Source organism: Pinus tabuliformis, chromosome 7 (assembly GCF_031772625.1).
Source record: "Pinus tabuliformis cultivar Carrire ecotype Pingquan chromosome 7, CPIR1, whole genome shotgun sequence".
Classification (NCBI taxonomy): domain Eukaryota; kingdom Viridiplantae; phylum Streptophyta; class Pinopsida; order Pinales; family Pinaceae; genus Pinus; species Pinus tabuliformis.
Window position 1 is genome coordinate 1,878,616,098 of NC_142293.1, and position 576,716 is coordinate 1,879,192,813.

Consider the following 576,716-nt stretch of genomic DNA (forward strand, 5'->3'; position numbering starts at 1 on the left):
TGAGCGCGTAGGGCGAAGTCAGGTCTATACTTGGGATTGAAAGATAATAAAGAGAATTTTATTCTGTGCATATGTTTTGGAATCTTTATGTTGATGTTATTCATTACTTTTACTCTGTTTATTTACTGTGCGCACTTGATGAATACTCGTATGAACGTTTATATGTGAATTTAGTCTAAGTAGTCAGCTAACAGAGACTAATTAAGGAAGACTTAGGTAAATAACACGGGTTGCGCTGCGGCTAGAACTGCACGAAGATAGTATCACAAGGCGCAGGGTACTTGCAGGTGTGCGTAGCACAGTAAGTGTGAAGGTTGGACCGCCTATCAATCACCACATATCAGACATCCCCAGGGTGTAGAACCCTGGTTCTAGCACCCTCCCATATTTCTTCGAGTGAGATCTCAGTCCGCGCTCAACGGACTGTTGCCGAAAGGGCCAGTAGTACCGGGATTTGCTTGGCTAAATCACTTTTGAACCTGGGTCAGGCCCCACTAAGCCAACAAATGGTTTCGTTGCCGGGACCGGGATCTATTGCCGGGACCGGGATCTGCATAAGGGATGCCTGATGTCTTGCCACTGGAACTCAACAAAGAAGGAAATTGAAGAGTGGTTGGACAAGAAGATTCACGAGTTCGCGACACAGGAAAACAGAACTCCGCAAGTATCTTAGGAAAAGTGGTTGGATCGCTACGTGTATACGAAAATCCATGAGATTTTCTTTTCATCCTTTCCGTCTGAGCTATATGAGTGGATCACGAGGTTAGCCGACAACCAGGGAAGGTGTAGGCTCGACCAATCGATAACGTGGACTCGGAGCTAGTGCGCAGACTAGAAGCCTTGGAGGATAAGATAACGCAAGTTATGGACCACTGTCTCGACTAAATAATAAGAGGATTTATCACTGAGTTCGCGATGGACACAACCGTCAGTTACAGTGAAGCAAAGCGACGTTTTCTCAAGGGACAGCGAGGTAAGTATATTAAATCTTTGAACACCTGGATTAAGATGTTGTTATGTGAAAAGCGGGTTATGCGAATAAATTAATGTTTGGGACTACACGGAGCGGAAAGATCTATAGAAGCAGAAGTAACAAAGAATTAGAAAACAATCCCTTAATTTCACCCTCGCGGGAGAGCGAGGACGAGCTCGCAAAGGTTTCTCCGAGAAGCACGGTCAGTTTGATAAGGCAGCAGATTCCGCGGTTACCACCTCCACCCACACTGCCACTCGCTTCACCTCCCTCACCTCCATCTCCACCCACTCCACCTCCACAGTTTAGTATGGCGAGCGCAATCAAACTACTATTGTTCAGAGGAGTAGGGAATGAGGATTCAGACCAATTCTGGTTCGTGGTAAGAGCAGTATGGGAAGCACAGGGCGTCACAGATGACAATATTAAGAAGACTACATTGGTGAGCGTGTTGCAGGATTGCGCATTGACATGGTATATCAAGCACTCTAACGACCACCCAAACACAGGTATAACAGAGATCCAAGACGCGCTCAACAGGGAATTTAGTAGACCAAAGTCAGAAATGCAACCAATCATCGAGTTTAAAGAGATCGTGATGCTCCCAAGTGAGACTCCCTAGGATCTGGATCAACGGCTGAAGAGTACGATCCGCGAAGCCAATATGACGTTGACAGATGCACAACATCACGCATGGTTTGTAGCATCTCTGGCACCGCACTTGAGGACAACACTGTCACAACAAAAAATTTCCACCCAAGCCCAAGCATTGGAAATGGCAATGAGATTGCATGAGACCCCGATATAAGACCTTGGGTTGGGAGTTCAACAAATCCACGTGCAACTACAAAATTTGTGTTTGGAAATGCAAAGCTTGAAGCAAGATAGGGCACCGCAGCTAGAGGCACACGAGGAAGTATGGTGCATAAAATGCAAAGGCCAGGGCCACGACAAGGATCACTGTCTAGTGTTCATGAACTACTTGGCAGGAGAAGGGGCAATACCACTGAGATCGGAGGCGCAGGCAGGGCCGAGTGCGACACCCGCTTTATGGTGCACGATCTGTCAGATAGGAGGGAAACACACGACGAACAATTGTCATTTGCTGCAGAAATATACACGGACACCCCAGCAATTGTTTTGTAATTTCTGCAGGTTAGTAGGCCACGACGAGCGCACTTGCCGCAGTTACGAGCTAATGATGGATCAGACCCTAGCCTATAGGATGTAGATCGAAATGCGAGCCCTCGACTTAGATGCGAGGATGGCACACGCTGGATTTCAAGGGCGATGTCGGGGACGAGGTGGAATGGGACCAGGAAGGGGCCGCAGACAGTTAATTTGTTACAATTACGGAGGACCAGAGCACTATGCCCGCCACTGTACCAACCTGACGAGGATATCCTGTACGTATTGTGCTTAGTTTGATCATGAAACAATAGATTGTCTTACGTTGATCACAAAGATGCGCGAAAAAGGGGTATTCCATCCTCCCCTGACTCAGAATATACAAATGATGAGGTATGAGCCGCACGAAGAGGACCCAAATGTAAACATGATGCTCAGAAGCAGTGTGACCACAGGAGAGGATAAGGGGAAACAACTAGAGGAAAGTACGTGGGTTCGCAAGGCTCCTGCGAAGGAACCCGAGTTTGACTTAGAACGTGCAAAGGAGACATTCATGGAAGCTAAGAAGAGCTTCGTGGAGGCCTCCACTTAAGGTAGTAAGGATCAAAGAGAGCCAGGAATGGATCCTTCAATGCTCACTACCTTTTTGGAGACATGCATGAAATTGTTGCGTGACAACAAGACAGTTAAAGGACTACAAGAACTGATCACCAGGTGCGCGGGGTCAGGAGAACCGCGTGTAGTTGGGAAATTGGGGAAGCATGAATTACGCACTGGAAGGGAAATGAGGTTGACTGCACAGGTTGTGAGTATGAAATGGATCAGGTAATCCTACATCTGGGTTCGAATTCAAATGTATTACCAAAGCAAACATGGGAATGCATAGGCAGGCCCACGTTACAATGGTCCCCTATTCAATTATGAATGGCGAACCAACAGAAGATTTTGCCCATGGGGAGGTTGCAAGGGGTAATAATTGATATTGAAGGCGCGATTGCGCAGGTAGATTTTGAGGTAATAGAGATTGTCGATGACAACAATCCCTATCCCACGTTGTTAGGAATAGATTGGGCCATTGATATGAACGGAGTCATCAACCTGAAGAAGCACAAAAGGATCTTCGAGAAAAAGTCACTACGCATAGTAGTCCCACTGGACCTAACTGAAGGAGCGCGCTAAACTGAACCATTGCGCAGCGACGATAGCGATGATGATCTCGATTGTATTTATAAGATAACTACGCGAGACCAAGATTGGGTGAATTCGCCTGCATATGGGAGGATATCGTGGGAGCGCGAAAGCTCCTGCACTTCGAATTCAAATGAAGAAGTAGAGCGATGGCAGAATCAGTTACACGAAGTGACAACACTGAATTGCAATATGATGATTAGATCATTGTGTTGCGTGAAAACAGAGGCAAGAGAGCTGTCGACATATGATGGATTGACCGCAGTAGATGAGTTCTTGAGCAAATTTGAAAGCGCGGTACCGGAACAGTAGCGGTTCGATGTGTTGAAGTGGGCACTGCGCGCAACACCCGCACGATGGTGGGGTACACATCAAGGAAATTTTGAGGACTGGCGTGGATGTAGAAGAATGATGCACCTACGATTTGGAAGCCCCCAGCTTCGAACAAAAGTCGGTCAGCGAGGACAGAACAACTTGCACGCCCACCTGTCTCGATGGGTACAGACATGTGTTGTGTAGTCCACACAAGCACACCCCAAATTCAGGATCGAAAATCGGAACATGACACAGCAGCAGGAGAGGCGACGCACACCACAAACGTTCCACGTAGAAGTATTCAAGAAGGTATGCAGAATCCTAAACCGAGTTCACCAGGCGAGACGAATTGATGGGGACCTGTGCGTACCAACGGTCTAATGGGCCTATAGGGCCATGTGCAAAAACCTGAGCGCGGAGATGATTCCGACGCTGAGGAGCAAGGTCGAAAGCATAATTTTGGAGGAAAGGAATCCTCACACAATAGCTTCCACAGTTAAGACAGTACGCGAGGACTAGGATGAAGGAATTATGCAGCTACGCAAGGGCGAACATATGCTAATTCAAGAAGTTGTTCGGAGAGGGAACCTTAAACTTCGCGAACTTGAAGAAGATCGGGTACAACTGAGGAAGAAAAGCATGTTAATGGACGCAAATATCAAAAGACTAGAATACGAAATCGCGCAAAAAAGTCATGTCGATAAACTAAGAAGGATAGGACAAGATACAGACAGCCATACTACTGCATTAGAAGATTACCACCGAGAATTTGTGGCTCTGCTACCATGGCTGCGACTGCAACTTACCAAACAAAGTAACCAGGGGAGTGCACCACATAAGGTAGAATGCGCGAAGCTGACTGTCACGAGGGTAATTGAGGAGTGCCCGTGGACTAGGCTGGAAGGTGAATTGGAGCCTTGCACAAGTGGTGCGACCACCTGAATATCCGTAGGGAGCACAGTCTCAGCACTCCAAGTAGTTGAAATAGAGCACGGGACTATAAAAGAGTCTGTGAAAGAGCTGTGCGATAAGGAGGCTGCGCGTAGGATTGACATGTCACAAGGCTTGCGCCTGCGTAGAGGGGGTTGCGCTGCCGCGCGGGTAGGCTGGGAAGTCACTGTTCATTACAATATGTCCAATTTAAGACAATGAGGAATGATCAACGGGCAATTAAGACACGAAGTCAGAACTAGATTTGGGACAATCTGCCGCCAATATAGAAAGTACAACAAATAGCGCAACAGTGTGCCATGGACACCCACCTGTGCGAGCCCTGCTGGATGGCCTCCGCGCAAAGATCGTCGCACCAACGGAGTGACTTGGGACGAGTCACGATGATTGTGTTACGGGCCTGTTGGGCGTGGGATCCCCCGCAACAAGTTTTGGTCAAATATGGTGTAGAACTCCGCGAAGTACGGGCGCGAAGCGCGAATTGTATAATCGAGTCATAGGGTTGTTCGCCCTAAGAATTGTAATTTAATGTAAAGTTGTGTCGGCCTACCGATGGTCTGCGGACCATGGGATTGTATAAATAGAGCGAAGCTCTAAGTGTAAAGATAACTTAGTCAAGAAGAGAAGAGATAGAATAACGAAGGCATGGTTAGAGCATAGAGTGGAATCTGAAGTGTATTGGGTCATAGTGATAGGAAGAGGCTCTGTAGCTGAGTACGCAGAGGCCTAGTAGAGTCCGCAACTGAGTGCGCAGGGTGGAGTCGAGTCTGTAATTGGGATTGAAAGATAATAAAGAGAAGTTTATTATGTGCATGTGTTTTGGAATCTTTATGTTGATGTTATTCATTACTTTTACTCTGTTTATTTATTGCGCACACTTTATGAATACTCGTATGAATGTTTATATGTGAATTTAGTATAAGTAGTTATCTAACAGAGACTAATTAAGGAAGACTTAGGTAAATAACACGGGTCGCGCTGCGGCTAGAACTGTGCGAAGACAGTATCACAGAGCGCGAGGTACCTGCAGGTGCGCGTAGCGCAGTAAGTGCGAAGGTTCGACCACCTATCAATCACCACATATCAGACATCCCCAAGGTGCGGAAACCTGGTTCTAGCACCCTCCCATACTGCTTCGGGTGAGACCTTAGTTCGCGCTTCGCAGACTGTTGCCGAAAGGGCTAGTAGTACTTGGATTTGCTTGGCTAAATCACTTCTGAACCTGGGTCAGGCCCCACTAAGCCAACAGAATGTGAGACTGACATGTGTGAGTAGTTGCAGGGCAACATGCGTGGTATTAGCTTGACAAGGTAATAATTGACGTGTTTATATGAATAACAGTTCGGTGATGTGACAATACATAATAAGACTCGATTGTAACAAGGTAAAAAGGTAAAAGAAATGAATTGGATAAGAATTCCTTTGGTTATGTTTGGAAACCCTAATTCTAAATCAACGAGTTCTTTGCATACAAGAAGTCTTATTAACCTTAATCTTGTCTGACATTATGTGGATATGTGCTAGATTCATGAACATGTACTTGACACATATATTTGCTAGTCTCTAGTTAAGAGTGGATTTGTCAAGAGAATTGGAGTCCCTTGAGAGATGGTGTGGATGTGTTCAGTTGCAAGAAACGTGCTTGGAACAACAAGGTAAGGTAGCCAAAATATTGTTATATTTATTTATGTACTGAAAATTATGTGTTTATGGCAGTATGATGCAAGGGATTACATGGGAAGAGAGGTTTCCATGAAATATCAAAGAAGGCTTGGGTTGAGCTTTCCCCTCGGAGGCTTTGGGAACAATGGGGATTGAGTCATGGTGTTTATTTCTATTCTTGTGCTTTTGGTCTTTTGTGATTTGTTGAGCTTGATTTGTGGTTTTGTTCATGTCTAGTGCAAGGCCTTGCCGCTTTGGTCGTGGTGTTGTATTGTTATTGGTTTTCATGGTTTTCTCTTGCTTATTTCTTGGTATTTCCTTTTATGTTTTGAGAGTCCTGGTAATTGGTTGGGAAAAGAGGAAAGTTAATGGAGCTCAGGGAGAGTTATGTGGTACTCGACGGGTAAGGTAAGACTTGGATGAAGCTCGGTGCATGTATAAGGGCAGTTGAAAGCAAGAGTATGACAACCAGTTGGACTGGTTGGGTCCATTGGTGTAAATGGACGATGACAGGACAATCATGGGATAGGTAATCACAAAAGGTAAGGTGAATGGATTTGAGGCGTCATATGTCTTGGCTATGTTGGGAACTATTGTTCTCAATGTTGCGCATGTGTTGCACACATAAAGGGAGTTCTTTTAACCTTGACCTTATGATATTTGGTAATTATGTTGTGAACATGTTTATGCTAATATTTGTGTATATGCATGTATGCATATCGTTGTCTGATGGGATCATGATTGTTTGATGTTGATGTTTATATATATGCATGTATGCATATCATTGTTCGACAGGGTCATCATGGATCATGATTGCTTTGTGCTAATGTTTATGTATACGTATCTATGTATCTTTGTAACTATCTGATAGGGTTGTCAAGGGTCGTTCTTGTGGAGGAATGATTACTTATGCGGGTGAATGACATGACAAGGTTCCTGGTGTTATGGGAATCAAGTGGGAAGAGTAGTCATGACGAATATACGAGGTCAGTATCACGTGGATACAAATTGATATTATATGCTTGTATTATGCCTGTGTTTATGTTATGACAGGTAACGCTGAAGGCTACATCAGCGGAATGAAAAAATGTGGTTTGTGACATGTTATGATAAGCATGGATGGCATACAGACACTGGAAGCAAGGTTGGTTGGTAGAGATACCGTGTTTTTGGATGTGTGGTACTACTATTTTGCATATGTTGTACATGTTGCATCTGTGATGTTGTGCGCATGCGGTGTTGTGCATATATAGTGTGTGTACATGTTGTTTATGCAATGCTATGTACAGGGTGGTACAAATAGTGTTGTGCGAATGTTGCATATGCAACATTGGGTGTAGATGGTACTATGTACATGTTGGATATGCAATGTTGTCTACATTACGCATGACGGATAATGCATATGGTGATGTGCGCATGTTGGATATGCAGTGCTATGGACATAGGGTGCTATGAACATATGGTGTTGTGTGCATGATTGTACAGTGGTGCTGTAAGCATGTGGTGCCGTGTACATGTTGTACATGTGATGCTGTGTACATATTGTACGGGTGGTGTTGTGTATAGGTGGTATTGTGTACATGTTGTACATGTGGTATTATGTGCATGTCGTACGTGTTGTGTTGTGTACATGTGGTACTATGTATGTGCATGGTGTAGTTGTGGTATCGTGACATGTGTACTCGTTGTGTTGTACTTTTTGTAGTACATGTATTGTGTGGTGGTGTACACAGGGTGTAGGTGCATGTATTGTGTTTTGTTGTACACTGGGTGTAGGTGTATGTGTTGTACACTAGGTGTAGGTGTATGTGTTGTGTGTCAGGTGTAGATGCATGTATTGCATGGTGTTGTATGTCGTGTGTGGTTGTATGTGTGATGTACACTATGTGTATGTGCACATGGTTAAGGAGAAGGCATTGAGTGTTTGTTGGGTGTGGCAACCGATCCAAAGTGCATATAGAATAAAGACAAAGATATAAGCTAAGGATTGATTAAATGATAAGTATCAATATTTTATTTCAGTTTTATTATGCATGTGATTTATGATTATGATCTATGATTATTACATCTTATCTACAATTATGGTTTATAATGGTTACCTGTGATTTATGATTTTGATCTATGATGGTTGTGTTTTGAACTAACATGACGTGATATGTTTATACATGATGATTTGGTCAAAGGTGCTAGTTTGAATTGTTGTGATAGGAAGCGAACAAAATTGCAAGTATACCTTATTGATGGGCCATCGGTGAGGTATGATGTGAATTTATTTCAATTTATTTGAAATCTAATGGAAATTATGTGCTTGGTACCATAATGCATGAACATGCCCAGTTGGGTGGTCAAAATTGACTGCAAGAAATTGTAACAACAAAAGGAATTGAAAAATGTAGGAGTATGCTGGCAAAGCACTTCAGGAGCAGGGTCATTATGGGACACTGGTACCCAATAGTCTCCATTGATTTCCATGAGCATGCTATGACCAATATAATGGTTTTAAGGCAGGGATATGCCTTGTTTTTTGTATCTTTCGATGCAAGGAAGCCTTTCCAAGGGATGGAATGACCGGGATGGGGGTGCCAATGGAACTTTGAAGGTGTGTAACTACACGAAAGGTGGTGACCGAATTTCCCGAGAGACTGTGTAGCATAGAAGGGAAGGTCGTGGATGGATTTGTTTTGGTCATTAGCATTGCCAGATGGAATCAGATGCACATTGGGAGTGCACCCTGGAATAATGAGCCAGTAACTGTTCACTGAAAGGACAAGTGCGCAGGATTATAGCGTTGGACATTGGATGCAGTTTGACATTAGCAGTGGATTCTGAACTTCCTGGGAAGGAGGTGAATCCTGGTATTACTTTGAGGATGGAGGTGTGAGCCTCTGGATTCCCTTGTTATGAATGCAGACATCATATTCTTTTATTTGTTGGTTGAAAAAATGTGCATATGTGTATATGTGTGTGTTATTGTAAATACTGTATCGAGTCGGATTTATAAATCTCCGTAGACAATATGATTATTTGCTGGTTGAAACAAATGTGTATGTGTGTATATGTGGTTATTATTGTAAATACCGTAATGAGTTGTGTTATAAAGCTCTAGTAAACGATATGTTTGTCATGTTTTAGCAGATGGTCATTGTAAATACTGAAACCAACTATGTTACATGATAAAGCTCCATGGACAATATGCTTTGTTTTCAACAGTGTTATTGGATATAGGTATCATTGAACACCGAGGACAATGTTCCCCCAAGGGGGAGGGTTTTGTAACAACCCTGTTTAAAACTTCATGTAAAATATACCAGAACACGGTCATGGGATACGTATTCAAAGCTTAATGGCAGGGAAAACATCCTCGTGGGTGTTCATTCGGTTTATTATGTCTAAGGAAACTAGCAAAGGCAATGGCAAGGGTCGTAGAAAGGCAAAATGGCATTTTGGCACATTTATTTAAGAAAATAAATGGAATTAGGAGAAAAGGAAGGTGAAAGGTCACAAGTTGCATGTGAGGAGGAGTATGAAGGAAAATAATGGAAAATGAAGAAAATAGAGGCCTCATTGATAAAAAGGCTTATGAGGATCAGTGGGCAGACTTGGTTAGGGTAATCTTGGTCAGTTCAGTTTTGGAGCTCTCTCTCTCTCTTCTCTCTCTCATACTCTTAGATACATAGAGTTTTCTTGGAGCACTCTTGGAGAGTGTGACATACTTGGAGTTTTGGAGCAAGAAGGCAAGGGAAGAGCAGGAAAGCACAAGAGGACATCAAGATCAACAACTACAACGGGTTTTGCTTGTAGGTACCGAGTTGCATGTATGTTTTCCTCACTAGTTTTGGCATGCATGGCACATTCATGTGGTTTATTGGTTATGATATATCATTTGGAAATGAGGATTGCCTGGATTAACAGTGGATTTGCCTAGCCTTTCCATTTCCTGGATACCCATGGAGATTGTGGGTTTATTTCCTTGTTTTTTTGTTGTTGGTTCTAATGTTTCCTTAGCTTGGGTTGAGTTATTAGCTCCGGGAAGCATTGGTTGGACAAATGCTCTAGAAGCCCTTAGTGGGTTGAGTTACCAGTCCTGGAAGCCTTGGTTGGAACAAACGCTCTAGAAGCCCTAGAAGGCTTGGATAGAGACCAATCTGATGATGGTTTCGTGATGTCCGACTGTGAGGTGGAATCACTGTTGATGGGTTGAGGTGGATGGCTTCTAGAAGCCCTGGATGGTCTTAGATTGATGTGTTTTGTGAGATCCCGCATTCATGCGTGGAATATGGCACAGGGGTGAATGACTGAAGAGAGATTTGACTCAACCATTCTACGGTCAGGTGGAACATGGTAGTCCCATATCGGGTTGGATTTTGCATCATTAATATGAGGTTATTTCTCCTTGTTATCTCACGAGTATTATATTGGTTTATATGTGGATTATATGGTTGTTGTTCCTTGACATTTCTGTTGTTATTATGCTAGTTATGAATATGTATTATGACAGCGGCTATGTATGGATCCCATCATGTTTTTACTTGTATATGAATGAAAAATGTATCTATGGCCTAATGGATGAAACTACAACTAAAGTAACAAGGAAGCAATGCCTCATAGCGAATCTCAGATAAGTATGAGACCCCTATGCTCAGATATGTCATTTACACCTATAGATTTCATATTCATGATATGTTTGATGAAATGCCTGTCAAGACTAGTAGGAGTCCAATCAAGGTCTTATTCAAGTAATTGCATTAGTATTGTTATTTCCATGTTATCTCACTGTTCTGAAGGTGTCATTCAATTCTGGGCAGCGACCTAGGCTTTGGGCATGAAAATGTGGCTTAAATCCCGGTGATGCTAGCACATAACTGAGCAAAATAGTTCCTGCACGCTAGCATGTAGGCTTGTGAGAGTCCCCCAAGATATAGCGGTAAGAAATATCAGGCAAGTCCCCAAAAGCCAGTGATATAGCGGTCATCGTTCGAAGGGAAGCACTAAATAGGCGGTCGCTCAAAGTCCTGTGGGGAAGGGGCCCCGCGAAACACTGTATCAAGTAAGCAAGCTGTGGGTATCGTCCTAACATAACACGAAAGTAGGCGGTGTTGTTCAGGAAAGGCGGTAAGAAGGCAGTATGCAGAGTTCGTAAGGTAAGCTCTGCCAATCCTGGATACCTGCCTCACCCCACAAGAAAATATCTCTCTGCTCCTGGTAAAGGGCGGTAGGCGTCGAGAGGTCCCTGGACACTGGCATGCCCATAGCATGAGAGCGCCAGAGGTCAAGTCGTCCAAAGTCTTAGTGGGACCCAGGGGTTGGTTGGAAGAAAGGTTGGGTTGGTTCCCGAGGGTCCTAATGTTGATGTTGGATGTCTGTATGGTGTGTTTTTGTCGGTTCCACTTCCTTAACGTGACTTAGGAGGTCGAATCATATCATAGTGGCCTCTCGTCACATGTTTAACCAGGCTAGCCAGTTGCTTGGGTAGATGTGGGAGGAGGGTGTTACAGACCCGAGACACAGAGGCATCTAGCTGGAGCGAAAACTTGCCCGCTTACAGACCACCAACGAGTTATTCCAAGTGGCGTGGTTTTCCTTGAATAATGGTGATGAGTCAACTTGCATTCACAGATAGCAACCAATGATGGTTGTCTTTAATGTTGGTTTGACAACTAAGTTATGATAGGTTTTCCCACTGTGTAAAAAAAAAAAATTGAATTGAATTTACTTATTTTTTTATTACTTTTTTAATTGAGTTGACACTATGTTTTTTTTTTATTATTATTTTTTGATTTTAACACTTTTGTACAACATCTCATGTAACACGTCACTAAAATATCTCCCACATATTGGATTGTAGAGCGCATATTCACACAATTATAGGATAATGAGATAGTCTTACTGACACTGAGGCTATTGCAAACTCCTATTTTGGATTGAAGGGATCAACAAGTTGAGAACATCACCCTAGAGCCCATGAAATAGGGTTTAGAGAAAAATAAATAAATTCTTCGTCTAACTACCATGAAAAATAATTATAAAAAACGTTGATCACAACTAAAAATAAAATTCTTGACCTTGGGTCTTGGAAGTCCAATGCTATGTTACCCATGTTTCTATAGCTTTTGGGCCTGGCCATAACCTTACTAGAAAAAGTGGCTTTTTGCCTAGGCTCTATAGAAGATGAAGCTAAATGGAGGATGTCATTTAACCACTTGATGAATTTGCTTGGCATAGGACATGATCTTTTAATTGGATTTAGAGAGCTTATAAGGTTCCTAAAGTAACTAGCATCATATTCAAAAAATGCCAGCCTTAGGTGGCTCCTTCATTGAACTAATGGTAGAGAGATATAGTTTGATTGAATTGACACTCACACACTTAAAAAAACTTGCAACACACACCTAAGAGCTTTGAAAATGGTGGGGAGGGTTATATTGCCTCTTTCAAGAATCAATACTCGTACACAAAATTGTGAGCTTAACAACTTTATTGAGGGCATTTACTCATGCACATAGAAAACACTTTAGAGAGGGCTCATAATAAAAGTTATGTTCAATTTTTTTTTTGTCAAATAGAATTTTGTTAAGGAGGGGATTGCTTACATCAACGCATACACATATTCAAATGTAGAGGGGCATTGCTTACATCAACACATACACATATTCAAATGTAGAAGGGCATTGCTTACATCAACACATACACATATTCAAATGTAGAAGGGCATTGCTTACATCAACACATACACATATTTAAATGCAAGTATTAGAAAGATATATACATTTTTTGAACCTAGAGCCATAAACACACCCGAGGCGTCACCAATGGCATAACGACTTTTGGAGTTTCAATGTTCCAAAGGGAGACTAGGTAATCTAATCTCAATCAAAATTTCTATTAAAAATATCATATGTGCATTGGAGCCAATGCACCATGACTTCATAAAGAAACACAATCCTTCTATGAACTAATGTCCCATAACAATAAACAACGAAGCATTCTCTATTGATCTTATAAACCAACTAAGATAAACAAGCTTGATGATAACTTCTCACATACCCTTATATGAAAGGAAAACAAAAAATAAAAATAAAAATTGAAAAGTATGAGAAATGATAAATATTGTCCAACACAAAAACATGGTGTGTGAATTTTATGTGATCAACATACAAATTATATTGTCTAAATAACAAAGTGCTTCAAAATTCAATATTTCAATTAATTTTCTAATTATGTGATTCGTTCTCCACATTTCACTAGTTTCAATCCCACTTCTTCACCCCTGTGAGCATCACCCGATGCAATGAATGCTAAGTGAACTATTCAAAAATCATGAGAAATTAGTCACTTTACGACTACCTCTCATGGAAATGGTCATACTTTGAATGACTTACTTAACGCAGTTGAATCCCAAAAAATGATATCTAATATAATGCACTGCGAAAATCCCCCATACTTAAATTCAAAAAGAGTCAAGGGATCTCTACCTGAATGGTTCATGAGGCACAATACTTGCTAAGGTTTTGCAAATGGGGTAGCAAGCTAAGTGGGCTTGATTGTGGGAAAAACTCCACAGTTAAGCGCGCTTGAGCCAGAGGAGTTCTGGGATGGGTGACCTCCTGGGAAGTCCTGGTTACCGGGTGCAAGCCCCGGATGTGATGATTGATGCTATGTGATTCGTTCTCCACATTTCACTAGTTTCAATCCCACTTCTTCACCCCTGTGAGCATCACCCGATGCAATGAGTGCTAAGTGAACTATTCAAAAATCATGAGAAATTAGTCACTTTACGACTACCTCTCATGGAAATGGTCATACTTTGAATGACTTACTTAACGCAGTTGAATCCCAAAAAATGATATCTAATATAATGCACTGCGAAAATCCCCCATACTTAAATTCAAAAAGAGTCAAGGGATCTCTACCTGAATGGTTCATGAGGCACAATACTTGCTAAGGTTTTGCAAATGGGGTAGCAAGCTAAGTGGGCTTGATTGTGGGAAAAACTCCACAGTTAAGCGCGCTTGAGCCAGAGGAGTTCTGGGATGGGTGACCTCCTGGGAAGTCCTGGTTACCGGGTGCAAGCCCCGGATGTGATGATTGATGCTATGTGATTCGTTCTCCACATTTCACTAGTTTCAATCCCACTTCTTCACCCCTGTGAGCATCACCCGATGCAATGAGTGCTAAGTGAACTATTCAAAAATAATGAGAAATTAGTCACTTTACGACTACCTCTCATGGAAATGGTCATACTTTGAATGACTTACTTAACGCAGTTGAATCCCAAAAAATGATATCTAATATAATGCACTGCGAAAATCCCCCATACTTAAATTCAAAAAGAGTCAAGGGATCTCTACCTGAATGGTTCATGAGGCACAATACTTGCTAAGGTTTTGCAAATGGGGTAGCAAGCTAAGTGGGCTTGATTGTGGGAAAAACTCCACAGTTAAGCGCGCTTGAGCCAGAGGAGTTCTGGGATGGGTGACCTCCTGGGAAGTCCTGGTTACCGGGTGCAAGCCCCGGATGTGATGATTGATGCTATGTGATTCGTTCTCCACATTTCACTAGTTTCAATCCCACTTCTTCACCCCTGTGAGCATCACCCGATGCAATGAGTGCTAAGTGAACTATTCAAAAATCATGAGAAATTAGTCACTTTACGACTACCTCTCATGGAAATGGTCATACTTTGAATGACTTACTTAACGCAGTTGAATCCCAAAAAATGATATCTAATATAATGCACTGCGAAAATCCCCCATACTTAAATTCAAAAAGAGTCAAGGGATCTCTACCTGAATGGTTCATGAGGCACAATACTTGCTAAGGTTTTGCAAATGGGGTAGCAAGCTAAGTGGGCTTGATTGTGGGAAAAACTCCACAGTTAAGCGCGCTTGAGCCAGAGGAGTTCTGGGATGGGTGACCTCCTGGGAAGTCCTGGTTACCGGGTGCAAGCCCTGGATGTGATGATTGATGCTATGTGATTCGTTCTCCACATTTCACTAGTTTCAATCCCACTTCTTCACCCCTGTGAGCATCACCCGATGCAATGAGTGCTAAGTGAACTATTCAAAAATCATGAGAAATTAGTCACTTTACGACTACCTCTCATGGAAATGGTCATACTTTGAATGACTTACTTAACGCAGTTGAATCCCAAAAAATGATATCTAATATAATGCACTACGAAAATCCCCCATACTTAAATTCAAAAAGAGTCAAGGGATCTCTACCTGAATGGTTCATGAGGCACAATACTTGCTAAGGTTTTGCAAATGGGGTAGCAAGCTAAGTGGGCTTGATTGTGGGAAAAACTCCACAGTTAAGCGCGCTTGAGCCAGAGGAGTTCTGGGATGGGTGACCTCCTGGGAAGTCCTGGTTACCGGGTGCAAGCCCCGGATGTGATGATTGATGCTATGTGATTCGTTCTCCACATTTCACTAGTTTCAATCCCACTTCTTCACCCCTGTGAGCATCACCCAATGCAATGAGTGCTAAGTGAACTATTCAAAAATCATGAGAAATTAGTCACTTTACGACTACCTCTCATGGAAATGGTCATACTTTGAATGACTTACTTAACGCAGTTGAATCCCAAAAAATGATATCTAATATAATGCACTGCGAAAATCCCCCATACTTAAATTCAAAAAGAGTCAAGGGATCTCTACCTGAATGGTTCATGAGGCACAATACTTGCTAAGGTTTTGCAAATGGGGTAGCAAGCTAAGTGGGCTTGATTGTGGGAAAAACTCCACAGTTAAGCGCGCTTGAGCCAGAGGAGTTCTGGGATGGGTGACCTCCTGGGAAGTCCTGGTTACCGGGTGCAAGCCCCGGATGTGATGATTGATGCTATGTGATTCGTTCTCCACATTTCACTAGTTTCAATCCCACTTCTTCACCCCTGTGAGCATCACCCGATGCAATGAGTGCTAAGTGAACTATTCAAAAATCATGAGAAATTAGTCACTTTACGACTACCTCTCATGGAAATGGTCATACTTTGAATGACTTACTTAACGCAGTTGAATCCCAAAAAATGATATCAAATTTAAATTATTTCAAAACTAGACAAAACTCCAGAGCATTATTCGTCGTAAATGAAATGATATTTTAATGTACATGAGACTAAAAATAGTCTATAAAACCTACTTTTCACCTTTTGCAATTCAATCATTTTCCAATTCAAATTAACCATAAACATAATAAAACTTTAACCATAAAATTCTACAAACTTATCAAATGCATAATGGAAAAGAAGATAGTTTATCATATGATTAAATTATCAGCACTTTATAGAGATTTGCTTCTAAAATAATATGACATGGAAACTTTAATTTATGATGTAACTTTGACCCATATAAATGAGATCCACATTTTCTAACAAAATTTTGACCATGTTTATTTTAAAGAAAAATGACAAAAGTAGATATTGCAACTTATGAAACTTTCACCATTATTATTGCAACTTATGAAACTTTCACCACCAACAATCCCATGCAAAGAGTGTGGCCCATGGTCGTTGGGGGAGTTAAGCACTCAAATACACGTGACATTAGGGAATTAAGATAATGATATCGATCTATCAAGGAAATTATATTATATAAAAAAAAGTCAATAATTTTATGTTTTTTAATCACCATGAGTACAAAGTGGGACACAGACACACAATGATTACTAAATTGAAGGTTCGAATATTCTAAAAGCTGAAAGAGACAAAAGAGGGCAATGAAAACTCAATTCAAAACACAGGTGAGAAGGGCTCCCCACGGCAGTGATTTTATCTCAACATCTGTCCACCGCCTGAAATTTAAACTCCCTACGCCAGATAAAATTGGCAACTTTCTTCCGACACCTTGCCACAATAGAAACTACCACTACCACTGGTGCTTGTCCTGTTCTTCCAAATCTGGCGCCGAAAAGTTCGGACAAAATGGTGGGCTTCATGTTCCCAACTACACGGTGTTATTACATTATTATTATTATAATAATTTTGTTTCGTGAAGTCATTTCCTCACGCATAATCCCATGAGCGGGAATTCATGGGAGAAGGAGGAGAGCGTAGAATAACCCTCGCGGCCATGATCATTCTTCATGTAAATTTATGTCCGCCTTCGGAGCTTTTACACAATGCAACTCTTCCTCCCTGCGGTCATTATTCGTTGCAGAGTTTGAAGCTTTTGGCCTTTTAAATGACAGTCAAGCGAGGGTTTGAAGTGCTCCGTTTTAGATAATTCTTGCTTGGTTTCGTGTCGGTTGCAGTGTGTCGGGTTCGAAACGCAAAATTTACTATTTCAATTGCCTTCTTTGTCTGTTTCGGGCTCCTGGAGCTTAGAGCTTCTGCCCGGCGCTTTAAGTTTATTTTCAAACTGCTCGGTACGGGGTTCTTTCTTCGACTATGCAGGTTTTGGAGACGGCTGGTTCAAAGAGCTGAATTTGAAGTTACAGAAAAATAAATTGAAAGCTGTGTGGCGAGTTTTGATGCAGAAACCGGACACTGCACTCTGTTACGAGGTTGAATTGCGGAGCTTTGTTAGTTTTTCGAAATCCGCCTGTAATTTATGAAAAAAATGAGTCTGTAGAAAGTTAAAGCTGAGGAGGACATTGGTGGCTTAAGAATACAACAGAGAAGCCTCGGGATATGGCGTCCAGTAGCGCACGCGGGAGCTTCACCAAACCGGCAGTCAGTACAATGGTACGTCACCGACTTTTTCTTGTTAGTTTTTCTCTGAAATTAAATGTATTTGACGAAATTCCAATGAATTTACATTGCAAATTACATCCGTTAGAAAAAAGAAAGTAGTAGAGAAATGCAATAACGAACCCTATTGTGCATATGAACACCGCACATGCTGAGTGTGCAATCGTGTTATGTGACACGATGATCATTTGCTTGAAATCGCGCACGAGGCAACAACGGGCGCGTGAGATAAAAGTGCCACTTTATCAAATAGCTTTTAGTAAGTCCTGTTATTTTACCAAGATTAGTAATAGAAAGTCCAGAGCTCATGCTTAAGATTTTGAAATCAAAGCAGTTCGCTATTTATGGTTGAAAGTCCTTTTATACTCCAGAAGCATTACTATTAGCCCATCAAAATCAATTAAAAAAGTCCAGACGACATGTCTGAGATTTTGAAATCAAACGAATTCACGTTTTTTTGGGAGTATTTTCTTTAAACCCCAGAAGAAGTACCGTTGTCTCGTCAAAATCAAAACCATAAAGCCCAGCGTTCATATCCAAGATTGAAATCAAAAGAATTCGCTAGTTTTGTTTCCAAGCTTGTTTCGTGTGAACTCCAAAAGTGTTACAATTGTCCAATCACCCAGGACTTGCACCTGCCCCAATTGCTTATATGCGCTTCCGGGGAATTGAATGTTGTCAGGCCACCGTCTTCATTGCTCAACCACGACTCAATTAGCAATAGTTCAATCAGTTTTAATGTTAAAATAATCAAAAGGTTTGGAAGAATGGTAAAGAAAGAAAGATGAAGATAACCTGATAAAGTGAAAAGTTTGGATGGAGGCTAAAAAAGGATAAGCTAAACAGATAATTTTTATTCACACCCACAAAAACAAGAAATGATGACAACCATTGATCCCAATTACGTGAGTAGCCTGCAAGGTTAGTGTTATAGTTTAAAATTGACGGCCCTATTTAAGTCTTTACTCTTTTTTTCCATCAAAGGGCATGTAATAATTTTTGAAGACCACAACTCTGACTTGCAGCTCAAGACATTGACCGTAAAAGATATAAATATTAAGTGTAAATATTTTATATCAAGAAAATGTCTTAATAGCTGTGCCCATATGTTGAAGTTCAAGTTTAAGCCACTATATGGGGTTTTGTTAATGTGTGGAGTAGGCTATCAAATTCCAACACTGGAAATTGTGTCCGCCCCAAAAGATGCTAACGATGGCCAACCTAGTAAATGCAACTGATATGTAGGACACGGTGTCAAGGACTCTTCCATGGTAATTCCATGGTTGTGCATTGAATGCTGCTGTTGTTGTTTCAGTTTCCAGTGACAATATACAACCTTGTCAATGCTCCCATGTTGATAACTTCTAGAAGGTCATGATATAATGCTCTTCCTGCTCCCATGTCAATAACTTCTTTGTGATGCTTTCCAACTGAGTATGTTGTACATATCCTTTTGTGTTCTCAATGTCAAGTAGGCCACCAACCATCTCAAACCTATTTAGAATAGAAATACACAAAACACAACTGCCTATGTTTTTGATGCCAAAATATGTTGGCATCAATGTCTTCTCTATCAACCATTTTGATTCGTAAATTACAGCTCTAATTTTGTGATTACACCTAAGTTGCATGAAACTTGGAAAATAGGTATGGGTTTTGGAAATGGGAACATCGTAGAAATGTGACTCCCCTCAAATTGGTACACTGGGAGAAACATGGTATATAAAAAATATAAAAATACAAGATTTCAAATTTTAAAATCAGTACATTGACTACCTCTTTTCGTAAGAGCCCTCTATCAATGAACCTTGTCTTGTATTTTTCAATACTCCCTTTAGCTGCAAGTTTGAACTTGTATGACCACGTGGAATCAGTCACAAATTTCCCTTTTGGTCTCAGTACAATCTCCCAAACATCATTCTTGAGAATTCTCAGAGCTCCATGGTGTAAGTGTCCCATCCTCCTTTCCATAGTTCATTCAAATCTTTGTCTCCATTACTCCCTATCAGTGCCATTGATGATTCTAGCTGCAACCTGTACAACTTGTTACTTCTGATTTCAATCTGGTCCTTTTTCCAACTTGGGTGTTTGACATAGACTTTCTCCTTAATGAAGAAAACGTCAAAGCCCTTGTTTTGAAGTTGAGATACAGAGAGTAAGTTCATCCCCAATCCTGGCACATGCAACACATTGGTTGCACGAAGTCGCTCTCTTGCTTCTGTTTGAAGTCGCTCTCTTGCTTCGGTTTGAAAAACCACAATACCTCTTCCTACTAGAGTACACTTTGCCTTATTTCCCACGGTGATATGAAAATTCATTTTTTCTTCTTGATAATCTGAAAAACATTTTCGGATTCTTGTCATATGCCAGGAAGCTCGACTGTCTATATACCAAACCTCAGAGGAGGCAAAGCTTGCTAAGCAAGCAACTTCTTCCAATCTGGAAGCTAACATAGAATAATTGTAATTCATGTCCTTTGTGCATTCTTCTGGAAATCTGCGCGAGTCCCCTTGAGCAGATGGCTCTGCATCATGCCCTTGACCCATAGTTGATTTTCCTCTCATGTTGTCGGATCTCTGCATCGATACCATGTGAAAATTTCTAAACTGAAATTTTACTGCAACAATTGATTTATTTCACCTACTTATTATTCACAATAAGTTATTTACAAAATCCCTTCAACAAATATTAAAATAAATTCTACTACAGTTATCACACAATTACCTAGAGAAAAAATACATGCACAAGAACCAATCACATCAACACAGTTGTGTTTGGACAATTGTCCCTGGAAAAACCCAATGCGGGAAAACTAGTGCAGCGGATGAGGGCTTTATTAATCTTCAACAACAATTGCTTTTACAAGGAATGATTTGACAAAGAAATTGAAAGAAAACACCTGAGACTTTCCCTTTGAGACTTTCTGACACTTTGGAGACCTTGCTTCCACTCCTGCGTCACTCTACGTGGCTCAATGTGGCTCTGAGTGGCTCTGCGTCCCCTTGCGTCAGCTTGCGTAAGGGTTACGCCTCTCCTTTGGACTGCGTCTCTCCTATGGACTGCATCTCTCTCTGTGATGTCTCCCACTGTCCCTGCGTCACCTCCTCCTTAGTCACTGCCTGCTGCTGATGCCCTCCTCTTCCTCCACCCAGCAACTCTCCCTCTAAAATTGATCTTCTTTACTTGAGAATCGATTTTCTTAGAGATACTGAGTATTTGCCGATGTGTCCCCAAATGATCCTCAAGTCTTCTCTTATACTTTTCCTGTTGATGAATCAATGACTGAGATTAAGTCTCTAATCAATAGCTAAGATTAAAATAGACTTGATCCTCGTCTCGTGGAAGCTTCTCACCCTTATCTTTATTAATACCCATTAATATTTTTGAGCAGATTAACAGATTTTGAGCCGGGAGAGGGTGACGCAGCTCTTGGAAGAGTGACGTAGTTCTAGAGCAATGCTTGGAGCAGCTTTCGTTGTCCAACATAAGGAACAGTAGGAGTTGTTGTGGGGTTTGATCATCTGGTTGTTGATTTGTCGGAATATCTGTCTTCGGATAGAGGTACTACTGCCAAGGATATTCTCTATTGGGTGAGTGATTTTTGGCACCCTAGTTGTATTCAAGAATTTGCTTAATAATACAAACCCTCTATATGTTGCACTGGTTTTCCCGAATTGGGTTTTTCTGGGGACGATTGTCCAAAAATAACTATGTTCCCTGTGTTATTATCTCAGTTTATTTCAGTGCATGATCTGTATATTAGTGAAGGCTGCAATAGTGTTTACTTCGATGTTTATGCAATTAAATAACTTGTTAATGTAAAGAACAAGTAGGAGATTGTAAACCAGTAATTGCAGTAGGGGTTTTTGATGTGTTAGATTCAAGAATTTTCACACCAGATAGCTCCAAGAGGGAGGTGGGGTGATCTAGCGCTGTAGTTTGAAAGGACTGCAGACAGGCAGGATCCTTGAGGAGTCCACCTCTCGGATCAATTCCTTGCTACGGGAGCCCAAATCAAAGGTAGTAGGATGGACCAGTGTTAGTTGATGTAGAGGAGTGCTAGGAGAGACGATTACAGTGGCTAGGAGCGCCAAGGACTGAGCAGCGCAGAGCAGAGTTGGCAGCAGTGAAGTTGGCACAAAGCAGAGTTAGCAGCAACGCAGAGGCTTCAGAGGGTCAGCGTAGAGACTAGCAGCAGTCAAAACTCCATCAACAAGATGCATCACACTGAACACTAGTTTAGTAATTTGGGATGCTTTTCCGTTGCTGATGCAATGGTAGCAATAGTTGGAGAAGGTTGCAGTGCAGATGTGGTGTTGACAGTGGCAGTGCCAGCAGTAACACAAATGCAAAATTTAAGAGGGAGTGCAGTATAGATGCAATGTTGGAAGTGGCAGGGCCAACAAGAGTACAAATGCAACATCTGCGCAGTAGTTGGTGGCCAATGATGTCAGATATTAGTAACCGTAGAAGGAGATGTTACAGAATAGAGTGATGCTTCAACAGGTTGCATTACTAGAGCACATTCCTCGCTAAGAGGGAGTGTTGATTTCTGGTAGCATTCGATGTGCTCTAAGTCTCAAAATTTGCAGGGAGGCTTAGACACATGCATTCTCCAATATCCAGAAATCGTTTTGGTAAATTCTGTCCGAAGATTGTTTTATTAAAATAATTAAATATTTTTAATGAGTGCCTAAATCTAAATTTAGGAAATTAAAATAATTAAAGGGTATTAATCTAACTGTGGGTGAAACTTCTAGAAGAAGACGAGGATCAAGTCAAAATGATCTAAGCCATTGATTAGAAGTTAATCTAGGCTATTGGTTGTCCAACAAAAAGATATAAGAAGAGGCTTGAGGGGCACTTGGAGAACACATTGAGTAGAGTTCAGAAGATTGAATTTTTGAAGCAGAGCAATTGTCGGTAAGAAATTCGAAGTGAGATTTTGCAGTGAGGGGCAGGGATAGTTCCGGTTAGAGATTTCTCTTGATTCAGGAATACTCAGCAGAGGAGGTTGAGAGAGAACTGGGTGAGGTAGTGCAGAGTCAGAAGAGGTTGACGTAGGGCCATGCAGAAGTAGCACAGAGCCTTGAGGAGATCCAAAAATTTGTTGGAGGAATCGATTTCAGAGGCCAAAAGCCGGGGTGTGGGACCGGGAGGTGAAAATTAAAGTTCTTAGGCAACAAATCGATGAACAGAAAGGGTGACACAGTCCCTAGAGGCTGTGACGCTGGGCTGATGCAGTGACTGCGCAGAGGCAACCAGGGGCCATTCATTCAGTGGTTGATCAGTCAGATCTCTAGTGATAGTGTGAGGTAATCTCACTTATCTCTTTGTCAGTGATATTCTCTGTACTCGATAGCTAGGAGGGCATCCAGAGATTGTATTGAGAAATTACTACTGCATAATAATAAACCTCTCCATCGCTGCACTGGTTTTCCCGCATTGGTTTTTCCGGGGGCATTTGTCGAAAAATAACTATTTAGATGTGTGGTGTATTTCTTTCTTGTTTCCGCGTTTTATTTAAATGGTGAAGGCTGCAGTGTATTAGTTTTGGTGTCTATTGTAGGAAACAGTAAATTATTTTCACAGAGTTGAACAAAATTATTGCCTCACATCCCCTGCACTGCTGCTTCCTGAACTGCTGCCCATGGCACTGCCACTGCCACTGCTACATCTGTACTGCAACTCACTCTCAATATGCTGCCCATAGCACTGTCACTGCTAACTGCACTGCCACTCAGTTACCGAGAAGTAAGTAACTGGCTTCTCCCAACCACTAACATCCCGGTCAGTCTGGAAGCCTCGTAATGCTGAAGTTGCCTTTGCTGCTAACCCGTGCTCCCTCTGCTGCCACTGTGTTGCTGCAACCTCTTCTGTGCCTCTCGCACTGCTGCAACCTCTACTACGTTGCTATAGAACTCTGCATTCTAGCCCTGCCTCGCTGCTTCACCACACTTTGCTCCACCCGACACTTGATATCATGCTACTGTCGTTAAGGGCTCCCGTAGCCGGATGTGATCCAAGAGTTTGGGCACCTCAAGGATCTTGCCCCTAGTGTGTAGTCCTCTTCACTACAACTCGATGTCTCCACACCTCTTCTCTAGAGTTGCATGAGCACTCATGGCACAATCGTCATCAATATCGACATCCTTGTCCGCCTTAGCTAGAGCTGCCATTGAGTCAAAAGATTCTCCCTTGCCTTTCTTCTTGGGGCACTGAGATGCATAATGTCCCAGCTCCCCACAGTTGAACCACTTGACCTTGGAGATGTCCTTCTTCTTCCTTTTTCCTTGTTGTCTCGCAGATGCTGGAGCCGAATCCTTCTCCTCTTTCTTGATTCGAACTCCCTTACTGCTACTCCTTGCCTTGGCCAACCTCCTGATCTCTTCTTGTTGAAGAGCTACCCGCATCTCTTCCCAACTAGGGAGAGTCGCTTTGCCCAAAATGCTTTGGACAAACGTCTTCCAGTCCTCGGAGACTGCATTCTGAGCAGTCTTGACCATAAACTTTAGATCTAGTGTAGACCCCATAGAAGTAAGTTGGTTGTGAATTCCTTGCAGCTTGAGGAGGAAGTGATCTATTTGCTTTCCTTTCTGCATTTGATATGACCTCAGATAATTCTCCAATAACATCTTTCGCTGCACAGAAGAGCCCTGGTATAAGGTGGTTAGGGTCTCCCACATCTCTCTTGCTGTTGACTTCTCAACAATATGTGGTATTACATGATCCTTGACCCTGTCTAGAATCATGCATTTCTCCTTTGCCATGGCCTCCTCATACTTCTCATTATCATTCAAGTCAACTGGGAGTCGAGTCTGGGATAGCTACGGTTTTCAAGGCATAGTCATTGATGCGATGTTTATCTAGGATTGCCAGGATCTTGGCCGTCCAGATGACAAAATTGGAAGCCCTGTCCAATCTGTCCTGATCCCTCAATTCGTTTACTGCCATCTCTGCTCCTCTTCTAGACTCCCTCTGAGGCTCGACTTCTCTCTTGGAAATCGGCCATCTATTGAATCACTCCTCTCTAATCCTCCTTGCGACTGCAATTTAGATCTGGATTCCTTGGCTAGAAATCCGTTGAGGTAGTGATTCCCTCTACCTTGGTTTCATCTCCTTAGACACTGTTCTGTATAGACAAAAACAACATCCCATTAGCTCCTCAAATCACAATCTGCACAACTCCCTTAACCCTGGCAACTGAAGAATTTGAGCCCTTCAGGCTTTGCACAATCATGGCTTGGGCTGAATCTGCTCCTCCTGGCCACAACGTCGATCCTTCTTGGCTGAGAAAGATGATCGGGCACTGCATAGGCCTGATCTGCCCCTCTTTGACACTGCATTGGCCCCTCTCCTGGCTCGAAATGTTGACGCAGGCTTTGTGTGAACCTCTGCATCACCCTCTCCTCTTGCTACTTCAACTCTGGAACAAAGCTGTCTCTCAGGACCACTGCTTCTGCTGCAAATTTTTCAGATTTCTCCTGCTGGCGTCTTCAGTCCTCCTTTGATTTGCAATCCCTTTAATACCATGTGAAAATTTTTGAATCTAACACATCAAAAACCCCTACTGCATTTTTTGGTGTACTATCTCCTACATGTTCTTTGCATTAACAAGTTATTTACTTATATAAACATCGAAGTAAACACAAATACAACCTTCACAAATATACAGATCAACAACTGAAAATAAACTGAGACAACATAAGGGACACCGTTATTTTTGGACAATCGTCCCAGAAAAACCTGATGTGGGAAAACCGGTGCAACAGATATGAGGGTTTTATTATTATGTAGTTTTCTGAATATAACTACGGTGCTAGAAATGGCTCACCCTTCAGAGATTATCCTCGACAGAAGTACCTTTCCCAGGAGACAGATATTCTGGCTAATCAGCAACCGTATGATTGGCCCCACAACAACTTCTACTATTCCTTAGCTGGACAATGAAAGCTGCTCCAAGCTATCTTCTGGAACTACGTCACCCTCCAGGGACTGCGTCACCCTCCTATGGCTCTGCGTCAACTGATCCGCTCCCAGTCTGGCTCACAAAATCACCTCAGCGCAACCTCTTCAACCCAACGTGAGCTCTGTAGCTCTCTGTGTTGCCTGTGTCAGCCCCTTGGTCCTTTGTGTCCTCTGCATTGTCCTCTTCAGCCTCTGCGTCAACCCTTGTTGCCTCTGCGTCAGCCTTCCTAGGCTCTGCGCTGTCACTCTGACACTTTCTCTGCCTCTCTGATATGCATTCTCGGCCTCTTGTTGAATTGCCCCTCGCTGCAACAAATCACTAACTCGATTTCTCAGCAAACCCTGCCCCAAAAAATCGAATTGACTGATCAACTTGGTGTATCTCCAACTGACCCTCAAGCCTCTGCTTATACTTTTCCTGTTGACGAATAAACAACCAAGATTAAGTCCCTAATCAACGACTAAGATATTTGGCTTGATCTTTGTTATTTAGGACTTTCTCACCCATTTTATATTAATATGCATTAATATTTTAATTTTCTTAAGTTTAGACTTAGGAACCCCATTAAAAATATTAATTATTTTAATATCTCCCCATCTGGGTGGAATTTCTCCAAACAATTTCTGGGTCTTGGACTCCACCAAATTTCATGGTTAGAGCACATCCGATGCTACCAAAAATCAACAGATGTAACAATGGCAATTGCATCATAAAAGGGTTAATTCATTTAAAATATCGTGTTAGCAAAGTTGGTTTGACACTTGGCATGCATATGCATCTTGTCTTTGCATACTACAGATGCTTTATTCTAATCTAATTCACTACTGTCCTAAAGGTTGGTTTGTTACTCATTGATGTGATTGTAACAAAAGTAACAAAGAATTTCATTTTGTCATACTGTAGTGATAATAATTGCTCATTGTGGAAAGTTGTGTTTGTTACCCACCATTTTGTGGGTGATATCACTAGGAGAATTTTTTTCTCCAAGATGGTCCTAAGTTGACAACTAACAACCCCTTGCAGCCACCAACTAGCTCGTTGTGCCATTTCTCCGCCACTCGAGCCAACCATATTACCATATTCCGTCACCAGAGCCAACCATGTGGTCCCTCACCCATTTGTCATGATCGTATGTTTGAAGGTGGGCCTTCTAATCTTAAAGATATGCCTTGACGTTTGGTAATTAAGTGTTGTAGTTTGCTTATCATGGACACCTCTAGGCGTGGATTAATGGGGGGATTTGGTGGAAAGAATGGGCTAGTTTGGTGCTCTTGTCCTTTAGACCCTTTTTGGATATTAACTTTGGATTCTAGTCCCGTGGGATCTCTTTTACTGACCATTTGGCTTAGGGATGGTATTTCGTGGGAAACCTTGATTTTGGTTGCGTGGTTCTGCTCCCTCATCCACATATATTGCCCCCTTTCCACTCATTATAATCCCATTTATCATTTCTCCCATCTGGGTCCACATAGGGCTAGCTCTCCCCTTCCCCTTGCCCACACCTTGGGTCGGGCTTGGAATGATGCCCGAAAGGTTGATGTAGCTAAAAAGAAAAGTAAAAGCACAGTTGGCCACATTCAACAGGAAAATGTACCACAAAATGCAAAAGATGGCCAGGACAAACAAATTTAGCATGTGGGAAAAAGCCAATACATTAGCTCTACCCCATCATCATGGCCATCACCCTGGTCCCTACAGGCTCAATGAGCCTTCTTCATCATATATGAACCCATGATTGTCCCAACCCCTGGTGGGCAATGAACCGCCCTACCTTAAAAGGGGGTATCCACTGCTATATCTCACACATGATGCTCTTACCCCTTGAGCCCCGAGCAGTTAATTAAAAAAAAATTATAAAAAGGCAAAAGGCATATAAAGAAGGGTGAAAAAATCCAGGTTGAGGCACCTCATGTACGAATATTGCTCCCTCTTACACATTATAGAGCCAAGTGTAGGCTTTCTTTTTATTAGCTACACTTGTAAACCAACATGTGGCCCAGGGCTGCCCCTTTTCATTCCCTACTCCATCCATCTCTTGATCACATGCGACCACCTTTTAAAGGATGTACCTTGGACATTTTATCTTCTTTAGAAGTAGAAACCACCTAATGGGATACTTAGTTAACCCCATTTGGGACACCTCCAAACAAAAACTCATGTTTTGATCCTTTCTCCTTCCTTGTCTGGTTTAAGATCATCATTGGTTGCTAAACTCCCTCCCTTTAACCTAGGCTGGGTCCACATGGTCTTGTGTGGTCCCATGCCTCTGAAAAGTTAATTCTTCAAGAACCATTTGGGAAACCAAGTGCAATAAGGATTTTAGGGATTGGAAAACTCCTTTACAAGGCATATTCCTTAAACCCACCCCTTAAATATTTACCTCCTTCTCCTAGAAAGCTTTGTACCTTGCTTGAAGAGCAAGCAAGCTCCATTCTTAACCTCCTTCTAGGAAAAGGGTCATTAGGGTCACTTCACATCCATTTGTTGATTCATCCTTCACAAGTGACTTTCTATATATCGGGTCTCCTCCCATTGGTGAAAGTCCGTAAAGAGTAGGGAGTCTTAGCTGAGGTGATAGTGGGCTAAGTCTCCATCGTTGCCCTTGGCCTAACAATTGTCCCTTTAAGAGCCCCTTTTAGGTCCCCTGCTAGTTTGAGCGGTAACAATGTTTACATTAAGTTGCTTTGGGTGAAGTATCTAACGTTTGTTGTCTTCTGAAGTTCTGTAATTCCTAATTCTGCACATAAGCTCACTCTCTAAAAGCACTTGACATTAATATCTTGTTACATGATTGAGTATCTTGGTTACATCACTTGTCTTTTGGGAGATCTAATTGTTTTCTATTAAAGCATTGGCATTAAGTATCTAAGTGTTCCTAATTTGAAGACTTACTAATCTAATTGAATATCTCTTGAATAATTGGTATTGAAGAATCTAATTGCAATTATTTGGAAAGCTTCTAATTGTATAAGAACATTGATAATCTTATTGTCTTTTTTGAGTAAATATCATTGGCATCTTGTATTGTCTCATTGACTAATTCTTGTAAGTGGATAAGTGCTCTAATTGTCATTAGATTTATGGTCCATGTTCAAAGTGGATATCTATATTGGTGAATCGGTGTGTATCTTGTTGTTTACATCTCAGTTATCTCTTGTTTCTTGTTAACACTTATAAAATTAGCACATAACTCTTATGGTTGAGATTGTCTCCTATTTTTTGAGAAGTCCTTGTTGATATAATTTAAGATCAATCGTAACTAAAGTACTTAGCATAAACAATCTTATCTCCAGAAGCGCTCAATAATCTTGCATTAAGCATCCTAATACTAGTCTTGCATTAATAATTTACCTCCAAGCATAAGCTTGGATGATAGAAAATAGGACCACCTTTCTCATCTAGCTTGAGGAGCCTAACACCTTTTGAGTGGTTAACATGGTGACATTTGAAGTCGTCAGAGCCACAGTCTCTGCAGCGCCGGAGGCATTGGGTGGCCTTTCTCATCTAGCTTGAGGAGCCTAACACCTCTTGAGTGGTTAACATGGTGACATTTGAAGTCGTCAGAGCCACAGTCTCTGCAGCGCCGGAGGCATTGGGTGGATATTGTTAATCAAGCCTCTGCTTGCTTCCCTTGGCCTCTAGCTTCAAAATAGTTAAGAGGAAGGATACACCTAGATTAAAAGCAATCAAGATTCTTGTATCACACTTAAGTCATAGGATTTGCATTTCATCTAGGACAGTTAAGCATTCAAGCAATGATTGTTCATCTAGTCACTTGGTCCTTAATCGATCTAAAACAAGTAAGTTGACTCCATAAGGCACTGGTCTCATAAGTAATTTAATCAAATCTCTAAAAACTTGCTAAAATCAACCAAGTGGCTAGGCCATTCAATCGTGTCTCCCGGACTTGTTGGTTGTTAATAAGTCTTGCATTTCTATCTTCCATAGGGACTACTCCCCATAGCATGCTATTGGGAGACAGCTAGAACAGAGAGGTCTCGGGGATCAGAGTTACATCCCGACCTGAGTCATTGTCGCAGTCCATGTACAATCTGAGCGACAACAAGACCCACAAGACAATCACTTAGCAGGATATTAATTTATTTAACTATTTCCTAAAGTTGCAGGACCTTGTGGAACACCCCTTCTAGTAACAAACCAATTATAGAACATCATCATGCAAGAGTCATTGAGAAACTTCAACAATATCATGGAACATCTATCTTTTGATTCTCATCTAACCCTTTTGGGGAAGGGGGGATAGAATTTCCATCCAAGATGTAGCATATCCAAGATAAGAAGGTACACCCAAAACTATATCATAATGAGATAAATGTTCCAAGATACCCACAAATATGCAACCAAGGGGTGTCAACATGGCAAGAACTTGTGAGTAACGACAAAGCCAACAAGCACAATCATCCAACCAAGCAGAAGTGTGACTCCCCCAAACAAAAGACCTTAAGCAAATGATCAAATGCTAAGAAGGGTCTCCTGTTCATTCAACTTCTTTATGAAGATAGCTGACGTGAGCCTTGTGGGCATACAGGACATGATCTGTGTGGGTGTGGGTCTGCATGGCATGAAGGCTACACAAATGGACTTCAATGATATACACACATAAATTCTTTAGATCTCATGAATTATTTGACAAGGTCCATATAGTGATTGAGCATATGTATGTATATACATCTTAAACATTTATATAGTCCCTAAGACGATGAAAGTGGTCGGCCAATTGCTAGGAAGAATATAGATTCATTGTTGCTAACAAAAGTGTTGTTGAAAACAGTTTCTGGATGTTGTTGACTAGTTCTGGTTTTTAAAATGTTTCTTACGCTATAGCTATTTCCCCAAGTCCTATGATACAGAAAAAGCACATCTTGGTAATTAAATGTCACTGATGGTAGATTTGAATTGCCATTTTCTTGTGTGGAGTTGTTAGCAAATTATATGGCAATATAAATATGTGACTGTATAAGCAGCTATAGGCTTGTACCAAGCTAAATGATCAGTCCAGAGTACTCGGTTGCAACAATGGAGAATACCCGATAGCCACCAAAAATGAATACAAAGGGTGGTAAAATGATAAAATGAGGTCCATGTATCTTTTGAGGCCTCAGGTGGACAGAATATTGCATGATGTCTTGTCATATCTTGCAATAGGATGGTGTACAGAGATCTTGAGATTGATAGTCCTCTTTATGTGAGGTGGAAGGGGAGTAGATTCCCTATAGAAAGCTCCTTCTGATGTGGGGATCAAACTTCCATTTCTGCCCTTTGGATATTTGAGAAGAAATGTGTAAATCTATGAGAACTGTGATAAAGAGTGACGTCTTTGGCATATAATTCATGTTGGTATCTTGATTCTCAACTCTTATTTATATAATTTCAGCGTTAAATTTGCACTTCGCAAAATCACCTGTGTTTTAATTCTTGCCTCCAAGTTGTGGGGCATTGATGACTGCTTGTTGGCTTTAATTGGCTCCTTAGTTAAATCCATGATGGTGGAATGTGACTGTTGTGGATTTGCTTTTTTCACTGCTATTTGCAATATTTTTTTTGGGTAGGACATTTCCAAGCCTCATTGACGTATAGGTTCACATTTTTGATGGTTGTTAGTTGATTGCATTGCTACATTTGGATTCATCTAAAATTTTTATGAATCGGAAGCCATGTATTCCTGGTCAAGTTGATTCAGTGAACTGATTCTACAAAAGTCACATATTCAAACACAATTTTTGGATATTACTTGTTAAGTTCAAATAGTTTCTGAAGAAGACACGAGTTTGCAGGTTCAGCATTTTGATGAATTTTTTTTACTTGGTAGATTGCAAAGCCTTGGTAGATTGCAAAGCCAAATTTTGGGGTAGCATGGAGAATTTTATTGACTGGAGGCCAGAGATTCTCAGTTATTCTTTCTCAGAGAGCTGATTCTAGAATCCTTGAAACCATTAATCATTGATTATTGAAGGCACTAGAATATAATTCTTATTTGTATAGCTCTTTCTTTTAGTCTGGCTGCATCCTGCAATTGAACACTTTCATTTTGCAAGCAAGAATTTTCATTGTGGTAGTTCTTTTAAACAGGCCACTGAAAAGAACATCACTAAGGGGTCAAAGGTATGGATTGAGGACAGCGAAATGGCATGGGTTGAGGCGGAAGTGATTGAAATTGTTAATGGGCAGATTAAAGTTGTCACAGGAAAAGGAACTATGGTAAGCTGGGTTAAAACTTAAAAGAGTACTTTTATTGTTATGTTTTCTTGGATAATATTAATTTGCATATTATCAGAAGCTATATTTAGTTGGTTACATTCAAATTTTTGTTTTTGTAATGTTGCATATGTCTTGCCTTTTGCTTTTGTCTATTCACGCAGTACTTAGAATTTTACATGGTTGGATAGTTGAAATTCGAAAAATGGTATAAGCTTCACTTTCAGCTAAGACTGGCCTTTTATTATGTTTAGGTTTGGTTAAGGTTGATTGATGCAAAATGGATTACTCTATAATTTGTCATCTGTTTGGATCTTTTTGAGTGGAAAATTAGGGCCTGTTATCTTCTGGAAATTCCGTGATGCAAAATTTGAAGGTTGTCTGGAAACATTAAGAAATAAACAGAGTGACCTTGGTTACTTCCCATCACTTCAAAGTTACAGGTTATCCCTGAATGATCGAGATACTAAATGCAAATTAGAAAATTATCAATAACACCTAAAATCAAAGTAAATGCTCACTGTTCTAGAATAATCACAAAAGTTCTTATAAAAAACAGCATGCTAAATCTATCTTAAACTTCGGAATTTTACATGGAAAACGGTGCAGAAAACTAGTTTAAATTATGGGCATTAGTCACAATGCAATTGTATGCAAAAAACATAGAAATTACATCCAGCTAATATGATCGTTTTCAGGCTCTGTATGATAAATTAAATGCTGTTTTTGAGATTTTTTTTTTATGTTTTTAGAATTTTCGAAAGCACATTACAGAGAAAGGAACCTCAAACCTCACGTCCCACCTGATAACTGTCTTCTTGGGTGATGGAATATACACCTTGTACACTTGAGATGTCTCACTGTAACCCATGAAAATACCCTTTTCAGCTGTGGGCTCCAGCTTCTTCCTGCTATCTTTGGACACATGGCAATAAACTTTTGTGCCAAAGATATGGAAGTGTGAAACATCAGGCTTCTTGCCTGTGAAAGCCTCCTCTGGTGTAACTCATCCAAGCACCCTGTGTGGACTCTTGTTCTGCAGAAATACTGCAGTGTTGCATGCCTCTGCCCACAAGAACATAGGCAGTCCCTGATCATGCAACATGGCCTTGGCCGCTCCAACTATGCTGTGGTTCTTCCTCTCAGACACCTCATTTTGCTGAGGGTTATGGGGTGCTATCAGCTCTCTCCTAATGCTCTCCTTGGCACACAAGTCCTTAAAGGCATTGGAGATATATTTTCTGCCATTGTCACTCCTCACTGCTTTGATCTTTTCCTTGGTCTGGTTTTCTACCAAGGCCTTAAACTCCATGAACTTGGCTAAGATCTCATCCTTCTTCTTCATAAAAAGTATCAAAGTCTTCCGAGAATAATCATCAATGAAAGTAACATAATACTCGTGTCTCATAAGTGATGGAGAAAAGAAGGGCCCACATGCATTTGAATGCACCACCTCGAAAATCCCTTTGGCTCTATCATCTCGGCCCTGGAAAGATGACTTGGCATATTTGCCGAGCGTGCACCCCTTGCACACTCTATTCTTGCGAAGATTGACTGTGGTAGCTTTGTGGCCATTTGTTGTAGGATCTTCAATGCCTCATGATGCAATTGTCCCATGCGCCTGTGCCAAAATTCTCCTACATCTCTGCTCTGCCCAATTGCTGCCTTGTTGCTCAAGGCTACACATGTCTCAACCTGCTACCTGTGGAGATTTTCCATCCTCACACCTATTTGCTTCATTGATCTAGAAGCTAGATGCTTGAGGTAAGGCTTACCTCTACTGAAGATGACATCATAACCCTTGTCCTCTAGGGTTGCCACTGAAACAAGGTTCTTCTTCAGGCCTGGAATAGAGATGACATTGCTGAGATGGAGAGAGCTCCGAAACTCCCTCTCAAAGTTCACAGTACCAACTCCCCTAGTCACATACGTACCATTATCTCCTAGCTCAATATGAACCTACATGTTCTTCTCCTCTAGTTGGGCTGAAATACTCCCTGTTCCCGGTCATATGGAAGGGTGCTTCAGAGTCAATTTTCCCTGTGCTGCTGCCTACGAAGCCAATGAGAAATCTTTCTCGAATTGAGAAGCAAACCCGTCTACATCAACTGATGCAACCGCATGATCCTTACTAGACCCCCTCTTCCTATTACGACACTTTGCAACATAGTGCCCAAACTCATGGCAATGGAAGCGCTTGATCCTGCTTAGATACTTCTTTTTCTTCTCGCTCTTCCGAATTGTCTCGACCTTGCTGTTGCCCTTGGATTTGTTGCCTTTGCTCACCAGGGCAAAGTTCTCCTCATCCTCTATTCTCACTGATCTACCATATCTCATCCCTCTCTAAATTTTTCCTTGAATGTAGTCACTCTAACACCTTTCCCAAATGTGAAAATTTTCTCTCCCACTCACTGCATCCTGGAAGCCATGCCAAGACTCATGGAGTCTCAAAAGTGCAAGACTCACAAAGTCTTTTTCTAATAATGTCTCGCCCACACCACCTAACTCATCCCGAACCTGAGTGAACTTTGAAAGATATGTGATGATGGGCTCTCCTTTGCTCCTTCAGATACTCCTTAGCTTCTGTTTGAGAGCTAGCTTTTGACATCACTGGAACCATGATATAGATCTAAGATGGCTTTAAACATCTCATATGCTGTCTTCTTCCCATGGAGATGATGGATAATATGGTCTTTGAGCAAAATTTAGAGTCTTCCTCTAAAGAATGATCTACTCTCGGTCCTTGGAACACCATACTTCTTATCTAATGAGTTACTCTTCAAAACTCTAGCGCTAGCCTTCCTGACTGATTGGTGCTCTTCACTAACTGATCAACTTGGTGTTGGTCTTTATGTTGATCTCAACTCTGGAACCATGTTAGTTTTCCATAAAATTCTGTAAATAATTGAAAACTAGGAAACCAATATTGAAACCAAATTTCCTTTCCCCAAGATACAAAATTTCTTAACTGATAAGTGACGAAATATAAATGCAGAGATAAAAACACAGTCACACAAATTTACACAATTATTTTTGTCAGGAACCCAACAGGGAGAACTTGCTTTGTTGTAGTATTTTATTGATAGAGCTTCAACAATCGAATCTCTTACAAGGTAATCTGTCAAACTGAGAACACAATTGTTCTCTCGCTGAACTAGCTGGACTCACCCTGCAAAACATGTGATCCTTGCTCCTAAACCTTTGCGCGCTAGCAACCCTATTTCCTAGCACATTAGGGCCTATTTCTTGCGCACAAAATCTCCTATTATGTAGTGCACCAACCTCCTATTTCTGTGCGCACCAACTGCTCCTATTTTCTAGCGCAAGGCTCCTCCAAACACGTGTACACTTGCTCTTCAAGACTGTGCACAACACAAACAAAGATATCTCACAAAACTTGTGAAATCAACAATTAATAAACTTTGTGCCTTCATCCTTCTTTTATAGATTCAATCCATACTTTAATAGGCAAGTTACAAATTTAGAACTTGAGTTGTGATTGACTAGTTAACTGAGTCAAACTGGCTCCCTCTCCATCAGTAGAGTTATAACTCGCCCTTTCTTCAATCAAATATCGAAGTTCCCAACTTGTCCTTTTCAAAACTCGAATTACCACTCGATTGCGTAGTCAAATCGAAGAAGGGACCACGTAATTGATCCAACAACACTGCACATTAACTCACCATCTCCATGAACTTGCTCCATGGTCAAAGAAAGACAACTTGTGGTCTTTTTGGCTAAGGCACAAGCTAGAGAAGACCATCCACTTGCTACAATTTTCAACAACATCCCTAGATCTAGGGTTTTAAATGTACTAGATCTTCTCCAAGGTGAGATGTTCCATTAACAAGAAATTTAAAATGTGCTAAGTAACCTCCTTAGTGGACCTCATTCTTAAATCAGGCTAGGGGATCCATGATGCAAGGCCTTAACATGTGGAATGTGGATAATGTTGATATTTCCTCGACACTTAAGCTATAGGTATATGTCTAGGAACACGATCATAAACACTCTGAAATGTCACGACACTAGTACTTTGCACAACAGAAAACGTACAACTGTGAACCAATGTAGTACAAAAGACAATTATTAACCCAAAACTTGTTATATTACAACTTTAATACAACATAGGGCTCCTGTACTAGGGATCATGGCCCTTACAATTAGCCCTGATATAGGAGCAACAAGGGCTTGGAGTGAACAACTTATGACTATCAATTTGTCTTTGAACAAATTACGCTTGAGTTACTTGCTGAAGTAGTGCTTCCACAACCCTTTCAATCCACGTACGTTGAACACTTTTGGCAGGTCCTTTACTGCCTCTTTTGCTACTCACAAGACTTATGCAACTTCAGAATGCTTGCATCTCCAATTGACCAATCTGCCGCTATCAATGATCACTGCTCCTATGTCACTGATCATAAGGTCTTCAAATTTGCCCTCTTATCACTGATCCACCAACTCCAAATCACTGAACTAGGGCACACAATAAGCAACCCTCTTAGCTAAATTTTTCCACTCCAAAAATATCAGTCCTTAGGGCTTCAAGTTTGCCTTCAAACACGTTGCCTTTTAGCAATGCTTTTCCATACCAATGTCACTGCTCATATGGCCTTCAAATTTGCCTTGTTATCAATGATTCGCCAACTCGAAATCAATGAACTAGGGCATATGATAACCAACCCTCTTCACTGACTTTTGCCGCTCCAAAAATATTATTCCTTAGGGCTTCAAGTCTGCCCTCACATAGTCAACTAGGATGATTGTTAATTTTAGATAACAATGGTATGTTCTATGCTTAGCACAATTTACTTCAATGTTCTTTAGCAACCCAATAATAATATCCAATTATTTCCAGTAGCAATCACATCAACCATTTAATCACATTGATAGTAAATTCAGATAAAACATAAAAACAAATGCAGAGGACAAGAGGACAACAGATATGGCGGATTCTAGGTGAAAACCCCAATGTGGGGAAACCCTTTGATAAAATCTTCTTATTATATTCACAAAAGTCAAATAGACTAGCCCAATACAGAGTCAAATCAGTGATGTCAAATTCTACAGTCAATTGTAGTCAAACTTCAACCTTAACCAGGAAGTCAATGTTGATTTGGGGTAGCATCGGATGTGTTCTAGCCTTGAAAATTGGTGGAGAGGCTAAAGCACATGAGATTTCCAAGACCCAGAAATGGTTTGGGCAGAATCTAACCACTTTGGGAGATATTAAAATAATTAATATTTTTAATGGAGTCCCTAAGTCTAAACTTAGGGAAAATAAAATATTAATGTGAATTAATATAAAACTGAGTTAAAATGGTCCAAAAGTCATGGATCAAGCCAGATTTAATCTTAGCCGTTGATTAGGGACTTAATCTCGGTCGTTGAATTGTCAACGGGAAAAGTATAAGAAGAGGCTTGACGATCAGTTGGAGAACACATTGAGTTGATCAAGAATTCGATTTTTTAGGGCAGGGCTTGCTGAGGAAATCGAAGGAGTGATCAGAGTTGCAGCTGAGGGGCAGTGAATACAGTAGCAGAGAGATAGAGATAGTACCGGGAGTATCAACGCAGAAGCCGAGAGAGGGTTGACGCAAAGGCAGCCAGAGGCCACGTAGAGGTAGACAGAGGCCACGCAGAGGCATCCAGGAGTTGCACAGAGCCTGAGGAAGGCCAACATGGGAGACTGTTGGCCGGATAAATCGATCTTGCGGACAAGGCCGATCTCCCTAGTATCAAAAGATATTTAGCAACAAGCAGGACAAGCAAATCTACTTTTCTCTAAACATATTGCGATTCATTAATAAAAACTATAGAGGTGTTTAGACCCTACCTTAAGTCCAACGCTAGTTTGTAGCAGCCATCCTTCAACCGTCCGAAAGAGTTTCCTTTTGAGAACCTGCAATCACAAACAAGCACACATCAAATAACACCTGCATAGCTAATATCATAAATCATGTTCATTATGGTGATCAAGGAATCCATAAAATAAACCATCAAACACAACTTATTGAGAAAAATAAACTTATTTGTATTAACTTTGAAATAGAAGAACTTTACAACCTTTGGTGCCTTGATGTTGTACAAGCTCTTCCCAGGGTCCGAAACAGGAATCTCTTTTACTTTGACAAGCCTCACACTCTTCCAAATGAGATCAAAGAGGTATGTAATCTTTCCTCCCAAAAGTTCAATTAGGAAGACTAAGTTCTAGCAGCATTTCACCTCAAAAATATTCAGCGTTCAACCTCCCAAGTAACCAGCCCAATGCTGCATTTTATAGTGCAAAGGAAGGAGGTTACAGGTCCACCTATGAAGGGATAGAGTCCTCCTTCAAAGGGATAAGCTCCTCACATCAAGGGGTTAGCTCCTTAAGGTATGGGATATGCATGAACTTTAAAGGAGCGAACTTGCCACTTCAAGATTCCTTCCAGAAGCTTCTAGAAATGACTCAAAGTGAGTTTTTAAGAATATACTTGCGCCTTTTTGAATTTTACAGGGGTCCGCACCCATAACACATAGAGAGAGAGCGGTTAGGTACGCAGGGGACATGAGCTTTAGGTGCGGGACCGCAGGTAATGCTAAGAGAAAGTGCGGAACCAGAGTTTTAGAGACTTTTGAGGACTTTCTCTTATTTTCAAGGCTTGATATGAAGAACTGAGGTTTAAGACTTGCAAAAGAGGAAAGTATGGGTGGTAATGGACTCACATAGATTGCAGAATGTCAAGGTGACAATTTTTAGTGCAACAGAGACGCAGAGGCTCCAGAGGTTGACGCAGAGCCCCGAGAGGCTGATGCTGGTCCAAATAGGCTGACAATGTGTTGAAGTTTCTAAGTCTAACAATTAGAAACCCTCCATGCACTTTACTGATTTATTCCTACCTACCTGTTCTGTTAGTTAACAAGTTATTTACCATGTAAATGCTGAAAATAAATACAAGTGCATGCTCAGCACATTATAGATCATCAACTGAAGGAAATAGAAACAAGCACACCAATGACATTATTATTTTTGGACTAATGTCCCGGTAAAAACCCAATGCGGGAAAACTGGTGCAACTATCTAAGGGTTTTATTATCCAGCAGTTCTTTTCTGAGTACACTGGGTGCCAAACCGGCTAACCCGACAGAGATAAAAAATCTGGCAGGAATATCTCTCTTCGGAAACAGGTATTCGGAAAGCCTGCTCCACGAAATCCCTCTCCAACACAATTTGAAGCTCAGCGTCAGCCCTGTTAGCCTCTGTGTCAGCCTACTGAGGCTTTGCATACCTTCTCTGGCTCTCTGCGTCAGTCCTGCAGCCTCTACGTGGATGACGCAGACCCTTCTAGGTCTACGCAATCTCTGCTGCCTCTTCGTGGCTCCCGATGGCTCTGCGTTTTTCTCTCTCTGCTTCTGCTTTGGTCTTTCGGCTTGTCCCTGCCTCTGTGCCTCGTACTCACTGACCCTCGCTTCAACTGATCACTAATTCTATCTCTCTTAGCAAACCCTGCTCTAGAGAATAGAATGACTGATCACGCTGGTGTGTTCTCCAAGTGACCCTCAAGCCTCCTCTTATACTTTTCTCATTGACATATCAACGGCCGGGATTAAGTCCTTAATCGATGACTAAGATTAGATCTGGCTTGATCCATATCTTTTGGACCATTCTAACACAGTTTTATATTAATTCACGTTAATATTTTAATTTCCCTAAATTTAGACTTAGGGACTCCATTAAAAATATTAATTATTTTAATATCTCCCAAATTGTTTCGAATTTGCCCAAACCCTTTCTGGGTATTGGAGATCTCATGTGCCCTAACCTCTCCACCAAATTTCGTGGCTAGAGCACATCCACTACTACCCCAAATCAACATGCTGGGCCAGAGAGGCTGACACAGACCCTAGAGGCTGACGCTGGGAGATTTCGTGGGGCAAATTGGAGCTGATATCTGTCTCTGACTGAGAGGTACTACTTTTGAGGGCATTCTATGTTGGGTGAGCCATTTCTGTCGCCCAGATTGTATTCTGAAACTGCTTAATAATAAAACCCTTTGATAACTGCATCGATTTTCCTGCATTGGGTTTTTTCGGGGACATTAGTCCAAAAATAATTGTCACTTTTGTGCTTGTTTACTTTCGGTTGATGATTTGAATGTGTTGATACTGTTCTTGTATTTATTTTTAGTATTTACATGGTAAATAACTTGTTAAGTAATTGAACAAGTAGGAAGAAATAAATCAGATAGTACAGGAAGAATTTCTAATGGGTTAAACTTAGAAATTCGAACAGTCAACGTTGGTTAAAACAACCAAAAGTTTTCCTTGGAGCAACTCAGTCGTCCTGGGTCAAACTCAGCCTGATCATGAGGATAAATTCAGCCCAAAACAACTTGGTCATACTCGGTCAAAGGAGAGAAGAATGTTGTAAATTTTTGCGGTCAAACAACAACCAATCTTGAAGTCAACATAGGGCAACCAACCCAAAATTCCTTGATTTTTGTGCCCAACAATGCATATTGAGAAAATCGAATCTTTGGCCCAAAAACTGAAGTCAAACTCAGTCAAATGCCCCTTGGCCAGCGTTGGTCAAACCTGCTCCTGAAGTCTAAATTCAGCCTATAATTTTTTGCCCAGAAAATCATCCTCCTTAACACACATGAGAGAGAGAGAGAGAGAGAGAGGCTGCCCAAGCTGTACGAGCCATTTTGATGAAGAGAGAGAGAAGAATGTGAGTGAATGATGTCCAGATTAGTTGTGAGGTCTCTTCTATTTATACTCTTCGTTGTGGGTGAAGAGACAGATCCATTGGGCTTCTTGAGCCTACATTACATTGAGGCCGACCTAAACAATTTGCACATATGTGGTCATAAATTCAAAATCACACTTTTGCTTGTCCGAATGAGATGATCTTTATATCAATCTTGGACTTCTTGAAATGAGAAATCCAATGCAACCATCATTTCTATCAAATGAGCTGTCCCAAGGTGGAATTTGGCCCTAGTTGTCAATTTTAACACTCCTCAACTAGGGAGAATTCCTCCTGCCAATCCATGTACTCGAACGTACATGGCTCAGATTGAACAATGGTACTCATAGCAGTTAAGTACCCTTGGTACCTGTTTTGCTTCTTGCTTTCACGAAATGCCCCGCTTGGTGCAACATGTCTTTCAGCGTCTTCAAGAGTATATTTGAGCCACAAAAGTCTTTTCCTTGAGGTAGAGGGCTCAACAGGAGGTGGATCAATGCGGGATCCATCGGGCCTTCAAAGTCGGGCATCAGATCATCTGTCAGAGATTCATACTTCTTTCCTGCATCATCATCATTGTCCTTTCTAGGGATAGGAAGATTTTTGACTTTCCCAAGGGCATCTTCATCGAAGGTGACATCATGACTTATTTCCACTTCTCTTTGACCAAGCACATAGATTCTATATGCCTTCGAAGTTTCACTGTAGTCCACACAAGTTGCTTTCTTCCTAAATGCATCTAGCTTGTTTCCTTTCTCTTTCAGCACATGAAAATATATGGGACAACCAAAAATTCTAAAATGAGAAACATGAGGCTTCTTACCGATGGAAAGTTCTTCAGGTGTCTTGAAGTCCAATGCTTGATGCAGGCACCTATTTTGAACATATACAGTGGTGTTGTCAGCTTCTCCCCATAAGAATTTTGGTTTAAGTTGCACTGAAATGGATATGGAAATGGGGTTTCAAACAAATACGGCAAATTTTCAAAAAATATGGATATGATACGACAAGGAAACAATATATATATAAAACTTTCATATTACCATTCATCTTTTAGAATCTAGAATCTATATTTAAAAATACATAATCATCATCATGATATCCACTTAAACAAATCATCATCATCAATTCAACGTAAACACTGTCATCATCATTAGTGATTATCATAACATTCAACATATCATCGAATTTCTGTTTCCAATTTCAATCATCAACATCATAACTTGTAGTATACCTAGGGGGGATAATATGGGGTACAAAGGGAGGTACCCAAGAGAATAATGTAATAATGGGATGGGCCATAGTAATAAATAAGGTGGTTAACCCGTATCATGTAAGGGACCACAAGTAGTTAGTAATAATATAATGGGCCTATGGTATTAGATAGATGGTATTGAGGGAACCATGGTAATGACCCAGGGCATTGTATGTATGAGGCCTATATAGACGCTAGAGACTCCCCACTGAGAGATGTAAAGGAATATTGCATGAACAGGCATATGGCTTGTGGAGTGTTCTCCTTCTTTAAAGAGTGAATGTATGGTGTTGCCCTACTTTAAGGGTTTTGATATCAATAAAGAAACATTTCTATATATTTCTATCTTATTATTTCTGGGTATGTTTGTATCATTTCATATATTTGCAGGGCAGATCTATAACAAGTGGTATCAGAGCACTTTCTTGGGCAAAAGTGGAGATTTTTTTTTTGCAGGAACTTTCTGGTGCGACGAGTTTGCGGATCAAATCTGTACGTTTTGGGGCAAAATATGCAAAATCTAATTGCAAATCTGGATTCTTTGTGAAAAATACCCAAGTTCAAAAAAAAATCGGCCGAATCGGAGTCCGGATGAAGGAGATATCGCTGATCTAAAAATCAGTGGTGTTGTAGAGATTTTTCGGGGCGGCGAATATGCAGATCAGATCTGTATGTTTTGGGGCAAAATCTGAAGAATCTAATTGTCGATCTGGGTTGTTGGTGAAAAAATACTCAGTTTGAAAAAAAAATCGGCCGAATCGAAGTTCGGATTAAGGAGATCTTGCTGATTTAAAATCAGTGCTGTTGCAGACATTTGGGCAGCGAGTTTGCGGCGCAGATTTGTACGTTCTGGTGCAAAATCTACAAAATCTAATTGCAGATCTGGATTATTTGTGAAAAAATACCCAAATTCAAAAAAAAATCAGTCGAATTGGAGTCCGGATGAGGGAGATATCGTTGATTTAAAATCAGCTATTTTTCAGCAAATTTTTGTGACGGTGGGCCAGTGGCAGTGCGAATAGGAAATTCCAGTGCTTAGATCGGGATTTCTACCACATTAGAAGATGCAGAATGGTTGTTTCATTTCCAAAAACAGGTCATAATAGGGATTCTGAGCAATATTGACTAAATTGTGGCCACTTTAAATTTTTGCTAAGTGAGTGATTTTTTTTTTTCGTGCCGTCTAGTAAGATGTTTTTTATAGGAAAAGATGATAGCCCTACTATTGAAAAATTCATAGAGAATCAAAAGATCACATATGGGAAACAATGGGAAATTTTATTATCGCTTAGTTTCCAAGATGAGGCTTACAGATGGTGGAAATCAATTTACAACACGCAGTTGTCTGAACTTTCGGATAAAGAATTTGAAAAACTCCTTTTGGAAAAATGGTCTCAGGCTAGAAAACAAGATAAGGGGAAACATGTGGGGTTATTTCCTACTGGTTTATCCTTCTTATTGCAGGTTCATGGATTGATTCAGAAGGAGAAAATCATTGTGTCTATAAATCCGAGTTGCAAACAAAATCTCATAAATGTCAGCTTGGCAAAAAAATTACAAGTGCCAACAAAACACATTGAAAACACACAGGTTAATGATGAGGATGTGCAAGTTTATAAAGATTTGAAGCTTTCAATGGATAAGTATGTGTTGCATTGTGATTTTTACACGTCAGATATGGATAACATGGATGTTGTTTTAGGATATTCTTGGATGGAATCTGTGGGTACTGTCAATATTAATGTATAGAAGAAATTCCTGAAGCTTTGGTATAAAAAAAAGAAAATTACATTGCAGGATATTCCCATTAAGACCTAAGCAGAGACTATGGAGGCAGAAACGCAAAGCTCTAATGACACTTACACATCAGATGATGAGCCTTTGATGGTTGATAATCAAACACAAACAAAGGTTGAAGCAGAAAAGGTTACAGGTACTGATACATCAGAGGAGGACTCAGTGGTTGAAGTAATAGTGGAAGATAAGAAACAACAACAGGCACCACAACATGTACCAGATACCAATCAGGCTCCATTAGGTGGTGAATGAAAGAAAGATACATCGTTGGTTAACACTTCAGCATATCACCACTCACATCACCCACGCAAGAAAACAACCAACAAGATGGCAACGAATTAGCCACAAGGACAACAACCCCCGCATGACAGATAGAGAGGAGCAAAGACCCACCTATTACACATCAACACAGAGGAGCTGCCAAGGTCAACTTCCATCTCAAGCGAGCGAGGCACCAACGAGATCGAGGGTTCACCTTTCTCTTGGATGGCTAAATGCATGTGCATGGTACCAGTGGACTACTCTTTTGAGTAGATCTTATTATTTGTGTTCTTCTCATGTTTCGGGGACGAAACATGTTAAGGAGGGTGGAATGTAGTATACCTAGGGGGGATAATATGGGATACAAAGGGAGGTACCCAAGGGAATAATGTAATAATGGGATGGGCCATAGTACTAAATAAGGTGGTTAACTCGTATCATGTAAAGGACCACAAGTAGTTAGTAATAATATAATGGACCCATGGTATTAGATAGATGGTATTGAGGGAACCATGGTAATGACCCATGGTATTTTATGTATGAGGCCTATATAGAGGCTAGAGACTCCCCATTGAGAGATGTCAAGGAATATTGTATGAACAAGCATATGGCTTGTGGAGTGTTCTCCTTCCTTAAGGAGTGAATGTATGGTGTTGCCCTACCTTAAGGGTTTTGATATCAGTAAAGAAGCATTTCTATATATTTCTATCTTATTATTTCTGGGTATGTTTGTATCATTTCATATATTTGCAGGTCAGATTTATAACAAGTGGTATCAGAGCTATAACATAACCAAAATTAATAATGTTATATGTACACTACATAATGCAAATTACAAAATGAACTATGACTAACAGTCTACTATCATATGACATAACATGGTATTCAATGTTCATTGTTCAAAAGTTTAAAACATCATCATAAATTATATTTACATATCATAAAATGTCTTCATCCATCTAATTAAGATCCACATCATCATTTGGATCCTCTCCATGAGTGGGAGCATTGTTGCCATGCCCACTTGAAGATTCAATGCTGCAATGTCCACTTGAAGATTCAATTATTGGTGCTTCCTCATCAAACAAAATCATATGAGACATGACATTCAACGTCATATCTAAGTTAGGAAACTCTCGAAATGGATCCAAAACCCTTAAAAATGCTCGAAACGTTTTAGAAATAGGATTTTGCGTTTCCAAAAAAATAGAAACATTTCAGAAATAGGATCCTGTTTTTCCAAAATACTGAAACGTTTTTGTGCCGTTTCCATGTCGTTTTCGTGCCGTATTGTACCCGTTTCCATTTTTGAAACGCCGAACAACGTTTCTGGGGTTTTGGAGGGACGTTTTTGGTAACTTAGATTTCAATAGGCCTTGGTCATGAAGCATAACACAGGTAGCTTTTATGATTGTACGATTCTTCCTTTCAGCAACTCTATTCTGCTCAGGGGTATATGCAGTAGTGGTCTTCCTCTTAATGCCAGCTTTTCTATAATAGTCATTTAATTCATTTGACTCATATTTGGTTCCATTATCGGTCATCAATATTTTGATCTTCTTCCTTGTTTGATTTTTGACCAAGGCTTTGAAAGAGCGAACCATTTGAATACTTCATCCTTCTTTTTTAAGAAATAGATCCATGTATTGTGAGAGAATTCATCCACAAAAATTTCATAGTGCAAATATCCTCCCAAAGATGTTATGGGCAACATCAGCAATATCACTTTAGAAACTTTAGCATTCATTAATGTTATGACAATAGTAAGGAAATGCTAAATCAATAATGCTTATGTTTGCCCAATGCTACAAAAATTTACCCGAGTGCTAAGTAATCTTAGTTATCTGAAAAATGTGATATGTTAGATTTCTTAAGATGTATTCTTTAGTAAATTTTGAGATCTGAAAATATTTGTTATAATAGTAGATTAACCAATAGATCAATAAGCAAATGATATCAACACTAATACCCAAAATGCCCAAAAATAGTAAAAACTTCCCAAACTTGAAAAAATCAATTTTTAAGGCCTTTAGAGGGTATGACTCAGAAAATTTCAGATATGATATGTTTATTACAACATTAAATAAATGACAGATCAACCAACTAGCAATGCTTAAGACAATGACCAAAATGTCCAAAAATGGAAAAAATTCACTGAAAACTGAAAACTTCAAAATTTTGATTTTAATTAAGAATGTGCTTCAGAAATTTCAGATTTGGAATTTTCAGTTATGCTGAAAATTCCAGCCAACAAAAAATAAGATCTAAGCCAAATTCGAGATGCCCAAGAGGCCAAAATTCATGAAAATCAAGATTTGACAATTTTGACCATTTAGTATGTGATTTTAGGGGTTAATTTTTACTAATTCAATTGCTGTAATAAGACAGAGATAAAACTAGGGTTTAGAAGTCAAATCCTAGGCCCAAGGCTTTAAAGATCCCTTGGTCAAAATTTGTTGAAACTTTGGGATCAAGTTTCCAATTGAAAAGTAGACTTTTTGAGGCTCAAAATGTGCAAAACCACCAAGTATTCAGTGCTGAAAAGTCAGTGGAGGGTTTTATGGCAGATTAGGGCAAAAGAGGGCAGGAAAATGCAAAGGCTAGGCTAAGGAAGGCCGAATTTTGGGGATAAGGAGGCTAGAAACATAGATCGAGGGTCAACAAAGCTATAGGAGGCCACAAGAAGGGAACACTGAAGGCGGAGAAGCCTCAAAGGCTTGACGCTGGGGTTTATGAGGTAAATTAGGGCCGAAAAGAGGATGGATTGCCCAAATGGCAGCCGTTTGGGCTAGAGGAGGGCAACTGTGTAGCCTAGGGCCCACTGCTAGGCCTTTTAAGACCCTAAAGCCCCAACGTTGCGCTAGGAAAGGGAGGCTGAGGCCTCTTGAGGCTATGTCTTGCCCCAAAGGGCCTAAAAAGATGACGCAGAGGTTTTGGAGGCTGACATAGGCCAAGGAGGGGAGACGCTGGCCCTGGGAGGCCTGAAAAAGTGAAACCCCTGTCTCAATTTTTTTTTCCTCCTTTGGATTTGAATTTTGCCTAAAAATCTCAGTTAATGGCCCTGAAAAAAATTGTTTATAGACTAGATCTTACCCTTAACGGCCTCGATCTAGCTCTTCTTCCTCCCGATCCATTGATCTAACCTGCAAAAAAAATAAAAATACAACACCCAAACCCCAAATATATACAAAATAAATCTAAAAAACCCCCAACCCAAGTTAGAAAAATAATTTACAATTAAAATTACAAAATTATTTTACAAATTATACAAGGGTTTTTAAATGAATTTTGAGAAAATAATTTTTATAATATTTTTCCTTTGATGAATGGCTAAAAATGCTTCAGAAAATTTATGCTCACTATAGCCTTAGCGAAGATTTAATCCACCATATAAAAACTAAGGATCCAAGCAAAATGATCTTTGCCCATAGTCTGTGAACTTGGAGACCAAAGATTGAGTACCTGCAAACACTATGTATTATGTGAAAATAATCACATAAAGCACAACATAGGAAGCCCGTAGTCAATACATACCACAGATCAATGAACAAGAATACCTTGAGTTGCAACCCAAAATCTTTTATTATAGCAGAAAAAATAGTTCCAACGGGACAATAGTTTACAAAAATGCTTCAGCAGAAATATTCCAGTCATAGATCAAGATGCCAGAGACTCAAATGACTCTAATTTATAGACAAATCCTCCAAATGGAAAATAACGACTAGTTTCTTTGATCCTTATTAAAATAATCTTGGTTGTTGATAAACACTTAAAGATTTTTTAATCTTAGCCTTTGATTCTTTTATTTTTGAGGAATTTTCGAATTTATCATTTATTTCTATTTTAATTAACTCAAATTAATTATTTTGAACTAATTTCCTAAAAAAATTGACGTTGCCTTAACCACCAAGATCCAAGGGTTCAATTTTTTTTGAAATATATAATATTCCCTTGGTGGAGAACCTTTAAAAATTGATTATTTTAAGACCCACGAATTTTTCCATTTGGAGAATTTATTCTCCTAAGACAATTTAAATTTGACTCTAATTAATTAATTTTCAGGGTTAGGATTTAATTTTATTTTGCTAGAAAAATTAATTAATTTACACATAAGGGGATTTAATATTTTTCCGACCCTCTAATACATAAGATTTTACATTTACAAGACTAGAAGAGGGAATACACATTTGGCTTAGACCCTCAAGACACACAACCCATTTGCGACACAAGATGATCTAGTAAACCAAGTGATTTGTAATAAAATAATTAAGTCAACTAGCTTAAATTATTCCCAAATCACTTTTACATTAGACTCGATAATAAATATCACCCTAGCTTTGGGGTTTAAGTTGGAGGGAAAAAACTCTTCTGATTAACTGTGTTTAGAAACACAGGTAATCAGAGATGTTAAAAAACCTCTCAGGATGAAATTTGTCATAGAAATTATAGGCTTACCTAGGTTGTTACATAGACTTGAGGTTTCACTAAGATCATTTAAATTACATAACTTGTTGAATGGGATAACCATGACACATGGATTGCTGATATGTGATCCGATTGTGTTGAAAAAATTGGTACTTTCGCTTCCCTGGATCTTTGACAATTCGAGTCTAACATGTGCATAAGGTGATTTGTGACTGAGAGTCGATAGTTTGTTGAGTCTAATTGAGGGTAGAGTGCAAAACCAATGGAGCAGTGAAGTGTGCAGTGTAGAGAGGGGCTACAAAGTAGAGAGGAAGGAGCTACTTGTAACAAAGATTGGGTTTCTTATATTTTTATATAATTGGTATAAGTCTTTGTTTCTCAGTTTGAAAATTGTATGAAAAGTAGGACAGTTGGCTGAAGCAAGTGGGGGCCTGCATTTTTAAGAGGTTGGTGTGAAAATTCCTTAAACGTGGGAATTCCTGTTGCAACACTAATGATATATCTTCTACTTGTTAGATTCACATGAATAAATTATTTGCAGTTTCCTACGACAAACATTGAAATACATACATTGCAGCCTACACCAATTAAATTATATTCCGAAACAAGAGCAAAACAATAGACAAAGATACAACACAAGCGATAGTTATTTTTGGACAAATGTCCCCGGAAAAACCCAATGCGGGAAAACCAATGCAACAACTCTGAGGGTTTTATATTATTAACCAGTAGTTTTCTAAATACAACTCTGGATGCCCTCTCGACAATCCAGTTACAGAGAAATACAATTGGCAGAAGAAATTTATGAGATTGCCTCACTCTACTCGCAAGTCTTGGCTAATCCGACAGCGAAATAAATGTGTCCCCTGGCTATTTTTGCGCTACCTCTACGTGGGCCTTGCATCAGCGTCTAAGGCTCTGTGTCTGCTCAACTGGCAGTCGATTTGGCTTTTGGAGTAGTTTCTAGCCCTCCTGACTCAGAAATGTCAGCTCACTTAGCAAATTCAGACTTCTGCTTGGAGGAATGCGTTGCTTCTACGTGTGCGCTGCTTCTGTGTGACTCCTTCTGGCTCAGCGTCAACCTCTGTGTGAGCCCTTCTGGCTCAGTGTCAACCCCTCCTGGGTCCCGAGCTGCCTCCTTTTGGTGTCTCTCTGCCTCTCTGCTGCGTATCCTAGACTTTGGAGAAGATACTCCAACCCAACTATCTCTGCCCCTCACTGCACAAGGTCACTATCGATATTCTGTTGCCAGTTGCTCTGCTTCAAAAAATCGAACTTCTAAACTCACTCTGTGAGTCTTTCCAAATGACCCTTAAGCCTCCTTAAATAATCTTCTTGTTGACATTCAACAACCCATATTAGAAGCTAATCAATGACTAAGATCATTTCTGCTTGATCCTCGTCTTCTTTTAGAAGTTACACCTATAGTTTATATTAATACCCTTTAATTATTTTATTTTCCTAAATTTAGACTTCGAGTCCCATTCAAAATAATTAATTATTTTAATAAAATTGTTTCTTGGTGGAATTTCCCAAAACGATTTTTGGGTTCTTTGTAATACATGCGCCTAAGCCTCTCTGCAAAATTTGAGACATAGAGCACATCTGATGCTACCAGAAATCAACAGTTGATGCCTCTTGGCAAGTTGTGGCTTGCTAGTTTTAAGGGGGTTGGGGACTCTTGTGAGTTGGTGCCTCTTGGCAAGTTGTGGCTTGCTAGTTTTAAGGGGGTTGAGGACTCTTGTGAGTTGGTGCTCACAAACGATAATAACAAATAGCTTGGTTGTTTTTCCCATTTGGTTTTCCACATTAAATCTTTGTGTCTGTGTGTATGCTGCTTATGCTGATGATGTATGTTCATGAGAATGATTTACCTTGCTGCTTATGCATTTGATTATAACTGCTCATATTGGTGATTGCCAAGTTAAGATTATATCCATTACTGATTCACCCCCCTAGTAATTCCTTATTCCAACAATAGTAAGAGCTAATAACACATGAATATTAAGAAATGTATTGTGGGTATCTTCGATACCTTAATAATCATTATAAACAATATAATATCATACTGTAAGCTCATAATTGCTGGAATCTCTTTATGCTTTATATAAACAAGGCAAAGCCTCTCATATATATAGGTATGGGTATTTATCCCAATATCCCAATGTGTGGGATCAAATCTCATAGTCGTTCACATAGATTGGCCTACTGCACCCACATAGTGGGGTTAGATGTGCTTGCAGTGGACTTAGCCAACTCTAGAGTTCCAATTCAACTTATGGTCTCTAATAAGTTTAGTTTACAAGAAAACAACAAGGATCCAACACAAGGAAGAGCCTTTTTTTAGGAGGGTTATCCTTTCAGGTTTTGTTGATCTCGAGGTTTTAGATAATTTCTTTTACTTAATTTTAGCAGTTGATTTGAGCTTATATCGCTAGGTTCATCATTGTTTTTTTGTGACTACAGAACTATGTTTGCAAATCATCTGTTTACTCAATTTTAATAACTCATCCAGGGCTTTTAAGATAGTGGCATCACCTTTTTTTGGTGACTGTGGAACTAGGGTTTCAAATAATCTTTTTCCCCAAATTTAGCGACCCATCCAAAGACTTTTGGCTTGTGGCCTTTCCTAAGGGTTATAGAATTAGGGCTTTTGCATCATCTACTTTTTAAGGTTTACTAGTTTTTTCCTAAATGCTTTATCCCAAGGTTGCAGGGGAGCGCCTCCTCCCTCACGATCCCACTCCCAACAAAAAAATTTCGCTCCCTAGTTTTTTCGAGGAGTGAAGTCGGGAGCGTCGCTCCCATTGCTCCTGGAGCGACTTTTCCAATGGGGGAGTGGTCGGGGAGTGATTGCTCTGCCATTGGGAAAATCGCTTCCTGCCGGTGGAAAGGAAAGGCCGCACGGTCGAGAGGGAGGGCGACAACGACTTAGAGAGAGGGGGAAAGAGAGGGAAAAGGGGAGATGAGAGAGGGAAGGGGAGGGGGGAAATAAATAGATCCTCTCCCCTCCCAGTATTCACTTCATCCCATTGAGAGAGTTTGGAGAGAGTTTGAAGCAAGGAGAGGAGCTTGGCGAGAGAGGAGCTTGGAGGAGTTTGAGGAGCTTGCAGGGGGAGATTGGAGCTTGGGATTGGAGGCCAAAGAGGTAGGATCTAGCATTTTTTTTTATGTCCTTTGCTAAATAAATAAACAAAATTCTCTATTTCCCATTCCCATTCCTCCATTTTTTTTGCACATTCAAAACTTCAAATTTCAAACATCATGGTTATATGGCTTGGCATTTTCTTCTTCTTGGTTGCTTTTTTGGTCATTATGGTGTTGGAGAGTAGAAAAAGGAGGGTTGAACATGAAGAAGTGTGTTATAGTGGATTTGATGAAAACTCGGGAGAGGAGTACCTTGGTGAGGAGGAGAGTGAACATGATTCAACCCAAAAAACTAAACAAGATCAAACCTCGTTGTGGAAATATGTTACTAGCCTTGAAGCAGGGAAAGGGGGTGGAACCACTAAATTTAACTGCCCCCATTGCAACAATAATTACACAGGTTCATACACCTGTGCCAGAAGGCACCTCTATGGGAAAAGGCCATGGGATGACGATAAACAAATAGGAATCAAAACTTGTGCAAGTGTGTCAGTAGCAGATAGAGCCAAATACATAAGGGAAGAGGAGGGAGCCCAATACAAATCTAAAAAATCAAAGGGTTTCTTTGAACCAAGCTCACAATCACATGTACAAAGAAGTCCTTCAACATCCTCCCATGGTAGTGGATATGGAGGCACCAGGTCACCAAACATCTCTTTAAGATGTAGAACCATATCAAATTTCCTTGATGAAGGGTGTAGGAATGATGTGGATTCAAAAGTTTACCGGTTTCTCTATGCATGTGGGATACCATTCAATGTTCTTCGCTCACCTTATTGGCATGAAATGGTTTTTGCCATAAATGATGCCCCTAAAGGATACAAGAGCCCTGGGTATGAAAAGGCTAGAACCGTTGGACTTGATCATGAAAAAGCAAAAATATCACATTCTTTGAGTAGAATGACAAATTCTTGGATTGAGCATGGGGTGTCCATTGTATCTGATGGATGGACAAATGTAAAAGGAAAGCCATTGATAAGTGTTCTTGTTGTGTCTATTAGTGGTGCCACCTTTCTTTCAACATGTGATTACTCAGACAAGTTCAAGACCGACATCAACATCGCAAAACCATTACTTGAAACAATTGAACATATTGGGCCATACAATGTCATCCAAGTCACCATTGATAATGCTGCTAATTGTAAGGCAGCGAGAGCAATTATTGAGGATAAATACCCCAACATATTTTGGTCTGGTGTTTGCTTCGCACAATGAACCTTTTGATGCATGATATTATTAAGAACAAAAACCAACAATACAAATGGATTGGTGATTTCTACAAGAGAGGCAAACAAATGATAAAATTTATTACAAATCATAGCAATATCCGTGGGATTTTCCGCAGTCACTCAAGATTGGAGCTGTTGAAGATTGAGACGACTAGATTTGCTAGCTATTACCTCACCTTCAGGTACCTTTTGAAGGTAAGAGAGTCATTAGCTAGCATGGTATCAAGTCCACACTGGCAGGTATTAAAGGAAAGGGCTACAAATGTAGCTGACAAGTAAGGTTTTGAACAAGTGGAGGAGGCCGTTCTTGATGGTTAGTTTTGGGCACATGTGAGGTAAGTATTGGAATTTACCAAGCCCATTTATCACATGATTCGTTTGCAGATACAGATAAACCAGTGATTGGGGGGGTGTATGAGCAAATGGATACCATGTTGGGGCAAATAAAAGATATTGTTCAGAAAGACGATCCCGACTTGTATACACTGATTCACAATTGTGTGTGTACATGGTGGAATAAACTTAATGTTCCACTACATGAATTGGCGTATATCCTTATGCCAAAATACTACTCTCCATCTTGGTTGGGTCAACTTGCACCTGGGGGTGGCGCTAGGGTCAAATCCTGTACAGATCCAGAGTTATCTATAGGATATATGGAAGCATTAGACAAGTTGGTACTTGACAGGGAGGAGTGTGCTAATCCACGTCTTGAATTAGGTAGATACTTCAGTTGCACTGGTTTGTTTGGTTCTTTGCATGCAATGGATGATAGAGATAGATTTGATGCTCTCAAATGGTGTGAAGCATATGGCGGCATTGGGAATTTTGCCAAAATTGGAAAAAGAAGTTCTCTCACAGGTTGTAAATACTTCTTCTGCAGAGAGGTGTTGGAGCACTCCATACATAATGTGAGAAGAAACAGACTCAATGAAAATCGAGCAGAAAGCTTGGTTTATGTGCACTACAACTTGAGGTTGTTGAGTCATTGCTGTGATTGGGCTTATGAGGATTCAACGTACAAAATTTGGGATAACCACCCAGAGGACGATAATTTGGAGGATGGCACTATACATCTTGAAGAACTGGAAGCAAAACTTATGAGAGATGATGATGAAGCAACAACCATGCCACCTCCACCATCCATCGAGTTCCAAGTCTTGTTCCTTTGTTGTCGCCGCCACCATGTACATCCACACATGGAGGGAATTTGCCTTCTGGTTCTAGTCGTGGGACTGTGTAGGAGGAGACTCTTAGAAGACCACCACGACCTGCTTAGAAATTAGACATTATTCATGGTGACAAGAGGAAGTTGTAGATGATAGATTTACTTGTCTTTTCTAGTAGTTTTTATAACTGTTGACTCTTTCATATTTATTATGATATTTTTTGTAAACAATATATGACAATTTAAGTTTGAAGTTTGAAGTTGGCAATTATAACTCATTGGTAATGAATTATGAATATGATGCTTTATGAAAGTTGAAAGTTGTTTCATTTCATTCCATTTCATGTTAGATATTATTTGTTGTAATGGTTACACTTAGCTTACAAGTACAACTTTGGTGATCAATGATGATAAATGTTATATATTGAATTTTGAAAGCTTGAAACTTTAAGATTGATGAATCATGAGACTCAATATGTTGAAGGTTACTATGTTACTAACTTGTGGATGTGGTTGATGAGGATTATAACTTCTAGATGATTGAGGTTATATGGTTCAATCTATGTTTTTTATATCTAATTCATCATTCTACATGCTTTTGTTGACATATATGCATCAAAATATAAAAAATAAAAAAATATATATATTATATAAAAAATGCTCCTAGAATCGCTCCCAAACCAGGAGCTTCTGAAAATGTCGCTCTCGCTCCCGCTCCCCATTAACCTTGCTTTATCCCTCTTGCAAGGCTACACTTCTTTATCCCTCTCTCAAGGCTACACTTCAAAAACAAATTCAATGATTTTTGGGTAATGACATCACTTAAGGTTTCTCTGCGGCTACAAAACCAGGGTCTTTGGATCATCTTTTTTCCTTTTCTTAGGGTTTCATAGAGTTTTTCGTAGGAATCAAACACTTCAATTCCAATGCATTGCTAATTTCTATTCAGGTGAAACCTTTGAAGAATATATGGAGGCTTCATCGTTGTTGTTGAACCTATAGACTCTTAGTTCTTGTTTGCTCAATTAAATGTGGCTTCTGTAGTGCAATGGTTATGGATGCACATGGAGAAACCCCTTCATGTTGATACTAAAGATATGATTCCTTGAGTTTTGCATTGTAGAGTTCTTGGGTCAAGTGCATGGGTTCGTATTTTAGTATATTTTCTAGAGGATCCTTTTACCTACAAGGTAATTGAGAGCAGATATACTATCATCGGAGTTACTATTCGTGGTTTGCTATGAACTTCTTAATTATTCTTTTTAATTTTTAATTTTTCACATAATCTCTTTTCTATATGGCTCCTACTCAACATTAATAGTGGATGTGAATCTTATCATGCAATCTCTTTTCCTTGTGGTTCCCTATTTAAATATAGTGTTAAGGGGGTTTAATTTGTAATCTCTTCTCTATAGTATTTGTTGAACTTTAAGGCAGGATGTGAATCTTGTTATGAATCTCTTCCTTGCGGTCTCATGCTATTGGAGGAGGGGGGGGGGATCTTGAAAAAGGGGGTATCACGATTGGCTTATAATGAGTTGCATATTTATAAATCTACTCTAACTTGTATTTTAGCCATGACCAAAGTATATTGTGTTTTTTAAAATTGGGTATTTATAAACCCACTCACATTTGTATTTTGGCCATGGTTGACCCTATATTGAGTTGGGTATTGATACAGCCACTCTCATTTGTGGTCATGGCCAATTTGATATTGAGTTGGGTATTTATGCGCCTACTTTCTTTTATATGCATGTCAATCAAGTTAGGTGGGGAGGGTTGTTGAAAATGGTGTAAGATTTAGTTTCAGTTAAGGTTGACCTTCTTATCATATGTAGATTTGTTTAAGATTGTCCTACTGAAAGTGGGCCCAAAACCTCATTGGGGAAAGCATGCTATTCTTGAGTTATGTATACATAGACAACTCTCATTTTAAATTTCACATATGTTGTGATCACTCTTTTATTCTTTATCAAGGTGATTTAGCATATGGGTGCCCTACAGTATAGTGCTCTCTTTTTTCTTGGATAGTGCGCTATTGTGGATGGTTATGCTTCGCTCTTAAGTCCACTAGTGCTGTTTTATCCTTTATCTTATTGCAGATTTTGAGTTTGCTGGCTAGTTCGATTGAAACCTCAAACCTCTCTTTTGTGAATCCAAACTTATAGTCTTGCTATTTTGGTTATACCTAATCATGTTCACTTGTTGCATCTTTGCAACCCTTGCATATTCTCTAGAGGAAATATATCTTGGTAATTTCGGTTATGATGAAGCATGTTCACTTGATGCATCTTTGCAACAGTTGCATATTCTCTAGAGAAAATGTATATGGTGCCTAACTTTTAAGGTTTTATTTGTTTTATTTGTAGTTATGTACTTCCATTTTCAAGGTTCACCCTAGAGATCCAGATGCAAAGCATGGAGGAGTGGACGACATGACTAAGCTGGCTTATTTAAATGAACCGGGAGTTTTATACAACCTTGCAAGAAGATATGAGCTTAATGATATATATGTGAGTAATATACATTCAGGTGTATCATTACATTGATTACTGCTGACAGATTTAATGATCCTTCCGAATGTTTTCTTGTTTTTCAAATAGTGATGGCTCAAGTTAAAGAGTATGCTCCCTAAGCAATGAGTTTAAATCTATATTGTTAGATACAGCGGGCAGTCAGTAATTTTATTTCATATTATGTTTTTGAATGATGGTGCAGTGCTTTTCCTAGTTGGTACTTATCTTTGACCCAATTTTGACAGACATATACAGGTAATATTTTGATTGCTGTAAATCCTTTTACAAACCTTCCCCATCTATATAACACTCACATGATGGAGCAGTATAGAGGAGCTCCATTTGGGCAGTTAAGTCCTCATGTTTTTGCAGTTGCTGATGCTTCTTATAGGTAAGTATTAGCTACTATCTCTGTATGATGAGCTTTAACAAATATGAGTTCTCATATTCACTGGTGGAGTGCTGATATTCCAACATCTGCATGTTTGTTCTTCGTTGCCATCTATTTCGGTTTGATAATCATCATCCAGGGCAATGATAAATGAAGGGCACAGTCAGTCAATACTGGTGAGTGGAGAGAGTGGAGCAGGAAAAACAGAGACGACGAAACTAATAATGCAGTATTTAGCTTATATGGGTGGCCGAGCTGCTGTAGATAATAGAACAGTGGAGCAACAAGTTCTTGAAGTAAGATTCTGTCAGCTCTCAGTGTGTTTTCTAATTTTTTTTGAAGAATCTTCTATGCATTTATAATAAGCGGAATATAATTTGTTTGGAAATAACCTTCATTCATTGTTGAACAACGTTGCTTGCACAATAAATATTCTTGATACTAATTTTACCTTGTCTTGCTTTTTCTTGTTTGCAGTCAAATCCGCTCCTAGAGGCATTTGGCAATGCAAAAACAGTTCGAAATAATAATTCAAGGTAAGACTTAAAAGGTTAATTACTACAAATAAATTTTGCAGGAAGCAGAACTCTCTGTTTATTTTGTGGGAGGTAAAGTGTTCTTGAGGACATCTGATACAGCTATTCTGTAATTTAATACAGTTATATTAATGTCTAATAATTTGTTGGTTGATCTTCTAAGCTGTAAATCTTGTCTCAGCTACCCTTTCCAACAAGAAAAAGCAAGACAAGGTGTCTCACATACCCTTTCCAAATTCTTCTTCTATTAGATTGTTATCAAATTTTTAGCAGAGAGATACATCATCCAAGTATATCAACAATTTTGTCAAGGGTCAAATCCTTGACCAATCAAATCAACTATATCCAATCAAACAAGAGCAATATAGTCAAATCTGGTCAAAAGTCAAATCTGCAATTTCTGGTCAAAGTCAACAGTGGTCAACTCTGCAATTTATGGTCAAAGTCAACAGAAGTCAACTCTTCCCTAACCAGTCAACAGTCAATGGTAAAAGTGCTCCAAAAGGTTTGGTCAAACAGTGAAAGAATGTGACCTATTCTGCTTGGTCAAACCTGGTAAAAAAGCACTTGAATTTTGCCCACAAATTCGGTCAAAGTCAAAGTTTGACCTACAAAAACTCTAGCCCAGAAACTGCAGTCAATGCTGGTCAAAGTGCACAGAAAATCTCGGTCAAAGAGCCAATGGACTTGGCCTTCGAAAACAGATCCAAGAACAGGTCAAATGACTTCAAAACTCCTCAAGTCAATGCAAGTCAAACCATCCCAAATCATAAGTCAATACTGGTCAACAAAAAATACTCACTCTCTTTTGCACATGTGAGTTCGGATCCTGCAATTTCAGACTTGTACGAACCAATCAAGAGAAGAAATGATTGTGTGATGATGCCTCCAAGTGATGTGACCTTTAGTGTATTTATATGTGGTTGATGAGGTTGAATTTCCTTGCCCAGGCCGACTTGTATTTTTTGTGTCGTTGGGGTTCCACATTAAAAATAATATTTTTCCTTGTGCAAATTAAATTCGTCCAAGGGCTAGTAGAGTCTCCAAAGGGTGAGAAGGGATTCCCAAAGGAGGGAATTGCTCCCCGAGCTGCCAAATCTAAACAAATGGTGCTTACATGGAAATGTTTAGATGTCAATAGGTCTTCTTTTCTTGCAGAAGAAAATCTGTTATGGATATTCACAAATTTGGGCAATTATTGACACTTCATTTTTGCTTGTACAGTCGGTTCGGGAAATTTGTTGAAATTCAGTTCGACAAAAATGGTAGAATATCTGGAGCTGCAATCAGGACTTATCTTTTAGAGAGGTCTCGAGTGGTGCAGATAACAGAACCCGAGAGAAATTACCACTGTTTTTATCAACTATGTTCTTCAACAGAGGTACATTTACCGTCTAGCCCGGTTTCTGGATTTAATCATATAAAACATGACATGTGGAAGGCATCGTTGTTCTTATTTTGATGTTGTTCTGGACATTTCTTTCCGAAATTAACACCAGGATGTGGAGAAGTACAAGCTTGGTGATCCTAGGAGACTGCACTATCTGAATCAGAGCAATACGTATGAGTTATCTGGTGTGAGTAATGCTCAGGAATATGTTAATACTCGACGGGCCATGGATATAGTAGGCATAAATCTTGAGGAACAGGTATGCGATGTTTCTAGACAATGTTCAAATATAATGATTTACTTGTGATCCTCATTTAAGAGGATTTTATTTAGGAGAAAACTCCACTGTTCTTATGACATTTTAATTTACAATACTGGAATAGGAATCTATTTTTCGGATACTGGCTGGCATACTGCATTTAGGGAATATTGAATTCACTTCCGGCAGAGAGCATGATTCCTCAATCCTGAAGGACCAGGAATCTAATTTTCACCTTCAAACTGCAGCAGAATTATTCATGTAAGCTTGGCTGTTGATCAATAATGAGAATCAGGCATTGGTCTTTGTAAGATAAGATAAGCCAAGATAATTTTATAATTTTATTAACTGACGGATGGTTTTCTTGTTCTGTTCTCTGTGAAAGCACAAATGGAGGGAATAGGGTTTTCTTGTCCTCTTATCTGTGAAAGCACAACAGAGGGAACACTTTTGTCCATTATGTTGCACTTGTTTTCTTGAATGATTTGAGCTAGCTTTTCTTGTACTGAATTTCATCGGTTATTGCACCTATCCTATGAAATGAATATTTTACTTATTTACTAGATTCATCCTATTTTTTGGGAGTTGACTCTAAATGATTAAAGAATAGAATGCTTTTGAAGCCTCTTGATTCTATATCTTGAAACTGTCAAAGGCAGCAAATGTTGAAGAGCATCCAGCTGGCAGTGTAGATCCCGAGGGGTAGAGGCCAAAGAACAACATCGTCAACAAAGATGAGATGATAGAAGATAAATCATTTATCTTCTATAAACAAAGATAGGATAAGATAAATAACATGCCTATTTTATCTTTCTTTGAACCCTTTCCAGAATAAATCCCATTTGTTGAAATATGTACGGTTAATTGCTTTGAATAGGTGTTGTTCTTTTGGTATGCAACTGTATACGTGGAAACACGTATATTCCTTGTAGTAAACATTAATTCATTTGTGGAAAAATATTGAACGTAGGAAGAACAAGGAGTTGAAATCCATATTCGTTAAGTAATTATATGATTGATAATGAATGAATGGTATGATGACACAACATTTCACTCATGAAGGTGAAATGTTCTGTCCTTTAGATTGATAATTTTTTTTTTTTTTGGTAAGTTCGGCTGGTGAGACATGTCCCGGGGGATTGAACTTCCGATCACTTGGATACACATAGGCTTGCCAACATGCTTTTTGCCAGTTCTGCTACCACCCGCAGACTGATCGATTAATTATTATTATTAATTAATGCTGATATATATTATATTCATTAAGTTGCCTCTTCCTTCAAAGATGTATTGGCTTAATAGCATAACCAAGAAAATAATACATCTTTGTTCTACTTCTTGCTTGTAATGTTTTTTGTAAATTTTTCTTCTTAGGTGACTGCTGTCTTAATGTGCTCCCCTTGAATAACTCAAAACAGAATTCATTTAACAGCAGAAGATTAAATTTTTGAACATGTAAAAATGTCTTAATGTTCTCTCCTTGAATAACTCAAAAAATAATTCATTTAACAGCGGAAATTGAAAATTTTGAACATGTATCAATGACAACATAGCTGAAGGATGAACAATGGAAGAAATAAAACACAAAGACAGGGATTTCTTCTTCTAATAATCTTTTCATTCATTTGATCAAAGCTTACAAGGTGACCTCTGCAGCCTGCATGACCAGCAGCTGTCTGGTCATTAAATCTCCTAGATCTGAAGTGTACAGCCTGTGTAAAAAAGAAAAAACTGCATTGGTATAGCCTGATATTTTCCTACCTGTTCTGAATTGTAGATTGCTATTCTCTCTTTCTCAACACTGAAGCACACTCGAGCAATCATAGAAGATAAAGTACACACTACAAATATCAAGGTGTATGACCTGTGTATGGAAAATCCTGCTACAATAATATCTGGACTGTTGTACTTGCTATTCATTTCAGCAATCTTCCCTTCTCCTGCTTGCTTTTGCTCTCTTGTCATGTATGAGATTGGCCTCACCTATCTTATTCGATTTATGCTTTAGAGAAGATTAGTAGTCTCATTCCTAGCAACTAATCTCATCAATCCTAACTGCTACCTATCTCAATTATGAGATGTATCGTGAAGATTAAATCCTAAACTAAATCATTGGTTTTTTAGAACTTACATAACATTTCGTTTAGATTCCTAAGACTAGTTGATTTCAAAATGTTAGAATTTCACTTTTCTTTGATTGCTTGCTAGTGTGTTCATGACTTGCGGGACTAGCCTGTGGTCTAAGAGAGCCCGAACTAGGGGCATCTAAGATGTCAAAATCATTCGGGTAATTGCACATAGCTTGGGCCATACCAACCTTCAACATGGCTGGATTCTAGGAGTCTCCTCCTAGCTACTGCATAGTTTTGAACCTGGGTTGTGTTATAATCATAAAAATGCAAAAAATAATAAAAATAATAATATAATTAGTTTAATGAAAAGTCAAAGGGCATGTTACCCACCCAAGTGGGTAACTTCTATGAGACAATTTTTCTCCTATTTGTTCAGCTTGCCAGCCAGTTGCCCTATGATGATGCACAGATAGCTAGCCTCAAGGGCCTATTACTTTTCCAGTGTTCTATGCTTAGCACAATCACTTAAAACAATTCTTCTTCAATTAGCCATCACTTTATCCGATAAATTCAATTTTCCAATGACAATAAGCAATTATAGATAGAACAATAATCCAAATGCAGTAGAAGACAACCAATAACAAGAGCAAGAGAGACACAAGATTTGGTCAAAGACCAGGGAATAACCCATAACGAGGAAAACCTTTTCAAAATTCTTCTTCTATTAGATTGTCATCAAATGTTCAATAGAGAGCTACAATGTTCTAATTCATCAACAATAAGTCAATGTCAAACTTTTGACTATCCAATATCCAATTCAATGATGAGCTCAAAAATCAAATTTGGTCAACAAGTCAAATATGCAATTTTGGTCGAAGTCAACAACAACAACCCTAACCAGTCAATGGTCAATAGTCAAGCCTCCTCCAAAATAGCTTGGTCAGTGGTCAAAAGATTCGACCTTCTTTGTTGGTCAAAGTCCATTGAAACTAGAGCCAAAACAAGCCCCCCAAATTTGGTCAAAGTCAAACTTTGACTTGCAGAAACCTTATGTCAGCAATTTTGGTCAATGTTGGTCAAACTTTCACAGAAAAACTTAGTCAACCCTTTAGTCAACTCGACGTCCCAAATAGATAAAAATTCTAGTCAAACAAGGTTAAAATATCCACAGTAAATGTTGGTCAAAAACAGTCCCAAACAAAAGTCAAACTCAATCAGCAGATTCTCCCTTTCTTTCCTTCACACGTGTGGTCTCATACCTGCAACTTCAGAGTTGTACGAACCATAGAAGAGAAGATATTAATGTGTGAGGATGCTCCAAAGTGATGTGACATGAGGTCTATTTATATGTGGTGGAGTAGACCCAATTTGCTCTTTAGGTCAACTTGTACTTTTGTGCACATGTGGGTTTCACCTTTCAAAAGTAATATTTTTCCTTGACCAAATTAAATTCTTCCAAGGGCTAGGAGGGGCTTCTTTGGATGAGGAGGGATTCCCAATAGAGGGAATTTGTCCCTGAGCTGCCAAATTAATAGGGCCTTCTATCAATGCTTTGAGTAATGCTTTATTTCATCTATCTTACTCATTAGACGAAGGTGGCTATATTTTTTATATCTAGAGGAATCAACAACTGGACTAGTCTCATAGTCACGTGACACAGAGTCAATTCCAACCGCTACCACAATAGACTCTAGGTGCGTACTTATGCCCCTTCTGCACACACGGGTGAATCAAGATGATTTTGTTGATTTTTGTGTAGCATTGGGAGGCATTCCCTCATGACTAAAGGGTCTTCAAGTCGACCTTAGATGAATTATGTAAATTTTTTTTTTACTAAGACAAGTTGGCCTAGGAAAAAGTCAAGTTGCCAGCTAGTGAAGGGACGTGTCCTTTGGGTTGTCACACTCCTTCAACATGTATAAATAAGATGATGGAATGTCTCATTTTAACACCAACCAAGAGCAAGTCTTTCTCTCTCTTCATTATCTACTATACTTTTTGGAGGCCACATGTGTGAAGAACGCTAAGTTTAACTAGCATTGACTAGGCTGAGTTTGACCAACAATCTTACTGGTAGCACGTGTGAACAGTTGACTAAAAGTTTGACAATAGGATGGTTACACCGACACGTGGGGGTTTCATTGTAGGTCTATCAACTATAGGGTCGAAGTTGCCCTGATTGAGTTGATCGCAGAATTTGATAGTTTGACCAGAGTTGACCAAGTTGGTTTGACTGGTTTTGACCAGTGTTATCTTGCTGCTATTTGACTAGGTTTGAATGATATTTGATATGGATTGTTGACACAAATTTCTTGACAAATTACTGATTTGTAAACCTTGCTGAAAAATAATTTCTCCGAAGAAAAGTTGTTGGGTTTTCTCCCAAGTTTGGATTTCCTAGGGTAAAATTATTGTCTTTGTGCATGGCTGTCTTTCTATGATCTCTATTGTTTCCGCTACGTTTATTGTTGAGATTTTCTAAGTAGAATTATTCAATGATAGTAGTAGCATAAAACACTATTTGAAAATCATCAGGAAGTAATTATCTGGTGTTCTACTATGCTTTTCAAAGAATTCAAACATTGTTTCAGAGCTTTATTGAAGATCAACCTATGAGACAATGTTCAACAGCTTGATTGGATTTGAGATTTCTTGTCAAAATGCTGCCAAGTCTCAGAGTAGAAGACAGGTTGGATGGTGCCACCAATTTCAGATCTTGGAAGACTAGGATACTCCTTGTCTTGGAAGAAAATGATCTTCAAGATCATGTGAAGGAAGTCATTCCAGAGCTAGAGGGAGCTGAGGAGAAAGCCAAGTATAAGAAGAATGAAGCCAAGGCTAAGAGAATCTTGATAGATTCCATAAAGGACCACTTGATTCCACATGTTGTTGAGTTGAAGACTGCCAAAGAAGTATATGATGCTTTGGTGGGATTGTACAAGAGTAGCAACACTAGACCTTGAGGTATCACCTCTGTAGTGTCATGATGACTGGATCAGTTTATGTTGTATCTTATCTTATGACAGTCTCTTAGTTGAGAGATGAACTTAGAGCCATTGGAGATAACATTGATGATACAAAGCTTGTTATAGTGACTCTCAATGGATTTCCTTTCTCATGGGATCCATTTGTTCAGGGAATTTGTGCACGAGATGAGCTACCCAAGTTTGATAAGCTATGGGCCGGTTGTATCGAAGAGGAGGCAAGATTATTGTCCAACTCCAGTTCAAGATCAAAAGAAGAAGGATATGTCAAAGATCAGATGCTTCAATTGACATAAATTGGGTCTCTATGCTTCCCAGTGTCCTAAGAAGAAAAGAAAGGGAAAACATAATGCATCGACGACCAATATTGATGATGATGATGAACATTCACCACATAAGAGGTCGAAGGAATATTTCTCTGTTTCCACTCATATAGGCACTATTAAATATGGCAGTGATGTTTGGTTGTTGGACATTGGTGCTTCTAGGCACATGATTGGCTTTCAAGATTCTCTCATAGATTTGATATAGAGGGATTCAACATTGTAGATGGAACTTGGGGATAAAACCAAGTATGTAGTGAAAAGAGTTGGGACAACAGTGTTTCGGCTGGAGTCCAAAGATTCTCTACACATGAGAGATGTTTTGTTTGTACCAAGGTTGAAGAAGAACTTGCTATATATCTCAGCGTTGGAGGATAGAGGTTACATAGTTGCATTTGTAGATGGTCAGGTTATTGTATGGCCTAATGGCTTGAGTATAGACTCAATAGAAATGGTTGGTGTTTGAGAGGGAGAACTATACAAACTAATGGGATGACCAACCTAGGCATTGGTATATGACAGTATCACTTTATGAGAGTTATGGCATCGAAGATTTGCTCACCTATGTTATAGAGCCTTGCTAGCATTAACGAAGATGGTTACAGGGCTTCCAGAGCTACGAGTAGAGCATGATTGTGTTTATAGGGGTTGTGCACTTGGCAAGAATGCGAGGGGATCTTTTTCGAGCAGTGATAATAGATCCAACGAGATCTTGGATCTAGTACACTCAGACGTATGCAGATTGATGACAATGCCATCTTTGGGCGGCTATTTGTACTATGTGACGTTCATTGTCGATTTCCCCCGGAAGAATTGGATCTACTTCATGAAGATCAAGGATGAGGCCTTCAACAGGTTCCAAGAATTTAGTGCTCAGGTATAGAACTTGACAGGAAAGAAGATCGATGTTTTGTAGTTAGATAATGGAGGAGAGTATACTTCTAGGGACTTGAGTGAATTTTGCTAAGTTACCAAGATACAGAAACAAATCTGGATATAGATACGGATTCATAAACGGATCCGCCAAATTTTTGAAAAGTCAGGATCCAAATAAGACAAGGATACGACAAGTACAAAAATATATAATAATATATATATATATTTTTAATTTTAAAAAACATATTCAAAGTTCAAAATCAAAACCATTCATGAATAACAATATTAGCATTGAATATAAAAAGGCATTCTTAAAACACTATATAAAAGCTTTTATAATTTATAGTTTATATTATTTTAAATTATAATTATTTAGCATAATGTATGATAGTCTAAATTATAACTATTAAATGTTTAAATATAGGTTAACTATCAAATAATTTTAAATATTTAATATTTTGACTGTATTTATTAAATGTAATATTTAATATTATAACGAAGTTTAAATATTAAAAATGTTAACATAACTATATTTGATAGTTATAATATTTTAAATATTTGAGTAATAATTGTAATTTAAACTTATTTATATTTATTTTTTCTAATTGACTATATTTTAAACCATAATTTAAATTTATTTATATTATTTTAAACTATAAATTATATTATCAATAGTTATTTAAACTATTTAATGTTTATAATTTATATTCTTGATATATCTATACTTAAATATTAAATGAACATATCACATTAAATATATTTAATATTTTGATAAAGTCTTTCGGATTAATCACATCATGAGTTGTTGGTCAATGTTTCGAACCATCTAATGTGGTTCATCCTCAGGACAAAGGTGAAAAAAATCAGTTCGTCAGAATGTTTAAATAGCAAGGATGCATCTGGTTCTAGAGAGAGGGTGCCTCCTCGTCACAATTGCCGAGAAATTAGCTTTCTTTCAACCTTTCTTTACTACGCAGTAAGCGAGAAGTCATATGTTTCCTATCGTGAAAGCCTGGTTCTTTCAACCTTTCCTGGGAGGATGTTAAATTCTATTTATTTCAATAATATAATAACATTTAAATCTAATTGTTGAGTATTATTTATTTTTTTAATAACCATTTGATAAATATATTAAACTTATTTTTAATTAGATATTTACAAATATTCAATTCTTGTTATAATATTATTAAATTAATCTATGTAATTTGAATTCAATATTATTTTAATTAAAAATATTAATAAAATAAAATAAAACACAACAAAATAACAATAAATTTATTCAACTAATTTTTAATGGCTAATTCCTAACAACTATTTCCTAACGACTAAATCTGGAGCTAGATGCATCCTTGCTATTTAAACATTATGAGTGACTGAGTTTTTCATTTTTTCCCTAAGGATGAACCACATTAGATGGTTCGAAATGTCGACCAACAACTCATGATGCGATTACACCGAATGACTATCAAAATCAGTATGGATCACAAAAGTCTTAAGTGAAGCATATTTAATATTATAATTATATTGATTTAAATTGTAGTTATATTATATACAAATAATTATAAAGTACATTCTAAAGTAATTATAAATAAACTCTAAAATTTAAAACATACGTTTTATTTTTCAATGGTATTGACATGATGTAGAGCCTTTTACACAAGGCAACGCTCCAAGCTCGACGCTTATGCACAACGCTCCAGTGCTGTTGCCCTCGCTCTTGTGGCCCTCGTTGTCATCCTCAAGTGCTATTGACCCGTTTCCCACATAGCGGTCCAATCCCATTGCCCTCACTTTCACTCTCGTCCCCACACTCAGTGTTCATTGACCACGCTCAGTTTCTGTGCTATTTTTTGTGTTTATTCCATCTCTTATTCAATGGACAAAAGAACAATTGTATTTAGAAGATGCCCAATTTTCCATGAGATTTTTCACAAAACGAATTGCCAAAGTGCAGAAAATCAAACAATAAATTGTGCGATTCCTATTTCATGCGTTTGTTGTCGTCGAATCCGCCTCCAAAACCACTAGATCCTAGCTTGGGCTAGCTAAAACGTTTCGAAATGGTTTGAAAATTCCAGATACGTTCTAGAACCGTATGCATGATTGATGCTCCACAGATCCAAACGGTTTCGTATCCGTACCCGTTTCTGATCTGTGGATTCACGTTTTTTTCATTTGACCCCCACGGATTCGGTAACATAGGATTTTTGCAAGGAGGCAAGGATCGAGAGGGAGTGTATAGTTCCTTACAACCCCTAGTAGAATGGGGTTGCAGAAAGGAAGAACAGATGGTTGTGGAAGCGGTGAAGGCGATGATTCAGGATTAGGACTTAATCTCGGCTGTTGAGATGTCAACCTTCACCGCTTAAACTTAGGGACTCCATTAAAACTATTAATTATTTTAATATTCCCTGATCTGTTTAGAATTTGCCCAAACCCTTTCTGGGTATTGGAGATCACATATGCCTCAACCTCTCCACCAAATTTCGTGGCTAGAGCACATCCGATGCTACCCCAAATCAGCACTCCCTCTTTGCGAGGACTATGCTCTAGCAATACTCCTCACTGGGTATTACTCTAATCATTCGGCATCGGTATTTATGCTGATGCTAGGCCATCCTACCCAACATCCTCTGCACTGCTGCATCCTGTATTGTTGCCCATGGTTTTGCCACTGCAATTGCTGCATCTGCACGACAGCTCCCTTTGCATTTGTGCTGCTGCTGGTCCTTTCTCCCAGCACTGCATCCGCACTGCACCTCCTCTCATCATGTTGCATCGCTGCCCATTGCTGCACTGCAACTTAGTTACTGAGAAGTAAGTAACAAATCTCCCAGCTGACCTCCCTATTGGGCAAAAAACACTGATGCTGAAGCTCCCTTTGCCGCTGACAAGTGCTCCCTCTTTGACCTCTGCGTTGCTACAACAACTCCCTGCATCTCACACCGTTAAACACCTCTCTGTGCCGTCCTACACTGGTGCAATACTCCTGTGCCTCTCGCATTGTTGCAACCTGCTAGCCTTGCGCTATCTCGGGACTCCTGCACTGTAGCTCTCTTTGCCGCTCCATCCGCATTTGTCCCTACCCACATCAGCTAGTCCTGCTACTCCTCGTCGGGGCTCGCGTAGCAAGGTCTAATCCAAGAGGCTGGGTACCTCGAGGATCCTGCCCCTCATCGCCTGTAGTCCACCTGACTACAGCTCGATGTCTCCCCACTTCTGCTCAAGTGGCGTGTGCGCACTCATGGCACAGTCATCGTCTGTAAAAACTTCCTTCTCTGCCCGTGTTGGCGCTGCCTTAGTCTCAGAAGACTCTCCCTTAGTCTTCTTCCTTGGACACTGGGTCGCATAATGACCCAACTCTCCACAGTGGAAGCAGTTGATGTTGGAGAGATCTTTCTTCTTCCGCTTTTCTTGCTTTCCCTCAGATGCTAGGGCCACATCTTCCTCTTCCTGCTTGACTTTGATCCCCTTGCTACTGCTACTTGTCTTCGACTACCGTCTGATCTCTTCCTGGCGAAGAGCTACCCACATCTCGTCCCAAGGTGGAAGTGTTCGTCTGCCCATAATACTCTGGACAAACACTTCCCAGTCTTCTGAGACAACATTTAGGGTTGTCCTCACCATTAGCTCCTTATCCGGTGTCGTCCCTATAGTAGTCAAGTGATCTCGGATCTCATTCAGTCCTTCGAGAAGGGTGTCAATCGATTGTCCCTTCTTCATCTGATACGACCTCATCTGATTCTCGAGCAACATTCTTCTTTGCACAAAAGTATGCTGATATAGCTTCTTGAGAGCCTCCCACATCTCAAACGTCATTTCCTTCTTGGCTATATGTGGTACCACATGATCCTTGACCCTGTCAAGGATAATGCACTTGGCCCTCGCCATTGCCTCTTCGTACTTGTCATTATCATTTGGGTCGATTGGGATAGCTATTGTCTTCAAGGCGAAGTTCTTGACACGATTCTTGTCAAGCACTAATAAGATTCTGGCCTTCCAGACTGCGAAGTTCGATGCTTCGTCCAGTCTATCTTGGTCTCTTACCCTGTGGTGCCATGATGCTCCTCTACTTCCCTCTTGGAAGTTTTTCGTTCGACTCCTCTGAGTTTCTACTTCCTGTTTGGAAGTTCTCTTTTGGACTCCCTCTGAGTCCTGATTTCCCTCCTGGAAATCCTCTTATCGCTTGATGAGATGCCCCCTACTCTGATCGTCTTGTGCAACTGCATTGCTGATCCAGGTTCTTCGGCTAGAAACCCTCAGTAACAACTCCTCTGGCCCTGCTCTGTCAGGTACTGTTCTGATTACAATATCTCACCAGCTCCACTCTGCAATATTTCTGCAGCCTTCTAGACTCCAGCAACTGCCTCTCTATGAACTGCGCCAGCCCCTCTCTGCCTCACATTGGTTTTGCCTCACCCTTGATGGGTCTGTGTCAGCCCTGGGAAGCCCTGCGTTAGCCCTCTGGCCCTCTGCGTCAGCAACGCTAGCCTCTCTGAGGCTCTGCACAGTTTTTGACTTCTTCTACGTGGCTTTGGCTGGCTCTGTGTCACACTTCTTGGCTTCTACGCCGTTGGAAACAACTTCTGTCACTTCGAGACAACTGTTTTCTGCTGCTATTGCTTTGCTCGGCTGATGTCTTTTAGTCCTCCTGTGATCTGCAATCACGCTCTGATACCATGTTGAAGTTTCTAAATTTACTTAGTTTAGAAACCCTTCATGCACTTTTTCTGATTTATTCCTACCTACTTGTTATTTTTCTTTAACAAATTATTTACAAAGTAAATATTGAAAGTAAACACCAGTGCATGCTCAACATATTACAGATCAGCGACTGAAAGAAACATGAACAAACACACCACATGACACCATTATTTTTGGACCAATGTCCCCGGAAATACCCAATGCGAGAAAATCGCCGCAACTATCTGAGGGTTTTCTTATTAAGCAATATTAGAGTACAATATGGGTGCCAAAACTGGCCTACCCAACAAAGAATTTCCTTAGCAACTATACCTCACAGTTTGAGACAAATCTCCTGGCTGAAACCCTGGAAAATCCTTCTAGGAGCTCCTCAGCACAAAACTGCTCCTGCAACCCCAGTGTCTGCCCAATCTGGACTGCGTTAGCCCCTCTCTGTCTCACGCTGGCCCTGTGTCAGCTCTGGGAGCCTCTGCGTCAGCTGCATTGGCCCCTCTGGTGCTCTGCGCAACACTTGGCGTGGCCCTGCGTGAGCCCTTGCTGCGCCTGCTTCACTCTTCTTGGCTGCTGCGCCACTCTCCCGACACACTCTCTGCTTTCTCTGTTTTTCTGTATTCAATGCCCCTCAGCTGCTCTCCTGATCACTGATTCTACCTCTCTTAGCAAACCTCGCTCTAGAGAATAAAACGATTGATCACTCTGGTGTATTTTCCAAGTGACCCTCAAGCCTCCTCTTATACTTTCCCGGTTGACATCTGGATGGCCGAGATTAAGTCCCTAATCAACGGCTAAGATTAGATCTGGCTTGATCCATGTCTTTTGGACCATTCTAACACAGATTCATATTAATACATGTTGACACCTAATCATCAGGATTGGGTGAATAAAGATAATTGATGTAAATAAATAATAAGAAATATGAACAGTCATCGAGAGATGAAGTGAATAGTCTCCCTCATGTATATAATAAAGACCAACCTGAAGGAATAATATGAATTAATTTGGTGGAGTTACTACCTGGAGTTACTAACTGGGAGAATCAATTTTTTAGCAACATAAGTTTTCTCCACAAAAGCACATTTTTGCTAGTAGAAGTATTTTTACAGCACTCAGATTTTACAATGCATTCAATCATATCCATTGTGGGAATAGTTCTCATTGGCAAGGAGAACTATCCTGAGTGGTCCTGCATGTTAAAACACACCCTCATTTTCAATGAGTTGTGGAAAGGAGTGTGTATTGGAGAAGGAGACAAAGAGCCAAAATAGCCTAACTCAGACAAAGAACTCACCATTTGGGAAAATAAGAACAACGAATCTTATGCATTAATTGCAACATCTGTAAATGAAAAGGTTAGTCGCCATATTTTGCCATTTTCAACTGCTTTCGAAGCCTTAGAAACGCTGAGAACTATCTTGAGTGGTCCTGCATGGTAAAACACACCCTCATTTTCAATGAGTTGTGGAAAGGAGTGTGTATTGGAGAAGGAGACGAAGAGCCAGAACAACCTAACTCAGACAAAGAACTCACCATTTGGGAAAATAAGAACAACGAATCTTATGCATTAATCACAGCATCTGTAAATGAAGAGGTGAGTCGCCATATTTTGCCATTTTCAACTGCTTTCGAAGCCTTACAAACGCTGAAAGAACTCTATGACTCACATTCTGCACTTGAAGTTGTTCAACTCATGATTAAACTCTTCACTCTTGAATTACAAAATAATGATCCTCTTGCTCTTGCATCGGAAGTAAAATCTATAATGCATGATATCAAATCCACTAAGGTTGAATTGGATATTCCCTTATCGCTGCTCTCAATGCACTTTATCCTACTTATGCCAATTATCTTGAGTCATTGCAAGCAAATAGAAATCTTAAAGATATTACCTTTGACTCTCTTGTGAAAAAATTTGTTGAAAGAGAGAAAGCTTTTGGAAAGAAGACAGCCCCTGAATCTTCTGAAGAGGCTGTGTGCCTTGCTCATAACGAAAAGAATCTTGCTCAAGATTCTTCTAGAGGAAGAGGTGGTCGAAGAAGAAGAGGAAGATATTTCAGAGGCAGGGGACAGACACTCTCAAGGAGAAAAGGCAGATTTGCACTGCATACGCTGTAAAAGAAATGGATCACTTGATGCCTCTACATGCAAGTTAGCATGGGACAAAATTGAGCAGCAAAGAAACCAACAGAAAGGTAAAACTAATGACATAGACAAAGGTAAAGCACCTGAATTTGCTCATTATGTGGTGGCACAATGTAATATTGGAGTAAATGAAGATTTATTTAATGCTTCACTTGCTTCTTGGAAAAATGATTTGGTTGCTTGATTCAGGAGCAACTTGCCACACGACTCATAGAAAAGATTTTTTTGAAGAATTTACTGACAATGTTGATGGAGTAGTATACTTTGTAGACCAATCAAAAATCAAGTCATCAGGGCTTGGCACAATCAGGCTTAAATTGCCTGGTCTTCCAGACTTTCTTCTGCATCATGTTCTATATCTTCCACAGTTGAAGAGAAACTTGTTGTCCTTGGTCCACATCCGCCAGCAAGGTCACTCCATTCATATGTTTGATGGCAAGCTTGAGGTGAGAAAAGCATCTGACCACTCACTTGTCATGAGGGGAATAGAAGAAGAAAGGCTTCTCAAGCTGCAAGGTACCTCTGCACAACATTTCTCATAAAATTCTCATTATGAAGAAGGTACACTTGCATCAAATTTATCATGGCATGCTAGATTTGGGCATTTGAACTATGATAGCCTCCGCTTGTTGAAGAAAAATGGTGTTGCTGGTTTGCCTACAATTCCTAGGAAAGTTAAGCAATGTGATGCTTGCATTCTAGGAAAGCGTAGCAAACAGTGTTTTCATGATTCACATTCAAGAGCACATAGAAAACTTGAACTCATTCATTCAGATTTATGTGGTCGAATACCTGTTCCTTCTGCAAATGGAAATAAATATACGATGACATTTATTGATGACTACACCAGAACGTGTTGGGTTTATTTATTGAAGAACAAATCTGATGCTTTTCAAACATTCAAGAATTTTCATAAATGGATTGAAAATGATGCACAATCTCATATTGGGTCTATTTGCACTGATAATGGAAAAGAATAGACATCAAATGAATTTGAAAACTATCTTCGCCAACATGGGATCAAACATCAAACAACTGTGCTTTATAATCCCCCACAAAATTGTGTAGTTGAAAGAATGAATAGGACAATCTTAAATATGGTATGCTCCATGCTCTTCTTCAAAAATGTAAAAATAATGTTTTGGGCTGATGTTGTTCTATGTGCTGCATATATAAAGAATATAATAGATGTCCATCTAATGCTATTAGAAAAAAGACTCCATATGAAATGTGGTATGGGCACATTCCTTCGGTAAAGCATCTCAGGGTCTTTTGGTTCCACCTGTTATGCCTTGATACCAAAGGTACATAGAAAGTAACTTGGTGCAAGAAGTCGTAAGTGTATCTTCCTGGGGTATTCAAACACCTCCAAAGCATACCGTCCCTATGATGAAGTCAATAAAAAGTTTGTTGTATCTAGAGATGTAATTTTTCTTGAATCATCCAAAACTAACAATGTTGTTGAGCGGCAACTTGATCGTTAGGATAGATTCACAAATGCAAAATCATTTCAAGAATTTGATAATCAGATTCCACATCTTGAAGGGGGGGTTCCTATACTAGATCAACATGTGGAATCTTCTTCTGAAGAACTCTCTCCCCTGCATGAAACTTCAACAACAGATGATGCCTTAAGTGATGTGATTGATAGAATTGGGAGACTCAATCTTGATTCAGTCCCAACTCAATCAACGGAGCAACCTGGACCATTTGAGAAAGGTCCCCCAAAGTGGCTGACAAAGACACTTGAAAGTGTTCATCCTGATGAGGTTGGAAAGACAGGAACTAGAAATTCAAACCGGCAAAATGGAGGTGATGTAGATGATTCTAATTCACCTATTGATATGGATGTTTATTATGATTGTGAATTGAACTTGTCTACAGATTTTGAACCAACTTCCTTCAAAGAAGCTGAATCTTATGATGAATGGAAAGAAGCGATGCAAAAGGAGTATGATGCCCTCATAAAGAATGGCACTTGGAAGCTAGTTGATCCTCCATTAGGAACCAAACCAATTGGCTGCAAGTGGGTCTAGAAGAACAAGTGTAACGTTGATGGCTCACTTGACAAGCACACAGCCAGGCTTGTGGCAAAAGGTTTTGCACAGAAGGAAGGGGTCGATTATGAGTAGACTTTTGCTCCCACAGCAAAATGGGCTACCATCCGGACACTCTTTTCCCTAGCAGCTCAGAAAGGTTGGAAAGTCCATCAAATGGATGTAAAAACTGCTTTCTTGAATGGAGATCTAAAAGAGAATGCTTTTATGTCCCAGCCTGAAGGATTTGCTGTGGAAGGACATGGACAAAAAGTATGCAAACTTGTGAAATCCTTGTATGGCCTCAAACAAGCACCGCGAGCTTGGTATGAAAAACTAACTGAACATTTTCTAAAACTCAATTTCAAACATTATGATCTTGATGATGCAACTTTATTTGTCAAGAAAGTTGGCAAAACAATTGTATATCTTGTGGTAAATGTAGATGATCTTTTGATGACAGGGAACAATGAACACTACATTGCATCCATAAAGAAGGAAATGGAGAAAAGTTTTGAAATGACTGATTTGGCTATGTTCATTACTATCTTGGTATTGAAGTAACTCAACATCCGAAGTCCATATTTCTTTCTCAAAAGAAGTACATTGGAGATCTATTGAATAGGTTTGGCATGTCAGAATGCAATCCTCTTACTACTCCAAGGGAACAAAACTTAAAGGAAAAGAATTTGAGGATGCAACAAAGTATAGACAGCTTGTAGGAAGTCTCAACTACCTAACTACTATCAGACCAGACATTTCGTTTGCTGTTGGAATCCTCTCCAGGTTTATGCAAAAGCCTTGTGAAGGACATTGGTCTGCTGGAAAAAGAGTTCTAAGGTACTTGAGGGGAACTCAAGACTTTGGAATCAAGTATACACAGGTGGACGACTTCAGTTTGATTGGATACTCTGATTCAGACTTCGATGGAGACAAAGAAACTGGGTTATCTATTTCAAGATATGCTATGAGTCTTGGATCAGGAGCTATCTCCTGGAGATCACACAAACAATCAGTTCCAGCAGATTCCACAACAGAAGCCTAATATGTGGCAGCAGCTGAGGCAAAAAAAGAAATTGTGTGGCTCAGGAAAATTCTTGAAGTTTTGCAAGTAAAACAAATACAATCAACTCCACTCATGATTGACAATACCTCTGCAATAAAGTTGGCCAAGAACCCAAAGTTCCATGATCGAACGAAGCACATCAATACTAAATATCATCTGATTCAACATCATGTTGAGGCCAAAACAATCCATCTTTGTCATTGTTCCACTAATGAGCAAATTGCAGACATCTTCACCAAAGCGCTTGGAAGAGAAAAGCTTGAACGATTCAGAATGATGCTTGGACTCACCAACATCCCTTCAGATTAAGGGGGGGAATGTTGACACCTAGCCATCGGGATTGGGTGAATAAAGATAATTTATGTAAATAAATAATAAGAAATATGAACAATCATCGGGAGATGAAGTGAATAGTCTCCCTCATGTATATAATAAAGACCAACCTGAAGGAATAATATGAATTAATTTGGTGGAGTTACTACCTGGCCTGACAATACACATTAATATTTTATTTTCCCTAAGTTTAAACTTAGGGACTCCATTAAAAATATCAATTATTTTAATATCCCCTGATCTGTTTAGAATCTGCCCAAACCCTTTCTGGGTATTGGATATCTCATGTGCCCTAACCTCTCCACCGAATTTCGTGGCTAGAGCATATCTGATGCTATCCCAAATCAACACGTGGCGAGAGGGTTCTCCTAGAAAGAGGGAGTGGAGTGTGATGAGACATTTGCTCCAGTCGCCAAATACACTTCTATTTGGACTATTGTTTCTCTTTCTTCTGTTATGGGTTGGAGATTACATCAAATGGATGTAAAGGCTGTGTTCCTCAATAGTGTGATTGAGGAGGAGATGCACATTGTTAATTTTAGGTATGTTCTATGCTAGAGCAATTTATTTCAATTTTCATAGTTAGCTCAAAATCTTTTCCAGGTTAGCAATCACATTGGCATTAAAGTAAACTGTAGATAGAACATAAATATAAATCGCAGAAGACAAGCCAAGACAAAGAGGACACAGGATGTGGTGCTAGCCAGGGGCAAACCTCAATGTGGGGAAACCCTTGATCAATTCTTCTTTATGTTCTTCAAATTTCAGCAGAGAAAGTGAGAGATAGTACATTTACAATAGAAGTCAACACTTTGACTTTTAATATCTGCAGAGATCAGTTGAAGACAAATTGCTTCCACTGATTCTCTAAGATGACTCCTTCTCCTATCAAGGTGCTACATCTCGTCCATTTGCTGCACCTTACCCTGTAGCACCATGCTGCCCCATCACAGTGCTAAACCTAGATGACTGAGCTGCTCTCATCTGCTCACATCATCATGCTGCTCCTTACTGTGCTGCATCTTCCATGGTCTCATTCATTATCATGCTGCCCATGTTCGTGATCTCATTCATCATCATGCTGCGCTTTATGACTGTAACTTCCAGCCTTGCTAACAACCCTTCAAGCCTTAAGGCTGCCTTATGTGCCATGCTGTCACCTACAATACTCAAAGGTCACACGCTGTCCATCTAGTCTACCTCATGCTGTCAACAGGCTTCAATTAGTATAATGAATATACTTCCATTAAAGTTGTGACAATGTTTGAGAAGCTCATTGAGATTATTATGATCAGGATTGAGTTTTGATATTATAACCAAGAATAACGTTCATTACTGCTGAGGGTATACGAGCTAGCAGGAGCTCAGATCAACACACATATATATACTGATCTATACGTATGCCAAAATATGCTTTTGCCTAGAACGTAAGATGCATTCTCGCTGCATATTTCTTAACAACGTATATGGTGCTCTCTATGCGTATATCATGACAACGTTGTTCTCAATGCGTATATCATGATTGCGTGTATGGTTTCATAACTGTGTATATATGTCTCTATTGACAACGAATTAGCGTCTTCATGTAGCTGTGCGTTTGCTCCATTTCTACTTATATAGTCTGCATCAATGTTGCACGAAGCGGGAGCGAAGCGGAAGCGCGAAGCGGAAGCGCGGAGCGCGGAAGCGTCATTTTCCAAAAATCTAGGGAGCGAAGCGTCCGCGGAAGCGTCTGCTATATATATATATTTTTTTATATTTTTTTGCATTTATACTCAAAACAAACATCCCAAATACCAAATTAATTGTAGAAGACATGAAAACATGCATATTTTTGCATAAATCAAGATAGATATGGCATCCATGATTCCATTGTAGTTACTAGTATGTACAACAATCATCTATATTCTAGCTATTACAAACATACATCAAATTTTGAAGCATATTATAAAACATAAAACATTTAAGCATATTATAAAACATAAAACATAGAGCATATTATGATTTATCTAGCAAGTGAGCAACTGTCAACATTTGTCATGTCCAAAATTCAAATAATAATGTTTACAAAATATGTCACTTGGTCACCGCCAAGCCAAAAAGGTTCAAAATTCAAATTCACAAGTCTACAAGTCTAATGAGTAATCTATGACAAAAAGAAGTAGATTGTGAATATATCTACTAATCTCTCCTCCTTCCACCACGAATAGAACGTGATGGCGGGCCTCCACGTGGTGGCAATGAAGAAGATGGTCCCTGTGTAAGTCGTGGCACTGGAACTGATGAAGAAGAACCTCCTCTAGTAGAAACCAAGGGACCAGATGGGGGTGGGGGTGGTGGCATATCAACACCCGTGTCATCATCCTAGAATCGCTCAAAAAATTCATGCAAACAAAAAACACTAGTTAACAAAAAAATTAAAAACATGAATTCTTTATAAGGGAAAATTGGAAAATTCATACCACAATGGACATACCTGGATAAGAGAATCCTCTAATTGCTCTAGTCGCAACACTCCATCCTCCAAATTGGGCTCCTCTGGATTCTTGTCCCAAGTCAACAAGTCTTTATTAGACTTTGCATCTTCACAGTAATGGGACAACAATCGCAAGTTGTAATGAACATAAACCAAGCTCTCTGCCCGGTCTAAATTCAACCTGTTCCTTTTAACACTGTGGATGAAAGAATAAGAGCTCCAACACCTCTCTGCAGAAGAAGTGTTTACCACCTGTGATAGCACCCGCAATGCCAAACTCTGTAGAAGTGGAGTAGGCCCTCCATGCATGTTCCACCACTCAAGAGCAGAAAAATTCTCTCGATCTTGAATTGCATGCATGCTCGAAAATGGACCAGTGCTGCTCGTATAGTTGCTCACGTGTCTCCGTACCAATGCAGCCTCCTCCTCATCAGGGATTAATCTACTCAATGCAGCCATATATTTTTCGTGAACCTCTTTATCTTGGTGTGGTCTTCTCCTGACTCCCCCCCCAGGTGCTGGTTTTGAAAGCCATGATGGATGATAGTATTTAGGTGTCAAAACATATGCTAATGCATGCAATGGAACATTTAGGCTATCCCATCGTTTTACCACCTCTTCACGAATATATTTGTACAAGGTGGTATCTCTAGGCTCAACAATGTCTTTAATCTGCCCCAACATGCTATCCATTTGCTCATACACCTCCCCAATTACTGGTCGATCTGAATCTGCAAACTTGATCATGTAATAAATTGGTTTGGTGAATTGCAAAACATATTTAACCTGTGACCAAAAGTAACTGTCAAGAACAATGTCCTTGACTTCATTAGCACCATCTGTGTCATTGTTAATTTCATCCCATGTTTCAGCACACACCAGATTAGTTAAAGCTTGTCTCACCCTCACTAGCCGCCTAAAGGTGAGGTAATAACTAGCAAATCTTGTCTTTGCAATTTTAAGCAATTGCAACTTGGAGTAAGTGCCATAGAAGTAGTTTACCCTTGTATGCCCTGTGATGAATTTAATGAGCTGCTTCCCTTTCCTGTAAACCTCAGCAATCCACCCACAATCTTTGTGTTTCACAATATCATGCATCAAAAGGTTCAATGTGTGAACCAGGCACCCAGACCAAAAGATGTGTGGATGAGTACGCTCAATAATTTTTCCTGCTAACTTACAATTTGCTGCATTATCTGTGATCACTTGAATCACATTATTCGGACCAACATCTTTGATTGATTTCAATAGGAGATCTGCAATGTTTTGTGCAGTTGCACTGATGGAGGAGGAGTCATGAGATGCAATAAATACTGCACCACTAGAAGAAACACCAAGAACATTTATCAAATGTTGGTTTCTAATATTTGTCCACCCATCTGATACAATGGATACCCCATAATCCACCCACTCATGTGTAAAACGTGTCAAAGCTCTTTGAACCTTAGCTTTTTCTCTTTCTAATAACACTGTTCTAGCTTTCTCATAGTTGGGGGCCTTGTATCCTTTTGGGGCTTCATTGATGGCCTTTACCATGTCTTGCCAATAGGGAGAGCGAAGCACATTGAATGGTACACCGCAAGCACAAAGAAAACGGACTATCTTTCCATCCACATCATCCCTCCCAGTAACATTAAGGAAATCCCCTATTGTTTTTCTACCTCCAGAGGTTGCAAAAGTACCATGAGGAGATGGGCAACTACCAAATTTAGAGGTTGCACTTGATTCAGAATGAGTTTTTTGTTTCTTGTTTTTTCCTTGTGCAGCCATCTCTAATTTGATGTATTTTTGTCTTTGTTCACTTGAAATGTTTGGGCAAATGTTTACCCCCACGGAACCCTTTCTTTCATCACTGTCTAGCACCCCACAAAGATGCCTCCTCAGACGGGTATATGAACCCGTATATGGTTTTCCTCCATGACAACCATGAGGGCACATCCATTTGTAAGATCCACCACCCTTTCCCCCTTCAAGTTTGGTCACAAAGGTCCACAAGGGATTTGATGTTCCTTTCCCATCTTGTGCTTCAGTGTCCTCTTCAAGTTCATCCCCTTCCTCTTCAAACCCTTCCTCCTCATCATACATTGGGTCACTACTATTAGGACCAAGTTCATCCCCTTCCTCTTCCCCTCTATTCCTCACCCTTGCCATCATTAAAACCAAGAGTGGAATGATACATAGAAGCCAAAAGAACACCATCTTGGAATATGGATATAGGTGGTGGACAACCTGTAAATAAAGGAGCAAGTAGAAACAATGGGAAAGAGTAGGAGAGGGAGGAGAAAAATACAATTTTTTTTTCAAAAAAACAAGGGAGTTTGGGGTTTGAACTTACCTCTTTAGCTCTTGTAGATGAAGTCCTCCAAGCTCTTGCTCCAAGCTCCTCCTCCTTCTCCTAGCTCCTCCTTCTTCACTCCTCCAAGCTCTCCTCTCTTCTCCTCTCCTTTCCTCTCTTCTCTTCTCCTCTCCTCTCTTCTCTTCTCCAACTCTCATAAACTCAAAGTGAGAAAATGAGAAGAGAATGGGGGCTTTATTCTTTTCTAAAGTCACCCTAGACTCACCCTAAACCAACCTAACCCACCCCCTCATGCTAGTTAAGACTCAAGTTAAAACAAATTAAAAAAAAATCAAGTTAAAAAAATGATGCCGCGGGTTGCTTCCGGAATCGCCTGGGAACCGTGCGGGTGGCGTGCGGTTCCGGGCCGGAAGCTTGGCGCCACCCCGTGCCCGAACCGCCCTCGGATCCGCGGTTCCGGGGTGGCCGCAACCTATATGGCAGGAACCGCGTCTAAAAGACGGAACCGCGCCCCCTCCTCCTCAGAATCGCGATTCCTAAAGGGATTCCGGGACGGTTCGCTCCGAACCGCGGTTCCGGGTTTGGATCCTCCGGGGGGGGGCGATTCCTGCAACACTGGTCTGCATTATATGCATGAGTTTCCATGACTGCGTGTGGAGATCCTCTGCTCTGCGTATAAATGATGAGGGCATTACATTGACTGTGTATCAATGTCTAACTGCGCAGAGAGTTTTTTATGTTGTGTGTAGATAGTCTCCATAGCTGCGTATATAGTCTCCATTACAACGTATGAAATCAGCTGTCTTTATCACTGCGGCTACAGCGGCTAGGTGTCTTCCTCACTGAGGCCACTGTAGCTAGGGCTTCACTGCGGCCTTTATTACTTACTGTGTCTCCATTACCATTATTGTAATTTCGTACAACGGTTATGTACATACTTCTCTGCGGCTGTGGATAGACCCTTCCCCTTGCTGCATATAGACTTCTTCATGACCATTGCTCCTGCGTTTTAGATCTAGGGCATCATTTGTACATATGCCAGCGTATCCTCTATGCGTTTTTCCTTCTCCAAAAACCCAAGATGTGGAGAGGAGATCACACATGAAGAGGATTGTGTATTTCAAATGATTTCAAGTCCCCTATATTTATACTAAAATGTAGATGATGGATAGACATGACTATTGGGCTTTTGAGCTTACATAGGATGCTAGCCGACTTGACAATATGTTTTATAATACAAATAAGTTCATAACTGCATGAATACTTATCGGAATCGGATGATCTTTAGATCAATCCTACACCTCTTGATGAGAGGGATCCAATAAAAATATCAGCGGCCATAAATAAGATGACCCACATGGAGTTTGGTCCTAGTTGCCAATTTTAACATACATAGTGTAACCTTAGGGCTTTGAAGTACATGAGAAGGAGTGGCATGTCTGCAGATTGAAAAAAACTTTGTATGGATTCAAGTAGGCGCGCAAAGCTTGCTATTCCAAGATTTTTGATAAGTTTGGGCTTCACCAAGAGTGTTGCAGATACTGACCTTTTCTTCATGGTTGTTGATGGTGATTCTGATCTCGGTGTTGTATTTTGATGATCTATTCCTTACTGGGATAGAGAGGCTCATATTTGGGTGCAGGAGGGAGTTGGTCTCAGAGTTAAAGATGAAGGATCTTGGCTTTATGCATTATTTCTTGGGATTGGAGGTGTGGCAAAGATCTGATGATATCTTCCTCAGATAAGGGAGGTACATTGTTTAGATTTTGAGGGGATTTAGCATGTTGGATTGTAATTCCATGGCTACACCTATGATGACAAATGTGAAGAAGATGAGTGATTCCGCTTGAGCTTCAGATTTGGTGGATCCACTATGTACAGGCAGTTGATTGGATCTTTGATGTACCTGGTTAACACCAGGTTAGATATTTGCTTTGCAGTGAGCACCCTGAGCTAGTATATGGTTGAGTCGAGGTATGTGCATTGGGTTGCAACGAAGCATGTGCTGAGGTACCTGTGTGATACAGTTGGATATGGTTTGAGATATGTCTCAGGTGGTGAAGTGAGGTTGTAGGGATATATTGATTTGGATTGGGCTGCGAGTGCAGAGGATAGAAAGAGCACCGTAGTGTGCTGCTTCAGCTTGGGATCAACTAGGAAGTAGACTTTTGTCACACTCATGTGCTGAGGTACCTGTGTGATACAGTTGGATATGGTTTGAGATATGTCTCAGGTGGTGAAGTGAGGTTGTAGGGATATATTGATTTGGATTGGGCTGTGAGTGCAGAGGATAGAAAGAGCACCGTAGTGTGCTGCTTCAGCTTAGGATCAACTAGGAAGTAGACTTTTGTCACACTCAGTACAATAGAGGCAAAGTATATAGTAGCAAGTGCCGCATGTTAGGAAGAAATGTGACTTTAGAAGCTGCGTGCAGGGCTATTTAATCAAGAGCTAGAGACAACATTGATACATTGCGATGGTTAAAGTTGTATTAAGATTTTGGAGAATCCAGTATTTCATGACAGGTCGAAGCACAATGAGCTCAAATATCACTTCATTCGAGACATGGTGTAGAAGGGAGCAGTGAAGCTCCAATACATATCCACAGAGGGGCATATTGCAGACATTCTCACCAAGCATCTATTTAAAGTGAAGTTTGCATACTTCAGAGGCAAGCTTGGTGTGATGCAGAATGTCTCCCTCTCAGAGAGGGAGTGTTGATGTTTGTGCAGGATTGGGCAAACATTTTCCCGCGAGGTCATGTTGATTTGACTAGTGGGGGAGTGATACATTCACCCATGGAGCCATGTTGATTTGGCTAGTGGTGAATGGCCCAACGTAACTGCAACATATGGCAAACATTCTTCGAGTGGAGCCATGTTGATTTGGCAGCCATAGGGTCTCACTATTTGACTAGGGAAGAATGATATATTCACCCAAAGAACCATGCTAATTTGGCTAGTGGTGAATGGCCCAAGGGTAGATATCTCCCATGGATCATGCTGATTTGACTAGGGGAGATTGATATATTTACGCATGGGGCCATGTTTGATTTGGCTAGGGGTAAATTGCCCACGATACTCTCATTGTCTACTCTGGGATGGAGTGATCTATATGGATTGATGTGTGTGTGAGGAAACAATAGATCAACATAGCAAGCTCATGAACCTTTCTAGTGGAGGAGAAATTTCAGCTAAGGTGAAATTTGTTTTCAGCTAAGGAGAATATCTCCCTTGCTAAGATGGAGTGTTGATTTTTATGTAGCATTGAGAGGTATTCCCGCATGGCTAAAGGGTCTTCAATTTGGCCCTAGATGCATTATGTAAATTTTTATTTTACTAAGACAAGTCAGCCGAGGGAAAGTTCAAGTCGACTAGCTAGTGAAGGGATGCGTCCCTTGGGTTGTCATACCCCTTCGACATGTATAAATAAGATGATGTGATGTCTCATTTTAACACCAACCAAGAGCGAGTCTTTCTCTCTCTTCATCATCTATTGTTCTTTTTGGAGGTTGCACGTGTGAAGGAAAGTCTGGATCGACCAACGTTGACCAAGCTGAGTTTGATTAGTGAACTAACCAGTCGCATGTGTGAATACTTGATTGAAAGTTTGATTGCAAGAAGGCAGCATGTGCGGGTTGATGGTAGAGATTTGATTGCAAGTCTATTGACCATTAACAACATGGCTAAAGTTGACTTGGTTGAGTTGACCATAAAGTTTGACTGTTTGACCAGAGTTGATGAGTTGGCTTTACCAATTTTGACCAATGTTATCTTGTTGTTGTTTGAATAGTATTTGACTTGAATTATTAGCACAACTTTCTGTTCAAATTCCTTATTTTTAGAGCTTGCTGAAGAATAATTTCTCCTATGAAAAGTTGTTGGGTTTTCTCCCAAGGTAGGGTTTCCCATGGTAAAATTATTGTCTCTATTGTGCATGGTTGTCTTTCTTTGATCTTTACTGTTTCTGCTGCATTTACTGTTGAGGTTTTCTGAGTGTAATTATTCAATGATAGCAATGGCATAAAATACTATTTGAAAATCATTAGGAAGTAACTATGTGGCAAAAAAATTGTATTCTTCTGTACTTGTCATAGAATATTAACAGAGTTGAACACCAAACCTCCTCCCACATAATACTTCATTTACATGGAAATTGCCAGTTGTGTTGCCCCTCGAGGTAAGTTGATGAAGGTGGTTTTTTTTTTGTATCCCAGAGGAAACCAACAGCCCACCTGACACGTAACTACTAGTAAACCTTTGGGGGTCTACGACCTGTCCTCCTCCCTGTAAAACGGGTCACAACCGGAGGGATTTGAACCTTGGATCTCTGAGTTTTCACAGATTTCACATTACTTCGATCACCAATTGAGTTGCCCCTTGGGACTATGAAGGTGGGTATTGATTATCAAGTAAATTATCCATTTTTGGAATAAAGTGCTTTCATTTGAATATGGATCAAAGGTTGAATTATATGATAGGCTACTTTTGTTTTTATTCTTTTTCCCATGTTTCACCTTGGTGGTTATCTCTTGGCCCTAGTCTAGTTTGATTTTCCTTGCAACCTTTCTTTCCATTGTCCAGAAGGGGCACAAATAGAAGGCATTGATTAATGTTGCATGACCATGGTAATCCATACCATAGTTTTAACAACCAAAACTGGGTTCCGAACCAATCGCCTATCTAACCAGGGCCCGGGATTTGAATCGAAACTAGATCAAACTGGATCGAATTGTATTCAAGAAACTAGAATTGAAAAGAATACATAAAATAATTATTTTTTCATTATATTTTTAAGATTTCAAACCATAATTCCAAATCATTAGAGACAAAATATGCAAACTTTGCTCATCTATATACCATGTAAGGGTGCATATATCAAAATGGCATTGAGTGCACTACATATCATCAACAAAATACATAAGCAATGAGGCTCTAAATGACTAGTAGAGTGCAAAAACACTGTTACAACTCAAGGTACTAGGCCACTAGCCTACTACAAATCACTGATCAACGTGATCACTCATCAAACTTAGGCTTACAAATTAACTTGATTGCTTGATAATAACTCATTGAGTTTCCCTATAATTCGTGTGCTACACATCTAGTGAGCGTTTGTGAGGATGGTCAATTCAACGAACACTAGGTTAAGCCCAATTGACATGCAAAGTTTTGGCAAGTGTTGGTGACTCTTCTAATTATGAGACATATTTGTTAGAACATACATAGACACATCAAACATAAATAGTATAACCAATAGATTGTAATAGTTTAGGCTAAAAGAATAAGAACCAAATGGCAGAATAATTCCTAGAGTTTGGTATAACTTATTTATCTTGTGGAGTGCAAATGATGTTGTAAGGTCAAACTATTGCCATAATTAATGTTTCCCCTTCTATAGACACAACTTATTAATTTGTAAATAATTCAGTAGTTGCATCAATATGACATGCATAACCCTCATCATTTCTAATAATCAAGAGTATGTGTAACATTTTGATGAGGGTTGCACATATTGTTGTTTCATTGAGTGGTCTTGGCTTGCCTATTTATCAATATATACTAAATACATGCCCCTCTTTATCAATAAGTAAGCTCATAAGTTGGAACACCATAACAATGTCTTTCTCACTAGGCTATTTGTTATCAATCAAATTCGTCCCTTGGGAATTGATCCCAAGGAGTCTGAGTGGACAATTTAGACTTGCTATCCCTCTCACCAACAATAAGTCTTTTTCTTCATAATTTCAAAACCAACTCATACTTATTCCAAGGGGGTCGATCTTTTTATAGACTTGATTGGTTAGGACAAGTTGGGTACCAAACTGATCGGTTTGGTACCTAATCGGTCCTGTCCAACCATGAATTTGGTTTATTGCTTTGGTTGGCAAGCTTAGGTGCTTTGCTGACCCGTTTGGCCAATTTCCAGTTCAACCTAGTCTGTTTTTAAAATTGTGATCCGTACTTGACACTTTCCATTTGCCCCTGGTATCCACATCCTATCTTTGGGTTGATTGCTATTTATCACTTGTACTGGTTCCCTGTTTTCCTCATTCTTGAGTAGGGGCTCGAAGGCTTTTCTCTAAGAGGTTGTTGTTGAAAAATAAATGAAAGAACATGATCCATAGTGGTAAAATGTAAAAGATTGGTTGGGATATGGCAAAGGTGTAATTCAGGGCATATGATTGCTCCGCCATCACATTATAATGTTCAAAGGATGATGGAATTCCATAGCTAGTACAAACACTGTGGCATGCTTAATGAAGTAAACCCCTACCATATCACAAACTATTTGCACTTGCTATTTGATGGGTTGGCCTAGGAGCTATTCCTGCCCTTGGGTTTGGAAGCACCTAATAGGGCCTTTTGATAACCCTCCCATATCTAAGTTTGGTAACTTGTTGACAAATGATATGCTAGGAAGACATTTGAGGATGATGCTTATCTGAAGCACTTCTGTGTCTTTTGCATTAGATATGGCCCACTACGATACTATTATGGTTATTTTAGTTATGATGATGATTTGATTTGATTTTGAGGGTATGATGATACTCTTATTAGATTTTTTATGTTCTTCTTTTATCTTTGTTTCATCAAGCAATCATCAAAACAAAACAAAAGATAAGAGGACTTGGATACGAAGGCGAGATTGATCATCCTAGATGGTGTGAAGGACCCCCTAATACCTCTTTTGTCTAGGAACAACACTGCACATGAGACGAGGATCTTCATCTGAAGAAGAAGGCTTCAGATGATGTGTGGCACTTGCAGTACGAATGAAAGGCAAGCAGAGGAAGGACTTGAGTCACATAAGTGTTTAAATTGTGGTGAGATGGGTCATTTTTTTGTCGAGATGTCCGATGAAGAAGAAGAGTAGAGATGACGAGCAGAAGAAAGGGAAGTAGGTCACTGTTGTTGCCATTTCTGCTGAGATAGATGCTCTCACCAGGAAATTGGAGGAAGAGGACTTTGCTGCGATGTCTCATTTCTCGCAGTGTACCATCGATGAGGCTGCATGTACATGGATAGTGGTGTGTCAAAACATATGACAGGGACACAGGAGGGGTATTCGAGACTCTAGCTAAGTGGGACTCGAAGTTGCACATGGGGTTGGGTGACATGAGTCAGAAAGAGATCCAAGGATTGGGAGTTGTGCCATTCAGGATGGAGTCAAGACAGGTGTTGCAAGTCCAGGATGTATTGTTTGTACTAGGGCTCAGATATAGCGTGATATTTGCCTGTGTGATCAAGCATAAGGGGTTTGAGGTCTTGTTCTAGAGTGGGAAAGCAAGACTTAGGCCTAGTGGCTCTAGCTCCGCAGGTGTGGTGATTGGAGTTAGAGAGGATGGTATATAGAGGTTGTCGGGAAAGCCTATGGATCATGGGAAGAAGAAGCAGGTGGTCCAAATGTAGGTTCCAGAGAAGAAGATCCAGGTTCCAAAGGCTCAAAGGGAGTCGACTTCTAAGGGTACTTGTAGGTTTAGAGGGAGAATTTGCAGCCCCTAAAGAGCGTGTGGTCATTAGGGAGCAAGGGTGCTCCTATAGCTGCCAAGAAGGAATCATGGAGAGAGTGGAAGACATTTCAGGAGAAGAAGAAGAAGCAGGATGCTTTTAATGACAACGACACTTTCGAGAGAGGCGTGGTCCATTCTACAAGGATTGCTGCAGTGGTGAGCGCCAGGAGTTGGGCGAGTGTTGTGAGTAGTGATGATGATGATGAGTTACTTCCTAGTCTTGGAAGTACCTCCCTCACCAAGAGGGAGTGATTATTTTTGATACTTGGGAGGTACTCCAAGCCCTAGGGTTCAGGGTTTGGAGGTTGGAGCACCACAATAGGGCATTGCGGACTTGGAACCCATGGTGTAAGCTTTGCACCTAAGCATGTGGGTGTGAATCCATGAGGCCTACTGGACATGTGATGGATGGAGATGATATAGGGCGTTGAGAATGTTGAAGTTTCTAAGTTTACTTAGTTTAGAAACCCTTCATGCACTTTTTCTAAATTATTTCTACCTACTTGTTATTTTTCTTTAACAAGTTATTTACAAAGTAAATATTAAAAATAAACACCAGTGCATGGTCAACATATTACAGATTAGCAACTAAAAGAAACAAGAACAAACACAACACATGACACCATTATTTTTGGACCAATGTCCCCGAAAAAACCCAATGCGGGAAAACCGGTGCAGCTATTTGAGGGTTTTCTTATTAAGCAATATTAGAGTAAAATCTGGGTGTCGAAACTGGCCTACCCAACAAAGAATTTCCTTAGCAACTATACCTCTTAGTTTGAGAGAAATCTCCTAGCTGAAACCTCGGAAAATCCTTCCGACAACTCTTTAGCACAAAATTGCTCTGCAACCCCAGCGTCTACCCAATCTGGACTGCGTCAGCCCCTCTTTGTCTCACGCTGGCCCTACGTCAGCCCTAAGAGGCCCTGCGTCAACTTTCTGGGCCTCTACGTCAGACACGTTGGCCTCTATAGTGCTCTGCGCAACACTTGGTTACCTCTGTGTGAGCCCTTGCTGGCTCTGCGTCACTCTCCTTGGCTACTGCGCTGCTCTCTCGACACAATCTATGCCTTCTCTGTTTCTCTGTACTCAATGCCCCTCAGCTGCTCTCCTGATCACTGATTCTATCTCTCTTAGCAAACCCCGCTCTAGAGAATAGAATGACTGATCACTCTGGTGTGTTCTCCAAGTGACCCTCAAGCCTCCTCTTATACTTTTCCTATTGACATCTCAACGGCTGATATTAAGTCCCTTATCAACGGCTAAGCTTAGATATGGCTGATCCATGTCTTTTAGACCATTCTAACATAGATTCATATTAATTAATATTTTATTTTCCCTAAGTTTAGACTTAGGGACTCTGTTAAAAATATTAATTATTTTAATATCTCTTGATCTGTTTAGAATCTGCCCAAACCCTTTCTGGGTATTGGATATCTCATCTTCCCCAACCTCTCCACAAAATTTCATGGCTGGAGCACATCCGATGCTACCCCAAATCAACACTCTTTCTTAGCGAGGACTGTGCTCTAGCAATACTCCTCACTGAGTATTACTCTGATCATCCGGCATTGGTACTTGTGCTGATGCTAGGCCTTCCTGCCCAACATCTTCTGCACTGATGCCTCCTGTACTGCTGCCCATGGTAGAACCACTGCCACTGCTGCATCTGTACGACAACTCCCTCTGCATCCATGCTGCTGCTGGTCCTTTCTCCCAGCACTGCATCCGCACTGCAGCTCCTCTCATCATGTTGCATCGTGCTGCTCACTGCTGCACTGCAACTCAGTTACTGAGAAGTAAGTAACTGTTCCCCAATTGATCTCCCTGTTGGGCTAGAAACATACACTGATGCTGAAGCTCCCTCTGCCGCTGCCAAGTGCTCTCTCTCTCTGACCTCTGCGCTGCTGTAACAACTCCCTTCATCTCGCACTGTTTCACACCTTGCTGTGCCTTCCTACACTGGTGCAACACTCCCGTGCCTCTCACATTGTTGCAACCTGCTAGCTCTGCATTGTAGTGCTCTCTGCCGCTCCATCCGCATCCGTCTCTACCCACCCAGCCAGTCCTGCTACTCCTCATTAGGGCTCCTGTAGCAAGGTCTAATCCAAGAAGCTGGGTACCTCGAGGATTCTGCCCCTCATCGCCTGTAGTCCATTTGACTATAGCTCGATGTCTCCCCACTTCCGCTCAAGTGGCGTGTGTGTACTCATGGCACAGTCATCGTCTGTCAAAACTTCCTTCTCTGCTCGTGCTGGCACTGCCTTAGCCTTGGAAGACTCTCCCTTACTCTTCTTCCTTGGGCACTGGGTCGCATAATGACCCATCTCACTACAATGGAAGCACTTGATCTTGGCGAGATCTTTCTTCTTCTGCTTCTCCTGCTTTCCCTCAGATGCTAGGGCCACATCCTCCTTCTCCTGCTTGACCTTGATCCGTTTGCTGCTACTCCCTGTCTTCAATTGTCGTTTGATCTCTTCTTGGTGAAGAGCTGCCCACATCTCGTCCCAAGGTGGGAGAGTCCCTCTGCCCAGGATACTCTAGACAAACACTTCCCAATCTTTTGAGACAACATTCAAGGCTGTCCTCACCATAAGCTCCTGATTCGGTGTCACTCCTATAGTAGTCAACTGGTCTTAGATCTCATTCGGTCCTCCGAGGAAGGTGTCAATCGATTGACCCTTCTTCATCTGAAACGACCTCAGTTGGTTCTCGAGCAACATTCTTCTCTGCACAAAAGTATGCTGGTATAGGTTCTTGAGAGCCTCCCACATCTCAACTGCCGTTTCCTTCTCGGCTATACACATGATCCTTGACCTCGTAAAGGATAATGCACTTGGCCCTCGCCATCGCCTCTTCGTACTTGTCGTTATCATTGGGGTCGACTGGGATAGCTATAACCTTCAAGGCGAAGTTCTTAACACGATTTCTGTCAAGCACTGATAAGATTCTGGCCTTCCAGATTGCGAAGTTTGACGCTACGTCCAGTCTATCCTGGTCTCTTACCCCGTGTAGTGCCATGACGCTCCTCTACTTCCCTCCTGGAAGTTCTCTGTTCGACTTCTCTATGTCTCTACTTCCCGTCTGGAAGTTCTCTTCTGGACTCCCTTTGAGTCCTGATTTCCCTCCTGGAAATCCTTCTGCCGCTTGTCGAGATGCCCCCTACTCTAATCGTCTTGTGCAACTGCACTGCTGATCCAGGTTCCTCGGCTAGAAACCCTCGGTAACAACTCCTCTGGCCCTGCTCTGTCAAGTACTGTTCTAACTATAGTACCTCACTAGCTCCACTCTACAATATTTCTGTAGCCTTTTAGACTCCAGCAACTGCCACTCTGTGAACTGCGTCAACCCCTCTTTGCCTGACGCTGGCTCTGCGTCACCCCATATGGGTTTGCGTCAGCCTTGGGACACGATTCCTGTCAAGCACTGATAAGATTGTGGTCTTCTAGACTGCCAAGTTTGATGCTCCGTCCAGTCGATCCTGGTCTCTTACCCTGTGTAATGCCATGACGCTCCTCTACTTCCCTCCTGGAAGTTCTTTGATCGACTCCTCTATGTCTCTACTTCCCGTCTGGAAGTTCTCTTCTGGACTCCCTTTGAGTCCTGATTTCCCTCCTGGAAATCCTTCTGCCGCTTGTTGAGATGCCCCCTACTCTGATCGTCTTGTGCAACTGCACTGCTGATGCAGGTTCCTCGGCTAGAAACCCTTGGTAACAACTCCTTTGGCCATGCTCTGTTAAGTACTGTTATGATTATAGTACCTCACTAGCTCCACTCTGCAATATTTCTGCAACCTTCTAAACTCCAACAACTACCTCTCTGTGAATTGCGTTAGCCCCTCTCTGCCTCATGCTCACTCTGTGTCACCCTATATGGGTCTGTGTCAGCCTTGGGACACGATTTATGTCAAGTATTGATAAGATTCTGACCTTTCAGACTGCCAAGTTTGATGCTCTGTCCAATCTATCCTCGTCTCTTACCCCGTGTAGTGCCATGACGCTCCTCTACTTCCCTCCTGGAAGTTCTTTGTTCGACTCCTCTAAGTCTCTACTTCCCATCTGGAAGCTCTCTTCTGGACTCCCTCTGTGTCCTGATTTCCTTCCTGGAAATCCTTCTGCCGCTTGTCGAGATGCCCCCTACTCTGATCGTCTTGTGCAACTGCACTGCTGATCTAGGTTCCTCAGCGAGAAACCCTCGGTAACAACTCCTCTGGCCCTGCTCTGTCAAGTACTGTTCTGACTATGGTACCTCACCAACTCCACTCTGCAATATTTCTGCAGCCTTTTAGACTCCAACAACTGCCTCTCTGTGAATTGCGTCAGCCCCTCTTTGCCTCACGCTGGCTCTGCGTCACCCCATATGGGTCTGCGTCAGCCTTGGGATGCCTTGCGTCAACCCTCTGGGCCTTTGCGTTAGCAACGCTGGCTTCGCTGAGGCTCTGCGCAGCTCTTGAATTCTTCTCCGTGGCTCTGGCTGGCTCTGCGTCACACTTCTTGGCTTCTGCGCTGCTAGAAACAACTTCTGTCACCTCGGGACAACTGTTTTTTGCTACTATTTCTCTGCTCGGCTGATGTCTTTTAGTCCTCTGATCTGCAATCACCCTCTGATACCATGTTGAAGTTTCTAAGTTTACTTAGTTTAGAAACCCTTCATGCACTTTTTTTGATTTATTCCTACCTACTTGTTATTTTTCTTTAACAAGTTATTTACAAAGTAAATACTGAAAATAAACACCAGTGCATGCTCAACATATTACAGATCAACAACTAAAAGAAACAAGAACAAACACACCACATGACACCATTATTTTTGGACCAATGTCCCTGGAAAAACCCAATGTGGGAAAACTGGTGTAACTATCTGAGGGTTTTCTTATTAAGCAATATTAGAGTACAATCTGGGTGCCAAAACTGGCCTACTCAACAAAGAATTTCCTTAGCAACTATACCTCACAGTTTGAGAGAAATCTCTTGGTTGAAACCTCAGGAAATCCTTCCGGCAGCTGCTTAGCACAAAACTGCTCTGCAACCCCAACATTTACCCAATCTGGACTGCGTTAGCCCTTCTCTGTTTCACGCTGGCCCTACGTCAACCTTTCTTGGCATGCGTCAGCCCCAAGAGGCCCTGCGTCAGCTTTCTGGGCCTCTACATCAGAAACACTGGCCTCTTTGGTGCTCTGCGCAACACTTGGTTGTCTCTGCGTGGCCCTGCGTGAGCCCTTGCTGCTCCTGTGTCACTCTCCTTGGCTGCTGCGTTGCTCTCCCGACACATTCTATGCCTTCTCTTTTTCTCTGTACTCAATGCCCCTCAACTGCTCTCCCGATCACTGATTCTATCTCTCTTAGCAAACCCTGCTCTAGGGAATAGAATGACTGATCACTCTGGGGTGTTCTCCAAGTGACCGTCAAGCCTCCTCTTATACTTTTCCTGTTGACATCTCAATGGCTGAGATTAAGTCCATAATCAACGACTAAGATTAGATATGGCTTGATCCATGTCTTTTGGACCATTATAACATAGATTCATATTAATACACATTAATATTTTATTTCCCTAAGTTTAGACTTAGGGACTCCATAAAAAATATTAATTATTTTAATATCTCCTGATCTATTTAGAATCTGCCCAAACCCTTTCTGGGTATTGGATTACTCCTGTGCCCCAACCTCTCTACCAAATTTCGTGGCTGGAGCACATCCTATGTTACCCCAAATCAACAGAGAAGAATCCAACGCAACAAAAATCATCAAATTCCAAGTTGTCTTTTTGGAGAAATCATTTTGTGAAGTTAATGAGTGGGTTTGGACAAGGTAGGCTAGGTGTTTAGAGACCTTATGACAAGTTTTCAAGCCCACACAATAGATTTGATGGAGCCCTCATGTTTAGATATAAATATGAGGTGAATGTGAGGCTAATCTATCATCCCAAGTGCAACAAATCATAGGAGATCATCTTCTGAGGTAGCCGCATCTCAGAAAGGAGGCCAAAGTTGGAGAAGAAGAGTGATTTGGGTCTGATATTGTGTTTTTCCAGGGCCCGAGTAGGAGCGGAGGCATGCCGACTCGTCAAGGAGTAAATCTGGGCTGGTTTGAGGTTGTTTGTGGTATATTTCTTTGATGTTTAGGATTGCGTATGGTACAAGTACATGAACAGGGAGGCCGAGCCCTAAACAAAGGGTTGTTGGCTGAGAACAGGGGCAGGAATTTAGCCCTATAGTTCAACGATCTACAACAACAAGCAAAGGAGCCCATGCCACAATTGTAGGAAACTATTTTGGAGGTAGAAAAGAGGGCTAACCTGTGCTAGTTAGAAGCCCTAACCAGGCAGCCGCAATAACAACAGTATACTCCAGTCCAGAGGTATGTTTGGTTGCTGATTTCAAGTTGATTTTTTTGCTAGGAGGATAGAGTCCAGTTGGACAGATTGTATTGGGTGCCTTTGCACTGTTGGAGGGCAGCGTGTAGGTAACCCAAGAGTAGCCTTTGACCAACATAAGGAGTTGGACAGCTAAAGGTGGGTGAAGTGATTAGGCCTATGCGTAGCTCCTTGATGGGCAAAGGAGGCAGTTTGGAGCTCAAGGTTTGGCCAGCTAGAGGAGCAGATTTGAAAGTCCGTGTTCATTGTTGGACAAGAGACATTTGACAATGATAGGTGGCAACCCTTCTGCCCTATTTTAGCCTTCATATAGTAGCAATGGAAGGCTATAGTGGGAGGAAGACCCTGAGTAGCCGAGGAACAACGGTGGGCAAAGGGAGTTGTTCACAAACGGAGTTGTGAACAACTCAAATGGAGTCTCGATGTGTTGATGGACTTACAATCAACGTGAGAGTAGGTGAAGCCATGGCTAGATGGACTTGGTTCATTGATAGAGGGAGAGTTGTGATTGCTGCAGATCTGGAGCAACAGGACTGGCAGAATGAGATATGGCATAGAGCCTGTGTTGTGCACTAGATCAACGAGATTGTCATTGTATCTTGTATCTTGTACTAGTGATGTATGAGGGCCATTATCCCTAGTACGGGAGCCATAGACAATTGTATTATATGTTGATTATATAACGACGTTGGGTTACATATATTGTTGTTATTGTGCTGTCCTATTTGTCAGTTTTTGAGCTGATTTCTACTTGTTTGAGGGTACAATTTGCACACATGACAGCCTTCAGGCATTACTCCAACATTTGATGACTTTGGTAGGTGAATAGGACGAGGTGGCACTTTGTTGAGATGCCTTGGATGTTGTGGACTTGCCTTGACTTGACTTGAAGAGTAATTGAGCTCCAATGAAGATTATATTCATTAGAATTTTCCGTTACTTCACTTAATTTTGGTCACTTGTACGCATCACGGAGATTCCTATAGCCAAGGTATGACCTTTGGCCCTAATTTGGCACACTTGTTGAAGGCCTTCGACCATGACATTGGTTCATTTATGGTGCTGTTATGGAGGAGCTACCCACCTCTAGAGACACATATCCACACTTCATGAGGTTGTTGCACAAAGGAGGGAAGACTTGTTTACTTGGAAGGCACATCACCAGTCTTTGAAGCTTGGACCAAGGAGGATGTTGATCATCTACATCATTTTTGGATCATTTTGGAGGCTGGACGTGGCAGCTTGGACCATTTTATCTCTTCTTGGATGGATTGACCCCTCTTGTCAGTGTTTCTGCCCAATATGATATTTAATTTAAAAAAACTAAGAGCCTAATATTGGGAAAATGTGCAACAGACGTTTGTATAAAGAAAAAATCTGTAGTGTGAAAAGGAAAATTCAAGAAAATAACAGCAAGCATTAAGTGTAATGTAAAAAAGAAAATATGGACATCCCAGGCATTTTCTAATATAGATACACAGACCAGTGCAGATACATTTTAACTTGGGATATTTTAAGGATAGCGAGATTGAGAGAGATTGACATATCAGTTTGTTTTTGATCGCAGTGCTTAATACATCCATAGTTGAGATAGGTTTATGCTAGCCTTTGCATAATTTTATCTTAAAATTGTTTTCACTACTACATAATGTTAAATAATGGAATCCATTTTATGGCAGTTAATTGTTTTTCTTGTGCTATTGGATATGTATGAGGCCCCTCTAATCTTTTTGGCTTGCATATTTGATATTTGTGTATACTTCTAACGTTCCTTTATCTTAGTATGCCAGTTATATTTCTTAGAGCTTAAAGTACAAGTTGAATAAATACATTACTTTTTCTATTATGCGAAGATGAAGAGTGGAACTATTTTTTGTGTGTGCATTAGCTAAATGCTTTTATTATTATTGCCATGCTCATATCACGGTGAGAAGGTGACAATGTTGATCTCAATTGGTTTTAGGTGTGATTATAAAGCATTGCAAGATGCATTATGTACACGTGTTATTGTAACTCGTGAAGGAAATATAATAAAAGCTCTCGATCCTCTGGAAGCTGCTGCCAGTCGTGATGCTTTGGCAAAAACAATGTACTCTCGATTATTTGATTGGTCAGCAACTTATAACTTTGAAGCTTCTATTTTTGTGTTTTTTTAAATATTAAGGTGAGCCTTCGAATATGTTGCAATCTCAACTTTATTTGTAGTTATCACATTGCAGGTTGGTGGATAAAATGAATAAATCTATAGGACAAGATCAAGATTCTAAAGCTCAAATAGGAGTCTTGGACATCTATGGTTTTGAAAGTTTTCAGAATAACAGGTATGCGTATTACAAATAACGGCTCTGTTTTTATTGTTTTTCAAAGTATGTCTACAATTGCTATCTTCGTGTGTTGTATGGTAATGCCACTACACTTGGTGTTATAGCATTGTCATAGATATTTCAAAGCTTCCTTAAGAATGTCTTAACTCTGAGCTTTTGAAGCCTTTACTATAGATAATAATGAAGGAAATCAAGGTACATAGAAAGCATATAAAGATTAAGGACACAATCAATAACAATATTGAATCAACGAGAAGCTCTAGATGCTCAATTGACAGAAATCCTTACCTTTTAATATGAAATAAAATAAATTCCAATAGCTTGCATTGTAGGTAGGTGCTCGGAGAAAATCCACAAGTTATGGGTTGAGTTGTTGGAATAAATTGCATAAGAGGTTCGCCTTTCTAGCAGGCAGTGTTCTGCTTCAAGATCTTAGTGGCATGCCGTTTCCTTCAGATGATGAGACATGTCGCAGATCAGTTCAAGCTTGATGTGATGTCATGTTTGATGGGACTTCCTAAAATGCCTTAATTGGGCAAGTAATTATCATGTGACTTGACGATGTATTTGGAGCTACAATTGGGTGATGCAAGCGATGGAGCAGCCAGCTATGGTTAGGAGGGATTCTTAGCTTGGAGTTGGAGGTTAGGGTTTGATACTGGTGTGATGCTAGAGAGCATTGTAGCTTGTGTTATGTTAGTGGACAGTATGTACCACATTATCACAAACTGTTGGGATTCATTTGTACTGCATTCCTATGTTAATATGAAGCATCAAGTACTGTCCTAAATTTCTGCACTTGCAGATTTGATTTATAGGTTATATCTCATGATGATTTCAGTAGTTAACAGCATTGCTTATCATGCTGATTTGACATTTAGGTAGATCCACTTGGGCTAGTTGACAAATAAATATAAGCCAAGATTTGTACCTGGCACAAATCTGGCGTGATAAGATTAAATTCAGATCTGTTTGTAATGATGGATGTGCCATTAACAACTGCAAATTATCTCCCAAGCTTGTATATGATTTGGTGTTTGTTTTCTTGAGCTGCCTAGATGATTGGTTATTGGAGAAATAATTTATATGCTGCTGTAATTGATAAATCAGATTCAGCCAAAGGTTGGAAGTTCATTAGGAAAGAGATCCAAGGAACCTTAAGTAGAGTTGAAATCTGAGTTATGAAAAAATGATTAAAATCCCTAGGAAGCACTCAGCAAATGGATTTTTAACAGGTTGATACGAGGTTGTTGACACTTGAGCCCATGTCAAGCATAGCCATGATTTTTAAAGAGACTGGATTACTTGTTGTAAAGAGTGTTGGCTTGTAACCCACTAAGACTTTGTCCCTATGCTTACTTGCAGAGGCTGACATAGTTGACCATGACCCGAAGCCTAACTTGTAGAAAGGGAGATTCATATTTGTTTGATATCCATTTGTTGCGAGTGTTGACCTAAGCTGTACAACTAAATGTGGGAAAAGTTTCCAACCCCACAACGTATATTCTTTAAGGCGCAACACTCAGAGCAGGGGCTGTCACTTATTCCCTACTCACTCCATTTAAGCTCTCTCCTAGGTAAGTTAAGGGGGGTAGTCCCTAAGGATGAATGATAAAGGAAAACTTGTTCAGAACAACAAGTTCTAGGAGATCAAGGGCAAGGCAATTACCTTTCTGTAATGAACAAAGTTCGTATACGCAACAGAATAATTCAAAAGAACTGAAATATGTAAGTATCCATTGTAGATAAGAACTGTTGAATGTACAAAATATGTGTGAAAAATGATTACAATGAGGGTGATGGCTTGCTTATATACCCTAGATAGGTGTCCTTTTATGAACAATCATGCCCTTAGGGACATACCTCTTCATTAACTAATTAATCATTATTTATGATGTGTTATTATTATTTATATTTACATTATTTATATCTATATTTTATTCATAACATTGTCTTCCTCCTCAAAAAGCTTTGTCCTCAAAGCTTGCTGATGAAAAGGCTTGATCTCTTTTTCTGTTTCAAATGTCTTCTTGTCTCGAAATTGTCGTCTTCGTTGATACAAGTTGATATGATCCTTGGAGTGATAAGTAAAATTGTCGAACTGAGAATGGATGTGACCAACCTAAGTCAATCTTCTGTGGTATCTTGTGGTAATTGGATACTTCATGTGAACTTTTATCACAAGACTGAATTGCACTGACATTAGTAGTCTTCGAAACAAAAGTTTGCTGTTTCTGATCTGAAGTGATACAGATATGTAGATTGATTGAGTTGTCTGCTCTTGTGATTCAAATGTCGATAGGGAGTTCTTGTGGTTTGATTTTCCTTTATCTTGTGTGTGACAATTTTTTGATTTACTTGAAATACTAATGTTGTTGAGTTGGTTACAAAATCTTTGATTGGATTTTTCATCATTTGAATTGCAACATCTAAATATGTTTTTCCTCCAACTGGTTTGTCCTCTTTTTGAGTTATGATATTGACTGGATTGGTATTCATTCCCTTATCTTCAATTTGGATGGTCACATTTGACGACTTTGATTTATCTTTCATGACGAGTTCTAATTTATTTTTCAATGATTGCTTATCATTTTTAAGTTTCTTAATTTGAGTGAGTAATTTCTCGCTATGGTGCGTAAGACAAGTAATTCCTTCGTTTTTGTTAGCGGTGATTTTGTCAACTTCCCTTTGCATATTTTGTATTGCTTTTTTACTTTCTTGAAGAATTATTTTTGAGATTTCTTGTATGTCTTCTTCTGTCAGTGAATTTGGAGTCCACGTAACGTTCTATAGTGTTATTTTTTTTCTTTTTGTGGGAAAATGCCAAAAACACCTGTTTCGTATTTAGGATGAAGGATCATAGAGTTTCCATCCAGGGTGAGCTCAAAACAGTGTCACTATCGTAAAAAAGTAAGGTTTTCTTGGTGAATTGCGAGATAAAAGTATAATCCCCAATATTTAGTTGTAGATTGTTTATGTCGTATTGTTTGTCACCTTTGTCAACAAAATATGTTTCAACTATATTCAATTCAAGAATCACTAATTGGTTAGCACATTTAGGACTAACATAATTACTCTCTTCTGATGGACTGATAAAGATTACAATTTCTCTTCTTGCAAGTGATCCTTTGATTTTAAATAGTGTACTAATACATTTACTAAAGGTTTTAGGAAATCTTCCCTTAATAGTCTCAATTTTTTTTCCTTTTCAATGATTGACTCCGTTTGTGTTCGTCAACAATTTATACCCCTTTTTCTTCACATGACTCCTTAATATTTTTCTTTCTTCTAATATAACTTTTTAATAATTATTATTCTTATAATTTTAAATAAGAATATTTTTTTTTTCCTTTACAAAAAGATATAAAGCTTTAGAAGTCACCCTTTATTATTTTTGGTTATTTTAATTCTAATGTTAACTTAATATTATATAAAGTTAATATCAAGATTATTCTCGTGCAACAAAGTTAATGTAATTGTTATGAGATGAGGTGACTATTCGAACTAGTTGTACAAAAATTTTCAGGTAAGAACATATTGAATGAATTTTCGATTATTTAATTGTATAATTGAGGTTATTATTGTTGATTTTTGTAGCATTGGGTGTTGTGTTCTAGCCACAAAAATTTGTGGAGAGGCTAGAATGCATGTATTCTCCATAATCCAAAAATCGTTTGGGAAAATTCCACCTAGAGATGATTTAATTAAAATAATTAACTTTTTTAAATGGTTCTCTAAGTGTAAACTTAGGAAATTTGGTTAATTAAAGGGTATAAGTTAAATCATGTGTGAATCTTCTAGAAGAAGACATGGATTGATTTCTAGTTAATTTTAGCCATTGATTATGTTTTAATTTGGCCGTTGGTGCTCCAACAAAAGATTATAAGAAGAAGTCGATGGATAGATGGAGAACACACCAGAGTAGATACTCAGTTGCTCAAGTAGATTGATTTTTTCAGTGGTTGAAGTTCGGCAAGAGAAAATCGAATCAGAGAGTGAGTTGCAGGTGGGAGAGAGAGGGCATCAACATAGTTTGAGAGGGTAGGAAAAATATGGAGGGGGTAGCGTAGAGGAGAGATGTAGATCAACAATGCAGAAAGGTTGATGCAGGGCCTACTCGGTCACTGTGCAGAGGGTGACGCAGAAATTCCAACGAAAGGGGTAGGAGGTCCTCTTTGGGGTCAGAGAAACGCTGTGGAATGTGAGAAATTCATCAGTAAATTTCTCTCAACGACACTTCCTCTATTTTGTCTTGTACATAAATTATTGCTGAAGATTAATAAAAGAAGCCCTCATCTGCTGCACCGGTTTTCCCACATTGGGTTTTTTCGGGGACAATTGTCCAAAAATAACTGTCACTGTGGTTATATATGTATTTATTTCTTGCAGAATTTTATTTGTGAAGGCTGTAGTGTATGTATTTTGATATTTGCCGTAGAAAACTGCAAATAATTTGTTTAAGTAATTTAACAAATAGAAGAAATATTATCACCTACTACAGTGGGATTTGGGATTATCGAATTTTCACATGGTATCGAAGCACTGGTAAAGCAGAAAGAGCTCGGTTGCAAATGGAAGAAGGATTTCGAAAGGTACTTCCTATGCAACAATTCAAAACCCCAGAGGCTGTGCAGTCCATTCGCTAGGTGAACAAATTTTTTGTGGAAAAATAATTCTTTGAGTGGGTCGACAAAGAATAAAAGTTTTTGGATCGAGATTCAGAGGCAGAGGGAGCAGCGTAGCAGTTTCCACGTAGAGCAACGAATTCAGTGTTGGGAAGGAAATAGCACTGAAAATTATGGATAATCAAGAAGCCTCAGAATTATCTTCCATATTGGAAGATGAGTTTGCGTGTCTGTCAAGATCGGCTTTAGCTGGTGTCTGGTATATTGATAGTGGAGCTTCAGCCAACATGACCGGAGTAAGGTAATATTTCTCGAGTTATCAGGAGGAGCAAATGGACTTCGAGATCACTATGGGAAACAAAACTAAGTGTACTCTAGTAGGGAGAGGCACCATAGATTTTCAGACGGCAGCAAGAACCAGTACTAGCGCCACAAATGTATTGCATGTTCTAGGATTGGGTATGAACCTAATTTCAGTGTCCCAGTTGCAGGACAAGGGATACGATGTATAATATGTGATCTGTTTTTGGTTTCTGACCTCTTGGAGAAAGTCTGGGTATGTGTGCAGGGCCAAGGTAAGGAGAGTTGTGAAGGACATCACAACTATGTACCTTGTGATCTAGAGCAATCACCGTTGAAGGAAAAGTGAAGATAGATGGCCCTATGAAGGAAGCCCCAGATGTAAAGCCAAGAAGGATACTTTCCGGGAAAGAAGGCATGACATGATGGACGAATGTGATGGATGGCTAAATCCTACATATGAAGAAATTGATGACATCGAGGTCTTGGATCATGAGTCAACTAGAAGACCCTATAAAGTATTGATGATAGAGTCCCTGGGTAAGAGGGAGCTCTAGGAGCTTCCTATGAGTAAAGGAACTTGAGTAAGTTTCTGAGTGAAGAGAAACTTGGAACTCACCCTTGGTTAAGAGGGAGAGTTAGACACGACATTCTTGTCTTCAGATTGGAAGAAAGAATGGAGGATTGTGTAATCAGCTGGCATTTGACACTCTTTGAGGATGTGGTAGAGCATCCAAAACAAGAGTGGACAAGAGGATCGATATTCTTGAGGGCTGGGAACCCAAGATGAGAATAGTCCGAATAGGTCATACTCAGAGAAGACCCGGGTGGCTATGACCCTAAGAGAGACAATGATGATGCGTGTCTATCAGTCATTGGTCTCGCCAACATTGTGTGCTTTGATCTAAGTGAGAGATATAGCTGTTAGTCAAGGCCTTGCTATATGAAAAACAATGTTGGTTGAAATGATGCTATAACAGATGGATTTCCAATCCGATTCTTCTTATGAGAAATTCTTCAGATTGAGAATGACTAAGTACCATTATGAATACCTCCCTAGTTAAGAGGGAGTGTTCAAGAAAGTGTAACTAGGTTCGGTCTTCATTATGACATGATCTTTGTAAATGATGTAATAAAGGAAATAAATTATTTTTGTATGCCTTGCTACATGGGTTTCATGAGCAAGAAGTGTCATAGGTCAAAAGACTTCTTCTTGATGTCTTTAGGGCTTTATTATTTTGTCAAAGAAGTCATGTCATGTATAAAGAAGCTCTTCATGAGCCCATGTAACTGTATACAAGTCCAACAGTGTGTAGCAGCCCTCCAAGACCAAGAACAATCCTCTGAAAGCAAGCACAAGAAGTCTGCAAGTAAAACAATAAGGAGATCTTCATGTCAGCTCCAAAATGAATTAAAATACATAATTAAAAGTCATGTCGGCTTGGATAAAAGACATGACGGTTCATGAATTCACGTCGGCTCAAATATGTGGCACAAACCACTATAAATACCCATCTAGGACCGGCGCAAAAATCACAAGAAGACTTCGCATTTCCTCTGAATTTTCGCATGGAGGAGGAGCAGATCTGCACCACAGAGAGGCATCTATTTAGGGTTTGACTGCATAATAAGAAGAAGCAGTGACAAGGGATATTAGTCTCAGTCTCAGTATGATCTCATGATCCTATCTCAATTATGATCTCAGTCTCGAAGATCATGATCTCAATGAAGACAAGAGATCTTAGTGACATGATGAAGAGGCAGTAATGAAGATCTCAGTGAAGCAACAATAATGGCTTCAATGGTGCAGTAATCATGATGATCTCAACAGTGTTCGAGAAAGAGGATTGATGTCTTGGTCTTGGAGAGGGAGAATGTGTCAAGGGTCATGGTCTTGGTATTCATCAAATTGGAATCTCTATAAGAAGAATTTTGTGTGGGTTTTCCTCTCCAAAAGGGAGAGGTTTTGGTGCTGGCAGAAAGCCAAATATTATGTGTTCTTGTCTCTTTTGTTTTTGGTAGCAGTTTGATGAAGTAAACTCACACACTAATAATGTAAAGAAACATCAAGCTAAGATATACTGTATAAATACTTCACAAATTGTTATCATGACAAGAAGAATCACTCTAATTTCAGATTGCCCTAGGTTCTTCAACAAATTCATTATTTGGCAATGGGCATTAATATTATGAAAGGTACATCTAAATTAAATTAATCATTTGATAGTTGAAATTACAGAATGCACATCAAAAGTAAATTCATCATATGACAATGACATTATGCTGAAGTCTAAAATAACCATAAAATACTAAACTAAAAGTAAACATAGAAGGGAAATACTAGTATATTTCTCAAAAAGTACTAAATAATAAATTGTAGCTCCAATTCGGTGGCTCCAAGTCACAAAATATAAATCACAACTCCAATTTGGTAACTCCAAGTCAGAAAATGAAAATTGCAGCTCCAAATGTCTCATGCCCCCAATTGATGGTAAATTCGATTCACAACAAATTGCAGAAGGAAAATGTCAAGCGACAACAACAAGAAAATCTCGGGCGGCAAGGTAAAATGTCAAACGATAGTATGAGGAAAATGTCGGCTGAAAAGGTAAAATCGTAGGGTTAATGAGAAATGAATGAGAAATGTGAATGATTATGTTTTAAAGTTTTAATTTATTCTTTAGTTTTTATTTCATTTTGTTTTAATTATATTAAAATTTGTATTTTTTTATGTTTTTAATGGTTATTAGCAAAAAAATTTGGCGCGACGCCAGGGGGACACTTTTCATCACCAGAAAAAAGTCCCCTTAGAGTCTCCCCGAGTTTCCCCAAAAAAGGGGACATGGGGAAACATTTCCCCAGGAGTTTCCTCGTCCAGGGACCGTGGGGGAGCGAGGAAGCGTGGGGGACGCGTCCCTGTGGAACACTGTCAAATATATATTAAAATACTTGCACGATAACATAAGATATTTTCAAGTTATAGAATACGCAATGTTGCAAGAGAAGGTTACTACAAAAGATCAAGAGATTATAAGCAATTAAAACTATGAGCAATAAGATTTCCAATACAACTTGCAAGGAAGGAAAGCTTGTACTTCAAGTAAAGATGATATTATATTCAAAGTCAATAAGCACAAATTTGACAAGTACGAGAATATAAGGAAAAGATTGCAAGGAAATAATTAGCCCACAATTCCAATTACAAATAACCGATTGAAAGAGAATGCTACATGGATGAATGCAAGACTAATTTATGTGAGTTGCACAACCTCAGTTGGTTTTAAATCTATATGCCTAGACTATGGTGAATGCCTTCTCCTCAATTGTCAAAACTTGTCTTAGAACAAGGTTGTTCGAAGAAGTGTTGGGGAAGGAGGCAGTGGCCTGATTAACGATACTTACCCAGGGCTTCTAGCAACCCAAGTGCCTTCGTTCTTACAAGGGACTAGGCCACTAGAGAACTGCAAGGTCTCCTATTTTAACCGTTGTTTAAGGGTCAAGCTCCTTAAATTAAATGGTGGAGAAGGTTGTCCTAAAATTTCTATTAGCCAAGCTTATGCTTGGAGGTAAATGTTAAGGATGCAAAGCTAGATCTAATAATGCAAATGAAATGCTTCAATGAGAGACAAATAAATAAAGATACTTCAGAGAGAGATGTAAGAAATACCAATCCACATATGATAAGCTTATGATAAATACTTAAAATCACAATGGGATCAACTTGCAATAATGATTGAATGAAGCAAGTAAAGAGTTGCTCAATGAAACAAAGATAGGAAAATGACACAAGTGTTTAGAAAAAAATTGCTCTTAAAGTGAAATGAGTGTTTGATTGGATTATGATGTCACTTCCCTTAGGATGTGTTTTCAAGAATGTTTAAGAGCAAATATGAATTACAAGGCACAAATAGTTATTCAAATGATGAGATCTATAAGAAACTTCAATAAAAATATACTTAGATCTATTAGCCAAAGTAAATGTTTATTCAATGTAAACAAAGCTACTTAGATCAAGAGATGACAATCAAATGAAGTGCTTAGGCAAATGCAAGTTAGAAATAATGAAACTAGACCTAAATGGTTAGTGAGCTACTCTAACTAATGCAAGACAATAAAAGAGTTAGTGCAAGACAAGAGAGACTCCTCCTAGAAGAGGAGATAGGGATACCGAGGGGTAAGAACCCCAAGCTCCCAGAAGAAAAGAAGATGCTTTTTTTATTATTAATGTTACAAATCTCAATACCCCTTTGAGACAAGGAAAAGGGTTTGAGAGATCCTAAGGAGGGTTTACAAACAAAATAATTAAATACCCTTCCTAAAAATTATTAGTGAGAGAAAATACAAAGGTTTTGCAATATTTAAAATGAGATAATTTCTCCCAAAAGAAAACAAACCTCCTTCAAAACAATTTTGCTTTCCATCAAAAATTAATTTCGTTCTAGAAAAAGCTATACATCCAAGGAGAGAGAAGATATCTGTATCGAAGGAAATGGGTGTCTCTTCCAAGCTCACAGCAAAGAGAAGAAATGGAGATAGTTTTCAAATATATCAGAAATTTCACCAAGCCGTTAATAGTAGATCTCGAAAATTAAAGCCTTTGAAATGTATTTCTGCTCAAGGGGGAGAGACACTTTACTGCTTGTGTCCAATGAAATGGCTTTAAAATGCAGATGACCCTGCCAAAGTTGAACAAAAAGATCTAGATGCCCACGGCCAGGAGGAAAAGGGATCCACCAAAAGGCTTACGACCAGGCCCTCACCCTCATTGTAATCATTCTCATTATTACATTTTAATATATATTTGTATCTTCAATAGAGATCTTCATATTCCAAGGCTTTTAGAGTATTTAACTTATGAGTATACGAACTTGGTTCGTTACATTGGTATCAAAGAATTCTTTTGAGCATACAAACTTTGTTCATATACAAATTACAGATCTACTAGATCTGAGTATGAGTACAACTCCGCCCCTAGATTAGTAGGAATAAACTCTAATTTAGCCAGATCTATCCAGTAAAGCACTTTAAAATAAAAAAGATTTGAAGATAAATAATTTTTGGTGGAGAAAATGGCAAGAAAACTCCCTCAGAATTTTGAATGATAAGTCTTTGAGAAATCCCACTATGGGTTCTTAGCTGTTATGTCTTGAGTAGTTGGTTGATTCAAACAAGAATGTCCCCAAGTGCCCAAGATCTGATCAAACAAGAGAATTTCTACACACTTTCGGAAAAAAAAAATGTTAGATCCATAGGAATTGGATGGTATAGTGAGAAGGAAGTATAGTGGTTCAAACAAGAATCCACTAGATCTGGCTAATCTGAAGTGTTACTGCTGATTTTTGGTAGCATCGGATGTGCTCTAGCTCGAAAATTTTGTGGAGGAGCTAGAACACATGAGATCTCCACGACCTAGAAATTGTTTGGAGAAATTCCACCCGAATGAGGAGTTATTAAAATAATTGATATTTTTAATGGTTTCCTAAGTCTAAACTTAGGAAAATAAAAATATTAATGTGTATTAATAGGAATATGGGTGAGAAACTTCTAAGTAACGAGGATCGAGTTTGTTTTAATCTTAGCCATTGATTAGAGATTAGATCACAGTAGTTGATCCATCAACAGGAAAAATTATAAGAGGAGGCTTGAGGGTCAGTTGGAGATACAACAAGAGATCATAGAGTTTTATTTTTCTGGGGCGTGGTTTGCTGAGAAAATTGAGCTAAGTGATATGAGTTGCAGAGAGAGAGGGGCAGTTTGGCAGAGGGACTTTAGTGCATGGCTAAGAATACATAGTAGAGAGGCAGAGCAACAACAGGAGAGACAACGCAGCTCTAGAGAGGGTGACACAGAAGCTAGAGGGGCTGACGCAGTCCCTTAGAGGCAACGTTGGGGTTTTCTGTGGGGCAGAGAGAGCAACAATTCAACATATCGACTTCTGAGCAAGGGAGGCTCACTGGGAGGGTGACACAGCTCCTAAAGGAGGTGACGTAGTTCTAGCGTAGAGCTTGGAGCAGCCATCGCTGCGCAACGCTGGGAACAACATTTCCATTTGTGGGGTTTGATCATCTAGTCTCCGGATAGGGTGCTTTTGCCAGGTTTATTCTCTGTTGGGTGAGCTGGATTTGGAACCCTAGTTGTATTCATAAATATGTTTAATAATAAAAACCCTCTATATGGTGCACTGATTTTCCCGCGTTGGGCTTTTCTGGAGATGATTGTCCAAAAATAACGGTGTCCCTTGTGTGATTGTCTCATTTTATTTCAGTTCATGATTTGTATGTATGTGTTGTCTGCAATAGTGTTTCTTAGTTGTTTAAATATTTAATAACTTGTTGAATGTAAAGAACAAGTAGGAGATGATAAACCAGTGATTGCAGTAGGATTTCTGATGTGTAGATTCATAAATTCTCACATGGTATAAGAGCATAACAGATCATAGGAGGCTGAAGACACCAGCTGAGAGATCCAGAGAATTTGCTGCAGAGAAGCAACTGTTTTGAGTGATAATGCTGTTTCAGAAGCAGAGGAGCAGCTACAGGAGTGACGTAGAGCCAAAGGAGTGACGCAGAGGCTCATGTAGTGCCTGCGTCAGCGTTTCGAGCCTGCAGAGGGTGACGCAAAGGTAGAGAGGAGTCCACGTAGTGACTACGTCAACTCTCTGGGCCATCACAAAACTTGAAAGGTTCGAATCAACTAGTTGTCAGGACTGGAGAAGTAGTGCAGATTCGATTTGAGGAGCTGGTGGGATGCTGTTGCTGTTGGTGTAGAACAGTGTCTGTGGAGACAAAGCCGAGGTAGAGGGAGTCACTGCCTTGACAGATTTCTAGCGAAAGAAATCTAGATCTGGGTTGCAACAACGAATATGGATTGGAGAGGAGTGATTTGACATTTGGCAGGAGTATTTCCGTGAAGGAAATCAGGACACAAAGGGAGTTTAGAGGAGCTTGTTCCTTAGAGGGTTTCTTGCGCCAAAGAAATCCAGATCCAAGTTTTTCTAGATTGACAGCAGGAGAGGGAGAAGAGAACTAATTTTATTTTTGAGCAAAGGTGGATGCAACTCTTGCATCATTGGGACAACAAGGGCATCAAAAGAGAAAGAAGAAGGACATCACCATGGTCAGATGCTTCAACTATGGGGAGTTGGGACTTTATGCCACTCAGTGCCCCCAGAAGAAGGGCAAGGGGGAAGCTTCTGAATCAAAGGCTGCTACAGCAAAAGAAGATAAGGAAAGTGAGGATGACTATTGTGCCATGAGTGCTCATGTGCCTCTGGAGAGGAGGTGGGATGACATGGAGTTGTAGTCGAGAGGACTACATGACGGGCAAGATCCTTGAGGTGCCCAAACTCTTGGATCACATATGGCTACGGGAGCCCTTAACAACAGTAGCAAAATGGCAGGTGTCGGTTGTAGCAAGGTGTGATGGAGCGACAGTAGTAGAGCTAGAGTGCCAAAGTCTGAGGTAGTGCAGTGGATGTTGTAGCAGTGCGAGAGGCACATAGCAATTTGCAGCAACGTAGTAGCAACAGAGGTAGCTTCAGCGACACGAGGCATCCAAACTGACCAACATGTCAATTTTTGGGTGGAGTTTCAGTTGCTTACTCCTCAGCAATTGAGTTGCAGTGTAGTAGTTAGCAGTGGCAGTGTTATGGGTAGCATGAGGTAACATTTTGAGAGGGAGCTGTAGTACAGATGTAGCAGTGGCAGTGGCAGAGTCATGGGTAGTAGTACAGGAAGCAGCAGTGCAGTAAATGGAGGGCAGCAGGCCAAGCATCAGCAGCACAGGGGATCGATGTAGTGGATCAATGTAATACTTCTATTGAGAAGTATTGCTAGAGCACATTCCTCGCTAAGAGGGGGTGTTGATTTTGGGTAGCATCGGATGTGCTCTAGCTCCGAAATTTTGCGGAGGAGCTAGAACACATGAGATCTCGAAGACCCAGAAATCGTTTGAACTTTCGAGAAATTCCACTCGGATGAGTAGTTATGAAAATAATTAATATTTTTAATGGGTTCCTAAGTCTAAACTTAGGAAAATAAAAATATTAGTGTGTATTAATAAGAATATGGGTGAGAAACTTCTGAGTGACGAGGATCAAGTCTGTTTTAATCTTTTAGTCGTTGATTAGAGATTAGATCACGACCATTGATTCATCAACAGGAAATGTATAAAAGGAGTCTTGAGGGTCAGATGGAGATATGCCAAGAGATCAAAGAATTCGATTTTTTTGGGGCGTGGTTTGCTGAGAAAGTCGAGCTAAGCGATCTGAGTTATAGAGAGAGGGGCAGTTCGACAGAGGGACTTCAGTGCAAGGCCGAGAATAAATAGTAAAGAGGCAGAGCAACAACAGGAGAGACAACACATCTCTAGAGAAGGTGACGCAGAAGCTAGAGGGGCTGACACAGTCCTTTAGAGGCAGTGCTGGGGTTTTCTGTGGGGCAGAGAGAGCAGCAGTTCAACATATTGACTTCTGAGCAAGGGAGGCTCACTGGGAGGGTGACACAGCTCCTAGAGGAGGTGACACAGTTCCAGTGCAGAACTTGGAGCAGCCATCGCTGCACAACACTGGGAACACCATTGTCATTTGTGGGGTTTGATCATAATTTGCTGGAATTGTCAAAATATCTATCTCCGAATAGAGGTACTTCTGCTAGGTTTATTCTCTGTTGGGTGAACCGGATTTGGCACCCTAGTTGTATTTAGAAATCTGCTTAATAATACAAACCTTGTATATGCTGCACTGGTTTTCCCAAATTGGGTTTTTCTGGGTACGATTGTCCAAAAATAACGGTGTCCCTTGTGTGGTTGTCTCAGTTTATTTCAGTTCATGATCTGTATGTATGTGTAGTCTGCAATAGTGTTTTCATCGCTGTTTAAATATTTAAATAACTTGTTGAATATAAAGAACAAGTAAGAGATGATAGACTAGTGCTTGCAGTAGGATTTCTGATGTGTAGATTTAGAAATTCTCACATTTACTCAATTTAAATAATCATGCAAGGTAACTATACACCAAAAAAATCCAAAAAGCAACGGAAAATAACAAGGTAAGACACCAGTAGAAATATTTAAGCACAATAGATTAGAATAATATTACCATAACAGAGTGAAGAATAACACCATGGCTTTGCCCCCAAATACTTTCTTTTATTACTGATGAAAATATTACAAAATCCAGCAGAGCTGCTTAGCCAAAATCTTGATCACAATGTGTTACAATGAGGAACTTTGAGCTCAATTTATAGAAAAAATGAGATATCTAGATCCCTCTCCAAGTGAAAACGGCTAGGTCCAAGATGTTGCACAAATTTGACTTGATCCCAAAAGAAAACGACTAGTTGAAAGTTTGATCCATGTCAAAATAATGTCATCCCTTGATATGGAGGAAAAAATAAGATTTCCTTGATGATAAGCTGATCACGGACCCAAAAATATTTTTCCTCTAAATTTTCTCATTCAATTTAACCAATTTGGACCAAAAAAATTGATTTTCCTTGAATAAATTCTTTTTTCTGGCCCAATGAATTGGGATTTTTCCTTGCTTGATTTGTGGAGATTCCTTTCTTGGAAAGTGCACAACTCTTTTTAAATATTTTTCACTTGGAGAGAATTTCATTTTTCTCTCATTATAATTTTCTGACCATTTTCTGGCTAATTAATTTTCCATTTTTTGCCGAGAAGTAAAAATAATGACTCTATAGGGGTTTAAACATATTTTTCCACCATCGAGGTGCCTCTAGATAGAAAATTTAGGGGTTAAAGTGTAATTTTAAGTATTCATACCCCCTAGAACTTCTATAGACATCACCTTTTTACATCTTTACGTCAAATATTACATAAAATTCCCATTTAGAAGGGGAAAATTGACAATTAAAAAAATTTGACCTCTAGGCACAACCAAATTTGGGAGGCTTTAGACATGATCTAGTGTGACATTATATATCGACTCTATATGATACGACTCACTTAAGACTTCACCATCAAGCCCCACTCTAGCTTTGGGGTATGTTTGGGAGAAAAACTTAACCAATTATTTGCAGTTGAAAAACACAAATAATTAGCTAAGGAAAAAAATCTCCCTAGAGTGAAACTCTCTAGCAAAAATAATAAGTTTACCTAGATGTGTTACGTGGCTTTATAACATACTAGAATCATTTTTACATAATTGCCCACAGGGCTCCAGAATTTGGCTTACATAACTCTGACAGTTTGCTGAAAGATTATGATGATTTTCTGGACTTCTGACTGCTCTGACCATGAAAATATGACCTCTGTTGTGGGGTACTTGACACGAGTGGTCAACAGAGACTGTATCTGGAGTTAAGAGAACGTTTGATATTGGAATGTTTATGACTCAATGACTCGGCTGTGAAGAAGCATCAACATATTACATTTAGAGTAATGTTGTTTGCAATTATGAGTAAATACTATGCCAAGGAGTTTTTGAGTTACCTTCACAAGAAAGGTGAATGCTTGAAGTGAGTGAGGATTAAACTCTTTATGTTTCTCTATGATGTCCAACCAGTGTGTTACAGAAGGTGGCATCTTCAATTAAGAATGAGTATTTATTAGTGAGTGTGTGCCTTTATTGCCAGTTTTACTGTTATATATATATATACATAGAGATAGTCAAATTGCAGAATGGATCTCAGAATTTGGACACTAGATGGAGATTCAACCAGTATATGTACACCATTGACATATACTGGCTGCTCAAAATGTTATTGGGACAAGTCTTGGTAGATCGAAACAGAGCACAAGAAGAAATATTGCTAACACTTTACAAAATTCAGCTTATAGTGTGAGGAATGGACATATGACTACAACGTATCAAGTTTCATTTGGGCTGTGTCCACCAGATCCAAGCTGCCCACCAGGTAGCAGCAATGAATTGATCATTGTTGAAGAATCAGACTCCCCCAAGACTACATGACAGCCTTAGTACACTCTCTATTTGCTCATTTTCATTTCTAAAGCTATAGTTTTCATCTACTAGTTGTTTTAAAAGGGCATAGGCCCCAAGACAATAGGTTTTTAGTCTCAAACTTTCAAAAAATTTTCAACTTTTGGATGCTTAAACAACTTAGGTTTTTCCACTAGCCTGGTTTCCCTAGTGGCGTATGAGGGTAATCCAAAGTATGTATTTTTCTTTGGATATATCCTTGATTGCTAGTCGCACTGTTACACAGAGGAAAGAGCGATTTTATTGGCTTAAAGAAAGATTAATTTTGCTGTTTGTAATTTTTGTTGCTGCGAAGTTTTGATGTATGCCCTTTCCTTGCTTGTTTTATTTTTTTCTGATGAGGATGCCTTTTATCAAATATAATGTGTTTGTGTTTTCCACATGCATGAAAAAGAAAACTGACAAAGAAGACAAACTTTTATGCTGGGGTTAGCATGCATCGTTGCTTGACTTTTCTAATTTGTTAATATATATATATTTGTGTTCAGTTTTGAGCAGTTTTGCATTAACTTTGCCAATGAGAAGCTTCAACAACATTTTAATCAGGTTTGTGAAATGTTTCATCAGCTTTTTAGGTAGTAGTTATAGGGCCATATTGCAGACGGATTTGTTATGGCTAATGTTTAGATTTTCTAATGTTTGGTTCTTGGTTCAGCATGTGTTTAAAATGGAGCAAGATGATTACAGCAAAGAGGAAATCAATTGGAGCTACATAGAATTCATTGACAATCAAGATGTTCTAGATTTAATTGAAAAGGTAAATCTTTTACTGTCTCGTTGGATTTTTCCAACACATTTTTCTTTGGTGCTTGGAGAAGTGAAGGGGCATTAATGACTTGAAATGAGGAGAAGGGATGACCAAACATGATTGATTTTGTAAACATTTCAATTGATGATCAACATTTTGTAGCACATTAGAAGTATAAAGAAGTTGGAAGCACACATGCAGTACCTCTGTTTGATTATCTCCTTTTAGATGGTTTTGTTTTCAGCTATATGCCACTGTATCAATTGCTTTAAAGACCAAAGATGATAGATGCCATAAACAGCTCAGTGGATAACCAACAGTTTGTAATACAATAATAAATACACAGGAGGAAAACCAGTAGCATACATGAGTTAGATCTGTTTGAGTATCTTATTTCATATGGTTTTGTTTTCAGCTATGCCCTTAAACACATGATTTTGTTCTGAGATATGTGCTTCCTTAAAAATTATCATAGATTGTTATCCTTATAATGTATGAAACACATGCTAACCGTACTTCTTGTACCAAAGTTTCAAACAGCTTCACTGTAGATACTATAGTTTCCATTTGTGATTGTAGAGCGCAAGCAGTGTAGTGATTTGGCTTCAACGCTCTCATCTCCCTTGCCAAAATGCAATTGGTATATATTGAATGGCTTCTGTTTGTTTTATTATTTTATTGTATTTTTAACCTTTGGCCAAACTAGATGCATATCATATTTGGCTGTTGTCCATTGTTGGATATATTCCCACACGTGCACATTTGATGTTTGGAATAACTAGAAAAGACCATTCTCTGCATTTTAAATTTACTGATGTTCTGAAATATTAACTTGAGAGATCTGAAAATTCATAAATGATGCATACTCAATGTCTTTGCTTGGATGCAGATACATGTTTCAACCATACTTGTAAAGAACTTGGTTATGAAAGAGAAGCTCTTGAGAATAGATCTTTTATATACCTTCCATAAATCTTTGCTTTATAAAATTGTTTATTTTATAGGGTGAATTAAAATTTTCTGGTATATATAAGTATGGTAGGTGGTCGTAGGTGTAATTATGTGAGGGGTCTAGGGAGTTATGAGGATTTTGCTATTTTGCAAGGATATCTTATTATCTTGTATGGATATTATGTAGTTGAAGTAATTTTTGTTGAAACTAGAGCATAAATGCCACAAGGAAGTTAGATTTTTCTTACACATTGCTCATGAACACATAGAGGTCAACACCAAAAATTACATTTGAGGTCAATCCCATTCTAAACAATTGCTTTTGTTTATAATTTTCACGGTGAATTGTTATGACCTGTGTTCTAGATGTAGTGGTATATGCCCCATATACATATATAGTTATTAGATCCAACATAGCTACCACAACATTGGGCCACCTAACCACCATGATCATGGAAAACCAGTTTGGCCACCTTTCAACCAACAAATTAATCATAGAGTGCAAGGACAATTTGTGTCCACTAAGCCAAGATTAGCCAAGATATTATGAAGATGCCCCACATAATTGACTTGTTATTTTGAAACAATGCCACCCTTACTATTCACTTAGTGATCTTTTTCAGCCGAATAAACATTACAAACAATCCCCCGGGCCTGACTATAATGCTTGATTGGGAGGAGAATGCATGTTGTGACAACAATAATTTAGTTGAAGTGAGTTAGAAACATGTTGTTAATGGAGAGTCCATTTGCAAAACTTGAAACATTCCAAGTGCCTTCACATGATCCTCTTTAGAAAACAATGAAGCAAACAAAAGTTTAAAGGAAGAGTCATGCCACCTAACTATAGCCACTAAAGCACGTGCACATGATTCTCTTGTTGATTTTTGTTTGCATCGGATGTGCTCTAAGTCTCAAATTTTGCAGGGAGGCTTGGACACATGTATTCCAAAGAACCTAGAAAGTGTTTTGGGATATTCCACTCGGAGAAAATTTTATTAAAATAATTAGTTATTTTTAATGGCACTGTAAGTCTAAACTTTGGAAAATAAAATAATTAATGGGTATCAATCTAACTGTTGGTGTAACTTTTAGAAGAAGACGAAGATTAAGCAGAAATGATCTTAGCCATTGATTAACTTCTAATCTGGGTCATTGAATGTAGACGAGGAGATTATTTAAGGAAGCTTGAGGGTCATTTGGAAGACAAACAGAGAGTTGATCAGTCAGATCGAATTGCTGAAGCTAGAGGTAGCGCAATGATTTGTAGTGATCACACAAAGAGGGGCAGAGGGAGTTTTGGCTGGAGGATCTTCTCCGGATCCATGGATACTCAGCAACGAGGCAGAGAGACACATCGAGGAGGCAACACAGAGGCCAAAGAGGGTTACGCAGAGCCAGGAAGGGCTCACGTAGGCCCCACACAGGGCAACGTAGAGCCTCCTATGCAGAAGTTTGAAATTTGCTGGGGAGCTGGATATTCTGAGCCAGGAGGGCTGGAATCAGCTTCAGAGGGAAAATCGATTCCCAACAGAGGTGACGCAGTGCCTTAGAGGCTGACGCAAGGCCCACACAGGGGTAGCGCAGAAGTAGCTGGGGACTCGTTGGTTCAGCTGCCAGATTAGCCGGGGCTTGCAGTGTAGAGTGAGATAATCTCACTAATTTCTTCTGCCGAGTGATATTCTCTATACTGGATTGCCAACAAGACATCCAAAGATTGTGTTAAAAATACTCCAGTTTAATAATAAAAACCCTCAGATCTGCAGCATCAGTTTTTCCGCATTGGATTTTTTCGGGGACATTTGTCAAAAAACAATTGTCATTTGTGTTGTATCTTTCTCTATTGTTCAGTTTCTTGTTTTGGCATATTATGTAATTGGTGTAGGTTGCGGTGTATGTATTTCGATGTTTGCCATAGGAAACTGCAAATAACTTGTTCATGTAAATCTAATAAGTAGGAGAAATATCATCAGTTGCAGCAGTAGGGATTCCGGTTTAAGGAATTTTCACACCTCCTTGGAAAATAATGAAGCAAACATAAATTTAGAAGCAATGTGTAAGTAGTTAGAATGGTAATGATTATAAAATCAATTTTGTTAGCCATCAATAAAGAATTCAAAGAGAATGAGGAGGACTGTCGTCCTGTACAATCAATGAAACAAGTCGATATGAATTCATCAAAGAAGTATTGAAATGATCCCATGAGCCAATTGTCAACATAAATGCAGAAGACCCTTGTAAATGATAATCTAGGATTTTGCCTTTTTTGCCTCTTGTTTAAAGATTTATGAGAAGGCCTACTACCATATGAATACTGATACTTGGAAGGAGAGTGAGACTGCCTCAGATCATGATGGTATGTGATGTGAGGAATCAAGTTGTCCTCAACTGATTCAAGGATGATTTGCTTCATTTTGTTTTCCTTTATTGTACTAAACCAATTGAACGAGATTAATAGGAGGGGTAACCTCGTTCTCAAGAAAGCCCCACATATTGATTTCCTCCAAGAAACATAAATATGTATAAAATAATATTAATGATAACAATACCAATAATAATTATGAAAGGACATGATTGTTCATGAAAGGGCAACTTGCCTAGGGATACATGTGGTGCTTGTTGTGACAAAGTCTAGCAGGCCTTGGAGAGGGAAACCCTACATGCATAAAATAGACTTAGAGATAACAACGGGGTAGTGGCCCACTATCACCACAAGAAATGTTATGAACATAAATAATGATAACTTATTATTAATAAAGGGACACATATGAAAAGACATGTCCCCACTAACATATGTGACTCTTTATGAACCCTCATTGTATTAAAACCATATCATATCACTTATACATTCAACATTTATATCTTTTACTATTTATCCTATTATTGATATTTTCATATTCCAAATATTTTGAATATTTGTGTGTACAAACTTTGTTTGATATATATATATATATATATATATATATATCCGTTTCCTCATATCATGCAACTTAGCTTGGAACAATTGGTTTTCTCTTGGTAAATTCGACATGCTTGTAACAACTTTTTAGCCATTGCATTTGGTTCGGGGGCTGCGATAGTGGTGGGTGTGTTGTGGTGCATTGGTTGTGCAAGTGGGTTATTTCTTTTCCTAATGTTTGGTGCCAATGTACTTAGTTATTAATTAGTTTATTTGTTCTTGAAATGAACATTCCCAGACATAGTTGTTAATGGGCTTGTTGACCACTAAAGATGCATTTGAAATTTTTTGAAGACTCCATGCCCAAAGTACATCTCAGGGCACTCCTACACGTTCAGATCATTTAGAGTTCTAGATTTCATCAGGGCTTCTAAGCCCCTTTTGTCCCTCTTTCTTCATTTTTGTACTCAAATTCTGCAGCCTTGCAGAGACATTGCAAACATGATGCTAGCATGATGAATTAAGCCATGTAAGAGGCTCAGGTAGCTTGGGACTTTACCAACAAGTGAGCTCACGCTAGGGAGTTTTTTTTCACTTAACTAATTATTCTTGTTTATTTCTTTTGTATCTCAGAGGAACCTCATAGTCTGCTAGACACGTTACTACTAGTAAACCTCTGGGGTCTACGACATATTTCACTATTTTACATTACTTTGATCACCAATTGCGCTGCCCCTTGGGACATGTCACCTGGATTGTATAGGCACCGCGACAACGCTCATGATGGGGGTTGTCACTCTGATCCTTGCCCACTTTGTTCTAAATGTCTCCCAACAACTGGCTATGGGGGGTACTCTCGATGGAATGAAGTGAAGGAAAACAAGTTGAGAATCGACTTACTTGGGATACACAGATGAGTGGCTTAGCCACTTGGTTGAAATCAAGCAAGATTATGATTTAATTAGATTTTCTATTATGAGACCAGTGCCTTAATGTAGTCACAAATTCTTGCTTCCTATGAATTGGAACCAAATGACCGGATTGACACCCGCTGCGTATGTGAGATGCTTATGCAAAAAATTATGAGTGACATTTATCTTGAGTTAAGATTCCCTTGAGTTATTTAAATACGTTAATTAGAGACGTCTTAATGGTACTTAACAATAGTGAAGTGCAAATCTTAAACAAGATACATTGCTTACGGATACAAGTGCAAATTTCACAAGATATCAAATAACCCAAGATGCCAAATGATAACAAGAGTTAATCAAAGTGCCGATGACAATTTATATCAGTACTACTACTTCAGAAAATTCAAATTTACCAATGTATAACAACAATTTATAAACCACTCCAAAATAATGAAAATTACTCAACACATTGAAGCATTAAATTTCCAAATTAACCAACAATGTAAATTAATTCTTTAGCACACTTTACAATGGAGTATTCAACAATATTTTAGATCTGATTTTAAGATTACAGTAGTAAGTAAAGACAGATCAGCAAGATAAAAACTTCCCAAATTTGATATCCTATATGCCCAAAAATAGCAAAATGCACCAAAACTTGACAATTTCAAATTTAGGGCTTTAGGTGAGTTTGTCTTGGCAATTTTCAGATCTGATATGAGTATTACAACAGTGAATTAACCACAGATCAACAAATTAACCCAGTCAAATATAACTGCCCAATACTTTCTAAAAATAGAAACTTTTACAATAGTTGATTTTTTTTTTTTGCTTTTTTAGTGAATATGATTCAGAAAATTCAAAACTGATAAGCTAATTACAACAGTAAGTTAGTTATACATCAACAAGCTATAAATATTGAATATGCTGCCCCCAATGTCTAAAAATAGTAAGTTTTTGCCGGGGAACTGAAAATTCAAAATTTTAGTCTTAATTAAGTATATTCTTTATAAATATTTCACACTTGAATTTCACAGTTATGCAGTAAATCCCAACAAACTAAAATGTTAGATCTAGGTCAAATTAAAGATGCCTAAGTGGCTAAAACTTATGAAAACTTAGATTTTGCAATTTAAATTGATTTTGACCAATTAGAGTATGATTTTAGAGCCTAGAAATTAATGATTTTATTGTTGTAATGAAACTGGAGCAAAATGAGGGTTTGGAGGTCAAACCCTAGGCTCAAGGCCTTGAAGATCCTATCGTTGAAAATTGTTGAAACTTTGGGATTACCTTGCCGCTTGCTATATATGAATTCTAGGACCATAACGCTGTAAAACCTCCAAATATTTATCCTAAAATCTTCATATTAGGGTTTCAAGTCAATCTTGGGGCAAAATAGGCCAATATTTGGAGAACTAGGACAAGGGAAGCGAATATGCGGGGAAAAGTGGGCTAGGATGATAGATCAGGCCACAAGGAGGCTGAAAAAAGCCAAGAAGGGCCAATGCTTTGCCCAGAAAGGCTAGCGTTTGGGAAAATAAGGGTCTAGGGGCTAACCCCAAGGCCTAAGATTTAAGGCCTTAAAGGGTCCACAAGGCAATCACAAGCCCTTAGAGGGTTGCGATCAAGGAGGAGGAGGAGGAGGAGAAAGGGCCAAGGGAGGAGGGCCGAAAAGGAGGAGAGGCTTGTGTAGGCCTAGGTAGGGCTAATGGCCAGCCTAAGAGGGCCGACGCAGGGCAAGAGAGGGAGACGATGGGCCTGGAGGAGGTAGATTGTGCCCCGGGAGAGTCAAAAACTAAAAAACCCTTGCTCTAAATTTTTTTATGCTTCAACTCTTTGATTTTATAAAAATTCAGTTGTGGGAAACTTGCAAAGAATTCCTAGAGACTAGATCTTACCCTCAAGAGCCTAGATCTAGCTCTTCTTCCACTTCACTCGTTGATCTAACCTGCAAAAATAAAAATAGAAACACTCGAAGAGCCCTTTATCTGGCTCGAAGCTTTATCTTGCTCGAACCATCTTTATCCGGCTTTAGCTGGCTCTTTATCTTGCTCGAAGAGCCCTTTATTTTGCTCGAAGAGCCTATGTTTTTTGAACGTTAAGTTCCCTCTCCTTTCCCTTTTCTCCCCTCTCCTTTCTCGCCTCTTCTACCCCCCCTAATACCCCCCCGACCTCGCCACTCTTTCCTCGCCCCTCTTATGGTCCGTCGCTTGCTTTCAGCTGTGCTCCGGCCCGGCCCTATCCTCGCCCTGATTAGGACTTACTGTATATTCCAGGCCCGCCCACCACCCCTTTGTCCTCTGGAGGTGCCCTCCGGCCCTAGCGGGCTCGTCGGGCGGACTCCATTGTCAGGTTGTTTTTCCCAAAATCAGAGAACTGCAAGGGCTCTTAGCGAGGAGAGAAAGGGTCTGACCCGCTCTGCTCTGACCCACTTTGCTCTGACCCACTTTGCTAGCGAGGAGAGAAAGCTGCTCTGTCTCTTCGAGTTCAAGAAAGTTTCTCTCCAATCCAGGAGAGAAATTACTTGAATTTCTTATATATGTTAGAGTGGTTTCAAATTTGCATGAAAATTAGCATGAAAAACATGAAAATTAGCATGACAATTTAGTTGGATTTAGTAGGAGAATTTCGTTGATTTCTTATATATGTTACCCTACCCGCCTTTCAGTAGGTCAGTAGAAGAATGCCTTCCTTATCGGCCGTTCTCACTAATGTCTGCCTTATCGGCCGTTCTCACTAGAGAGGTACGGCGCTCAGCTAAGCGTCGGTCCTTTATCGGCCGTTCTCACTTTAGAAAGAGAGGTACGGCGCTCAGCTAAGCGTCGGTCCCTTATCGGCTGTTCTCACTTTAGAAAGAGAGGTACGGCGCTCAGCTAAGCGTCGGTCCCTTATCGGCCGTTCGGTTGCGGTCACTAAAGAATGTCTGCCTTATTTCACCCTACAATAAATTCTACAATAAATTTCACCCTAGCTTTGGGGGTTTAAGTTGGAGGGAAAAAACTCTTCTGATTAGTCGTGTTGAAAAACACAGGTAATCAGTGAGGTTAAAAAACATCCTAAGATGAAATTCATCATCAAATTATAAACTTACCTAGGTTATTACATACTCAAGGTTTTATTAAGATCATTTACAATATATAACTTGCAGAGCAGGATGACTACGACACACAGACTGCTGATATGTGATTCGATCCTTGTTGGAAAAATTGGTTCTTCCGCTTCCTTGGAACTTTGACAATTTGAGTGCAACAGGACAATTATTCATGTTTATTAACACTGAATAACTAGTTAAGTTTTTTTATCCCAAATATACCCCAAAAGATGGAGTGTTGTTTGATGGTAGAGCATTGGGTGAGTCCTAGTGTCTAGAGTCAATGTATATTACCATGCTAGATCACTTGTAAAATTTTGTGGAATTTGATCAGGTCTAGGGGACATTTTTTTAATTATTAAAAATTTCTCACTGGACAAGATTTTTAATAATTTTTTAAATAAAGTTGTAATAAGTGATGTCTAGAGAAGTTGTGTGGGGTATGCGTAATCAAAATTGGACCTCTACACTTCAACTTTCTACTAAGGCACATATTGAGGGGTGAAAAATCACCTATAGACCCCCAAAACACACTTTTTCCTAAGTTTAGTGGGAAAATGAGAAGTAAATAACCCATAAATAATAAAGTGGAGAAAATAATAAATTATTCCACCTACCATGTGAAGTGGAAATGACAAATCACTCAAGTCAAAAAGACAAGTCAAATGACAAGTTGGAGAATTAGTTGGCATCACATATCATCAAGAATTGAAACACGCATTCCACATTTGTGGCACACATTCCACACATGGTAACTTGTTCCTTTTTGGAGATCAATGCATCTATGGAAATATCTGTCAAAGATTTGAGGGAGAAAATTATGGGATAATGTTCCCACTATAGTCTACGTTCTTTCAGACTTGTACGCATTAGTTGCCTCAAGCTCCACACATCTTCACTTCAGCTCCACGCAGTTCAGAAAATGGCTCTATGGACAGGTAGTTTTGAGCTCAATTTTTGGGAGGTGTCATTACACTAGGGATTGTGGCATTTTTGGTGAGGATTTTGTGGGGATTGGTTACCCTTTCTCACCCACAACACTCCACACTTGGCCTTTACAACAGACAACTCGAATTTTGCACATGGAAAAGGGGGAAAACACTGTCACAAAGCAAAAATTCGACCTCCACTTGGTTGAGCTCTCTATTCATTCAAATTGACTTGGCATTATGATCTCCTATCTCTCACTACTCGACATTTGGCTCCCACATTAGGATTTTCTTCAGTTTCTCTATAAATTGAGCCTTGGGCTCTTCATTGTATTGATTCTTAGACGAGCTATTGTGCTAAAGGAAACTCGGAAAAAAATTTGTACTCAATTCTTTTATATGAAAATAAAGTAAAGACTTTGGGGTTCGATTTGGTGTGGTGTTCTCCTTCCATGTTTGTGAGGTAACATTGTTTCAAATATTTGTGCTTAATGTTCTACATTGGTTTTAAATCTTGTTAGCTTCATTTGCCTTTCATTGGATTAATTTATGTAAGTTTTCTTGCATCAATTTTTGGATTTAAGGACCACTCTAGATTTAGGAGCACTAGTGGGTTTTTGGTTGAACCCTAGCCTCCTCCTTCATTGTGCAATTTAATCCCTTGTGAATGCTAATGCTCTCTTCAAGTGTGTAGAAATCTAACATTTTTGAACAAGTTTGAGCGTGGGGTAAGTCTTTGGTTGGATGAACCCACTCTCAAGAGGAAAAGGTGGAAGGACTTGTTACCCACCACCTGTGGGTGACATCCATAGGAGAAATTTTTCTCCTAGATGGTCTTTAGCTGACAACCCTTTCCAGCCACCAAATAACTCGATGTGCCATTATCTCTGCGACCTGGGCCAACCATTATCAACCCTCGCCCATTTGTTATGATCGTATGTATGAAGGTGCGTATTCCAACTCTGAAGGTATGGCTTTCATTATGTAGTTGGGTATTTTTGCTTATTTATCATAGACACTTTTGGGCATGGATTAGTGGGGGGATTCGGTGGAAAGAATGGGCTTGGTTTTTACTTTTGTCCCCTTGTCCAACTTGGTGGTTAACCTTGTATGCTAGTCTTGTGGGATCTCCTTTATTGACTACTAGCTTTAGGAATGGCATTACATGGGAAATCCCTATTTTGGTTGTGTGGTCCCATTTCCCGACACCACCAACATCACTCCTCTCTACTTATTATAACCCTTGTTCACATATCTCCCATTTGGGTCTACATTTGTTGATTGGGTCCACAAGGAGTTAGGCTACCCCCTCCCCTTGTCCACACTTTGGGTTGGGCCTGGAACGATGCCTCAGAGGTTGATGCAACTAAAAGTAAAGTTAAAAGCATAATTTGTCCACTTACAATAGGAAATGTACCATAAAATGCAAAAGATGGCCGGGACATAAAAATTTAGCACGTGGGCAAAAGCCAAACATGAGCTCTACCCCTATCATTATGGCCATCACCTTGGTTCCTAGGGCCCCTTATGTGAGCCCCTACATCATTAAGGAAACCATGATTGTCCCAACCCCTGGTGGGCGATGAATTGCCGAAGCTTAAGGGGGTATCCACTATTATAGCATTCACATCATGCTCCCATTCCTTGGAGCCTTGAGTAGTTAAAGAGAATCAATAAAAGGCAAATGGCATATGAAGACGGGTGGAAAAATAAAGGACGGGGCAACTCATGTACCATGAATTCTCCCTCCTACATATATACACCTAAGTGTGGGCTTCCCTCATTATTGCTACCCATGTACCATGGCATGTGGCTTGGAGCTTTCCCTATAACCCAACTCCATTCCATCACTATTTTGTATGACACTTGCCATCTAATGGACATAACATGGACATGTCACTCCCTTATAAGTTGAAACCACCTAATAAGGCCCTTGCTTAACCTCGTTATTGAACCTGGGGACACCTATACATTCTAAAGCCCATTACGGAAGGGCATGCCACTATGAAGTGCCCACTTGGTTCCATGATTTGTAAGCTCATTTGCTCAATTTCTCTGATGAAGTGTTGTACTGGAAGGTGAGGAGACACATTTGATCTTATATAAGATTACAGATGGGTCTTCATGTTGGGGTTTGGTCTCCCTATATGGGATCCAAGCCTTCTAGAGGGCCATGATGACATTTGTAGGGTGAGCGTGGAGAGCCATGGGCCTCCACTATAGTAGAGCGCAGATAACCAAGCCATGGGATTCTCAACACCACTTATTGCTTGTTCGTGTCCCACTTGTTCGATGATGATGATGCACCTAGGCCACCTTGCCCAACCGACCACACACTTGCACCGCACACATGGCAGTTGATCTAGAGCCCAGATGGGATTTTGTCTCACCTAGTAGGACAAGGGAGGGCTTGCATCATTGTTCCAACCCTTACAGATGGAGCACGAACTTTTTCGATTTAGTTGGAAACCCATGAGGATATTCTTTGTGCCCCCACAACCACTTGGGAGCACCACAAGTCATTTGCTTGGAGATTAACGGGCCACCCCCTTCATCACTGTTATTGGAGCTCTCCTATTCATTATGGCACATGAGGGGCTTCATTTAGGCTTTCAATAACCCTTCTAGTTAGTTTTCTATCATTTCGGTCCTCTTGATAGGCTAATTATTCATGTTATGGAGCTATTTGGCGGGCATGTCCCCAAAAGTATTGTGATTTTAGCACATTATTTTATTATAGGGGCATCATTAGGCAAAATTAGGCTATTCGAACCCCTTAGAGGTTGTATAAATATAAGAGAGGCATCCTTTCTTATTCATCATCACTTAGATTGGTATCTCTTTGGAGATATGAACTCATACTTGCTATTGATGGACGAATTGGAGATTTATTGATGCATTTTGATGTTTGGATAATTGCTATCTTGACTTGGAGCTTCATTATTGCAAATCTAATGGATGTATATAATTTTTTTGTCATGTAAGTGCTCTCTTATGTGAAAATTTTCATGTTTATTGTTTAATGTATGGAACACTATGCTATGATTATGTTTGTGCCCTAATTATTGATGCAAAATTCATGAACACTTGTAATCTTGGCTCATTTCATATGTTACTCATCTTGGCAAAAAGATTGAATTATTCCTAGGGGTGGGTTGATACCTTTCACCTTGAAACTCCAAAAATCTTGCAGAGTGAAGTATAAATTCCTTGTTGTGACCTTGTAGCTGCCTCTCTAGGGCTAGCAAAGTTGCAATAGGACTCCTTGGAAGTGCGAAAATCCTAAGATCAAATTCACTTCGACTCCATTCTCCACAATTGGCTAGGCACTGGTCTCAATATTTGAGTTTGGATGAAAGGTGCAAACGAATGACCTCACAATTCTCTTGTGTGGCTAAGCCCCTTGTAGGAACAAAGGCATGTGGGTTGTCTTGAAGAACTAGGGGGTATCATTAATGAAGCCTTTGTTTCCTCATCTTAGCCTTCTTGCAGCCACCTCAAGTCCCGACTACTTACCAAGTTGAAGGAATTAAGAGGAAGAAACACCATAGAATAGACATTAACTAAAATCAATGAAGAACACCATAGCACACCAACTCCTTACAATTTTGAATGGTTTCTTGCATGCATTTGAAGTTGGTATCTCATTGAACGTCACTATTAGAGCTCTTTCTCAAATACATGCAATCGATTTTGAAAGCACTTACGTCTCTTTTATTGGGAAGTATTTTAGATTCACTCTTGTACTTTGTCTATGTTCATTTGGGTCAAGTTTAAAGTTTTATTTCATTGTTATATGCTAGCATCTTTCCTCTTTTCAAGTAAAATAAATATTTATTTGCAAGCTTTCAATTTTAGCAAGCGCTTTTCTTTCAAAGTTTTATCATCATATTATAGTTTTGGTTTGATTCACTAACGCTTGTTTTGCAGGTTTTTATTCCATTTGATCTTGTTGTATCTTGAAGACATTTCCGTTATTGCAAGTACTTAATTTATTTGAGCATATATTTCATTTCTTGCAAGATTATATTTGGGCACTGATCTACTTACATTTGCTCCTCAGGATATGTTGGGGAGTCATATTGATCTATTTTCATTTTAATGTTTCTCATGATCATTTGTACTTGCTAAGTTTTTATTGCTTCAAGTTATATTTCAAGTTATTGAATGATTGATTCTCTAATTGATCTGCTAACTATCTCCTAGAACTTGTTAGTTTAACAAGCCTTATCTAGAAATCTTCCTTAGTGCCCACCCCACTTCGCTTTAGCTGGGAGAGAGGCTAGACGAACAAAGTTGGGATTAGGTGACAACCCCTTCTTTGAGCTTTGCCACCAAGGCCACACCTAGTGGGTTTGAAGATTTTTCCCACATTAACTTAGGTGTGTAAGCAAGGCGGCAACAGGGTTTGAAGATTTTTCCTCTTTAGTTGCTTACTGCGGGCATAGTGGTATCTAGACATCTTTCTTGCCCCCTTGACTGATTTGAAATAATATGGTGTTCACAAATCTTCAATTCGCTGAAAGTCGCATGTTCAACACCACTTCAAGTTCATTGTCATTCCCTTGTTGGTAGATGTACTCAACAATCTGAAACTGCACAAACTTTCCATATCTATTCTTATCTTATACACCCTATAATACGGAGGAAGGTAATGAAATACTTGGGAACTAATCCCCAACAAAGGAAGTGCCAGTATAGCATTGTATGGACATACTAATGCTAAAAACTAAGACTGATGCTGATGGATGCCCTGGATGCAAGTGGAGAAATAAAGTAATTTTACCAAAAAATGATGTCCTCATTGATGATATCATCAATTATAGAAGTCTAGATAATAATGTAGTATCTTTGACAAGGTACTCATCAAAGTTCATAGGAATATATGCTGAGATTCTGCATTTTTCAATACATGCCAGAATCGAGTTGTCTAGACCAATGCATAAATGGTCATTTTGTAGCATGAAATCACAGGTGATACAAAATAGTTTCTAGTTCAGATTTGAGCACTTTGGATGTATTAAAAGTTATGACTTGAAAGCCCTAGTAATGTCAAAAACTCCAAACTTTGGGGTTTTTGAATGTAGAGGAATGTGCACATTTAAAATAAATCACAATTGTGGTGTGTGTAAAATAATGGCAAGTCTGATATTTGGGAGTAAAATATTCAAAACTCATGTTATAGAGTGGCCTTGCTGCTCCTATTTAAGTAGAAGTGCAGGGCCCCATTAACCTTCCTAATGTAGGTTGACCTGACTTTAGGGTTTAAGTTGGCTCGTTGTTTAGTGATTTTGGGCTGTAACGTAGACAAATTGATCAAGTGTCTTATTGTACAGATTTGTTAATTTTTGTGTAGCATTGGGAGGTATTCCCACATGCCAAGAGGCCTCCTAAGATGACCTAGATATTTTTTTGGAAATTAAACAATTTTATTTTTGGGTTTCATGTGGGGCTCAAAAGGGACAAATCGGCCCCACCATGAAAGGATGTGCCCCTTGGGGTAAATGCACCCATTCGACTTGTATATATACACGTGATGTGACACATCATTTGTCTCACTCACTCATCATCATCTCTCTTATATAAAAGACAGTCGTGGGAGCAGAAAAATGATGAAATGGCTGAAGTTTGGAATTGGTTTTTTGGCACATATTTCTAGACATTTTGTTGTAAACCTTGTTGAAGAAGACTTTCTCCTAGAGGAAGAGTTGCTGGGGAAAAATTGTTGTCTTTATTGTGCATGGCTATCTCTTTTTGTTCTTATTGTTTCATTGCATTACTGTTGAGATTTTCTGTATAATTGCTTAATGATATATGTGGCACAAGATAAATTAATTGATAATCAATAGAAAGTGATTGTTAGATAAAAGGAGGGAGGCGCCAGAGGAAACCCTAGCCACCGTCTATTTCGGGCTGCCGATTTTGGTGCGGTGCCTTGGTTTGTGCTGCCGAAGCTGGTTTCCGTGTTGTCGCCTGGAACTTGTGTTTTGCAACCTTTGCAATCATCGCTCTGCTCGTGCGTTTCTCATCAGCTCGCCTGCTTGGGTTGCTGTGTGGGTCTTGGAGGGGAATGTTCAGCTAGGGATGCCGTTGCCTCATTTGGTGCCTTGGACTTTTCTGTTGGCATACCATTTGCTGTTGCTGTTATCATCGCCATTTCGAACACTCTTTTATTGCGTTCTGCCCTGTAGCTAGTTCTTTGTTTGCTTCTGGTTGATGTGGGTTCGTCGTTGCCTCGCTTCATATGTATGATTTGAGCTTTCTCGTTGCTCGTGGTTTGGCCTGTGGGCTTGTCTACAAGTATCCATTGTGTGGACTATAGGGTTAACTGTACGTGGGTTTTTTGGCTCTGTATGATGTTCTTGGAAAATTTTTGTCCTGTTGTCTGTTTTGGGGATTTCGGCCCTGTAAGGTGGTTTCCTTTGTACAGGGGTTGTTTTTCTCTTGTACAGGTCAACTGCCGCTATCATTGGGCGATTCAGTGTTGTAAAATACTTTATATGTATTTCGCTGAGGGATCTGTGCAGATCCCATTGAATACACTATTGATTGTGTATTTGAAATGTAGTTTTGTTTATCATCATAAATATAAGTACGATTTTTTTCCTAGGGAAAAAATTTATCAGATCAGAGGATCAGTTTCTAATGTGTATTATTATAGAAAAATCAACAAGATTATGTGCTTTTCCCTAAATGTTGAGGATTGTCACCCTGTATTTTGGAGTTTCTGGTTTAGTGCTATTTATTCCTATATTATAAATTTTCTTGTTTCCTCATGATTCTCTTTATCGTTCATTTGCTGGATGCTATTCTTTTTTGCTGTGTTGATCCTTCTATGGATACCCCTCTCAGTACCCCTAGTGTAGCAATTGTTATGTTTTATTTTATAAACATTTTACCTCTGATGTGTTGATCTCCAATTATAGTAAGTGCTTTGATTCAGTGGAGGTTTATATCCTTTTCTAGAATGGAAAATATTTTCTTTCTGCCTAATAAAGCAATTTCACTTCTATTACTTGTGCTGTTGTGATAGCCTTTTACAAATTGAATACTATGTTGCAGGAATGACTCCCAAAGTGGCATACTTGTACTCAAAACTTCCTGAAACGTCAAAACACTGCTGACACATGACCGAAACGCGGCTGAAACGCCTGGGTGTCGTTCCCTGATTTGGAAATGCCACCGAAATGTTTTGGTGGCATTTCGGTCCAAATCTGCCTCGTTTCCGCCCAATTTTGCCCAGTTTCCATGACTTTTTTGCTTCTGCGGGCTCACTCAAGACCCAAGAAGGTTGTGGGGCCCTTCTAGGTCAAAATAGATTTAATATAACACTAAATTTGGTCTCTAATCACTCCACAAACTAATTTATCTCTAATCAATCCATGCTCTAGTTCTGCTAAAAAAGCAACTTGTTCTATTTTTGTTAATGAAGATGAGGATTATAATTATAAGATATGTAATTGTATTTGTCATTAGGTCATGTTATATTTCATTTACAACATATATAGCCACGTATAAAGGGTCATTTTGGACGTAATACCTCGTGTATAAAGGCTGATTTTGAATCTTTGATGTACAATCACATTTATAAAGGATAATTTTGGGTTTTGAATAATGTAATCATCTGAGAGTTACCATAGACATTTCCATATTTTGGGTGTCACGTTTTCAGCTGTACAAATTTGGGAAACTTCCAGATGTTTCGGCATTCTGTGCAACTTAGGTTGAATATATTGAGGGCTCTTAATACATTTGCATCCTCTTATGTATCCTTGCTTAGTTTACTAATTTTACTTGATGCTTTGTTGTTTTTTAAACCTAGGTTTGCGTTAGTGATGTTGTATTAATCAATGAAGCACCGCCCGTATGAAACTCGTGGGTAGGGGCAGGTCTATGGCTGGGCTGGGTCACCCGCATAGAACCTGCGGTCTAGACCTGAACCCAACAGGTATTTCATCAGACCCGAATACTCTCATCAAACCTGCCGGTAGCCCATTAGACCCTTATTGGACCTGTATAAGGCCCGTCGGGCATGAAAACTCACAAACTGTCCCAAAATTCGATTTTTTTCTTTTCTTTCTTGGAAATGAGGTGGAGGGAGAGGGAAATTGGAGGGAACAAAATGCTTTATAAGCACCTCTCTCCCTTCCATTTCTCATTCACTTGTCATTTGAGTGTTTGGCTAATTTGTGTGAGTGTTGAGAGTGAAGCTAAAGGAGCCTGAAGGAGTTGTTGGAGGCTAAATGAGGTTAAAGGGGGCTTCATCAGATCAGACTAAGCTTCAGGTAGGCTTCATGAACCTAGTTAGAATGTTTTCCATGAATTCATTTTTGTTTTTTTGTTTTGTTTTTTGTTTTTGTTTTTTTAATTATATGTTTGGGGCTGCCTATGGCTGAGTTTCTCAGCCACACAGGGCCTCGCTATGTGGTTGAGAAACTCAGCCACACGGCCAAAAAAATTTACAAATTAAAAAATAATTTCAAAACCAAAAAAAATTTCAAGTATTTTTTCTTCTAGATTTTATCACCATGCCACCAAAGGGTTTTAGACAATCTCGTGATCCGGCATGGGCACATGGTCAAGGAATCATTGCTGGTAATGACCACGATACCAAGTGCAATTATTGCAATGCCACAATGCATGCACACATAAACAGGCTGAAACCCTGCCTAGCCAGAATTCTTGGGAATGGTATGGGAATCTGGGATGTTGTCCAAGTGAAGTCACTACTGAAATGGTAGCTGCTTTGGAATCCATTAAAGAAGCAAGTTCTGTTAATTTAAGTTGTCATTGATGTCAATATGGCAATATCCTAGATAGTAAACATTGATGTGAAGCCAAGTAACGCAGATCCATGAAGCAACAGGAGTATGTCAATATGGAAATATTCTAGGATACTAAATGATGATATGAAGCCAAGGAGAAGTAGAGCAGATCCATGAAGAAACAGGAACAAGAAGCCAAGAAGCAGAGCAGATCCATGAAGAAACCAAGGAGCAAAGACATCAGGGAAGCCATTAGAAGAGGAACACGCATCAGGAGGAGAAGCCAGCGGAAGAGCAGAGTTAACAGAGGAGCCATATTGTCCATTAGAAGGAACAAAGAGGAACACGCATCAGGAGGAGAAGCCAATGGAAGAGCAGTTAACAGAGGAGCCATATCATGCAATATCAGAGGAATATCGGAGAAGAACTGTTGGAGCAGTGCATCGGAAGCCATCGCGGAGTCATATCAGACCAGAAAAGAGCGGAGGAGTATATATCGGGTTAAAGTATATAACGACATATATCGGGTTAAAGTATATAATATCGAGTTAAAGTCAAAGTGAATGCATGCGGTTATATTCCAAAAAGGCGGATTTGTAACAGTGGCAATGGTTTTCGGGCGGATGCTAGGCGGTAAGTGGTATTTAGAGGAGAGCGCCCGATTCCATTAACCGAGCGACACGTAGCACGAGGGTGGAGAGAGAAAACCGCTTTATCGGGCGAGTATTCTTTGTGCTATTTGTCCACCCGAAATCTCTAATAGCCGTTGGATCTAGCGCGAGTTAATCTACGGTGGAGAATGAGCCTGATAAAGGTAAGCATCGATAAACGCGCCAAGGCTATGGAAAAGCGGAAAATGCAAGTTCCCGTGTGTTTGTGTATATTCCCATTATACGAGGGTTATAATAGAATTAAAGGGGATAAAGGGTTATGGGTTAAGTCCGCATTAACCAAAGTTTAGAGCAGAGGAGTATATATATATATATATTATATAAATGCAATACAATACACAGGCCCGAGGATTTCATTGTAATACACTCTAAAGCTACATCGCATCTGCCATATCGCAAGACTCTTGTAAAGCCTTGCCACATTGAAAGTGCCTATTGCGATAATAGACGGACCTGAACAGGTTATAGCAAAGAGCAAAAGAGTATATAATATATAGATGTGATATCTATGCGGACCTGCTGCACCATATAAACTGCCCTATTGTTATATCGCATCCGCCTATCGCAACTCTCATAGCGCAAGTTATAAAGGGTTGTCACCCCCAACCACCAATTGCAATATGTATGCGGACCCACTGCAACACTATAATACAAGCTATTGAAATATTGCATCCGTTGGATCGCAATGTTCAAAAGAATTGACACCGCCGGACTACCGATTGCGATATATATTACGGACCCGAATCCACCATTTAACGTGACTAAATGTAATATCGCATCCGCTGTGTCGCTAGGCTTTAAAGGGATGTCAAACCGCGGATTGCGACGTGGCATGTGGGACCTCCCTGTTGGTACAGTCTCTCCAAATGAAATCCTCCGTAAATAATGAAGTTTAATGTATGAATATTATTAAAGGAAAAAGGACCTCTCTGATATTTTTAATAAGCAACATTTCTTTGTATTTCGGCCTCTCTTCCTCCTAAACGTGTCCTGTGAGTATTGGAACACTCGAATAGACAGAGGAAGCCATGGATCGGGAAGCCGAAGTGTCAAGCAAGCATAGATGGTCGAGCGAGCGCAGAGGAAGCTAAAGCGACTGGTGGAGGGAAGCCAGAAGGTCGAGCGAGCATTGAGGAAGCTGAAGCTCAAGTGAGCGAAAGGGAAGCCAAAGGTCAGGCGTATCAAGATAAGAAAATAGAGAATTGTCTTTATGCAGTTGGTTGTTGGCGAACTAGTCCAGCAGGACAGAAGGAAGCCGGAGGTACAACAGATTGAAGCAAGACGAAGGTCTAGCCGGATAGGAGGCAGTGGAAGGACGAGCAACTCTGTTGATCGTGTTACCTTATGAAAGACTCAGACCTGAGATGAATTAATCAGGTACATTCTGAAGAACTATTCTGTGATATAATAAATAAAGTTTTATTTGACATCGTTTGAAGGGAGCAGTAGCTAGCACTGGCATTGAAGCATATGTGATTTTGTTTCTGGGAAGTAAGAGAACAGTGAGAAGCAGTCACGCCTGAAGCATTTTTTGTGACTGGTAGAATAGAGGCTTGAAACAGAGAGTTGGTTCTTGTGCAGAGCTTAGTGCAGCTAATAGTAGACTCACTAAAGCTGTGTGGAGACATTATCAGAGATCATGATGGCTATTCGATATCATCATGAGATAACTTTTGTAGACTCTGTGTGGACAGTATGAAGAGTTGTAAAGACTTCTTCATATGAAGACTGGTTGCCATTGATGCTGTAGTATGGAGACTACAGTGAAGTTGTAAACAGACAGAATTCAGTAAAGAAGAGTTCTGGGAGTAGAGAATCACTATCAAACATGCCTTGACAAGATTGTGTCGAAGCTCTTGGGGTGGAGCCTTAGAACTGGAAGGATTGGTGTTCTGGGAGTTGGTGCTCCTATGTCCAAGGTTGGTGCCTTGACAAAACAGAGTAGGTGCTCTGGAGGCTGGAGCCTCACAAAAGTCCAAGTTGGTGCTTGGCAACAGATTGGAACCATATACATATTGTATCTATTTTATTGCAAAGATTAAATTAATAAAAGCATTTATTCTTGTTGTTCATCTTGTGTTTTGAATATAAATGTTTTAACTGGTAAAATAACAATTGAAAAATAAACACTGATTCACCCCCCCTGAGTATTTCCAACAAGTTCTAAGAGGGTAAGAAGGAAGGATGAGATTGTTGGGATAGGTAGATCTTCATCTCAGAGTGAAAGACAGTTTCAAATTCCAGGTATTGGTAACTCCTCTTCAAGTGTTGTGGCAAACAGGAGTATAACCTCTTCTTTCTTTAGTCCTCGTACAACTCCAGGATCTCAACCAACCTTGGACAGTTTCAGAGAAGGAGGCAGATATGGCAGTGAGGAGGTTTTGGTACCATAACAGTGTTTCATTCAACTATGCAAAGTCTTATTTTTATTAGCCCATGATGGATGCCATTGCAAGCGCTGGCCCTGGATACAAAGCCCCATCTTATAATGCACTTAGGGGGAAAGAGCTAGTTGAGGAGCTTGAGTGTGTCAAAGAACAATTCGAGAGCATTAAAAGCTCATGGAAATTTACAGGATGTATAATTATGTCTAATGGGTGGACAGATCAGAGGGGTAGAACAATAATAAATTTTGTTGTAGCTTGCCCTAAAGGAACCATGTTCCTAAAATCCATTGATGCATCTGCAAATCTAAACGATGCACATTTGGTTTTTTCATTGTTGACTCATGTGGTGGAGGAAGTTGGGGTTGCAAATGTTGTCCAAGTAATCACAGATAATACAACAAATTATGTTGCAGCTGGAAGGTTGCTTTGTGCCAAATAGCCCACCATTTTTTGGACTCCATGCACTGCGCATTGCACATACTTGATGCTAGAGGATATTGGGAAGTTGTTGTGGGTGCAAGATGTTGTGCAAGAATGCAAGCATATTACCAAGTATATTTATAATCATGCTTGGTTGTTGAACCTTATGAGGGAATTCACACAGGGTGAGCTTAGTCGCCCAACTGTCACACGGTTTGCTACAAATTTTCTTCCTCCCCCAAAGCCTTTTGTGTTGATTTTGGGTAGCATCAGATGTGCTCTAGCTTTGAAATTTGGTGGACGAGCTAGAACATGTAAGATCTCCATAACCCAGAAATCATTTGGAGAAATTCCACCCAGATGAGGAATTATTAACATAATTAATATTTTTAATGAGTTCCTAAGTCTAAACTTAGGAAAATAAAAGTATTAATGTGTATTAATAAAAATATGGGTGAGAAGGTTTTAAGTGACGCGGATCAATCTTGTTTTAATCTTAGCCGTTGATTAGAGATTAGATCATGGCCGTTGATTCATCAACAGGAAAAAGTATTAGAGGAGGCTTGAGGATCAGTTGGAGACACACCGAATTGATCAAGGAGTTTGATTTTTTTGGGGCAAGGTTTGCTAAGAAAATCGAGCTAGTGATCTTGAGTTGCAGTGAGGGGTAGTTCGGTAAGGGAATTTCAGTCCGAGGCCAAAGAATACATAGCAGAGACGACGCAATCCCATAGAGGGTGACACAGAGGTCGTAGGGGCTGACGCAGGTGACACTGAAGCTGTAGGGGCTGACACAGGCCCTTACAGGCAACGATGGGAAGATTCTGTGGGGCAGATTGGGAGCAGTTCAACAAATCGAGTTTGGAGCAAGGGAGCCTCAATGTGGGGGTGATGCAGCTCCTAAAGGAGGTGACACAGTTCCAGTGCAGAGCTTGGAGCAACCATCGTTACCCAACATTGGGAACACTCGGGTCATCTATGGGGGTTAATCATCCAGCTGCTGAATTTGTAGGAATATCTATCTCCGGATAGAGGTACTTGTTAAAATTGGCAACCAGGGCAAAACTTCATGTGGGTCATGTTATTCATGGCTGATAATATTTTTATTAGATTCCTCTCATCGAGAGGTGTAGGATTGATATAAAGATCATCCGATTCCGATAAGTATTCATGGAGATATGAATTTATTTTGATTATGGAATTATTATCAAACGACTCATGTAGGTTCAGAAGCCCAATAGTCGCATCTATTCGAACACCAACATTGTGTATAAATACAGGAGGACTTTTCCTCATTTGGTCTCACTCATCTCATCACATCTCTCTCTCTCTACTGCACAGAAATGAGTCTCTTCTCTACTGCGCAAAAAAGGGTCTCTCTCTCACACATGTGAAGCTGGACGTTGCCGAAACTGAAGCTGCAACTGCAGAAGTAAAGCTTGACCTACGTGGACTAGAAGATCTCCTCATCTGAACTGCGTTGTAGGTTCATCTGAACCTCCTTTGAAAGCTGCAACTTTTGGTGGTGGAATTAAGTCAATCCGACGAACGGTTTACAAGATATCGACTGCCCTAGTTTGAAGCCGAAAGCTGCTGAAATTGAAGCTGCAACTGCAGAAGTAAAGATTGACCTGCGTGGACTAGAAGATCTCTTCATTTGAACTGCGCTGTAGGTTCATCTGAACCTCCTCTGGAAGCCACAACTTTTGGTGGTGGAATCATGCCGATCCGACGGTCGGTTTGTGAGATATCGTCTGCCCTAGTTTGGTGATGAAGCCGCTAATGTTGATGTTGCAGTGTGACTCACAGTGTCGATCATTCCGTGCCGTACCGTGCCGTCCCCGTGTTGGTTCGATGTGTCCCTTCCTGTATGGCAATAACTTGGGTAAATTGAAATCACATATGTGAACAACTTGGCCTAATCTCTCCCGTCTGGTGGTAACTTGGGTTTCTTCTCCTCTCGGCCAGTGACCGACTTCTACGATACGAAGTCCTCTCCTGTTAGTCGAGCCTGCTGTAGCATCCTTTGGGCGGCGGTTTCACTAAACAAGACACTGAATTCTCCTCTCCTTATCAGTCGAGCCCCCTGTCGGGTCCTTGCACTAGGAAGCGCAAGCCCCTCCGGGACCTTCCCTTCACAGGCAAGCGGCCTTACGGCACCTTCTCCAAAAGCAATAACAATCAAAGCCGTGGGTGGGTATTCAAATAGAGGGGAGCACCTCGCTATCATGGGAACGCCTGCTGTTACCATAATAGCTGCATGAATCAGAGCGGATACTGGAGTGGGACCCTCCGTTGCATCGGGTGACCGAGTATGCAATCCTATCTGTGCGAGCCTTGTTTCAAGATAAAGCCTTGTTTTGATGATGATTGAGCGCTACCGCTAGGAAGCATGATGGACGCTACCGCTAGGAAGGAGGGAAGGATCGCTGTCGCTTGCCGGAATGGTAGTTAATCGCTCACGCTCATGGTCGAAGGAAAGATCGATAACGCTTGGAGGAATCAACACTGCTTGATGAGGGTGGAAGGATAGCTACAACAGCTTGCTTGGTTACCGCTACTCAATTGTTCCCCTGGCGATTACTACGCTTCAACAGAATAGAAGCTTCGACCCTTGAGCTTGCTTGCTACTTGTCCCGCACCGGGCAAGGAACGACAGGGGCTCTCAATCTAAGGAGAGGGCTAATCAAAATCTTTCGTACCCAATATGAGCCAATATAACTACCCATCGAGGTATAATCTATCTCCTGATGCAAGGTATAATCTAAAGCCCCATGTTCTCTACCCCCGAAACTCTTCCCTTGGTCTCCCCTGGCACGGAACTGGGCGGGGTTCAATATTGGTTGGAGGCTTTCCCCCCCGCTTATTGGCTCGGTCATCAATAAACAGCATAAAGACGTTAGGTGCTGAGGGTCATTAGGCATAAATACATAGATAATAATAGAGAAACGCGCTCTAAAAGTATATAGTTAATATATAAGAAAATCCATTTAAGTGCTCTGATGTGGGTTCCCCAATCCCCATACCATTAGATTGTTATCCCGGCTTAGATCGGTACCCATACTGCTACCCCAATTAGATATTGATTAGCTCAGATAAGGACCCTTTATGGGGCTCGACTGATAAGGACCCTTTAGGGAGCTCCACTGATAAGGAGAGGAGAGGTACGTTAGTGACTCGACCATAAGCCTTAAACCCTGAGCCTTGAGACTTCAGCCTAATGAAGAAGCTCCTCAATCCTTCAGCCTTCAGCTAACCGACCCATCAAGAGGAAAGGAAGGTGGTGGGCATGGTGGTAGGGTGGGCAAGGTGGTAGGGTGGGCATTCGTAAACTCAGATACTTAGGTAGGGTGAGTAGATAGGTAGGTAGGAGGTAAAGAACCCACTCCTTTTCGTTTCGTTCATTCTTCTCGTTAGCAGGCTTGGAGTATTATCTCTATCATCATCCCTATTCCCCTCATCAATCCTCCTATCCCGCCTAGGGATATGAATTTTTCTACCAATCTGATTACCTTCTCCTTACCCGGGAGGTTCCTTAATTTTATCCTTGATTTACCTAGGAGTTGTTCCCTTAGTGGTAGGGCATCACCAATTTTGTTATTGGGCACCCTAAGGTTCTCCCTTGGGAAGAAAAAGGTAGGGTCAAGGATGGGGCCCACCATCAAGGCTGGCCGATGGCTCAAGGTTGGCCGAAGGCTCAAGGTTGGCCGGACATCTCCTCTCCCTAATGGTCGAGCACCTAAAGGTCCTCTCCTTAACAGTCGAGCCTGCACTAGTAAATAGCAAGCGCGACACCATTTCCGTATAGCCTGACGTGTGAGTTCTTCGAAACAGTCGAGCCCCTGCCGGTCCTTGCACTCGGAAGCGCAAGACCCTCTGGACCTTCATTCTGTGAGTATGTGGGTTAGAACCTTGTGCTCAGTTCTCCTGAATCGTCTGTGCGGCTTCGTTCAATCCATCCCTACATTTCAACGAATGTCCAAAACCTCCGCCAAGGTGATAAGAACCTACAGAAGCAATCGATCAGTACTAATAGTAGTAGAGGTATTCCCCAAAGTCAAGCAAACTAAGACTAGACCGCATGTAGAGAAAGAAAAGTAGAACACGTAGCTTAGTGGGATTAGATAATAACTAGCTAGTAGAGCACGTAGCCTTCCTTCTTAGAGCCTAAGAGAGGGACATATAAAGACTAACTTCTCCCCGACTGAAGGGAGGCACCATCTAAGCCTTATTAGTAGATAGAATAGATTCCGGTTCCGGAAAGACCTACCATACCGCCTTCACCCTAGGATATGGAGGGAGGACAGAGTGCTGCCTGCCCAACCCATTGAATTGATTCAGCCAGGAACACTTTGTAGGAGAGGCGATATTAACCCTTTACCCTAACTTCCCTTGTTACCCAACCTATTGACTAACCCACCTGAAGACCTAGACATGCCCTAATACCACTTGATTAATGAATCTTAGGAAGGACAGCTATGAACGAACCCTCTTCTCAGGAGGCTCGACTGTTAAGGAGAGGACCTTTAGGTGCTCGACCATTAGGGAGAGGAGAGGTCCGGCCAACCTTGAGCCTTCGGCCAACCTTGAGCCATCGGCCAGCCTTGATGGTGGGCCCCATCCTTGACCCTTGAGTCCTTGATCCTTGAGCCTTGAGCCTTGAGCCTTGAACCATCGACCTACCTTCGGCCAACCTCCATCACCTTATCAACTATTAGCGTATGATCCTCAAATGGGTGAATCCTCGTATGTACCGCTTCCTCATTATAGCTACTGTAGAGGTGGGTCAGATTCATGAATAGTATGTGGTTAAGTTTATTCAGATATAGTGGAGTTATTACGCTTAATAAGGGTGAATAATCGAAAATGATTTGTGGATTAGTGGGTGCCCAACTATAGTCGGGTTCAATAGGGCCATCACTCAGGTTGTCACTATCCTATTCCCTCCCAAGCTTAGCGGGGAAGGGGGTTGGTGATGAGTCCGCATGTCGCCTACCTATCAACAAAATCTGGTTCCATATTAACGTGAGTAATCTGCCTACCCGCAGGCAACTATAGTATAGAGCGTGGGTTCTACTCATTAGTTAGCTGGTGATGCTCCTTCAGAAACTATTGAAACTCTTAATATTCGCCTCGCCTTACCCGACTAGAAAGGAGTAAGGTAGTTCATCCGCCACCCCGCCCTGCATTGACCCGTTGGAGCGTAGCTGACTGACGGTTGGTTGAGGGTGACCGAGTGTATCTATCTCTTTGAGCGTAGCTATCAACCAGCTAGAAACCATATCACCTTATATATTCGGTGAGTAGTGTGAGGGTATTTTAAGAAATAAGGAAGAGAAGGCTTTACCAAGCGATTGAAACGCACGCATATATAAGAGCGTAGCTGATCATCAAATCTTAGGGCGAAAGCTTCGAGCAACCTCTACCTCACTAATCACAGAGATGATATCCGCCTCCTCCTCAGTAGGACTCTCAGGACCCTTATCTTGGCCACAGTTCCAGTGCAGAGCTTGGAGCAACCATCGTTACCCAACATTGGGAACACTCGGGTCATCTATGGGGGTTAATCATCCAGCTGCTGAATTTGTAGGAATATCTATCTCCGGATAGAGGTACTTGTTAAAATTGGCAACCAGGGCAAAACTTCATGTGGGTCATGTTATTCATGGCTGATAATATTTTTATTAGATTCCTCTCATCGAGAGGTGTAGGATTGATATAAAGATCATCCGATTCTGATAAGTATTCATGGAGATATGAATTTATTTTGATTATGGAATTATTATCAAGCCGACCTACAACTCATGTAAGCTCAGAAGCCCAATAGTCGCATCTATTCGAACACCAACATTGTGTATAAATACAGGAGGACTTTTCCTCATTTGGTCTTACTCATCTCATCACATCTCTCTCTCTCTACTGCGCAGAAAGGAGTCTCTTCTCTACTGCGCAAAAAAGGGTCTCTCTCTCACACATGTGAAGCTGGACGTTGCCGAAACTGAAGCTGCAACTGCAGAAGTAAAGCTTGACCTACGTGGACTAGAAGATCTCCTCATCTGAACTGCGTTGTAGGTTCATCTGAACCTCCTTTGAAAGCTGCAACTTTTGGTGGTGGAATTAAGTCAATCCGACGAACGGTTTACAAGATATCGACTGCCCTAGTTTGAAGCCGAAAGCTGCCGAAATTGAAGCTGCAACTGCAAAAGTAAAGATTGACCTGCGTGGACTAGAAGATCTCTTCATTTGAACTGCGCTGTAGGTTCATCTGAACCTCCTCTGGAAGCCACAACTTTTGGTGGTGGAATCATGCCGATCCGACGGTCGGTTTGTGAGATATCGTCTGCCCTAGTTTGGTGATGAAGCCGCTAATGTTGATGTTGCTGATCTAGGGTTTGCTACTGTTGATATAAATTAGATTTATTGTACTATTTGTCTCTGCTGAATTGTTGAAGATAAAAGAAGATTTGATCAAAGGGTTACCCCACACATTGTGGGGTTTGTCCCTGGCTAGCCGCCACATCTTGTGTCTCTTGTCTTGGCTTGTTTTCTGTCGATCGTTTAATGTTCTATCTGCACTTTACTTTATGTACATGTGATTACTAATCTGTGGAATATAATAAGAAAAAGAAGTAAACTGCTATAAGCATAGAACATACCATAACTTAACATGGTATCAGAGCTGAGGTGAAGACAAAGCCCGAGCAAGAGCAATCACTGAAGGGAAGATTGGCGAGGCTATCCTAAAAGAACTATGGGGTCCTCAACACTCTACCGAAGGGAAGCTTCGTAAGAAATATGACTATCACGGATGGAAGATGTTTATCGATCTAACCCTAGAAGATCCAGGAGTGCTGGATCATGTAAGAGGCAATATTGTTGAGCCTCCATCAAATGCATCCGCTACTGGATGGAACAAATGGAAAACCGAAGAAGTCAAAACAGAAGATCATCCGAGACTCTATCGACAAGCACCTGGTGGCCTACATCTTTGAACTGGACACCTCCAAGGAGATCTACGATAGACTCGTGAGTTTATTTAAAGTTAATGATGCAAATCAAGTTTTGTTTCTTAGAAATAAACTGAGGGATATCAAGAAGGGTAAAGATGAGAGTATGAAAGCATACTTCTTAAGAATAATTGAGATCAAGAACGATCTCCTATCTATTGGGGAGGCTATTACTGACAGGGAACTGGCACTCACGACTCTTGGAGGATTACCATCCGAATGGTACGTGTTCAGGACTACTCTTCTGAACTATAATGTAATTCCTGGTTTCGAGGAATTAATGGCTAGATGCATTCAAGAAGAAGCGAGGGAAGAAGAGCAAGATATGCCCATGCCTAAAGGTCCTCCTGCTGACTTTTCTTCTAATGCTAAGAAAAGAAATAATTCCAGGACTAAATCAAAAGGAAAGGTTGGACCTAAGGCTGGAAGAAAATGACGATGTTACATCTGCGATAAAACAGGTCACTATGCAAGGGAGTGCCCTGATAGAAAGGACTCACACCAGGACAATGATCAAAATCCCTCTGATGGCAATCAAAGGAATGACAAATTCAATAGCAAAGGTAAGAGGAGAGCTGGGAATCGAGGAAGAGGACAACCATTCAAGAAGGCTATAAATTCCAGGATGTATTAAATGCTCCTGACCTCAAAAAGAACCTAGTGTCCATCTCGGCAACGGAAGACAAAGGCTACAAGGTAACCTTCAGTGATGGCAAGGTACGTATATGGAAAAATAATGTTAAAGATGCCTTTACTCTTGGGTTTAGTGTTGATTCATTATATCAGGTCGATGGAAGTCTGCTAGGTGTCATGTCTTATGACACATCTCTTCAGTCCGAACTTTGGCATCGGAGGTTTGCCCCTCTTCATTATAAAGCTATACTTGGTGTAAGACGAATGGTGACAGGGATGCCCGAATTCCGAGTAGAGAAAGAAGGTGTATGTCCAAGATGTGCCGAAGGAAAGCTCAAAAGGGGACCATTCCCCTCAAGCCAAAGCAAGACCTCCAATATATTACACTTGGTTCACTCAGGCATACCTGAGGTTGGCATTAAGAGGGAGACTACTACACCACATACTCCTCAGCAGAATTGTGGCGGGAAGGAAGAACCGCACGATTATGGAAGTTGTCCGGGCCATGCTACATGATCAAAGACTTCCAAAGTTTCTATGGGCTAAAACTACAAACACTGCCGTATATGTACAAAATCGATGCCCTCATCAAGCATTGGGTTCCAAGACTCCTGAAGAAATGTTCACCGCCGGTCTAAGGGAAGTCGTGATTAGTCATGATGCCACCTTTGACGAAGATATGGCTCTCAGCAAGGTGGACAATCTTCCGACTTTGAGGAGCTCTCAAGAAATCGACACCAGGGAACCAAAAGAAAAGGATGATGAATCAATGCCTAATGTAGAAGAACCCATGGATTGGATTGATCCTCATCCACATGAGCCTTCCTCTTCTAGGAAGAGGCCTTCATGGCTTAGGGGGATACTTGATGATGCTGAAGGACATGCTGCACCCTGAGGAACCTTATGTCAAAGTAAGAAACCTAACAGGTATCAAGGATACCTGACCATCATGAGCATGATCATACAAAATGAGCCTTCATCATTCTAAGATGTCGCCAAGCATTAAGTATGGAAGGATGCTATGACCATAGAATATGAGTCTATTATGGAGAATGATGTCTGGGAAGTAGTTCCCAGACCCCAGACAAGACAATTGTTACTTCAAAATGGTTTTACAAGATAAAGCATACAACAGATGGAAGTACGGAAAAGTATAAGGCTCGTTTTGTTGCTCGTGGTTTATCCCAGAAGGAAGGATAAACTATGATGCACCTGTTCCCAGATATACGACCATCCGCTTGATCATAGCCCTTGTGGCTTCACAAGGATGGAACCTCTATCAGATGGATGTCAAGACCACGTTCTTGCACGGTTCGATCAAAGAAGAGGTCTATGTGGAGCAAACCGAAGGATTTTAGATTTATGATCGAAAATCTCATGTATGCAGGTTGAAGAAGGCTCTCTATGGGCTGAAGCAAGCATCCCGAGCATGGTATGAGAGGATCAATAGCTACTTGATAAAGCTAGGATTCACTAGGAGTGAAGTCGATCCTAACCTTTACTTTAAGGTTGAAGATGACAAGCCTCTCATACTGGTGTTGTATGTGGATGACCTCTTTCTAACAGGTGCAGACCCTCTCATTCACAAATGTAAGAGGGAGTTGGCTTCTGAATTTGAAATGAAGGACCAAGGACTTGAAGTATGGTAAAAGCCAAGGGAAATTTTCCTATCTCAAGGAAAATATGTGGTAAAGATATTGGAAAGATTCGGTATGATGGACTGCAAGCCTGTGACTACCTCGAGGATCTTAACTTTTAGAAGTTATATGGTAGTGATGTCGGACTAGATTTGGGAAATGCCTTTGAGTTTCATAAACTCATTCACATTGATGTTCTTAGTGAACCTCCGTCCGAACATATGTTTTGCAGTTAGCATTGTGAGCTCATATTTGGTTGAGCCTCACTGGATTGATGCCAAGAATCTTCTAAGATATCTTCGTGGCACAATTACTAATGGATTGAGATACACTGCCGGAAATATGAAACTGCATGATTATTCAAACGCTGATTAGGCAGGTTGTGTGGAGGATCATTGGAGCACTTTTTAGTGTTGTTTCTCTTTGGATTCTGCTTCGATATAATGGATGAGCAGGAAGTAGAAGTCGGTTGCCATAAGCACCACCGAGACTGGATAGATATCTAGGAGTATGATCTCGTATGAAGCTGCCTAGTTGGGGAAGTTCTTCAGTGAGCTGTTTGAACACATACCACTGTGATTCCCTGTAACAACCATAGGTGGGATTCAATTATTGAGGAATCCCATATTCGTCAATTGCTCTAGCAGATAAACATCATCTGGGATATGGTAAGTCAATGAGCAAGGAGGCTTCGTCGCATTAAGATGATGTACAAGTCGATACACCTTGTCAAAGCCCCGAGGAAAGATCTAATCTGTGATTTTCGCAAACGACTTGGAGTCATCAAGAAACCCTTGTACAAGGGTCCTGCATGTTGCATACATTGAGCTCTGGGAGCTCTGAGGGCTTGCGGTTCTTACTAGAGCAACATACGACCAGAGGGTGACTCACCCTCCCCTGGTGGTGCACACTGGAACAAGATGATTCGCTCTCTTGTGGGACAAGATGATTCGCTCTCGTGGAATAGGATGATTCGCTCTCCTGTGTAGCAGGATTGATGTGTTCTCCTGTGAGGCCTGGATTGATGTGTTCTCCATGGCGATTGTAGCAGGATTGATGTGTTCTCCTGTGAGGCTTGGATTGATGTGTTCTCCATGGCGATTGTAGCAGGATTGATGTGTTCTCCATGGCAGCCTGGATTGATGTGTTCTCCATGGCAGCCTGGATTGATGTGTTTTTCATGGCAATTGTAGCCGGATTCATGTGTTCTCCTGTGAGGACAGGATTGATTAGTTCTCCTGTCGAGGCATCCTACCCATGCAGTCTGGGACTCATGGGAAGTACCTCTCATCTGATCAATGAGCAGGGAAATGAAGTTAGGGACCATAGTAGTACCGATGGACGCATCGTTGTATCTACCGTACTCCCTATGCTAGGATGACCTCCATTGATCTGGGATCAATGATATTGGTCTGGGACCAGTGGTAGGAGTTGTACCATACTATGACGCTGACTTCGGGTCGGTTGAGACTGGTCTGGGACCAGTGGTACATACTCTGAGACTGACTTTGTGTCAGTGCAGTACTGGTCTGGGACCAGTGGTACATACTCTGAGACTGACTTCGTGTCATTGCAGTATTGGTCTGGGACTAGTGAGAGTGTTACATACTATGACGCTGACTTCGGGACTAGTGAGAGTGGTACATACTATGACGCTGACTTCGGGTCGGTTGAGACTGGTCTGGGACTAGTGGTACACTCTCTGAGACTGCGATACTGGTCTGGGACCAGTGGTAGGAGTGGTACCTACTATGAAGCTGACTTTGGGTCTGTTGAGACTGGTCTGGGACCAGTGGTACACACTCCGAGACTGACGTTGAGTCAGTGGAGGATGATATTGGTCTAAGACCAGTGGAGTTGTACTTGCTATGACGCTGGCTTCGGGTTGGTTGAGACTGGTCTGGGACCAGTGGTACATACTCTGAGATTGACTTTGAGTCAGTATGATACATCTTCGATCATTTCTTCTTCTTCATAATTCGGACAAAAGAAGAGCAGAACAGAACAATGCAAGAGCAGAGCAGAACAGAGCAAAACAGTATAGATTAGTACAGGGCAGAACAAGACAAAGCAGAATAGGGAGAGACAAAGCAGAACAGGGAGAATAGAGTAGAGCAGGGCAAGGGTCAGGCTGTACAGGGCAGTGCATTTGATGGATGAATAGTAACGACCGATAGATAGATTGCAGATGAAGTTCTCCCTAGTTGAGAGGGAGTGTTAAAGTTGGCAACCAGGGTAAATCTTCATGTGGGTCATCTTATTCATGGTTGATAATATTTTTATTAGATTCCTCTCGTCGAGAGGTGTAGGATTGATATAAAGATCATCCGATTTCGATAAGTATTCATGGAGATATGAATTTATTTTGATTATGGAATTATTATCAAGATGAGGTCCTACAACTCATGTAGGCTCAGAAGCCCAACAGTCGCATCTATTCAAACACCAACGTTGTGTATAAATACAGGACTTTTCCTCATTTGGTCTCACTCATTTCATCACATCTCTCTCTCTCTCTACTGTGCAGAAAAGAGTCTCTTTTCTACTACACAGAAAAGGGTCTCCGGAAGTTGCCAAAACTGAAACTGCAACTGCAGAAGTAAAGATTGACCTGCGTGGACTAGAAGATCTCCTCATCTGAACTGCATTGTAGGTTCATCTGAACCTCCTCTGAAAGCCGCAACTTTTGGTGGTGGAATCAAGTCAATCCGACGGACAGTTTGCAAGATATCGACTGCCCTAGTTTGAAGCCGGAAGCTGCCGAAACTGAAGCTGCAACTGCAGAAGTAAAGATTGACCTGCGTGGACTAGAAGATATCTTCATCTGAACTGCGCTGTAGGTTCATCTGAACCTCCTCTGGAAGCCACAACTTTTGGTGGTGGAATCATGCCGATTCGACGGTCGGTTTGTGAGATATCGTCTGCCCTAGTTTGATGATGAAGCCGCTAATGTTGATGCTGCTGATCTAGGGTTTGCTACTGTTGATATAAATCAGATTTATTGTACTATTTCTCTCTGCTGAATTATTGAAGATAAAAGAAGATTTGATCAAAGGGTTTCCCCACACATTGTGGGGTTCGTCCCTGGCTAGCCGCCACATCTTATGTCTCTTGTCTCGGCTTGTTTTCTGTCGATCGTTTAATGTTCTATCTGCTCTTTACTTTATGTACATGTGATTGCTAATCTGTGGAATATAATAAGAAAAAGAAGTAAACTGTTATAAGCATAGAACATACCATAACTTAATAGTACTTTTGCTAGGATTTTTCTCTGTTGGGTGAACCATATCTGACACCCTAGTTGTATTCAAAAATCTGCTTAATAATAGGAACCCTCTATATGCTGCACTGATTTTCTCGAATTGCGTTTTTCCGGAGATGATTGTCCAAAAATAATGGTGTCCCTTGTGTGATTGTCTCGGTGTATTTCAATTCATGATCTATATGTATGTGTAGGCTACAATAGTGTTTTACATTGATATATATGTAATTAAATAACTTGTTAATGCAAATAACAAGTAGGAGATATTAAACCAGGAATTGCAGTAGGGGTTTTTGATGTGTAGATTCCGAAATTTTCATATTTTGTATGAGTACCAAGATTTGAGAAGGATGTTTTGTAGCCAACAATGGGTGTTTTGGAAAGATAACACAAAACCAGAAGCAATGTCTGTGAAAACATCTGTCTTTGCTGATAGTTTGTGGGACAAAGGCACTGAGGTTGTCAGCTTCACCGAGCCCCTTGTGAAAATCTTGAGATTGATGGATGGAGAGAAACTTGCAATGAGATATATTTATGAGGGCATGGACAAGGCCAAACAGGCCATCAAGACTTTCTATAAGGGAAATGAATCTAAATATCTTCCTATATGGCAAATTATTGGTTCCAGGTGGGACACGCAACTACATTCACCATTGCATGTAGCAGGAGCATATCTCAATCCCAGCTTATTCTATAATGAGGGGTCTAGCATTCAAAGAGATCTCGAGGTGATGAGAGGTGTCATGATACGCATTGAGAAGATGTTCCTGGATCAAGATATTCACAAAATCAACATACAACGAGATATTTATAAGGAAGCATCTGGCATGTGTGGAGTCAGCGCAAGCCAACGTCATAACGACAAGAAAATGCGTTGTAAGGGCAAATTGTTAGAACTTAGCTTGTAATTTTGCTAGTTCTTTTTTATATGTTTGGCACTGCAAACTGATAATCTTTGTTGTTACTTTTTACAGCTCGTTGGTGTTGATTTGGGGTAGCATTGAATGTGCTCTAGCCATGAAAATTGGTAGAGAGGCTAAAGCACATGAGATCTCCGAGACTCAGAAATGGTTTGGGTAGATTCTAACTGGTTTGGGAGAAATTTAAATAATTAATATTTTAATGGAGTTCCTATGTCTAAACTTAGGAAAAATAAAATTTTAATGGTTATTAATATAACACTGGGTTAGAAGGTTCCAAAAGTCATGGATCAAACCAAATCTAATCTTAGCCATTAATTAGAGATTTAATCTCGGCCGTTGAAGGATCAACAAGAAAAGTATATGAGGAGGCTTGAGGGTCAGTTGGAAGACACACTGATGGAGACCAGTCAGTTCGATTTCTGGAGCGGGGTTGGTTGAGAAATTCGAATCACTGGTATGGAGAGCAGCAGGAGGCAGCAAGTACGGAACAGAGAGTCGGGATCAACAACAGAAGACCAGTGCAGAGGCAGACATAGAGCCTTTCAGGCAGAAGCAAAGGCAACGAGAGACTGCTCAGTCACTAGAGGGCCTGCGTGGGTGACACAAAGAGGTCAAGGGCTGACGAAGGCAAGCAGGGGTTGATGTAGAGTGTCTGGGAGCTACGCAGAGGTCAGGGAGCCGGAAGTTGGGACTGGGAGAAGTGTTGGAGATTTTTTTCTCTGTGTTTGGTAAGCCAGTTTGGCACCCGGTTGTACTAAAGAATTGCTGAATAAATAAAATCCTCCCTTGCTGCACTGGTTTTCCCACATTGGGTTTTTTTGGGGATTGTTGGCCAAAATATCTATGTCGATGTGTTGATTCTTGTGCATGTGTTTGTTTCTGTATTATGGTGTGATATCTGCAGTAGAATTTATTTTAATATTTATTGAAAGAATTTCATAAATAACTTATTTAAAATATGTAGGCAAAGTAAATTAGAGGTTGCAGTGATAGAATTTTCACATGGTATAAGAGCAAGTAATCAGAGACAAGAAAGGAAAATCACTTATGGGTCGAGACCATGATGCAAAGGCATCCACGTCAGGGGACTCACAGATTTTCAGAAAATTGCACAAGAGAAAGAGATTTCGATTTCTCTATGTTGGCTTCCAGGTTGGAAGAAGAAGTGGCTTGTATGACTAGTTCTGCATCATCAGAAGTATGGTATATAGACAGTGGAGCCTCTTGGCATATGACAGTAATCAGGAAATGTTTCTCAGAATATCGAGAAGAGAAGATGAACTTTCAGATCACCATGGGAAACAAGGCAAAGTGTACTCCAGTAGAGAAGGGTACCATAGTTTCAAACATAATCGGGACAACGGTTCCGTGCTACAATTGTGCTGCATGTACCAGGATTGGGGATGAACTTACTTTCCGTGTCATAACTTCAAGGCAAGGGCTATGATGTCTACTTCATCAAGGAGAAGGTATACGTCAAACTCCCGAGCTGGAAAAAGAAAGTGCAGATCGGGATCAAAAGTAACAGGTTGTATAGAGTACAACTAGAATCACCAATGGCACTAATAGGCAGTCATGGAGACAAGGACTTGAACAAACTATGTTACAGAAGAATAGGACATTTGCACCATGGAGCTCTGAGAATTCTAAGGAGCACTGTAACAGGAGTTCCAGATGTTAGTACGAAACGAGACGATGTATGCAGAGGATGTGCTCTAGGAAAGTATGCCAAGGCATCATGTTAGGATATTCCGACACATAGGAAATAGTTAAGTATAACTTGGTCTAGTGTAGAGTTAGGTAAAGTGTGTTTCTTTACTATGTACTTTTGTAACTTACAATCCGACGGTCACGATATGTAGTGATCTGACCATTCTCTCCTCGTTATTATCGACACTTGATCTGTGGCTTAACACTTGATTGGTCCATGATCTCTATTTAAAGCGCATGGAGGGTCATTTATAGGGTAATCGTTCATGAGAGAAGCTTATGTAAACTTTCCTTCTTTTATTAATAAATTGCTTAAAGTGGCCGCGTTGGCTCAAGCTGTGGATTGTTTCCCTCTTTGAGGGTTTTAACCACGTCAACAATACTGGTGCATTGATCTGTGATCTGTTTGTGAGTGGTGTTCTTTGTTGTTTTGTTTGAGGAACTTACCCTGTAAATTTGTACATGGTATCAAAGCCAAGTTGAAGGCCGCATCTGTTGGTGATCCAAATCTGAAGCCGGTAGAACTGCATCCGACTGCCATTTCCTAGATCTACCGTTTCTGACTGCTTTCGGGCCGAGAGGACTGCTATATTGTGTTAAGAGCATCTGTTCCAGTGAGGAACCCGTTTCGTTTCATGCGAAAAGGTTTTCAGTAGCCCTAGCTACGTCATTTTTAAGATGTGGAGGTATACAAAGTTTATTTGTCGTTTTTAGTTATTTTTTCTCTGTTTATTTCGGTTTATTTAGCTCTTTGTTTTTTTTATTACCGGATCTATACCTTTCATTTTTGCGTATGCTCTTTGCTTCGCTTCTCTGTGCGATCTAGGCAAATCAGGAACATAAAAGGAAGGATTTTTCTCATGCGTATGCTCTTTTCTGCCGCGCCTTAGTGTGATCTCGGAAAATCAGAAACATTAAGGAAAATAGTGTGATCTCGGAAAATCAGAAACATTGAGGAAAATATTCATTCTCCGGCTAAAGCTAACATCAAGCCATAAGGTTTGTTTTTTTTTTTTTTGTATGTCCATGTTGGGTTTTGTGTTTTTTGTTTTGTAGGAAAAAAAGAGCTTTCTCAAGTAAGCACACACCCCAAAGCTTCAGTGACTAAAAAAAAAAAACCCTTTCTTCTTTTCCAAAAATTACTAACCTTTTAATCTAGCTAGTAAGGAAGCCTTGTGGCTTCGTCAGATGTTGTCAGAGTTTGGCTTTCAGCAGCAGCATCTGACTACACTTTGGTGTGATAATCAAAGTGCCATTCAACTATGCAAAGATCCAGTCCAACATCAGCGTAACAAACACATTGAACTACACATGCACTTCATCAGAAAGCTCATTCATGACCATGTTCTTGAAGTGCAATATTGTTCAACAAATGATCAAGTTGTAGGCATCTTTACAAAGGCTCTCATAGAGGCGAAGTTTAGTAAACTTCGATTTATGGTTGGAGTTCAGGAAGTTGTCACTAAGGGGCGATGGGCTCTAATGCCTCCTTCCTTCTCCTATTGTGTCATATTTGTACATCCTTCAATCCTATCCCAAGTTGTTCTTAAGGGGGGATGTTAGGATATTCCAACACATAGGAAATAGTTAAGTATAACTTGGTCTAGTGTAGAGTTAGGTAAAGTGTGTTTTTTTACTATGTACTTTTGTAACTTATAATCCGACGGTCACGATATCTTGTGATCCGACAGTTCATTCTCTCCTTGGTATTACCAACTCTTGATCCGTGGCTTAACACCCGATTGGTCCATGATCTCTATTTAAAAAGCATGGAGGGTCATTTGTAGGGTAATCGTTCATGAGAGAAGCTTATGTAAATTTTCATTCTTTTATTAATAAATTGCCTGAAGTGGTTGGGTTGGCTCATGCCGTGGACTGTTTCCCTCTTTGAGGGTTTTAACCACGTCAACAATACTGGTGTATTGATCTGTGATCTGTTTGTGAGCGGTGTCCTTTGGTGTTTTGTTTGAGGAACTTACCTTGTCAATTTGTACACATCATTTCCTAGGAGTAAACATAGGGCCGAGAGTGTACTAGGATTGATACACTCAGATATCTGCGGACCTATGTCCAACAAAGCTCTTAATGGTGCCAAGTATTTCCTTACCTTCATTGGTGATCACTCAAGGAAAACTTGGAGTTATTTTCTGAAAACCAAGGACGAGGTTTTCTGTCGATTCAAAGAGTTCAAGGCTCTGGTGGAGAATCTGATTGGAAAGAAAAATAAAAGTTTTAAGCTCAGATAATGGTGGAGAGTATGTTGATAAGGACTTCACTGATTTTTGCGCTAAGGAGGGCATCGGAAGAGAGTGGACAACTCCTTACAATCCGGAGCAGGATGGAGTAGCAGAAAGGAAGAACATGACTATTGTAGAAGGAGCTAGGGCCATGATGTATGATCAGGATATGCCAAAATTCCTGTGGGCAGAAGCATGCAACACAACAGTATATGTTCAGGGCAGGACTCCTCATCGGGCGTTGGGAAAGATTACTCCAGAGAAAGTTTTCACAGGGAAGACGCCTAAAGTCAGTGATTTTAGGATATTAGGGAGTTTAGCATATTGCCACATACTCGAGGAAAAGAGGAAAAAGTTGGAACAAACTGCAGAAAAGGGATATCTAGTGGGAAATAGCGAGAACGCTAAGGCATACATAATCTATCTTCCAAGGAGCAGGAAGGTAGTGGTTCGACGAGATGTAAAGTTCATGGAGGACAGGGCTTTTAGAAAATCTCGTGAGATGCCTTCCAAGGAGCAGTCAAAAGAGGAGCTGTTGGTTAAACCTTTTCAACCAACGGAAGTAAAGAATTCTTCCTTGGGTCAGGAAGATTCACATGATGAGGAGGAGAACCTAACAGAAGCACCCGCTGGTAGAGGAGGAACTTCGTCAGATTCTTTGAGATGCAGAGGACTTCATCGGTGCGCCAAGAAACAATAAGAGGGAGCAAAAACAGCTAGAGAGATATCAAGCATTAGTAGCTCAGGATGGGGAGCCTGCTAGTTTCCAGGAGGCAGCTCAACATCAGGTCTGGCTAGATGCGATGGTAGATGAGTACAACTCCATTATGGTGAACGATGTCTAGGAGGTAGTGCCAAGGCCTCAAGACATATCAGTGGCAGATTTGAGGTGGATCTACAAGATCAAATACGTTGTAGACTGTAGTGTTGAGAAATATAAGGCCAGGTTTGTGGCTGGGGGGTGTGCTCAGAAGGAGGGAATTGACTACGAGGAGACCTGCGTCCTTGTAGCCAGGTATACATCTATTAGAATCATGATATCTCTTGCAGCTCAGATGGGGTGGGAGATTCATGAGATGGATGTCAAAATGGCTTTTCTAAACGGGTAATGGAAGAAGAGTTATACATTGAACAACTAGAGGGCTTTGAGACACATGAGAAGAAGTCTCATGTATGAAGGTTGAAGAAAGCCTTGTATGGGCTGAAACATGGACCTAGAGCATGGTATGGTAGAATCGATGGCTACTTGCAGAAGATGGGATTTGTCAATTCAGAAGGAAAATGGAGGCGACCAAAATCGTGTGCGATAATCGGCGTTGCATCAAGCTCTCTGAGAATCCAATGTTTCATGATCGGTCAAATCATATTGATATCCGATGTCATTTTGTCAGAGACTATGTCCAATGAGGAGTTGTACAGTTGAGCTACACTCCTACAGGAGAACATGTGGCAGACATCTTTACCAAGGCCCTTGGAAGAACCAAGTTTGATTATTTGAGGGAGAAGATGGGGATGATAAAGAATCCATTTCAGTAGAAAAAATGGGTATGATGTTGCAATGCAGATGTAGTGTTGGGAAGAAGGACCAGCAGCAGCACGGATGTAGAGGGAGTTGTAGTGCAGATGTAGTGTTGGGAAGATGGACCAACAGTAGCATGGATGTAGAGGGAGCTGCAGTACAGATGTGGCAGTGGTAGTGATAGAGCCATGGGTAGCAGTACAGGATGCAACAGTGCAAAGGATGTTGGGTAGGGAGGCTTAGCATCAGCACAGGTTCCAATGCCGTATGATCTGAGTAATGCTCAGTGTGGAGTATTACTAGAGCATAGTCCTCACTAAGAGGGAGTGTTGATTTGGGGTAGCATCAGATGTGCTGTAGACATGAAAATTCTTAGAGAGGCTAAAGCACATGAGATCTCCAAGACCCAGAAATGGTTTGGGCAAATTCTAACCGGTTTGGGAGATATTGAAATAATTAATTTGTAATGGGGTTCCTAAGTCTAAACTTAGGAAAAATAAAATATTAATGGGTATTAATATAAAACTGGGTTAGAAGGTTCCAAAAGTCATGGATCAAGCCAAATCTAATCTTAGCTGTTGATTAGAGATTTAATCTCGACCGTTGAAGGACTAACAGGAAAAGTATAAGAGGAGGCTTGAGGGTCAGTTGGAAGACACACTGAGGGAGACCAGTCAGTTCGATTTTTGGAGCGAGGTTAGCTGAGAAATTCGAACTAGTGGTCTGGAGAGCAAAAGGAGGCAGCAAGTATGCAACAGAGAGTCAGGGTCAACAACATAAGACGAGCGCAGTGGCAGGAGAGGCAAACACAGAGCCTTTCAGGCAGAAGCAGAGGCAGCAGGAGACTACGCAGTCACTAGAGGGTCTACGTGGGTGATGCAGAGAGGCCTAGGGCTGACGCAGAGTGTTTGGGAGCTACGCAGAGGTCAACTAGGCTAATGCTGGGACTGGGAGAAGTGTTGGAGAATTTTTTCTCTCTGTTGGGTAAGCCAGTTTGTCACCCGGTTGTACTGAAGAATTGCTGGATAAATAAAATCCTCTCTTGCTGCACTGGTTTTCCCACATTGGGTTTTTTTTGGGACTCTTGTCTAAAATATCTGTGTTGATGTGTTGATTCTTGTGCATGTGTTTGTTTCTGTATTATGGTGTGATATCTGTGGTAGAATTTATTTTAATGTTTATTGAAAGAATTTCATAAATAATTTATTGAAAATAAGTAGGCAAAGTAAATCAGATGTTGCAGTGATAGAATTTTCACACTTGGTGGATAGATTGTGGCACTGAGGCACCACAATTACAAGAATTCACCATTAGAGTTTAGATTAAACCTTGCAGTGCTTCTTCTTGTGAGCGCAACTGGTCAGTGTTTGAGCACATCCACAGAAAAAAGAGAAACATGTTGGAGCATGAGAGGTTGGAGAAGTTGGTTTTCATCTACTACAACCTTCGAATGCTCACAAAACAACTGCAACCAAAGGATACAAATCCAATTTTATTGGATACTTTGATTTAAAGTCTGATTGGGTTGTGGAGGAGGCCCTTGATTAGAGTTGCTTGATGAAGAGATTGAGGATCTCTCTAGTTTGCCATCTCAAATGGAGACTCCAGATACACCTGCCTCATGGTTGCTTTAGCCTTTTGATGTTACCACTAGCTCCACGAGGGCTTATTTTAGGCGTGGTCGTCCATGAGTGATGAGACTCAAGATTGTTTTGAGACAATCATTTATCATTTATGACATATGTATTTGAATTTTGAACTTGCTGACATTTTTGATTTTAGTTATGGAATCACGAGTCCTCTTCTTATTCAGTATCTAAATGTTTTGCTTACAAAAGTCGAATATGTTATGTTGTACTTTTATAGATATGAGATGATGTTATATATTATTGCATATATTGTGGTTTTTATAACTTATAAGGATTGGAATTGTCATTAGTTTCTTTTTTGTGCTTAAAATTTGCCATATTTTAAGTTTTTTTGTTTTATTCTCTTTAATTTGTATTTTGACGGGTCTTATAAGGGTTGTTCCTGAGTCTTATACGAGTCGACGAGTCAATGCCGTAATGAGTCTTATACGAGTACGAGTTGTGCAACATTGGTATTAATTGTAACCAGACACAATAGTTTGTCTGAGACAGATTAGTTGTGGAAGGAAATTATGATTTAGTGTGTGCTCGTATTGTCTTTTTGTTCAAGTCAAAATGAATTCTGTCATTTAATGATAATCATAACATCCCCTCTACGACTAGGATTCCTGTGGTCAACTTGGATTCATGAACAGCTTGCAAGTTTTTAAGAACTGAAGAGTTTTGTAGAAGAGTTTTACTTACAAAACATTGACAAATGTCTTCGGAAACACTCTGCAGCTTCTTTGGTAGAAATTGTGTAATCTTTAACTTATTTACCATATGTTTGGCAAGTTTTTGTTGAGTGTGAAACTCACTCTTACTCTCTGGCATTGCTGACTTGTATGCAGAGAAGAATTCAGCTACTTTGGTTCCAAGTGTGCATTAATCCATTTTCCTTTTTCGAGTAGTAGAACTCTCTATATGTAGGATTTTCCATATGCATGGATGGTTTTTTGTATTTACTGCTTGCATGCTGTAGCTTGTTTTGAGCTAGATTTCGAATTTTCTGTCAACTTTAGATGATCTGCGATAACTGATTTTGTTTAAAAACGTATTTTGCTTAGTTGTCTTTTTGAGCTAAATAGGTTAGTGATTTGTAAAATTACCGTGTTGTGCACTGGATATTCTATACGCCGAATTTGAAGCATTAAATTCGAAATTCGGCGTTTTTCAAGGGAAAACGAACATATTCGGCGTTTTTCAAGGGAAATTCGGCGTTTTTCAGACCTTGCAAGGGTTGGTCACCAAGTATCAAGCATTAAACATCACCTTTTTTGGTCAAATCTCCAAATTTTCATTCCCTAGCTTTGCTAGTTATTTCTCTATAAGGCTGATCTGTTATTGGCATGTGTATGTGGGCTAACAAACTGTGGTTGCAGCAGTCATAAAGGTCTGATATTTGGTTTTGAGCTAACAATTGGTGAGTGCAGCTATTGAAAAATTGATCTATTCTGATATAAAATTTGATATTAAGCATTTAATAGTCTGATTATAAGGATAATCATGATAAAATTCACTCCATACCATTTCTCATATGCATATGATATATCTATCTTTAATATACATTTTTTTTTTCGAATTTCTATATGTTGAATTTTATGTCGAATTTTATCGACAAAATTTGAGTTGCCGAACTTTATTCGAATTTCATGGTCCTCGAACTCGAACTCGAACCTGGTGACTAAGGTGGAAGCTTGTCTTTTTATCGAGTAAAATTTTTCTCATGTGCTTGAGACTTAATGCGTATTAGGATATTGTGAGCTTTAGTTTTGTATGTTAAGATTTGCTCTGTCATGGCACTGCCTCTCATTTCAATATGCATTTAATTACTTTATTTTTGAATTTCCGATGTACCATTTGCTCTGACTAGTTTCTTGTGTCCATTGTTCTTACACTTAAATTGGGCTCAAATGTTATCTGCAGAAGCCTGTCGGTGTAATTTCTCTCTTAGATGAAGCCTGGTATGTACAATGTCATATGCTATTTTTTCCTTTTCTTTTTCAGAAGATATATGTGGAATTGGTTTTTCAGTAGATCTTGAAAGTAATCACAGTACAGTTTCTTTATTTACTTTACTTTAATACCTTTCATTTTATTTTTTAAATATATGATACAATAGTACAGCTTGATAGACTTTTTTCATGGTTTGTTATCTTTTCCAATTTATACGCTTATTCAAAGTTAATTCATTTTCAAAGTTTCTGCTACTTATCACGTTCTCTTGTATTGTAGTTTTCTGTCTGTAATATTATCATGTAAGATTGTATGGGATATTAGTTTTAACAAGTGTACAAGGGGGATGTACAGTCAATATTTCCAATTAATTTATTAATATACTAATGTAGTTGTGGCATTAGTTCTTATTACTGGCATCAGCTGTCTAACTTATTTTAAGTAGTGAAATAATTATACTGCACATATGTTCATGATCACTGGGAGTTTTTGATATTATTATTGTAGAGTGTGATGGTATCTGGATTTGAGTTTTATGGTTGGCTACAGCTAGGAGCTTGTTGTACATTTGAACTTATTTTGCAATTATTTGTGATTTCGTACAGCATGTTCCCAAAATCAACACATGAGACGTTTGCCACCAAGCTTTTTCACCACTTTGGGAATAATCAAAGATTCAGTAAGCCTAGGCTAGCACAAACAGACTTCACAGTTTCCCATTATGCTGGTGAGGTATGCCTGGCTGTGAGGATTTCATGCTCGCAAGTTTGAGTGTGCTGTCATATCATGCATATTGTGTTTGGATATATTATGAGTTGGTAAAATATCACCATTATGTTGAATTGTTCAGGTGACCTATCAGACGGATCTTTTCCTAGAGAAAAACAGGGACTATATCATTGTGGAACACAACAATTTGTTGTCATCTTCAAAGTGTGCTTTCATTTCTAGCCTCTTTCCTGCACTTAACTCTGATTCTTCAAAGTCTTCTTTCAAGTTTTCATCTATTGCAACACGATTCAAGGTATTTATGCATATCAGGCCATTGTATTTTTCTGGCTACAAGATTTAGTGTTTTTTTATCATTGTAATCCTATTGAGAGCTTGATGGAAGATGACAAAACACGGTTAAAGTCTTGACTTTTTTATGTAGACATTTATTCATTAATTTTCCCAGGCCTAATTGTTAGATGATTACTGTACTCTTAACTATCAGTTGATGGTTTGGTCTCATTAGCAAAATGTTTGCCTATTGGTTTATGATGCATTCGTTTTTTCATGTTAGAAGGAATTTTCAGTTTTCAAATACTTGGTTCGATTAATCTCTGCACTTAGTACAATACTGGTGGTTGTTCTTCCTTTAAGCTGCATCTCTGGACTATGGTTCAATAATTACATGAGCTTTGGAGTAATCCTTGTGAGTTCTACACAAGAATGTCGACAGAGAATGCAAAACAGAATATATTAAAAGAGAGAATGCTATGTTTGATTATTATTCAATATTCATGTGGATGTCAGTGTTGATTTGGGGTAGCATTGGATGTGCTCTAGCCATGAAAATTGGTGGAGAGGCTAAAGCACATGAGATTTCCAAGACCCAGAAATGGTTTGGGCAGATTCTAACCGGTTTGGGAGATATAAAAATAATTAATATTTTTAATGGAGTTCCTAAGTCTAAACTTAGGAAAAATAAAATATTAATGGGTATTAATATAAAACTGGTTTAGCAGGTACCAAAAGTTATGGATCAAACCAAATCTAATCTTAGCCATTAATTAGAGATTTAATCTCGGCCGTTGAAGGACCAACAAGAAAAGTATAAGAGGAGGCTTGAGGGTCAGTTGGAAGGCACACTGAGGGAGACTAGTCAGTTCGATTTTTGGAGCGGGGTTAGCTGAGAAATTCGAACTACTGGTATGGAGAGCAGTAGGAGGCAACAAGTACGGAACAAAGAGTCGGGATCAACAACAGAAGACCAGCATAGAGGCAGACGCAGAGCCTTTTAGGCAAAAGCAGAGGCAACAGGGGACTGCGTAGTCACTAGAGGGCCTGCGTGGGGGACACAGAGAGGCCCAGTGTTGACACAGAGAGGCAGGAGCTGACGCAAAGGGTCTGGGAGCTGCGCAGAGGCCAGCAAGCCTGACGCTGAGACTGGGAGAAGTGCTGAAGAATTTTTCTTTGTTGGGTAAGCCAGTTTGGCACCCAATTGTACTGAAGAATTACTGAATAATAAAAATCATCCTCTGTTGCACCGGTTTTCCCGCATTGGGTTTTTCTGGGGACAATTGTCCAAAATATATCTGTTGATGTGTTTGATTCTTGTGCATGTATTTGTTTCTGTATTATGGTGTGATATCTGCAACATAATTTATTTTAATGTTCACTGAAGGGTTTTCATAAATAACTTATTGGGAAATAAGTAGTTAAAATAAATCAGTTGCTGCAGTGATAGAATTTTCACATGGTATTAGAGCAAGTAATTAGAGATAGGAATGGAAAATCAATTATGGGTTGAGCCATGATGCAGAGGCATCTAAGTCAGGAGACTCGCACAAATTTTCAGAAAATTGCACAAGAGAAGGTGTTAAAATTGACAACTAGGGCCAAACTCCATGTGGGTCGTCTTATTTATGGCAGCTGATATTTTTCTTGGATCCCTCTCATCGAGAGGTGTAGGATTGATCTAAAGATAATCCGATTCCGATAAGTATTCATGGAGTTATGAATTTATTTGCGTTATGAGACAATTTGTCAAGGTTGGTCAACAACCAAATAAAATCCACATGTGCTCAATGTTTTAGTATAAATAGAGGTGTCCTTCAAGTCATTTCAACACACTTGGGATCTCTTTCTCTCTTTACTTGTCTTTGGGTTTTAGTAGGAGGAGAGATCATAAGGAATAACGTTGCCCTAATCCAGAGGGCAAAATGCTGGGAAAGCTGGAAAAGCCAGAATTGCTGGAAAAGACGGAACTGCTGGAAAAGCCGGAACTGTCGGAAAAGTCGGAAAAGCTAGAATTGCCGGAAAAGCCGAAACTGTCGGGACTGCTGGGAACAACCGAGACTGCTGGAACTTACGGGAACAGCGGGAACTGCCGGGAACAGCCGGAACTGCCGAAATGCCCGGAGCATCTGTCTCCGAAGGAGAGCAGCATGCAAGGGACAACTAACTAACATTGGGATAGTTGTATGATACTTAGCAGCAAATACACCAAGCATGCAATGTTACAGCTAGCATGCAAGGGACAACTAGCATGCAACAACAAGCATGCTAAGGACAACAAGCATACTAGGGACAACAAGCAATCAAGGGACAACAAGCAAGCAAGGTGCAGCCAACACATAGGTCAGGATGGCAACATGGTGCAGCAATGGCACATAATGCAGTACAATGATGGGTACAATCATGATTAATGAAGCGTGATGAGATGCAGCATAGTGATGATGGGTGCAACATGGTGCAACGCGATGAGGTGCAACATGATGACGAAATGCAGCACAACGATAGGTGAAGGAGTCACCTTGGAGAATTAGTTGAAGTAGCATGTCTTCAACTGATCTCATGTATCATCTTCTTAGAGATGATCTATGCTCTTATCTGGATAAGTTAAAGTGTTGACTTCTGTTGTAAACGTACTTTCTCTCTCTCTGCTGAACTATTGAAGAACATATAAGAAGAATTGATCAAGGGTTTCTCCACATTGGGGTTTGTCCCTGGCTAGCGCCACATCTTGTGTCCTCTTGTCTTGGCTTGTCTTCTGCGATTTGTGTTTATGTTCTATCTGCAATTTACTTTAATGCTGATGTGATTGCTAATCTGGAAAAGATATGGAGCTAACTGTGAATATTGAAATAAGTTGCTCTAAGCATAAAACCTACCTAAAATTAACATGGTATCAAAGCTGAGGTGAAGACAATGCCCAAGCAAGAGTGAAAGAGCAATCACCGAAGACAGTTGGGAAAGGACAAAAGGATCAATGGATTCCTCATCCCTCTTCAAAAATCTGGAAAAGATATGGAGCTAACTGTGAAAATTGAAATAAATTGCTCTAAGCATAGAACATACCTAAAATTAACATGGTATCAAAGCTGAGGTGAAGACGATGCCCAAGCAAGAGTGAAAGAGCAATCACCGAAGACAGTTGGGAAAGGACAAAAGGATCAATGGATTCCTCATCCCTTTTCAAATTCACCAAGGGTGAAGTCGAAGCGGAGAATATTATCAGAATGGCGTAGTGGAATATAGCGTACCTAAAGATCACTTCATTGGAAGATCGGATCTCAGGGTGGAAGGAAAGGCAGATAACTAGTTCGGCCATTATGCGAAGGAGTGTATGAATGGCAAGGAAACATCACTTGATCATGATAACAATCATTCTAGGGACATCTTCAATGATCAAAGGAATGACAGGTAATGCAGGTCATCATGGAAATGGCTGACTCTTCATAGAAAGCAAGGAACCCCAAGTATGAAGAACCAAATGTTGTTTCTGATAAGATAAAGAAGCGTTATCTTGTATTGGCCCTCTCCTTCAGATTCTTTGGGAATTTGGCTTATTGATTGTAGTGCTTCAAGGAACTTCATTGGATAGATGGGTTTACTCTCTAATTTGGTAGAGATGGAAACAAGCGAGGGATTATACTTGGAGCTGATGCCACCTATCCCGGAAAGGGTGTAGGGAATGTTAACCCTCAATTGAATGAGGGTAACTTGATTCATTTACAGAATCTCTTATATGTACTTGATCGTAAGAAGAACGTCGTGCCCATCTCGGAAATGGAAGTCAAAGGTTTCAGGGTGGCATTCATCGTTGGAAAGGTACGTGCTAAAAAAAATAGAATTTTCAAAGATGCTTTTTCTCATGGGTTTTGGGTTGGCAATTTGTATCAAGTTGCAGGATGGTCCATTGGGGATCATGTCAATTGAAATATCGCGTCTATAACACTGGAGGTTTACCTATGGGGCCCTACCCGATGTGAGTCAGATAGTGATAGGGATGTTTGAATTCAAGTAGAGCATGAAGGTACACGTCTGAGATTTACCAAAGGAAAATATTATAAGGGGACCATTCCCATCATGCAGTAGGTCCACAGGTTTGGAACAACCCGAGGAGTTTGAGATTCATGATCGGGAATCTCATGTATACAGGTGGAAGAAAGCCCTTTATGGCTTGAAGGAAAACACCCCGGGCGTAGTATGAGAGGATTGATAGCTGTCTGATGAAGCTGAGATTCACTAGGAGTGAAACCGATCCAAACCATTACCCAAAGGTTGTGGATGATAGATCTCTCATATTGACACCTTATGAGGATGACCTATTTCTGACAGGTGCAAACCCTCTCATTTGTAGAAGTAAGAGGGAGTTGGATTCCGGATGTGGAATGATAAACTGCGAGCTTGTGACTACCTCGAGGATCTCAACTTTCAGAAGTTATATGGTAGTGATGTTGGACCAGATTTGGGAAATGCCTCTGAGTTTCATAAACTCATTCACGTTGATGTTCTTGGTGAACTTCCCTCCGGACATATGTTTTGTAGTTAGCATGGTGAGCTCATATTTGGTTGAGCCTCACTGGATTGGTGCCAAGAATCTTCTGAGATATCTTCGAGGCACAATCTGTCATGGATTAAGATACATTGTCGGAAATATGAAACTGCATGATTATTCGAATGCTGACTGGGTAGGCAGTGTGGAGGATCACTAGAGCACTTCTCAATGCTGGTTCTCTTTGGATTCTGCTTCGATATCATGGATGAGTAGGAAGCAGAAGTCGGTTGCTATAAGCACCACCGAGACTGAATATGTAACCACGAGTATGATCTCGTGTGAAGCTGCATGGTTGCAACTCTTAAGTTAGCTATTTGTACACATGATGTATACCACTGTGATTCTCTGTGACAACTAGAGGTGGGATTCGATTATTGAGGAATCCTGTATTTGATGATTGCTCCAGCAGATAGACATCAGATACTGCCTTATCTACGATATGGTAAGTCGATGAGCGAGGAGGCTCCATTGCATTGAGACTGATGTATAGGTCGCAGACATTGCGTCAAAACCTTGGCGAAAGGTCAAATCTGTGACTTTCCCGAACAACTTGGAGTCGTTGAGAGACCTTTTTATAAGGGTCCTGCATGTTGCACGCATTGAGCTCTGGGAGCTCTAGGGGGCTGGGGTACTTACTGGAGCAACATACGACCACAGGGCAACTCAACCTCCCTTGGTGGTGCGCTATGAACAGGATGATTAGTTCTTCTGTGGGTCGGGATGATTAGTTCTCCCGTGGCAATTGTGGAACAGGATGATTAGTTCTCCTGTGGGCCGGGATGATTAGTTCTCCCGTGGCAACTGTGGAACAGGATGATTAGTTCTCCTGTGGGCCAGGATGATTTGTTCTCTGTGGCAACTATGGAACAAGATGATTAGTTCTTTTGTGGGCTAGGATGATTTGTTCTCCATGGCGACTGTGGAACAGGATGATTAGTTCTCCGTGGCATCCACTGACAGGATGATTCGTTCTCCTGTGGATAGGATGATTAGTCTTCCTGTCGAGGCATCCTACCCATTGAGTCTGGGACATGGGAAGTACCTCTCATCTGATCAATGAGCAGGGAAATGAGGATAGGGACCATAGTAGTACTATCGATGGACGCATCACTGTATCTACCGTACTCCCTATGCTAGGTTGACCTCCATTGATCTGGGATCAATGAAACTGATCTAGGATCAATATGAGTGGTTTGAGACACTCTCTTGTGACATTGATCTGGGATCAGTATGAGTGGTTTGAGACACACTCTCTTGTGATATTGATCTGGGATCAATAAAAGTGACTTTGGGTCAGTAAGAGTGATGTCACACTCTCTCTTCAGATGAAACTGACTTCGAGTCAGTAGAGAATGGTATGAGACATTCTCGATCAATTCTTCTTCTTCATGGTTCAGCAGAGCAGAGCGGAGTTCAGCAGAGCAGAGCAGATCTCAACAGATCAAAGCAGAGCAGAGCTTAGCAGATCAGAGCTGTGCAGGGCACTGATGGCAGAGATAGTACAGTCGGACATATGGATCAACAGACGGAGTTCTCCTTAGTTGAGAGGGAGTGTTAAAATTGGCAACTAGGGCCAAACTCCATGTGGGTCATCTTATTTATGGCAGCTGATATTTTATTTGGATCCCTCTCATTGAGAGGTGTAGGATTGATCTAAAGATCATCAAATTCTGATAAGTATTCATGGAGTTATGAATTTATTTGCGTTATAAGACAATTTGTCAAGGTCGGCTAGCAACCAAATAAACCCCACATGTGCTCAACGTTTTAGTATAAATAGAGGTGGCCTTCAAGTCATTTCAACACACTTGGGATCTCTTCCTCTCTCTACTTGTCTTTGGGTTTTAGTAGGAGGAGAGATCATAAGGAATAACGTTGCCCTGATCTAGAGGGCAGAAAGCCAGAACTGTCGGAAAAGCCGGAACTGTTGGAAAAGACGGAACTGCTGGAAAAGTCGGAACTGGTGGAAAAGCCGGAACTGCCAGAAAAGACGGAAAATCCGGAAAGGCCGAAACTGCCGGAAAAGCCGGAAATGCCGGAAAAGTCAGAAATGCCGGAACTGCTGGGAAAGCCGGAACTGCCGGGAAAATTGGGACTACCGGGACTGCCGGAATTGCCGGGAACAACCGAGACTACCAGAACTGCTGGGAACAGCCGGAACTGCCAGAACTGCCGGGAACAACCAGAACCTCCAGAATTGCCGGGAACTGCCGAAACAGCCGAAGCATCTGTCTCTGAAGGAGAGCAACATGCAAGGGACAACTAACTAACATTGGGACAGTTGTATGGTACTTAGCAGCAAATACACCAAGCATGCAATGTTACAGCTAGCATGCAAGGGATAACTAGCATGCAACAACAAGTATGTTAAGGACAACAGGCATGCTAGGGACAACATGCAAGAAAGGGACAACAAGCAAGCAAGGTGCAGGCAACACCTAGGTCAGGATGGCAACATGGTGGAACAATGGCACATAATGCAGTACAATGATGGGTACTGTCATGATTAATGAAGCGTGATGAGATGCAACACAGTGATGATGGGTGCAGGATGGTGCAGTGCGGTAAGGTGCAGCATGATGACAAAATGCAACACAACGATAGGTGAAGGAGTCACCTTGGAGAATTAGTTGAAGCAGCATGTCTTCAACTGATCTCATGTATCATCTTCTTAGAGATGATCTATGCTCTTATCTAGATAAGTCAAAGTGTTGACTTCTGTTGTAAACGTGCTATCTTTCTCTCTCTCTCTACTGAACTATTGAAGAACATATAAGAAGAATTGATCAAGGGTTTCCCCACATTCGGGTTTGTCCTTGGCTAGCGCCACATCTTGTGTCCTCTTGTCTTGGCTTGTCTTTTGCGATTTATGTTTATGTTCTATCTCAGTTTACTTTATTGCTGATGTGATTGCTAATTTGGAAAAGGTATGGAGCTAACTGTGAAAATTGAAATAAATTGCTCTAAGCATAGAACATACCGAAAATTAACAGATAGTAATTTCGATTTCTCTATGTTGGCTTCGAGGCTGGAAGAAGAACTGGCTTGTGTGACCAACTCTGCATCATAAGAGGTATGGTGTATAGACAGTGGAGCCTCTTGGCATATGAGGGGAATTCGGGAATGTTTCTCAGATTATTAGAAGGAAATGATGAATTTTCAGATCACCATGGGGAATAAGGCAAAGTGTACTCCAGTAGGGAAGGGTACCATAGTTTTTCAAAGAGAAATGGTAGAGCGGTTCCGTGCTACCAATGTGCTACATGTACTAGGATTGGGGATGAACTTACTTTCCGTATCGCAACTTCAAGGAAAAGGCTATGACATTTTCTTCATCAAGGAGAAAGTATTTGTCAAACACCCGAACCGGAAAAGGAAAGTGCCATTCGTGATCATAAGTAATAGGTTGTATAGACTACAACTAGAATCACCAATGGCTCTAATAGGCAGTCACGGAGATAAGGGTTTGAATGATCTATGGCACAAAAGAATGAGACATTTGCACCATGGGGCTTTGAGAATACTCAAGAACACTGTAATAGGATTTTTGGATCTTAGTACAGAACGAGATGATGTATGTAGAGGATGTGCTTTAGGAAGGTATGCCAAATCAACTTTTCCTAGAAGTAAAAACAGGGCCAAGAGTGTACTAGGATTGATACAATCAGATATTTGAAGACCGATGTCCACTAAAGCTCTTAGTGGTGCCGAGTACTTCGTCACCTTCATTGATTAACACTCAAGAAAAAGCTGGATTTATATTTTGAAAACCAAGAACTAGGTTTTCTATCGATTCAAAGAATTCAAGCCTATGGTAAAGAATCTGACTAGGAAGAAAATAAAAGTTGTGCGCTCAGATAATGGTGGAGAGTATGTCGATAAAAACTTCATTGATTTTTGCACTAAGGAGGGCATCAGAAAAGAGTGGACAACTCCTTACAATCCATAGCAGAATGGAGTTGCAGAAAGGAAGAACATGACTATCATAGAAGCAACTAGGGCCATGATGTATGATCAGGATATGCCAAAATTCCTGTGGGCTGAAGCATGCAACATGACAGTCTATGTTCAGAATAGAACTCCTCATCAGGCATTGGGCAAGATTACTCTAGAGAAAGTCTTCTCAAGGAAGTCGCCTGAAATTAGTCATTTTAGGATATTTGGGAGCTTAGCATATTACCGCATACCTGAGGAAAAGAGGAAGTAGCTGGATCAAACCGCAGAGAAAGGATATCTAGTGGGATATAGTGAGAACGCTAAGGCATATAGAGTCTATCTTCCAGGGAACAGGAAGGTAGTAGTTTGACGAGATGTGAAGTTTATGGAGGACAGGGCTTTTAGAAAATCTGGAGAAATGCCTTCCAAGGAGCAGTGAAAAGAGGAGCCGTTGGTCAAACCTCTTCAACCAATGGAAGTAAAGAATTCTTCCTCGGATCAGGAAGAATCACAGGAGGAGGAGGAGCTAATAGAAGCACTTGCTGGCAGAGGAAGAATGAGTAGGGAACTTCGTCAGATTCTGCGAGATGCAGAGGATTTCATTGGTGCACCAAGGAACAATAAGAGGGAGCGAAAACAACCAGATAGATATCAGGCATTAGTAGCTTAGGATGGGGAGCCTGCCAATTTTTAGGAGGTTGCTCAACATCAGGTTTGGTTGGATGCGATGGTAGAGGAGGACAACTCCATAATGGTGAACGATGTCTGGGAGGTTGTGCCAAGGCCTCAAGACAAATCGGTGGTAGGTTTGAGATGGATCTACAAGATTAAATATGCTGCAAACCGCAGTGTGGAAACATACAAAGCTAGGTTTGTGGCTAAGGCGTATGCTTAGAAGGAAGGAATTGACTATGAAGAGTCCTTCACCCCAATAGCCAGGTATACTTCTATTAGAACCGTGATATCTCTTGCAGCACAAATGGGATGGGAGATTCATCAGATGGATGTCAAAACGACATTTCTGAACGGGGTGATAGAAGAAGAGGTATACATTGAACAACCAGAAGGCTTTGAGACACATGAGAAGAAGTCTCATGTATGTAGATTGAAGAAAGCCTTGTATGGGTTGAAACAGGCACTTAGAGCATGGTATGGTCGAATTGATGGCTACTTGCAGAAGATGGGATTTGTCAAGAGTGATGCAGATCCAAATCTCTACTATCTGGATGTAGAGAATGAGCCTCTAATCCTAGTATTATATTTGGATGATCTCTTCCTGACAGGATCATCCAGGCTCGTCGGGGATTGCAAAAAGAATCTAGCCACAGAATTTGACATGAAGGATTTGGGACAGATGCATTATTTCTTGAGGTTGGAAGTTTGGCACTATGTTACCGGAAATTCCTGAAGAATTTTTCGGAAACGTGGATCCCCGTTTCCGATACATAAACGGATACGATTCTTGTTCGAAACGCTGTAAAAACGTTTTTGTGCCGTGTCAAAAAATCGGAAACTTTAGATTTGGAATTGGATACGTTTCCAAAATTGTGATTAGAATCCACCCTTAGAATGTTAAAAAGCTTGAAAATTTGTATAGCCATAAATAAATAATAAAAATGAAGAAATCGGATTTGCAAATAAACTCACTATTAAATTTTAATAGATTCTCATAAAGTCTTTTTTAAATCTTTAGAAACAACGACACTCCATATATTTATCAAGGATTCTTACTAAGAAAAAGATAGATGTTCAAAAATGCAAATAAAAGGGTTTGATGAATGTCTTCATAAAGAGATTTATTTGAGCGATTAATTTTCATTTTGGTTAAGGTTTTGTTAATTGTCATTGATTTTGCTCTTGATTTCATAAATGCCTCCAATATAACAAATCTTCTCTAGTCAATCTTGTCCCTGCATATAGTCATGAGACCAAGCTGTCATTGAGAAGATTGAAATATTCAAATAGGTCGTGATGGAATATCCCAATGATCCCATGGGCCTTTTAATTGTCATGCAAGGTGATAGATATCATTTGCCATGCATGACACATTCTTTGAAGGAGTTGGACCTGAAAGCACAAAGGTTGTAGCATTTCTGATTACATTATTAATGATGATGATAATATGTTGAATGTTATAATAATCACTAATGATGATGACAATGTTTATGTTGAATTGATGATGATGATTTGTTTATGTTGAATTCATGACGATGACTATGCATTTTTAGATATAGAATCTAGATTCTAAAAGATGAATGATAATATATATATATATATGTGTGTGTGTGTGTGTGCATGCCGTTTCCCTGCTGTATCGTATCCTGATATTTTGAAAATTTGTCGTATCCGTTTCAAACCCCATATCCATATCTATTTCAGTGCAATTTAGGTTTGGCAACAAAAGGGGGGATCTTCCTTGGAAAAGGGACATATGCTACAAAAATTCTGAAGAGATTCAAGATGGAGGATTGTAGACCCATGGCTACTCCAATGATCACCAACTGGAAGAAAATTGATGCATTAGAAGACAAGGATGTTGATCCCACCTTATACATGCAGCTCAAGGTGTCCCTGATGTATCTGGTCAATACTAGGCCAAACATTTGTTACGTTGTCAACACCCTCATTCAGTTCATGGTTGAGCCGAAGAGGGCGCATTGGGTAGCAACCAAACATGTTCTCAGATATATATACAGGGAACAGTCGATTATGTACTCTTGTACACCAGGAGTAAGGATATCCTATTGAATGGATTTATTGATGTAGATTTTGTTGGAAGTTCAGTGGATCGGAAAAGTACCTCTGGGTACTGTTTCAACATTGGATCAGGAATGACCTCCTGGTGCAACGGGAAACAAAATTCTGTAGCTCTGAGCTTAGCTTATGCAGAATATATGGCTGCAAGCATAGCTTCGTGCGAGGCCATATGGCTTAGAAAACTGCTTGTGAACCTATTCAGAAGAAAGATGGAGGCGACCGGGATCATGTGTGATAACCAGAGTTGCATTAAGCTCTTTGAGAATCTAGTGTTTCATGATCGGTCAAAGTATATTGATATCCGGTGTCACTTTGTCAGAGACTGTGTCCAACGAGGCGCTGTACAATTGAGCTACACTCCTAAAGGAGAACAAGTGGCAGACATCCTCACCAAGGCCCCTGGAAGAACAAAGTTTGATTATTTCAGGGAAAAGATGGGGATGATAAAGAATCCATTTCAGTATCAGAAATGTTAATTTTAGGTATGTTCTATGCTAGAGCAATTTATTTAAATTTTCACAGTTAGCAATCACATGAGCATTAAAGTAAACTACAGATAGAACATAAGTATAAATCGCGGAAGACAAGAGGACACAAGATGTGGTGCTAGCCAGGGACAAACCCCACAATGTGTGGGGAATCCCTTGATCAGTTCTTCTTTTATGTTCTTCAAAGTTCAGCAGAGAAAGAGAGAGAGAGAGATAGTACATTTACAATAGAAGTCAACACTTTGACTTATCTAGATCTAGCATAGATCATTTCTTATAACGATAAGATCAGTTGAAGACATTCTGCTTCAACTGATTCTCCAAGGTGACTCCTTCACCTATCATCATGCTGCATCTCGTCCATTTGCTGCACCTGAGCGTGTAGCACCATCATGCATTATCATGCTGCCCATGAGCTACATCGTATTGCCCATACATCATGCTGCCCATGAGCTACATCGTATTGCCCATACATCATGCTGCCCATGAGCTACATCATACTGCCCATACATCATGCTGCCCATGAGCTACATCATACTGCCCATACATCATACTGCCCATGAGCTGCCCATGCCCCATGCATCATTGTGCTGCCTATGCACATGATCTCATTCATCATCATCCATCACTGCTTCATTGAGATCTTGACCTTGCTAATATATAATGAGGCTGCTAGAAGTCAGGTCTGGATATTTTCACTAGGATAACCATTATGCCGAGACTGAGTCTCTTCATTCCCAGATATGTCGAGACTGCGTCCTCCTGTCATGCGTATGTCTAACCTTTATAATTTGTAGTCAGACTAACCCACATTGTAATATATTTTGCTGCGTTAATTTCCAGCGTATATGATGATATGCCATGACCTATGCATAAGTATCATTAAGTACAACATGTTTGATCTACGTATACGTATTATTATGACCTGCGGCTAGGGTTGAGTGTCACCATAGACTGCGTATGACTGTCCCATGATTGAGTCTTCATGCCTGCGTGTTAATCTCTATGCCCAGTGTATTCATTTGCCAGCGTATATAATCTCTATGCCCAACGTATATTCATTTTGCCAGCGTATAATCTCTATGCCCAGCGTATATTCATTTGCCAACATATATAAGTCATTAGAGTGTTGTTGCCCTGACTGCGTTATATTAACAGCGTTGAGGTTCCATGACTGTGCTATATAGTGCCTTGTATGGATTGCGTGGTAAGGTCCTTCATTACAACGTTGAGTTTCCACTGCGGCTTCACCATATTACTATGGCTACCTTTCATGTTACTACGGCAACCCTTCACGTTACTGCGGCTACCCTTTGATGTTTTATCCTTTGGGTGAACAGGACTGCGTATAACCGGTTGCACAATTTGTTTGCGTATAGCAGGTCTCCTTGTTGTGTTAGGATGGCTCCATTTCAACTGCAGCTGTGCCTCCTTTTATCACTGCGGCTAGGGCTTATTACGGTCACCTTTATACAACGTATAAGGATCCTCTGTGACTGCGTCTAGATGTCCAACATTTCATCTTCATTAGGGCAACGTAGATATTAGGGCACTCTTTTTAGATCTCTTCTCCATCAAACCCAAAACAAGATGAAGAGAGATCATGAGAGAGTGAGTGTTTCGAATGACTTAAAGTTTTCTTCTATTTATACCAAAATGTATAGGTTGAGTAGACATGACGTTTGGACTTCTTGAGCCTACATAAGTTGCTGGTCGGCTAGATAATAAATCTATAATTAAAATAAATTCATATCTCCATAAATACTTATCGGAATTGGATGATCTTTAGATCAATCCTACACCTCTCGACGAGAGGGATCCAATAAAAATATCACCTGCCATAAATAAGCTAACCCACATGGATTTTGGCCCTAGTTTCCAATTTAACAAGAAATGGTGGTGATGTTGCAGTGCAGTAGTAGTCGGCAGTAGCATAATGTAGCATGATGAGAAGATGTTGTAGTGCATATGCAGTGTCAGGAAGAAGGACCAACAACATCATGGATGCAAAGGGAGTTGCAATGTTGGGAGAAAGGACCAGCAATAGCATGGATGTAGAGGGAGTTGTCGTATGATTGCAACAGTGGAAGAGGTAGAGCCATGGGCAACAATACATGATGCAATAGTGTAGAGGATGTTGGGTGGGGAGGCCTAGCATCAACACAGGCACCGGTGCCGTATAGTCAGAGTGATGCTCAGTATGGAGTATTACTAGAGCACAGTGCTCGCTAAGATGGAGTGTTGATTTGGGGCAGCATCGGATGTGCTCTAGCCATGAAAATTGCCGGAGAGGCTAAAACACATGAGATCCCCAAGACCCAGAAATGGTTTGGGCAGATTCTAACCAGTTTGGGAGATATTAAAATAATTAATATTTTTAATGGAGTTCCTAAGTCTAAACTTAGAAAAAAATAAAATATTAATGGGTAATATAAAACTAGGTTAGAAGGTTCCAAAAGTCATGGATCAAGCCAAATCTAATCTTAGCCATTGATTAGAGATTTTATCTCGGCCGTTGAAGGACCAACAGGAAAAGTATAAGAAGAGGCTTGAGGGTCAGTTGGAGAACACACTGAGGGAGACCAGCCAATTCGATATCTGGAGTGGGGTTAGCTCAGAAATTCGAACTAGTGGTCTCGAGAGCAGCAAGAGGCAACGAGTACAGAACAAAGTGTCAAGAACAACACTAGAGGACCAACACAAAGGTTAGAGAGGTATACACAGAGCCTCTCAGGCAGACGGAAAGGCAACATAACTGCGCAGTCATTAGAGGGCTTGCGTGGGTGACGAAGAGAGGCCCAGTGCTAACGTAGAGAGGCAGGAGCTGACGCAGAGGGTCTGGGAGCTGCGCAGAGGCCAACAAGCCTGACACTGAGACTGGGAGAAGTGCTAAAGAATTTTTCTTTGTTGGGTAGCCAGTTTGGCACCCAATACCACTGAAGAATTGTTGAATAATAAAAATCCTCCTTTGCTGTACCGGTTTTCCCGCATTGCGTTTTTCCAGGCACAATTGTCCAAAATATGTGTGTTGATGTGTCTGATTCTTGTGCATGTATTTGTTTCTGTATTATGGTGTGATATATGCAACATAATTTATTGTAATGTTTACTGAATGGTTTTCGTAAATAACTTATTGGGAAATAAGTAGGTAAAATAAATCAGTTGCTGCAGTGATAGAATTTTCATAGTTAGTACATTTAAGGGAGACAATGTCCAGACTCCATACCAAAATACTGGAAGGAGATTTCAAAGTCATCACCAAATTAACAAAGCTTTTGCCCATGATATATGGTCGGCATGGCTGATTTAGCACTAAACACCTCACCTGATCAATGACCGAATTTTCAGCCAGATGAGTGTCAATGTTGGCTAAAGTTTTCAGCTCATATACCATGGATCAATGTTATCAAAACTGGACTGGTCATTGAACCGGTAGACCCCATTGACTGGGAACTGGTCGAATAACCAGAACAAAAAATTGGTCAACCAAAAACACATAAAATATTCAAATTTTAAAGGAAAACATATATATTCATGTGCATGTAATGGTGCACATAACCAAAATGGCACCAAGTGCAATCCGTTGCTAAACTAAAAATACATCAACAAACAAGCTCCACATGGCCTCTAGCATCCAAAAAAAAATCATGCTACAACAAATACCTAGATATCATCAAAATCGTTGCATATATTGTGTTCAAGAGGTCCGATTCAGTATTGAACTGGCCAAAAGTGATTCAGGTTACCGATCTGAACTGTTTTTGGCCTCAAACTGGTCAGATAGGCTGGTTCAGAGTCCAGACCGGTTCAGTCCAGTCCTGATAACACTGCCATGGATGTAGAATCTGATTTCAACTTCAAGAAGTTGCCCTCATCTACTCGTCGGCACCAAAGTAAGTCTTAAACCAAGCCAAGGTTCTGAAGCTTGCCAGAATATGCAAAGTGTGTCATCACATCTGCAACCTGCACTTCCTGTAGTGGAACCACAACCACCTATGTCTGATCATGTGGATTCTTTACATCCATCCCCCGATCAAACTGTTTTTCCATGGTTGGGAGTAAATTTTGCCATTGGGCTAATTTTCCATTATTTTTTCAAAACAAAATTGCCAATTCCCATTTTTTAAATGATGTGTCCAAACTCTAAAATATATAGGATAAATTTAGCTTACTTCAAAAATAGCCAAAAATTTCTAGAAACTTTATAAAATACTGAGAAATTTTGAATACTTTTACAAGCGTATTACCAAACCATATAAAATCATCAATGTTTCTACACTTTAAGATAAGTATGGGTCCATAAAATTTCCCCTTGCGGGGACTAATTTGGTATCATCCAAAGCATCTAGGATTGGACCTTTCATCACGTCTTCAAGCCTTGCATGTTGCTTCCATTACTGGACCGTAGATGCTCTTCTTTTGTCATTTTTGCAAGCCTTCCACCTCCTCCACTGTTGTGGGAGCTCTTCTGCCTCTTGTGCTACATATACGACTTCTATGATGATTGCTCAACCTTCTGCGCTTGACTTCTCTGCAGGTCCTTGAATTTCTGAACCTCAAGGATATCATAATCAATTTGATTCTAATCTGAATTTCCATTGATTGTAACGTCCTTGCTCAGGAAAACCTCATTTATGCAAGGATCTGCCAACGTATATGCTCTCTTTCGTCAACATACCTAATAGATAATAGGGTTCTACATGCAGTGTTATCATAAGCAACTAAACCAATTAATATTAAATGGTTAACCTTTGGCTTTTTCCCTGTTCAATCCTCTTTTCATGTGAGTTGTATGACAGCTTTGTCAAGACTCCTATTCAGTAAATATATTGCCATGTTGATCACTTTAGCCCAACATTCACCTAGAACTGATTTATCTTACAACATTTCCCCATCATGTCTACAACCCTATTACCTTATCTTTAACCATCACTTCTTTGCCTTTGGACTATTTTCTTACAAAAATCAGTAAACATAATAAAATGATCTCCAATATGGAACTAGGGAACACTTATCTTCCTCCCACATTCTTCTACGCCCACCTTGAACTTTGTAAAAACATCTAAAGCATCTCACTCTCTCTCAATCATGAAGACCCACAACATTTGTGAAAAAACATCAAATACCAAAAATGTTTGTACTTGATAATGCTGATGTAGTTGTATATATTAAATGATTTGGGAACACACCCTGAAATGTGAACAGGATTATCACAGCTTACAAGCAGAGAGTATAAACCCCAAAATGATCTTGCATTCACTTCAAATAAGCAATGTACATCATGAAACAGCCATACATTAATTTAAATGCAAGAGAAAGCAACAGTGATACAATGGGATAGATGAATCTGGTTTTTGAATTAGCAAGATACCCTCCAGTACAGTGGCCGAGTCAGATTGTAGTTTCAGCAGCGTATACCAGGTAGTTGTCTCCACTGTAATATATCATTTGTTCAATGCTTCAGCTTTTAATTAAACCCAGAGACACTTGTACACCAGCATAGGAAATTCGTGAGGCTTTAGCCTAGCACGCAGAGGCCCTTCTTGGTTGTCCTTATGCCAACTCGCCTCGCCAAGCGGAATTTCATTCTGACTGTAACTACGATCAGCCACCCATGTCTACGTTCAGCCAACCATGTCACATGATATTGTTAAAGGTAGATTACGGCCCTCTGTGAGGAAGAGCATGTCCAGCAATTAAAGATGGTCCACAGCCTAAGTCAAAGTATGAAATTTGACCCCTTCAAGTCCAAGACTCATTCTCTGGTAACAAAGATACGACCCAGCAAGTGGTGACTCTCCCAACTAACAAAAAGAGGTAAGTCGGCTCCCTTTTTACCCAGCTGAGAAATCCATCCAGCAAGGAAAAATGAGACTCTAACCCTGTAAGTGCTTCAACAACTCGTCCAATAACACCAAAAAACTTGTTCTGCATGGCTTTAATTTTTAAATAGCATGTTCATCACCATTATTACTATTTAGTTGATCTCTAACAATGGTTATGTTTGTTGACTATTTAAGCTTTCCTTTGATAAGGTTGTTATTGCAAAATTTAGCACTCTGGTGCAAAGCCTCACTAAGCAATGTAGATTAAGAGAAATAATGGGAGAGTTACCACTGTCATCTCAGCAACTATTCCCCTCGTTTCTGTGGTTGGATACAATCCGCGCAAGGGAGGCTCCCTAATAGATCTTAGGGATCAAGTAACCCAAATAGACTTAGGCTAAATTCCCCCTAAGGATTATACTACAAGATTCACCCAAGGACAAGCATGCAAAGATTAGGGTTTTTGATGATAGAAGGTATAATTTAAAGAAAGCGAGTTCAAATGTCAAGATGCTTAAATGTAGAGGGCTTAGTTTGACCAATAGAGGGTCAAATAGGTTCCCAAAAATATGCAATTAAGAAATTACACTTTGTTGCTATAAACGAGGATTTGAATAAGCTATTTACAACATGCAAATATCTCTAACAATCAAATAGCCACTAAACATATAATAAACAAGTGGAAAGTTGGGGTGAACAAATCTTGATTTTTGTAGCCTCGGAAGGTCTTCTACATTGGCTTGGTGTCTTAGCTTGTAGAAGATATTTGATTACCTCTTTAGATGCTTGCTTGGAGTAAGTGATATTATGATTTCTTTCCTAAGGTAACTTAGGTAAAGTACAATAACTAATCTAATTAATTATTGTGGACTATAAGGCTAAAGTTCTAAGGTAAATAATAAAATTATTTAAGTGACTTGGATATGATCTCGATTCTCAACTGTTGTTCTCAAGTGAGGCTTAGGACTTAATCCTAGCCATTGATCACTTAAGAGATTAGGGTTAGAGATTTTGGCTTAATGAGGTTATTAAATAGGCCTAAGGGAGAGGTGAAGACACATGATTGTGGATGAAGCGGTTTTCTCTAGAGTGAGAGGTTTGACTAGATTGAAGAAAAGTGAGGAGAATTGCAATAAGGAAGAGATGGGAGGAGAAGTGCAATAGGGAATCTCTAGAGAAATTTAGGGGGGCTTAGTTCAGGAAAGAGGGATAGGTCTAATTCAATGGTGCCTATTTCCTTGAGGCCAATTTTCCTAGTGGGGTTGAGTTTCCAGGCTTCAAGAGGATTGATTTCCTTGAGGTCGATTTTCCTAGTGGGGTTGAATTTCCAGGTTCCCAATAATTGTATTTTTTTGTGTGTTCTCTGTGGGTCTTGTTGTCGCTCAAATTGTACTAGTGAATGCGACAACGACTCAAGGTGGGGCTGTCAGTCTGATCCTTGCCCTCTCCGTTTTAGCTATCTCCCTACAACAGGCTAGTCCCTATGAAATGTGAAGATGAAAGGCCTGTCGACAATTGACAAGTCTAGGAGACACAACTGAATGGCCTAGTGGCTTGGTTAATCTAGCAACTTTAATGATTTAAAGTTTAAGGCCATGGAGGAAAGAACAGGTCAAGAAGAACATGATCCTAGAGATCTCTTACAATTGATAATTCAAGGGCAACAACATATAGCCAATTTGCTAGCTCAAGGACATTAGCAATTTGCCCAAGGATAATAGCAGATGACAAAACTCATTGTCCAGGCCATGCATAGCATAGGTAACAATGCTGCTAATGGTTTGAATGTTGGTAACAGGAATGGTGCTGAAGGGAGCAACATCCATAATCCAAAGTTTTTCAATACTTTTGTTCAATCCAACAGTCGGGAAACTAGTAGAAGGAGCCATGGGCCCTTACTACCTCAGTTTTTGGACAATCAAGAGGAAACAAACCCACAAATAGCCAAACAAAATGTCTTTACAGGATACCTCTGAGAATATGCAACATTGGGAGAAAATGTTCGAGCACACATGACGTTCAATGAATACAACAATATTACGTATATACACAAGCCCAAGGCAACAAAATTTGGATCTAATGTGTAAGATGGGGAACTTATCCATTCCCTCCTTTGATTGATCAACAAATTGTTCAACAGGCGCTTGGGTGCAAAAACTGGACACCTAGTTCCGACTTAATCCCATGTTGGAAGTTGACGCTATTCAATTTTCCACTTGACATTCGGAAGGGGAGGCACATGAATGGTGGTACCATGGATTGGTCAACTTAGGACATGTCAATATTATTTCTTATGTAGATTTTATGCAAAGGCTGATAGATTGATTTTAGTTTTCAATTTATTGATTGTGGGCATTTGATAAATAAACTACGGTGACAAACTAGTCAGTCTCTTTGCTGAATCAGAAAAATTGGAGGGACCCAAGAACTACATGACTTGGCATTGTCATATGCAAAATACATTAGTCTTTAATGATTTGTGGAAAGATATTTGTAATGGAGACAAAGCTCCAATTAAGCCCATTGATGCTAGAGAACTAGCAAAATGGGAAGTAAGAGATGAAAAGGCACTTGCATTGTTGACATCTTCAGTGACTGATGAGCTCTATATTCATATTGGAAGTGTATATGATACTTGGATTGCATGGACAACTTTTAAAAAGATGTTTGATACTCAATCTGAAGAAAAAAGGGTTGAACTTCATACTAAATTGCTCAATCAAAAAATGGTTGAAGGGGGCGATATTTTGGAGTACATCTCTCATTTGAAAAATATCCAGCAAGAATTTCAAAAAGTTGGTTTTAGAGATGTGGAAAAAAGTTTAATGACCATGATCTTGATGGAGGGTCTGCCACCCTCCTATAAATGCTTTCTAGAAACATTACAAATTGCTGATAAAATGGCGAATCAAATTTTTTATTTCCTTAGTTACTTGTTCCAACATGATAATACATTCTGTAAAAAGGAGGACTTGGGGGATGATCTTCTCCTTACTGAATCAAGGAAAGGGGAAAGCTCAAGAGGGGCAGGCTCCTCAAATGAAAATACAAGAGATAGAGGAGAAAGAAGCTCATACAATACAATAGGAGGAAGTAATTATAATGAAAATACAAGAGGAAGAGGTTGGTCCAGTGATAGTTATAGAGGAAGAAGAAGAAGTCAAGACATTGGCCATGGTTGTGGAAGAAGCCAAGGAAGAGGAAGAAATGTCAACATCAATAATACTTCAGGAGATCTCAACAACATTTTCAAAAAGTTGAAGGAATGACTCAACCTAAATGCAAAAGATGTCTTGACATTTGACATGTGGTCGAAGATTGTAGGACAGGAAATGAGAATTTGCTGAAGAATAAACAAAATTTCAAACAACACTTCAAGTCTCATGCTCCAAAATCAACTTAGTATGCAGAAATTGAAGAAGATGATTATATATTCACAACAACAGAGGAAAATAAATGTGCATATTCAGTGGCCACCAACAAATTGTCAAGATAGGAATCCCAAGACAATTGGATACTTGATACAGGAGCTACTCAGAATATGTGTTATAGAAAATATTATTTTTGGAGATATCAAGATATGGAACTAAATGCAATTTATTTGGCAGATTGTAGATCTCATACACCTGGAAAGGATCCGTCGGTTTTTCTATTCCTGGAATTGGAATAGTGTAACTTTAAAATTTATGGTGTGTTCCAACATTAAAGAAAAAAATTGTTGTCCTTGGTACTCATTAGACAAGGAGGCCTTCAGATTATCATGGAAGATGGATGGATCATAATTAATTTAGTTAAAAAAAAATTCAAAACAAAAATGAAGATGGAGAACTTCTATGGTTACTGGGAACAATCATTTCTCACAAACAAGATTTGGAAACATTAGGGGATTTATTTCCTAGCTCTCTGGGATTATAGCACTACAGATTTGGACGCTTGAATTTTGAAAGCCTTAGTAAACTTAAAGCAGATGAGATGGTTAAAGGATTTACCCATTTCAAAAAGGAGATTGCTAACTGTGAAGCATGTATTATTGGAAAACAAAAGATGGATCCTTTCCCGACTTGTACATGGTGAGCAAACCGATGTTTGCAATTAAAGTGACATTCAAACCGATGTTTGCAAATAATCTAAGTGACATTCAAACAGATGTTTGCAATTAATCTAAGTGACATTTGTTGTCCTATGGATCTCTTGGTGCATGCAAATACTTTATTCTTTTCATTGATGGTTTTACAATGATGACTTGGTTGTATTTTCTGAAGGAGAAAGCAGAGGCCTTTGACAAATTCATACAATTTCAACTATTAGTTGAAATGCCACCAAGAAAAAGATTGCCACTTTGAGAACAGATAATGGGTGCAGATTTACTTCAAATGAATTCAACGGTCATTGTAGGAGAAATGGAATAATAAGACAGCTAACCAATTCTTGTACTCAGCAACAGAAAGGAGTCACAGAAAGAATGAATTACACATTGATAGGAACGACCAAATCTATGTTGCATTTAAAGGGGTTAAGCACAGGATATTGGGCAGAAGCAGTTCATACAATTGTTTATCTAAGGAATAGATCTTCCACATTAGTCTTAGATGGAATTACTCCATTTGAAGCTTGGTATGGTGCTAAGCCTTCAGAGAATCATCTTTGAGTTTTTGGCTCCACTTGCTATGTGTTAGTTCACAAGGAGAAGTATGAAATGCATTCTTCTTGGATACTCAAATGAAAAGAAAGGATACAAATTGTTATCTCATGGGATGTTTATTATTAATTGGAATGTTGTCTTTGATGAGACAGAAAGTCGAACAGTGCATGGGCTTGATAATCTCCTTAGTCACTTGGAAAAGAAAGTAGACAAAACAATTCCTCAAGGAAAGTCAAATTGGATTGAGAAGTACTTAGCCCCCAGTATGGATATTCATGAGTTAGATAACTCTTCTTCAGATAATGATTCTTCAACACAGTACAAATCTGTTGTAGTAGCTTCACAACAGGGACAACAGAGCAAGCCAAAACGGTTCACACAATTACTAAAAGATGTTCATGAAGATGAGCCACACAAGACAAGGGCTAAGAGTTCATCTCAATCAAAATTTTCCTTAGTCACTTATTACTCCACTGAATTGTCAACTTTTGCAGAAGCAATGAAGCATAAGGAATGGGATCTGGCAATGGTGGATGGATATCACTGTAATTGCAATTGGAACATGGAAACTTGTAGATTGTCCAACATATGTGAAACCAAACAGTTGCTAGTGGGTTTATCGAATCAAGTATAAAACAATATAAAGCAAGACTTTTGGCTAAATGCTTTTGTCAAAAAGAAGTGATTGACTATGAAGAAACGTTTGCCTTAACAATAAAATGGAATGCAATAAGAATGGTGATAAATTTGGCTGCACAGTTTGAATGGAAACTTCATCAAGTGGATGTGAAAAGTGTTTTTCTTAATGGTGATTTGAAGGAAGAAATCTATATGACTCAACCCCGAGGATTTGAAGTTGAAGGGATGGGGCATAAAGTTTGTAAACTCATGAAAAGTTTATACGGCTTGGAACAAGCACCCAGAGCATGGCATGCCAAATTTTATGAATACCTTAGGCACATTGGTTTTCATTGGAGTGAGTTTGATGATATTCTTTATTTCAGGATGAAATGATAAAACTTGTTTATCATGGTTCTTGATGTTGATGACTTAAATGTTACAGGCGATCATGAAGATCACATCAAGCAGGTGAAACATGAACTTCAAAAGGGATTCAAAATGACAGATTTGGGGCCACTTTGGTACTATCTTGGAGTAGAAGTTTCACAACATTGTCATCAAATCTTCCTTAGTCAAACCAAGTATTCTACAGATTTGTTGAAGAAGTTTGGCATGGTAGATTGTAAAACCTCACTTACTCCTATGGAACAAAACCTAAAACTTCCAGAATTTGAAGGGGGGCATTGGTAATCAGTACAAGCTGTCAACTATTGATTGGCAACCTCATTTACTTGACAACTACCTGTCCAGATTTGTCATATGCAGTCAACATTCATTCGAGATTCATACATGTGCCTAGAGCAAATCACTGGAATGCAACAAAACGTGTCCTAAGTACATACAGGGAACACAGGATTTTGTTCTTCTCTATAAGAAGAATAAGAACATTACACTTATTGCTTATTGAGATGCAGATTTTGCAAGTGATATTGATGGCAGAACATCAACATCAGGCTATTTAATGAATACAGGTTCAACAATAGTTTCTTGGAGTTGTTAAAAGCAGGCAACAATGGCATTTTCCTCAGCAGAGGCAAAATACATCTCAGCTTGGGAATCAACATGCGAAATTGTTTGGCCATGTAGAATTTTGCAGGATATTGGTGCTATTTAGAAGGGACTGACAACATTATTCATTGATAAAGAAGAATCTGATTTTCTCATAATAAAACCATGCGTGTCGACAACAAGTATCACTTCATCAGGTCTATAATCAAGAACACTAACATCAAGCCATTAGGAAAAATAAAATTTACGAAGTTCAGGGAAGAACTTTGCATTTGTAAAAATAAATTTAAGGATCAAAGTGGGGGAATGTTAACCTCACAATCCTAATGTTTATTTAGTTGTTTGGTTAAAGAGTTTTCCTAGATTAATAAAGTTATTATAAAATGTGTTATTTTTAGAATAATAAAGTTAATTGTAGAATTTTTGTATTCCCTAGAAGATAGATAGTTCTTGTCAAAACCTTGTCATAGTGATTATCTTTGAGTTGTTGATCAAGGACACATGACATGTTGAGATGAGGCTAGAGAGATTATGTATATGCTATGCCTCTCACCCCTTATGTAATGTTTTATCTCTGATTAATAAAAATATGTGTCTGAGGACACTTCTGCTAAATTTATTAAGGGGAGGATGCCAAGCGCTCTATACTATCATGAAGACCATCAGATGAAGATGCCAATACAATGTCAAACATTCCCAAAGGAGCTAGGGCATTCCTTTATTCTTTAAATTCTAACCTAATCTATCACAACTATATTAAGTACATTATGACTTATATCATGTGATCATTATTCTAAGGTATCTCTAGCAATGCTGACAAAATTCTACTGCCAAGATCTGATAGAGGAGTATTTGTTAGACATTAATTTTAAGCAGATAATTTTTTTTGGATTACATCTATGTTGTGATGTTGATCAAGTTTGTTTAGAAAATGATATTTCCTTCTTAACACACAGATGCTGAAGCATATGTGGGATGCAGTTACGTGTACTCTTTTGACATTCACACAGTAGATAATTAACTCTTTTCAAGATTAATGGCCAAAATAATTTGAGCTTTGTTTATTAATTTTCATCTTGGAACGTTGTTTGATTTCTGTGTGAATTTTCTATCTGTTCATATTTTGGTGAATGAAGCTACTTGAAAATTGTCTTCTGAACTGAGATTGTCGTTTGTTTCATTTTGTCAGCAACAACTGCAAGCTCTGTTGGAGACACTAAGCTCCACTGAACCGCACTTTATACGTTGTGTCAAACCCAATGCAGATAACAAACCATGGAACTTTGAGAACAAAAGTGTGCTGCATCAACTTCGTTGTGGGGTCAGATTTCTCATGAAGTTGAATCAATATGTAGATTGAGTTTTGTGTATCTATTATCAAGCTTTTGATAGGTCAATTATATTCAGTCAGGGACTGCATTTTTCTTGATTGTTGTTGGGCATGTTGGATAGATATGTGCCACAAACATCACGTACTTTCAGTTGATGCTCTTCTTTTGTCACTTACTTTCTAATGCTTTTAATGCTAGAGTCATTCATGAGTTGTGTTTCCTTAGACTTATTTTCAGAGATGTGATAATAACTTTGTTTTATCAGGGAGTTCTGGAAGCAGTACGGATTAGCTGCGCGGGTTATCCAACACGATGTACATATGATGAATTTTTAGATCGTTTTGGGTTGCTAGCACCTGAGATGATTGATGGAAAGTATGAATATTCATGCTACATGATTTAGTGATTATCTTTTTGCAACCAGGGAATGTTTTACTGTGGAATCTGAATATAACTTGGAATGTAAGGATATATTTGGGAAATATATTGTATGATTGTATAACATACAAGAAAAAAATAGGTGAAGTTAATGGGCATTGTTGGTTCTGTTATGTAGCCATAATCATATTTTGTCTATCTGGAAGTTGGAATGGCTTTTCTGATTTTTGAAATAGAAACTGTTATCAGTGACTAATGTGTTAATATTTTTATTTTGGTATGTGTTCATTGTTGTTTCTTCAGCTATGACGAGAAAGCTGCCACAGAAAAGTTGTTAGACAAACTGAACCTTAGCAATTACCAAGTAAGTTTCTCCATCTTAGTTTTTAGAAACACAGTTGTTTTCTTGCTGTATTTTAAGGATCTACCTTGACGATTGTTATAATAGTCTTTCTTATGTGAGTTTTACATGCAGTAGAAGTGCAACTAATTGTTGAGATTTAAGAATTGATGCTTAATTTCATGGAGCTTGAGGCTTTTATTTCTTATTGTTTCAATTGCTACATAATGAATCATTTGTTTGCCTTGAAAAATGCCTTGTATTATTCATAGTTGGGGAAAACAAAGGTTTTCCTCAGAGCTGGGCAGATAGTTGAGTTGGATACCCGAAGAGCAGAAGCTCTCAATAATGCTGCAAAACGTATTCAACGGCAAGTGCGGACCTTTATTGCACGCAAGGAGTTCATACGGACATGCAGGGCTGCGATTAATATTCAAACTTATTGCCGAGGTAGGTATTTTTGGTTTTTCTTCAGAAGTATTAACAGCATCATTACTTTAATCAGGGTTTATTATTTATATTAAAGATTGAACATAAATTGCATGCTAAAATAAAGATTGGTTGCAGTTTTCCTTTCGTGTTCTTTGAAATTCTCATGACGTTCATTTTCTTGTTTCTGTATTACCTGATATCTCGTAGGTTTGGCCATAAAGATTGTCTAAAGCAATACAAATTGCTATTTATTTTTCTGTTCCCTGTGTTGTGTATAGTAGGGAAAACTAAGGTGAACAGGTTTAGTCCATAGATGCAAAAAAATGCAATAATGTGACTATTTTGTTTTATTATTACTTTTGAAGTTGTAAACACAAGACAATCTGGTGTTGGTTCTTGTTCTTCTTATTTATTTGCTGCAGGTTTTGTACGCCATTGCAAAGTTTTGTTTCCACATGTTTCAAGGCTTCCCACGTTTGTCACATTAGAGTTACCTGTCTCTGCATGCTTGAAGTCTTCCCACTTTTGTATTAGTAGAGTTACCTGTCTCCGCATGCTTCAAGCCTTCCCACCTTCGTGTAATTAGATTTATCATTCCGTTATCTTTCAAAAGTGGATGATGTATTTCTATTTGTATATGGATTCAGTGCCCTATATTCTTGCAATGCAGATATCCAGTTTGAAATTTTTGTCATTTGTTGATTTTCAAGTATTGACATTGCAATTTAATCATTGGAAGATTAGATTAGTGATTTCTGAAGAATGAAATTTATATAGTCTCAGAGAAAACACATTTGTTGGACTTCTGTTATTTATGCATACAGTTGCTTTGGGGTATATGAGGTTTGGATATACCTTAAAGAAAGGTATTATGCATATTCATGGTCAACTGAATGAGATTGTTCATTGCACAGAAGAGAATTTTATTCTTGTTGAACTGGCATGAGTTTGGGCATGAATCCTCACTCCTTTTGAGTTGTTCCAGAACATTATTTTAATGGGTTATATTACATAGGATGCAACAAAAGTTAGTCCATTTCAATTTCAAGCTAATCACTCACAAAAACTAGTACTTTCCTGTTTGTGGTACTGGAACAGTTTTAAGACTATATCATGGTACGTATAATGGTACTATTTGCATTTATTATTGCTGGTTTATGTTTGTTTTTTTTTTTTTTTTTTTCACATGTGGTTCACGGATACCCATGGTCACTGGGTAGCCGCTACGTCCACGGTAAGAACTGGGTAGATCGAACCCCGAAGGGGATCACACCCCTCGGCCTATGCTGACCTGACCCCAAGAGCTTTCGGGAATTGACCCTGTGACCTCCCGATTGGCGAGGCACTGATTTGACCGGTTGAGCTAACTCTTGGGGGATGGTTTATGTTTGTTATATGAAAAGGAAATTTCTTTATGTAATGGTAGTGTTTACATCTCTTGTTGTTGGTTTATTTCTGTTATATGATCAAGAAATTGGCTTGACATTGTTACGTTGAGCTCTTGTCTGTCAAATGACACACCTGCTTTAGTTCAAATTGCATATGCAATTGTAATCTCTGTAACTCCCTTTTTGGTTCAGACAGTAGGTTTTTTTGAGGTTCTTTCAGATTAGTTACATTCATCTGTGATACCTATATGCTTGAAATTTTGAACCGCTAATGTCCTCGTGAAGTTGCCCAGAGACAAGTTGTCTAGAGACTTCTTGGACAACATGGAAACACACTTGCATAGTTTTTGTTGAGTCCTGATTATAAATCTCCTTGGCTTACGTTGTTTGCAATCCTCATGTAAAATCATGCTGATGCCTTTCTGTTTCTTGTTTCTGATTTGACATTGGTTTCAAACTGGTAATATACCCTCTTAGACAACGAGTTTAATATATGTAATGAAGGTAAAAATGCTGAACAGAGAAAATAAGAAAAACCGCCCAGAATCTAAATACATGAGAGAGAGTTTCTACAAATTTGATTTTTTCTTTTGACATTGATTATGTTCTCAAAATTTGAATCTAAAAAATCTCATACAATTATTTGGATGGATAGGATGCATTGCTCGGAAGTTTTTTGAAGCTAAACGAAGGGAAGCTGCAGCTATTTTTATTCAAAAGAATACTCGTAAGTGGCTTATGCGGAGAGCATACATGCGCCTCCATTCAGCAGCCATTGCTATACAGGCTGGAGTTCGTGCATCTTTTGCACGTCAAGCATATTTTATGAAAAAAAAAACAATTGCTGCAGTTAAAATTCAGGTGACATTGCTAAGCTGGAGGCATTTTGATTTCAGTAGTATTGCTCCTAACAATTTATTGGCATATGTAACTAATTTTTGGTTCAGTTATAATGTTTGAGTGCATCTATTTATATATTATGTATGTAGGTATATTTTTGATGTGCTAGAGTGGTCCTGGTGTGACATGCAGTTAAATTTGTAGATGAAACTTGAAGCTTGTTATAAGAAATTTAAGAGAATTGGTAATTTTGCCTTACATAGATGAAGTTATGAGTGATGTTGTTAAAGCTGATCTAGTTAATCAACATGCATGGTCTGAATGTGTGTATTTGAATAATTCTTTTTTTAAATTATGGCAATGTTTCTGCATTCAACCAGAATACAGTTGTGTAACTGTGTAATATGATGGAATAAACAGCTTCTCCCTTTTCAATTGCAAGGAAAACTTATTAGATCCATTAGTATACTACTATACTGTGCAGGAATCTGAAATCTGCTGCAGATCTATGTAGATCTGCTCACATGCAAGCATATTCTTTGATTCCAGCTATAGTGAGTGTTGTCGCTCAAATTGTATAGGCACTGTGACAATGACTCGGTTGGGGGATGTCAACCTGATCCCCAACCTCTTTGTTCTGGCTGTCTCCCAACAGCAGGCTATGGGGGGTAGACTCTATGGAAATGCAATAAAGAAGGGCAAATTGGGAACCAACTAGTCCGGGAGACACAATTGAGTGGCATAGCACCTGGTTAAATCTAGCAAAATTTTAAGGATTAGATTGAATTTATATTTTGAGACTAGTGCCTTATTGAGTCAACACTCTGTTATGAATAAATATATAGGAAATAATGTAAAATAACGTAAATGGTAATAATCATAAATAATGATTAGTTAATTAGTAATTAGGTTGAAGGGTCATGTCTAAATGAGACATGACTCTCCATGAAGAGACACTTGCTTGGTATATAAGCAAGCCTCTTGTTCTCATTGTGTAATCATTTTTATTCATAAATTTTTAATATATATATATATATTTATATCTTCATGGATATTTTTATATTCCAAGTCTTCTGGATTAATTAATCTGTAGAAGGAAATTTGTTTGCCTCATTTGGTATCGGAGCCACGTTTGGCTGATCACCAGGCTTTTGGCCATCAACCTATTATCAACCTTGTTGTCGTCGTGATCTAGGTGTTTCGCCAGTCATGGAGATTCTCCATTCCACTAGATTTTCCGTTAGGCCTTTGGCCATTTAAAAGATTTAAAAAAATATATAGAGGAATTATTCAAAAAATAAAAATAAAAAAAGGGTCGTGAAAAAAAATAAAAAAATCCAAGCTTGAAAAAAAATATTATAAAAGACTATATATATATATAAAACAAACAAACAATTATACAAAAAAAAATTCACATTAACTGGTAGCCGACAGCCTGGACAACAACCGGCTGAGCAGGCACCGCGGACACATAGTCAGCCGACAACCCTGCGAAATCCCCGTCAGCCTCCACCTCGACTGCGTCCAATAATCATCGTCCCACGACCTCCAACAGCCCTCGTAGTTCATTGCGGCCACCGCACAGCCACTGCCGATCAACCTGGAACTAAATCCGTAAGCTGCCAAAGAAAACGACGACCACTCCCCAGCTTCTTGAAACCACCACATCCTTCGTTGCCTGCACAATCTCTGCTGCCGTCCGTCGCACCTACACCGCACAGCCACTAAAGCCGCAACTTAGCCACAAACTGCCGTTATGTAAGTCCATCAACACCTATCCTTCCATTCGCTTGACATAAAATGCATGGAAAACCTCTCCACTACCACACGACTATACCTCTGCAACCTTAGCGACCACAGTCGCCTTGAAACCTTGCGACCATCTTTCACTGGTCCCTGTCCCACTCTCTCGTCAGCTGCCTTCCCCGTCATTGTTCACATGTTCACACTCCCTGTGTTTCTCGTCATTGTGTTGCCTAAACCTCATGTCTCTGCCCTGTTTGCCTTCCTATGACAACGGTTCTTCATTGTCCATTTCATGTGGCAATCCACACACTAAAAAAAAAAAATCCTAGTTGAGCATAAATCCGACAATCCGCCAGACAAATTTCTTCCATCGAAAAGTTGTCATAGTGGTCAACCGTTGTATCGGTCAAACATTCGAGCACCCATGAAAATTGCCCGTGCCCCTCCACCACTTCGTTTCATGTTCAAAAAGACATTTACTTTATATATATATATATTAAAAAAATATTTAAAGCCAAAAAACCTTAAAGGTTTTATAAAAAAATTATTTGAAAAAAAGGTGGTGATATATACTAAAAACTTTTTATTAAGTAGTCGATATATATCCAAGTGCCTAGTTATAAAATTATAAGGAGGTTTGGAAGCATCCAAAGATTATTCAAATTTACCTAGTATTAGTCAATAAACTTGTCGACGAAAGGAAAAATGGAGTTTAAATCAAAGATCAAAGAAGGAAGATTTTCAGAAACCTCAATTGGTTATGCTAAAATACTATTTAAAATTAAAGTTACTATTGCAGGAAAAGATGTCACTATTGCTATCTCTCCTGTCGAAGATAAAAAATATATAACGCCTAAAATCGCAAACCAATTAGTAGTTCCAGAGTCAAATAAAATCGAAAAATTAGACCGTTTAAAAAAACAATACGAAATAACTGATTTGCAGTTAAACATTGGCAATTATACATTTATATCACAATTCTTGGTTCAATCCGTATTGACTGACCCAAGTGACATTATTCTGGGATCCCCATGGATGGAAACCCTAGGTTCTTTCATCCTGAACATGAAAAAAAGTTTTTGACATTTTGATACAAAAAGAAAAAAATAACATTTCAATATGTTACATTGAAGCCAAATTTAGTAATGCCAGATGACATACAAGATATTTCAAAAGTAATTTTTCAAGAAGGTAAAAATGTTCTACAAAATATGCAAAGAGAAGTTGACAAGATCACTGCTGACAAAAATGAAGAAGTTCCTCAGCTTAAAAACCATAGTGAAAAATTACTGACACAAATTAAGAAACTTAAGAAGGATAAAAATTCATTGAAAAAAAGGTACAACAACTTATCGAGAAGGAAGCAGCAAATGTAGGAATTCAAGTTGACAAAAAAACAATAGATACCGGTGCAGTGAATGTCACAATTCAGGAAGAAGACAAGCAAGTTGAAGAAAATGCAAACTTAGATGTTGCAGTTCAGACAATGAACATCCCAAGTGAATGTTCCGTAACCAACTCAACGACATCTTTGCCAGAAGAAAATTAAAAAAATGCCACATGCCCAATAAGGGAAGTCAAACCAAAAACGTTCCATATTGACACCTGAATCATGAGAGTAGACAACTCAAACAAGCTACGTATCAGGACTATTCAAAACATAAACAACTAATTTATGTTCTAAAGAATATTGATGTAACCTCAATCCAGTCCTATGATGACAGTTCGTTAGAAAATTCTAGTGATCAGAATATTCCACAGAAGATTAATCTAGGATGGTCTGATCCCTTCTCAATGCCACAATTTTGTTTGTCACTTAGAAGATCATATCAACTTGTATTGATGAAGATCATTATTCAGAGACGAAAAGACATTCAAAACCGAAAAAGAGATCAAGCCTTTTTCATCGACAAGCTTTGAGGACAAAGCTTTTTGAGGAGGAAGGCAATGTTATGAATAAATATATAGGAAATAATGTAAATGATAATAATCATAAATAATGATTAGTTAATTAGTAATTAGGTTGAAGAGTCACGTTTAAATGAGACATGACTTTCCATGAAGAGACACCTGCTTGGTATATTAGCAAGCCTCTCGTTCTCATTGTATAATCATTCTTACTCATAAATTTTTAATATATATTTATATCCTCATGGATATTTTTATATTTCAAATTTCTGGAATAATTAATATGTAGAAGGAAATTTGTTCTCTTCACATTGTTGCTTTATAAAATTGAGACCAAGTACCGGATGGGCAACTGCTGCTTCAATGCCTTACTATCCTATATGAAATGCAATTCCTAAGACCTACGTGAAATGCAAAGATCTTGGTTAATTTTAATTAAATGCCTAATCTAAGTTTGACTTTCCCTTAACTATTTTGACGCTGGGCTCCAAGGTAGGTTGTGGGAAGGAGGTGAACAGGAAGCAAGCAATGGCTTGATTAACGATACACTTTGTTAGGCTCCTATCACCTAATGCCTCTGGCACTGTAGAGATTGTGGCTCTGACGACTGCACGGCCACCATGTTAACCACCGAAGAGTTCCGAAAACCCCTCAAGCCAAATGAGAAGGATTGTCCTAGAAATCTATCAACCAAGCCTATGCTTGGAGGTAAGTTTTTAAATGCAAGGCTAACTTGAGATGATATGCAAGGAGAGATCAGAGAATGGTTTTTAGGGTGAGATTGTTAATGCTTCAAGTACTTGACTTGTGGTTAGTTTTAGATTATATTGACAAGTACTTGTTAGTTATATTCAAGAGACAATCTCAACTATAAGAATAAAGAGTGAAGTGCCAAAAATAGATATAATGAAGATGGAACTTACTCAATCTCTTAGGAACAATCACCAATATGAGAGAAAGTACTTAGATCTAATGCTCTTTCAATGGCAAGAATCATAAAAACATGAACAATTAAAACATCTGATTACTTAGCCAATGAGATTATTATGAATATTCTCAATATTGTATTCACCAATTCCCAAGATAAATCTCTAGATGCCAAATGTTTGTTTCTAATTAGCTAAGATCCACGATATGTTTTATTCAAATGGCAAGAAAGGAAATTAGAGCACTTATTTACTTTCAACAATTGCCCAATCATTCAAATGATATGCCAATGCAATTTTCCAAAGAAACAATGAGGTTTGTAAATGCTCTTTCAACACAATATGCCAATGCAACGTTTAGCTTCTCAAAAAACTATATTATCAATGAAGACTATTAAATCTCAAAGTCAAATAAGGAAAACACCTGTGCACTCAGATTCTGAATGACACAAACGAGCAAGTTAGGCAACAAATGAGTTCATGACGTCAGTGAATAATTTATTTCTTAAGCAACCAAGTTTATTAGAGCATAAATATTCAGTGATTCAGATTATGATAATAACAGTAAGCACTGTGTTGAAACGTCAAATCATTCCAGATTTGCCTAATTCCTTTTCTTTGATTAGATCAGATAGAAAACAAAGAGAAATATACTTGTGTCACTAATGTATTCAAACCTCAGGATGCAGTGGGTACAGTTGCCTCAAAAAAAGGTTGCAGACTTATTCCAAATTACCCAATTAACTTATGAACTTATTTGAAAATGTATGAGTAATTTTGTGTCAATTGGATGAAATAGAAGTCACTGTTTCTATCAGATTTCAGCAAACTTTTAAAACAGAAATGAAGTTTTCAATTTTGCTCCAATAAAGAACACTTCACTAATGCAATTAATTCCTTTGGTTACTAGACAATTTGTGATTTATTTTTAGGGTGCTTTCATCACTGTCACGAGATAATTTCTTAGCTATAGATGAATAGTGAAGAAACAAAGGGTTTGAGGGTGCAAACCAGTGAGCCCTTTGGGCTTGGAGACACTTGCAGAAATTGTCAACAAAACCTTCCAATAGATGGTCCACCTGCAAACAAATTATTCCTGAAAATCCGAACTCAGAAAATTCTTAAGTTATGTCACAGTAGAGGCAACACTGTAAGTTTTTAAGGCAGAGATGAGGCTTTCTAAGGCAGCGTTGAGGCCCCTAAGAGCCACAGGAATGAGGACGACAGATCTGAGATAGGCCTCAAAGGCCTGCGTTAAGGTATGAAGGGCCTTGGTGGCCTCGGCAAGCAAGGCTGACAGTAGAGAGATCCCTAAAAAGGGCCTGCGTTAATCTTCCGAGAGAGGACGAGATGTGGCGTGGGAGGAAGGATAAAGGAGGTGGGTAAAATGAGGGTTTGGAAAGGAGGAATAGGCTCTGTGGAGGAAGGGAAAGGCAGGGGAAAGGAGGAAAAAGTTGACGCAGAGGAGATTGAAGGAGGGTCGAGAGTTAGAAGAGGGATTTAGGGTGGAGCGTAGGTCAAGACATGGGCAGCGAAGGAGATTTAGGCTGCCAAGAGGACAGGGAAGCTGACGACAGGGGTATAGAGGCCCAAGGCCAAGGCTAAAGGTCGAATTTTTTTACAAATTTTTAATGATTTTTTTTTTTTTTTTTTTCCAACTAAATCAATCTTACTGAGTAATCCTTCACATTAGCCCTGCAAACAAGGCTGAGATTAGATCTTTCCCTCCAGGGCCTAGATCTATCTCAAACCCCAACTCTTTTTTCTTGAATATGCTTAGATCTCCACCTGCACAAGTAAAAATAAAATACCCAAAACCTAGTATGTACAAAAATAAAAATAAACCACAAAACCCAAGAAACCCCAGCTGCAAGCAAGGGTTAGAGAACAAAATTATTTACAAAATCTATTTTATAATATTCACAATTAATCTCAAGCTCTAATTAGCAGGTCCATCTTTATGTGCACAATTAAATTGGAGATAAATGAGTAAATTTTTTTTTTTTTGGAAGCCATGATCAAGATCTCTACAAAACAAATAATGGTCAGATAGATCTCAAAAATTTAACAAAATGGGCTCTTAAGTCTCTAGACTTGGGAGTTAGCTGGTCCAACTGAACACTTCCCCTCAGAGAATCTTGATTAGATCTCTGCACACTTAAGATTAAATTTTTAGCTTCAAAAGGGGTCAAATACGTGTAAAAACTCTCAAGATCTAGAGATAGCTGCTAGGTCTATCAAATTAGATCGCTTTTCTAAAATCCAATACCTAATGCAAGATACCTGTGCAAATAGGTAATCCAACTGATGGCTAATGGAACGGAAAACTTATAAATTTAATTCAATAAAGCATTTAGGCACATGATTCAAAAAAATATTACCAGTAGACAGAAGAGGAGCACCATCATGAATAAACCCCAAAGTCTTTCATATTAGTTCCAGAAAAAATATTACAGTAACAGGGCTTGACTCAAAGCTTCATCAAAAATTTTCTGTAACTTGAGAAGCAAATGAGAAATTTTCTGTAGCTTGAGCTTTATCAAAATTTTCTGTAACCTTGAGAATGAGTCCTAAACAAACTAGGCATGACCAATTCACATGGGGGATCTAGGATACCTCATAGCCAATACTTGTACATATGATCCCATAGCCTGTACAAGTTTTTAAATTGCACATATTATGGGCTTATAATGTTGTTGTCTCTGGCAAAAATTTGTTGTGTATGCTATAGAGGATTTCAGGCATAACATGTTGTAATGATGATATGTTAAGAATTGCTCTCTTCCCACTTTATATGTACAATAGGTGAGGAAGGCATCAGACATGGACTTATGTCCATACAAGTAACCAACAATGCTACCTCACATGGAATGCTGGACAATACAAGGGTATAAAAGATGAAATGCCCCTCGTTTGTGACCTTGCACTCTCGTACAGGTTCTTAGTCTAATGATCTTTTTCCCTTGGTGGTTTGCTATCCATGTGTCATTCTAGTTGAATTGCACTTGTTCTCCTTTTCTAAATCCCAATTCTTAATGCAAGATACCTGTGCAAATAGGTAATCCAACTGATGGCTAATGGAATGAAAAACTTATAAAATTTAATTCAATAGAGCATTTAGGCACATGATTCAGAAAAATATTACCAGTAGACAGAAGAGGAGCACCATCATGAATAAACCCCAAAGTCTTTTCTATTAATTCCAGAAAAAATATAAAAGTAACAGGGCTTGACTCAAAGCTTTATCAAAAATTTTCTGTAACTTGAGAAGCAAATGAGAAATTTTCTGTAGCTTGAGCTTTATCAAAATTTTTTTGTAACCTTCAGAATGAGTCCTAAAAGGACTAGGCATGACCAATTCACATGGGGGATCTTGGATACCTCATAGCCAATACTTGTACAAATAATCCCATAGCCTGTACAAGTTATTAAATTGCACATATTATGGGCTTATAATGTTTTTGTCTCTGGCAAAAATTTGTTGTGTATGCTATAGAGGATTTCAGGCATAACATGTTGTAATGATGATATGTTAAGAATTGCTCTCGTCCCACTTTATATGTACAATAGGTGAGGAAGGCATCAGACATGGACTTATGTCCATACAAGTAACCAACAATGCTACCTCACATGGAATGCTGGACAATACAAGGGAATAAAAGTGTCGTGCTACGGTTTATGCTAACCCAAAAGATGAAATGCCCCTCGTTTGTGATCTTGCACTCTTGTACAGGTTCTTAGTCTAATGATATTTTTCCTTTGGTGGTCTGCTATCCAAGTGTCATTCTAGTTGAATTGCACTTGTCCTCCTATTCTAAACACCCCTCAAAATGTGTGTCAATGTTGTTACTATGCTTGAAAGTTCTAGTCAACATATGTGTTAATCCAAATGCTCTAGATTCAAGTTTCTAACCTCCAGGGTGTTTGTCACATAGTCTCATGCACCTAGAGCTGAGCGCCCTCCTTGAAGTGCTTGATGCTCATCCTTCGAAGTAGGTATCTCCATTATGTTCAACCAGTGGATAACATCATTAATCTCTTGATTAGGGTAATGACCTCTTAGGTATGGGTGCTATGGTAGCAATCTAAAAAAAGATGAGTATCTGCCTTCACAAAGGCATCCATTTATCCACGAAGCATTCCAGAGGGAGTAGGCAACCTAGCAATTTCTGAGCTAGGTGGAAATACTTTTGGAGTAACCTCAAAAGCTAATGTTTTTGAAAGGCCACTTCTCTGGTTAACATTAGATTTTCAAGGCAGACATTGGAAATCTATGGCAGCTTTCCTCATTGCTATGCAGGATTTATAAGTGTGGCATTTATGTTTCTATCTATGTTCTATTTGATATTTATAGGGATGGATGGTCAATTTGCACATAAGACAAGAGATCAGTTGTCTTTTTCTGATAGGACAAATCAACTGTTAAAATACGATGAACATGAATCTAGGATTTATTTAGCTTTGATTTGAGAAATGAGTTGCAATCGTGACCTATGCTGTGGCTGTTCTACTGTCTACATGCCACGAACGTTGAAATGCAAACTGCTAGTCTTATGGTGCTTTCACCCAGTAAGGAAAGAAACATAATTTTTACTGAATATACAATTAGATATAGTTTAACTTGTTTAAAATCTCAAATGTTACAAGAATTATAGTCCGGTATTTTCAACTGTTTTGTTGAGAGCTTTTGTTCAAATTGTAGCCTTAAAAAAGTTGTCAATTTCTTCTAGTTCTATGATTTAAGGTTTCAAAGTAATTTTTATAAGACTCTCAAATTCATTTGATAAATACTTTATTTATTTGGAAAATATGCCTTTTGGCTTTGTCAAATGTGATCATTTGTGACGTGTAATTGTTGAGCAAAGGGTTACAACAAATAGATCAGTGAAAATGATTTTTTTCTTAGCATGAACAGAATAGATAATTTATTGAGTCGCTTAAACTGTGATGACATTTTATTTCATTTAATGTAAATACAGTATGCACTCTCATATTTGTTACCATCTGTGTTTTTGTAGAGACAATGGTGGATGTTCAAATCTCATTCATATTTTCGCAAATTACGTGTAGCAACCATTGCTATTCAATGCGCATGGAGATGTAGGGTTGCTAGAATGGAATTCCGTAGATTGAAATTGGTAAGTATTTTTGATATAATTATAATTGCGGAGATTATAAAAACAATTTGATGTATTGCATTCAACAAAGTGATTTGTGCTATTTGTGGTGGTTAGCCATGTGAATCATTTTGCATTTCTTGAGAGTCTTAAAGACATTTTGTGGAAGCACTGTCTAGTTTGTTTGGAATACTAACCAGATTATATGATATAGGAGTTATAACATTATGGTTTTATTATTTTGATTATGTTTTTAATAAAGTAGCTTTAGGTCATCAGTTGGGACAACTATCATAAAGGTCAAACACATCATCAGGTGAAACACATCATCACCATTATTATGTTTTTTTTCCTTTTTTTTGTTAATTTGTTGGGAGAGAAAAAAATCTTTATATTTCCAGAAGAAATATGCATTTTTGTCCCCCTCAGGGGACTCAGAAAGATGGATCTATGATGATAAATGTTAACAATGATATAGTTTATAAGGGAGAAAATGCATAGTCAACTTAAACACCAGTATTAACCACTCGTGCAACAGGTTAGGAAAAATGAATTGCAAGGGTGTACCTGTCTGTCTCTCATTTCGTCTCTCATCTCCTTCATGAAGTTACCAAACTCCACTATGTATATTCGAATTTCGAACCCATGTTTAGGACATTAATTCTTGCCATTCTTTGAGCTTTTAATTCCATTGCACTTTGTTTTTTTATTCCAAAAAGTTTCCATTGCACTTCTTCTCATTACAAGTACCTTGGAGTATAATGAGGACAATTTCCTTTTACCCATTATTCTAAAAGAACTTGAAAGAGAGCAACATAGAGAGCCATTTGGCTGGTATATGAAGCATTTGATTACAAAAGAGAACAACATGCAATGCTGGCCATTATCTTCTGGTCTCTGCATAGCTATGAATTGGTATTTTTTGGGTATTTTCAAGTTAGTCCTCTATCCCCTATGACAAAGAGGCATTTTGAAGTCCATCTAGGATGGGCCTTAGAATGGCTTACTGTAGAAAAATATTTCCCTAATTATTTCTCTTGCTTATCTAGCTAGCGGTTATTTCAGTAAGGCTTTGAAATGCCCTCACACTATTATCTTATAGCATAAATTAAGCCTTTCCTGAAATACCTCGTTACAAAAAACATGGATGGTCCATTCATATTACAGTAAAATGATATCTAATTGTCTCATCCTTGTTGCTGCTGTTGATGATTGTAGATGGGCTAGGTGTCAAGCATGTAGCTCCAAAGTATCCTTAGCATACTTGCTCAATTTACTAAATATGTTGCTTTTGTAATTTAGCCCAAGTCTCACCTAGGAAAACCACATAATTAATTATGTTGGCTATTGAGCTAAAGAAACTAAGGAAAAGTAAATTGATTGGTTGAGTGAATTTGTTTAAACCTCAACTATTGATCTCATGTGGGTTAGGATTTGATTCTAGCCATCCATCACTTTGGGGCTAAGTTGCACGAAACGCCGAAACATCTAGAAGTTTCCGAAACGGGGACTGCCCGAAACGCGACCCTTGGAAAATGGAAATGCAACCGAAACGTCATCTCTCTCTCTCTCTCTCTCTCTCTCTCTCTATATATATATATATATATATATATATAGTCAAATATTAAATAACACATTATTTTCCAAGAAAATAAAGAATGAGACATATAAATGACATTTTAGAAGGAAATCCAAATTTATATTAACTCCAACAGATTGTTGGAAACACCGAGAGGGGGGTGAATCAATATTTTTTCTCAATTGTTACTTTTACCAGTTAGATCACTTATATTTAGAACACAAAAATGAACAATAGAAGTAAACACTTTTATTAATATAATCTTTATAATGAATCAAGTATAATATGGTAGGGCTCCAACATTGTTATCTCTGGAATGGCATTTTGAATTACTCATAGACTGATTCTTAAGTTACAAAATGTTCATTGGTTAACTATCAGCATCCCTGTGTTCTACAATTATGAGCTCTGTATGGCCATATACATTTTTCCGCCACTCAAATAATGAAGAATAATAAAGGAAAGGAACATCAAACCATATCCTTATCATGAACCACATGGCGTGAGTGGTCAAGAGGTAAGAATCAATGCTATTGTATGCCTCACCCAACATAATACATGACAAGGAGCACCAACAATTCTATTGCTCTGAAAAAGTGACACTGTGAGTAGAATCAAACTATATAACACAACAGATCCACATCCAGTAGCTCCATACTTTGTAAAACCTTGAAGATGGGTCCTGCGATAGTAATGAATCTTCAGTCTTGATTAACTGTGAAGTGATTCTTGCAGGGCTGCATTATGGAGCATGCCTGTTTTCTAGCCATTTCTTTTTCAATTTCACTGAGAGCCAGATATACCACAAAGGAACACATACTGCAGGAAAACTTATCCAGTTCTATCCAATGTTAACATTGATCTGATAAAAGGCTGCTTCCTAGTCAGATTCACATGGCAATGCACTAATGCAATTCCTTGCACAAGATTCCCTCCAATCTGCACTTGTTCATCAGCATTGTGCACCCCGGATGTTTCCCTTACACTCAACTTTGGGCTTGATAAAATTGTGCATGATAAGTTGCACAGGCCTAGGTTTATAGTGAGGGCAGTCGTTAAGCAGATGATCTTAGATATGGTAGGCAAAGCAAGTATTGGGGAGGTTCAAATAATACCTAGGTATACAGTGAATGCATTCACTAAGCAGATGATCTTAGGCTTGGTAGGAAAAGTGAAGAGTTAAGAGCCATTCTTCTATTGAGAGAACAAATCAATTATCTCTTAGGTTCATAGACATTTAATGGAACAAAATCTTGAATAGAGCTATGATCTCGTGGTTTGTTGCATCTAGAACGCACTTTTTTCTTACAGAGAGGATTCTCTACAGATTGGCCCCTTTCAAATCTGACTCCTTCTGAGCGAGGGGATATAAGGAAAGGATCTCTTGGACTACGCTGAGTTATGTACCCTGTAAAGGCTTTTGCAGTTTTTTTTTTTTATATTCATACCACTCTTATCCATATTGTCAACATTTGTATGATTTCTGTGTTGAAATTTCTAAGTCTAACCTGATAGAAATTTTCCTGCACTATCTGGTTTATTTCTCCTACTTGTTTTATTATTGAACAAGTTATTTAACCATATAAATACTGAAATAAACACAATGCAGTCTCAACCATCTACAGATCAACAACTGAAAGAAATAGACAAACACACAAGGGACACTATTATTTTTGGACAAGTATCCCTGGCAAAACCCAAATTGGGAAAACCGATGCAACAGTTTTGAGCGTTTTTATTATTAAGCAAATTTTCTTGAGTACAACTGGGTGCCAAATTGGCTCACCTGACAGAAATCTATCTGGTAGTGATACCTCTCTTCGGAAGCGGATATTCTGAAAGTCTACTCCACGAAACTCTCTCCAGCGCCTCTTTGAGGCACTGCGTCAGCCTGAAACCCTCTACATCAGCCCTCTGAGGCTCTGTGCAACCTCTCTGGCCCTCTGCGTCACTTCTGTAGCCTCTGCGTCACTCACGCAGGTCCTCTGGCCCTCTGCGTAGTCACTCTGGCCTCTGCGTGGCTCATGCCGGCTCTGCGTATGCCTCTTTGCCTCTGCGCTGGTCTTCCTGCACTATCTCTGCCTCGTTGCCTCTGTGCTGGTCTTCTGGCACTATCTCTGTCGCTCTGCGTTTGCGCTGGTCTTCTGACACTATCTCTGACTCTCTGATATGCACCCATTTCCCCTTGCTGCAAGTCTGATCACTAGTTTGATTTCTCTTAGCAAACCCTGCTCTAGAAAATCGAATTCACTGATTACTCTGGTGTGTTCTCCAACTGGCCCTCAAGCCTCTTCTTATACTTTTCTTGTTGGTCCATCAACGACCGAGATTAAATCTCTAATCAACGACTAAGATTAGATTTGGCTTGATCCATGACTTTTGGAACCTTCTAACCCAGTTCTATATTGATACCCATTAATATTCAATTTTTCCTAAGTTTAGACTTAGGAACCTCATTAAAAATATTAATTATTTTAATATTTCCCAAACCGGGTACAACCTGTCCAAACCATTTCTAGGTCTTGGAGATCTCATGTGCTTTAGCCTCTTCACCAATTTTCATGGCTAGAACACATCCGATGTTACCACAAATCAACACTCCCTCTTAGTGAGGACTGTGCTCTAAGAATACTCCACACTGAGCATCACTTTGATTATACGACATCAGTACTTGTGTTGATGCTAGGCGTCCCCGCCCAACATCATCTACACTGTTGCATCTTATACTGTTGCCCATGGCCCTGCCATTGCCACTACTGCATGCGTACGATAGGTCCCTCTGCATCCGTGTTGTTGCTGGCCATCCTCCCAACGTTGCATCTACACTGCATGCCCTCTCATCATGTTGCATCGTGCTACTGCATACTGCTACTGCTCTGCAACTCAGTTACTGAGAAGTAATTGATCCTCCCAACTTCTGACATCCCTGTCAGGCTAGAAGCACTCCTGATGTTGAAGCTCCCTCTGTTGCTATCAAGTGCTCCCTTTACTGACCTTTGTGTTGCTGCAACAACTCCCTGCATATCGCACCACTGCAAACCTCTCTGTGCCATCCTGCACTGTTGCAACACTCTCCACGCCTCTTGCACTGTTGCAGCCTGCTAGCCTTGCGCTACCCGTGGACTCTTGCACTGTAGCACTCTCTGCCGCTTCATCCACATCCGTCTCTATCGACATCCGCTAGTCTTGCTAGTCTCTCTTTGGGGCTCTCGTAGCCAGGTATAATCCAAGAGGCTAGGTACCTCAAGGATCCTGCCTCTCATCGTCTATAGTCATCCTGACTATAGCTCGATGTCTCCCCATCTCTTCTCTAGTGGTACATGAGCACTCATGGCACAATCGTCATCATCCTCTACCTCCTCCTCTGTCTTCGCTGGCGCTGCCTTGCAGTCAGACGCCTCTCTCTTATTCTTCTTCCTAGGACATTGGGTTGCATAATGGCCGAGCTCTCCACAGTTGAAGCACTTAATCTTGGAGAGGTCCTTTTTCTTTCTCTTCCCTTGCTGCCCCGCAGATGCCAGAGTTGCATCCTCTTCCTCCTCTTTCTTGACCCGGGCTCCTTTGCCACTACTTCCTGCCTTGGTCAGTCCTCCGGTCTCTTCTTGGCGAAGAACTGCTCCCAATTCTTCCTAATGTGGAAGATTCACTCTGCCCAAAATGCTTTGGACGAATGTCTCCCACTCCTTGGAGACTGTGTTTAGTGCATTCCTCACCATTAACTCTTGATCTGATGTGGCTCCTCTGGAAGTCAGCTAGTCCCAAATCTCCTGCAACCTGCTGAGGAAGTGATCCATCTGCTCCCCCTTCTGCATCTGATACGACCGCAGCTCATTCTCTAGTAGCATCTTCCTCTGCACATAAGTGCCTTGATATATTGTCGTTAAGGTATCTCACATCTCCTTTCCCGTATTCTTCTCGGAAATATGCTGAACGGTATGATCCTTGACCCCATCAAGATGCCTTGGCCATCGCATTCTCATACTTTTCGTTATCAGCTGGGTCAACTGGGATAGCCACGGTTCTCAAGGCAAAGGCCTTGATGCGATGTCTATCTAGAACAGACAGGATCCTGGCCTTCCAAATGACAAAGTTGGATGCCTTGTCCAGCCTATCCTGATCCCTCAGTCCGTTCATGGCCATCTCTGCTCTTTTCTTCAACTCCTCTGAGTCTCTACTTCCCTCCTGAAAGTTCTCTCTTCGACTCCCTCTGAGTCTCTACTTTCCTTGGAAGTTCTCTGCTAGACTCCCTCTGAGTCTCGATTTCCCTCCTGGAAATCCTCCTGCCAACAGTCGAATCACACCTCTCCGATCCCTTTTTCTCCTATAACACTGATCTAGATTTCATGGCTAGAAATGCACCTAGGTAGCGACTCCCTTCTAGCTTGGTTCTGTCCCGTTAGCTACTGTTCTTCCTCAACAACAACAACACCCCACCAGATTCACACTCCACAATCTGCGCACAACTTCCTATGCCCCAACAAGTGAAGAATTGGGCCAGTAGGCTCTGCGCAATCCCGACAGTTGCTGAATCGCTCCTCTAGCCAACTACATCACTCCTACTTGGCCGAGCATGATGACATGGCTCTTCATGAGCCTCTTTTGCTTCTCACTGCTTCTGTGTTGGCCCCTTCTCTATCTCGAACTGATGATGCAGGGCCTCTGTGTCACCCCTTCTCTGATGCTTTCTGCTTAGGAACAACTTCTGTCACTCGGGACAACGGTTTTTGCTGCAAATTCTCTGATTCAGCTGGTGCCTTCAACGCTCCTGTGATCTACAATGCTCTGATATCATGTTGAAATTTCTGAGTCTAACCCGTTAGAAATTTTCCTGCACTATCTGGTTTATTTCTCCTACTTGTTTAATTACTGAACAAGTTATTTAACCATATAAATACTGAAATAAACACAATGCAGTCTCAACCATCTACAGATCAACAGCTGAAAGAAATAGACAAACACACAAGGGACACCGTTATTTCTGGACAATTGTCCCCGGAAAAACCCAAATTGGGAAAACTGGTGTAGCAGTTTTTAGGGTCTTATTATTAAGCAGATTTTCTTGAGTATAACTAGGTGCCAAACTGGCTCACCCGACAAAGAAATCTATCTGGCAGTAATACCTCTCTTCGGAAGCAAATATTCTGAAAGTCTACTCCACGAAACTCTCTCTAGCGCCTCTTTGAGGCACTGCGTCAGTCCTCCTGGCCTCTAAGTCAGCCCTCTTAAGCTTTGCGCAGCCTCTCTGGCCCTTTGCTTCACTTCTGCAGCCTTTGCGTCACTCATGCAGGCCCTCTGGCCCTCTACGCAGTCACTTTGGCCTTTGCGTGGCTCATGCTGGCTCTGCGTCTGCCTCTCTGCCTCTGCGCTGATCTTCTGACACTATCTGTACCTCTCTGCTATGCACTCATTGCCCCTAGCTGTAACTTTGATCACTAGTTCGATTTCTCTTAGCAAACCCCGCTCTAGAAAATCGATCTGACTGATTACTCTGGTGTGTTCTCCAACTGATCCTCAAGCCTCTTCTTAAACTTTTCTCGTTGGTCCATCAATGGCCGAGATTAAATCTCTAATCAATGGCTAAGACTAGATTTGGCTTGATCCATGACTTTTGGAACCTTCTAACTCAGTTTTATATTAAAATTTAATACCCATTAATATTTTATTTTTCCTAAGTTTAGACTTAGGAACTCTATTAAAAATATTAATTATTTTAATGTTTCCCAAGCCTGGTACAATCTGTCCAAACCATTTCTGGGTCTTGGAAATCTCATGTGCTTTAGGCTCTTCACCAATTTTCATGGCTAGAGCACGTCCAATGCTACCACAAATCAACATTTTGTATGATTGAATTCTTTTCGACTTATTGTGAATTTCATTACGTGCAAGGACACTGGTGTCAAGCACATGAACTATTGTGAATCTTTCATTAACTGATTCCACTTTTGCTCCCTTGCATGGGCCCTCTTCCCCTCTCCGTCACTGGACTTCATTTCCTCCAGCTCTTTGGTATAATTCCTGTGTTCATGAGCAACGTACCCCTATTCCTTCTTTGCCATCTTCCATGACTCCGTCAGTAGTATTCAATACATTAACGCGGCCCTTCAAACCAGTCATGAATATCACTCCATCATTTCTGTCTCCTACTGAGCCATTTATATTTCCAGCAAAGTGTTTTTTATGATAACAACATTTCCATTTGTAATCTTGGTATTATACTTGAATATATTAATTGTGAAAAATGGCTTTTGATTAGAATACTAATGTTTTGTTTTCTTTTGCTGTGGTGTAGTTCTGTTAAAAAAATGAAATGCTATTCGTTCATTTATTTCTTTTTGTCAATGTAATGTTTTGTTTGCATTTCTCTGTGCTATTTACGTGTTGGGAATGCTCAATATTATGGTGTTTAGGTTTCATATTTTACAAAGCTTTTATTTGCTAAATGTTATCTTCATGGGTTTTGCTGGTTTCAAACACTACAGGCTTCAGGGGAAAGAGGTGCTCTACAAGAAGCAAAGAACAAGCTTGAGAAAAGATGTGAAGAGCTCAATTGGCGTTTGGAGCTTGAGAAAAGATTACGAGTACTTTATGTTTCCTTTATAATAGTTCATTTTCATTTTATTTATGTATCAGGATGCAACTCTAGGAATACTATATTTAAAATATATAAATATTGTAGCTTTAATTGAATCCAATTTGTTTCATAAGTTATCTATATGATTTCAACCTAAACTTTTACATCACTTTGTCTCGGTTTGTTCTGAAATCACATTTTACTTTATCAGATGAGATTTGTTTTGTCTAGTTTATAGGATATGCCACTTTTTAATTTTTGCTCTAGTATTTACTATGCATGTCTCCTCCAATTTTGTTAAGCATATCTTGAACACCAATTTGGTTTTGCTTTCAAGGCAAAGTTCCATATATAGTTTCTGAATAAAGCTGAGCACTATGATTTGTACATTGGACCTTTGTATGTACTATGTAGTGTTATGGGATCAACATTCCTTGCCAATTGCAAATATCTATTACAGGGCATTACTCTATCACAGTAAATTTTTGCATCTTGGAGGGTGATGGGGGATAAACTTTATGTATGTAATCCTATTGTCTAGTTGTTGCTAAGCATTTTTGTTAGATATTTTATTGTTTGTTTTATTATTAATTGCTACAATAATAATAATGCGAAAAAATAATATAATTAAATATAATTGTAGTATTAATATTTTTAGTATTATAAAGTTTATATCAATAATAAATGTACTTGAGTAATGGTATAATATATGTTAATGTAATTATGAAATTAGGTCAGTGTTCATAGTGGGAATTATGGAACTTCCTAGATATATATACAACACCACTTTATGTAATTTGATACACATTAATATAATACATATCTCTATTAATGTCTCTTGCTCATATCTTTCATAATCTCCATAGCATTGTTTAACATTTTCTTAGAGATATGATGATTGTGGCATAGGGTAATCTAAAACACCGTGTCAAGACAAATCTTGAGACAACACATAGTCAGTGAATGTGATGACAAATTGCAAACGTTAAGAAGCAAATTGATTCAACGACCCACTCTAGCCATGTGACCAACTTCCCTTTCTCTATTTGACTATGAGAAATAGGTGTATGGAAGTTTTAAAGAAAATAAAAGGTATTTACTAATTGAAAAAGGATAAAGTGTATGGTGGGTTCATCCCATTTTGAAGTTGTGTTGACAATTTATGACATTATAATTGGCATTTAGCCAATGGTGGCATTTCCAAGCTATTGTTGGAGGAACCGTGCCGCCTTGGCTCCTAGCCTTGGAATCATGCTCTAGAAAGGAACGCATAGACAGTACCAATGCCAGCATGCTATGGATCTTTTGGTTTCCCTCCCTATCAATTTTGGGAGTGTGGCACTCTAGAGTCCAAACAACGCTCCTAGGAAAAATCTCATAAACGGAATAGTAAAATTTATCTAGCTCGGCAACAAAAAATGGTGCAAATTTGTCTTGTCATGATATTTTTAAATTATTTATTGGGACAATGCCCAAATAGGATCCCATGATAATAGTTACAAGTAGAAAAATAAAAATGCATTACTTCTTTGCTTTGCTATGGAGGATGATATTCTTCACCACATTTGCAGTGTTACTAATGCTATTGAAGTTTGGAAGAATTTAAGCAATTTATATGAAACATAAATTGAAGTTCAAATTTCATTGTTGTGTAACAAAATAACTAGTTTGTAGATTGTCACAATAGATTTCGTTACAAGTCATCTTCAAAATTTGCTAAGCTTGAAAAATGAACTACCGATGGTTGACATAAATTTCAAAGAGAGGAAATTCATAACCATTCTGTTTAATAGCTTACTAAATGCATATTAAAATTTTGTAACACCAGTTTATGTATCTTCTTGTAATATCCCCAAATACAAATTTCACTGAGTATTGCTCAAAAAATTGGGTCGTCAATTCGATAAACAATTTGCATAATTTAAACCACAAAATTAACAAGAAGCACTGGAAATATAATTTACAACTGAAAAATAGAGAAGATAAATATGCAAGAGAATTCAGCATTATTTTATTAATATGCAACAGATATCACATTCTGATACAATTATATGGAAATGGTTGACATGATGGCGTCTCAAGAAATTTGCAACAATACTGCACTGGCCTCCATAATAAAGCTAAATTGATAACTGCTCCTGTGAATTCTAGATGAATCTACCAAAGGGAGAAATGGTTTTCGTCCACTCTCACTGAATGACTCGATGGTTTCCGTCTTGTGGCTACTGGAGTAGAGAACTAGGTTCACAAACCTCTCACACAAAGACAATGCACCAATCCAAGATGTCCCAAATGATTTCTTCTTCCTTTTAAAGACTCCATAGACAGATCTCCAAGCCTCTAGAAGCATCTTATCTTGATTATTTTAATATTATTCTAGAAGCTTCCTTTGATTCCATCTAAGTGACTTTTAATTTTATTTTTATTTTACAATGTCACTTTTGGCCTTTTTCCTTCAATTAATTATTTTCCCCTATTATTTAATTAAGTTACTAATTAAAGTCACTTTTAATCCGGGAAAATGGTAAATTGCTCACCATGCTTTATTTGGCCACTGGAAGTCTATTCTTATCATCCCATCTTGTAGATCTTCTCATTCTGGTTCCAACGAGCTATTACACTGAGGTGTTTCATCAAACAATCCTCACAGAATGCCACATCAAGCGTAATTAATTAAGTAGGCCCAATAATAAACCCGTTTTACAAAAGCTGTCAGAATGCAACAAAACAGAAGGCAAGTTGTGGAAATGATGGAAAATGCCAAGTGAATGCTATTGGATGCCATAAAAACTCCTCAAAACCCTTCCGAGACTCTTGTTGATGTAATCTTGTTCCTGTGGCCTGGCCTTTGCATACCCTGGAAACCCTCCTGGTTGTACCATAGAGGAAAATAAAAATGGGGACATGACAAATCCTCCTGCATTAAGATTGCTTTCCCTCAAGCAATCCTTCTTTTTCCACTGCAGACACATCTACAAACTGATACCAAGATCACATATGAACCACTATGCTACGTGATGCCTCCATGCTAAACAATCATGAATGGGTCCACCTAGATCCCAAACCCATCACCGACTCAACTTGCCATCAATGGATCCACCTAGATCCCAAAGCCACCATGGCCAATCATCATTGCCTATACCCCTTGGCTCTAGCTGTGCTCTGTCTCTCACTGTTCCACCAATAGAATGCCAACTCATCACTTCCTGCCAATCCAACTCGTGTGAAGGATCGAGTGCATGGACACATGTGTATGGAACAATTCTTCTTTGTTGATGTTGGTCCTTTATCAACTCATGTTGCTCTTCCTGACAATCAACAAGATCTATGTAAGAAATCTTGCCCCTCTTTCTATAATGGGCAAAAGTGGGTAAGTCGTGCTGTAAGCCATGTCTATGTACTCCTGGAGAGTGTTGCTACCTGGAAATGTTGCCACTTTGCTGGCTGCCACTGCATCTGTTTGCACCTCATCAATAGGTAGACCCAAGGATGGATGCACAACCATCTCCAAAATGTCCTCCCTCATTTGACAAAAAACTCCACTCTCCTCCATTCTACCACCCTCTTGCCAAACTATCTTGTTAGGCTCCAACAGCTCCTAACGACAAGTTTATGCAAGTACTACAACCTTGCGGGTTGTTTGTGCATTTGTTTGCTCTTTGCCAATGGTTCGCCCAAAGGATGACTGCTCATCCTCTTCCATCATGGGCTCAACATGAGCCACTAGCTGACCCTCCAAAAATGGCCAATCACGTACACTGTGCCTATCATCCTCCTGATCTGACCCACTTTCTATCATATGCCGCTCATGCTGAATCATCTCCCTGACTGTCTCCTCCCTGGAATTCTTCACTCATGGGAACAATCTGCTACTCATCATACTCCATTTCACATAGATGCATACCGGGGCTGCTTTCAGCAACTCCATATGATTGGTCATGCTCCTAAAGGTATCCTTGTAAAAACCCATGGACTCAAGTATAGAAAAAGAATCCTCATCCTGAAAGTCAAAAGGTGTCTCCTAGTGGTCTACCCTATCATCTTTTCCATGTCACTCAAGCATGAGTGGTCAATTCCCTAGGGTTCCTTGCAAATGAAGCAAAGACTCTTCCTCCGGTTGGAAAATGCACTGTGGCAACTATTAATCAGGATTTTCCTTAACTTTGATTTTCAGTCTCAAGATGAAGACATCTTGACTTCATAATGGCCAAGTATCATGTGTTGAGCTTTGTATAAACATCCTTCATATATTCCCGCAATATCCTTCCAGGTAGTGAAACAATATATTATCCGGATAACGAATAATAGAAATATTAGACTTACCTCATCATGATAACCTTCTCATCAAAGCATCAACATCCTCATGGTCCATCTCCACACTTCCTCCATGCATCATAGTATCCAAGGATCGAAATTGATTACCAAGTTAGAACTTTCTTTTGGAGATTATAATGGGATGTTAATCATTATTCTACATAATCTAGAGAAAATCTTAATTCTTTATTCGTCCTCGAGTAAGTCAAATTCTTCTCTTTAAACATCACATAATCATACTAAGCATATTCCAAAATTATGTACATATGAATCTTATTCAATAGTTACTTTTAATATGCATTCCTATGCTCTTATTTCATCATCTAGCTAAATATCCTACATTGACCAATTGGATTCCTCCATCCCTTAAGAGTATTGTTTTCATACTATATGGAATATATATTAACTTTGTAATAGTGCTTCCTCCAAGAACCTTCCAAGATGATGGTTCTAACAGGATCATGATGATCCATTTTAGCAAAATGACCACCTTTAACATAATGTTAGATAATATTTGGATGAATATTATGAAAAAATGGTCCCAAGGTTCAAGTAGATGATTCCTGTAAACCAACTCATAGCGACTATCATATGCTTCTATCTATGATGCCATATAAAACAAAAACTCTTCTAGAGTAATCAACACTGCATGCTAACCTAAAGGAGAAACCAACTTCATAAAAAACCTGACAAAGAGGATGCCTTCTTCAATAGCAAAGTTCTTTGACATCTTCTTTCTTTGACTTCTTCTTAGGTTCTCTTATTTCTTCAGCTATGTGAGCTTCGCTTCTTTCCTTTCTTTTGTTGGTCTGCTTGTTTGGGCAATCTCTTGAAGTGTCCATGTTGATTGCATCCAAAGCATTGAACCTTGGACATATCTGGCTTCTTCTTGGACTTTCCAATCATTCCCTTCTTCAGCTGCTTGATTCTAGCAATGAAGGGTTGAGATTGTTCAAGATTCAATGTCATCCTTTGCCTTGATCCTAGTTTCTTCCAAAATGCATTGAGCCCACAACTCATCAAAAGGCGTTGAGTCTTTCTTAGAGTAGATGCTCATCATTGTTGAAGAATGTAACTAGGTTCGGTCTTCATAATTGTATTTGAGTCATAATGAAATGTATTTTTCAAAAGAAAGAAAAAGAAAAATTTATTATTATTATTATGACTTATTAAAGGATGGTTTCATGCTTGGGTCATCATGTCTTAGGTCAAAGTCCCATTGAGGACTTCTAGGTTTTATATTGATCATTAGAGTCATCGTCCATTTAATGAGACCCTTCTTAGGCTTTGAATCATGTAAAAAGAATTATTATTGAGTAAAATATGTAATTTGTCAACTCCACACCAAGTTGGCCCTTACCGGATCAAGTTGGCCTACATGAGGGTAATTGGAACTCCAAAAAAGGGTATATATATGGTGCAGTTTGATTCATTTGGAGGACACTCTCACACAAGTTCGATATAGAAGAAGGAGAAGTAGAAAAAGTGCGAGATTCTAAGAGAAGAAGGAGAATTGCTGGAGAAGGATAAAAGTCGAAGTTTATGGGTTGTTTCTCTCTCACACGTGTGAATTTGCTGGAAGATCAAACTGTTGCTTCTAGGTCGAAGTTCTCTTTTCTGTCTTTAATTGCAATAATCTAAGCTCTTTCTGATGGCTGCTATCTCAGCAAACCACTGTGTTGTTATAGGATGAACAACAAATCTTTGCTCTCACAACAAACTACAGTGCTGTTACAGGTTCTCTCAGCAAACTGCAGTGCTGTTATAGGCTCTCACAGCAAACTACAGTGCTTTTACAGACTCTCACAACAAACAATGTTGTTACAAGCTCTCTCAGCAGACTACAACGCTGTTACAGAGTCTCACAACGAACTACAGAGCTGTTACAGGAGGAACAACATTGTTTTTTTTTCAGCTACGCAATCTGTAAAAACATAGTTTAAAGATCCCTTCATAACTCCCAAACAAAGGATCTTTTTGGGAAATCACTTATGGGTTACCAAATAGACCCTGCTCTGCACAAAACCCAGATGCCATAATTTTGAAATTCGTCTTCCTTTGATCAGAAATTGACTTGCAAAATTGGTGACGGTTTTCCTTTACGAATTTTCTTTCTTCTATTTGCTTGATACAGAGTGCTCTATATTCTCGAATCTGAAATGTAAAATGACTCTTTCCAATACACAATCTTGGATGCAAAAGTATTGGATTAAAATATTAATTGAAATATGATTCTCCAGGTTCTCATTTAAATGTAAATAACAGAGAAAATACAGTGCAAGAATTCCTCATTCAACACAACAATTTAAAGACAAAATCAATTTCAATCTCTAAATATTAATATTATGGTTCATATACCTCACAAACACATACGCGAATAACTGTCTCACACACAGTTACATATTCGATTTGTTGATACCAAAAACCATTGGTCTAAGAAATGCTGTTCAATTAACTTCAATCTCACACCAAAATTTCCAGCACCCAAAAATGTTCCTCCTCTCTCCTTCCAAACTAAAAAGCCCATGTCCAAGAAATGAGTTCATGGATGTGAACCAAATCCCTTAGACCTAACTACCTACTAACTACAAAATCATTTCTTTTAACTAGATATTCCTAACTAATCTTAACTGAATATCAATATTAAATCATTTCTTTTAACTAGATATTCCTAACTAATCTTAACTGAATATCAATATTTTTTTCAAAAATAAACTTTAAAATGTTCTAGCCTTGACATGTGATAAATCCATCACATTGCTAGGCTCTTGGTCTGACTTTAATAACTTATCGTGTTTATGTGCTCGGCCTAATGCACCTGCATCAGACTCCCCAAGAAAGGAAATTTGATGAGCTCCTGCTCATAAGATTTTCTGTAGAATGACGTACTTTTTGTAGTGTTGCTTTATCCATCCAAGTAGAATCCTCCATCGGACGGTCTTTCCACTTCATAAGATATTCCAAGTATTCTTTTCTTTTGGTCTTCTTGGCAACATGTGTATCCAAAATCTGTTCAGCCTCTAAACTCTTTGCCACAGGCATTTGCTTCAACCACTGTTGTTCCTTTCCTTCATCCTGGTCAAGATTCCTAAAAGCTTGATCTGCATCACCAACTGTGTAGTGATACAAATCTGCTACATTAAAAATGGGTGAAATGCCAATTTCTGGAGGTAACTTCAGCTCATAAGCATTTGCTAAAAACTTGCGGAGGATCTTACAAGGTTCTATCTTCTTCATTTTCAATTTGTTATATTCTCGCCTTGGAAGCCTCTCCTTTCTTAGGTGAGCTAGGACCATATCTCCCACTTCAAAGTTTACCTCTTTCCTGTGTACATTTGCTCGTTGCTTGTATCTTGTAATCTTTGTTTTACTTGCTCATGCAACTCACTCATGGCTGTTGCAAAAATCTCTTCATCAACACTTCTATGCTCAAGCTTTCCCAAGTCTCTTAACTCACAATTCCCCTCCGATGCATGGCGTACAAGATCTGAAATGGACTCTTTCCCGTGCTCCTATTTGGTGAGTCATTATATGCAAACTTAGCTTGGGCTAGCACAAGATCCCACTGCTTTGGTTAGTCACCTACTAAACTCCTCAACAAATTACCCAAACTCCTGTTTACAACCTTTGTTTGCCCATCAGACTGTGGATGATAGGCTGAGCTAAAATTTAGCTTAGTGCCAAGTTTCTTCCACAAGGTTCTCCAGAAATGTCCGATGAATCTTGTGTCCCTGTCAGAGATTATACTTTTTGGCAAACCATGCAACCGAATAGTCTCATCAAAAAACAAATTAGCCACATGGGTAGCATCACTAGTTTTTAAACACAGAATAAAATGAGCCATCTTAGTAAATCTATTCACAAGTACAAGTATTGAATCATTACCTCGTTGAGTTTTAGGCAAACCTAGAACAAAGTCCATACTCACCGAATCCAAAGGTTTTTTGGGAATGGGTAATGGCATGTATAGTCCAGTATTTTGACTTCTCCCTTTCGCATGTTGACATACCCTGGACTTACTCACGTACTTTTGTACATTTTCCTTCATCTTAGGCCAAAAATAGAAGTGACTCAGTTGCCCAAGTGTTTTCTCAACACCAAAGTGTCCATGCTTTTCTTGGACCAAGTTTTCCCACATTGAGCAATTGGGAATACATAGCTGATTGTTCTTGAACAATAGCCCATCTTGCAACATAATCTCTTTCCATGGACTGCTGTCCCTATTGACTGGTTTTACACACTACAATAGCTTCTTTAAATCAATATTAATGTCATATAAGTCCTTCAAATAATCAAAGCCTAAAATTTGTATTTGACCTTCCTGCATGATTAAGCATCTCCTATCGACAACCTTATTTTCCTTCCCACTAATGTGCTTTAAAACAAAAGTGAAACTATGAAGGAACTGTTGATTTAGGGTAGTATCGGATGTGCTCTAGCCATGAAAATTGGTGGAGAGGCTAAAGCACATGAGATCTCCAAGACCTGTAAATGGTTTGGGCAGATTCTAACTGGTTTGGGAGATACTAAAATAATTAATATTTTTAATGGAGTTCCTAAGTCTAAACCTAGGAAAAATAAAATATTAATGGGTATTAATATAAAACTGGGTTAGAATGTTCCAAAAGTCATGGATCAAGCCAAATCTAATCTTAGCCATTGATTAGAGATTTGATCTCGACCGTTGATGGACCAACGAGAAAGGTATAAGAGCAGGCTTGAGGGTCAATTGGAGAACACACCATAGTGATCATTCATTTTATTCTCTAGAGCGGGGTTTGCTAAGAGAGGTAGAATCAGTGATTAGTAGCGAGGGGCAGTGAATACATAACAGAGAGGAAGAGTTGGTACTAGAGACAGAGCTCAGAGAGGTTGACGCAGAGGCTGCTGGGTGCTACGCAGAGGCAGCCAGGAGCTGCGCAGAGCCAGGAGAGGCCAACGTGTGAGACGTAGAGGGTCTAGGGGTTGACGTAGAAGCTCTAGAAGCTGACACAGAGGCTAGCAGAGCTGACGTAGGGCCAAGAGGCAGCGCTGGAAGGATTTCGTGGGACAGACTGGGTGCTAGTGAGCTGTGTAGTGTGACGCAGTCCCTATCAGAGTGACACAGAGTAGTGGGAGCTGCAATTGTTGCTGTGGGATTGTTCATCCGGTGATTAATCAGCCGAAATATCTGTATCTGAGGAGAGGTAGTATTGCCGAGGGCATTCTCTGTTGGGTGAGCCGTTTTTGACACCCTAGTTGTATTATGAAAACTGCATAATAATAAAGCCCTCTGAATAGTTGCACCGATTTTCCCGCATTGGGTTTTTTCGGGGACATTGGTCCAAAAATAACGGTGTCACTTGTGTGCTTGTTTTCTTTCAGTTGATGATTTGTAGATGTTGATACTATACTTGTGTTTATTTTCAGTATTTACATGGTAAATAACTTGTTAAGTAATTAAACAAGTAGGAAGAAATAAACCAGATAGTACATGAAGAATTTCTAACGGGTTAAACGTAGAAATTCCAACAGGAACTCCGCCCACTTTGCATGTTTATGATTTAACTTATGTTGCTACATAATGTATTGTAAGGTAGAATTATCGTGTATAAAACAAACTCGTTAGGCATCAAGTAATGCCTCCAATGCTTCAAAGCTTGAATCACTGCATAAAATGCTTTGTCGTAGGAAGAGTATTTCTGTTTTGACTCATTTAACTTCTTGCTGCCTATTCTTCTTGATGGTGTCAATGATAGGTGCGCAAATGCCACTAAAATTCTTGATAAATTTTCTGTAGAAGCTGGCTAAACCATGAAAACTTCTCACCTCAAAAATATTCTTAGGTGAGGGCCAATTTACAATTGCCTCTATCTTTTCTGGATCCATTTTCAAGCCATCCTTAGAAATGACAAAACCCAAGTATACAAGTTCACTCTTCATAAAAGAACACTTCTTCATGTTAATCAATAGCTTTTCTTGTTGCAATCTCTCTAAAACATACTTCAAATGTCTTAAGTGCTCTTCTTTAGTTTGACTGAAAATTAAAATGCATTCAAGTAAACAATGACAAAATTACCAATGAACTCCTTCAAGACTTCATTCATCGGCCGCATAAAGGTACTGGGTGCATTTGACAATCCAAATGGCATGACCATCCACTCGTACAAGCCTTCATTGGTCTTGAAAGCTGTCTTCTACTCGTCTCCTTCTCTGATCTGAATTTGATGATAACCACTTTTTAAGTCAATCTTTAAGAAGTAAGTTGCTCCACCTAAGCAATCCATCATATCGTCCATACGTGGCAATGGAAACCTGTAACGTATGGTGATCTTGTTGATTGCTCTAGAGTTAGTGCACATTCTCCATTCTCCACCCTTCTTTGGACTTAATACTGTAGGTACGACACATGGAATTAAATTTTCTCTTATTAGTCCTTTGTCCAACAATTCTTGGACTTGCTTCCTCACTTCCTCATTCTCTTTGGGTGTCATTCCATATGCAGCCTTGTTCAAAAGACTTGCTCTCAGTATCAAGTCTATGTGATGATTAATGCTTCTTTTGGGTGGCAACTCACTTGGCAATTCATCAACTACAATATCATGAAACTCATGCAACAACTCCTGAACTTCAAGAGGTAAATCTACAATTTCGGTGTGCAGAAGTACTACCTTTGGCTTGCAAATCACTGCATAGCTTACCTCTTCTTCTTCCATCTGTTGTAGAAATTCCTTTCCACTAAGTAGCAGTGCTTTTGGGCTACTTGTTTTAGTTGTACCTTCCTCTTTCAATGGTACAAGAGTGTGCTTGATGCCATCCTTTTTGAACTTATAACAATTGCTCTCTCTATCATGTGTCACCTTCCTATCAAATTTCCATGGGCGACCCAAAAGAATGTGACAAGCATCCATTGGCATTACGTCACAGAGCACCTTGTCTTTATACCTGCCTATCTGAAACTCAACTTCACTTTGTTCATGCACCAACAATTGGTGTCATTTTTGCAACCACGATACCTTATAAGGTGTGGGGTGCTTAATCTTTTTCAATCCCAATTTTTCCACCATTTCTTGGGAAACTAGATTGTCTGTACTTCTGTTGTCAATCACCAATTTGCTGCATTTGCTTAATCTTTTTCAATCCCAATTTTTCCACCATTTCTTGGGAAACTAGATTGTCTATACTTCTGTTGTCAATCACCAATTTGCAGCATTTGCCTTTTTCCTTACACATTGTCTTGAATAAGGATTTCCTTTGCACTGGATCGGAAGTCTCCTTTGCTAGTTTTAAAAGGATTTTGTGCATCATCAACAACTCTCCAGTCTTTGGCCCATTCTCTACCTCAGGTACTTGTGCCTCTACTGCTTCGGTTTGAGCTATGTATGCACCTCACTGTCCCGTATTGTCATTCTCAGGACATTCAAAATATCGGTGACCCAATTTGTTACATTTGTAACACCGGTAGGCAGTCTCTCTGCCTCTTCCTCTACCTCTACCTCTCTGGTAAGATCTTCCTCCTCTGCTGCCACCCTCCTTTTCTGACTGCCCTTGCGATTTGAGTTGCCTTCATCATTCTTTTGTGCATGAAACTTTCCTCTTCCATTTGTCTGTCCTTTCCCTTTGGAAAAATCATGTCCTTTGCCAGAGCTTTTCTTCCTAGCTATCTTTTCTTCTGCCTTCAAAGCGCACTAGTATGCTTCCTCTATTGTCCTTGGAGAAAGTATGCTGATTTCATCTTGAATATCTAGCCTCAAACCATTGACATACATTTCTATCTTATCTTCTACATAGCCTGCTCTCAAATTCACCTTGTAACACTCTTCGGTGTATTCTCTCACTGTCATTATCTTTTGTTGAAGATTTTGCATCTTTTTGTAAAGAGTTAGCTGGTAATCCTTTGGAAATAACTTACTCTTTATCTTTGCCACCATTCTATCCTAGCTCTTGATCAATGGTTTGTTCTTCTTCGTTCTTTCAGCCTGTACATTGTCCCAATGTAGTGTAGCATGGCCTTTCAACCTTGTCACAACAAACTTGACTCTCTTATCCTCATCGATTTCCTTGTACTCAAAATACTTGTCCATCTCACTGATTCAATCTAGTAGATTCTCATCTTTCAAACTAGCATCATAAATAGAGATTTCAAGCTTTGGCCTTGAACTTGAGCCCAATACTGCTCTCAACAACTTAATCTCAGCAGCTTCTTTAACAGGTGCTGCTCCTTCTTCTTCAAGTTCCTCTTCGGCCTCACTAACATCTCCACCTTCAGGACCTCGTTGTGTCCCTACTTCCATGGCTTCTAACCGAATTTGCAGTCTCCTTATCTCTTTTCAGAGTTCTGCATTTCTCGCGGGTCAGCCTCCTCAACCTCCTGCCCTTCCTGCACGCCTATTCATCTCTCTATACTGTAGATACCAACAACGTTAAGCTCTGATACCACAAATTGATCGCTGCTATCTCAGCAAAAGACAATGCTGTTATATGATGAACAACAAATCTTTGCTCTCACAACAAACTACAGTGCTGTTACAGGTTCTCTCAACAAACTACAGCGCTGTTACAGGCTCTCTCAACAAACTACAGTGCTGTTAGAGACTCTCACAGCAAACTACAGTGCTGTTACAGGCTCTCTCAGCAGAGTACAGTGCTGTTACAGGCTCTCATAGCAAACTACAGTGCTGTTACAGGAGGAAAAACATTGTTTTTTTTTTCAGCCACACAGTCTATAAAAACACAGTTTAAAGATCCCTTCGTAACTCCCAAACTAAGGATCTTTTTGGGAAATCGCTCGTGGGTTACCAAATAGACCCTGCTCTGCACAAAACTCAAATGCCAAAGTTTCTAATTCGCCTTCCTTTGATCCAAAATTGACCCGCAAAATTGGTGACAGTTTTCCTTTATGAATTTTCTTTCTTCTGTTTGCTTGATACACTCTGTATTCTCGAATCTGAAATGTAAAATGACTCTTTCCAATACACAATCTTGGATACAAAAGTATTGTATTAAAATATTAACTGAAATATGATTCTCCTGGTTCTCATTTAAATGTAAATAACAGAGAAAATACAGTGCAAGAATTCCTCATTCAACACAACAATTTAAAGACCAAATCAATTTCAATCTCCAGATATTAATATTATGGTTCATAAACCTTACAAACACATACGCGAATAACTGTCTCACACGCACTTACAGATTCGATTTTCTGATACCAAGAACCACTGGTGCAAGAAATGCTGTTCAATTAACTTCATTTTCACACCAAAATTTCCAGCACCCAAAAATGTTTTTCCTCTCTCCTTCCAAACTAAAAAGCCCCTGTCCAAAAAATGAGTTCATGGATGTGAACCAAATTCCCATAGCCCTAACTGCCTACTAGCTATAAAATCATGTCTTTTAACTAGATATTCCTAATTAATCTTCACTGAGTATCATTTTTTTTTTTCAAAAATAAACTGTAAAATGTTCTAGCCTAGACATGTGATCAATCCATCACATTGCTAGGCTCTTGGTCTGACTTTAATAACTGAACATTTTTATGTGCTCGGCCTAATGCACCTGCATCATTTTCATTCTGCAATACACTGTTCTTGATATCCTCTGAATTTTTCCATATGAATGCAATATCATTGTTTGTATTTATATTGGGATACAGCAAACCAGATTTCGAGTGCTGTCTGTGTATGTCTGGGATTTGGTATTTGCGTTCATGGAAGATTTTGATTATTTTATGGTTTGGCTTATTATTGGTGGCAATATTGTTATAATCATGTCATTGCTGCAGGCTGCCAGTGAAGAGTCTAAGGCATTGGAAGTTATGAAGCTGCAGAATGCATTGGAAAAAATGCAGGAGCAATTACAAATGGCCACCTCTAATTTTTCCAATGAGCAAAGGAAAAACAAAGTATTGCAGCATCAACTCGAAATCACTACTAGAGAGATATCTGCACTAAGGGCAGGCCAGCTCAATATTCAGGAGCTAAGAAAAGAGAATGAGAATCTTAAGGTAGGATCTTATCTAATTGCAATTAAAACACTAATAAATGTTATGATATCAACCTATTTTGAAAAAATGTCAGATATGATGTGATGTGTTGGATCAATTTGAAAGTTATGTTTCATATAGTAGTTTCGTGTTTGATGTTGCTCTCTTGTCTCCTTGTACTTCCCTAGTAGTTATTTGTAGTTCAGGCTATTACAGTGTTTTATTTTGGTAGTGGTACAACCTGTGAGTAGGACTAAATTAAGCAGCAATTGTCCTTTAGGAGTATCTAGTCAGGTAAATGGTGATACGTTGTATGAACTCATATCATATTATAGAATCCAACAGGTTTTCTTTTGTCTCTTTATATTTGTGATAGGGGTTTAGGTTGTTATAAATCAGGTTTACCATTTTAGTTTTTTAGTTTTTAGTTTTAAATTGAAATTTTCTTGAATAGTCCACAGTAGTGGGGTCCAGATTTGACTTGGCTAAGTAGGTATTGACTCAAGTGAAGATGGGATGGTTTGGTACCAAAGTAGCCAAGTCATGTCTGGACCTGATCAATTTGGTACCATACTAACCCCCCAAACTAAGCTGTTGGCATAGTGAAATTGGTCAAGGATCAACTTGGATGAGCCAACTCAGTCCTAGTTTTAAAACACTGCTCTTCATTAGGATAGCTGAGGGCTTATATCAAAGTGGGCTATCTCCATTTTTGTCTATGTAACATAGTTTCTTGCTTGTCAATCTATGTGCTATCAGGAGGAACCTTGCTCACCTTAGGCCTTGTTACCGATCCAATTAGTAGGGTTATTAAGGTCGTAGGAACCTGCTGGATGGGGATACACAGGGCAGGGCCCACTGTCACCTCGGCCCAAGCCCCCACTGATTAGACTAACAGCTTCCTAAATGGTTAAGGGAGGAGTCCCGAATAAGAGCAGTGTCTTACATGGAGTCGTTGGGAGTGGAGGTGTTAATCTCCTGGAATTGTTTGGTTGGTTTTTAATGTCACTATACAACAGAAAACTAAGTGTAAACAGTCAATTTTGGTCTACGTTATGTACTCTAACCAAATATATAATTATATTTCAGTTTGGACCACTGGTTAGAGGGGTAAAAAATTAAAATAGCTTGCTGTGTTGTCAAATCAGAGTATAAAGTTTGCATAAAAACAGAGACAAGAACCTGTTAAGCCTAGATCAACGACACTACAAGTACCTAGCCACTTCTAGATTTTATGTTCAGGGGTGGAGAGTCTTGAGGATGAAAATAGAGGCTTATGAGGCCTCTGCTCAATCTATAACAGCCAAAAATGACAATATCCAGCGAGCTGCAAATTGTTTTAAACTTTGGCTGAAACCCTCTTGGACAAAATAGCCCAAGAATTTCCAGAACTGAATTATAGCGTTAAATGTTGCTGGAAATGATCTAAATTAAACTCTTTTGGGTGCACTTGTACATTTATGTTTTTGCACAGTTGTGGTTGGCTTTTGGACCTTCTCTATAGCACAATGTCTCACTATTGCATTTGTGAGGAGGCTGTTTTAGTCTTTGGGTGAGATTTGGTTCTGCCGATTCTCTTGTTGACCTTTATAAATATCAACAGTTGTAATAGTTACATTTTTAGATGAATGAGTGGAAAAGTCTGATTTTTAATTCCCCGTTTTAGTCTTCTTTTCCAAGTACTATAATTGGTATGTAATCTTAATGATTGTCTGAATGTTATAAACTTATATATTCATTGTCTTCTATTTTTATTTTCCCCAGATTCTCCTGTTTACAGTATCTCTTTCCTGATGTTTCTTATTGACTATTTTTGTGTCTTATAAACTCAATGTATTAACTCTCCTAGACTTCATGCTATTCTTAAAAGTTGTGAAGATGCAAGGAATGGTGGGACCAATAAGTGCAGAGAAAGGTGGGGCTTTCGTCATGACTTTGATTAATAGTTTTTATTTCAGCATTCCCCTTCAATTATTCTTTGAAAATGTGCGAGTTTTCCATCTAGGTTATTATACAAATTCTTCTACGTATCGATCTTATATGCATGAAAGCATACAATATTAATAAATCAGGATGGTTTTCAAAAAATTCTATAATGACTGATGGTTGTCAAGGCATTTAAATTTTAATTAATATATGGATGATGGGGATTTTTTTTTTAATTTTTGACCATCCAATTTCATGCATGGAGTTTAGCCTTTTGTTTTAGGTTTTGATTACAAAGTCAAGTATTAATACCCTTCGAAGGAATAAAATCTAGATTCTCATAAATCCAATTGAACACTTTTAACAAATTTTAGAGTTTGGTATTGGATACATATCTGTCTAGGATGTATAACAGCCACAGGTAAATAGGTATGCAAATGGTTTCTTAGTAGTCGAAGATTCAGACTTCTATCATCCAGCAAAACATTTCTTTCTTGCTTATAACTTTTTGTAAGATTCTTGAAATGTTAGCTATAGCATGCTCAGAATATTAGATTACTGTGTTGCAGGCCTCCACAGAATCACTTCAGACAAAGACATTAGAGCTGCAGAGAGAATTATTGAAGGCACACAAAGAGTGTGAAGAATGGCAAAGAAAGGGAGAGGAAGCTGAGTCAAAGGCCTTTCAAGCTAAGCAGAGTTTGCAGAGGTGCTTTTGATATGATCATTCACCATATGATACTGGATTCTGTTTTTTTATTTTTAATCTGAATAGTAAGAATTACAATGACCATCTTTCTAGGATTCAGCAGCCCATGTGTGGTCAACTATATACAAAATGTCAAACTTAGTTTTGGCTAAGATGCCACAACAGGAGGCAATTTTTCATCAAAAGTTGTCTGGTACTTGCATCTTGTCCCAACTAAGTTATTGGGAGTTGGAGATCGGCTAGGTTGGATTCCTTGTGGATTTAAAAGACCATCAGCCTTACCATTGAACCAACACCTGACTGGCATCGATACTGAATCGTAGTCGAGCCATCGTCTTTCAATTTTTGTATGCTGACTACTACTATCATTCTTGGAATAATTCTCTGCTAACCAAATAAGTTGGGTTATTTCCAATTGATGGCTATTGTTCGTTGGAGGGTTTTATGTCAGTGGCGATATCTAGATTCAAAATTCTTTAAAATTTGTGAGCACCGCTATGTTGCACCGGTGGTTCACTGGTATCTTAGTCTGAATTTAGTCATAATGGCAGTTTGCCCCTTTAGGAAGGAGGCCAGAGGTCCTGATCTTTTAATTGCTGGACTTGTTTGAATGATTCTTGCAGATTCGAGGAAAAAGTTTGTAATATGGATCATGAGAAGCAAGTACTTATGCGGCAAGATATATTCATCGCTACGAATAGTGGCCATCCCAATGTTGGAAGGCCTGTTAATATGCAGGTCTGCCATTTTGCTTCTGTCTGATATTTTAAAGTTGAATTATTGTGTGGCTCCTTCTATGTACAAGTTGGGATGTAACTAGCTTCGCATCTAAAATGGACATAGAAGGTTGTTTGAAATGTGAACCATTCAAGGTAAAACTGTGGAGGTTTGTCTCTAGATTTGAGACGGCTAAAAGTAAAAGATGCTTATTTTAATTTCGATTTTATAATGTATTTGGTTGTATGAATGAGGCAATGAGATCTCAACTAATTGATGTACTTGAGAGAGGAGAATCTTGAATACTGAATCAAAAAAAGCAACTGGTAAAACTGTTAGTGATGGTTTGCAGAGTCTTAGCACATGATCAATTTTCTAGTTATTTTTCGAATGGACGTTGTTTGAATAAGTGCAAGATTTTCGTGTCTTCTTTATCTTGATCATTACATAATATTACAAACTCATGGTTTAGTTGTGGTATTGCAACAGAGGACACCTGAAATCAATCATTTTTCGAATGGAGATCGGAAATACTGCTTTGTAAGCTTCTTCCTGTTGTAAAATTTTTATTATCTATAGGTTATTTTCTTGATTTTAGATATATTAATTTCATTTTGAAATTCAGGATTCGCCGGTGGCCTCTCAAATTTTTCGAGATTCGAATCACACACCAGGAGAATCAAGGCATTCCAGGGCTATGATTGAAAGGCAACAGGTATTGATATAAAAAAATAAAGGACAATGCTGTGTATATACGTTCAACACCCTACTTTGTTTGTTGAATTTCTGGAAGCCATTTATGGTTTGTGAAAATTTATCGGAGTGAGCTCTTTACAATAATAAGACAACCCTTAATTGAAAACATTCTACCTATTAACTTTTTAATGGGTTTCAGAATCATGCTCCGTATGTTTCATTATTATTGTATGTGGCTTATTGTTGAGGGGCTTACGTTAAACATATTAACTTCATTTTGAAATTCAGGATTCACCCTCTCAATTTTTTAAAGATTTCAGTCACACACCAGGGGAAACAAGGCGTTCTAAGGTGATCATGCAGGTATTGTGTGAGAAGAGTGATAGTTCAACTATCCTTTTTTTGGTTGTTGAACATCTGTAAGCTATTGATGGTATGTGAAAACCAATGATAGTGATCTCTTTACACTCAAAGAAAACAACCTTTATTGAAAAGTTTATGTATACTAACTTTCTTAGAGGGATTGGAATTTCTTCTTTGTAGGTTTCATTATATAATAGATGCCTTGCTATCTAAGAGGTTATTTTCTTGGTGATTTAGATATTTAAATTCATTTTGAAATTCAGGATTCACCCTCTCAAATCTTCAAAGAGTTCAATCACACTCCAGGAGATTTAAGGCGTTCTAAGGTTATGATTGATAGGCAGCAGGTATTGTTTTAAAAGAAGTGCTCGTGTTATCTATGGATGCCGTTCACTATTTTTGTGTTTGTTAAATTTGTGTAAGCTATTTATTGTCTGATAAAATTGATTGTAATGACTTCTTTACAATGAAGGATGTGAATCTTTAATTGAAAACTTGTTTTCGACAGGAAACTCTAGAAGTCCTCCTGAAGTGTGTAACAGAGAATTTAGGTTTTAGTCACGATAAACCTGTTGCGGCCTGTATCATTTATAAGTGTCTTCTTCATTGCCACGCATTCGAATCTGGACGGACTGTCATTTTTGACCGTTTAATGCATGCTATACAAACAGTAACCGAGGTAAGCTTTTTATTATGCTATCTTGTACATTACTTGCAGTAATGTAAGATCGATGAGGATCTTCTCTTGTTGGTACTTACATTTCAGATTGATATTTATGAGCTCTTTGATAATTGAGACACATTTGCTGGTATTTGAGTAAGCATTGTGCTTTAGTCCCTGCGCTTCGTAGCTTGCATAGAATGTTTGCAAATTCCATATGAAAGAATGCAAAATACCTAAGTTATATATATTAATCACTATGATGGACAGTCCTTTTGATCTTCTCTTCTTGATACTTACATTTCACATTGATATTTATGAGCTCTTTGATAATCGAGACACATTTGCTGGTATTTGAGTAAGCATTGTGCCTTTGTCCCTGCTCTTCGTAGATTGCAGAAAATGTTTGCAGAATGCCATATGAAAGAATGCAATATACCTAAGTTATATTATTTATATTAATCATTATGATGGACAGCCCTATTGATTGCTTATGAATTTTCTGTATCATGAAATTTAGTAATTATTTCGTTCCTTTTCTTTTGTATGGCAATGGTATCCTGTGACTACCTCAAAGTCTGCCACAGTATCAGATCAAGTTCAACCTTGTTGGTCTGTGGCAGTGAACTTCCCCTTGTTGGTGGCCATCTTTACTTCTGAGAATGAAATTCCCTTTCCTGTGGTCAGAGTTCTCTCTGGCTGGTTGACATTTTCAATAAAATCAGAGAGAGAAGAAAGGAAAAATATACAGATTTCTGTTGATTCTGCTACCTATGAAGTTTTAAGCAGGTTAAATATTGATTCTTGTGATCAAAAGAATCAGAGTTACCAGATATCTGGGAAATACCAACCGTTGTGAAAGGTTGACCACTGCAACATCATCTGTTAAATTAACATAGAGAGAATTTACCAGTGTTCCATGGGGATGTGCCCCCTAGGGTGGGGGATGTGCTTCCTCGCTCCCCCACACTCCTGGGATGGGAATGCTCCTGGGGAAACATTTCCCCACGTCCCCTTTTTTGGGGAAACTCGGGGAAACTCCTGGGGGGATTTTTTCTAGTGACAAAAGACATCCCGCGTCAGGACAATTTTTTTTTTGCTAATAACAAATTAAAATGTCCCCCAAACTTTTTTACTAATAACAATTAAAACCACAAAAAATTTACAAATTTTAATATAATTAAAAAAATGAATATAAAAACTAAAGGATAAATTAGAACTTTAAAACATAATCATTCACATTTCAAATTAACCTTACAATTTTACATTGCTGCCAGACATTTTCCTTCTGCTGTCACTCAACATTTTACCTTTCCGCCTGAGATTTTCCTGCTGCCGCTGCTCGATTCTTTCTATTTGCAGTTTGCTATGGTTCAGATTTACTATTGACCGGGGGTCTGAGACATTTGGAGCTACAATTTTCATTTTGTGACTTGCACTTGCCAGATTAGAGCTGTGATTTTCATTTTGTGACTTGGAGCCACCGGATTGGAGTTGTGATTTATTATTTAGTACTTTTTGAAAAACTTACTAGTATTTCACTGGTTTCTATGTTTACTTTTAGTTTAGTATTTTATGGCTATTTTAGACTTCAGCATAATGTCATTGTCATATGATGAATTTACTTTCAATGTGCAGTGTAATTTTAATTGTCAAATGATTAATTTAATTTAGATGTACCTTGCATAATATTAATGCCCATTGCCAAATGATGAATTTAGATGGAACATTGCATAATGTCAAAAGATAATTCTGATTCATAATAGTCTAATATGAAACAATGATCATATTTAGATTTACGTTTCATAATTATTAAAATTTACTATTTACTAATTTAGTTATTCACATATTTTTGAGATTTTATTTTTATTTTTATATATTAAATTTTTAATAATTTTATAATTTTTATGACTGATGTTCTCCTTTTAAATTTTCCTAAATTTTGGGGTTGCTTATATACGTCCCCTTGTACGTGTCCGCGCTCCCGCGTTCTCGGTAACTTGGTGGAACATTGGAATTTACACTTTCATTCTATAGAACCTATCGCTGTATAGCTGCCCCTGTCTGCAGTCAAAATTCAAACCATTCATGCAGTGTTGTTTTTTGCTTTTCACAGTGTAAAGAGGACCCAGGGCTAACCAAAATTGAAGCATGACATGAATCTGGTGAAGCAGAAACATTCTCCATAAGCATCATCCTCGTCAAGGAGAACAATTGGCCTGAAAATTTGTAAATAATCAAATGAAAGAACTAGCCGTCAATCTCTACTTTGGTATTAGCCAGTGCCCTATTCACAGCAGTGCATCTGCAAAACAAAATTCACGGATCTGCAGAAAAAAAGAAAATAATGCATGTGGAATTATTGAATAAATTATAAAAGCAACACAAAACATAAAAGCTAAGTTGCACTGAAACAGATACGGATACGGGGTTTGAAACGAAGATAATAAATTTTCAAAAAATCTGGATACGGTACGGCAGGAACCGGTACACACACACACATATAACAAAATAAGAATTTCATATCACCATTCATCTTTTAGAATCTAGATTCTATATCTAAAAATACATAATCAATTATCATCTATCATCATCATCAATTCAGCGTAAACATTGTCATCATCATTAATGATTATTATAACATTCATGATTCAATATATCATCAAGTTTCGGTTTCAAATTTCAATCATCAACATGACAAGTTACAACATCATCACCAAAATTAATAGTGCACACTACATACTACATAGTACAAAGTACAAAATGACTATCACTGACAAGTCTACTATCATTATTCATAATTCATATGGTTGTTCAAAGTGTAAAAGTTAAAACACCATCATAAATTACATTTACATATCAACAAAATTTTCTTCATTCATGTCACTAAGAAGTTCCACATCCTCTCCAGAAGTGGGAGCACTGCTGCCATGTCCACTTGAAGATCCACCTATGGTGACTTTGCATCAAACAAAGTCATATGATTCTTGGCATTCAATGTCATATCCAAGTCAGACAACTCTGGTTACACATCGCATAATTTGGCGCCCCCAAATTTGTATTCGTCTCTCTTGTGTGACCAAAGGTGAAGGTTTGAATGAACATACACTAGTTCATCAACCTTCCTAGAGCCCAATCTATTTCGCTTCACTAAATGGATGAAGCCATATGTACTCTAGTTCCTTTTTGCTGAAGAGGAACTAGTAACTTGTGACAAGACCTTAATGGCCAATTTTTGGATATGTGAAGGTTACCCACCATAGTAGTTCCACCAATCAATTGAATTCATTTCCTTCTTGTCCCGCATACAATCAATATCAAAACCCAAACCCCCTGATCCCACAAAATGAGCAAACTATGCATGAATCCAAAGCCCAATTTCTGGATCTACAAAAAGCTTTCTAAAAGCATTTTTAAATCCTTGTGAGACTTCTAGGTCATTTCTTGGTGTGGTTCTTTCTGGATCACTTAGCAACTCTACAACATAATATTTTGGATTCACTACATAGGCCAAAAGGTGCAATGGGGTGGTCATCTTGTTCCACCTTTTGGTCAATATATCTTTTATTTCTCTGTAAAAGAATTCATTTGGATCATTCTCCTTGGAATTTATAACCACCCTTATCTTCTCTATCATGGAATCAATGCCCTCATACACCACTCCCAAATTAGGTATATCTGTGTCAAACATATGGAGCAAATCCACAATTGGCTTAGTAAATGCTAAGAGGTATTCCACCCTATCCCACCATCCATCATCAACAACCAACTTTTTCACTGCTTGTGCACTCTATCAGATTGGGATTTCCTCCATTGATTCCAAAGAGAACTGCATACCATTGATTTTAATGCATCTTTCACCTGCATAAGCCGTGTTAAGGCTGATGTAGGTGCCAAATTGCCAATGTTTCAATAAATTAAAAATCATAATTTGATTGAATAACTATAATGATTCACGAATCATGACATTTGAGAATCCAATTTATATATTTGAATTTAGAGTCATAGACATTAGAATTTATTAAATAAACTTTAAAGTTTAGGTACCTTAAGAAGCTCCAACTTTGCAAATTCCCTGTAGATGCATTGGGACATGTGGTGGTTTGTGCTGAAGGCTTGAATTTCTTTTGCCTCTTCAAAAATAACTCAAATTCACTCAATTTGCTTCCCCATCTTGCTCAACATAAGGTTCAATGAATGTACAACATAAGGGGTCCAAAAGATGTGCTGATATTTGCCTTCAATAATTAGGTTTGTTGCTCTACACATTGTTGCATTTTTAGTTATTAATTGGACAACATTTTTTGGCCCCATGAATTCAATTGCTTCAAGCCTTCAACCAAGATGTCAACAACAAATTGAGAATCTTTCATCTGCCCCTCACAATCCATTGCCTTAAAAGACATTGCCCCCTTTGGGCTCTGAGCGATCACATTGATCAAAGGCTATTCTTTTGATCTTTCCATCCATCAGAAATGATGGACACCCCTGAAATGCGCCATGAATAAGAATGGGGCTTAATTTAGCGTCCAAATCTAACTTTTCAACACTCAACATTGTGGTGTGGACCTTCTAATATCCAAGGCTCTTAAACCCTTTTGGGGCTTCATAAGCTGCTTTTATCATCTTTGCCCAGTGAAGAGATCATGCAAGGTTAAGGGGAAGGACATTTGCATAAATGCATTGATCTATAGCTGCAATTGCAGTCTCTCGAGCATCATTATTAAAACTCCATTCAAGCGGTCCCAAATTAGACCGCTTTGAACCAACAATTCTATGAGAATGAAGTGGAGGCTTTGAGGAAGATGCTCCCAACCTTGTTAGGTGGTTTAATTGAGAGGTAGGGTTTTTCCTTATTTGCTTTAGCATCTGCCTTGTCTTGTTCTTTCTGATATTTTGCAAGTTTTGCCTTGCTTAAACCATTTCCATCTGTCCCATTCTCTTTAGGTGGGCCACTGCATATTCAAATCCCATTGCCTTTTAACCCAAGTAAATGTGCTTTAACTCGTGTGTATGATCCCTTATACTCCTTTTTACACTCATTGCAAATCCATGCCAATGACCCCCCTCCTTGGATCTTCCCAACAATAGTTACATATTTCCAAAGTGGTGACTTTGGATCAACTTTAGGGGCAGATTCAATTTCATGTTCCACTTCTTTTGCCTCAGGAATGGATGAACTTGAAGTTTCCATGAATGATGATGATGATGTAAATGAAATTGCAAAATAAAATTGACAAATATGTATTTCAAAACAAGTTACAAATTTACAAGCCTTGAAAAAGAACAATCATTATTAAAACCAGTGATTGGACTTGTGTATATATTATATAAATTCGATGTCTGTTGAAGAAGAGATGGTGATAATTCTATTAAAAAACCTAACACCTTAGTATGAATTTTTTGTTGATATGACATTTGAGGACATGGTTATATCTACAGTGCTTTCCTATTTGAATTGTTATTATACTCTATTCATGCTAACAATGGACACCATTCAAAAGCAACGTCCACGCTTGTATAGTAATCTATTTGAACTTCTAAAACTGTAATTACAGGAATCTGAGAAAATGACTACAAGTTTTGAAGCATTGAAATATTAGAGAATTGAAGCATAGGAACATGTAGATAATTTTGGTTGATTCTCAAAGCATCGAACACAATTCTGACCAATGTTGCAGTAATTGTTATCAGGATATTATCGGCGAGGGGAAAAAATCAGTAAAAATCGGGAAAAAATTGTAACATACAAAAATATTCATTTTTCTTCAATTTTTTTAATATTTAAAGCATCTACAACATAAAATAAATACATTGACACATAAATATGATAAAATAACTAATATATAAGATGTGTAATATTATTTCTAGTGCTACATCACACATAACAGTGAATCATGTCCTGAATAGTAAGTCTTGACTCCTGAGTTCCAACTCAGCCTCAAAATATCAACAAAAAATATAATAATGTATCTCATATCAGGAGTCATGATGTCATATACAATGAAATGAACCAAATAACTAAAGTCTAATACTACTGATTTCCTCTGCCCCTCTAGATGTGGATGCCAGTGGAGTTGGTAGTGGACTCTGCTGTGCTCTAGAAGTTGAAGAACTAGGAGCTACAGGAGGTAGACCATGTCCTCTACTGGTGATAGGGGTAGCCTGGGTAGATTGTGTTACCCCCTCCTCCTGTTGCTCCTTCTCATCAAAAAATCGGAGAAGAATTACTTTTTTTTTTCAAACATTTTTTCCCAAAAAATCGCGATTTTTTCAAGTTATCGAGATTTTTTCGTGATTTTTTGTGAAAAAAAATCAGCGTAAAAATCGGGCGATGATATCGCCAATATAAAAAAATCGCGATTTTCTGATATTATCGCGATTTTTGCAACACTAATTCTGACAAAGAATGGAACGATGAAATAAAATACGTTTGAAGTTCCAATTTTCTTGTAAGGTAATCCTTGCTTCCTAATCACACTTGTTTTTTTTCCTATGTTGCATGAGTTTTGGAACGTGGGAACGTTGGGAACTTGGGTACCAGTGTCAGGAACGTCTAGAGGTTTCCCCAAAATTCACAGGAAACGGCTAATCGGGAACAATAATATTATATAATAAAAAAAGTTAAAAATATAAAAATAAAAAATATATAATTATATAATAAATATAATTAATATTAAATCAACATATTCAAATATTAAAATCAATTTAAATATATAATCTCTCTTATATATAAATATATTCTCTGGGTGTCTCTCTTCCTGAGTCTCTCCCTTTTATATATATAAAATATTAAAATGTCAAGTTCATTATCAGTTCTCTGACACATGACCAGTGTTTGAAACAATCTGCCTTAAAAATGCAAAGGAACAAATTTACCTATGTTTCTCTAGTTATTCTTATGAAAGAAAGTAAAGCGACTCTAATGGTTAAGCATTGACTGCCACATACAATATGCACACAATCTTCTATGATACATATACATAAACAAAAAAATAAATACTCATCAGCATGACATCCCAGATATCGCCCTTATATTGAGGTGTCACATGCTTCCTTAACCCATCAAGAGATTGCTCCATTTTCTCAATTAAGGATATCGGTGTTAAGGATGTCTTTGGCCTTTCTTCTTGCAAAGGTTTCAACAAAGCCTTATGTTTTGTGGGCAGTTCATTATATTTGTTTACATGCTTTGTATTCCCCAACCCCAGGGAACGCTGGAACTCCAAAAAAAACAGCCTTCAAAGCTCTAGGAACTTTCCCAAGCTCCCATTGTAGCTCCCACAGAAAAGGGAATGTTCCCATATAATTCCAAAGCTTCCGGAAGCTCGAGAACCACTAGAACGGGTTTCCCACCTCTAGGGAGCGGTTCCCGTGTAACATAGTTTTTTTCTCTCTAAAAAAGATTATCCATAGTAGTTTTCACCAGATATACTATTTATATGAGTTGTGGTTCAACAATTTCACCCAACAGGCCAAAACTACCCTGCCCTATTCAACTTTTACCATTCCCAAATGGATTTTTTATTTTTTCTTAAATTATATTTATCAATTGAAAATAAGAAAGAATGGTCAAACTGGCATAAAATGGTACTCACAATCGACGATTCAGCTCTTGTAAATTATTCTTCTAACTATAAATTTAATTATGCAGTTTATTTGCTACGGCAAACAATGAATAAAATCACAATTGCAATTTTCACCATAAAAATACTGCGGAAAAATAAAATATTGAACACTGAGAAATTCTATCATACACAAAAGTTTTGACATAGTTATTTTTGCAGAATTGTCCCTGGAAAAACAAAATGTCGGAAAACTGGTGGAGCAGATGAGGGTTTTATTATTATTCTTCAACAACAATTATGAGTACAAAAATTTAGATGCCCAATTGGAAATCTAATTTGAGGAAAATATTGGCAAAATTATTGTGAGAATTTTCTCTTACCCCACAGCGAATTTATGCCTCCGAAATTACCTGCCTAGCCTCTGCGCTAAGCCTCTTGCGTCACCCTATGCGCAAAGCTTATGCTGACCTTGTGAGAATTTTGGTCTTCCTTCGTTTGCCTCTTCCGGGGACTGGAAACCTTCCTCCTGGAATACTGCTACCCTCCTCTTCCACCTACTACTCAACCTCTGGCTCTATCTTCTCTGCTGAATCCCCGCTACTGAGAAAATTGAACTGCTTGGGCAACTGAGTATCTGCACTGCTGTATACTCCATCACCACATCGACCTGCTCTTATAATCCATTACTGGAGCACCAATGGCCAAGATTAAAACATAATCGATGGCTAGGATCATCTTTGTATCAATCTGTGTGAGTTTATAGATGATTTTCACATTATCTCAGTTAATACTAATTAATTAACCATATTCCCTACGTTTAGACTTAGGAAATATTTAAAAATGGTTATTAATCTAATTGAGACACTTCTAGCTGTAATTTCTAGAAACGATCTGGGTTTTGGAGATCTCATGTATTCTAGCCTCCACTGAATTTCGTGGCTAGAACACATCTGATGCTACAAAAACTAACACTCTGTCATAGCCAGGAATGTGTTCTAGTGTTGCACTACCTGCCACAACACCTTGCCTCTGCATCATCTCTTGTCACACTGCTGTTGCCCACCAACCACTGCGCAACAATGATATACGCCACATTTATGCTGTTGCTGACCTTGCTGTACTGTGGCCAACACTGTATCTGCACTGCAACTCCCTTTAATTTGTTGCTACTACAACTGAGAATCATCCAAGGTAATTTTCCTCTGCTACTGAAACAGGTTCTCCACCATACCCACATGTTCTCTGGAATAGACGAAATTAGCTCTTCTTAGAGCTTTCGTGAGTATATCCTTAACTTGCACTTTTGTGGGAACATATTGTAGCTGGGATGCTCCATGTTGTACACAATCTTTGAAGAAAGGACATTGAATATCTATGTGTTTCGACTTGTCATGAAACACGAAATTATCAGAGAGATTTATGCAACTATGTTTATCACAGTAGACACTGGTCGCTTCCATCCTCTGCCTGAACAAGCTCACTAGCAGCTTCCGAAGCCATATAGGTTCGCACGTAGTTGTGCTTGCTGCCATATACTCTGCTTCTGTAGAGCTTAGTGCTACTGATTTCTGCTTCCTACTACACCAAGAAACCATCACTGATCCAACACTAAAGCAATACCGATATGTACTTTTCCTGTCCACTGAACTACCTGTCTAATCTGCATCTATGAATCCACACAATCTGATGTCATCTCTTTGGGTATATCTCAACCTATACTCGACTGTGCCACACACATACCTTAGAATGTGCCTCTCTGCTGCCCAATGTACCCTCTTCGGCTCTACCATGAATTGACTAAGGGTATTGACTGCGATGCAAATATATTGCCTCCTATTGACTAGATACATAAGAGATCCAATATGTTGTCTATACAAGGTGGGGTTGACATCCTTGTCATCTGATGCGTCTATCTTCTTCTAGTTGGTGATCATGGGCGTAGACGTGGGTTTGTAATCCTGCATTCTGAACCTCTTCAGAATATCTGTAGCGTATATTCCTTGCCCAAAGAAGATCTCCCCATCCTTCTGCCACATTTCCAATCCTAGGAAATAGTGCATCAATCCCAAATCCTTCATGTCGAACTCTGTTGCCAAGTTCCTCTTGCAATCCTCATTGAGCCCTGATGATCCTGTCAAAAAGAGATTATCCACATACAAAACTAGAATGAGTGGCTCACCCTCTGGGTCTCTACCATCAAATAGTAAGGGTTGGGATCTGCGTCACTCTTGACGAATACCATTTGCTGCAAGTAGTTGTCAATCCTACCATACCATGCCCTGGGAGCCTGCTTGAGTCTGTATAGAGATTTCTTTAGTCTGCACACATGAGTGCGCCTCTCATGAGTCTCGAAGCCCTTTGGCTGTTCTATGTATACTTCTTCCTCTATCACCCTGTTCAAGAAGCCTGTCTTGACGTCCATCTGGTGAATCTGCCATCCCATTTGAGCTGCTAGGGATATAATTGACCGGATAGAACTGTATTTGGCCACTGGGGAGAAAGTCTCCTCATAATCTATCCCTAGCCTTGTGTTTTTCCACATTACCGTCTGTAGCATATTTGATCTTGTAGATCCATCTAGAACCTACAATTGATTTGTCTTCTGGCCTTGGTACTACCTCCCAAACATCATTCGTCATGATAGAGCTATACTCTTCTGCCACGACATCTACCTATACTTGATGTTGAGCGACCTCCTGAAAGCTTGAAGTTTCTACAACTTGAGCCACCAATGCTTGGTATCTGTTACGTTGTCCACACTGTCTTTTGCTCATCCTAGGAATTCCAATAAACTCCTCTGCATCTCTTAATGTCTGATGAACCTCTCTGCTGGCTCGACTACTAGTCGTGGAAGGTTCAACCAACTCCTCCTCATCCTGCCTCTGCTGCTCTATCTGATGAGAACTCCCCGGATTTTCGGCACCTGAGGAAATGTTGGTACTGGTCACAGTACTCGATCCTTGTGACTGCCCTCCTGCTTGTCCCATTGGCTGCTAGAGCAAAGGAGATTTTGTTGACTGATTCTGATCACCTTTATGCATGTCACAAGATCTCGTGAAAGCTCTGTCCTCCATGATCTTCACGTCTCGCCTTACTACAATCTTCCTATTGCTAGGAATGTAGATCTCGTATGCCTTTGAGGTTTTGCTGTATCCAACGAAGAAACCCTTCTCCGCAATATGATCTAGTTTGGTACGTTTCTCATCTGGCACGTGCCAAAAAGAAACTCTTCTTCCCTATAAAGACTCCTTCTAGTGTTTTCTTCCACAATTCTCTATGAGGAGTCCTGTTCTGGATATATACTGTTGTGTTACATGCCTTTGCCCATAGAAATCGGGGTAAATCCTGGTCATAAAACGTAGCCTTTGTAGCTCCAACAATGGTTCTGTTTTTCCGCTCCGCTACACCATTTTGCTGTGGATTATATGGAGCTGTCTATTCTCTCTTGATGCCTTCCTTCGTACAAAAATCTGTGAAGTGTTTATCAATATATTTTCCACCATTATGTGAGCGAAGCACATTGATCTTCTTCCCTATCGCATTCTCCATGAGAGCTTTAAACTCTCGAAAACTATCAAAGGCCTCATATTTGGTCTTCAAGAAGTAGATCTAGGTTTTCTTGGAATGGTCATCAATGAAGGTGACGAAATATTCGGCACCGCTGAGAGCTCTAGTGGTCATTGGGCCGCAAATATCTGAATGTATGAGTCCTAACACGCCATTAGCTCTGCTGTCACTTCTTGGAAATGCTGCCTTAGTATACTTCCCAAGTACACATCCTTTGCGCACATCATCATGTTCCGTGCCAAGTTTTGGAACCCTTATTACTGTTTCTATAACATCTTGAGTGCTCCATGGTATAGATTTCCCATTCTCCTATGCCATAACTCATTCAACTCCTTCCCACTGCTACTGTCATTGCTTATTAGTGCCATTGGAGAGTCAATCCATAACCGATACAATTTGTTACTTCGAACTCCAATCTGTCTTACCCTTTTCCGGCTAGTGCGCTAACCCTTTTGCAAAAAAGGGGGGTGTACTGCTATGGGCCGTTGACACGTAGTGGTCAACATCTGGCTCTACTTGGGGACACGTTGCCGCATCGGAGGAATGTGAGAATCTAGAATCTGCATCCATGCAACACATAACATAACATAAGTGGCGTCCATCCAAAAATCATCATATAATGTTAATCACATGAAAGATATAAGCTCTTCATTTATTAACTATCCTAATAACATAAAAAGAAACAAATCTAACTACAAAATGAAATACTGAAATAACAAGGTATAAGGTTAGAAATACAATACAAAGATGCCCCATGGCATCAGATGCGTTCATTATAGTGCATATTGAGTATTTGCCTGCTCTCAGGCAAATCTATCGGCTGTTTCACAGATGTGCCATGTCCAATCTTGCACACGGTAGGAATTCTTCCTATCCGAAAATCAAGCTGCTCGTGGTCATCTAATGCATCAAATCGCTTTCTCATTCTCTTTCTCTTGCGTCTTTTCTTTGTGGCAATTTGTATTACTGACGATGTGGAATATCCTGCTTCAAAACCCTCAGATGAAGTATGTAAGATATGCATGACATGTCTTTCTTCATTCTGCATCTGCTCTGTCGAGAATGATGGTTCAGTCTCACAGGTGTCATGAGTTATAACTTGATCTTTTATGACCGGTGGATCAAACATATAAGCATCAACCTGATTCTTATTAATTTCCATTTTATCCAAGTCACCTTCAATTAGCCACTTTTGAAATGAACAAATGACCTCATAATAAGATGGAGCTTGCTGCAGCAGGTAGGGAGGCTTATGATCTGTTGACGTTTCCTTGTTTCTTTCATCTTTTGACTGACGCTGAAGTTTATGTACCTGTATGGTTATGGCATCCATCTGGGTAGAGTGTTCATCCTTCATAGCACTGACTTCCTTGGCATGGTTTTCCTCCACGGTCAATAACTTATTCTGAAAACATATCTGACCAGCTTCCATATTTTTTATTACTTTGTCGTTATTTGCTTTTATGGTCATCAAGCAATGTTGCATAGAGTTTATCTCTTTCTCATGATTTGCTTGTATGATAGCTAACTGATTATTATAATCAAATCTCATGATGGTCATTTCTTTATCCATAGTTGACAATCTATTCTGAATCGAACTTATTTCTTCTTGATAACTTGTTTCTGTAGTAGTCACATAATTTGAATGATTAAATTCCATGATCGTCATATTTTCCTCTAGGGCTAATACCTTGCTTTGCATAGAATTAATTTCCCTGTCATAATTGACTTTCATGGTTTCCAATTCCATAGCATGCTGACTCTGCATGTCGGTCCTCATATCCTCCATATTCTGAGCACACTTTTCTACTACGGTGGCTACGTGATCAGAGTGCTTAATTTTCATGATTTCCATCTCCTCATCACATTTTTCCAGTTTTGTGTACAAAGTTCTCATATCCTTCACGTAATCAATTATAAATTTTTCTTGATTAAGCTCTATTATTTTTACTAGCTATGTTAGTTCTTCTATAATTTGCTTATCATTTTCCCTTTCATTGTTGTCACTAATTTGATAACTTGTTCCTGCTTTTCCACTATCGTGGATTTGTTTAGCAATGGTACAAGTGGATGGCACATTCTGATATGAAGAATTATCTTGAAATCCTTCATTGACAGTTGGATCCTTTACAAGATCACTTTCATTCTGTTGCATAATTTTAGAGGCACAAGGCGAGTTACCTTGATCACCATATCTATCTGTAAAAGCATTGACAATGTCTTGTAAAGAAGCGAATGAGTCTTCAGGACAATTATTAAACCAATTCAAAGCATCACCCTCTAAAGAAAAGGCAAATAGACACATTTTGACATCTTCATGATTATACTGGGGAGAACTACAATATTTGATTATTGTATGAGAAACCCTGCGCAGATGCTTTATAACAGCGACTGAATCACCACCTGAGAATGAAGGCAACTAATGAATGGCCGCTTCCGGTATGTCATGGAGAAAATCAATAAAATGACATGGGGTAAACAAATCATCCATGATGACTTGCTTGAAGGGATAAGGAGGGACCAAATGGATGCTAGAGAGAGACCTCTGCTCAAGAAAATCAAGAGATCCACAAGAAGCAAGCTTCTAGTAGAAATTCTTGTAAGAAATGAAAGAAGTGGAGTCGCCACTTGAACATGAATCTAGCTCTAAGATCCAAAAGGCAAACAACTGGATATAAGGGAGGGCTTCTTGTTTGAGAAATAATGGATGAATAAGTGGAGTCGCCACCCAAACAAGAAACAAATCGATATATCCAGGTGCTAAAGGTGCAGATGAAATGATTAATGAGATGACGAAAGGGAAGGTGATGAAAAGATCAAATGACGTTAGGAAATGTTGTGCCGTTTGACAGGCTAATGAATGGCGGAAAAGATGAGATGATTAAGACGATGTCGAAGAAACCAAGGACATAAAAAACTCTGTCCCCGGTGGCAATTCCAAGAAGTGTTGACTTTGTCGGCTCGAATGAGAGATGAGAGATGAGAAAGATGAAAGATGAATGTCGTAAAGCCAAGGCCCAATAACTTGGTCCCGGACAACGACGCCAAAAAATGTTGGTGTTGCTGGTAAAAATGATAAAGATGATATGAGGAGAATGAAGATAAAATGTCGTTGAAGCGTCGAGAATAAAATATCCCCGACAATGGCACCAAAAATGTTGTCGTTGCAGGCCCAAATGAAAAGATGAGAAATGAAAAGTCGTTGAAACGCCGAGAATAAAATATCCCCGGCAACGACGCCAAAAATGTTGTTGCACAGAATGTCTATGCATCGCGACAACGACTCAGATCGGGGGCTGTCACCCTGATCCCCAATCTTTCCGTTTAAGCCGTCTCCCTACAACAGGCTAAGGGGGTGTTGTTGCACAGATTTTCTAGGCAGCGCAATAACGCTCAGATCGGGGGCTGTCACTCTGATCCCCGATCTCTTCATTTAAGCCGTCTCCCTGAAGTAGGCTAGGGGGGTAGACCCTATGGGAAAAAGGAAGACCAACTGGGAACCAGTTGGGTTGGGAGATACAACAGCGGGAAACAAGCACTTGATCGATTTTAGAATTTGATTAGATATTTAAATGCTTAAGACTAGTGCCTTATGGAGTTAATGAACACCAAGTAATTAATTAACTGCCGTTGTTTTATGAAGTAATTTAATGATTAATTGAAAATATTTATAAAATATCAAACATGTCACCAGCATTATATAATCCAAGCAACGATTAATTTCACCAGATGCAAAATATAGATGCGTAATGTCTTAGCAATTAAACTTCAAAAGATCAAAATTCATTACTCAACCATGAAATTTCAAATGCTAACCAACCCGCAAAATGATTCACCACTTTTCAATAGCTAATCTCTAAATAAACATTTAAGCACATTTAACTATAGAGAAGTGGAATATAAATACCACAAAAGACACCAAAATGAATTTTCAATTTTTAGTTAAGCTTTTCAAAATTTTTAATTTTTATATTATTTTTATTAACAAAACTAAACTAAGCAAAAAACTAAAGTAAATGAAACTTAAAATTATTAAAACTACACTAAACTAAATGAAATTAGTAAATTCTAATTCTAAAATCAAAGTCCTAAATTAAACTAAAACTTAAAAAAAAAATTAAAAGTTAAGCTTAAAGAAAATGAAAAAGAACAAATCAAAACCCTTTTTATTCTTTTGATTTTTTGATGTTTTTGATTTATAATTTTATATTTTTTGATTTTAAATGATTTTGATTTTTGATTTTTATTTTTATTAGAGTTGAAAAAAACAAAAAAATCTAAGTCTAAATGTGTCAGACCATGCATTTACTCCTCAAAACAAATCAATTCATATTATTCCTTCAGGGTGGTCTTTATTATATACATGAGGGAAATTGTTCACTTTATCTCCCGATGACTGTTCATATCTCTTATTATTTATTTACATAGAAATTATTAATACACCCAATCCTGATGATTAGGTGTTAACATTCCCCCCCTTGATCTGAAGGGATGTTGGTGAGTCCAAGCATCATTCTGAATCGTTCAAGCTTTTCTCTTCCAAGTGCTTTGGTGAAGATGTCGGCAATTTGCTCATTAGTGGAACAATGATGGAGATGGATTGTTTTGGCCTCAACATGATGTTGAATCAGATGATATTTGGTATTGATGTGCTTCGTTCGATCATGGAACTTTGGGTTCTTGGCCAACTTTATTGCAGAGGTATTGTCAATCATGAGTGGAGTTGATTGTACTTGTTTTACCTGCAAATCTTCAAGAATTTTGCTGAGCCACACAATTTCTTTTGTTGCTTCAGCTGCTGCCATGTATTCTACTTCTGTTGTGGAATCTGTTGGAACTAATTGTTTGTGTGATTTCCAGGAGACAGCTCCTGATCCAAGACTCATGGCATGTTTTGAAGTAGATACCCTAGTTTCTTTGTCTCCATCGAAGTCTGAATCAGATTATCCAATCAAACTGAAGTCATCCACTTGTGTATACTTGATTCCAAAGTCTTGAGTTCCCTTCAAGTACCTTAGAGCTCTTTTTGTAGCAGACCAATGTCCTTCAAAAGGCTTTTGCATAAACTTGGAGAGGATTCCAACAACAAATGAAATGTCTGGTCTGGTAGTAGTTAGGTAGTTGAGACTTCCTACAAGCTGTTTATACTTTGTTGCATCTTCAAATTCTTTTCTTTCAATAGATGTAAGCTTTAAGTTTTGTACCATTGGAGTACTAAGAGGATTGCATTCTGTCATGCCAAACCTGTTCAACAGATCTCCAATGTATTTCTTTTGAGAAAGAAATATGGACTTCGGATGTTGGGTTACTTCAATACCAAGATAGTAATGAACATAGCCCAAATCAATCATTTCAAAATTTTTCCCCAATTCCTTCTTTATGGATGCAATGTAGTTTTCATTGTTCCGTGTCATCAAAAGATCATCTACATATTACCACAAGATATACAATTGTTTTGCCAACTTTCTTGACAAATAAAGTTGCATCATCAAGATCATAATGTTTGAAATTGAGTTTCAGAAGATGCTCATTTCTTTTTTTATACTAGGCTCGCGGTGCTTGTTTGAGGCCATACAAAGACTTCACAAGTTTGCATACTTTATGTTCATGTCTTTTCACAGCAAATCCTTCAGGCTGGGACATAAAAACATTCTCTTTTAGATCGCCATTCAAGAAAGCAGTTTTTACATCCATTTGATGGACTTTCCAACTGTTATGAGCTGCTAGGGCAAAGAGTGTCCGGATGGTATCCCATTTTGCTGTGGGGGCAAAACTCTCCTCATAATCAACCTCTTCCTTCTGTGCAAAACCTTTTGCCACAAGCCTAGCTTTGTGCTTGTCAAGTGAGCCATAAGCTTTATACTTGTTCTTGTAGACCCACTTGCAGCCAATTGGTTTGGTTCCTAATGGAGGATCAACCAGCTTCCAAGCGCCGTTCTTTATGAGGGCATCATACACCTTTTGCATCGCTTCTTTCCATTCATCATGAGAAGCAACTTCTTTGAAGGAAGTTGGTTCAAAATCTATAGACAAGTTCAATTCACAATCATAAGAAACATCCATATCAACAGGTGAATTAGAGTCATCTACATCACCTCCATTTTGCCGGTTTGAATTTCTAGTTCCTGTGTTTCCAACCTCATCAGGATGAACATTTTCAAGTGTCTTTGTCAGCCACTTTGGGGGACCTTTCTTCGATGGTCCAGGCTGTTCCGTTGATTGAGTTGGGACTGAATCAAGATTTAGTCTCCCAATTCTATCAATCACATCACTTAAAGCATCATTCGTTGTTGGAGTTTCATGCGGAGGAGAGTGTTCTTCAGAAGAAGATTCCACATGTTGATCTAGTATAGGAATCCCCCCTTCAAGATGTGGAATCTGATTATCATATTCTTGAAATGATTTTGTTTTTGCAAATATTTCCAAGTGATCAAGCTGATGCTCAACAACATTGTCAGTGTTGGATGATTCAAGAAAAATTACTTCTCTAAATACAACAAAATTTTTATTGACTTCATCATAGAGACGGTGTGCTTTGGAGGTGTTTGAATACCCCAGGAAGATACACTTACGACTTCTAGCACCAAGTTTGTTTCTATGTACCTTTGGTATCAAGGCATAATAGGTGGAACCAAAGACCCTGAGATGCTTTACCGTAGGAACGTGCCCATACCACATTTCATATGGAGTCTTGTTTCTAATAGCATTAGATGGACATCTATTCTTTATATATGCAGCGCATAGAACAACATCAGCCCAAAACATTATTTTTACATTTTTGAAGAAGAGCATGGATCATACCATATTTAAGATTGTCCTATTCATTCTTTCAGCTACACCATTTTGTTGGGGGTTATAAGGCACAATTGTTTGATGTTTGATCCCAAGTTGGGGAAGATAGTTTTCAAATTCATTTTATGTGTATTCTTTTCCATTATCAGTGCGAATAGACCCAATATGAGATTGTGCTTCATTTTCAATCCATTTATGGAAGTTCTTGAATGTTTGAAAAGCATCAGATTTGTTCTTCAATAAGTAAACCCAACACATTCTGGTGTAGTCATCAATAAATGTCATCATATATTTATTTCCATTTGCAGAAGGAACAAGCATTGGACCACATAAATTTGAATGAATGAGTTCAAGTTTTCTATGTGCTCTTGAATGTGAATCATGAAAAGACTGTTTGCTATGCTTTCCTAGAATGCAAGCATCACATTTCTTAAATTTCCTAGGAATTGTAGGCAAACCAGTAACACCATTTTTCTTCAACAAGCGGAGGCTGTCATAGTTCAAATGTCCAAGTCTAGCATACCATAATAAACTTGATGGAAGTGTACCTTCTTCATGATGAGAATTATATGAGAAATGTTGTTCACGAGCAGAGGTACCTTGCAGCGTAACAAGCCTTTCTTCTTCTATTCCCCTCATGACAAGTGAGTGGTCAGATGCTTTTCTCACCTCAAGCTTGCCATCAAACCTATGAATGGAGTGACCTTGCTGGCGGATGTGGACCAAGGACATCAAGTTTCTCTTCAGCTGTGGGAGATAGAGAACATGATGCAGAAGAAAGTCTAGAAGACCAGGCAATTGAACCCTGATTGTGCCAAGCCCTGATGGCTTGATTTTTGATTGGTCTGCAAAGTTACTTCTCCATCAACATTGTCAATAAACTCTTCAAAAAAATCTTTTCTATGAGTCATGTGGCAGGTTTCTCCTGAATCAGGCAACCAATCATTTTTCCAAGAAGCAAGTGAAGCATTAAATAAATCTCCATTTACTATAATATTACATTGTGCCACAACATAGTGAGCAGATTCAAGTGTTGTACCTTTGTCTGTATCATCAATTTTACCTTTCTGTTGGTTTATTTGCTGCTCAATTTTGTCCCATGGTAGCTTGCGTGTAGAGGCATCATGTGATCCATTCCTTTTGTTGCATATGCAGTGTAAGTTTGCCTTTTCTCCTTGAGAGTGTCTGCCCCCCTTGCCTCTGAAATATCTTCCTCTTCCTCTTCGACCACCTCTTCCTCTGGAAGATTCTTGAGCAGGATTCTTTTCTTTATGAGCAAGGCAAACACAGAGGATTTAGGGGCTGTCTTCTTTCCAAAAGCTTTCTCTCTTTCAACAAACTTTTTCACAAGAAAGTTAAAGGTGATATCTTTGAGATTTCCATTTTCTTGCAATGACTGAAGATAATTGGAGTAAGTAGGATAAAGTGCCTTGAGAAAAGCGGTAAGAGGAATATCCAACTCAACCTTAGTGGATTTGATATCATGCATTATAGATTTTACTTCGGATGCAAGAGCAAGAGAATCATTATTTTGCAATTCAAGAGTGAAGAGTTTAATGATGAGTTGAACAACTTCAAGTGCATAATGTGAGTCATAGAGTTCTTTCAACTTTTGTAAGGCTTCATAAGCAGTTGAAAATGGCGAAATATGGTGACTCACCTCTTCATTTACAGATGCTGCGATTAATGCATAAGCTTTGCTGTTCTTGTTTTCCCAGATGGCAAGCTCTTTGTTTGAGGTAGGCTGTTCTGGCTCTTTGTCTCTGTCTCCAACACACACTCCTTTCCACAACTCATTGAAAATGAGGGTGTGTTTTATCATGCGGGACCACTCAAGATAGTTCTCCTTGCCAGTGAGAACTATTCCCACAATGGATATGATTGAATGCATTGTAAAATCTTGTACTGTAAAAAACTGTGTACTGTAAAAAAATATACTTCTGCTGCCAATATATAAAATATTTTCACTTCTGGTGTTAAAGAAAAACTGCACTATAATGGCAATATTCTGAAAAAAATGCAATTCTGTTAGCAATATGACAGAGGTGTTGCTGCAAAATTATTAGTTGCAGAGCAAGAAGTGATCCATCGCACTTAGAGTGGCGTGCAAGTAGAATCAACTGCATTAAATCATATAAAACAACAAGTAATTTTTGCGTGAGTCGAGTCAGTTTCACGTCCCCACGCTCATCACTTTCAAGATCGTCTCAACCATTATTTATTCTCTGTATTCTTCTTTAACTTGACCATCGTCAGCGCATTTGTATGGAAGGGCGTACTGGAGCAGCTGCAACGTGAAGAATGTGAAGGGCTATTGTGAAAATGAAATGCTGCTCTGCGACAAATGTGACAGAGGTTACCACATGTATGCCTTCACCCTATTGTGGCTAGAGTTCCTGCGGGAAGCTGGTTTTTCCCACAAATGCATTCACTGATAACGAGTTTACAACAACTGCTGGAGCAACGCACATTACATTTTCCAGCTGTGTGAGACTCTCGTATGACAGATCCGAGTCATACTCCTGTCCACTATGATTCATATTATGATCTGAATTTCCATCAACGGATTGGGCTAATGAGAGTGAAACAGCCAAAGCAATTTCAATCTCGTAATGGTCAAAATTTGTTAAAGAATTCCCCCTTGTGCAGAGCAAATTTGTCGACTTCTTGCACATTCAGAGGTCTTCCCAAGCAGCGCACACATCCCTCCTTGAGTCGAGGGAAAGGAAAAGGCGTTATAAAAGTCTGATTGTTTCGAAGAAAAAAAGACAATTATTTCCCTTCACACCGAGCAAGGGTCATGCTAGAAGGTTGCAACAAATGGGTTCTCTAGCTAGTGTGTATTGTATTGGGAGCAACATATCTGCAGCAGCGTGGAATGAGCAACGGAGAGGTAGGCCAAGAGATACCACAAGAGATTTGGAAACGGAACTTGCATAGGCCACCACAATGAAACGCTTCAGCACTCCATCCTGACACACGGCAGAGATGGCCTTCAGTCCGCTCAGCAGCATGATGCTCAGGAGGGGAATACGATGCTTAGGGGAATACGAGAACAATTATGCAACGATACAATTATGCAGTGGGTGCAGCAGGACATTATGCAGCAGTGATTATAAAAAATACCACATGGAAAATATAGCAGAGAGCCCATAGGGCACAGAGAATGGAGGGATAGAATATGGCAGAAAACTGATACAAGGAGTTAGAACACAAAAGCTAATTTTGGGAGCTAGCTCTGATACCATGTCAGACCAGGTGGTAACTCCTCAAAACAAATCAATTCATATTATTCCTTCAGGTTGGTCTTTATTATATACATGAGGGAGACTGTTCTTCATCTCTTGATGACTGTTCATATATCTTATTATTTATTTACATTGATTTTATTTATTCACCCAATCCTGATGATATATAAACATGTATCTCTAATCTATATCTCTACGCATATACATATGAAATAGAACTAAGTCCAAACTAAAGCATATTACATTTAAAGCATACAAAAAAAAATTTGCAATCGAAGTTTTGTTTTGAGTGTTTATTGGTTGCAGGCTTGGAGAGTTCGACGATAGACGGCGGAAGACGCAGGAGCGGAAGCGGCAGTTGCGATGGGAGTTGCGGGTTAGAGTAACGACTGCCACGGGATAACACGTGGAAGGGTTGCAAAGGAGAATGCGGCTAGAGGAAAAAGGCAGCGGGAGCAGAGATTTGGTGACAGTGAACAAAGGGATGGGGCAACAGGTGAAACGCAAAGAAAAACTGAGGATACGGTGAATGCTTTGCGTGGGCTGCGTGTGACTGCGGTAGGCTACAACGATGAACGTGGGCAAAGAGATGATGCCACGGATGGATGAAGGAGGATTGCGGGTATGGTAGCAAGGTCTTCATGCAGCGACGACACCATATAGGGATAAAGACGCAGGTAACCGGGGATGGAGTAGAATGCGGAGAAATGGACGCAAACATAGAGGAGTGTGGAGAAATTGGCAGCAGTGATGAAGGCTGCCAGACAGCATCAAAACTTTGAGATTTTCTATCAAAAGAAAAAATTTTGACCCTGGGCAGCAGAGAAACTGAAACTGGTGGCCCAAAAGCCTTTGAACAAATGATTTTCAGAAAATTTTAATAGAAATTTTGAATTGTGCTCCTTCAAATTTGTCAATTGAACCCTTATAAAAATTTGCCTGATTTGAAGTAAATATTCCTGCCAGAACTGAACCTGAGGCCAGATCTTACCCTCTAGGGCCTAGATCTGGTTTCAGACAAAAAGTTTTCCTCCAGCCTGTAACCTGCAAAAACCAAACACCCAGAAATAAAATGTGCAAAGAGGAAACCTACAAACCCTAACAAAAAAATAGCTAAATAATTACAGTAGTTACAAATTAAAGGCTCTAAATAGCCAGATTTTCCATTATGCCATAGAAATATTTCAGGATTTTAAATTTAATGTGAGGTGCTTCAGAAAACCCTTCATGCATCTGCAACAAAAATTCTAATGATAAGCCCGGGATTAAAACTGGCTGGGCTCTTTTAGAAAACACAATCCGGGGGTTGGATGGTTCAACTGAGAACTTCCCCTAACGCCCTGTAAACTCAAAATTAAAGATATCTTGCACAACTTAAATCAACCATTAACATAGAGGGAGAAAACAACAGTGAAATTCAGATCAAATGGAGATGCCTGCCATTATATTCAGAAATTAAACTATCATTCAAACCCCAAAGATCAGACAAGATACCTGTGCCTAACTCAATCTTCATCAAGCTATCATCAATGTTTGAAAATAAAATTATGCAGAAAAATAAAACATCTTACAACATTTCCAGAAGAGTAACACCAGCAAGATTTCAACCCCAAAGTCTTTCTTTATTGCACAAAAAATGACTACAAGAGGGCTTTCTTTAGCACATGAATCTAAGATCGAATGATATCAAATGACCCCCGACACCTTATTTAAAGGAAAATTTCCCAACGGCTAGTTCAAGTGATCCATGTCAAAATGATCTCGACTGTCAATGAGGATCAAAATCCGTTTTAATCTCATCCGTCGAAATTTTTAAATGCATTTTAATATGTTAAAAATTTAAATTTTGCATTTATTTCCTCAAAACTTTTGACTTATTATTATTTTATTCTATTTTTCAAAATTTTATTTATTTTTAATTTATTTTTTAAATTTTAATTTATTTTATTTTTTGTTTTTTTAGTTATTTTTTAATTTTATTATTTTTTATTATTTTTAATTTTTATTTTTGGATTCTCGAACTTAGCCTTTGAAAAATCACCTAGGACCTAGGATTTGAGACTTATGAGGGGATAAAACATTTTCTAACCCTCAAGACACTTTACATCATGACTTTTACAATTTAACATCTCAAGGGGGAAAACCCATTTGACATAGACCCTCATAGACCACCCAGTTCTGCGACACTAATATAATCTAGCAGATCAAGCAATTTGTAATAACCTATCCAAATAGTTAGAATTATTTCCGAATTACTTTTACATAAACTCGACCCAGCACACTAGGATTCCCCTAGGATTTTAATGACAAAATCCATTCCGGCTTTGGGGTTAGGCTGAAGGAAAACTCTGCCGATCATGGATCAGTGAGACAAAAAACCTTCCAGAACGTAGGTTACCACTAGAAAATTAGGTTTGCCTAGGCAATTTACATACATGACTCAGATCTGCTAAGATTATTTACAATTTACACATGCAGACTAGGTTTACAACATAACATGATCAGGCTGATGATGGAAGTCGAATGGCACGTATACGACGATCAAGCGCTACCCTTTTGCGAAAAAAGGGAGTGTACTGCTATGGGTAGTTGACACGTAGCTGCACTGTAGGAATGTGAGAATCCAGACTTTGCATCCACGCAACACACAACAAAACATAGGTAGAGTCCACCCAAAAGTCATAATATAACATTAAGCACAGGGAAGATATAAGCTCTTCATTTATTAACTATCTAGTAACATGAAAAGTAAATCTAACCCTAAAACAGAAATGAAAATGCTGAAAAAACAAGTAGGGTTAGAAATATAGAGGATGCCCCATGGCATCAGATGTGTTAAATATAGTGTATATTGAGCATTTGCTTGCTTTCAGGGAAATCTGTCGGCTACTTCTTTGATGTGCCATGTGGTAGGCTGTATCACTGATGACGTGTAACTTTCTGCTTCAAAGCTCTCAGATGAAGTATGTAAGATATGTTTGACATGTCTTTTTTCATTTTGCATCTGCCTTATCAAGGATGATGGATCAATCTCACAGGTGCCATGAGTTATGACTTAATCTTCTATGACTGGTGGATTAACTGTGTGAGCATCAACTTGATTATTAATTTCCCTTTTATCCAGGTCACCTTCAATTAGCCACTTTTCAATGAACCAAATGACCTCATAATAATATGGAGCTTGTTGCAGCAGATAAGGAGGCTTTTGATCTATTGACGTTCCTTGGTTTCTTTCATCCCCCGACTGCTGTTTAAATTTCTTAACCTGTATTTTAATGGCATCTATCTAACTAGAGTGTTCAACCTTCATAGAACCGATTTCCCTGGCATGGTCTTCTTCCATGGTCAGTAACTTATTCTGAAGACATATTTGATTAGCTTCCATATCTTTTATTACTTTGTCGTCCTTTGCCTTTATGGTCATCCAACAATGTTGCATAAAGTTTATCTCTTTCTTATGATTTGCTTGCAGGGTAGCCAACTGATTATTATAATCAAATCTCATGATGGTCATTTCATCATCCATAGTTGACAACTTGTTCCGAATAACACTTATTTCTTCTTGAAAAATTGCTTCCCTGGCAGTCACTTGATTTGAATGATTGAGTTCCATGATTATCATATTTTCCTCTAAGCCTGATAACTTGCTTTGCATAAAATTAATTTCCTTGTCATGATTAACTTTCGCGGTCTCAATTTCCTTAGCATGCTAACTTTGCATGTCGATTACATGATCAGAGTGTTTAATTCTCATGATTTCCATCTCCTTATCACGTTTTTCCAGGTGGGTGCATAAAGTTCTCATAGCAATGGCATAATTCGTTTGATCTCCATATTTTTTTACCAGCCGCATTAGTTCTTCTAATTTGCTTCTGATTTTCCCTTTCGTTGTCGACACTGATTTTACAATTTGTCCCTGCTTTTCCACTATCATGGATTTGATCTGCAATGGCACAGGTGGATGGCACATTCTGATATGAAGAACTATCTTGAAATCTTTCACTGACAGCTGGACCTTTCATAAGATTACTTTCGTTCTGTTGCACAATTTTAGGGGCACAAGGCGAGCTATTTTGATAACCATATTTATGTTTAAAAGCATTGACAATCTCTTGTAAAGAAGTGAAAGAATCTTTAGGACAATTATTAAACCAATTCAAAGCATCATCCTCTAAAGAAAGGACAAATAGACGCATTTTGACATCTTCATGATCATACTGAGGAGATCTACAATATATGATCATTATACGAGGAAACTTGCATAAATTCTTTCTAACAGCGACTGAATCACCACCCGAGAACAAAGGTAATTTAGAAATGGTCACTTCTGGAACATCAATAAAATGACATGGGGTAAATGAATAATCCATGATGAATAATGAGGGACCAAATGGATGATAGAAAGAGATCTCTGCCCAAGAAAATGAAGAGATGAAAGAAGTGGAGTCGCCACTTGAACAATGAATCTAATTCTAGGATCCAAAAAGCAACAAACAAGCAGATCTGAGGGAGGTTTCTTGTCTGGGAAAAAATAAATGAAAAGAAATGGAGTCGCCACCCAAACAAGAAACGAGCTGAAGAGTCCATGTGCTAAAGGTACAATGATATGATGAAAAGATCAAGTGATGCCAAAGAATGTTGGCCCTTTGATAGGCTAATGAAAGGCGGAGAAGATGAGATGATGCCAAAAATGTTGACTTTGCCGGCTCAAATGAGAGATTAGAAAGATGAAAGATGAATGTCGAATAAACCAAGGACAGGAAAAACTCTGTCCCCGACAACGGAGCCAAAAGAAGTTGTCATTGCCGGCTCAAATGATAAAGATGATATGAGGAGAATGAATGAGGAAATGTTGTTGAAACGTCGAGAATAATATGTCCCCGGCAGTGGCGCCAAAAAATGTTGTCGCACAGATTGTCTAGGCAGCGCAACAACGCTCAGATTGGAGGCTGTCACTCTGATCCCCGATCTCTCCGTTTAAGCCGTCTCCTTGAAGCAGGCTAAGGGGGGTAGACCCTATGGGAAAAGGAAGACCAACTAGGAACTAGTTGGGTTGGGAGACACAGCAGGGGGAAACAAGCACTTGATCGATTTTAGAATTTGATTAGATCTTTAAATACTTAAGACCAATGCCTTATGGAGTTAATGAACACCAAGTAATTAATTAACTGCTGCTGCTTTATGAAGTAATTTAATGAAAATATTTATAAAGTAACAAACATGTCACGAGCATTATATAATCCAAGCAATGATTAATTTCACTAGATGCAAAATATAGATGCATAATGCCTTAGCAATTAAACTTCAAAAGAACAAAATTCATTACTCAACCATGAAATTTCGAATGCTAACCGGCCCGCAAAATGATTCACCACTTTTCAATAGCTAATCTTTAAATAAACATTTAAACGCATTTAAGTATAGAGAAGTGGAATATAAATACCACAAAAGACACCAAAATGAATTTTCAATTTTTAGTTAAGCTTTTCAAAATTTTTAATTTTTATATATTTTAATATTATTTTTATTAAGAAAACTAAACTAAGCAAAAAACTAAAGTAAATGAAACTTAAAATTATTAAAACTACACTAAAAACTAAATGAAATTATTAAAATCTAATTCTAAAATCAAAGTCCTAAACTAAACTAAAACTTAAAAAAAATTAAAGGTCAAGCTGAAAGAAAATGAAAAAGAACAAATCAAAACCCTTTTTATTCTTTTGATTTATGGTTTTATATTTTATATTTTTATTTTTAAATGATTTTTATTTTTATTAAAGTTAAAGAAAACAAAAAAATCTAAGTCTAAATGAAATAGAAAATAGGCAAAAATAAACTTAAAAAAATAAAATCTAAATGTAAAGCTAATACCTAATAGTAAAAATGAAAATCGAATTTTTTTATGTTTTTATTTTTGTTTTTTATATATCAAAACATACTTTATATATATAAACAAAATCTAACTCTCTATATCTCTACACATATACATATGAAATAGAACTAAGTCCAAACTAAAGCATATTACATTTACAACATATAAAAAAAAATTGAAATCTAAATTTTGTTTGGAGTGTTTATTGCTTGCAGGCCTGGAGAGTTTGACGGCAAACGACGGAAGACGCATGAGCGGAAGTGGCAGTTGTGATGGGAGCTGCGGGTTAGAGTAACGACTACCACGGGATAGGACGTGGAAGGGCTATGAAGGAGAGTGCAACTAGAGGAAAAATGTAGCGGGAGCAGAGATTTGGTGACAGCGAACAGAGGGACGGGGTAGCAGGTGAAACGCAAAGAAAAACTGAGGATAGGGTGAACTCTTTGCATGGGCAACGTGTGACTACAGCAGGCTACAACGGTGAATGTTGGGCAGAGAGATGATGCCATGGATGGATGAAGGAGGATTGCGGGTATGGTAGCGAGGTCTTTATGCAGCGACGACACCATATAGGGATAAAGACACAGGTAACTGGGGATGGAGTAGAATGCAGAGAAATGGACACAAACAAAGAGGAGTGTGGAGAAATTGGCAGTGGGGATGAAGGCTGCCAGACAACATCAAAACTTTGAGATTTTCTACCAAAAGAAAAATTTTTGACCTTGGGTAGCAAAGAAATTGAAACTGGTGGCCTAGAAGCCTTTGAACAAATGATTTTCAGAAAATTTTAATAGAAATTTGGAATCGTGCTGCTTCAGATTTGTCAATTGAACCCTTATAAAAATTTGCTAGATTTGAAGTAAATATTCTTGCCAGAACAGAACCTGAGACCAGGACTTACCTTCCAGGGCCTAGATCTGGCTTCGGACAAAAAGTTTTCCTCCAACCTGTAGCCTGCAAAAACCGAACACCCAGAAATAAAATGTGCAAGGAGGAAACCTAAAATCCGTAACAAAAAAACAGCGAAATAACTACAGTAATTACAAATTAAAGGCTCTAAATAGCCAGATTTGCCATTATGCTACAAAAACATTTTCAGAATTTTAAATTTAATGCGAGGTGCTTTAGAAAACCCTTCATGCATCTGCAACAAAAGTTCTAATGATAAGCCCAAGATTAAAAATGGCTAGGCTCTTCCAGAAAACGCAATCCAGGAGTTGGCTGGTTCAGTTGAGAACTTCCCCTAACGCCCGGTAAACTCAAAATTAAAGATATCCTGCACAACGTAAATCAACTATTAACATAGAGGGAGAAAACAACAGTGAAATTCAGATCAAATGGAGATACTTGCCATTATATTCAGAAATTAAACTATATTCAAACCCTAGAGATCAGACAAGGTACCTGTGCCTAAATCAATCTTCATCAAGCTATCATCAATGGCTGAAAATAAAATTATGCAGAAAATTAAAACATCTTACAACATTTCCAGAAGAGTAACACCAGCAAGATTTCAACCCTAAAGTCTTTCTTTATTGCACAAAAAATGACTACAAGACAACTTTTTTCAGCAGTCAACTCTAAGATCGAATGATCTCAAATGAACCTCGACACCCTATTTAAAGGAAAATTTCCTAATAGCTAGTTCGAGTGATCCATGTCAAAATGATCTCAACCGTCGATGAGGATCAAAATCTCTTTTAATCTCATCAGTCGAAATTTTTAAATGCATTTTAATATATTAAAAATTTAAATTTTGCATTTATTTCCTCAAAACTTTTGACTTATTATTATTTTATATTATTTTTCAAAATTTATTTATTTTTTAAATTTTATTTTATTTTATTTTTTATTTTTTTATTTTTTTAGTTATTTTTTAATTTTATTATTTTTTATTTTTGGATCCTCGAACTTAGCCTTTGGAAAAATCACCTAAGACCTAGGACTTGGGACTTATGAGGGGATAAAACATTTTCTAACCCTCAAGACACTTTACATCATGACTTTTACAATTTAACATCTAAAGGGGGAAAACCCATTTGACATAGACTCTCATAGACCACCCAGTTCTGTGACACAAATATAATCTAGCAGATCAAGCAATTTGTAATAACCTAACCAAACAGTTAGAATTATTTCCAAATTACTTTTACATAAACTCGACCTAGCACACTAGGATTCCCCTAAGATTCTAATGATAAAATCCATTCCGGCTTTGGGGTTACTCTGAAGGAAAACTCTGCCAATCATGGATCGGTGAGACAAAAAATCTTCCGGGACGTAGATTATCACTAGAAAATTAGGTTTGCTTAGGCAATTTACATACATGACTCAAATCTGTTAAGATTATTTACAATTTACACATGTAGACTGGGTTTACAACATAACACAATTAGGCTGATGATGGAAGTTGAATGGCACGGATACGACGATCAAGCGCTACCCTTTTGCGAAAAAAGGGAGTGTACTGCTATGGGTAGTTGACACGTAGTGGTCAACATGGGGATAAACCCTATGGAAAAGTGGAATGAGGAAGAACTAGTTGGGAACCAACCAGTTTGGGAGATAGTGAAGCGATCAAGTACTTGATTAAGATTTAGCAAAACTTATAGGATTTGATTAGATTTTAAATGATTGATACCAGTGCCTTATGGAGTCAACGACTTTTCTAGGGAAATTACAACCAAGTAATCGATTAACAATCGCTGCTTAGATGAATGACTTTTTTATATGAAATGCAGATCTTAAAACTAATGTGAGATGCATGAATCTTGGTTAATTTTAGTTAAATGCCTATTTAAATGTGAACCCTTCAATCCTTTCTGTGTTGAGCTTGATTTCGTAGTAATTGGCAAAGAGAAGATCAGGAGAAGCACATGAAAGTGTGATTAATGATACCTCTCTTGAAATTTTAACATACCCGGTGCCTCCGGCACTATAGAGAATTGTGGTTCTGATGACTGCAAGGTCACTTTTTTAAGTACTATTAAAATAGGTTTCTCAAGAAAAGATGGATGGAATTTATCTGTCTATCACCAAGCTTATGTCTGGAAGTAAATTTTATCTATGCAAAGCTAACTTATATGCAAATGCACCGGAAGATGAGATGAAGTTAGACTCGAGAATGGGAAAACACTTATGCCGCAAAAGCCCTCAATTACCCAAATGAAATGGTCGCCTTTTTTTAGATGAAGACTTAGAAAATAAACTCTTGAAGATACTATAGTTAAAACACCAACTTATTTCAAATCTTTTTGATACAATTTAGCTCAAAGAGAACAAAAACAACTTTGCAATTCAATATCAATGTAAAGAGATGCTAAAAAGAATACTTAGTTTATGAAAGAAAAGATATGCATTTTATCACAATTCCAGGACAGAGTACTTAATTTTCAGAAATTTAGTTTTTAGGACAACAGTAAGAAAAACCTTATGACAACAACAATATGACAATGAAAACAATAAGCTATCAATGATATCTTTATGCCAAAGATTTACCGAAATTTTTCCCAAACTTGCCCACATGAATTATCAAAAATTTTCAGCTTGTTGTGATGTGATTTCCGGAATTATATCAGATCTGATATACTTACTACAGTCAGCAATTAAAACATGAAATAAGCCTAATGATGAATGCCCAACTCAAGAAATTAATTCCTAAATGTATTAGACAACTTAGGAATTGATTTTAGGCTAACCCACATGGAATTTTTCCACTGTTATATTTCAGACATCAGAAACAAAATTATTCAGAGATAACAATGACCCAAAATGTTGATCTAGGCCAAATTCTTGATACACATCAAACATAAATGACTTATTAATGTATTTAGCAATTTTTTAGTTAATTTCAAACCACTTAGATGTGTTTTTCACCACTATTAGAAATGTATATAACTGCTGTAGCAATCAATGAGGAAAAAGATGGTTTAGAGATCAGACCCTTAGGCCCTATGCCTTAAAGATCACTTGCACAAATTTCCAAAAAAATTTCAATATCTGAAACACAATTTTTACCAATTTTTCTGCAAAAACCCACTAGGTCCAATAGAACTAGCGTTGGGCTAGGAGAAGGCAGATTTGGGCTTAGGAGCCCCAAAACTTGAAACCCTTGTTCTGAAAAAAAATATTTTGCTTTAGATCTTCAGATTTATTGCAAAATCTTTAATGGCTAGCCTTGTAAAAAGATTTGGGATAAGATATTGCCCTCTAGGGCCTAGATCTGTCCCCGATTTGCTTGAAGAATCTCAAATCTGATGACTACTTGGTTGATTTCTCAGATTTATTCCTGCAAAAAATTTTTGAGCCCAGATCTTGCCCTCCAGGGTCTAGTTCTAGCTCAGATATGAAGATTTACTTGGCTCATTTTTCAGATATATTCCTACAAACAATCTTTAAGCCCAGATATTGCCCTTTAGGGTCTAGATCTAACTCAGATCTGAAGATTTACTTGGTTGATTTCCAAGATCTATTCCCGCAAACAATCTTTGAGCCCAGATCTTGCCTTCCAGAGTCTAAATCTAGCTCAGATCTGAAGATTTTTTGGTTGATTTCTCAGATCTATTCTTGTACAGGTGAAAAGAGAAAAATATAATACCCAATATGTACAAAAATAGAGAAAATCCAAAAACCCAAGTGTTAAAATTCAAAATTATGTTACAAAATTTGAGATCTACACAAGTAAATAACAGATCTATATAAATAATTTACAAATTTTACAAATAACTTACAGATCTATTAGAATTTAGATCTCAGGAGTATGAGTCCAACTTCGTTCCCAGATCTGATAATCTAAGGTTCTTAATAGCTAGATCTATTAAAATTTCCACAAAATATTTAAAAGATTTTGAAATTTTAGAGAGGTATTGGCCCAAAAACACTATGCATAATTTTTATTTTTTATTTTTATTTATTTATTTATTTATTTATTTTTATTTATTTATTTATTTTTCGTTAGATAAATCTTGAGGCTTATATGAAGTAGACTCTGCAGAAAATATGGGTTGAGAGTTGGCTGGTCCAATTGAGGACTATCTCCAAACACTCAATGAGAACCTGAGAGATCTTCTGCAAACACTAGATCAACCATCAAATCAAGTAGAGAAATAGAACAACAATAATATCCTGAAGAAATAAGATACTTGCTACTTCAATCAAAATAAAAAATATTACCCTAGATCCAACAAACTGAATAAGATACCTGCATTCAGATTATTCTAAGAGAGCTATTGACTGATAGTTTTCACATAATATTAAGTAGAAACTAAAACAATGTTACCATAAATTCATGAAGAAGAACACTACAACACGTTGAAACCCCAAAGACTTTTGCATTAATTCAAAAAAGTATACAAGAGATCGGATGAAGTTATTGACAAATGACTTCCTATTTAAAGATAAATCCTCCAACGTCTAGTTCGAGTGATCTTTGTCAAAACAATCTCGACTGTTGATGAGGATCAAAATTCTTTTAATCTCATCCATTGAAATTTTAAATTTTTTAAGAAATTCGAATTTTTCAATTAAATGCATTTTAATTAATTCAAAAATTAAAATTTTGAATTAATTTCCTCAAAGTTTTGACTTTGACTTAACCCTAGGGACCAAAGGCTTAAAATTTAGCAAAATAATTAATTTACCTTAGTCTCGGGACCTTTTAAAATTTGAATTTTAACAGCCGACGAATTTTGCTTTTGGAGAATTTAAATTTACGTAGGACCTAGAATTAATTAAATTTCTGGCTTAATATTTTAAAGAATGAACTGAGTATGTATTCTGTACCATCCATGGATGAACAATTGTTGAATCCTCTGGAAACACTGTTAATGGATATGATTAATGTATATTCTATTTCTTTATGTAAGGATTCTAGGAAGAAATGAAATTACTATGTGTAGGAAATTCTAAGATGTGAACGCTTTGGTTCTCCGAATCTTTGAAGAATTTTTATAGGCAAATATCCTCTGTAAAGGATCTAGGTTAGAACGATGGTACCAAGGGAACCTATAAGGATCAAGTCAACTTTGTTGCAGGTCAAAGATCCCTCAAGAAGTCTGCTGCAAGAATCATAGTATGATTCAAGACAAATGAGGTATGTACACTTTTGTTTAGTATTATAATATCATGTCATATGGTTGCAGGTAGCATGGATCAGACATTATCAAGAGAAAAAAGGATCTCCTACTCTGAAAGGTTCAAAGATGAAATCAACATAATATATCCTCATATGGATTATGAGGTAGTTGACTACAACTAAGGAACTCTGGTTGATAGCTTCTGGGAATAAAAATGTGAGGATGATAGAGATCGTGAAATATGCAACCAAGATGAAGGTAGTCAACATCCAGAGAACCAAGAAGATTTGACAAGGAAATCTCCCAGAAAGATATGGAGGCTCTGTTAAAAGTTTGGAAAGATGAAGACCCTTGAGTGCAGATATCTATGGGAGATGTGTCAACATGTATGCAGGGTGTTGATACCTACCAGAAGATGTCACTCGAAAAGGCCATCGCCAAAAAGGTAATATATGATTTGTTTTTGGTTTCTAACTTTTTGGATAAGTCTGGCCCTTGGGTATGTGTGCAGGGCCATGGTAAGAAGAGTTGTGAAATATGTCACAACTATGTACCTTGTGATCTAGAGTAATCACCGCTGAAAGAAAGGTGGAGATAGATTGCCCTATGAAGAAATCCCAGATGTAAATCCAAGGAGGATACCTTCTCGACAAATGTTAACATTCTCGACAAATTCATCAAAGCTGTGGGTGGCCACCTGACCTATGCATTAAGGGACAAGAAACCTTCAACTTTGGCTAAGGCTAAAGAGATAGTAATTGAAGTGAAGGAAAACTTACGAATTTCCAGAATGGATGCTAATGACCACCGCAAGGCTGAAACAGAGGCGAAGAAAGAAAAGTCCAAAGATCAACTTGAAGAAACCCTTCTGGTACTTCTCAAGAAAATGGAAAATCTTAGTGAAGAAATGAACTCACGAGATAGGCTCTACATGAACAAGCTCACTGCTTTGGAAAGGGCCCAAAAATCTAACTATATCCTGAAAGGGAAGCCGTTTCCTAAGAACCAATATGAAGAGGACAAGCCAAGCTCATCTCAAGTCCCCAACACTTTGGCTCCAACAAATGTTGTTGAACAAGATTCATCTTCTGAACACGAGCAAAGTGATGAGGATGACAGTGATGACGAAGAAGTAGATGAGCAAGCTAACCTTGTAGAATCTGAAGCCTTCAACATTTTGCTAGGGGGTCCATATATTCATCCTCCCATTAGTGAGGTCATTATCAAAGAAGAAAAAAAGAGCTAATCCTTAACGTTTATGATAGTGGAATATTCAAGGTTTTCCAATATCCATGAAGGACAACAATAAAGACCCCACAACCTCCAAGGAACCCAAGAAAGACGACTCAATTCCCAAGTAGGTCCCTCCTAAAGAACCTCTCCCTAAAGATCCCCCTAAAAAGGATCCTTCGAAGAAAACCAACCCCAAAAAAGATCCTCAAAAGAAAATGACTATCAAGAAAAGGGACAAGGGAAAAAAGGTCGAACTTGACATTGATCTAGAGACTGCTATAGGGAAAATGACTGTGTTGTTCCATTAAAGGAGATTGCAAAAATTCCCCAACAATAATGGAAAATCAAGGAATCCCTGGGCTTTGAAGAGGAAGAATTACCCGAAGGCTTGCAAAACATTCACCTTCCCAACTTAAATCCAGTACATGAGCCATCCTTGTTTACCTTAGCTATAAATGACCTTTTATTACATAACTGCATGTTAGATTTAGGGGCTTCCACGAATATCATGCCACTAAAAGTCATGAAGCAATTGGGTCTTAACATCACTTGACAGTATAAAAAGGTGTGTGGTTTTAACTCCAAACCTGTAGAAGTAGAGGGCCTCATAAAAGATCTTAAGGTTTCTTTGGCTATGAACCCCGATATATCATTGCTTATGGACGTTGTGGTCATAGATATCCCTGATGTATGGGGGATGCTACTATCAAGGAAATGGGGAGCCATTGTTGGAGGTCATCTCCAAATGGACTTGTCATATGCCACTATCCCGCAATCTGATGGAACCCCCTTCATTTTTTATAGAGAGCCTACATACCCTACTCATGTGATCAAGCCAGGACCGATCCCATACTACAAGAGACATGAGATTGAGAAGCCTTCTCCCATTCTCCCTTCACAAGAAGTTCGTATTCTCAAGCGACCAAATCACAAAGAAAACAAAAAATGGAAGCCTAAAAGGGAATACAAGGTTGGAGATGTGGTCTTGGTAGATAAAAGTCCAATGCCCGTCAAGATTCATGGGAAAGTTGGGGAGGATTATTACTACATTGCCAAACTCAACAACAAACTTTGGCCGCAACTGGTCAAGTTAAGCCATATCACCCTTTTCCTTGATACTTGACCTTGTATTATATGCGTGTTAGAGTAGGATGCATTACATGCTGATTTTCTCATTAGAACTAACATCATATGATATTTTCATGACAGATTAGTTGCATCTAGATTAAATGCCACTTTAATTTCTTGTTGACTTTTGGTCTAATACTAAGCATGGGTGATCATAAGACACCACAAAAACATGCTGCGCCGTAACCTATGCCACAAGGTTCGTCGAACTTTAACCTTGAGGTTTGAATTTTGGTGAACCTTAAAAAAAAAATTGAGGTTCGGTGAACCTCATGGAACCTCATAGCCATTGACCAAGTCCATAGATCAAAATGCATAACTTCATGTGACAATATAAGCTTGTAATTCATCCTTGCAGTTTCCATGATGTTTACTGATGTTGATCTCTTACTATTTTATCCTATAATTCATTTTATATATATATATATATATATATATATATATATATATATATATATATATATATATATAAACGAACCTAATGGCGAACCTCATTCGAACCTCATCAGAAAATTTGAACTCAAATCGAACCGAATCATTGCCAAACCCGAACTCGAACTTGAACCATGTGACATTGGCCGTAACATGTCTACAGTATCAAGAGATTGTTGGTGTTCTCGTGACCTCCCGTTCGAGCAACTTCGCACACTAAGTGCCCAAGAGATCATTTCCCAGTTGGAGCTAGTTGTTAGCCACCACCTGTGTGTAGTGTATATAGGAGAAACTATTTCTCCTAGATGGTCCTCAGTCAGCAGCCACCAGCCCCTTAAAGCCACCAGATAGCTCAATGTACCGTTGTTTCCACCAATGTTTTACGACTCCGACTCCGACTCGGCCGAGGATCGACTCCGACTCCGACTCCGACTCGGTAATGACTCGGCCGGCTCGATTTCAATGACTCGGTCGTTGTAAGAAATACATTAAATATTTATTTTTTTATTAAAAAACATAATTTTAAATATTTTAAACATAATTTTAAAGATTTTCATTCATGTTTCCAAACACACAGTGGGTGAAGACAGTTTTGGAATTTATTGAAGGTGCTTGGCCCTTTCTTATAGACCACATATGTATTATGAAGTATCTGTGGCTCCATTGAAGCTACCTGGAACTATAATCTTGAGCAGTCACATAAAATGCTTGAATCTCCATGTTCATTGCACATGCTAAGTATGAGTTCTGTTGAGGTTATGACAATGTTTGCATTAACAATTTTGTTGGTGACTCTTCATCCTACAACAACATGTAAAAGTTACACAATTAACCAGTCCTATTGTTTGCAGCATTAAGGTGATTGAAGAAGTCTCGGTAACAGTATGGTGGTGGAGCACATACATGTGCATTGATCTTTGGATCCTTGATCAGAATTTCTGAAAGGGTTTGTATTGTTGATATGAGTATTTTCATAAACATTATTGTCCATACTGTGATAGACAGAAGATGCAGCCTTCTCTTCTGTAACTTTTGATCCATCACATGTGAAGGTTTAGGTCTAGACTCTAAATATTGACTCTACCGTAGTCACTATCAATACCCTGGTTTCACAGTCACTACAACTCTACAGGAGTAAGTTCTGAGTACCGTGACAATGACACTATCAATAGTATGGTAGTATATAATAAAGTTGACATGATATAAATGCATTGCATGGATGTATGACTGGATGTTCATGTTGACATTACCTTTAGACAATACCATTGATCTACATGACATCACAATGCCCTTGGTATGTGACAACATTAGCACTAGCAGTCACCCTATTGAAATTTGACACCAGTGACTTCTATATTGTGAGACAGTGACCTATTAGTATTGACAACGAGACAACCTTTACTTTGATATGTGACTATGACTGTGAAACTTTGGCAACAGCAATAACACTATACACCTTCAGCAAATCTTCACCTTCAGTAATAACACTTATCTTGTGATTTGGGGAGTGACTCGGCCAGCTACCTGGCCGGGTTGACCGAGTCACATATGACTCGGCCGAGTCATTGGATGACTCGGCCGAGTCATATGTGACTCTGTCAACCGAACCGAGTCACTCCCCAGGCCTTTGACTCGGTTCAACTCGGCCGAGTCGGAGTCGATTCGGCCGTTTTGTAAAACAATGGTTTCCACGACCTGAGCCAACCATGTGATCCCTCAACCATTTGTCATGATCTAAGTCACCTGACACGGGGATTCGGGACACGTAGGATTCAGGATTCGTGGTGTCGGATTCGGAAACGCTGACCCCCCGGAACAGGACACGTTATATATTATTTTATTAAAAATATATATATATTAAAAATTAGATATTATCATATTTCTTACACAAATTTTAATTAATGATACAAATTTATTGATTTCAAACATAGATCTTCATCTATAGCTATTAGGCATTAGCATGCATAATACATACAAAATTCAAATAAATGTCAGTGGTACTGGTCACATAAATGATAAATCTATTAAAAATTTAAATCATGATTCATAATTCATAAGTTATAACTGAAAGACAACTTACAACTACAAGATAGTAAGATAAACACACTGACAACTGTAGTTTTCTCATTAAGTCATCAAATCAAAATGTGTTACATAGGTAGTGTTGGTGCAATGCCAATGGCAAATAGAAATAGAAAATATAAAACAACTACAGTCTACAGGTATACAAACCTCAAGGCATCAATCAGCAATAGTATCAGAATCAGTATCACTGTCCCCATCATCATGGTCCCGACTGCTCTCCTGTGCATCCTCCTCCTCCCCTGTATCCATAGTCGCCTCTGCATTTGCTGGTATGGAGGTTGACCCCTCTAAGTCATCAAAACTAACAGGGTCTAGCGTTGGATGACTGAGATCCATGTTGGCCAATGCCAACTCAATAGTGGTGTCCAGACCCATATCATCAGGAAAGACATCCCACATCTTTGTCTTTCCCCTCAACCACTCTTCCCTCTGCCTGTAAATAAGACGAAGGTTGGTGTGCACATACACCATTGTCTCTGCCCTGGAAATCTCAAGCCTGCTCTTCTTCACATTATGCAAATTCCCATATGTGCTCCAATTCCTCTCGCAACAAGAGGATGAAGTCACCTGAGAGGGGAGCCTCATGGCTAACTGCTGAAGAGGGGGGCTTGTTGCTCCATGATTTGCCCACCAAGAATAGGGCTTCTTAAGCCCCCTGTGTCTAATCACATCATAACCTCCAAATCGACCACTGCCAGTGGAAAACTCTGCAAAGGCATCCTCCACCTCAGCAAGCAATGCACTATCCTGATAAATCCGCCTGAATGCCTCTTTCCTCCCTTGTGAGATTTCACCATCCATGTGAGGAGGGAATCTGCGGGAAGGTCCACCACTCAACCACTCATGGTTGTAGTATTTGGGGTTCAATGAGTGAGCCAAACAATGTAAAGGTGTACAATTCTTGTCCCATCTGCTGACAAGAATATCCTGTATGGTATCACAGAAGGCAAAGGCTGATGTCTCATACTCGGGGCACTCACTCTGTAGAATAATGCTCCTCACAGACTCAATCATGGAATCCCATCCCTCATAAACCTCTCCTAGGATGGGTTTGTCTGTATCTGCAACTCGAAGCAAAGAAATGATAGGGTCCATGATCCGAATAATTAGATCTACCCTCTCCAACCAAGCATCGTCTAGCACTGTGTCCTTCACCCTTTTAAAGGCTGGCTGATCTGTCTTTCTCTAAAAAGACCAAAACTCAGAAATAACCATGGCCCCAAGAGCGGTCTTGACCCCCCTCAACCTCTTCAACATCATGAATGAAGATGCAAACCATGTATCAGCAATCTTCAACAATGATAGATTGTTGTACTCCTTGTAGATAGTGAGGGCATTTGTATGATTTTGCACAATGTTACGGATATGTCTTGCATCCCCAATAATGCTTCCAATCCAAAGCACATCAGAAGCAATGGATTTCAGTGCTAAGTTCAATGAATGGACAATGCAAGGTGTCCAGAACACTTGTGGATATTTAGCTTCCACAATCATGCCAGCGGCCTTGCAAACAGGTGCATTATCTGTAATGATTTTCACACAAGATTCAACACCTACATCTTCAACAACTTTAATAAATAACTCACCCATAAATTGTGCATCCTTGTATTCGCCAAGTTTATCCACTGCTTTCATGAAAACTGGACCATTCAAGGAAGACACCATGAAGTTGATGATTGGGTGTCTTGTTGGATCTGTCCATCCATCAGAAACAATGCTAACCCCAGATGTTGGCCATGTTGCCACAATAGGCTCAAGCATTTTTTGCACCTCTTTTTTGGCCTTTGTCAACAATGTGGTTCTCAACTTCTCTGACCCAGGAGGCAAATACCCTGCTGGAGCCCCTTGAGTTAGAGCTCGACACATCTCAACAAATAAAGGTGAACGTGCAACATTAAATGATATGAAGTTTTGATAGAAGAGGAAGGCAATGGTGAGATCAAGCTCTTCCCGTCTCTCTTTTTGGAAAATCTTGTCCATTGGACCAAGTGATCTTCTTTTTGATGCTTGTTCCCCAGTAGAAGTAGAACTCTCAAATGGAAATTTGGTGTTGGATTTCCTCAAAAATGGAAGGGGGTCTTCATTCTTGGCTATTTTTGATTTTGAAGCCAGTGCCACATGTTCCATACCAACATTGGCCTCCTTTTGCAATTGTTTTCTCTTTTGTGAATTAATAGCTTTACAAAATCCAATCCCACAACCAGGTAAAGCCAACAAATGTGCTTTCACACGGTAATATGTGCTTTTGAAAGAAATGTTACGAAAATTGCATTTCCATTGCACATTCCCTCCTCCCTTTCCCTTGCTGTCTGGCCCATCCTCTCTTGTGACATATTTCCACAATGGATATTTATCATTGTCTTTAAGTTCTCTTCCCTGAACATTACTTGCAGCAGACTCTGATGATATTGGGGGAGGAAGGGCATCTCTATCCATGACATTCTTGCCCTTCCTTTGCCCCCTAACTGCTGCTGCCTTTGATTCAGCCATGAACACTGTTACCTCAGACCTGTAAAAAGAATGAACAAACTTACATTTACAAAGTTGAAAGCATGCACAAATTTGTAAATAAAAAATGAAAATCATATACAATTTACAAACTGCTGTAAAACTGTGAGAAATATAAATTAAGGGACTGTTGGATTGATGTTTCCATTAATCCAACACTGAACAACACTGTAAATTATCATTATAAATTTATAATTTATATCAATATGAGATGGTACTGGTAGCTGTATTTTACAGGTGAGATGGTAGCTGTATTTTACAGGTGAGATCAAGGTATGGGCTGGTCACGGTTTCAGCTTCAGTTGAATATTCTTTCATAATCTTAAAACTTGTTTTGGATCCTAAATGAACAGGTCAGAGACCTTAATCAAACCTAAATGATAATCATGAACCTACGCTGCCCTAAAACAATCATCAAAATACCTAGATAGACCTGAAACTAAGCCCTAACTAGATTGGTCCTAGACCTAAAAGGATGCCTAAAGAAAAGCCTAAAGTCGTCTTGAGACTTTGCTCTCCTTGAGACTGATATTCTGTTCTGAAATAGGTCCTGAAGATTATCAAGAATGACAGTTAGAAACTTTGCTCGAAAGCCCTGTAATAAACTTTCCACAAAACAATCCTAAGCCACCAAACACACCTAAACCCTCTCTTCTGGATGCCTGTGTTGTGCCTTAGGGTATGCCGAAAAATTCAGATGTAAAGTCTTTTACAGTTTTACTTGTTCATACGTAAAAGCTCAATCATGGAGGTATAATGAGTCTCCTTTTATAGGCCTAGAAGGGGCTCCTTAAAAAAGTGACCGTTGGAGAGCTAAAGTTACTTGAATAATTTCCAAAATCCAAACAATGCATGCCTTGTGTTTTAAGTTCTTACTTATTAGTGGCTCAGGTTATCAACAATTCCTAAATACTTGAAAAGCAGTTGCAAGATTGATTAGACATTCTAACCGTCTTTTCGGATATATTTATTTAGTTGATGTCTTGTTTATTTAACATTCAGTTGATGTCTAGTTTTGAAATTTGTTTGATTTGTTTCTGAAGCAACTTCAAAATGGGAGCTCATGGAATTGGAAGTAGCAGCTTAGAGTCACTATTGTGCATGCATTCTGTTTTCTGTTAGGGTTTTAAATATAGGTGCAACCTTGGTCTAAAATTCTAGGAGCCAAGGTTTGGTTCTCAAGGAAATGTGTAAACCTAAATAGCTTCTACTTTTACCCTTAGATGGATCAGACTTTCCTTTCTATAACAAGAGTGGCGTTCCTTTCTATAAGAATGCCGATACAGGGCCCTATTTAAATTATTTCGGAATATCACTTGGGTCGGTACAGAGAGGCCTCATATCTAAGCAGGCTTGGAGAATTGTTATACATGTAAGCGAGAATTTTTAGCGTGATAGCTCTGTGGCAGAGGCATAACACCGGAAGATGTGAACTTTTAACTTAAGGACGAGCTGTCGAGCAACTGCCAGCAACGTCAAGTGTGATAGGGACCTAGGGTCCATCTGCGAAACCGTAAACGTAAACCAATGAAGTTATGAACCAATACCATAAACAAACAGTGAGATAGAATCATAGAACTTTCAACTTACCTGGTCGATTCTCCTTGCAGCTTGCTGAATCAGTGAATGCTTTAAGCCTTTACTCCTTTCTCCAATAGCGCAAATCACTTGCCAAGTCGCCAACAGCACAAATCATTTCCCAAATGACAATTTTTATGAACAAACAAACCTTTTTTTATACCCGCACTGAGCTTAGCGTGTCCTGAAAACCGGACACGTGTCCTAAAATCGTGACACGCCCCTGAAAATCGAGACACGCCCTCGGACACGACGTGTCCCATGATTTGGACACGAATCCGGACCGAATCGTGTCGGATTCACCGGATTCGGGATTCGCAGAGGGTTTTGGACGAATCCGGTGACTTAGGTCATGATTGTATCTTTGAAGGTGGGCCTCCCGACCCCAAAGGTATGACTCTTCATTCGTTTGGTTGAGTAATTTTGTATACATTTCAAGGGCACTTTTGGGCATGGATTGGTGGGGGAATTCGACAGAAAGAGTGACTTATGTATGTATTCTTGTCTCCACTGCTTGATTTCGTGGTTACCCTTATATCCTAGTCCTGTGGAATCTCCTTTATTGGCCATTGGCTTCAGGGTTGGCACTACATGGGAAATCTCGATTTTGGTTGTGTGATCTTGCTTCCTGATACCACCTACATCACTCCTCTTCCACTCATTTTAGCCCCATTCATCTATTTTTCCATCTGTGTCCACATGTCTCCATTATGTCCACATATATTCCCCTTGTTTGCACATTGGTTCAGGCCTGAAATGATGCCTCAAAGGTTGATGTAGCTAAAAAGAAAAGAAAAAGCATAATTTGCCCAATCTCAATAGGAAATGTACCACAAAATGAAAAAGATACATACAAATTTAGCATGTGGGAAAAAGCCAAAGCTGAGCGCTACCCCTTACGCATGACCATCACACTGGTTTCTATGGGCCATAAATGAGGCCCCTCCATCATTAAGGAACACATGGTTGTCCCAACCCCTGGTGGGCAATGAAATGCCCCACCTTAAGGAGGTATCCATCGTTACATATTACACATTATGTTATCCTCCCCTGAAGCCTCGAGCAGTTATGAAGAAAAATCAGTCAAAGGCAAAAGGCATATCAAGAAGGGTGGAAAAACAAAGGTCGGGGTAACTCATGTACCACAATTTGCTCTCTCGTACACTCATATACCTAGGTGTGGGTTTCCCCTATCACAACTACCCTTTTGTACCATGACATGTGGTCTAGATATTTCCCCCGATCCCCACTCCACTCCATTATTATATCATCTAGCACCTACCATTTGAGGGATGTACCATGGACATGTCACCCCCTTTAGAGGTTGAAACCACCTAATAGGGTCTTTGGTTAACCACCTATTGAGCTTGGAGACACTTGTACATGCCAAAGCCCACCATGAAGGGCATGTCACCATGAAGTGCCCCATTGATCCCATGACTTGTAAGCTCTTTTACTTGATTACTCTAATGATTTGTTGTATTGGAGAGTGTTGACCACTCTGTGTCAATGACCCCATAACAATACACCACTTTTTTCGCGAAACTGATCCATCATGTTCAAGTGTTCGTGCCATTCAAATTTCATCATCAACTGACAATTTTATGAATATGTTAGCCCATTCTGCATATGTAAAATGTAAATCTCAATATGGTCGCGTCTGTATGTAACAACCTAGGTAAACCTATGGTTTTGGTGGCGATCTCCATTGTAGGAGGTTTTTTGTCTCACTGATTGATCTATGTCTCTAGACAGAAATGATCGACAAAGTTTTTCCCTCCACCCTCACCTCAAAGCTAGGGTGGATTTTGTCGTCAAGATGTTAGGCGAGTCCTAGTGTTTTAGATAAGGTTTTTGTAAAAATGACTTGGGAATACTTTTAGCTAATTGGCTAAATTATTTTATTACAAGCCACTTGGTCTATTAGATTATATTTTTTGTGTCGCAGAAATGGGTAAATGTTGAGGGTCCATAACGAATTAGTGTTCCCCCTTCATGTATTAAATTGTGATATTTTGATGTAAAAAATATTTAGTGCATGGTCCCTCATAATTAGACACCATGGCTAAATATTAGAGGATTGGAAAAATTATTAATCCCTTCGTAAGTCAATTAATTAGATTTTTTGGCAAAATTAAATTAAAAATCCTAAGCCAGAAATTTAATAAATTGTGTCTTAGGCAAAATTAAATGCTCCAAAGGTAAAATTCATGGGTTTTACAGAAATTAATTTTTGGCGGTTGAAGGCCAAGGGAATATTGAATAAATCAAGAAATTTTGGACCTTGGGCCTTGGTAGTTAAGTCAAAGTCAATTTTTTGAGGAAATTAACTCAAATAATTAATTTTGAGTTAATTAAAAAAATTAAAAGAAAAATTCGATTTTTTCTCAAAAAATAAATAATTTTGACAGTGATGATTAAAGATGAATTAAATCTTTATGAATGGTTGAAATTAATTTGACAAGGAGGGATCAAGCCAACTAGTCGTTGGAGATTTGATCTATAAATTAGAGGTCAATGTCAATCTATTTTTTCATCCTATCTTTGAATCATTTACTAACCTCTCAAGCTCTCTTGTCTATCTTTTGGAACAAATGCAAAAGTCTTTAGGGATCAATTTGTGGTGGTGTTCCTCTTCATGAATCTACAGTAACATTGTTTTAGTTTCTGCTTAATATTATGTGAAAACTATCAATCAATAGCTCTTATTCAGTTTGTTGGATCTAGGGTAATATTTTTAATTTTGATTGAATTAACAGGTATCAAGCTAAAATGATCTTAGCCATTGATTAGGTTTTAATCTAGGCCGTTGAATGTCAAAAAGAAGATTATTTAAGGAAGCTTGAGGGTTATTTGGAAAACACACTGAAAGATCAAGGAAATCGATTTTTTGAAGTGAGAAGTTCTCAGGAGGAAAATCGATTGAGGAGATCTTTTGCAGCAGATGGGCAGGGATAACTTCTGGAGATAAAGTGAGATTCTCAGCCGGTGAATCATTAGCAGAGAGGCAGAGAGTAATCTAGTAGCCTTTACGCAGGGCCTGAAGTGCCACGCAGAGGGAGAGAGAGAGTCTAAAATTAAAGCAAAGAGTCAGTTTCAGCAGTTGAAAGTCGGGGTGTGAGATCGGGAGGCTGAGAGCAGAGACTTTCGGCTACTGATTGATTCCCTAGTTGGGTGATGTTGTGCCTAAGAGGGTTGACGCTAGGACAACGTAGAGGTAGCGCAGGGCTTGCCAGGGGCACCTCATTTAGCAGCCAAATCAACGGGAACTTTTTCTTAGTGATCGTGTGAGGCAATCTCACAAAGCTTTTGCTAGTATTTCTCTCTGTAACTGAATAACCCTATGAGGTATTCATAGATGTATTCAGAATTTGCTACTGCTTAATAATAATAAACCCTCAGAGTTGCTGCATCGGTTTTGCCGCATTGGGTTTTTCTGGGGACTATTGTCCAAAAATAACGGTGTCTTATGTGTTTCTATTTTTCTTGCTCAGTTTCTATGTTTCATAATCATATTTAATTTGGTGTAGGCTGCTTCAGTAATATACTTCAATGTTTCAAGAAGAAATTTGAAATAAGCCTATAATGTAATTTACAATCTAGGTGAAGTAGATTCAGTTGGTTATAGTAGGATTCCTGAGATTGTTAGATCTAGGAATTTTCACATGGTATCAAAGCTACAGGTGAAGCAAGAAGAGTAGAGCCAGTAGGTCCAACGTTGAGCAGAAAAGGGAAATCGAAAAGTTGCCGGATGCAGCAGTTTGAAACCCCAGAGGGATTGCACAGTTCTTAGTTGGAGGGTTGAAATTTCGAGGCAGTCTCTCTCCGAGTGAGTCGACAGAGAGAAGGACTTCCGGATCGATATTTTGTCAGGTAGAGGGAGCAATGCTGAGATCTCAGTGTGAGGAGGAGTTGGTGGGAAGCAAACTTTTCTGCGGGTAGTTGGTGGGCAGAAAATCATCAGAAGAAAGAGGAGGAGAAAGGGTGAGAGAATTTCTTCCTCAGGGAATTCCTAGGCAAGGAATTTGAATTCTCTAGAGCTTTGCAGCAGCAAGGGGCAACAGTTTTACTAGCTCCAGTAGAGAGTGTGTAGGCTAGCCCAATAGCAGCGCAAAGGAGGAGGTCATTCGACTTTCTATTTTTGGCATAAATGGCAATCAGTGGCTTGAGGGATTAAGACAGGTTGGACAGAGCATCCAACCATGTCATCTGGAAGGCTAGAATGTCATTTCTTCTAGATGAGCATGCCCTCAAGACATATGTTGACAACATGGTGGCTGTGCTTGCAAATGCAAATCCGTTGAAGAACTACCGATTAGAAATGGCGAAGGCCAAGAGGATTATCCTTGATGAAGTAAAGGATCACGTAGTGTGTCATGTCGCTAGTAGAGGGACTGCTAAGGAGATGTGGGATGCCTTGACAACGCTATATCAAGGATCTTTCAAGCAGTAGAAGATGCACTTGGAGCAAAAGTTGAGATCAGGTCAGATGTAGAAGGGGGAGCGTGTGTATCCATTCCTCTCAAAGCTGGAGGAAACCCGTGATGAATTGTTTGCTGTGGGGCATACACCTCAAGATTCAGAGTTGGTTAGACTGGCCCTCAATTCTGTCTCAGATGAGTGGCATGTCTTTGTCTAGAGTATCCTGGGTAGAGCAACATTGCTAAATTGGGATGAGATGTGGGTAGCTCTAAAACAAGAGGAACTGAGTAGAGACTTAGTCAAGGTCAAACTTGGCGGAAGTAGCAGTAGTATGTTGAAGCCCAAGGAGGAGGAGGATAATGCAACCCTTGCATTGAAGGGACAATAGGAGCAATGAAGACGTAAGAAGGACGTGTCGAAGATCAAGTGTTTCAAGTGTGGTGAGATGGGTCATTGCGCTACTCAGTGTTCTCTCAAGAAGAAGGACAAGGATGAGAAGCACAATCCGAAGGCTGCACCCGCGAAGATCGAAGAGAAGGAGTTTTCCATGACAGCTGAGATAGCTCCAAGAGGGAGGTGGGTTGATTTAGAATTGTAGTTTGAAAGAGCTACAGATGGGAAGGATCCTTAAGGAGTCCACCTCTTGGATTAATACCTTACTATGGGAGCCCAGTTTTGTGGTAGCAGGATGGACTAGTGTTGGATGGTGCCAAGGAGTGTTAGATAGATAGTTGTAGTGGTTGGGAGTGCCAGAGTTTGAGCAGCGCCAAGCAGAGTTGACAGCAGTGTAGATGGCACAAAACAAAGGTCAATAGCAGTGCAGTATATTTAGAGGGTTAGTGCAGAGACTAGCAACAATCAGGCTCCAACATTCATGTGCTATCATACTGAACACAATTAGTTCAGTAATTTTGGATGTTTTTTCATTGTTGATGGAGTAGCAACAATAGTTTGCAGTGCAATTGTAGTTGGCAGTGCTAGCAGCAACACAGATGCCAAACTTGAGAGGGAGCTGTAGTACGAATGCAGTGTTGATAGTGGCAGTGTCAGCAGCAGTATAGTTGCAACAACAACGCGTTGGTGGACAACATGTCAAACATCAGCAACGTAGAGGACGATGCTTCAGATTCAGAGCAGTATGCAACATCATATATTGGTAGAGCACATTCCTTGCTAAGATGGAATGTTGATTTGGGGTAGCATCGGATATGATCTAGGCCCCAAAATTTGTCGGGAGGCTTAGACACATGCATTCTCCAATACCCAGAAATCGTTTTGGGAAATTCCACCTGGAGACAGTTTTATTAAAATAATTAATATTTTATAATGGGCCCTTAAGTTTAAACTTAGGAATTTAAAATATTAATGGGTATTAATCTAATTGTGGGTGTAACTTCTAGAAGAAGATGAAGATCAAGCTGAAATGATCTTAGCCATTGATTAGCTTTTAATTTGGGTCGTTGAATGTCAACGAGAAGATTATTTAAGGAAGCTTGAGGGTCATTTGGAAAACACATTAAGAGATCAAGGAAATCAATTTTCTAAATTGAGAAATTTTCAGGAGGAAAATCAATTGAGGAGATCTTTTGCAGCAGAGGGGTAGGGATAGCTTCCAGAGAGAAAGTGAGATTCTCAGCCAGAGAATCATTAGCAGAAAGAGGCAGAGAATGATCCAATAACCTTGACACAGACGCTGACACAGGGCCAGAAGGGCCACTCAAAAGCAACGCACAGGGAGAGAGAAAGTAAAAAAATAGAGCATAGAGTCAGTTTCAGTAGCCGGAAGCTGGGGTGTGAGACCAGGGGGTGGAGAGCAAAGACTCTGGGCTACTGATCGATTCCCCGGTTGGGTGACATTGTGCATGAGAGGGTTGACACTGGGACAACGTAGAGGCAACAAAGAGATAGCGCGGGGCTTGCTAGGGGCACCTCATCCAGCAGTCGGATTAGCCAAGACTTTTTCTTAGTGATTGTGTGAGGTAATCTCACAAAGTTTTTGCCAGTATTTCTCTCTGTAACTGAATAACCCTGTGAGGTATTCAAAGATGTGCTTAGAATTTTCTACTGCTTAATAATGATAAACCCTCAGATTTGCTACACCGGTTTGCCCGCATTGGGTTTTTCCGCGGACTATTGTCCAAAAATAACGATGTCGTATGTGTTTCTATTTTCCTGCTCAGTTTCTATGTTTCAGAATCATATTTAATTTGGTGTAGGCTGCTTCACTAATTTACTTCAATGTTTCAAGAAGAAATTTGAAATAAGCTTGTAATGTAATTTACAATCTAGGTGAAGTAGATTTAGTTGGTTGCAGTAGGATTCCTAAGATTGTTAGATCTAGGAATTTTCATAGTGACTTGGGAATAATTTTAGCTAATTGACTAAATTATTTTATTACAAGTCACTTGGTCTACTAGATTATATGTTTTGTGTCGCAGAAATTGGTAAATGTTAAGGGTTTATAACGAACGGGTGTTCTCCCTTCATGTATTAAATCTTAATATCTTGATGTAAAAAATATTTAGTGCATGGTCCGTCATAATTAGGCACCATGGCGAAATATTAGTGGGTTGGAAAAATAACTAATCCCCTCATAAGTCAATTAATTAAATTTTCTGGCAAAATATAATTAAAAATCTTAATCCAAAATTTTAATTAATTTTGTGTCATAGGTAAAATTAAATTCTCAAAAGGTAAAATTCGTGGGTTTTACAGAAATTAATTTTTGGAGGTCCCCAGGCAAGGGAATATTGAAGAAATCAAGAAATTTTGGACCTTTGTGCTTTGTTAAGTCAAAGTCAAATTTTTGAAGAAATTAACTCAAAATAATTAATTTTGAGTTAATAAAAAATCAACTAAATGAAAAATTGGACTTTTCCTCAAAAAATAAATAATTTTGACGGTGATGATTAAAGATTAATTAAATATTTATGAACGACCGACATTAATTTGATGGGGATCAAGCCAACTAGCCGTTGGAGATTTTATCTATAAATTAGAGGTCTGTGTTAGTGTATTTTTTCATCTAATCTTTGAATCGTGTATTAAGCTCTCAAGCTCTCTTCTCTAGTTTTTGGAGTAAATGCAAGTGCCTTTGGGGTTTCAAATTGCGGTGGTGTTCCTCTTCATGAATCTATGGTAACATTGTTTTAATTTCTGCTTAATATTATGTCAAAACTATCAATCAATAGCTGTCTTAGAATAATTTGAATACATGTACCTTATTCAGTTTGTTGGATGTAGGTTAACATTTTTAATTTTGATTGAATTAATAGGTATCTCTATTTCTTCATAATTTTATTGTTATTCTATTTCTCTACTTGGTTTGATGGTTGATCTAGTGTCTGTGGAAGATCTTTTAGTTTCTCATTGAGCGTTTGGGATAGTCTTCGATTGGACCGACGAACTCTAGAGTCTAAACACATATTTTTTGAAGAGCCTACCGCATATAAGCTTCAGGATTTATCTAAAGATTAATTTTTTTTGCAAGGTGTTTTTGGGGTAGTACCTCTCTAAAAAATCAAAATCTTCCAAATATTTTGTGAAAATTTGATAGATCTAGATGGTAAGAGCTTTAGATCTTAAGATCTGGGAGTGGAGTTGGACTCATACTCCTGAGATCTAACAAATCCGCAACTCTTGTGCATAGATTTGTAGATATTTTGGATAGATCTAAATTTTTTTCTAATTTGGGCTCTTGCGGTTTTTATTTAGCAGTTTGTATATATGGGGATCTGAGTATTATATTTGTTTTCCATTTTGCAGGTGCTAATATAAAGGTTTTTTCAAATAATTTTTTCAAGGTCTGAGACAGATCTAGTCCCTGGAGGGCAAGATCTTTTCTTAGAAAGTTTTGTGTGCAAGAAAGATTTTTAAATTTTGGTTTGTTCATAAAATTTCTATGATATTGTTAAAATACATTTCTGGGCATATTTTTTGAAGTCATAGAATTTTGGGCTTCACTCTTTGCTGCTAACCTTCATTGCCTTTGCGTTTTTCTTCTTCCTGCAACTTTCTTTTTCTTTGTTGCTACCAAATCGTAGCCCTTTGCCTGCTGCATTTTTATTTTATTTTATCTTCCTCCCTAGCTGCCTGAGTTTCCCTTCTCCTTTCTGTTGCTTGCAGTTTCCCTCTGCCGCTGCCTGCACCTTCTCCCTCTACCGTGGCCCTAGCTCGATCCTCTTCCTCGAAACTGCGTTCTTTCATTCCCTTGTTTCTCTGCTCCTTAGCCATCACAACCCTTGCCTCTCTCCTTACTGCGTTAACTCGTTCTCTCGAACTTTTTTATTTCTTCCTTGCTATCCCCTGTCCCTTCTGCTGCTTTCCTCATCTCTGCATCTTCTCTGCTAGCCATTCTTCCCTCTGCTGCTGCTTGCATTTGCTACCTCTTCTACGTCTCAACTCCCTCATCCGTTGCCCTCCATTCCTTTGCTGCATGCATTTCCCTTCCTCCCTGCCAGCTGCCCGAGCTTGCTCGTCATTTTTTCGCATTCCTTCTCTCTTCCGCCTTTGAAAGCCCTTGCGCCCTTTCTCTTTTGTTTTCATTTTTTTGACTTTGGGTTAATTGCTGAGTGTGACTTTGATTTTTTAATAAAGAGAATCAATGTTTTTCCGTCTTCTTTCTATAATTTAAAGGGAATCAATTTGATTTGATTTTTAGTTTATTTTTGTCTTTATTTGTTTTCATTGCAATTTTTGACCTTTCATTTTAATTTTGATTGGCTTTCTAACTAAAGAAAAATTTTAAAATTTCAATTTACATTTTTGGCTTTAATTTAAAAAAAAAGAATTAAAATCTAAAAAAAAATAAAATTCTAAGGTTTCAAAATTTCTAATTTAAATTTTTATGTGGCCTTTGGCCCATTAAAAATTTAATTAAGTCTTTTTGACGTTTCCATTTGCCACATTAAAACTTTAAGCTTCATTCATAAACTTATCACTTTAAATTTGTCGAAGGAATAATATAATTTTTTTTAATCTAAAGTTCTTTCTTGGGGTTTTTGTGTTAAGAGTTTGGGACTTTAACTTTTTTCAAAGGGAAATTTTGTGGTGTTATTTTTATTTTTTTTGTTTTCCTAATTTTTCTATAGTTAAGGCACATTTAACTATTTTTAAATTATCTCTAAAATTTGACGAGGAAAATAAGAAACTTTTCTGGATTTGGGTCATTTAAGAAAATTATTTTAAATCCGAAATTGTTTGAAGTGTTTAGCATTTGATTTTTATGGTTCTTCATGGTAATTAATTTTCGAATTTTAGGTGCTTAGGTTTCATAATCACTGACTTTGGGTTTTTTGTGCTTAACATCTATTGAGATTGCTCATCATTTAATTAACTCTAAGCGTGGTTTAATTACTTTATTATTGGATATTTATTGCATTTTAAATTTTTTGAGAATTTTTCAATAATTGTTAAGAACTCTTTCATGGAATTGTGGTAAATTGCATAACTTTTGTTTCCTAGATTGAGTATCTTTGAGCATCTATATAATTGGCGTTGATATTAAATTGTGAAGAAGCTTTTGTCCTCTTTGAGCTATAATTACATTGGAAAGAATCTAGATGAATTGAAGTGATAAGCTTGTGATTTATTTGGGCAATTATTTTGTGATATTTTAAGCATATTGATAAGAAGGTTATCTTTCAATCTAGTGAAGTGAACATTCATTTTGGCAATTAAGGGCTTTGATATATAACTCAAAAATAGATCGTGGCATAAGCACTTTCAATCCTTGAATTTAACTTCATTCTCGTGCCATCTTCTAATCATCTCGTGCATTTTCATATTAGGTTAGCCTTGCATAATTAAAATTTACTTCCAGGCATAAGCTCGGTCGATAGAAAGATAGGTGCCCATCCATCTTTGGTTGAGAAGCCTGCTTTTAATAGTACATAAAATGGTGACCTTGCAGTCGTCAAAGCCACGATTCTCTGCAGTGCTGGAGGCATCGGGATCTTAGATTTTCAGGAGAGATATCGTTAATCACACCTTAGTGTGCTTCACCTTATCGTTTTTCTGCTACATACTACGAAATCAGGCTCGATATAGAAATGATTGAAGGGTTAAAACTTAGATAGGCATTTTAACTAAAATTAACCAAGATTCTTGCATCTCACATTAGCATTAGGATCTACATTTCATATAAGATAGTTATTCATCCAAGCAACAGTTGTCTATCAATTACTTGGTCCCAAATTTCCTAACTAGATTGTTGACTCCATAGGGCACTGATATCAATCATCTAAATTTAATCAAATACTACAAATCTTGCTAAATTTAAAACAAGTACTTGGTAGCTTAACTGTGTTTCCCGAACTGGATGGTTCCCAACTAGTTCTCCTTCATTCCATTTTCGTAGGGGTCTACCTCCCTTAGTCTGTTATTGAGAGATTGTGGATCAGGGTGACAGCCCCCGATCTAAGCCGTTGTCGTGGTGCCTAAACATTCTGTGCGAAAACAGAGAGCAAGGGGACGGATTGGATCTTATACAAGATTGTAGTTGGGTTTTCATTTGGAGTTTGGTCTCCCTATATGGGGTCCTAACCCTTTGGAGGGCCACATGGGCGCTTGTAGTGTGAGCGTTGAGAGGTATGTCCTCCACCATACTAGAGCGTACTTCATGGACCCCCAATAGCACTCATTGATTACTTGTGTTCCACCTTTTAGATGAGGATGATGCACTTGGTTCACCATGCCCAGCGAGCTCCGCACATGCACCATTCACTTGGTAGATGCTCCAAAGTCCAAAGAATGTCTCTTGTTGCAGAGGGAGGGCTTATATCATCATCCTAGCCCTTACGGATGGTATATAGACATTTTTGATCCACTTGGAGACCCATGAGGATGTCATTGTGCTCCCCTACACCCATTTGGGAGCACCGTACTTTCTTTCTTGGAAAACAAGAGGCGAACCCCTTGTCCACTATGTTTGGAGTCCAACTCTTCATCATGGCACCCCTTGGACATCATTAGGCCTGCTCAAAGAATGAACGACTCACTTTGTTCATCATTCGACCCTCTTGAGAGTCTCCTTATTATGATATTGAGCTATTTGTAGGGCTTGCCACCAAAAAGTATTGTTGTTATGCACATTATTTTATTTTAGGGGCTCAATTATGCCAATTTAGCTAATTCGAATTCATTAGGAATGTATAAATAGAAGTGAGATGATTCATTTTCATCATCATCACTTGAATTGAGGTCTTATATCTTATTAGATTTTCACTATCCTTTTGGAGGAGGATTTTGGATGTAATGGATGAATTTTGATGTTTGGATATCTCTCTCTTGCCTTGGAGTTTTGTAGTTGGCATACTTTTGGTGATTGGATACACTCTTTGCACATCTAAGTAATCTTTTGATGTCCATTCTTGCTATTTGCTTTAATACATTGATGTTGCTGCGATTTTCGCTATATTAGATTTGAAATTTACTGTTTTTCTTATGTGAGATTGTGGAAATTTAATCCTTTGTAGCGTTGCATCATCTCATGTATCATGTGTGAAAGGGTGAATGTTCCTAGAGATTGTTTCTATTGAACATATCTTGATCAATCATCAATTATTGCAAACTGAAGTATAAATTCTTTAGCAACCGCTCTGATGCGAAGCTTTCTAGGAGGCTCCTTGATTGGGTGTAGTTCGTCTAAATCAGAAATTTCATCTTGACTTCATCTTTCCCAAAGGATTAGGCACTGATCCTTCCATAGGTGATCATTTTCAAAGAGAATTCCTCTCACCTTCTCCTCTTTTTCTAGGTCTAGCGTCCATAGGTCACCTAGGGCATTACCTTCCCCATGATTTACCCATCAAAAGAATTCAATCTCTTTCCCACAACTGTGCTGATGTGTCGTCAAGAGGTCCTCCAAATTTCATGAGATTCTGATGGTGGGATCTTGAGATATTTCAATCTGTAGCTTGAAGATCAATTCTTGCCCTTGGTTTCCCATTGGCTAGTGACCTCATTGGGATCATAACACTAAATCATCAAAGCAATATTCTTTCTTTGATCCTCTTTGTTTCCCCAATTAGGTCAAGTACATCCATGATTGATCAACTTCATATCCTTGACCTAGTTTTGGGTCCACTTGGCCCTTTGTGGACCTGCATCTTGATGATTTCAATTCCACAAAGATCACTAAGAATCCAAGCGTTCATAAGGCCTTTTGAGACTAGGGGCTTCCTTAACGAAGCATACTCCTAAACCCCATCCCCAAAAGCCTTCTTACCCCTTCTTACAGAGCCCATGATCTTGCTTCTAAAGCAAGCAACCCATTTAATTGAGTCTCTCTTGCGGATAGGCCTAGGAATCATTTCCTTATATTATCATTGACTATATATATTTTAGTGATTCCTGAGATACCGTGACTCCTCCCATCGGTGAAAGTCCATAAAGAGCAGGGAACCTTAGTTGAGGTGACGATGTGCTATCACTCCGTTGTTGCCCTCGACCTAGTAGTTGCTCTATAGGATCCCCTCCTAGGTCCCCTGTTAGTTTGAGTGGTAACAAGCAACACACACTATGCTGATTTCATTTCTTGGTCCTAGGTTGCCAAATGACGCATGGATGCACTAGAAGGATGACGTGGGCCTTCTTGATGAAGCGGCCTTGGTGGAGATGAACCCACACATTTTGATGATGTCCCTTAAAGTGAAGAGCACTCTTGGACCGACTTTGCCCCTTGGTTGATGGAGATGCCTATTTTGGAGGATGACATCATGTTTGAGAGCCTCTCCCCCTGCGCATGTGGAGGAATTATGACATATTCCTTATGTTTTATCATTTTGTAAAGCTATCTTAAGTTTGGTTTGTGACCGCTAGGTCTAGTTGAATGCTTCAACCAAACTGTGAGGGTTTTTTTTTGTAAATTAGTGAAAAGTGACCTGGTTTCCCTCATATAAATAGAGGGAAGTCACTTTCACTTGGTCATCTTGACTCAATTTTTCTTGAGTGAGTGCGCACTAGCATTCTTGTCTTTTTCTCTTGGTTAGTATGGATGAATGATGAAGTGAATTGTCTTGGGAGGGATATTTTTGTATGGAGAGATGAAGTGATTCTTGATTTAACGGTGTAAGTTTATTGTCATTATTTTTCCATTTTGGATGTTATTTTCTGAAATTAAGGATTCTATTGCGCCATATTTAAAAGTACAAAATATTTCGTGAAATCATGTTTGTACATGTTATGCAAAATTTGTCATTCAAGAATCCTTCAAAAGAACTTGTTGTATGCATCTTTTGACCTTAAATCTCATACCACAAGAAGTTGCTAGTGTTTCTAAGGGAAGATATTTAGCCTTCAACTTTATGCATCCAAGTCTTTCTGTGATTGACCTTGCCCTCTTTGACTCCATAGCCCAATTGAATAGAGGCATCAGTTTAGTTGTTGGATCACCTTGTAAAATTTCCCTCTTTTCCTTATTTCTTTGTAACAAGGGTAGGGTTTGGTCTAAGTTTAAAAGGGCAAAAGCTACTGTTAAGTGCATGTTTTACCCCTAAAAATAGGGCTTATGTCTAGATATTTATTGCTGTTACATGCATTTTCAGCCATTAAAACCCTAAACTTGACCTATACCTTGGTTACCTTTCTGATAGCTTTTAGTCCTTTATTGCATCTTGTAAATGTGCATACCATAAAAACCCTAGTTTATAACAGCTTTCTTCTTGTTTATTGGGGTTGGTGGAATGTGTACTCGAACATTTGTAACTCTTATCTTGGCATCCTAGGCTCTGCTGGTACTGTCTCCCATAACCATTAGACTTCAATCATCCTTGAACCATCCTTTGTTGAAGACATTTCTAGGTGATTTATCTGCAAGACCCTTAGAGAGCCATTTGGCTTGGAAGCCTAATTGTCTATCCTCTAGATCTTGCCACGGAAGCATCCCTTGTGGGGATAACATTGAGCCACATAAAAGCAGAATAAAGGCCCTTGAGGTGACAGTGGTGGCTATTCTCTTTGTTTCCATAAGACCGAAGTTGCCTAATGAGGCTTTGCACTTAAGTTTGATAGATTTTGCGGTAGCAGTGACCATTGTTCTGAATTTGGTGCATGATCTTCTGATGGTGCAGCATGCTGATGAAGGATACGAAAATTTAATTTTCACATCATCATGGCAGTTGTTTTGTTGATTTTCTTCATCATTTAACATTTAAAGATTATGTTTCATCTATATCTGTGAAACAAGGATCCATGTTTTTAGTTGGTAGTGGAAGACATTGCTCAGACTCCAGAGCATGGCTCTGATACCATTTGGAGTATGCCAAACACAGATATATACTTCAAAGTATGAAATGTCTTTAATGTGAATCGTAAGTGATGAATTACAATGAGTGTTGTCTTTTATTTATACATCTTGATCAATAAAATGTGGCCTTACATACAGGGTAACCATTCCTTATTATTTATTCAGTATGTGTTAGTTATGTCTTATATTTATGACCTAAACTAGACTATATTTTGAGATGCATTACATTAGTATATTCAACAAGTGCATAATTTTGTAATGGGTTGTTGCATTTTGTTTTATAGGTTGCTAAGACGACAAGGGATTTCATGAAACTTTTGCTTTTAAATATGTTTCTCCACATCTTTAATTCGAGTTAAAATGTTTTCATGGATTCTTCTGCAGGAAGAAGATAACAGTGATGTATTATCATATTGGCTTTCAAATATTTCAACTTTGCTTTTCCTTCTTCAGCGCACTTTGAGATCAAACGGTCATCCTGCAACGCCACAACTTCGGTTAACTTCTTCAGTTAGTTCTTTGGGAATGATTGCACAAGTATGTTCTGTCTTTTATAGCTAACAATTTACATCTATTATATCCACTCTTTCCTTTTTGGCTATGATGTAAACGGTAAACCTATGATTTGAGAAAGATATCAGGCTTAGCTTCCAGCTGTATCTAGAAGTGAAATTGTATAATACCGGTCTTTGACATTCTTGCTTTTATGATGTTATATATTTTTGTGATTGTTTTGTTTTGTTATTTTCAGAGGTTGGACCGATTTTTCATTGTATAGCCCTGATAAATGTTACGATGTCTCTTGCTATACTATTAGTTCTGTGATTTGTTTTAGATGCTGTTAATATCACAAGTTTTTATTTTCTATAATTTCTATTCGATATTCAAAACTTTGTTCATATTTAATCGATTGTTATGGGAGTTATAAATTATAAATTATAATCTATATTATAATTTCATTTCACTTGAGATAACAGAGGATCCGTTTATATGTGAATTAATGGTAAACTCAGAAGTGTGGTAAGCTCACAAGTGCATTGACTTTTATTGATTCTATTGGTGGTCTGTGCAGTAAAGAAGGTACCTACTCTATATATGCCCAAGTTATCTTTTTAAGCCGTTTTAAACTGCCTTACCGTAGAAAAATAAAAGCAATGAAGCAAAATTAAAACAATTGAATTAACATGGCTTAAAACCAATCAACGCTGATAGAATGACAAATGTCAAAGCTAATTTGTTATAGTTGATGTTCCGACACTTAATTTGGAGAGTATTATGATTGATGGAAGGATAATTTTTTGTGAGCTTTTCTTTCAGAAATAATAACTTTATGGAATTATATACAGATTTTTAATTTTTACACAGCTTTATTGAAATAATTGCTGGTGTTGCTGTCTCTCCATTACTGACATTACTTTATGTGCTTTTGTAGGGCTTTAGATCACCTTCCAGTGTTGCCTCCCCTGGGACAATTGCATCTCTAAGTGATCTTGATGGCACCAGGCACGTGGAAGCAAAGTATCCTGCCTTACTTTTTAAACAACAGTTAACTGCTGCTCTGGAAAAGGTTTATGGATATATTCGAGATACTGTAAAAAAGGAAATAACGCCACTACTTGGTCAATTCATTCAGGTTTGTGATGCAAGGTTATGTGTTTGTTACAGTACAGTGCCTGACCATTTGTAACAACATATTATGAATAATTCTTGTCTGTATTGTTTTTATTAATCTAAAGCGATTTAGGACATGCACTAAGGCTTTTATAAGTTATACTGCTATATGTGGATTCTTCTTTGTAGTGGCCTATGGAAACTGGAAATAGATTTTTGTTTTGAATGAATTGTTGATCACTCTTTTGCTAGTTGGTAATTATGTTGGGCAATGTCACTGTGACCTGTAAGCGTGTTGTCATTGAATTGTGGGGTTTTCTGGAACTTCGATTGAGAGCTTGAGTTTTTTAAGGAATATATTTGGATGTTCAGATGGTTCCTCTCATGGAGTTTTTCTCTGCCGTTTTGCCTAGCCTCTGCCCCTCCCTGTCATTTATTGTTATTTGTATCTCTTCTTTTTTGATAACATTTTACTGCTCGTAACAATTGCATTTTGTGTAATATATGTAGTATAAAAGTTGGTTTTTAATTTTTTTTGCATCTAATATATTTTATTGAAGGCACCAAGAGTTTCTCGAGTGACAATGGGCAAAGGGTCACGCTCACCAAATGTTTGTGGATCTAGTCAACAAGCGTTGAGCAGTCATTGGCAAAGTATTGTCAACATTCTGAAATCTTTGTTGAACACCCTGTGTTCAAACCATGTAAGTATGATTTCCTATTCCTTAATTTTGGGTATAACCATTGTGTTTAAATTTCATTTTGGTCATTCGTGCTATTGATGTAATTAATATGTCCTGTTTTAGAACTTTGACATATAACTATTCTCATAGTTTTTATATCATGCTTAATTCCGTTTCTGCAATATTATGAGTTGGCATCAATCAGGAAAATGCGCACGATATCTAGAATTCATGTTTCAACATAGAAGCATATGAGTGCAAAGTAATGATTGTTGGTACCCAAGTATACTGTGATTATGAGTGGAAGGAGCTCTATGAAATGGAAAACGTAATCATATGATCACCACTACTGAAATTCAAATTGAATGTTATATCAATGTCCACTAGAATCAAGATAATTCAAAGGGACTAGGAGAAACATGCGGCGATAATAGTTGAGATGATGAGTGAGTTGCAAGTTCCTCATAAAGTGAAATTGAGGACAAAAAAGCACATAAATATATATATCAAGAGGTTTGTACTGAAGAGGTAAAAAAATGTTTGACAAAACAAGGTATTTCCACATAGGACAAATATCTTAGGCAACTGCTCACATAACCAGATCAAATCTTAATACACCAGTGTTTTTGTGTGGTTAAAAGTTAAGCCCCTCTAAGAGGGAAACAATTCATGAACCCATTGTAAGCAGCCACTTGAGGCAATATATTCATGCAAAAGAAAAATTTGTACATAAGAGTTGCTCACAATCGACTACAACAAATGACCTTCCATGCTCGTTAAATCGAGTTCATAGACAATCAAGTGTTAAGCCACAAAGAAATATTGTTTTTAATATCAAGGGGATGATTCGTTGGGTCATATTACTTTTAGAACATAACATGACCATTGGATTACATAACTACGAATGCATACTAATCCATACTAGAGAAATACACTTTTACCTACAAACATGTTGGACCAAGTTGATCTTAACTAACTCCAAAATGTTTAAATATCCTACCATACCCCTTTAAGAACAACTTGGGATAGGATTGAAGGATTTAAAATGGTGACGCAATTGGAGAAGGAAGGAGGCATTAGAACCTATCCTACCTTAATGACAACTTACTAAACTTGTAATATATGTCTATGCTTGGAAAACATTGCTTCTAGAAGAGGCATTGTGAATATGTTGACAACTTGATATTTTTTTGGGCAAAAGATCATTTCCAGTACACGATCTTAATGAGCATTCTTATGAAGCCCATTTGTAGTTGAATATGTTTCCTATGCTAATGTTCAATTGGATCTTTGGTGAGGTTGATGTGCTTTGATTGTGGTGCTAGAGAGTGGTCAAATACTACTATTGAAATCGAAAAACTGAAACCATTTGTTGAAGCTTGTGGCTTCTTGACTTGCATTATGCTGAGAAAAAGGGTACCAAGGAGGCATTTCCTAGTGATTTTTGCCGTTGGCCTAGGAAAACTCATGAGACACCTTTGAAGTGGGCGAATTTATGTGTTATTAAAGTCATATGACCTTTAGTCACTTTAGAAAGTTCAAAAAGTACATGGTACTTTAAAATATTAAAGTCACTATATGTTTTTAAAGTGACTTTGTATGAAAAAGGTTCAAGGTACAAAAACAACATTAAAGTGACTAGGGTGGCTCTTAATGAAGGGGGAGACATGAAAAGGGGGTCATTGGTTTTGGAGAATCAAGGATCTTGTATATTATAGTTGACTTTCATACTTGATAATTACTTGTGATGTTAGTTGGCCTTTTATTACTTTTTATTACTTGTTCATCAAGCAATTACCAAAATGATGAAGATCACAAAGAGACAAAGTAAACAAGATATAGGCTTCAAGTCAGGGAAAAATCCAGAAAGAATACTTCTCTTCTTATAGAATCAGTTCAAACTGAGACTTCCAAGATCCAAAGACCAAAGCCAAAGTTCCTCCCAAGCACCAACTCATCCCACCAACAAGATCTCTTCCAAGTGATCCACATTTTTCTAAGGTCAACAAAAGTCTAACTCAGTCTAATAAGCTTCAATTCAGAATCTTGGCCCTGCAACTTGGGTTTGCAATTTCGGCCATTGAAACTCGCACAAAAACTCTAGAAAGCTTCGCATGTGTGAACAAAAAAAGGTGTTTTTCCAAGAGATCTTCCTTCCTTTGACTTCTTCCTCTTCTCATCTTCATCACTCTTCTTCCTTCTTCGCTATTACAGATTGAACTTGAGTGAGCGTTCCAATTGAGTCAAGGTCCTTATTTATATCCTTCTCAAGCGGTCAAATAGGCCTTTTTAGGCCGACTTCATCATATCTGGCCGACTTGTTCTTGGAGGATAAATTGCCTTTCTTGACTCTAAAATAATTATTTTCTTTGAGTACAATGAGTCCAAATGGGACTATAATACATGACAAGAATTATTTAATGACCCAGAAAGTCCTAGAAGCATGAACATGCATTGACCTAGACTAGAGCATGAAACCCATGCTTTGACAAATAAAATTTATTTTTCTCCTTTTATATACAAAATATACAATGCCATATTTATAAAGGTCATTATTAAGACCGAATCTAGTTACATTCTCCAACACTCCCTCTTAACTAGAGAGGTATTCATAATCCCATCATGAAGTTCAAGGAATCACAAATTGAAGTATTGTCATAAGAAGAGTCAGATTGATAAACCATCTTTTAAGCATCAATATTGTAACCAACATTAACAAGCCCTTACTTGAGAAGCTCAACTTTTATGAGAGTATCATGCTGGGAGGCTTTGCATAAGACGCTACACTACCTGTAAAGCCACATAACCCATCCGGATGTTCACTAGGTATGTCCTCTTAGGACTATTCTTATCTTGGATACCCAATCCTCAAAGAATATCAATCCTCTTTGACTACTCTTATCTTGAATGCCCTACCTCATCCTCAAAGAGTATTAGTCTATAAGTTCACTTCTATCTTGGATTTTCTAATCCCCAAGAAGTTCCAATCTTAGATGCTTATCCAATCCTCCAAACCTCATTCTTTCTTCAGGACTAAGACTTATGGTTGTTAGTCCTGGTCTAGTGCATGACACATGAAGAAAAGAATATACTATCCATCATCACTCCCTCTCAATCAAGGAAGAGATACCTACCAAACCAAGCTTGCTTCTTAAGTACCCAAGCTTCTTGTTTGGTAATGCCTTTGTTAGAGTATCAGTGACTTGACCATCTGCAGGAATATAATGTAGCTTCACGACCCCATCTCGTACCAGGCTTCTAATGTAGTGGTACTTATTATTTAGATGCTTTGTTCTAGCATGAAACACAAGGTCCTCTGCCAATCTTATACAACTTTCATTGTCACAATGTATACATGTAGGGATTAGTGGTCTTTCGAATAAATCTAATAGCGACTTTTTAAGCCAAACAACTTCTCTGCAAACTTTACTTGCAATAACATAGTCGGCCTCAGCGCCACTCAAAGCAACATTATCTTGCTTCTTGCTCATTCATGAGATCATGGAAGATCCCAAACTAAAGCATCCACCTGTAGTGCTTCTTCCATCTATCTCACTGCTACCCCAATCATAATATGTATATCCAACGAGTTGGATTTCATTACCAATATATCGAAGGCAGTGATGTATGGTCCCACGTAGATATCTTATGATGTGTTTGCCTGTTATCCAATGTTGCATTTTCTAACTTTACTTAGTTAGAAACCCTCCACGCACTTCATCTGATTTATTCCTACCTACTTGTTGTTTTGCTTAACAAGTTATTTACAATGGAAATACTGAAAATAAACACTAGTGCATGCTCAACATATTACAAATCAGCAACTAAAGAAACAAAAACAAACACACCATATGACACCATTATTTTTAGACTAATGTCCCCAGAAAAACCCAATGTGGGAAAATCAGTGCAACTATATGAGGGTTTTCTTATTAAGCAATATCAGAGTACAATCTGGGTGCTGAAACTGGCCTACCTAACAGAGAATTTCCTTGGCAGTAATACCTCTCAGTTTCTGACAAATCTTCTGGCTGAAACCTCGAATAATCCTTCCGACAGTTCCTCAACACCAATCTGCCCCAGAAACCTTGGCGTCAGCCCCTCTCTAGATTGCATCAGCCCCTCTTTGCCTAACGCTAGCCCTGCGTCACCTCGAATGGGTCTATGTAAGCCTTAGGAGGCCCTGTGTCAGCCCTTTGGCTCTCTGCGTCAGCAATGTTGACCTCTTTGAGGGTTTGCGTAGCTCCCGTCTGCCTCTGTGTGGCCTCGTGTGAGCCCTGGATGGCTCTGCGTCACTCTCCTCGGCTACTGCGTTGCTCTCCCGGTACTATCTCTGCCTCTCTGTCTCTCTGTACTCAATGCCCCTTAGTTGCAACTCTCGATTACTAATTCTATCTCTCTTAGCAAGCCCCGCTCTAGAGAATAGAATGACTGATCACTCTGGTGTCTTCTCTAAGTGACCCTTAAGCCTCCTCTTATACTTTTCCTGATGACATATCAACGACTGAGATTAAGTCCCTATTCAACAGCTAAGATTAGATCTGGCTTGATCCATGTCTTTTGGACCATTCTAACACAGTTTCATATTAATACACATTAATATTTTATTTTCCCTAAGTTTAGACTTAGGGACTCCATTAAAATATTAATTATTTTAATATCTTTTGAACTATTTAGAATCTACCCAAACCCTTTTTGGGTGTTGGAGATCTCATGTGCCCCAACCTCTCCACCAAATTTTGTGGCTAGAGCACATCCGATGCAACCCCAAATCAACGCTCCCTCTTAGCGAGGACTGTGCTTTAGCAATACTCCTCACTGAGTATTACTCTGATCATTCGACATCGGTTCATGTGCTGTGCTAGGCCTTCCTGCCCAACATCCTCTGCATTGTTGCATCTTGTACTGCTACCTATGGTTCTGCCGCTGCCATTGCTGCATCTGTACGACAACTCCCTCTGAATCTGTGCTGCTGTTGGTCCTTTCTCCTAGCATTGCATTCGCACTGCACCTCCTCTCATCATGTGGCATTGTGCTGCCCACTGCTGCACTGCAACTTAGTTACTGAGAAGTAAGTAATTGATCTCCCAATCTAACCTCCTTGTTGGGCTAGAGACACCCATTGATGCTGAAGCTCCCTCAGCCGCTGACAAGTGCTCCCTCTCTATCCTCTGCGCTGCTGTAACAACTCCCTGCATCTCGCACTGTTGCACACCTCTCTGTGCCATCCTGCACTGGTGCAACACTCCTGTGCCTCTCACACTGCTGCAGTCTGCTAGCCTTGCGTTGTCTCGGGACTTCTGCACTGTAGTTCTCTTTGTCGCTCCATCCGCATCCGTCTCTACCCACATCATCTAGTCCTGCTGCTACTCGTCGGGGCTCCCGTAGCAAGGTCTAATCCAAGAGGCTGGGTACCTCGAGGATCCTGCCCCTGATCGCCTGTAGTTCGCTTGACTACAATTCGATGTCTCCCCACTTCTTCTCAAGTGGTGCCTGTGCACTCATGGCACAGTCATCGTTTGTCAAAACTTCCTTCTCTGCCCGTGCTGGCACTACCTTAGTCTCGGAAGACTCTCCCTTACTCTTCTTCCTTGGACACTGAGTCGCATAATGACCCAGCTCTCCACAGTGAAAGCACTTGATCTTGGAGAGATCTTTCTTCTTCTGCTTCTCCTGCTTTCCCTCAGATGCAAGGGCCACATCTTCCTCTTCCTAATTGACTTTGATCCCCTTGCTGCTGCTGCTCGTCTTCGACTGCCGTTTGATCTCTTCCTGGTGAAGAGCTGCCGACATCTCGTCCCAAGGTGGGAGAGTTGCTCTGCCTAGGATACTCTGGAAAAATACCTCCCAGTCTTCTGCGACAACATTCAGGGCTGTCCTCACCATCAGCTCCTGGTCCGGTGTTGCCTCTATAGCAGTCAATTGATCTCGGATCTCATTTAGTCCTCCGAGGAAGGTGTCAATCGATTCTCCCTTCTTCATTTGATATGACCTCAACTGATTCTCAAGCAGCATTCTTCTCTACACAGAAGTATGCTAGTACAACTTCTTGAGAGCCTTCCACATCTCAAATGTCGTTTCCTTCTCGGCTATGTGTGGTACTACATGATCCTTGACCCCGTTAAGGATGATGCTCTTGGCCCTCACCATTTTCTCCTCATACTTGTCATTATCGTTGGGGTTGACTGGGATAGCTATTACCTTCAAGGTCATGTTCTTGACACAATTCCTGTAAAGTACGGATAAGATTCTGGCCTTCTAGATTGCGAAGTTCGATGCTCTGTCTAGTCTATCCTGGTCTCTTACTCCGTGTAGTGCCATGATGCTCCTCTACTTCCCTCCTGGAAGTTCTCTATTCAACTCCTCTGAGTCTCTACTTCCTGTTTGGAAGTTCTCTTCTGGACTTCCTCTGAGTCCTAATTTCCCTCTTGGAAATCCTTCTGCCCCTGTCGAGATGCCCCCTACTCTGTTCGTCTTTTGCAACAACACCACTGATCCAGGTTCCTCAGCTAAAAACCCTTGGTAGCAACTCCTTTGGCTTTGCTCTATCATGTACTGTTTTGAGTATAGTACCTCACCAACTCCACTTTGCAATATTCCCGCAACCTTCTAAATCCCAACATCCTAAAGGTGAGAGCTCCTAGGCTCTGCGCAATCCCGACACCAGCAACTCGACCTCCTTAGCCAACTGTGTCAACCCTCCTAGCTACTGCATGGCTCTGCGTGAGGCTTCTTTTGCCTTCCTTAGCCTTTGCGCTGCCTCTTCCCGACTCACACTTGATGACGCAAGCACTGTGTCACCCTTCCTTGTTGCTGCTCTGCTTTGATAGTTGTTTTTGCTGCTATTGCTCCGCTCAATAGATGTCCTTTAGTCCTCTTGTGATCTGCAATCACGCTCTGATACCATGTTGAAGTTTCTAAGTTTACTTAGTTAGAAACCTTCCATGCACTTCATCTGATTTATTCCTACCTACTTGTTATTTTCCTTAACAAGCTATTTATAATCTTAATATTGAAAATAAACATTAGTGCATGCTCAACATATCACAGATCAACAACTAAAAGAAATAGAAACAAACACACCATATGACACCATTATTTTTGGACTAATGCCCCCGGAAAAACCCAATGTGGGAAAACCGGTGCAACTATCTGAGGGTTTTCTTATTAAGCAATATCAGAGTACAATCTGGGTGTTGACATTGGTCTATTCAATAGAGAATTTCCTTGGCAGTAATACCTCTTAGTTTCTGACAAATCTCCTAGCTGAAACACCAAATAATCCTTCCGGTAGTTTCGCAGCACCAATCTGCCCCAGAAACCCCGACGTTAGCCTCTCTCTAGATTGTGTCAACCCCTCTCTGCTTAGCCCTAGCCCTGGGTCACCCCAAATGGTTCTACGTTAGCCTTAGGAGGCCCTGCGTCAACAATGCTAACCTCTTTGAGGCTTTGCGCAGCTCTCGGTTGCCTCTGCGTGGCCCCGTGTGAGCGTTGGGTAGGTTTCTGTCACTCTCCCCGGCTACCGCGCTGCTCTCTCGGCACTATCTCTGCCTCTTTGTCTCTCTGTACTTAATGCCCCTTAGCTGCAACTCTCGCTCACTAATTCTATCTTTTTTAGCAAAACTCGCTCTAGAGAATAGAATGACTGATCACTCTAGTGTCTTCTCCAAGTGACCTTCAAGCCTCCTCTTATACTTTTTCTGTTGACATATTAATGGACAAGATTAAGTCCCTAATCAACTAGTAAGATTAGATCTGGCTTGATCCATGTGTTTTGGACCATTCTAACACAGTGTCATATTAATACACATTTATATATTATTTTCCCTAAGTTTAGAGTTAGGGACTCCATAAAAAATATTAATTATTTTAATATCTTCTGAACTGTTTAGAATCTACCCAAACCCTTTCTGGGTATTGAAGATCTCATTGCCCCAACCTCTCCACCAAATTTTGTGGCTAGAGCACATTTGATATAACCCCAAATCAACATCCAATAGTCATGCTTTGACTCCATTTGAAACTGACTAAGGACATTTACTACAAAACAAATGTCATGTCTAGTAATTACAAGATACATTAAGGAGCCAGTCAACTGTCTATAGCAACTTAGCAAGTAGGATCCACTGGACTAGAATCTGAACTCCTCAACTTATTTAGATTAGTGATTATACGAGTTGTCATTGGCTTGCTATCCATCATGCCAAATTGTTTTAGAATCTCGATCACATACTTTCATTGACCAAGATATATTTCACTTGGTTTCTGCCAAACTTCTAGTTACAAAGAGTAATGCATAATCCCAAGATCCTTCATGTCAAATTCGACTATTAATTGCTTGCATTCTTGAATTTGATGTTCCACACTTGTAACAAGTAGATCATCCACATATAAAAGTATGATGACTGGTTAATCATTGACCACTTTGATGTAGAGGTTGGGATCTGCAAAACTAACCCAAGTCTCACTAGTTATGCATCCATCCTAGCATACCATACTCTAGGTGCTTTCTTTAAGCCATATAGAGCTTTCTTCAATCTGTATGCCTCCAGTAGCCAGATAGAGACATTCACTCCCGTGGCTAGGTATGGCTCTATCAAGGTTGTGATCTCACTAGCAACATAAATGGGATGGCATATCCATCATATGGATGTTAAGAAAGTGTTCCTTGATGGCGAGTTGTAGGAGGAAGTGTACATCAAACAACCAAGGGGCTTTGTGGTACACAGTAGCGAGACTCACGTGTGCAAATTTAAGAGAGATTTGTACAGGCTTAAGTGGTCTCCTAGGGCATGGTATGAGTGCATTAACGGATACTTACAAGGGATGGGCTTCGTGAAGAGTGAGGCAGATGCAAACCTTTACTACTTGATGTGTGGGGGTGAGGTATTCATTCTTATCCTTTATGTGTGTGAGTTGTTCTTATTAGATTCATTGGGGCTCATGGAGGAATGCAAGAGGGACCTAGTAGTAGTGTTTGAAATGAAAGTTTTGGGGCTTATGCATTAATTTCTAGGCATGGAGGTGTAACAAACAGATGGGGAGGATTTCCTTGGGCAAGGGAAATACTACATTGAGATCTTGAGGAGATTCAGGATGGAGGATTGCAGAGCCATGTCTACACCCATGATCGCTAAGTGGAAGAAGGTAGATACATCTAGGGAGAAGGATGTGGAGCCCCATGCTCTATAGATAGTTGATCGACTCTCTTATATATTTGGTCAACACCAAGATAGATATATCATTTGCAATAAACTCTCGTAGTCAATTCATGATTGAACTGAAGAGAGTGCATTGGACCGTAGGGAAGCATGTGCTGCGTTATTTGTGAGGTACAATCACGTATGGGATCATATATACTCGAGGTGTTGGTATCAGTTTGGTGGGCTATACTGATGCACAATGTGAAGGAAGTACAGTGGACATGAATAATACTTCAGGGTATTGCGTCAACATGGGATTGAGAGATCTCTCTTGGTACAGCAGGAAGCAAAAGATTGTGGCACTGAGCTTTGCAGTAGCAAAGTACATAGGAACAAGCATGGTGAGGCCATTTGGCTTCAGAAGTTGTTGGTAGCCTTGTTTGGTCAAAGGGTAGAGATGAAAGTGATACATTGCAACAATCAACGTTGCATCAAGGCTATCTGAGAATCTGATGTTTCATGACCAGTTTAAGCATATAGACCAATGTTGCATGAAGCAGGGACGAAACAAGGACGTTTTTTGGAAGTGGGGACGCGAAAGCGTCATTTTCCAAAAATATTGGAAGCGAAGCGTCCGCTATATATATAATTTTTTTTTATAATTTTTTTGCATTTATATTCAAAGCAAACATCCCAAATACCAAATAGGTCACTTGGTCACTGCCAAGCCAAAAAAGTTCAAATTCACAATCCTACAAATCTAATGATTAATCTATGACAAAAGTAGTAAATTGTGAATATATCTACTAATCTCTCCTCCTTCCACCATGAAGAGAACGTGGCGGCGGGCCTCCACGTGGTTGCAATAAAGAAGATGGTGCTTGTGGAAGTTGTGGCACTGAAACTGATGAAGACGAACTCCCTGCTGTTGGTGTTGAACCATGGAACCTAGGAACCAAGGGACCAGATGGGGGTGGCATCTCAACACGATCATCATCATCTTGGAATCACTAAAAAGATCATTCAAAAAAAAAACCATGGAGGAAGCTCATGATCCGTACGCTTCGTACGCCTGAAGCGCGTTTTGGAAAAACCTAAATGTGTTTCAGTCACACGCTTTCGAAATTTCCAGGAAGCGTGTTTATCAGCTCGAAATGCATTTCAGTTTTTCCGAAACGCACTTCGGATGACGCTTCCCCCACGCATTTGTACGGATCGCAGATCGGGGTTTTGATCTTGCGGGGGTGATGTTTCCTGCAACACTGATATAGACACCATGTTTCTTTTCATCATGGATTGTGTATAGCGTGGGACAATTCAACTATTGTATATACCTACAGATCAACAGGTAGTAGACATTCTAATGAAGGCCTTAAGGAGGGTGAGATTCATCTTCTTTAGAGATAAGTTGGGTGTTGTGCAGAACACCTTCCACGCTAAGAGGGAGTGTTAGTTTATGTAGCTCGGACAAGTGTTCTGGTCTCAGGAGGTGTCAATGGGGCTAGGAACACAATAGGATTACTTATCTCCAAGCACAATTTTTTTGATAGAGGTAAAAGGTCTTAATTAGATTTAATTAATCAAATTTAATTATTTTTCTAACTTAGGAAAATGGGTTAGTTAATCTTTATTGTTGATTTGGGGTAGCATCAAATGTGGTCTAGCCATGAAAATTGGTGGAGAGGCTAAATCACATGAGATCTCCAAAACCCAGAAATCGTTTTGGAAAAATCCATCCGGGTGAAGAGTTATTAAAATAATTAATATTTTTAATGAGTTCCTAAGTCTAAACTTAGAGAAATAAAAATATTAATGGGTATTAATAAAGATAAGGATGAGAAGCTTCCAAAAGATAAGGATCAAGTCTATTTTAATCTTAGCCGTTGATTAGGGACTTAATTTCGGCTGTTGATTCATCAACAAGAAAAGTATAAAAGTGGACTTGAGGGTCATTTGGAGATATACTGAGGGAGATCAGTCAATTTGATTTCTAAAGCAAGGTTAGCTGAGAAATTCGAACTAGAGGTCTGGAGCATAGCAAGAGGTTGCGGGGACGGAACAGAGAGTCAAGAACAACACCAAAAGATTAGCACAAAGGTTAGAGAGGAAGACACAGAGCCTCTTAGGCAGACGCAGAGGCAACAGATCTACGCAGTCACTAGAGGGCCTGCGTGGGTGACGCAGAGAGGCTTGGTGGTGAAGTAGAGAACAGGAGCTGACGCAAAGGGTTTGGGAGCTGCGTAGAGGCTAACAAGCCTGACGCTGAGACTGGTAGAAGTGCTGGAGAATTTTTCTTTGTTGGGTAAGCCAGTTTGGCACCCAATTGTACTAAAGGATTGATGAATAATAAAATCCTCTTCTGCTGCACCGGTTTTCCTGCATTGGGTTTTTTCGGGGACAATTGTCCAAAATATTTGTTTTTATGTGTTTGATTCTTGTGCATGTGTTTGTTTCTGGATTATGGTGTGATATCTGCAGTAGGGTTTATTTTAATGTTTACTGAAGGGCTTTTTTAAATAACTTATTGGGAGATAAGTAGGTAAAATAAATTAGTTGTTGCAGTGATAGAATTTTCGCATAGCATCAGAGGAAGTAATCAGAGACAGCAAGGGAAAATCAATTATGGGTCGAGGCCATGATGCAGAGGCATCTACGTTAGAAGACTCGAACAAATTTTCAGAAAATTTCACAAGAAACAGTAATTTCGATTTCTCTATGTTGGTTTCCAGGTCGGAAGAAGAAGTGGCTTGTGTGACTAGCTCTGCATCATCAGACGTATGGTATATAGACAATGGAGCCTCTTGGCATATGATGGGAATCCGTGAATGTTTTCTCAGATTATCAAGAGGAAAGGATGAATTTTTTGATCACCATGGGGAATAAGGAAAAGTGTACTCTAGTAGGGAAGGGTACCATAGTTTTTCAAACAGAAACGGGAGAGCAGTTTTGTTCTACCAGTGTGCTGCATGTACCAGGATTGGGGATGAACTTACTTTCCACATCGCAACTTCAAGGCAAATGCTATGACGTTTTCTTCTTCAAGGAGAAAGTATACATCAAACACCTGAGCTGGAAAAAAAAGTGCAGATCAGGATCAAAAGTAACTGGTTGTAGAGACCACAACTAGAACCACCAATGGCACTGATATGCGGTCATGGAGACAAGGATTTGAACGAACTATGGCACAAAAGAATGAGACATTTGCACCATGGGGCTCTGAGAATTCTTAGGAAAACTGTAACAAGAGTCCTAGATCTTAGTACAGAACGAGATGATATATGTAGAGTGTTATGAATATAAATCATAACAAGTAATTAAATAAAATAAATATAAATATTAAATAATTAAATATTAATTAGGTTAAATAGTCATTAAGTTAAGTGAAAAGGCATGTCTAAAAGACATGCCCATTCACGAAAAGGAACCTGCTTGGGTATATAAATGCGGGTCCTCATTGTAAACATTCATCAACTTTTATAATTAAATATTAATTAGGTTAGATAGTCATTAAGTTAAGTGAAAAGGCATGTCTAAAAGACATGCCCATTCACGAAAAGGAACCTGCTTGGGTATATAAATGCGGGTCCTCATTGTAAACATTCATCAACTTACACATTTTATATATATATATATATATAATAATAATAATAATAATAATAATAATAATAATAATAAAAAATTATTATTACAAATACCGGTGTGTATTTTAACATATTAAGTTTTCAAGCTATCAATTTTCTAGCTTTAGCCATAATTTTTATGCTTCAGTGGTATCATAGCCATGGCACACGATATAATCATGCAGGTCTTTGAATGTTGTTCGCCGCACAATGTGCCATTACATTCACGTTTTGATTACGTTGAACTGTTTAGTAAAATTCAAGAAGCATTTCAGTGTTTAGAAAAATCATACGCAAAAATTAAAGCATATCGAAAGGGAATTGACAAACAAGAAGATGAACAATATCATAACAATAAGGAAGATGATGAAGAAGATCCACATGAAGATGAAAATGAACTCAACAACGATCGTGATGAGAAGGATAGTCAAAGTGGGTATATGAAAACTAGAGAAGAAGACCACTCAAAATCCGAATCCAATTGGGAGTATGAAAAAGAAGTAGTTCATCTTGTTTCTCATTCAAATTAGAATGAACTTACATAGTCCCCTGAGATCACAGATAGACCAATAAAGAGGAGGAAAAAACGAAGTGCGCAACACAAGGCCTGCGACGAAGTAGGAGGAGAAGGTGTAAGAACACAGTTTTGTAGGGCTGTTCAAAGCTTCTATTGGAGCTGTTGTTATCGACAATCATACAGGTTTCATGCAATGCAGGCAATGACTGGTGCCCAGAAAGGGTTCACATTTTCTCCTCCTCATGTTATTCGGCACAGAGCTGAACAACTAGAGATGGATGAAACTAAAAAATTACAGCTTGTTCCATCGTCTTTAAGTTTTCTTGGGGATCTATTTGATGAAGTCTATACCATGCTTCAACCAAGTATACAAGGTTATGAAGCACGACAAGCATTGATTACTTTTGTTGACAAAATTGTAAAGCTAAAGATTCATGGTAGCAGTGTTAGCAGTTCTGGACTTTCTGTAAGGGCATTTGGTTCGTTTACAATGGATTTATTTACAGCAGAAAGTGACTTGGACTTAGCTGTAAGTCTTGGTCATACTGGGAATGCTTTCCCGAGAGAAAATAAAATTCAAGTTCTCAAGAAGTTGGTAAAGGGACTTTATGGTCTTCAAGGTGGAGGCAAGATCCGTGCTGTTCAACCAGTACTGAGGGCTATTGTGCCTATTGTGAAATTTGTGGATTGCAGAAGTGGAATTGAGTGTGATATTTCTATTGAAAATAAAGAGGGAGTCTATAAATCAGAGCTAATCCACATTTTTTCTTCAATTGACAAGAGAATTCAAAAGCTTTGCTATCTGATGAAAGCTTGGGCAAAGGCACATAACATCAATAGCTCAAAGGATGGAACACTAAATTCTCTGTCAATAATTCTCTTAGTTTCTTTTCACTTGCAGACTCGGGCTACTCCAATTCTTCCACCATTTTCTGTATTTTTGGAAGTTGGATGTGGCCTTCCAGAGGTGGAGAAAAGAGTGTTGCGCTACAAGCAGTTTGGTAATAGTAATCGAGAAACTGTTCCTGAGCTGTTCATCTCTCTCATGTGCAAGCTATTATCTATCGAGTCTCTTTGGAAAGAAGGGCTATGTGCAAGTATTTATGAAGGATCTTGGACTTCCAAAATGTTCAATAATAACTGTAGTGCCGAGTATTTCCTTACCTTCATTGGTGACAACTCAAGGAAAACTTGGATTTATTTTCTGAAAACCAAGGACGAGGTTTTTTGTCGATTCAAAGAGTTCAAGGCTCTAGTGGAGAACCTAATTGGGAAGAAAATAAAAGTTTTGTGCTCAGATAATGGTGGAGAGTATGTCGATAAGGATTTCACTGATTTTTGCGCTAAGGAGGGCATCAGAAGAGAGTTGACAACTCCTTACAATTTGGAGCAGAATGGGTAGCAGAAAGGAATAACAGGAGTATCGCAGAAGCAGCTAGGGGCATGATGTATGATGAGGATATGCCAAAATTCCTGTGGCAAAAGCATGCAACACGACAGTCTATGTTCAGAATAGAACTCCTCATCGGGCATTGGGCAAGATTACTCCAGAGAATGTCTTTACAAGGAAGATGCCTGAAGGCAATCATTTCAGGATATTTGGGAGCTTAGTATATTGCCGCATACCCGAGGAAAAGCGGAAGAAGTTGGGTCAAACTAGAAAGAAAGGATTTCTAGTGGGATATAGTGAGAATGCTAGGGCATACAAAATCTATCTTCCAGGGAGCAGGAAGGTAGTAGTTTGATGATATGTGAAGTTCATGGAGGACAAGACTTTCAGAAGAATCTCTAGAAATGCATTCCGAGGAGTAGTGAAGATAGGAGTCGTTGGTCAAACCTCTTCAACAACGGACGTAAATAATTCTTCCTTGGATCAGAAAGAATCACAGGAGGAGTAGCTAACAGAAGCACCTACTGGCAGAGGAAGAATGAGTAGGGAACTTCATTAGCTTCTGCGAGACGTAGAGGATTTCATCGGTGCACTGAGGAACAATAAGAGGGAGCGAAAACAACTAGATAGATATCAGGCATTGGTAGCTCAGGATGGGGAGCCTGCTAGTTTTCAAGAGGTTGCTCAACATCAGGTTTGGTTGGATGCGATGATAGAGAAATACAACTCCATAATGGTGAATGATGTCTGGGAGGTAGTGCCAAGGCCTCAAGATAGATCGATGGTAGGTTCGAAATGGATCTACAAGATTAAATACACTGCAGACCATTGATTTGTGGCTAAGGGGTATGCTCAGAGGGAAGGAATTGACTACGAAGAGACCTTCGCCCTAGTAGGAAGGTATACATTAGAACTGTGATATCTCTTGCAGCATAGATGGGATGGGAGATTCATCAGATGGATGTCAAAACAACATTTCGGAATGGGGTGATCGAAGAAGAGCTATACATTGAACAACCAGAAGGCATTGAGACACATGAGAATAAGTCTCATGTATGCAGAATGAAGAAAGCCTCGTATGGGCTGAAACAGGCACCTAGAGCATGGTATGGTCGAATTGATGGCTACTTGCAGAAGATGGGATTTGTCAAGAGTGACGTAGATCCAAATCTCTACAATCTAGTTGTAGAGAATGAGCCTGTAATCTAGTATTATATGTGGATGATCTATTCCTGACAGGATCATCCAGGCTCATTGGGGATTGCAAGAAGAATCTAGCCACATAATTTGACATGAACGATTTGGGACAAATGCATTATTTCCTGGGGTTGGAAGTTTGGCATCAAAAGGGGGAGATCTTCCTTGGGCAAGGGAGATATGCTACGTAAATTCTGAAGAGATTTAGGATGGAGGATTGTAGACCCATGGCTACTCCAATGATCACCAACTGGAAGAAAATTGATGCATCAGAAGACAAGGATGTTGATCCCACCTTATACAGGTAGCTCATAGGGTCCTTGCTGTAGAATACCATGCCAGACATTTGTTATGCTGTCAAGACCCTCAGTCACTTCATGGTGGAACCGAAGAGGGCGCCCAGGGCTGCAGCCAAACATGTTCTCAGATATATACAAGGAACAACTGAATATGGACTCTTGTACTCCAAGAGTAAGGATATCAGATTGAGTGGATATACCGATGCAGATTGCGCTGGAAGTTCAGTGGATCAGAAAAGTACCTCTGGGTACTATTTCAATATTGGATCGGGAATGACCTCCTAGTGTAGTAGGAAACATAAATCTGTAGCCCAGCAGAAGCAGAATATATGGCCGCAAGCACAACTTCATGCGAAGCCATATGGCGTAGAAAACTGTTTGTGAACCTATTCAGAAGAAAGATGGACGTGACCAGGATCATGTGTGATAATCAGAGTTGCATCAAACTCTTTGAGAATCCAGTATTTTACGATCGGTCAAAGCATATTGATATTCGATGTCACTTTTTCAGAGACTGTGTCCAACGAGGAGCTATACAGTTAAGCTACACTCCTATAGGAGAACAGGTGGAAGACATCCTTACCAAGGCCCTTGGAAGAACCAAGTTTGATTATTTCAGGGAGAAGATGGGGATGATAAAGAATCCATTTCAATAGCAAAAATGGGTATGATGTTGCAGTGCATTAGCAGTTAGCGGTAGCACGATTCAGCATAATGAGAAAAGGTTGTAGTGTAGATGTAGTGTTGGGAAAAGTACCAGGAGCAGCACAGATGTAGAGGGAGTTGCAGTGTTGGGAAGAATGATCAACAACAACACAGATGCAGAGGGAGGTGCACTACAGATACAACAATGGCAGTGATAGAGCCATGGGCAGTAGTATAGGATGCAACAGCGCAGAGGATGTTGGGCGGGGGAGGCTCAACATCAACACAGGTACTGGTGCCGTATAATCAGAGTGGTGCTCATTGTGGAGTATTACTAGAGCACATTTCCCGCTAGGAGTGTGTTGATTTGTGGTAGCATCGGGTGTGCTCTGGCCATGGAAATTGGTGGAGAGGATAACGCACATGAGATCTCCAAAACCCAGAAATTGTTTTGGAAAAATCCATCCAAATGAAGAGTTATTAAAATAATTAATATTTTTAATGAGTTCCTAAGTGTAAACATAGAGAAATAAAAATATTAATGGTTATTAATAAAGATAAGGATTTGAAGCTTCCAAAAGATAAGGATCAAGTCTATTTTAATCTTAGATGTTGATTAGGGACTTAATCTTGGCTGTTGATTCATCAACAGGAAAAGTATAAAAGGGGACTTGAGGTTCAGTTGGAGATATACTGAGGGAGACCAGTCAGTTCGATTTCTTGAGCAGGGTTAGCTGAGAATTTCGAGCTAGAGGTTTGGAGCGTAGAAAAAGGTAGCGGGTACAGAACGAAGAGTCAGGAACAATACAAGAAGATCAACACATCAGTTAGAGAGGCGGACGTAGAGGCAGCAGAATTGCGCAGTCACTGGAGGGCCTGCGTGGGTGACGCAGAGAAGCAGGAGCTGACGCAGAGGGTCTGGGAGCTGCAAAGAGATGAGCAAGCCAGACGCTGAGACTGGGAGAAGTGCTGGAGAATTTTTCTCTGTTGTGTAAGCCAGTTTGGCACCCAATTGTACTGAAGAATTGTTGAATAATAAAATCCTCCTCTGCTGTACTGGTTTTCTCGCATTGGGTTTTTCTGGGGACAATTGTCCAAAATATCTGTGTTGATGTGTTTGATTCTTGTGCATGTGTTTGTTCTGTATTATGGTGTGATATCTGCAGTAGGATTTATTTTAATGTTTATTGAATGGTTTTCGTAAATAACTTATTGGGAAATAAGTAGGTAAAATAAATCAGTTGTTGCAGTGATAGAATTTTTACATTTATTAATTGAGACAAGTCAATTTCTCTTTAGTGACTTGAGGAGGTCAAGATTATCTCAACCATTGATTGTGATTAGATTATGGTTGCTGATTTGTCAATGGGAGATTATAAGAGAAGATTGATGGGGTTTTTGGTGACACAAAGTGAGCAAGGGCATAGTGATAGCGTGGAAGACACCAACAATACAGTTCAACAGTGAAAGTGAAGAAAATAATTTGCCAAAGCTTTGCCAGTGTCAGGAAAGTAGTTTATGTACATTCTTAATTTGTTGAAAAATTAATAATATAAACCCTCAACCTTTGAATTGATTTTCCCCACATTGGGGTTTTTCTAGGGCCAATTTATCGAAAAATTTGGTGTCCATTTTTTGTGTGACATTTTCTCAGTTGCTGTGATTTATTATTTGGTGAAATTTGTAGTTGTGTTTTTATTCATTATTTGTCATAAATTAATTTTCTATGACAAATAATCAATTAAAGATAGGAGAATAGTTACTAGATTAGCCGCGGTAGAATTTTCACATAGTGTCATCTATGCAATTTAAAATAGGCCCAATGTTTAATTGCTTCCTATCTCTGTTTATAGTTCCTTCTGCTGTGTCAAACTACTGCCCAAGGTACAATAGTGACATCAATTAGGTGAGTAAAAAAAATTAGTGGGGTGACCCTGTGCAAAGCAAGGTCTAAATTCTGCCAGCACTTGATGATACCCAGCAGGTTGGTGGGTAACAAGGTCATAATTCAAGTGTTGTTCAGGTATTAAGCAGAGATACATATCAAATTTTCTTTGAAGGGAATACGCTTGAGACATAGGATTGTGGCAGAGAATGCAATTGCATTATTGGGTCGCACTTGTACAGATCTAGCAAGTTTGAATTGACATAACATGAAACCACTTAGACTGAAAGCACCAAGAAGAGCTTGCATGACTAAGGAGAGACTTGCCTTTCAGATGGGGGGAATGCTCCTCTATGTTGATGGAATGAAACTGTCCCTAAAATGGAATGAATGATGATGTAGTTGAAGCAGAATGAGTATAAGTCAACAATGAATGTTTGGCTCAAAGATTGTAGACTAGTATGCAAAATGTTTGCATTCATTAACTGAATCAAATTATGGTATGTAACCATGATGGTGTAATGGTTGTTCTATTTTGATTCTTGATGGGCATTGTTACCCACCATTTTGTGGGTGATATACCTAGGAGATTTTTTTTTTCTCCAAGATGGTCCTCAGCTGGTAGCCAACAGTTCCTTGTAGCCACCAATTAGCTCGTTGTGCCATTTCTTCATCCCCTGAGCCAACCATGTGGTCCCTCACATGTCTGCGATGATCGTATATTTGAAGGTGGGCCTCCCGAACCTAAAGGTATGCCTTGTTATTTGGTAATTGAGTATTGTAGTTTGTGTGAAAATTCGAGAATCCCACTCGAATCACCTACTGCAGCAACTGATTAAACTTCTGCTATCTGTCAAATACTAAAAGAAATTATTCACTGTTTCCTACAACAAATATCGAAGCTAACACATTGCAGCCTTCACTTAATTTATTAATTTGCCCAAAACAAGAACAGAACAAATAGAGAAATATGCACAAGGGACAATGTTTTTTTGACAAATTTTCCTGGAAAAAGCCTATCTGGGAAAACTGGTGCAACAACTCTGATGGTTTTATATTATTAGGGAGTAGTTTCTGAATATAACTCGGGATGCCTTTCCGACAATCTAGTTACAGAGAAAATAAACTGGTAGAAAAACTTAGTCAGATTACCTCACTCTACTTGGCAATTTCGGTTGTTCTGGCAACTGGACCAGCTGTCCCTGACTATCTCTATGTTGGCCTTGCCTAGGCCCTTTGTCAGCCTCAACAGGCTTTGCATCAGCCCAACTGGGAAACATCTACCCTTTGGAGTAGTAGCCCTCCTCGGATCAGAAATCTCAACTCCCTGATAGATTTCGGATTTCTGCAATGGAAGACCGCACTGCCTCTGCATGAGCCCTTCTGGCTCCACGTCAGCTCTGCGTGGGCCCTTCTGGCCCAACGTTAATCCCTTTTGGGTTGCTCTGCCGCCTCCTCGTATCTCTCTGCTTCTATGTTGCTGATCTTGTGCCCTGGAGAAGATACTCCAACCCAACTATCCCTGCCTCTCTCTGCAAAAGCTCACTATCGAAAATCTCGTGGCAGCGTATTTGCTTCAGAAAATTGAACTTTTGAACTCTTTGGGTGTGTCTTCCAAGTGACCCTCAAGCCTCATTAAATAATCTCATCGTTGACATTCAACGACCCAGATTACAAGTTAATTAATGGCTAAGATCATTTCTGCTTGATCTTCGTCTTCTTCTAGAAGTTACACCCACAACTTATATTAATACCCTTTAATTATTTTATTTTCCTAAGTTTAGACTTAGGGTCCCAATAGAAATAATTAATTATTTTAATACCATTGTTTTTGAGTGGAATTTTCCAAAACGATTTTTGGGATCTTTGGAATACATATGCCTATGACTCCCTGCAAAATTTGAGACATAGAGCACATTTGATGCTACCAGAAATCAACAGTTTGTTTATCATGGACACTTATGCGCATGAACTAATGGGGAGATTCAATGGAAATAATGGGCTAGGTCTGTGCTCTTGTCCCATAGACCCTTTTTGGATGTTAACCTTGGATTCTAGTCTCGTGGGATCTCTTTTGCTGACCCTTTGGGTTTATTGATGGTACTTCATGGGAAACCCTGATTTTTGTTGCGTGGTCTTGCTCCCTCATCTACATATATTGCCACCTTGCCACTCATTATGACCCCATTCATCATTTCTCCCACCTAGGTCCACATTCCTTTATTGGGTCCACATAGGGTTAGTTCTCCCCTTTCCCTTGCCCACATCTTGGGTCAGGTTTGGAATGATGCCCCGAATGTTGATGCAGCTAAAAAGAAAACTAAAAGCGTAATTGACCACATTTAATAGGAAATGTACCACAAAATGCACAAGATGGTCGGGACAAACACATCTAGCACGTGGGCGAAAGCCAATACATGAGCTCTACCGCATTTTTATGGCCATCACCCTGGTTCCTATAGGCCCTAGATGAGCCTCCTTTATCATTTAGGAACGCATGATTGTCCCAGTCCCTGGTGGGCAATGAACCACCCTACCTTAAAAGGGGTATCCACTGCTATATCTCACGCATCATGCTCTTACCGCTTGAGACCCAAGAAGTCAATTAAAGAAAAATCACAAAAAGGCAAAAGGCATATAAAGAAGGGTGGAAAAATCAAGGCCAAGGCACTTCATGTACCACGATTGCTCCCTCCTATACATTATATGACCAATTGTGGGATTCTCTTTTACTAGGTACCCTTGTATCCCAGCATGTGGCCCAGGGCTGCCCCTTTTCACTTCCTATTCCATTCATCCCTCTACCACATGCCACCACCTTTTGAAGGATGTACCTTGGACATATTGTCCCCTTTAGAAGTAGAAACCACCTAATGGGATACTTGGTTGACCCCATTTGGAACTTGGAGACATTAGCACCTGTAAAGTCCATTATGGAAGGGCAGGCCATTATGAAGTCCCCTTGTGTGGTCCATGGTTTTTAAGCCCTTTTACTCGATTTCCTTGATGACTTGTTGATTTGCGGTAGCATCGAATGTGCTCTAGCCATAAAAATTGCCCGAGAGGCTAATGCACATGAGATCACCAAGACCCATAAATGGTTTGGGGAAATTCCACCCGATTAGAGAGATATTAAAATAATTAATATTTTTAATGGGTTCCTAAGTCTGAACTTGGGAAAATAAAAATATTAATGGGTATTAATATAAAACTGGGTGAGAATGTTCTAAAAGACATGGATCAAGTCAAATCTAATCTTAGCCGTTGATTAGAGATTTAATCTCGGCTGTTGAAGACTCAACAAAAAAAGTATAAGAGGAGGCTTGAGGGTCAGTTGGAGATACACCAAGATTGATGAGTCAGTTTGATTTTCTAGAGCGGGGTTTGCTGAGAAAATTCGAACAAGTGATCTGAGTTGCAGCGAGGGGCAGTGAGTACATAGCAGAGAGGCAGAGATAGTGTCGAAGGAACAATGCAGAGGCAGAAGAAGTTACGCATATCCAACAGGAGCCACGCAGAGGGCTAGAGTGACTACGCAGAGGCTAGCAGGGCCTGCATGAGTGACACAAAAGGCCAGAGAGCCAGCGCAGAGCAGCAGAAGGCCGATGCAGGGGGTTTCAGGGTGGCAAAGAGGCCAAGAGGGCTGACATAGAGCCGCAGAGTAGTGTTGGAGAGATTTTCATGGAGCACACTTGTTGAATATCTTCTTCCGAAGGGAGGTATTACTACTAGATAGATATCTCTGTTGGGTGAGCCAGTTTGGCACCCTAGTTGTACTCAAGAAAGCTGCTTAATTATAAAACCCTCAAAACTACTGCACCGGTTTCCCAAGTTGGGTTTTTCTGGGGATGATTGTCCAAAAGTAATAGTGCCACTTGTGCGTTTGTCCGTTATTTTCAGTTGTTGATCTGTAGATGGTTGAGACTGCATTTGTTTTTATTTTCAGTGTTTATATGGTTACATAACTTGTTGAGTAATAAACAAGTAGAAGAAATAAACCAGATAATACAAGAAGAATTTCTAATGTGTTAGACTTAGAAATTTTAACACTTGTAGTACTGGAAGGCTAGTGGATGCATTAGATCTTATGCACGATTGCAAGTGGTCTCCATCTTGGGTTTGGTCTCTCTATACAGGGTCCTAACCCTTCTGGGGGCTACATTGACACATGTAGGGTGTGTGTTGAGAGCCATAGGCTTCCACAATAGTAGACAACACTTCATGGATCCTCAAAGATGTGCAAAGATTGCTCGAGATTCACCTATTGGACGAGGAAGATGCACCTGGTTCACCTATGCCTAGCCAACCCCACAAATGTACCATCCACTTGACATATGACCCAGGACTTGTATGTTGATGTGGCATCACTGAGCCCTTACAGATGGCCTACAAGCATCTTCAACTTACTTGGAGACCCATGAGGTCACTTGTGTGCCCTCACAACCATTGGGAGCACCACATATTTATTATGTGGAGAACAAAGGGCCGACCTGATGCCCATTACTTTTGGAAGTCAAACTCATCATTTTGGCACTTATGGACTTCATGAGGCCTCTTAGAGAGTCCAATGACATGCATTATTGATCAAGGTTGTGGGGGAGCGGCCCCCCTGCTCATGATCCTGCTCCCAATTCACGCTCCAGTCAGGAGCGCGCTTCTGGCAAAAAAATTTCGCTCCTTGGTTTTTTCGGGAGCAAAGTCGAGAGCTTAGCTCCCGCCGCTCTGGTAGCGATTTTTCTAATGGAGGAGTGGTCGGGAGCAATCGCTCCACCATTGGAAAAATCATTCTTGGCCAACGGAAAGGAAGGCCTGCGCGACTGAGAGGGAGGGCGATGATGACTTGTTGATTTGTGGCAGGATTGGATGTGCTCTAGCCATGAAAATTGGTGGAGAGGCTAAGCACATGAGATCTCCAAGACTTAGGAATCGTTTTCGGAAATTCCATCCAGATGAGGAGTTATTAAAATAATTAATATTTTTAATGGGCACCTAATTCTAAACTTAGGAAAATTAAAATATTAATGGGTATTAATAAAGATAAGGATGAGAAGCTTCTAAGATATGAGGATCAGGGCTATTTTAATCTTAGCCATTGATTAGAGACTTAATCTCGACCGTTGATTCATCAACAGGAAAAGTATAAGAGAAGACTTGAGGGTCATTTGGACATATACCAGCAGGTTCTCAGTATCCAAAGGAAAAACGATTCTCAGGGAGAGTGAATTCGATTTCAGAGGGAGAGTTGTAGGGTGGAGGAAGAGGAGGTGATTAGCAGCAGTCGGGGAGCTCAGAAGGGGTGACGCGGGGACTCTGAGAGACATTGCAGAGGGAGATGCAGATCATAGAGACACAATGGATGATGTAGAGAAGGACAGAGTAACGCAGAATGACGTAGGGCTGACGCAGTAGGGAAAGGAAGTCCTTCACAGTGTTAGAAAGTCTTGGAAAAAAGTCTCAGGTGTTTTCTCCCAGTGTCTATGCAAATTTTTCTATAAATTGTTGTTGAAGATTAATAAAACCCTGCATTGCTGCACCGGTTTTCCCGGATTGGGTTTTTCAGGACAATTGTCCAAAAATAACTGTGTTGATGTGTTTGATTCTTGTGCATATATTTGTTTCTGTATAATGGTGTGATATCTGTAGTAGAATTTATATTAATATTTACCGTAGGGATTTCATAAATAACTTATTGAAAAATAAGTAGGTAAAATAAATCAATTGCTGCAGTAATAGAATTTTTGTTTGGAAATTTTCACATTGGTTAGAGAGAGGGGGAATGGAGGGAAAAGGGGAGATGAGAGAGGGAAGAGGAGGGGGTAGGGGCAGTTAAATAGACCCTCTCCCCTCCCATTATTCAATTATCCCATTGAGAGAGCAAGAGAATTTGGAGAGAGTTTGAAGCAAGGTGAGGAGCTTGGTGAGAGAGGAGCTTGGAGGAGTTTGAGGAGCTTGCAAGGGGAGTTTGGAGCTTGGGATTGGAGGCCAAAGAGGTAGGATCTAGATTCTAATTTAGCATTATTTTATGTTCATTGCTAAGTAAATAAATAAAAAAACTCTATATTTCCCATTCGCATTCTTCCATTTTTTTTGTAGATTCAAAACTTCAAATTTCAAACTTCATGGTTATATGGCTTGGCATTTTTTTCTTGTTGGTTCCTTTTTTTGGTTATTATGGTGTTGGAGAGTAGAAAAAGGAGGGTTGAACATGAAGAAGAGGATGAGGAAGTGGGTTGTAGTGGATTTGATGAAAACCCCAGAGAGGAGTACCTTGGTGAGGAGGAGAGTGAACATGATTTAGCCCAAAAGACAAAACAAGATCACACCCAATGTTTTAAAATTCGGCCGAATCGAATCCGAAACGACCGAGTTGATCCGAGTCATTGAAGAATTTTATGACCCGGAAGAAAAAACCATTTCGGGAGGCCGGGTCATGACTGACTCGATCGAGTTATTGCATGACTCGGCCGAGTCAGTCATGACTTGGTCAACCCGGATGTTTCCACATCTACTCAGCCGAGTCATTAAATCTGGCCAGTCACCCAAAAAAAGGGATTTTTCTATTTCTTTTTAACTTTTTAACATTTAGCTGATTGTTGGGGACTCCAAGGTGTTTTCTAAATTGGTTAAGTGCTATTTGGGGTCCATTCCCCTCTCCTAGTATTAATATGCTATTCAAATTTCATGGTAATGTTAAATTCTTAAAGTAAAAGTGACATTCTCCTTAATCTTCATTTTCATCCTTTTACTTAAATTTTTAACATTACCATGAAATGACTCGGGATGTTTGAGAGTGGTTCCGGCCTCATTGGATTTCATATGGAGAAAAGTAGAATTTTAGATTTCATTCAAAATCCAGCAGACTTATCAGTTTTTTAGGATTTTAGGATTGGAGGATTGCAATGTTTCCATTGAATTTTGTCATGTATTAGGGTATGGAACTCGTATTTAATCAAGAGCACCAATCCCTCTATGTACCTTAACGTTAGTGACATTGGTTGTCGAACTCCTCCAGGATTCACTCCCAAACCAGGAGCTTCTGAAAATGTCGCTCCCACTCCCGTTTTCGCTCTCGCTCCCCACTTTCGCTCCCGCTCCCAAGTAACACTAAGCTAGATGATGTTGGCAACTCTAGCAGTAGCCAGTAGTACTAGTCACAGACTTTTGTTGTAGAGGCCATTTATAGCCTCCTTGGTTATGTGTTTTTGTTTTGATCTCTATATCAACATCGTGTATGTATTGGACAGTGCACTGGGTGCCATTTTGATATAATGGATATATTCATGAGCCTACTTTGATCATATGTTGTCTTCTATCTATATTCTAATGCCGTGTGTTTGGAAACATGAATGAAAATCTTTAAAATTATGTGTTTTTATAAAAAATAAATATTTAATGTATTTTTTACAACGACCGAGTCATTGAAATCGAGCCGGCCGAGTCGATACCGAGTCAGAGTCGGAGTCGGAGTTGACCCTCGGCCGAGTCGGAGTCAGAGTCGGAGTTTTAAAACGTTGATCACACCCCATTGTGGAAATATGTTACTAGGCCCAAAGTAGGGAACGGGGGTGGAACCACTAAATTTGACTGCCCCCATTGCAACAATAATTACATAGGTGCATACACTCGTGCCAGAAGGCACCTCTGTGGGAAAAGGCCATGGGACAAAGATAAACAAATAGGAATCAAAACTGTTAGGATATTTTGACACATATGAAATAGTTAAGTATAACTTGGTCTAGTATAGAGTTAGGTAAGGTGTGTTTCTTTCTTATGTACTTTTGTAACTTACAATCCGATGGTCACGATATGTTTTAGACATGAAGTGATACGACAATTCATTCTCTCCTCGGTATTACCGACACTTGATCCGTGGCTTAACACCCCATTGGTCCATAATCTCTTTTTAAAGAGCATGGAGGGTTACTTGTAAGGTGACCGTTGATGAGAGAAGCTTATGTAAATTTTCTTTCTTTTATTAATAAATTGCCTGAAGTGGCTGCGTTGGCTCAGGTCATGGACTGTTTCCCTCTTTGAGGGTTTTAACCACGTCAAGAAAACTGGTGTATTGATCTGCGATCTATTTGTGAGCAGTGTCCTTTGGTGTTTTATTTGTGGAACTTACCCTGTAAATTCCTACATGGTATCAGAGCTATTTGAGGGCCGCATCCATTGGTGATCCAAATCTAAAGCCGGTACAACTGCATCCGGCTGTTGTTTCCTAGATCTACTATTTCTGACTTCTTTCGGGCCGAGAGGACTGCTCGATTGTGTTGGGAGCATCTGCTCCAATGTGGAACCCCTTTCGTTTCACGCGAAAAGGTTTTTGGTAGCCTTAGCTACGTCATTTTTAAGATTTGGAGGTATACAATCTTTATTGTAGTTCTAGTTATTCATCTCTATGTTTATTTTGGTTTATTCAGCTCTCTATTTTTTATTATCGGATCTATACCTTTCATTTTTGTGTACGCTCTTTGCCCCGTGACTTTGTGCGATTTGGGCAAATCAGAAACAGAAAGGAAGGGTTTTTCTCATGCGTATGCTCTTTTCGCTGCGCCTTACTGTGATCTCGAAAAATCAGAAACATTGAGGAAAATATTTAGTTTTTGGCAAAAGCTAACTTCAAGCCATAAGGTTTGTTTTTTTTTGTATGTCCATGTTGGGTTGTGTGGTTTTTTGTTTTGTACACAAAAAGAGTTTTTCCAAGTAAGCACGCACCCCAAAGCTTTAGTGACTAAAAAAAATACCCCTCCAACTGTCCTTCCTCTTTACCAAAAATTACTAACCTTTTAAACTAGCTCACTGGGTCCAAAGTTTCTTTATGAGGGTAGAGGTCTTTAGTTCAAGTCTTTCTTTTTGTTGTGTAACTTTTTCAAAAAGCACATGTAACTTATGTTTTAAAGTTACTTTACGTAAAAGTGTTCTCACCCATTATAAAAAATGAGTCACTTATAATTCTAAAGTCTCTTTATTTTTTATTTAAATTACAATTTAGTGAGTAGTTCATAAAATACCATTGTAAAAGCGACTTTCACTTATTTATAAGAGTGGGTCACATAAAATCTTCTTTTAAATGAGCTAATTAGATTAAGTTTGGAGGGGGGGCGAGGGGATTTTTTTTAAATATAACATTATCATTCACTTCTGCACATTCACGCACTTCGTCGGCATCTTCAACAACTTTTCTTCAAAAAGCCATAACTTTTTCATCGAAAAGCCGTTTTCAGAGCTGTTTTTTTGAATCAGCCTAATTTTTCAAGATCTTTCCATTGGAACACTTAGTTTCATCATCTACATCTTCAGATTATGTTAAAATGGAAAGTCCATGCCAAGTTATTCTTGACAGCATCAACTACTTCCAATGGTGGTCCTACATTGTGGATTTACTTAGAAGTAAAGGTCTTTACAGTATAGCCTCAGGCCAAGAAACTATATCTAAAGATGAAAATAAGGCATGTTGATTTGGGGTAGCATCAGATGTGCTCTAGCCACGAAATTTGGTGGAGAGGTTGGGGCACATGAGATCTTCAATAGCTAGAAAGAGTTTGGGCAGATTCTAAACAGATCAGGAGATATTAAAATAATTAATATTTTTAATGGAGTCCCTAAGTCTAAATTTTGGGGAAATAAAATATTAATGTGTATTAATATGAATCTGTGTTAGAATGTTCCAAAAGACATGGATCAAGTCAGATATAATCTTAGCCGTTGATTAGGGAATTAATCTCGGCCGTTGAGATGTCAACAGAAAAAGTATAAGAGGAGGCTTGATAAGCACTTAGAGAACACACTGAGGGAGACCAATGAGTTCAATTTTTGGAGCGGGGTTTGCTGAGAAATTAAACTAGTGGTCTGGAGAGCTGTTAGGAGGTAGCAAGTACGGAACAAAGAGACAGGAGATCAGCGCAGAAGAGGCAGACATAGAGCCAGAGGAAGTCACGCAGAGGCAACAGAGACTGCGCAGAGCCAGAAGGGCTTGCGTCATCCACGCAGAGGCTACAGGAGTGACGCAGAAGCCTAGAGAGGTTGCGCAGATCCTCAGTAGGTTGACACAGAGGGTTTCAGGTTGATGCAGAGGGTTTCAGGCTGTAGCAGAGGTCAGTAGGGCCTACGCTTGGTTTAAGAAAGTGCTGGAAGTTTGTCTATCTATGGGTAAGCTAGTTTGGCACCCTGTTGTACAAGAAAATTGCTAAATAATAAAATCCTCCCTTGCTGCACTGGTTTTCCCACATTGGGTTTTTCCAGGGACATTAGTCCAAAATAACTGTGTCAATGTGTGCATATTTTTTGTTTCTGTATTATGATGTGATATCTGCGGCGGTATTTATTTTAATATTTGTTGAAGTAATTTCATGAATAACTTATGATGAAATAAGTAGTAAAAATAAATGAGTTGCTGCAGTGGTAGAATTTTCACAAGGCAACCAAATGAGAAAATAGGCAAGTTCAAACACGTGGGTTAATATGGATGTCTATTTCTCCAAACCTTAGATTCCATATTGCAGAACTTGATATCCCTAATGAAACAATGAAACAACTCACTAAAGTTTTTGGAATTAAAAATGAAATTAGAGCCCATCAACTCAAAAATGAGTTGCTTACGTTGGACCCAAATAATTTTTCTTCCATTGAAGATTATTTTGTCCAAGTTCAAGACCCTTAGACTTCTCTTGGAAGGTGTTAAGGTTAAAAAAGAAGATGGTAGCCTTATTTATTCCATTGTTATTAAGTTGGGATCAACCTATTCTGTGTTTGTTTCCAACTTCCATTCTACTAGAGAAGCTTTTATTTCTCAAGGAAAAGACTACAAGTCCCCCTCTTTTGATGCCTTTTGTGGTTCTTTAATCAGAGAGCAAGAAAAACTCCTACATTTTGGTCTTCTTAATCTTGGAAACTCTTCTAAAAAAGCCTTAGCCACTCAGCAACAACCAAATTCAAAGAATCCTAAGAAGCAGTAGCCTAAAAAGAATGGTCCTAAACCAAACAAGGGTCTTAAGCAATTTCAGTCTCAAATTGAAAAATCAATTCAACAAAATGATCAGACAAATAAAAACGAAGGGAAGAAGACTGATAGACATTGCAACTTTTATAATTGAGATGGCCACTTAGAATCCAAATGCTTTAAGAAGATGGAAGCCTTGGAAGCAACAATGAAGAAGCATAACATTCGTTTGGAGCATTCTTCAACTTCAACTTCAACTTCATCTTTAGGAATAAAACTTTCTACATGTGGTTGTCAAGCATCTCGGTCTGGTTATGCACATGTATCTTCTTCTTCTCATTCTCATCAGTGGCTCATTGATTCTGGAGCTTCTTATCACATGGCCAAAAACAAATCCATGTTTTCTTCTTTAAATGATTGTAACACCAAAAATATATATGTTGGTGATGATAGATCTCTAAGTGTTGTAGGTGTTAGCTCTGCTACAATTTTCACTGTTTAAAGGCCCAAATTCGGGTTGGCGGTGTGTTTGTGCTGAAAAGAGCGTCGCAACAGTCGTTCTCCTCCTTAGTCCTTTAAGTTTCCACACACGCTTTTAGTCCTCTGTTTCTTTGTTTTACTCCTGAAACTTCTTTATTCTTCACCTTATCCATATTCCCCTACTTAAACCCTCTTTACCCCAACGCCTTTGTTTTATCATTTTAACACTGCAAAACCCCGCTGAAATCCTTTTTCCCGGCTCCCGGGCTTTTTTGTTTAAACTCTATAAAACCTGTTAAAGCCCCGAATAAACTCATTCTTCGTTTAATCCCCGGCGCGAAAGCATTAACCCTTTATAACTACTCGCCTTCGTAAATTATAAACCCTCTGTCGATTTGAAATCTCAGTCGTTGATCGCTTTAATCTAACGGTCTCTTTCTTTTGCCCGTGCATTAAACTCTGCGCTCTTTCCTTACCATCCGACCGTCCATTGCCAGATCGACGGTGGACGCTCCCCCCGATCGCGCGACTTGTGCGCTTGTTAACTCGCGGGGGTGGCGGTATTAGCCTGCCACGCGGCGCTGTTTCATTGGAATGCATGCCCTTATACGGAAACCACCATGGGTCAAAAGGTGGTGCGGGGAAACCGCCTGCCGCCCGAAACCGCCGTTCTCCCGCCCGTTAACATGTGCGTATCTTCCGTTTGCGATCACCGTCAGATCTGCCACGTGCAGATCCAACGACCCTCGTTGTCCCGGTCCCGTTGACCTCCGATAGCCTGCGTAAATCGATCTCCGCCGTTGATTTTATTGATCCGACGACCCACATTTGCCCTTCCCCTTTGCTCCCGATAGCCCCTGCAATTCATCCTCGCTGTTGATCCATGCGATCTAACGGTCGAGCCTTGTTCTCATCTTGTGCACGCCTCCACCTCACTGGCTGTACCATTTTCGATTGCTCTCTGCTGCCGAGGAAGGAAAACAATGATCAAGGACCCTGTACCTGCACAGCTAAAGCTTCAGCAACTGCAATTAATCAACAGAATGGCCTAAGGACAAACAGGACGACCTCGAGCAGTGAAAAGCATTTATCAGGCATGGAATTTAATCCATAATTCACTCCAGCTGCCAGAGAAGGACATCAGACTATCTTAAAAGGTCGATTTTGTCCATTAAAATCAGCAGTGTGCAGCAAAGGCCCATTTCTAATTGTAAATGTGGTTGGTGGTCCATTATGACCCCTTCACGCTTTTGCTGTAAGGTTCAACTTCTGGAGATTGTAACTGTTGTGATACTTGCAACGTCTGGTCTTCATTTTCAGCTAATGCAAGCTTCTTTTGCTGTTAATTGCTCACTGTCCACTTCTTCTTCTTGTTCTAGGCTGTGCCTGCTTTGCATTTATTCATGTGCTATTAATGTTTAGCATTAGAGGGGCTGTCATCCCACCTTTGTGTTAGGATTTAGCATGTATCATTGAATTTGTTTGCAGGTTTCTGTTATTTTAATGCCGGAGAGCTGTCATCCTGTCTGTGTATTAGAAAACAGATTTGAAGACTTTTTAACTGGTTGCAGCTGGTCATCACAGGGTCTTGTGCATCTGTTGGTGTGATCAGTCTTCTCCATCATCGCATTTTCCTTAAGCTGTGAGTAATTGGTGGTTAAAAGCCTTGTAGTCTGGGGGTGTTCACCCATGTCTGGGGTTAAGCATAGTAGAAGTGGTTATCTGGCTTGAATATGCAACATTTATTTCATTCATCCACCATTTATCCAACATTTTTGTTGAGTTTGTAATGTTCCCGAGCATCTCTGAGATACAACCTAGGAGAGTTTCTTGGGGTGATAACAGTAGGAACTGGAACTATTCATGTAGACAATGATCAATTTAATGATGTATTATGTGTTCCAATCTTATCCTACAACCTTCTATTAGTATATCAGATAACTCATTCAGGTGAAGGTAAAATAGTTGAATTTTCACCTCATGATGTTGTAATCAAAGACCTGAAAGATCCTAGACAATTTTTAGCTACTGGCATTGCTGATGATTCTACAAGTTTGTATAAGTTTAACAACTTTGGGTCATCAACTTTGCCCTTGGTATTTTTTGCTCATAATGATGAAGTGAGCAAACTCTGACATGAACGATTTGGTCACTTAAACTATTGCTCCCTTCAAAATTTATGTAAAGAAAATATGGCGACAGGTTTTTGTATGGTATCTTGCAAAGATGGTGTTTGTTTCAGATGTGTACTCGGAAAACATCATCGGGATAGTTTTGAAAAACGTGCCTCTTGGCACGCCTCGACCCCCTTACAACTTGTGCATAGTGATTTATGTGGTCCACTTCTAGTTGTTTCATTCTTTGGATACAAGTATTTCTTAACTTTCATTGATGATTTCTCTAGACGCACTTGGGTATACTTCTTAAAACTCAAGAGTGAAGCATTTAACATGTTCTTGGCCTTTAAGGCCTTTGTTGAGAAACAATCTGGACATCAAATTCTTAAGCTAAGATCTGATAATGGCAGAGAATATGTTAACAACAAATTCATCAACTTTTGCACTGAGCATGGAATTCAAATGGAACATATTGTTCAATATACTCAACAACAAAATGGTGTTGCTGAAAGGAAGAATCACACCTTAAAGGAAATGGCTAATTGTATGCTTCAATCTAAAGGACTTAGTCTTAATTTTTGGGCAGAAGCAATTAACTGTGCAAATTACATAGTAAATCACACTCCTACTAAGGTTTTAAAGAATATCACTCTAGAAGAAGCATGGAGCTCATTTAAACTGGATGTTAGTCACTTTCGTGTTTTTGGAAGTGAAGCATGGGCCCATATTCCAGATGACAAACATAAAGCTTTAGAACCTAAGAGTGAAAAATGTATTTTTGTTGGATATTTTGAAGATGTCAAAGGATATAGACTTATTCCACTTAAGTCCAAAAATGTTATCATTAGAAGGGATGTAAAGTTTGCTGAAAATATATCACCTACGAGCCTAGTTCGGTAGATGTGCCACCTCTCTCTATCCCTTCTACTTCTGAAAATATTTCTTCTTTAGATGATGACAGTGAGGATGGAAATCCCCGCCACCTTCTCAGGATCCTCCTTCAACTCCTCAACTTCCAAAATGGGTCCGTGCTACTCGGGATGCCGTAGGTGCTCTTGCAGGTGATCCTACAGATCAGTGACGTACACGTTCTCAGTTCGATAGAACCTCTTCTTTACTGGCTCAAGCTTCAGCGAATTATGATCTTGACACCTTTGCAGAAGCTTCAGGCTATCCATATTATAATGCAACTATGAATGAAGAATATTGTTCATTATTGGCAAATGATACATGGGATCTTGTTCCTCTTCCAAAGGGACGAAGACGGTTTACAGTACCAAGTTTGGACTAGATGGAAAAGTTGATAAACATAAAGCTCATCTTGTTGCTAAGGGTTTTTCACAAGTTGAAGGCATTGACTATATTGAAACCTTCTCCCCTATGAACTCTATCCGCCTTGTTCTTTCCCTTGCCGCCTCTTTCAAATAGGAAGTCCATCAGATGGATGTTAAATTTGTCTTCTTGCATGGGGACTTGCATGAAGAAATCTATATGGAACAACCTCCTGGATTTATACAAATAGAGTCCAGCCTTATATGTCGGCTTAAGAAATCCCTTTATGGTCTCAAGCAAGCCCCTCGGGCTTGGTATGCCAAAATGGATAACTTTATTTTAGATACTGGCTTCTCTAGGTGTCATTCTGACAATACTGTCTACACCAAGAAAGTGGGTAAGTATCTTATCATTCTTGTTCTTTATGCTGATGATCTTATCCTTACTGGTAGTGATCCCAACCTTATAAACCATGTGAAGTCCAGCCTTAAAAAGAAGTTTGAAATGACAGAGTTAGGACACTTGCATTATTTTCTTGGTCTTCATGTCTTGCAAACCAAGGGAGGTATTTCCCTTTCCCATTCCAAGTATGCCTGTGATCTTCTACGCCATTTTCACATGGAATACTGTAAGCCAACCCCTTCTCCTTTTCTGTCTGGAGCCAAACTTTCAGTCACTTGTACTTCCCCTGAAGTTGATGCTACCTTATACCATCAGCTTGTAGGAAAACTTTTGTATCTGACCCATACTCATCTTGACCTTTGCTTTGTTGTTGGCTTTATTGCTCGGTTTATGCAAAACCCACATGAAATTTATTAGAAAGCAACTAAAAGAATACTTCATTATGTTCGAGATAAACTCAGTTTGGGATTCATTACAATGCAAAAGCATCTCCTCTATTGGTTGGTTTCACTGATTCCGATTGGCCTGGTGACCCTGATGATCGGAAGTCTACTGCAGGTAATGTATTCACTCTTGGTTTTGGACCTATTACATGGGCTTGCAAGAAACAAAGTGCCATTTCTCTTTCTTCAGCAGAAGCAGAGTATCGTGGCGCCGTCGAAGCTAGTAAGGAAGCCTCGTGGCTTCGTCAGACCCTGTCAGAGTTTGGCTTTCAATAGCAGCATCCGACTACACCTTGGTGTGATAATCAAAGTGCCATTCAGCGATGCAAAGATCTAGTCCAACATCAGTGCAACAAACACATTAAGCTTCTCATGCACTTCATCAGAAAGCTCATTCATGACCATTTTCTTGAAGTGCAATATTGTTCAACTGATGATCAAGTTGCAGACATCTTTATAAAGGCTCTCACAGAAGCGAAGTTTACTGAACTTCGATTTATGGTTGGAGTTCAGGAAGTTGTCACTGAGGGGGGATAGGCTCTAATGCCTCCTTCCTTCTCCTATTGTGTAACATTTGTACATCCTTCAATCCTATCCCAAGTTGTTCTTAAGGGGGGATGTTAGGATATTTCGACACATAGGAAATAGTTACGTATAACTTGGTCTAGTATAGAGTTAGGCAAATTGTGTTTCTTTACTATGTAATACAGACACTTGATCCGTGGCTTAACACCTGATTGGTCCATGATCTCTATTTAAAGAGCATGGAGAGTCATTTGTAAGGTGACTGTTCATGAGAGAAGCTTATGTAAATTTCCCTTCTTTTATTAATAAATTGCTCGAAGTGGCCTCATTGGCTCAGACCGTGGACTGTTTCCCTCTTTGAGGATTTTAACCATGTCAATAATATTGGTGTATTGATCTGTGATCTGCTTGTGAGCGGTGTCCTTTGGTGTTCTATCAGAGGAACTTACCTTGTAAATTCCTACAAAAACTTGTGCTAATGTGTCAACAACAGTTAAAGCCAAATACATAAGGGAAGAGGAGGAAGCCTAATACAAATCTAAAAAATCAAAGGGTTTCTTTGAACGAAGCTCACAATCACATGCACAAAAGACTCCTTCAGCATCCTCCCATGGTAGTGGATATGGAGGCACAGGGTCACCAAACATCTCTTTAAGGCATAGAACTATATCAAATTTCCTTGATGAAGGTTGTAGGAATGATGTTTATTCAAAAGTTTACTAGTTTCTCTATGCATGTGGGATACCATTCAATGTTCTTCACTCACTTTATTGCCATGAAATGGTTTTTTCCATAAATGATGCCCCTAAAGGATAGAAGAACCCTAGGCATAACAAGGCTAGAACCGTTGGACTTGATTATGAAAAAGCAAAAATATTGCATTCTTTGAGTAGAATGACAAATTCTTGGATTGAGCATGGGATGTCCACTGTATCTGATGGATGGACAAATGTAAAAGGCAAGCCATTGATAAGTGTTCTTGCTGTGTCCATTAGTGGAGCCATCTTTCTTTCAGCATATGATTACTCATACAAGTTCAAGACCAACATCAACATTGCAAAGTTGTTATTTGAAACAATTGAACATATTGGGCCATACAATGTCATCCAAGTCATCACTGATAATGCTGCTAATTGTAAGGTAGCGAGAGCAATTATTGAGGATAAATACCCCAACATATTTTGGTCTGGGTGTTTGGTTCACACAATGAACCTTTTGATGCATGATATTATTAAGAACAAAAACCAACAATACAAATGGATTGGTGATTTGTACAAGAGAGGCAAACAAATGATAAAATTTATTACAAATCATAGCAATACCCATGGGCTTTTCCGCAGTCACTCAAGATTGGAGCTGTTGAAGATTGCGAAGACTAGATTTGCTAGCTATTACCTCACCTTTAGGCGCCTTTTGAAGGTAAGAGAGTCATTGGCTAGCATGGTATCAAGTCCACACTGGTAGGTATTAAAGGAAAGGGCTACGAATGTAGATGACAAGCAAGGTTTTGAAAAGGTGGATGAGACTGCTCTTGATGGTCAGTTTTGGGCACATGTGAGGCAAGTATTGGAATTCACCAAGCCCATTTATCACATGATTTATTTTGCAGATACAGAGAAACCAATGATTGGGGAGGTGTATGAGTAGATGGATAGCATGTTGGGGAAATAAAATATATTGTTTAGAAATATGATCCCAACTTGAATACACTGCTTCACAATTGTGTGTGTACGTGGCAATGTGGAAAAAGTCGAAGTCCGGATTAAATCGGCAAGGGTCCAAAAGTTGAAAAACTCGTTAAAGTTGGGAGTTTTTTGAAAAAGCTGGCAAAATTAAAAAAGACAAAAATATTCATTTTTTTTTTTTTTTTTATGTTCTTTAGCATCTAGAGTATCGACAACATCAAATAAATGCATTTCCACATAAACATGTAAAGAAAGCTAATATATAATATGTATATGAAGTCTAGTGCTACATCACATATCAAAATACTGAATCAACTCCTGAATCTTGAGTCTTGCCTGAGTCTCAACTCTCAAGAGTCAAAATATCAATAAAAAATATAATAAATGTATATCACGAGTCATCCACATGTCATAAAGTAATCAGTCATTGAGATCCTCTGCCCCTTTTACGAGAATAGGGAATGGCTTTGCCTTTTCCTCTAGAGGAAGAAGGCCTAGCCCTTGGAAATACAAATGGAGTCAGTCATCCTCTAGAATTTGATGAAGAGGTGGCGTCTCTCCTATGCTAATGCTACCCATCCTAGATGGTGTCACCTCCTCCTCATCATCCTCATCTAGCTCTGCCTCATGACCACGATGCTGCTTATCCTCCTCTACGTCTAGCTCTTTGTCCCCTGTAGCTGCTACCTCCTTTGGATCCACATCTAACCAATCCGGGATCGAGTCCATGGTCGGCCTCTTAGTCTCGACCCTCCTTGCAACAGTTGTATCAATATTGTCCAATGAGATGGCTTCCACATCAGGAGGTTTCTGAAGTTGTCTCACGCACAATCGAAGATTGTAGTAGATGTAGACCATGTCATGGAGGCGTTGGGACTCCAATTTGTACTAGGGTCATAGATTGTAAATTAGTACTTAGAAAAATTAAATATTAAAAATAATCTAATGAATTTAAAAAATTTAATTTGAACTTTTTCTTCATGTTGCTCTTTTTGCTGTGTATTATTCAAATACTGTCCAATTGCGCTCACACCGAGAGGAACTGCATGTTTCACTGAGCACTTGAATGGCAAGCGTTTGGAGATGGGGTACTTGTTGAAGTTTCTAAGTCTACTAGTCAGAAACCCTCCATGCACTTTATCTGATTTATTTTTACCTACTTGTTCTGTTACTTAACAAGTTATTTACAATATAAATTGTTCACACCTAATCTTCAACGGTTGGGTAAACAGGAACGTGAACAGTCATCAAGAAGATGAACTGATCCGTCCATTTTATGTATATAAATAATAGTTGTCTAATGAAATAATCAGTCAATTTTCTACTGCCCATTTTGGAGTTACCCTGGCCTGACATGGTATCGGAGCACAGGTCCCAGGTTCTAAAAATAGTTGTAACTCCTGCCTCTGTCCTGAAATATCATTACTGAGCTCTGTCCTGAACGCTGCCTCTGTCCTGAGTCTCTGCCACGCCTGTGCTGCCCTAACGCTCTATCACCTAACATTCTCACTTAACGCATCAGTATCTTAACGCATCTGTAGTTTTCTCATCCGAATAGACCGTTGTTAAGATGCTTTCACCTATGTCGGCCTGAAACGTTTGCCTGGCCTGTCCATAACGCCATGCCTGAAATTCCTCTTGGAGATTTTTTGCCCGGCATTTGAGTTTGGAACTGGAAGAGGCCCCGCGGGGTTTTGAACAATCGACGTCCCGTCTGGGCCTAGAGCCGAAGTACCGCCTGCGGCGGCTCCCGTTTCCAGCCCGCCCTCGAAATCAAAGCTCAGAGCGCCCTCTCCTTCCTCCATTGCTACGCTTCGCTGCAAGGACTGAAACGAAAGGAATTGCGAAAGCTTGAGAAGCTTTAATATTCCACCATTTATAACGAGTTTGGACTCTTTCGAAAAGTCTTGAAGAGGTCCGGATGATGCCAGAACTCTGAGTTCTAATGTCTCCTCTGGAGAGGGAGTTGGACGGAAGCAGAGTAACCCTCTTCTATGTATAGTTATTTTGTGTGTATCTATTTACTTTTCTCTGGGCATTGAATCACAACAGTCACTGCATCGTGTGCTCGGACGCCGCCGTGACTGCGCTAATATGTGCTTCCCTCCGTCCCGTCACTGAGACGCGGCCGTGGCTGTGCTCTTATTGGAAAGCAGAGAGTTGGAGATGGTCACATCGGTGGAGCCCTGAATTACTGTGACGAGGCCCAGTTTCCCATTGAAGGAGGTCAAGTGATCGATCCACACCTTGGTCACCCCCTTGTATATATGAACTGTATCGCTTTCTGCAACGTCGCCTATCTAGAAGTTGTGGAGAATTACGCTGTGGACCGAGCTTATCACAATGCCCCTTCATTTATGGTCATAGATCTCGCGGCGTCCGTGGAAGGTTAGGATCGAGCTAGGAGCGACCGACTGCTGGAGGGTAACATTGGTAACAATCCCGCTCCCACTGAGAATGAGAATCCCTCGTTGTGACCTGCATGCGAATGTTGCCAACCTGCCAACCTCACCTCTATGTTATATCCATTGGTAACCTTCAGTAAGTTCTGAGGGTGTTTGCGCTTTCTGCTGTAAAAATAGTGGGGTTTAACCAGCATATATATATTGACCAGCTGTTTGAATAAGTTTTTGAATGCGCTGTAAGCTGTTTGAATAAGTTTTTGAATGCGTTTTGGACGCTGTTTCAATAAGTTTTGGAAGCTGTTTGAATATTTTGTGGAGGATATTTTATAAAATTTTGGAGACATTTGAAGAAAACTCAGTGCATAAAGATTTTGAAATCTGTTACCCTTTTGAGTACAATTTCACTGTATATCAGCAGAAAGTTTTTTATCAGCAGAAGTTCTTTCTATCAGCAAAAGTTTTTTTTTAGCAGAAGTATTTTTTACAGAATGCATTCAATCATCTCTATGGTAGGAATAGTTCTCACTGGCAAGGAGAACTATCCTGAATGGTCCCGGATGGTAAAACACACCCTCATCTACAATGAGTTGTGGAAAGGAGTGTGTGTCGGAGAAGAAGACAAAGACCCTGTGCAGCCTACATCAGACAAAGAACTCGCCATTTGGGAAAACAAGAACAACAAAGCCTATGCATTGATCACAGCATCTATAAATGAAGAAGTAAGTCGTCATATTTCATCCTATTCCACTGCCTTTGAAGCTTTACAAAAGCTGAAAGAACTCTATGATTCACATTCTGCACTTGAAGTTGTTTAGCTCATGATTAAACTCTTCACTCTTGAACTGAAAAATAATGATCCTCTTGCTCTTGCATCTGAAATAAAGTCTATAATGCATGATATTAAATCCACTAAGGTTGAGCTGGATATCTCTCTTATTGCCTTTCTAAAAGCACTCTATCCTACCTACTCCAATTATCTTGAGTCATTACAAGCAAATGAAAATCTTAAAGATATAACCTTTGACTCTCTTGTGAAAAAGTTTGCTGAAAGAGAGAAAGCCTTTGGAAAGAAGACAGTCCCTGAATCTTCTGAAGACACTGTTTGCCTTGCTCATAAAGAAAAGCATCCTGCTCAAGATTCTACAAGAGGAAGAGGTGGACGAAGAGGAAGAGGAAGATACTTCAGAGGCAGGGGGGGCAGACATTCTCAAGCAGAAAAGGCAGATCTGCATTGCATTCGCTGCAAACGAAATGGATCACATGATGCTTCTACATGCAAGCTACCATGGGACAAAATTGAGCAGAGAAGAAATCAACAGAAAGGTAAAACTGATGACATAGACAAAGGTAAAGCACCTGAATCCGCTCACTATATTGAGGCACAATGTAACATTGGAGTAAATGAAGATTTGTTTAATGCTTCACTTCTTCGAAAAATGATTGGTTGCTTGATTCAGGAGCAACCTGTCATATGACTCATAGGAAAGATTTTTTTGAAGATTTCACTGACAATGTTGATGGAGCAGTATACTTTGCAGATCAGTCAAAAATCAAGCCATCAGGGCTTGGCACAATCAGGCTTAAACTGCCTGGTCTTCCAGACTTTCTTCTGGATCATGTTCTATATCTCCCACAGCTCAAGAGAAACTTGCTGTCCTTGGTCCACATCCGCCAGCAAGGTCACTCCATTCATATGTTTGATGGAAAGCTTGAGGTAAGAAAGGCATCTGACCACTCACTTGTCATGAGGGGTATAGAAGAAGAAAGACTTCATAAACTGCAAGGAACCTTTGCTCATGCATAACATTTCTCATATATTTCTCATCATGAAGAAGGTACACTTCCGTCAAGTTTATTATGGCATGCTAGATTTGGACATTTAAACTATGATAGTCTCCGCTTGTTGAAGAAAAATGGTGTTGCTGGTTTGCCTACAATTCCTAGAAAACATAAGCAATGTGATGCTTGCATTCTAGGAAAGCATAGCAAACAATCTTTTCATGATTCACATTCAAGAGCACATAGGAAGCTTGAACTCATTCATTCAGATTTATGTGGTCCAATGCCTGTTCCTTCTGCAAATGGAAATAAATATATCATGACATTTATTGATGATTACACCAGAATGTGTTGGGTTTATTTATTGAAGAACAAATTTGATGCTTTTCAAACATTCAAGAATTTTCATAAGTGGATTGAAAATGATGCACAATCTCATATTGGGTCTATTCGCACTGATAATGGAAAAGAATATACATCAAATGAATTTGAAAACTATCTTCGCCAACATGGGATCAAACATCAAACAATTGTACCTTATAATCCCCAACAGAATGGTGTAGCAGAAAGAATGAATAGAACAATCTTGAATATGGTACGATCCATGCTTTTCTTCAAAAATGTAAAGATAATGTTTTGGGCTGATGCTGTTCTATGTGCTGCATATATAAAGAATAGATGTCCATCTAGTGCTATAAGAAACAAGACTCCTTATGAATTGTGGTATGGACATGTTCGTTCGGTAAAACATCTCAGGATTTTTGGTTCCACCTGTTATGCTTTAATACCAAAGGTACATAGAAACAAACTCGGTGCTAGAAGTCGTAAGTGTATCTTCCTGGGGTATTCAAACACCTCTAAAGCATACCGTGTAAATAAAAAGTTTGTTGTATCTAGAGATGTCATTTTTCTTGAATCATCCAAATCTGACAGTGTTGTTGAGCGGCAACTTGATCGCTTGGATAGATTCAAAAAAACAAAATCATTTCAAGAGTTTGATAATCAGATTGCACATCTTGAAGGGGGGATTCCTATACTAGATCAACATGTGGAATCTTCTTCTGAAGAACAATCTCCCGTGCATGAAACTCCAACACCGGATGATCCTTTAAGTGATGTAATTGATAGAATTGGGAGACTCAATCTTGATTCAGTCCCAACTCAATCAACAGAGCAGCCTGGACCATCTCAGAAAGGTCCCCCAAAGTGGATGACAAAGACACTTGAAAGTGTTCATCCTGATGAAATTGGAAAAACAGGAACCAGAAATACAAACCGACAAGATGGAGGTGATGTAGATAACTCTAATTCACCTGTTGATATGGATGTTACTTATGATTGTGAATTGAACTTGTCTACAGATTTTGAACCAACTTCCTTCAAAGAAGCTGCTTCTCATGATGAATGGAAAGAAGCGATGCAGAAGGAGTATGATGCCTTCGTAAAGAATGGCACTTGGAAGCTGGTTGATCCTCCATTTGGAACCAAACCAATTGGCTGCAAGTGGGTCTACAAGAACAAGTACAAAGCTGATGGCTCACTTGACAAGCACAAAGCTAGGCTTGTGGCAAAAGGTTTTGCACAGAAGGAAGGGGTCGATTATGAGGAAACTTTTTCCCCCACAGCAAAATGGGCCACCATCCGGACACTCTTTGCACTAGCTGCTCAGAACGGTTGGAAAGTCCATCAAATGGATGTAAAAACTGCATTCTTGAATGGAGATCTAAAAGAAAATGTTTTTATGTCCCAGCCTGAAGGATTTGCTGTGAAAGGACCTGAACATAAAGTATGCAAACTTGTGAAGTCCTTGTATGCCTCAAACAAGCACCACGAGCCTGGTATGAAAAACTAACTGAGCATCTTCTGAAACTCAACTTCAAACATTTTGATCTTGATGATGCAACTTTATTTGTCAAGAAAGTTGGCAAAACAGTTGTATATCTTGTGGTATATGTAGATGATCTTTTAATGACAGGGAACAATGAAAGCTATATTGCATCCATAAAGAAAGAATTAGGAAAAAGTTTTGAAATGACTGATTTGGGCTATGTTCATTACTATCTTGGCATTGAAGTAACCCAACATCCAAAATCCATATTTCATTCTCAAAAGAAATACATTGGAGATTTGTTAAACAGATTTGGCATGATAGAGTGCAATCCTCTTTCTACTCCAATGGAACAAAACTTGACGCTCACATCTATTGAAGGAAAGGAATTTGAGGATGCAACAAAGTATAGCCAGCTTGTAGGAAGTCTCATCTACCTCACTACTACCAGACCAGACATTTCATTTGCTGTTGGAATCCTCTCCAGGTTTATGCAAAAGCCTTGTGAGGGACATTGGTCTGCTGCAAAAAGAGTTCTAAGGTACTTGAAGGGAACTCAAGACCTTGAAATCAAGTATACACAGGTGGACGACTTCAGCTTGATTGGATGCTCTGGTTCAGACTTCGATGGAGACAAAGAAACTGGGGTATCTACTTCAGGATATGCTATGAGTCTTGGATCAAGAGCTGTCTCCTGGAGATCACGCAAACAATCAGTTCCAGCAGATTCCACAACAGAAGCAGAATACGTGGCAGTAGCTGAAGCAACGAAAGAAATTGTGAGGCTCAGGAAAATTCTTGAAGATTTGCAGGTAAAACAAGTACAATCAACTCCACTCATGATTGATAACACTCTGCAATAAAGTTGGCCAAGAACCCAAAGTTCCATGATCGTACTAAGCACATCAATACTAAATATCATCTGATCCGACATCATGTTGAGGCCAAAACAATCCATCTCCGTCATTGTTCCACAAATGAGCAAATTGCAGACATCTTCACCAAAGCACTTGGAAGAGAAAAGCTTGAAAGATTCAGAACGATGCTTGGGCTCACCAACATCCCTTCAGATTAAGGGGGGGAATGTTCACACCTAATCTTCAACGGTTGGGTAAACAGGAACGTGAACAATCATCAAGAAGATGAACTGATCCGTCCATTTTATGTATATAAACAATAGTTGTCTAATGAAATAATCAATCAGTTTTCTACTGCCCATTTTGGAGTTTCCCTGGCCTGACATAAATACTGAAAATAAACACTAGTGCATGCTCAACATATTACAAATCATCAATTGAAGGAAACAAAAATGATCATAGCAAATTATACCATTTTTTTTGGACCAATGTCCCTGGAAAAACCCAATGCAGGAAAACCGATGTAGCTATCTGAGGGTTTTCTTATTAAGCAATTTCAGAGTACAATCTGGGTGCCAAATCTAGCTACCCAACAGGGAATTTCCTTGGCAATAGTACCTCTCAGTTTGAGACAAATGTCCCAACTGAAGGCTCGGATAAACTCTCCGACAGCTCCTCAACTCCAACTGCCCCAGAAACCCTAACATTTGCCTTTCTGGACTGCGACAGCCTCTCTTTGCCTAGCGCTGGCCCCGTGTCACCTTGAATGGGTCTGTGTCAGCCTTCTGGCCCTCTGCGTCAGCAACGTTGGCCTCTCTGAAGCACTGCGCAGCTCTTGGCTGCCTCTGCGTGGCCCTGCACGAGCCTTGGCTGCTACTACGTCACTCTCTCTGGCTCCTGCACTGCTCTCCCGGTAGTATCTTTGCCTTTTTGTCTCTCTGTACTCAATGCCGCTCAGCTGCAACACCGATCATTGATTCTATCTCTCTTAGCAAACCCCACTCTAGAGAATAGAATGACTGATCACTTTGGTATACCCTCCAAGTGACCCTCAAGCCTCTTCTTATACTTTTCTCATTGACAAATCAACGGCCGAGATTAAGTCCCTAATCAATGGCTAAGATTATATCTGGCTTGATCCATGTATTTTGGACCATTCTAACACAATTTTATATTAATCCGCATTAATATGTTAATTTCCCTAAGTTTCGACTTAGGAACTCCATTAGAAATATTAATTATTTTAATATCTCCTAAACTATTTAGAATCTGCTCAAACCCTTTCTGGGTATTAGAGATCTCATGTGCCCCAACCTCTCCACCAAATTTCGTTGCTAGAGCACATTCGATGCTACCACAATTTAACACTCTCTTAGCTAAGACTGTGCTCTAGTAATACTTCTCACTGAGCATTACTCTGATTATCCGACATCAGTCCTTGTGCTAATGTTAGGCTTGTTGATTGCTATCCTCTGCACTGCCTGCATCCTGTACTGCTACCCATGGCCTTGCCACTGCCACTATTGCATCTGTACTGCAACTCTCTCTGCATCCATGCTGCTGCTGGTCCTTTCTCCCAACAATACATCCACACTGCAACTCCTCTCATCATGCTGCCCAATGCTGCACTGCAACTCATTTACTGAGAAGTAAGTAACTAATCTCGCAACTCTGACCTCTTTGTTGGGCTAGAGACCCTCTTGATGTTGAAGCTCACTTTGTCGTTGACAAGTGCTCCCTCTCTGACCTTTGTGCTGCTGCAACAACTCCCTACATCTCACACTATTGCACCCCTCTCTGTGCCATCCTGCACTGGTGCAACACTCTCGTGCCTCTCGCACTGTTGCAGTCTGCTAGCCTCACGCTGTTTCGAGACTCCTGCTCTGTAGCTCTCTTTGCTGCTCCATCTGCATCTGTCTCTACCCACATCAACTAGTCCTGCTACTCCTCTTCGAGGCTCCTGTAGCAAGGTCTAATCTGAGAGGCTGGGCACCTCGAAGATGTTGCCCCTCATTTCTTGTAGTCCGCCTGACTACAACTTGATGTCTCCCTACTTCCGTTCAAGTGGTGCGTGTGCACTTATGGCACACAGAACAGAAAGGATCCTGACCTTCCAGATGACAAAGTTGGATGCCTCATCCAACCTGTCCTGATCCCTCAACCCATTCATGGCTATCTCTTTGCTCTTCTTATTGATTCTTCCAAGATCTCTACTTCCCGCCTGGAAGTTCTAGGTTTGACTCCTGCTGAGTCTCTCCACTTCCTGTCTGGAAGTTCTCGGTTAGACTTCTGTTGAGTCTCTTTACTTCCCTCTAGAAGTACTCTTCTGGACTCCCTTTGAGTCTGTATTTCCCACCTAGAAATCCTTCTGCCAACGTCATTTGCACCTCTTTGATCGTCTGTGCAACCACAACACTGATCTAGATTACTTGGCTCGAAACCCTCGGTAGCAACTCCCTCCTCTTGGCCTTGCCCTGTCAGGAACTGTTCTGACTACAATATCTCACCAGCTCCACTCTGCAATGTTCTCACAACCTTCTAAACCCCAACAACTTGAAGGTGAGAACTCCTAGGCTCTGCGCAATCCCGACACCAGCGACCCGGCCTCCTCAGCCAACTGCGTCAACCCTCCTAGCTTCTGTGTGGCTTTGCATGAGGTTCCCTTTGCCTTCCATAGCCTCTGCACTGCCTCTTCTTGGCTCACCCTTGATGATGAAGGCACTGCATCACCCTTCTCTTGTTGAGCATGTCACCTCGGGACAACGATTTTCTGCTACTATTGCTCCGCTTGACTGATGTCCTCAGTTCTCCTGCGATCTACAATCATGCTTTGATACCATGTTGATGTTTCCAATTCTACTTGTTAGAAACCCTCCATGCACTTTATCTGATTTATTCCTACCTACTTGTTCTGTTACTTAACAAGTTATTTACAATGTAAACACTGAAAATAAACACTAGTGCATGCTCAACATATTACAGGTGATCAATTGAAGGAAACAAAAACAGTCACACCAAATGACAACGTTATTTTTGGACCAATGTCGCCGAAAAAACCCAATGTGGGAAAACCAGTGCAACTATCTGAGGGTTTTCTTATTAAGCAATTTCAGAGTACAATCTGGGTGCCAAATCCGGCTTACGTAACAGAGAATTTCCTTGGCGGTAGTACCTCTCAGTCTGAAACAAAATTCCTGGCTGAAACCTCGGATAAACTCTCCGGTAGCTCCTCAGCTCCAATCTGCCCCAAAAACCCTAGCGTCTGCCTTTCTAGACTGCGTCAGCCTCTCTCTGCCTAGCACTTGCCCTATTTCACCCCGAATGGGTCCGCGTCAGCCTCAGGGGGCCCTGCATCAGCATTCTGGGCCTTTGCATCAGTGACGCTAGCCTCATTGAAGCACTGAACAGCTCCTGGCTGCCTCTGCATGAGCACTGGCTGCTACTGCGTCACTCTCTGGCTCCTGCGCTGCTCCTTCGACACTATCTCTACCTCTCTACCTCTCTATACTCAATGCCCCTCAATTGCAACTTCGATCACTGATTCTATCTCTCTTAGTAAACCCCGATCTAGAGAATAGAATGACTGATCACTTTGGGGTACCCTCCAAGTGACCCTCAAACCTCCTCTTATACTTTTCACGTTGACAAATCAACGGCCGAGATTAAGTCCCTAATCAATGGCTAAGATTAGATCTGGCTTGATCCATGTCTTTTGAACCATTCTAACATAGTTTTATATTAATCCACATTAATATTTTAATATCCTAAGTTTAGACTTAGGGACTCTATTAAAAATATTAATTATTTTAATATCTCCTAAACTGTTTAGAATTTGCCCAAAACGCTTTCTGGGTATTGGAGATCTCATGTGCTACAACCTCCCCACCAAATTTCGTGGCTAGAGTACATCTGATGCTACCACAAATCAACAGTACTCTGCCACCATAGCTTGTCCACCAAGCATCTACAAGTTAAACGAAAAATGAGAAACATGAAAAAAAAACATTGAAATTCTAAACTTGGAAGTTCGAAACAAACTGAAGCTTACTTTGGATTTTGGTCGTCTTATTCTCAATAGCCATGGTAAAATCAAATGTGCCACCTCCCATCCTATATACCTCCATTTCTTTAGAAATATCTTCACGTTCTTGCTCAGATGCCACCATCCTCTGAACACAAGTGAAGAATCGATCCATCACCTCAGCATCAAATCTGAAACAATAGGCGTTAGAAAATGCGGGGTTGAGGTAGATACCTGCAACATGAATGGGGTGATGGAGGTATTGTTCCATCGCTCATCAAGCACTCTCCATATGACCTGTTGTTTCTCTAACCCCTTGTCTCCCTTATCTTCATAATAAGCACGAATGGATTCTTTGACCCTATCCATGGCCTCATACAAGTAGCCTATTGCGGGCTTGTCTCCATCGACCAACAGAAGAACCCTTACCAAAGGTTTTAAAATGGCATATACCTCCTCTAGTCCCGCCCAAAAGCTCTAATCATATGAAACTAGTCTACATATGCTCTCTCCCTCTGGTTTGTGGCTAATAGATAAAGCACACCAATCCAGTGAAAGAAACATGCTCTTCACATCCCACACAAAATTCAATAGAATAAAGAGATATGAAAGTAGTGGCAAATTGTGTAATGACAGAACACACCACTCTTTGTTGTTGGTGAATCTTCTCATCACGCTAAGCATAGAGGCATGATTATATATAAATTTTGTTATGCTCCTGGATGATTCAACAATATCCCTCACAATAGGAAGCTTACCTATATCCTTCAAAATCAAGTCAATACAATGAGGAGCACAAGGTGTTCAAAACAAGTTAGGATACCTCTCCATAAGCAACTTGCTAGCTGCAACATAATTTGTAGCATTGTCCGTTATTACTTGGACATCATTGCATGGGCCTACTTCCTGAATGAAGATGTCCAACAACTCACATAATAAACGTGCATCTTTAATGTGTGTAGATTCATCAACAAATTTGATAAACATTGTACCCTTGGGATAACTAACCAAGAAGTTAAGAAGGGTCCTACCATTCTGGTCAGTCCAATCTTCTGACATGACCGTGCATCCAATGTGTTCCCATGATGCGCCAAACTCCTCCAATCTAGAAGTGCAATCAGTGTTTTCATCTTGAAGAAGAGGCCCTCTCAATTCTGCAAAGGTAGGGGCTTTGTACCTTGGGGCAACGATAGCAACAACATCAAACATAGGTTGGTAGAATGGGTTTGTCTTGCCAATGTTGAAAGGAACATCACTCCATCGAGGACACTTACTCTTAATTTTAGGTAACAATGGTATGTTCTATGCTTAAGAGTAGTTTTACTTCAATTTCTTTACTATCCCAGGACCAATATCTAGTTTAGTAATCACATCAACATGATAGTAAAATGCAGATAGAACATAAATATAAATAATAGAAGACAAGCCAAGACAAGAGAACACAGGGTGTGGCACTAGCCAGGGACAAACCCCAATGTGGGGAAACCCTTGATCAATTCTTCTTATATTCTTCAATAGTTCAGTAGAGAGATAGTACAATTTACAAATTTGATAATTTATGACAACATCAAAATGCGTTAACTAGAAAAGTCAATGTTGGTCAAACAGGGTAGAATTCTTCCTCTAATAAACTTGATCAAACCCAATCAACATCGACCTCCAACAACAAGTCTAATCAGCCCAGAACAATCTGAAAAAGTCCAGTCAAACACTAGTCAACAAAAGTCAACCTACTGCTAGCCCCAGGGCAGTCAATGCTAGTCAAAGGAGAGGTCAGATTGCCTCGATTTTAGTGCCGAAATATGTGGTCTGCTAGGACAGGGATACCTCACCCAAACTGTAGTCAAAATAGGTCAATGTAGTCAAACGACCTCCTTGTGGCTTGATCAACACTGGTCAACACTATCAACATAATTCGTCCTTCTTCCTTCGCATGTGTGGTAGAAAGCTGCCTAGATATGCGTACCCAATCACAAGAGGAGAGAGAGAGATGATGATGAAAATGACTTGAGGTCTCCTCTTTCTATGTGCAACGTTGAGGATGAGTTGGGGGTTTGAATCCTTGTTTTGCTTGCTGGTTGACCTTGACAATTTGTCCATAATATAAATAATATCATATCTTTATTTGTACATGTCGGAATCAGATGATCTTTAGATCAAACCCACACCTCTTGGAGAGAGGAATCCAAGAAAATATCAGTTGTCATAAATAACATGACCCATGTGGAGTTTGGCCCTAGTTGCCAATTTTAACACTTATTGACCAACTTGTCAGCTTATGCCTTTTTCCTTTTTTTAAGAGCCGATTTGATGCCAGGTTGTGCACCAGTTGTGGTTTTAGGAACAAAAAAAGATGATAAAGCTGAGGGGTTGGGAGTCGGGACATATGGGTGTTGAAGGTGATGCTGAAGATGCACTCTCACTTCCACCCACTCTTGAGGCCCCAACAAGTTGGATTTTTAGTGCTGCCTTGGTGTCTTTTCCCTCCTCTTTATCCATCAATGATTGAATGGCTTGTTGAATGATTTTTGGAGATGGATTTGGTCAAAGATCTACATTTTGCCTAGGATTTTGCCCCAAATTGAATTTTAATTTGTTGATACCTCCTGACATATGCTTGCCACACAACTTGCAAGTCAAATACATTTTATTGGTCGTGTGAAAATTTCTAAATCACGCATCAGAAATCCTACTGCAATCACTGGTTTATCATCTCCTACTTGTTTTTACGTTCAACAAGTTATTTAATTATTTAAACAACGATGAAAACACTGTTGCGGACTACACATACATGCAGATCATGAACTGAAAATAGAATGAAACAAATACACAAGGGACACTGTTATTTTTGGACAAATGTCCCTGGAAAAAGCCAATACGGGAAAACCGGTGCAACAGCTCTGAGGTTTTTCTATTATTAAGCAGTAGTTTTGAATACAACTTTGGATGCCCTCTCGGCTATCCAGTTACAAAGATAAAAATATACTGGCAAAAACCTAAGTGAGATTACCTCGCTCCACTCGACAAAAATCTCTTCGTTCCAGCAATTGGACTGATCGTCCTCGGCTACAACTGCACTGCCCCTCCGCAGTAGCTGCGTGGATGTGCATGGAGCACATTGGGACATTGCTTCAGCACTACGTTGCCTTCTGGAGCTCTGACGTTAGCCTTCCTGGCTGGCTCTGCTACTCCCCGACTGAATTCGGATTTCCACTGGAGGGTGGCTCTTCCCCTTCGCTGGAAATGCGTGGGCCCTTCTTGACCCAGCGTCAGCCTCCTTGGGTCTGTGCTGCCTCCTTTGGTGTCTCTCTGCCTCTCTCTCCTGTGTATTCGAGGTCCCGAAGAAGATCCTCCAACCTCAACTATCTCTGCCCCTCTATTGCAACAAATCACTTGTTCGATTTTCTCAGCAAACCTCGCCCTAGGAAAATCTAACTCATGGATCTCTCAAGTGTATCTCCAACTGACCCTCAAGCCTCCTCTTATATTTCTCCTGTTGATAAATAAATGACCGAGATTAAGTCTCTAATCAAAGACTAAGACTAAAACAAACTTGATCCTTGTCTCTTAGAAGCTTCTCACCCATATCTTTATTAATACGCATTAATATTTTTATTTTCCCAAGTTTAGACTTAGGAACTCATTAAAAATATTAATTATTTTAATAACTCATCATCCGGGTGGAATTTCTGCAAACAATTTCTGGGTTCCGGAGATCTCATGTATTCTAACCCCTCCACAAACTTTCGGAGCTAGAGCACATCCGATGCTACCCAAAATCAACACTCCCTCTGAGCGAGGAATGTGCTCTAATAATACTTCCTCACAGAAGCATTACACTTATCTACAACATCGGTCCCCTGTGTTGCTGATGCTTGGTTTGATGCCCTTCATCTACTGCACTGATGCTTCTTGTACTGCTGCGCATGACTCTGCCACTGCCACTGCTACATATGTACTACAACTCCCTTTCAAAATGGTTCCTCATGCTGCCCATAGCATTGCCATTGCTAACCGCTGCACTGCAACTCAGTTATTGAGAAGTAAATTACGGAAACTTCACCCAAAACTGAAATGCTGGTCGGTCTGGATGCCTCGTGATGCTAAAGCTACCTCTGCTGCTAATCTGTGCTCCCTCTCTGCTGCTACTGCATTGCTGCAAACAGCTATGTGCCTCTCGCACTGCTACAACATCCACTACGTTGCCTCAGACTTTGGCACTCTAGCTTTGCCATTGTCGCTCCATCACACCTCACTCCAACCGACACTTGTCATTTTGCTACTATTGTTAAGGGCTCCCGTAGCCGTATGTGATCCAACAGTTTGGGTACCTCAAGGATCCTGCCTGTCTCATGTAGTCCTCTCGAATACAACTCCATGATGCCCCACCTCTTCTCCAAAGGCGCATGAGCAGTCACGGCGCAATCGTCATCCTTGCCTTCCTTGTCAGCTTTTGCTGGAGTAGCCTTCGAGTCAGAAACCTCCTCCTTGCCCTTCTTCAGGGGGTACCCACTAGCATAATGTCCAAGTTCCCCACACTTGAAGCATCAGACCTTGGAAATATCCTCCTCCTTTCTCTTCTGCTGCCCTTACTGTCCCGATGATGTGAGAGCTGCATTGCCCTCTTCCTCCTTCTTGAGCCGGGATCCCTTGTCGCTACTCCCTGCCTTGATCAACCTCCTGATCTCTTCTTGTCGAAGAGCTGCCCACATCTCCTCCCAACTGGGGAGAGTCACTTTGCCCAAGATATTTTGGACAAATGTCTCCCAGTCCTCAGTGACTGCATTTAGGGCAATCCTGACCATGAACTCAGGATTTGGTGTAGACCCCACGGAAGTCAATTGGTCGTCAATCCCTTGCAACCTGAGGAGGAAGGAATCAATCTCTTCTCCCTTCTGCATCTGGTGCTGTCTCAACTGATTTTCTAACAGCCTCTTCTGCTGGACGGAAGTGCCTTGGTACAAGGTGGTCAGCGTCTCCCACATCTCCCTTGTTGTTTCTTTCTCAGCAATGTGTGGTACTACATGATCTTTGACCCCATCTAGGATCATGCACTTGACCTTCGCCTAGTCCTCCTTGTACTTCTTTAACGGATCAACATCAACTACTCTCAAGGCATAGTCCTTGATGCGATGTTTATCTAGGATTGCCAGGATTCTAGCCTTCCAGATGACAAAATTGGATGCACCATCCAGTCTATCCTAATCCCTCAATTCATTCACTGCCATCTTTGCTCAAAAATAGGACTGGTTCTCTTCTCCCTCTCTTGCTGTCAATCTAGCAAGACTTGGATCTGGATTTCTTTGGCGCAAGAAACCTTCTAAGGAACAGGCTTCTCTAGACTCCCCCCGAGTCCTAAGTTCCTTCACTCCAATCCTCCAGCCAAATGTCGAATCACTCCTCTCCAATTCTCCTTTGCTACTCCAACCCAGATCTAGATTTCTCTGGCTAGAAATCTGTCAAGGCAGTGGCTCCCTCTACCTTGGCTCTGTCTCCACAGACACTATTCTGCACCAACAAAAAAAACATCCCACCAGCGCCTCAGATTGAATCTGCTCCTCCAGCCCTGACAACTCATTGACTCGAACCTCTCAGGCTCTGCGCTGGCCCAGAGAGCTGACGCAGTCACTGCGTGTGCTCCTCTCTGGTTCTGCGCCACTCTCTGTAGGCTTGAAATGCTGACGCAGGCACTGTGTGAGCCTCTGCGTCACTTCTCTAGCTCTGTGTCATAGCTTTAGCGGCTCCTTTGCCTCTGAAACGATGCTGTCACTCGGGACAACTGCTTCTCTACAACAAATTCTCTGAATCTCCTGGTTGGTGTTTCCAGTCTCCTATGATCTACAATCCTCTGATACCATGTGAAAATTTCTGAATCTACACATTAGAAATCCTACTGCAATCACTGGTTTATAATCTCTTACTTGTTTTTACATTCAACAAGTTATTTAATTATTTAACAACGATGAAAACACTATTGCAGACTACACATACATACAGATCATGAACTGAAAATAGAACGAGACAAATACACAAGGGACACCGTTATTTTTGGACAAACGTCACTAGAAAAACTCAATGTGGGAAAACCGGTGCAACAACTCTGAGGGTTTTCTATTATTAAGCAGTAGTTCTAAATACAACTTTGGATGCCCTCTCGGCTATCCAGTTATAGAGACAAAAATATACTGGCAGAAACGTATGTGAGATTACCTCACATCACCCTGTAAAAATCTCTTTGTTTCGGCAAATGGATCGATTGTCCCTTGCTATAGCTATGTTGCCCCTTCGTGGTAGTTGCATGGGCTTGCATGGAGCACACTAGGGCACTGAGTCAGCACTGCGCTGCATCCTGGAGCTCTGATGTCAAACTTCCTGGCTGATTCTTTTGCTCCCCATCTGAATTTGGATTTTTGTTGGAGGGTGGCTCTTCCCCATCGATGGAAATGAGTGGGCCCTTCCTTACCCAGCGTCAGCCTCCCTGGGTTTGCACTGCCTCCTTTGGCGTCCCTTTGCCTCTCTTTGTTGTGTATTCGAGGTCCTGGAGAAGATCCTCCAACCTCAACTATCCCCGCCCCTCTGCTGCAACAGATAACTTGTTTGATTTTCTCAGCAAACCTCGTCCCAAAAAATTCGAACTAATTGAACTCTCAAGTGTATCTCCAACTGACCCTCAAGCCTCCTCTTATACTTTTCCTGTTGATGAATCAATAGCCGAGATTAAGTCCCTAATCAATGGCCAAAATTAAAACAGACTTGATCCTCATCTCTTAGAAGCTTCTCACCCATATCTTTATTAATACCCATTAATATGTTTACTTTCCTAAGTTTAGACTTTAGGAACTCCTTAAAAATATTAATTATTTTAATAACTCATCATCCAGGTGGAATTTCTACAAACGATTTCTGGGTTCTGGAGATCTCATGTATTCTAGTCTCTTCACAAAATTTCGGAGCTAGAGCACATTCGTTGCTACCCAAAATCAACAGATCCCCCCAGATTCGGGTATAGTGTTAGGCAATGTTGCAGTGATCATTATTGGGATATTATCGACAAGGGAAAAAATCGGGAAAAATCGTAAAAATCGGGAAAAAATCGTGGAAAAATCATAAAATACAAAATATCCATTTTTTTTTTTCAAAATTTTTAATATCTAAAGCATCTACAACATAAAATAAATACATTGACACATAAATATGATAAAAGAGCTAATATATAAGATGTGTAATATCATTTCTGGTGCTACATCACACATAATAGTGAATCATGTCCTGAATAGTAAGTCTTGACTCTTGAGTCCCAACTCAACTTCAAAATATCAACAAAAAATATAATAATGTATCTCATATCATGAGTCATAATGTCATATACAATGAAATGAACCAAATAACTAAAGTCTAATAGACTGATACTACTGATTTCCTTTGCCCCTCTTGCGAGAAAATGCAATAGCTTTCCCTTTCATTATAGATGTAGATGCCGGTGGAGTTGGCAGTGGACTCTGTTGTGATCTAGAAGCTAAAGAACTAGGAGCTATAGGAGGTAGACCACGTCCTCTACTGGTGGCAGGGATAGTTCAGGTAGGTGGTGTCAGCTCCTCCTCCTCCTCTCCCTCTACGCCTTCCACTACCTCTTGCTCTAACCAATCATTGATAGACTCCATGAGAGGCCTCTCGGCCTCAACCCTCCATGCAGCAATGGTGTCAATCCCATCCAATGAGATGGCCTCCATATCATGTATCCTCTCAAGTTGCTTCACCCACAATCGAAGATTGTAGTAGACGTAGACCATGTCATTAAGTCGCTGGGACTCTAACCTGTGCAAAGATCATGAAATAATAATTATAAAAAAAATATTGTTTAATGAATTCAAAAAATTATTTGGAAATTTGCAATATTTTAAGTTTTAAGTTTAACCTGTTGCGCTTCTTGTTGTGTATTTTTTCAAATACACTCCAATTGCGCTCGCATCCTGAGGAGCTACATGTTTGGCTGAGGATTCGAATGGCAAGCTTTTGCAAAAGGGATACCCTGGCACCATACATTCTCCACCATACATCTACAACAAAATTACAAATAAAATTTTAAAAGAACATAAGAAAAAAATGAAATTTGAAAGTTGAAGCAATGTAAGAAGTTATGAACTTGAAGAGACAATGAAACTTGAAACAATAAAAAAAAATCCCTGGCATTTTAGTCGTCCTATCAATCACAACCATGTCAAAGCCAAATGTGTCACCTGCCATCCTGTATGTCTCAATTTTTTTGGAGATTTCTGTACGTTCTGCTGGAGATCGCACCATCCTCTCAACACAGGTTAAGAATCCATGAGTAAGAAAATGGAAGGTTCAGGTAGATCCCTGCAGCATGAATGGAACGATGGAGCGTGTTGTTCCATCGTTCATCAATCACTTCCCATAGGAGGCGTTGTTTTTGAAACCCCTCATCTCCCTTATTATCATAGTAGGCCGGAATGGATTCTTTGGCCCTGCCCATGGCCTCATACAAATAGCCCATTGCGGGCTTCTCACCATCAACTAATCGAAGAACCTTTATCAAAGATTCAGTAACGATGCACACCTCCTGCACTCCAGCCCAGAAGTCTTCCTGGTATGAAACTAATTTGCATATGGTCTCTCCCTCTGGTTTGCGGCGCATTGTCAAAGCACGCCACTCCTCTGAAAGAAACATTCTCTTCACATCCCACATAGAATTCAAGAGAGATTGAGGATATATGAAACTAGTGGCAAACCGTGTAATGGTAAGGTGTATCAATTCGTTGTTGTTGGTGAATTTTCTCATCAAGATAAGCACAGATATATAATTATATATAAATTTTGGAATGTTTTTTGATAAGTCAACAATATCTTTGACAAAGGAAATTTTTCCTATGTCCAATATCAAATCAATATAATGTGCAGCACAAGGTGTCCAAAATAAAGTAGGATACCTCTCCATAAGCATTCTGCCAACAACAACATAATTTGCAGCATTGTTTGTTATGATTTGGACAACATGTTCTGCACCCACCTCCAAAATAAACACATCCAACAAATCACATAAAGTCTTTGCATCTTTGATATGTGAAGATGCATCAATAGATTTCATAAACATTGCCCCCTTGGGACAACTAACCAAGAAGTTTATAAGGGTTCTCCCCTTTTGGTCGGTCCAACCATTTGACATCACAATGCATCTTGTTTGTGCCCATGAGGTCTTAAACTCCTCAATCTTTTGATGCAATCAATCTTTTCATTTTGAAGAATCTAACCTCTAAAGTCATCATAAGAAGGGATTTTATACCTTGGGCCAACAGTTACAATAACATCAATAGCAGGCTAGAAAAATGGATTATTCCTTGCAACGCTGAAAGGAATATCACTCCAAAGGAAAAATTTGGCCAACAACTTGTCAGCTTGTTCTTTCTCATTTTTTTTAAGCATTGAAGTGATAGATGGTTGTGAACTAGACGTGGTTCTAGGAACAAAAAATGATGAGGCAGCTACTGGATTAGTTGTAGATATTGATGCTGAAGTAGAACCAATGCCACTTTCTTGTTTACCTAAGCCTAACACCCTCTTTGCTAGTTGCTTCTTCATTTCTGCTTTGGCCTCTCTCTCATGCTCTAATTCTTCCAATGATCTCAGGGCTCTTTGGATGATTTCCGGATTTGTATTTGTGCAAGGTGATAATTCAATCTGTAAATCCCCCTTGACATATGATGCCCACACAACTTGCAACTCAAGTTTATTCTATCAAACCCTCCATCAGGTTCACCAAATTCCCACAGACGGTCCAATTTCCTTGGCATGTTTGTAACTTGGTTGAACTCTTGACTCTTGAGTTTTAAATTTGTAAGATGAAGTTTGAAGTTGAATGGTGAACCTATGGCAAAATAAGGATTGCAAGTTACAAAAATTAAAAAAAATTACATACATGAGTAACATGACAAAACACATTGAATTTTTGACAATTTAACAAACAAAAACACCATCAAATCAACTCAAACTATTAGATAAACAATGGGTTATCCAAATCCAACCAAAAAAAAAAAAATGAAAACAAAACACATAAATTTGGTGCCCATACCGGGTTGTCGGAGAAAATTGATCCTCTCCTCCTCGGCTCTCAATCCACCTGGGCTTTTGAGTCGTTTTTCTCCTCCAATCAATTCCCAATCGACCAAGGTTTTTCTCCTAGGTCACTCCCAATCCACCATTGTCGCTGTCTGTCCAAATGAATAAAAAATAATTCGTTTTTTGGTGTTATAAACACGTTGTCCACCGGCCCGACGATAACAATGCCGTTGAATCGCGATGATTTCATTTTTATTGCGATTTTTTTAATTATCATGATTTTTTCTGGAAAAATCGCAAAAAGAAATACGCATAAAAATTAGGTGGTAATATCATTGGATTATAAAAATTGCGATAATTCGATAATATTGCGATAAAATCGCGATTTTCGCATCACTGGTATCATGTTCACTATATTCCCACATAGCGTCCAAAAGCCTTGGCATTTTGTTTTAAACTTTGTACTTGAATTTGAACCTGGACACAAAAAAAAAATTGAAAAAAAAAGGTTCCCATCACATAAGAAGCAAACACAAATGCAATTGTTGATTTTAAATTTTAAATGCCTCTTCTCAGTCACTTGAACACACTTAGATTCAGTAAACAAGGGTTTGAATTTTTTTCATTTGATTCTTGAAAGTAGAAGTTTTGCTTCAATCGAGATTCTAGACAATGTTTTGATTCAAAATTCTAGGCAAAAATAAGGTAAAAACAAACTTAGAACTATAGAAAGATTTAAGAAGCCATTTGTGTAACAAAGACTGAGAGAGAAATTAAAATACATACCTGGCAGCAACAATTTAACACTTTGAATCTCTCACGTTGAGCAGTAGACAAATCTCCAAATCCCCACCACAAAACTAGCAAATCTCCTCCTCTTAGGCAATGGCAAACAACTACTCTCTCCACAGGGACGAACAAGAGCAAAAACAACAAACAAATGTGTTTTTTCTCCCTTTTCGGCCTCTTATCCGCAGCCTGGGAAAGTTGGCTGATTTTTTTGGTCGACTCCCAATAAATTCAGGATTAATTCGATTTATTCCCGATTTGTTCGTCAATGAAAAGTCGGCCGATTTAATTGTTTTGATGAAAAATTAGATTTTTGGGATTTAGTCTCGACTTTTTCCATACTTGTACATGGTGGAATAAACTTAATGTTCCACTACATGCCTTGGCGTGTATCCTTATGCCAAAATACTACTCTCCATCTTGGTTGGGGCAACCTGCACTTTGGGGTTGGGTTAGGGTTAAACCCCATACAGAGCCAGAGGTGTCTACACGATATATGGAAGCATTAGACAAGTTGGTACCTAACAGGGAGGAGTATGCTAATCTGTGTCTTGAATTAGGCATATACTTTAGTTGCACTGGTTTGTTTGGTTCTTACACAGATTTGATGCTCTCACATGGTGGGAAGCATATGGTGACATGGGATTTTTCCCAAAATTGGAAAAAAAGGTTCTCTCAAAGGTTGTAAATACTTCTTCTATGGAGAGGTGTTGGAGCACCTACAACTCCATACATAATGTGAGAAGAAACAGTCTCAATGAAAGCCGTGCAGAAAGTTTGGTTTATCTGCACTACAACTTGACGTTGTTGAGTCATTACTGTGATCTGGCTTATGAGGATACAAGATATAAAATTTGGGACAACCACCTAGAGGACGATAATTTGGTGGATGACACTATACATCTTGAAGAACTGGACGCTGAACTTATGCGAGATGATGATGAAGCAACAACCATGCCACCCCCATTGTCTAGTAGCAGTGCTCGAGTAACAAGTCTTGTTCCTTTTGTTGATTTTTGGGTATAGCATCGGATGTGCTCTAGATTTGAAATTTTGTGGAGGGGCTAGAACCCATGAGATCTCCAAGACCTTGAAATCGTTTGGCGAAATTCCACCCAGATTTTATTTTATTAGAATAATTAATATTTTTAATGGGGTTCCTAGGTTTAAACTTATGAAAATTAAAATATTAATGGGTATTATTGAAAATATGGGTGAGAAGTTTCTAGGAGACGAGGATCAAGTCTAATTTAATCTTAGTCGTTGATTAGAGACTTAATCTCGGCTGTTGGTTTCTCAACAGGAAAAGTATAAATGGAGCCTTGGGGTTAGTTGGAGGAGAGATTGAGGAAATCAATTTTCTAAGGTGAGAAGTTCTCAGGAGGGAAATCGATTGGGGAGATCTTGTAGCTGAGGTGCAGTGATAGTTTGGAAATACTGACAGAAAGGTAGAGAGAAACTTGTGGATGTTGCACAGTAGTGAGGAGATCTGACGCTAGGCCAGTCTGGGCGCACGTAGAGCCAAAAGTGCTAGCGCAAAGAGAGAGAGAGCTGCCTTCCACGCAAAGTGCCAGAACAACTAGGGAAAGCTAACACAATGGGCAGAAGAGCTGACACAGAGCCTGAGAGAGCTCCACGCAGGCCCACGAAGTTACTGCGAAAGGGCAATGCAATTGTAGCCAGGGCCAGCCAGTTTCGCTGATGGATCAGACGAAATCTGTCGGGTGAAGTTAGGTGAAACTCATTCAGGTTTTCTGCCATTGTATTTTTCTGTCACTGGTTTGCCCGAAGGGCAACCAACATTTGTATTTAGAGCTTCTGCTTAATAATAGAAAACCCTTAGAGTTGATGCACCGGTTTTCCCACACTGGGTTTTTCCGAGGATGTTTAATCCAAAAATAAGTGTCCTTTGTGTGTTTGTCTCATTTATTTTTCAGCACTTCATCTGTATATTGGTGTAGGCTGCAGTGTATTTACACTAATATTTTCCGAATATTTTTGAAAATAACTTGTTAAATGAAGAACACGAGTAGGTAATGCAAATCAATTTACTGCAATAGGATTTCTGACTTGTTCGATTCAGAAATTTTCACACCTTTGTTGTTGCCGCCTCCATGTACATCTACATATGGAGGGCATTTGCCTTTTGGTTTTGGTCTTGGGACTGTGCGGGAGGAGACTCCTAGAAGACTACCATGACCTACTCAGAAATTAGACATTATTCATGGAGGCAAGAGGAAGATGTAGATGATAGATTTACTTGTCTCTTCTAGTTTCTAGTTGTTTTTATAACTGTTGACTCTTTCATATTTATTATGATATTTTTTGTAAACAATATATGACAATTGAAGTTTCAAGTTTGAAGTTGGCAATTATAACTCATTGGTAATGAATTATGAATATGATGCTCGTGAAAGTTGTTTCATTTCATTTCATGTTATAACAATTTATTTCATGTTAGATATTTTTTGTTGTAATGGTTACACTTAGATTACAAGTACAACTCTGGTGATCAATGATGATAAATGTTATATATTGAATTTTGAAAGCTTGAAACTTTAAGATTGATGAATCATGAGACTCAATATGTTGTATGTTACTATGTTACTAACTTGTGGATGTGGTTGATGAAGATTATAACTTCTAGACAATTGTTGTTATATGGTTCAATCTATGTTTTTTAATGTTTTTATATCTAATCCATCATTCTGCATGCTTTTGTTGACATATATGACTCAAAATATAAAAAATATAAAAAAATGTAAAAAATGTTTCTGTAATCGCTCCAAAACTGGGAGCTTCTGAAAATGTCAGTCCCGCTCCCCGTTTTCGCTCCCTCTTCCAACTAACCTTGTTATTGATTATTCGGCCACTTGGGAGGATTATTATTTTATTTATGAGCTAGTTTGGTGGGCTTCGCACCAATAGATAGTTATTTCCATATTATTTTAGTTGATGGGATAATGTAGGCTCAAATTAGGTAATTCGAACTCCTAATGAGTGTATAAATAAGAGAGATTTGAATTCATTTGTATCATCACTTTGGATTGGATCTTTCTTCTCTCCTGAGAGTTTTGCAATTTTTCTTGGAGGATGAATTGGAGCATGGATGAATTTTGATGTTTGGATTGGAGTATCTTATTTTGGATCTTCTTTATTGTCAAATTATTGATGTTTGGATATGTTCTATTACATGTAAGTACACAATTTTAATGCTATTCTTGTTTTACTTTTGCCATATGCATTGGGTGGGATTTTTGCTATACTGGGGTTAATTGCTGCATTGCATAATTGCGAAATTGTGGAATTACTGTTTCTATATAGTATCTCTCAGTGTATGGATCATGTATGTGAATGAAATCTCCTAGGGATAATTCTACCAGTGAATTTATCTTGATAAGCCATTTTTCTTTGCAAAGTGAAGTATAAAAGCTTCGAGGTCACTTCCGCTTGCCCTAAAGGGCAAGCAAAGTAGTCCTCAAGGCTTCCTTGACCGAAATATGAAGTCCTTTCTCATCATTCTCTTAGAATCCATTCTCCCGAAGGGATTAGGCATTGGTCTACCTAGAGGTGATCACTCAAAGAACATTTTTCTCCACCTCTTCCCTTTCTCTTTAGGTCTAGCCAAGTTGAGTCACTTAGGGCATCACTTTCCCGAAAAAATAGCCATAGAAAAAGTTTGATCTCCTAGCCTCTATTGCACTGGTGTGTCCTCAAGGCCTCCTCCAAACTTGAAGCAATTCCAACAGTGGAGTTGTGAGATATCTCAAGCCCTAGCTTTGAGATCAATCTTTGCCTTGGTATTCCCTAGGCTAGTACCTCATAGGATGAATTTGACACCTTTAAGTGGAAATTCTTGCTTTGATCCTTTCCCTTTGCTTGTATGGGTTAATAACATCATTGGTTGCTAGATTCTCTCTCTTTAACCTAGGCTAGGTCCATTTGGTCTCGTGTGGTCCCATACCTTGGAAAAGTCAAGTCTTCAAGAACCCCTTGGGATATCAAGTTCAATAAGAATTTTAGGGATTGGGAAACTCCTTTACAAGGCACATTCTTCTAACCTAGCCCTTAAATCCTCACTTCCTTATCCTAGAAATCTTTGTACCTTGCTTGAAGAGCAAATAAGCTCTATTCTTAACCCCTTTGTAGGAAAATGATCATTAAGGTCACTGCACATCCATTTGTTGATTCATCCTTCACAAGTGACTTCCATATACCGGGTCTCCTTGTTGGAATTTCTAAGTCTAATTGTTAGAAATGCTTCCTGTACCTTCTGATTTATTTCTTCCTACTTGTTCTATTAATTAACAAGTTACTTACATTGTAAATACTGAAAATAAATACAAGTATAGTCTCAACACTTATAGATCATCAACTGAAGGAAAAACAAGCACACAAGTGACAACGTTATTTTTGGACTAATATCTCCGGAAAAATCCAATGGGGGTAAACTGGTGCAACTATCTGAGAGTTTTATTATTAAGTAGTTTGATAATACAATCTGGGTGCTAGAAATGGCTCACCCAACAGAGAATGCCCTCGGCAGTAGTACCTCTCAGTCGGAGACAGATATTAGCCCCAATTTGCCCCACGAAAACTCCTATCATCAACCTCTAGGGTCTGCGTTAGCCTCTTTGGCCTAGCGTCAGCGTCTCGGGGCTCTGCGTCAACCTTTGGAGCCTCTGCGTCTCCCACGCTGGTCCTACGCAGCTCTTGGCTGCCTTTGCGTGGCCTCTGGCTACTTCTGCGTGGCCTCTAGTTGGCTCTGCGTCAACCCTCTCCCGGCTTCTGCGCTGAAGCTCCCGGTACTGTCCCTGCCTCTCTGCTACTGCATTCATTGCCTCTTAGTTGCAACTCTGATCACTCCTTCGATTTCCTCAATAAGTCTTGCACCAGAAAATCGAATCCTTGATCAACTCAGTGTGTTCTCCAACTGACACTCAAGCCTCCTCTTATTTTTTTCTCGTTGGTCCATCAATGATGGAGATTAAATCTCTAATCAACGATTAAGATTAGCTTTCACTTGATCCATGACTTTTGGAACCTTCTAACCCAGTTTTATATTAATACCCATTAATATTTTATTTTCCCTGAGTTTAGACTTAGGAACTCCATTAAAAATATTAATTATTTTAATATCTGCCAAACTGATTAGAATCTGCCCAAACCATTTCTGGGTCTTGGATATCTCATTTGCTTTAGCCTCTCCAACTATTTTCATGGCTAGAGCATATCCGATGCTACCGAAAATCAACACTCCCTCTTAGCGAGGATTGTGCTCTAGTAATACTTCACACTGAGCATTACTCTGATCATACGGCATCAGTACCTGTGCTGATGCTAAGCCTCCTTGCCCAACATCCTCTGCACTAATGCATCGTACTTCTGCCCATGGATCTATCATTGCTACATCTGTATTGTAGCTCCTCTCATCATGTTGCATCGTGCTGCCCATAGCACTGCCACTGCTAACTGCTGCATTGCAACCCAGTTACTGAGAAGTAAGTAACTGATCCTCCCAACTCTGACATCTTTATCAGGCTAAAGACACTCCCAACGCTGAAACTCCCTCTGTCGATGAAAAGTGCTTGTTCTCTGGCCTCTGCGCTGCTGCAACAACTCTATGCATGTCGTATTGCTGCCTCACGCTGTCCTGGGACTCTTGCAATGTAGCACCCTCTATCACTTCATCCACATCCGTCTCTACCGACATCTGCCAGTCCTGCTACTCCTCTTCAGGGCTCCCATAGCAAGGTATAATCCAAGAGGTTGGGTACCTCGAGCATCCTGCCCCTCATCGCTTGTAGTCCATCTGATTACATTTCGATGTCTCCCCACCTCTTCTCTCGAGGTGCATGAGCACTCATGGCACAATCGTCATTAGTCTCCACTTCCTTCTCTGCCTTAGTTGGCGCAACCTTGGTCTTAGAAGCCTCTCCCTTGTTCTTCTTCCTAGGACACTGGTTCACATAGTGACCTAGTTCCCCACAATGGAAGCACTTGACCTTGGAGAGGTCCTTCTTATTTCTTTTCTCATGCTTTCCCGCAAATGCGAGAGCCGCATCTTCTTCTTCCTCCTTCTTGATTCTGACCCATTTTCCGCTACTCCTTGCCTTGGACACCCGTCTGATCTCTTCTTAACGAAGAGCTGCACATAGTTCCTCCCAATCTGGAAGGCTCGTCCTGCCTAGTATGCTCTGGACAAATACCTCCCAATCCTTTGAGGTTGCATTCAATGTGGTCCTCACCATCAGTTCCTAATCCGGTGTGGCCCTTATGGAAGTTAGCTGATCACGGATCTCCTTCAATCCACCGAGGAAGACATCTATCTGCTCTCCCTTCTGCATTTGATATGATCACAGTTGATTTTCAAGTAACATCCTCCTCTTCGCAAAAGTGTGTTGGTACAATTTCTTTAAGACTACCCACATTTCATTTGCCGTTTCCTTCTCCGCAATATGTGGCACCACATGATCCTTGGCATTGTCAAGGATGATGCACTTTTCCCTGGCCATTGCCTCATTGTACTTGTCATTTTCAACTGGGTCAATCGGGATTGCTGTCGTTTTCAAGGCGAAGTGTTTGATGCGATACCTGTCTAGAATGGAAAATATCCTGGCCTTCCAGACTACGAAGTTTGAAGCTCCGTCTAGTCTATCCTAATCTCTTAGCCCATTCGCTGCCATTTCGTTGCTCCTCTTTCGACTCTTTCAAGTCGCTCTAATTCCTGTCTAGAAGTTCTTAATTTGACTCCCTCTGAGCCTCGCTTTCCCTTCTGGAAATCCCTTTGCCAATGTCGAGATGCCCCACTCCGATCGTTTGTGCAGCTGCACCATTGATCCAGATTTCTTGGCTAGAAATCCTCGACAACTCCATCCTCCTTTGTCTTGCCTTGTTAGGTATTGTTTTGACCACAGTACCCCACCAGCTTCGCTCTGCAACTTACCCACAACCTCCTATGCCCCAGCAGTCTGAAGATTAGAGCCTCTAGGTTCTGCGCAATCCCAACACCGGCACAGTCTGCACCTCCTGGCCACAACGTCTATCCTTCATGACTAAGAAATATGACCGGGCACTGCGTAGGTCAGGTCTGCTCCTCTCTGCCTCAGCGCTGATCCTCCTCTTGGCTTGAACTGATGACGCAGACTTTCTGCGTCACTCCTTCCTTGCTGCTTTCTGCTAGAAACAACTTTTGTCACTTGGGACAACTTTTTTCCACTGATGTTGCTCTGCTCGGCTGATGCCTTCAGTTATCCTGTGATCTGCAATCACACTCTGATACCATGTTGGAATTTCTAAGTCTCACTGTTAGAAATCCTTCCTGCACTTTCTGATTTATTTCTTCCTACTTGTTCTATTAATTGACAAGTTATTTACCATGTAAATGCTGAAAATAAATAGAAGTACATACAGATCATCAAGTGAAGGAAAAACAAACCCACAAATGACACCATTATTTTTGGACTAATGTCCCCGGAAAATCCCAATGCGGGAAAACGGGTGCAGCTATCTGAGGGTTTTATTATTAAGCAGTTTCAGAATACAATCTGGGTGCCAGAAATGGCTCACCCAACAGAGAATGCCCTCGGTAGTAGTATCTCTCAGTGGGAGAAAAATATCAACCCCAATCTGCCCCACGAAATCTCCCAACGTCAACCTTTAGTGTTTGCGTCAACCTCTTTGGCCGAGCGTCAGCCTTTCTGGCCCAGCATCTACCTCTCGGGGCTCTGCATCAGCCTCTAGAGCCTCTGTGTCTCCCACACTGGCCTTGCACAACTCCTGGCTGCCTTTGCGTGGCCTCTGGCTACTTCTGCGTGGCCTCTAGCTGGCTCTGCGTCAACCCTCTCTCGGCTTTTGCACTGATGCTCCCGGTACTATCTCCGCCTCTTTGTTACTGCATACACTGCCCCTCTGCTGCAACTCTAATCACTCCTTCGATTTCCTCAGCAATCCCTGCCCCAGAAAATGGAATCCTTGATCAACTCAGTGTATTCTCTAACTTACCCTCAAGCCTCCTCTTATACTTTTCTCGTTGGTTCATCAACGGCCAAGATTAAATCTCTAATCAACGGCTAAGATTAGATTTTGCTTGATCCATGACTTTTGGAACCTTCTAACCTAGTTTTATATTAATATCCATTAATATTTTATTTTTCCTAAGTTTAGATTTAGGAACTCCATTAAAAATATTAATTATTTTAATATCTCCCATACCGGTTAGAATCTGCCCAAATCATTTCTGGGTCTTGGAGATCTCATGTGCTTTAGCCTCTCCACCAGTTTTCATGGCTAGAGCACATCCCATGCTACCCCAAATCAACACTCCTCTCATCGGTGAAAATCTGTGAAGAGTAGGGAGTCTTAGTGGTGGTGACAGTGGGCTAAGTCTCCATTGTTGGCCTTGAACTAGCAGTTGTCCCTTTAGGAGTTCCTTTTAGGCCCCCTGCTAGTTTGAGGGGTAACAAGCATCATCCTTTTCTTCTGGGCAAATTGGTGGTTCATGTGAAAGTGGCTAGGTACAAAACTGTGGGCAAATTGGGGGTTCAAAAGAAAGTGGGTGTTTATATTTTTCATTAGCATATAATGATATAACATATTCCTTTATTAGCAAACTTGCTTCTTTAGCCACAGTAAGTACCACTGTTGCCTTGTCATCTCCGTGAGCTGTTTTTCATGGTGAATCTTTTAGTTTATGGTTGATGCAATGTAAATTTAAGGATGCATATTTTATTTTGATCTTGATTTTTGTTGCCACAGGTAGATGCATTCTTTATCCGTAAACTTTTCACGCAAGTTTTCTCATTCATCAATGGACAACTTTTTAACAGGTTAGGACATTCTTGAAATTTTTGTTGTCAAGTATTTTGACATGTTGCTTGCTTCATTTGTTATATTTTATGGGTACCAAAGGACTTTGTAGAGCTGACATTGTATTCTGTGGTTGGTCAGCCTACTGTTGCGGCGTGAATGCTGCTCTTTTAGTAATGGGGAGTACATTAAATCTGGACTCGCAGAACTGGAAAAGTGGATATGTGAAGCATCAGAAAAAGTATGAAATGGACAAATCCTTTTTCTCTTGCTTCCATTTAGAAAGGTGTATTTGACGCTATGTTGGGATTGATGATACTGTGCATTATTTTACTGACTATTCATAAATTCAGTATGCAGGGACATCTTGGGATGAATTGAGATACATAAGACAAGCTGTTAGTTTCTTGGTAAGATGTTCACATGCTAGTGATTCATTAAAAACATACCTATATCCATTGCTATCACTTTCTTAAAATGATTTTTCCTTGTATATTGGGCCTGAGTCTTCTACTTTGGCACTTCTGTAACTTGTGAATTATTTTTGAAACTGAAAACTTCAAGATGATGTTTTCTTTTATATGCGCTGTATGTTCTATCTTCTGCAAGAGAATGCCAGCTTCCTAACCTCTAACTTTGTAGCCTATATGAATAAAGAGATACAGTTTATGCTCATCATATCTCAGTATCTGCAGAACTATGGGGAGGCTGTACAATGAAAGCTGTACACAAGCATGATTGATTGTCCACAGTGACACAACATATATGAGAAAGGGCACATTTAATCTCTATAAAAGAGCTTCAAACAAACACTAGCCAAAAGGATATCGATAAGGAATCTATGTAGAATGACCTACAGGGAAGGTTTTCATGACAACAATGACAAGTTCAATGGAGGGCTTGATGTTTTCTATGTATAGAACCTGTTTTCCAAACCTGAAATGCAAGAAGCCGAGAAAGAGAGGTTTAGAGTATTGAAGCTTTACTCAGGAACTTCTGTTTGCATAGTAATCAATCAAGTGTTTGGGAGCTCCTTGTGCAAATCGTAAGAAGTGAAAATTGTTGCAATTCATGACTATGGACTCCCCGAGGTGTAATAAATGTACTAGTTTGACATGTTAAGGATATCAAAAGAAAGAAAGGATATTTCATGCATTTAGCTAGGCCCTCTCTTTGAGGATATCCTTTATTGATGTGCTTCCCACTTTCTATATGTTAATCTTGGAATGGCGAGAGCTCTCTCGCTTTGGTAGCATCTAGCACTTGGTGTGGGTTTCTATGGATCCATTCCAGGTTAACCCTCATTTACTAATCTCTATGCTCCCGTTAATGAAAGCAAAGTCTCAAAAATTATTTGGGACTTTCGGCTTTCTTTGAAGGCAATTATGACATTGCATATTTACTACTAAATACGTGTATGCCATTTTGATTATAATCTACTTGTCCAAGTAAATTCATGGACTTGCCTATTTTATTGGTTGGCTAAATGTTAAGAGAAGTGACAATGTATATATTTCTTTGACAAATCAACAATTGATTTTGCCAAACAAATTTTGAATAGAATGTATAGAAATATATAAAATAACATTCATTGTTTCCTTGTGCTAATGTCTAGCTAATTATCAAAGCCCCATGACATTGGGTGAGGCTCAAAAGGATAGAAGAGAATGAAGGCAGTTGTTGATCTCTCGTATTTAGAATTAGTTTGATAATGGATGAATTTAAATAGACACAAAATTGACTTGGAGTTGGCAAGGCCTTCGGCTTGGAGTCAACTCAAAACTAGCCCTTAAACATATATTCATCAAGCAAAACTAGGGCTAAATAATGAGCTGAACTAGAGTTTTATCAAACTAGCTAAATCTCAAAATTACAATGCACGTAACAGCCATAGTTTTATAAATTTGCCTTCGACTTTAGATCGGCCACCTATCAACTCAGGGTTTGACTCGGACTTTGATCGACTTTGATCAACTTGAACTCAATACTCGGTGTTCAAAAAAATACATAAAGCAATTAAATTTTAATAAAAAAATATTTTTAATGTTCCAAAGCATTAGAGGCAAAATAACAAAATATGCAAAGTTTGCTGATCCACATACCATGTGAGGCTGAATATATTAAAATGGCACTAAGTGCAATACATATCAGCAACAAAGGACATAATCAATGAAGCTCTAAATGGCCTCTAGAATCCAAAATCCATGCTACATGCCATTGGCCTACTATAAATTATTGATCAAGATGATCACTCATGAAACTCATCACCATATTTACTGCTATTAGAAATGGGATCATTAACAGGAGCCACAAGAACATCATCATTGGCCTAAAACGTCTAAAAACTTTTTTTTTAATGAAAAAATGCCTAAAAACCTTGCTGAGACCATGCATGTGGTCTGTGACGTAGATCGGCTGGTTCCATATGGTTTGTATTGGTTTGGTATGAAACCAATACAAACTGGTCTGTCACCTTGGTTTGGTGATCAAGTTGACTCGACACTTTATTCACTCAGCTGGTTTGACCAGTTTGGGAATCAATTGGGGCAATTTTTAAAACTATGGAGAACAACCCTACATAACAAGACGTCCATCCCTAAAAGGGTTGTAAACTATGTTGCACGCGTACCGCTCCCAGCCGTTGGAGAGCAAGTACCCCATGCTCTGGTGCTCCTGGGAGCTTAGGCGTTGCTACGTGTTACGCTTGCCACATACACCTACCAGTTACTGAGAAAAGCCTTTACCCCCACAAGGTGTGGTTGGTGGCAAGAATAAAGAGTTGGGGCTGTCACCTGTTCCCAACTCTGTTCTTCTAAGTGCTCTCCCAGGTTAGCTAAGGGGCGTGGTCTCTAATGAAAATTTATATGATATGAGTTTCTAGGAGATTAAGTTAAGGTTAATTTGGATTACTTATCAAAAAATAACTTGTTTCCAAGAATTAAGCCAGCATATGAATAAATGAGCAACTTTCAATGATTTATTCAAAGTATAGACCAATGCCCTCAAATAAATAACAATAGCCTGCTCAAAATGAAATCAAGATACAAATGATAGACAATTCAAACGTTAGTCCAAGATAAGCATATGAACATCAATTGCAACTATAAAGGAAATAGTACTTTGGAAGTGAATGCCCCAAATAACAAGATACATCAATTACTCATGAACATAATGATCATCAAAGCAATAACATGAGATAGAATTGCACCAATGAACAATATTCCAAATACAAGAAAATTAAATTGTTGCAAAAGTAAAAACCTCACAATACTTGCATCAAAAGTGCTTCTTGAAATGAGAAAAAAAATCCCCCACCCCCTTTCGAGCAGAAAAAAGAGAAAAAAAGAGAACCCTAGGTTGGAAGTGAATGCCCCAAATAACAAGATACATCACTTACTCATGAACATAATGATCATCAAAGCAATAACATGAGATAGAATTGCACCAATGAACAATATTCCAAATACAAGAAAATTAAATTGTTGCAAAAGTAAAAACCTCACAATACTTGCATCAAAAGTGCTTCTTGAAATGAGAAAAAAATTCCCCCACCCCCTTTCGAGCAGAAAAAAGAGAAAGAAAGAGAACCCTAGGTTGAGTGATTAAGGGGCTGGCCGATGGGCCGAGGGCCTGGGCGGGTGCCTTGGCCCATCGGCCAGCCCTTCGGCCCCTCGATCTCTCGACCCAGGGGGTCTCTTTTTTTTCTCTTTTTTTTTTTCTGCTCGAAAGGGGGTGGGGGATTTTTTAATGATATTTGCAAGTGAAACCTAAACACGTCAGGATAGGAAAACGAGAAATTGCAAGTAACGTAAAATTGTGATGTAAAAATGCTCTTGGCTTATTTTATTAATTAAACTCTCAAGCAAGATTTCAATTTAACTCCAATCCTCAGATCTCACCCTTGCTCGAAAATTTGGATTTGACAGTGAAGGGTCAATAGAGGTGGAGGGTCCCTAAAGTCTATATAACCAACTTAAGTTGGAGGTAAATTTTAGTGATGCTTGTTGCATGTAAGATTTCCCAAAGTAGCTTTGCAAAAAGAAATTTTAACTTGAGAGATCAGCGTGACATTGGAGTGGATAATTATGATTTCACTGAAAAATACATAAATATACTAATAAATAATTGAATGATGTTTACAATTGTCGGAGGCGTGGCTTAAATACAACCTTTGGTGCCTCTTAATAACTAATTATAGACTTGTTTAATTTTTATAGAACATTGCCTTCCTCTTGAAAAGATGCTTTGTCCTCAAAGCATACGTAACGACGAGTGTTGTTGACAAAATGCTTCTATCTCCCAAGAAGCTTCTTCTTCTGGTAAGTCCTTCCACTTGATCAAGGATTCTTTGACTACTCGTGATCACAACTTTTTTCCCTGATGGAGATAATACTTTATGGTTCTAGAATAACCCTTCCTTTGCCATTTAAGGTTGGAAGTGTTGTTTGTGCTGATCGATGTTTACCAAGTGCCTTTTTAAGACATGATACATAGAAAACGTTGTGAACACGACTTTTATTAGGAAGGTTTAAATTGTATGCCACTTGGCTGATCTTTTTGTTGATCTAGTACGGTCCATAAAACCTTGGTGCCAATTTGTTTTTTCCCTTCTATTCTAGATAACCGTATTCGTCCTATAGGCCCCACGAATCCCGAATCCATCATGTCCGATACGATTCTCTCGAGATTTGTGTCCAAAAACCATGACACATTGTGTCCTATTTTGACACGTTGAATCCAACTGCGTGTCATGATTTTGGCAGCGTGTCCTATTTTCCAGGACTTGTTAGGCGGCAAAAGTGACCTGCGCGGATATGAAAAGGCCGCATTTGGTCATTACATCCATGCATATTTTCATTTGGCAAGCGTTTTGGCAGCTTAATGATCAAGTCTTGGCGCTAGTATTGATATGCTATTCATGGTATTGTTAAATTCTTAAAGTAAAAGTGACATTATCCTTAATCTTCATTTTCATCTTTTTACTTAAATTTTTAACATTACCATGAAATGACTCAGGATGTTTGAGAGTGGTTCCGGCCTCATTGGATTTCATATGGAGAAAGTAGAATTTTAGATTTCATTCAAAATCCAGCAGACTTATCAGTTTTTCAGGATTTTAGGATTGGGGGATTGCAATGTTTCCATTGAATTTTGTCATGTATTAGGGTATGGAACTTGTATTTAATCAAGAGCACCAATCCCTCTGTGTACCTTGATGTTAGTGACATTGGTTGTCGAACTCCTGTATCATGACCCTCCTAAAAATGTACGCATCACTCAAACAAAATCTTGACTTGACATGTTATGCTTGTTCTATCTTATGTTAATGCTTAAAGGGTGATATTAATGACAAAGATCCCTATACAGATACAAAGGTAATGACAAAGATACCTCTGGATATTAATGCTTAGAGGGTGATATTAATGACAAAGAACCTGATTTTCCAACAAGACTAAAAAATTAGACATTTCTCGTGGTGGAAAGAGGGCCAAGCATAAGAAATAGATAATAGATTGACATGTATTTGAATTTTGTATGTACTATGCATGCTAATAGCTATAGATGAAGATCTATATTTGAAATCAATAAATTTGTATCATCAATTAAAATTTGTGTAACAAATATGTACTTTTTAATATATATATATATATATTTTTAATAAAATAATATATAATGAATCCTACGTGTCCTGTTCCGGGGGGTCAACGTGTCCGAATCCGACACCACGAATCCTACGTGTCCTGTTCCGGGGGGTCAACGTGTCTGAATCCGACACCACGAATCCCGAATCCTACGAATCCCGAATCCCTGTGTCAGTTGACTTAGCTTCTATTTTAAGGACAACTGCTTGTAAGGTTGAAGTTTAACAAATACCCATTCTCCAACTTAAAATGTTTTGTTTTGGTCAGCTTGCTGCTTCATACAATTTCTTGCATTATTTAGATTTTCTCTTAGAGTTTGAACGACTTTTTGGGTTTCTTCTAAATTCTAAGTGGTCTTTAACAGCTGGAAGTTTCTCTCAATGATAGCAAAGTCCTTCCATTTCGGAGGTTCGTCACTGTACAACGCTTGAAACGGAGTCATTTTCGCTGATGTGTGGTAAGTAGAATTGTACCACCATTCAGCAAGATGTAACCACCGAGCCCACATATTTTGTTTGTTTGTGGCATAACAACGTAGGTAGGTTTCTAAACATTTATTGAAAACCTCTGTTTAGCCATCTGTTTGAGGATGGTAGGCTGAACTCATATTGAGATAGGTTTCTATATGTTTGAAAAATTCCTACCAAAAATTACCTTTGAATTCGGCATCTCTGTCGCTCACAATGACCTTGGGAAATCCATGTAATTTGTAAACATTTTAGCAAAATATCTCAACGATTTGTTTTGCTGAGTCTGATTTCCTCGTTCCAATAAGGTGAGCATACTTGGTGAGTTTGTCGACTACTACAAGAATTTTATCCCTACCCTCAGACACAGGTAAACCTTCGATAATGTCCATTGATATTTCCTCCCATTTCTGATTTGGGATATTTAAATGATGTAGTCTAGGTATCATAATATTTTCCTTTTTATTCCTTTGGCATTTATCACATTCTGCTACATATTTTTGAATATCACTATTCATTCCCTTCCAAAAGAATGTTTGACATGCATTATAGTAGGTTTTAAAGAATTTTGCTTGTATTGCTGACAGTGAATCATGCGACTCTTTGAGAATCTTGGCTTTAAATTTGGAATTTGAACTCAGATAAATTCTTCCCTTGTACCATAGAATATCGTTTTTCCATTCAAATTTTGAATTATGAGGAAGGTTATTGATTATAGGACTTGTTTTTGGACCTTTTGCATATTCACTTTGAATCTCATTAAGCCATTCGAGAACAATAACTGAAACTGCAAGTAATCATGGTTCTTCGTCTTTCCTAGATAGAGCATTAGCTACTACGTTATCTTTCCCTTACTTGTGTAATATATCCATGTCGAAGACAACAATTTTTTCTATCCATTTTTGTTGTTCTGTAGATAGCGCTTTCTTCTGGAGGAGATGTTGAAGCCTATTATGATTTGTTCATATTAAGAACTTACTTACCAAGAGATATTGCCTCCATTTGGCTAATGCGTGCATAATAGCTAGCATTTCCTTGTTGTATGTAGACTTGAGACGTTCTTGATTATTGAGCTTCCTGCTTTCAAATGCGATTGGGTGCCATCCTGCATTAGTACTGCTCCTATGCCAAAACTTGAAGAATCACACTCAATTACAAATGGTTTTGAGAAGTGTGGAGTTGCCAATACAGGGGCATTACACACAACTTCCTTCAAGTCTTCAAAACAATTTTTTGCTTAATCATTCCATCGAAATTAGTTCTTCTTTAGAAGGTTCGTTAGGGGTGTGCTTATATGGGCATAGTTTTTAATAAATCTTTGATAGTACCCCGTCAATCCTAAGAATCCTCTTAGCTTTGAGATATTAACTGGTTTGGGCGATTCCCTTATAGCCTTGATCTTATTAAGATCTACTTTTACTCCTTCCTTGGATATTATATGTCTGAGATACTCTACATTTTCTTTCCCAAAAGTGCATTTGGACTTATTTGTGTAGATCTAATGCTCTTCTAGTACAATAAGAACTTGCTCCAAATGTTGTAGGTGCTCCTTCCATGTTTTACTCTAAATTAGAATGTCATCAAAGAACACTAACACAAACTTCCTTAGATATGGACGAAATAGCTCGTTCACAGTAGCTTGGAATGTTGTTGGTGCATTGGTTAAACCAAAAGGCATTACTTTAAACTCGTAATGACCTTCATGTGTTTGGAACACAGTGTTTGCTATGTTTTCCAGCCTTATTCTAATTTGGTAATTCCCTGATGTTAAGTCCAATTTTGAGAAGTATTTAACTCCATGTAGTTTATCCAACATTTTATCTATAAAAGGGATTGGAAACTTGTTTTTAATTGCTATTTTGTTTAGTCCTCGATAATCGACACATAATTTGATCGATCCATCTTTCTTTCGAACTAATACGACTAGAGAAGCGTATGGACTTATACTTTTTGTGATAATGCCACATTTTAAAAGATCTTGGACTAATCTTTCAAATTCAGTTTTTTGATGATGTGGATATCGATACAGTTTGATGTTGATGGGATTTGATCTTGATTTGACTTTGATTGTATGCTCAATTTCTCTTTTAGGAGGCAACTTCATTGGAAGTTCTTGGAATACTTTTTTGTGCTTTTGAATTAGCTCTTGGACTTTCGGTGCTTTTTCATTGACCAAATTTTAAGTTAACATTTCTAATTGATGACACTATACTAAATAAGCTTGCTCCCTTCTGAATCATTTTCATCATCTGGGATGATGATACAATTTGATTCTCAAGGAGCTGGAACCCATATAACTTGTATTTCTTCCCTTCCCATTTAAATTTTATAAATTGCTTTTGATGGTTGGTAGAGTAAATACCTAGGGTTTGAAGCCATTGGATGCTTAGGACCACATCCACTCCTCCTAACGGTACAATTTAGAACGGAGATTCTAGATTATAGTCTTGAATCCGTAATTGTACTTCGTGGCATTTCCCTACCTTTTCAATTTTCTTATCGTCAGCTACCATAACTTTCATGCTGGGCATGGGAAACATAAAAATGTTGAGTCTTTTTTCCATAGTCGAGTCCAAAAAGTTGTGAATGCTTCTGATATTGATCATAACTCTTACGTTGCTCTTTTTGATGTGTCCTTTTAACTTTAATGTCTGGGGTTGAGATATACTTGTCATGGCCAATAATGACACTTGCAGAATATTCTCGTTATCTAGTTCTGGAGAAAATTCTAGAGAATCTTCGATTTCTTCTACATTTGATTCTTCATTGTCTGAATCATTAGTTGCTTCACATTTATACAAGTTCTTGGTTTCTTTTCCTTTAGCACATCTATGTTTAGGGTCCCATTTTTCGCCACAACGTTTGCACTTGCCCTCTTTCATTCTTTGCATTTCCAAGTTAGTTTTTTCTCCTTCACGAAGATGTGGTGGAACATATTTTGTGTTATTCGTGTTCGCAACTTGGTAAAGTCTTTGTCTTGAATATACTCTTTCAAGTTTTGGCCATTGCATCTTTTCATGCTTATTTTCAGCAGCTTTTTCCTTCTGTCTTGCTACTTCTATAGAAGTGATGTCATGAAGCTCAAGCTCAACCCAAATATGTTGTTTAAGTCCTGTGATGTATGACTGAATGCGACGAGTTTCTGAAAATCCAGGTACTAGTGTAGCCAAAGTTTCCCATTCTCGAGTGTATTCGTCCACATCACCTCTTTGTTGCAGTCTAGTGAGTGCCGAGAAGAACTCTTCTTCCTTGACAGCTTGGAACCTTTTAAATAATGCATTTTTGAATTTCCTCCAGTTGATAGCAAGTGTCGTGTTTTTCCACCACGTATACCAATTATAGGCTTTGCCTTCCATTTGCATGGCTGCATGCTTGATATTTTCATCATCATTATCGATACCGTAAATCTCGAAATATTCTTCTACTTTATTGAACCATGCAACACTGCATTTCTTGTTACCGTCAAATTTGGAGAGCTCAAGTTTTTCTTTTCGTTGATATGTAGCTATCGGTAGAGCGAAGAAGGGGTATTGATTTGAGAATGACATATTTGAATATTGATTCCAGAGATGCCCATTTTGAAAATTCGTGTTACTATTTTGTTGATTAGGCATGGAAGATGCCTTTGGAGAGTCAGGGATCGAATGTGAGTCTGATGAGATTTTGATGTATCTACATAGTCTGGATGTTGAGTGGCTTGATTGTTCTGGGGTATATGATTGGGTGTAATCTTCAACTTGTTGCAAATACAGGTCAACATCACCATTGCTTGATTATGATTTAGATTCCCCTTATTTGAAAGGATTGCATGATCCTTTTTGAATTTGTTGTATTGATTTCTGGTAGCATCGGATGTGCTCTAAGTCTCAAATTTTGCAGAGAGGCTTAGGCACATGTATTACAAAGAACCCAAAAAGTGTTTTGGGAAATTCCACCAAGAAAAAGTTTTATTAAAATAATTAATTATTTGTAAAAGGACCCTAAGTCTAAACTTGGGAAAATAAAAAATTAAAAGGTACTAATATAAATGTTGGGTGTAACTTCTAGAAATAGACGAGGATCAAGCAAAATGATCATAGCCATTGATTAGCTTCTAATTTGGGTCGTTTAATCTCAACGAGGAGATTATTTAAGGAGGCTTGAGGGTCACTTGGAAAAACACATAGAGAGTTCAAAAGTTCGATTTTTTGAAGCAGAGCAGAGGAGCTGCCGGGATAATTTCAATAGTGAGCTGTTATAGTGAGGGGCAAGGATAGTTGGGTTGGAGTATCTTCTCCAAAGCCCATGATACGCAACAAAGAGACATGAGGAGGAGGCAACGCAGACCCAGGAGGGGTTGACACTAGGCCAGAAGGGCCGATGCAGAGCTTGACGCTGAGCCAGGGGGCTCACGCAGAAGTTGTGCGGTCTTTAGTGCATAAGTCTGAGTTTGCTAAGGGAGCTGACATTTCTGAGCCGAGAGGGATAGAAACTCTTCTAGAGGGAAAATGTTTCCCAGTTGAGTTGACGTAGAGCCTTTTGACGCTGACGCAGGGCCTTAACATGGCCAACATAGAGATAGTCAGGGACAGTTGGTTCAGCTGCCAGAACAATGGGGAATTTCCAAGTAGAGTGAGGTAATCTCACTAAGTTTCTTCTACTAGTTTGTTTCTCTGTAACTAGATTGCTAGAAGGGCATCCAGAGTTGTATTAAAAAACCACTGCATAATAATATAAAAACCTCAGAGCTGTTGCACCGGTTTTCCCGCATTGGTTTTTTTCGGGGACATTTGTCCAAAAGATACTGTGTCACTTGTGTGTATTTTCTCTATTGTTCTGTTCTTGTTTTGGGCAAATTAATTAATTAAGTGAAGGCTGGAGTTGTATTAGCTTCGATATTTTCTGTAGGAAAGAGTAAATAATTTTTTCCAGTAATTAACAAATAGGAGAAGTTTAATAAGTTGTTGCAGTAGTTGATTCAGGTGGGATTCTCGAATTTTCACATGGTATCAGAGCTAGTATAGGTGAAGCAAGAAGAACAGTGGCAGAGAACCCAACGCTGAGCAGAAGAGGGAGATCGAAAAAGCTGCATGAGGCAGCGGTTCAAAACCACAGAGGGTTTGCGCAGTTCGAGCCGGAGGGTTGATTTTCGAGGCAGTCTTTCTGTGAGTGAGTTGATAGAGAGGAAGGACTCCCAGTTCGAGCCGAAGGGTTGATTTTCGAGGTAGTCTCTCTGTGAGTGAGTTGACAGAGAGGAAGGACTCCCAGTTCGAGCCGGAGGGCTGATTTTCGAGGCAGTCTCTTGTGAGTGGGTTGACAGAGAGGAAGGATTCCTAGTTTGAAAGTTTTTTAGGGCAGAGGGAGCAACATTGAAGCCTTAGCGTGAGGAGAAGCTGGTAGGACACAGTGTTTTTTACAGGCTATTTTGTTGGGCAAAAATACGTCAGAAGAGAAAAAAATCACAGTTGAGGGAATTTCTTCCTCAGTAAGACTTCCCGCCAAGAAGTCTGTTTCCTCATTGATTGAGCAACAACAGTGAGAAGCAGAGAGGAGATATTTGACATTTTTTTGTCTAATGGCAGAGATGGCAACCAGTGGCTTGAGGGATCAGGATAGGTTGGACGGAGCATCCAAGTATGTCATCTGGAAGGTTAGAATGTCATTCCTTCTAGATGAGCATGCCCTCAAGACATATGTCGATAGCGTGGTGGTTGTGCCTACAAATCTATTGAAGAAGTATCGAGCTAAAATGGCAAAGGCAAAAAAATGATCCTTGACGAAGTGAAGGATCATGTGGTTTGTCACATTGCTAGCAGAGGGACTACTAAGGAGACGTGGGACACATTGCCTACATTCTATTAGGGATCTTCCGAGCAGCGAAAGATGTACTTGGAGCAGAAGTTGAGATCTGCTCAGATGCAGAAGGGGGAGCGTGTGGATCCATTCCTCACGAAGCTTCAGGAGACCTGTGATGAGTTATCTGCTATGGGGTCTACACCTCAAGACTCAAAGTTGGTTAGACTGGCCCTCAATTCTGTCTCAGATGAGTGGCAAGTCTTTGTCCAGAGTATCTTGGGCAGGGCAACTTTGCCGAATTGGGATGAGATGTGGGTAGCTCTCAAGCAAGAGGAGTTGAGGAGAGACTTGGTCAAGTGTAAGCTTGATGGAAGCAACAGCAGTGGGTCGAAGCCCAAGGAGGAGGAGGATAATGCAGCCCTTGCATCGAAGGGACAACAGGAGCAACAAAGACGTAAGAAGGACATCTCGAAGATAAAGTGCTTCAGGTGTGGTGAGATGGGTCACTACGCAACTCAATGTCCTCTCAGGAAGAAGGACAAAGATGAGAAGCACGATCTGAAGGCTACGCCTGCGAAGATTGAGGAGGAGGAGTTTGCCATGACAGCTGAGATACCTCCAGGAGGGTGGTGGGCTGATTTGGAGCTGTAGTTCGAAAGAGCTACAGATGTGCAGGGTCCTTGAGGAGCCCACCTCTTGGATCAATTCCTTGCTACAAGAGCCCAGATCAGGAGTAGCAGGATGGACTAGTGTTGGATGGTGCCGAGGAGTGTCAGAGAGACAATTGAAGTGGCTACGAGTGCGAGAGACTGAACAACGCAGAGCAGAGTTGGCAACAATGCAGATGGCACAAAGCAGTAGTCAGCAACAACACAATAGATTCAGAGGGTAAGCGCAAAGACTAACAACAGTCAGGATCCAACATTCACATTTGTAGAGGGTCAATGGTTTTCTCGAGTTGGCTTTTTCTCGGTGACTTAGTCCAAAAATAACGATGTCATATTGTGTGTGTGCATCTATTTCTTCCAACGTTTTTATTTCTTTCACAGTATTTGTTTTTTGAAGGTTGCAATGTATTTGTTTCGATATTTGTCGTAGCACACAACAGATAATTTGTTTAATTAAATTAACAAAGACAAGAAATAACATCAGTTGCTGCAATAGGATTCGAGGTTAGCCTAATTTTCACAGACTCCTGATACTACTATCACTTTTACATTGTCCCCATAGGGATTGTGGAATTTGAGTACAATAGAACATGATAAGAAGAAGAAGTAAAGTTTAAAAACTCTAGTAGTATGATGATCTTTGATGGTACAAGCAACCTTTAGCACATCCTTGGGCATGGAGTCTTCAAAAAATCTTTAGGTGCCACACTAGTGGGCAACAACGAAATCTCCAAAATAGTTAGAAGCGTTGGCAAGTACGTTAGAGCTTTCTGGGAGTGTCATTTTGTAGAATTTGCAGTTTTCAGAGCAGGTTTCGATTGGGAATGTGGATTTGGAGTATGTGGGAACTCTGATCCATCGGGGAGCGTCTATACACTCCTCAATGGATCGAAGCTCCCACACACCCCAGATCCACGCGTACCTGAGGTTGGGACAAAATCCAAGGAAAAGCCCAAGAAAAAATGGGTGCGAATGCTTGGCAGCAAAACTAACTATGCATTTGGTGGCAAAACTATCTGCGCGTTTTCTATATAATCAATGTCCCTCTCATCTGTGAATCAAGCCATCGATTCTGAGCTGTTCGAATTGAATTTCTTAGTCAGTTTTGAGTCTTGACCCTTGAGTCTTCACTGTTCTTTGTGTTTCGGTCCGTCATCGTGGGTGAGGGACATTGTGGTCACTAGCAGTCTTCTTTTTGTTTTTGCCCTTTTGGAGTTTCAGACTGCCATTCGTTCGTTGGTGAGGGACATGTTCATTAGTAGCTTGGCAACATTGCAAGGCTCAAGCGCTGCTACTGTTAAGGTAAATGCAACAAATTCTAAGCATCTAAGTTTCTATTGTGTGCAAAATCTAAGCATCTTTATCTAAGTTTCTATTCAATGCAACGAAATGAGGATTTTGAATTTAAATTTTTAAATTTTTCTAAGTTGCAAATGTAGACATTGTAGAATCCGTGGAAGAATTGAAAATAACTTTTTGCAATTCGGCGTTCGCAAGTGTATATATATTATATATTTAAAATATATATGAATTTTACTTGGTGAAACATGAATCTCCAATTATTCACGATTAATCACGAGTCAAACTTTGCTCTTCCCTCAAACGATTCGATTCAACTCTGGGCGAGTCAAACTCGCGTTGACCGAGTTTGACTCTGGGTCAACGCGAGTTTGACTTGCAACTCACTGATTAATTGCGATTTATGCAACTGAGGTGATTTTCAGCCCTCAACTTGGCAAGCATGGGTTTTAAATTTTAGGGTTCTCGCATTTTTTGTTGTGTGGTTTAGTTAGGTTACGTTGGTCTGTAACTAACTTCTCACCAATGTTTTAAGGTTCGGCCGGCTCAGAATCGATTCGGCTGAGTTGGTCTGAGTCAAAGCCTCACCGGGTCGACTCGGCCAGTGAACTGGTTCGGCCGACCAAGTTATTACCGAGCCGACTTGTGAATTAAAAAACAACGATTTTTTTTTTAATTTCTTTGCTTTTGGGGGACTCCAAGGATTTCACGATGATACTTTAATGGTTTTTTGTCCCTAAATAAAACTATCTCGCTTGATCTTGAGAGGTTTATCTAAGTGGTATCACATATGTAGTAGAGATTCCTTAAGGGATAGCTTCATTCTTCTTCAAAACCTTCCAATAGGTTCTTTGCCCCTTTCTTAAAGCAAACCTAACTTTGTGGCCCCAACTGTGGCCCTCCAAAGATGAGCATTGAGCCTTGAGTTGATTCCACGTGATTTTACACCCCTTGATGAGCCTCCAAATGCTAAAACACTAGACTTAAAAACCCTGGACGTTGGACTATTTGATGATATTCCCAAATGGACTGAAGATGCCCCCTGGCTGGCCTTGACCCTATTTTGGTGGATGGTGCCTTCTTCCAAAGCACAGATGACGATGGTTATCATTAAGATGACTTAGGAGGGCTAGCACATCCCTCTTTGATGCTAATGCTTACCCTTAGGGGTGCCATGTCACTCACATGCTTGAGAAGGGTGACATAGCGTCTCTCCTAGATGACATAATGGTGGAGGATGCACCTTTTTAAGATGTACACATGCACTTTGGGACTTTCTTGGAGTGAGGAACACTCTTCAACCCTTGCATTAGTTCCTTGATGACTTACAATCTATTTTGGAGGATAACGCCATTTCTAGCCTCCTTGGTTATGTGTTTTTGTTTTAATCTCTATATCATCATCATGTATGTATTGGACAGTGCACTGGGTGCCATTTTGATATAATGGATATATTCATGAGCCTACTTTGATCATATGTTGTCTTCTATCTATATTCTAATGCTGTGTGTTTGGAAACATGAATGAAAATATTTAAAATTATGTTTTTTTATAAAAAAATATTAATGTATTTTTTACAACGACCGAGTCATTGCAATCAAGTCAGCCAAGTCGATACCGAGTCGGAGTCGGAGTCGAAGTCGACCCTCGACCGAGTCGGAGTCAGAGTCAGAGTTTTAAAACATTGCTTCTCATAACTCAGGCCCGCGACTCATACACCGAGAGGTAATAGAGGCATGGTTTCAGTTTTAGTTTACTTCGCGTAATAGAGTTGCAGTGTAATAGAGGCATAATGTGCAGTGTGCTCTAGTGTAGCTTAAGTGTTTGCTTTGTCAGAGATTTCAGTAGAAAACCATTATCATATCATTTCAACAGCGATCAAGAGATTTTAGTTACTGCTTTTTCACTGATTCTTATGCAGTATTTTATAAACTTTTAGAAGCAAATGCTTCTGGTTCTATGTAGTCATTGGTTAGGAGTTAGGACTTAGTACTTTGGATCATGTTTGGACTTGTAACATATACGAGATACTTATTCATTCATGATATTTTGGACATCTATTGATATTATGCATTGTTTGATCATGGCTTTATTGAATATCAATGAAATATATATATATATATATATATTTTTTTTTTTTAATTCAATGTGTATATCTACCGATTTTTCCCCGATCCGATTAAAACTCTTCGCTCTTTTGCCTCGCCGATTTATTGCCGATTCCGAGTCTGGTAACATTGATTTTACTGGTTCCATCTCCTCTACATGTAGATGAATATTTATTTTAAAATTGGAAGTTCAATATTAAATTAATTAGTTCAATATTCTATGAACACATTTTTCTAACAGTAAATCAAACTGGAGTTGACTGTAGCAATGAACTATGACTTATTGTTTTTTTTAAGGTGCATAACAAGACCGAGCGAGCCAATTTCTAGTGGCTGATTTAAAATTTTACTAAATAACATCTGCATTTTATGATTTATTTCAAGCTAAGATTATTTTTGTTCCTGCAATTTTCTTATGACAATACTTGAGGAAGATTATAGGCAAAGCCGCAAAACTAAATATTCTATTATTCTAATGTCCTTTCACAGAAGTGAAATTAATAAATGCCCAGGAGTAAAATGTTAGTTAAGTAATAAGATGTAAAGTGAAAATTCCTAAAATATTGTTAAGATGCAAGGTCCGAATTCCTCTAGTATTGAACAATGAAATGAGATGATACTAACTTTAATACATAATTATTATTAACTTACAATAACTCAAATCAATCAGAATAATTAAAATATATAAAAAAAACATAAGTTCATTAGCAGTCTAGAAGACAATTCATAATCATTTTCGATTATGAATTTTATTTAAAGTTATACCTTTTCCCAGAAGTTTATTTAAAGTTATGAATGTTTTTAGGAAATTATATTATTATAATGTCCTTTTTTCTACCAAACAAAGGATCATGGATGTGTCTGGACTCTCGAGAGCGCAACAAATTTTAATAGAAAATTAGTAAATTATTGGAATTGGAAGGTTATGGAAACATTCAGTTATTTTGATATTTGTTGCTGTAACAAATTTGATATTTTGATAATAGTTATTGTTATAAATTGGTTTAAAATATTAATAATAAATATGCTTTGCTCAATGACGTTATGACATTATGTTAATTATTAAAATGTTGTTAAAATTGGCAACAAGGGCCAAATTCCACCTTGGGACCGTTGAAGAATCAAGGGCACTAGTGTGTATTAGGATTCTTCTTCTGTTGATAACAATTTGTGAAGCACTTTTACAATTATCTTAGCTTGATCTTTTTCTTATTATTAGTGTGTGTGTTTCATCAAACTGCTACCAAAAACATAAAAACAAGAACACAAATGTTGGCTCTCTGCCATGGCCAAAACCTCTCTCTCTTAGAGAGGAAAACCCTTCGGTAAGTTTCTCTTATTGGAGCTTCTTATTGATCAATCCCAAATTCTAGACCCTTGACTAGGATGTCTTCCAAGCACAAATCAAGTCCTTTCCTCTTTCTGCACTTTGTTCTCAGCACATAGACTTCCTTCTTCCGAGACTTTGCTCCCAGCACTTCGTCCTCCTTCTTTGTTGCTTGTCTAGAGATAGACCTTTCTTGAGAGAGCTTTATATGAGATGTTCCTTTTCTATACTTAGTGGTGTCCTTTTCTCAAGTAGATTCCTTCCTTCTTTTGACCAAACGAGATGTTTCTTGACATGTAGGAGAAAACTCGATATGACTGTACAACAGCCGTAAATTCTTTGCACGCGTGGCAGGGATCCTTGTAGTTTAGGGTCTTTTCACCTTCGTTTGAGAGAGAAACTTCTTCGCTTTACTTGGGAGGCCTTGTAGGCCTAATTTCTAGCCCAAACAATAATGATTCTTGGATTGTTCTCTAGCTGCTGTTATGCCTGCAGATTTACCCTCCCTTTCTTTGCACATGTGACTGTTTCTAGCCCTAGAAACGATCCTAAACCTTCACTTTATCTTCTCCTTTCTTCGTTGTGCAATTAAAAGATCCTTTAGACTTTTCTTTGCCTCTCACTTCTCAGCTTGTATCCTTCGCTGATTTCAAAGATGCTTCGTGGACGTTGAGAGGGAGTGGACAACCTCTACATATAGATGACTGTCCATCCTTTAGGCTGACTTGAGGCCGACTTGCTGTCTTTGGGCCGACATGAACTTTCTTTATCGTTTTGCTTCTTTTGGAGGACGTTGTTGCATGGAGAGGACTTGCACTTGTCTTGGAGGTATTCCTTGACCTTATACATAATGTAACATGCCCTCTAAGGGTCTTACATAAATACATTGACTTTTCGACTTCCTAGAAGCACTTAAACGTGTGCTTGACCTAATTCAATGAGCAAGAAACTTATTTACAAATAATATAAAAATAATTTCTCTTCTCTTGAATAAATACAAATATCATAATTATATTTATGAATACCGAACCTAGTTACATTTCCTTCAACACTCCCTCATAACTATGGAGGTATCCATACAACATTATAAGGTGTTTGGCTATGTTTCAATCTTGAAGAATTCACGTAAGAGAAACCAGATTTGCAATCCATCTATTATAGCATCATAATAGCCAACATTGTTTCCACAGCAAGTCCTTGATTGACAACTCTATCTCTCAATAGATTAGAGCACAATGTTGGCGAAACCAGTGACTTATAGACACTTTAGTCATTGTCTCTCAAGGTACATACCCACCTGGGTGTTCACTGTTGAAATTTCTAAGTCTATCCGTTAGAAATTTAATCTGTATTCTTCTGGTTTATTTCTTCTACTTGTTAATTACGAACAAGTTATTTAAAACATATAAATAATGAAATAAACACAATACAATCTCAACCATATACAGATCAACAACTGAAAGAAAACAAACACACAAGTGACACCGTAGGACAACTCATCCCCTGAAAAACCCAATGCGGGAAAATTGGTGCAACAATTCTGAGGGTTTATTATTATGCAATATATCCCTGAGTACATCTGGGTGCCAAACTGGCTCACCCAACAGAGAAAAACAACCGGCAGTAATACCTCTCTATTCGGAAGCAAGTATTCAGAAAACCTTCCCCACGAAACCCTCTCCAGCAAGACTGAAGCACTTCGTCAGCCCTCCTGGCCTCTGCGTCAGCCTCAGAACCCTTTGCATCAACCCTCTGAGGCATTGCGAATCCTCTGGGACCCTCTGTGTCACTCCTATTGCCCCCTCTGCATGGATGACGCAGGCCCTCTAGCCTCTTCGCTGTCTCCACTGGGCTTTGCGTGGCCTGCTTTGGCTTCTGCATCTGCCTCTCTGCCTTTGCACTGGTCTCTCGGCACTATCTTTGCCTCTCTGTCCACTACTCACTGCCCCTCGCTGCTGATCACTGATTCGACTTTACTTAGCAACCTGCTCTAGTAAATCGAATCACTAATCACTCTGGTGTGTGTTCCAACTGACCCTCAAGCCTCCTCTTATACTTTTCCTGTTGGTCCTTCAACAACGGAGATTACATCTCTAATCAATGGCTAAGATTAGGTTTGGCTTGATCCATGAATTTTGGAACCTTCTAACCCATTTTTATATTAATACCTATTAATATTTTATTTTTCTTAAGTGTAAACTTACGAACTCCATTAAAAATATTAATTATTTTAATATCTCCCAAACCAGTTAGAATCTGCCCAAACCATTTTTAGGTCTTGGAGATCTCATGTGCTTTAGCCTCTCCACCAATTTTCATGGCTAGAGCACATTCGTTGCTACCCCAAATCAACACTCCCTCTTAGCGAGGACTGTGCTCTAGTAATACTCCTCACTGAGCATTACTTTGATTATATGGCACCAGTACCTGTGCTGATGCTAGGCATCCCTGCCCAACATCCTCTGCACTGCTGCATCTTGTACTGCTGCCCATGGCCCTGCCATTGCTACACCCATATGGAAACTCCCTCTACATCTATGTTGCTGCTGGTCCTTTCTCCCAACACTGCAACCGACTCTCATCATGTTGCATTGTGCTACTACACTGCAAATCAGTTACTGAGAAGTAAGTAACTAATCCACCCAACTACTGACATCCCCGTCAAGCTAGAAACACTCTCGATGCTGAAGCTCTCTTTGCCGCTAACAAGTGCTCCCTCTACCGCCTTTGCGCTGCTGCAACAATTCTCTGCATCTCGCATTGCTGTAAACTTCTTTGTGCCACAGAAGTTTATGTCTTGACTCAGGGGCTTAATGTGAGAACAGATAAAATTTGGACACTAATAGAGCCAAGCTTCAAACAAACTGATACATCTGGAATAGAGTTTGAAGTAAGAGCAGCTGGCAGCCTATATCAAAACTGAAGTATTGCATGAAGATGCAAATTAGCAGAATGATTTTAAAAGACAGTCACAGATTGTATATCTAAATCTGCTAGCATAAATAACATGCAGAGACTTGTACAAGAACACAAGGAAAAGATGGCTCATAGAAAGGAGAATGTTGTGTAGTCAAATATAACTTAAGCTGATACAGATTACTGAGAAAATATAGCAATAGCAAGGCACAACCTCTCACCTTTTCATCCAAATGCAGTGAAGTTGAATATTGGATGGCAGTCACTCAAGGAGAAGCACAGTGACACAAAGGAACTCAGATCTGAAAAAAGACAGCAAGATAGACAATCTCGGTGGTAGTTTCTCTTGATTCGGACTATGAAGGCCTCTCAATTCTGCCTATGGAGACAACAATATGGATTGAAGCATAAAATCCTGGACTTGGACACTTGGTGTATGGCCATTTGCAATCTGAATGAAAGCATTAAAGTAGAGCATCTTTAAGCATTGTTGAAGCCATGATAGAGTAGTTTTGAGACATGAAGAGGGAATAATGTGCTAATTGATGATAAAGCATCAATCCTTCTATCTTGAGTAAAAAGAAGAAGAGCACTATGATAGGGGGAGTCACAAACCCATGAAGATCTACCATTCATGAGGAACAAAAGCAGTTTGAATAGGGGGAGTCCCAGAGCACTCCTTTGCCATTGATGTCAAAGGGGGAGAGAAGAAGAATATTGCCATCAATAACAAAGGGGGAGATTGTTGACCTAGGTTGTCATTAATGTCAATATGGAAATATTTTGGATACTAGATGACGATATGAAGCCAAGGGGAAGCGGAGAAGATCCATGAAGAGACAGGAGCAAGGCCATTAGGATAGCCAAGCCATAAGCAAGAGGAGTTACCAAAGGAGGCATATCAAAGCATATCATAGGATATCAGAGCAAGAGAGGCATTCATATATGCAAGGAGGTCTTTGAAGTGCTAAAATGGAAGTGCTAAAAATAGCATTGCTATAAATAGAATTTCAGGATAGATTCCAATTTTAGTTAGTCCCTGAACTAAAATTGAGAAGTAAAATTCGAATTTGATCTTAGCAGTTGTTTGTAAAATAATTAATTAATTCATCTTGAGTTAATTAGTTGTAGGAAATCAAACATGAAGTCTATGTGAAGACATGCAACAGTTTCTACATTGATTGAGGTTATCCCTTGATTAAGGAGATCAGGATGAATTGTACTTTGAGTTGTAATTAGTTGCTCAGTTAACTGAGTTAAGTCCAGTTAAATTAGTTCCAAAAAGTTGGAGGAACTAATTGTGAGTTCAGTCAATTAATGCATGCATGCATACAACTAGTGTTCTCCAGATAACTGAATATTCTCTTATAAATAACTCATGCATGTCAGTTTAGAGAAAGACCTAGTTGAGATTAAAGGAAGGGACAATGTACTATCAGTTGGAGGAATTTTCCTATAAAGGACACTCATCCATGTAGAAGGAATTCATCTCCTTCAAGTTTGTGCAATTATTTCAGAGGTCAGAGCAGTGTGTGAGGGATTATTACACATAGGTGGCAGCTTGAGGATCGAGGAGAAACTGCGCAAGGAAATAGGAGGCTTTGAGGGTAGAGGAGAAGGTTTGTGAGAAGCCTTTGATTTTCTATGAGCAGTGGTGAGGGATTGTACTGAGAGCTGGATAGTTTGTGAGCTTAAACTTCGTGTAATCCTGAGATATTTCCACTTGTATGATAATACAAAGATCGGGGTTTTTAGCTGAGGCTTTCCCCACAGTATTCTTTTGTGTTCATGTGTGATTGATTTCTTATTCTCTATTATATGTGTTCTATTTGATCTTGCTAAAAATCGATTAAGTTTCCGCAAGTTTGTTTGTAGAAGTAGATCAGGTATTTTGCTTTAGTATATTGCATTATCAGGTGATCTACAGTGAGAATTTCTACAAGAGCAATAGTTAGTCTAGGCTACGCAAAGCCCAGAGAAACTGTGTCATCCACGCAGAGGGCAGAGGGAATAACCCTCTGAATAGCTGCACCGGTTTTCCCGCATTGGGTTTTTCCGAGGACATTGGTCCAAAAATAACGGTGTCATATGTGTGCTTGTTTTCTTTCAATTCATGATCTGTAGATGTTGATACTATATTTGTGTTTATTTTCAGTATTTACATGGTAAATAACTTGTTAAATAATTAAACAAGTAGGAAGAAATAAACCAGATAGTACAAGGAGAATTTCTAACGGGTTAAACTTAGAAATTCCAACAAATGGAAGCAATGAATGTGATAGTAGCATTGTATCTCCTAATAAGATTCATCCCAATGTATGAATGAACAAAGTCACATCCAAATTGAGACTACTCAAGGGAGTTTTAGTACTAGGCGAACTAGTGTAAGTGAATCCATTCAAAAGATGTACAATGTCTTGCATAGGGATGAAGCAGATGATGTCACAACAGATTTTTTTATGGCAAATGGAATTTCATTTAATGCCACTCATTCACCATATTATAAAGAAATGGTGAGAAAAATCATAGCTGTAGGGACAGGATATGCACCCCCAGGTTACAACAAAATGAGGACTTCATTGTTAGATAGAGGGGTGACAAGAATGCATGGACTTATGGAGGACCTCAAACAATCTTGGGTTCATTTAGGTTGTTCAATTGTCATGGATGGTTGGACAGATATTCAACAAAAAACTTTGTTGAATGTTATTGTCACATCACTAGAAGGGCCTTAGTTTTTAAAAGCAATTGATTGTAATGGAAAAACTAAGGATGCTGCTTTCATGTTTGAAATGTTAAAACATGCAATTAGTGAGGTTGGTCCTTCAAATGTGGTACATGTCAGCACAAATGCGGCACTTGTTTGTAGAGCAGCAGGATTGATGATCCAAAGTCGATATAGGCATATCATTTGGACTCTTTGGTGTGTATATGCCCTTAACAATCTCTTAAAATACAGTGGATTGCAAAAATCATTTCAGATTCGAAGGAGGCACAAATGTTTAGTTGCAACCACCATGCTTCCTTGGTAATTGACAGGATGTATTCAAAGAAGCATTTTTTAAAACTTGCTGAAACAAGATATGCCACATACTTTATTTTGCTTGAGCGCATGGTTGAGGTTTGTGCATCTTTACAAGCCATTGTTGTTTCTTCAGAGTGGAATGCATGGACCAAGTCTAAGTCACCTCAAGCAAAGAAAATAAGAGAAATGCTTTTTAGTGAGGATTGGTGGGTTGATTATAGACATGTTGTCTCTTTCACAGCTCCAATTGTGGAGTTGATTAGGTATGTCGATTTAGATTCTCCTACTCTTGGAGAAATATATGAATGTACTGATACCATGGTGGGCAAGGTAAAGCACATCATTCGCCAAAGAAACCCTTCTTTGGAGATTTTCCATGAAATCCACAAGTTGATAGAGAAAAGATGGATTAAACTCAATACCTCCCTTCACATGGCTGCATATGCCCTTAGTCCAAAGGTGTATATGGAAAGACTGAATAGAATTCTTCCTATTGACCATGAAGAGGTAAAACAAGGGTTTCTTGATGCTATAACTAAGATGTACACAGTTGATGAAGTAAGTGTGATACGAGAGCAATAAATTGATTTTGGTACATTAAGCCCTCCTGCATTAGCCAAGATGCAAAGAGAGACATCAAGCATTATGCTCAGAATTAACCCCTTGGATGGTCGAGAATGTATGGGGGGCAAGTCCTAGAGCTCCGAAAGCTTGCTTCATGTTTTCTATCTCAAGTTGCTAGTTCCTTAGTTGCTGAAAGGAATTGGTCTGCTTATAGTTTCATCCTTTTTTTTAAGAGGAATAGACTTACCTCTAAGAGAGCAAAGAAAGTTGTTTATGTGCATAGTAGTCTTCAACTTCGTTCAAGGAAGCTACCTGAATATTTAGGACATGTTGCATGATGGGATGTGAATGCTGAAGATGTTGCCCAAATTGATGATGATGATGACAATCCTTTACCAAATGCAAGATTGGTTGGCATACCTTTAGATGACATTGTTGCATTTGATGATGATGATGTTGATTGAGTACCTAGTGAGGTTCAAACTTATTATATGGATCTCCTTAATGTTGAAGATCATATACTTTATGATCATCTTAAGCTTTGTATTTTTGTTGCTATATTTTGGCTCTTGGGCTTTTAGTTTTGGTTTTAACTTTTTATGGTTGTCTCTTGAATCATTTAAAAATTCAATTTGGTATGTACATTTAATCTGTACACTTTTATATATATATATATATATATATATATATATATATATTAAATTTTAAATTTTAATATATTATATTATTGCTGCTCCCAACTTGACGTTTCCTGTAAATTTGGGCAAAGCTTTTAGCTGTACCAGATACTTGTTCCCACGTACCCAAAGTACTTACGTACCGGAAACTCATGCAACATAAGTTGTAAATGATATCAACAATACAAAATATGATCACATAAGTGTTGTTAGTTCTAGTAGATGCACAATTACCCAAAACATCTAGATCTTTTGATTCCTGAAATTTAAGTAAAGTTGGTTTAAACCCTAATATAACCCTAAAACATAAAATAGAAGACAAATTTTGAGTTTTACGATTGACTATTCAAAGAAGACTAGTGCCTACTATATTTTCCTAGTCATATGTGGTCCAATAAGGACTCACCTGAAGAGATGTAAGTAAATCTAGTGTGATAACTAGGGTTGTCCCCTATAAACGGCAGAAGATCAACCTAGTCCCTTACAAGGTTCAAAAAAATTCATGGGAAGGTTCTCCACTAAAAATCTTCCTAGTGTTTAAAATAAGCAATCCTTTTAGAACAATATGAAAGGATGCACCACCACCATTAGAGAAGTAAAATCAAACTTAACAATCATTCATGAACAAAATTCCAAAAAAATCTACATTGACCACTTATTGAAGAAATAATTTGTTGCCATAAACCCTACTTAAGGAAATATGTAGAAGTCCAAATTGATCCACGAGATCATCTCCTCAACGAGGTGCACTAGTTACCATCTATAACTAAAAGGAAAGAGTAAAATTAGACAAGTAGCAATGTGTTTCCTAAGTAGCAACGATTTACAAGTGAGTGCTTCTCTTATTTATATGAGAGATCAAACATCCTCCTCATCCAATAGAAGCTCTTAAAACATAAAGTAATGCCTTTATCTCTTACAAATCCTCGAGACCGGATAGGTCTCAAGAGCCCCAACAATCCCTCATAAATGAATTAAACATGCTCAAACATCAAATTTTCCATGATAAATATATGCTAGAGGCCACATGTGTGTGAAAATTTCTAGACTAAAATTCTATTGCAGCAACTGATTTATTTCACCTATTTATTATTCACAATAAGCTTTTTATGAAATCCCTTAAACAAATATTAAAATAAATTCTACTGCAGTTATCATACAATTACCTAGAGAAAAATACATGCATAAGAACCAATGACATCAACACAATGGTTTTTGGACAATTGTCCCTAGAAAAACCCAATGTGGGAAAACCGATGCAACAGATGAGGGCTTTACTAATCTTCAGCAACAATTGCTTTTACAAGGAATGATTTTACAGAGAAACTGAAAGAAAACACTTAAGACTTTCCCTTTGAGACTTTCTGACACTTTGGAGACCCTGCTCCCACTCCTGCGTCACCTCTGTGTGGCTCAGCGTCCCTTTGCGTCAGCCTGTGTGAGGGTTGTGTCTCTCCTCTGGACTGTGTTGTCTCCCACTGTCCCTGCATCACCTCCTCCTAAATCATTGCCTTCTGTTGATGCCCTCCTCTTCCTCCACCCTACAACTCTCCCTTTGAAATCGATCTCCTTTACTTGAGAATCGATTTTCCTAGAGACACTGAGTATCTGTTGGTGTTTCTCCAAATGATCCTCAAGTCTTCTCTTATACTTTTCCTATTGATGAATCAATGGCCGAGATTAAGTCTCTAATCAACGGCTAAGATTAAAACAGACTTGATCCTCGTCTCTTAGAAACTTCTCACCCTTATCTTTATTAATACCCATTAATATTTTTATTTTCCTAAGTTTAGACTTAGGAACCCATTAAAAACATTAATTATTTTAATAACTTCTGATCTAGATGGAAATTTCTCAAAACTATTTCGGGGTCTTGGAGATCTCATGTGCCTTGGCCTCTCCACCAATTTTCATGTCTAGAGTACATCTGATGCTACCAAAAATCAATACTCCCTCTTAGCGAGGAATGTGCTCTAGCAATGCTTCACAATAGAAACATCACACTGTTCTTGAGCATTAGTACCTGTGATGATGCTTGGTCTGTTGCCTCACATCCCCTGCACTGCTACTTCCTATACTGTTGCCCATGACACTGCAAATGCCACTGCTGCATCTGTACTCCTAACACTTATCCATTTCTGCTATTGAAATGGATTCTTTACCATCCCTGTCTTCTCCCTGAAATAAATAAACTGTGTTCTTCCTAGAGCCTTGGTGAGGATGTCTGCCACCTGTTCTCCTGTAGGAGTGTACCTCAACTGTACTGCTCCTCGTTGAACACAGCGTCTAACAAAGTGATACCTGATATCAATGTGCTTCGACTGATCATGAAATACTAGATTCTCAAAGAGCCTGATGCAACTCTGATTATCACACATGATCCTGGTCACTTTCAACCTTCTCCTGAATAGATTCACAAGCAATTTCCTACGCCATAGGCTTCACACGAAGTTGTGCTAGTTGCCATATATTCTGCTTCAGCTAAGCTCAGAGCCAAGGATTTATGTTTCCTACTACATGAGGAGGTCATTCCTGATCCAATATTGAAATAGTACCCAGTTGTACTTTTCCGATCTACTAAACTTCCAGTCTAATCTGCGTCTGTGAACCCACTCAGCCTGATGTCATTGCCTCTGGTTGTCCATGCTCGACTGTTCCTTGTATATACCTAAGAACATGTTTGGTTGCTGCCCAATGCGCCCTCTTAGGTTCCACCATGAAGTGACTAAGGGTGTTGAAAACGTAACAAATGTCTGGCTTGGTATTGACCAGATACATTAGGGACCCTATAAGTTGCTTATACAAGGTGGGATCAACATCTTTATCTTTTGATGCATCAATCTTCTTCTAGTTGGTGATCATTGAAGTAACCATAGGTCTACAGTCTTGCATCCTGAATCTTTTCAAGATTTTTGTAGCATATCTCCCTTGTCCAAGGAAGATCTCACCCTTCTGCTACCAAACATCCAACCCCAGGAAATAATGCATATATCCCAAATCCTTCATGTTGAATTCTGTGGCTAGGTTCTGCTTGCAGTATTTGATGAGCCTGGATGATCCTGTTAAGAAGAGATAATCCACATATAACACTAGGGTTAGAGTTTCATCCTCTATGACAAGATAATAGAGATTAGGGTCTGTGTCACTCTTGAAGAACCCCATCTTCTACAAGTAGCCATCAATTCAACCATACCATGCTCTAGGTACCTGTTTAAGCCCATACAAGGCTTTCTTTAATCTGCATACATGATATTTCTTCTCATGTGTCTCAAAACCTTTTGGTTGTTCAATGTATACTTCCTCTTCTATTACCCCGTTTAAGAATGTTGTCGTGACATCCATCTGATGAATCTCCCACTCCATCTATGCTACAAGAGATATCATGGTTCTAGTAGAAGTATACCTAGCTACTGGGGCGAAGGTTTCTTCGTAGTCTATCCATTCCTTTTGAGCACACCGCTTAGCCACAAACCTAACTTTGAATTTCTCCACACTGCTGTCTACAACATCTTTGACTTTGTAGATCCATCTCAAACCTACCACTGATTTGTCTTGAGCCCTAGGTACCACTTCCCAGACATCATTGACCATTATAGAGATGTATTCCTCCACAATAGCATCTACCCATACTTGATGCTGAACGACCTCCTAAAAACTAGAAGGTTCCCCAACCTGAGCTACTAAGGCCTAGTATTTGTCTGGCTATCTTCGCTCCCTTTTATTATTCTTGGGTGCACCAATGAAGTCCTCTGCATCGTGTAGAATTTGTCGGAGTTCTCGGCTCGTTCTTCCACTGGTAGTAAGCACATCTATCATCTCTTCCTCTTCCTGATATTCCTCCTGTTTTGAAGCTTTGTCTTTAGGAGAATTTATGGTACTAGTTTCTGTTGGTCGAAGTGGTTTGACCCACGACTCGTCTTTCGACTGCTCCTCGGAAGGCACTTCTCTAGATTTCTTGAAAGCTTTGTCCTCGATGAACTTTACATCCCACCAAACTACTACCTTCCTACTCCCTAGAAGATAGACTTTATATGCCTTAGCATTCTCGCTATATCCCACAAGATATCCTTTCTCAGCAGTTTGATCTAATTTCTTTCTCTTTTCTTCTGGTATATGACAATACACTAAACTCCCAAATATCCTGAAATGATTGACTTCATGTGTCTTCCCTGTGAAGACCTTCTCCGGAGTGATTTTTCCCAATGCCCTATGTGGAGTCCTGTTTTGGACATAAACTATCATGCTGCATGCTTCTGCACATATAAATTTAGGTATATCCTGATCATACAACATTGCTGTAAAGTTTTGTAGATGTTCTATGCTAAGAGCAATTTCACTTTTCTCACAGCAATCATACAAGTAGATAAGCAAAATGCAGATAGAACATATAAGCAGATCTTACAGAAGACAAATCAGAAACAAGAAAAATGTATGTGTTCGTTTCGGCGGTCAACAGGATGCTTCAACCAGCAAAGTCTCCTTTGGTCAGCCAGCCCAGCATGTGTCACAACAACCCTCCAACCAGTAGATGAGTCAACCCAAGTCAGTTCTACAAAAGTCAACGCTGTCCTGAAAAGTCAACGCAGGGGCAGCAAGCTAAAAGTCAACGCAGTAGCAAAACTGTCAACCCTTTGACCTCGATTTTTGTGCCAGGTAGTACGGCCTTCAAAAATCGAACCTCCCACAAGTTTTCAGCTTGTTTGGACCAAGCGTTGACCAAAGTCAACGCTGGTCAAACTTCTGCGAAACCCTAGCAGCAGAAACCCTAGCAGCAGAAAAATCCTCTTCGTCCTTCCCACGTGTGGCTGAAATTCGTCCTCCAGGTAGCTCGTACTTTTTAGGATGAGAGAGGAAGATGTGAGTTGTGTTGTGTTCAAATTCTCTCCAACTTTTCCTGTATATATATCCATCAATGAGGGTGTGTGACACATCTGTTGGGCATGTGAGCCTACATTACAAAACTGGCTGACCTCGCACATATAATTTATTAAGAATAATAAATTCAAAATATAAGTTCTGCTCATCGGATTAAGACTATTTTTATATGGATTTTACACCTCTCAGAAAGAGGAATCCAACAAAAATATTAGCCTCTTAATCTGAGCATCAGAACATGGAGTTTGGACCTAGTTGTCCAAATTTAACACTCCCTCTCAACTAGGGAGAACTCCATCTATTAGTGCAATTAACATCGTGAGTCATCCTGCCGAAACTTGCTTTGCTGGCTTCTTTATTTCAGAACAGAAGTGGGTCAGTCACAAAGACATCATTCCCTGACTGACATAATCAGTCCAGAGGTCCCAGACCTCACAAATCTTGATCCCAGATCAAGTGGTTGGACCATGCCATCCTAGATAGAGAGTACGGCAATCTCTGATGCGTCCATCAGTCTTTGCTAATAGTCTCTAGCTTTTCCACACCTCATTGGCCAAATGAGAGGTACTTTCCATGAGCCCTGAACTCAATGGGTAGGATGCATACGGGGCACAGATTAAATGAGTGGCGAACCAGCTCAATAATCACAAGGGTGGGGCAGAAGCATTATGAGTGCTTATAGCTCCGAGAAGCTATCCCCAAAGCCCCCCAGAGCTCCCAGAGCTCATCGTCCAACAGGACCCACATCATAGGGTCTTTCCACGACACCAAGACTCTCACGGAAGGTTAGGAACTTGACCTTCCCCAGGGGCTTAGTGAGAATATCCGCGACCTGCTCATCAGTTCCTATATGATCGAGCCTTACGGCGCCTGGCTGTACCATATCCCGGATAAAGTGGTACCTAATATCAATATGCTTGGATCGGTCGTGGAACACAGGATTCTCAGTCATACGAATCCCACTCTGATTATCACAGAGTATTACAGTGGTATCTAGCACATGTTGGAACAGCTCACTAAAGAGCTTCCTCAACCAAACTGCTTCACAACAGGCCATACTAGCAGCAATGTATTCGGCCTCCGCGGTGCTCAAAGCCACCGACTTCTGCTTCCTGCTCATCCATGAGATCGAAGCAGAAGCAAGATTGAAACAGCATCCAGATGTGCTCTTACGATCCACCACACTGCCAGCCCAATCGGCATCAGTATATCCCCGGAGTATCACACTCCCGACAGTGTATCTCAGCCCATGGTTTATCGTGCCCCGAAGATATCTCAAAAGATTCTTGGCACCAACCCAGTGAAAATGATGAGGCTCAACCATCTGTTGACTCAAAGTATTCACTGCAAAACATATGTCCGGACGGGTGTTCACTAAGAACATCAAAGCTCCTATGAGTTGACGATACTCAGTAGGATTGGCCAAGATAGGCCCTGCAGCGCTGCCACTCAACTTCTTAAAGTTGAGTTCCATTGGTGTCGACACGAACTTACAGTCCACCATCCCAAATCTTTCCAGAAGCTTCACAATATACTTTCCTTGAAAAAGGAAAATCTCTCCAGGTCTCTGCCAGACCTCCAAGCCTAGGAAATAGTGCATCAGTCCTAGGTCTTTCATCTCGAACTCAGCAACAAGCTCCCTCTTACATTGATGAATGAGAGGGTCATCACCTGTCAGGAAGAGGTCGTCCACATACAGCACTAGAATGAGAGGCTTTCCTTCCTCAACCTTAAAGTAAAGGTTTGGATCAGCATTGCTTCGAGTGAAGCCCAGCTTCATCAAGTAACTATCCATCCTCTCATACCAAGCTCTGGGTGCTTGCTTTAACCCATAGAGGGCTTTCTTCAACCTGCAGACATAAGTGTCTCGATCTTGAACTTCAAATCCCAGAGGTTGTTCTACATACACCTCTTCCTTTATTGCACCATGCAGAAAAGCGGTCTTGACATCCATCTGATGAAGACTCCATCCTTGCGTAGCAGCAAGGGCTATGATGGATCGGATGGTGGTATATCGAGCCACAGGTGCAAATATATCGTCATAGTCAATTCCTTCCTTTTGAGAGAAGCCACGGGCAACAAATCTTGCCTTAAACTTTTCAGCACTCCCATCAGATCCATGTTTAATCTTGTAGAGCCATTTAGCGGTGACAACAGATTTGTCCTTCGGTCTCGGGACCACATCCCAGACATCATTCTTCATAATAGCCTCATATTCTTCATGCATAGCATCCTTCCAGACTTGATGCTTGATGGCTTCCTCAAAAGATCCAGGTTCAGATTGTATAATAGTACTCATGGCAGCTAGATACCCTTGGTATCTACACGGCTTCTTGCTTTCTCGGAATGTTCCCCTTGGGGCAGCATGACCCTCAGCATCTTCGAGGGTGTCCCTGAGCCATGATGGCCTCTTTCCTAGAGAAGGGGAAGGATCAATAGGGTCCATTGGCCCTTCAACATCAGGCATAGTCTCATCCTGGGGTTCTTCCAGATTTCCAAGTCTTTCTTCATGGTTTTCTTCAGATCTAGGAAGATCTACTACTTTCTTCAGGGAAGCATCTTCGTCAAAAGTGACATCATGGCTTATCTCTACTTCCCTTTGACCAGGTACATAGACTCTATATGCCTTAGAAGTCTCACTGTAGCCCACAAACATTCCTTTCTTCCCAGTAGCATCCAGCTTACTTCTCTTTTCTTTCGGCACATGAAAATAGACAGGACATCCAAAAATTCTAAAATGTGAGACATCAGGTTTCTTACCAGAGAAAACCTCTTCGGGAGTTTTGGAGTCCAAAGCGGAATGAGGGCATCGGTTTTGAATGTACACAACAGTATTTGCAGCTTCTCCCCACAGAAACTTTGGAAGACCCTGGTCACATAGCATGGCACGGGCAGCTTCCACAATAGTCCTATTCTTGCGTTCAACAACACCATTCTGCTCAGGAGTATATGCAGTGGTAGTCTCCCTCTTAATGCCAGCTTCTCTGCAAAAGTCTTTGAACTCATTTGACTCATATTCAGTGCCATTGTCAGTCCTCAAAATCTTGATCATCTTTCCGGTCATATTTTCCACCAAGGCTTTGAAGGTACGGAACCACATGAAAGCCTCATCCTTCTTCTTCAAGAAGTATATCCAGGTTTTGCGAGAGAAGTCATCAGTAAATGTCATATAGTAAGAACATCCCCCCAGGGATGTTACAGGCAACATATCGGAAAGATCAGAATGGACCAGTTGCAATATCTCAGATGTCTTTGTGACACTTGAGGGGAAAGGTCCCCTTGTATGTTTTCCTTCAGCACAACCTTTACATACACCTTTATGATTATTTCCAAAATCAGGCATCCCTGTCACCACCTTCCTTGCTTCGGGAAGAGCCTTGTAATGAAGGTGTCCAAATCTTCGGTGCCATAGTTCGGTTTGACGGATAGTATCACAAGTCATAGCTCCCAACGGACTCCCTCCAACCTGGTAGAGTGTACCAACTCTAAAACCAATTGAGATAGCTTCCTTGAAGCTCTTCTTCCACATGAGTACCTTTCCATTAGAGAAAGTTACATTGAAACCTTTGTCTTCCATGGCAGATACAGACACAAGGTTTTTCTTCAATTTGGGTACATAGAGTACATCTTGTAGATGGAGGACTTGTCCTTGAGACAAGTGGAGGGTCACAGTCCCGGTCCCTTTCACAAGATAAGTGGCATTATCCCCAAGGATAATTTCTAGATTATTATCCCTTTCAACCATGTCAGAAAGTGCTTCCTTGAATCCGGTGATGTGTCTTGAGGCACCACTATCGATTAGCCAGACATCCATAGTGTCGGGCGGAGATGCAGCTGAGAGAGCAGATATTAGAATATACTCATTTCTTTTATTAACAACATTAGACTCCTCATACCTGGTATTTCTGGTCCTTTTAGAAGGTGGATTGTTTCCTTCAAAGTGAGCCTTCCTCTTTCCTTTGGATTTGTCATTTCTTCGATTCCCATTCCTTCGGTTGTTGTTGTTGTCGTCACTATCGGGAGAATTCTTCTGGAAGGGGCATTCTCTAGCATAGTGTCCAGTCCTATGGCAGGTGAAACATTTACCCTTCTTCTTTTGAGTCTTAGTCCTTCCTTTGTCCTTGGAACCACCAGAGTTCTTCTTTCGGGAATGAGCAACATAGGCAGCATTTCTTTCATTATCAAATTCCTTCATCCTTGTTTCTTCTTGCATACATCTAGGCAGAAGCTCATCAAAGTTAGGGATGGTATTATTGTTGAGAATGGTAGTTGTGAATACTTGCCATTCATCTGGAAGTCCTCCAAGTGCGGTGAGAACCATCTCACGATCAGCTATTGTCTCCCCAATAGCTAGCAGATTGTTCCTAGTTTCGGTCAACTTCATAAAGAATGTTTGAATAGACTCGTCTCGGCCCTTCTTCATATTCTTCAACTTGTTCTTGAGGAATAGCACTTGGTTCACATTGTTTACTCGGAACATAAGTATCAGTTTGTCATACATCTCCTTGGATGTGCCTAGTTCAGATATGTAGGCAACTAGACTCTTATTTATGGATTCCCTGATCAGCAGCTTTGCTCTGATTTCTCCCTTCTTATACTTGTGTTTAACAGCAGCAGAGGCATTTGATGGAGGTTCTTGAATCTTCCCTGTCACATGATCTAGGAGATCATGATCTTCTAATTTGAGATCTAATAACATCTTCCAGGCATGGAAGTCATCACTTCCAGTCAGCTTGTCATTCTCCCTGAATTCAAGCTTAGAGGAATCCATTTCCTTCGATGATGATTGCTATAGATAGAGTTTGTCTTCACCTCAGCTCTGATACCATGTTAAAGTTTTGTAGATGTTCTATGCTAAGAGCAATTTCACTTTTCTCACAGCAATCATACAAGTAGATAAGCAAAATGCAGATAGAACATATAAGCAGATCTTACAGAAGACAAATCAGAAACAAGAAAAATGTATGTGTTCGTTTCGGCGGTCAACAGGATGCTTCAACCAGCAAAGTCTCCTTTGGTCAGCCAGCCCAGCATGTGTCACAACAACCCTCCAACCAGTAGATGAGTCAACCCAAGTCAGTTCTACAAAAGTCAACGCTGTTCTTAAAAGTCAACGCAGGGGCAGCAAGCTAAAAGTCAACGCAGTAGCAAAACGGTCAACCCTTTGACCTCGATTTTTGTGCCAGGTAGTACGGCCTTCAAAAATCGAACCTCCCACAAGTTTTCAGCTTGTTTGGACCAAGCGTTGACCAAAGTCAACGCTGGTCAAACTTCTGCGAAACCCTAGCAGCAGAAACCCTAGCAGCAGAAAAATCCTCTTCGTCCTTCCCACGTGTGGCTGAAATTCGTCCTCCAGGTAGCTCGTACTTTTTAGGATGAGAGAGGAAGATGTGAGTTGTGTTGTGTTCAAATTCTCTCCAACTTTTCCTGTATATATATCCATCAATGAGGGTGTGTGACACATCTGTTGGGCATGTGAGCCTACATTACAAAACTGGCTGACCTTGCACATATAATTTATTAAGAATAATAAATTCAAAATATAAGTTCTGCTCATCGGATTAAGACTATTTTTATATGGATTTTACACCTCTCAGAAAGAAGAATCCAACAAAAATATTAGCCTCTTAATCTGAGCATCAGAACATGGAGTTTGGACCTAGTTGTCCAAATTTAACAATTGCCCTAGCTGCTTCCACAATAGTCTTGTTTTTCCTTTTTGCTACTCCATTCTGCTTCGGATTGTAGGGAGCTTTCCACTCTCTTTTGATGCCTTGATTAGCACAAAAAACGGTGAAGTCCTTGTCAACATACCCTCCACCATTGTCTGAGCGCAACACTTTTATCTTCTTTCTTGTCAGATTCTCCACTAGAGCCTTGAACTCTTTGAATCGACCAAAAACCTCATCCTTGGTTTTCAAAAAGTAGATCCAAGTCTTTCTGGAATGGTCATCGATGAAGGTGACAAAGTATTCAGCACCACTAAGAGATTTTCTGGACATCGGTCCACAGATATCTGAGTGTATCAATCCTAGCACACTATTTCCCTATTGTTACTTCTGGAAAACACTGCTTTGGCATACTTTCCCAAAGTGCACCCCCTGCATACATCATCTCGTTCGGTACTTGGTTCTGGAACTCTTGATATTGTTTTCTTGAGAATTCTCAGAGCCTTGTGGTGTAAGTGTCCTATCCTCCTGTGCCATAGTTCATTCAAATCTTTGTCTCCATTACTACCTATCAGTGCCATTGGTGATTCTAGCTACAACCTGTACAACCTGTTACTTCTTATTCCAATCTGGGCCTTCTTTTTCCAACTCTGGTGTTTGACATATACTTTCTCCATAATGAAGAAAATGTCATAGCCCTTGTTTTAAAGTTGAGATATGGAGAGTAAGTTCATCCCCAATCCTGGCACATGCAGCACATTGGTTGCTCAAAGTTGTTCTCTTGCTTCGGTTTGAAAGACTGCGGTACCTCTTCCTACTAGAGTACACTTTGCCTTATTTCCCATGGTGATCTAAAAATTCATTCTTTCTTCTTGATAATCTGAAAAACATTCTTGGATTCCTGTCATATGCTAGGAAGCTCCACTGTCTATATACCAAACCTCAGAGGAGGCAGAGCTTGCTAAGCAAGTGACTTCTTCTTCCAATCTAGAAGCTAAAATAGAATACTCGTAATTCATGTCCCTTGTGCATTCTTCGGAAATTTGCGCGAGTCCCTTGAGTGGATGCCTCTGCATCATGCTCTTGACCCATAATTGATTTCCCTCTCCTGTTGTTGGATCTTTGCTCTGATACCATGTGAAAATTTTTAAACTGAAATTCTACTGCAACAACTGATTTATTTCACCTACTTATTATTCACAATAATTTATTTACGAAATATCTTCAACAAATATTAAAATAAATTCCACTGCGGTTATCACACAATTACCCAGAGAAAAATACATGCACAAGAACCAATCACATCAACAATTGTTTTTGGACAATTTTCCTCAGAAAATCCCAATGTGGGAAAACTGGTGCAGCAGATGAGGGCTTTATTAATCTTCAGCAAAAATTGCTTTTACAAGGAATGATTTTACAGAGAAATTGAAAGAAAACACCTGAGACTTTCCCTTTGAGACTTTCTGACACTTTGGAGACCTTGTTCCCACTCTTGTGTCACCTTTGCGTCACTCTGTGTGGCTCTGGGTGGCTCTGTCCCTCTGCGTCAACCTGCGTGAGGGTTGCGTCTCCCATATGGACTACATCTCTCTCTGTGCCGTCTCCCATTATCCCTGTGTCACCTCCTCCTTAGTCACTGCCTGCTGCTGATGCCCTCCTCTTCCTCCACCCTACAACTCTCCCTCTGAAATTGATCTCCTTTACTTGAGAATCGATTTTCCTAGAGACACTGAGTATATGCTGATGTGTCTCCAAATGATCCTCAAGTCTTCTCTTATACTTTTCCTGTTGATGAATCAACTGTTGAGATTAAGTCTCTAATCAATGGCTAAGATTAAAACAGACTTGATCCTCGTCTCTTAGAAGCTTCTCACCCTTATCTCTATTAATACCCATTAATATTTTTATTTTCCTAAGTTTAGACTTAGGAACCCTTAAAAAATATTAATTATTTTAATAACTTCTCATTCGGGTGGAATTTCTCAAAACGATTTCTGGGTCTTGGAGATCTCATGTGCCTTAGCCTCTCCGCCAATTTTCATGGCTAGAGCACATCCGATGCTACCTAAAATCAACAATATGTGTTATAGAAGCTCTTCAAAAGGTGGATGTCTCATTCCAATTTGTGTGGTGGCTCCAAAAGTGAAATGTTGCCTCTAAGGTTTGCAAGATTTCATCGTCAAAGGTCATATCATGCTACAAAAGGTGTGATGTCATCATCAAAAGTGTTTGATCATGATGAAGGTTGTGATATCCATCATCAAAGTGAAATGCTTCATTAGCAATGTGTAATGTCTCGTCTTCAATAAGTGGGAAGTGCAAAGGAAGATCTGTCAACGTCCTTCAAAGGACCTATTATTGTAAAATCTAACACCTTCTTGCAAAGCCCCTCTAAACACTCTAGATTAAGAGCAACAATGGGATTAGTCACCATTGTCATCTGAGCAATTGTTCCCTTGTTGATTTGTGCTATGATATTATCCCCATAAGGCAGGCTTTCCTAGCAGATCTTAGGGGTTAGATAAGCCAAATATTCCCAGGCTAGATACCCCCTAAGGGTTCTACGAATAAAATCACCCAGGTATGATGTTCAAGATGTAGGGTTTCAAGTGAGATAAGATATTCCAAGAACCCTATGGTTAAATCTAGAGGCCTTAGTAAGTGCTCGAAAGGCTCAAATAGGTTCTGAAAAACATGTTATCTTTGCAAATTGCTGTTATAAACTATGGTTTGTAGCAACACAATTACAACATTCAAAATTTATAACAGCAATAACAAAATAGCCTAAAATTGATAATAGACGAGTGGGAAACAAAAGGATATTTAATGAATAAACTAGGAAATGGATTACATCAATTCTCAATCGCTGAAAAGATATAAACATCAAGAAAAGCCCTAGACATCAGCCCTAATAAATCGCTGAAAATGCATGAAGAATAAAATGATATTTTATACTTTTCCAATGAATTGCATCCAAAGCCTAACCCTAGGACTATAAGGTCCAAGGTAATTAATGTTGTAAAATACATATTTTTCCATAACCTAATACTAATCTACCCTAGAAAACGTTAAAAGATAATTAGGGTTTTAATTTTGTTATTTTAAGAAGTTTGACACAATAGTGGACTGGTTTCTTTTTCAATCAAGGGGTAATGGAGTCTAAGGCAAAGTCTAAGGAAGAGGACTGATGGAAGAGATTTATGAGAGATAAAAAGCTACAATGAAGTTTCTCTACTCCACAGACCCTAGCGACTTTCAATCAAATTGGAGATAAAGAGCAAGGAAGCTATACTAAGGTTCCTTGATGGAAACTTGATGATAATCTTGCAATGAAGATGTTAGATTCAACACATTTGGTGAAAATTTTAATGAAACTCTAATTCTACTAGAAATACAATATGGAAGAAGATACTTACAATAAATTTGCACATCATCACCATTTATCATCCGAGAGAAAAATCCATCTGATGACAATATTCTCCCCAAGGCAATTTTCTCATTCAGTGATACATGGCAACCAACGGAAAAGAGACAACTAGTGTGCATTCTCTCAAATGTTTGACTATGACAATGATCCAAGGCTAGATGCAACAAATTCGATTTAGTACAAAAATTGACTAAAGGCCTTAAAAATAATAAAATATTTAATAACAAGTTAAAGAGGTCACAAGTTGACCCCCAAAGATATCTATCGTAATGAATAAACATAAAAACAATCCTCAATTACCCCACTTGTGAGCTGAACTGCCTCAAAGGGTGACATCATCGTTTAAAAGTGTATTCCTTCATCAAAGTCTGGCACGGATGACTCAAGAAGGTGCTTCTCATTCCAAAAGCCACATCTCCTCATTACAACATGTCCCATCAACGAGTAAAAGCTCCCTTAATAAGGTGTTATCATCAACTACGCCCAAGGCATTAATCCAAACCACATGAAGGGGACATCATGGAGCTAGGGCATGATGTCATCATGTTGAGCAGTGTACCATCCCCTCTAGAGGAGTCTCAAGTCATCATCATCATCATCAAACCATCCCAAAAGGAGGGCAGGATACATCAAGCAAGTGCTCACGTTCTGTAAGTGATCACTAGTCAAGGGATAATCTGCTTACCCCTTTCAGATTAATTGTAAAATCATTATCCAAAACAACGTTCCACAGGTATTCCTCTTCCTTCTGTAAAATGTATCAATCTCAGGTATCCTTGGAATCTTTGAAGGGGTTGCCATGTCAAAAATTAGTGAATGAGTTTCAGGCTGCTTGATAGGGCAGCTGAAATTATTGCGGGATAGCCTAAAGAAACCTATACAAATGCATCATTAACATGTGCAGTCTCTGTCTAATCTTAATAAACACAAATATGATACGGAATCTAGAATTTGGAGTTTCTAAAACTAAAACGATTTTGAAAAAGGAAATAAGTTACGTAGGAAGTACTGGCATAACTATAGGAAACTGTTATGAAATGCATTCAAATATTTTACTGACATGTTTGGACTCAAATTTATGTTCCTGAATAGTTTTCACAGAGGGAGTAAATCACGAATCTGGGATTATGTAAATTGATAACATTAAATCTGCAGGAAATTGTTTTCTGAACCTGAGCTTTCTATATATATATATATATATATAATCATTTTAGACATAGTAGGCATAATTTACTGAGCTCTTTTGGTGCTTATAACATGCAGGTTATACATCAGAAACAGAAGAAGTCTTTGGATGAAATTTCACATGATCTATGTCCGGTATGCATCCAATATTGCCATAAACCAAGATCTTTCTCATGGTAACAGTTACAATGTTTGGGGAGCTTTTATGCATATTTTATTTGTCTAATTGCAGCTGTTGTTAAATTATTCATAATTAGGTGTTAAGCATTCGACAGTTATACCGGATAAGCACGATGTACTGGGATGATAAATATGGCACACAAAGTTTATCAAATGATGTGAGTCAGAATATGGTTTTTTATCACGACTTTTTTCTAATTTTGTGTCATTTTGGTATGTTTTCTCTCGTGATAATGCCAAAAATTGCTTTGTTACCTGCAACAGCTAGGTTTTTGGAATCACTTTATATGAGTTAAAATTTACAGCCAATTCTTTACAGGTTATTAAAAGCATGAGGGAGATTTTGAAAAATGATTCAAGTGATACTTCTAATCATTCTTTTTTATTGGATGATGATTTAAGGTACGAATCTTATTGGTTATGTATTTATTTGATGGTTTATAATAATATGGAAACGTGTTTTCGCTATTTTGAAATAGTTACGTAGACTCTGAAGCAGTATCTCCCTATTTCTTCTTTCAAATATCTCTACTCCTAACGCTATTTGTTAACCCACACTCCAACATTTTTTGGCAGCATCCCATTCTCTGCCGACGATATATCAAACAATATTGGCGATATAGATATCTCTGACGTTGAGTTACCACCCTTGCTTCATGAATTCCCAACTTTTCGTCTTTTGCTAGGGCATTGAAAATTGATGTGATGGGCTTTGGAGTTTGTTAATCTAATGCTTTTCTACAGCCTATGCAAAGGAAGACATAATTTTTATTGTAAAGTCTTCTGAACCAAGAATTGTTGCCCCGGTTTCGATCATGAAGTTCAAGCACATCTTCTGTAGCTTTCATGGCAACAGTCCAGATAGTCAGCATGTATTATAATAGGACCACAACAGCTGGGCACATCGAGTAGAGATGTTCCCTTTGAAGATTTATATGCTCCTTTGGGATGCCGCAGGATTCAAAATCCATTTTACAAGGCAAAACCATGGTATTCACTTCTAACTATTGTTCTATCTTGCAGCTCAGAATTTTATTTGCACAAGTGAAACTCATATTGCAGATTGGGAATCCAGAATGGCGATAAGTATCTTGCGTGGAGGCTGCCTACATTATGATTGCTTGCTCAATTTTGATGCAAGTACAGATCATGACAGTTGTAATTGTTTTGTAACATTTTTTGACCTTCAATTGTGCAAGAATGATATGAGATGTACAATTCTTTCCATAATAAATACAGAAACAACTTAACAGAGTAGAATCTTATTTAGTTTTGTAAAGATCTGCTTGATGTATAACATTGTATATCTAGAGACGCAAGAATCAAATTGAAAGTCATACTAATGATCAGTAATAATAGTCCTTTCCTCTGTTCCTACATACTAATTGTTGGAATCGTAAGTCCATTTTGTATCGCTTTTATTCTCTAAATTATGAGAGTTTCAGGCAAATAAGGGCTACCTTCCATAATTGAATCAGTTATATAATAAAGAATTTGCAGGAAACATTTGCGTGCAGTTTCCTACCCCAAGTTTTGCAGTCATTCTATAATTTGCCTTCAATTGAAGCTTCGGAAGATTATTATAGGGAAGATTGGGCAATGCTTACTTGCATGGCCTGTTCGAATGAACTTCTATATGATATCAAATCTATCTCTTCCTTAACATTTCTCTTAGCATGCACATATTAAAAGTTAAAAAATGAAGTGCCAGAATTAGCTGTTCAGTTAGCGCAAATGGATGTGGTCTACAGAATCTACATGAAGCGCAAATACAAGAATCCAACAGCATCGTAGCTGTGGGACTCCCAAGTTTCTTATTTACGGCAGCATGACAGAGGTTAAAGTCCAATGTTGTGCATATAACTCTTAGTGAGTTATAGTACGCCTGAATGTGTACAATTTTCTTATATTACTATAGCTTTTTCTTATATTATTACTATAGCCAAGGGTGTGAGGCGGTACCTGCAATATGTCTGCCATATTTCTCAAAACATGGCAGGTTTTGCAGTTCTCATGCTCAAATTATGAAATACCTAATTCCCATTGCACCTCTCATGCTCAAATTATTAATCCATTTCACCCGTGTTCAATCATCCATACACTGGAACATGCCTAGGAATTAGTATTTGCTCTGGATGATTGAATACGGGTGCAATGGATTAATAACATGGCATCAAAGGACACAGATCATGGTAAAAGATACTCGAGAGAGAGTTAGATAAATCGGATTTTCAATGAAGAACTAAACAAAAGATGCTCCAAGGCTCTGAAGACCAGTCATGAAATACAAGTCTCAAACAAGTTACTTGGAGTCATCACTTTCCTCTGTTTTTCTTTTGGAAAACTATTGACATTACTTCAGAGAATACACAGAACCGCAAAAATTTATCGCAAAAGCTTTAGACTTTGAAAGAATTTTTCCAAATTGGTAACAATGAATTTGGCATTCACAAGCTAGAGTCGATTGGACATCAAGAATGGCATGTTGCTAGACTGTATACTTATATAGAAATTGTAGGCAGTGGTATGGCATTTGCGTTAAGAGTCAAGTTGAGTGAGATGGTGTGAATTAGCTAGGTTAGGTTAGCATAGGAATCTGATCTCAGTTTTTACTAGTTGGCAAGCGCTAATGGTACTTCATTGTATATATCTTCAATTAAAAGTTCTTTGGACCCTGTTTTAAATTTCATCGCTTTTCCCAGAGAAAAATGCTTTAGTCCATCTTAAGTTTAGCTAATGCAACTTAGATGTCTATAACTTCAAGAGTCTTGTCTTGATCGTTGCTTAAATTCAATCAAACTCAAATACATGCGTTTAATGCCCGAAGGGTTTGGAAGGGAAGTTTGAGACTCAAACGCAAGCAGGTTGTATGCGGGAAAGCGCAATTGGAAAGGGTAAACAAGAGCTCTCTGAAGTTACTAAAGACTGGAAAAACCACGACATCCTAACCATTCTATGAAAGTTTTATGGTAATAGTATATTCCCGAATTTATAAAATCTGAGATGATGACCAGCTACAAGGATACTTGCAAGGTGGATTGAAGAAATAAATTTGATGGCATTGAAAAGGACAACTCTCCTTGAATTGAATTGAAAATCTTAATTTGAGCGTGGGGTCAAAATATTAGCCCCACACTTACTGGATGCCTTCAAAGAGGCTCAGTTACTTTGGTATTTCTCCACTGATGTCTCCTCACATGTCAAGGGGATGCAAATCATGTAAAGTTTAAAAATGTTGTCGGTGATTTTTTTTTTCTTTTTTTTTTTTCCAAAGTTGTGTTGGAAAAGGCCAAAGGAAGTGGGGGAGGAAAGAGTGCATTTTTTGTTCTTCCGGAAAGTGGAAATAGAAAAACATTTCATTTTAGAATGTAAGGCTTTCAAAGACAATAGGGAAGGTTATGCAGATATGCTGGCAGCATTTATTTTGGAACTTCACAGAAAAAGAGCTGAATACATCAAGCAGATGAAGAAGCAATCTGTCTCATAGGCTTTCTTTAGCCTCGTAGACGTTAAAATAATTTTTCTCTTTCTTCTTCCTTCTCATTTTATATGCTTAACTAATTTAGGGTTTTATATATTCAAACAGTGTAAAATATTTTTTTTTTTTACTTTATCTCATGCATACATGATTGGTAAAGCTAAATAACACTACTTTTAAACATTTTGATGGTGTTATGGTCCCCAAAAAAAATAAGAGAGCTTTTCGGATGTTTTTATAAATTTCATGTATAGCAATGATAATATTTAATACTAACTTGCCTAAAAATGAAACCAACTAAAACAATAATATATAAATATTTATTATTTATATAAATTGTAAAGTCTAAAATACTACAAATATAACTCTCGTGAAAAATATAACTCGTGAAAAATGTCAAGTTGAACATTTCTTTTTTTATTATGTAAATTTCATGGTTTAAAACATTATAAGTATAACTCATGAAGAATGTCTAGTTGCATTTTATTTAGAAGAATTTTAATATGTTTAAATTCTCTATTTCTAAATTTTTTGTTTCTTGTTTTTTAATGTAGAATGTAAATGTTATGTTTAAAAGAAGGAAAAACATAAACCTAAATTATTAATGTTAAAATGTTATGATTAAAAGTAGGAAAAACGTAAACCTAAATTATTAATGTTAAAGATATTGATATGTACTTTTATTATAAATCTCATTTAATTCTTTGGAGAAAATGTTGATATCATCATCAATTTTTCAACAATGTGCTAAAAAATTGTGATATTTTTGGTTAAGCAATTTTTTGATTTGATAAAATCACATTTTTTTCCTTAAAATGAACGTTACGTAGTCTATTAAAAGACATGTTTTTTTTACCAAATTTTCATGTGATTTACTAAAAATTCCTGGTCTTGGTCTTGAGTCATAATGCTTTCTTTTTCGTTATTTCACTCAGCGAGTTGGTATTGTGAGGCAATTTGGAGTGTAGTTGAGGGTTATTGTGATGTGTTAGAAAAAGAAGGGGTTTTAAATGTTAGGTAAGTGGATTTGTCTAAGATACTCTCCTTTATCTTTCATTTTCGTATTTTTACTTAAATTTTTGAACATTACCATGAATTGTTTCAGGGTGTTTAGGGTGGTTCTAACTTCATTGGATTTCATATGGAAAAAATAGAGAATCGCACAAAAAATACAACAAATCTAACAATTTTCTAGATTTGGGGAACTACAATGTTTCCATTTGATTATGTCATGTATGTAAGTATGGTACTAGCATTTAATCAAGAGCACTAAACCCTCTATATCCCTCGATGTTGGTTATAGTGATTGTTGAACTTCTTCGTTATGACCCTAGTAAAAATGTACTTATCACCTAAACATAATCTCAATGATGAGGATCCCAATATAAACAATAAATTTTGATGATATGTAGTTATTTTTTATAGCAAGACATTTTGGATTTTATAAGCCATTTAGAGCTTCTTTGTTGATGTATTTTTTGTTCAAAGATAGATTGCACTTGGTGTTAATTTGGTTATATGATTGAATTCGTATTACTATGTAAAATTTGTAAATCTTTAGTTTCTAAAATCTATAGAGATATGAATCTTTGTATATGTTTCATTTTTGTGTGTAATAATTCACTGATTTGTGAATTACACAAAATGAAAAATATATGAACATTCATATATCTTTAGATTTATATATCTCTATATATAAATCATGTCTAATTTTTGGGATTGTCATGTCCTTAAACACTTATATTTTGATGTCCTCTCTATCTTGTGTCATTATGTTAGATGACTTAAGTTTTTAGTGATATTGACATTGAGATGATGTAAATTTTCAAATTATTGCAATAATCACTAAAATTATTGTGATAATTTCAAAACCTTGAGTTATATATATATATGTGTGTGTGTGTGTGTGTGTGTGTGTGTGTGAGAGAGAGAGAGAGAGAGTTAATATCACCATGTTTGATTTGGTGGTATTATTTAAGTGTAACATTTTCTAGGAGTCTTGAAGAGTACCTAAGTTAAGAAATTAAATAGAGATATATACAATATTGTTAAGTGTAGGGTATGTTTAAAAAAATGATGTAAAAATGTTTTGTCAACACCCTTTTATATGATAAATTTTACAAATTTGTTGATCTTCCCACTAAATACCAAGAGGGAAGAAAACAAGGAAATTAGAAAAATCGCTCCAAGTCCTTTATTCTTCGTTTTTTAGTCATTGATTGGAGAACTATCATGGTTCAAGATTCAATATAAACTTTAATGTATCATTTTTTATTTGGCATCCACTACATTATATATATTAGTGGTTTATCCAAATTTATTTGTCAATGTGTTTAATTGATGTTGTTGCTTTGTATGTTTAAAACTTTGACACACACACACACATATATATATTTGCTACAGTTTGCCAAATTTTTCTCAAATTTTTTTGATGTCAATGTTATGAACACTCGGAGCAAATCCAAAACCCAAACTCTTTGAGCTAATGTTTTTACAAAATAATTAATTAAAGTATGTGGTTTTTATCTCTCCACTTCTCTCATTTCATTGATATGTTAGCATTTTAACAACATTATGACTCACTATTTGACAATGTTTGTCTTCATTTTTTTCATTGATAAGAATAAGATCATAAGAATATTTTTACTTTCAATATTTAAAATGTATGATTTCAATACAATTCATAGTTGAGTTATGAATATTAGGTTTGTACTTATAGTATAATTAAATAAGAATTAATTTAACTCAAAAACAATTAAAATTTTATTTATAACTTTATTTATTTAAACAATATGACTTACATCTCCTAATAATAAAGTTGCTTCCTTAAATTTGATTTATCATTGAAAATTGATAACAATCCTACATAGGACTCTTAATGAAATTTTATAATTTTTTCAAAATGGTAAGTTGTAATAGATTAACAATAACTAAACTATTATCTCTACATATTCATATCTTCGTGACTTTTGAGTTCTATTCCATAGAATACAATGTCAAGGTTCATCTTAATCAATGTAAAATATTGCATCGCAAACAAAAATGATTCTTGATATAGAAAAATGTCACTGGGTGATAATGTTCTTTTCCCTTAGGTTCAAAAGTTCACCGTTTGGAAACGTTTGCTCATAATAGTTTGTTTATATATATATGGTTTCAAGGGAAAATAAAAGAAACCTATACTAGTAATAGAATGGACAATTGTCATGAAATTTTCGACAATGCCAAACTTATTATTAATTACTTGCTAGAAAAACAAGGAACATTCATTCTTTGTTCACATAAAAGTTTTGCCCCAACAAGATATTATTTTTCTCGTGTAAATATAGCTAAACAATTAAAATTGGATGAGATTTTAATAAAAATATCACGCAAAAATCAAACCATTGCTAAAGAGCAAAGCAATTATTGATATAGCTTACATTTGGAACAATAAATCAAATGTGCATTCATGCTCTTTAACCCTACAACAAACATAGAAACATCCTTATCACTGACACGACCACTTGTTTAGGACCTCCATGTTAAATATTAACATTCAAAACTTATCATATAGAGTTCATGTTATAAATTGTTTTTTCATCCTCACTATCGCTTCATAAATTTATTAAATTTAGATATGTTAATGGCCAGTGAAACATTTCTTTTAATAACCTAAACATTTTTAGAAATATGGTTATGAATTTTATTTATAATTAGATTATCTTAGATAGGGATTGGGAACAAAGGATATAATTTTTTAATATATTTTTACTTTTATTCAATAATGGTTATGGAATGGATGAAGGTAAAGTTAAAGTAGACATAATAATCTTTGTTTTTTGTCTTTTCTTTCAATTAAGTTGATCATAGGATGGGGCCATTAAGATGTTGTCACTAGGATTGGGCAAGACTATGTTGAACTTAGATACCTCATAAAATAGTTTTATCACATGTTAGTGTTTTCCACTCTCAATCCTTCCTCGTGAGATTTGAATCAATGACCTGATGGGAACTAAACCCCACACAAACCAACTAGCCTATACAACATGGATAACCCTTGTTTATAAAAGAATTTGGCCATGTCATTCATATATATATATATATATATATATATATATATATATTACTTGGTGCATATAATCTCTTAAAAACGAACTCATAAACTTGCATAGTATGTCAAATTATTAACAACACCCTAATGACAATAAAACCAATAAATGATTATAGCATCAATTATAGATTAAATCAAAACTTAGAACTAGGTCATAACAAATGTAAACTTGAATGGAAAATATCAATAATGATAATTAAACCTATGAAAAGTAAATACTTTAAATCTTAAAATTTAGAACTAGGTCATAATAGATGTAAACTTTGCGAGGAAAAAATCAATAATGATAATTAAAACTATGGAAAGTAAATTTATCAAACCTTAAAGAAAACAATTCTCTCTTTGTCAACGAAGAGACCTATGGATTTAGACAAATGAGGACAAATAGATAATTTCCACATACATCCAAGACTTCGTTCTTACCCAAGCCCAAGTTGTAATTGACATGGGAAAATTTTTCATTCAAGGCCATAAACATATGAATCATCCACGACCAAAAAAAATGACAAAGTTCTTTATAGAGTAATGTTTTAGGGCCCTTAACCTTGATTTCATTATGCTCCCATTAGCCATGGACATTGTCATACTTGAACATATAAGAATAGAAAAATAACATGGGTACACAAATTGATATAAAATTCTAGAGTAAAATTGGCACCCTTAACCTAAAATTTTGAAGCCACTAACAATTAGAGTATATAAACTATTTAAAGATGAGTATTCTGTTTTGTTAACAAAAGGTTTTAAAAAATCCAAATCCAATCATCCAGTAAAAACAAAAGTGGGGCCTCAATCCTCTGCTTAAAACTATGAAATCATGGCCAAATGCTTCAATTAATTTGTTGTCAACCAATATACTCACCATGTAATCCGTAGAAATGAACAGATCATTCATTGCCATAAGTTTAATCTTATTGTGAGTCAGTGCCACATAGGCTGATATTCTTCTAATTTGGCCAAAACCTCCACAACAAAAAATCCACCATAAATTGCTAAACAAATTATGAAAAAAATAGTTCTAAGCATCGAAAATCACCAATGCAAAACTCTCGTCAAAGCGACGTATGGTGATTTGGATCTCTTCATTAGATCCTGGGCACAAAGATTGCCACAAATAGAGAAAAAAAAAAGCAATTGAACCTCAAACCCCCTGGACCAACAAGTCTCTTTAATTATATGAATTATTCATCGATGTGGTAATAACAATCTCAATTCCAGAAGGAACACAAGAAATCTATAACATGAATGACTTTCCTTACCTTACTTTCATTGCTCCATCCCCAAATAGGTCTTGGTAACTCTCTCATCATCCCCAATGTATGATTTGCATTATATTCTCACATTCATTGTGGCAATGAATAAGGAACAAAAAAATCTACAGCATGTACGGGTTGCCTTACCTTACTTTCACCTTGGTACCTCTCCCATCATCCCCAATGTCTGATCTGCATAGATGGTCGCATTGTCTTCTCACATCCATTGTGGGAATGGAGACTGCAAACATTTTGGATAATCCACCAAACCTGCAATTGATGTTGGATCCAAAAGAAGTGTATGAAATGGAACCATCTTTTACTGAAGCAAAAATGATTCCTCGATAATGCAAATTGAATCTATCAGCTCCTGCCCTGAACTCCACCATAACGATGAGTGCATAATATACAAAATATATTGAGAAAAATCCCATTGTGCTCAATAGATCGATCTTACCAAAGTAATGAGAATGAAACCAACATCTTTGACAAAAACATTCACGAGCCAAAGAAACCTCATAACAAGAAACCAAAGATAGGTGGATCCGATGAAACTATATTAAACAAAACAATACATCGTAAAACATTGAACCTTAGTTGTCAAACATATACATCAGTAAAGAAAGGATGTAATACTTCAAAACAGATTGGTCACTTCATTTTCCAAAGCAAGAAGAGTCAGCATTGCAATTATGACATCATCTTCAAAGACATGCAAAAGAAATATGGGTGACAAAAAAAACACGTCCTAAGACATTATTAAACTCTAATTACCTAGTTTTCACACCAATAAAAGACTTAATAGTCAACAATATATTAGGTGCTTAATTTCCCATAGGAAGAGGAGTCACCCTTGTAACTATGTGATTAAAGTTTTACAAAATAAATATCTTCAAAGCGAAGCAAAAACAATATGTATGAAAAAACAACACCTCCTAATACGTTGTTGAACCCTAATTCCTCAATATCTACACCAACAAAGGACGTGATACTTGGAAGACAACAAGTGCTCCATTTCTTAGAGGAACAAGAACCACCATTGCAATTATGAGATGCAACTTCAAAGGATTGGTCATCATCTTCAAAGAAAAGAAAAAACAATATAGGTGACAAAAATAATACCTCCTAAGACTCTATTGAACCTAGTTTCCTAGCATCTACACCAACAAAGGACGTAATACTTGAAAACACATCGAATGCTTCATTCCCAAAAGGAAGAAGAGTCATCATTGCAATTATGAGATGAAACTTCAATAAATTAGGTATCGTCTTCGAAGAAAAGCAAAAACAATATAGATAGTAAAAACAACACTCCCTAGGACACAATTGAACAATATTTGTCAAACATTTATTCCAACAAAGGTTGTAATACTTGAAAACACATTAGGTTCTCCATTTCCCAAGGAAGAAGAGTCATCATTTCAACTACAAAATGCAACTTCATCACATCAGACATCATATTCAAAGCAATAAAAGACAATATATGTGACAAAAACAACACTTCTTAAGACACTATTGAACCCTACTTGCCTAACATCTACACCAACAAAGGATGTAATACTTGAAAATACATCAAGCACTCTACTTCCCATAGGAAGAAGAGTCACCATTGCAAATATGACATCCAAATTCAACATATTAGACATCATGTTCAAAGAAAAGAAAAAAGGATATGTCGAAGTATTCTCCAATATATATATAATAACAGGGCCATAAGCCTCACAACCAACATGATGAAAGGTCAAGTATGAGATCTTAGAAAAGCATATCCTCTCCCAAGCTCCTAATAGTCCTATTCTTTGTGATGTAAAATTCCAAGCAAGCCTCGAGTAGGCACAAACCCTTCATGTGAACACTAGTGGCACTAGCTACCATAAACTACTTAACAATAAATAAAACTAGGACAAAGGAATATTAGCATGATTGGAAGGTTGATGTAATTCCGTTGCCTCACCCTCCTTAGCTACCAATCACAACCTTGTATTGTCCTTCCAAGAGCCAATTAAAATGTAAGAAAAATTGAATTATCATAAAAATAAGAAAAATACTTTAAATCCATGTCTAATGTGAACTATGGGGGGAGGCTATAAATGTTTCATACACTAGATAGTCCATGTTCTGTAATGTTATATGTCCCTCAACGACATAATAATCTAACATCATCGTGTCTCACAAAGTGAGGCTATTAAAATTGGTTTCACTATTATTATTTGTGACAGCCCCAACCCAAGTTTCCTCATGAAAATGTGATCCAGGTGGATATTGGTGGCCACCCACCTATTCCACCTAGACCCCCTAGTCAGTTTCATATGTTTCCTTGTTCATTTCAACATTTACTATTTTTTGCAGTTTTTCAGGTCCCGAACTTTCGGAGCAGTTCTCACCCCCTAAACGAATTTTTTGGGGGTCCACGGTAGGCTCGTAGCCATAGGCAGGGTCCTATGGTGAAACCTGTAGTACTAGGCGAGACCTTTCCAACAAGGTATCATACACGCCAAACGGAGATAACATGACCAAGTTACGATCATGAGAAGTTGGCTACCCAACTAACCCCAACATGGCCCACAAACTCTTGGTGTTACATCTCTTGGGGTTAGGGTTTTGGTTGTTTAGGGTTTTCTCATGTTTTCCAATAATAAATAGGCCCTTGAGCCTCGTTGTAACACAGTTGAGAAGCATGTAGCCGCCACATCTCTTCTCAAAGATATGCTACCATCGCCCGAGCTATCTTATTTCCATTATGTTTGTAAGCATAGTTCAATATTCTTCTATTAATGAAATGAAGTGTTTTTTTGCTGCATCTCTATGTTTATGATTATATATGTAAGTTGATGCATTCTTGTTTAAGTTCGGATCAGTGGTATCAGAGTGGTCTACTCTTTCTCTGTTTTTTTTTGCATGTCCCTGATGATGTCAGGGTATAAGGAGTTAGGGCTTGATTTGGTTGAACCATTGCAAGATCAACCTCACAAAACCCGATGACCTCCCATGGCAAAAGAAAATAAAGACGAGGGGGCAGGAGATCCTTTCAAAATGTTGCTTGAGGAAGCCCTCAAGCAACAGAGGGATGAGATGATGGATAACTTTGCCCAGATCCTTCGACGGCTATCCACGGGCAATGCATCTTCATCCAACAACCACTCTGGAGGCGCTGCTCCTTTTAAGTTACAAGTTAACTTCGATATTCCCATATTCAAAGGCCTGATATATGTAGGCATCGTAGATAAATGATTAAATATGTTGGAAGGATATTTTTAATTTCATGACTTTTCCAATCGGGAAAATATTACTTTTGCACTTCTCAAAGCCACCCTACATGTCAAGGTGATAAAATTGGAAACTAGGGCCAAACTCCATGTGGGTCATCTTATTTATGGAAGCTGATATTTTTATTGGATCCCTCTCATCGAGAGGTGTAGGATTGATCTAAAGATCATCCGATTCTGATAAGTATTCATGGAGTTATGAATTTATTTGTATTATAAGACATATTGTCAAGTCGGCTAGCATCCTATGTAGGCTCAGAAGCCCAATAGTCGTGTCTATTCATCATCTACGTTTTAGTATAAATATAGAGGACTTGAAATCATTTGGAACACACATCCTCTTCATGTGTGGTCTCCTCCTCTCCACGTCTTTGGGTTTTGGTGAAGGAGAGACACAATGAAGATACGCTAGCCCAAAGATGATGCCCTAACCACAGTAAGCCGCAGGCTTATGAGGATGATCTACGCAGCAAACAGAGACCTTATACGTTGTTCATGGTGAGACCTTATACGTTGATCATGGAGACCTTATATGCAGTTCTTGAAGACTCTTATACGCAAGTCATATCATTGTTAAGAAGAGGCCTAATCCACAAAAAAGGAACTCAAACTTCTTACCTTAGATTGGGCTGCAGGCAGAGGACACTTCAACATGGGAAAGAGGCACCGTAGGAGCCTTTTGGAGTTGTATTGAAGTCTGTTCACACTTGTTGGGAGGCCGAGTTAGGTAAGGAGAAGTGCAGGTCTGTTTTGGCATGTAGAAAGGGCAAGAGAACTTCTGTCTGGGCAGAACATAAGTTACAGGTAAGCTGTGTGGTAGGCCACAGGAAACACCACGATAGAAAAGGACTTGCATGGGTCTGTTTTGGGGCTGTATTATGCCCTAATCTCCAGCATGGAAGCAGAAGGATCACACGAAGGTGGGCCACTGGGATTGAAGGCTGTTTGAGCACTATTCAGGGATTGTTTGAGGAATGTTGCAGTGTGCTAAAGTGCCCTAACTAGGAACAGTCAAGGGCAGCATGGGACAACAAATTTGGAGGCAAGGTTGTTGTGTATTGGGTCAATGTGTTGACCAGTTTTGAATCAGATTATTGAGCAGCCTGTGGAAGCCATGATTTGAAGCTGACTTGTGGTATAAAAGATGATCTCACAAACTTGATCTCGATGACACTAATATGAATGTGCATCATGATGATCTCAGCGGAAGGAATGATGAAGGAAGATGCAGCATAATGGGCATGTTAAGTAAGGAGAAACATGATGATGAATAGGGTTGCATAATGAATGAAGATGCAGCATAATGAAGAGCAACATGATGATGAGAGTAGATGAGAACATCTCAATCATCTAAGTCCAACACTGTGATGGTACATCATGGTGCTACACGGTAAGATGCAACAAATGAACGAAATGCAACACTTTGATAGGTGAAGAAGTCACCTTGGAGAATCAATTGAAGCAATTATCTTCAACTGATGTCATGTAGATATCAAAAGTCAAAGAGTTGACTTCTGTTGTAAATGTACTATCTCTCTCTCTTTCTCTACTGAACTATTGAAGAACATAAAAGAAGAATTGATCAAGGGTTTACCCACATTGGGGTTTGTCCCTGGCTGGCGCCACATCTTGTGTCCTATTGCCTTGGCTTGTCTTCTGCGATTTATATTTATGTTCTATCTGCAGTTTACTTTAATGCTGATGTGATTGCTAATCTGGAAAAGTTATTGAGCTAACTGTGAAAATTGAAATAAATTGCTCTAGCATAGAACATACCTAAAATTAACATGGTATCAGAGGTGAGGTGAAGACACTGCCCAAGTAAGAGTGAAAGGGAAATCACCAAAGACAATAGGGAAAGGACAAAAGGATCAGTGGATTCCTCATCCCTCTTCAAATTCATCGAGGGTGAAGTCGAAGCAGAGAATATTATCAGAATGGCGTAGTGGAAGTTTCTGATGGCCTACATAAAGATCACTTCATTGGGAAGTTCGGATCTAAGGGTGGAAGGAAGGGTAGATGCCTTGGTTGCAATAAGTTTAGCCATTATGCGAATGATTGTCTGAATGGAAGAGACACATCTCTTGATGAAGATAAAAATCATTCCAGGGACATCTTCAAAGCAATGATAGGCAATGCAGGTCATCAAGAAAATGGTCAACTCTTAAAAGAAAGCAAGGAACCCCAGTGCGTCAAGGAACTTCATCGGATAGATGGGTGCACTCTCTAATTTGGTAGATATGGAAACAATCATGGGATTATACTTGGAGCCGATGCCACCTATCCCGGAAAGGGTGTAGGGAATGTTACCCCTAAATTGAATGAGGGTAACTCGATTCATTTACAAAATCTCTTTCATGTACCTGATCACAAAAAGAACCTGGTGCCCATTTCGGCAATGAAAGACAAAGGTTACAGGGTGGCACTCATCGATGGAAAGGTATGTGTTTAAAAATAGAATTTTCAAATATGTTTTTTGAGTTCAGGATTGTATCAAGTTGCAGAAAGTCCACTGGGGACCATGTCTATTGATACATAGCACCGAAGGTCTGTGAATCAGATGGTAATAGGGATGCCTGAATTCAAAAGAAGCATGAAAGTACATGTCTGAGATGTACCGAAGGAAAATATTACAAGGGGACTATTCCCCTCATGTAGCAGGTCCTCAGGTTTGGAACAACCTGAGGAGTTTGAGATTCATGATCAGGAATCTCATGTATACGGGTGGAAGAAAGCCCTCTATGGCTTGAAGCAAAACTCCCCGGGATAGTATGAGAGGATTAATAGTTGTCGGATGAAGCTGAGATTCAATAGGAGTGAAACCGATCCAAACCATCACTCGAAGGTTGTGGACAATAGACCTCTCATACCTGCACCTTATGAGGATGACCTATTTATGATAGGTACAGACCCTCTCATTTGTAGAAGTAAGAGGGTGTTGGATTCCGAATGTGGAATGATAAATTGCTAGCTTGTGACTACCTTGAGGATCTTAATTTTCATAAGTTACATGGTAGTGATGTCAGACCAGATTTGGGAAATGCCTCTGAGTTTCATAAACTCATTCGCGTTGATGTTCTTGGTGAACTTCCGTCCAGAATGTTGTGCAGTTAGCATGGTGAGCTCATATTTAGTTGAGCGTCACTGGATTGGTGCCAAGAATCTTCTAAGATATCTTCGAGGCACAATCTCTCATGGATTGAGATACACTGCCAAAAATATGACACTGCATGATTATTCGAATGCTGATTGGGCAAGCAGTGTGGAGGATCACTAGAGCACTTCTCAGTGCTGGTTCTCTTTGGATTCTTCTTCGATATCATGGATGAGCAGGAAGTAGAAGGCAGTTGTTATAAGCACACCAAGATCGGATACATAATTATGAGTATGATCTTGTATGAAGCTACCTGGTTAAGGGAGCTCTTCAGTGAGTTGTTTCTACACATGATGAATGCCACTGTGATTCTCCGTGACAACTAGAGGTAGGATCTGATTATTGAGGAATCTCGTATTTGATGATTGCTCCAACAAATAGACATCATATACTGCCTTATCTGGGATATGGTAAGTCGATGAGCAAGGAGGCTCCATTGCATTGAGATGATGTACAGGTCGCTACACTTTGTCAAAGCCCAGAGGAAAGATCAAATTTGTGATTTTCCCGAACGACTTGGAGTCGTTGAGAGACCCTTGTAAAAGGGTCCTACATGTTGCATACATTGAGCTCTAGGAGCTATAGGGGCTTGAGGTTCTTACTGGAGCAACATACGACCACAGGGTGACTCACCCTCCCCTTGTGGTGTGCACTGGATAGGATGATTCACTCTCCTATGGATAGGATGATTCACTCTCCTGTGGACAAGATGATTCGCTCTCTTGTGGACAAGATGATTCACTCTCTTGTGGGACAGGATGATTCGCTCTCCTGTAGACAAGATTATTAGTTCTCCTGTCGAGGCATCCTACCCATGTAGTCCGGGACTCATGGGAAGTACCTCTCATCTGATCAATGAGCAGGGAAATGAAGATAGGTACCATAGTAGTACCGATGGACGCATCGTTGTATCTACTGTACTCCCTATGCTAGGATGACCTTCATTGATCTGGGATGAATGACACTGGTCTGGGACCAGTTGTAGGAGTTGTACCCACTATGACACTGACTTCGGGTCAGTAGAGGACTGGTCTGGGACCAGTGGTACATACTCTGAGACTAACTTTGAGTCAATAGAGGACTGATCTGGGACCAGCGAGAGTGGTACATACTATGACACTGACTTTGGCCCAGTTGAGGACTGGTCTGGGACCAGTGGTACACACTCTAAGATTGACTTCTGGTCAATGGACAATGATATGACACATTCTCGATCAATTCTTCTTCTTCATGTAGAAATTTTGAATAATATGACACATATTCAACAGAGATTATCCTGATCATACAATTTAAGCGGAACATGTATAATACATAATCTCCTCTACGTTGATCATCAAATTACAGAAGCAGAAACATCCACAGGCACACATAGAAGCATCAATCAAACTCATAAACACAGTATGTATCCCGGGGAAAGCATCTCGCTAAAAACCCCACACTATCTGTATATTATATTGATTGAATCATGTAACAATACAAAGCATAATACTTCTCACAAGTATCTCCACCTGTTACACACAATACAGCTCAGATTTGATCTCCAAATCTCTCCCGCTGCTTGCCTGCCTCCACTGCTCAAACCTGCTCGAGAACTGATGAGAATTGCTTCCCAAACTCGATTTTACACTGCAAAATAGTCACCCACACTATGTTGGACGTGAGCAACAACTATAATATCATGAAGATACGTGAGCAAACTCATTGGCATACTCAATCCTTTGATTGTGCAAATCATCATGCACAGCTATAGTCACAACTGATAGCAATCTGATCCTCTAACACCTGTCCCTGCTGAACTGAACATGCACTGACATGCAACTGAGTTAACTGATGTATTCTATAGTTGCATTATGAGTTAATAACTTGTGAATTAATTAATAACTAATTCACCCAACTCATCTTTAGTCTATTGATCAGTTAGACTAAATACAACCAGTTTAACAAAGCTAAACTGAACACAACTCCATCAACTGTACCTCCAGTCCACTAAACTCAACTCACTTGAGTTCTAACTGAAGTCATGCATGCAACAACTCAACTGACTCATAAGAAAAACGAATTTCCTTCTAACAGCTGCATGTGCCACTTCCGTAGCTCAAACTGAAGTGCTCCAAGAGAATAAGATTAAGTTTATAGTCCAAATATTATTGTGAGATAATAATATTTGACTTTTCTATTTTTGACTTTGATCACTCACACTGTGATCACTCACACTGTAATCACTCACACTGTGATCACTCACACTTTCATCAAAAATAGAAGTCCATCTATTTTTCCCAACTTGATCAATCATCCATAGACATGATCCATATGTCTAAAAATAGACATAGTCTAAAAATAGACTTGCGCCAAAAATAGCCTGCGGGCCCACTTAGTGAAGGCGACTCTTTTCACTAAGCTCCATCATCTTGTTGCACTCTCAACAAGCATTTCTTGTTGCACACTTTTCAACACTCCCTCTCAACAAGAAAGGCTTCCTCTCAAACCCGATCCTGTAACTCTGGAATGTTCTCCATGCAACACATTTGGCCGGTCCACTTGCTCTGTCATCAAAGTCTCTGACTGCTATTGCCTCTGTCAACTGAAACTCTGCATCTCTGTGCTCTTCAGTATCTGACTGCTCTAGCCTCTGTCACTTTGATCTTTGACTGCATCCGTGCTGCTACTGGTTCTATCTCCCAGCATTGCATCCGCACTGCACCTCCCAACTGACCTCCCTGTTGGGATAGAAACATCCTCTGATGCTGAAGCTCTACCTGCTGCTGACAAGTGCTCCCTCTCTGACATCTGCGCTACTGCAACATCTCCATGCATCTCGCACCATTGCACACCCCTCTGTGCCACCTAACACTGTGCAAAACACTTGTGCCTCTCGCATTGCTACAGCCTGCTAGCTATGCGCTGTCCTGGGATTCCCTGCACTGTCGCTCTCTCTGCCACTCCATCCGCATCTGTCTCTACCCAATCAGTCAGTTCCTGCTACTGCACATCGGGGCTCCCGTAGCAAGGTCTCATCCAAGAGGTTGGGTACCTCAAGGATCTTGCCCCTCCTCCTTGGGACAATCAATCCACATCACCCCACCTCCTACCTGGAGGTATGGATGCATGCGATCCCTCAGCCCACCTGGCTTGAAGTTTCCCCCTACTGGAGGTCTCTGAATGAGTAGATGTCTCTACTCGATCTCCTCTCAGCTTCCCTTGTTGTGGCTGCTCCACAACCTCCTGAAGCTGCTGCACCAATCGTGGCTCCTCCACAATCGTCTGAGACTTCTTCTGGCTCTGCATGTTGAGAGGTAATATACGCTCCCTCTCAACCACCAAGTCTCCATCAGTTGCCTTGCTGCTCAAGGCTTTGCATGCATCTTGAACCTCAAGAGCATACAGGTTCTTGACCCGTGAACCAATCTGCTTCACCTGTCTAGTGATGATGTGTCTAAGGAAAACCTTTCCCTTAGTAAAGACCACATCATATCCTCTGTCTTCCAACATCGCGATCGACACCAAGTTTCTCTTCAGTCCTGGTACATACTTGACATCGGTCAAGGTAAGGCGAGCTCCATGCTCCCTCTGAAAAATAACCGTGCCTACACCTGAGACACTATACTTCTCATCATTACCCATCCCTATGAGTATCTGGAGATCTTTCTCCTCCAAAGTACTGAACAAACTTTTGTCACCGGTCATGTGGAAAGAAGCTCCACTGTCAAGAAACCAACCACTTCCCATCATGGATGAAACCATGCATGCGAAGAGTGTGAAGTCCAACTCAAACTGTGAAGCAAGTGAGGCTGCCTCACCTTCAGATCCTTCCCCGGATCCCTTCTTGGACTTCTTCTTTGGGCAATTAGTAGCATAATGACCCAACTCATGACAACGACAGCATCTCACCTTCGCCTTGTCAACCTTCTTCCCATCATTGGAAGAACTGGATTCGGAAAGAGAAACCTTCCCCTTCCCCTTCCTCGCCTTACTCGCTAAGGCACAGTTCTCCTCATCCTGCATGGATGAAGAACCGTCTCTGGTGCTCTGCCTGATCTCCTCCTGCACAAGATCCGACCAAAGTCTCTCCCATCCTGGCAATTTCTCCCGACCATTGACAGAGTCCTGATAGGAATGCCAACTCTTCGGAAGACCAAGGAGAGCCAAGCTCACCAAGTCCTCATCATCGACAGTAACCCCCACACTTCCCAGCTCATCTCGACACTGAGTGAACTTCGTGAGATACTTGGGAATACTGTCTCCCTTCTCGCATTTGATGTTTCTGAGTTTATCTTTGAGCGCCAGCTTCCTCTGATCGCTCTTGCTTTGGAATAATTCTGTTAGTGATTTCCACATCAAATATGGAGTAGCCTTTCCATGGAGGCTGGACACAATGTGATCCTTCACGCCCTCCAACAGAATTCTTCGACATTTTGCGATCTTCTTTTGCCAAGCATCAGCTTGAGTAGCATCAGTAGGCTTTGGGATATCCGTATCTATGAACTCCTTCAGCCCGTTATCATCCAATACTGCCTCCATCCTGTCCTTCCATGCAATATAGTTTGAGCTGCCCTCAAGAGCATACTCCAATCGCAATCCGTTGAAAGACATTGCTGCGTTGTCACCAAGAAAACACTGCTGCAAATTCGAATTCCACCAGCAACCAACTCAACTGCTTCCGATCTAGAATTCGTGACTGAATAGTAGATCTGATGATCAATCCTCGCTTGATATCCTGTAAAAATCTCTTCTACAAATCAAGTTGCTCTGATACCATGTAGAAATTTTGAATAATATGACACATATTCAACAGAGATTATCCTGATCATACAATTTAAGCGGAACATATATAATACATAATCTCCTCTACGTTGATCATCAAATTACAGAAGCAGAAACATCCACAGGCACACATAGAAGCATCAATCAAACTCATAAACACAGTATGTATCCCGGGGAAAGCATCTCGCTAAAAACCCCACACTATCTGTATATTATATTGATTGAATCATGTAACAATACAAAGCATAATACTTCTCACAAGTATCTCCACCTGTTACACACAATACAGCTCAGATTTGATCTCCAAATCTCTCCCGCTGCTTGCCTGCCTCCACTGCTCAAACCTGCTCGAGAACTGATGAGAATTGCTTCCCAAACTCGATTTTACACTGCAAAATAGTCACCCACACTATGTTGGACGTGAGAAACAGCTATAATATCATGAAGATACGTGAGCAAACTCATTGGCATACTCAATCCTTTGATTGTGCAAATCATCATGCACAACTATAGTCACAACTGATAGCAATCTGATCCTCTAACACCTGTCCCTGCTGAACTGAACATGCAATGACATGCAACTGAGTTAATTGATGTATTCTATAGTTGCATTATGAGTTAATAACTTGTGAATTAATTAATAACTAATTCACCCAACTCATCTTTAGTCTATTGATCAGTTAGACTAAATACAACCAGTTTAACAAAGCTAAACTGAACACAACTCCATCAACTGTACCTCCAGTCCACTAAACTCAACTCACTTGAGTTCTAACTGAAGTCATGCATGCAACAACTCAACTGACTCATAAGAAAAACGAATTTCCTTCTGACAGCTGCATGTGCCACTTCCGTAGCTCAAACTGAAGTGCTCCAAGAGAATAAGATTAAGTTTATAGTCCAAATATTATTGTGAGATAATAATATTTGACTTTTCTATTTTTGACTTTGATCACTCACACTGTGATCACTCACACTGTAATCACTCACACTGTGATCACTCACACTTTCATCAAAAATAGAAGTCCATCTATTTTTCCCAACTTGATCAATCATCCATAGACATGATCCATATGTCTAAAAATAGACATAGTCTAAAAATAGACTTGCGCCAAAAATAGCCTGTGGGCCCACTTAGTGAAGGCGACTCTTTGCACTAAGCTCCATCATCTTGTTGCACTCTCAACAAGCATTTCTTGTTGCACACTTTTCAACACTTCATGGTTCAGTAGAGCAGAGTTGAGCTGAGCAAAGCTGGGCTCAGCTGAGCTGAGTTGAGTTGAGCAGAGCAAAGTAGTGCATGGCACTGATGGCAGATATAATATAGTTGAACATATGGATCAGCGGATGGAGTTATCCCTAGTTGAGAGGGAGTGTTAAAATTGTCAACTAGGGCCAAACTCCATGTTGGTCATCTTATTTATGGTAGCTGATATTTTTATTGAATTCCTCTCATCGAGAGGTGTAGGATTGATCTAAAGATCATCTGATTTCGATAAGTATTCATGGAGTTATGAATTTATTTGTATTATAAGAGATATTGTCAAGTCCACCAGCATCCTATGTAGGCTCAGAAGCCCAATAGTCGTGTCTATTCATCATCTACGTTTTAGTATAAATATAGAGGACTTGAAATCATTTGGAACACACATCCTCTTCATGTGTGGTCTCCTCCTCTCCACGTCTTTGGGTTTTGGTGAAGGAGAGACACAATGAAGATACGTTGGCCCAAAGATGATGCCCTAACTGCAGTGATGCCCTAACCACAGTAAGCCGCAGGCTTATGAGGATGATCTACGCAGAAAATAGAGACCTTATACGTTGTTCAGAAGACCTTATACATTGATCATGGAGACCTTATACGCAGTTCTTGAAGATTCTTATACGCAGGTCATATCATTGTTAAGAAGAGGCCTAATCCGTAGAAAAGGAACTTGAACTTCTTACCTTAGATTTGGCTACAGGCAGAGGACACTTCAGCATGGGAAAGAGGTAGCGTAGGAGCCTTTTGGAGTTGTATTGTAGTCTGTTCACACTTGCTGGGAGGCCGAGTTAGGTAAGGAGAAGGGCAGGTCTATTGTGGCAGGTTGAAAGGGCAAGATAACTTCTGTTTGGGTAGAACGTAAGTTACAGGTAGGCTGTGTGGTAGGCTGCAGGCCATACCACCACAACAAAGCACTTTTGTGGGTCTATTTTGGGGCTGTATTGTGCCCTAATCTCCAGCGTGGAAGCAAAGAGATCACATTAAGGTGGGCCACAGGGATTGAAGGCTGTTTGAGGACTGTTCAGGGATTGTTTGAGGGGTGTTGCTAAAGTGCCCTAACCAGGAACAGTCAAGGGTAGCGTGGGATAATAGATTTGGAGGCAAGGTTGTTGTGTATTGGGTCAATGTGTTGACCAGTTTTGAATCAGATTATTGAGCAGCCTGTGGAAGCCATGATTTGAAGCTGACTTGTGGTATAAAAGATGATCTCACAAACTTGATCTCAATGACACTAATATGAATGTGCATCATGATGACCTCATCAGAAGGAATAATAAAGGAAGATGCAACATAATGGGCATGTTAAGTAAGGAGCAACATGATGATGAATAGGGATGCATAATGAAGGAAGATGCAGCATAATGAAGAGCAACATGATAATGAGATCATATGAGAACAACTCAGTCATCTAGGTCCAACACTGTGATGGTACACTATTGGACCTACACAGTAAGATGAAACAAATGAACGAAATGCAACACTTCGATAGGTGAAGCAGTCACCTTGGAGAATCAGTTGAAGCAATATGTCTTCAACTAATCTCATGCAGATATCAAAAGTCAAAGAGTTGACCTCTGTTGTAAATGTACTATCTCTCTCTCTTTCTATGCTGAACTATTGAAGAATATAAGAGAAAAATTGATCAAGGGTTTCCCCACATTGGGGTTTGTCCCTGGCTAGCGCCACATCTTGTGTCCTCTTGTCTTGGCTTGTCTTCTGCGATTTATATTGATGTTCTATTTGCAGTTTACTTTAATGCTGATGTGATTGCTAATTTGGAAAATATATTGAGCTAATTGTGAAAATTGAAATAAATTACTCTAGCATAGAACATACCTAAAATTAACACAAGGACTAGTGTTGAGCCTTAGTTTTGGTCTTATTTTTGCTTAAAGAAACTTAATTATCCATCTATTTTCCATCCATTTTCCCTTCATTTATCCCATTTTGATGTATATTTGATATCCATTCAGGTATTTAATTTTAATTTTTCAATTTCTAAAGTTTTTATGAAAATTTGGTTTTTAGTGCAAAATTGGCAGATTCAGAAATTCCCGTAATAGCTCTATGGTTGATATGGTTGCAGGAGACTTGGGCACGAATGGAATGCATGGATGGACAGCTTGGGAACTAGGACTAAGCCAACAATGCTTAGTTCGAACAGAACAAGCTTTATTAGGCCCATTTGGTGCTAGTCAACCATGACTAGTCATGCAGGAATCCCATAGAAATAGAGCAGTTTTGAGATTTCATAGGAATGGTCATCTTTCTTGGGATGGGGATAATGAATTCGACTTGGATAGGTGGATTAGAGTAGATGAGTTTTTTTGAGTGAATATAGATCAGTTTTTTCATGAGACTTCTTATTTAAAGCCAAAACTTTGATGGCTTATGTATTGATTTTGTGATATACTTTTATGCTGTGACATCTTTGGATTGAGAAGTTAATTTGAAGACTTGTGTTATTATTATTTTGTTGTGCAATGCTATGGATGTGTGACTGATCTAAGCTTCTGATATCACCTCTCAAAGTGTGCAAGGCAAGGGTGGAGGCCCCCCACTCCAAGCTAAGTACACTTCCTTGTTAACTAGTTTTATTTCCTTGTAATCTGGTTGATTGTAGCACTAGTTTTTCAAAGCTTTATTTCAGTTTTCTTTATGGTTCATGCATAGTGATTGATTTCATTGGTTAATAGCTTATTCATCACTTTATTGAGTTGGAAAAACAGGTGTTCAAGTTGGGCATCCCTTCTGCTAAAATGATGAATCAAAACTAGTTTCTTTTGTTTGCATGCAAGTAATTTTATTTCCATTAAGATTTAGATATTGAGATGAATGAATTATGATGGAATATCTTATGTGTCTCTTAAGTTAAGAGCTTCTTTCATTAATAATTTATCCATCTTAAGCTTTTGGTTTCAATCTCTGATTCATTAAGTGATAATTGAGGTGAAGGTGGACTTCTTGAGGTCAAGAACCCTTTCAATATTTTTCTCTTTTTAAATTGATTGAATTAGAGTTATAAGATGTACTACTTTTAGCTTTTGAATAACTTATCTTTCAAGGTTTGGTTATATCTGATCTTCACATATAGTGAACTTGCCTCAAAGCATAGATAACCCGGATTGATAAGAAATAATTGTGTTAATTTAGGACCATGAATTAGCTCAACATTTTGGCGCCGTTGCCGGGGAGGCAAATATCGGCATAGTCAATAGAAAGATAAAATTCAAAACCACAAAAACATTACTTACATTCCATTTAAGTTATGTTTCTTTATGCCTAGATATAGAGATCCTCAAGGTAGATTTATTAAAAACCCCCCAAAAGTAGAAATAGGATCATCACACACTCCAGTTATTGGTAATCCAACAATTGAGGAGTTGGTAGACAAGCAAAGAACTGGCCAAAGATTAACCTTGATTGAAAGGAAAACTTTGTTAGCTTGGGAAGCAAAATAAAAACAATTCTCCACTTCCGGAAAACAAAAACAAAAAGGAAAACAACTTGTTTTTCCATCCATGAATCCTCCTATCTTCCAACAATTTGAAATTCCACTTGAAATTGAAATAAATCAAACAATGGCAGAAGAGGGACATGGATCCGTTATTCTCACTCCCGAACAACAAAGGGCTGAATATGAAAGACAACAGAGAGAATGGAGAAGGAAGAGAGAGGAAGAGGCAAAACAAGAAAATGATAGGAAGCTAGAAAACGACCGGAAAAGACAAGAAGATGGACTTGACCAAGAAACTACTTTTGGTTTTCCGATAGTAGATACAAGTGCAATATTGGGAGAGGAAGTAAAAATGAAAAATATTCCACCTTCTGTATTGCCAAACTTCTATGGAATGTCTACAGAAGATCTTGATGCATTTATGTTTGAATTTGATATCTTATGTAGAACATACGGATATACTGATGACGTTCATAAACTTCGTCTTTTCCCTGCAACATTAAAAGAAGTAGCTTTAAAATGGTTTATGGGTTTAGGAGAACAAACAATCGCCTCTTGGGATGATATGCGAACCGTCTTCCTTAAGAAATATCAAGCTTATTGTAGATCTAGAGATTCAAAGGAAGATGTTTTTAGAATGACACAACAAGAAGATGAAAGTCTAGAAGAATATTTGGAAAGATTCGCATATAATCTTCAGAAGTCTAAACAACATTCTCTAACTCAAGAAATTGTTCGCACAATCTTTCTCAAAGGTGTAAGGGATGAATACCTTGACATTTTGAATGTGATGGGTAAAGGAGATATTTCAAACCTTCCATTCGATGAAATTGTCGAGTTATGTCAGAAATATTCTAGAGGAAGATCAAAAACCGGAAGAAGGGAAGTGAGTTCAAAAGCAGCAAAGTCAGCTGTAGGAGGGATAACAAGAGCTGAAATAGGAAGTCTATTGGAAAATTTCAAAACAGATCTTTTTAGTACATTAGGGACACAAGTGGATGTGCTAAAGGCAAAGAAGAAGAAAGAAGAAGAAGAACAAGCTTTAGCAATATTTTGTTCAAAATGTAAAAAGAAACATCCTTTGAGAGACTGTCCTTTGGATAGTATTCAGGTTTGTGGTCTTTGTACAGGCAATCATTCCAAAGAGAATTGTGTAAAATTGAAAGAGTTACAAATGAACTCAATGGAAGAAGTGTCAGGGACAGAAGGTTTATATTATGTTGCACCACGAAGACCATGGCAACCTAGGATGCCTCAACCAAATCAGCCGCAATTCCCTCAACAAAATTATGCCTATCCACCTTATAATCCTTGGACCCCTCCAATGCCATGGAAAGCTTGGACTCCACAAAAATATTCACAACAACCTGCACAAGGATGGAGAGGATATGGTTATGGAAACCAGCAAGCTCAACAGTATCAACAACAATACCAGCAACAAAACCAACAACCATTTGCATATCCACAATATCCTCAATCCATACCCTTTCAACAACAACATTCTGTATATCCGCAATCCATCCCATTTCCACAACAAAATCCACCATTGTTGTTGACCCAACCACAACAATTACAACTACCTACAAATCAACCCAGACCAACTCAACTACCAGCCCAACCAATGGCCAATCCAAATAACAAGGTGGACAAATTTGCATACACTGTGGAGGAAGCAGCATGTTTTCCTACATATTCGATCCTTCCTCTTGATGATGTCCATCTAAGGTCTGGAAAAGTGCTTAAAAAGGATTCTCCTCCAATTATAGAAGAACCAACTGAACAAGGAGAATCACCTGAAACATCACAAACTGAGGTACAAAATCAGAAAGGAACAAATGTTACAACACAAACACCACCTTATCCTGAAAGGTTAGTGGAACAACAAAACCAAATAATCCTTCTTGAATTTGATATCTTAGATGAGTTAAAAAATGCTTACATAAAAATTCCTTTGTTGAAGGCAATTAAAGAAATACCAATATATGCTAAAACAATAAAGGAATTGTGCATTCGGAAATCATAGAAAAAGAAAAAGGATCCTACTACAATCCAAGTCATTGGTAAATTAGCCAGCCTCATGTCTACACAAACCATAGTAGAAAAATATATTGATCCTGGTGTCCCAATGGTTACCATATCAGTAAATAATTTCTCAGTACCAAATACATTAATAGACTTGGGAGCAGCTATAAACGTAATGACAATGGAGACAATGAAAAATTTACAATTAAACAACATTAGATCAACTTCTACAATCTTGGAACTAGCAGATAGATCTAAAGTTGTTCCTGAAGGAATATTAGAAGATATCATAGTCTCGGATTCATGGGAGTATCCTATTGACTTCCTGATCTTGCAACCAAAGACAAACTTGGGAGGACATTCTCTAATCTTAGGCAGACCATGGTTAGCCACTGCTGATGCCTTCATAGGATGCAGATCTGGAAGCATGATTATTTCACATGGAAATGAAAGGAAACATATCACTCTTTATTCACCTACACAATCCACTTCTTTAGAATCAATACTTGAAACTCAAGAAAAGCAGCAACCAAAATCAATTTTAAGTATAAATCAATTCTTTGATTTTAGAGAAGAAGAAGAGAATGAAGATTTAATGGACCTTTTTATCTCAGAACCAAGTATCTCAGAGCAGCTTAGAGAAGCCCAATATGAAGCAGCAAATAAACTTTTGAATCAATGTTTTCAGAAAACTTGTACTGTTCAAACTTTGCGGAAATATTTTATAGACATCTTTCCTGTAAACACAATCTCCAATCCTACAACAAAAAAATTGAGGTATATCCTGGAAAACAATTGAACATTGGAAATCAATTGCAATCATCACAAGAACAAAAGGTATTTGCGCTATTACAGAAATATTCAAAATCTTTTGCCTGGGATTATACTGATATGCAAGGAATTCATCCTAGCACATGTATCCACCACATCTATACAGATGACCAACTTAAACCTGTAAGACAACCTCAAAGACGAATGAATCCCATGATGAAGGAAATAGTGAAAGAAGAGCTGCAAAAATTGTTGCAAGTTGGATTCATCTATCCTATTTTAGATAGTCAATGGGTTTCTCCATTGGTTATTGTGCCAAAGAAAAATGGAAAATGGAGGGTATGTGTAGACTACCGGGAATTAAACAAAGCTACACTCAAAGATCATTTTCCTCTACCTTTCATTGACCAAGTGTTAGACTCATTAGCTGGCAAGAAATTTTTCTCCTTCTTAGATGGGTTTAGCGGATACAACCAGATCAGAATAGCAGAAGAAGACCAAGACAAGACAACATTTACTTGCCCATGGGGAACCTATGCATATAACGTTTTGCCATTTGGTCTATGCAATGCACCTGCAACTTTTCAACGAGCAGTACTTGCAATATTTGTTGAAGACCAAGTTTCACAGTTTACGGAAACACATACAATGATTGTTTAAACAACCTTGAGAAAGTTTTGAAACGATGCATTGAAACAAATTTGTCATTAAGCAATGAGAAATGCTATATGATGTTGACAGAAGGAATAGTTCTGTGACACCACATTTCTGCTTCAGGAATAAAGGTGGATCTAGCCAAGATCCAAGTCTTAGTAAACTTAATGCCTCCTACAACATAGAAAGAGGTTAGAAGTTTCTTAGGCTATGTAGGCTATTATAGACGATTTATTGAAAACTTTAGTAAAATAGCCCAACCTCTGTTCAAATTATTAGCAAAAGACAATGAATTTCACTGGACAAATGATTGTCAAAATGCATTTCAAATTCTGAAAGAGAAATTGTCAGTTGCCCCCATTCTTTGTGGACCAAACTGGTCTTTACCATTCCATATCTCAACTGATGCATCTGATACAACGATAGGTGCCTCTCTTGGACAGAAAGAGAACTTGTTTAGTTATGCAATATACTTCATAAGCAAAAATCTAACACCTGCAGAAATGAACTACAGAGTCACAGAAAGAGAAATGTTAGCTGTTATACATGCAGTAAATAAATTCCGGCACTATATAACAGGATATCAAGTTTTCATTCATACTGATCATTCAGCAATCAAATACTTGATGAATAAACCCATCACCAATGGACGAATAACAAGATGGTTACTGTTACTGCAAGAATTTAATATTACGATACAAGATCGGCCAGGAAAAGAAAATCAAGTGGCTGACTTTCTGTCCCGCATACACTCACCCCCTGATCCAAATCCAGTTGTAGATAACTTTCCTGATGAACATTTATTTGCCATCACAGTCAAAACACCATGGTTTGCAGATATTGCAAACTATTTATCATCTGGAAGGTTTCTAGCTCAATTCACTAAAAAGCAAAAACACAAAATTGTTAGAGCAAGCTCTAGATATACATGGGTCAATGGTGATTTATTTTATACTGGTTCAGACCTAATAATTAGAAAATGCGTACGAGAAGATGAAATATTAGATCTTTTAAGAGCATGTCATGATGAACCCTGTGGTGGCCATTTTGCAGATAAACGAATAGCGTATAAAGTGCTGCAACTAGGCTATTACTGGCCATCCATCTTCAGAGACTCTAAGAAATATGTCAAGCAATGTGATAGCTGCCAGAGAACAGGACGACCAATAACATCAGATGAAATGCCACTGAAGCCACAGGTTCTCATAGAACCATTTGAGCAGTGGGCACTTGACTTTGTTGGACCTATCAATCCACCATCAAATGGGAAGAGGTACATCTTAGTATGTACAGACTATGTAACCAAATGGGCAGAAGCAAAAGCAGTTAACAGAGCAACAGAAGATACAGTGGTCACGTTTCTTTTTGAAGAAATCTTTGTCAGATATGGAGTACTTAGAAAAATTGAAACAGATCAAGGAACACAGTTTACATCAAAGCTGGTACGAGATCTAACAGAGAAATACAAGATCAAGCATAGGAAATCTACACCATATCATCCACAAGCAAATGGTCAAGTCGAATCAACAAATAAAGTCCTGGAAAATATTATGACAAAAACAGTACAGATGAATAGAAAAGACTGGTCTGAAAAATTAAAAGACGCACTCTGGGCCTATAGGATCACATGGAAAACAACAACTGGTTTCAGTCCATACCAGTTAGTATATGGGAAGGAGGCTCTACTACCTATAGAGTTTTAGATACATACATACAGACTAGCAGCTGAACTAGGACTCGACTTGACAGAAGCACAACAACAGCGGATCATGGAACTGAATCAGTTAGATGAGCATCGTCAGCAAGCTATGGAACATACTACATTAGTGCAACAACAAAGAATGAAGTGGCACGACAGATACATCAAAACAAAGACATTTCACAAGGGAGACTGGGCATTGCTTTTCGACTCCAAATTCAAAGACTTCAAAGCAAAGTTCACAACACACTGGCTAGGCCCATATGAAATTGACGAAATCTTTGACAATGGAGCAGTAAGGATCAAGACAATCGACCAGGATTCCACCTCATTTATAGTGAATGGACATAGGCTCAAAGTTTATAATAGGCCTATCAGTAAAGAAGCATTTATGAAACAACTGATCGAAGACACAGAATTGGAACTCATGGCGCCGGATCCGCCATCTTCTAGTCTACTAGTTGAATAAAATTAAAAAAAAAAAAGAACAAAAACAAAAAAAAACAGAGAGAGAAAAAATATATCAAAAAAAAAAAAAACAAAAGAAAAAACATCAAAATAAATAAATTGTTTTCAAGTGAAAACCAGGTAACTGGCACATTGCAAGCACGAATTCATAGGGGAAAACCAGGGCAACTTGGACTCTATGAATTCTTTCTACTTGTTCTACTATTCTCAGATATATTTACTGCAGGTACACTCCACCAATCAATGACTTGAGGACAAGTCATATTTTCAACAAGGGGGGAGACTTGCATTTTCTCTTTAAGTGGAGAGCTAAAGTTGCAACCATCATCTTTTTAGCTGGAAACAAGACCTGTATTGTCAATAGAAGGACCTGATATAGCAAATCATTGCCAAGGGACCTGAAATACCTGCCAATGTCAACACAACATGTGCATCTTTTGTAAGCAGAAAAAGGGACCTGAAACAATGAATCATTACAGAGGGACCTGATTATCAATTAAAGAATTAGAACATGAAGAACAAGGAGCAGTAATAAAGTCTACATTTGAATCCATCTACAACATCTGATCAAATTGATTTCATCCTACTTGTATAGCCATCATCCAGGGGAGTATATGTGGTCATTTTGTGCTTTAAAAATTCAAATTTTTCTTAGAAATTTTTAGTTTTTGTTAAGTTGAAATTAGTACATGGGGGATATTCATTATCATTTATAACCTATATTCCTATAACCCTTATACATTATAACCCTATTCCCTTTCATTTCCATACATATTCCCTCTTTTCATTAACCCTACTACCCCTAAGTATTTTTCTTTGCAAGCTTTAAAAGGCCAAACTGGGACAACTTTCAACCTGCACATACAAATTCAGGCAACTCAGAGCACTAGTGATGGTAATAATTTTAAACATGACCCCAATGGTCATTTTAAAATTATAAAACTATGTTATACAAAGTCAATAAACTTATGCGCTATATGGAAATCAAAGGATATTATATCAAACAACATATATACCATAGTTCGACAAAGTATGTGAATGCGCTAAAGTCGTTTCTATTACCAAACGCGCATATGGTATATGGTAAAAGGTATATATATTTTGCACATAAATAAACGCGCAAAGGTTCATACATATGGTATAAGGTATGGAATATAACATAGTTACAAGCAAAGGTTCATGCATCAAAGTTTATGGAATATGGTGGATGGCTGTGAATAAACAAACATTAGAACATTACGGTGGGAAATGGTATCCAAACATCATTGCATACATATCATTACACAGCAAGCAGTGAATATATAGTAGTGCAAGCATACGGTGGTGGATATGATGATAAACCATTGCAATGAATTAAACAAGTAATCCCATACGACAACCGGCCAACACTTAACACGGTGGCATGGCAATTCGTTTATCCATTGGATGATATGCTGCGCAGGGATCATGCGTACCAAGCCATGACTTGGCCATCCTCATGACACAGTCGGGCGATTGGTCAACAGGACGACCATGTAAGCCACGAATTTTAAAACACCAATGAATATACAGTGCAGTACAGCCTGAAACGGTCATGAACACTGACCGAGCTCTTGTGCAGTTCAAACAATAATCCCCTGTGTCATGTTAAACCATAATCCTCATCGCCGCATAAGCTCAGAGAAATGGCGTTTGAAGCTGCAGCCTAGTGAAAAAGAAAGTAAACTAAGTTGGGAGAATTTAAAGAGGCAAATCGTTCTGGGTTCGACGTTTTGAGATAACGGATTTTCAGGGATTCAATAAGGTAAGGCATTAATTGTTTAAAGCTCGGCACAGTGAATCAAAGTTAGAAACTCTCAGTCATTAATGGTAATGATTGTTTTGCCTTGCCACCAGTCAAATTGAACGGTTAAACCAAGATTTGGAACGCCGATATCCCTCCAGGTGCTCGGTGATCTAAGGTAAGCCGAAATCATAGCCCCAACTCGTTGATTTGTTGCGTGAATGTTGGTATGAATCCTTAGTGGATCAGGTCTCACTTAAATGCGAATGTATTGCATGGTCAACACGTAGATTTTGGCATTGTATGTGGAGTTGTATGCCGTGCCGTGTCAATAATGAAATCTATGAACTAAGGATGCACGACAGTTCAGTGTTATTGCATGTTGAATGGCGGTGAATGGCAATGTAAAGCATTTTAGAATGCGCATTGCATTTGTATTGTCACATAGTTAATTGATTGTGCGCCGATTTAAACCACAAAACAAACAGTCAAAACAACATGCATCCATAACCCTTGCTGCGCACTGTTGTTTTCATTTACACCAAAACAGGGGATTGATATGCTTTAAGGATTGAATGCATAATGCCATTTTTGATTGAAGGATTGCATGTTGAAGCCATTTAAAAATTCATTTGAATGCGCCATTATTTGTTTTGTTTTTAGGCTGAGAGTTTTTATGAGACAACTGAGAGCATTTTTTGTAAAATTTTGATGGGCCGAGGGTTGTGTTTTGCAAATTTTTATGGCCAGGAGTATTTGCAATTTTTTTTATGAGGCCGCAAGCATGATTTTAATTTCCAAGTGCTATAATGTAGCCAAATGCGCCGTGTTCATTTGTGTTTAGAGGATGAGTGTATGTGAATAGCCCTCTATTTACCATGCTAAGGCTAAGTGCCTTCGTGCTCATAGTTCTGTTACAACTGAGTGTAGTTTGGTATTTGATTTGGTAATTGAGGCCGTGTGCATAATTTTGGCACATTACACAGTCAAAATTTTTCAGTCAAAAGTTCTTTAAAAAATATATTGGGTTAGGCCAAGAGCATCTTGAACATTTTTTGATGAGGCCGAGAGCCAAATGTATGTGCACTACACAGTTTTCCTGGTTAAACATACACAGTAATCAATCATTTGAATTTTGGTAAACAAAATAAGGCCAGGAGCATGTATAAACATTGTTTGTATATGTATTTTTGTTTTCAAAAACAGAGAGCAGCATATTGACAGGGTATACAGGCATTTGTTTGCATTGAACAGGGATTAAAACAGTGTTGTTGCTGAGAGCAGAGTCAAACAGAGGTGAATTGAGTTGATTGAAAAGAGGAAGGTAAGGTTCTTTGCCTTCAAAAATTTCATTTCAAAATCAAACAAATAATTATATCTTTCTTTCAAAATGAAATTAGTAACAACAGAGGAATTCATTCATTGGTTTACAGAAGCAATGTCAGTCAGAGTAGAGCCAAAATTCCAGATAGAGAGTTGGGGGAAGGAAACTATAGAAAAAATTTACCAACCAGGGATGATAAGTTTCCTACAAAAATTTGATGGCCACTCTGAACAAATAACCAGGGATTTCATAAACAATTTCAATCAAGACCAGACACGGGTGGGAGATGTCATTATTCCTGTAACCCAGGAATATCTTTCCCAAGCTTTAGATCTGCCCATGATAGGTGAGAAGTATCACAAAGGCCTGCACTTCAAGGAGAAAGCCTGGACTTTCTTTCTTGAGAAGAACCAGAAAGGGACATTTGACAGAACAAAAGGGATAACCAGGGAATGGTTTAATGAACCATGGGGTGAGTTGGTTTTGGTTATCCAAAAGTTTTTGACCTGTGATAGGGGGTATAGCGTGGCTCACTTGTATCATGTCAGAATTTTGCAGCATATAAAAGGGGAGGATAGGATTAACTTGCCTTATTTCCTATATAGGAGCCTTTTGATAATGATTGAAACAGTCAAACATGAAAACAGGCCTAAAGCAGGACAAATATACCACCAAGGATTAATCAAAATCCTAGTTGAGTATCAGGTGAGATCACAGGGCATAGTGTGGCGAGAATTAATGTCTAAAAATCAATTCATTGAACAGGTTCATGAGGTACAGGATAACACAGAGCAGGAAAACAGAGGATTGATGAACTCACCCTTATATCCTAGAACAAGAGCCAAACAACAGAACAACATGGCCATGCAAGAAAATGAAACATATGTTATGTCTATTCCTTGGTGATTTAGGAATAAGAGTCCCATTGATTTAGAGAAGGAAGTAGAAACATATTCCCCAAGACAGCAAGAAGAAAATTATCTTGCACAAGAGGCATTTGAGAAGGATTCTTCATATGATGGTGCAACAGCAACATCACTAATGAAAACAACACAAGATTTTGAGAGAGAACTTAATTTAGGAAGAATCAGGGATTTAACTGATCAATTGGAAATTAGCAAAATCTTAGAGAAGCAATTAAAAGAGGAAAACAAGGCAAATAAGAAAGATAATGCTAAATTGGTCAAGGCAAATGAGAAACTGAATGAAGAATTGGGGAGGCTGAAAAGGAAAAATGATCTACTTTCTAAGCAAGCATTTAAATGGCTAAAGGAAAAGAACATGTGGCAGGCAAAATATGAAAAACAAAAGGTCAAAGCAGCTTTGTTTAGGGAGAGACATGATACAGGTTTGGATTGTTTGGCTAGGGCAGCACAACAGGGAGCATCTACAGGTACAACATCTACTACAGAAAGGCGAAGGTCAAAGAGGAGCAAGAAAGCATGGGGACATGCTTGATGATAAGAAAGGGAGAGATGTTGAGCCTTAGTTTTGGTCTTATTTTTGCTCAAAGAAACTTACTTATGAAAATTTGGTTTTTAGTGCAAAATTGGCAGATTCAGAAATTCCCGTAATAGCTCTATGGTTGATATGGTTGCAGGACACTTGGGCACGAATGGAATGCATGGATGGACAACTTGGGAACTAGGACTAAGCCAGCAATGCTTAGTTCGAACAGAACAAGCTTTATTAGGCCCATTTGGTGCTAGTCAACCATGACTAGTCATGCAAGAATCCCATAGAAATAGGGTAGTTTTGAGATTTCATAGGAATGGTCATCTTTCTTGGGATGGGGATAATGAATTCGACTTGGATAGGTGGATGAGAGAAGATGGTTTTGTTTGAGTGAATATAGATCAGTTTGTTCATGAGACTTCTTATTTAAAGCCAAAACTTTGATGGCTTATGTATTGATTTTGTGATATACTTTTATGTTGTGACATCTTTGGATTGAGAAGTTAATTTGAAGACTTGTGTTATTATTATTTTGCTGTGCAATGCTATGGATGTGTGACTGATCTAAGCTTCTGATATCACCTCTCAAAGTGTGCAAGGCAAGGGTGGAGGGCCCCCACTCCAAGCTAAGTACACTTCCTTGTTAACTAGTTTTATTTCCTTGTAATCTGGTTGATTGTAGCACTAGTTTTTCAAAGCTTTATTTCAGTTTGCTTTATGGTTCATGCATAGTGATTGATTTCATTGGTTAATAGCTTATTCATCACTTTATTGAGTTGGAAAAACAGGTGTTCAAGTTGGGCATCCCTTCTGCTAAAATGATGAATCAAAACTAGTTTCTTTTGTTTGCATGCAAGTAGTTTTATTTCCATTAAGATTTAGATATTGAGATGAATGAATTATGATGGAATATCTTATGTGTCTCTTAAGTTAAGAGCTTCTTTCATTAATAATTTATCCATCTTAAGCTTTTGGTTTCAATCTCTGATTCATTAAGTGATAATTGAGGTGAAGGTGGACTTCTTGAGGTCAAGAACCCTTTCAATATTTTTCTCTTTTTAAACTGATTGAATTAGAGTTATAAGATGTACTACTTTTAGCTTTTGAATAACTTATCTTTCAAGGTTTGGTTATATCTTATCTTCACATATAGTGAACTTGCCTCAAAGCATAGACAACCCGGATTGATAAGAAATAATTGTGTTAATTTAGGACCATAAATTAGCTCAACAACTGGTGGAAAACCTACTATGAACAAAAGGATGAGAGTGAACCCTCGTTGTTTTCAGCCGCACCCACTTGGAATTCTTCTTGAGATGCCATCAATGAACAATATTAAGCTTTTGGTAGCTATGAAGACAAATACATAAAGTGGAACATGCTACGACATGGAAGGGACCAAGATGTACCAGAGTTCACAAATGTTTTCCATACCCTTCGCACGAAGCTGGGTATCAAGTATACTGAGTGGAATTTGGTGCTCACGTATTGCGGATGGCTACACAAGTACATCTAGGATGAGATGGAGTTCCTGGACATTTCCTCGCTCGACATGATGTATTGGTACACTATCAAGATTGAGCAGAAGTTTAAATAAAATAAACAGGACTTTGGATCTGCAAATCCAAAGCAAGGAAAAGGTGCCCCCAAACCACAGAAAAAAGGACTAAGCCAAGTCGGGGCTACCCAGGACAACTTGCCGAAGCTGCAAGCAAAGAACAACACCAGGGAGACGAAGAAGGATATAGGAAAATGGTGTGAGTTCCATAAGAGCTCCATTCACAATACAAGTGAGTGTGAGGCCAAGCAGTCACTGGTGGCCGAGTTGAAAGCTTCCGAATTAGACGCAGGTTCTGACTCTGAATCAGAACCTGATAAGGGAATTGACAAATGGAAGTAGATAATTGATGCAGAGCCTAGTGCCACCATGGACACCACCAAGATCCAAAAGATTGATCCTAAAGATCGAGAGGAGGGGGAACATCTATTACACTCACAAATGTGGGTGAAGGGTTCTTTGCTACAGTTCATTGTTGACAACGAGATCCAAAAGAACCTCATTTCAGCAGAGGTCGTGAAGTGGCTGTTGGAAATACTGAGAGGGGGGCAGGGGTGAATCAATATTTCTTTTTAATTGTTCTAGTTATTACCAAAAGCATATATATATATATATATATATATATATATATATATATATATGTATGTATGTATGTATATATATAGAACACAAAAATCGATAGTTGGAATTAATGCTTTTATTAACACAAAACAGTGCAATGAAGTAAATACAATATAAGTGTATATCTGGTTATGATTAGTTGCCAAGCTCCAACTTGGACCTCAGTGAGGCTCCAACCTCTAGAGCACCAACTCTGTTTTGCAATGGTTCTACACTTAGGAGCACCAACCCCTAAGGATGTCAGTCCTGTTCAGTTTTGAGGCTCCAACCTCTTGGGCTCCAACCCAAACCTGGTATAAACATGTATGCTACTGATCTCTGTTCTGCTGAGGTTATCCTTCACTACTACTCTCCTGCCTCTGCTGCCTCTGCTGCTTCTATTGCCTCTGCTACTTCTGCTGCCTCTCACTCTAGTTATTCACCACCACGACTTCCACCATAGTTCTTTGTTTTTCCTATTTATTCATTCCCCACGCCTCTGTACATTCTTTTCCGCTTACACCGCCTCTTAGGCTTCCTCCTCATCACTGCGGCTTCCTTTGTGCTGTGTGAGTTCACTGACTCTCTGGGGACACGTAGGTTCATTTAACAGGTCCAAACAATCCATGGAGAACACATCTTCCTAGTTTACCATAACAGTTCTCCTTTTGGCAATGATTGTAGGCATACACAAAGTTGTTTTTTTACTAGTTTAATGAATATGTTGTGTCCCGATCATAATCATAATCGCCATGATTCACCCCTTTTAACTAACATTCAGCCTTCTGAACCATTGGAACATCTATCATAAGCCTTTCGGCCTAAAACACCCCGTGTAAGCCAAATATTTCATTACACAGAGTATATGAGAAAAACTAGTCAAAAGACTAAGAGGTGGACTTCAAGCAATATTACACCCACTTCTAAACTGTATCAGGTTCGCAGCTTAAATCGCAATCAGCGATTCTTGACTCCTGGCGGTCTTTTATATGTCGGGCCCATGACACCGCCGATGGCCGACAACTAATCCACCACTAGATGCGATATTATATTAAACCAAGTTGTGATGTTGCATCGGGTCCGCAACGTTCATCGCAATTGACACTTGGGTGTGGCAAGGTTTCGTAACATATGCGATTGTGATGGATGCAATAATAGATTAACTTATATTGCAATGTGCGACGGGTCTGCGTGGATATGAATCGCAATCGGGAGTTGCCCTTGGCGGAGGTCCGATGCGATATCGCTATTGGTGATCGCAATGGACCGCTTGACATATTGTAGCGCCTGCTTCCGAAGTGCCGATGTGATTATCGCTATCGGAGATCGCAAGTTGCACAGGGTCAAGGCTCGACGTTAACGTAGACCCCTCATAGTGATACGATGTGCCGGACCCAATACAACTCAACACTCCCATGTATAGAGTTTTAAGTCTGCAATTCGCCTCCGATAGTGTATTTTCCCTAGAGCCAAGCCTTCCGCCTCCGTCAATGTTTAGCCTATATATATGGGCTTTATGTCTATCAATAGTGTTAAAGAATGCATACATGGGTTTTATAGGCCCGATAGCATAAATTTATATGTATAAGGTTTTGCGCCCTCGATAGTGTAAAAACACATATGTATGATATATGCTCCTCTGCCTGTATCTGCATGCATATAGTTCTTTTGTGGCCCCATAGCTCTTGATAATATACATGCACCCATTGCTCCTCTGATGGCTCTGTCCACTTCCTTATAGATCTGCTTGTTCCTATGTTGCTCTGATGGCTGTCTACGTCCTCTGTTGGCTTTGTTTGCTCCTGTACTTTTGCATATATGTATGGTATATATATATGGCTCCTTTGTAGCTCTGATAGCTCTATTTTGGCATATATGGTCCCCGAACGCTATTTAAATGCATGCATATATATATATATATATATATATATATATATATATATATATATATATATATATATATATATATATATATATATATATATATAAGTTCTGCTCCTCTTGGCTCCGTCTGCTCCTCAAATATTTCCATATTGACATCAATGACAATCTGTGTCCAACAATCTCCCCTTTTGTTATTGATGGCAATATTCTTCTGCTCTCCCCCTTTGACATCAATGGCAAAGGAATGCATACGGAATCCCCCTATCCTGCTACATCTTTATGAATGAACTTGAGTGATGATAAAGAGATAACCCCCATCTTTTGACGCAGATGTTCGAATGCTTCTCAAGCAAGAGGTTTTGTGAAAATATCAACTATCTGCTCCTTAGTACTGATATATTCCAGGATGATGTTTTGTTCAGCTACTTGCTCATGGAGGAAATGATACTTGATTGGTATGTGTTTGGTTCTTGAGTGCATCATTGGATTTTTGTTGAGACTGATAGCACTTTTGTTGTCACAATAGATGGTAATTAGTTGATCTGTACATATGTCAACATCTTTTAGAGCTTCCTTCATCCATAGTATCTGAGTATAATAGTCTACTGTAGCAATATACTCGGCTTCGGCTGTGGATAATGATATGGATGATTGTTTTTTGCTGAGCCAGGATACTAAACAGTCTCTTAGGAAGAACACATTTCCACTAGTACTTTTCTGATCATCTATACTTCCAGCCCAATTAGCATCACTGTATGCAGTTACAATCAGTGTTGAGCTCTTTGGGTACCAAAGACCGAAATCAGAAGTTCCTTTCAGATATCTGAGAATTCTTTTTACAGTTAATAAATGGGATTGTTTGGGAGAAAATTGAAATCTTCCCACCATTCCTACTACCTGCATTATGTCTGGCCTTATAGATGTTAATTATAGAAGGGCTCCAAGTATTGACCTGTAATGAGTTGCATCTACTAGAGGGGAGTCATCATCTTTGCTCAATTTGCAATTTGTGGTCATAGGTGTGCTCATGGGTGCACAGTCCTCCATTCCATATTTTTTGAGCATGTCTTTTAGATATTTGGTTTGAGATATACACAATCCTTCTCTGGTTTGAGATACTTGAAGTCCAAGGAAGTGAGACAGCTCTCCTATCATTGACATCTCAAACTCTTTTGACATGTTTTAAGAAAACTCATGGCTCATTTCATCATTATTACTAGCAAAAATCAGATCATCGACATAAACAAGGGTAACTAGTAACTTACCTTCATCCGTATTTATGTATAGATTACTTCCATCCACTCCCTTTTTGAAGCCTTGTTGTTGTAGATAGTGATCCAGCCTTTCATACCAAGCTCTAGGAGCTTGTTTCAACTTACAGACTAAGTCCTTTCCTTCTGTTAGATCAAACCCTTCTGGCTGCTCCATGTAGACTTCTTCTTTGAGTTCCACATTTAGAAATGTTGATTTCACATCCATTTGATAGATTTTGAATCCTTTTGAGCAAACAAAAGCCAAGAATATCATGATAGCTTCCATACGGGCTACTGGTGCAAATGTCTCTTCAAAGTCAATTCCTTCAATTTGTGAATAGCCTTTACAGACAAGCCTTGCCTTGTTTCTGATAACCTGTCCTTCCTCATTCATTTTATTTTTGAACACCCATTTGGTTCCTATTATGTTTTTGTCCTTTGGATGAGGTACCAGCTCCCATGTCTCATTCTTCTCAATTTGGGACATTTCTTCTTCCATGGCTTTTACCTAATGAGGATCCTTACTTGCTTTTGCAAATGTTTCTGGTTCTGTCATAGATAGAAGAGTAATAACATTTCTCTTTGGTGTAAATTATAATGGTCACCCTTCTTTGGGTTTGCATCCCTTCATCTCTATTGCCAATAATATTCTCTTATGGATGATATTTATGGATAAACTTCATCTTTGAAGGGGTATGAGGTGGTTTTTTCTCCTCTTCTTCTTCCTCATCTATTTCTTCTTCTTCAGGTTCTTCTTCTTTAGGTCCTTATTCTTCAATGAAAAGATCATCTTCATATTCTTCAATTGCTTTTTCTGGAAGTCCTTCATCAACCTTTACATCAACGCTTTCCACTATTTTATTCAGTCGAAAATTGTAGCACTTGTAAGCCTTGCTCCGTGTAGAGTATCAGGGAAATATCCCTTCATCAACCCGAGAATTAAACTTTCCTGGTGAGCCATCATTGATTTCTATGAAGCACTTGCTTCCAAAGATCTTGAAATACTTTACTGAAGCTGGTCTTCCTTTCCATAAGTCATAAGGTGTTTTTTCACAGTTTGGTCTCAATTGAGTTCGATTTAATGTATAGACAATTGTCCCTAATGCTTCTCTCCAGAATTTTGGCTACAAGTTTGCTGCTAGTAACATTGTTCTTGTCATTTCTTGGATTGTTCGGTTTCTTCTTTCAACTACCCCATTTTGCTGAGGTGTTCTAGTAGCAGAGAATTCCCTTTTAATTCCATGAATATTACGAACTTACTAAACTCATTTGATGTGAATATTCCCCCTCTGTCTATTCTGAGGCACTTAATTTTTGAATCCTTTTCATTTTCTACAAGGGCTTTTAGATTCTTAAAACATTCAAAAGTTTTAGATTTATACTTTATAAAATATATCCACATCATTCTAGTATAGTCATCAACAAATAACACAAAGTACCTTTCTCCTTGGAGTGCCTGATTTCTAGTTGGTCCACATAGATCAGCATGGATGATCTCCAAGGGCTTTGATGTAGAGAGCTCCTTTGTCTTGTGGTTGGTTCTGGTTTGCTTTCCATGGTGAAACAATGTAAACTTTGAAACGAGAACTATAAACTCAATGGGAACTCTGGCAAAAAAACGCCGAAAAAACATCAAAAACAGTGCTAAAAACGAAAAGTGTGTATACTCGAACGATGTTTTTTTTTTTAGGGACAATTTTGAACATGTTTTAAAAATGGCAGTGAAAACAAAATTTTCGTGCAAAATACAACTTGAAAACGAAAAAGTGATGATACTGGAACGATGATTTTTTTTTAGGGTCAATCTTCAAAATTAAAAAAAAAAATTCTAGTAAAACCAAATTTTTAGTGTGGATAACAAAGTTGTTTATGAGGAAAAAAACACACTAATGTTTTTGATAGAATAAAATTTTTCTTTCCTAAGTATAAATTCAACATGTTCTCAACCATAACATGCTAGATACAAAAGAAATTGAAATTTTTTCAACCATAAAAAAAAAAAAAAAAACCATGACATTATCAACAAATTACATCACTAAATGAATTCAAAAGTCATTATTTGTATATTAAATGAAACATACATTATATCTCTAATTTAATGTTTCATTGTAGATATTCTAAATAATAAAAGTTATCATAATTAAGACATATAATCCAACAACATAAAAATGACTCATAACTTCTCATTTAACACCATATGGAATTCAAAAATTTTATTTCAAGATATGATGCATACATCAGTTATATAAATTGTCTTAAACAATTATTGAAAATCACTCATATTTTCTTGCACACCATCAGAATTCACATCTTCAGATGAGTGACTGGATGCTGACGAAGATGTTCCATATTCTTCTCTTTCATCAAATAGTTCCCCATTTGAGTCCACATGCATGCCCACCATTTCAAGTTTCAAAATTCTTCTAGATCTACGATTGGTTTCAGCAGACTCCCATTTCAACACTGTTCCTTCTGGTAACAACCTTTTCAGAATGTCTATCATCTTGAAGCGAAGAGTTCCTCTCTTTGTTAAATTGAAGTCATAAAAAAGTATGTCAACATCCTCCAATTTTAATATGTTTGTGCAACGACGATTTATATTCGTACCCTTTCTTTTTCTCTTTCCGCCATTATTTTGGTCAAATACCATCTCTGGCTTATACACACCATTGAATGGGTGTGTATTTGTGGCATACCAATGTACTTCAACACTTGTAACATCCTCATTTTATGTAAATACCTTTATAACTTTAGAAACCTAGAATGGATAGCCATTGGGATCTCCATCTACTAGCACTGCGATCATGCAACCCTCCTTAATATCCTGTACTGAACCCCTATGAAGGTCTTGCTTCACGTTGTGCATGAGATCTTTTGGAACCAATATACATCTCTCTTTCCTCTTCCTGTGAAGAATTAATAATACGTTGAGATTGTTGTTGTTCAACAATGTTTATTTCCTCATGTTCATTCGACACATTTTGTGGCCAAATAAATGGATTTTTCAAAGGTATATCTTCATTTGTTGTTGTTGAAATGATATCACTTTGATTATTGAAAAATGACTCCCACCAAACTGAATCAGCAATGTCAAGGTACTCATATGTATATCTAATACACTTTTTAGTTTCTTCTAGGAAATCAGAATGATTTATATCTCTATTTTGTCTGCGTGCATTATGAACTTCACCAATTGATTGCAATAACAATATTTTTGATGCAAATATTGGATGATCTGGAATGAACTTCAAAAATTGCAAACCTGATGACGGTGCCCATTCTGCAGTAGTTGAATACTGCTTGCCCCATATTAGTGTTTTCCCATCAATTTTTTTTGATACGAAATTGATGTTGGAAGCTAATGTCATTAAGTTGTTCAATGCATTTCCCCTCACCATATGATCCCAGAATAAACCTTTGCATGTCAACAGTTTCTTCCAACACATCAAAAGTAGGCTCTAGCATGTATGATTTCTTAATACATTCAATTAATGATGGCAAGCTCCCAACTTCCTTCCTGGTCAATGTGACTGAAAAACGACTGAACATCTAATCAATATGGTCATGAGTGTGCCCAACAAGAAGGAACCAACCTTTACCTTCTGAAAAATTTTCAATTCAACAAGAATGTTCAGATATCCAAAATCAACCTGATTTTTGTTTTCACGGCAAGTGCTGTCCAATTGTAGATACAAAACTTCAAGAAGATTACCAGACAAATGAAAAATCACATCATGAATTATGGTTATGGTTAAATTTTTATCATTATGAATATTTGGAGCTGTGAAGTACACCCTTGGAAACATTTTCCCATTGAAGACCATACAACTGACCAAGTGATACTAAATAAAATTTTCCTCTTATAAAGGGTGTGTGAACAAAATGTGGTAAAAGTGTTTTCTTCTGGTCCGTACCATCAATTATCAAACCCAAATATTTATTCGGATTATCATAACACTTCTTTCGATGCTTGTACAACTTTTTCCTTTCATTCATTTGTTGTTCGTGATGCTCTTGAAGTTCTTCGACAATTGAATCTACACAACATAAAAGAAAGCCATTAAGAAATATGTTTTCATAGTTGATGACTATACAATTTTAAAAGTTAAAGTTATAAATGCTTACCTCTTTCTGACCCTTCACATTTGTCCCTTTTTATTTAAGAGAAGCACATGTACTGCAAATCCCCATCTTTGTCTTCTTAGGAATACAGACATTGTTGAATTCTTTCTTCCATACCTTCACAAAATATTGATATGTAATAAACCGGCCATGTCCCTCAGCACCTTCTGCATATTCTTTGTATAAGTTGTAGATTTCTTGTCTTGAAAAATTATCTAGAATATGTATTGTCTCTCTATTTGGCATACACTCTCCATGCTTTGAAAAGAAATCTTTCATCCATGACATTGCAGTGTTTGATAATGGCCCAAACTGTCTTTTATGATGTACTTCTGAATAGAATGTGGGATCCTTTTCCAATTTTTTTTGAATTCTCGAGAGACAAAAATTCCCAATCGAATGAAACATTTTGAAAGCTTTTCTACATATAATAAGATAATCATAACCGGATAATGTAGATTGCATGCACCCAACTAAATATGAATTTTGCATGCTTTTATTCATTGACAAATATCTCTTCCTGCTCTCTAATGCAAATTTGAAATCTATATATTTCAAGCAATCTTTTTGTCAACATTCACTTGAAATGAGTGCGCTGATAGAACTTCTTCTCGTCAGATATTCTGCTCTACCCCTTGTATAACTAGAACATCTTGCATTGATACGAAAAGGTCTACTCCTACTCTTCGATACAATATTTCTTTGCAACATCTCCATCATTAGATCATCATTTGTATAAGGGTTTTCATCATCATTAAGAGGAATGTTATCCACACTATGATCAGCTATGCTTTTCAAATACTGACTTGGAGGATATTCTTCATCTTCCCCTTCTTCAGTGCTACTGTCATAGTCCTTAGAATTCAGACTCAATGGAAAATTTGACTCAATGTTTATTGGATATTCTTCCTCATGTGCATTTTCAGTGTTGCTGTCATAGTCCATAGAATTAGGACTACGTTGAAAATGTGACTATTTACTTACTAAAAATGCTACATCCTGTCCTTTGTCACTACTACCTTATACTCATTAGAATTAGGACTAAGTGCATTGTCCTGTCCTTCATCACTGCTGCTCTCATAGTCCTTAGAATTAGGACTAAGAGGACATTTTGACACTCCATTCTTTTGAAATTCATCATCACGCTCTTCATCACTATTGCTCTCATAGTCCTTAGAATTAGGACTAAGTGGACACCGTGACACTCCATTCTTTTGAAATTCATCATCCCGCTCTTCATCACTATTTCTCTCATAGTCCTTAGAATTAGGTCGAAATGGACACCGTGACACTCCATACTTTTGAAATTCATCATCATGCTCTTCATCATTGCTGCTGTCATAGTCCTTAGAATTAGGACTAAGTGGACACTTTGACACTCCATTTTTTTGAAATTCGTTATCACGCTCTTCATCACTGTTGCTGTCATAGTCCTTAGAATTAGGACTAAGTGGACACTGTGACACTCCGTTCTTTCGAAATTCGTCATCATGTTCTTCAACACTGCTACTCTCATAGTCCTTAGAATTAGGACTAAGTGGACACCATGACACTCCATTCTTTTGAACTTCACCATCATGCTCTTCATCACTGTTGCTCTCATATTCCTTAGAATTAGGAGTAAGTGGACACTGTGACACTCCATTCTTTTGAAATTTGTCATCAAGCTCATCATCATTGCTGCTTTCATAGTCCTTCGAATTAGGACTAAGTGGAATCTATGACTCTTTATTTATTTGAAATTCTCCATCCCCTCTTTCATCAATGCTGCTCTCATAGTCCTTAGGATCAGGTCTAAGTGAAAGAATTGATTATTCATAGTGGAAGAATTCCCATTATATTCATCCATATGAATAGAGTTGTTACTCGATGAAGATGTTGTTGCTGTATAAATCAAAACTTCACTATCAAGACAATCCATCCCTTTCAAATAGAAGATGTTGAATGATACAAATGGAGAGTCTCCTAAAGATATTATATAGCTTAGAGAATGAAATATTCCCTCCAAAAATTCCCCCCCAAAAAGTTTCGCGAAAATTTTTCCCTCCTAAATGTTTGTGAGATTTATTCTCTTCATTATTTTATTATACAATTTAATGAAAAATGTAAACTAAATTTTTTTATGAAATAAATCATTAAAGTTAAAATTTAAAACTACAACTTCTACTTAAATTATTTTAATAGTCAAAGTATATAATATTTAGTAAACAATTGATTTTTTTTTAATTTTTTATAATACATTCTAAAACAAATTAATCCCACATTCACCCCGATGTAAAACAGTTCCATAAGATTCGCTTTGTCATATTTTCCTTCGTCGCCATAAAAAAATTAACATGTTAAATTTTTTTAAGACAAATTAATCCCACATTAACCGTACGGTAAAACATCTCCGTAATTTCACCTCTATACTAAATTCCATTATCACTATTACTCACATTACATCAAGGTTTCCTGAGGTTCGTTGAAAGACTTGGAGCGAATTTGTGGAACAGCTACCTTGCTATCAACAACATATTCAATGAAGAATTCTCGCAATTGAAAGGTTAGTTAAATTTTTTTCCTTGAAAATTTTCATATTAAATTAGTTTAATGAAGTAGAATTTTTTTTTTTCAATTAATACTTTTTGTAAGCCAAATTAACCAATATGTCCGTCGTGAGCATGGTGAGCCTAGTAAAGCTGGGCACCCTAACCCTGTGCCACCCCGGAGGCTCGCCGGTCTGCTGGGGTGGTGCAGGGTGGGTGGCGGAACCCCATCCCATGCCACCTCGGAGGCCCGCTCGCTCGCCCACGGTGGTTGGTCGATTCCCAGAATCACCCCGCCACCCCGGGCATGCGGGCGAGCCACCAAGGTGGTGCGGGGTGGGGTTTTGCCGCCAATCCCACACCACCTTGGTTGCCCACCCGCCCGCCCACCCAGGGTGGCTGGGTAATTCTCGGAATCACCAAGCCACCTTAGGTGGGCAGGGGAACGAGTCACCGGGGTGGCGCGGGGTGGGGTGCCACCGCCCACCCGGCACCAACCCAATAGCCTGTTCGCCTGCTCGGGTTGGCTGGGAGATTCCGAGAATTGCCCAGCCACCCCGGGAGGGTGGGCAGGCCGCCAGGGTGGCACTGGGCGGAGTGCCGCCACTCAGACCGCGCCATCCCGGCGGCCTATCCGCTAGCTGGGGTGGCTGGGCAATTCTCTGAATCGCCTAGCCACCCGGGGCAGGTGGGCGAGCTGCCGGGGTGGCAGAGAGTGGGGTTTTGTCGCCCACCCCACGCCACTCCGGCGGCCCACTCGCCCACCCAGGGTGGCGCGTGGTGGGGTGTCGCCCCTCACCCCACGCCACCCCGGGCGGGCGAGTGGGCCACTTGGGTGGTGTGGGGTGGGGTGTCGTCGCCCACCCCGCTCCACCCTCGCCACTTGCCCGCCCGCCTAGGGTGGTGTGGGGTGGGGTATCGACCCTCACCGCGCGCAACCCCGGTGGCTCACGCACCCACCTAGGGTGGTTGGGTGATTCCCTGGGTGGTGCGAGGTGGGGTGTCGTCGCCCACCCCGCCCCACCCTGGCGACCAACCTGCCCGCCCGGGGTGGCGTGGGGTGGGGTGTCGCCCCTCACCCCGCGCCACCCCGGTGGCCCACCCGCCCGCCTGAGGTGGCTGGGTGATTCTCAGAATCACCCATCCACCTCGGGTGGGCAGACGCAGTAACGTGGGGTGGGGTGTCGCCGCCCACCATGCGCTACCCCAGCAGCCCTCACCATCCGCCCGGGATGGTCGGGCGATTCTGAGAATCACCCGGCCACCTTGAACGGGCAAGCGAGTTGTCGGGGTGGTGCGAAGTGGGGTGCAGTCACCCACCCCGCGCCACCCCGACAGCCCACCCGCTCACTCAGGGTGGCTGGGTGATTCTTAGAATCGACCAGCCACCTCAGGCGGGTGGGCGGGCCACTGGGGTGGCGTGAGGTGAGGGGCGACACCCCACCCCACACCACCCCGGGGGGGTGGACGGGTCGCCAGGGTGGCGCGAGTTGGGCGGCGGCACCCCACCTTGTACCACCCAAGTGGCCTGCCCACCCGCCTGGGGTGGCGCAGGGTGAGGGGCAGCACCCCACCATGCGCCACCTTGTGTGGGCGGGCGGGCCGCCGGTGTGGCATGGGGTGGGCGGCGAAACACAGCCCCGCGCCACCACGACAGCTCGCTCACGCGCCAAGGTGGTGCGGGGTGGGTGGCGACACCCCATCTAGCACCAACGATGGCTCGCCTGCCCTCCGGGGGTGGCTGGGCAATTCTCGGAATCGCTTAACTAGCCAGAGCGGGCAGGCAGGCCGCCGGGGTGGGGATCTGCCGCCCACCCCTCGCCACCTTGGCGGCCTGCCCGCCCACCCGGGGTGGTGCAGGGTGGGGTGCCGCCACTCACCCCGGGCCACCCAGGGCGGGCGGGCAGGCCGCCTAGCTGGTGCAGGGTGGGGTGCCGCCACCCACCCCGTGCCACCCTAGCGACCCGCCCGCCCACCCGGGGTGGCGTGGGGTGGGGTGTCGCCCCTCAGCCCCCGCCACCTCGACGACCCACCCGCTTGCCTGAGGTGGCTGGGTGATTCTCAGAATAGCCTAGCCATCCCGAGCAGGGGGCGAGCGGCCAAGGTGGCGCGGGGTGGGATGTCGTCGCCTACCATGTGCCACCCCGGCGCCCCCCCCCCCCCCGCCCGCCACCCCGGGCGGGTAGGTGGGCCACAGGTGCGGTGTGGGGTGGGAAGTTTCCACCCACCCCGTGCCACCCCGGCGGCTCGCCCGCCCGCCGGGGGTGGTGTGGCGATTTTGAGAAACGTCCGGCCACCCCGGGCGTGCAGGCAGGCTGTCGGGGTGGCGTGGGGTGTGGTGCCGCTTCTCACCCCGCACCACCGTGGCAGCCCGCCCGCCTGCCCGGGGTGGCTGGGCGATTCTCAGAATCGCCGAGCGACCCCAGGCGAGCAAGTGGGCCACTGGGGTGGTGCGGAGTGGGGTGTCGCCCCTCACCCAGCGTGTATGGACCTGTGATTCGTGTGATGGGAAGGGTGACTCCACCGTGCGAAGGACTTATGCAAAATGCAAAATGAATGAACCAAGAGGCTAGTTTATACAATGTTGGGCGAGTTGAGAGGGCGGTCCCATGAGTTGGGTAGGCCGACCCTCCACTCGGGCGAAGGCAACATGTTGAATGAGTCGGCTTGGGAGTTGGGTGTGGGTCGGCCGGGTGACATAACCCGCCACCCACCCGTATATATTGGAGGGCGTTTGGAGGCAAATGACCATCATTCGATCATCACGAGTTCGATCAAGTAGTTCTGCAGTGCGTGGATGAGCCCGCACGACGGGCGGAACTTGAGTGAAAAACTCGTGCAGAAAATTTGGGTGAGAAACTCGGGCAAAAAACTCATGCAGAAAACTCAGGCGAAAAATGCGTGCAGGAAACTCGTGCAGAAAACTTGGGTGAGGTCGTTGGGCAGAACTCGGGCGAGGTCGTTCAGGTAGGACTCGGGCGAGGTCGTTCAGGCAGAACTCGGGCGAGGTCGTCGGGTAGGAAACTCGGGTGAGGTCGTTCAGGGGAGCCAGGTGAGGTCGTCGGGCGACTCGGGTGAAGTCGTTCGGGCGATGTGGGTGAGGTCGTTGGGCGACCTGGGTGAAGATGTTTGGGCGACCCGGGTGAAGTCCTGTGGCGACCTGGGTGAGGTTGTTCGAGCAAACCGGGTGACGTCGTGTGGCGACCCGGGTGAAGTCGTGTGGTGACTCGGGTGAAGTTGTTCAGGTGAACGAGTTTGGGTGGATGTGCGGACGGGCGGTCGGGCGAGGGCTCGCCGTGCACGCTGAAACGAAGAATCATGCGGATGGGCAGTCGGGCGAGGGCTCGTCGTGCACGCTGACATGAAGAATCATGCAGACGGGTGACTTGGGTAAAATGCGTCATGCACGATGAAACAGTGGAAACGGTGAAGTGTTGAGGTTGTGAACGAAGGTGTGACTCGTGCGGAGGCACCCATGTGTGGCGACTTGGTTACGACGAGGCGCGCCCAAGTTGGGAAAACAACACGAACGTGCGATAAGGTGAACGAAGGGTTGGTGAGTCGTGCGACAACCGTGGGGAGGTGCCGACGAGTTGGGCAACTAAGTTTTTTGAAGTTGGAAATTTGGCTAAGTGTAAATTTGGGGTTTCCCAAGGTTTAACTTGTACTTATAAAAGAAGATTATATATATTGATTCGGGCAGACTCATATTGCAGGGAGTTGCCCCTCCCTTTATACTGTTGTGCATTTCTATTGTATAATGTTGTTTGTGTGAATGTTATGGGCTTTCACTGTATAAAGGACAAATGTAATACTTGGTAACAAAAAATAAACTAAGTATGAATGTTAGGCGTAGTCTACAATTGTAAGTATTGGTGAAAAGAAAACGGTTGGTAGTGCCACACCTCGCTATAGTGTGGTTGGAAGAGTACAGCCAGTGTAGGGGAGTGACAGGTGGTATCAGAGCTAGTGTCAGGGAGCTGGTGCTGGTGTTGAAGAGTTGAAGCTGATACACACCTGCACTTCGTGACAGGTGGTATTAGAGCTGATTCAGGTGGAGTGCAGATGAAGGAAGCTGATTCTACAAAGGCCGAAGACTTGAAAGGGAGTTCAAGTTTTGCAGGTGACAGGTGGAATCAAGAGCTGGTTCAGTCTTGCAGGGGGAACCTGGTGAATGGTGAAGAGTCAAGAAGGATGTCTATCTTGCAGGAAATGGGTTTTGCAACCTTCAAGGAATTTGAAGGAAGTCTACTTGAAGAATCAAGTAAGGTTGAACAAAGATTTGCAGAATGGGGCAAAGGCTTGTTCAAAGCAAAGGATGCTCTTCGTGCTTTGGTCAAGGAAGGGATTTCTGATGGGAATAGGGACGAAGCCTATCGACTTGCAAAGGAAGTGGACTTGTTTGATGCAGAACTCAAGGAATTGGAGATGAGGCAGAACTTGATTCGAGAGAAGTGGAAATGGCTAACTCTTGAGAAGAAGCATTCCATAGCTTTGACTCATAAGGAGAAAGCTGCAGAATGCGATGATAAGGAAGAGGAAGCCGTGATAGTTGAAGATGTTGCAGATGTGACAACGATGGAGGATGAACTTGAGATTGATCAAGTTGGACCAGGATCGTGCAGTTTGCAGACATGGGTGGATGAGGATACTCACATGGAGGAGCCTCATGATAATGATGTAAGTACTATTGATACTTGTGTTTCATTTGAGCATTTGGTAGATGGACCGTATGTAGGGAAGAACAAAATTAGTTTTCCGATGCAAGGGAACATCTTACCATGGATGTCTATGATGAGACCTTGTATAGAGAAGCAACGATTGTTGACTTTGTAGGACTTGTTGGGGTTGTTTGTGACCTTGTGATAGAAGGTACAAAGGCCCGTGACAAGGGAGGAACATGATGATCATTGCGAAGGATTGGTGTTGGGTTGTGTTATATTCTTTCCATGTAGTTAATAGGGGGTTTGAAGGGCACCCGTAACCCCACTTTATGGGGTCCGGGGCAGCGCCCCAGAAAATTTTGGTTTTGGACCATATGTTAGGTTGGGCGAACCCACCTATGGTTTTGTGCATGATTTTCGCACATGTTTTTTGGACGCGATGGTTTTCGGTCCATGGTATTGGACGCGATGGTTTTTGGTCCATGGTATTGGATGCTTCGGCATGTATAAATATGTATTGTAACATTAAAGGAACATAATGAAAAATCAAGCTGGTAGTCCCGGTTTTGGGATCCAGGGAAAAATCTCTGTGCATATGTGTTTTATGGGTTATGCTCTCGCATTGTTTATTTTCTTTGTTTAAGAATTCGTATGCAGGTAATTTCTGTACAGGGTTAAAACCTACATTTGGTATCAGAGCTGTTTTGGCCTCAAGGGGATGCCTTTGTTGCTGAGGGGTTTCGCTCGGGCTTGTGGTAGACCCTGTTCAGCGGGAGATCTGCGAGATAGATTCTGGTGGTGAAATAAGATGGCGAGCAGTGGAAAGATAGAGATTGAGAAGTTCAATGGATCTGTTGGTGGATAAAGATCAATGGATCACGGTAGATCCGGGTACTAAACCATCGGGAGTGACCGATGAAGAATGGAAGAAGTTGGAGCGGAAGGCAAAGAGCACAATACGATTGTGTGTCTCGAATTAAGTATTGCTGAATGTATCAGGGGAAGATACGGCAAAGGCTTTGTGGGTCAAGTTAGGGACTTTGTACCGATCTAAGTCTCTGGTGAATAAATTGTTCCTACGGAAAAAACTGTATAACTTGAGGATGAAAGATGGAGACTCGGTGACAGAGAATCTGAATGCGTTTAATACTGTGGTAAGTTAGTTATTATCTGTTGATATTAAAATTTCAGATGAAGATAAGTGCATCAGTCTGTTGTGTTCACTACCAGATTCGTGGGATAGTCTGGTTATTGCAATAGGTAGCAATGCAACTGCTTTGCAGTTTGATGAAATAGTCTCAGCCTTGCTGACGGAGGAGATGAGACGGAAAAATATGGACAACCAGAATGGTGATGCCTTGTCTGTACGAGGACGGTCCCAGAACAGAAACAAAAATAAGTCATCGAGTGGGAGATCTAAATCTAGAGGGAGATCTAAATATCCAGGAAAACCTACAAAGGTGGTGTGCTGGAAATGCGGAAAGGAAGGGCACTTCAGAAGGGATTGTAAATCTAAAGCTCCTGATAAAGGAAAGGGATCTGATGATGCTCCTTCTGCAGAGGCGAAAACCACCTCAGATGAAGGTGGAGATGTGTACTTGGCTTCTTCAAGTACACATGTAGATCATGAGGCATGGTTGTTTGACTCAGGTGCATCCTTTCACTTCACTCCCCATAGAGAGTGGTTTTGCGAGTATGAGAAATACGATGGTGGTGATGTCTTCTTAGGAGATGATAGGAAGGCTAGAATCATTGGTCGAGGAAAAGTAAAGTTGAAGTTGCAAGGCGGAAGGGTTAGAACACTTCCGGGTGTTCTACATATTCCTGCATTGGCCAGAAATCGGATTTCTATAAGCAAGTTGGATGATGCAGGTGTAAATACGGTGTTCGAGAAAGATACTTGCAAGATGGTTCGAGGAGCACTGATATTAATGCGGGGAGTTCGGATTGGAAATCTGTACAAGCTGCAAGGTAGCACTGTTGTTGATGGGTGCAATAGTTCTATGGTTCCTGAAAATGGAGTAGAGAATCTAGTGGTCTCTGGAGAGAAGACCATGTTGTGGCATCAAAGGCTTGGACATATTGGAGAGAAGGGCCTTCGAATACTTCATGGTAAAGGTATGATAGAAGGTATGAATAATAGCTCTCTGGATTTTGATTTTTGTGAAAATTGTGTATATGGGAAGCAGAATCAGGTGAGTTTCCCCTCTGGTGGTAAGAGGACGAAACAGATATTAGAGCTTGTGCACAGTGATGTGTTTGGACCTGTGAAGGTTCCATCACTGGGTAAGTCTGTGTACTATGTATCATTCATAGATGACTTCTCAAGGAATACATGGATATATTTCTTAAGAAGAAATCTGAAGTCTTTGACAGGTTTAAAGAATTTAAGGCTCTGGTGGAAAATCAGACAGAGAAGAAGATAAAGGTGTTGAGGACAGATAATGGTGGAGAATTTTGCAGCAAGGAATTTGAAGAATTTTGTAAGAAGTGTGGTATAGCACGACAGAAGACTACTCCATATACACCTCAGCAAAATGGAGTCGCATAAAGAATGAACAAGACGTTGATGGAAAGGGCAAGAAGCATGCTCAGTGGTGCCAGGTTAGGACAGGAATTCTGGGCAGAGGCGGTGGATATTGTATGTTACCTGATCAACAGATCACCTTCATCAGCGTTGGAGGATAAGACTCCACAAGAAGCATGGACTGGTAAGAAACCCTCTCTTTCACATCTAAGGGTATTTGGATGTGATGCATATGTACATGTTCCAAAGGAGAAACGAACCAAGTTGGATAGTAAATCTGAAAAGTGCATCTTTATTGGGTATAAGGATGGTTTAAAGGGTTATAAGCTTTGGAACCCAGTGACACAGAAGGTTGTGTACAACCGAGATGTGTTGTTCAGAGAGGTAAAAGATGTTATTCAACATGAAGTCCAACCAAAGGAACTTGAGAAGATAGAGTTTGAGCCAAAGGGGGAAGAATCAGACTCTACAGCAGAGGAGGAATTAGAAGATGAAGAGCCACAAACTCCGTCTGTGAGAAGATCAGTTCGAGAAAGAAGGCAGCCAGAAAGGTATAGTCCATCTGCTTTCAGTTCAAATTTTGCTTTGTCTGTTACTGATAATGATTCCAAAACTGTGAAGGAAGCAGTGGATTCAGAGGATGGAAAACTCTAGAAAGAGGCCATGGTCGATGAAATGGCATCTTTGCACAAAAATGAGGCTTGGGATTTGGTAGAGTTGCCGGCTGGAAGGAAACCCATTGGCAGCAAATGGGTGTTCAAAAAGAAGACAAATGCAAAAGGAAAGGTGGAGAAATAGAAAGCTCGGTTGGTAGCAAAAGGTTATTCCCAGGTGCCGGGAATTGATTTTGGTGATATTTTTTCTCCTGTTGCCAAGGTAACTTCTATTAGATTACTTTTATCTGTTGTTGCTGCTTTTGATTTTGAGGTAGAACAGATGGATGTGAAGACAACATTTCTTCACGGGGATTTGGAAGAGGAAATCTACATGAAGCAACCTGAAGGCTTTGCGGTGAAGGGTAAGAAAGAACTGGTATGCAAGTTAAAGAAGTCTCTGTATGGATTAAAACAGTCACCAAGGATGTGGTATCATAAATTTGATACATTTATACGGGGACTTGGCTTCACCAGAAGCAAAGCAGATCATTGTGTGTATTTTAAATTAATTGGTGACCGTATTATTTATCTGGTCTTGTATGTGGATGATATGTTGCTTGTTGGAAATGACAAAGAAATTATCCAGGATTTGAAGACCTAATTGTCCTCCAAATTCGACATGAAAGATCTTGGTGCTGCAAACTATATTCTGGGCATGGAAATTAAAAGAGATCGGTCAAAGAGGAAGCTCTGATTAAACCAGAGGAAGTATGTCGAGACAATACTCCAGAGGTTTAATATGCAGGATAGTAAACCGGTGAAGGTTCCTATTCCTGTAGGTGTGAGGTTATCGACTGAATAGTGTTCCAAGACACAAGAAGAGGAAGAGGACATGTCCCGTGTTCCATATGCAAGTGCAGTGGGTAGCCTGATGTATGCAATGGTCTGTACTAGACCAGACATTGCACATGCAGTGGGAGTATTGAGCAGGTTTATGTCAAAACCTGGGAAGGAGCACTGGACAGCAGTGAAGCAGGTTTTCAGGTATTTGCGTGGCACTAGTGATTATGGTTTGTGCTACCAAGGAAGACCAGGATTGGACAAAGTGTTGGATATTCATGGCTTTGTTGATGCAGACTGGGCTGGAGATCTGGATCAGAGAAGATCTACAAGTGGGTATGTGTTTAACCTATCTGGAGGTGCAGTTAGTTGGATGAGTAAGAAACAATCTGTAGTGGCACTATCAACTACAAAGGCAGAACACATGGCAGCCACTCATGCAAGAAAGGAAGTAGTTTGGTTGCAGAGATTGTGTTCAAGTATGGGGTTAGTACAGGGATCTATAAGAATAGACTGTGACAGCCAAAGTGCAATTTTCTTGGCAAAGAACTCTGCTTATCATTCAAAGACAAAGAACATTGATGTTCAGTATCACTTTGTGAGGGATATGATAGAAGACAGAAAGGTGTTGCTGGTAAAGGTGGACACTTTGAAGAATACTGCAGATGCATTGACAAAATCTGTGAGCTCTGAGAAGTTCTCTTGGTGTAGAGAAGCAATGGGAATCTCAGGGCTGAAAAAATGACTAAGCTCTCATGTGGCTCCCTGTGGAAAGAAAAAAACAAGTGGGAGATTGTTGGGTTGTGTTATATTCTTTCCATGTAGTTAATAGGGGGTTTGAAGGGCACCCGTAACCCCACTTTATGGGGTCCGAGGCAGCGCCCCGAATTTTTTTTGTTTTGGACCATATGTTAGGTTGGGCGGACCCACCTATGGTTTTGTGCATGATTTTAGCACATGTTTTTTGGACGCGATGGTTTTCGGTCCATGGTATTGGATGCTTCGGCATGTATAAATATGGATTGTAACATTGAAAGGAACATAATGAAAAATCAAGTTGGTAGTCCCGGTTTTGGGATCCAGGGAAAAATCTCTGTGCATATGTGTTTTATGGGTTATGCTCTCGCATTGTTTATTTTCTTTGTTTAAGAATTCGTATGCAGGTAATTTCTGTACAGGGTTAAAACCTACAATTGGGTCATGCCTTAGCCACATGAAGAATTGGCTAAGTGCTCGGCATGAGTCATGGACATATTGGAGAAGGGCACACACTTAAGTTGCTTGGGTGGACTTCTCATGGTCGAGACCAAGAGATAGTCTTGGTGGAACCTTTAGTGGGGGAGCTATGATGGAAAGGACTCGTGATGATGATGATATGGTTGGGTGACCGAGTTCACTAGACCGAAGATTGCATACTTGGATGTGGATGACCAATTGTTGTGATGGGTCTACTTGGTTGACTACATGGGAAACTTAGTCATGGACATTAGGTTGGAGACATGGAGCATGGCAGTCTATGCGGGGACATTATGCAGGAGCACTTGTAGAGGTGTCACTTATGGACATCCAATGAGGAGTGCCAAGGCAGGGATGTTGTGCAGGTGGATTTTCTGGTGTGACATGGAGATGACTTATTTATGAGCCGATGGAGAGGTTGTGCACTCTTGTAAAATAAGGCCATGGACTTGGATGGAGTTGTGAGCAGACTATGGAGCATTCCTACTACATGGAGAGCTGAGGCATATTGTAGAGACCTTTGGGCCAAGACTTGTATGCTTGCCGAGATGTTGGTTGGAGATGACACATGGAGCTCATGACGAACATGAGATTGTTGTGACTTTGGAGTGATGGAGTTACAACGAGGATGATGCCTTGGTGGCAACACTTTGGCATGGGTTAAGCTGAGGCTTAACTGCTTTGACACATGGGAGCTGATTGACCTATGATCATGGGTAGCACATGGATAGATGAGACAAGTGTATACTTATTTCTATGATAGACTTGAGGGATGGCACATTGCAGATATGATGGAGGTTGCTTCATGGACCTGGATGTGGCACATCGAGAGTTGGAGTTTGATGAGATGATCTCTTCACTTTTAGGAGATGGATGTTTTACAGATGGATGATGATGTTGGATAGAAAACGTCATGGACAACATGTTGCAGATGAGATGGAGACTACTTCATGGACCTGAGCATGGCTTACTTGTATGGATATGGATTCTTGACTGAGTTGAGGATGTGATAGGATGCTCTGAGAAACGACTGATGGTGGCATGAGGATGTGCATTCTCATGGTTTGAGCATGGCAGTTGGACTGATCACCCGACTAGTTCAAACATGGGGGGTACTAGTGTGTAGAGATGTGTTAGCATTTGTTGGATTATCATGACAGCAGTTCGCATGAGGATGACACATGATGAGGTCAACACGATATGTTGCAGCACGTAGCTTGAGATGGAGGGACCAGGCTTCCACGGTGGGAGCAGCATGTGGAGATTGTGACAGGGTTGTTGATGATCATGGATTGGGATGATTTTCCGATATATGACATATTGATGGGGTGTATGCCTAGGTATGGTGATCTTGGTGATAGGTGGTTGCCGGGATGAGATATTTTCGAGGATGACAATGAATTCAAGTGGGGGAGGATGTATGGCCTTGCGGTTCATGCGACCGGCATAAAAACTCCACCATGCGAAGGACTTGTGCGAAATGCAAAATGAATGAACCAAGAGGCGAGTTTATACAATGTTGGGCGAGTTGAGAGGGCGGTCCCATGAGTTGGGCAGACCGACCCTCCACTAGGGCGAAGGAAACATGTTGAACGAGTCATCTTGGGAGTTGGGCATGGGTCGGCAGGGTGACATAACCCACCACCCGCCCGTATATATTGGAGGGCGTTTGGAGGCAAACGACCATCATTTGATCATCACGAGTTCGATCAAGGAGTTTTGTAGTGCGTGGATGAGCCTGCACGACAGGCAGAAATCAGGTGAAAAACTCGTGTAGAAAAGTAGGGTGAAAAAATCGAGTGAGAAAATCGGGCGAAAAACTCGTGCAGAAAACTCGGGCGAAAAACTCGTGCAGGAAACTCGTGCAGAAAACTCGGGCGAGGTCATCGGGAAGAACTCGAGCGAGGTCATTTAGGTAGGACTTGGGTGAGCTCGTTCAGGCAGAACTCGGGCAAGGTCGTTCGGGCAGGAAACTCGGGTGAGGTCGTTCGGGCGAGCCGGGTGAGGTCGTCAGGCGACTCGGGTGAAGTCGTCCGAGCGACTCGGCTGAGGTCATTGGGCGACTCGGGTGAAGTCGTTCGGGCGAGCTGGGTGAAGTTGTGTTGCAACCCGTGTGAGTTCGTTCGGGCGAACCGGGTGAAGTTGTGTGGCGACCTAGGTGAAGTCGTGTGGTGACTTGGGTGAAGTTGTTTTGGTGGACGTGCGGACGGGCAGTCGGGCGAGGGCGCGTCGTAACAAAGAATCATGCGGACGGGCGACTTGGGTAAAGCGCGCCGTGCATGACGAAACGGTGGAAATGGTGAAGTCTTGAGGTTGTGAACGAAGGTGTGACTCGTGCGGAGGCGCCCATGTGTGGCGACTTGGTTACGACGAGGCGCGCCCAAGTTGGGAAAACAACACGATTGTGCGACGAGGTGAACGAAGGGTTGGTGAGTCGTGTGTCGACCATGGGGAGGCGCTGACAAGCTAGGAAACCGAGTTTGCCGAAGTTGGAAATTTGGCTAACTGTAAATTTGGGGTTTTCGATGATTTAAATTGTACTTATAAAAGAAGATTATATATATTGATTCGGGCAGACTCATATTGCAGGGAATTGCCCCTCCCTTTATACTGTTGTGCATTTATATTGTATAATGTTGTTTGGGTGAATGTTATGGGCTTTCATTGTATAAACGACAAATATAATACTTGGTAACAAAAAATAAACAAAGTATGAACGTTAGGCATAGTCTACAATCATAAGTATTGGTGAAAAGAAAATGGTTGGTGGTGCTGCACCTCGCTATAGTGCGGTTGGAAGAGTACCACCAGTGTAGGGGTGTGACACCACGCCACCCAAGAAGCTCGCCCGTCGGCTCGAGGTGGCTCGACGATTCTCGGAATCGCCAAGCCACCCCGGGCGGGCGAGCAGGCCACCGGGGTGGCGCGGGGTGGGGAGATGCCGCCCACCTCTCTAACCCTGGCAGCCTACCCACCCGCCCGAGGTGGCTGCGCGATTCTCGGAATCTCCTAGCCACCCCAGGTAGGCAGGCGGGCTGCCGGGGTGGCACGGGGTGGGGTTTTGTCGCCCATCTCGCACCACCCCGATGGCTCACCCGCCCGCCCAGGATGGTGTGGGGTGGGGTGTCGTTGCCCACCCCGCGCCACCCTGGAAGCTCGCCCGCCCAGGGTGGCGCGAGGTGGGGTGTTTCCGCCCAACCCATGCCGCCCCGGTGGCTAGCACGCCCGCCCGGGGTGGCTGGGCGATTCTGAGAATTGCCCAGCCATCCTAGGCAGGTGGGAGAGCTGCTGTAGTGGTGCTGGGCGCAGTGTCGCTGCCCACCCCGCGCCACCTCGGCTGCCTGCTCGGGGTGGCGCGGGGTGGGGTGCGGCCCCTCACCCCACCACCCCAGTGGCTCGCCCGCCCGCCCAGGGTGGCTGGGCAATTCCGAGAATCACCCAGCCAACTCAGGCAGGCGAGCAGGCCGCTTCGGTGGTGCAAGGTGGGGTGCCACCACCCACCCCGCGCTACCTCGGTGGCCTGCCTGCCCGCTTGGGGTGGTTGGGCGATTCTGGGAATCACCCAGCCACCCTGGGTGGGCGGGCAGGCTGCTGGGGTGGCGCGAGGTGGGCAGCGGCACCCCACCCCGCGCCACCTCGGTGGCCTGCCTGCTCGCCCGTTGTGGCTAGGCGATTCCGTGAATCGCCCAGCCACCCCGGGTGGGGGAGCGGGCCGTTGGGGTGGCACGCGGTGGGGTTTCGCCTCCCGCCCCCCACCACGCCGGGGCATGAGCAGGCCATCGGGGTGGGGTGTCGCCATCCACCTCGCGCTACCTTGGCGGCCCGCCCACCGGGGTGGTGCGGGGTGGGGTGCAGCTTCCCACCCCGTGCCACCCCGGTGGTCTGCTTACCTGCTTGGGGTGGTTGGGCAATTCTGGGGTGCCGCCGCCCACCTCGCGCCACCCTGCCCGCCTGCCTGGGGTGGGGTGCCGTTGCTCACCCCGCGCCACCCTGGTTAGGCATGTAGGCTGCCAGGGTGCCACGGGGTGGGGTGTCGCCCCTTACCTCGCGCCACCCTAGCGGCTCGCCCGCCCGGCTGGGGTGGCTGGGAAATTCTTGGAATCTCCCAGCCACCCCGGGCGGGCGGGCAGGCCACTGGGGTGGAACGGGGTGGGGAGCTACCGCCCATCTCATGCCACCCCGGCGGCCCGCCCGTCCGCCCTCCCAGGGTGGCTAGGCAATTTCGAGAATCGCCCAGCCACCCCGGGTGAGCGGGCAAGAGGGCCTCCAGGGTGGTGCGGGGTGGGGTTCCGCCGCCCATCCTGTACCACCTCGACAGCCTGCCCACCCGCCCGGGGTGGGTTGGCGATTCCGAGAATTTCCCAACCACCCCGGGCGGGTGGGCTGGTTGCCGAGGTGTCATTGGGCGGGGTGCCGTCACCGACCTCGACGGCCCGCCTGCCCACCCAGGGTGGATGGGCAATTCTCTGAATCACCCAGCCACCTGGGCAGGTAGGCCGCCGGGGTGGCGCTCGGTTGGGTGTTGTCCTTCACCCCGCGCCACCTCGGCGACTTGCCCGCCTGCCCGGGGTGGTTGGGCGATTCTCGAAATCGCCCAACCACCCCGAGCGGGCAGGCGGGACGCTTGGGTGGCACGGTGTGGGGTGCCACCGGCCACCTCGTGCCACCCCAGGGGCCTGCTTGCTCGCCCGGGGTGGCTGGGTGATTCTCCCAATTTCCCAGCCACCCCGAGTAGGCGGGCCGTCGGGGTGGCGCGTGGTGGGGTGCCGCTGCTCACCCCACGCCACCCCGGAAGCCCGCCCGCTCACCTAGGGTGGCTGGGCGATTCTCGGAATGGCCCAGCCACAGCGGGCGGGTAGGCTGCCGGGGTGGCATGGGGTGGGGTGCCGCTGCCCACCCCGCGCCACTCCAGCGGCGTCCCCGCCCGCCCGAGGTGGCTAGGTGATTCTGAGAATCACCAACCACCCCGGGCAGGCGGGCGGGCCGCCGGGGTGGGGTTCCGCCACCCACCCTACACCACCCGAGCAGCCCGCTTGCCTGCTTGGTGTGATTGGGTGATTCTCAGAATCACCCAGCCACCCTGAGTAGGCGGGTGGGCTGTGAGGGTGGCGCGAGGTGGGTGCTACCCACCCCGTGCCACCCCGGTAGCCCACCCGCCTGTCCGGGGTGGCTGGGCGATTTCGAGAATCGCCCATCACCCGCAGACGGGCGAGTCTGTGGGGTGGCACCCGGGGGCTTCTACCATTTCTCCTCATATTGATCTCTTTTTCCATCTTCAATCTACCCCTCAAGGGGGATGCTGAGGTGTAGATTGAAGATGGAGAAGGAGATCAATGTGGGGAGAAATGGTAGAAGTTTTTGTCGCAGTCCCCCTCGTGCCACCTCGCCCGGCGGGTCGCAGGGGTGGTGTAGGGGGAATTCTTTCGCAGCCCCCTCCGCCACCCTGGCGGCCACCTCGCGGGTGGAAGGGCCGTAGGGGTGGCGTGGGGGGAGGCTGTGGCAACAACTTCTACCATTTCTCACCCCATTGATCTCCTTCTCCGTCTTCAATCTACCCCTCAACCTCCCTGTTGAGGGGTAGATTGAAGACGGAGACGGAGATCAATGTGGGGAGAAATGGTAGAAGTTGTTGCCATAGCCTCCCCTTGCCCCAACCCTATGGCCTGCTTGCCCACGGGGTGGCAGGAAATTTTTTTAGTGTTATTATTTTTCTTAATTTCAATGATATGATTATACAAATTAGAAATTTATGATATATTTTTGTTGTTAATTTAAGTTAATATGTTTTTGTTATTTACTGATTTATGTGTTTTTATTTTTCACGAAAATGGCATCAACGAAGATGTCTGTGAATCTTTCTAGACCAAAGACTCTTAAAGGCTCATCTTCAAAAAACATTGGTGAACGAACTCTACCTGAGCTCATGGCTACAAATCTTTCAAGTGCCCCAAATGATAAGAAAATGATTTCATACTGGAAGAATTCAAAAGCAGTGAAATTTCCATCAAGAATTTGGTATGTGAAAGAAAGAGAAAGCCAAAATTTGAATATATCTATATATTGATATACCGAATGATAATGGAATTTATGAGGTGATGGGAAGAGTCATAGATATGTGTTCGGTACTGGACACTGAAGTTGTTTACATATTTAGAAAACCTCCCAAGTCACATGAAAGGATTAAATACCAGATATCATATTCATTGTATGACACGAGAGAGGTATATACAAAGTTGTGTAAACAAATCGTAAATGAGATGAAAAAAAACATCGTAAGTATTGTTATTTATATTTGTATTTTGATTTCTTGTAAGTGTCTCACTATATTTTTTTATCTTTGTTTTTGTTGACATATGATATTTTGTTTGGCAAATTTTTTTTGAAAGTTGTTCAATTAGGTTGGGAGGCATTCATTTCATAGAGCATGATATTATGAAAGTTTTCAGCAGTTTCTACTCAGTGTCAGAAGAAGATATGGAAAACAAGAAAAATGTAGTAATTGATGATGCTACAAAACTACATCCAAGGGATCAGGAAAAAAAAGGCCTCTAGTGGATAAATCTAGCAAGGGTAGACAAGTTACTTTTGAGGATGATGAAGTTGAAACTGACAATGAAGCATATGTTGCCATTACTGAAGATGACATTGGAACTGAGAAGAGCCATAAAAGACCAAAAGTAACAATGCCCAAGAATAAATCTGTTACAGTTAATGATGAGAATGTTATGAAGAAGAAAAGTAAAGTTGAATATTTTGAAGTAGTCATTACCAGCGGTCAAGAACCTAGTGAAACTTCAAAAGAAAGCAGAGAAATCATTACACCAGGAGCTGATTTAGAGGATAGCATTATCAAAACAAAACAAAATGTCATTCGACAGAATTTGACAAAGAGAAACTTAATTGATGGTGGTTGTACAAATTGAGCTTAATATCTGACAAACCTATAAGGCAAGTGAAGGACAATGTCAATATCAAGTCAAAAAGCCACATCATCTGCATGTTCACAACTTGAAGACATTGATGAGGTACAATCCATATGCTCATGTGGTTAGTTATGTGCTTCTTCTTGATCCAATTCAAATTCCCAACAAAGAAGCATTTGATAAGTCAAGATGTTTTGAATACAATTATTATGTGCTTGGGGGGAACCATTCTGTAGAAGCTCAAATACAATTGATGGAGGGATATCCTAATAACCCACGTTTTGAAACAATGAAATGTATCATTTATGTTGGTTTACTCAAATATAGAAGAAAAGTTAGTGGCATGGGATCATAATTCAGATAATGAATATAGGATGTCTATGAATTTCATCCAAAGGGTTAGATTTATTCATAGTGAATTTCAAGAAAAATGTGGTGGGGATAGGATAAATGTTACTGTAGATTTCCGAAATGAATGTTGTGTGGAAATAGGCTATCAAATTGAAGAGAAAACCAATTCAAAAGGTGGAAAAGGTAACAAAATTAGTGAATTATTCAAAGGTGTTGATAACATTTTCCAGTTGGCATTTAGAACTAGAGATGTATGGGAGTTGATTGATGAGATTTTTAGCATGTGGGAAAACATTGGCATTAAAAACCAGAAGGTCAAGAAGTCTAAGCCATTGATATGTAGCAGTAGTAAATCAGGTCTTGAAATGAAGCAACTTCTAGAAGATATGGATATCACACCTTGGAGAGCAATGCAATGAGTGAAAAATGAAAAGATTGTCAAAACAATATTATCTCGTGTGAGGTCAGGGGAATTATCATTGGAGGAAATGTCTAAGGAATTTCAAAAGTAAGTTTGTTGAATTATTTTTATTTATTTCTAGATTATAATTTTCTTTTAAATAAAACATGTTGTTATTGGTAGTATTTGTTATATATATCATTATATTAAGTTTTTGTTACTTTATCTATGCAGTCACAAAGTTTACATGAAAATTCAAGAACAAATGGTTAAATTGTTGAATGAAGATAGTTGGGATGATGTTGTACGTAACTATCCAGATTCAAGTTCTACATCAACATTAAAATCTTTTTATCTTGCATTTAAAAAGGTATCTTGATTTATACATTCATTTTTATTCATCTGTGTACTATTTTTAATTTATAACTTACACATATATTTGTTTATTTTATAAAAGATGAAGAAGGATGATAATGGAGCACCAGATAGCTTTAGAACCTTTATTGAAAAATAAAGATCGAAACACTGAGGAAGAAACGTATTAAGAATGTTGAACTTGATCCAACTCTTACTCATTTCATTTGGAATGGGCTAGACACTATTCAATATCAAGTAATACAAGGAGACTGTGAAGATATTACTAAACTCATACCTAAAAGGGATTATGCCCTAGTTATTGCAGATATTCCCCATGGTTTCATATTCCAAACATTGACTATGATAGTGACCCTTATACTTATCAAGATCTTAGTAAATTAGTTGCGGGATTTGTAGAAGTCACGTCATCACCATTATGGAGATTTGTGACATTTCATTCAGACACACAATTGGCAATGATATTGTCAAGATTCAAGGGGAAAAAAATTCAAGAATGCAGCTTACATGGTAAGACGTTTAAAATGTATATTTGATTAATGTTGAAAAATTCATTTATGTACAAATTAATTGAAATTTTACTATTCATGTTACATGAAAAAGTCAAATCTTCTTAACTGTGAAGATCAACTATTTATAAATGATTGTGAGTTCATTCATATTGATAGTTGGGTAAAAGATGATAGCTATATGTCTATGATTTTTAATCGGGTAGACGGAAAGAGTCATAGCCAAATATTGACTTATGATGTTGTTGTGAGAAAACTAACATATGAAGACAAAGAAGCAAAAGGAGAGATAGTTAACATTTATCAAAAACCACAATTATTGGTTGACTATCTTATAGACATATGTTCAAATGAAGGAGATTGAGTTTTGGATTTATTTTCTGGCTCAGGTAAGTTTTATTATATGGAATTTAATTTCAATATGTTATTTTTTAATTAATATGTCATTGTACTAATTTACTTCATTATTTCTTTTGTGCTTGATAATTAGGTACAACACTAGCATGTTGCCTTCAAAAAGGAAGAAATTGCATTGCAAATGGAAGAGATCCAATACAATGCAATTTCATTCAGCAAAGAATTAATTCTCTTCAATTTCTTCCAGCTGCAATGCAAGAAATTGGGTTGAAAAAAGGGGACTTTAGTGAATCACGTGTGGCAAAAAAGGCAAAGGAAGCCCAACCACCATTACATGGAATGTTTGGAAAGACATACATTGGGAGATTCACATACATCAAAGATCAATTAGAAGATGAAAATGAGCAAAATGAAGCAGAAAATATTGTGGAAGAAGACAATGATGAAACTCTAGAGGATGAAGAGTTTGGATTACGTGACATTGTTGATTAAATTTAAGTTATGCTTGGAAATCAAGCTCATTTTTTGTAACTATTAAGTAGCTATACTTGTAGTGTTTTGACTTTGACATTTTATGAGAAGAATATACACTCAATTAAGGCTGTTATGCATTCAATATTTGTAATATGTGATTTTCGCATTAATTTTTAAATTAATCATTGTCTTTTAAAAAAAGAGTGATTATTATTATATTTTTGACATGAAATTCATTAAGAAAACTATTATTTAACCATTTTTAATTAAAATTTTTGTATAAAAATTGTGATTTTGACATGTCAATTCTAACAAAAAATTATCAAAATGTGTATTTTTTTAGTTATATTTATGTTAAAAATGGTTTTTTTATGTCAATTGTTAAAAAATATTGTTTTTTAGAAACAATTATTTCATGTGGACTGAAAAATTAATTAACGATGTATAAATATGTAGAATATCGAAAATTTAAATATCGACCTTCTTCTTTAAATGTGCAAAACAATAAAAACCTCACTACAAAAAAATTAAAATTAAAATAAAAAACAAGAAAATATGAAGAAAAAGACCATTTCAAAAATTATTAAATTTACAAGATAATCATTTACATTTCATACATTAGAAAATAAAAAAATAAATAAAAAAATAAAAAAAGACTTTTAAAAAAAGGGCTTGGTGTAGAATTACCACTTTTTAAAATCATCATAAAAAACACTACCATTCTAAAATGCAATGCACATAAAAAAATTTATAGTGCCAAAAACTATGCTCTAAAAAAAACATGTGTGTTCTGCATCACCCCTTTTCAAAATCGGGTCACTTTTTTGTTATCTCTACAAAACGGGTAACAATATGAGTTCCCGTTTGAAAGCTTACATTGTTTTGACATGGAACACATACTCCTTGATTTGGTTTGAACAACCTTGGGATGTCTCGTACATCTCTAATCTTGCTGATATTGACCATATTTTCGAAGCTTGTATGTCCAAGTCGCTTGTGCCACAACCAACTTTCATTTTTCTGACTCAGGTAGCATTTATTTTCCTGAATCTTGTTCAAAATGTAAATGGTGTCTGGTGTTCTAACCCCTTTTGCCACAAGTTTCCCTGAGGAAGAGTTCCTTATTTCACAGTCTTTGGTGTTGAAAACAACCTTATGTCCTTGATCACAGATTTGGTTGACACTCAGGAGATTGTGTTTGAGCCCATCTACTAGCAGAGCATCTTGAGCTTTTCCTTTTCCAGATCAGAGTAACAGTTTATTTTCCCGCAATTCTGGCATATCCACTTCCAAAAGACACATTTCCTTCCTTTTTGCTCAATGAGACAAACTTCCTTTGATCTCCTGTCATGTGTCTAGAACACCCGTTGTCCACAAACCAATGATTTCCATTATTTTGAGCATATAGAGCCATGCCACATTTATCCATGTTGGAATTCTTACTACTCCTCTTTCTTCCTTTGAGTGGGCAGTTTTGTTCATAGTGTCCATTATTGTAGCAAAATGAGAAAATCAGATTGAACTTGGTCAAGGGATCAAATTAATTGAAGGTTTTGATTTGTCCCTGCATTTTGGGGGCATATGAATTGATTATTTGGTCCTTTAGCTTAGGCATTTCACTTCTGCGGGCCATGCAATGTTTGGCTTAATGACGGAAGTTTTTACAGTGAAAAAATGTCCAAGAAAGATGGTTTTGTACCTATTGAAGTAGCCACGGTTTGAGTCGATTTTCTTCCTAAGAATTACTCCTGCCTCATTCTCTAGACTTGAGATGGGCCCTTGGTGGAGTAAAGGTTTGTATTTGCTGTAGTATCCATGATTCGACTCCACATTCTTCTTTGGAGTAATTCTTTGATTCGACTCCACATTCTTCTTTGAAGTAATTCTCTCTTCATTCTTCAGATCTAGGATGGTCTTTTGATAACATACTTTTTCTTCTTTTGGATTGCAAGAAAGTGCATCGGCATAACTTTTCGCACTATTCTTAGTGCTTGAGGATTCTCCTTTGAAACCTATTCCAGACTTGTCATGTTGGGGTTTTTGACTTTTTAGAATAGTCTCAAGTATTTGAGAGCTTTTACAGCCCTTTTTAATTTGCTCCAACTCCTTCCTCAGAGACACTATTTTGGCCTCACGTTCTTCACAAGTCTCTTCTTTTTCTTTTAGCTTTGCTTCCAAGAGATATTCTCTCCTTCTTGTTTCCTCGTTTTCCACCTTGAGAGAGATGATTTTATTCCGTAGTTTTTCATTTTCTTCAATGGAACTAATTAATAGTTCATCTAAATTTCCTTCCAGCCATGAGTCATCATCATTTGTGAATGCCATGAATAATGTTTCTTGGCTTTCATCATGGTCACTTTCCTCATCTGATTTCTTTTTGATGACCATAAACTCATTCTCATCAGATTCATCTTGCTTAGAGAAGAAGTTCTTCTTATTTAACCCTTTCTTTTTGTGTGCCATTCTTTTAGAATTTCCCTTCATCATCACTATCATGTTTATGAGGACATTTTGCTGCATAATGACCCATTTTTCCACACTTAAAATAGATAAGAGGGTACTTGCCTTTAAGCTTAGATCCTTTCTTCAACTTTCGTACAAATTGAGCCAATACGGATTCCACATCAGACTCATCACTACAGTCATTCCTTTCTTTCCCCTTCTTTAACTTTGAAGCTTTGAATGCTGCATCTTTGGGGGTTGGGCCACCTTTCCTCATCTCATAGGCAGTGAGGATTCCATGGAGTTCATACATCTTGAGGGCATCTATATCCTTTGCTTCTTCTATGGCACTTATTTTGGAGTCAAATCTGTCTAGAAGAGATCTTAATACTTTTTGAACAATGGTACTTTCTTCAATTTTTTCGTCCAATCCTTTAAGGGAGTTGACCACTTCAGCTACTCGGAGGAGGTATGCTACAATATCTTCTTCATCTTCCATCTTCAAGCTTTCAAATTGTCTTTTGTGAGTTTGAAGCTTTGCCTTCTTGACTTTTGAGTCTCCATCGTATAAGCCAACTAGCTTGTCCCACATTTCTTTGGCAGAGTCATGGTTCATGACTTTTGTGAACTCGGAATCAGTGATTCCACTAGTGATGGAGTTTAAGGCCTTTGCATTTACAATGTAGGCTTTCCTCTCGTCTTGATCTTTTGGAAAAGTGGTAGGCATATGATACTCATTTTGAACAAAATGCCAGACTTCAGGTCCAAGGGACATTAAGTAGTAGGTCATTCTCTTTTTCCAGAAACCAAAGTTAGTGTCATCGAATAGAGGAGGTCTCCATGATGCTTCGTGATTTCTGATCATGGCTGTGGATCCTTCTTCATGATGTTAGGCTAGTATGAAGAAGCCTGCTATGATACCAATTGTTGGAAATACTGAGAGGGGGGGTGTTGTGGGGAAAAATGCCTATGCAGGACGATCCTATCCACCTAAGGTGTGACAGTGCCTTAGCAACAAACAGAGACAACTATTCTAGTATTCTTCCTTTATGAATTAAGAATGAAGAGAGATGGATGGACTAACCGGTGTCTTCCGTTTGTCCCTCGATCCGGTTTCTCTTCTCTTTGGGTGTTCATAGCTACTTGCCTTCTCACTCGCCCAATTTCAACAGGTCTCTGCAAGATTACAAGAGAAGAACACTACACAAAGACATAGATTCATAAACATAACTAGTTCAGGATTAGAAGTAAACTAAGCATAATAATGCAATCATACATCAAAGATACATCAGTATATAGGAGAAAACCAAGATAGCTTTATTGATGAATAACAAGGTTCAGGAAGAGATACAACCCAGAGGGCTCCAATCCAGCATCTCCTTCCCAGCAGAATGGAATTCCTATCTTCACCTCCCTTCAAAGCATTAAGCACCCAATGATTCTAGTCTCAAACCAACAACGATTCTTTGCAATAACAAAATTCCAACCTCTCGATCTCATGGAGGAGAGATCCATATATAGATGTTTTGGAGAGAGGATGAGTCATCTTGAGATCTGACTAGTGTCCTCTCCCTCTGTCAGTTCTTGATTCCACTTGGAGGTTCTTGCTTCCACTTGGAGATTTGGAACCTCTTACTCATCACCAGTCGAATTCCCTGAGGCAAGTGTCATTTTGGAAGCTTCCTGGGTTTTGACACCTTGAGAAATGAGCTTGCCACATGTCCACTCTCGCTCATCGCAGGTAGCCAGTGTTGGCTTTGAAATTTAGCGCAGGTAGCCAGTGTTGGCTTTGTCATTCAGTGCAGATAGCCAGTGGAGCCATTGACATGATCCTGAATTGACTTGTTTTTGAGCAGTTTCTGGTGGAGAACTTCTGTGAATTGCTGTGGTTTGTTAGCCTTGTTCCTCTAGGGGTAGGAACAACATGTTTAGGGACTTTGGATCCCTTAGATTATGGACATTTCATGCTCAATGTTGTAAGGCACAAAAATGCCTATAACAGTTGCCCCCTAAAGTATGAGGCCGTTTATCGGGTGAAATGCTTTATCCAGGAGGGTCCGAAGTTCATCCAATGCTGGGAGGAGACCTGTAATAAGCTACAATACAATACATTATTTTTCATACTGCTTTCATGATCTAGCTGAGGCGGGCATTCCCATGCTCAGCTTTATAAATTCATTTTCTGTACATAGAACAGACAATCGTCTGATGGTAGACTGATAATTTTGATGAAATTATCATCCTTTGAGTAGGATGATCATCTGCTGCAATGATGTACATGTCAAATGTCTTTATCTTTCCTGAATATATATCGCAGCATGGATGGATGAAACTAGATCCGGGGTCTTCAAACTCGTTCGATCTTCACTATAAGTACAAGTCGATCCATGTGAGAATTGTTCTGAAGTCGAACATGGAAAGACATCGCTTGATTACCGGTCAATGAGGTAAACCGTTAACAAGCGCGAGAGGAATCACCGATAATGATAATGACCCTCAAGGTACTGCAGTACAATTCACGTGGTGTGAATAAAGGACTTGGCGTCGAACACCACGCAAAATCTTCTGGTCGAAGGTCATTGATGTATACCTGTCGCTGGAAGTGAGAAACTTGCCATTGAGGCATGTAAGCTTCAAAGTACTGAAGGGGTTGTTCCTAGATCAACTTCTTGGATAATGAGCTGATGTCGACAAGAAGCGATCCGTCAAAGGAGGGCCTTAATGAATCCCACATCAGTGACACGGAACGGAGCTAATGATTTTGATGGAGGTGAAAACGATCTGTGACATATGATTCAGGGTGGCGGTTATGAACGGATGAAGGATAATGTATGGCAGTGGATGGGACATGGTTGACTCTTTCTGAACGACTTCTCTTGAACATATGGCGACATTTATGCGATGGATCGGTAGCATTACCCCAATTATGGATGGTATGGCGAGACCATGGTGATGTGACCGGTGAATGAAACAACCCAACCCGATTTGTGGTACGGAGGAAAAGTGTCATGTTCAAGAGCAACTTGCTACCATCAAAGTTTTCTTTAGTTTCTCCCAATTTTTCCCCAGTCATTGCTGACCAGTACCTCTTTATTTTTGTCAAGCTTGAGGAGGATAACATATGCTTGTTCTATAACCTGCCCTTCGGGAAAGCCCATCGCTATGTTTTAACGAGCCTAGCGATAGTGAAACTCGTTCTCGTCTAAAGACAAGTTTGTCGCTATTTAGTGATTTTAATGAGTCTAACGACAAGGATAACTCGGTCCTTTTCATTTTTAGAGAGTCTGAAAAGGTACATAAAGTTAACTCCAAAATTCCTTTTTCGTCATCTAATCCCTTAAGTCCGAAAAAGTATAAAACAATACAGAAGGGATGAGTTTTCGATAGTTTTAACGAGCCGAACAAACAAGCGCTCGATCTTTTTGTGCAATAATCCCTCAGGTCCAAAAAATATTAAAATCTAGAGGAGGGATAGCACTTCCTGTCGCTTTAACGAGCTGGAAGGCCAAAACTCGACAATCTTTTCATATTTTACGAGTCAGTTGAAAAGAGCTTAAAGAAGACTCGTCTTTTGAGGAACGAGTGATAAACAGGTTTAGCAGCTGATTCCAGGTACAGGTTGGAATTTTCCAATCACGGCAGTGTCACAAGGATGGCTAGGTGAAATCACTCTTCGCAGCTGTTCCTCAAAATGGGTAAACAATCATATGGAGGTGAACGATCGGCCAAATGAAAAGTGGAGGTGACGGTGCAAACACGACCAAGGCTTTAATGGCTGATAAAGTTACATTCACAGTGGTTATTTACCGGGATAGGTTCATTTTTTAACGAGCTTGAACGCGGAAAAACACTGCTCAAACTTATGTTTATTTTTTAACGAGCATGAACTATGCGCTAAAACTGCTCGGATCTTGCGTTTATTTTTTAACGAGCATGAACTTTGTGCTAAAACTGCTCGAATATCCAGTCATATGATAAGAGTTTCTCATTGAAGATGCTATTTTTTAGGGAGCTTAGATCTTACAAAGCTTTGCTCCGGATCCTTTCGTTATGCAAGTTCGGAAACGACTAATCCTATGAGTTTAAAGGGTTAGACCTACAGGTTTAAAGGGAGGACCTAAAAATTTTAAAAAATGAATAGTCGCCCCTTGCTTGCACTCAAAAAGGTTTGCATGCCCCCAGGCATAAAGTACAATTTCAAGGTTACCCTTACTTTGTCCGCCAAACATTTGTTTAAGCAGGAAATGCCTACCTCTTTCAGGTTACCAAAGATCGCTCTATTCGCGGACACGAATAAAACACTTACTTGGCGATGTCTACCGAAATAGACAAAGGTGAGTGACAACGAGCGCCAAACACATAACTTTGACAAAATAATCTTATTCTAGAACAACCCCTCTTCCATGACGGACGGGGTACGGACTAGTCATATTCTCCCGCGGAAACCTACCCTATACCCAAAGTTTTCCTGCCGAAGCAGACCAGGACGCATGCCCCCTGGGTTCCAGTCATATCCTCCTGGATTACTCGCACTCATCAGGAGGACGGACCGTGGGTTGAGACACTTCTTGCATGAAAAGACCATTTAGGGATGGTACATGACTATTTGCGATGCGTGATCCGGGAAATGAAAGTTGGTCCACGAGCTTGACCACTCTTCCTTCATGCGGAAAACACATTACTCTAAAGAGTGAGGAGACGATGGCTCCCATGCAATATATATAGTCTCGTCCAAGGACTAGGTTATAATCCAAGGGTCCTTGAACGACCATCACGTTCATTTGAATGGTCTTCCCTTTCAATGTTATGGGCACATTGGGGAGGATCCCTAAAGGTCGACTGGTTCCTTTATCAAAGCCTGATAGATTTCTCATTTCAGGCAAAAGCGCAGGCGTACCAAGCGCTTTCCAAGTAATAGAGGAAAGGATACTCACAGATGCCCCTTCATCAATGATAGTGCCAGCCATTACCATTTTGTATATTTGGACGATAATTCTGAATGGTATACTGGCTGGCAACCGGGGTCTGCCTAGTTGGTTCCAGTCGAATGAGACAACTAGGTTGCTTGGTGGTGGGACCGAATAGACGGCCGGATATCGCTCTGACGAACTTCCTTCCTGCGATAAAGGAATGGGGGCATTTCCCCCTTGTTCATCGGAGTCAGTGTTGATGAAGAGAATTTGGACGGTGTCATCTTTATTCTCCTCTGTGATGGTATCATTCGAAGATAGAGCCTCTGAAGGCAAAACCGGGTCAACTGCCGCCTCAACCTTTTGACTTTCGTCAGGTATGGATTCAAACGGTTCATCTTCAATGATAGGTGCTTCGGCTGACCACCTGAGCGGGCCAGCCGGGTTCTCAACTAGTGAAGGACTTGGCAGGAGTTTTTGATATCCAGGAGGAAGTTGCGCTCGTAAAATCGGGCGATCTTCCAAAACTCTTTTTGCCTCGTCTAAGAAGGGACAACGGTGGATGGCATGATCGCCTTCACACAGTTTGCAGGGAAATCTAGCTTTCCCTTTCTGTCCTGGGGCTTCACTTCCACTAGTTGACGGTGAGCTGTCAACATGGCTATCAGAGGTCGACGCTACCGAATTGTGCAAACAGGGAGACCAGTCCCTTAGTATCCGAGGGATACAGGGACAATCTCTGTGGAAGTGGTCTCCCTTGCATGTGACACATGGCGATTTAGGCCTGGTCAGTGCTGTGTGTGGATTTTTGTCAGATGACACTTGTTTGCCCCCAGTCGTCTTTGGCTCCTTCTTCTTCTTCTCTTTCTTCTTCTTCTCCTTCTTCTCCTTAGGAACTCGGTTTTTTGTTCTACCAGTTCCGTCAAGCGAAGAGGAAGGAGGAGAGGAAGAATTATATGAAGTCGAAGGCTGGTGGGCAACTCTTGTCTGGTCTAACTATTGACTCAACTGTTCAGGAATAGTGGTGTTCTGAACGACATTGGTTGAAAAGAGCCAGACTGGTAGGCCAATTGTCAGTCCTGGAAGCGACAATGTGGCCATGTGGGGCGCACCAACATCTCCCCAAGAGGAGAAGGGACTAGGATTTCCACCAAGGGGAATTCCTTGGTTGGTGTGCTCCATCTTTTCAACCTAAAGATCAACGCGGGAATAAAGGGTGATTGTTTCGTTTAAAATAAATTGTTAATGACGCTTTAGACACAACTTGCTTTTTCACTTTTAAAGAGTCGAGAAAAAGCTAAAGATGACTCTAGTCTCCTTCGATGTTTTAACGAGCCCGAAGTGACAAATGCTCGGATGGACTTTTTCTGTTATAGAGTTTGAAAAAGGCCAAAAAAAACTGCTCTGGAGTTCTAGGCAGAGGGTGTGCCAAACTTTTCGCAAAACCGCAGAATATTTTTTAGGGTACGGGCGATCGATCTTCCTGAATGCTGTGTTCAGTGCATTGCGATCAGTAGGGCGGCCGACATGGCTTCCTAAGGATAAAGGTTATATTCCTATAGGGTTCTCCCAATATATACGCGACGGTACGTGGGAGCACAATCCGTACTGGCGCTATCGTCCCTCAGGAGGAATCACCCACCTTCAATGAGATCGACAGTCACCAGGCTTTACGACGCCGGAACACGTCTCTAGCTTAGACCTCTATGTTGTGCGTTATGTTGCAAAGCATTGTTAAGTTCATTCAGTTTATTTTAAGTTGATCTTTTTAGAAGTTTGCCTTTCTGGGTCACCACGAGATGTATGATACAATTCCTAAATGCAGTCTAATATGATAAGCAAACTTTATATCTTTTCAACTTTGAAAATCCTAGCTACTAAGGGAAAAGAAAGACACCATCTTTTCTCAAAGAGCAATCAGCACACTCTAATGCACTTTTCCTAAATCAAACATGCAAACTATCAAAATGCAAATGCACAATGTAGGTGTTTGTTTTCCGCTTTCTTAGTATTGATGCCTACAAAGAAAGCTTTTTGTACAACTTTGAGTTTGCTTTTAAATGAAAAATACAAACAAGTTTACTTTTTCGAAATCAGAAAGGGTAGAAGAGATTACAACACTTTACGACTTTCGAAATGAACACTTGTTTCGAAACTTAAAAGAGACAAACTCAAACCAATAAGCAAAAGCAAATGTATAATCAACTGTAAACAGCCAATGAACTCTCTCCTAAGATCACAATCAACAGATCTGAATCAAGGGCTACAGGATGATTATTTCGCTCATGCAAAGGAAAACTGTAAATGACACCACAAACACATAAAAACACTCACAGTCTTTTTGTACAAAAGAGGCGGAATTTAAGCAGAGAAAAGGAGTTATCAGACTGGTACCTATGCTGGTTACAGGCTGCAAAAAACAGAGATCAAAACAGGGCAACAGAGAGCAGAGAACCCCAGCTGCACAAGGAAAAACTGGATCAGCGCAACCTCAACACTGGGGTTTTGACATTCAGCGCAGGTGGCCTTCACGGGACCTGCGTTGAAATGCAGAATCCCTTCACAGGGTTCGCGCTGAACGAGAAACGAGAGTTTCTCACTGGGTTCTGGGTCACAGATTGCTAATTAATCAACGGTTTCAGGAAAAATATAAGCAACAAGCAAGGTACAATCAAAGGGATGCTTTGAGGGGGTACTAAGATCTATCACAAAGGATCATCAAATCATTTGTGAGTCCATTGTTCAGATCATAGACGAATCCAGTGATTGGATCAAGGCAACAACTGTCTACTTTGCAACTGAGAATAGCAGAAGCAGTTCGATTGTTGCTGTTGAGTCTATGAAACAAACAATGATAGAGACACAAATAAAATGACTAAAACAATATTCCCCAGCAGAGTCGCCAATTTGTTGTGGGGAAAAATGCCTATGCAGGACGATCCTATCCACCTAAGGTGTGACAGTGCCTTAGCAACAAACAGAGATAGCTATTCTAGTATTCTTCCTTTATGAATTAAGAATGAAGAGAGATGGATGGACTAACCGGTGTCTTCCGTTTGTCCCTCGATCCGGTTTCTCTTCTCTTTGGGTGTTCACAGCTACTTGCCTTCTCACTCGCCCAGCTTCAACAGGTCTCTGCAAGATTACAAGAGAAGAACACTACACAAAGACATAGATTCATAAACATAACTAGTTCAGGATTAGAAGTAAACTAAACATACTAATGCAATCATACATCAAAGATACATCAGTATATAGGAGAAAACCAAGATAGCTTTATTGATGAATAACAAGGTTCAGGAAGAGATACAACCCAGAGGGCTCCAATCCAGCATCTCCTTCCCAGCAGAATGGAATTCCTATCTTCACCTCCCTTCAAAGCATTAAGCACCCAATGATTCCAGTCTCAAACCAACATCAATTCTTTGCAATAACAAAATTCCAGCCTCTTGATCTCATGGAGGAGAGATCCATATATAGATGTTTTGGAGAGAGGATGAGTCAGCTTGAGATCTGACTAGTGTCCTCTCCCTCTGTCAGTTCTTGATTCCACTTGGAGGTTCTTGCTTCCACTTGGAGATTTGGAACCTCTTACTCATCACCAGTCGAATTCCCTGAGGCAAGTGTCATTTTGGAAGCTTCCTGGGTTTTGAAACCTTGAGAAATGAGCTTGCCACATGTCCACTCTCGCTCAGCGCAAGTAGCCAGTGTTGGCTTTGACATTCAGAGCAGGTAGCCAGTGTTGGCTTTGTCATTCAGCGCAGATAGCCAGTGGAGCCATTGACATGATCCTGAATTGACTTGTTTTTTAGCAGTTTCTGGTGGAGAACTTCTGTGAATTGCTGTGGTTTGTTAGCCTTGTTCTTCTAGGGGTAGGAACAACATGTTTAGGGAATTTGGATCCCTTAGATTATGGACATTTCATGCTCAATGCTGTAAGGCACAAAAATGTCTATAACAGGGGGTGAATCCGTGTTTCCTTTTAATTGTTCTAGTTATTACCAAAAGCATATATATATGTATATATATAGAACACAAAAATTGACAACTGCAATTAATGCTTTTATTAACACAAAACAATGCAATTAAGTAAATACAATATAAGTATATATATGGTTGTGATTAGTTTCCAGGCTCTAACTTGGACTTCACTGAGGCTCCAACCTCCATAGCACCAACTCTGTTTTGCAATGGTTTTGCACTTAGGAGCACCAACTTTTTTTTGCAATGGTTCTACACTTAGGAGCACCAACCCCTAAGGATGTCAGTCCTGTTCAGTTTTGAGTCTCCAACCTCTTGGGCTCCAACCCAAACTTGGTATAAACAGGTATGTTGCTGATCTCTATTCTGCTGAGGTTCTCCTTCACTCCTACTCTTCTGCCTCTACTGCCTCTGCTATTTTTGCTGCCTCTGCTACTTCTGCTGCCTCTCACTCTGGTTATTCACCACCACAACTTCCACCACAGTTCTTTGTTTTGCCTGTTTTATTCATTCCCCATGCCTTTGTCCATTCGTTTCCGCTTACAACACCTCTTAGGCTTCCTCCTTGTTGCTGTAGCGTCCTCTACGTTGTGTGAGTTCAATGACTCTCTGGGGACACGTAGATTCATTTGATAGGTCCAAACAATCCACGAAGAACACATCTTCCTAGTTTACCGTAACAATGCTCCTTTTGGTAATGATTGCAGGCAAACACAATTTTTTTTTTTTTCACTAGTTTAATGGAGATTTTGTGTCTCGATCACAATCATAATTGCCATGATTCACCCCTTTTAACTGACATGCAGCCTTCTAAACTATCGAAACAACTACCATAAGCCTTTCAGCCTAAAACACCCCACACAAGCTAAATATTTCATTACACAAAGTATATGAGAAAAACTAGTCAAAAGACTAAGGGTTAGACTTCAAGAAATATTACGCCCACATCTAAATTGTATCGGCTTCGTAGCTTAAATTAAAATCGGTGATTCACGACTCTCGGTGGTCCTTTATATGTCGGGCCCATGACACCGCCGATGGCCGACAATTGATCCACCACTGGACGCGATATTATATTAAGCCAAGTTGTGATGTCGCATTGGGTCCGCAACGTTCATCGCAATCGGCGCTTGGGTGTGGCAAGGTTTCATAACATATGAAATTGTCATGGATGTGATAATAGATTAACTTGTATTGCAATGTGCGGCGGGTCCGCATGGATATGGATCACAGTCGGGAGTTGCCCCTGGTGGAGGTCTGATGCGATATTGCTATCAGCGATTGCAATGGACCGCTTGACATATTGTAGCACTCGATTCCGAAGTGTTGATGCGATTATCGCTATCGGCGATCGCAAGTCGCACAAGGTCAAGGCTCGACGTTAATGTAGACCCCTCATAGCGATGCGATGTGCCAGACCCGATACAACTCAACACTCCCATGTATAGAGTTTCAAGTCCGCAATCCGCCTCCGATAATGTATTTGCTTTATAGCGAAGTCTTTTGCCTCCGTTAGTGTTTAGCCTATGTATATGGGATTTTTGTCCACCGATAGTGTTAAAGCATGCATACATGGGTTTTGCAGGCCTGATAGCATAAATGTATATGTATAAGGTTCTGCGCCCCCAATAGTGTAAAAACACATATGTATGATATATGCTCCTCAACCTGTATCTGCATGCATATAGTTCTTTTGTGGCCCGATAGCTCTCGATAATATACATGCACCCATTGCTCCTCTGATGGCTCTATCTACTTACTTATAGCATTACTTGTTCCTCTAGTGCTTCTATGGCTGTCTGTGTCCTCTGTTGGCTTTGTTTTCTCCTGTACTTTGGGGTGTATGATATATATATATATATATATCTCCTCTATAGCTCCGATAGCTCTATTTTGGCATATATGGTCCCCGAACGCTGTTTATAGATATATATATATATATATATATATATATATATATATATCTGAGTTCTGCTCCTCTTGGCTCTGTCTACTCCTCGAATATTGCCATATTGACATCAATGACAATTTGCGTCCAACAACGGCTGGGCCTAAAGACTACAACGCATCCACAGTCGTACACCATCGGGTGGCATCACCAAGGATGAGATCTTCGCATCAGCTAGCAGTGTCGTCTTCCCTACAGCTTCAAGCCCTTCACGGATGAGGTACTGTGTGACATTGCACCTCTTGAAGTTTGTGATGTATTGCTAGGACAACCATACTTGTGGAAGAGACATGTTGTATATAAGTCTAGACCTCTGCACAACAACAACAGATGGACAAGGTCGTGGAGTACAGGGATATTTTCACCTCACCCATGGGGGTACCTCTGCATTGTCAGGTCAAGTACTCCATCGATCTAACCCTAGGCACGCCACTGCCCAATGGACTGATCTATCGATGCTCTATTCTGTAGAACGATGAGATCAAGAGGCAAATTCAGGAAATATTGCAGAAATGGCACATTAGGCCAAGCTTATCACCTTGTGGGAGCTTGATTGTATTGGTATAGAAGAAGGATGGTATCTGGAGGCTTTGTATTGACTATCGGGTGCTAAACAAGATCATTGTCTGGAATAGGTACCCAATCTTGTGGATTGATGACCTTCTGGACCAGCTCAAAGGGGCCAAATATTTTAGCAAGGTTGCCTTGAAGTCAGGTTATCACCAAGTGCCTATCGAACCCTCCGATGTGTGGAAGATTTTCTTCAAATCTAAGGAGGGCCTTTTTGAATGGTTGGTCATTCTGTTCGGATTGACGAATGCCCCTGCAACCTTTACGAGATTCATGGACGACATCTTGTGACCCTTCACCAATGCATTCGTGGTGGTGTATTTAGATGAGATCTTGATCTTCAGCCAGAGTTGGGAAGAGCACCTCCACCATATTAGACAAGTCCTTCAAACCCTTCGAAAACACTAGTTGTGTGCTAACTTGGAGAAATGCACCTTTGGCCTGACCCAGGTTCAATATCTGGGATACATCGTTGATGAGAAAGGTATACATGTGGACCCATCCAAGATACAAGTCATTTGGGATTGGCCAACCCTAACCACTCTAACAAAGCTCCGTAACTTTTTTATTCTTTCCAATTTCTACCACAGGTTCATGTTGGGGTTCTCTCATATCACTTGGCCTTTAAGTCAAGTCACCAAAGGTGGAGCGAAAACAAAGTTTTGTTGGTCGGAAACCTAACAAAAATTGTTCTTCGAGTTGAAGAATCGCCTATGTTCTGTACCAGTGCTCACATTACCAGACCTACAAAAACCATTTGAGATTGAGACAAATGCCTTCGACTATGCTATTGGCATGGTTCTTACTCAGCATGTGCATCCAGTGGCTTACCACAATGAGACACTTTCAGACACAGTCCTAAAGTACCCCACTCATGATAAAGAAATGTGTTCCATTTTGCATGCATGTCATCAATGGAAGAATTAGATTCTGGGGAAGGAAATGGTCATCCACACATACCACCGACCTCTACAGTTCATATAGACACAAGGGAAGTTGCAGAATGATCACCATCATAAATGGTCCACCTATCTGCAACAGTTCCATTTGAACATTAAGTATAAGAAGGGCAGCACCAAAAATGTTGTTGATTGCCTCAGCTGACCACCGGTCATGGCACTGATCACCATGCTCAACTCTTATGGGCACGAGACATCAGAGTGGTCACATCTTTACAAGAGCGATCTAGAATTCGACAGCATATACCAGACACTCCTAAAAGGGAAGCAAGTTCTAAATTTTCACCTTCACGATGCATTGTTATGCCACCTGGGACACATCTGTGTTCCTTCAAGTGAGCATGCCAAGATGATTTGGGAGGCGCACTACAGTCGGGTCGCTGGACATTTCAGAGTAGAGAAAACAGTGGTGGTATTGCAGAAGTATTTTTATTGGTCGAAACTTCGTCAGGATGTTGGGAAGTACATTAGATCCTACACCGCTTGCGTCATTCCAAACCAACCATCAAAAAGCAAGGCCTATATACTTCTCTACCTACTCGTAGCTGGCCTTGGGAATCTGTCTCCATGGATTACATGTTGGGCCTTCCTTCTACTAAGCACGGTAACAATTTCATTTTCGTGGTCATTGAAATATTCCCTAAGATGGCCATCATGGTAGCCTGCAAGAAGAGTATCACAATAGAGGCCACTACTAAGCTCTTCTTTGTGCGAGTGTGGGTGGAGTTTGGGATCCTATAGTACATTGTCTCCAATTGGGAAAACAAATTCCTAAGTACATTTTGGTCAAGTCTCTTGTCAATGCTAGATAAAAAACTTACGAAGTCCATGACTTTCCATCCCCAAACTGATGGCCAAATAGAGGTTGTCAATAGGATGATCGTACACATTATACACATGTACAACTCGAAGCATCCATGCACGTGGGATGAAAGTCTCTCCTATGTCCAACACAACTACAACAGAGTTCTCCACAACTCAACGGGCCACAACCCCTTTCAGGTAGGCTGGGATTTCAGCCATTATGCCCAATTGATGTGGCCATACCATCTGCAGCTACTCAAGTAGATTCGGCTCATGTTTAGTTCGAAGTTGAAAGGGCTAACAACTTCATTGAGCACATTCAACACATCTGCCAACAAGTCCATGATATATTAGACAGAGGCGATGCTAAGTACAAGAAGCGCCATGATCAGCATCGAGTGTTGCAAAAGTTCCAGGTGGGTGACAAAGTTTGGCTACATTCCCAAAAGGAGCGCCTTGTTGGACCCCACCACAACCTTCACCCGCTTCAATATGGGCCAAACACCATCACTAAGGCCATTGGTGACAATGCCTTCGAGCTCAACATCCCATCATTCCTTGGTCTTCACCCAGTGTTCAATGTAGATCACCTTCGGCCATACTTTCCACCATTGTTGGACACATTTGACATTGTAGAACAACTCACACCAACATAGCTCAACCCAGACAACATGGAACATGCCACAACTGATCAGATCATGGACACATATATCAAGAATACTCGCCAACATAGGATATAGTTATATTGAGTTGTCCAAGCTGGCCAAATCCTTCACCAGGGCAAGTGGTTCACCATGGACCAGGTTCAACAGAAATTTCCTCACATCATGGAGGCTTTGCACACAATGGGGACCATTGCTTCTTAAGGGGGGAGGAATGATCGAGGTGGATATTGGTGTCCACACACCTATTCCACCTAGACTGTTAGGTCCCTATAATACTAGTGATTCCCCCATTACTATTGTCTTTGTATCCCTTATTATTGTTGTTGAGCCCATATTGTCCCCATATTGTTATTATTGTGCCCCATAGAATCTCTCTATTGTTATTTTTGTGCCTTTATATTATTATTGTTAAGTCGTCTTGGTTATATTGTGACCCCTTAGACTCCTATATATATAAATGAGGTTTTGTCATTTGAATCATCGAAGAATTGTTCATTCGTGTAATGTAAAGGAGGTTGACCCCTCGAAGAGGCTGAATTCTAAGGCTTTGATCTATCTTTTCTATCTTTTTGTGAGTTGGTTTCATAACATTTGGAATCAGAGCTTTGGATTCTAGGGTTTTGTTGCTCCAAACAGGTCATCGTGGCATTTTCGCTATAACTTTTTTCTGTGACACTTCAGATGCTAAAATAAAAACTGTTTGGGTTGAAATCATTCTGAACCTCGGGTTCGAATTTTAGAGCTTTTTGCACTATATTTGCGGAGATATGATCTGAGTAAGTTGGCCTTTTTACAACCTTCTGAATTACATGCCAAATAGGTGACCTGGGGAAAATCATCATAACTTTTGTTTTGAGAAACAGATTGAAATTTCGTAAGAAGTTGCAGAAATATGACGGACTGTAGTTTCTTGTATATATTTTTCAGATCCTAAGGTCAAAATAGTGATACGTGGAACTTCATACAAATTTTCTCTTCTGAAAAGGTATATAATCAGGTCACTTGGGAGATTGTGCATAAATCCTTCTTGGAGAATCCAAATTCAATCAAACTGGTGGCATTGGAAAGAGGACGCAGAGGGCTATACAAATCCCAATTTTAGAACTGGAAGATCCGAAATTACAGAGATACATCAGATGCAATATCAAACTCCTACAAAGTGAAAAAAAGTGTGTAGATTTTTTTAAATTTTTGCATAAGCTTAGTTTGAAAAATTAGTTTGAAGGAATTCAAAGGGAATAGTGAAGAATTATTAGCATTAGTTATCGCCCCGAAGAAAGAAAATGGAAACACCTAGTAAGCAACTTGAAATCTCTAGCATGACTCGTGAAGAAGATGAAGAAATGCAACATGATATATCAAAATTACAAAACCAAGTACAACAAATTTCACTCTCACTAAAGGTAAATGAAGTCAATATGAATGTCGTGGAAGCTAATATGAATGGCATGAAAGTTAAGATGAATGGCATGGAAGCTAAGATGGATGGCATGGAAGCTAAGATGAATGGCATGGATGATAAGATGGAAGAATTGAAGATAAATTTGAATAAGTTTCCACAAGAAATGGTCACTAATGGTGAAAGGGTAGTAAAGGAAACTCATGATGAGAAAAGAAGAAATGTTAATCATGATTTCATACACTCTAATTTTGGATTGAAGACCCACCATATTCCAAAAATCGATATGAGGAAGTTTGATGGGAAGGATCCGCAACATGGATACTACAGATGGAGCAATTTTTCGATCTCCATAATGTGCAAAACACATAAAAGGTACATATTGCAACTTTATATTTGGAACCAAATCAGTTTGTATGGTATGTCTTTTCTCTCGTAAACAAATTGTCACTTGGGCAATTTTTACGGAAGAAATGACAACACATTATGGTGATAAAAAAAGAAACAATTTTTTTAGCCAATTGATAAGTCTCAAACAAAAGGGTTCAGTGATGGAGCACATTGAGGACTTCCAAAAATTGAACGTAAGGGTAAAATATATTCCAAAGGAGCATAGGATTGATGTGTTCATAGGGACTTGAAAGGATAATATCCAACATGAGGTTCGCCTTTGGGAACCTAATTCATTGGAGAAGGCATTCAGGTTAGCAAGAAAAATGGAAATAAAAATTATGGCAACCAGGAAGCCTACCACTCACAACTATAAAGATGGAAGTGTTGTTTCCCCTAGCCCCCCACAACCTATAAGGTTGACACCACAACAATTGGAAGAAAAAAGAGCAAAAGGGCTTTGTTACAGTTGTGATAGAAAATACACTGATGGTCATAAGTGTGCTGAGAAGAAATTATTCTACATAGATTGTGAAGAGGAGGAAGAAAAGGAACAAGAAATGTCAAAAGAAGAGGATATACTTCAGGAAAAAACCCTAGATAAAGAAGAAATGAATCCAACCATATCTTGTAATGCATTAGCTGGAATTACCACTCCTCAAACTATCAAGATAGAAGGACATATCAAGAAGAAAAAGGTAATAGTGTTGATTGATTCAGGAAGTAACCACAATTTTATTCATTGTAATATAGCAAAAGAATTGAATTGCTTCCTATATCTAGCACTAGAGTGTCAAGTGATGGTTGCAAGTGGAGGAACCATAAATTGCTCTGGAAAGTGCCAATAATATCAAGCTATCAATGGGAGAATATGTATTGAATAGCCTAATGATTTCCATTCCAATGGGAGGTGCTAATGTTGTACTAGGAGTCCAATGGCTACAATCCTTGGGTACAATAGCTTTTAATTTTCAAGAACTTTTCATGAAATTTTCTATGGAAGTAAGGGAAGTTGAATTAAGGGGTATTGCAGGGAAACCGGGAAAGATAATCAGCTCTAACAGTATGACAAAGCTTCTAAAAAAGGAACAACGAGGTGTAATTGCACAATTATGTTCACTAGATGTTTCCACATCAAAATCATCTATTTCTCCAGATCTCCAAAAAGTCTTGGACAATCATTCAAAGGTATTTGAGACTCCCAAAGGTCTCCCACCTATTCGTGATCGTGATCATGCTATTCATTTGATTCCAGGAAGTGTTCCTTCAAACATCAGGCCATACAGATATCCCTATGCCCAAAAGAGTGAAATTGAGCGTATGGTTGCAGAAATGCTAGAGGCTGGTATAATTCAACCTAGTCAAAGTTCTTTCTCTGCTCCAATAGTATTGGTGCACAAGAAGGATGGATCATGGTGCATGTGTCTGGATTATAGGGAGTTCAACAAGCTCACTATTAAAGATAAACTTCCCATTCCTGTCATTGATGAATTGCACGGATCAATTTACTTCACCAAGTTGGATCTTCATTCAGGATATCATCAAATCAAAATGAAGACTGAAGGCATTCCGAAAATAGAATTTAGAACTCATGAGGGTTATTATGAATTTTTTGGTCATGCCTTTTGGCCTTACCAATGCACCTTCTACATTTCAAGGTTTGATGAATTCCATTTTCAAACCCTTAGAAAATTTGGGTTAGTATTTTTTGATGATACACTAATCTATAGTAAGTCTCGGAAGGATCATGTTGAACATGTTGATAGGGTGCTACAACTATTGGAGGAGAAACAATTATATTTAAAAAGCTCAAAATGTTTCTTTGGAGTACAAGAGGTGGAATATCTGGGTCATATTGTATCTCATGAAGCTGTTAAGGTAGACCCTAGCAAAATTAAAGCCATTAAGGAATGGAAAATCCCCACATCCATAAAGCATTTGTGAGGATTTCTGAGGTTGACAGGGTATTATCACAAGTTTTTAAAGGATTATGGGATAATAGCAGCACCTCTAACAACATTATTGAAGAAAAATGCATTATCATGGACTCCAGAAGCAACAAAGGCCTTTGAACATCTTAAAGAGGTAATGTGCCAAGAATCGATCTTAGCTACATCAGACTTCATAAAAACCTTTATTAAGGAATGTGATGCTTTAGGAAATGGAATTGGTGCTGTTTCAATGCAAGATGGAAGACCCATTAATTTCGAAAGTCGTCCAATCAAGGGAAAGTATTTACACATAGCTATTTATGAGAATGAAATGTTGGCAATACTACATGCACTTAAGAAATGGCGACCCTACCTAATGGGAAGACACTTCAAGGTAAAAACGGATCATGATAGCCTTAGATACTTTTTAGAACAAAGATTATCCTTTAAAGAGCAACAAAAATGGGTTACAAAGATGTTGGGTTATGACTTTGAAGTCATCTACAAAAAAAGGAAGCAAAATGTTGTGGCAGATGCACTCTAAAGAAAGGATGAGGATGTGGAAGCATTGTTGTGTGCCATTTCTATTATCCAACTAGATTGGATAAATGAAGCAAGGGAGGAATGGAAGAATGATTAAGAAGTGTAGGCACTTATTCGAAAGTTACAACAAGATTCTAGTACATCTGATACATTTAGCTGGAAAAATGATTTTTTATGGTACAAAGATCGCTTATACCTTTGTAAGGATTCCCAACTCAAACAAAAGATTCTTATGGAATTGCACACTTCTCCCTTAGGAGGGCACTCAGGGTTTTTAAAAACTTACCATAGGGTTAAGAAGGAATTTTTTGGGATGGCCTTAAATCAGATATTCAAAAGTTTGTGGCGAAATGTTTGGTTTGCCCACAAAATAAAGTTGAAACAATTAAGACCCCAAGTTTGTTACAACCTTAATCCATTCGAAGCCAATGTTGGGAGGAGGTTTCAATGGATTTTATCACAGGTTTACCCAAGTTTGAAGGAAAGAGTGTCATCATGGTGGTAGTTGATAGACTTACCATGTATGCACACTTTTGTGCATTATCACATCCATTTAAAGCCAGTACAATTTCTACTGCATTTATGGAAACAATTCAAACGCTACATGGAAACCCAGAGATTATTGTAAGTGACAGAGATCCCATTTTCACTGGAAATTTTTGGACAAAATTATTTTCTTGTCTTGGTACTCAGTTAGATCATAACTCATCTTATCATCCTTAATCTGATGGGAAAATTGAGATAGTAAACAAATTTTTGGTAGGATATCTTCATTGCTTTGTATCTGATAAACATACGTAATGGGTCAAATGATTGCCTCTCGCTGAATGGTGGTATAACACTTCCTTCCATACTGCAGCAAAAATGACCCCATTTATGGCACTTTATAGATATCAACCACCATCCATCACATCATATTGAAGAGAAAATTCTAAGGTTCAAGCAGTGGAACATCACATCGAGCATCAACAACAAGTTCTCCAACTCTTAAAGGATAACCTTGTGTTGGCGCATAATAGAATGAAACAACAGGCAGATCAACATCGAATCGAAAGAAGTTTTGATGTAGGTGATTGGGTATTCCTATGGCTACAACCATATAAACAAATGTCCCTCAAGCAAGCTAAGAAGGATAATAAATTGTCACCAAAGTATTATGGTCTATACAAGGTGTTGCAAAATATTGGTACTATGGCATACAAATTGGAGCTTCCTGCAGCTTCTCGAGTGCACCCAAATTTCCATGCTTCATGTTTAAAGAAGTTTATAGGTGACAAGCTCCTAGTTTAAACAATATTGCCAGTGCTTGATGAGGAAGGAAAAAGTATATTGGAATTGAAAGCAGTCACAGAGACAAGAACTCGACAACGAAATCAATCAATTTCAGAATATCTCATCAAGTGGAAGAAATTATCTGCTGAAGATTCCACATGGGAGGATGAAATTTTTATACAGAAGCATCTAGAACTACTGAAGCATTGAGGACAACACTTTTTTGAAGGAGAGGAGCACGTTAGGTCCCTATAACACTAGTGATTCCCCATTACTATTGTCGTTGTATCCCTTATTATTATTGTTGTGCCCCTATTGTCCCCATATTGTTATTATTGTGCCCCATAGAATCCTTCTATTGTTATTTTTGTGCCTTTATATTATTATTGTTAGGTTGGCTTGGTTATATTGTGACCCCTTAGACTCCTATATATTTAAAGAAGGTTTTGTCATTTGAATCATCAAAGAATTGTTCATTTATGTAATGTAAAGGAGGTTGCCCCCTCGAAGAGGCTGAATTCTAAGGCGTTGATCTATCTTTTCTATATTTTTGTGAGCTGGTTTCATAACATATAGACCCCCTCATTTGTTTCCTTGTTCATTTCAACATTTACTATTTTTAGTAGTTTTTTGGGTCCTGAACTTTCGGAACAGTTTTGATCCCATAAACGACATTTTTTTGGGGTTTGCGGCAGGTCCATAGCCATAGGCAAGGTCCTATGGTGAAACTTGTAGTACTCAGCAAGACATTTCCAACAAGGTATCATACACGTCAAACAGATATAATATGACCAAGTTACAACCCTGGGAAGTTGGTTGCCCAACTAACCCCAACGGGGCCCACAAACTCTTGGTGTTATATCTCCTGGGGTTAGGGTTTTGGTTGTTTAGGGTTTTATCATGTTTTACAATAATAAATAAGCCCCTGAGCCTCATTGTAACACAGTTGAGAGGCATGTAGCCGCCACATCTCTTCTCAGAGATAAACTTCCATCACATAAGCTATCTTATTTCCATTCTATTTGTAAGCATAGTTCAATATTTTTATATTAATGAAATGAAGTTTTTTTCTGTTGCATATCTGTGTTTATGATTATATCTATAAGTTGTTGCATTCTTGTTTAAGTTCGGATCAAAATGCAATGTCAATACCTTTGCAAAATATTTTACAGCAGGTTGAGTCAAAGGGACACATATTTTAGAGTTAAGGAGGCGGCTTACTTGGGATACATAAGGTTTCTTATACAGGAAATTTGGACTATTTGGACAACCATTAAAGGTTGGTGAGCATGCCTTTAATAAACTGGTTCCTAAATTAAAACGGGTTGCAAAGAGAAGTACACACATCCATTTTGCTTGAGGACCACAACAAGGCAAAAGGATAAGAAATGTATGAAGACTAGACATTGCAAGGCAACAAGGACAGGGAAGTCAAACCCTATGCAAAAAGGAAAACAAAAGAGGAAATAAGGGTTTCGACCTCACGAAGGGGCATCATTCACTCCTCCATTGATTGAATCAAATTTATCAATTCGGGCAACATTCAATAGAGAATAGAAAAGAAGAGAAAGGATTGTTGAAGAGAAGAGAAGACAATGACAACGATTCAGTTGGAATGAATGGCAAGAAGATAGTCTCTCCTTGGTGAGGAACAATGTATTTCGAGTCCTTGTAAAGCCATAGGATGGAGACGGTTTTTTTCTAGATTCTATTGATGGTGTGGGTGAGGATTGTGTCCTTGAATTCTCAGAGGGAGGACCTTTGAAGCCTTTCTTGTTGTGATTTTGCAGTGGGTTCTAGATTACCCAGAGTGGGTCGAACCACTGCATTTAGGGTGGATACTTGCTTCTATAGACTCCCTTGAGACTCTTGGGTGGAGGGAGCTGGCCTCTAAATTCCTTGTGTATTATTTAACTACTGAACTGTGGTTGGTGAGTGGAGGAAAGAGGTCCTTTGGAGTCCCTGTTTCATCTGACAGTTGGTGTTCCATCATTTGAGCAAGCCCCTTAGTCTCTAAACTCTGGCTAGTGGGTGACAACTACAAGTGAGCTTGGCTACAACTGTCTATGGTTGGGTGGAGAGTCTTTGTCTCAGACTCAGATTCCCATAAGAGATAAGATAAGTATTCATCTATACGTACAATTTCAATGAATGAATGTTTCTTTTCTATTTGAATGATGGGAACTATTGACCATTAGAGTGGAACCTGATGATTATATGAAGACTCCATTCCCAAGGATGATCCAGAGGACACTTGTACTATCAAATATCACCAGTCAACAAAGTTTTTTAACTATACTTCTATCTTCTCATCATCTTTCTTGTACCCAGATTCCACACCCTGTGGGGAATTGTAATAAGTGATACTATTAATGATGAGTGTTTGAGTCTGTAACAAACCTAGGATGTTGGGACTCGATTAGCAAACAAGTACACCTCAGAGTTTTTTTTAATCTAGTTAATTATTCCTTTTTTTTCAGAGGCGGATAATTTTCTGGGTTTTTTCACTCAGATTTTACTTCAAAGCCGGGGTGACAGTTTGAAGGTTGAGCCCCTAACACACCTTAGTGTCTAGAGTCGATGTATATTACCATACTAGATGACACAAAAAATTTCGTGGAATTTGGTTAGGTCTAGGTGGTTAATTTTTTATTTTGTATATTTCCCGCAGGTCAAAAATTGCAAATAAAATTGTATTTAAATTGTAATAAGTGTAGTTTAGAGAAGTTGTATGGGGTATGAGTAATCAAAATTACACCTTTCACCCTCAACTTTCTACTATGACACACTTTGAGGGGTTACTAATGTTTGTGTACCCTCAAAACCCATTTTTCTTAAGTTTAGTGGGAAATGTAGCAATTAATTAAGCTTGAAATTAAATAAATGGAGAAAAATGAATATCCACACATGCTAAATGTTGTGGAAATGATATGGAAAATTATGGGGGAGTTAAAGTGAAGTCCCAAGGTGATGTGGACTCCTAAAATCAAGGAAATGACATGTGCTTAAATAAAACCGAATTTTTGGGATTAAAGGAGAAAACTGCTTACTTGGAAATTCGAATTTGTGAAGTTAATGCACATTTGGGAGGATTTGAGAGAATATTTGGTGGATATTTTTGTGGGAAATTGTCCCCACATGGGTTACCTCCCATATACACTTGTCATTCTATCATAAAATTTGAATTTGGCACATACGGGAAGAAGAAAATGATGTCCACTTCCCAGAATTCAACTTTTACACTTGCCATTAAAGATCCATTCAAAATATTCAAATTTCTCTTTGGGATTGTCACCTCATGCTACTTGTTTAATCACTTCTACATTGGGATTGGCTCCAATGCCATTTTTCATTGTCATTCTTCATTGGGATTTGCTCCCAACTCTCTATATAATAGAGCCATGGGCTCTCATATTGTATCTTTAGAACGAGCTTTTGGACTTACGAAGACTCTGCTAGATTTTGTATCCATCTTTCATATAATAAAAGAAACTTTGGGGTACTATTGTGTTGGTATTCTCCTTCCATTTCTTGAGGTGATGTTATTTCAATTTTTGTGCTTTACGTTCTACATGTATGTTGGATTATGCTAGTTATCATTTTGCCACTTGTTTGGATTAACATATGCAAGCTATCTTGTATGGTTTTTGGGTTAGAGAAATACTCTAAGAGGAGGAGCATTGCAAGATTTTTGGTGAAATCTCTAGCCTTCTCCTCCATTGTATAATCTAATCCCTTATGATTGCTGACATCTTTTTCCAAGTGTGTAGAGATCTTTAGATTTGGTTGAAGGATTTACTTGGGCATGAGGTAGCTCTCCAATAGATGAACTAACTCCCAAGATCAAGAATAGAAGGACCCAATCAATTTGCCTCAAAGATCTCATCAAACGATTTTGAAAGAGGGAGTTTCATTTCCTCAATCTTATTAAAAATCACATAAATTTAAATTAAATATTTTTTTTTATCAATATCATGTGCTTTCAAAGATTTTATTTGCTACTTAGAGAATTGTTTTAACTAGACAAGTATAGAGTTCTACTTACATGTCTTGATCTAGTTCTTGTACACTAATTGAAGATGATCATTTTGACTATTTCATGTCATCTTTGTCTCAATTTCAGGATTTTTTTGTTTTCGATTTTTGAAGCATTCTACTTTTGTTTTAAGCAAAATACAATTTCATTTCTTAAAGAGCAAATACTTGGAAGGCACTGGTTGTTTATATATTTCATGCTTATCTTATTATGGTTATTGCTCATATCAGTTTTTTGCTTATAAATCTTAAAGAAATAATCTATTTAACTCTAACAATTCTCCTAAAAACTCATATCTCTTTTTTAACTTAACTTTTCATTAGGGACCACCCCCTTTAGCTAACCTAGGAGATAGCTTAAACGGAGAGAAAAGGGATTTAGTGCGACAACCCCTTCTCTGAGTTCTCTGCCACCAACCACACCTTTTGGGGTTGAAAGCTTTTCTCACTAACTTGTAGGTAGGCGTAGGCGACAGGGTCAACAAGAACAATAGCTTAGTAACCCCAGTAATCATTCTAGTTATATTTCACTATAATATGGCTTGAAACATAGAACCTTTGTTAAAGACAATGATATATGTTGATTGTTAAATTAAAATTCCATTGAATGGATACCTACTATCTCGTAGTTGTTTTGTATTTGCTATTTCTATTTTCCATTGACATTCCTAGTCAGGTGTCCTCGAGACTCAATACCTATGCAACACATTTTGATTTTGGTGACTTAATGAGAAAATTTCAGTTTATTGTTAATTTCTGGTCTTTCTCATATTGGATTATTGATAAATCTGTCACGATTGTATTTGCATGCATAATGTTACAATTTACAATGTAGAATCTAGATATATGTCTGAATTTGTATTATCATGAATTTGTATTATATGAATATATATATATATATATATATATATATATATATATATAATGTGTCTTACGTATCCTATGAGACACATGAACAACTTGTTGCTAGAATGTCTATTGATATAAAAATTGTAAGTAGTGGCATGGCTTTTGCATTAAGAGTCAAGTTGGGTGAGATGGTGTGAATTAGCTAGGTTAGATTAGCATAGAAATATGATCTCAATTTTAATAATTATTGGCAAGTTCTCATAGTTCTTCATTGTATATATGTTCAATTAAAAGTTCTTTAGACACAATTTTTATTTCATAGCTTTTCACAGAGGAAAATGCTTTAGTCTATCTTAAGTTTATTAGCTAATACAACTTAGATGTCTATAACTTTGAAGAGCCTTTTGCGTGTTGAAAAAAAAAAAATTAGGAGTCTTGCCTTGTTCGTTTCTCCAATTCCATCTAACTAAAACATATGCATTTAATGCCCGAAGGGTTTGGAAGTTTTCTGGATGGAAGTTTTAGAATTTGAAAGGGTTAACAAGAGCTACTAACCATTCTATGAAAGTTTTGTAGTAATAGCATATTCCTGCATTTATAAAATCCGAGTTGGTGACCAGCTACCAGGATAGTTGCAAGGTGGATTGAAGAAATGGATTTGATGGTGTTGACAAGGACAACTCACCTTGCATCGATAATCTGAATTTGAGCGTGTGGTCAAAATATTAGTTCCACACTTGTTACACTTACTGGATGCCTGTAAAGAGGTTGCCTCAGTTGGTTTGGGATTTCTCTTCACTGATGTCTCCTCACGTGTTAAGGGGATGCAAATATATGATATAAAGTTTAAAAATGTTGTCAGTTACTTTTTTCAAGGTTGTGTTTTACTCTCATTTTATGTGCTTAGGGTTTTATACATTCAGATAGTTTAAAATATTACTTTTTCAATTTTTTAAACTCTATCTTTCAATTTTTTAAACTCTATCTCAATGCATAGAGGATTGATAGAGTTAAATAACACTATCTTTAAACATTTTGATGTTTTTATAATCCCAAAAAAATTTAACAGAGTTTTTCAGAAGTTTTTATAAATTTAATGTATAGCCATGATAATATTTGATATTAACTTACCTAAAAATGAAATCAGGCAAAACAACAATATATACATATTTATTATTTATATAAATTGCAAGTTTAAAATATAATTCATGAAAAATATCAAGTTGAACATTTATTATTTATATAAGTCACATCGTTTAAAACATTATGAAGAATGTTTAATTGCATTTGATTTGAGGAATTTTAATATGAATTTGTCAAAGTTAAATATTTATTATTTTGTAAATTTCATAGTTTAAAACATTACAAGTCGTGAAGAATTTCTAGTTGCATTTTATTTGGAAGAATTTTAATATGTTTAAATTCTTTACTTCTTAAATCACATTGTAGTGTAACAATTTTCAATGGGTATCCAATTTCTTCCTTTTAGTATGTAGCATGTAAATGTTATGCTTAAAAAAAAGAAAAACGCAAACATAAATTATTAATGCTAAAACATTGATATTTACTTTTATATTTATTATAAATCTCATATAGCTCTCAAAGCCAATGTTGAAAATGTCATCAATTTTTCAGCAATGTGCTAAAAAATTGTGACTTTTTTGACCAATCAATTTGTTGGCTTGAAGAAATCACAATTTTTTCCTTAAAATGAACATCACATAGTTTATTAAAAAAATCATGTTTTTTCATGTGATTTTATTTCAATAAATGAACTCTAGATAATTAGGGTTTAGCAAGTAAACTGTGCTAAGTATCTTGTCCACATCTTTTTGTTATGAATACTCGTCAAAATATCAAGAAGGAATATTTTGTAAGGGGTACTCGTCCTGAGACCCTATAAAAATAGTTTATGATACATTTTGAATGGTTCTGAATTTTGCTTTCAAGGGGGGCTCTAGAAATGTTAATGAATAATGGAAAATTTATGCTCTGTCTAAATATTAATAAAAAAAATTGGTGATTCTAGCTCACATGAGGTTGTAGTATGTATTTCTCTTCTATGTTCATTCCATTTATCTTTGTTTTCTTCTCAGATGACATGTAATAGTAGTTGTTGGGTGTATTTTTTAATGTGATCATGGATTCATCTATGTCTAAATGTTGATCTAAGATGCCTATGACTAGTAAGATCTAACATCCTTAATATGCACTCCATGTAATCTGATATGTCATTCGGTGTTTCATTTATTCGTTTCTTACCAAATTCTGATGCATTAGATTCTATGTTTAGCCCTGTGTATTTGATTTGATTTCTTCATATTCTTCTAACTCACTTACTGTAATGGCCAGCGAACTATGTGCTTTTGTAAGTTAAGCCATCAGAGCTTAGATATTAATTCTTCTATGAGTTTGCTTTGCTATAAATTGTATTTACCCTCTTGAAAGAGATTTTGAACCAATTTGTTTTAAAAAATGTGTTTAATGTTGAGTATAAGTGAACAACTTCAACAAATCCTACAAACACTCATTAAGGTGTCCTAGGCATTGGTCTCTCTTCAACCCATAGGTTGTCTCTAGGAGCTACAACATGTTCTGGTGTTGTTGCCAGGGACGAATCAAAATATTTTCCTTGGGTACAATACTTGTACACCCCTTGGGAAGGTGAAAAGAAGGGGGTGTGGGTTGAATATCTCTCACCTTGGCGACTCCACTATTTAAATCTTTGTTGATTACCCTGGCTTTCAAAAGTCTGCATACTCGTTCTAACACTTCTCAACATAAAACTCCCCTGGTATTTGACCCTGAAAAAATCATATCCAAGAGGGTTTGGAAAGAGAGAACTCCCATCACTCTAGATCATGTGATCTCTTTCCATGAAATGTCGACTTCCAACTCTTAGAAGGTTGAGAAAAACTACTTTGAGTCCTCTTCCAAAGTCTTGGAGTATTCTGAAGAATGTTGCCCACTATTTAGCTCATTTTCCTCAAGAGTCAAAACTGAAGAGGCTTTTATCAGTTCACCTCCTTTCACATTTCATACCTTCCTAGAACCTAAAGAAGTAAAATATATTTTTATAAATAGTCCAACTCAGAGCATCACTAGCATTCCATCTTAGCTCCAGTTAATTACAACTCATATAAATACTCAACAAGGATCTATGATGAATATTATACCACCTCCATTGAAAAACATGGTTGTCCCTGGTTTTCTCCTTAATAAATATGCTCCACTCAACTTGCAACAACCCTTGAATGAGATGTCACAAGATTACCTTAAACTCGTCCCAAGATTCGCTGGAGAGGATGGCATCTCAGCCCAAAGGCATATGAAACCTTTTGTGCATTTGCTGAAAATATGAATGTAGAACATCTGGATGTGGTACTAAGACTCTTTGTTCAGTATTTAGATGGAGAGGCCAAGAAATAGTTAAAAATTCTCCCAAATGCTTCAATTAATACTTGGGAAGAGATGGATAAATCTTTCATGCAAAAATGGGGGGAGAAAAGGGACCATGGGTATATTCTTACAAAATTTAATGCAACGAAGAAAAAACATAATGAAGATGTTTCAGAGTTTATAAAGAGGTTTAATAAATTATATAATAGTGTTCCTATTGAAATTAAACCACCACAGGTTGTTGCTAAAGTGGTTTTTGCTGGAGTCTTTGAACTAGAGTTTGGGTTTAACCTTAGAGAAAGAAAGTCTCATACTTTGGACCAAATCCAAACAGATGCTGTGAAAATCGAAGAAAATTTCACCTCCACTGGAAAGTGGAAAGAGAAGGTGGAATATGGTGACAGGAAGAGGGGAAAGGAAGAAACTAGTTCTTCAGGAAATGTGAAGGAAACTCAAGAAAACAAATTAGATGCGATGAATAAGATGATAAGGAATTTGTCTAACAAAATCGTAAAACTAGAGTTGGAAAAAAAACCATCTTGACGGAATTAAGCAACTCCTAACAGAAATTTTAACCCCAAGTACAGGAGGCCACCTTTGTAGCTCTTGCAAAGGGAGAAAAATGATTGATGGGATCATATTCAACCTCCTTTGTATTTAGAAGATGATCTTGAGGAGACTGTTGAAGAAACTATAAAAGTTCAAGAAAACCAATTCTCTTCTCTCTCAGAGGGAGAAGATGAAATATAAGCACATAAAGGAGAAGGGAATGATTTGGATGCCCCAATGTATGATGATGAGATATATAGTTATTGCAAACATCTTGTTGACTTCATGCAAGCCCAAATACACAAGAAATATGATCTCAGGTCATCCAGGAAAAGGTCCAGGGGGGAAGATCAGAATGAAGAAACTCTTCACCCAAGTCCCCCTAAGCCAATAGATAAAGGGAAGAAACCAGTCAACCCTGTCTCACCTACCAAAAAAGAATCCTCCAATCCCATTCCAAATGAGTCTGGAGCCTCCAAAACTAAGCAATTTCCCCCACAGATAAAGAAAATTTGCAATGAGAACAAAGAACCCGTTGAGTCTGTTAAAATTGTTAGGAATCCCTTTGCCTCCAGTCTTAAAAAAGTGTTGGAGAATGTCAAGATAGTTGTCCCTTTGATTGAATTGCTGAAAAAACCCAAAGCTCAAGTGTCTCAATTTATGAGTTCACCCATCGCTACTCCCTTGTAAGATAGCCTTGACCTTCAAGAAGAAAGGCCTATGGTTGTGTTTGGACCGCATGTGGAGGATAAAGACCCTTCCACTCCATTCTATGTCACCTTGGTAATTCATGACCTACTACTACATAATTTTATGCTTTACTCAGGAGCATCTCACAAATTAATTCCATTATCTATGATGTAATAGTTGGGGCTGTAGAAAACGAAACCATACAAAGATATATACTCCTTTGATTCCAAAAGAGTAAAGTGCTTGGGTATGATCAAGGATTTGGTGGTCAATTTGGCTCAAATCCCAGTAAAGTGTAGTAATGGATATTGTAGTGGCTGACATCCCTACAATATTTGGTATGATTTTTTCTAGGTTGTGGGGAATGAAACTTGGGGGTTCCATTAAACTGGATCTAACTTATGCTACCATTCTTGTGTTTGGTGGAGAGGAGCATTGATTATATAGGGAATCTAGATTTGTGAAGATAGTTACAAAGGCAGATTGTTCCAACAATGCTCTTGTGTATGGTAAAGAGAAGGATTTTTCTTGTCTGTTATTAGAAGAAGATGATCATATCGTGGGAGATACCTAGGTGGAATTTCTACTCAGCTGGGTAAACAACCATTGTAGCATGACAAGGTATGGAAATTGTATTTTGATGGTGCTTATTCTAGGGAAGGAAATGGGGCAGGTGTGTTATTAGTATCTCCAGGAGGTAGCTTGATCCCTCTCTCTTTCAAACTAGAGTTTGAGGCCACAAACAATGTAGTTGAATATGAAGCATTGTTGTTGGGGCTGCAAGCTACCAAAAACCTTAACATTGGTTTCTTAATTGTGTTTGGGGACTCAAAATTGGTGGTGAAGCAAGTAAATAATCAATGTTAGACCAAACACCCAAGATTCAAGTCTTAAAGGAATGAAGTATGGTATTTGGTTGAAATTTTTTTCTTATCCTTCAATATTCATTTCTTGCCCAAAGAATGAAATAGGATGGTTGACTCTTTGGCAATTGTTGCTAGTAATTTCAAACCCCCTCGAAACCCATTTCTCAGATACGAGGTTGAGATCAGATACAGGCCTTCAGTACTAGACAATTTGAAGCACTGACAAGCGTTTGAGGATGAGGAATATATCAAACACTTTATGGAGGTTATTGGCGAGTTATAAAACTCAGTGGTTAATAAGGAGGATGAGGAGATAAAAGATGAACAACAGGTCAAGTTTATGGAGGAATCTATTGTTGGTCACAAAATCTTCCAACTAAAGTGAAATACCATCCTTAGAGGGTTGGTTCCATTGGAAATACTTTTCAACTCAAATGATGTGGCTGCTAAGCCAACTGAATAAGAGCTTGAAGAAGATGTGGAAGAATGTAACATTGACACAAAAGGAGATCCAAGAGTCATCAAATTAGCTAAAAGAGTCCCTAAAAAATACAAACAAAGGTATCTTGACCTTTTTAAGGAATATATGGATGTGTTTTCTTGGTCATATGATGATTTGAAGACTTTTGACACCAATGTCATACAACACAAAATTCATTTAAAAGTTGGAGTGGAGCCATTTAAGTAGAAGCTCAGACAGATTAACCCTCTATTACTCCCATTAATTGAAAAAGAGGTGAAGGAAATATTTAAGGATAATATTGTTGTTCCTTGCTGAAATATAACTATCATCTGCCTAAAATGTATTATATTCTACAGAAAGTGGTAGGGTCTGCCTGAATGTCTATGATGGATGGTTTTTCTGGATGCAACCAAGTCGTTGTACACCTTGAGGATCAGAAGAAGACAACTTTTACTACATCTTGGGGAATGTTTATGTATGCTAGAATGCCTTTTGGTCTCATAAATGTTGGAGCTACTTTCCAAAGAGTAATGGATATCACATTTGTTAGAGAATGGGACAAATTTGTATGGATTTACCTGGATGACATCATTGTTTTCTCAAGAACACATGAAAATCACTTTAAACACTTGCAACCCACCTTTGAAAAGTGCATAAGGTATGATATATCCTTAAATCCAAAGAAATCTCAATTTGCTTTAAGTGAAGGGAAGCTATTGGGCCACATTATAGCGAAGAAAGGTGTGAAAATTGATCCCAAAAGGGTGGAAGCTATTAAAAATATTCCATTACAAAGTAAAAGGAAATAAATCCATGTTTTCTTGGGCAGAATACCCTTTTTTAAGAATATTTAAACCAAATTATGCTGAAATTGTTAAAGAGATCATTGAAATGTTGAAGAAGGATTGGGAAGTCAATTGGACTATAGAATCCCGGGAGTCATTCTCCAGAATTAAAAAATATTTTGTAGAAGCCCCAGCCTTAGCTAGCCCAGATTATCAGAGTCCATTCCTCATTTTATCTTTTTCTTCTCCTAACACGGTGGTAGTTGTTTTATTGCAGAAAGTTAATGAAGGACAAGGGCAACCAATTGCATTTTTTAGTCAAGTGTTACGAGAAGCTGAGTTAAAATACAATATTCTATAAAAATAGGCCTATGCCTTGGTCAAATCTCTGAAGGACTTTCAAATTTATGTCCTGTAGTCGAATATAATAGCTTATGTTCCTTCAACTATTGTGAAAGATATTCTTGTGCAGGATGATAGTGAAGGCAAGAGAGGAAAATGGATTGCCAAGATACAAGAATATCATACGGATATCAAACCCACCAAGTTAAGCAAGGGGCATAAATTAGTTAAAATATTGTATGAAGCTAATTGTTGGGCCTTGGGCATAAACCTGCTAGAAAATGAGGAAGCATAAAGTGTAGGAGAAGAGGAACAAAAGAATATTGAGACCTCAACACAAAAAATCTAGATGAAATACCTAGTCTCACATTGCTATAATTATCTTGTTCATTATTTTATTTTTTTGAACTGCCCATTGAATTTCGACAAAGTTACATATAGGGCCTTGAGGCTGCAATCTCAGAAGTTTTTTATATCAAATGGCTAGCTATACTGGAAGGACCCAATGGGGATCTTTCTATTATGTCTGGTAGAAGAGGAGAATACTAAAGTGGTTGATGAATTCCATAGTTGTGTCTGTGGGTGACATTACAGGTGGAGACCCATAGAACATAAGATTCTACAAGATGGTTTCTATTGGCCTTAATTATTTAGTGAGGTTCATACATATGTTAGGGGTTGCACCAAATGTCATATTTTTGCATAGAAGCAGAGGTTGGCACCTCTCCCCTTGATCCTTGTTTTTGTAGAAAAACCCTTTAGACAATGGGGACTAGACTTCATTGGAGAAATACACCCACCATTTAGTGGCCAACACAAATGGATACTTATAGCCATTGATTACTTCACAAAATGGGTGGAGCCATCCCATCTAGAAATGAAATCGATGTAATGGTCATCAACTTTATGGAGGAGAATATCCTTGCAAGATTTGGTTGTTCAAGGAAAATCATCACTGATAACGATCAAGTATTTAAGTCAGCCAAGCTTATTAGTTTCTACCAAAATTATAACATCATCGTGGGCCTCTCCACCATCTATTATCCACAAGGAAATGGATTGGCTGAATCCTCAAACAAAACTCTAGTAAGGATTTTGAAAAAGACCATATCAGAAAATTAGAAGAACTGAGACTCACAACTAAAATTTTCTTTGTGGGCCAACAAAGTTACTACCAAGAGGTCAACTAGGAAGTCTCATTTTGAGTTAGTGTAGGAAAGGTTCCAATTTTCCCTATTCAACTAGCCATGCCAGTGGCTAACATTCTACAAGATGTAGAGGAGGAGCCCAATTCTCTGACCAAGAGAATACATCAGTTGGTAGAGATGCAAGAAAGGAGAGTATAGGTAACTCAAAATCTAATTAAATATTAGGAAAAGATGATGGCTCTTTTTGACAAAAAGGCAAGGGACAAATCCTTGCATCCAAGAGATATTGTACTTAGGTGGGATGTTAGAAGAGAGGATAATGGAAAGCATGGGAAGTTGATCCATTGTGGTTTGGACCTTTCAAGATATCTAAAGCAAAAGGGAAAAACACCTTCTTACTTGAAAATGTAGATGGTGAGGTGCTTGAACTGCCTGTGAATGGGCAGTTTCTCAAGCTCTATTTTCAGCATTAAAAGAGGTCCATTTTCACCTAATGTATATACCGGTGAGCCATTATACATCCCAATAATGTTTTGTTTTATTATAGCTTCTATTTTTCTTTATGTATACCTAAATAAAATGACTGCATGCCCAATGGATAAGGCACTAATTTGCAGGTTATCAATGCATTGTCCCCAATGGGATCTGATGTTGTTATCAATCACACTCTTTTGTATTGGTGTCGAAGGGTTTCATTTGACATCCTTGGTTTAGAGATTGATAGATCAACTTAAATTGGCCAAAGTGGATAAAATTTTGGTGTTGGTAGCACATTAAAGGTTTTTACGCAAGAGATCACATCAGAAAAATCTTTCTCTGGGCAGGCGCAATAGTGGAATAGGTGAAAATAAAGGGGAATGTTCATTTTTTAACGGTCGAGTAGGTCTTGGGGTAGATTGTTGTTCATCTCTGCCTGATTGGCCCCTAGAGTCACTTCGAGGGAGACTTGTGTGACCAATACATGGGCGCCACCCCTTGGAGTTGAAAAGTCAACAGGGTGGTCTCACCTAATCGACGACCTAGATTAACTCTGGGGGGGTCTCAAATTGATCCCGCCTTCCACTCCCTCACCTAATGGAGAGAGGTGGGGACCACACCCGCCATGCACCCAGTTGCTGACAATGCCAACAAGCGAGCGCTGAGGTAATGGTAAAGTTCCCCTTCCATGGTCCACTTGTCACCTTTCCAATCATCTTCTGCCACATGTCCCCCCCCATGACCTCATCCGATGTCAGGTGATCGTTTCCCTTCACCTATAAAGGCCCTATTGGCTTAACCATTTGAATTCAAATTTGTTATTCTTGTAGCCAAGTTTTCACATTGTTCAACTAGTCCATGACGTTGTTCATCCACTAGACTACTCTAGAGCTCCCACCAATGTTTTTCTCCAATTCTCACTCGAACAACTAGGTAACCCGCTAGCCTTCTGCCTATAAATTTTATCTTCATGCTCAAAATGAATAAGTCAAACCCAAAGACACCCAAAGCCCAGGAAGCCAAACCCCCATCCGACATGGAGCCAATGAGGGACACAAAAGCACAAATATTCAACCCGCCCTACCCCTACTACTTGTTAGACCTCCGGTTCGACATGTATGGCCACCACGTCAGGGGAGAGGACCCTTTTAGAGTAGTTGAACTAGGGCTATATTACTAAATTGCACCCTTTGTTTATCATTTTCCCGAATTCATTTCATGGCTAGCTGTAGCTTATGTTTATAAGAAAAAATGTTTTATATCTTCCACTGGAGTCAAAATCCTGGAGGTCACCCCTGAATTGATTCAAAAGGATCTAATATACTCAGTTTCTCCCAAGTCATCAAATTCAATGAAACCACCTTTTTTGACAGTTACAATTTCCTATCAGCTGGGGAACAATAATCATTTTTGCAAATGATTTTGGCCCCTAGCCACCAATCCTTTGCTATTGTTGATACTTTGTTATGCAACCGACTCTCAAAATAGAAGAAAAGATAGAGCAACGACTTCAAATCAGCCTCTTCTGGGGGGAAACCTACTTTAAATTACACAAATGAACAATTATTTGATGATTCAAATGACAAACCTCCTTTCTATATATAGGAATCTAAGGCGTCACAATATAATAAGAGCCGACATAACAATAATAATGTAAGGGCACAATAATAACAATAGTGTGCTTCTATGGGGGACAACAATAACAAAGGGGGACTAAACTAATAACAATGAGGGAATACACTAGTATTATAGGGACCTAACATGCCCCTCTCCTTCAAAAAAAGTGTTTTCCTCAACGCTTGAGTAGTTCTGGATGCTTCTGTATAAAATTCCCATCCTCCCATGTGGAATCTTCCATGGGTAAGTTCTTCCACTTGATCGGATACTCTGAAATTGATCGATTTCATAGTTGTCGAGTTCTTGTTTCCGTGAATTCTTCAGGTTCCAATATGATTTTCATTCCTCGTCAAGTTCTTGCAATATTTTTTAAACTGGGAGCTTGTCACTTATAACCTTCTTTAAGCATGAAACATGGAAAACTAGGTGCAGTCGTGAAGATTTAGGAAGCTCCAATTTGTATGCCATAGTACCAATATTTTGCAACACCTTGTAAGGACCATAATACTTTCGTGATAATTTATTATCCTTCTTAGCTTACTTTAGGGGAATTTATTTGTATGGTTGTAGCCGTAAAATACACAGTCACCTACATCAAAACGTCTTTTGATGTGATGTTGATTAGCCTCTTGTTTCATTCTATTATGCACCAAAGTGAGGTTATCCTTTAAGAGTTGGAGAACTTGTTGTTGATGCTCGATGTGATCTTCCATTGCTTGAAGCTTAGAATTTTCTCGTAAAGATGATGTGATGGATGGTGGATGATATTCATAAAGTGCCATAAATGGGGTCATTTTTGCTGAAGTATGGAAGGAAGTGTTATACCACCATTCAGCCATAGGTAACCACTTGACCCATTGTGTCTGTTTATCAGATACAAAGCAATGAATATATCCTTCCAAACATTTGTTCACTATCTCAGTTTTCCCATCTGATTGAGGATGATAAGATGAGCTATGAGCTAATTGAGTACCCAGAAAAGAAAATAATTCCATCCAAAAATTACCAATGAAAATAGGATCTTTGTCACTTACAATAGTCTTTGAGTTTCCATGTAGCTTTTGAATTGTTTCCATAAGTGCAGTAGCAATTGTACTAGCTTTAAATGGATGAGATAATGCACAAAAGTGTGCATACTTGGTAAGTCTATCAACTACCACCATGATGACACTCTTTCCTTCGGGCTTGGGTAAATTTGTGAGAAAATCCATTGAAACCTCCTCCCAACGTTGACTTGGAATGGATTATGTTTGTAACAGACCCGAGGTCTTAATTGTCTCATATTTTTTTTTTTGGCAAAACAAACATTCGACCACAAACTTTTGAAGATCAGATTTAAGGCCATCCCAAAAAAAATCCTTCTTAACCCTGTGGTAAGTTTTTAAAAGTCTTGAGTGCCCTCCTAAAGGATAGGTGTGCAATTCCCAAAGAATATTTTGTTTGAGTTGGGAATTCCTACAAAGGTACAAGTGATCTTTGTACCATAATGAATCATCATTCTAGTTGAATGTCTCAGATGTACTAGGATATTATTGCAACTTTTAAATGAGTGCCCACACTTCTTCATCATTCTTCCATTCATCCCTTGCTTCGGTTATCCAATCTGGTTTGATAATAGAAATGGCACAAAGCAATGCTTCCACATCCTCATCCTTTCTTAAGAGTGCATCTACAACAACATTTTGCTTCCCTTTTTTGTAGATAATTTCAAAGTCATAACCAAACATCTTGTGACCCATTTGTTGCTCTTCTAAAGATAATCTTTTTCCTAAAAGGTATTTAAGACTATCATGATTTGTCTTTACCTTGAAGTGCCTTCCCATTAGGTAATGTTTCCATTTCTTAAGTGCATGTAGTGTTGCAAGCATTTCCTTCTCATAAATAGCTTTGTGTAAATACTTTCCTTTGATTGGACAACTTTAAAAAACAATGGACCTTCCTTCTTGCATTAAAACAACACCAATTCCATTTCCTGAGGCATCACATTCCACAATAAAAAAATTTGTGAATTCTGGCGTAACTAAGACCGATGCTTGGCACATTGCCTCTTTAAGATGCTTGAAGGCCTTTTGATTCATTGATCTCATTCTTCAAACCATCCATCTTAGCTTTTGTTACTTTTTGTGAGAGTGAATTTTTTTTCACTTCGTCTCATAATTTTGATATATCATGTTGCATTTCTTCCTTCTCTTCATGAGTCATAGAAGAGCTTTTAGGTTGCTTACTAGGTATTTCCATTTTTTTTCTTCGGGCATCAATTAATGATAATTATGCTTCACTATTCCCTTTGAATCACTTCAAACAAAATTTTCAAACAAAACTTATGCAAATTTTAAAAAAGACTAGACAACTTTCCCAATTATCTACTTTCACAAAGGCAGTGCAACCTATAGAAGATAAAACCAAACCAACCGGGCTTCTAGGTGACATTAGAAGATCCAATACAAACTTTTTCCTACTCATCTACAAAGGTACCCCTTTTGAGTTCTGCAATGAGTTCAACAATGACATAATATAGTTCGTCTATAGGGAAGGCAATAGAGGAAAGTAACAAGAAAGTTAGGGAAGAGAGGCAACAATATTTGGCATCATATTTAGTCCTTTACCAGACCAGACTCTTAGCTACCATGGACCTGGAGAGGAACCAAATGAAGTTTTCACCACACAACCCCTCAACATAGTCCCTCTCACTGGGATAAAAATTTAGGGTTTTGGATGTATCCTTAGACCTAACAAGTGTCCCTTTGCCTGACAAAATCAATTTTCATAGGTAGTATAGTGAACTAAGTAGGAATACTATATATGAGAAAAAAAATAATGTAAATTGTCCCACTCTTCTGACTGCGCAAGAAAGGTTGGATTAACAATAGTAGTCACCCCCATGGGGTAAGTTGGGTGTGATCTTTACAGTATTCTTACATTAGGTTGCCAAAAGTTCTTGAAATTTTACCTCAACTCAAAAAGTGGTGCTAGTAGTATCACCACATTTTTCATGTTATTTAAAAGAATAAAAGTCAAATCAAATCAATGTAAATGTGTTTTTCTTCTACAAAGATTTTCTTAATTGATATTTTAGTCATTTTTAAAATAATGGTGATATTGATATCATCACTTTTTACAGGGGTTATTATTTGAAACAATTCCAATTTGATGGAATAATTACATTTTGGTTTTGTTTGTTCTATTTTTTAAAGTATCTCTGAATTGTGTCTTTTCGATTCTTTGAAATTAAAGTATCTATAATTTTTTCTAATGGTTATATTTCAAGAATTAAAGAAATGGAGGATCACTTGCTCAAATCCCACTTTATTATCCTTAATTCCACAAATATTAACTAAAATATTACCTTGATAGCAATTAAATTAAGGGAGAACTTTTGTAAATTTACCTAAAGCTTTGAAAACTATATTATCTTTGATTTGTCAAGTTTTAGTGAAATTAATGAAATTGTAGTAAAATTATAACAAAAATTTTCCAAGAAGTTTCCTTATTTTATCAAATGTACTACATGGAGGGAGGAGTCTAACATCTAGAGTCACTTCTCACCCAATGACAGATTCTTAGTATCAATCCATTGCCATGCGAAAAATTGCCCAAATTTTCATGAAAAGAGGTTAAAATTGGTTAATGTTGTTGTTGTTGTTGTTGTTTTTTTCCCAATCATGGAATGAGAGGGAGAAATGATGGGATTCTCCCCACCCGACCTACACATCATGCTTAAAATTTGATGGCAAATTTCATCGAATTTAAACCATGAAAGTGGCAAGTTGGAGGGCGGGGCAAGAAGGGGTGTGGTGTGGGCAGAGGGGGTAGAGGGGAGGAAGTTCCTAGAATTATGCTACATCCTCTCCCCTACTCTCCATGCTTGAAATTATTTTCAATGAAAAAAATTAGTGAAATTTGTGAATTTTTTTATTATTTGAAAGCATGAATGGATAGAGGGAAATGCTAAACATCACCAAAAGGAAAAGGTAACACCCCCACCCCCAACCTCCTACTCCATCCATGCTTGCAATTTAAATAATTTTCATAAAATTGCCTAATATTATCAAAATTTGGCCAATTTTCAACACATTTTGGCATTTTTAATTTTTAACTCAATCATGAAGGGATGGTGAGAATTTTTTTGAATCTCCCCCACCCCCCCACCTTGTGCTTTAAATTTGAATAATTTGACTAGATTTTATTAAATTTCTTCAAATTTAAAGCATGGATTGGAAGAGGCACAATTCCCAATGTTGTCCCCCTCCCTTTATGCTTGGAAAAAGAAAAAAACAAGAATAAATTTGTAGGCTTTAACCTTGTATAGAAATTAATGGCAAACAATTCTTTAAAAACAGAAAATATACAATAGTGAGAAACACAAAACAAATACACAGAGATTTCCCCCTAGATCCCAAAATCAAGACTACCAAATTGATTTTTTTTATTATTCCTTTCAATGTTACAATACACAAAACCATAGGTAGGTTTGCCCACCTAATCTAGGGTCTAAAAAAAAAAATTCCCTACGTGTTGTCTTGGACCCTTGCAGAGGGGCTATTGCCCCCCTGTAAACCCCCTAAAGCGGGGGGGGGGCTTCCACCCCCCTTATGACCCCCTGTTGTATGTGGGGCTAGTCGTGGAAAGAATATAACACACCCAACAAAAAATTTCTTGAAATCGACCAAATATATTCCTAATTTGGAGGATTTTGAGCAATCTGCACATGGAGAGGATGAGGTCAATGCCACAAATCTCTCCTAGGGTGGGAGTAACTTTGGGCATCATCTCCTTCCCTTTATGTAGTAATTTGGTGGAATTTAGCATATTTGATAAAAATTAAGTAGTTTTTTTAGTTAAATTAAAGGCAAATTATCTTATTAATTTTTAAAATTTAAGTAAAGTTTATAAAGTTTTTTCCTCTAATGTTATAAGTTTATAATCAAACTTTGTAGATTCAAGAAATTAAAGTAGGATTCGAGCAACTTCATATAACTTTCTTGAAAAATAAATTTCTAAATATAACTATTAGAAAAAATTGGTGATACGAGAATCACCTTTAAAAAAACACAGACAATATAATATTTTAGAGCTACTATATCATCTACAAAAGAAAAAAAAATCTCTTGAAGAAATAAAAACATAATATTGTTACTACATCAACACAAAAATATAATAAAATAGTCCCTTTATAAAACATGATGATATTGTACCACAAATATTCAATAATTGACCAAAAAACACCATTAAGAAAACCCCAACAAAAGCATTTATGCATCGACATTGAAAATTATTATAAATAATAATAATAATATTGATCCCTGGATGAGGTGACAAGGGATGCAAGCAAAGGGAGAGAGGGAAGGTCACCACCACACCAATCAATCAATGGTGGGTATGTGACATATTCTCCCTCCACCACATGATATCACTACTAGATCGCACACAAAAGGTATATTCAATGGTTTGCATTAATCATGCCACTACCTCCATCATGCAAGCTCAATGTCATATCCCCACCCGAACCTGTATCATAATGTTTCTTGGTATACCATAGTTCTCGCTCTGATGGGATTTTCCTCTTTTTTCTTGGTTCTTCCTCACGAAGAGGACACTCCCTGCTCTTACTTTAACCTATTGGATTTCTCTACTCATGAATCTAGTCATTTGTTTTCTCTCTTCAATTTTCTTGCGTGTATTCTGAATAAGCCTTTGGCATGTCCTTCCAAACCCCTCCTCGAGGAGCTAACCAACAACACACCCTCGCCTTTCCTTTAATGGCTACACTTCCTGCCTTCCTCTACTTTTTGAACCTCTTGGTCCTTGTTTTTATCCTCTCGCTTCATTCACACATCCCCCCATTTGGTTCCCTTCTCGACTCATCTCCAACATCCTTTCACTTTAATGGCTCATTGTCATGGTCAGACTAAAATATTCAACCTGACAGGAAAGAAGTGGGGGGGGTGGGCCGAAGGGAGTTCCTAGAAGTATGTCCCATAGTCTCCAACACTCTCCATGCTTGAATTTTTTTAAATGAAAAAATTTAGTGAAATTTGTGAAAGAATCTTTGATTTGAAAGCTTGAATGGATGGATGAAAATGATAAACATCACGAAAAGGGAAAGGTAACACCCTCACCCCCAACCTCCTACTCCATTTGTGCTTTCAATTTAAGCAATTTTCATAAAATTGCTTAAAATTATCAAAATTTGGACAATTTTCAACACATGTTGACAATTTTGTTTTTTTTTGTTTTTAAATTCAATCATGAAGGGATGGTGAACAATTTTTGGACTAGGTTTTGTTAAGTTTCTTCAAATTTAAAGCATGGATTGGAAGGGTCACAATTACCAATGTCACCCACCCTCCCTTTATGCTTGTAAAAGAAAAAATAACAATAAAATTTTCCCAAATTCAACCAAATTTATTCCTAATATAGAGAGTTTTTGAGCAATTTGCACATGGAGAGAAGGGGGTCAATTCCATGAATCTCTCCTAGGGTGGGACTAACTATGGGCATCATATCTATCCCTTTATGTAATAATTTCATGAAATTTGGTGGAATTTAGCATATTTGAAAAAATTAAGCAATAGTTTTTATTAAATTAAAGGCAAATTATCTTATTACTTTTTAAAATTTAAGTAAACTTTATGAAATATTTCCCTTTAATGTAATAAGTTTATAACCAAATTTTGTAGATATAATAATTAAAGTAGGATTTTAGCAACTTAAAAAATAAATTCCTAAACATAACTATTAGAAAACAATGGTGATAAGATAATCAACTTTAGAAAAATATAGACAATATAATAATTTGGAGCTACTATATCATCTACAAAAGAAAAAATAGAAACAAGAAAACTCTTGAAGAAATAAAAACAAAATTTTGTTGCTACATCAACACAAAAATTTAATAAAATAGTCCCTTGATAAAAAAACAATGATATTGTACCACAAATATTCAATAATTTACTAATAAACACCATATAGAAAAGCCACAACAAAAGCATTTATACATCAACACTGAAAATAATAATAATAATAATAATCCTTGGATGGGGTGACAAGGGATGCAAGCGAGGGGAGAGAGGCAAGACCTCTGGCACAACATTCAATTAACGGTGGGGATGTGACACATTGTCCCCCCAACACATGATAGGACTGCCACATCTCACATATATTATGGCATGTTCAATGGTTTGCATTAGTCATACCACTACCTCCATCATGCAAGCTCGACATCATATCCCCACCCTAGCCTATATCATAATGTATCTTAGTATACCACTAATTCTCTCTCTGATGGGATTTTTCTCTTCTATCTTGGTTCTTCCACACAAAGAGGACACTCCCTACTCTTATTTCAACCTATTTGATTTATCTACTCATGAATATAGTCATTTATTTTCTCTCTTCAGTTTGCTTGAGTGTATTTCACATAAGCCTTTGGCATGTCCTTCCAAACCCCTCCTCAAGCTAACCAATGACGCACCCTCGCCTTTCTTTTAATGGCTCCTATACCTACCTTCCTCTACTTTGTTTCCCTCTTAGTCCTTGTCTTGATTCTCTCGCTCCACTCACTCATCCACCCATTTGGTTCCCTTCTTGACTCATCTCCAACACCTTATCACTTAACAACTCACTGTCGTGATTAGAGTCATCGAGAAATCGGTAGCAACAGAGGATTTGGAGGTTCTCCTGTTTGTTTTAGGGTAAAATATTCAACTCGAAACTTCCACAACCAAATTTCTCATGAAGCTCGACAAGAGCTTCAGGAAGCTAAAACAGAAGCTATTGAGGAACATGAATGACTTTTTTATTTAAAAGTTTTAGTTGATGTTGTAGTGTGGATTCTAGATGTGGGCCATACTTGAGGGTTTTAGTCCTAGTCATTAGTGTAGTATTAATGTCTAAAATATGCATCTTAAGGAAAATAATGAAACAATAATAAAAATATTAAAATAAGAGTTATGATTTTTTAAAGGAAGAAAAAGAAAACTTCCTTTATCTATTTCATTTTCGACCTCTTTCCTTATAGGTTTACTCAAATTTTAGATGTGGTGTTTTTTTGGATGCAAAATTAGATTATGCATGCAATTAGTACCTACTTTATATTCTTCTATGTTGGCATTATGAATTAGGTGTTTTCCTTGATGGAAACCTGCCTCATGAGTTTTCCTTGATAATAGGATGAATGGAAACCTACTTAATGAGTTGTCTCTTGATGGAAGCCTACTTGTTGAAGATGTAACAAGATGTGATAGAGTATTTTACAGATGTGGCAGAGTATTTTGGCCAAGGCATATCAGTTCAGAGGTAGAGGTATGATAAAGTTGAAAGATCAAGAAGTATACGCGGGTTTTGTTAAGAAAAGCCTTGTACACACGATAGTTTAAAGAAGAAAAGGCACATACTGTTTATGCACCATGGTATTCTAAATACCAAGGGTCCTTATCATGGTATTTCCCTGTGGTATTGAGCCCAGTAACAAATGTTTTGATCCCGTCTAAGAAAAGCATCGGTTGGAGTATGGTTTTGACCTCTGGTATTGAAAAAGGCTAAGTTATATAAGGTAATGAAGATCAAAGCGGTAATATATAGTGCAATGGTGGCAAGTGATGTAAATATTATGAATAATTAGAGCTGAAGCAAGTATGCATGTTATGGGTTATTGATGCTTTGCTTGAACTAAACTATGTATTCACTCGAGAGTTTGATGATGGATCAGATCAAATAGATATGAGATGACAATCATGATGAATTGATTTATGTTGATGGCGTCTTAATGCACAATTTGTTTGTGTATGTCAAGATCTGGGCATGACTGAAGTTTGTGTTGCAACAAAGATTTGACTCTGAATTTGCATATATGTACGCGAGTTTTATAACCTGCATGGTATGTGCACACTTGGATGTGTTTTTGGTAAGCCATGTACATGCGGGTTTGGTTCCTGAAAAGCACGTACACATGCAACTATGCTTTAAGTAAAGCATGTACAGAAAGTAGGGCTTTTGATGAAAGGATGTCTGATTAGTTTTATCAGTTTTGACATATTTATGTTGTCTTTAAATGAAGTCCCCTTGATGGTCTGGGTTTACAATGTGATATTTTGATTATGGATTGATTGATTGAAGAATGTTGGGATTACTTACTGATTTTGATTGAAGATCAAAGATAATTCTGTGATTATTTCAAAATGTTGTAGTAGATTTGAGTATGATTCAATTTTTGTTTCAGAATGATAGTGGTCCAGTTTTCAGTTTGTAGAAGTTTAAGATCTGTACACGGGTATGCTTCATGAAAGGCGCGTACAAATGCAAGTTTTCTATTGCAAAGTAGAGTATACATTTTGACAGATGGTTGATCAGGGTTTGTAGTAACAGAATTTGGTTTCTGTGATATGCAATATGATGTTTGATGTTTTGGTTACAGTGATCTTGTTGGACACCTAATCCTCTAAGGGTTATGGTGTGGAAGATAAACCATAAAAGGGAGTCCAAGAGACCTTGGAATATGGAATCCAATGGTCACTCCCATGTCTTATAAATGTATATCATTTGTTAATAATAGATGTACTCTCATGCTTATCATTTTTACTCTGTTGTTGCCATGTATGTATTTAACATGGTATTAGAGCGGGCGATCTCTTGCCCTACTCAAATTTGAGCCACTTATTGTGGCCTATGTCAATTCTGCATTAGAACTGCCATTATTATATGCATGCCTATTTCATGTTGCATAGTGTCCTGCTGACCTCTCTCAGCTAGATTCGTGTTGGCTTCTTTATCCTCTGTCATAAAAAAAAGCATCCACACTCTTGCCTCCCTGGAAGGTTTCACATCGATGCCTTGATTCCTCACTCTTCCTACTACGCAACAAAATCCATCCTTGCCGAATGTTTCCTTCATTGTTCTGTTGAACGCTGCATTTAACGCTTCTCTACACCAATTTTCGTGTTAATGTATTACTGTTAGTTAATGTGGTTGATCTCCCATTGTTCCATCGGTTTCCTCCATGCATAATGCCCCATACACCCCGGTCCGCTGTGGTATACTCTTCCCTTTCCATACATTATACTTGCACCACACTACGTTTTACATTGGCCACACTCTATAAACACATTGACTCTGGTTTGCCGAACCCACAACTGTCGATTACTCTCCCTTGAGCCTCTCACATCGGTTTACATTGTTTATGGTGATATGTTGTGGGCATCCCTCAGTATCAAGCCTCTTTTGACTAGAGTCCAAATTTGGAATGTTCCTGAATGCTGAAATTTTGCCATGATTTCTGTCTGTAAATTTTCATCGAAATCTATGAGAATGATTCTACAGAGAATCTAGTAGATTTTGCATGTTTTCTTATAAAAAACAAAAAGAATTGGTACAGTGTAGATTATTTGTTTGATTAATTGATGGTATAGAATAAATAATTCAGAGCCTGCCCACTTCTTGCATGTGTGTTTTCTCTGCAAACGTCGACTGATCCCTGGCAGGGGCATCTACATGTACAGGGGTGACAGTGCATTCTGTAGCATTGAATGTCGGCACCAGAAAATTGTTTTAGATGAATGCAAAGAGAAACGCTCTGTGATTGCCATGAAAAAAGAATCTGTGCCCTCAAATTAGCATCAAAACACCAGTAATCAGGGTTCCCATTCTGAGATCGCTGTAGCAGCCTAGCGCAGATGGTGTTTATGAGGACACCAAGTAGTCCTTTATGTGCTCTCTATTATTGTTTATTTGATAAGAATGGGTTCAGTGATCTAAACGTTGTAGCAGGGATAAGAATTAAGATCATGCAATCTTTATATGATGTTGTTTATCAGAAGCTTCTGTTGTTGATTGAATATGTAATGGCAGTTAACCTGTTCTTTCAAAATTGAGTGTTATGGGTTTTGGCATCAGAGCGTTGTGTTGAAGACCATGAAGTTGCATTGGTGTCAATTTTTGAAGATAATTGATATTGGTTGCAATACGTAAGATAGAACTTGCATCGAGCATTTAATTCTTGTGGAAACATTGTTTGATGAACTATGTTCATTCTTGTCCAATTGCGTGGATCTGCTATGCATTAACATGTCAGACTGTTGTTGCTATGTTGTAGTCATATTCTATGTTGAAGAATGAACTGGGAGAGGAGGTGTAGTCAGTTCTACAGCTCTGTGTCATATGCGATGTGATGGCTTGGCCGGAGTTGGCCTTCAATTTATCAACGTCCTCGTTGGATATAGTCTGACTGATACTCTTCTCCACAAGTCGTTCAAATCTTGGCGAAATGTTGTTTCCTCAACAAATTCCTACATCCGATCCAACCTACATTTGATCCCGCCTAAATCTAATAGAGGTTGTTTGAGCCACCCATTCAAAAACTTCTTCCCCATACCAGTAGTACAAGTCCTATTCATTAGTCCAAACAAGATTAAATTCTTGTTTTCATCTGCCTTACTTTTAAGAAAATTTAAAGCTCGTCGTGTTGCAGCATCTAGCCACATGTAGCTCTCCAAGCTATACCGTTTTATGTTAAATCTCCCATAATTGTTATCATCTGCGAGAAAATTTGTATAAGAGAGGAGAGCCCCTATAGCACTAGCGGCACAATCTGAACTTGCAACTAAATCCCTCAATGACTCTATAGGACCTTTCACAAGGCGACTAAGGTCTTGATCAACATCCCTGGAATTGAACTCAACTTTCTTTTTTTCAGTTAAGAGCACATTACATCTCGCCAATACATCATGCAGGAACTTATTAGCAAGTGACTTCCTAGTGTGTAAATTTCATGGGGCTAGACTCCATTAAACACGAAAAATTACTGAAGTGAATTTAGTGATAAAAAATGATTTCATTTGTGAATCTTGAATGAAAATATGTTTTGTAAGTAGGCTCTAGAATTTTCAAACAAATTTCATTTGCAAAGAAAGTCGAAGATTGGCTCTTCTTTTGCATAATGTGAGTAGTTTGAGAAGTAAGTGCATTGAAGCAATGAGTCATTTTCTGCATTGAAATTGGCACTGGGTTGTTTGCTACAGTGACTTGGTGATATTGGTATCTTGCTACTTATCTAATAGTTGCAGCTATTTATCATTTTATAGGTCAATTTGTAGTTGAAGAATACATTATTTATCTGATTGTATTGGTTTCAAATGGATCGAATGGATGATGTATTGAAATTACTAAATAATTTAATACATTCCACTGTTTATGAGAAGGTTAATATCAACAAAACCTCTCTTTCCAATATTAAAATTTGTCTCCAAAATGCATAGGAGAATATTGAGTTTTTTCACCTTGAGACAAAGCTACAAAAATAAGAGCTACAACATCATAAGCATCATTCTATTTAGAACATTGAGATAGACTTCCATTAGCAGCAAGTCAATATTTTTGAAGTTAATTCAGATTTAGTACCCAATGAAGCAGTAGTTGTACATGCATATGCCGAAATTTAGTCTGCACTTCCCAGGTCAGTCATCAGACCTTGGGAAGACCTTGTCATTAACAAGCACATAACTGGTCTTGAATATGACAAGGATGTGTCCTTTCATATTACAGATTACTCAAAGCCCATCCAGTTTTAGAGTTCTAGATTCCTTCATGACAATTCACCTTCAGCTATTCCAGATTCTACTCCTCTTCCATAGAAACAACATCAAATTGTGAAATGCCAACAATGTGATCGAGTTGGCCATATGAAAGATCACTGTTTTTATCTTCATCCATGTAAAAACTATTATAAAACCAGTCATTCTTCAACCAGATGCTTCAAAAACAAGCTTACTGCAAGAACAAAGATTCATATCGGATGGATCACTTCTTGGAAATGGGCATCAACAGGAAAGAATATATTTCAGTCATATGTCAGAACTTGTTCTAGAGTATTGAACAATCTTGCAGTTGAGTTTTCTCCATCATCTCACCTTGTATCTGACAAAGGGGGAAGTGATGGTCATCTACAAGCTTCAAAGTCACATCAAGCGAGCATGAGCCACAACTTGCCATACCCGATTCAGAGTTGTAGCCAGAAATAAAGATGCTCCTGAGTATGCCTTCAGTTGGTGATGCCTCTTCAAAGAATTGGTGACACTTCCTCTAGTAGAAGACTTCAACTTGCAGTTTTGGAAGAGTTCGAGGAATTGCATTAAGCATTCCAGAGTTGTTGGTCATCCTTAAAGCATCAAAGGTTGAGACCTCCCTTTTCAGGTTGAGGTTCTTCCTTTTATGCGGGGTGAGATCTCCCTTTCATGGTTGAAGGTTTCCCTCTTCAAAAAATTCGGAGCACTTCCTCTAGCAGAAGACCTCAACTTCTTGCCAGACCTGGAAGAGTTCTAAGAACTGCACTAAGAATTCCAGTGTTGGTGGTCATCCTTAAACCATCTCCCTTGATACCAACATTTCAGAGAGCACATTCAGCCAAGTGTTGCCATGCATTTTTGCACATTTTGTATTACATCTCTCTTCTTGGAATCATACATAACCCTTTGGATTAAGGAGGGGAATGTTGGGCACCTAGTTCTCTAAGGGTTATGGTGTGGAAGATTAGCCATCAAGGGGAGTCCAAGAGACCTTGGAATATGGAATCCAATGGTCACTCCCATGTATTATAAATGTATATCATTTATTAATAATAGATGTACTCTCATGCTTATAATTCATACTTTGTTGGTGCCATGTATGTATTTAAAAAATCTGACTGTTCGAGTTGATTGGTTGTGTTTTTATTGAGTTTCAATTGATTGGGTTTTAGTGATTGGTTGATTTAGTTGTGTTGGAGATTGATGATTGAGTTGTAGTGATGAAGTTACAGTTTATGATTGATTTTGAGCTTAAATGTTGTTGATGGGTCTAGTTTGAAAATTTGATGAAACGTGGCCTACAAGTTATGATGTGTTTTAGTAGGTGGATCCAGTATGAAAATTTATGAAACGTGGTCCCCAAAGTTGAGGTAGTTGGGGCTTCCTTATAGTAATAGTTGGTAAATCAGATTAGGGGGAAATAGTGAAGATTCTAGCCTTCAGAAGGTTGGTGCCTACGTACTAGTACAAGTTTACGCCAGTATAAGAGCTAGGGGGTTGAAGCTCCCTTCCAGTAAGATTTGGAGAACAAGTGAAGGTTGTAGCCTTTTGCAGGTGGGTTCCTACATACTGGTATAAGTCTGCACTAGTACAAGATTGTAAAAGATTTTCTTTATATTTAAAAGAAAACATAGATGACAACAACAGGTGGTTTTTTCCCATATTGGGTTTCCACCTTAAATCCTAGTGTTCATGTGTGATGGTGTATTTTGTTCTTACTACACATTTTTACTATCTATCTAATGTTTAATATACTAATGCACTAGTTGAAGATAAACATATGAAGAATTAACTGAATCATGAGTTTACTGGATGTACACTAGTTGTCTTAAGAACAATCACGTACACACATGGGTTCCTCTCAGTAAAGTCGCATACATAAATCAGAATATGAAATGAAAATTTTCTAATTTTGAAAATACTGATTCACCACCCCCCTTAGTACCCAATAATTGGAATTAGAGCGGGTCCTTTGGCAGAAGCTTGATCACTTGAAGGAGATACGTCAAGATGCGTAGTCACGAAGGAGTATTTTCTATCAGACCTCCTATATTTAATGGAACTAACTTTGTCTTTTGGAAAGTTAGGATGAGAGAATACTTGCAGGCACTAGGAGTTGATGTATGGGAAATAGTTGAAAGTGGATATCAATTTCCAGCCTCCATTCCTTCAAAACTACAGGAAAGAAACAATATGAAACCAATGAAAGTTGTAAATGGCATCTTAGGAAGTCTGGATGAGACCAAGTTTGTGAAGGTAATGCAGATGAACACAACAAAGGGAATGTGGGATAATATTATCCAAAGTTATGAAGGCGACACCAAGGTAAAAAGTGCTAAACTTCAAACATTCAGAATTCAGTATGAGACATTGAAAATGCATGATTATGAAAGAATTGCATCATTTTTTCTTAGAGTAGAGGAAGTTGTTAATTCCATGAGAAATCTTGGTGAATAAATAAATGATGCCTCTATTATTGTAAATGTTTTAAGATCTCTAGCTCCAAAGTTCAATTCTAAAGTATCTTCTATTGAAGAAATGCAGGATCTGAAAAGTCTTACACTTGATAAGCTCCATGAAATATTGAAAACATTTGAGATGAAGAAAGGTGGTCCTTCAAATATGAGAGAAGTAACCTTCAAAGCTACTGCAAAAGGAAAAGATAAGGAATACATGTTATGTATCAGAAGATGAAGAAGCAAACTTCGTAAAGAAACTCCAACTAGGTACATGAAGATCCAGAGGTAAGATTCCTTTCAAATTTTTTGCCTATGATAGAGTTGGTCATTATGCTGCTAAGTGTCCTTATAAAGAAAATCAAGAGAAAATAAAAGAAGCTCCCAAAATAAACAGGAAGAGGTTTGAAAAGAAGAGAAGTTTTATACACATGAAGACATTGATGGTCTTTCAAATGGTGGAGAAGGTGAGTATGATTAATATTTCCATTTACTTATGGAATTTGAAGATGAGTCTGATAATAATTGCATTGATTCCCTAGAAGAAAAGGATACACTTATCAAAAAATTTGGTAGGAATAGATTAGATACAATAACAGTTACAAATGTCAACAAATATTCAAATCTAAGAGAAAATCACTTTCTAGTGATCAAGAATGAAGAAGACAAAGCATCATCAGGTATGGATTCTTGTTCAAGGTGTGATCCATTTTCTTGTCTACGCAACATTAATAGTGATGATGGTAGTGAAACTAATGAGTTTGCACTTATGGGTAAAAGTGAAAGAAAGTCTCTTGAAGCAGCAGACCAAGGAAAATTATAATCATTAGACAATTGCAGATGTGATTATGCTAAGAAAAGATAATTATCAATAATGGAAAGGAAAGATGAAACATAATCTAATGAATCTCGATGTTTGGCATCTAGCGCGCAATGGTTACACCAAGTTTCCTCCATCAAACAAGGAAGTGAAAAAGAACAGTAAATCTTTGAGTAATATATTTTGTAGAATATCTGATTCAATATTGAATAAGGTTATGTATGATACTACTGCAAAGCAAGTATGGGACAAGTTATAAGAAATACATGAAGAAGTCCCAAAGGAAGATCCCATAGGTAATCTTACATCTAACAATGTGTCCAAAATGACAAATGGAGTTGTTGATTCAAAAGAAGATAGGTTAGAAGAAATTGTTGATCTTAGAACAAATCTTGATCTTACTTTTAGAAAGAATGATAAGTTGTAGGCTTATGATAACAAGGATCATGTTAGTATGTCATGTAACCAATATTGTGAAGGTATTGACGATGAGGTCATCTCTCAAAGAGCAGATCTTGAAAAATCAAATAAGAAGAATGAAGATCCACTTCAATTTTTTGAAGAACAAGAGAATGGGCTGAAAGAAGAGATTCTCAAATTGAAACAACAAGTGGAGGAAGGAAGAAATATTGAGGAAATATTGAAGAAGTAGGAAAATAAATATCAGGTTGAGGTAAATATCCTAAAAGGTAAGTGATGAGCCTCAGTATTGCAACAAGAATGTTGCAACTCCCAAGGCTACCAAATTTAATTATCAACCTAGGGTTCATACAAACTTAACAGGAATCGACACTATATGTGCAACATACAATGTGTCCTTCCTTTGATGTCATGATGTAATGGAGTGAATGTAAGAAAATAAGATCCTAAACTAATTGCATAAAATGAAATTCTCGAAATGAAAACCTTAACCCATTTTGAGAAAGAAATTACAAGGAAAAAAACCTATTCTAATTGCATAAAGTAAATCTCATGAAGTAAATGTCAATCATTACATTTCATATAGTTTAGGTCCATTAGTAGATTTCATTAGATGTGGCAATCATCATTGTATTATCCATTTCATAAATCTGTCCATTAATCCAAATCGTTGAAATGTTTTGTATGGGTAAAGAGGAAAGTCGTAATTGGTATTTAGTCTTACCTAATAACTGATTTAGAGCCTAGGGGTCTTTACTCAACCCTAAGGGATCATAACCAAGCTTCTTGAGTGAATATGGACAAGTATATACACGCTAGAAGAGTACTACAGGAAACAACAAATTTACTACATGAAACTATAATTCACTGAATGACCAAGAAAATAAAATCCAAATTAGATGGGAAAATTTTTGTTATTGACTAGGATGTCTTAGGTCTCCATTCCAAGTTGAATTACTCAAAAATACCTCTGTTAATCCATGCTAAAAAATAGTAGAAAATTACTAGTCTAAAATCATGAAATTCGAGAATTAGTGAACTAGTAAATCTATCAAACGCCTAACCTAATAAAGTGAAAATGAAATGGGGTGATTTTTTTCATTAACTAGAATGTTTTTGTGATATAATGAAAGTGGAATCAAATCTATTGAATCTCATTAGCATGCTCTAAAAAATATCAGAAATTTACTATTATTTACGACAAGGGACTTCCAGAAATTTAGATTCGGGAATAAGAAAGCTAATCCAAGTAGCTCAATGATTACTATGACCTTACAAATATGTTACAATGATAAAATTGTGCTTGTGATCCTACAAAATAACTTACTTCAACCATTTAACCCAATCCTACAACAGGAAATCATTAATACTACATGCAGAAATAGAAAAAAAGACTAGAACAAGAGATGCATGTGAATAAGAAGTTAAAAGAATAAAAGTAAATGATACAAAAGGGATCTGAGGCTCCTGGGATGGCCAACCCCAAGGAAAATCAGATTCCTATGGAGGAGACCAATATTTAGAATCTGAACATGGCACCAATATTCATTATTTCCATCAATACAATTACATCCCTGTAAGAAATGAAAGTGGAGCTGCAAAAATACAAGTTCTCTCCACAAGAAGACTATGAAAAATACAGCCATAGAGGAAAATTCGACTTGGTACTTATACAAAATGATTAGGACTCATTCCCCATGAAAGGAATAATCTTTCACCACCAAAATACCTTGATTAGTGGATTTGGTTCCCAATACTAGGAATCTGCATTAAATCGTAGAGAACACATTCCTAGATTTTCTCAATCATTGGAGCTCCAGAATCTGTGCTATAATTCTAGAATATCTTATTGATTTATTATTTAACATGGATCCTCCTGTAGTAGGGAGAAGGTCCTTATATTATCTCCTCCTCCAAATCTCCATAATCTGCCCAATATTCTCGTAATATTCCACAACAATAAATAATATTAGGCACAAATATACAATTATCCATAAACCTTTGTAATGAACACATTAAAGTTAAAAATACATTATCTAATGCAAAAAGAGAGGTTTAATGTGTTGAAGGATGGTAATATAAGCGTTAATTTATGTCTAATTTAGAGGCATGGGCCTTAATTTATGTATAATTTAGATGCCCATCAGTGAATTAGAAGAAAATGATAAACATTTGTGATTTCAAGATAGTAGTATGATTTTGGATAATATTCTTAGTAGTCAAAGGTCTCCTTCAATCAAATCTGGTCTTCGTTTTCATGAAACTATTAAAGGTAAATATAGCTCACAAGCTGGAGAAAATTTGGACATGTTGCAACCAGTTGCAAAAGTAGAATGTTTCAAGCTAATAATCGTCTCATAGAAAGATCATCAACTTCCAGGTACTTTAAGGGATATTGCTTTTCTTGCAATATGTTTGGTCACAAAGCCATTGATTGCAATAGAAGGAATATGAAACATATAAGATGTTATGCTTGTAACAAGTTTGGTCATGTAGCAAAAGAATTTAGGTACAAGTCTATGGGTCGCTACAGCCAATATGGCAAGAAACCAAATAAGAACATTGATATCAGAAAATCTGAAAAATATGGATCCACCAATAAGCAAAAAAAGAAAGAATAGATAAGGTGTGGTCTTGCTCTGTACTCATTCGAAGATGAATATGAATGGTACATAGATAGTGGATGTTCTCATCACATGGCTAGAGATAATATTAAAATGGAGTCTCCCAGGAAAAACCATCATGGTAATGTTATTCTTGGAACTAATGTTTCAACAAAATTTCTAGGAGAAGGTAAATCCAGAATTAATAAAAATAGAGCAAAAACTAATGCTTTATTAGTCCAACACCTAAAGAAGAATATGTTAAGTGTAGGAAAAATGAAAGATTTGGGAAATATAATTGTGTTTACATCAACCAAGTGTAAGGTTATGAATGAAGTAGCTAGAAAAGAGACAAATTGTATGTGTTTGAAGATCGAAACTCTCATAGAAATGAGAAGGGGTAATAATTAGAGTAAAAGAAGATTTTTCCTATTGTAATCTCTTATTCTTAAATGAATATTTCTAACATTGATTACAGAAGTGGTGAGATGTACTTGACCTCATGAAAAATAGAAATGGTGATCAAGTCCTCAAGATCAGTGATGTGTAATCTCAGGGGGAGTAATACATATTAATTCTCATGGTTTTTTTATTTTGTTTTCATGCTACTTATACTTCTGATAGTTTCTATGATGAAGTAATAGTAAATAGGTATAGACGGAACAGACTTAGGGGGAGCTGAAAGTACAAACTTTTAGTATTTCACTTTATGTATGTGGATCTTATACATAGAAAAGGTGCATGTATATGCGAGTTCTAAGATGCACAATCACGTATATTTTGGTTTGATGAAGAAATAATGGGATAGAATCAGGAAAAGGGTTTGACATGCTTCAAGTCAATTATTAATTGCCTTTCTGTTCTGATGGTTGAAGGTTAAAATCTATTGATGCAAAAGTGCTTTTGGCTTGTATAAGTTTTTGATGACTTGATGGATGACTGATTGATGATTATGCCTTGATAATTCTTACTAGTATATGAAATTATATGATCAAATTTGACAGTGAACAGTTGGCATAGGTTCATGGGGATAATTTTCTTCAAATCATGCATTGTTGGAATTATGTTTGGTTAATGATATTTGTCAATAGGTTGTTGTGCTTGATGGTACTATCAGATGCTCATGGTACACATCATATATGGTGTATGATAGTTGCTAATGACTATCATGATATTTTTAGGTCTTTGGTCTTGGTTATAAATGTCTTGTATATCATTTGATGTAAAGGTCATGTAAAGACCTATGATGTAACCATTGTAAAATTCAGTCATGTATGGACTATTGTGGTCAAGTCTTTTTGGACATGTGATGTAATTTGTAACCCCACTGTGTTTGGGAAGTTGATGTAATAATGATGTCAAATATGTAAACCCATTGTGATTGGGTGATCAATGTAAGTTTGAGTCCTTGTTGACAAGACAAGTCCTATGACTCATAGAGTCATGTACTTCAATGAACATTCGTCAGAGATTTTGACATGTGCTCAGGGGGAGCATGATAAGAGATTTCAGCATGTGTTGAGGGAGAGCATGATCAATGTTCATACTTAGCAGTTCATATATGGAAGTGTTCATTCAGCATTGGTCAACCCTTTTCCTTGATGTCAAAGTGGGAGAGTAGCTTGGTTTGGTGCTTGGATTGATGTATTTATAAGTTGTGGTTACCAAACACCAAAGTGGTTGCCATCAATTCCAAAGGGGGAGATTGCTGGCATTATGAATTAGGTGTTGTCCTTGATGGAAACCTACCTGATGAGTTGTTGTTGATGATAAGAAGAATGGAAGCCTACTTAATGTGTTGTCTCTTGATGGAAACCTACTTACTGAAGATGTAACAGGATGTGACAGAGTATTTTGGAAAAGGAATATCAGTTCAGAGACATAGGTATGATAAAGTTGAAATATCAAGAAGTATAGGCGAGTTCTATTAAGAAAATCCGTGTACACATGCTAGAAAATGCATGTACAGTTTCCACACCATGGTATTTTAAATACCAAGGGTCATTACCAAGGTATTGCCCTGTGGTATTGAGTCAGTAACGAATGTTTTGATCCCATATAGGAAAAACATTGGCTGGAGTATTTTTTTGACCTATGGTATTGAAAAAGGTTAAGCTATATAAGGTAATGAAGATCAAAGTGGTAATATATAGTGCAATGGGTGCAAGTGATCGAAATCTTATGAACAGTTAGATATGAAGCCAATATGCATGTTATGGGCTATTGATGATTTTCTTGATCTAAACTAAATATGCACTCGAGAGTTTGATAATGGAATAGATCCAATAGATTTGAGATGACAACCATGACGAATTGATTTATGTTGATGGCATCTTAATGCGTGATTTGTCTGTGTGTGTTGGGATCTGTTTATGACTAATGTTCTGTGTTGTAGCGAAGATTTGACTCTGAATTTGTAGATATGTACTTGGGTTTTATAGCCTGCAAGGTGCATACACACCCGGATGTGTTTTTGGTAAGTTGCATACACGCGGGTTTGGTTCCTAAAAAGCCTGTACACACACGACTATGTTTTGAGGAAAACATGTATAGAAAGTAGGGTTTCTGATGAAATGATGTCTGATTAGTTTAATAAGTTTTGACATATTTCTGTTGTTTGTTAATTAAGTCTTCTTGATGATCTAGGTTTAAACAGTGATATTTGGTTTGTGGGTTGATTGATTGAAGAATGTTGAGATTACTTGTTGCTTGTGATTAAAGATCAGAGACAGTTGTATGATTGGTTTAGGATGTTGCATTAGATCTGGGTATGATTCAATGTTTGTTTCAAAATGACAATGGTCCAATTTTCAATTCGCAGAAGTTTAAGATTTGTACGTGAGTATGCTTCATGAAAGGCGAGTACAAATGCAGGTTTGCCATGACAAAGTAGCGTATACATTTTGAAAGATGGTTGATCAGGGTTTGTAGTAACAGAATCTAGTTTTTGTGATATGAAGTATGATGTTTGATGTTTTGGTTATGGTGATTTGATTGTTCCAGTTGATTGGTTTAGTTTTGATTGAGTTTCAATTGATTGGGTTTTAGTGATTGGTTGATTCAGTTGTGTTAGAAATTGATGATTGAGTTGTTGTGATGAAGTTACAGTTTATGATTTTTGTTTAGATTAAATGTTGTTGATGGGTCCAGTATGAAAAATTTATGAAATTTGTGTAGGAAATTCTGTATATTCACAAGCTCATGCAATGCACTAAAGAACAGGACAAGAATCTACTTCTACTTTCAACCAGCGAATCCCAGTAGATCGATGAAAACAATATGAATAAGAAGAAGATAAATCAATGCACATAATGATCCAGGTTTAAATAGGAATGCAACAAATTACATATATAACCATACATAAAGAGATGCAACAAAAATAATACTTTATTTCATTACTGTAAAATACTGAAATATGCTTACAAACAGAAATGGAAATAAACTAGCTAGGGCAATGGTAGCTTATCTATGAGAAGAGATGTGGTGGTTACATGCCTCTGAACTGTCTTACAATGAGGCTCGAAGGCCTATTTATTGTTGAGAAAAGATGGAAAACCCTAAACATCAAAAAACCTAACCCTAGGAGATGAAGCGCCAAACTATGGGCCCCGTTGTGGGTAAATTGGTACATCAACTTCTCGGGGTCATAACTTTGGCATATGATCTCCATTTGAAACACAGAATACCTCGTTAGAGAGATATATCCAAGGAATACAACTTTTGAAATATAGATATTAGTCCATGGACCCATGCGCTCCCAGTTTTCCCAAAAAACGTCGTTTAGGGCCTCAAAATGGCTCTAGAAGTTTAGGACCCGAAAAACTGCTAAAAATAGTAAACTATGCTACAATTAAGGAAACTGAAAAACTGAAAGAAACAATGGTGGGGGTCCAAGTGGAATTGGAGGGTGGCCACCAATATCAACCTAGATCATTCCTCCCCCCCATAGGAAGCAATGGTCCCCATTGCATTGAGTTCCTCCATGAGATGAGGAAACTTCTGCTGAACTTGGTCCCTGGTCAGCCACTTTCCCTGGTGAAGGAGTTGGCCTACTTTGACAACTTGATACAATTGGATCTTATGTTGGAGAGTGTGCTTGATCTGTGTGTCCATGATCTGATCAGTTGTAGCTTGTTCCATCCAATCTGGATTTAACTTTGTTGGTGTCAATTGTTATGCAATGTCGGATGTGTCTAGTAATGGTGGAAAGTATGGCCGAAGGCGGTCAACATTGAACACTGGGTGCAGGCCAAGGAATGGGGGAATGTTGAGCTCAAATGCATTGTCTCCCACAGCCTTGGTAATGGTGTAAGGACCATATCGGAGTGGTCTGAGTTTCCAATAGGCTCTGGTAAGGCGTTCCTTTTGCAAATGCAACCATACTTTGTCGCCCACCTGAAACTTGTGTGGCACCCGATGCTGATCATGTCGCTGCTTGTACTTGGCATTTTGTTTCTCCAAAATGTCATGGACCTGATGGTGAATATGTTGGATGTGCTTAATGAAGTTGTTTTCCTTATCTATTTCGGACTAGAAATGAGTCGAATCTACCTGAGTAGCTAGAAATGGCATGGCCACATCAATGGGACATAGTGGCTGGAATCCTAAGCCCACCTGAAAAGGGTTGTGGCTAGTCGAGCTATGGAGAGGCTGGTTATAGTTGTGTTGAACATAGGGGAGGATCTCATCCCATGTGTGTGGATTCTTTGAGTTGTACATGGGCAGAATGTGTACGATCATCCTATTGACAACCTTTATCCGTCCATCAGTTTGGGGATGGAAGGTTGTGGACTTAGTGAGTTTGGTGTCCAGCATCAACTAGAGACTGGACCAAAATGTACTGAGGAACCTATTATCCCGATCTGAGATGATAGACTGTGGGATCCCAAAGTGTATCCACACTCGTTCAAAGAAGAGTTTAACAGTGGCTACTCCTGTGATATTCTTCTTGCAGACCACCATAATGGCCATCTTCGAGAACCTATCGACGACCATAAAAACATAGTCATTTCCATGCTTAGTAGAAAGAAGGCTCGACATGTAATCCATGGAGATGGATTCCAAGGTCGACTAGGGGTAGGCAGCAGGGTATAGAGGCCTTTCTTCCTGATGGTCGGTTTGGCAATGGCACAGGAAGTGCATGATCTGATGTACTTCTCAACATCCTGTCAAAGATTTGGCCAATAGAAATACTTCTACAGTATTGCCACCATTTTCTCAACCCCAAAATGCCTAGTAGCCCAACTATAGTGTGCTTCCCAAATCACCTTGGCACGCTCGCTTGACGGAACACAAAGGTGACCCAGGTGGCATAACAGGGCATCCTGGAGGTGACATTATGGAACATGCTAACCCTCCAAGAGTGTCTAGTATGTGTGGCTGAATTCTAGGTTGCTTTTGTAGAGAAGTGGCCAATCAGAAGTCTTGTGCCCACAAGAGTTGAGCACGGTGGTTAACACCATGATCGGTGGTTGACTGAGGCAATCTGCAACATTATTGGTGCTTCACTTCTTATACTTGATATTCAAATGGAACTATTGTAGGTATGTGGACCACTTTTGATGGTGATCATTTTGCAATTTCCCTTGGGTTTGTATGAACTGTAGGGGTTGATGGTCTATGTGGATGACTATTTCCTTCCCCAAAATGTAATTCTTCCATTGTTGGCAAGCCTGCACAATGGAATACATCTCGTTGTCATAAGTGGGACACTTTCGGACTATGTCTGAAAGTGTCTCACTGTGATATGCCATTGGATACCGGTGTTGAGTAAGGACTGCCCCAATAGCATAGTCAGAGGCATCTGTCTCGACCTCAAATGGTTGTTGCAAGTCTGGTAATGCGAGCACTGGTGCTAAGTAGAGGTGATGTTTCAACTCTGTGAATGCCTTCTGTTGAGATTCAAACCAAAAGAAATTTTCTTTCACACCTCCCTTAGTAACTTGACTTAAGGGCCAAGTGATATGAGAAAATTCCAACACGAACCTGTGGTAAAAGTTGGCAAGACCCAGAAAGTTGCAGAGCTCTATCAGAGTGGTTGGAGATGGCCAATCCCGAAATGACTTGGATCTTGGCTGGATCCACATGCACCCGTTCATCAATAATGTATCCCAGATACTGAACCGGGTCATGCCAAAAGTGCATTTCTCCAAATTGGCACATAACTTTGTTGCCGCGGTGTTTGGAGAACCTATAGGATGTGGTGGAGGTGCTCTTCCCAACTATGGATGAAGATTAGGATGTCATCCAAGTATACCACTACAAATGAGTTGGTGAATGGCCGCAAGATGTCATCTATTAGCATCATGAAGGTTGTAGGAGCATTCATCAACCCAAAAGGCATAACCAACCATTCGAAAAGGCCCTCCTTGGCTTTGAAGGAAGTCTTCCACACATCGAAGGGTTCGATTGGTACCCGGTGATATCTTGACTTCAAGTCAATCTTGCTGAAATATTTTCCCCCCTTCAGTTGGTCTAGGAGGTCATCAATCTATGGGATCGGGTACCTATTATGGAAAGTGATCTTGTTCAACACCTAATAGTCAATACAGAGTCTCCAAGTCCCATCCTTCTTGTATACCAACACGATCAAGCTCCCACAAGGCGATGAACTTAGACGGATCTAACCTTTCTGTAGCAACTCTTGAATCTGCCTCTTGATTTCATTTTTCTCCAGAACTGAGCACAAATAGATTGGTCCATTGGGAAGTGACATACCTGGGGCCAGATCGATGGAGTGATTGACCTGACAGTGCAGAGGAACCCTTGCGAGGGAGGTGAATATGTCCTCATACTCCTCCATGACCTCGTCCATCTGTAGTTGTCATGTGGACGGGCCCTATTTGGAGGTCGTGGCAAACATATTCTTCTTTCCTTGAGGGTGTATCATCAAGAAAACAAATTTCCCAGTTTTGGAAATGAGCTTACTGCATTGTTTTGCAGTAACCAAAGAGATGGCGGTAGGCGGTGCTACCTCCAGTATCTTGTACAACTTATTTCCCAAAGTAACAATAACAACACGAGGCCTTGATTCATACACAATATGTCTCTTCCACAAGTATGGTTGGCCTAATAAAACATCACAAACATCAAGGGGAGAAACATCACACAACACCTCATCCGTGAAGGGCTTGATGTTGTATGGAGGGTGATACTGCTGATTCATGCGAAGATCCCGTCCTTGGTGAAGCCACCCGATGGTGTACGGTTGTGGATTTCCTATGTTCGGTAAGCCCAGCCGCTTCATGAACTCTACTGAAATGAGGTTCTTTTGGCTGCCATTGTTGACAATGAGCTATAGCGGGGATCCCTTTACCCACATTTGGGAGTGGAAGAGGTTCTCCTTCTCCTCTGGATATTCAGGTTCCTCCTTCTGGATCTTCGTGGTGGCAACAGTGGAGTTGGGCTCCGCATTGATAATCTTCTTCCCTTTGTCATTCTCCTTGTCAGATTCTCACTCAAAGTCGGAACATGCATATGATTCTGAAACCTTTAGCTTGGCCACTAGTGACTGCTTGGCCTAACACTCACTGGTGTTATGGGTGGAGCTCTTATGGAACTCACACCACTTTCCCGTGTCCTTTTTCGACTTCGCGACACTGTTCTTTGCTTGCAAATTTGGCAGGTTGTCTTGGGCCACCCACCTTAGATTTTTCCTTTGTTCTGAGGTTTGGGGGCACCTCTCCCTTGCTTCAGATTCGTAGATCCAAAGTCTCGCTTCTTCTGTTTAAACATTTTCCCAATCTTGACGGCATATTGGTATGTCGTTCCAAGCGAGGAGATGATTAGGAATTCTATTTTATCCTGGATGTGCCTGTGAAGGCAGCCATGGTATTTGAGTACCAAATTCTGCTCTGAATCCTTGATACCCAACTTTGTGTGAAGGGTATGGAAAATATTGGTAAACTACGACACATCTTGGTCCCTTCCCTACCGGAGCGTGGTCCACTTTATGTATTGATTCCCATAGCTTTCGACAGGGCAGTACTTCTCCTTGATGGTAGCATGGAATGAATTCCAAGTGGGTGTAGCTGAAAACAGTGAGGTCATACTTTCATCCTTCTGCTCACAGTAGGTTTCCCACCAGTCCTTGACATGGGGGGGCAACTTTGAGAAGAGCGAAAGTAATCTTTCCCCAGTCGGAAAAATCACGAACAAAAAAATAACCTTCTAGCAGATTTAAACACTTATCTATGGCATCTACATCTATCTGACCCTCAAATATGGGAATGTCAAAGTTAACTTGTACCTTAAAGGGCGTGGTGCTTCCAGAGTAGCTGTTGGAAGTAGATGTGTCACCCCTGGGCAATCGCTGAAGGATCTGGGGAAAGTTTTCCATCATCACATTCCTTTGTCGCTTGAGGGCCTCTTCGAGCAATATTTTGATAGAATCTCCTACCCCCTCATCTTTCTTTCCATCTTCCATGGGAGGCCATCGAGATTTGCGAGGCTGGTCTTGCAAAGGTTCGACAAGTTCAAGCCCTAACTCCTTATATCCCGACCTTGTTGGGGACATGCAAAGAAAGACAGAGAAAGAGCAGATCGCTCTGCTACCATTGATCTAGATTTAAACAGGAATGCAAAAAATTACATATATAACCATACATAAAGAGACACAATAGAAATAATACTTCATTTCATTACTATAAAATACTGAAATATCCTTACAAACAGAAATGGAAATAAACTAGCTAGGGTGATGGTAGCTTATCTTTGAGAAGAGATGTGGTGGCTACATCCCTATGAACTGTCTTACAATGAGGCTTGAACACCTATTTATTGTTGATAAATAATGGAAAACGCTAAACATCCAAAAACCTAATCCTAGGAGATGAAGTGCCAAACTATGGGCCTCGTTTTGGGTAAATTGGTACATCAACTTCCCGGGGTCGTAACTTTGGCATATGATCTTTGTTTGACGCATGCAATACCTTGTTAGAAAGATCTATTTGAGGAATACAATGTTTGGAAGAGAAACATGGGTCCATGGATCCATGTTGCTCCCAGTTTTCCCAAAAACGTCATTTAGGGCCTCAAAACGGCTCCAAAAGTTTAGGACCCAAAAAACGGCTAAAAATAGTAAACTGTGCTACAATTAAGGAAATTGAAAAACTAAAAGAAACAATGGTGGGGGTCCAAGTGGAATTGGTGGGTGGCCACCAATATTCACTTGGATCACATAACACAATATGTATTTGGGGAAAGGCACTGCTCAAAACCATACTATATGTATTGCATATATCAAAAATATGAGTGAAGATACAAAGCCTGTTCTCACTAGAACAATTCCACACAAGTATGATCAACTCTCTTAGCTCACAAGCTAGCTCAAGCCAAATCCTTAGCCTATTCAGCAACTCTCCAAGCCCCTAATATCCTACTTAATTCCTTGGATGAATAACCCATATTTAAAGGGAATTCATGCTTCCAAAACTGCACAATCCAAACATAGGATCAATCTTTGATGCATGTATTATATTTACACTCTAGTAAAGAATACCACTGATAGTACATTGTCCCTTCACTCTAATCTCAACTGGGTCTTTCTCTGAACTGACATGCATGATTTTCTGATGAGGGAATCTTTAGTTAACTAGAGTGACACTTGTGGATGCACTAGTCCACCAACTAACTGTTAACTCTCTATTAGTTCCACAAATAGTTTGGAACTAATTTAACTGAACTTAACTCAGTAAACAGAGTAATATAATTTCCAACTCAATTTAAACTCATATTGGACCCCTAAAATTTAGGGAGAACATATACATGACTACAGAAAGAATTCCAACTTAAAATTCCCAAGCTAATTAAGTTAATTGAACTTAATTAACTATTTACAAGTTGCTATGAGAATATAATTCGATTTTAATTCTTAGTTTAATTCAAGGAAAAATTAAACTGGATTTTCTTGTTTCCATTTTTCAACACTCCCTCTCAACAAGAAAGGGATTATCAGCTACCTCGATCCTGTCCTTGTGAAACTTGAATTCACATCTTGACAATGCCTTTCTTAAAATGTCAGCATCTTGCTCCTCCGTGGGAATGTACTCTAAAAACATAATCCACCTCAATACAAAATCTCTGAGATGATGATATCAGATATCAATATGCTTGGACTGATCATGAAAAATTGGATTTTCAGAGAGTTTGATATAACTCTGATTATTGCAATAAACCACAGTTGGATCCATCTACTGACCAAACAAACCAAATAGGATCTTCCTCATCTAGATGGCCTCACATGTTGCCTGGCTTGCAACCATGTACTTTTCCTCTACCGAACTGAGTGGAACCGATCTCTATTTCTTGTTGTACCAAGAAACTATAACTGACCCAATACCGAAGATCCCTCCTAATGTGCTCTTCCTGTCGAATGTACTGCCTACCCAATATGCATCAGTGAAGCCTTGAAGATTCACTCTTGTTGTTCGTTTGTACCATAATCCATATTGAGAAGTGCCCTCGAGGTATTTTAACACATGCTTTTCTACCTTCCAATACAACTTAGTAGGCCTAACCATTGCCTGATTAAGCTGGTTAACTACATAAAACATATCTGGTCATGTGCTCACCAAGTAAATAAGTGAATGCACAAGCTTCCTGTAAATAGTAGCTTCCACTACTTCCCTTGAAGTAGCATCCTCCTTCCTCCAGTTACCTACTAAAGGAGTCTCCATGGGTTTGTTTCTCTCTAAGCGGAATCTCTTGAGTATATCATTAGCATACTTTCCCTGAGAAACAAACAACTCTCCATCTCCCTGGCATACCTCCATGCTAATTAATTAATGCATGAGCCCCATGTCCTTCATCTCAAACTCTCTTGCAAGGTCCTCCTTGCAAGACTTGATCAAATGATCATCACTTGTCAGTATGAGATCATCAACATAAAGTACAATGATCAACAATTTACCTTCCACCACTATGTGGTACAGGTTCGCATCCGCTTCACTCTTCGTGAAGCCTAACCTGGTGAAGTAGCTATCTATCCTAGTGGACCAAGAATGGGATGCTTACTTCATCCCATACAATGCTCTCTTGAGCCAACACACATGCGACCCATGGTCCAAGGTCTCAAAACAGTCAGGTCGCTCTATGTACACCTCTTTCTCATTCATGCCATTAAGGAAGGTTGTCTTTACATCCAAGTGATGTATCTTCCAACCCATATGAGATGATAGTTCCAATATATATCTGATTGAAGAGTACCTTGTAACAAGAGAAAAGGTTTCATCATGGGGAATCTGTTATGAAACCAGCTCAAGAAAAGATAGAAAAGATAGATCAACGCCTTAGAATTCAGCCTCTTCGAGGGGGCAACCTCCTTTACATTACATAAATGAACAATTCTTTTATGATTCAAATGACAAAACCTCCTTTCTATATATAGGAGTCTAAGGAGTCACAATATAATCCAACCGACCTAACAATAATAATATAAATCCACCAAAATAACAATAGAGGGATTCTATGGGGCACAGAAATAACAATATGGGGGTAATAGGGGCACAACAATATAAATAAGGGGTATAACTACAATAGTAATGGGGTAATAACTAGTATTATAGGGACCCAACATGCCCCTCTCCTTCAAAAAAGTGTTTTCCTCAACACTTGAGTAGTTCTGGATACTTCTGCATAAAATTCTCATCCTCCCATGTGGAATCTTCAGCGGATAAGTTCTTCCACTTGATAAGATACTCTGAAATTGATCGATTTCGTAGCTGTCGAGTTCTTGTTTCTGTGACTGCTTCCGGTTCCAATATAATTTTTCCTTCCTCGTCAAGTTCTGGAAATATTGTTTGAATTGGGAGCTTGTTGCCTATAACCTTCTTTAAACATGAAACATGGAAAACTGGGTGCAATCGAGAAGTTGCAGGAAGCTCCAATTTGTATGCCATAGTACCAATCTTTTGCAACACCTTGTATGGACCATAATACTTTGGTGATAATTTATTATCCTTCTTAGCTTGCTTTAGGGACATTTGCTTATATGGTTGTAGCCGTAGGAATACCCAATCACCTACATCAAAACTTCTTTCACTGTGATGTTGATCTGCCTGTTGTTTCATTCTATTTTGTGCCAACACGAGGTTATCCTTTAAGAGTTGGAGGACTTGTTGTTGATGTTCGATGTGATGTTCCACTGCCTGAACCTTAGAATTTTCTCTTAAATATGATGTGATGGATGGTGGTTGATACCCATAAAGTGCCATAAATGGGGTCATTTTTGTTGCTGTATGGAAGGAAGTGTTATACCACCATTCAGCCAGAGGCAACCATTTGACCCATTGTGTCTGTTTATCAGATACAAAGCAACGAAGATATCCTTCCAAACATTTGTTTACTATCTCAGTTTTCCCATCAGATTGAGGATGATAAGATGAGCTATGAGCTAACTGAGTACCAAGACAAGAAAATAATTCTGTCCAAAAATTTCCAGTGAAAATGGGATCTCTGTCACTTACAATAATCTTTGGGTTTCCATGTAGCTTTTGAATTGTTTCCATAAATGCAGTAGAAACTGTACTGGCTTTAAATGGATGTGATAATGCACAAAAGTGTGCATACTTGGTAAGTCTGTCAACTACCACCATGATGACACTTTTTCCCTCAGACTTGGGTAAACCTGTGATAAAATCCATTGAAACCTCCTCCCAACGTTGGCTTGGAATGGATAAAGGTTGTAATAGACCCGGTGTCTTAATTGTTTCAACTTTATTTTGTTGGCAAACCAAACATTCCGCCACAAACTTTTGAATATCTGATTTAAGGCCATCCCAAAAAAATTCCTTCTTAACCCTGTGGTAAGTTTTTAAAAATCCTGAGTGCCCTCCTAAGGGAGAAGTGTGCAATTCCATAAGAATCTTTTGTTTTAGCTGGGAATTCTTACAGAGGTATAAGCGATCTTTGTACCATAACGAATCATTTTTCCAGCTAAATGTATCAGACGTACTGGAATCTTGTTGTAGCTTTCGAATAAGTGCCCACACTTCTTCGTCATTCTTCCATTCCTCCCTTGCTTCATTTATCCAATCTGGTTGGATAATAGAAATGGCGCACAACAATGCTTCCACATCCTCATCCTTTCTTGAGAGTGCATCTGCCACCACATTTTGCTTCCTTTTTTTGTAGATGATTTCAAAGTCATAACCCAACATCTTTGTGACCCACTTTTGTTGCTCTTCAGAGGATAATCTTTGTTCTAAAAAGTATTTAAGGCTATCATGATCCGTTTTTACCTTGAAGTGTCTTCCCATTAGGTAGGGTCGCCATTTCTTAAGTGCATGGAGTATTGCCAACATTTCCTTCTCATAAATAGCTTTGCTTAAAAACTTTCCCTTGATTGGACGACTTTCAAAAGCAATGGGTCTTTCATCTTGCATTAGAACAACACCAATTCCATTTCCTGAAGCATCACATTCCACAATAAAGGTTTTTGTGAAGTCCGGTGTAGCTAAGACCGGTGCTTGGCACATTGCCTCTTTAAGATGTTCAAAGGCCTTTGTTGCTTCCGGAGTCCATGAAAATGCATCTTTCTTCAATAATGTTGTTAGAGGTGCTGCTATTCTCCCATAATTCTTAACAAACTTGCGATAATACCCTGTCAACCCAAGAAATCCTCGCAGATGCTTTATGGATGTGGGGATTTTCCATTCCTTAATGGCTTTAATTTTGCTAGGGTCTACCTTAACTCCTTCATGAGATACAATATGACCCAAATATTCCACCTCCTGGACTCCAAAGAAACATTTGGATCTTTTTGCATATAATTGTTTCTCCTCCAATAGTTGTAGCACCTTGTCAACATGTTCAACATGATCCTTCCAAGACTTGTTGTAGATTAGTATATCATCAAAAAATACTAACACAAATTTTCTAAGGAATGGTTTGAAAATTGAATTCATCAAACCTTGAAATGTTGAAGGTGCATTGGTAAGGCCAAAAGGCATGACCAAAAATTCATAATGACCCTCATGAGTTCTAAATGTTTTTTTTGGAATGTCTTCAATCTTCATTCTGATTTGATGATATCTTGAACGAAGATCCAACTTGGTGAAGTAAATTGATCCATGCAATTCATCCAGTAATTCATCAATGACAGGAATGGGGAACTTATCTTTAATAGTGAGCTTGTTGAGCTCCCTATAATCCGGACACATGCGCCATGATCCATCCTTCTTGTGCACCAATACTACTGGAGCAGAGAAAGAACTTTGACTCGGTTGAATTATACCAGCCTCTAGCATTTCTGCAACCATACGTTCAATTTCACTTTTTTGGACATAGGGATATCTGTACGGCCTGATGTTTGGAGGAACACTTCCTGGAATCAGATGAATAGCATGATCATGATCACGCATAGGTGGGAGACCTTTGGGAGTCTCAAATACCTTGGAATGATTGTCCAGGACTTTTTGGAGATCTGGAGAAATAGATGATTCCGATGTGGAAACATCTAGCGAACATAATTGTGCAATTACACCTCTTTGCTCCTTTTTTAGAAGCTTTGTCATACCATTAGAGCTGATTATCTTTCCTGGTTTCCCTGCAATACCCCTTAATTCAACTTCCTTTCCTTCCGTAGAAAATTTGATGAAAAGTTCTTGAAAATTAAAAGCTATTGTACCCAAGGATTGTAGCCATTGGACTCCTAGTACAACATCAGCACCTCCCATTGGAATGGAAAGCATTGGGCTAGTCAATACATATTCTCCCATGGATAGCTTGATATTATGGCACCTTCCAGAGCAATTTATTGTTCCTCCATTTTCAATCATCACTTGACACTCTGGTGCTAGATATAGGAAGCAATTCAATTCTTTTGCTACCCTACAATGAATAAAATTGTGGGTGCTTCCTGAATCAATCAACACTATTACCTTTTTCTTCTTGATTTGTCCTTCTATCTTTATGGTTTGAGGAGTGGTAATTCCCACCAATGCATTACAATATATGGTTGGATTTAATTGTTCTTCATCTAGGCTTTGTTCCTGGAGTATATCCTCTTCTTTTGACCTTTCTTGCTCCTTTTATTCTTCCTCTTCACAATCTATGTAGAATAATTTCTTCTCAGCACACTTATGACCTTTAGTGTATTTTCTATCACAACTGTAACAAAGCCCTTTTGCTCTTTTTTCTTCCAATTGTTGTGGTGTCAACCTTATAGGTTGTGGAAGACTAGGGGCAACAACACTTCCATCTTTATAGTTGTGAGTGGTATGCTTCCTGGTTGCCATAATTTTGCTTTCCATTTTTCTTGCTAACCTGAATGCCTTCTCTAATGAATCAGGTTCCCAAAGGCGAACATCATGTTGGATATTATCCTTTAAAGACCCTATGAACACATCAACCCTATGCTCCTTTGGAATATCTTTTACCCTTATCTTCAATTTTTGGAACTCCTCAATGTGCTCCATTATTGAACCCTTTTGTTTGAGACTTATCAATTGGCTAAAAAAAGTGTTGCTTTTTGTATCCTCATAATGTGCTATAAATTGTTCCGTAAAAATTGCCCAAGTGATAAAATTTTTATGAGAGCAAAGCCATTGATACCATACAAACTGATTTGGTTCCAAATATACAGTTGCCATAAGTACCTTTTGTGTGTTTTTCACATTATTGAGATCGAATAATTGCTCCATCTGTAATATCCATGTGGCAGGATCCTTGCCATCAAACTTCCTCATATCGATTTTTGGAATATGGTGAGTCTTCGATCCAACATTAGCATCTACGGAATCATGATTAACATTTCTTTTATTCTCATCATGAGTTTCCTTTAGTACCCTTTCATCCTTAGTGCCCATTTCTTGTAGCAAATTATTCATATTTATCTTCAATTCGTCCATGTCTGTCTTCAAATCTGTCTTCAAATCTGCCATGTCTCTCTTCAAATCTGTGTTCGAATCATCCATCTTAGCTTCCATGCCCTTTATCTTAGATTCCATGCCATTTATCTTAGCTTCTGTTAGCTTTTGTGAGCGTGAAATTTGTTGCACTTGTTCTTGTAATTTTGATATATCATGTAGCATTTCTTCCTCTTCTTCATGAGTCATGCTAGAGTTTTCAGGTTCCTTACCCAGTGTTTGCATTTTCTTTCCTCGGGGCATCAGTTACCGATAATAATGCTTTACTATGCCCTTTGAATTCCTTCAAACCAAGCTTACGCAAAAATTAAAAAAAAACTACACACCTTTTTTCCCTTTGTAGAAGCCTGATATTGAATCTGATGTATCTCTATAATTTCGGATCATCCAGTTCTAAAATTGTAACCTGTAGTAGCCTTATGCATCCTCTTTCCAATGCCACAAGTCTGACCCAAATTGGATTCTCCAAGGAAGAGTTATGCGAAATCTCCCACAGTGACTTGATTTTAGACTAATTCAGTAGAGCAAACTTGTATGACGTGCCACAAGTCACTTTTTCAACCTATGGATCTGAAAAATGCATACAAGAAACTAAGGTCTGTTCTCTTTATGTACCTTCTAACGAAATTTCAATCCGATCTTCAGAGAGAAAGTTATGACAATTTTCCCCAGGTCACCTATTTAGAATGTAATTCAGGAGTCTGCAAAAATACCAACTTCCTTAGATCATATCTCTGAAAATATAGCGCAAAATGATCTGAACTTTGGACCCAAGGTTCCGTGCTATTTCTTCTCAAATGGGTTTTTTTTGTGAATTCTGAAACTGTTGGCATTATGATTCAGGTGTTGTCCTTGATGGCAAACTCATTCAGGTGATAAATCAAGAAGGACGCAGAAAATATGTTCATAAAGTGCGTCCCCGCAGGTAGACCATGCAGAACCCGCGTCCAGGGACGCAGGCCAGCCGTTCAGGAGGTGCGTCCGCCCAATGCACACATTTCAAGGCAGAGAAAAGCACGTGGGGGTTTCTTGTGTGGTATCTAGCCGACGGTTTTGTGTTTCTATGGTGTCGGCTCGTGGTATTGTTCCACGCTTTGGGGAGAAGCTTGCCTATATAAAGCAAAGGAGTTCATTTGGATTGAGCATCATCTTGGTTGAACATCTCTTGGTGAGATCTAGTCCAAATCTATAAGGGCGAATCTTCTAATGGACTACGATCTATATGGCGCATGATCAGATCTGTGGATCTGAGTGTTTGGGTTGGTTCTGAAGTCCTCTTATCTTCTATATCTGAAGGGACGCAGATTCAGTGAAGGGAAAGTGCGCCGGGACGCAGTACAGTAAAGGCTCAGGTGCGTCTCTGAGGCAAAGGACGCGGCGCGACTGTGGTATTGGGTGCGTCTCGGAGGCGAAAGACGCGGCGCGATAGTGTTTCTGGGTGCGTCGGTCGCAGAAAAGCAAAGAGGAACAGTGCGTCTGCACGCAGAACAGCATAAGGTATACTGCGTCCAGTCGCAGGCCACAGAAAGAAAATATGCGTCCCTGTCTTAAGATGATCTGTTGACTGTATATTTCTGTTCATAAGGTGTTCTGGGTTGTTTCTGTAATTACTGATCTGATATCTGTAGTAGACTGTATCTGTTGTATACTTGTTGATCATTTGATTCTTCATGAAAAGAAGTAGGGGGTTGTAGCTCCCTTCCAGGAGAGATTGGAAAACGAGAGAGAGTTGTAGCTCTCTGCAGGTTGCAGCCTGCGTGCTGGTAAAGGACTGCACCAGTACAAAATCATTGTAAAAAGAATTTCTTGAAAGAAGATAGAGACATATTGCAGCAGGTGGTTTTTCTCCCGCATTGGGTTTCCACCTTACATCTTGTGTTCTTTGGTGTGACTGTCTATTTTCTTTATTCATGCTCATTTTTTTATGGTACTGATATGCAAGAATATTTCAAAAGATCAAATAAGGAAGATTTGGTAAATTGCTAGATAATACTGATTCACCCCCCCTCTCAGTATTATTTCCAACAATTGGTATCGGAGCAGGTCCTTCAGAAAAGCTTGATCGCTTGAAGGTAGATCGTTCATCATGAGCAACTACGAGAGAGAAGCATCAATCAGGCCACCCGTCTTCGATGGGACAAACTTCAATTATTGGAAGGTAAGAGTTACTGCATATCTTCAATCTCTTGGTACAGAAGTTTGGAACATTGTAGAATCAGGCTATGCCTTTCCTTCAGCTACTCCTACAGATCCAGCTGAGAAAAAGCAGTATGAAACAAATGCAAAAGCAGTCAGTACTCTATTAGGAAGTATATCTCAAACAGAGTTCATGAAGGTCATGCACTTCAAATCAGCAAAAGAGATATGGGACAAAATGATCACTAGCTATGAAGGAGATGAACAGGTAAAAGAAGCTAAACTTCAAACTCTCAGGATTCAATATGAGACTCTCAAGATGTATAATGATGAAAGTGTGGCTAATTATTTTCTTCGGGTAGATGAGATTGTTAATTGTATGAAAAATTTGGGTGAAGAAATAAAAGAGACTATAGTAGTTCAAAAGATTCTAAGATCTTTATCCCCCAAGTTTGAATCTAAAGTATCTGCAGTAGAAGAAAAGGAAAATCTCCGTGTTCTCACTATGTCTCAGCTGCATGGAATTCTAACTGCTTATGAAATGAGAAAGGGAGGTCCATCAGACAGAAGGGAAGCTGCTTTTAAAGCATCAGGCAAAGAAGATCACTATGAAGCAAGTCATGTTCCAGAAGAAGAGGAAGAAGAATCAAATTTTGTCAGAAATCTTCAAAGGGGTTCTGGAAGGTTCAGAGGTAAGCTACCTTTCAAATGTTTTGCTTGTGGAAGAGTAGGTCATTATGCTGCAAAATGCTCTTATAAGGATAAAGGAAAGGAACCAGTTAGATGGAACAAGAAACAGAGTGCAAATAAGAAAAGCTACTACACCCATGAAGATAGTGATGGCTTATCAAACAGTGATGAAGATGAACAAGGTAACAAATATAGATTGTTAATGGCATTTGAAGATGATGATTATGAGGATGCTGTAGATGTGGATAACCTTTATGATGAAATTACTAGACTCAAGAGATGTATAGAAGAAAAGAACATGATTATTGATACTCTACAATTTCAAATTGATGAAAAGGAAAAACATCTTGAAAAATTAGAAGGTGAAATTGTTGGTCTTAGAAAAGAAATTGAGAAAACAAAAACTATTAATCTCAAGTTTGTCAAAGGATCTGAAACTTTGAATGAGATTATCAGTGTGCAGCGGTCTCCACTAAATAAGACAGGTCTGGGCTATAATGGAGAAACTTCTCAAGCATCCACTTCAAAAAGTTATCTTGATGCAGCAAGAAGAAATGAGCAAGAGCACAAGGAAGATCATCAGGTAAAGCAGGGACAAACGTCAAACAGAAACTATCAGGGGCAATCCAGCTTAAGGGTGAACAAAAGCCACAACCAGCCACAGGTAAAATCTTCCCAATTTGGTTCAAGAATAGATGAAAATAGAAATTACAATCAGTTGGCTGGTAGATTCAATAATCGCAGAAACTTCTTCAATGGACAATGCTTTTCTTGCCATAACTTTGGTCACAAAGCAGCTCAATGTGTTGCGTATAAAACAATCATGACTAGGGAAGCTCAAAAACAAAGAAGTATGACAGGGATTACAAAAAGGACCTATAACAACTTTTCAGCTCTTGAAAATGAAGTTGAATGCTCTATTTGCAATAATTTTGGACATGAAGATTTTGAATGCAGAAGCAGGTTTCCGGAAAGAAAGGTACAAGAACAAAAAAAGGAACAAGCCTCAGGCACCAAAACATGGAAAATAAAGGAACCTCAAACAGAAAGATGTGGGATAGCATTCTATGCAGAAGGACAAGAAAATCTATGGTACATTGACAGTGGATGTTCAAAGCATATGACAGGTGATAAAGAAAAACTTGAATCTTATTCTAATTTAGAAAAGGGAAAGAAAGTCTCTTTTGGAAATGATACTCCTGCAACTATAAAAGGAAAAGGTATTGCTCCTTTAAAAGAAGATGTTAAGGCTGGAAATGTTTTGTTTGTTGATGGACTAAAGCATAATCTTCTAAGTGTAAGCCAGATGTGTGATCAAAGAACCGAGGTTATATTCAGATCAAATGGATGTCTTGTTCATGATCTTGATACAGGTAAAACAGTTCTCAAAGGAAAAAGAACTCCAAATAATCTATACATATTTGATGAAGGACAACAACAATGCTATCTAAGCAAGGATGAAGAGCACTGGTTATGGCATCGAAGGTTGGGACATCTAAGCTTCTCACAAATAAGGAAAGCTTGCAAATATCAGGCAGTTCGCGATCTTCCAGATATCAAAATTCCTGACAACACCATATGCAGATCATGTCAGTTTGGAAAACAGACCAGAACTAACTTTCCAGAGAAAGAAGGATCAGCCAGCATGCCTCTTGAGCTAGTACATACAGATGTATGTGGACCATTCAGAAAAAGAACACCTAGAGGAGAGGAATACTTGATATTATTTATTGACGATTTCTCCAGGTTTGTTTGGTTAGGACTTATGAAGCACAAAGATGAAGCTTTCGAAAAATTCAAATCCTTCAAAGCTTTGGTTGAAAATGAATCAGGTCACAAAATTAAGTGCCTCAGATCCGACAGAGGTGGAGAATTTACTTCAAATGAATTTTTCGATTTCTGTGATGAACATGGGATAAGGAGAGAATTTTCTACAGCTAGAACTCCTCAGCAAAATGGAGTAGTGGAAAGAATGAACAGAACAATCCAGCAAATGGCTCGTGCCATGCTTGATGAATCAGGAACTCCTGCAACCTTCTGGGGTGAAGCTGCACATGCGGCAGTTATTATTCTCAACAAGACAAATGTCCGAGTGAACAGCACTCAAACTCCTCATGAGCTCTGGAGTGGTAAAACTCCTTCGGTAAAGCACTTCAAAATCTTTGGGAGCAAATGCTATATCAAGAATACTGAGGAGCAGCTTGGCAAACTTGATCCTAGAGCAGATGAAGGAATTCTTCTTGGTTACTCTCCACATAGCAAAGCATACAAATGCTACAATAAAAGACTTGGCAGAATTGTTGACAGCATTGATGTAGTGGTTGATGAGAAGGGATACATTCCTAGGCAAATACATCGTGAAGACATTGAAGAAGATGAAAGCTACCCTCAAAGACAGAATGATGAAGAAGAAGAACCGCAAGAACAATCTCAAGAAGGACCTCACGAAGAAGCAGAAGAAAGAACAAGAATAGAAGAAAAGACTCCATCCAGATATGTTCAAAAGAACCATCCAGAATCTCAGATCATGGGACAAAAAGAAGCAGGTATACAAACTAGAAGAACAGTTGCAGAAGCTTCAAGTTATTTGGCATTACTCTCCTCTACTGAACCACAAAATGTGAAAGAGGCATGCAAAGATGAATGTTGGGTGAAAGCAATGGATGAAGAACTTGAGCAAATCGAAAAGAACAACACTTGGGAGCTGGTTCCTAGACCAAAGGATAAGAATGTTATCGGAACAAAATGGGTTTTCAAAAATAAATTGAATGAAAATGGAGAAGTAATTAGAAACAAAGCCAGACTTGTTTGTAAAGGGTATGCACAGCAAGAAGGAATAGACTTTGAAGAAACTTTTGCTCCTGTTGCAAGACTTGAGGCCATCCGAATGTTTCTTGCTCTCTCAAGTTGTCAGAACTTCAAAGTATTTCAAATGGATGTGAAATCAGCCTTTCTGAATGGAGACTTGGATGAAGAAGTGTACATTGAACAGCCAGATGGTTTCATTCTTGGAAACGATCCAAATCTTGTATGCCGATTAAAAAAGGCTCTCTATGGTCTCAAACAAGCTCCAAGGGCTTGGTACTACCGGTTGGACAAATATCTTCATCAACAAGGTTTTTCAAAAGGTTCAGCAGATAGCAATCTTTATATAAAAGTTGAAAATGACAAATTACTAATACTTGTTGTGTATGTAGATGACATTATTTTTGGCAGTAATGAAGAAGCTATGAGTCAAAGCTTTGCCTCGGTCATGCAGAAAGAATTTGAGATGTCCTTGCTAGGAGAACTGACATACTTCCTTGGTTTGCAAATCCAACAAAAGAAAGGAGGAATCTTTTTATCTCAAACCAAGTATCTCAAGCAGATTTTGAAGAAATATGGCATGGAAGATGCAAAACCAGTATGTACACCCATGGTCACAGGATGTAGTCTCAGTGCAAATGATGAATCTGCAGCAGTACATCAACCAACCTACAGATCTATGATTGGAAGTTTACTATATTTGACAGGTACCCGACCAGACATCATGCATGCAGTTGGAATAGTTGGAAGGTTTCAGGCAAATCCAAAGGAGACTCATCTTCAAGCAGTGAAGAGAATCTTCAAATATCTTCAAGGGACTCAAAATTATGGCCTATGGTATCCTAGAGATACAGATCTCACTCTTCATGCTTATACAGATGCAGATTGGGCCGGAAGCGTGGATGACAGGAAAAGCACAAGTGGTGGTGCATTCTTTATGGGTCCCAGACTGGTATCTTGGTTCAGCAAGAAACAGAGTTCAATTGCCTTGTCTACAGCTGAAGCGGAATATGTTGCTGCTGCATCTTGTTGCACCCAACTTCTTTGGATGATGCAGACTTTGCAGGATTATCAAATCACTTGTACACCTCCTATTCCTATCTTATGTGACAACACAAGTGCAATCAGCATCTCAAAGAATCCGGTTATGCATTCAAAAACCAAGCACATACCAATCAAGTACCATTTTCTCCGGGAACAAGTACTTGAACAGAAGGTCAAGTTGGAGTATGTTCCTTCTAAGGAACAAGTTGCTGATATTTTCACCAAACCGTTGCCCAGGGACACTTTTGAATACCTCAGGCAAAAGCTGGGGGTTGTTGATGCATCATCTCACTATTGATCCTCTTCCTATTGATGGTATAGGCTCAGGGGGAGCACATAATGCATTGTTGGCATTATGGAGAAGGAGATCTTGGAAATAGCTGCAATATGTCTCTGTCTCCTTCATGATGGATTTCTGGTTACAGATCTGAAGAAGCATGAGCATAGGGGGAGCATACCCTTTGCCCTTGATGTCAAAGGGGGAGAATGATGAAGCTGAAGATTATGTGGTTGCCATCAAGTCCAAAGGGGGAGTTTGTTGGCATTATGATTCAGGTGTTGTCCTTGATGGCAAACTCATTCAGGTGATAAATCAAGAAGGACGCAGAAAATATGTTCATAAAGTGCGTCCCCGCAGGTAGACCATGCAGAACCCGCGTCCAGGGACGCAGGCCAGCCGTTCAGGAGGTGCGTCCGCCCAATGCACACATTTCAAGGCAGAGAAAAGCACGTGGGGGTTTCTTGTGTGGTATCTAGCCGACGGTTTTGTGTTTCTATGGTGTCGGCTCGTGGTATTGTTCCACGCTTTGGGGAGAAGCTTGCCTATATAAAGCAAAGGAGTTCATTTGGATTGAGCATCATCTTGGTTGAACATCTCTTGGTGAGATCTAGTCCAAATCTATAAGGGCGAATCTTCTAATGGACTACGATCTATATGGCGCATGATCAGATCTGTGGATCTGAGTGTTTGGGTTGGTTCTGAAGTCCTCTTATCTTCTATATCTGAAGGGACGCAGATTCAGTGAAGGGAAAATGCGCCGGGACGCAGTACAGTAAAGGCTCAGGTGCGTCTCTGAGGCAAAGGACGCGGCGCGACTGTGGTATTGGGTGCGTCTCGGAGGCGAAAGACGCGGCGCGATAGTGTTTCTGGGTGCGTCGGTCGCAGAAAAGCAAAGAGGAACAGTGCGTCTGCACGCAGAACAGCATAAGGTATACTGCGTCCAGTCGCAGGCCACAGAAAGAAAATATGCGTCCCTGTCTTAAGATGATCTGTTGACTGTATATTTCTGTTCATAAGGTGTTCTGGGTTGTTTCTGTAATTACTGATCTGATATCTGTAGTAGACTGTATCTGTTGTATACTTGTTGATCATTTGATTCTTCATGAAAAGAAGTAGGGGGTTGTAGCTCCCTTCCAGGAGAGATTGGAAAACGAGAGAGAGTTGTAGCTCTCTGCAGGTTGCAGCCTGCGTGCTGGTAAAGGACTGCACCAGTACAAAATCATTGTAAAAAGAATTTCTTGAAAGAAGATAGAGACATATTGCAGCAGGTGGTTTTTCTCCCGCATTGGGTTTCCACCTTACATCTTGTGTTCTTTGGTGTGACTGTCTATTTTCTTTATTCATGCTCATTGTTTTATGGTACTGATATGCAAGAATATTTCAAAAGATCAAATAAGGAAGATTTGGTAAATTGCTAGATAATACTGATTCACCCCCCCTCTCAGTATTATTTCCAACAATTGGTATCGGAGCAGGTCCTTCAGAAAAGCTTGATCGCTTGAAGGTAGATCGTTCATCATGAGCAACTACGAGAGAGAAGCATCAATCAGGCCACCCGTCTTCGATGGGACAAACTTCAATTATTGGAAGGTAAGAGTTACTGCATATCTTCAATCTCTTGGTACAGAAGTTTGGAACATTGTAGAATCAGGCTATGCCTTTCCTTCAGCTACTCCTACAGATCCAGCTGAGAAAAAGCAGTATGAAACAAATGCAAAAGCAGTCAGTACTCTATTAGGAAGTATATCTCAAACAAAGTTCATGAAGGTCATGCACTTCAAATCAGCAAAAGAGATATGGGACAAAATGATCACTAGCTATGAAGGAGATGAACAGGTAAAAGAAGCTAAACTTCAAACTCTCAGGATTCAATATGAGACTCTCAAGATGTATAATGATGAAAGTGTGGCTAATTATTTTCTTCGGGTAGATGAGATTGTTAATTGTATGAAAAATTTGGGTGAAGAAATAAAAGAGACTATAGTAGTTCAAAAGATTCTAAGATCTTTATCCCCCAAGTTTGAATCTAAAGTATCTGCAGTAGAAGAAAAGGAAAATCTCCGTGTTCTCACTATGTCTCAGCTGCATGGAATTCTAACTGCTTATGAAATGAGAAAGGGAGGTCCATCAGACAGAAGGGAAGCTGCTTTTAAAGCATCAGGCAAAGAAGATCACTATGAAGCAAGTCATGTTCCAGAAGAAGAGGAAGAAGAATCAAATTTTGTCAGAAATCTTCAAAGGGGTTCTGGAAGGTTCAGAGGTAAGCTACCTTTCAAATGTTTTGCTTGTGGAAGAGTAGGTCATTATGCTGCAAAATGCTCTTATAAGGATAAAGGAAAGGAACCAGTTAGATGGAACAAGAAACAGAGTGCAAATAAGAAAAGCTACTACACCCATGAAGATAGTGATGGCTTATCAAACAGTGATGAAGATGAACAAGGTAACAAATATAGATTGTTAATGGCATTTGAAGATGATGATTATGAGGATGCTGTAGATGTGGATAACCTTTATGATGAAATTACTAGACTCAAGAGATGTATAGAAGAAAAGAACATGATTATTGATACTCTACAATTTCAAATTGATGAAAAGGAAAAACATCTTGAAAAATTAGAAGGTGAAATTGTTGGTCTTAGAAAAGAAATTGAGAAAACAAAAACTATTAATCTCAAGTTTGTCAAAGGATCTGAAACTTTGAATGAGATTATCAGTGTGCAGCGGTCTCCACTAAATAAGACAGGTCTGGGCTATAATGGAGAAAATTCTCAAGCATCCACTTCAAAAAGTTATCTTGATGCAGCAAGAAGAAATGAGCAAGAGCACAAGGAAGATCATCAGGTAAAGCAGGGACAAACGTCAAACAGAAACTATCAGGGGCAATCCAGCTTAAGGGTGAACAAAAGCCACAACCAGCCACAGGTAAAATCTTCCCAATTTGGTTCAAGAATAGATGAAAATAGAAATTACAATCAGTTGGCTGGTAGATTCAATAATCCTCACCCACCGCTCCTCCTGAGGACTTCTTCTTGGACATCTTTATTGGAAAATTTGTAGAAAAATGGCGCAACTCATGACAATGAAAGAACTTAACTTTTTTCATGTCTTTCTTCTTACCTCCATGATACGAATCTGATTTGGAATGGGAAGCTTTCCCTTTCCCCTTATTTTCCTTAATTGCTAAGGCACAACTCTCTTCATCATCAGTCTTTGATGAAGAGCCATCCTTGGTATTCCTACTCATCTCCTCCCACATCAAATCCGACCACAGTCATTCCTAATCCAAAAGCTTCTCTTGACCATTGAAAGAGTCCTAATAACTATGCCAACTCTTTGGGAGTCCTAGAAGAGAAAGGTTCACCATATCATCCTCGGTAACTGTGATTCCAACACTTCCAAGTTCATCACGATACTGAGTGAACTTGGTCAAGTATTTTGGAATCATCTTTCTTTTCTCCATTTTGATTTTTCAAAGGTTGTCCTTTAGTGCCAATTTCCTTTAATCACTATTGTTCTGATACAAGTCTGTCAATTTTTTCTGCATAGCATACAGAGTTTCCTTGCCATGGAGACTCGAGACAATGTAGTCTCGAACTCCCTCAAGGATTATCCGCCTCGCTTTTGGTGTTGGGAAAAATACTAAAGGGGGGGTGAATCAGTGTTTTAAAAACTCACAATAATAATTTTATTTTCTAAAATATATACACGACTTTACTGAACCCAACTCGTGTATGTACGCAATTGTTGTAAAAGAAACTAGTGTATGCTTAGTAAACTTGTAAAACAAATAATTCTTTATCTGTTAAACTTAAACTAGAATGTAAGAGATTTATCATGCATTTCATAAGTAATAAGCAGGTGCAGTAAGAATAGAATAAAGTATTACACATAAGAAACACACATGAACATCATGATTTAAGGTGGAAACCCAATGTGGGAGAAAACCACCATTGTTGTTGTCCAAGTCTTTAAACTTATTAATATCAAAAACTTCATACATTATTGTATTGGTGCAGACTCATGTCAGTACGTAGGCACTCACATGTTGAAGGCTACAACCTTCACTCATTCTCCAACTCCTACTGGAAGGGAGCTCCAAACCCCTGATATGATTACTAGCTACTACTGGTAGGAAGCTTCGACTTCCTCATTGAAGGCTCCAACCCTCAGCAACATCTATGGACCACGTTTCATAAATTTTCACACTGGATCGACCTGCTTTAATACATCGCAACTTGTAGATCAACTGAAGCAAACACCAAATTAATTCAAACATAACAATGAGATCAGTGTAATTAGAACATCAAACTGAAGTCAAAATACTACATCAACACATAGAATCAACTGCAACCTTGATAATTCATATGGAAACATGTATACATTACTTCACTTAAGGAAACTTGCATGTATACACACTTTTTGGTAGATCAACCTATGTACATATTTTAATATACTAAAAACTTGTAATTTTGAATTAGACACAAAGTGGACCAGAGTTGTTTTAAAATATTCTGTTAGCTTACATAACCCTCATACAGTTAACAACATCAATAATATTTTCAGCGAATCAACATATAACCAAATTCAAATTCATCATTCAATCAGTTCCACTTCAGACATTATCACTCAACCCAGATCAACATGAGGACATCAATGATAGACATAAGATATATAGCAGCATTGATCAGGTTGATCAGTCATTTATGAACAAAAACCCTTCCTTTATGTATGCGACTTTGAAGAAACGAACCCACGTGTATATGTGACTTAACCGAGACCAACCTGCGTATAAATATGCAAATTTTGACCTAAAATTGTGCAGCTCTTCAAAACTTCAGAAAGACCCAGATCATAATATTCAGAGATAAAAACATGCATCAATATTTAGATCTAGTCAATCCATGAGTATATCATACAACGGAAAGTCATTTCAGGTTTCATGATCCTGATCCATCATTGTATTCATTGATACATAATTATTTCAGATCTTTGTGTCAAATATGGCCCTTACAATGCAAATATACTTTAGATTGAAGTATTCATCAAAAACCCTTTCAAATGCACACTTAACACTTTGATATTCACCTTCTTATATAGTTAGAGCCTTAGCCAATACCATGAGTCAAAACTACACCAATGCCGGTGGTAATATTGGATGGGATCAAGTAACTGTTACTGCGCTCAATATTGTGGGTTAATACCATGGTAAGGACCCTTGGTATTCATAAATTAGTGTGCCAACATGTATGCGACTTTTCTTCTTTGTACCTGCATGTATATGCGACTTGGCCTTGACGAACTAGCGTATAGATATTCAAATATTCACCTTTATCAAACTTCTAATTATGATCTATAAACCTTTGTCCCATCATTCTTTTATTCTATTCCATCACTCTGTCACCTCTAAATTGTCCTATGGATTCATCTAGTTACCATATACTTGTTATGTTGCAAGTGAGTTGCCATCAAATTGCCATCAAGGACAACACATGCATCATAATGCCAACAATCTCCCCCTTTGGACTTGATGGCAACCATGTTGGTGTTGATCACCTCAACCTGTAGAAACCTGTTAGATACATCAAATAACTATTATTCAAACACCAAGATACTCTCCCCCTTTGACATCAAGGGCAAAGGGTGGACCAAAGCTCCCCCTTTGGATCTGATTTTCACTATACTATCCATGCTCCCCCTGAGCACATGTTGAATCTTTAGAAATATTTTCAAATGAAGAACATGACTCTATAACTCAACTGAGTATGACCTTCCTATCACCAAGGACTCATACTTACATCAATCACCCAACCAAGTGGGGATACATATTTTACTCAACCACCCAACCAAGTGGGATTACATATTTTCCATAACCTCAAAAGTCCATACATGACTAAATACGACAATTATTACATCATATGTATCCACATGAACTTTACATCAAATGACATATATGACATTAATAATTGAGACCAAAATATCTTAGTACTAGGATAATTCAACAACCATAATGCCAACAATGCATTATATTCTACAAGGCTAATCCCCCCCTTGAGCTTGTGCTACATGTTCATTGTCAATAACTCATTCATCAAAGCATCTCCATCAATCAAATAAATATCAGGAGAAAAACATAATTGAATACCATATCAGCAGATTGTACCCATCAACACAAAATTGAGAAAAATCAAATCATAGCTGTCAGTAGCATGTCAGAGTTGATCTTGAGTCTATCCCACTATTTTTCTATCAGAGAAAAAACATATGCGACCGTCTGCAAAGAAACTCACATATATAAATGACTATACTTCATGAAACTCATGTACAGAAAGCAACCTTCTGGATTTTCACCTATAGATTGATCAGACTAGATTAACAACAAAATGAGGCAAAGACAACTCCTAGTTTCTATATGAGATATTCAAATGCTTCTCTTGGAAGAGGTTTAGTAAATATATCAAAAAACTGTTCTTTGGAGGGAATATACTCCAATTTAACCTTTTTCTCAAGCACTTTTTCTCGCAGAAAGTGACAATTGGAATATTCTTGGCCTTGGAGTGCATAACAAGATTTTACGAAATACCAATAACACTTGTATTATCACATATGATGGGTATGGGTGGAGAAGATTTGATTTGTATATCTTGTAATATTTGCATCATCCAGAGAATTTGTGTGCAACAAGATGCAATAGCCACATATTCTTCTTCCACTGTAGATAAGGCAATGGAACTTTTTCTTGCTAAACCAATATACTAATCGGGGCCCAATGTAAAATGCACCTCCACTAGTGCTTTTCCAGTCATCAACATTTCTAGCCCAATCTGCATCTATGTATGCATGAAGGGTAAGATATGCATCTTTAGGATACCATAGACCAAAGTCTTAGGTTCCTTGGAGATATTTGAATATTCTCTTTACTGCCTGAAGATGTGATTCCTTTGGATTGGCTTGGAAACGTCCAACAATACCAACTGCATGCACGATATCTGGTTTGGTAACTGTTAGATAAAGCAAATTTCCAATCATATACCTATACTCTGGTTGGTTCACTGCGGGAGAATCATCATTAGAACTGAGGCTACATCCTGTCATCGTGGGAGTACATACATGTTTGCAGTCTTCCATCCCATACTTCTTTAGAATCTTCTTGAGATATTTTGTTTGTGAGAGAAAGATGCCATCTTTTTCTTGTTGCATTTGTAGACCAAGAAAATAGGTTAGTTTCCTAAGTAAAGACATTTCAAATTCTTGCTGCATAACAAAAGCAAAGTTTTGACTCATAGATTCTTCATTACTACCAAATATGATATCATCAACATACACAACAATAATTATCAGTTTATCATCCTCAATGTTTATGTACAAGTTGCTATATGAAGATCCTTTTGTTAAACCTTGTTGTTGAAGATATCTGTCAAAGCGATAATACCATGCCCGCGGATCTTGTTTTAGCCCATATAAAGGATTTTTGAGTTTGCATACAATGTTTTCATCATTCTCCAAAATGAATCTTTCTAGTTGTTCAATATATACTTCTTCTTCTAGATCTCCATTAAGGAAAGCATATTTGACATCCATTTGATAAAATTTGAAATGTAGAAAACTTGAAAATGCAAGAAACATTGTTATGGCTTCAAATCTAGCTACTGGTGCAAATTTTTCTTCAAAGTATTTGCCTTCTTGTTGAGCATAACCTTTACAAACAAGTCTAGCTTTGTTCCTAATGACCTCTGCATTTTCATTCAACTTATTTTTGAATATCCATTTTGTCCCAATAACATTTTTATCATGAGGCCTTGGAACCATTTCCCAAGTATCATTCTTTTCAATTTGATCAAGTTCTTCATTCATGGCCTTAACCTAAAATTCATATTTACTAGCTTGATTTACATTTTTTGGTTCAATGGTGTATAATAAAGCTAGATAACTAGGAGATCCTACAAGGGTTCTTCTTGTTTGTACCCCAAATTCATTTTCTCCTAGAATTTGAGTTTCTAGATGATTCTTTTTAACATACCTAGATGAAGCCTTTTCTTTGTCTGATGTGTATTTTTTTGTTGCTTCATTAGTTTCTTCATTGAAATTGATGTGGGAAAGCATTCATCATCATCATCCTCTTTTGCTAATGTTACCTTTTTGGGATCTATGCATGCTTCATCAATCACACCATCAATGCATTCAACAATTTTTCGAAGTCTCTTATTGTAACATTTGATTCCTTTGCTTCTAGATGAGTAACCAAGAAGTATTCCTTCATCTGCTTTGGCTTCAAACTTACCAAGTTTTTCATCATTATTTTTGATGAAACATTTTCTTCCAAAAACTCTAAAATTCTTTACAGTGAGAGGCTTACCATACCAAATTTCATATGGAGTTTATCACTATTCACATGAGCATGAGCCTTGTTGAGAATATTTACAGCGGTATGTGTAGCTTCACCCCAGAAGGTGTTAGGAGTTCTAGTCATCAGGCATGTTAGTGTCGGTCTTGAAAGCCCTCCATCAGTGATCAAAGCTCTTTGCATTTGCATTAGTAGGTGTCTCATCAGTGTTAAGTCTTGCATCCCGTTAGGCATGCCATAACCCTGATGGAGGAGATGGTCTATTCATACCCCTCTTGGCTTTGCTGGATCAGGTCATATCAGTCATTGAGTTTGTCAAGCTTCTCTTGTTTGGTCTTAATGTCAAAATTCTAGGTCTAGGGTTTTGGTCATTTGTCTCTGCAAGGTCATGTCTCTGAAAGTCCTTGAGTGACCAGCAAGCCAGAGGGAGGATGGTAAACATGTTTCTTTGATATTTTCATCATGTACAGTTCATTTCTAACCTTGGATTTAAAAACTCTGTTTTTAAAGCCAAGGTCATGATAAATTTTGTAAAAAGAATAAATTTCCAAAATGTCTTCAAAAAGGCAGCAACAACCCTGGTCCCCTTGCCACAGTCCTTCAGATGATCTACCTGCAAAAAGAATCAGGTCAAAGCACTCAAAAAGTCAACTTCAGGATAAAGGAAACCAAAAAATCAGTGTTTTTTAAAAAGTGTCAAAATAGACTTTATAAAGTGGGTTTATGGATGAAATGTTTTTCAAATGAAGATTATAAAAGGTCATATTCCCTCCTTTCACTCTCATTGTGCATTTCAAAGCTTGCAAGAGAGGTTCTGAGAGAGTGATAGGCGAAAGAGGCAAAAACACAGTGATTTCGGGCTATTAGCAGGTGCGCGACCCGTTCAAGGAGGTGCGCGACCTGTTGGGCGGTGCGCGACCCGTCCAGAGCACTCCAGCAGTTCAAAAATACAACGGGCGCGACCCGTTGGGCGGTGTGCGACCCGTTGGGAGGCCTGCGCGACCCGTTGAGCCACTGGCCTGTTGGGCGGTGCGCGACCCGTCCAGAGCACTCCAACAGTTCAAAAATACAACGGGCGCGACCCGTTGGGCGGTGCGCGACCCGTTGGGAGGCCTGCGCGACCCGTTGAGCCACTGGCCTGTAAAACTCAACGAAATTTCCTAATTTCTCTTCAACTCATCTACATTGCTCGAGGTAGGGTCTTTACTCATTGTTTTGGAGGTTGATGATGAAAATAAGCTTGTATGCTATGATTCTAACCTCACATCAAGCGAATGAAAAGACTTATATGGCTGCTTGTTAATGTTTGTAAAATGCTAGGGTTTTGTGACTGTTTCAAGTGATTTTGTCCCATTTGGTCCCTTCCCTCTTTTCCCCTTTCATTCACAGTCATGCTTTCATCTCTGTCCCATATTATTTGTACATAAAATGTAGACTTTTTCCCCATCCCTAAACTATAAACCCTACCCCTCTCCCAAGCACACAAAACCCTAATTACCTCTACCATACACATGCAAAAATAGAAAAAAAAAGAAAAGATACATTTGCAAATAAAGAAAAGAGTCATGTGAAAATAAACATTGTTGTATATCTAGAGTCATGTACATAACCCCTACATACCCTTGACATCTCCTTGTACATGAAAACCTTCCCTCTATGTTAAAACAATGTACATGTACTCCTTAAAAAAAAAAAAAAAATCTGCCTTATGACACACATGAACTCCTATAAGTAAATTTGGTGTATGGTGTCCCTATGTCCCTATTGATACATGTATGCCCCTTCCATGTTCACTATCATACATGTTTTTGTCCCATATGAGATGTTCTTTGCAAATGATTTCCCAATGTTAAAATGTGTTCCTATATGCATGGGAATTTGTAAAGTTTCCCTTGAAATTCCCTGTTATTTTCATATATTCCCATTCCTTGTTAAGAAGTTCCCTCCCCTAACATTCCCCTCATGTTTTTCCCCTTGAAACAGCATAGAGTTCAGCACTTTTGCAGGCAGAGGCAGCAGTTCAATTTGTCCTTCAGTTTGTCCACTTTGCTCCAAAACCATGTCAGATACCGAAACTTATGAGCAAAGTGATGACCATTCATCATCTACAGAGATTGAGGAACAGAGGAGGCCTCGTAGAGGGGGTAAGGGAGGCCATCATAAGCGGGAGGAGCCTACTTCTTTGGTAGAATTACAGGCTTGTCCTTTGGCACTATCTTGCTTCCGGTACATGTCTTGCTATCAGTTTTGTGAGAGTATCTCTCAGATTCAGCATCATAGAGAGTTGGCCCGCTTGTTTGTCTTACACCTCCATGATGGACATGTCACTCTTGCATGGGTGAACTTCACATTGACACCTGAGGTGATTTCAGAGGCTACAGGGATACCAAATGTGGGTGAGGTGTGGCCTAAGCGCAGATTACTTGATTTTGTTCACTTTGAACCTTATGTCCGGCCATCATTTGTGAGACTGTTGACGGGTGTTTTCCCATTCAGATTTCTCCAGAGCGAGTATGCTCCCCTCATGAGACTTATCATGCATTATTTTACCTGTGAGGGCAGATTTTCACAGGTGTACTCATATCACATTCGCCTGTTGATGCATTTCACCCGGGTGAGGATGATGAACCTCCCAGTCTTCCTGTTTCATAACATTCAGAGGATGGTGCCCATGTTGCAGAGGAAGACCCCGGCCCAGCAGTATAGGAGCCTTTGCCATTATGGTTTGATCCAGCTCATAGTCTCTCATCAGTTGACTCAGTAGGGCATCTCATGGGAGGAGTTCATCTCCCGTGAGTTTTTCACAATGCCACCTCAGCCACATCAGGAGGCCATTCATGAGGAGGGAGGACCATCTCAGTAGCCTGATGCTCCCATCACCTGACATGTCAACTCCAATCCTTTGGTCACCTATCAGAAAGGCCCAAGGGCCTTATTTGCAGCAGCTAGGCGAGTACTATCTCCAGAGCAGGTGGAAGGGGTCTTGCCTTCATCTTCAGATCATCGAGTGTTATCTCCACATCAGGTGGAAGGGGCCTCGCTTTCTTCACCAGCACAGGTATTGCAGAGGGGCAAAGAGCCCATGATTCATGAGGATCCAGTGATTGATCTCGAGGCCAGTTCTCCTAGCCAAGAGGCAAAGGAGATCATTCAGCATCTCAGGGCCGAGAATGATGTTTTGCAGCAGAGACTTGAGGGTGCCCAATGGACCATCACTTATCTAGAGCAGCGGAACACACAGCTTGAGGAGGAGAAGGCGCTTGATGAGCTTTGGAGGATTCGTAGTGACCGAGTCCTAAACCGTAGGAGGCCCGGTGATCCATTGCCTGCTGACCGGGAGTCATTGCTCATTCAGGAGAATGCCCACTTGGAGAGGCTGTTGGCTAAGGCCAACCAAGAGAAAAAGCTGCTAAGGAACATGAAGAATCACTATTGGGCGAGGATGCATGTTTGCAAGGCCAAGATGAAAATGTTCCAAAGGAGGTTGTCCGAGGCTCTTAGGCGGAAGAAGAAGACCAACCCACTCCGTATCTTGGCTGAGGCATCCCTCAAGGATCATGACACCCACTAGCCTCTTCACAGCACCAAGCACAAATTTTTTTTGGAAGTTTTGGCTCATTTTTGGCATTTTTGGGAAATTTACAGGTTTTGGCTTCTCAACGGGTCTCACCCCCGGTGAGACCCTTTGTCATCGTAGCTCCGTTTTGCGAAAACTCAACATTTCTATATTTTTAATGCAAAGTTAAACATGCCTATGGATGGACTTGATTTTTCATGGAGTTTTGGGCCTCCAAAAGGTCAAAATACAGCCAAATTTTGACTTTCTGCCCCTTTTTTGAGCTGCAGAAGTAGTCTTGGGAGAATTGACTTTTGGCTAGGAAAATGACCTCCAAATCCAAAAATTCTAGTTGGGTTAGAAAGTAGACTCAGAGACCTTTCCAACGAGCTATCCTGCACCTCATTCTGACACTGGGAAGGCCTCCAAATAGGGCTCCAAAGTGCGCGACCCGTTGAGGGAACTTTGCCAGATTTGACCAGTTCAGCTCAGAAATTGAAGTTTAGCTCCAGTTTGACTTTCTGAGGTCAATGGTGGTCCTCTTGACTGTACTTGTGGCACTTTTTGGATACTTTTACTCTTGTTTAACTCTTCTAGAAGTTTCTCTCATGTAAAGGGTAAAAATTGGCTGTATGAATTGGTTTCCAAGTTTATAGAGGCAAGTTGTTTTGACTGCCTATTTTGTAGTGCTTAGTTTAGAAGTTGTTCAAACAGCTCCTAGGATAGTGAGCTCGACCCATGGAGGCAGGGAAAGAGGTTAGATAATCTATATTATGTACTTTCTTGCTCATTTTCATGGTTGGACTCTTGAGGGAGAAGCTATCATTGTGTATTTTCACTTGTATCTCTGCAATTTTTGGCTAAGGAAGACCAGGGTTTTGCAGTCATCTTTGGGATTCTTGTGGACTCATTGTGTTGATGGTGTGTTTCTTCATGGTATTGTAAGCTTTGTTATGTGATTCATTTCTTTTCTATACTGCTGCATATTAAACAAATGAAGTGATAAAGTTAGAATTCATGCTTGCCATGCTCTGCTTTCAAATTTGTTTAATTTCTATGTTTTCTGCTGTCTAAAGAGAATTCAAATCCATTGTTTGCTCTCTTTAGCCTTCTTATCTTTCCTCCTAATCATCCACTCCAGTTAAAGACATCAATACAGGTTCCTACCTTGCCCCAAAGACCCCCCTGCAGAAACTGTGTCACATCCCCGCACCCTAAATTGCAGCTCCTCAATTTGCCACCAAAAACCTTAAAAACTCCAAATCAACCTTTATAATCACTTTACTAGCCTAATATCAGTGTTACCTTTGTTGGTCATCTCATCCCATTGAAGATTTGCCGAGATTTGACCGGAGAGAGCCTTCTCCTGCCCCGTAGGGCTAGCTACGAGGCTGAATGGTTTGATGTAGCTTTGAGATTTGCCTTTTCAGCCTGCGGTGAAATTTCAAGTGCTAACAAGGCATAGTACGAGGCATTTGTTGAAAATTTATATTCTTTCTTTCTACCATGCCATTTGTTGAAGAGTTCTAGCTACAAAAAATTGTCTTTTATGCCATGTTGTTCACAAAAATCAAAGAATTCATCTGATATGTATTCTCCTCCTCATTCGTATCCGAGACATTTGATTTTTATATATAATTCATTTTCAACTAATGATTATAGGAATTTAAATTTATCAAATGCTTCGTCGTTGTGTTTCAATAAATTGATCCAACAAATTCTAGAAAAGTCATCAATGAATAAGATATAGTATTGTTCTCCACGAGGTGAATTTTTCCTTATTGGTCCACACAAATCAGTATGTATAAGTTCAAGAGGCTTACTTTCTGATCCTTCTTTGGCATTGAATTGAACTCTAGTTTGCTTACCGAATTGACATGAATTACATATGGTACTTTCTGTTAGGGTGATGTTGGGTGGATCACAAACAACTTTGAGCCTGCTTGATTTGCTTATTTGAGAGAAGATTATATGTCCCAACCTTCCGTGCCATAACCAGTTTTCCTCTTCCTTGCATACGTAACATTTTTCTTGGCCACCTTTCAATATGTACATATTTCTCGGGGTTCTTGTTCCTTTTATTATGGTGTTCTGTGTGTCAATTTCACGAACCACACATTCTTTTGATCAGAATACCACCTCATTTCCTTGGTCACAAATTTGGCTAACACTCGACAATTTATGCTCTAATCCATCAACATACATAACATTACCAACTTTAACTCTTTTTTTAGAAATATTTTAGAAAAACATAACCTTTACCCTTAATGATAGTAGGTGAGTCATATCCAAAAGTGACATTCTTTTATTTCTCTAAAGCATTGTATGAAATAAGTTTTTCTTTATTACCTGTCATGTGTTTTGAGCATCTGCTATCAATGTACCATTGATTTTCTTGTCCTTATGCAAACAATGATATGCCACATCTTTTAGACTGTAACTCCTTCCTTTTCCATACCTTAGAATTTGTTGATATTTTATCTTTTTGAGATGTTGGCGGTAATTTTCTCCCGCATTCAGATTCTTCATGTCCAAAGTTATTAAAAAATGAGCATTCAATTTCATCTTTAAGAGGTGAGAATTTATTATAAGTGTTCTTCTTGACTCCTCTCTCATTCCTTTGTTTTATTGCTTCTCTAGTCATGATGGTCTTGTATGCAACACATTGAGCAAACTTATGACAAAAATTATGACATGAGAAACATTGTCCATTAAAGAACAATTTTTTGTGATCATAGAATCTTCTGGTGTTATTTAATTTTTGACTGGTGCTTCTGTTGTTTTTCATCCTTGGATTAGAGTGAACATGATTTACCTGTGGAATTACTTTATTCTTTTGCTGAGGACTAAAGATTTTATGACTGGTTTTTGCTGCATTTAGATAGCTTCCAGTGTATCCAAGACCTGTCTTCATAAGAGGAGAACATTGTACCATGATAATTTCATCTAAGGTTTCAGACCCTTTAGCAAATCTAATATTCAAAGTTTTTATTTTCTCAAGGTCCTTTTGTAGACTTACTACTTCACATTCTAACTTCTCATTATGCTTTTCCTTTTCTATGAATTGATGCTTCAATGCATCTATGGCTACTTTGTTTTCTTCCAAGAAAATTTTGAGTTGAGTAATTTCTTCAAAGAAATATTTTTCCTCTAAAGCACCCACAAATTTATCATTAGACTCATTAGTATTTTTCTCAAAAACCATGAGTAATTTAAGGACTTGATCATATTCTCCTTCTTCACTATTTGACAAGCCATCACTAGCTTCACGAGTATAATAATTTCTTCTATTGTCAAATTGTCTCCTATTACCTTTTGTAGTATCCTTCCCTTTGTCATGTTTGTCTTTATGATGACATTTAGCAGCATAATGACCAACTCTACCACAAGCAAAACATTTGAAGGGAAGCTTACCTCTAAACCTTTCAGTGTCCAGTTGAAGTTTGTTTACAAAGTTCACTTCATCTTCTTCTGATATATATCATGATTCATTGTGTTCTTCCTTTTATTTTCCTTTTGTGGATGCTTTAAATGCGACTTCTTTGACTTCTGAGCGACCTCATTTCCTCATTTCAAAAGCAGTTAAGATCCTGTGAAGTTGATCAATAGCAAGAGTCTGCAGATCCTTCTCTTCAATGGAAGACACTTTTGACTTGAATTTAGGAGTTAGAGATCTTAAGATTTTCTCTACTAAAGTGGCGTCCTTTATTTCTTCACCCAAAATTTTCATGTGATTTACAATCTCATCTATACATACAAAGAAACTAGCAATACTTTCATCATTATGCATTCTGAGAGTTTCATATTGAATTCTGAGAGTTTGGAGTTTACCACTTTTTACCTTGGTGTTGCCTTCATAACTTTGAATGATTTTGTCCCATGTTTCTTTTTCTATGTTTAACTACATAATTTTGACAAATTTTGACTCTGTTAGACTTCCCAATAATGCATTGACAACTTTGGCATTGGTTTCATATGTATTCTTTTTTGTTGCATATGTGGGAATTGTGGTTGGATATTGGTAACCTTCTTCCATAATTTCCCAAAAATCTGCTCCAAGGGACTGAAGATAGGATCTGGTTCTTGTCTCGCAATATATTAAATTATTTTCATTGAAGAGTGGTGGTCTGATAGATGTTGTTCCAGCTTGATTTCTCATCCTGGGAGATCTTCCTTCAAGTGATCAAGCTTCTTTTGAAGGACCTGCTCTAATACCAATTGTTGGAAAAAAACACTAGGGGGGGGGGTGAATCAGTGCTTTAAAAACTCACAATAATAATTTTATCTTCTTAAATATGTACGTGAATTTATGGAACCCAACTTGCATATGTATGCAACTATTGTAAAATAAACTATCGTATGCTTAGTAAACTTGTAAAACAAATAATTCTTTATTTGTTAAAATTAAACTAGAATGTAATAGATTTATCAGGCATTTGATAAGCAGTAAGTAGGTTTAGTAAGAACAGAATAAAGTATTACACATAAGAAACACACATGAACACTAGGATTTAATGTGGAAACCCAATGTGGGAGAAAACCACCGCTGTTGTCGTCGCAGTCTTCAAAATTATTAATATCAAAAACTTCTTACATTCTTGTACTGGTGTAGACTCATGCAAGTACATAGGCACCCACCTACTAAAGGCTACAACCTTCACTCGTTCTCTAGATCCTTCTGGAAGGGAGTTCCAACCCCCTGATCTGACTACCAACTACTACTGGCTGGAATCTTTGACTTCCTCACTGAAGCCTCCAACCCTCAACAACATACCTAGACCATGTTTCATAAATTTTCACACTATATCCACCTACTTTAATACATCACAACTTGTAGATCAATTGAAGAAGAAACCAACTTAATTCAAACAGAACAATGAGATCACTGTAACCAGAACATAGAAATGAACTCAGAATACTGCATCAACACATAGAATCAACTACAACCCTGATCATTCATATGCCAACATGTATACGCTACTTCAATTAAGGAAACCCATGTGTATATGCACTTTTCTGTATAGAAACTTGCATACCTATCTTAATATACTAAAAAATTATAATTCTGAATTAGACACAAAGTTGACCAGAGTTATTCTAAAATATCATGTTAACTTATAGAACCCTCATATAGTTAGCAACATAAATAATCTTTTCAGCCAATCAACATGTAACCAAATTCAACTTTATCATTCAATCAGTTCTACTTCATACATTATCACTCAACCCAAAACAACATGAGGACATCATTGATAGAAAACAGATATACAACAACACCGATCAAGTTGATCAATCATTTATGAACAAAAACCCTTTCTTTATGTACGTGACTTTGAATAAATGAACCTGCGTGTATACATGACTTAACCAAGACCAACCTGTGTATACATTTGCAAATTTTGACCTAAAATTTCGCACCTCTTAAGAACTTTAGAAAGACCCAGATCATAATATTTAGAGATAAAAACATGCGTCAATACTTAGACGTAGTCAATCCATGAGAAGATCATATAATGGAAAGTCATTTCAGGTCTCATGATCCCTATCCATCATTGTATTCATCGGTGCATAATTATTTTAGATCCATGTGTCAACTATGGCCCTTACAATGCAAATATACTTCAGATTGAAGTATCCATCAAAACCCCTTTCACATGCACACTTATCACTTTGCTATTCACCTCCTTATATAGTTAGAGCCTTAGGAAATACCATGAGTCAAAACTACATTAGTGCTGGTGGTAATCTTGGACGAGATCAAGTAACAGTAACATGCTCAATATTGTGGGCTAATACTATGATAAGGACCCTTGGTATTCTTAAATTAGTGTTCCATCATGTACGTGACTTTTCTTCTTTGTACTTGTGTGTATGCACGACTTGGCCTTGACGATCCCATGTATAGATCTTCAAATATTCACCTTTATCGAACTTCTGATTCTGATATGTAAACCTTTGTCCCATCATTCTGTTATTCTATTCTATCACTTTGTCACCTTTGAACTGACCTGTGGATTCATCTAATTACCATATACTTGTTCTATTACAATTGAATTTCCATCAAGGAAAACACATGCATCATAATGCCAACATTCACCACACACGTCTTCCATTCAGCCAAATTTTGTGCATCTGATGCTCCTGGCTTAGGAATTTCTTAATAAATGAATTCCTTCAAGCCATTATGTCCCTCTAGGCTATAAAATTTGAGTTTCCTTCCAAGGCATACTTGAGCCGCAAACCATAGAACTCCATTTGCCGATCCTAAAGTATGTATTGTAAATTCGAATTTCACCTGTAACCCAAAAACTCAAAGCTTTGAAATATCCTCTAGTATACTGTTCTCATCTCTGATACCATGTAGAAAATCTTGTTGATTCACAAGATCATGCAATGCACTAAAGCACATGACAAGAATCTAATTCTACTTTCAACCATTGGAACCCAATAGATCGATGAAAACAATATGAACAATAAGAAGATAAATCAATGGCACATAACACAATATGTATATGGGGAAATCCACTGCTCAAAACCTCGCTATTTGTATTACATTTATAAAAAATATGAGTGAAGATACAAATCTTGTTCTCACTAGAGCAATTCCGCACAAATATGCTCAACTCTATTAGCTCACAAGCTAGCTCAAGCCAAATCCTTAGCCTATTCATCAGCTCTCCAAGCCCCTATCTTTTTCATGATTCCTAGGATGAATAGACTGTATTTAAAAGGAATTCGTGCTTCCAAAACTGCACAATCCAAACATAGGATCAACATCTGTTGCATGCATGATATTTACACTCCAGTAAATAATACCATTGATAGTACATTGTCCCTACCCTCTAGTCTCAACCAAGTCTTTCTCTACACTGACATGCATTAGTTTTTGATGAGGGAATCTTCAGTAGAGTGACACTTGTGGATTCACTAGTGCAACAACTGACTGTTAACTCTCTATTAGTTCCACAAATAGTTTGGAACTAATTTAACTGAACTTAACTCAATAAACTGAGTGATCTAATTTCCAACTCAATTTAAACTCATATTGGACCCCTAAAATTTAGGGAGAACATATACATGACCATAGAAAGACTTCCAACTCGAAACTCCTAAGATAATTAAACTTAATTAACTATTTACAAGTTACTATGAGAATAGAATTAGATTTTAATTCTCAGTTTATTTCAAGGACAAATTAAACTAGACTTTTTTGTTGTCGTTTCTCAACAACGCAGCCTAGAAGTTATGATGTGTTGTAGCAGGTGGACCTAGTATGAGAATTTATGAAACGTGTTCCCCAGAGTTGAGGGAGTTGGAGCTTCCTTCCAATAGTAGCTAGTAAACCAGATTAGGGGGTTGGAGCTCCCTTCTAGTAGCAACTGGAGAATGAGTGAAGATTGTAGCCTTCAACAGGTTGGTGCGTGCATACTAGTACAAGTTTACAGGGGGTTGAAGCTGCCTTCCAGTAGGAGCTGGAGAATGAGTGAAGGTTGTAGCCTTTATAGGTGGGTGCTTGTGTATTGGTATGAGTCTGCACCAATACAAGATTGTAAAATCTTTTCTTTATATTTAAAATAAGACAAAGATGACATCAACAGGTGGTTTTTTCCCGCATTAGGTTCCACCTTAAATCATGGTGTTCATTTGTGTTTCTTATGTGTAATGGTTTATTTTGTTCTTACTGCACATGGTTACTGTCTATCTAATGTTTCATAAAATACTGATGCATTGGCTGAAGATAAATAAAAGAAGAATTAACTGAATCATACGTTTACTAGATGTACGCTAGTTGTCTTAAGAACAGTCGCGTACACACGTGCGTTCCTTTCAATAAAGGCGCGTACATAAATCAAAATATGAAATGAAAGGTTTGTGATTTTGAAAATACTGATTCACCCCCCCTTCTTAGTATTTTTCCCAACATTCTAAGTAGAACCATAGTGAGAAAAATTGAAAATATATGAGAAAAATCTGTTTCTTTGAAAGAAACATAAGTATATAAAGTGGGTACTTATTGGATGCAAGATCTAATTTCACATCCAACAAGTTCCCACACATGAAATTTGAGTAAACCTATAAGGAGATAAGTCGAAAATACAATAAATATGAGTAGTTTCCTTCTTTTCCCTCCAAAAATATTTACCCTTGGGGATGACATCATCTTCTTAAATCTTATTAGTTCTTTTAAATTTGATCATTTTTAGTACATTTTTCATTTTGAGGCCCATTTTTTACCTCTAAATTCCCCTGATGATCTCCACACCATTGACATATTTTGACAAATGAAAATGATAATTAGCAAGGTTCTCCTAGAAAGAAATGATGCCAAGGAGGAAATTCTCCTAATGTTGGATGGAATATAGTTACAAGTGAAGAACATGGACATTCAGATGTAGTGCATGGGTCATATATTCCAGTTCTAGGAGCCAACAAAAAATCTAGTACAAATCCAATAGAAGTAGAACTCTTTATGTCATCTTAGTTTATGGAAGTTTTAAATCATATGGCTCTTTGGTTTTCTAGTCCACATAGACATTCTTTGTTTTTTTATTTTTGGTATCTTATGCCACTAGTTTGATAGAAGTTTTTATTGAAGAGAACAATAATAACAATGGAAAATATTATTTGTGTCTTTAAAGATATTATGATTAAAAAATTTCTACATTTCACTGGTTGGTTTCCCAAGTGGCAGGCCAATGTCTTATTGTGAACTCTTTATTATGTGATTTGGTTGTTATCTAATAGAATTAAATTTAACTAAACAATGTAAGAAAAACTTTAAAAAATTGGAAAAAAAATAAATGGAATTGGTCAAATGCTCTTTTCCTTAGCATTTTACTTTATTTTCCAAAATCACCTCTACATTGATCATGGAAGACATGAAAAATCCTTTACTTTGTTCGAGGCTTTTATTCAAGTTGTGGTTGAAAGATGTTGTTGAAAATATACTTGAAAAAATATACAGTGATATTGGTGGCACTAATATACCAAAAATGTTGATTTAATGGTTACGTTTTCTATAGTATCAATATTTTGGACCATCATTTCAAAATGTTACAAATTTGAGCCCGAAAAAAGGTGTTACTAGTAATACCATTTCTTTTTAATTTGGGGGTTGATTTTCAGATTTTAGTTGACATGGCATCAAACAAGTTGTAATTTTAACCTAAGAAAAGGGTGTTACTAACAACACCATTTTTTGATTTTGGGGTTGATTTTAGCATTAAAATTTTATCAACAGAATTATAGGTTTTTAAGGCCATAATTGAAAAATGTTGTAATTTTAACCCTCCCCCTTGCCCCACCAAAAAAAAGGGGGTGCTGCTAGTAGCACCACCTTTCAATTTAGGGGTCGATTTTTTTTTTTTTAATTTTTTTTATTTATTTATGTAAAAGCATGGGATTTTAATGCCCAATTTATGATTCTATGGTCATAGTTCTCATTAAGTCAATAACTATGATTTCTCTTTCATGGTTTCCATAATGTTTCTTTAGGTGTCTTTATTTTCTATTCTTAGGGTCTTGACACCTCTCAATTGGCCTAGTGTCTCTACATATGATTTGGTTCTCATCCCTTAACTATCCCAAGGTGATAACAAGTATCATAAATGACATTCTCCCTTGCATTCACCTTATCAATACACTTAAATCCATTACTCATCAACTGAAATTTGGAGCATACTCTAAAATGTTTATAAAGAAATGAGCTTGGAAAGTTATATTCTCCATACTAATATGCATTTTTTCGTCACCCTTCTAGCTCAACTCATGGGTCTCAAAGAGTTATTAGGGCCTTAGAGTGTTAGTCTTATTATCCTTAAAGTTCTTACCAATGATCCATTAGAGACAAAAAAATGAATGTGTCATTAATAATATAAGTGGTGAGTTGGTTTTATGCATCAGAGGGTTTCATAGGGCTATCTGGTGTTGAGAAATCACCAGGGAAGTAGTTAGTGTTCCTTATTAAATTGATTTCTCTTTTCTTGATAATTACTTGTGATTACTTATTACTTCTTCTTTTGATTCTTATGTTCTTATCATCAAGATAATTTTCAAATAATGAAGATCACAAACAAAAGAAAGAGAGACATCATAGATAGGATCCAAGCTAAGGAAAAAACCCTCCACTGGGAAAACCCAAAAGGACATCTCTTCTTATAGATTCATCTTTAAAGGAGAATTCCAAGGCCTAAGACCCAAAACAAGATTTCCACCAAGACCAGGCCAACCACCAAAGAGAACTTCTTTAGTGTCAACAAGGCAATATCCTTCTAAGCAAGAATTTCTTTCTTCAAATAAATTTTGCAACCATATTTTCACTTTCATGCCTGTGAATACCCTAAAGACAAAAAGTTATTTGCATGTGTGGGATAAACAAGGATTAATTTTAAAGATTCGTTCCTTCAAGGCATTATTTCTTTCTTTGTTGGAATCGTCCTTATTTTTTAAGATTCTCACACGTCTTTTTCTATAATAGATCAGATCAAGAGATCCATGTGTTAATTTTCTCCCAAGAGGTCGAAGTCCTCTTATTTATATAGTCTTCACATTGCTCCTCAAGCCTACATTAGGTCAACTTCATGTAGGCTTAGCCGACTTGGTCTTGGGGTCTTTCTAGACTCTTCTAAATATTAAAATATTTTTTCTTTTCTTGTTACAAGTGCCCAATAGGGTCTTTTACATCATGACAATGACTTTGACTCAAGACAAAAACCCTAAAAGCACTCAATGGGTGCTTTGACCTAATGACCAATGACTTTGAGCATGAAACCCATGCTTAAAAAAATAATTTTTATTTTACAATTTCTTTTCTTTTTATTCTTTTGAGAAGTACATAAGAATTACATCATGTCACGAGCCAAATATAAATTATGAAGACCGATACAAGTTACACTTTTCAACATTTATTAGGAGGGATTTTTATTATAAAAATTGGATGGTACCCAAGGATTCTTCCCAAACTCTCTCCTTTAAGATTTCAAAAATATTGGATATTTTGAATTTCCCATAGTGATGAACTACATGGATTCATAGCTAATTTTTTATTTGATTTCCTTCTCTTCAAGTATGCTTAAAATGTTATGGTGTTACATGTTGTGACTCGTTTAAGCTAGTCAATTGTCTTTCAATTACCATGAGCATTCTTTGCTCCTAATATGGAGTAAGGAAATCACAATTTTAAAAATCCTTCCACTTCTATACTTTAAAGCTTACATTTTAAATGAATTTATCCCCTATACTAAGGCATCCACCTCAATAGTGTTAGTGGTGAATTATCCTAGTAATGGAAAGAAAATCCCTTTAATTTTCCTTCCTTTCTTGTTATTATTTACCTTCCAATGGACCTCATGTTTCCTTAAAAACGTATTTATATAGGGATTTTCTTGTGCTTGATAGTCTTTTATAGTTCGTTATGTGTTGTACTTAAAAATAATTGGAGTTATTGATCATATTGTGAAGCTCCCAATTCATTGAGATTTCCACTTCCAAAGTTGTGAGAGCTTTTTTTTTTTTTTATGCTTGTTTCCTTCAGGGATTTATTGATCATTTCCCAAACCTTCCATATGAATATATTCAAAGGTATTTCTAGTGAATCATACATAATTTGGTTCTCATTCCTTAATTGTTCCAAGGTGATAACAAGGAGGGATTGTTATCACTCAGAATTTTCTCTAGAAGTTATAAGAAGAAAGAAGATGACCGCGGTAACCACAAAGCAACTTTTAAGCATAGGCTCTAGCCAATCTATGGCTCAGATAGGGCTCTCTTTATATGATTTAGCTTTGTTTGCTAGGATTTTAAGTTAGTTATGAATGTTTGGGGGGGGGTTTGATTTGTATTGAAGATTGGATGGCGGAACCCTTAAAATAGATGAACAAAATGATGTCTTTAGACCATTGGGTTATCAAGTCAAGAGAAGGGCAATAGAACTAGAATTAACTCACTAAAGGGAGTGTTAAAAGGGCAAGCTAGCAGAGTAAAGTGCAGGTCTTTGGGCCAGTGGGGTGAAATTGTCTTAATCAGGGTGAGAGAGAAATTAAGAATTCTCAGAGTGGGATTAAAACATGGAACATAGGAGAATCGGAAACAAAGGGCAATTAAGAATCCTTTGCTATATATTACAGAGGGACAACCTAAAATAAGGAGCAACTAATAATTCCTTAACTTGGATAATTAGTAGAAAACATTTAAATTCATAACAGTTAAAACAAAGTGCAATTAAGAAAATTCTGAGATATCATTCTTTGTTGTAGCATTCAGATTCAGATATACATTAAAGATTGTGGGAAAAAACTTCAAGAAAGACAACAACAACATGAGAAAATACTTGTACGCACATCACTCTACACATGAATCCTGTGAAATATCTTGTCTTTATTCATCAATCCAGCCTGCTAGTCCAGTCAGTGATACAATAGCTTTACAGTTTTTTGATCAAGAGGTCTATAGAAATGTCTAAGAATCCACACTACATGCTTGGAATTGTGAAGAATTTATACAAAAATTATTACAAAATATCTCAAACTAACTTGAGATTTAATCTACGAAATACAAATATCTTCTTGCAAGAAGATAGAGACAGCTATTGAACTACTTTCATGATGTCCCATTTATTTTGGTGATGTTGGCCTTTATGGTTTGGTTTGTAGCCCTTTATGCTCTTTGTTTTTTGAACTTTTACGTTTGAGGCATTAGTTACTTTTGGCTTTCATCTGATACTCTTTGGCACTAATACTCTTTAACCATGCTAACATGCCTTTACCTTTTACCCTGCTGATTGTACATTAACCTTTTACTACATTTTACTATAGTAAATCAGTCAATTTTTCCCATAATTCAGCATCAGGTAATGTGATTTTCAACATCCTTCTATATATCTCATCCGCCTTAGTATACTTATCAAAAGTAGCCCTAGTGATGAATGGGTGTTTCACCTCATGCTGGAGGAAAAATAGGTTTTCAAAGGTCTGGTAAAGAACTTTGCCTGTTGGCGGTGCCTTCATCGATGATGTACTGGCCTGTTATTTAGCTAGCTCTCTGATTTTGTTGTCATAATCCAGTTGTGTCATGAGCTTTTCATTTATGACCAAGGGATTGGGTAACCCTTTCTCTCTCAAAATTTGAAACTTGGTCATAAATCTATCAACTACTACCTGCATATTTTGACACTTGTCCTCCAAGTTTAACATTAATTTTCTCTTGGAAAGGACCTTTGTTACCTCCAAAATTGTTTTTGTCCTATCCTCTATATCCAAATCTTGAAGTTCATATTTGTTTTTGTTGTTGAGGAAATGGATAAGTCTAGTTGCATCTTCTGGCATGTCACCAAGTTCTTCCTTGACTTTTTGGATAACTTCTATAGCTATCTTTATCAGGTCTATCTGTTCAAAAATCACTTAAATGGATGGCCAAATATAATTGACATATTCAATGATATTGGCCCACAAAAGTTCCTCGGCTTGCCCAAGGGGTTACTTTAGTGTTAGATATTTCTCAATGGCTTTTAATCTTTCATTCATTTTGGCAGATTTCTGCACTTCTTTCTTGTGCATGATCTTGGAAAGCTTGCAAACTGTTTTCAAGCTTGTCACCTTCTCTTTCAGTTTGTTCATTTTTGTAGCCTCAATAGACATTTCCTCCATGGCTCTGACCAACTCTACTGCCTTTTCCCCTGATGCACCTGCTGTTGATGTAGACTTTGTTGAAACTGGTTATGCTGTAGGCATGGGAGATGTGGGAGTCAATGAGGCTGCCACCGTTGAAGGGACTATTGTTGAGACCGTTGGGATGACATTAGGAGATGTATTGGAAATATCACTTTGCTTCAATTGAATTAAAGTGTCTAGTTATTTCTTTGTCTCCTTTAACTGATCATTAAGTTTTAGGACCAAGTCCATCAACTCTTCATGTCTGGTTTGGCTCTCTAAGACCTCCTGTGTTTGGGGATGTTGTAGCTGAGGTATCTTCAATTGTTTTTTTAGTGCTGCAATGTCATTGTTTTTTCTTTTAATCAGCTATTCAGTGGCTTTGACATCTCTGGGATCATGTCCCAATTCAATCACTAAGTCTTCCAAAGACTTGATTCTAGTATCCTTGGCTTGTGAGGAGGCCTTCTCTAACTGATATTGAGCTGAGATATTGCTCAATGAATTCTGTAATTGATGAGCAGCTATGGATTTACCTGTGAGGGTGGAGTATATCATCTCTCCATCCTGTTTTTGAAACTCAATTTGGTCTATGGGATGAATATCCCTTGTTAATACGTAAAAATTAATTCTCTTGTAATCTACTGATGTCCTTGGTTGTTGTGCAATTGTTTTCATGAAGGACATATGTAATTTTCCCTCCTTGGTGTCAAAATCTGACATCAACCTTCTCTGATTGGTAGGTGTGAGTTTGAGATACTGAGCATAAGTTTGGGCTTTCAGTTTCTCATTTCTCATCTTGATCTCTTTATATCTATCTTTTATATCCTTATCCTTATCAGCAGGCCTACTGAATGAGGATACTTCTACACTTAGATGTCTTTCCGAAATTTGGTTATGTGATGTGGATAGCCCCTGTGTTTACTCAAATAGAGCTATGCCTTTACTTCTGTCCAGATGAGTATTAGTTATTTCTACTGAGCCTTCTTTGTCTTCCTATTCTGAAACGAGATTTAGCCTAGGTCTTTTGCTTTGACTCGTCTCATATTGGATATTTGATGTGCCCATTCTTAAACTTGAGGGTTCCTCCTTGGTCCTTTTGGGGTTCGTTTCCTCATTTTGAAGAGTCTGCATGATAGGAAGGTTGCTCATGGCTGGCTCTTGTTTTTCAGGTACCTGCAGAAACAAGCTCTCATCAAATTGTCTTTCTAAGTCACATAAGGCATTCTCTACATCTACCTTTGTATTGTCTCTGTCTATAAGAGTGTTTTCCACCCACTTACATTGATTTGCATATCTTTCTATCTCTGGTATGGGGTGGTGAATATAAAGTCCCAACTTGGCCTTCTTTCGTAATCTAGTCATAAATTCTTGAGGGTCATACTTCCACATGAAACTCTTTTGGAACTTCATTTGCTGCAAAATTTGGTATACTTCCTCCCCTGCCTCTCTAGAATTGAAGATGAAGGGGCCTAACTGGTTTTTTACTTTGAATTGTGATCTTTTCTTGGCCGAGACAAAATTTATCTCATCAGAGTTCATTATTTGTCTATAGTACTCAAGAGAAAAGAACCTCATGGGAAGGTATTTGGGTATTTTATATGGTGCAAGCTGGCAAAGGTACCAATATCTGTGTGGTTTTGGTAAAGGTACCAATCTCTCAATTTGCTTTGTTTAGACAACTGAAGGACCCTTTTGATCTCTGGACTTCTCTTGGGTGGAGGGCTTCCTTTCAGCATAGTCATGACTAAATGAACAAAATAATCTATGAAACTGAATAGGTATATGGTGACTCATACTTATGGAACAATGGGGTCCAAAAAATGACAGACCTGGGCTGGCCTTTGGTGTCCAGCTTCTGGAGGCGAAAAGGAAATCTGTCTAGTTGATAATATAGGAAAATATGGTAGAGGACAAATGAGTATTTGAACAATCTTTCATTGTGCATCCTAGTGAACTATTGATGCATTCTCTCAGCTATGAACTCAGCATAATTTTACAAAACAGTAGGATGTTGTTACTGGGTATAAATTGACATGAAGGCTAGGACAGGTTCATCAACAAATTCATCAGTGGAGCAACCTAGGGCACATGATATCATGGTGATGGTTTGTTTACCCATTTTAGAGAACACGACATAAACATATGGTGGGGGAATTTTAGGATTTTTCTTCTCTTAAACAATGAAATCTTGGACCAATTAGGCTAGTCTAGAGGGACTTAACTTTGAATATTGGTCTAACAAATCTCCAATTGAGAGTGGGGTTAGGTTTGGTCCTGGTTGGAGTTGCAACATTTCATTTATGGATTCAGCAGTAATGGTGAACAAAATCTTTTGGTGAGGTGACATAATAGCTCTTAGGCTGGGAACGTAATAGGCATGGCACTGGTAGACAATTTCAGGGAAAACATGTACCTGTGGGAACTGGTATTTGGGCAAATTTGATTCCCAAAGGCCAATATCATCAGCATGGTTGAGGTATATTTCCCTACTTAAAAAATGGATTTTAAGCAGGAGGCCCTCGGTAGATGTATTCTTAATTTGGAAATCCCTATCAGCCAAGGGAAGGTCATCGAGGTCCAAATGGGGAGTTGTGATAGGTCTAACGTCCAAGGCAATGGGGGAAGCCATAATTTAGTTCTTGTGGATTTAAATTAGGCTTTACAGGTTTATTCAAAAGTTTTCCACGACATCTGGGATTTTTCAAAGGGTTTTTCTGTGGGTTTTAAAATTTAAAGTATTTATTCAATTAATTTTACTTAATTGGAACACTGTACAAGGCTGAGCATTTCCAAATTTAAAAGGGAGAGTGATAATTTGTGGTAAAATACCTGGAATTGGGTGAATAATCTGCAAATTTTGAGGCAACTGCAGAGGTTCAAATGGTTCTGGTACAGATTGAGAGGTCGACTGGGGTCTCTGCAACTTTCTTCAGGAGTGAATTCGGAGTTTAAATGGTGAATTCAGTGTTTGCAAGAATTACACTGGTTCGTAGAGAAAATGAGCGAAAAAGGGTAAAAAAGGGCTTCTCAGCCTTTTTATGGAGCAACAGTTATTTTTTGGTGGGTGATTTCGAATGAACAATAGGTGGTTTGGCGGATTGAGCTGGGAGGCAATTTCCCAGGCCATCGCACCACTTATGGGGCGAAGGCAGTTTTCGAGAGGGGTCACTCGATCTATTCGAGAGCATGACACGTAGCAAAGGAAGGGTCAGGAAAAACCATTTTATCGGGTTGGTAGCATTCGTCCATTGGGTGCGTCTGATATGGCTGTGGACCGTTGGATAAGCAGGTAGTTGATCTGATGGTAGTTGGGTGGAAAACTTTTGCGAGGGAAATGAACGAGAGTTTGGGGGGGCCTAGGGGCCTTAATCATGGCAGTTTGTGATTAACATGGGGTTAATCATGAGGTTAGGGGATTGGGTGGATTTTCATGGAGGGATTAACTTAGGTTTACCGAGATTTGGTAAATTAAGCGGGTTTTGTCAGGATATGGGGCAAATGTATTAGTTTTTATTAAAACTAAGGTTTGGGGGTATTTACATAGGGATTTAGTTGATATAGGAGAAAAAGGTTTTCAACGGGGAGTTATATAATAAAGTTAATAATTAATATGAAATGTGGTGGAGTGGGTTTTCCCTTAAGTAAAAAGGTAAAATGTAATTTTTGCACACATACGGTCAATACTCAGGATAAAAGGTATTTTTTTTGTGGGTTTTTGGGTGAAAAAGGATTCTCATGGAGTTGTTTTTACTTCTCCTAGGAAAAAGAGTTTAACCATAGGAAAAGGGGGTTTTATTAGGGAAATGAAGGAGGAATGGATTTTATGAAGGGGATTCTAGCACTTATTGGAAATAATAGTGAGAAGGGGGGGGGGGGGGGGTGGTGAATCAATATTATCAAATCAAACACCTTTTCATTTCCATACTCAGATTCATATACGCTAATTTAGTTAAGGAAACCTGCATGTACATGCAACTGTGTCTAATACAACTAGTGTATATCCAGTAAACTTATGATTCAGTTAATCCATTAAATGTTGATCTTTGGTTAGTGCATCAGAACTTTATTAACCATATGAACAGTAAACAGGCTCAGTAAAACAGAATAGATAATTACACACAAGAAGCACACATGAACACCATGATGTAAGGTGGAAACCCAATGTGGGTGAAAACCACCTGCTGTAATTTGTCTCTATCTTCTTTTAATAAGAAACTTCTTTCTACAATATTACAGTACTGGTGCAGCCTTATACTGGTATGCAGGCTTCTACCTATAGAAAGTTACAACCTCGTCTTGTTCTCCAGCTTCTCCTAGAAGGGAGATACAACTCCCTTAGCTCTTGTACTAGCCGATCCTTTTACTAGTACGTAGGCACCAGCCTACTGAATGCTCCAACCTTCACTCATTTTCAGCTACTACTGGAAGGGAGCTACAACCCCCTTAGCTCTTTTACTAGTTGATGTACTAGTATGTAGGTGCCGACCTACAGAAGGCTACAACCTTCTCTTTCTTCCTCCAGGTACCACGTTTCATAAATTTTCAGACTAGATACTCCTGAAGCACAACACCATAATCTGAAGGCCACATTTCATCCAATTTTCATACTGGACCCATCAATATCATTGAAGAACACAATCAATCAACACTAGCATCATCAATCTCTGAATCACCCAATATTGAATCACTGAAACCCTGTCAACAAATTGTAGTCACCAGAACACAGAGCAGAACACAAAACTCTGCAACAATGTTCAGATCTAACTGTATCATCAAAAATCATGCATCATAGTGCATACACTACTTGGAAGAGCCGAACCAGCGTGTATATGCAACTTCACCAAAGCGAACGAGATTATATGTCATTAATTACTTACTTATAACTTTGTTGCACTTCCTGACTTCAGACATACCCAGATCATTACATATACAAGGATAATATTTGTGTTAGCAACCAGATCTAGTCCATCAGATCACATAAAGATAAATCATTATGATCCTGATCCATTATTAGATCTCATCCATCAACACTAAAGTTAAACACAATCAACCAAACTGAATATGCAGAATACTAACACCAGTAAATAGTCATAAGAACTCATCAACAACCAGAACCACCTATAACTTCAAACATCATAGCTCATATGGTATACGTTACTTAGATGTATCTAACCTACATATGTACACGCTTTTATCATAGTCAACCAGCGTATACATCTGTAAATATGATTTGCAACTATTCCAAACATGAGTTATACCCAAATCATAATATTTATAGAACATTACATGCTCCAGTATACATATCTAGAATAAACATGATCAAACCGTATAGAGATGATTCATTCCAAGCCATTAGATCCTGATCTATCCTTAGATCTTGCTCTCCATCAACCACTGAGATTCCTCCTTAGCTCAGATCAAGCAAGGCATCATGAACCCATAGCCTGCATACTGGATTGCATACTTCATCAGATATTCAAGACTTACTTAGTGCCTTTGCCTAATGATCTTCTCCTCCTTTTATATTCTTAGGCCTTTACTCAATACCATGGTCCAAAACCACTTAGAACCAATACCTTGGACCAAATACTTGGGATCAACACGTTGGACAAGATACCTTGGACCAATACTATGGATCACAATACCATGGTCCAAATACCACAGACCAAAACCAAATTTACACGCCTTTCCTTGCATGAGAGTGCATGTATACGTATACACACCTTTTGGTCAACTAACCCACGTGTATACACGGCTTTATCAAGGGTAACCTGCATATATCTCTTTTTCTTCATTCTGTGAGCCTAAGCTGTGATTTGTCATCTTAGTAAGTTGCCATCAAGGACAACACCTGTATCATAATGCCAACAATCTCCCCCTTTGGACTTGATGGCAAAGTTATCTTGTCATACTGAGAACTGTCATCTTAATGAGTTGTCATTGTTCATTACATCTGAACTGATTCCTTTGAGCTACCCTGCATCCCATGTATTCTATCACATTTGATATCTCTTCTGTAGATTCATCTAGTTATATATTAGTGAGTTGTTCTGCTACAAGTCGGTTGCCATCAAGTACAACACATGCATCATAATGCCAACAACACTTGATATCCTTAAGTCATTAAGCCGAGGGTTTGGTCCCTCCAAAAGTCAGAGAAATGCTTTGAGCCTCTTTGACTTGTAGGATTTAAAGTACTAGAACATACTTGTGGATAGGAAATTAGTAAGTAAAAGGGGAAAATGAATGAGGGGAGTTAATCACATTAACTTGCAAACCTTTGTTTTTGCTTTCACAGTTGATCATACATATTGAAATATGAGTGTAAGCATGATGCATGTATTTTGATCCAATTAAATTTGTACTTCAGCAACCTTTCTTCTACTTACCCATTTCTTACCCTAACATTTTTTGTTCATTTATTTGGGTGAATTTAGGCTAGAAAACCCTTATTCTATCTTTTCTTTAATAAAAAAAACTATCTATTTCTAACCTTATATCATCCAAGGGCTTAGATTAAGCTGATGAGCACCTTTTGTTTTCTCTACCTATCTAATGATCTGCCAAGATTAAACTGTTTGGACATATTTTATTCTCTAACTATAAAAATAAAATTCAAAGCATGGTATAATCAAGATTAAATAGTTTGATTACCATGGATTGTGGCATGAATAACAAGCTGCACACAATCGTTATTATGCATAAACGTAAATAGTAGTGGCATTTAGACTTGCTCACTTTCATGGTTCTTTTGTTTTTTGGGGTTCATATATTTTAATTTTTTGACCTTTTCTCATTATTTTTGTCCTTTGATTTTTAGTTTAGGACATACCCTCTTTGCATTTTTATTTTTATTTTTTAATATGGAAAACATTTGCGGAAAGCAAAGGTATGTACAATATTACAAGGCTTAACCTTAGTCATTCAAAATTATGACTCCTATTAGTATAGGAACCTAACAATGCCTCCACTTGGGGATGACATTTTCTAGTGAAATGTCAAGAACTTTAAAGATTAGTGGCCTTAGACTTGTTGTTGATGTTACCTTGCAAAGTGTTCTTCTATGCATCTGCATTATTGATACTTATGATAGTAAACCTTTTAAAGCTTAGGGCCTTCTCTTCAGGCTTCAACTTCAAAAATCACCATCCAATCCAAACTATACTTTTGAAAATATAATATTTACAAATGGGAAATGATAATTAGTAACTAGTTTCAAATTAATGTTTTAGCATCCGACCATTCACTGGCCCACCTTTTGCATCTATACCATCAATTTCTCTCAGGAAGAAAGCATTATTTCCTTTGTAAGCATAAATTACATAGGGACCTTTCCGTAGGAAATCAAATTTCCCATGTTTACCTTTGTCTTCCCTCATTGAGTCCCACTTGAGCACCTTGTCACCCAGTTAGAAATCTTCAGCCTTGGTTCTCTTATCAAAAATCTTTTTAACCCTTTCTTGCACAGCTTGAGACCTGATATAGACCTCTTCACTGGTTTGTTGTAGATGAATAGTTTGATTGATTCTTCTTTGGATACTATTTGGTTCAACCTGCAATTCTTGAAGTATTTTCATTACTGGTACTCCCAAAGAGGATGGAAAAACAACTTCCATCCCATAAACTAGTTGATAGGGAGAAATTCCAATTGATTTTTTTGTAGTCAATCTGTCTGCCCATAAGGCATTGAATAGATTTTTGTTCCAATTTTTCTTATTGTCCTCTAGTAATTTCTTGATGATGTTTACTAGGCTTTTGTTTGAGGATTCTGCCAGTCAATTTCCCTGAGGGTAATAGGCCGTAGAATGGCCTAGGGTGATATGATACTTATTGTAGAAATCTATCATTCTTTTGGATTTGAAGGTTACTGCATCATTAGTAATGATCTTATTTGGACACCCAAATCTTGATAGAATATTGGTTTCAAGGAAGGTTATGATAGCATTATCTGTGGCTTGCCTTGAAGGTATGGCCTCTATCCATTTTGTGAAGTAGTTTGTGGCTGTGAGGATCCATTTGTGTTGGGTAGAGGAGGGTGGATGAATCTCACCAATGAAGTCTAAACCCCATTGTTGAAAAGGTGTTTCTACAGAGATCAGTTTGAGGGGTAAAGGTAAGAGCTTTTTCTTCCCCTAAAAAATTTGACATTTGTGACAGGAGGTCACATATTTTTTGACATCGAAAAACAAGGTAGGCCAGTAGAAACCAGCTCTAAGGATTTTATCTGCAGTGGTCTTCCAGTAAAGGTGTCCTCCACAATCACCTACATTAAATTCTTGCAAAATTTTGTCAGATTCATCTTTTAATTAGAAATTAAGAAGAATACCTTCATGATCTCTCCAAAACATAGCATTGTCTAATATACAAAATTTCAAGGATTTCATCTTCAAAAACCTGCTTTTAGTCCTATATAATTCAGGAGGAGCTTGTAAGTTCAATAAAACATAAATAATATCAGCATACCAAGGTGATTCAATAAAGGCCTAGTTGATTAGTGGAGTCGCCATCTCCTCTTCATTATCTACTGCTGCAATAAAGTTTATATCCAGGGTCTGACAGTTCGATTCAACCATGAGCTTGGCTAAAACTTGTCCCTTGATTAAATTAGTAGGTTTGATTTCAATATCATACTCTAAAATACTAGCAATCCACTTTCCCCTCTTTTCATTAGGACCATCCTGAGTTAGGATGCCTTTGACTACTGAATTTAGAACGTAGGCTACTAGGTGAGAATATAAGATATACACCCTAAAGTCCTTGATGGATTTGACTAAAGCCAGTGCTTTTTTTCCATTATATTATATTTCAAGGGGGCATCTCTTAGGGCTTTGCTAAAGAAAGCAATGGGTTGTTCATAGCCTTGGTCATTTTTCTGCAATAGAATTGCAGCAATTGTGTGCTCAGAAGCAAAGGAAAACAAGATGAAATCTCTGTCAAATTTAGGACTGATTAACATAGGTTTTTTAGTCAAGGCTAGTTTAATGTACTCAAAGGATTTTTTAGCCTCAACAGTGCATTTTATGGTGGAATATTTTTTTAGCATATTGTTTAGTGATCTAATTAATTCTTCCAGATTAGATATAAATCTTCTAATAAAATTAATTTTCCCTAAGAAAGCTTGTAACTCTTTAATGTTCCTAGGGTGTTGTATTTGCAAGATGGATTCTATTCTCACATGGTCTATTCTTATACCATCTTTTGAAATTATGTGACCTAACAAATTTCCTTCTTCTAACCCAAATAGAGACTTTTTGGGGTTCAAGGAGATTCCAAATTTCCTCCATTTAACAAAAACTTGTCTTAGATGATCCAAATGTTGATTTCCAGATTTTGAAAATATAGTAATATCATCTAGATATATTACAACGAAATCATGAATTTCTTTTGCGAAGGTTATATCCATAACCCTCTAGAAAGTGGCTCCTGCATTCATTAGCCCAAAAGGCATTTTCACATACATAAATGTGCCCCAAGGAGTAGTAAAGGCAGTTTCGGGTTGGTCATCAGGGTGAACCAAGATTCGATTGTAACCAAAAAACCCATCCAACAATGAGATTCTGGTTGATCCAACTACTCTTTGTAAAATGTGGTCCATTTTGGGGAGAGGGTAATTGTCTTTCAGTGACACTTTGTTGAGGTTTCTAAGATCCACACAAAGTCTGATCTCATCATTTTTCTTTCTAGTTGGCACCAAGTTTGAAACCCAATCAGAAAATCTGATTGGTGCAATTATTTGGCATCATACATCCTCTGAATTTATTTTTCAACTATAGGTAATAAGATGGGATTGATCCTTCTAAGTTTTTGTTTGAAAGGTTTTTGATTTTCCTTAATAGGAATTGTGTACTAGATGATGTTGGTGTTATAGGATTGGAGGTCCTCATAACTCCAAGCAAAGACATCCTGAAATTCTTTCAACAACCCAATGTATTTTACTTTTTCAGTTGGAGGTAATGATTTTGAAAGTTTAATTAGTTTAGGATTTTCATTGGTTCCTATATTAAATTCCTCTATATCAGACCTTAATGGTTCCATTTTAGGTTTCCTAGGAACATCATTTGAATCAAATAAATCTTCCAGAGGGGTTAATCCCTTTGGTAATAAGTTGTCCTTGAGATTAATTACTTCAGTTTCTTCCTTGATTATTTCATCAATCTCAATTTTCTCTAGGTTATCTACATTTGATTTAGTAAATTTAGTTGGGTTGAATCTATCTAGTGCATTCACCTTCTATCTCATTTATTTCTATCTCATCCTTAGTATGAGGATCTATTGATGTATCAATATCTATATTGTTATTTACAAACTCTTCTTCTGAAAGTAAAAATTTATTTATCTATTTTTCATTAGAAAATATTCGCCAATTCTTCAAATTATCTAGAATTATAGGTTTGTGCCTAACTTCAGTAGTGTATTGATGGTTAGGTTGGAAGGTTAATTTGCAGGTGCTAGCAAACATTGCTAAACTATGGGCTTGCATATTGTGTTTTTTAGGGATTACTGCAAGCTTTGTTTCTAGGAAAGTGTTAAGTATTTCTACAATAGTTCCTCTATAACAACTTAATCTAGGGTCCTTTTTCATATATACAACATCAATCTATTTTATAATTAGTTCAGAGTATCCCATGACATAAACTCTTTTAGCTCCTAGATTCATAACTAACAATACATCATCGTTCTTTTTTCTTCTTAGCTTATATTGTTTATGTACTTCAAAAATGGCAAAATCATATCCTTGTTTGTAATCGAATGATTCTCCATATTGTATTTGTAATTGCTGTAGCATATGTAGTTCCTGCTCATCTTGGGTTAGAAAAATAGTGTCCTCATAATTTATTCCCATTAGGTTAATTTGTGTATCTTGTTCTGGATCTTCAGGATGGCATGTCTTTGCACAATTTTCTTGAAAAGGAGGCCTAATGTTCTGATCCGGTCCATTTTTCCCAACGTTTTGATTTTTGGTTTTTTCTAAAATTCGGGTTTCTAATTGGAGGTGCTTGTTGGTTATCCCATTGGGGTTTCCTTTCTATGTTCTCTATTCTATACATTAGTCTTTCCATACCTTTGGTTAAACTATCTATTTTTATGTCAGAGGGTGAAGTTTCATCCTTAGCATTTCTTCTTTTTTCATTTCTGACTCTAGCCCTTTTAGCTAACAAATTAGTTTAGCAATGCCCATAGTTTAGCAATTTTTGCTAGCACCTGCAAATTAACCTTCCAACCTAACCATAAGTCAACCCAAGAAAACAATACATCATCATTCTTTTTTCTTCTTAGATTATATTGTTTATGTACTTCAAAAATGGCAAAATCATATCCCTGTTTCTAATCGAATGATTCTCCATATTGTATTTGTAATTGTTGTAGCATATGTAGTTCCTGCTCATCTTGGGTTAGAAAAATAGTGTCCTCATAATTTATTCCCATTAGGTTAATTTGTGTATCTTGTTATGGATCTTCAGGATGGCATGTCTCTGCATAATTTTCTTGAAAAGGAGGCCTAATGTTCTGATCCGGTCCATTTTTCCCAATGTTTTGATTTTTGGTTTTTTCTAAAATTCGAGTTTCTAATTGGAGGTGCTTGTTGGTTATCCCATTGGGGTTTCCTTTCTATGTTCTCTATTCTATCCATTAGTCTTTCCATACCTTTGGTTAAACTATCTATTTTGATGTCAGAGGGTGAAGTTTCATCCTTAACAGTTCCTCTTTTTTCATTTCTGACTCTAGCCCTTTTAGCTAACAAATTAGCTTCTACACTAACAACTACAATTTGCATTTCTTCTAATGTTGGGGGATTTCTTTCCCTAAGTTTGTATGCCATATCTGTGTCAAAACCATAAGGGAACTTTATTAACGCTAAGTCAGGTGGGGGTCTAAGATTAACTGGGATGGCATTATATATATTATTGAATCTAGTGTAGTAATATTGAACGGTTTCATTTGGTCTACTTCTGATATTCTCATATTCCGAAAGGATTTGTAGGGGATTCTTTTTCTTTTCCCATTTATTAAAAAATTTCTGATGAAATGCATCTAAAGTATCAATACTATTAGTAGGAAATTCTCTAAACCATTTGCTAACATCACCAGCTAAAGTCTGGGCAAAGAGTCTCTTTTGAATATTATTTGTGTCAATCTCGTGCAACTCAAAATAATCTGTTATCTTGTTGACATGTTGTTGTGTAGTGTAATGTCCCGTGCCATCAAATTGAACAGTTTTACTTTGGTAGTCTACTGGCATAGCACCAAGTTGGGCAGGGAAAACAAGAGGAGCATATCTATTTTCCATGGCTACAAGTTGGGATGGGCTAAGATGTGGGGTTGAGGTACTTGTAGATGATGCAGTAGTGGATGAAGAATCCAGACTAGTAGGTGATGAATGGGTGATGATAGGTTGGTGAGGGAGTGTAGGAATAAATGGTGGTGAAGAATGGACTTCAGAAGGTATTATTGATGAAGTTGAAGGGAATAATGGTGAACTCAAAGTAATGGATGATTGTTCAGAAAGCTCAAGGGTTGTGGCAGTATTAATGGATGATTGTGGAGATTTCATAATGTATTCATTAATGGATTTGTTGGCATGTTGAACTTCAAGTTATACAATAAAATCAGGATCTAGAATGGTTTCACTGAGTGCATTTTTGGATTTTGTTCTAAATAATGAAAGATCAAAAGGCACATCAAAGGGAAGTTCTTCTAAAAATAACTACTCATCAGGACATGAACTAGCTTTAACTAATGGTATCTAGCTAACTAAACTTTCTTCTTTTTTGTATTTTCTTGAAATTGGGTTAGGATTATCAACTACTAGGGTAGGGTTTGGATCTAGATTAGCCCTAGTAAAATGAGTCTTCCTAGAAGTCAAAATTTCAAAGTTTTTAACTGTTTTTGTGAGATTTTTCAAAATAACTTATAACAAATGACTTTAAGAGGCTCAAAATGTAGATTTATAATTTTCTTAAAGCTTTATTAGGACTAAGGATTCGATATTCCCGGTATGGTCGCCACTATGTTATCACTCGGAATTTTCTCTAGAAGTTATCAAAAGAAAGAAAATGACCGAGGTAACCACAAACTAAATTTTAAGCATAGGCTCTAGACAACCTATGGCTCAGAGAGGGCTCTCTCTATATGATTTAGCTTTGTTTGCTGGGATTTAAGCTAGTTCTGAATGTTCAGGGGTGGGGGAGTTTGATTTGTATTGAATATTGGATGGTGGAACCCTTAAAAAAGATGAATAGAATGATGTATTTAGACCATTGGGCTATGGATTTAGCAGAAGGGCTACATAATTGGAATTAAATCACTAAAGGGAGTGTTCAAAGGGCAAGCTAGCAGAGTAAAATGTAGGTCTTTGGGCCAAAGGGGTGAAATGGTCTTAACCAGGGTGAGGGAGAAATTAAGAATTCTCAAACTAGGATTAAAACGTCGAACAAAGGATAATAGGAAATAAAGGGAAATTAAGAATCCTTTGCTATAGATTACAAAGAAACAACCTAAACTAAGGAGTAATTAAGAATTCCTTAACTTAGATAACCAACAGAAAACATTTATATGCATAACAGTTAAAACAAAGTGCAATTAAGAAAATTCTGAGATATTGTTCCATGTTATAGCATTCAGATTCAAATATACATTAAAGATTGTGGGAAAAAACTTTAATAAAGACAACAACAACATGAGAAAATACTTGTCTACACATCGCTCTACACATGAATCCTGTGAAATATCTTGTCTTTATTCATCAATCCAACTTGCTGATCCAGTTAGTGATACAATAAATTTACAGTTTTTTGATTAAGAGGTCTATAGAAATTCCTAAGAATCCACACTACATATTTCGAATTGTGAAGTATTTATACAAAAATTATTACGAAATATCTCAAACTAACTTGAGATTTAATCTAGGAAATACAAATATCTTCTTGCAAGAAGATAGAGACGGTTATGTTGAAAATATTAATGAGAGGGGGGGTGAATCAGTATTATCAGATCAACAATTTTATTTCCCAAACAAATTTATATACGCTACTTCAGTGAAGTGAACTAGTGTGTACACGCGACGGTGCTTAAAGAAACCAGTGTATATGTAGAGAACCTGTGATTTAGACAGTTTGTCATGTGTTGAGCTTAAACTGGTATATCATAGATTTATTAGATAGTGTAGTAAAAGTAGAATAATGCATCACACATAAGCAACACACATGAACACCAAGATTCAAGGTGGAAACCCAATGTGGGTAAAAACCATCTACTTTTGTCATCTCTGTCTTCTTTTAGTAATAAGAAAATCTGTTTACAATCTTGTACTAGTGCACGCGCATACCAGTATGCAGGCTTCTACCTGTAGAAGGTTACAACCTTCTCTCGTTTTACAGCTTCTACTGGAAGGGAGCTACAACCTCCTAGCTCTTGTACTAGCCAATATATTTACTAGTACGTAGGTGCCAGCCTACAGAAAACTTCACTCTTCCACCAGGGACCATGTTTCATGAATTTTCAGACTAGATACTCCTAGATCACAACACCACAATTTGAAAGCCATGTTTCATCAAATTTTCATGACTATATCATCAATTGGGATAAAAAATGATTATCATCAACATAAACAATAATAATTAGCAATTTATCAGTTTCAAACTTTGTATATAGATTGCTATCTGCTAAACCTTTTGTAAAACCTTATTGGTGAAGATATTTGTCAAGGTGGTAATACCATACCCTTGGTGTTATGAAACTAGCTCACGAAAAGATAGAGAAGATAGATCAACGCCTTAGAATTTAGCCTCTTTGATGGGGCAACCTCCTTTACATTACATAAATGAAAAATTCTTGGACGATTCAAATGACAAAACCTCCTTTCTATATATAGGAGTCTAAGGGGTCACAATATAACCAAGCCAACCTAACAACAATAATATAAAGGCACAAAAATAACAATAGAGGGATTCTATGGGGCACAGTAATAACAATATGGGGACAATAGGGGCATGACAATATTAATAAGGGATACAAATACAATAGTAATGGGAGCATAATTAGTATTAGAGGGACCTAACATGCCCCTCTCCTTCAAAAAAGTGTTGTCCTCAACAATTAAGTAGTTCTGGATGCTTCTGTATAAAATTCTCATCCTCCCATGTGGAATCTTCAGCGGATAAGTTCTTCCACTTGATGAGATACTCTGAAATGGATCAATTTCGTAGCTGTCGAGTTGTTGTTTCTATGATTGCTTCTGGTTCCAATATAATTTTTCCTTCCTCGTTAAGTTCTGGAAATATTGTTTGAACTAGGAGCTTGTCGCCTATAACCTTCTTTAAACATGAAACATGGAAAACTGGGTGCACTCGAGAAGCTGCAGGAAGCTCCAACTTGTATGCCATAGTACCAATCTTTTGCAACACCTTGTATAGACCATAATACTTTGGTGATAATTTATTATCCTTCTTAGCTTGCTTGAGGGACATTTGTTTATTTGGTTGTAGCTGTAGGAATACCCAATCACCTACATCAAAACTTCTTTCATTACGATGTTGATCTTCTTGTTGTTTCATTCTATTCTGCGCCAAAAGGAGGTTATCCTTTAAGAGTTGGAGAACTTTGTGTTGATGCTCGATGTGATGTTCCACTGCTTGAACCTTAGAATTTTCTCTTAAATATGATTTGATGGATGGTGGATGATATCCATAAAGTGCCATAAGTGGGGTCATGTTTGTTGCAGTATGGAAGGAAGTGTTATACCACCATTCAGCCAGAGGCAACCATTTGACCCATTGTATCTGTTTATCATACACAAATCAATGAAAATATCCTTTCAAACATTTGTTTACTATCTCAGTTTTCCCATCAAATTGAGGATGATAAGATGATCTATGAGCTAATTGAGTACCAAAACAAGAAAATAATTATGTCCAAAAATTTCTAGTAAAATGGGATCTATGTCACTTACAATAATCTTTGGGTTTCCATGTAGCTTTTGAATTGTTTCCATAAATGTAGTAGAAACTATACTGGCTTTAAATGGATGTGGTAATGCACAAAAGTGTGCATACTTGGTAAGTCTGTCAACTACCACCATGATGAAACTCTTTCCCTCAGACTTGGGTAAACCTGTGATAAAATCCATTGAAACCTCCTCCCAATGTTGGCTTGGAATGGATAAAGGTTGTAATAGACTTGGTGTCTTAATTGTTTCAGCTTTATTTTGTTGGCAAACCAAACATTCCGCCACAAACTTTTGAATATATGATTTAAGGCCATCCCAAAAAAATTCCTTCTTAACCTTGTTGTAAGTTTTTAAAAATCCTGAGTGCCCTTCTAAGGGAGAAGCGTGCAATTCCATAAGAATCTATTGTTTGAGTTGGGAATTCTTACAAAGGTATAAGCAATCTTTGTACCATAACGAGTCATTTTTCCAGCTAAATGTATCAGATGTAGTGGAATCTTGTTGCAACTTTCGAATAAGTTCCCACACTTCTTTGTAATTCTTCCATTACCCCCTTGCTTCGTTTATCCAATCTGGTTAGATAATAGAAATGGCGCACAACAATGCTTCCACATCCTCATCCTTTCTTGAGAGTGCATCTGCCATAACATTTTGCTTCCCTTCATTGTAGATGATTTCAAAGTCATAACCCAACATCTTTGTGACCCACTTTTTTTGTTCTTCAGAGGATAATCTTTGTTCTAAAAAGTATTTAATGCTATCATGATCCATTTTTACCTTGAAGTGTCTTCCCATTAGGTAGGTTCGTCATTTCTTAAGTGCATGTAGTATTGCCAACA

At 39.1% G+C, this 576,716-nt stretch overlaps 2 protein-coding genes across 2 annotated transcripts; both read left to right on the top strand.

Moving 5' to 3' along the window:
• Positions 1 to 17,198: 17,198 nt before the first annotated feature.
• Positions 17,199 to 390,850, top strand: LOC149255985 (myosin-15-like). Its single transcript, XM_089460621.1, has 41 exons — positions 17,199 to 17,903; positions 31,969 to 32,097; positions 56,477 to 56,620; positions 56,869 to 57,014; positions 57,154 to 57,310; positions 57,492 to 57,550; positions 58,775 to 58,931; positions 59,050 to 59,199; positions 59,324 to 59,460; positions 96,356 to 96,502; positions 96,612 to 96,713; positions 113,093 to 113,150; positions 113,260 to 113,361; positions 156,862 to 156,899; positions 157,497 to 157,623; positions 157,742 to 157,915; positions 182,906 to 183,037; positions 183,313 to 183,422; positions 183,729 to 183,789; positions 184,038 to 184,215; positions 186,241 to 186,446; positions 196,024 to 196,143; positions 204,181 to 204,279; positions 218,350 to 218,571; positions 221,046 to 221,185; positions 221,809 to 221,923; positions 222,392 to 222,442; positions 222,528 to 222,617; positions 222,887 to 222,961; positions 223,225 to 223,308; positions 223,470 to 223,640; positions 280,760 to 280,912; positions 281,808 to 282,008; positions 282,547 to 282,690; positions 349,739 to 349,809; positions 349,931 to 350,030; positions 350,143 to 350,199; positions 389,495 to 389,551; positions 389,674 to 389,754; positions 389,916 to 389,998; positions 390,173 to 390,850. The coding sequence occupies exons 1-41, from the start codon at positions 17,850 to 17,852 to the stop codon at positions 390,288 to 390,290; spliced, it is 4,800 nt and encodes a 1,599-aa protein (XP_089316747.1). The 5' UTR covers positions 17,199 to 17,849; the 3' UTR covers positions 390,291 to 390,850.
• LOC149255986 (protein HESO1-like) lies at positions 296,029 to 319,186 on the top strand. The gene is made up of 2 exons (XM_089460926.1): positions 296,029 to 297,101; positions 319,153 to 319,186. The coding sequence occupies exons 1-2, from the start codon at positions 296,143 to 296,145 to the stop codon at positions 319,184 to 319,186; spliced, it is 993 nt and encodes a 330-aa protein (XP_089317052.1). The 5' UTR covers positions 296,029 to 296,142.
• Positions 390,851 to 576,716: the final 185,866 nt, after the last annotated feature.

Bases quoted from the DNA above. Each gene is read 5' to 3' on its own strand.
- LOC149255986 (XM_089460926.1), top strand. From the start codon at position 296,143: ATGCAGGCAATGACTGGTGCCCAGAAAGGGTTCACATTTTCTCCTCCT. The intron at 297,102-319,152 runs GTATTTCCTTAC...TTTATTTTGCAG, and splicing joins AATAATAACTGTAGTGCCGA to ATACAGAGAAACCAATGATT.
- LOC149255985 (XM_089460621.1), top strand. From the start codon at position 17,850: ATGGCGTCCAGTAGCGCACGCGGGAGCTTCACCAAACCGGCAGTCAGT. The intron at 204,280-218,349 runs GTACTTTATGTT...TCATTGCTGCAG, and splicing joins AGCTTGAGAAAAGATTACGA to GCTGCCAGTGAAGAGTCTAA. The intron at 282,691-349,738 runs GTAAGTATGATT...TTGTTGCCACAG, and splicing joins ACACCCTGTGTTCAAACCAT to GTAGATGCATTCTTTATCCG.